The sequence below is a fragment of the Pleurodeles waltl genome, chromosome 9 (genome assembly GCF_031143425.1).
Source record: "Pleurodeles waltl isolate 20211129_DDA chromosome 9, aPleWal1.hap1.20221129, whole genome shotgun sequence".
Classification (NCBI taxonomy): Eukaryota; Metazoa; Chordata; class Amphibia; order Caudata; family Salamandridae; genus Pleurodeles; species Pleurodeles waltl.
Window position 1 is genome coordinate 63,959,543 of NC_090448.1, and position 576,716 is coordinate 64,536,258.

The window sequence follows — 576,716 nt, forward strand, 5'->3', positions numbered from 1 at the left end:
TTTTTTTACTTAGCCGTACAATATACTTCAAATTTCAGGATCATTTATTTTTGTCTTTGCATTCTTCCGGGGGGTTTGGGGGTGTCACTCTGAGTTGTTGCTCTGCATTGATGTGTATGTAGTGGTGGGTGAGGGTGAGGGTGGGTGTGTCGCGTATGTGTGTCCCCGTAATTTTTTGCCTCCCCCCTCCCCTGTGTCGTAGGTGAAGTATTCACCATTGTCTTCTGCGGCTGCGTTCGTGCTCCTGGTAGAGGAGCAGGAAGACAATAGCTGGTAGGATGTGTAGTTCGGGTTCCATGCTGTCCAGATTCCTCGTGGAGTGTGTAGAGGTGAGCGTTTTCCGTTCGTAATGTCTGTTTCCACCGTGTTTTTATCGGTGGGGCTACTGCCCCGGAAAAGGTGGCGGATTGGTGGGTTGTGATAGGGTGGGCGGTACATTGTCTCCCGCCTGTCTGTTGGCGGTCACCGCCGCGCTGTTTGTTTGTCCCGCCGTGGCGGTCGGAGTGTTAAAGTGGCGGTCTCTGTTGGCGGTTCCCGCCAGGGTCAGAATTCCATTTTTTTTACTGCCTGCCTGTTGGCGGGTTGGCCGCCGCTTTAACACCGACCGCCAGGGTTGGAATGACCCCCATAATATTTAATAAAATGGAAAAAAAAGTTTAAAAAAAATTCTGTGATCCCCATATCGAATCCTGGTTAGAGAAAATAGTTTTAATATTTAAGCAACAAAAAAGGTAAGGCAACAAAGGTAGAAAGAAGCAGTAAGGCTACAAAGGTAGAAAGTGATGTGAAGAGATATGAATGTATGAAAGGAGCTCCCAAAAATAATAGAAAAAATTGGGGTGGGTGTAACTCGCATTATTTACTCTAGAGTAACTATGTGAAATTACAACAAAATTACATGAGATTACATGGAAGTACATGAGGCATGTAACCCGCCATCTAGTACTATTTTCCAAAATGAACCAGGGGATGCATTTTGCACTAAAATATAGTTCATCAGAACAGGAACAGTAGCAGCCAGCAGCCACTTATGTTCTGTTCTGGTTCTCTTGGGTAGGCATTTTTGTCCCAAATTACATGAACAGGTGTAATCCCGTAATTTTCGTTAGTTTTGCATCACAAGAGCAGCAAGAAATGACCAAAATTACTCTAGTTACTCTGGCATAATTAACATTTTTCCCAAGCCTAAAAAAGGAGGAAATTGGATGAGCATGAAAAGTAAGTAATTTTAAAATCGGTGAATGAGAGCGGAGAGTACACCCCAGAAACAAAAATAGTAGGGAGAAGAGGGACAGTGAAAGAAGGAACATAGGAGGAAAAAATAGAGTAAAGGATGGAGGATAATCTTGTAGGTAATCTACTGAACAGCATTCTTCTTTAAAAAGAGAAGTGAAATGTCCGCCAGTGCCAGGATGTGGAGAGGGTATAGAGGTTAATGGAAAACCCGATCTATGCAGTCCTAGTAGAAAAATCATCGCAGAGAAGGCATTTTCAAGATAAATGTTACAAAAACGTAAGCGAAAGGCAGATTCTTGAACAGACTATGAAGGTCTTTCCACAAAATAGTAAACTCCATTCAACTTGAAGATTTCAATTGAAGAGCTTAGACTAAATGGCTTTTCACACCTAGCATTCTTCGAAACGATTTGTCTATGAAAATCACTGACAAATGTTATTCTTGATTGGGACGAAGATAGGAAGGAGAACAGATCAAGTAGCTGCAGATTCCCTCTTTGCAACCAAAATGTAAGGAACAAGTGTCGAAAAAAAGGGAAGAATCTTAAATGGGGCACCTCAATGAAAGATAGAATGGAGCTTTGACTGCAAGTTGTAATTGTTTAGTGCTATGTTGGAAAAGTGATAAAGCATTTCCTACCTGATCAAGATCAGAACTAATCCACCGTCGGTGCTTCCTACACAGTGCTTAATTTGTACTTGTTGTTTCCGGTGCGGGTCACCAGCACTTATTTTTGAGGGCCAGCGCTTATTCTTCTGCCTCAAGCATTTGCTGCGAGCAAAAGACACATCTGGGAAAGACGGAGGAAGGGAAAAACGGAAAAGCGCCACAAAGGGAGAAAGTAGAAAGCTGCAAGAGTGAGCTGAAGGGGCAGGGAGTGGCTTTAAATGGATTGAAGAGGCCCGAGATGGCTTCAGGATTCCACCACCTCAGTATTCTGTGTTCACACATTTAATTGCAGCAGCCGCGTGTTTAAGAGGAGGGCTTTGGGCACCGGCACCTTTTTATTTACAAATTAAGCACTGTTCCTACACTTTCATTAGTCTGATGTCCAACTAGAGTGCTATCTCTGTAGACTAATCTCCTCTGTACTAAACTACACCAGCACACCTAACAGAAGTTTGGGAGAATCCAGTGGTTAAATATGGGCTTGGCTCTCTGCCTTGGTGTGGAGTGTTTATAGACTGAATATTGGAGCACTGTTGAAGTGCAGACATCAACTGCTATGGTACGTGCCTCACATGCAGACGCAGAAGAGATTTCAGTGTGGAGTGACTTACACTGCTAAAACTTTTAAAGGTGGAACCATCATAACGGAACATCTTTTCTAGAAAGCTGGTTTCCAAGTCTGCGCATGGGTTCTAAGAATATGGTGTGCATTTACACATGCCTGGGCTTCGGGCTTCCCTTCATATAAATGATTTTGCCCTCCCACTACAGTGGTGCTGCGGGAACTGTAGCACTGCAGTATGGACCTCGTCCTTTTGTCTACTGCGTCAAATCATCACATTGGTGATCAGAAGAAATAGACACCAATACCTTTGATCTTTGCAATTTACACACACACACACACACGCACACATGTACACACACACACACACACACACACACAGACGGACAGACACAAACACACACATCCACACACACACAGCACTTTGCTCAGCAGCGGCTCACCCACTATGGTGGAGGAGCGTCGCCCCCCTGCCAGCAGCAGCAGCAGCTGCAAAACATGAAAAATAAAATGATATAAACCAGGTTTATTATCGTTTTATTTTCCTAGGGACGAGGCTATGGGAATGACAGGTGCCAGGGGGAGTGGGAGGTGCACTGCTATCAGTGCAAATGTGGGTTTGGCCGGCTGTCTCAGGACAGTCAAACCTACATGCGCACTGAGGCAGCACAATCCTGAAGCCATCTCAGGTCTCTTTAATCCATTTACAGCCACTCCCTGCCCCTTCAGCTCACTCTTGCAGCTTTCTGCTTTCTCCCATTGTGACGCTTTTTCATTTTTCTCTTCCTCCGTCTTTCCCATATGTGTCTTTTTCTCACAGTAAATGCTTGAGGCAGAAAAATAAGTGCTGGTGCTCCGCCCCGGAAACAAGCACAAATTAAGCACTGACGAGAAGGCATTTAATTTAATAGAACTGGAATGCATGCTGGAGACGTTGCGTAGTTGTGGAGTGGACAAGTTCTTTTTTTAATTAACCCGATTGTTATACCCTGTGCATATTTCTCCAATGCACATTAACAGGGAGGTACCTGAGCCACTGGTTGTGGTTTTGAGCATCAGACAGGACAATCCACTATTCTACGGACAGGATATTAACTGGAACAAATCAGAGGTATTTCCATTTACCACTCTGACTAGACATGTCATTTAGGACTGGTGTTTGGACAAAGGATCGTTAAAAAAAATAAGGTGATGCAAAAGTATTTTTGACACAAATATATGCCAGATTTACAACGCCCTTGCACCTCCTTGCACCACACTAGCATAATTTGTTTTACGCTAATGTGGCGTTAAGGTGGCCATTTCCCTGCGCCATATTTACAAAGCGGCGCAATGCTAACATTGTGCCACTTTGAAACCCCTTGCGCCACATTATTCCTGCTACAGGTATAATGTATGCAAGGGGAGGGGGGTTCCACGCAGGGAGGCCACAATAAATGGAGCAGTGAACTCTACAAGATTTCACTGCAACATTTTGTCTGTCATTTTTAACGCCTGCTCAGGGCAGGCGTTAAAGTGACGGGCCCATAGTCATCTATGGGCCTCCCTAGTGCTTAGCTGCACTAGCGCCGTAATTTATGGCGCTAATCCAGCAAAGCACCACAATACCATAATAAATGATGACGCTGTTGTGGAAACGAGCGGCAAGGTGCGCCGTATTGTAAATACGGCACAACCATGGTATCGTTAGGTGAAGCAGGGGCAGCACAAGAAAAGTGGCGCATCGGGACGAGGCGCCTCTGTCTTGCAGATCTGGCCCATTGTTTTTTGAGGTAAGTAATATTGTTGTGAATAATCTAGATGTTCCTAATATCGTTTTCACTAACATAGTGGTAAATCATCTTGTTTTATTTAATTTGTTTAGTTGATATATTACTATTATTTGTTGCTGTTGTTCATATGTTATTAAAATGTTGCTTGCAATTTTTCGTGATGTGGATATTTTTATTAATTTGTAATAGTAATATATAGTGTTGTAGCGGGTTCTTGGGTTTGTAGGGGGATAGGGTGGGAAGTTAATTAATAATTAAGAATCATTTAATACATTTTAATAGTATGATTTATATTTATTATAGTTTATGGAATACTGATTTATTTTTGTTATTTGTTATTTGCGGGCTGTTGGATCTGTTGGGATAAAGGGTGGGAACTTAATTAAGAATTAATTAACAATGAATTATTAATCTATACTTAATTATTTAGTTGAATTTTAGTTATGTAATTTATGGAATACTTATTTGTTTTACTTATATTTTAGTTGTAGGCTCTAAGTTTTGTAGGGGTGTAGGGAAGAAAGTTAATTAAGTGATAATTAATTAACAATTTATTAGTAATTGTTAATTCATTATTTCATTGCTTGTTAATTATTTATACCATGGAATACTGATTTATTTTACTAATATTTTAGTTGCAGGATGCTAAATTTGTAGGAGTATAGGGTGGGAAGGTAATTCATAAATAATTAATATACTATTACTTATTATTTGTAAAATATTTATTTAAGTGAATTCTAATTATGTAAATTGTGTAATATAATACTCATTTATTTTCATTTTAGTTTAGTTATGGAATGCTAAGTTTGTAGGGTTCTAGGGTGGGAAGTTAAAGATATATTTATATACATATATATTTATATGTGCATATATATATATATGTGTAGTGTAACATAATTAATAAACATTCTTATTTAATATATGTTAATTTTATTAATAGTTATAATGTATTACGATAAATACACACATATTTTATAATAATCAATTTAAAATATTACAAATAAAACACAAATAAATGTTTTATTATTATGCTTTATTTATATATATTTATATATATATGTATATATATATATATATACGTTTATGTATATATGTGTATATATACATACATTTGTAGTAATAAATGTAAAATAGGAAACAAATAATATGTGAAATAAATATTTTTATTCATTATGTTTTAGTATTAAATATTAGTGGAATATATTTAATTTTCATAATATTAACTTTATATAGTAAAATATTTAACATTTACTACTTTAAACTCTATTCATATTACAAACAATCGACATTTGTGTCTGTTTCCAATGATATTAGTGTCAACAATGATTTGTCCGATATTTTTGTACTTACTGCTAAAAGTATGGGAGCACGATATTGTGGTAAATGATATTTTTGACACAATATTTTTGTCAAGTATATTGTTAACCACAATATTGTGTCAGTAATGCATTATGACTTCCCATCCTGCGGAAAGCTGACTCGCTGAAGTGCTTAGGAATCCAGATTGGTAGAGATACAGATGAGATGATCCGCATAAACAATGCAAAGAAACAAACATGGCAGTTTTTACCTAAATTCCTATATCTATTTATTAGCCCTTGGATCCCCACGGCATAAACATTTTTAGTAAGTTAAAAACAATGGTTTTAAATCTGATATGGGTATGGAAAAGGCCCAGACTAATTTGGAGGTCCTTCCAGTGAGAGGGGTGGGCTGTCAGTATCTGATTTGTAACTGTGTGCCCCCGAATACCAAAGCTAAAGTATCATGGTATAGAAATATCGAGGACAAAATATTGAAACCAAAAAATTGAAAGGTAAGTAAGTATAGATCTTCTATAACTAACTCAAGATGTGCATACCTTGACAATGTATGTATCATCAAGGTATGTAATGTGAAGTCAGGGACAGTAAATCTTCACTTCCTCTATATGCATTTATCTTTCGATATTTTGTTCTTTAGTATTTTGTCCAGGATAATCTTGGATCACAATATTCCTATTATCACTTGCAACTGGGTTATCTGGTAGCACAGGCACAGTTCACAGCCTTGTGGTTCCACCTACCTCTATTTTTTGGAAACATATGCTGATGAAACAAAGATTGGTGGGCACTGGATCCTTGCAGGCGTTTGTAAGTGTGTCACCAAGGAAAAGCTAGAAGAAAAAGCGCACAGTCCTCGCCACATGCTTTGTATGGGATCAGCTGGCATATTGAGCTGAGCTACACCATCCATATCCATTCTCCTCTTTACTTCCGCTGGCAGACAATTCCAGTCTACCAGCTTCAAAAGAATATTGAGTAAAAATGAATATGACGGTGTTTGCAGACTTGTTCCAGAGAAGGAAGTTTATATCGGTCCAGTTCTTTCTCCTTTTGCTTGGCCCATCACAGCATGGGACAATGGGTAAGCCCATTTCAGTCACTGGTCCTATTCACTATAAGTGATGCCATGTTTGTTTATCACATGTGCACATCCACCTAAAAAGAAGCGCACTTCCTTGCCAGGGCTGGTGAAGCAATCGTTTACTTAGCCATTGTCTTTTTCTTAATTTCTTCTCTGTTTTATTTTATTTTTAGTCATCCTTTTGTGTTTAAACAATGTATACATACTTTACTAATTGAAAGTCAATGGTACCCTTTCTCTCTACCAAAAAGGATAATATTTTCCTGCATTAAAATTAAACCTCCCTGTGAAGAAGCAGCCGTACATTTATGTTTAAATTATATGCAATGTTTATTATTTTTAAATTTAAAATTTCTGTGCAAATGTGCAGTTACCTTATTTAGGTAAAGTAGGTTTTCTTTCTTATTGGTATTTATTTTTGTGCATGAGCTTGGAGTAAAAAATTGAAAAAATAACCTTCTCATCAGCTTGCCAAGGCCAGACACACTGGTTTTGGCCAATGCTTGTTTCATAATATTTGCTCAAGAATATATTTTTCCTAATTAGAAGTATTCTGTGAACCCACACATAGGTACTAACATTCACTGGTTGTGAATTTAATGAAAAAAACAGTGGCAGTGAATTACTAAATGTAAATATATTTTCCTTGCAAGAAACGGAGACAAATGAAGAGCCAGCAACACATCTCCTAGTGGAATGAGCAGACGCTCAGGAGTCGCATTTACTGGCTGAATCTAGGCCAGGATGTACCATCTCTTTCAATACCGAACAAAGGTGACCCTATATCTACAGTGGCTTTCTCACAATACCATCTGAAATTTCCAACGGCAATACATTATGAGGAAGCTTCAGTAAACAAAGGACACCTGTGATGAGGACTGAAGTGTGACCAGTGGCAGCCATCGCAAATCTCAAGGTGATGGGTGTGGGAGTATGGGGGAAATTTAAAAAAATTTACCCGATCCCGACGTCGTCGCCTTGCTTCTCTTCTCTTCTCTTCTCTTCTCTTCTCTTCTCTTCTCTTCTCTTCTCTTCTCTTCTCTTCTCTTCTCTTCTCTTCTCTTCTCTTCTCTTCTCTTGTCCCAGAATTCCCTGGGACACCAGCACAGGCTCCTCAGCAATCTTGATGCTGCTTTAATGCTAAACCTAGCATTAGAGCAGTGCCAGGATTGATCTGGGTGGCTTGGACTGCCGCTCAGACAGTGCACAGGAGACTGTGCAGTTTCTCCAACCTGGCTGTGTAATTCAGCCAGGTTGGAGAAACCTAAATGCGCATGTGTGTTTGGCCTGAGACAGCCGGTCAAACACACATGCGCACTAATTGCACAGACTTCACTCCCCCTCCCATTGCCCAGCCCCACCTCTCTCCACAAACAATAAGGAACATAATTTAATTTTACAACTATTGGCTCTTAGCCGGGGGGCGACGCTCCTCCTCCATGGCAGAGAAGCTGCCCCTGAGTGTCACCAGGTATGGCTTAGGGCTGTAGGGTATGGGGTAGGAACTGTAAAATGGGGACAGTCAAGAATGTTTGTGGTAGCCAGAGAAATGTTGAAGCGATACACAATTGGAGGATGGCTTTAACAGACGTCCCAACAGCTGTACTCACCTGTGATCCTCTTGATAGGAGAGCAAAGAGTGTGGCAAAGCATCTCAAAAAGGGCAGCATAAGGTTGTGACCTAGGAAAAGAGATTTAAAAAGTCAGGAGAGCGCTTTGGGAAACTCACCCAACTAAGAGAAGAGATCCAAAAGCAACAGAAGGATCTATGAACCTAGCCAGTGTTAGGATATATGGGGCAATGCTCACTTTCACTCTGGAGGCGTGATCAGAGCTGGACTGGAAACAAAAATCAACCCTGTCAAAAATGTTCAAACTGGCCCCACATTGCAGTGGGCCACAAATGGAATGGGGTCATGGGGGTGGCTGGGTTATTGATCCAATCCTGCTCTGAAAGCAGCTGTCTAGTAGGTAGCCTGAGAGGCACATGCCAGAGTGGCAGAATGGCCAGTCCGACTTGTAAATGATCATAAGAAAAGACCATCCCACCACCAGTAGATTGCCACTAGCTCACAAACCTTTTCTTGGCTGCTCAACACCCTCGCCAGTTGGGCCATTCTTATAACATGTGGACTTGAGCAAGGCAGAAGTTCAAATTTAAGTATGTCCAGTGGTTAAATTGTGCCAGTGGGTGCAGGTGGGTCCCACCTGGCCTTGTCTATGGGGAACGGGACTCTTTGGTCATGTCCTGTAGGCGGTAGTCCTGCAGTCTATATGGCCAATGCCTGTCCTCCTGCAGCCCACCCAATGCCAGTATTGTTCTTTGTGGCAGGGGCCCTGCAGGTGACACACTGGTGATGGCACATGTTCATGGCATTGTGTGTAGTCTGCTGATGCATTGGTGCTTTGATGGAGCTTGATACACAGGACCCATTCCCCAGTGGAATTTCCACAACACATAATGCACCTGACAGTAGAGTAGTCACTCTATCAATGCTGATAGGAGCAGGCTGAGGGAAACAGTTGAAACAGCATCTTTGGGGCATATTCATACTCTGTCTGCGCCAAATGTGCATCAAAAATTTTGACGCACATTTGGTGCAAGCCTTGCACCATATTTATACTATGACGCCCGACCCCACGAATGTCAAAATTCCGCCGTATGCGTCGGTTTCTGGATGCGGGAAACCGCCTTGCGTTAATGACATGCAAGGTAGGCGTTCCCGTCCAAAAAATGACTTAAACACCCGTCCGCCATATTTATGCTACTGCGCAAAAATCCCACACGGCCGGGAGGCAGAGTCAGAAAATGGCGCACAGCCCGATTTGCGTCAAAAAATAACACCTGGGTCAGGGCAGGCGTTAAAATGGGGCAAACACACCAGTACTTAAGGAAAACACACAGAAGCAACAGCAGAGCTCCAAAAAGAAGACATGGAAGTGCTATTCATCCAGCATGCACAAAGATGCAGAGCACAGGACCAACACCAGCAGCTTCCACAATGCCAGCAGGGACCCCAAAGGCAACTCAGAAGGCAGGAGAGGATATTCAGGACCAGGACAAACCTTCTGGGACTCCGGCAACAAGACATCATCCAGAGGTACAGACTCAACTGGCAAGCCATTCAGCAGCTGCTGCGCAAGATTGAGCCACAGTTGGCACCCAGCTTGCAGACACCCCACACCATTCCACCATTCCACCAGAGATCAAGCTGCTAGCTGTCCTCCACATGTTGGCAAGTGGCTCGTTTCAAACCACTGGTGACCTGGTTGCCGGGATCTCACAACCCTCATTCTCTTGATTCTCACCTACAGGACTTTTGGGAGACTGAAGCTGCACACACCTGTGAGCACTTCCATGCAGACCAGCCATTTGAACATGCACTGCCCTTGCTGCTGCCATTATATGTATATCCCTGTTATGCATTGCTGTATAGATCACTTGTGTATCACAGGCCTTGGGTTATTGTGTAACGTTGCAGCACACAGGACAAATACAGTTTTCATTTTCTACAGTGTTGTTTCAGCTTTGACCAGTCTCAGTCTTCTCATTTTGTATTTGACTTGTTCATTTTTGTTCCTGACTGACCCTACATCCTGTTAGCCTGACTGGATCCTGTCTTTGCGTTACCATAAAGGTTCCCTGTGGCTACATTTGTCTCATAGTTGCTTTCCATGCCCTCACTTTCCTCCTGGACTATTGTGTCAGGTAGGTCTACAATGAATACTCAAATACATTGTAAAGCGTAATCAGTTTACTTATCGTATCATGGGGTGGGACGTGTCTTCAAATAGCCTAATCACGGCCCATCCCTTGTCTGGGTTTCATGTATGCATGATTGACAAATAGTGACAGTGTACCATGGCTGTATGCAAGGATTGAGTATGGTGCCTCCAGCACAACAAACAACATTTGATAATGTGCATGAAATGTCAAAACATGTTTGTACCCTTACGGTCCACACACTGATTCACATCGGCCCCAACCTATTGATGGGGCTTGCGGGGTGAATAGCTGTGAGATTAATCAGCACAGAGGCACTGATGTTCCCGGTTGCAGTGGGAATTTTAAAGGCCACCCTGTGTACACATGTTGTGATGAAACCTGCCGGTTTTAAATTACTGATCCATTAACTTTGTGAGCACACCAAGATTGCCCTGTTGTCAGTCTCATAAAACTTCTGCAGTGCCATAGCTGGACTATCCCCATGTGTGTTCTCAATTCCTCTTCGGCTTTCCTTCAATTTAGCTGTGAAGGATACTTTGTTAATGCAGGGAATGGCTCCACAGACCCATGACTAGACCTGCATGTAACTGTGACAACATGGACCCCAATAATGACACAGGCTACACATGGCCCCACACACTTGAACTGGACACCTTTGTGCAATTAACCACTGGAAATATGTGAACACGTGCTGCTTGGTCTGCTGGTCCTCCACTGCCACAAGAGAAACATAGGTCATTTATATGACTCAAACTGTGGAGTGACATTACATTTGTGGATTGGTTTTGGGACTCTGTGTCACAAACACCGTACCCACATAGCATTTTCAAATCCCTGCCTCCTGGGTAGCATAGAAACAAGTGACTAGGAAGTGGTATCCAACATTCCTGGACATGTGAAGCTTAGTCTTGGAATATTGCCATGATCAACCGTCCTCTATCTATCCTGTGCATGGTTTGTCATGGGAGATGGTTTTGTTCCAAAATTCTGGGAAGTTCACACAGCATGTGTTGCTACGTGTATGACAAACACATTTCCTTACTCATTTCCACACTGAATAGCATCTGATGGTTATCCACATTGACAAAACGTGCATACAAGCACATTTATGAAAATACATCTTGTGATGTTCACACAGTGGGACAACTAAAATTTAAATAGCCAATTCACACACATTGACACACAGGCAATGAGTTACTGTATTAAGTTGCGTAGCCTTGCTATCCTCTATTGACACACAACCTGCTCAAACTGGGTAATAGCAATTTGTATTCCAAAAGTTTGAGGATCTATTGCGTCAGTGAAGAGTGCAAATCCGGTACAACAACAAGAGGATCATGGTCCGCAGTAGTGTGATCTGCCACATACACATACATTGGAATGCACAATGTAGGTGCAAACAGTCTATCCCTATATAGTCACATCTGTCATGTACTATACAAATGTGAGAATTGACCCAAACCCAGTAAAAGACATACATTTTGATGCATATGCATCAAAAAAGACGCACATGCGTAAAAAAACACTGCATATGCGTAGAAAAATGACGCACACTGCCATGATACATCCATTGGCCCCTAGCGGTAATTCCCACACTGTATCCCATGAAATTGGTCAACAATTACAAATATTGGGAAATATGGATGCAGGGTAATTTCTAAGCATGTGCGTAAAAAAAAATGATGCACAGACTGTAGGCGTTATAATATTTTGACGCACCATAATAAAAACGCACCGCATTTGAGGCAGGAAGTGATGTAATAGGATATCCTGTTCACAGAATTGGTACAGTGGGTGCACTTTCACTTTCACTTTGCAGTCTGTGATTTTTCTTGACTACGTGGCTGTGTTTGGACTTGTCTCTGTGAATATTGTGAATTTGTCTCCTGTGTGCTCTTAATATTGTCTTTTGGTGTTTTGTAAGTGTCTGTGGTATCCTGTGTAGGTGTATTTTTGTCATTTCTGGTGTCTAATTTTGTCTTTGTACTGTTGGGAGTCTGTTGTGGGTAATGTTAGTTTGGGGATAGTTGGGATGTTTTAGGGTTTTTTTTACTTTTCATTTCCCTCTCCTCCTTTCCCTTCATTATCCTCTGTACCCCTTAATTCCTTTATTATTTCAGTCATGTTGGGTAGGCCACGTCTGGGTAGAATGGTTGAGGAGGAGCTGGGGGGATTCATTTGGCTAGTGTGCCACTTCCTCCCAGTGATGATCGAAGCAGGTGGCAGGGTGATACAGGGGTATCACACAGAGGCAAGGAGGCTCCGGTGGTCAAAGATCCTGTACCATCTGCAACGCATCTACAACACACTGCGCAACGACCACCAACTAAAGCACCGCTGGGATGACCTTGTTGCCAGGGAGAAAGACCTGCTGGACCTCCTGGGGATTGTGATTGGTGGCCCTGTTGGTGAGTACAATTCAGAGTAATGTGCACATTTAAATGCTCAGTAGTGACAGTAGCAGATTTGTTGAAATGCTGCAGGCAATGTATTTGGACATGTGGAAAGCAAGTTAAACACACAGTGGCCCTGAGTTATAGAATAATTGCTACACATTACCGTCATTTGTTGACGCAACAGCTGCACTGAGTTACAAAGCACAGCTGGAGCCTGTAAATTAGTGCTGCCTTCACATCAAAAGAGGATGCCAAATGTGGCTCTAACATATGTTTTAGCCATGGTCTGTGAGTGTACCAGGAAAGACACGTTTTTCACCAGATATTTTCAAGAATTAATGTGTCCCCCAATTATTTCTAATACATGTCTGAAATGTATTCTGGCCCATATGTACCAAGTTCTTTCTAACCTCAGGTAGTATCTTAGGCTGATAGTTTGACTTGGTTGTGCCGCAATTCAATTAGGGATGCACACGGGTTCATATCTAAATGTTTGGTGCTACTTTCCATAGCTGTAGCACATAAAATGAAGCAAATGATACAAATTGAGGGATAACAACTATCCCTGGCCCTCTGGTCATTGTACCTGTGTGTTTTACTTTGGTCTTGGGCACAATAGCTGGAACAGAGCTAATGCATTTGCCATCTGTGTTACTCTATAGCCATGAACTTCTCATAAGTTATGGGATCATCATGGGATACCTGACGTTGGGGAATGCATGGTCACAATGTATTATGTGCATGATGCCGTGCAAGGGACCCCTGACCAATTCCATCATACATATAAAGTTCCCTAATACTTTGCTAGTTTTGTTTGGTACACCCCAGCTGATCTAGATGAGCATATGTTCAATAACTAACTTCCCAGTATGGAGGCTGTCACAGACATGGGTGTATTCTAAGATCAGAAGACCAGCATTCCTGTGACTGCTGCCATTCTGAAGGTACATACAAATTGAAACCTACATCATCATGATTGACACAGTAGTACATTTGCTAAACCATGTGTTAAAAATATGACAGTGTCAGTTTGCTGTATAGCTGCTGATCTACCAACTTGGAAAATGTAAGATGATGAATGTGGCTCACTGTTATTTCCAAAACCCATAATGGGTACACAGGGCAATGAGTGACACATTTCAGGTGCAATGATTACACCTGTGCCCATGCAGTCTGTCATGTATGACTACAATATATACTGTCAGCATATATCTCCTTGTTGTATCAAAATATTAAAACTGGTCAATCCATGGCTAGCCTCAAATTGTCACCAATTAACGCACAGGATCCCTGCCATTATAGTGTCATAGGGGGCATATGTGGCTCAGGGTACACTGTTAATGTAGCATATGTAACCTACACACAACACAGGCCCTACATGCAAGGGACCATAGAAAGCATGATAAATCATGACCTTAAATCAATCCACAGGTGTGTCACACAGTAAATGATTGTCCCTTGATGCACAAGCCACAATACCTAAGTGACTAGTATTGCAGTGCTCCAGGAAAGTGGCTTTGCATGTCTCTCATTCCTACAAATGATGAGAGGAGTACACTCCATAAATGAGTCTGCAACCAATTGATGGAGCATGTTTGTCACCACATGATAGTTAGGGCCACTGCATGTGTGCAGATATGTGTGTATCACTCACTGGAGTGACTGGGTCTGTACATGTTTGCAGTGGTATGTCTGTTGGAGTATCATCATGTCTGAGAGGCTGGACTTTCAGATTTAATGTTACACACAGTATTTTTTTTAAAAGTTTTGTACAGTGCACAGACATTGAGCACATTTCTCCCTTCCATGCTTTACAGGTGGACCTGCCCCCTACACAATCGGAGAAGTGGCTCGATTTGCGGACCCAGACATATCCAGTAAGTGTTGATATTTCAGTTCTGTGTTGTGTTTGCAGCTGTTGTGTGATTGACTCCTGTGTGTTGGACACATAGCAAGGTATGATGTGCTGGTAAATGATCTGATATTTTACTTGAGTGGAGTTTCACTTTTTTTCCATCTTTGAGTTGGACAATCAGTAGCGTATAGTCATATTTTGGGACTGTAGTGCAGCCCTGTAGGCATGGCCATGTGAAGAGGGTGACATTTGTTTTTGAAATTTTTATAAATAAAAATTAGCAGAGGTCCATATTCATGATTTAGTTGGCAAGTCAGACCCTGAATCTCACAGAATAGGGATGCCAAAGTCTTAACCACAGACTTGAGCCTCCCTGTTCACTAATGAACATGTTTGACTGTATGTTTGACTTCCTAGCAGCATCTAGCTCCACATGTTGTGCTACGTGTATGTGGCACTTGAGTACAATATCATAGGTGTGCATGCAGCTCATGCCCAGATGTGTGCTTGTATCTGTCTGCTTGTTGCAAGACAAGTATTAGTGGTATTAAATGATGTTGACAATTGTCAGCATTTACAAACAGAAATCTGGAAGTGATTGTCGAAGGTTTGGGTCTATCCTAGTTGGACATCCTCCTTACCTGTGGTGGACTGCCCAAACTCATGTACAGCTGTCCAAAACTTCCTGGGTGTCCTTGATGTTTGAAAGTATGTGTTGCTTGTCCATCCCCCCCGAGGCACAGGCTTAGAGTTATCAAATGTGTACCTATGTGTGATGATCCAAGTTTAGTACACAGACATGTAAATCTGTAAATCATTTGTCCAAACCTAGGGTACCCACTCATGATTAGCAACTGCATTCCATCCTGGCAATTCCATTTACAAATCACAGATCTTGTGGCCCTTGATTGTCATCCAGAAGATAGTCATTAGTTGGCCTGTCACATGTGGAGGACTTGCAGCATTTATTACGTGACTAATGGCTGAACAATGATGCATAGGTCATTTAAGTTGTTACACATCTTTTAGAGCATTGCTGTGCTGTTAGATAGGACATGTGTAGGCTGTGTTGGCATGTACTTCCTCAGGGAGAATCGGTGATCTGTATGGTGATATGGCCTGTTTCAGCTACATTAGATGTATTGTCTGATTCTCATCAGTAGCTATATCACACAATGAAGTACCTAATGTTTGGCTTTATATTTTTTAACAGCAGCCAATATGGATGGCATCCAGATTTGTGAGTTTCAGCGCCGGGCGATGCGTTACCGCCATATTCTGGATGTGGAGTCTGGATTCCGCCACATGGAACTGCGTTATCGCCATGAAAGAGCCTCAGGAGTGTGGAGGGCATTTGCCCAAGGGGGCCCTTCGATGTCCACAACAGCCGCCACCACCAGCACCACCACTACCACCCAGGTGACACCAAGGATATCAGGCACCACTGCAGGACCATCGACTTCCACTGCTCCAGGACCACTGACAGCAGCACCTGCACCTCCCCCTACAAGCATGGCACCACCAACTGGACACACATCTACAACTGGCACTCAGACCACCCGTGCTGCAGTCATTGACCCTGCAGATTTCAGAGTGATGCAACGTGACATGCAACGTATGTTGCGGAGACTGGACAGGCTGCAGCAGGAGGTGTCACAAATTAATAAGAGGGTGCGTGCCATCAAGAAGACCCTGCGGAGGGCGAACTTGTGACAATTATACCCTCTGCCATGATTCCCTTCCCTCCCTCCTCTTTCCTAGTTCTTTTAAATAGTGGGTTTAGGGGGCTTAGTGTTAGGTTAGAATAGGCTGTTAGTTTAGTTAGTAGTAGTGGGTTGGGGGTATGATATTTTCAAATGTTATTTTATTATGTGGGTGGGTGGGTGGGTGAGGGATGATGTCGGGGTTTTGGTGTTTTATAAAAATAAAAATAACAATACAAAAATATATAAAAATACAATAAAAAAAATATTTGTTTAGTATAAGATAGTATGGTGGTCATTCCAACCTTGGCGGTAAAATCAGCTTACCGCTGTCAGAAGACCGCCAACATACCGCCGCGGTAAACCGCCACGGACATTCTGACCCACAACAGGCAAACCGCCAAAATACAGACATCCACAAAAGTCCGCCACACCAAAGGCCAGCGAGAAACTGGAGATGACCAAACCTCCACCGTCACGCCAACAGAAATACGCCCACACTATCACGACACACGAATCCACGCGGCGGTCTTACAACCGCGGTATTCTATTGGCGGCACACACCGCCGCGCTCAAAATACACACACACTTACAAAATACAACCACATTGGACAATTCAAAATACACACACCTGATACACATACAAACACCACTCCCACACACCCAAGACAATATAAAACACACACCCACATCACCCTCAAACCCCCACTCCTCCAGAATCGGGAACACGCACAGAGAAATAGAGATCGGAGCACCCAGACGTGCATTTTACTTTCACCCAGCAATATTACCACGCACTTCACACAACACACCAATACACATCACCACACTTAGCACCACACAATCCACCCCACACATCACCCACACCACCCCATGGCACCGCAAAGACACCCCAGGTTTTCTGAGGATGAACTCAGGGTCATGGTGGAGGAAATCGCACGGGTAGAGCCACAGCTCTTCGGAACACAGGTGCAGCACACCTCCATTGCCAGGAAGATGGAGCTATGGAGCAGAATAGTCGACAGGGTAAATGCAGTGGGACAGCACCCAAGAAATAGGGACGACATCAGGAAGCGGTGGAACGACCTACGGGGGAAGGTGCGTTCAATGGTATCCAGGCACAATATCGCAGTGCAGCGGACTGGCGGCGGACCCCCACCTCCTCCCCCAGAATTTACAACATGGGAGGAGCAGGTCTTGGCGATCCTGCGTCCTGAGGGCTTCGGCGGAGTATCTGGAGGAATGGACTCTGGTAAGTCTCATCTTCACAACTTCATCCCCCCCACCCCACCAGCATGCCAACTCATACCCCCACCCTCACCCTCACCCCCATCACACCTACTCCTTGCAAATGTCTCACCATCACAACCCACCCATCCCAACCCCAAGCCCTGCATGCGACCACAAAGCATGGACACCCATCACCAAAGCATGCCCACTGCACATACCCATACCCCCCCCAAACCACTGTCACAAAAGCCCCCACACAGGAATGCCAGCACTGGGGTACACGGGCACCCACCCATTGCACGCTATGGCACACACAGATGCAATAACCATCCATTTATACCCATGCAGGACCCGAACGCCACATCACCGCGCAGGAGGGTCCACAAATGTCCACTCCACCCCCAGAAGAGGCCAACAGTGATGACAGCACCTCTGTCGACCTGGATCTAGATGACCAGCCCGTCCCATCGGGGACCTCGGGACAGTCGGTTCCCCTCAGACAGCCACAGGCCACAGCAGACCTTCCCCCCTCTGGGAACACCAGCACAGCACCCACCCAGCGGGCCCATACCTCTGTCCCCAGGACACGTCAATCAGCGGTGTGTCCACCACTACAGGGCACCCAGGTTAACCCACCACCCCAACAACAACAGGGACCTGGGGGCAGTGATAGTGGGCACACAGTCCAGGGGACAGAGGCCCAGGGAAACAGGGGAACTGGGAGGGCTGGTGTGCGACAGGGGGAGGACAGGCCCAGGGAACCCACTCTCCACGAGGCCCTCTCCTCCATCATGGGAGCCTACCATCATTCCCAGGAGACGATGGCGACGGTCCTGGCCAGGTTTCAGGAGATCCAGCTCCTGCAGGAGGAACAGTATTTGGGGTTCAGGGAGGAACTACGAACCATCAGTTCCGCCATGGGCACCATTGTAGGTGCTCTGAATCAGGTAGTCACCACATTGCGGGACACTGTGGCACCACAAAGGGCCCCTGACACTAGCATGGACCAAGAACTGCCTACCACCTCTGCCGGCGCTAGTGGACAGGAGGCCCCGCCACAGGACCAACAGGCCACCAGCACCCCACCCCCTGCAGAAGGAGAACCACCCCGCAAGCGGGCCCTGAGATCCAGGAAGAAGACAGAGTAAGATGCCAAGACCCCCGCCAGCAAAGAATACCTCCCTGATTGTCATCCCACTGACCCACATTGTCACCCTGTCCATCCTTAAACTGCCCCTGCTCCACTTCCCACAGCCATTTGGACAATGCACCTGTGATAATACTAGTCTGGACTCTGCCATGGACAATCCTCCACCATCACCCCTCACTGATTTGCAGCCACCCACCAATATAGAGCAGAGAAATAAACACAGTTATTGCACAAAACATTCTGGAGTCTGGCTGTGATTTAGTACAAATGTATTAGAGATGACTGTGCCAAAATGCATATTTACATTGTGATGCCAACATACCACTGTCACACAGCTCTAGTCCATGGGGAAACAAAGCAGATGTCACGCAGTGGGGCCCACATCTCTGAAATCGGAAGGGAAAGTCACAACTCAGTTACCATACACTGGGGGAAAAGGACAGACAGTAGAGACGTAGTAGTGGTTAAGTATATGTAATATGCCGGTGTGGATTCTTACCTGTGTGTCACTGAAAATACTGCTGTATTACTGTGTTCCTGTTGTCTATGTTGTCCTCTTCGGCTTCCTCGTCTTCACTCTCCACAGGCTCCACAGCTACTACAATACCACCATCTGGACCATCCTCCTGCAGAAAAGGCACCTGGCGTCGCAAAGCCAGGTTGTGAAGCATACAGCAGGCCACGATGATCTGGCACACCTTCTTTGGTGAGTAGTAGAGAGAACCACCTGTCATATGGAGGCACCGGAACCTGGCCTTCAGGAGGCCGAAGGTCCGCTCGATCACCCTCCGAGTTCGCCCATGGGCCTCATTGCAGCGTTCCTCTGCCCTTGTCCTGGGATTCCTCACTGGGGTCAGTAGCCATGACAGGTTGGGGTAACCCGAGTCACCAATTAGCCACACACGGTGCCTCTGGAGTTGACCCATCACGTAAGGGATGCTGCTATTCCGCATGATGTACGCGTCATGCACTGAGCCAGGGAACTTGGCATTCACATGGGAGATGTACTGGTCTGCCAAACACACCATCTGTACATTCATCGAATGATAACTCTTCCTGTTTCTGTACACCTGTTCACTCCTGCTGGTGGGTACCAAAGCCACATGTGTCCCATCAATGGCACCTATGATGTTGGGGATATGTCCAAGGGCATAGAAGTCACCTTTCACTGTAGGCAAATCCCCCACCTCAGGGAAAACGATGTAGCTGCGCATGTGTTTCAGCAGGGCAGACACCACTCTGGACAACACCTTGGAAAACATAGCTGAGACATCCCTGATGATATGGCCACTGTTGTTTGAAATGACACACTTGCAAAGAAATGGAGCACTGACAGCACCTGCACTAGAGGGGGGATCCCTGTGGGTTGGCGGATTGGTGACATCAGGTCTGGCTCCAGCTGGGCACACAGTTCATGGATAGTGGCTCGGTCAAGCCTGTATGTCAGTATGACATGTCTTTCCTCCATTGTCGACAGGTCCACCAGCGGTCTGTACACGGGAAGATTCCTCCATCTCCTTGCATGTCCCAGCGGACGGTGCCTATGAAGGACAACAGCGAGCACAGAGTCAATCAACCCACAGGTACGTAACCACAGCTTGCACATAACACGATTCCCAATGCATTGAATGGCTTGTATGAGTGTTGATGCAAGGCCTAGGTATGTGTGACGCAGTAGAAAGAAAGCCATGTGGGCCCCTGAAATGGCGGCTGCCTGACCTGTGAAGTGCGACAATGGGATGTGAGGTAAATGCGCTGGCATGGCACACCGTGGCGGTAGGCGGTCGAAGACCGCGGCGCTAAGCACCATTGGTTAACATTGAACCCTATGGGTCTCAGGAGCCAATGAAGATGTGCGCCGGCGGTCGCGGTACGCACTGCCGCGGTACGCACCGCCGCGGGCGTGACCGCCATTTTCTATCAGCTTAATCACTCGATACCTGATCTTCGACAGGAGAGGACCTACACTGCAAGTGCTGTTGTGACCTCGGTCTGGAAGAGACAATGGCTCATGCGACTGGGGAAAGGGCCCCTGCCTTCACTGCTCAGGAATTGGAGAAACTTGTGGATGGGGTCCTCCCCCACTACGCGCTACTCTACGGTCCTCCAGACCAACAGGTAAGTACACTGGGACCATGCTTTGTGGGCAATGCCTGTGTTGACTGGGGTGGATGAATGATGGTGGGGAGGGGAGCGATTGAGTCATGCATCAAACGACGGTGAGAGCATGTGCCACATGGCAAGGGTAGGGATGGGGGGCCACTCACATTGAGCATGCAGATGGTGATGACTATTTTTCCCCCCTGTACATTTCACATAGGTCAGCGCCCACCAGAAGATCGATATTTGGCGTGCCATCGCCAAGGACGTCCGGACCCTGGGGGTCCACCAGAGACGGGGCACCCACTGCCGGAAGAGATGGGAGGACATCCAACGCTGGAGCAGGAAGACGGCAGAGGCTCAGCTGGGGATGGCCTCCCAACGTGGGAGGGGTGCAAGTCGGACTTTGACCCCCCTGATGCCCCGGATCCTGGCGGTGGCCTACCCCGATTTGGATGGGCGCGTGAGGTCATCACAGCAGACACAAGGGGGTGAGTACACTCTCATTCTGTTGACTTAGCGCGCAGTGGAGGTGTCTGGGTGGGGGAGGAGGGCTGTGGGTATCCCTAGGCCAGGGTGATTTCTGTAGGCTAGGCCCCTCCGTAAGGCATGGCCCTGTGCCCCCGCCCCCCACCTCTGTAGGGTGCCAAGTACAGCTAATCAAGGCCCTGTGTCATCTATGTGTGCAGATGTCGTCCATAGGCTTGCAGGCCATGTTCCACGGATTGAGTAGTCGACCCCAAGTACGCGGAGTAGTGAAGCAGGCTTCTGTGTCTGTCCTGTCCGCCGACGGTGTCGCCAATGCATGCACTCAACATGTCTTTATTTTCTCCCCCCCCCCCTGTTTTTTGTGGTCTTCCTGTTCATGTGTGCATTAGCATCATCAGGCGGAGGAGAAGTGGCATTGGAGCACGAGGGAGCTGCATCCCACATGGCCATGGAGGGCCATGCAACTGACTCCGAATTCACCAGTGGGACGGAGGGCGAGGGGAGCTCCACAGCGGGGACTCGGGCAGACATCAGCGACACGGACTCGTCCTCTGAAGGGAGCTCCCTTGTGGTGGCGGCAACATCTGGGCCCCCCGCAACAACAGGTACAGCCGCCACCCACCGCACCAGCACCCCCCTCCCAGCAGCCCCTCAGCGTTTGCCCCGTGCCCACTCACCCAGCAAGGTGGGCATCTCCTTCGCCCCAGGCACCTCAGGCCCTGCCCCAGTCACCCCTGCTGCCCTCAGTGAGGAGGTCATTGACCTCCTGAGGACGCTCACTGTTGGGCAGTCTACCGTTTTGAATGCCATCCAGGGTGTAGAAAGAGAGGTGCACCAGAGTAATGCATACCTGGTGGGCATTCATTCTGGTCAGGCTGCCCTACAGCGATCGTTCAACACTCTGGCCTCAGCACTGATGGCAGCCATTGTCCCTGTCTCTAGCCTCCCCCCTCCAACTTCCTCCACCCAGACCCTATCACCTGTACCTCTGCCTATCCCTGACACACCATCAGACCAGCCTGCACACACCTCAACACCCAAGGGAAGCTCAGGCAGACATAAGCACCACAGATAACACAGGCATTCACCCAAGCAACATCCACATACAGACATACCAACACCCACTGCCTCCACTGTGTCCCCCTCCTCCTCGTCTCCCTCCTCTCTCTCTGTCACGTCTCCACTCACACCTGCATGCACAACATCTTCAGCCACTACGTCCATCACCAGCACACACACCAGAACCCCCCGCACACGTGCAGTCACCACCCCCACTACCATTTACACGTCCCCTGTGTCCTCTCCCAGTGTGTCTGTGACCCCCTCTTCCAAGATACACAAACGCAGGCAGCCACCCGCCCAACAGCCATCCACCTCACGACAGCCTCCAGCCCAAGCACCTGCACCCAAAGACACCAGACTTCATACTCCTACAACCACAACCTCTTCCTCCACTCCCATACCCACTACACCTACCCGTCCCACTGCTCCTAAGAAGTTTTTCCTGTCCAAACTCAACCTCTTTCCACCAACTCCCCCACCCGTCCATGTCATAGGACTATAGTCAGCACCTCAGCCACAACAAAACTGGGCCCTGTCATGACAGTCTGCCATGGACTGTGGAGTCCCCCACCCTCCAGAGCAGCAAGTTCAGTACGGAGCCAAGGCACAGGCAGCCCACCCCCGGAGAAACATCCAAAGATAGGCAGTGGCCGGCGCGAGAGGGTGAAAACAGCAGGGACTAAAACCCCTACCATGGCTCCGGCAGGAAGTGTGGAGACAGCTGGCACACCGCCCAAGGTGGGGAAGGGACACAGGTGATCAGGGAAGGCTGGGAAGGGCAGCACGCCCGACAACACCGCCATCAGCCCAGCTGGCCAGGAGGGCCCCGCCAGCCCCGTCCCAGGTGGGCAGGAGGGCCCCGCCAGCCCCATCCCACGTGGGCAGGAGGGCCCCGCCAGCCCCATCCCAGGTGGGCAGGAGGCCACCAACAGGCCCGGCACTGCAGCCCAGGAGGGCCCCGCCAGCCACAGGACAGATGGGCAGGAAGGCTCCGCCAGCCACAGGACAGGTGGCAAATGACCTCCACGCCATGGCCAGATCCGCTGCACTGGGCCCTTCATCTCAAGCACCGCTGAACTGGGCCCTTCATCTCAAGCAACGCTGCACTCGGCACCGCCGTCTCAAGCACCGCTGAACTGGGCCCTTCATCTCAAGCACCGCTGCACTGGGCACCGCCGTCTCAAGCACCGCTGAACTGGGCCCTTCATCTCAAGCACCGCTGAACTGGGCCCTTCATCTCAAGCACCGCTGAACTGGGCCCTTCATCTCAAGCACCGCTGCACTGGGCACCGCCGTCTCAAGCACCGCTGAACAGGGCACCGCCGTCTCAAGCACCGCTGAACTGGGCCCTTCATCTCAAGCACCGCTGCACTGGGCACTGCCGTCTCAAGCACCGCTGAACTGAGCCCTTCATCTCAAGCACCGCTGAACTGGGCCCTTCATCTCAAGCACCGCTGCACTGGGCACCGCCGTCTCAAGCACCGCTGAACTGGGCCCTTCATCTCAAGCACCGCTGAACTGGGCCCTTCATCTCAAGCACCGCTGCACTGGGCACCGCCGTCTCAAGCACCGCTGAACTGGGCCCTTCATCTCAAGCACCGCTGAACTGGGCCCTTCATCTCAAGCACCGCTGCACTGGGCACCGCCGTCTCAAGCACCGCTGAACAGGGCACCGCCGTCTCAAGCACCGCTGAACTGGGCACCGCCGTCTCAAGTACCGCTGAACAGGGCACCGCCGTCTCAAGCACCGCTGAACTGGGCCCTTCATCTCAAGCACCGCTGCACTGGGCACCGCCGTCTAAAGCACCGCTGAACTGGGCACCGCCGTCTCAAGTACCGCTGAACAGGGCACCGCCATCTCAAGCACCGCTGAACTGGGCCCTTCATCTCAAGCACCGCTGCACTGGGCACCGCCGTCTCAAGCACCGCTGAACTGGGCCCTTCATCTCAAGCACCGCTGAACTGGGCCCTTCATCTCAAGCACCGCTGCACTGGGCACCGCCGTCTCAAGCACCGCTGAACTGGGCCCTTCATCTCAAGCACAGCTGAACTGGGCCCTTCATCTCAAGCACCGCTGCACTGGGCACCGCCGTCTCAAGCACCGCTGAACAGGGCACCGCCGTCTCAAGCACCGCTGAACTGGGCCCTTCATCTCAAGCACCGCTGAACAGGGCACCGCCGTCTCAAGCACCGCTGAACTGGGCACCGCCGTCTCAAGTACCGCTAAACAGGGCACCGCCGTCTCAAGCACCGCTGAACTGGGCCCTTCATCTCAAGCACCGCTGCATTGGGCACCGCCGTCTCAAGCACCGCTGAACTGGGCCCTTCATCTCAAGCACCGCTGCACTGGGCACCGCCGTCTCAAGCACCGCTGCCCCATGAGCGGCAGGGGCTGGCCCGCATCTGTGTTGGGCAGGGCTGCACGAAGCACTCTGGGCACAAAGCCCCCTCCAGAACCAGTGGAGACTGTTATCCACTTGTGAGACTGTGGCTTTGCACTCCCCAGGATGGTACAGTGGGCAAACCACCCACTGCAGAGACTTGTGAGACTGTGGCTTTGCACTCCCCAGGATGGTACAGTGGGCAAACCACCCACTGCAGAGACTTGTGAGACTGTGGCTTTGCACTCCCCAGGATGGTCCAGTGGGCAAACCACCCACTGCAGAGACTTGTGAGACTGTGGCTTTGCACTCCCCAGGATTGAACAGTGGCCATGGAGGCCCCTCGTGGATCTGGCGTCGTTCACTCATCTGGCTGAGGTGCCCCCCCTTCCCTTCCCCCTGAGGTGAATGTTGTTTTGCTATCTGATGCCCCTGCAGTGTTCTCTCTGTTGGAGTCAGGTATCTTGTGTGGGCTTTGCCCATGTGATTTGGGCCCAGTGGTCCACGGACAATGCATGCTACAATGCTCGGACTTGTATATTTATGTATATAAGATTTTTTGATGTGTAGATATATTTTTAAGCCAGTTATACAATATATTCCAATGTTTAGAATCATTTCCTTTTGTATTTGCATTCTTCCAGGGGGTTTGGGGGGTGTCACTCTGATGTGTTGCTATGCATTGATGTGTGTGTTGTAGTGGGTGAGGGTGGGTGTGTCGCCTACGTGTGTACCCGTAATATGTTCTTCTCCCCCCTCCCCTGTGTCGTAGATGCTGTACTCACCGTTGTCTTCTGCGCCGGCGTTCGTGCTCCTGGTAGAGGAGTAGGTACACTATCGCTGGGAGTATGTGGAGTTCTGGTTCCATGCTGTCCTGATTCCTCGTGGGGTATATGGAGGTGGGCGTTTTCCCTTCGAAATGGCTGTTTCCGCCGTGTTTTTATCGGTGGGGCTACCGCCCCGGAAAAGTTGGCGGATTGGTAGCTTGTGATACAGTGGGCGGTACATTGTCTCCCGCCTGTCTGTTGGCGGTGACCGCCGCGCTGTTTGTTTGTGCCGCCGTGGCGGGCGGTGTGGTAATGTTGCGGTCTCTGTTGGCGGTTTGGGCCAGGGTCAGAATTCCATTTTTTACCCCGCCAGCCTGTTTGCGGTTTGGCCGCAGGTTTAACACCGACCGCCAGGGTCGTAATGACCCCCTATGTGTTTAGGTTAGTATATGTTCTCCTCCATGTGTCCCGTCTTATAAGATAAGGGGGGTGGCGGGGTTGATGTTTAGAGTGTTTAGTTAAATGTGATAAGTAAGTTTAGCTTACGTTAGTTAGGGCCAGTTGTGGGTAATGTGTAGTTAGGATAGGTTAGGTTAGTTAAGGTGTTTCCCCAGGTTTTATTATCCTTTTTTTTTACTGTTAAATAAATATTTAGGTACTCCTTTACAGTATGTGTCATATGCTTGGTGATCAGGGCCTTGGCATGGGTGAACAGTGTCTCTTTAGTATTTGCATTTGTGTCCCATCCTGCAATCAAATCCCAATTGAGCTGTCACAATGGCAGCTACACCAGAGCTACTTTGCTAAGAATCTGCCATCCATTGCACCCCCCACTCAAGGTTACTATGGATCCCAATGTGTTGTTAATATTTGATGTATGTTTTCAATCTTACATACTTTGGGACCAGATTTGGTATTGAGGACACTGTGTGATGTCTGCCTGCAGCCTGATGTTCAAGTGAAGCCTTATAAGGTGAGTGATGGTATATTCTCAAGTAGTATAGTATACATGACTCACACCTATCATTTGTTACATTGTACAACCAGGTTACTTATTGGTACGTACACTCATACACATCCATTCCTGCTGTATGGTATGTGTGGAAAAAATTGTGACAAATGTCACATACGTAAAGATGGTTTAGTACAATAATTTGAAGGCAATATTTTTCGGCTTAGACATCCCTTGAAGAAGACTTATTCTGTCCAACACAGTATTTTACTGTATAGTTTTGAGTTACCTCAGAATTGACCTTCATGAAGGGTAGATGATGGTACAATCCAGACCCCAGTGCATAGTTATCAGCCCACATTCTTTCAGGGAAGTTGTATTGACATTCGATGGGCATTGACATGAGGCAAACATCACCAATCTCCCTCACAGTTGATGTGTCACATTACACAGAGACAAAGTGGTTGTTGAAGTGCTATTTATTCTAAAGTGCTGTTGTGCTATATTTACATTGTCCATGATTGTGAGTCCATTAGTGTGACACCTTCCATTGTGATCCTACACAAGTGCAAAAGGACATTTCATTGGACATGCTGGGGTGAAGTGTTATACAGTGCAGAGGGACATGATTTGCCAATTAGTTAGTGAGAGTCAATCACAGGGCATTGTGACAAGGTAAACAGTGCTTGAGAGCAGCTGTTGCAAGACTGGCATGTTACAAAGCACAGGACCTTGGTTATAAGTTGCCAGGTTGCAGGGACTAGTGCTACCGGGTACTCTTAGGGGTGAAGGTGATCTGTTCCACGTCTTCATCTTCTGATGTGTGTTTTGTCTCTCCTGCCCTTGGTGGTGGTGGGTGTGAAGGGGCAACACACACCTCAGTGTTTGAAGACGTGTAGTCGGACATCCCGGTAGCTGCTAACTGTGGGGCTATTAAGGGCAGTACTGCAGCAAGGAGGAGCTGCTGGTTCTTAAGAATAGCAGCCACATCACTGTGGTAGGCAGCCAGGTTGGCCCTGAGGGGGTCAATATTGCATTCGTGCACGCCTTGAAAGGTTTGTTGTTGGAGGTGTTGTTTCAACTCTCTTACAGCTGTGCTGATTTCCTTCACACTTTTTTCAAGTTCTTGCAAGATTGATGTTTGCCCTTGCATGGCTTCTGCCTGTTCTGCAGTTGACATCATGCACGAACGCACCCCTTCTAGGCTGGCTGCCATATTTTCCATCCCCACCCGCGCCTCCTTTGCCAGTTCCCGCTGTACTCCAACTACAGTTCTCTCAAAGCTGGTGCCAGTGTCGTCAGAGTCCTCAGCTGGGTTGGAGCTGGCAGGTCTTACAATTGGGGTGGTGGGTGGGTCCTCTGTGATGACTGCTGTATCTGTGCTCCTCCTTGCAACTGAAGGTGGGGTCTGGAGGGTTCTATGGACATCTTGGAGGGTCTGCTGGCTGAAGTTTGTCAGCTCGTTCTCCATGTCATCAGGGAAGTCCAGGACAGGCATATCCCTAGGAGAGCCTTCATCCTCTGCAATGAGATATTGTACAATTAGTGTGTCTGTGTTGTGGCATTTGTAATGTGGCGTGCCTGCCTTCCTATTTGTTGCACATTGTGATATAGGTTCCTGTTAATTGTTCCTGTCTATAATATTAGCATTCTCCAGGGCCTATGCCCCACCTGCATGTCACATGTAGTGTGGTCAGTTTGGGGACTTGTCAGCATCACATTCTCTAGGTATTGGTTCTGCCCAAATTGTATATTGCCATCTTCTTGTCCTACTCAACCCTCCGGCTACTTCCATTCTCATGGTGAGGCCTTGTACTGGCTGTGGGTGTTCTGATGGCACTTGCACCACACTTAACAATCTGGAACTGAGCCAGTCTCTGATATTTCACATCCAGCTATATGTTGCTGAGACCTACCATAACTATGTATAGCATTGGCATGGCACACTACATTTGTCAGCATTGGTAATGTGTAATGTTGATGTTGGGGAATGTTTGCTACATTGGATTGCACTGATGATCCTAGCAGTGTTCTGTTTCCTCTTCTGACTGTGCGGGTGTGTTTCACTAGCCGGTGACATATGTCCTCCCCCTCAATGCTGTTGTCTGATCAGCATAACATTTGGGATGTTGCATGGTGTCATTGGAGCTATTGTGACCCAGGCACAAGGTGGACCCTGACATATGCAGCATGGGAATGACATTAGTGCAGTGTACCTCATAATGTTTATGACAATGGCTGATGTTTGTAGCAACTATGGGCATTCACATTTGACAGGATTAGAACAGTTGTATTGATTTCAGGGGATTGATAACGTTGTCATCCTGAACCCTCTAATTTGGGTGTGTTTGATCCATGGTCACGTAACTGCCATTAGCTACTTGACCTGCACACACAGCAGAGGTGGTAGTGGCAACTGTGTCAATATTACATTCCACTTGCGGTTATGGCCTGAGACTGTTAATTGAGCCCTAGTTCATGTAGGGGGAATACCAGCTGTCGTGTGACAGCAGGCCAGTTTTACGTTGTACCCTACACTCCTGGACTGGCTTTATCTTTCCAACATCTTTGGCATGGCAGCATACCCCATGCAGAGGTTGTTGGTGTAGTGTAGTACTGTGCCCCAGGTTTCCTCTGAACAGGCCATGCCCCCGTGCCATGCCCCTTTACCCATGCCACTCCCTGAATATCATGACTTACATGCATTGTGTAGTAGGTATGTCCACCCCCGCTTACAGTTAACATTTGTGCATTTTAATTCCCCATGCGACTTACCCTGCATCTGTGTTGTCTCCTGGTAGCCTGTGCTGTCCTGTCCTTGAATCCCTGTGAAGATCTCCTCAGGGATGATGGCTGCCACCATCTCCTCCATGTGGTCCAGGGCCTCCTGCGGTGCTGGACTCCCACCTCCCGTCTGCAGTGCTGCCTTCCTTTTCCTGGACATCTTTTCCTTGGTCCTGCGCTTGCAGTCATGCCAGCGTTTCTTGCACTCGATGACTGTTCTCCGTACTTCTGCCACACTGTTTATCTTGTCAACAATTTGTTGTCATATTGCCTCTCTCCTACTGATTGGCAATTTAGAGGTGACAAAATGTTGGTGCTGGTGTTCCGTCACCTCTTTCACCAGAATTTCCTGCTCCTCTGCACTTAACCGACACTTTCTTTTCTTCTTCTCCCTCTCCTGGGTTTTGTGTGGGTCCTCCTGGCTGGTTCCTGGTCTGTTGCCATCTTACTGAGGTCTGTCCAAGCATCTGGGATCCATTTTGGCCCTCCTTAGCACATTTTGCAGTGTTTGTGCTGTTTTTTGACGCTATTGCGTCAAAAAAAGGCTCGTATCCGGTTTGCGATGTCGTAAGCCGTCTCACAGTCATTTTCGCCGCGTTAACGTTGTTTTTCTTTACGACGTGATGCATCGGTTTGAGTTAAAAAAAAATGACTCACACCTGTGGTTTGCGCCGCCATGCGTCAAAGTATAAATTTGATGCCCGAGTGGCGCAAAGAAATGGCGTTAGCCGGCGGTACATTTTTTGACGCAAAACTGCGTTGGCGCAGTTTTGCGTCAAAAAGTATAAATATGGCCCTTTGTTTCTTTCTTTGTATCTGCTTCTGTATGTGAGAGTCTAGCTCCCCTGCTTGTGTGGTCACCTCATGTACTAGCCTCAGAATATCTGGTACTAAATTCTTTTTTTTTCAATCTTTTATCAGGTTGCACCATTGTGATAGATGAAAATATGTTTTCTAGAACAAAATGCTAAGTCCCCACATTGAACCCCATGCTATAACTCAAAAGCCCATTTTGTGAGACCACACTATACCTACCTGGAAAGTGTGTATTATATTATTAGCAATTTAAGCATCAGAATTTTGAGATTTTTCATGATAATGTGGGTCAGAGAGGGTTTTAAAATAGATTTAAAAAAAGAGACATTGAACACCTATATAGTAGAATCAAAACATGCTGCTCATTCACATATTTAGTGGTGGGGCACATGGGGGCCAGAAGGCACGAGCCCCAGCTTCCCACACCCAGATGACGGCATTTTATCTCACTCTTGCAGGTTCTTTTTCATACCCGCTCTCTCCATTTGTCATTAGTTTTCTGACTTTCTCCCCCTCCTCTTTTCTCTGTTTACTGCCTTTGATTCTCATACTGTGGGTCAAAGTCTGATGATGAAAAATAAATTCCAGTCCACAAAAATGCAACCACCGGCACAAATTAAGCACTGGATGTCAGGCATACTCAAAGCAAACTCTGTGAATCATTTGGTGAAATTTCCTATGGGTAAATTTTCCCAATGAGACAAAAGGGGCATTCAGTTTGATCCACAAATAGCATGACCAAAAAGGGTGAGTAAATTACTTCATCCTCTATGCCGGCTGCTTGATAATACGCACTAAGGTTGATAGAGCAACAGGCTTGAAGAAGGAGGCCGAGCGGGGTGCCTAGTTTGCAAAGTGGGAAATTAAATCAGTTTCTCTGCTGCTCTAATGCATTTAGGAGAATTTTATTTACTGGGGATCCAGTTGTAGGGTCAGCTTATTATTGGCAAAGCACTACCCATGGGATGTTTCATAGTATACGGGTAATACCTTGGAATGGACTGATTTACGAAAGTTTAGCTCCACCATATATTTTGTAAGTTTTGCCGCTTTTGCGTCAAAAAATGACGCAAAGGCGGTGCTACATTTTAATAAATCAGGCCCTAAGTATTCACAAGGTGGGGAAGTCTGCACCACCTGAATGCTTTTCTGTTTGTGGGCAGTCAGGTGAGACAAGGAGGGCAGTAGTCACTGTTAAGAGCCAGATGACATGACCACTGAGTTGGGGGTACCAGTGGTAACAGCGTAGAGCGTGTGAGGCTACCTCCATGAAACATTGTGAACTAAGGAATTTGCAGGAGCTGCTGAGATGCTTGAATTGTGTTTGTATGATATTAACAGTCAGTACCTATTGCTGAAATATGTCAATGTTAATGGAAGGTTCATCAAAGCCTCATAACAAAGGTAGGACTTTAACAAGCGTTGGGGAAGATTTGGAAATGGAACACTTTGCATCTTAAATTAAGCTTCTGCTTTCCCTTCTTTCTTCACTTTCATCGTTTCTTCCTTCCCAACTTTCTTTAATTAAACTTAATTTTTTTTTTCTTCTTCCCTATTTTTAATTATACTTTACACTTTTCATTTTTCAGTTCTTTTTTCCCTAAAAAGTCGCTTTCCTCTATCTTCCTTCTCTTTATAATTTCCCTTCCTTCATTCCCTGTGATCGTCCTCCTGCCCTCCCTGGCTTCTTCTGCTTCCCTCCATTCTTTTTTTTCTACAATTCCTTCTTTCTTCACAGCCTCTTTTTCCAGTGCACAAAACTCTTGAATTGAATTTAAATAACTCTGTTTAAAATGTGCCTTGCTGCACAGTGCACACCTGTCAAAAATTATTTTATGTGAGGTTAGTGAGATGCCTTTTTGAACCATGAATTAAAACCCAGTTTCTCCTCCTTTGTATCTAATTCTGTCGTGGGGCGGGACGGGAGCCCGCCCTCACCTCTGACTGTGCTCTCCAGCTGCAATTAGCTCAGCATCTCCTTGAACATGTCTATGGATTCATAATTACACCCGCGTGACTTAACACTGAGGTGTAATCACTACCGTGAAGCTGCAAATGAGCTGAGCTCTTTGCCCTCCTAAATTCTTTTCAGCCTTCGCCTCCTTAGTTTTGTAGGCGAAGGGGGCAGTTGCATAGGATTCCCTGTTTTATTGTGTTTATTTTGTCGCCATTTTAGTTTGTATTTATCTATATCAATGTTTTGCACATTTGATCAACTTTTACCCATGTTTATCATGGGTTTTGAGAAAACCTGAGGCAGAAAATAATATATTTGCATATTTATTTAACTGATAAATGAACACTTATACTTGAATGTCTGAATGGTTTCTATGATATGAATATCCATAGGTGATAAACAAGTATACTAAAAAAAAAAACATTTTAGTATCGACCTAAACATACTGCTGTTGTCTCATTAGGAAACTGTATCTCTTTTTCAACTCCCTTTCATGTCAGCTTTCCTTTTTATTTAGCCAAGCAGTCATTTTTTGACAGCTTTTAGAATCAATGAAAAAGCTACCCAATGTCCGTGATTCTCCACATTTAAAAGTAAATATAGGCAGGGAAATAGATGTTTTCCCATTTATCTATTTAAAAAAATCAGCAAAAAGGGGAACTGATTTAAAACAGGATCAGTATTTCATTGTAAGTTTCAAGAAAGCCTAGCAAGCTTTCTAAGACCTGAAGCTCTCTGGTTAGGCAATAACTTTGACCCACTGCTACTAACTCAACTGCCAGAGAATCTCCCCTTGTGATGTGAGTATCTACGGTGCTACGTCACTCTCGTAAAATTCAGGTACTTATTTAGCTCATGCTATTGATGAGTATTGTGGTCAGTTGAGGTAACCTAGTTACAGTGAATTGAGGAGTGTTCTGACTAGTTGATGCTGATGTGGTCAGGGTGCGTAATGTTTCAGGGGTTTCATGATTTTCTGTCGGTAAGCTCAGTAGCTGTCGGTATCCCAGTTGCTGATTCTAATTAAATGTACACGTCCTGTTTAGTGAGTTCTGTTTGAGTTATCTGTGAGAGTTCTAGTTAGATATAGGTATTCTGGTTAGTGGTGTATACGCTACTAGCTGTGGGTACTCTTGTTAGTTGTGTGCATCTTACTTGGCTGTAGGCCTAACTGTTAACTATGTGTGTATTCTGTTTATCTGTGGATGCGTTGGTTAGTTTTGGGTATCCTGATAGCTGTGGTTATATTGGTTAGTTTTGGGTATTATGGTTGATTCAGAGTTTCCTCATTAGCTTTGGAATCCTGGTTAGTAATGAGTTTCCTAGTTATCTCTCGGTTCTCTGGTTAGTTGCGGTTAACCGTGATAGCTGTAGGTGTACTGTTTAACTATGCCACTGTGGCTAATACTGGGTTTTCTTGTTGGTTATGGTGCCCTGGTTATTGTTGCATATCCTAGTTAGCCCTAAGCACTGTAGTTAACCGTCACTCGCCTGAATAATCGTGGGTACTGGACTTGGCGGTGGGTATCCTAGAAGGCCCAGTTGTCTGGTTAGCTGTCGTTATCCTGGGTAGCTCTGGTATACTGGTTAGCTGTAGGTACTGTGGTTAGTTATGAATGATAATGTTCGTTATTTGTATGCTACGTTAGCATAGGTGTTTCTGCCTGTTGTGAATATCCTCACTGGGTGCTGCTTCTAATTTTTTCAGATTTATCACAATTTATTGCTATTTAGAATTTTTCTTTTTGTGGTCACTGAACGGTGTGTTGTCTTTGCCACGTTGTTCAAGAATATGAAGAGAACGTGGGTGGGGGCGCTCAGCATAATGAACTTGTAAAATGTCACCAGATGTCACGCGCACATGGAACCAACGTTTCACGAGAATCCTCCTGACAGATGGACGTTCTGAGCTATCCACTGTAATGGTGTTAGCTCTGCTGGGGTTCGAGATAAATATTTTACTCCATACTGAGCTGTGCCTCTGTTCTACAGTGGCGACGAGGATTGAAATTGAGTTGTCCAATAGAGCAGGACACATTTCGCCTGTGTTGAAGGATGCTCGCGGCCGACCCGATATGCTTTCTCTATATCTTTTTTTTAATCTAATTGTGTCAATGCTGTCCTTCTTTCTAGGCATATTTGTTCAGGAAGGTTCGTGTGCCAAGTTGTGAAGATTTTTTCTTGTAACGTTTGAGAATTTCTGCAGAAAAGTTTACAATTGAATGAAGTTGTGTACTTTTGTTCTTTCCCAGTGGTGTAAAGTAAAATAATAGGGTCCCATTGAAGAATGTGATAAGGGGCCCCTGAGTCTTCCATAGCATTGATATCCATTGAGTGTGGGCTAAATAGGGGTCCCTGGAGGGGCTGGGTACCCCCGGAAGGTTAGGAGCCCCCTTGTCGCAATTACCCTTCTAGTCTTTCCTTCGCATGAAAATTCTCACTTTTTACAATGTATGTCACATAAGATCAAGCACCAACGTATAAACCTCTATACATTTGCCATCGTGCAGTGAAATACCCTCCAAACGGTAATCCTACAGAGAAAAGATCTGCCTTCATTTTCCATCTTGGCTGACTTTGATTACATTGCAAATTATCTCACAATGCAGTAAAAAATACCTATATTATGGACAAAAGCTTTGGGCTGGTGCAGTCCAAAATATATCACAAAACTTTGACCTTCATGTTAATTAAAATTAATGAACTTCAAAAAGATTTGCTGGCTAAAAATAACCTTCGGGCACACACGTTCTGCTTCCTAAAGGAGCCATTGGGTGAATGATGGAACAATATGTCTCAAAACCCAAGCTCACATCAGCAAACATGATTCATTCTAGAATGCCTGTTGATGGTGAATGTTAGTCAGATACAGATTTGGGGCAGAAAGAATGAGATGTTTCTATGTTCTCTCGCCCCAGGGGTTCCTTTACAGGGAAAACTCACCTCCTTGTTACCTTCCCACTCTATATATTTATGACGTTGGCTCCAAAAAGTGCCACTTTTCAAACACTTAATGCAGAGGTAACCTGCTGGGCAACACTCTTCACAGTTGCATTCAAGATCTGTAGTCTCCAAAGATGCGTGCATAATATCGAATTTTTGTGTATGAAATCCTCGGACAATGTCACAAAAGAATTAAGATCATTAGCAAACCAAATTAAAAAATATATGAGAAATGTGGACAATAGTACATTGGCCTTTTGTGCCGCAGTTAAAACTAAGAGAATGTTGATTTGTAATCTGACAGTGGACTAATAGAAAAGTTTCTACACTTTATAAGAATGAAAAAAGTTTTCTGTTTTCAATTCAATATGTTTCTCACACCATCATGAATGCATGCAAAATCACCTGCTAAAGCTGAAAGGGACATCTGCCACTGAAAGTATGAGGAAAAACTCTGGGCCTGATTCACAAAGAGCTCTCGCACTTGTGGCAGAGGCTCCCCAGTTATGGCGCGATCTCCAAAGTAGTGGCAGGATCTCCCCAGTTATGGCACGATCTCCAAAGTAGTGGCAGGATCTCCCCAGTTATGGCGCGATCTCCAAAGTAGTGGCAGGATCTCCTCAGTTGTGGTGGGATCTCCATAGTAGTGGCGGGATCTCCGCAGTGGGAAACTGCAGTGTGGAGGTCCCGTCACGACTGCGGAGGCTCCTATTGAATAGGGGCATCTGTTGCAGACTTCACTGGGTGTCAGAAGTAATTCAGAACATTAGTTGTGTGTCAAAAAAATGTTGTGCTAAATTCATTTGCAATGATAAGTCTGAGCAATTACCACTGGTGTTGCTTCTCTGTGCACATTCACATTTGTGGCAGAAGGCAATATTTGCAGGGACACCATATACCCACTTGACACGTTGCTGGCCTTACCTTCTGGTCCACATAATTTGAAACCTGATTATCCTAGCCTTTGATGTTTTGTGGATTTTACTTGACTTCTTGAGGTTTGTTCCCTCTGGACGTTTCTTTCCCCTTTCGTTAATCTTTTATTAGTTGCTGTATTTATTTATCCAAAAATAGTCACCCTACAGAGGGGAAAGATGCCTGCCCAATTAAGCATATGTGGTGCCAACACCCCATCCCCCCAGATGCGTGAAAGGGGTGCATGGCTTCAGTGCCAGTGTTGAAAACGTGTCTTTACTTGAGATTGGGAAATTAAGAGCCATTAAAGTGGGTGGTAGTAACACTATGATTAAAGTGTCTAGAAACAACAAAAATTGTGTGGTGTGAGGATTTGCCTAATGAATATTAATTAAGTAGGTCACTATTTGTGCCCCCTTTAATTGTCTACAAACACATGGGTGTAGGCCTGCAGGAAACAGAAGACCACTATCCCTGATTGCAATCCCAAACTTTTAAAGTTTAGTGTTGGGGAAGACACCTGGGTGACTGACATAATTCACATTCAACTTCCCCTTTGTAGTACAGTTGCTACCTCCTTAAAGATGTGGAAAACTGACCAGTGCTTTGCGACTGCTACCCTTGCTGCATATCTTCCAGACTTGCAAATAGGACAGGATGCCCCTTTATGCTGCTTGTAATTGCAATGCTGAAAAGATCCCAAAATCAATTTTGACTTGCAAACTGGGTTTAATAAACCGAAAAAAAGCCATTTCAAATTTAGATACACTGTGCTATTTTGTATCGCAATCTTGGCAATTGAAACATGTTTTTTTTTAAATCTGCCACCTAAAATCTCTAAAAACGAATTCAAAATTGTTAGAAAGGTAGTGGACAACATATACAAACTTGTGACAAACCAGCAGTCCAGCTTAATTTTAGATCCATAAATACAATGTCAAAAAAGTAAAAAGGCCTCACTACTCTCAGAAAATCTCAGCAATAACCTGTCCATCAAAGGAGCTTGACAAGATAACTGCAGATTTCTAGAACCCATAATACTTTAATCACTAACTCCATCCACTCTAAAGAACTGTAAGAACTATATGAAATGGGAATATGAAAGGAAAGGTCCTCAATATCCCATGATACTTGTTCCATTAAAGGTATTGAACCCTTGCTGAGCGGTGCGACTACTCTCCCATTCAAGTAAAAGAAGTGGAGGTACTCAGTACCTCAGGGTATCTGCCCGTTTAAAGCACTCACCTGAATTTGTCAAAATTGACCATGCTGCATCAATAAAGACTGCAAGGAACTAATGTTATAGCAACTTCAATCTCCGTAAACTCTGAAACTATACAGTTGTAGTCCGGAATCTCGAGTAAGAAATATTGAGATATCAGCATATCATAGCCAAACTATTGAGGGCCAAACTATTGTACTTAAGTAGATGTAGCTAAATATTGATTTACTGTTCCTAACTCCACCTCTCCAAACCTTGAAGATATATGTTTCGTCAAGCTACATATATTTTCCAATATTCCCTACTTGATACTCCGTACCTCCATCAAACCATATTACAGCTCAAAAAACCTCAACATCTCAGAAGAAAGTGTTTGGAAAACCAAATGTTTGATGGGGAGGAGGACGACAGGAAACGGTGACTAACACCACCACTTTTTCGACAGAAGCCAGTGTGCTGGCTTGGCAGCCTGCCCACCCGGTTTAGAGGTTGGTGGTCCCATAGACTATAATCTGTCCCAGCCCCACCAACTCTTCCAAGGATTCCCATCCACCACAATGGCGCCATAGGAAATAGTGGCTGGTGGCTAGGCTCCAGCTACACTTACCGCTGTGCAGAAAGGATGTGCCTTAGCGCCAAGCAAAATTTGGCGATTTTACCTCCACTTCTGACTTGGCAGAGTGGAGGAAAGGTGTGAAAAACTCACCTTTTTCCCAATTCCACTTCCGTTTCCAGATGGACATGACTGGACAACAACCTCTGTTGCTGCTGCCACTGGACCACGGAGAAAACATGACTCCCCCCTGATGCTGGACATAAGGGAAGAGAACCCGCTTTGGCTGTGTACGTTGCGGTGTCACTGCACATGGGCTCAGGATCACAGCACACATATATATGTCATAGTCATTTTTTAAATTACTGTGACATGCATATGGAGGGGAGACATTTGTGTCAGACGTGGATGGGGACACACTGGTGCACAACACATATTGCATACATACACAAATGTCATTCTGGTGTTAGTATTCATTGACAAATGACATCTGTCAACAGTGTCCATGTGTGCATATTGCAAGGGGACCTGTACCTGACTGTTGTGCTTTCAGTTGTGTATATGAGCCAGTACATGTATATGTGTGTGTAATGCGATTGGCTGAGTGCGGTGGAGGGAGCTGTAGTGAGTGCTGTGGATGTGTAAGTATGTATGCCACTTGCATATGGCATTGATGTTGTTGTATATGTTGTGTTGTGCTGCTATGTACACCATTTAGGTGATTGTTGTGTGGTGGTCGTTGTCATGATGAGTGCACTTGTAATGTTGTGTGAGTGCTTGGTAGATGATTGTGTAGTTGTGCTGGTTGTTGTAGTTGTGTCATGTTTGGGTGCAGGGTCAATAGTGTGTGTATATTGTGTCACGGATGAACGTCAATGTGAGTTTGCAGCATGAACGTGTTGTTTTGTGGTGGAATGGCAATGGATAACAGTGTGTATGTGGTGTGTTGTGTCATGTGTGATGCAGGGAGACACATATGGTGTGTGTGTGTATGTGACTTACCTGTATTCCATGACCCCTGCCATTGTCCGATGTCTACTGGGTCCTGCAACAGCCTCCCTCCGTCAGGAAACTGCCGCCAGTATCCCACCTGCAGGATTGTAACATCTAAATATGGTCAGCGGGAACCTGCCTGTCTGACGGCTAGGAACAGCACTCCGTCATGGCGGTCTGCAGCTCAGCCGCAATACCTCTAAATTTGGTGGGCAGAACACTGTCAACTTGACGGTCTTCTCAGGTCCATCACTGCAGCAGTTTGCCGGTAACACATCCAAGATCTAAATCAGGCCCTAAACCATCATGGTTCACCTGCAAAAGAAAAACTATTTTATGCATTACATATACAATGGGGATTATGCAACAGTCTTATCTGCTGCCATGGCTCAGTCACTTTTGCTAAGCTGTTCTTAGTTTGTTTACCATCTTCCATTGCTCAGTGAAATGTATTAAAAGCATAAACTGAACTTTTAGTGTGCTTCAAAATACTTGCATTTCACACTGTAATACTTACACCACACTATTATTTTCGCAGTTATCGTTGTGTTCAACTTGAGTTGATCAATAATTCCATTGAATCATGCAGTCTAAGTCTGCGTAAATTCACCAAAGTTGGAGATCTGGAGACTCAAGATGCCCATTATTATATAATCGCATAAAAGGGCATCAGTGGCACGCTGGTGCTGCTCAGGTACCTCAATGCATCAGCTGGAAGCTAACACCAAACAAGCCCTTCTCTTCCTTCGGGATTTCCAGAGAGTTGACTTGCATGGAAGATGCAAGGGAAGACCTTTCACAGGAACAGACGAGGCTGGTAGATGTGCCAACCACTCAACCTGCAATGTACCTACTTGTTTCTTCTTCCACTCTGTGCGTTGGTCCTTGATGAAGACACTCATTATATAGCCTGTGGTTTTCAGCTCCATCTCCACAAAGCAAATGGTACAGAAAAGGGGAGAGGACCATTTACACAGAAGTCTGTGATGCAATTAAAGAGAGAAAATCATAGTATCATTGAGCAGACAGAAGTGTGGGGAGAAAGCAAAATAGATGGAGAGGGTGAGGGACAGGGAGCGAAAGAGAGAAGGAGAGATAAATTAGAGAAAGAGACGGGAGAAGAGGTAAAGCCATAGAGAGAGATACGCAGAAAGAAAGGTGTAGTGAACAAAAGAGGTACTCCTAAACAGCACATGCTCCGGTTTCTTATAGTTTATTTCCGATAACACAACCTGGCGTCTGATCGTCCCAGAGGCTACTCCAACTGTCGCCACTGGAACCATCGATCGCCAGCTTCCAGAACCAACTTACATCATAACAAAAGGCAGAGGGAGAGAAAGAGAGAGAGAGGAGAGTTAAAGAGGTTGGAGAGAGAGAAGGAGACAGACGGGGAGATAGAGAGAGGTGATGAGGAGAAAAGGAGAGATATAGATGGGAAGAAAGGGTAAGAGAGAAGGGAAGATAGAGAATAGAGATAGATGGGGAAAAGTGGTAGACAAAAGAGAGAGCTAGGGAGACAGAGATGGGGAAGAAAAGGTGAGATAGAGAGAGAGGGAGAGAAAGAGAGAGATATGTGGAAGGAAAGGCAGAGGGAAAAAAGAGAGAGAGGAGAGATAAAGAGGTTGGAGAGAGAGAACGGGAGAGACAGGGAGCTAGAGAGAGGTGGTAAGGGAGAAAAAGAGAGAGAGGGGAGATAGAGATGGGAAGAAAGAGAGGTAGAGGAAAAGAATGAGAAAAGGAGATAGAAATGGGGAAGAAAAAGTGAGAGAGGAGGGGAGATAGAAAAAGGCAGAGGGGGAGAGAGAGAAGGAGACAGAGAGAAGTATCAGAAAGAGATAACGCAAAAAAGTAAAGTACCCCCAGGGCAGTTCGTTCACATCGCCCACGAACAACAAACTTGCAGTATACAAGTGGGAGAAAACCACAGAACTATCAAGATGCTGTATTCTTGGGAAGCAAAATGCAGTTACAGGCTGTGACACCGGTGGGAGTCTGTGTCATTCAATCAGAGCTCAGTTATACAGAGATGCTCAAAACACGAGACAGAACAAAATGCATGTACTTTGTGACAGCCACTGTGAGCATCACTGATGATGGAATGTGACATAATTCTGTCAATTAGTCATTAACAGAAATGTCACTCGGTAGGCTGCACACCGACCCAGCACGGCCAAGTCACACTGTGGCCTTCATCGTCGCTGCTGCATCTCTGGGTCTAAGGGTAGAAGCTGATTGGGTTTACTTATAGTGCCTTGACAGCTGCCATGCTTCTTATAGATGGGTTTATGCTTTATATACTTTATTTCATTCATTTGCACACATTTGTCAATGGTACTCGCATTTTTTAGACAGAGGCAGCCTTAAACTGAAGCCTTCAAGTGACACAAGACAGCTGAAGGCTGAAAGGGTAGTAAAGGGTAGTAAAGGGTAGTAAAGGCCAGTTTAAACTATAGCCAGTAAGGCAAATACAGGTCAGCTTAAACTGAAACCATCAAGGGAAACAGGACAGCTTAAGCTTAAGTCTGAAAAGGTCACTAGGCCTATTTTAACCTGACCCTCTAAAGACCAAAGAGGGTAGTATAAGCTGAAGGTGGCCTAGGCTTTCCAGGCCGGCTTGAGCTTAAGCCTACAAAGGCAATACAGACCATATTAAACTGAAGACTTAAACTGCCACAAGATAGCTTGGCTGAAAGTTTCAGAAGTAATGCAAGCATTGGCACAGCCAATGAGTCTCTCCAATGCAAGAGCCATTGCTTTGCCAATTTGTTTTGGCTTTGTTTTACACCAGCGTGGCTGCTGTTCAGCAGGGCTAAAAGCTAGTGGGGTAAAGAAGAGTGGAGTGCAGTGTCGTAAAGTGTGTACAGCGGAGTGAAGTGGAGTGTCATGGAGTGACAGAGTAAAGTGGTGTAGAGTGTTGTGGACTGTCATGGAGGGAGTAGAGTGGAAGGGTGTGGAGTGAGTTGAGTTTTGTAGAGTGGAGTAGAGTGTCAGAGTGGAGTGCAGTGTTGTAGAGTGGAGTGGCATGGAATGGAGTGTTGTAGAGCAGAGTGAAGTGGCCTAGATGGTTTTGTTTAGAGTGGCGTAGAGCATTATAGAGTAGAGTGGCGTAGAATAGATTGTCGTAGAGTGGAGTGTCATAGAGTGGAGTGGAGTGTTGTAGAGCAGAGTGAAGTAGCCTAGATGGTTTTGCTTAGAGTGGCATAGAGCATTATAGAATTATAATTGTTATTAAAAGGAACATGGGACAATTTCTTCATGAGTGGATAAAGGACAAAGAAAGCCAACTGCTAACCACTTTCTAAATTAAAGAAACATATAAAAATACATCTTGGCATTACAAGAGAACCAACCTAAAATATTCAGGTGAGATCCTGCTTTATGGGCAGTGCCTCCAAACATGCAGAAATTGCACAACCAGGGATTCATCTTTTAAACATGCGGGCGAACTTGTGGTCCTACTGAAACACAGAGGTTACCCCACAATAATTTAAAGAATTCCAAGAAAAGGAGCTATTCTACACCCACAGAAGACATATTTGCGAGAATTGTTTCGCTTTCATACGTTTTTTTTTTTTTTTGGGATAATTTTTCACCCAAGACGTAGGCAGTTAAGAATATTATCAAAGCAAACTACCACATCCCGAATATAATGCAGTTTTCTTTACAATAACCACTATTTACCCCTCTTAAAACGTGACACACACATGCTGCTTACCACATAGCCAAGTGCACCATAAGTATGGCTACTGCTTGGTTTGTAATCTGTTTTCACGATTTTGGGCACACAGAAGACCTACTCAAGCGTAACCCAGGGGAGTATTGAAACATACTTCTAAGGCAGAAAGCATTAATGAACTTGTCTCCAAAAACAAAACACTCACAGATCTAGATGAGATGAAGTACAGGAAATAGACAATGTTAAACCAGATGGACATTAGCACTTGTAATAGAAGGTCATCTGACTTGGAGAATCAAACAATCTAAGCAGAGTTGCACCCAGTACTTAATTTGTAAATAAAAACGTGCAGGTGCTCGAAGATCTCCTCTTAAAAACACGGCTGCTGCAATTAAATGTGCGACCACCACGGAATACAGAGGCGGTGTAATCCTTAAACCATCTTGGGCCTCAATAATCCATATAAAGCCACTCCCTGCCCCTTCAGCTCACTCTTGCAGCTTTCTGCTTTCTATGATGTGACTTTTTTCGTTTTTCTCTTCCTCCTTCTTTCCCATATGTGTCTTTTACTCGCAGTAAATGCTTGATGCAGGAAAATAAGTGCTGGCCCTCAAAAATAAGTGCTGGTGCTCCGCACTGGAAACAACAAGCACAAATTAAGCACTGGACGAGGGTGGCACCCAATGGTCTCAACTAAAGAAAGAAACGCTTCAATGGCTCTTCCTCCATCGATAAAATGTAGGATCCTGTCCACTTGTATCATACAGTTTTATTATGACTTTTAGTTTTATTTTCCTTTTCTATTAACAGTTTACTTTTATTTATTGTATTTTGCCTGTGTCTTGAGCTTTATAGGCTTTGGCCGAAAATAAACGTATCTGACTGACTACACACATTTATACTAGTGCCTGTGAAATTTGCGTAATTTGCTTTCGCTTAATTTGCTAGATTTCACCAAAATTACGCGCAATTACGGGAAATGCAAATATGTCATTTCGTGCTAAGTTATAGTAAGAAATACATCTTCGCATCATTTCCTGCCACGAGAATATATTTAAACAGAAGCACCGCAAATAACAGCAGCTTCTCTTTTTCCAATGTATTCGCAGTAAATGTTTCCCATGAATTGCTTGCTCCCAGTCAATTTTTATTGTGAACGGCAGGTAATTATGGGAAATTGAGTAATGGCATAATTTATGGAAATTCACGTAACAATTGTAATGAGAATTTCACAAAATTATGCGAATTGTGCAAGAGTAATTTAAATTTTTAAGTTTCCCCAAATTATGCGAATTATGCAAGAGTAATTTAAATTTGGAAGAGTGTACATATTCTTTAAATTTGCAATTGCTACATCAAGAGGGACGTAACAATGCATGAACAGCAGGGGCGTGGTTTGCTCAGTAAGACTTGGTGGGTGTGAGCTTCAGGTTTTCTGACAATCAGGCTGGCATATAATGTTTAAATACATTGTATGACAAGCAGAGTGCATGAGTGAGACCAAAGGGGCAGTGGAAAGAAGGAATGCGGTTTGGTAGGAGTACTAAGAGAGAAACCACAATATTCTGTAAAATAACCAATATTTGTGAGGACTTTTACACAGAGTGTGTGCATTGTTTCAGTGTGTATGTAAAAATGCTTGCTGAAATCCAACTGACATCTTACAATACCCAACTGAAAGCCTCTGTACCCAACTATTTATAAGAATATATGTTTATTAAGGGTGTGTGGCATCCCAAACACCCCCCATGAAGCTACGCCTTTGATGAACAGATGCACACATGTTCGAGACACATTATTCCTTACCAGAACAATATTGTGCATGTCTGGTAACATTACTGGCAGCAGAACAGCACAAATCAGATGCTAGTTATGCACAACGCATAAACACTGAAGACCCTAATTCAACAACACAGCGTATGCTCCTCTGGAGACGCTACTAGATCCTGGCATCATGTACCAGGCATTACGGCCTGAACATAGAGGGAAACACCAATGAAAAATGTGGTCGAGAAGCCAGTGCTTAATTTGTGCTTGCTGTTTCCGGTGCTGAGCACTGGCACTTATTTTTTAGGGCTGGGGCTTATTCTTCTGCCTCAAGCATTTGGTGAGAGCAAAAGACACATATAGGAAAGACGAATGAAGGGAAAAACGTAAAAGCGTCACAAAGGGAGAAAGTAGAAAGCTGCAAGAGTGAGCTGAAAGGGCAGAGAGTGGATTTATATGGATCGAAGAGGCCCGAGATGGCTTCAGGATTACGCCGCCTCAGTATTCCATGTTCACACATTTAATTGCAGCAGCCGCGTGTTTAAGAGGAGGGCTTTGGGCACCGGCACCTTTTTATTTACAAATCAAGCACTGCGAGAAGCACGGGGACAGTTTGACCAGAAACAGAGTCTGGCTGACCCGTAGGCCTATCGGGCAGTGCCGATGGGCTGGTCTGACAGGGCAATGTGTGGGCCTGTTTTTTAGCTGTTTGTGGGCTTGTTTTGTTGTCCGCTAAGCCGGTTTTTAGGGTCAAGCCAGCAAATGTGTGTGCTACGCCATGAGTCTCGCATGTGAGACACTGTTATGTTCAGTAAAGGGCCCACCTGTTGCTCTCCATTTGTTGGTTTGCGTGGCACTCTACAGCTTCGTAATTGGCCAGGGCGTGTCTGGCATCATTTCCATTCCTCTGTGTGGAGCAGGGATCAGGCACTAATTGATTCCAACTTAATTTGTGCCCATGATCGAGGTACTATTGATCGAGGTACTATTTTGTTCTTTTTCATTTCCAGTGCCCTGCATACAGAAGGCTTGTGACTGGCAAAAACATGCCCAGCAGGACAAACAAATGTTTTATTTTTTAAAGCTAACTTTCTTTTCTTTTGTGGAGTCATTCTCAGTTTCCACTCATGTTTTCTTTTGTTTTCAAAAGATGACAGTTAAATTGTTTGAAATATGAAAGACCTATTGCATTTCAAATGCTTGTAAATGTTGATTTCCATGACATTAAAACAAGCATTGCTTTAACAAAGCTCAAATTCCTGCAGTCTCCCATACCTTGCAATACACTTATACAGTGTGCCTTTACAAGTTAAAAACTGCCCTATTTTGAAACACGGGCCACTATAGTTAGCCATCCAGTTTACTAATGGGGGACACTTTCCTTTTGGTGTCCGGGCGTACTTTCTGTTCCAGTCTGGCCATGACCAGAAATGACAAATAAATTACCCAGATTGACACTCATTTATGATACATTTTGAGAAATCCACTAGAGGAGCATTACCATCCTAGAAAACAATCAAGATACCTACATTTTGATATCTGATACCAAGCAAGGTGCCACCCAGACTAATTATGAAGAAGAGAAGAAACCTAGTTTGAAAATAGATAAACCAAACTAGAATGCGTGCATCAAATACTTTATTGACTTGAAAGCCTAAGGGACAATCTGACCCCTTGAGCCTAATGACATAACTGTTTTATTGTGCAGTACCAAACCAGCAAGCAACTAGCTGGAAACTCAAAATCGAATATGAAACCACATGTCAACTTGTTTTTCAACAAAATGATTGTCTCCCATTAATATTTAAGATTAAAGAGTAAGCAAATCTCTTTGCATTGCAAGTTGGTTCCTAAATATAGCCCCTGTCCTCCTGACGAAGACTACCTTTTGAATAATTACAGAAAAAACTACAATCTGGTTGAAACATGTCAACGTAACACTGTGGAGGGGACTTGACTATATCTAAAGTAGTTCTTAAAGAAGAAAAGAAAACTGCATCCATTCTCTTAGTCACTCCCTGAAGTGACCACTGAAAATTCAAAAGATACAGACAGAGCATGAGGAGACATATTTTTTTATCAGTGCTTAATTTGTAACAAAAAAAGAAGTGGCAGGGCCCTCCTCACGAGGCCAGCGTGGCTTTCACCACTTATTGTCACTGTCAGCGTGACCAATGGCAGTACTTGCACAACTCCTAGACATCACACTGCTACAAGTACGACAGTTCATACTGTTTGCGGCCTCCAAAGCTATAAGAATGGCTTGGGTTGCAGGTATTAGTTTCTTTACAATGTATATTTTGCTCATCTTTAAATTACAAAAAGTAGCACCACCATGTGGCAGCTGTCAAGTGCTGGTGTTGGCAATTAAATACCGGTGCCGAGCACCGGAAACCACTGGCTCAAAATAAGCACTGATTTTTTTATAGTTATACAAATCACGTTCTGGGCCTTAGCTCTTAGTGCCGCAGCAGGCCTAGGGCTGTAAGGGGACCACTGCACCCTATTTTATGGTTGTATATTACTGCAAACCGTGGCCATGGTGGCCCACTTTTAGGGTCAAGCGTGCACAAGCGCTCTGGCCCCTGTTGTAATCTCTTTGTGGGCTTTCAACCACGCCCATCAATTTGGTTGGTTCGTGGGCTTGCCTTTTAAAATTCGCTTTATTTCATTAGTGAAAGGCATGCACACATCATGCTCCTCTGCAGCACTGGTAAACTACTGAAAACATACAAGCCTCCCTGTTTTCTGAATGGCTTCTACACTATTTCTTTTTATTTCCTATGCAGCACAATCTCGCTGGGAAGTGGTTGAGTGCTTTGCATGACATCGACCCTGTTACATGGACAATTCTGCTTTTGCTGGTTACATGGATAATTGCACTTTTGCCCATAGGTGTCACTGTGAGCGAACTTCTGTTTCCTTTTCTGTGTCTACTTCATGCTCATGGCGACCGTCGACTCGCATATGTGAAACTGTTTTACTTTTCATTATCAGTTTATGCGGCAAGAAAAGTCCGGTTAGGAGTTTACAACGCTAATAGCTCCAACTCGAGCAAATGCGAGACCCATTGCATTGCAAATGCTTGTTTCTGCTTGCCTCTAGGCTCTATGGTATACTTTCTATGCCACTGCTCACATTTGTAAATGTCATGATTTTCTGAAACTGATGATGGTGAACACCCTGTGAAACTGTTGATTTCCTTAATAAATTATTTTTAACTCTTTGAAGGCAGTTTTACTTGTGTAATGACAGAAGTTAAACAAATGTTGAAAACGAAAACATGTTTTTTCTTTTTTTACATATTGATATAATGTCGATTCATGACATGATCCTATAAAACTGATATTCTGATGCTTTGCACCTGGTGGCTTAAGACATAACTGTCATCAAGTAAAAAGTCTAGAAGTATTGTGTTCTCTCTCAATAAGACTGGGACTGTCTTCCGCAACGAGCAGCAATATATTTTCCAGATAACCTCCATAAAAATTAACAGCAAAATGGGGGGGTCCATTTTCACCTTTACAGAAAGTGTAAAGTTCATGGCATCAAGCAAACTCCTTGTTCATAAGCAGAGTTCACAGTGCTTAGGTTTCAGTGGGGACCTAGAGATCCAGGCCAAGCTGACTCTGGTCCATTACGGTTCAGCAGTGATAGACCAGATGAACTGGTCCAGTGTCACTCTTAGTGCTCCATCTGCTACATCTGAGAGGCAAATTATTCACCTGGTCATGTGCATCATTATTCCACCCATGGTGTTGCCATCCTAAGGACCATCTATTGCAATGTGTCTGCCTTTTACCTAATAATCAGATGTTTCCCCCTGAACCTTTACTTTCCAACTTGCAACTTGAGGTCATTATCAAACATATGAGTGCAGAATACATTTTGGATGTTTATCGGTATCTGGATTTGTGTGTTTTTTATTTACTTATTTTAGAGATTAGGCTTCCTTTCTAAACTTTTCCCGTCTCGGTTTTTTCAAGAGTTTACCTTCGCTTTGCTTTTGGAGACACTTTATAAGAACCCACTTTTCTTTCTATGTCTGGCTTGACAGTACAGCTGTCACGAGACCTCGTGTGAGCAACAGAAAAATAACTTTAAGAAGCTTTAATGAAAAACGGGCTCTTGCTGCACCCAAATGTTAATATCCCAGAGTGCAGGTTTTAATTGTACAGACGTTGTGTGCTCTGCTAAAAAAGAGTGATTGTAATGTACAGTTTGCCTAGCAGGATAGCTACTGCTTAGTACAGCAGGACTGAGTTGGTTATGGTGACAAGTCAGTGGTCTGATTATTATGAAAAGTTATAGCTTAAGGCAGTAGGCACTGACATGTTTATTATGAAAAGAATGCGTGGAAGCCAACAGCATGTTAAGGGTAGATATTCACGACACTGTGGTAAAGCTTGCAGAGTATTTTGCTACATGAAATCTCACAGAATACCATGATACAGAATGGTTATAGAATGGATTTAAGGTTTTTTGCTTTAGTCACCAAACCCTGGGGTTTGAACATTTGCACTGGAATAATCCTTGCTTCAGCCACCTAGGAGAGCCTGGTGGGTGTATGTGCCTGCCAGGGCCTTGTGATAAAAAAAAACATTTAAGAAAAGTCCATGCTTTCATACACAATCATGCAGGGTGTTTGATCCAGCCCTCTTCTGTCTGCTCAAGTCTTGCTCTTATTCTGCTTCTTCCCATAACAGCATACTGCACTGAGTATTGGGTAGGTGATTCTGCCATTTCTCTATTCTTCTGCCAGTGACTGAACTTTGCCACATCATATGTGTACATTTGCCTGAAAACGAGTGTGCTTCAGTGCCTGGGCTAGTGGGCCAGTCATTCCTTTCAAAAGTCCCATTTAATTTCTATCCTTCTTTTCCTACAGGTCCCCGGACAATTCAAGAGGGCCGCTCTCTTTACCTTTATTCTTTTAATTGATCTTGTATATGCTTGTTGAGTTTATGTGTCTGTTTTATTATGAATAGACAAGTGGGTGAATGCAAAGAATGGGACAGTGGCTGGATGAATGGGTTTATGAGTGCAAAGATGAGTGACAAAGTGCATGTATGATGATTTATTCAGTGTCTAAACTCATGTGACTGAAAAAGCACTTTCAGTTATAAGCCAGAATTATTTGCATTGACAATGCTTGAGTTCTTTCTTAACTGGGTGATCTGGCTTTATTTATTGTTTCTTTCTTGTCTTTGTTGTTTTTAATGTGCCTCCCACAGACTGTCACAAGAGGAGTTTTTTCCCTCTAGACTGTTTGAATTCGCTTCTTCCACTTTGTATAGGATAGGTTCAGAAGAATATGACCGAACTTGTGACTCGCTATACATATTCTTTTGTTTTTAGCACTATTTCTTACTGAAAAAGGCATCCTTGTTTCTTTTTTGAAAGTGAATGGGCATTTTTGTGATAAGAAAATAGCGCAAAAAAAGACACTTCTTGCGTAATTCCACAGAATCTTGCAGAGTTTTGGGTAATTCGGTGTGATTACATTACAAGAAATGTCACAAGTTACACCCAGCCCTACTTGAAATTGCTTTCTCTACCTTGATAAGTAATGACTCTTCACTTCCCAAAGAAGAGCCTGCCAACTCTCTGTCAGTAAAGGACTGCAACATAGCTAATCGAAATCTGGCACTGCATTATCAATAACACTGGATGTGAGGGGTTTTTAACTAAGGCTTTACAAGATGCTCATATCGCTCAAACCGTTGCATTGATTTACTTACCATTATAAATGTCTGTGGTGCAGTAAACAAATTCTGCAGTGCTGCACGAGCGCCAAGGCAATCCTTAGTAAATAATCCTGAGAATGAGTGGGTGCATTGGTGTGTGTGTGTGTGTGTGGGTTTGTATGTATGTGTAAGACAGAGATAGGTCACATGTCTTCATGTGGGCAATGAAAAGGTGAATCAGTAGTAGAGAAGATAGGTACATTGAAAACAATTGACTGTGTATGCACATATGTGTCTATTTGGTGTGTGTATGTGTGTATGTGAGAGCATGGTATGTATGGTGTCCCTAGGCAAGTTACTATGTCGCCGCGCACTACTGTGGTGACTCTTTCTCATGCTGCAGTCGGGCCGGCGGGCCGAGCTTCGGCACGCTGGCACCGCCGCAGCACGTTGTTTTGCCTTCCTGTTTTTACAGTGTGACCCAGGAGGCACATTTCGTGCTCTGGGTCACACCACAGCCCCTGCCACCCTCCCTGAATTCACAAGTTACTTCACAAGGGCTATTTCCTTTTTTCTTTCCTCCTTTTCTTCTTTTTTCTCCATCTTCATTTCTTCTTTTTTCTTGCTGTCCATGTTGTCTTCCTTTGTGGTCTTCTTCTTCCCAGCATGTTTTTTTTTCCTTTTCCTTTTCTACTTGGTCCTTTTTCCTATTCTTTTCTATATGGCCTTTACCAATCCAAGATGGAGTTGCACTTTCTTCCTGTTGTGTCACTTCCTGTCTTCTGGTATCTAAGCACTTCAGTTCTTCTCTTCCTTGTGTTGCAAACACTCCGCTTGCTGGTGATCCTCGCTCCTGTGTTTTCCGTGTTTTTTCCACATTCCTGTTTTATACTTCGAGTTATTCAATTTCTCCTTTTTCATTGTTTCTTTTCTACTCTTTTCCAAGAGTCCCTTTGATAGAGGTTTTTTCCCAACTTCTTGGGTTTGTCCTCTGGGACTCCTTCTGGAGGGTACGGTCTGCCTTGCCGTCTTTTACAGTCAGCAGCACCGTGGCTTCTAGAAAGGGTTGCCCCTATCTTGGCCAGTCCAGAACCAGTAGAAGACGGGTGTTCCTTCAAGTTCTTCAGCCAACGGTGGCAAGAGACATCCAGATCGTGACAGTTACTGTACGGGGTAAGTGACATTTTTACTTTGCCCATGTAGTAAGGTTAAGTTGGTATGTTTGAATGGGTAAAGTTTCCCAACTTTGCTCAATTCCAAGAGACAAAGGTAAATGTCTCCATTCTCAACAGAAAATCAAAATAATTATGATTTTCTGACAGCAGTCTTCCTTGAGAATTAAACTGATCAGAAATATAGCAGTAAGGTTTGGGGGACAGATGCAAGCAGCAGCTGAATTCTGTTTTGAGATTGGTGCTCTGTGGGGGGTTTCATTGGCTGGTGGGAGGACAAGGGTAGGTGGCAGCAGCAGAACTTTGCTTAAGGGGGAGCTCAGTCAGAGCAGGGTATGGGGGAAACTGCAAAGTATGACAAGGTCCTGTCCTGGCTTGCCCCCATTGTCCTCAGCAACCATTTGTGGTATCAGGTGTGGTATCTAGAAGCCATCACCTAGCACTGGTTCTGTACTAGAATGTAAAGAATGGAGTCTATTAGGTGTGCAGTTGAAAGGAGACTGGGGACTGGCGCCAACTTCTAAGGCTTGCTCCCCAATAAAGTATTGTATAAGTTATGTGTCGTCCTGCTAATTTCACCACAATTTGGTGATGAGGGAGCCTGCTGGATATAACCCAGGTGTTCAGAGGGGCAGAGATACCTCAGGTGGAACGACGGATATGGCAACGATGGATATGGCAAGACCACGGCAGAAAGGAGAGCAAGCCTGAAATGTCGCTGCTGTTCGATGCTGCCATGACCCTTACACAGATCACCAAAGGATCGCTGATTTGTGTGTTTTAATGTGGTGAGGCTGCACTTCTTTTAACGGAGCATGAGAAGAGTATCGAGCTCAAGCTGCACTCGTGTCAACTCGCAGGTAATGGTGCTGCAAGTAGCCTGCGTACATGACCCTGACATGTCACACGCAACACATTTGGATCAAATAACTTCATGCTGACTCTTGAACAACTGTGTTGCATGTAGCACGTGTACATGGCCCTGACACATCACATGCAGTGCGGTTGAATCATACAACCGCATCATCACTGACCTTGGACAACATCAGGCAAATTTCAACGCCATATTGGTGGGTGTGTACATTATCGGTGACGCGCATACCAGTTACTGAAAGCACTTACTGATCAAATCCTTATTTTTGGTGAAATGTACACCAATCAGTATGCGCACTGTTGGAACCTGGGATTTGATTGGAGATGCACACAACAAATAGGGCACAATGTTGGAAGCTGGGTATTGGATTGGTGATGCGCACACCAATTCTATGTCAGGACCGGAGGCTTTGGATTATGCTTCTCTTTCTTTACTAAACATTTCACAGCAGCCAATAAACTTTAAGGAAAACTAAAACTACATATCCCATCAGCACTAGTGTTCCTAGCATGCCCAATCCCAGCCCTCCTCTCTCTATAAATGTCACTGACTCTAAAGACCTTCCTCTTTCTTTGCTGCTGCACAGTCAAAGATAAGTACTCACATCTGCATGTATTTTCATTGCTGTTATCAGTGTGTGTTTATTACTTGGGCCCATGAAGCAGGAGCGGGGCTGAGCGGCGCTCTGTATAAAGGGTTTCCCTTTATTATTAAATCTAGCACGCGCGCTCTCGCGCTTGTCCCAGTCCCATTTGTGGGCCCGATTGGCATTGTATTGTTTCACGCTTCCCTGAAGCATGGGAGTGTGTTCTCATTATGCTCCGATCTCTGGGGAACGCATCGTTTCCAATCCTGATGTTTGTACTGGCCTCCTAAGGAGGCCAGAAGAGCGCTGCGTAGAGGACTCTGTCCTCTTTCTATGCACGACCATCGATTTCCGATTTTCTTAATTGGGGAAAGGCGTTCGTGCTGCACGTCCACAGAAAATTGCCAGTTGTGCCCCCAGAATGCCCGACGGGGCGCCAAAACGGATTAGGGCTTGCCCTAGGGGATTTACAGCAGGTGCTCCCTCCACACTTAATATCTGGGCCTTGAGAGAATGTGTCTCTGAATATAATTAGGAGTTTTTCTCCGATTTTCTGCCTGCTGGGTTTGTTCCCTGCCCCCCCCTTGAACTCCTCTTTTTCCCTCTGACTATGGCGTATTTCACAGAAGAGGATGACTATTTTCAGGAAGAGGCAGAAGTGCCCTTCAAGCATCAGATGGAGGAGAGATCGGTACAGGCCTTGGGCCATCATGTACAGGACTCAGTAAGTCAAGCACTGATTAAGGCCTTAAAACCTTTTACACAGCCCTTGGTAAGGTTTGGGCAAAGAGAGTTAATGGGACGCCCGTACTCTGAGTCTTTGACTAGAGATCCTCAAACCGATGATAGGGGCCTGGCCCCGAGAGCACCTCTGGGATCCTTTTCATCAGGTGAGCTATTCTCTCAAATTGCGACTGCGGTCCTTAAGGACCACGAATATGGGTATGGACTGCGATGGATGCTGAATCCCTCACAATTCCGCCAGTACCTCGCACAGAGGAGTCCCATTCATCTGCTTCACACTCATCTGATTCAGATCACGCTCTAGCAGAGCCCCATCAGTCGGGCAAACATAAACGCAAGTCCTATCATCTAACAAAGGAGGCAGTAACGCAAAAGACTTTATTTTTCGAACCTGAAAACATTATTCATCCAAGGTCTATTGAGTGGGTGCCATGTGTTGAGGGAGCACAGTATGTGCAGGAAAGATTGTGCAAGGGTTTTTATAACGACGTGCTCAGTACTCTGCCTTCTGAATGTCCTCGCCCCTCAATATTGGGTAAAGTGGCAGATACCCCAGAACTAGACCCCATTGTAGCTACGTTTCTGAAGACATTTGCCAAGGACCCCAAGAAGGGCCTGGATCGAGCCTGGAAGGGTTGCCAGGACAAACTTCTTGGCAATTCGGGACCCATTACGAAGATCTTTAAACTAGCTGTTCAGGCTAAAGAAGCCATCTCGCCTTTGGACCTAGAGGCCATTCTTGAGTGGTCTCAGAGAGCTGTTTGCCTTTTAGGAAACGCTAACTGTGCCATGTCCACAGAACGACAGAAGTCATTTTTGATGCGTATAGACCCTAAACCCGCAGAACTCGCCCCTACAGAACCTGGCTCTTTGGCCAGTGGCCTTCTTTTTGGAGATAAATTTGTTAAGGACCTGGGCAAATATGTGTCCACTTTTTCAGCTTTGGAGAAAGCTCAAACCTCGATGAGGAGAATGTTTAGTGGTAACCGTTTTACAAGGGCCGGACACTATTGAGGTCGGGCGTCAGGCCGAGGATTCTATCAGACCTCTCATATCTGCAGCCAGAGAGGCAGAGGTTAGTATCAAGCCACCTCAGGATTCTATCCATCCAGATCCTGAAGAGGTCATGGCTACAGAGGTGGTGGATGAGGTGCTGACAACACTGCAGACACCTCAACTTCAGGTAAGAATAATCCCCTTTGTAGAAGTGATTCTTGGAGGGAGGTTAAAGTATCATTTTCACGCTTGGATGCACTTATCCCAGGACCCTTGGATTCTGCAAACTGTGCAGGGTTACAGACTAGAGTTTTATTCCACTCCCAAACAAAGTCTTCCTCTCCATTTTTCTCAAACAGCATCTTTTATAGATGCAGAGATAGTAGTGCTTTTGTGCAAGCAAGCAATAGTTGAATCCCAACCCCATCCGACAGGTTTTGTCAGTACAATATTTTTGGTTCAGAAAAAAGGTTCAGGTTTTTGCTTGGTGCTTCTGGTATATGTATTGGATGATCTCAGCCTGATTGGAATGCTCACTAGCCTTGCCTTGGGCTGAGGTCACCCATTACCTAATTGTAGAATGTGGAATGTTGGGGGGAGGGAAGAAGATCAGAGGGAAGGAAGCTGTTGTACTTGTTTGATGGTGGATGGGATGTTCTGATAAAAGGACCTGCATTATATCTTGGAAACTAATGGAACCTTCTTTATCACACTGGCGATGAGGATGGGATCCGAACCCACACGTGCATAGCGTGAAAATGTGTGAAAACCTGCCAGATCCTGGTGAAGAAGCTACAGATCTCAATGAGTTTGAAATGTGTTTGAGGAAACTTGATCTGCGTTTGTTACCCCAGATAAGTACTATTTTGGAGGGTTTTCATTTTGGCATGAGGGAGCAGAGACCAGGTGAAAGCATTGAAGAGTACGTTACTGCACTCAGGAAACTTGCATCAACATGTAAAATTGGGAGCACGATTGAAGAAAGGATCCGTGATCAGTTCATGTAAAAGATGATGTGGAGAGAGAAATTAAGAGACTCTGTGATGATGGTATTATTGAGCCGGTCGAGTCAGCTGAATGGATATCACCAATTGTGGTAGCAAGGAATCCTTCAGGAGAATTGAGACTATGCATAGATCTGATGAACCTCAACAAATGCGTGGTTAGTGATCAATTTCCCTTACCGAACATCACAGAGATGGTCACGATGCTTTCGGGTTCTAAATATTTTAGTAAAATTGATTTAACTTCTGCGTATCATCAGATCAAATTGCACCCAGATTCACGCGATTACACCACGTTCATCACTCCGTTTGGCATGTTCAGGTTCATAAGAATGCCGTTTGGCCTAGTCTCAGCGGCTGCTGTGTTCCAACGACTCATGTACAATCTGTTTGGTTCGGAACCAGGTGTGAAGTGTTATCAGGACGACATTTTGATACATGGGATGAGTGAAGATGAACATAATTCAAGAGTTAAAAGAGTTCTACGCATACTCAGAGACCATGGTCTGACCCTCAAGCCAAAGAAGTGTTCTTTTGGGAAAACAAAAGTTGAATATCTTGGGCATAAGATCACGGCAGAAGGGCTATGTCCCAAGGCAGAATTAGTAAACAACATTTTGAACCTTCGTGCACCAGAAAAAAAGGAAGAATTGTTATCGTTTTTTGGAATGTTAGAGTTTCATGCTACATTTCTACCTAACTTGGCATCTAAGACACTCTGCATACGGAAACTTGTTAAGAAAAATGCTGAGTTTGTGTGGGACGAGGATTGTCAGAGAGAGTTTGGTAAGATCAAAGCAGAGTTATCTTCAATTGGGTCATTGAAATCGTTTAATCCTAACAGAAAGTGTGTGATCATGACTGATGCTTGTGAGACTGGACTGGGGGCAGTATTGTTGCAGAATATGGATGATGGTAAGCCTAAGCCCATAGTATTTTGTTCCTGGACATTAAGGGGAGCAGAGGTCAACTACTCCACTATAGAAAAAGAGGCATTGTGTGTGTTTTGGGCGATTATTAAGTTGAGGAATTTCGTGTGGGGAAAAGAGTTTGAAATACTTACTGATCACAAACCTCTGGTGGAGGTGTTTATGAAAAAGGTCTAGATTTGATCTCCGGGAGAATCAGTAGATGAGTGATCAGTCTTCAGGATTATAATTATACGGTGCACTATGTCCCAGGATCATATAACAAAGTTGCGGATTGCCTATCCAGATTGAGTTCGGAGGTGGAAGAGTTACCTGAGAAGGAGTTACAGCGAGATGTTTCTGTGTGCATGGTCACAGGGAGTGTGATAAAACAAGATGAGTGGGTTAGAGCTGTAGCTGAGGATAGGATCTTGCAACGAGTGTGTGAACAGATCAGGTTTGGCTGGAGGAATGAGGCTAAGCAGGACAAGGATCTAGTGAGTTTCTGGAGAGTGAAGGATGAATTGTCAGTGGAGGATGGTGTCCTTTTACGTGGACTAAGGTTAGTTGTCCCAACAGTATTGAGGAACAAAATTATTGAGTTGGGGCATGAGGGGCAACAAGGTATGAGCAGAACGAAGGCAAGGATTCGTCTTGAATATTGGTGGCCAGGAATGGACTTGATGGTTAAAAGATTTGTGAGGGAGTGCACAGACTGTTGCTGCAGTGACAAAATTTACAGGACTAGGGTGCCTCCCATGTGTGTAAGGGACATGCCGCGGAAACCTTGGGAAGTAGTGGCGGTGGACATTGTTGGACCTGTGGGTGGAAGAAGTGGTTCTAACTATTTAATAGTTTTAATTGATCAATTCTCGAGGTGGGCAGAAATTGGTATATACGGTTCCACTGAGTCCAGAAGAATAATTGACTTCTTTAAAGATGTTTTTGGTCGTGAGGGTATTCCTGAAGCCATAGTGACGGACAATGGACCGCAGTTTGTTTCAAAAGAAATGGAAGAATTTCTCCCAAAAAAATGGGATCAAGCATAGAAAGTGTTTTCCATATCATCCAGAAGGAAATGGTACGGTAGAGAGGTTCAACAGGTGTGTGAAGGAGTGTATTCAGTTGGAGGTTGCGTCTAATAGAGACTGGAAAGTAGGTCTGAAGAGATTTTTTCATGTGTACAGAGTCACACCACATTCCACTACGGGTAAGGTCCCATTTGATCTTTTCAGAGGTCGGAAAGCCAATACCTCCCTCTCACCTGCGTAGGTGTACTGGAGTAAGGATGTTGCGGGTGTAGGAATGTTGTTGGTGAAGAGAATGAATTTGAGATAATCTGTGTGCGGAAAAGGAAGGAGTACTATGATGACAAGAAAGGTACACATTGTTTTGATGTAAGGGTTGGAGATCAAGTTATGGTAAGAAAACCAACCTTGTGTAAAGGGGAAAGTACATTTTTGGGACCGTTTGAGGTTATTAAACTTTTTAGAAATGCTGTTAAAATTAAGGATGGTAGAATGTGGAATCTTAATAGAGTAGTCAAATTTAAGGGGAAGTAATATTTTTGACTATGTTTTTTGTGTTTTTCTCTTTTGATTCTTTTGTTTATGTTCTTTTTTCTGTGGAAATACACATGTTTATTTTTTTTGTGTTCTTTCAATGTTAAGAGGGAAGATGTGTGGTATATGTATTGGATGATCTCAGCCTGACTGGAATGCTCACTAGCCTTGTCTTGGGGTGAGGTCATCCATGACTTAATAGTAGAATGTGGAATGTTGGGGGAGGGAAGGAAGCTGTTGTACTTGTTTAATGGTGGATGGGATGCTCTAATAAAAGGACCTGCATTATATCTTGGAGACTAATGGAACCTTCTTTATCACACTGCTAAATCTAAAGGACTTCAGTTCATGGATAGTGTACCGTCACTTCAAGATGGAGGGTATCCATCTTTTAAGAGACCTCTTACAAGAAAGGGATTGGTTAGCGCATCTGGACCTCAAAGACGCCTATCTCACGGTGCCAATATTTTCTCCGCACCGCCGATTTCTTCAATTTTGTTGGAGAGACCAATGGTACGAATTCAATGTCCTCCGATTCGGTCTGTCTTCAGCCCTTGGTGTTTCATCAAGTTGCATCGCCCTGTAGCACAGTTTCTTCAAGAACGAGGCATCCGCCTCATTATCTATCTCAACAATATCCTAATCATGGCACAGTCCAGGGATTTGCTTCTAAATCACCTGGGTTGGGCGATCCAGATTCTACCAGTTCTCAGGTTCTTGATTAACAGCTATAACTTTCCCCTCGCAATGTATAGAATTATTAGGCTTTCAGGTGGATTCCATTCAGGCGCAACTGAAGTTACCTCTGACGAAACGTATCTCAATCAAGAGAGAGTTACGGAGAGCCCTTGCCTCTCAGACTATATCATTGAGGACTTTAGCTCGCCTACTAGGACTTCTTGCCTCTTCTATTGAGGCAATCTTCCCGGGGCCTTTGCATTATCATGCCCTCCAACGTCTGAAAACTATGCTCCTCCGCAAGGGGCTGACTTACTTGGACCAGATTCTGTTGTCAGAGGAAGCCAAATCAGAGATTGCTTTGTGGCTGGACCACATGGATGCGTGGAACGGCAAAGCCATCTCTGCATCCTTACCGGAAGTAGTGATAACGTTGGATGCCAGTCAGTAGGGTTGGAGAGCTCGTTGTGGTGCAGTGGAAAGGGGAGGGCGTTGGTCCTCAGAGAAGTGGAATCTTCGTATCAACTGCTTAGAGCTTCTAGCAGGAGCTTTCGCGATTCGCTCCCTTTCCCCACTAAAAGCCAGTGGCTGTAATCTGATGCGGATGGACAACATTTCAGCAGTGAGGTATATAAATCCCCTGGGCGGGACCAGGTCTCGCATTCTGGTGGAAATCACACAGGAGTTCTGGCATTTTTGTCCCCAACATCATATCTCAGTGATAGCGGAGTATATTCCGGTTCGCTCCAATGTGATAGCGGACTGGAACTCTTGTTTTCTGAAGGATGGCAGCGATTGGAATATTGGATATTTCTCAGTCTGATCAATCTGTGGGGCTTCTGCTTGATAGATCTGTTTGCATCCTGACTCAACTCCCAACTCCCACGGTTTTTCAGTAGGAGACCGGATCCACTAGCAGTGGGCTTGGATTATTTTCTTCAGGAATGGCCTCAGGACCTCTTTTATGATTTCCCTCCATTTTCTATAATTCAGAGGGTTCTCGCGCAAGTCAAGAGGCAATTAGTGGAGATCATATTAGTGACCCCTCTCTGGAAAGCTCAATCATGGTTTCCAGTTGCACGTCACTTTTGCATGCTCCACCGGTACAGATTCCATTGTTCCCTTCGTTACTCCTAGACCCGTTGGGTCTTCCTCATTATCTGGTAATTCAGGGTCAGTTAATTCTCATGGCTTGGAGACTTTCTGGAAACGTTGGCAAATGCCAGGCATTTCGAAAGGCGCTATGTTCTTCCTTTCACAATCATGGGCTCCCTCCGCACATAAACAATATGAGGCTTCCTGGAAGCGATTGGATGGGTGGGTGCAGTGAACTAAGTTTTGATCCCACGGGGCCCAAATTACCATGATTGCTAATTTTCTGTCGGAGTTGGCATCTCAGGGTCTTGCATATAGGACCATTAATAATTTCAGCTCAGCCATTTCGGCAGGACACCCTTGAGGGTAAACCAGTTGGAGAACATCCTTTGATATCTAAACTCTTAAGGGGTATTAGGAGTGCCAAACCCCTTAACCCAGATATTCCTCTTTATGGGATGTGGATGTCGTTTTACGTTTTCTCAGATCCTGGCCATGTAATGAGGATCTTTCTCGGAAACAATTATCGGCCAAGCTTACTATACCTTTGTGTCTCATATCTTGTAGGCATGTTTCTGATGTGTGAGCTCTGGATTTGACAGGTAGAGTATTTACTCCAACTGGAGTTTCATTCACGATTTCTAAACGGACTAAAACCTCAACCAGATGTATTTCCTATCCATCCTTTCCTCACAGTCAAAAAGTATGTGTGGTACAGTGTTTGAAAGCTTACAAAAGCTGTAAAAGTTAGAATCGCAGAGATGTGGGAGGACAATTGCTAATTTCATTACAAAATCCGTTCAGTCCAGTGTCATCAGCTACTTTGGCTAGATGGTTAATGGGGGAAGCTGGTATAGACACTACCAAATTTGGAGCTCATTCCATTCGAAGAGCCATGGCATCCAAGTCATTTGTTGTTGGCTCTCATTTGGAAGATATCATGGAAGCCGCAGGTTGGTCTTCTGATAATACGTTAAAAGTTTTTTATCATAAGCCTATTGTTGATGTAGCATCTGCTGTGGTTGATCAGCTTTGAACTAGCATAATCCGAAGCCTCCGGTCCTGACATAGGATAAAAACTTTCTAGCTAACATGTCAAGAATTTTCAGTTCTATTAAGGACATGGGGGAGAGGATTATCTCACCCTGATGGTTATCTTTGTGATTTTATATGATATTTTATGGTAATAATTTTATGCTTACAGGATATTCATACATGTGATGATATGTGTTTAGATATGACTGTCATGTTAATATTGTTCCCTCCCTTATTTTCAATGTTCATTTCCAGCTATTATTATTAGCCCATTTCTATCATTCATAGGTTCCATTAATAAGGGTGTTTGAACATCCGCAGGGATCGTGATACGTGATGTTGTCACAGTTCGGCCACTGTTGGCAGTTGAGTCCGCTATCGAGGAGTTGCCGGATCCAGTGTTTGGAGATCAAGTTTCAAGTTGGAGTGGATAAGGAGGATGGACTTTAGAGTCAGTGACATTTATAGAGAGAGAAGGCCTGGGATTCGGTATGCTAGGACTACTAGTGCTGATTATATATATAGTTTTTTGTTTTTCTTAACGTTTTTTGGCTGCTGTGAAAAGTTCAGTAAAGAAAGAAAAGCATAATCCTCGCCTCCGTGTCCTTAATAGAATTGAAAATTCTTGACGTGTTAGCTAGAAAAAATATATTCTTGCATATACTGATCAAGTTGTTGCATTGGTGATGTGCACACCACCTGTAGTAATCAGCTGGAAACCTGCACATCCACACTAAATACTTTAATTACATTAATAAATTTGAAGGATCGCACCAGTACTATAACATTGATTGGAATCTCTTTAGACAAATAGCATTTCAGTAATAGGTACGCTGTCATTGTAATATATAATTCTAGCAAGTGTTAAAAAAAATTGTGCAAGTAGTGATACATTATGTGAAGCATATCAAGATACAGTATTAATTTTAGTACAACAATAGAATTTTTGTTTGTAGTCATGTGTACACAAACTACCTGGTTGAGCCGCCAGGGAACCGCCAGCTCCACCAGGATCAGAGATCCCGGTGGTCTGGAGGTTGGTGGCAGTCCTAATTCGCCAGGGCAGCGCTGCTCTGGGGATTAAGATCTCGTTCTCCGCCAGCCTTTTCATGGTGGTAGCACCACCATGAAAAGGCTGGTGGAGATCAGCCCCCCTGGCCAGAACCATAGCAATGTTCACTGTCTGCTTCGCACACAGTGAACATTGCAAGAGTGCTGGTGCACCCTGCTGGCTACAGCATTGCTGCCGGCTCGACTACGAGCCAGAGACAATGCTGTAGCCTGTTTTGCTCCAGACCATTGGGTGGGAACACAGGTTTCGGCCCGCTGACCTAGCGGGAAACTCTTAATGGAGCCGGCGGGGAGGTAGCCTGTGTGGCGGCAACCTCCCCGTCAGAGGGTTCGCAGATGGGTAAAAACCGTCCGCCTAACTCATATTGCCCCCTTTGTGTCTTCCCTTAAGAAATTAGCAATTACATGTAAAGTTGGGCAGTTACATGATGAGTCCATTCAAGACCAAATCATCATGCATTCAAATAATGCAAGCGTGCAAGAGAAGATATGGGTTTGTGGTGATGCTCCTCTTAATAACATTTTTGCCATAGTTAAAAAATCTGAAATGTCCCAGAGTTGTGCAAAATCGGCCTTTAAGAGTGGAGAAGAAGTCAAATCAGTATGCAAAGTGACTAGCAATGAGAAGTAAGGGGGGAACAAGAGTGTGAAGAATTTTCTGTCAAAATCTGTATCAGATATAAATCGTGCAGACAAATGTCCAGTGTGCTTCAGGTGTGAAAACAAAGTGCCAGTGGCAAGAGATAAAAAATTGCCAAACATTGAAGCCCACATGGTTCTTTTGTGGAATAGCAGAGCATTACACCAAACTATGTAGGAAGAAGGTTGGCAATGATGTGAAATGTGGTTGTTGATGAGCAAGTTTTAGATCCTGTTGGGGACGATGATTCCGAGTGTGAGGACTCCATTTTAAACATTGACGATGCTGTGTTGGAAATTGAGTGGGTAAAGAAAAAGAAGCCAAAGTGCAACAGGAAAATTGGTGGTGTTGCGATATAAATTGTAGCTGACTCAGGCTCATCTTACACAATTGTTCGAAGGGAAGTATGGAACAATAAATTTGCAAAAGTCTTGGGCAACAATTTAATGCCCACTGATGTTCATCCTGGCTATAGGTGACAGGATTCCCATGCTTGAGTACAGGTCATTGATGTTTGAATTCAGGGGGAAAAAGGCACATGAAAAGTTATACATAGAAGAAAAAAGGCCCTCAGTTTTGGGTTGGGTAGATCAGGGGACATTAGGCGTCACTCTAGACCCTAACAGTGAGGACCAAGTATTACAACTGGGAGTACTTGTGATGTAAATGGAGGAATAACTGCAAAACCATTTTCCTGAAGTGGTTTTAGGCAAGGTTGGTAAATTGTTAGGATTTAAGCATGAAATTGTTGTGAGAGAGGGAGAAGTACCTGTGAGCTACAAAGTGAGAAACATTCCTATGAAAGTGAGAGATACTGTGATGCATGAATTGGACAAATTGGAAAGGAATTGTATAATTGAGCCCATAGAGAGTGTGGAATGGCTAGCCCCCTTAGTAGTCCTCAACAAACAGAATGGTCAGATCAGGCTAAGTGTGGGTTTAAGAGAACTGAACAAAAACATTGTAATAGACAAGTTTCTACTTCCCAAAATCAATGAGATTTTAGCGAGAAGTAAGGGTGTTCATTCGTCCTCCACTACAGATTTAACCTCTGTGTACCATCAAATTCCATTGCATCATTCTAACAAGAAACTGACATTCTTCATAACACCTTTTGGATGTTATACGTTCATATGTATGCCGTTCGGACTGGTCTCAGTGGCTGCAGTCTTCCAACGATTAATGTACAAGTTGTTTAAGGACCAGGAAGGAGTTATGTGCTTCCAGGATGACATACTTATCATGGGCAAGGACAAGAAGGAACATGATCCTAGGTTGAAACAAGTCTGGGTAAAAATAGCAGCTAATGGGTTAATCACTGAACTGAAGCGATGCAAGTTTGCCATGAGATCTGTAACATATTTGGGGCATGAGGTTGGTAGGGATGGCATATCACCAAAAACATATTGTGATGGCAATTAGTAAAAGCGCCAGCTCCTGTATCCAAAGAAGAAGTTAGGTTCTTCCTTGGACTAGCAGAATTTTACTCCAAAAAAAGTTTGCAACTAAAACCCATGGATTACGACAACTACTTAAAGATAAACAGGAGTTTGTGTGGGATGAAGGATTGAATAAGGAGTTTGAATTAATTAAACAAAGTATCTGTACAGTAGTTCTCCTGCAAGATTTTGACATTAAAGTCCACAGTATTTTAACCACTGATGCAGGTGGTAAGGGTCTAGGTGCTGTGTTGACACAGATATCAAGTGAAGGATCGGAAAGTACTATACCATTTGCATCTTGTGCTTTAAGACCAGCTCCGCTTAAGTTCTCAGTAAGAGAAAAGGAGATGTTGGCTGCTGCCTGGGCCGTGGAAAGTTCCGACAGTATTTGTGGGGCTCAAGATTTACCCCAAGGACTGATCACAAACCCCTGGTAAAGGTCGTGACCTCAAGGGAGTAGTCAAAACAACACCCGCTTTGCCAAAATGACGTTAAGATTATTGGATTTTGTATACAATGTAGAATACTTACGGGCCATAAGAACAAAGTGGCTGATTTTTTTAGCCCCTCCCCCTTGCCGCTGGATGCTTATTGTGGTAATGAATGGGACAAATATAGTGTAGCCCTTACTGAGGATGTGAATGATGGTATAAAGTGTGAAGACTGGGAAGTGGCCTATGGGGAAGACGAGACCTTGAAGGCAGTGAGAGAGTTTGTCACTAAAGGCTGGCCAGAAAAAAACACACCGAAAAAGGAGTATAGAAAATAGTAGGAAGCCTGGGAGCCTGTGCCTGCCTGCAGCGACGGAGGAGAGGAGCGGCGGCGAGGGAAGGTAAGTGTTTTTTTTATTTCATTTTAATTTATCCCCCTCTCCCCAGGTGCCACCCACCCCTGCTTCTTGCCGCGAGCCACGACTGTGTAACACCCATAACTTTGTTAACTAAACGAAAGCTATTGTGGTCCCTTATAACAAACTTCTCAACAAAGGTTTCATCCGGCTTTAATCTACATTCTCCATGCACTGAAGAAGTATCCAAGTAAACTTGCTATGTAACATTTTGAATAAATTCATATCAATATTTTATATTGTTTATTTCTATAAATGATTAGGTATTTACAGTTCAACATCTTCTGTAGTATTTAAGACCTACATAATGTTTGAGATAGGATTTTAGCCACAGTTCATAACTCTTCCTTCCCTTACCTCCCCTTTTTCCTTCACTGATTATTTATGTTTCCTTCATGTAGTAAAATGTGAACTAAAGCAAAGTTAATTCCTGTATTACGACAATTTACTTTTCTGATATTCTCCACAATACTTCAGTGTGTTTGTTATCCCTTGGAGCAATACCAACAAACTCTCTTTAAACTTCACAAAGCAATATAAGATGGGCGCCTGGCGATACAAAGGCGAGCAGTGATCAGAGCAAGAGGAAGCTGTAGCGAGCAAAGTGTGTGCGGGGCCAAATGTTTTAATAGGGAGAGTGAGGAGTATTAAAAGCCAGACAGAGGAAATAATGCCTTCTGCAATGCAATGCAATGAAAGATCTGATGTCAGCAGTGGAAAGTTACAAGTCATCCAATCAAAACATGGTGAGAACAGCCATCAAGTGAGGAGTAGGGAACTGAGACAGACAAGAAAACCATGAAATATTGAGCAAGGGGTGGGCACGAAGAACACTTTAAGTCAGTGGTATATACAATATGTGAGTTTGCCCACAGCAGCTAACCCTGTCTGTAGGCTAGACCCAAAATCTAATAGGCTTTTTGCCATTGTAGGTCCAATATGTTTTAACTGCCTGCAACACCATCAATCAATCAATCAGGAATTTATAAAGCTCACTACTCACCCGCGAGGGTCTCAAGGCCCTGAGGAGGGAAGAGGGTATGAGGAGGTGGAGAAGGAGGGAGGTGCTGCTACTGCTCGAACAGTCAGGTCTTGAAAAGTTTCCTGAAGGTAAGAAGGTCTTTGGTCTTGCGCAGGTGAGTGGGAAGAGTGTTCCACGTTTTGACGGCGAGGTGCGAGAATGATCTACCACTGGTTGTAGTTCTGCGGACGTGTGGGACTGTTGCGAGGGCGAGGTTGGTGGAGTGGAAATGCCGGGTCGGGTGTAGAAGGAGAGTCGCCTGTTGAGGTATTCTGGTCCGGTGTTGTGCAGTGCTTTGTGAGCATGGGTGAAAAGTTTGAAGGTGATTCTCTTGTTGACTGCCAGCCAGTGCAGATTTTTCAGGTGGTCTGTGATGTGGCAGTGGCATGGGATGTCCGGGATGAGGCGTGCGGAGGCGTTCTGGATGCGTTGCAGCCTCTTCTGGAGTTTGGCCATGGTTCCTGCGTAGAGGGCATTGCCGTCATCCAGTTTGCTGCTTACGCGGGGTTGGGTGACTGTTCTTCTGATTCTGATGGGTATCCATTTGTAGATCTTTCGGAGCATGCGGAGGGTGTTGAAGCAGGTGGAGGAGATGGCATTGACTTGCTGGGTCATGGATAGTGAGGGGTCTAAGATGAATCCTAGGTTGCTTGCGTGGTCGGTGGGATTCGGAGCGGTTCCGAGAGTGGCAGGCCACCAGGAGTCATCCCATGCGGAGGGAGTGGAGCCAAAGATGAGGACTTCCATCTTGTCGGAACTGAGTTTGAGGCAACTGCTCTTCATCCATTCGCCGATGGCCTTAATTCCTTCGTGGAGGTTGGTCTTGGCGGAGTCCTTGGTGAGGGAAAGGATCAGCTGGGTGTCGTCAGCGTATGAGATGATGTTGAGGTTGTGGGATCGGGCGATGTTAGCGAGCGAGGCCATGCAGACGCTGAAGAGGGTCGGGCTGAGGGACGAAACCTGGGGTACACCGCAGATGATTTTGGTGGCCTCCGAGCGGAATGGGGGGAGGCAGACTCTCTGGGTTCTGCCGATGAGAAAGGAGTGACCAGTCCAGGGCTCTGTCGTGGATTCCGGCATTGCTGAGGCGTGAGCGTAGGGTGTGGTGGCAAGCGGTGTTGAACGCGGTCAAGAGGTCCAGGAGGATGAGGGCTGCGGTTTTGCCGCTGTTCAGTATGGTTCTGATGCCGTCGGTGGTGGCGATGAGGGCGGTTTCGGTGCTGTGGTTGCTGCGGAATCCGGATTGGGAAGGGTCCAGGGTGCGGTTCTCCTCGAGGAACCGGGTTAGTTGTCTGTTGACAGCCTTCTCAATTACTTTTGCCAGGGAGGGGAGCAGGGAGATGGTCCGGATGTTCTTGAGGTCCTTTGGTTCCGCCTTGGGTTTTTTGAGGAGGGCGTTGATCTCGGCGTGTTTCCAGCTTTACGGGAAGGTGGCGGACTCGAAGGAGCTGTTGATGATCTTCCGTAGTTGTGGTGCGATGGCGGAGCTTGCTTTGTTGAGGATGTGGTGAGGGCAGGGGTCAGATGAAGAGCCGGAGTGGATGGTGTTCATGATTTCGATGGTGTCGTTGTCATTGACAGGGGTCCAGGAGAGCAGGAGGTTGGTCGGAGGTGAATCTGTGGTGTTGGTGGTTGCCGGGGGGGATCTGGGTGCTGAAGCTGTCGTGGATGTCTGCAATCTTGTGGTGGAAGTAGGAGGCTAGGGAGTCGCAGAGGTCTTGGGATGGCGGGATGGCGTTGGCGTTGGAGCTGGGGTTGGAGAGTTCCTTCACGATGTTGAAGAGCTCCTTGTGGCTGTGTGCGTTGTTGTTGATTCGGTCTTTGAAGGCTCTCTTGGCAGCTCGGATGAGTTGGTGGTGTCTGTGGATGGCGTTTTTGAAGGCTGTGAGGTTGTCCAGAGTCTGATATTGGCGCCACTTTCTTTCGAGTCTTTGGCAGCTTTGCTTAGATTCGTGGAGGTCGGCGGTAAACCAAAAGGCCTTTCTGCTGGTGCATTTGTTGGAGGGATTCTGAATGGGGCGAGAGTATTGGCACAGGTGTTGACCCATTGCCTGAAGTTGCGGGCAGCTGCATCAGTGTTGGTGGTGTTCTGGGAGAGTGTTGCGATAAGTTGGTCTTCGGTGACTTGTTCCAACTGCGGTGGGAGATCCGTTGTGGGTGGTGGTGTGTTGTGGGTTTCTTGAAGGAGAAGTGGATGCAGCGGTGGTCTGTCCAGTGGAGTTCGGTGGTGTGGCTGAAACAGACGTGATTGCTGGGAGAGAAAATAGGGTTGAGTGTGTGTCCTGCGGAGTGCGGAGTGGGTTGGTGTTGTGACGAGCTGTATGAGGCCCGAAGCTGGAGAGTTTGTTGAGCTGGGTGGCAGTGTTGTTGTCGTTGGTGTTCTCGAGGTGGAAGTTTAAGTCCCTGAGGAGTATGTAGTCAGTGGATGCAAGAACGTGAGTGCAGATGATGTCACTAATGGAGTCACTGAACTGCTGTTGTGGGCCGGGGGGGCCCGTAGACGAGGGTCCCTAGGAAGGTGGTGTTTGGGCCAGTGTGGATTTGGAAGTGCAAGTGTTCGGCGGTGCTGAGGGTGTCTTCAGTGTTGGTCATGATCCTGAGGGTGTTCTTGTGGATGATGGCGATGCCTCCTTCTGGTTTGTTGGAGTGGTCCCTGCGGGTGATCTTGTAGTCGTCCGGGATGGCTTTTTAACTAATTTCCATGGAAACTGCACTTTTCCATCATTGATAATATCAAAGATGGGAACCTCAAAACCCTTAATGAAGTTCGGGATTGATTGTCAAGCCATGAAAATGTCTTTCTCGAATGTGCATGGTTTGGAGGATGGTTAGAGGCGGCATTATTTGGTTTCCAGAGCTCATGTAATCACCAAAAGGGCTTTGAAAACAGTATTGAGAGAGTCTTGGTTAAGAGTCTAAATAGCCCTTCCTTAGTGGCATAACGCAAAATGATGGGACCCACTGCAGAGTCTGATGGGAGCTCCTGAGCCCCCCATATATCACAGATATTCACTGGTCTTGGTTTGATTGGGCCCCCTGAAAGCTTGGGGGTGCCACTGAAGGGTTAAGGGGTCACCTGCACCGTAGGGACTGCAGGGGTATGCGTTACGCCCCTACTCCTCATGCACCCCAACTTCTGTTTCTACGCCAAGCATCCTTTAGTCTTTTACAGGGCATCTTCTCTGCATCTGAAGGCAATGCTGAAACATGGCGACCTAGCACTCAGCAAAACTCATTGGTCTGTGGTACTGCCCCGTTCATGCGAGTCAGATGTCTCAGTGAACAGAGCATTTGTGTATCCGCAGGTGGACCAGTCAAATCCTAACACAGTCAGTCACCTCCGGGCTCTCTGTTAGAGATTTATTTGAGACCCTGCTGCCTGCTTTCATTTTCATTGCAAGTCCCCCGGCCAGCCCTGAGTGTATTTCGTATTGTAGCACAACCCCTCGGATGCATTAAAGTGAGGCAGGCATCCCCTACAGGTTCGGCCATGCTTCCATAGCCATGTGCCCTTTGAACTATCCCTTTGTTAAACGTTCCATAGGCGTACATTATTAAGGTGAAGTCAGACCTAGCAGCATGGTTAATATTAGTAAGCAAAGGCGCGTGAAAACTGTGGTATAAAAAGGACTATTTGGTCATTTTTTGGAAACATTTTTGGGGTAAGAGTCCTTCAGAATATTTGTGTAAAATGTGCTTTTTTACTCCTGTTGTTCACAATTTCAAATGGTTCTCATACCCCATTACTTTCAAAGATGGATGGATGGATGTTACACTTGTATGGCGCCTAAAACACCTGTCACTAAGGTGGTTTATAAATAATTAGACTCCGAGGGAGGACGTGCCTAGAAGTGTGCCTTCCTGGCAATCAGTGATCAGAGCCCCTTGCTCGCACATTTAGGATATCCATTGACATGACTTTCCTCACCTCCCACAACAGGCGGTCAGCGCCTACCCTCTGCCGGGCCCCGTGTGTACCATCCCTGCTCTCGATGAATGCCCGCTGCCTTCTGCACCGTGCTCCATAGCGCTTCTCCGCTTTAAGGGCAGGAGGAAACCACGCGCACGCAGGGGAAGGAAGTGCCTGTTTCAGCAGCTGTGCTCAGCCGCGGCGCTCAGTTGGGAGCAGCCCGTGCTCGGGGTCACAGCAGCCCGTCGGAACGAGCCGGAGAGCATCCCTGAGCCTAGAAGCGGGGGCCGGGGAGGGGAAGCCCCTCTTTTAACGCTCCGACTGGAGGTAGAACTGAGAGGCAGCAGTGCCTCGCTATATCGCCCTTTTGGACAAGCACCCGGAGAGGAAAGAGCCCCTCTCTGTAGCACTCTACCTGAAGCTGGGACTGAGGGGCAGCTGTGCCTCGCTATACCGCCCTCCTTGGACAAGGACCCTGGGAGGAAAGAGCCCCTCTCTGTAGCACTCTACCTGAAGCTGGGTCTGAGGGGCAGCATTGCCTCGCTATACCGCCCTCCTTGGACCAGGACCCTGGGAGGAAAAAGACCCTCTCTGTAGCACTCTACCTGAAGCTGGGACTGAGGGGCTGCAGTGCCTCGCTATACCGCCCTCCTTGGACCAGGGGCTGGAGATGAAAATCCCTTCTCTATAACCGTTACTGGAGCTAGGGCCGGGGTGTGAGCAGTGCCTCGATATACCGCCCTTCTTGGACCAGAGGCTGGAGATACGAAGCCCCTCGCCGTAACACTCTAACTGGAGCTAAGACTGAGGGGCGGCAGTCCCTCGCTATAACGCCCTCCTACGACCAGAGGGTTGGAAGGCGAAGCTCCCACCCCCCCCCCCCAATACTGTGCCTGGAGGTAAGACTGGGGGGCAACATTACCTCGCAATTCCGCACTCATTGGACCAGGGCCCAGGAAGAAAAGGGGTCCCTTTTCACAACACCCTGCCTCGAGGTAAACTGATAGAGAAGGTCTGGGAGCAGTCCCTCGTTATACCGCCCTCCTCGAAGATTGAAGTCCCTCTCTGTAACACTCTGCCTGGAGATAGGAGTGAGGAAGAAGTAGTCCCTCGCTATAAAACCACCCACGAAGAGTAGGGAGGCACGAGCCCCTGCCTACACCACCCTCACTGGAGTTAGGACCGAGGGGAGCAGCAGTCCCTCCTTATACCGCCCACCTAGGAGACTGAGCCCTGTATACAACACCCTGGCTGGAGCTAGGACTGAAGAGAGACCAGCCCCTCCGTATACCGCCCTTCTCGGAGACTGAACCCTGACTGGAGCCAGGACTGAGGAGGGAGCAGTCCCTCGCTGTACCGCCCTCCACGGAGACTGAGCCCTGACTGGAGCCAGGACTGAGGAGGGAGCAGTCCCTCGCTATACCGCTCTCTTTGGACGAGGACTACGGAGAATCCAGCGCCTCTACATCTTCCAAAGCGGAGCAAGAGCGGAAAGTGTATTCCCTCTCTAACTCGGCGGAGGAGGGTGTATCCCCTCACTCTAACTCGGCTTCCTTGCACCAAAGGCCACAGAGGCAAGGGTCCATCATCTCACAGCTGGTCCCTAGCTGAGACTTAGGTGTCAAGGACCCCCTCCCTGCCCCGCCCTCCTTGAACCAGGCACCGAGGAGCTAGGAACCAATCTCTTTAACGCTCTCACTGAAACAAGCACTGAAGAGACTGAGGTCCCTTCCGTTGAGCATCACCAGCGCCTCGAAGGAAGCCAACGGGACAATTCCTCATCTTTTTGCGCTATTTGTGAAATCATTTCAGTCTGAGAGTCCTCGAGGCGCGTGAGCCTTCCCCCGGGTTTAGGACTATGGTCTGAACAAGGGAAGATTCTGCAGAAGTTTGGGTGACGTCAGAAGATGAGCACAGGTAGGTGCAAACACTGCAAAGGAATTTGGAATCATGAGCAGAGAGGGTGGGGCTGACTTATTGGACATGACCGTAGCATCAACAATCTGATTTAAATTGCTTGGGGGGGGGTGAGGGGGCACAAGCACCCCAATTGGATTCCGACTCAGCGGCACTCATTTTAACACATTTTAGCAGGATGAAAAGTTGAGACCTCATGAGTGTCCTTGCTTGAAAGGCTGATCTGCAGTTTGCCCATGTCTGTCGCCGCAGCCACATTAACTCACTGAGCTACCCCACCAACTGGCATCTTTAGAAGCGGGAATGTGGAACTCGGAGCTCCTGGGATGGGGAGGCGGGGCGTGCGAGGTGTGGGATGTGAGACACAATGTGTGAGTCTGAGGGAGCTGCCACCCGGCTCCGTTTAGTGCCTGAGCTCTGGGCTCCACGGGTTTCTGGTAAGGACTGAATCGTGATTTGGGGTCAAACTCAGTTTAGGTCCTGCGACGATGAAAGGTTACAAAATACGCGTGCCGTCAGTTTACGAAAGAATTACCATGTTATCAGCATCATTTTGTGTACATCATGACCTTGATTGACGTTAGCTCGACTGCATGCAGACTATATAGCGCTTACTACCCCTGCCGAGGTGTTGAAAGTAGAACAAAACGAATCATAAAACACTACCAGGCAGTGGATGGATGGATGAATGGATGGATGTTGGTTACGTTTTCTATTTTTTAAATGTTTTGGCTCTTTTTTTTGTCAACCTCTGGCAAACTAGATCACTGTGGCTAGATAGAGCTGCAGATTTCCGCATCTGTGTGCTCCTGGGCAGATTACCCTTCCCGAAATCGGGAGGGCATAAAGATATTCTGTCCCGATGATAAGCGCTATATTTAGAACAAAATAGGTCGTTGCTTATTTGCTTAGCTGTTTTGAACTGAGAGCGCCGGCTTGAAGCCTTTCTGAAGGGCGTTTCGCAGCGCTCCTTGGACATTGCAGAGTGCGGGGCCGCGAGGCCTCAATTCAAGAGAGAAGAGGCGTGGGGGCTCCTGTGTCTGCCCAGCAAGGGCGGCGCCTTTAGCCGAGTCCGTGTTGCAGATAAATACATCTTCTAGACGAGTTACATCCTCTGCTCAGAGCACAGCGCGGTCGCTGGGACCCGCAGGAGGAACAGAACTTTTTGAGAGGAAGTATTTTTTGCAGACGTATTTAGGAATGACTGACTCCCGTTTCCAACATCTGTTCTGCCCAAAGACAGGGAGACAAAGAGCTAAAGCAAGAGACATAAGGGCAGTGAGCTAGAAAATAAAGGGCGATGAGATTGGAGCTAAGGGCAGAGACCCGAGGGCAGTACGCTGAGAGATGCTGGTGATGAGCTTGGGACTGCCAGCTAAGAGGGCAGTCAGATAAGGGTAACGACCTGAGGGCAGCACGCTAAGAGATGCTAGTGGTCAGCTTGCTACTGCCAGCTAAGAGGGCAGTGAGATAAGGGCAGCGACCTGAGGGCAGTACTCTAAGAGATGTTGGTGATCAGCTTGGGACTGTCAGCTAAGAGGGCAGTGACGACCTGAGGGCAGTACCAGAAAAGTTGTTACTGGTGAGCTTGGTACTGCCAGCTAAGAGGGCAGTGAGATAAGGGCAGTGATCTGAGGGCAGTACCAGAAGAGATGCTAGTGGTGAACTTGGTACTGCCAGCTAAGAGGGCAGTGAGATAAGGGCAGTGATTTGAGGGCAGTACGCCAAGAGATGCTAGTGGTGAGCGTGGTACTGTTAGCTAAGAGGGCAGTGAGCTAAGGGCAGCGACCTGAGGGCAGTACGCTAAAAGATGCTGGTGGTGAGCGACTGTCTTGCTAAGAGGGCAGTGACCTGAGGGGAGTGACACGAGGGTAGTACCAGAAGAGATGCCGGTGGTGAGTTTGGGACTGTCTGCTAAGAGAGCAGTGACCTCAGGGCAGTACAAGAAGAGATGCTGGTGGTGAGTCTGGGTCTGTCATCTAGGAGGGCAGTGATCTGAGGGCAGTACGCTAAGAGATGCTAGTGGTGAGCTGGCACTGCCAGCTAAGAGGGCAGTGAACTGAGGGGAGTACGAGAAGAGATGCTGGTGGTGAGTTAGGAGTGTAAACTAAAAGAGCAGTGACCTCAGGGCAGTACCAGAAGAGATGCCGGTGGTGGGTTTGGGACTGTCAGCTAAGAGGGCAGTGAGCTAAGGGCAGTGACCTGAGGGCAGTACGAGAAGAGAAGCTGGTGGTGAGCTTAGGACTGTCAGGTAGGAGGGCAGTGACCTGAGGGCAGTGACCTGAGGGCAGTACGAGAAGAGAAGCTGGTGGTGAGCTTGGGACTATCAGCTAAGAGGGCAGTGACCTGAGGGCAGTGACTTGAGGGCAGTACGAGAAGAGAAGCTGGTGGTGAGCTTAGGACTGTCAGGTAGGAGGGCAGTGACCTGAGGGCAGTACGAGAAGAGAAGCTGGTGGTGAGTTTAGGACTGTCAGGTAGGAGGGCAGTGACCTGAGGGCAGTGACCTGTGGGCAGTACGAGAAGAGAAGCTGGTGCTGAACTTGGGACTGTCAGCTAAGAGGGCAGTGATCTGAGGGCAGTGACCTGAGGATAGTACGAGAAGAGAAACTGGTGCTGAAGTTGGGACTGTCAGCTAAGAGGGCAGTGAGCTAAGGGCAGTGGTCTAATAGTGTAAATCAGTGGCGTAACGAAACCTGGGGGGGGGGGCTGCAAAGTACGTGTAGTGGGCCCCTACCCCCAATCAGGGGCCTGCCGCACGTGCACAATACACTGTGCTAAGGCTCCCCCGGAGCTCCCCCTCACCCCCCACACTAAGGGCAGTGAGACTAGAGTTCTGGGTTGTGAGTTAAGGGCAGTGAGCTAAGGGCAGGGAGGATAGAGCTATGGGCAGTGGGCTACGGCAGCGAGGAAAGAGCCAAGGTCAGTGGGCTATGGGTGGGGAGGGTAGAGCTAATGGCAGGGGGGTAGAGCTAAGGGCAAACGGCTTTGAGCTAAGGGAGGGGATAGAGGCAGAGAACTAAGGGTGGTGCGCTAAGCCTGGTGACGTAAGGGTAGTGCGCTAAGCCTGGTGACCCAAGAGTGGTGCGCTAAACCTGGTGACCTAAGGGTGGTGCGCTAAGCCTGGTGACCTAAGGGTGGTGCGCTAAGCCTGGTGACCTAAGGGTGGTGCGCTAAGCCTGGTGACCTAAGGGTGGTGCGCTAAGCCTGGTGACCTAAGAGTGGTACGCTAAGCCTGGTGACCTAAGGGTGGTGCGCTAAGCCTGGTGACCTAAGAGTGGTGCGCTAAGCCTGGTGACCTAAGGGTGGTGCGCTAAGCCTGGTGACCTAAGGGTGGTGCGCTAAGCCTGGTGACCTAAGAGTGATGCTCTAAGCCTGGTGACCTAAGAGTGGTGCGCTAAGCCTGGTGACCTAAGAGTGGTGCACTAAGCCTGGTGACCTAAGAGTGGTGCGCTAAGCCTGGTGACCTAGGGGTGGTGCGCTAAGCCTGGTGACCTAAGAGTGGTGCACTAAGCCTGGTGACCTAAGAGTGGGGCGCTAAGCCTGGTGACCTAAGAGTGGTGCACTAAGCCTGGTGACCTAAGGGTGGTGCACTAAGGACTTGAATTCCCCTTTGACAAGTCATATCACCATTTCACAGTTTCGTTCCATCGAAATGCAGAAGGGAAAGGCCTTTGGGCCCGCTACAGACGCAGCTCCTTTACCTACGGCAGCATCTGGAAACCTCAGAAGTCTCTAACTTCACTCATGTTGTCTCCCAAACCTTACTGAACTTTATAAGGTGGCCGCTGTTTGGAATTCGTTTCAGGCCCCATTTTTACGTATTCCTCACCCCCCACACTTAACATAAGGATGGCGCCACCGAGTTTTCTAAAGGCAAAGACCTGGCATGTAGCGCTCTAAAAACACCAGCCAGCCAGAGGAGCTATAGTAGCGAAACAGCAAGGGTAAACCTGGAGACCAAGAATACCACAGGATACACAGTGTGAACAGCGAGCAGCGGGGAGGCCTGGTGGGCTGGCGACATTATCGCCTTCCAGGTTCCTGCTCATTTTTCAAACACAAGAAAGACCAGTTACCGACTCTAGATCCTAAAACATTCATCTCCCCGAGTGGATTTCTATGAAACGTCAAGGCCGGGGCAGCATGTGAATGCACGGCAGCGCCCACAGCTCTCCGGATCTGGGCCGAGTCAGGAACGGGACAAGGCAGGTCCATCCGTCTTCAGAAGCGACGGCTTTGTTTGCTTCCTGCCTCTGAGCGAAGGGATGGGAGCAGGATGGAGCCGGCAGGCGGGCTTTCTAGAGACGTGTAAGATTGCGCGTCAGCTGCTGGGGACCGCGCCGAGAGGCCTCATGGAACGCATGATAATGTCTAGCACTTGCCACGCACTGGCTTGTTTCATGGCGCTAAAATAAGTCACTTCTTAAAATCAAACTGATTAAATAAGTCAGTCCTTAAAATCAAACTGATTAAATAAATCCGTTCTTAACATCAAACTGATTAGGATGGAATACAGAATTCAGATTTCTGGTTTTGAGGCTCACCATGAACCTGTTCAGTGCTGTAATCCAACGTGCAATCGTACTGTGAATTAAACTTGCAGATGTGAATTAATTCAAACCTGTTCCCTACAGATTTAGCACCAATCCCTGCACTGGACGAATTGACCAATCGCGACATGCCACTGTCACTCAGACTTCTGACTTGTATAGGCTGGACGCCGATTATCTGCATGATAGGAACATTAACCAGCTGAGCTATTTCACGATAATTAAAACAGGTGCCCCGCTGTTTTCACACGTATCTGTTGTACCGGAGCATCGCCCACTGTGCTATTTCACTAGAACTCAAATCTTTGGCCCCCAGGTTACAGGTACACACCTCTGTGTGAGGTACTCTTGTACCTAATGCTGCGCCTCCTCTCTCTGGTGACGTCAGGAGCATCTAGATTGATGCTATAGCGGATCTATATTGGAGTCCAGGAACCCCCCTACCAAGTCATTACTGAAAGCAGGATACCCCAGCAAAACAATAGTAAAAGAATGCGGAAACACGCAATAATTGAACAACTACGCAAATTAAGAAATCTTTTATTTAATTTCCAAATTTAAAAAAATCAAAACTTCAGTTGTAATGGGAAGATTGAAGCCTTTCTCTATGCAACTGGACCACTCATTGCCCATACTGTATACTATTTGGTGCACGTGCACTGCTTCAACAAAGTAATCAGAGGATAGTAATTACATTTTTACCCCCCAATTACAAATTCTTTCACATTCATAGACAGTTAAAAAAATATTTTTCTTCTTTATTTATATGCATTTTATTCATTTGTTAATATTATTTTATTTTATAAGCAGTCATGGACCCCTGAGTAGGCTTCATGGACCCCTAGGGGTCCCCAACAACAGGCTGAGAACTCATTAGTTCGATGGAAGCAAATGGACTATAATAACAGCATTTGGCTATCATACAAAAAGTCCAAAACTGGAAAGTGGGTTCGTAATGAGCTGGAAAGAGGTGATCACCCTTAATCTGTTCATCTTGAGAAGTACTGAACTAGCTGTGCTGTCAGAACTAGACAACGTCTGCATCCTAGTGAATGGTGGTGGTGTTAGAGCCTTGATTTAATTGAACCTACTGGTGGTTTTCATTATCGATCCTGCCATTCTACTACGACACTGATAGGAGAGAGTTTTGCTGGAATAGTCCTACTTCGTTAATTTCTCGAAGACAGACTTCATCTGCTCATCATGCCTCTGTTTGCCTATCGAGACAATCAGCTGTGGGATCCCACAGTGATCAATCCTCTCACCCTTTTCTGTTAACATATATACACAGTCGCTGGCCAGGATCTTTAAAGCAGCAGGAGTAGCATTCTATATGAAGGATGATGATGCTCAGTTGGTATTCTGATCTCTCTAAACATCGATGTGAAGAGGTGGTACCAAGTGGACAGAAATCTGCCGGACGTTGTGAGCGTGTTAGAGTAGAGGATGTCAATTTTTTGTTGTTAAATTACATTAACATGTGAATCAATCTGGCCATCAGGAGATCAGAAATCTGCAGTGATGTGTTCTGATCCCATATTATGAGCCCCATGTCAACACCTGACAAATATGTGCAAAAACTGTGTATCCACCTGGAGAGGGAACTAGCATTCGAAGCACAGGTTTCCAAATTCGCCTGTTTTCCCAAATGAAGACATTAGAAGTTGGCTCTGTTTGTTGACTCTAAATAGCACATTGAAGCAGCAAATCCATTAGTTCGATGAAAACTAGGCGACGGGAATGGCAATTACTTGGAAGCACCAGCCAACCAGTGGCGGCTAGTAATCTGAAAGGGCGGGGGCCACACACACATGCACATACTTATAGTCACACATCTACATGCACTCTAACTCACAACAATACATACACAAGCACACACACATACACCCACCATTCACACGGCCATTCGCATGCACACACCCATTCACAATACACACGCACTAATACACATACATTTGTATATATACAAAAGAATGTACGCACCAAACATAAAAAAAAAAAAAAGGAAAACTTACCTGGCCTGATGGTGATCTTGGGAGGGAAGCCTTCGAGGTTCATGGAGGGTTGGGACTGCCACCTCCTCTCGTTGGCTGGCTTTGGATCAGCCACTGAGAGGAGCCGGCCGTCTCTCACTTGTAGAGTGGGATGGGGTCAGTGAAACTGATGACCCTACCACACTCTGTGATGAGCCTCAGTGATAGACACTTGGCCAAGGCCAGTTCGGGCCCTAAAACTGAAGCGTGCAGGTCCGGGGCTATCAGCAACGCTCCCCCTTGTCATGAGGAAGAGGACCACCAAGCGCTTTATTGAGCTGAGAAGGTCACAACCAAAGGGCTGTAAAATCCTCAGTCAGAAAAAGTTCCGCTCAGGCAGCCAGGGGCCTGCACATATACAGCGCCTGGTTGCTTGACGTGAACGTAAAGAGCGTCTGTCAGGCTGAAGTTTGCTCAGCCTGACAGGCACTCTTCATATTTCCAGTAAGGAGGGGGTCAAGCTACAGGTACTGCAGAATAGTGTAACCAAGATCATCAGTGGCCACAACCTGAGAGAACCTAACCCCTGGACCGTCTTGGTTTTGCATTAGCTGCCAGTTAATCAGGATGTATTATTCAAGGCAATGACAAAAGTGCATAGATTGGGATACTCCCATATGCAGTAGTCTTAGGTAACAAAATTCAGATGTTTGCTAGATATCTTTGTGTGGATACCTAACATGTGTATATGGAGCTATTCGTAGTCACAAATGTATGTTCACAGCCTAGCTTTGTATATGGAGCCCTGTAGATTTACTTTCAATGGCTTAGTTGAACAGAGGCACCACAACAAATCCTGCCTTCAACCTTATATTGGTACAAGGAAGTACTGTAGAATTGAAGTGTTTTACAGCAGGTGGCCATTGCAGTCATTTGGACCAGAAATCTGCACATTCACACATCAGTCTTGTTGCTTATTTGTTAGTCCCCGCAGCATCACATAAGCAAAATACAGAATCACCCAAGTCCAAGGTCAAATACATTTCAGTAACTTTTCCTTCTTCATCGAAAAGGTTTACAGTAGAGCATGAGTAGTCCACATCATCTGTCACTGATTCCGTCTTCAAGGTCAAGCTTAGGACTATTGGTATTGACTTCAGAGTCATTTAATCAAGGAAATGATTTGCTGTCATACATCAGAAGGTCATTATGGACGCCTGGTATCTTTAGAGCAAATACAAAAATGTCAGGAGGCTGGATGTTGAATTTGCATGACATCTCAAAGTGATCACCCATGGATCGAACTTCAGGATGAAGCGTTTATGATGCCTGACATGTCTGTCAAGGCCACATAATGAGCTAGGACTATTTACACTTCTCTATCTCTTAGACATATAGGCTTCATTTGGAGTTTGGCAGACAGGTTAGTCCATCACAAGCATGACAGACATTCTATCCGCTGAATTCCAAGTGCTATAGGATATAATGGAATTGTAATACGGAGGACTGAATATCCAATACAACTGCTTAAAATATTAACTTTTTGATGTTTTGTATGGAAAATGATAGTCTCATAGATTTTCACCAGCTATGTACTCTCACATCGATTTGAACTAGTAAAGAATTGCTAGAAGTCAAGGGCAGTTTTGCTTGCATACTGCAAGCTGATGCAAGCAATGGTGACTACCCACTTTCCCTTAACCTCTTCTCCTAGTAGGGGTTTGGGAGTCATTGTACTCCTAGGCATAAACTAAACCAACATTCAGAGACTGTTCACCAAAGTGTGAGATTCACGCCGAATTCGAATGATTGTGCACCAAGGCCTCAAACTCACACCAAATGACAGAGAACAAGTCTCAGGTTTTGGAACGGACTCAAATTAAGCAAAGTGAGAGCAAGACTACACTTAAGGAAGGGTGAATCACAATCAGTGAGTCAGACTACGCTCCAAGATCTGAGACTCACACTTAATGAGTGGCATTGAGCTCCTGGATGTGAAACTCACACTGTGTGTACACTCATGTGAACCATTTCATAGGACCACCATTGAGTGAAAGGGAATGTACACCAACGCGAGGGATTTGCAACAATGAAGTGAGGTTGTGCTTCAAGGCATGAGACTCAGGTACAGTTTGAGAGCCTGTAGTTGTACCACCCTCTGCTGCCTTTTGTGCCCCAACTCTCCTCACTGTCCTTCATTCCTGTGCCCATTTTCCATCATCTACACATCAAGAGCTACCTTGTTTTCTATCTCGTGCCGGAGTCATGCTTCCAGATAGAGGACTCCAGGCCACCAGAATGGAAGAAGTTTCCTCTGAGAGGTTCTGTGAAATTTCTGTGAATCTATCTCCTAAGTCATGAAATTGATTCTGAATCCAAGCATCATTACTTTAGAGAATGCTTGATGAAAGCTGACCTGGGTTATACATGTTGAAAATAATAGGTTGCACATTTTTGTTAAATTCTGTCCATGCTGTCAGCACGGTCACAGTTTTGCTTGGCATTTGAGATTTAGCCTACGTTAAGATGTACACTCAAGGCTTCCACCCCATCTTATCTTTAATTTATTTTAGTTCAATTTCAACTCAAAACACTCTGAACCCTGCAGTGCCAAACAGGACAGACTTTTAGGTTTTTTTAGGACACATTATCTGCAGTTCTTTCAAAACATTCGGGAAGTTCCACATTTCGATTGTTTTTCATAAACTGACCACAATCCTGGAGGGAATTCTCTTTCCATTTTACACGTTTCTGTTGAGTGGTAGAAAGGCCGTTGTGTGTGGTTCTTGACATTATTGGTGACTGATAGTAAGATACTGGAATGGAAGTATCAATAGTGCATCAGCTGCAGAGACCTGTTAAGTTAAAAAGTGTCTAATATTCTGCACAGTTCCCATTCTCTGATATAACTGAGGATCCCAGTTTTCGGCTTTTACTGAGTTTACACATAGAAGTAGAAAGAAAACAATCTGTGTCTCTAACAGTATTTAGGCCTAGATTTATGCTAAAGTGGCACAGTGCTGCACCAAAAATAGCAGCGCCATGCTGCGCCACTTTTGAAACGCAGGGGAGCGCTGTATTTAGAGGAATATGGCACACCCCTGCGTTTCCCCCTGCGCCGGCGCTGAATTAAGCTGCCTAGCACCAACGCAGGCATCCTTGCACCATAGTGCAAGGGTTTCTGCATTGAGGGGATAGATTGTTTATGGAAGAAGCAAAATGCCATGGACAATTGTTTATGTGCAGGAAGGTGTCACTTCCTACACATAAACAATTTATAATGGCGATTTGGCACTTTTATGTGTGCTGCAGAATGCAGCACACATAGAAGTACCAAAGTGTCATTTTGAATGATTGTTTACGTGCAGGAAGGTTTCCCTCCCTGCACTTAAACAATCGGCCATGGCATTTTGCTTCTTCCATGTGTGCTGCAGAATGCAGCACACATAGAAACAGCAAAAAACTAGGAGGAATAAAAGCATTCCTCATCGTTATACCATGCTAATGCAACCCCTGGGGTGGCGTTAGTTTTTGGCGCTGCCTCAGGTTTATGACAACTATTAAATCTGAGGCAGCGTCAAAAGCAATGGGTGTTGCAGTGGAACGCCCACAGCAACACCAACTGCACGTCCTTCTGATGCAGAAAACTGCGTCAGAGGGGCCCATATTTACAAGGAGGCGTAACGCCACAAAAAAGTGGCGTTACACCTTCTTGTAAATATGGAGCAGTGGTTAGCGCCACCGGAGCGTCACAAAAAGTGACGCTCTGGTGGCGTTAGGGGCTCTTACATATGCTCCCTAGTATTTTAAATATAGAAAAATTTAATGTTGCTCTTCATTGTAATTAATCTTGATGCTGCAAGTTATGGAGGTGAGGCCAGAGACTTTGCAGGCTATGGCATGGGGAATTAGAGAAAGTAAGAACAGTTTGTAAGGAAGCCTAAACAGCTGCCTCTGTGAGCGTGTTTATACTACAATAGTAATATTTACTGGTTCGCATTGTTTGGGTGGTTTCAGCCATCTACAGTCGTCTAAGTATGAGTGTATGTTTATTGATTAAATACATGTGGACATATACTGGTTGTGGCTTCATGTTTTTTGACTTAGCGCAAAATAATTACTGTCACAAGCTGATAAGATGAGCAAAAATAAACAAGAAAAAGTACAGTCGAAAATGGCAACAGCTGTAAATGTGAGTCAGTAGCAGAAATACCCTTCATTGACTAATAATAGTAAATATTAATCAATGTTATGTTCATTTGAAAAGGACTACAATCTTCTTCGTAAAGAAAGTATATGGCTTTGATTTATCTAAATATCTATTTTTTCTTACTATATATATCTATATATTTATCTAAATATCTAAATCGGGCCCCAAATTACAACCAGACACTTTCTTTATGCTGAGAATTGTAGTCCTTTTCAAAAGAACATAATTTAGATATTGGCAGACAGGTTATTCCGTTACAACGTGTACGCATATTCTATCTCCCAAAATCTAATTCCCATTATTTCCTATGGGATTTAGATTTTGGCGACGGGATATCCATCACCGTTGTGATGGAGTAACCCGTCTGCCAATATCTAAATCAGGCCCTCAGTCACAGTCAAGCATCATGGACAGTCCAATATTTCAACCCACAGGCAAGCATGCCAGCACGCAATATGAAGTTGATTGGTGTGACAAAAAAGTCCCATATGTAAACTTATGCACTGAGTGGTTCCTTCGGCAAGCTGCTGTAATGAATGCAGCAATAATGAGATTGTGACCACCACAGCGTTGTTCCATCACTGTATTGGACGTATCACTTTTATAAGAATGGAAATACCAGATTATAAGTAATCAGCCTTGCATTTAAAATACTGTAGGCTGCCCCTTTGTATTCCTGTATTTGTCAGACATTCCATAATGGCAATAAACATATTAAAAAAGAATCAAATTCTCCTCACAGCCCTCACAACATTCTAATGTTGTCATTCACAGATCTACCGCCTGTATTCCCACCCCTTAAACCATTCGCTTACTAACTTATTTTACATGCTGCAATATTGGGATTATGCAAGCTATTATAAGGGATGAATTTTAGATTTAGAAAGATCGACTTTGCAAATGGAGTATTAATGTGAATAAAATGAGGAGAACATTCAGTTAAAACTTCAAATAATTTCTTACTAAATTGGATAACATGTGTCTGATAAATCAATCTAATCTGTTGGCATTGTTTTTGTGTTTTTCAGACTTCCCAAAGCCACCACTGGCACCAAAACCAAGCCTTGATCAAGTTGATCCAATCATTGTATGTAAACATCCTTCTCTGGAATTGAGACAAAGTCTTCATCAACATTCAAACCCTATGTCTAGGGGACCCAAGCCACCTCTTGCACCCAAGCCAGTCCTGTTCTCAACAGAGGGGAGATCTAGTATCTATATTAATAATAGCGTGAACAACTGTGCCAATGGAGGAATGATCTGCTTTGACACCTGTCTTACTGCTGAGGAATGTGAAAATGTTGATCATCAATGTAAGTGTCTGGAATTATCTGCAGATCACTGCATCCTAGATTCTCCAGAAGCTGTTGACACACAGGATGATAAGAGTTTTGTTAGTGATGGAGAGGAACAAACTCCTTTAATGATGACAGCGGAAGAGCATGTCTCTTTGGCTGCAGTTGAACCTATTGATGTTGCTGCAGATGAATTAATTGAAACTGAAGTCCAAAGCAGCCCTGAAAACATCTGTGAATTATTTTCATCAAAGCTACAGGTGGAAGAATCTCCATCACAGAATGATGATGAGGTCACAGACTTTGAAAACGATGATCATGAATCTAGGGATAGCTTGTCATCTGCCTTTGAGGAGGCTCATGTTGACCAGGATATGGTGAAAAGTAACAATGAATATAATCTTGAAAATCACTTGGTGTTGAATTCTGAAGAGGACATCAACAAGAATATCAGTGATGATGATATTGTACAGCTGATACCATTAGACGAGGAAACAGCTAATTTCCAAGAGTCAAATGATGAGTTAGAAGATCTAAATCTAATTTTAAAGGACCACATGACACATGAGGTGCCTGAAGTCTGTGTTATCAATGATGCTCTAAGTGATGCTAATTCAGACTGTCAACAGGAACAAGAAAGTGACCTATTGTATGATAACACAGCAGAGATATGTTCAAGTTCTGGCGATTCTCCAGATGATGAAGCAACAGATGATGGCTTAGAAATTGCTGATGACATTGCACATCACACGGAAGCATTTTCTGATGAGTCACAAAATGATGCTTGGATCAAGAATGTGAATGCTGCACCAGGAATGGTCAATCCTAAAACTCCTAATTTTGAAATTGACAGGAACAGAGAACAAGAGGATAATGTGGATGATGGTTATGAAACCATTGAGATAAAAAGTGAGGAGGAATCCTCAGAGGCGGCGCATGATGAAGGGGTGGTCTCAAAAGATGACACTATTGAAAAAGATGAAAGCTTAGACGACAGCTGTCAAATTATCCCCTATGAGAATGAATGCAATGAAGATCTTGTTGATGTCCCTCATGGATACCTGGATGATTTTTTACACATGGAAAGTGGTTACCTGTGTCAGGAAGCTTCTGTTCCTGAATCAGCCATCGAAGAAGAAATTACATTTCCTTTTAAACACAATGGAGTCAGGGAATGCATCCTGGAGGACTTATACGAGGATGGAGAGCAGTTTGGAGATGCTGGTGGTTCAAGTAAGGAACTTGAACTAGGTAATGGCAATGGGCAGGGTGATGGGCATTCAGATGATAAAATAGCACTCCATGATAAGGAACTGACAGAGCAAAGGCATGAGAGTGACTCTGGTACCAATTATGAAAGTAAAGAAAATTCTAGAGACTCCTTATCATTTACAGATGATGAAGAAGAAAACCCATATGTGTTAGAAAACAGCCCTCACTCAAGAGGTGAACACAGCCTGCATAACGAAAGGATGGGACTGAGTAGATCACCAAATGGCATGCTGAGTGATCAAAGCCTGAAGGACGATCTAGGTGTAGAAAGTGACAACAACCTGTTATCTGTTGATCGCAAAAATATTGTGACCAGATCAAGATCCCTTTCAGGGAAGATTACCGGATGTGTACCTGAAACTGTTCCAGAGGAAACAGGACCAGATTCCGAGTCTCAACACACAGTGCATGAACCTATTCCAGACATTACCTCCAATCATTGCCAATACTTTGAAGGGAGGCATATGGACATCAACAGGTTATTACCAACCAAACATCGACGTTTTACGCAATATCCCCGATCTTACTCAGTGGAAGGAAGAGACAGCCCAGTTTCTTTGTACCGGGAAAGTAACGGGAGCTCATTTGAGAACAGCATAATGAGAATGAAAGATGACAACATTTCCTTGCCCTGTGTACTTGCCTCTTCTGGAAGTTTTTCCCACAGAAGTCACCTTTCATCGAGTGGTGTGTCTACTCCTTCCTCTGGAGTCGACATACCACCTCCTTTTGAACTTGCCAGTATCACCAAAAAGCCAATCACAAAAAGCTCCCCCTCACTTTTGATAGAGAATGAATCACCTGATAAGTATTTTAAGAAGAAAAAGTCCTCATTCAAGCGGTTCCTTACACTGAAATTTAGGAAGAAAGCAGAGAATAAGGTTCACGTGGACGTCAATGTGTCTTCCTCCAGGTCTTCTTCTGAATCAAGCTACCATGGGCCCTCAAGGCTGTTGGAAATGGACAGGCGGAGTGTTGGGAGCTCACCTCAACTGAAGCCACATTCTGGGAAGATGCGTGCTTGTGACTCTCCTTCCGCCGTTCTGATTTACAAGGATGGCAAGAGAAAAGGAATCCCAAAATCTTTTAGCAGGAGCGTGGCAAGAGTGGAGTCCTTTGAAGATCGGTCGAGGCCTCCCTTCATGCCTTTGCCATTGACAAAGCCAAGGTCAATATCTTTTCCCAATGCTGACACATCTGACTATGAAAACATTCCAGCGATGAACTCCGATTATGAAAACATTCAAATCCCTCCAAGGAGACCAACCCGGGCTGGAACATTTACAGAGTTTTTTGAAGACCCCAGTAGGGCTTTGGCCTCAGCAAATGAAAATGATGGCTACGTGGACATGAGCAGCTTCGCTACATTTGAGATGAAACAGCACACATCTGATCAGGAAGCTGAAAGGTACTGTAAACTCATATGTAAAACCTGTTAGCATTGGCCAAACAGGTGACACTCCTCATACATACAATAGACAGAGACCAAGTTTGACTTGTCTATCACTCCTTCAGGAAGGTGCTTATAATTGTTTTGGAACTATAAAGGATAAGCAATGTTTAAGTAGAAAATGACTAACTACTTTTTAATTGCTATTTACAAACCCCCCAGTGGGACTGAATTATCACATCTGGAAAGTTTACTCAAGTACCAATGAAATTTCGGCTAATGCAGAGATTTGAATTATGTGAAGATTGCTTTAAATACCCACATGTACAATTCTCCTACTTGAATACAATGTGCTGTAGATGAGAGAGGGTGTGTGTGCGCATCTGCAGGTCAGTGTGCGTATTTGTTTTTAAACGTTTTTATACACAAACATACATGAAAATAACTAACCCTAGCTAAAATCAATAATGATCACTGACTACTTTAGGTTATGGCCCTTTTATAGCTGTTGATGATGAGAAGAAAAGTAGAGTTTTAAAATTTTATTTCAAGACCAAAGAAACATGCCACAAGACTCCAGGAGAGTGGAGTTCCAGGTTCTCATGTTATGGGCATAGAGTTGTCTCCCCTTTCTGTTCTTTAGGCAATGATGAGACCGCCAGGAGTAGGAAGCAATAAGTAGTGCTTATGGTGTCATCAATGGAATGAATGGCAAAAGGGAACTTGAGAGACACTGTGGTACCAATTTATTGATGCTTTTAAAAGCCATGAATCTTGAAATGGGTTTCATCTGTTGCTTGTTAACAGTGTAGTGAATTCATAGCAAGGGACATGATTATGTTTTTGGAGTCTACAGGTATCCGACTTGAAGTCTGTGTTCCTCACTTTGAGGGATTGTGTTTCTAACTGAGGTGTAATCTCAAGGCCAAATTAAGATCATTTAGGGTTTTAGTGCTATTGAGATATAGTTTGCTGTGTTAATAGCCATGAGGTAAATTTGGGTTTCATCGGCTAATGAATGTATGCCAACCCAAACATCCATCATGAAAAATAATGGGAATATATAAATGTTAAAAAAGACAAGCAATAACAGCAAAATGTGTGGGACAACACAAGGTAACATCACACTTTCTTTTGGATGTGCAGGGTTCCAGCATGATAAACCAGTAAACTTTCCAAATACTGTAGCCCCAAACTATTCAAGTCATGGAAGTGTAACAGTTACCACCATGAACAGACATCACAAAATGATCTGTTGGATAATGGTGTCAAAAGCAGCAGACAGCTTTGGCAGGAGCAGGAACCCCTTATGTCACTTATGTGGCCACAGTGCCCGATCACTCAAAAGATATTCATAGATAAACATTTGTGCAGAGGCAGGGTAATAAGTCAATTCCTTCACTGTTCTTTTAAAGAGAATGTAGCCACTTGGGCTACTGACATAATGAGCCAACTCTCATGATATGAATGCTAACACTGAATTTGGTCAGATTTAGATCAATCACTTTAATAAAGAAGCAATAATGTAGAGAAAATGTATTTCCATTAATCTGGAATTTGTGTGTGAGTATACGTTTGAGGTGTGTATGTGTGATACATACATTTCTTTATATTTTTTGCTGGAAATAATCATTTAACTGTAAAACATCCTCAAAAACATTATGTATGTGCCTGTCATCACCTTTATCTCACCTTTATGTAATGTCAGTCATGCCATGACTTGTATTGTTTTTAGCTTCATTACCGCCCATGTATTTCTGTTTCATGCTTATCATAATTCTTCTGTGTATGTTTCAGCAGCATTACTAATACATGTCATCATGTAACAGTGGTCAAGAAGAAATATTTCTCTTGTCTAAATTTTAAGGAAATAAATGTGGCTAGTATACAAGGCATGCCTAAATGCAGTTCATCGGCTTCCGTTGAAACAAACACCCCGAAGTACTGGACCATTGTGGCAACAGGATTCCTTAAGTAAAGTAAAGTACAGTCTTACAGAACAGCCCCAGCATATGCTATTTTATATATCCACACAGTGTATTTATATATAAATAGACAACATGGACATTTATGGCTCAGAGTGGTTAATTACAGTTTTATTTTATTTGCAAGTGTTTGTAATGTTGACTTTTTATTTTAACAAAGCCCTCAAATTGTGAAATTGGAATGGTTACAAATAGCTAAATTAGGAGTAAAATCCCAACTCTTCCATCTTTATATTAAAAATTAATATTACAGATGTAAAGAAAGTCTCCTTAACAATGTGGCACTCTAAATGCAATATATCAACACGATGTTCACCTCTCATGAATAAAAGTGGTTTATACCTAAGTGGTACAATCAGAAAAGAAAAAGTGTAAGGAAGTTATCAGAGGTATCACAACACATCTGGAATAGCTGTTAGGCATTGTAAGTCACCAACATCCCGTACAATTCTCAATGCAATGGTTTCTTTGGGTATCATCTACCCAGAGGATGACAAAATAAATCAAGTGGATCCAATGGACAGACCTTCAATCCATATTTGTTGTTTAAAATCAACACAAGTGGAATCTCAAACAATGGTGAAGTACTTCACAATTCACACCTACGTGAACGTCATCCTAAACTGACCTAGAACATAATAATTTACATTTTATTCCCTAAACAAACTCACCAAAATGGTGCTAATGTTTAGTTTAATTTCCTGATTGTAGGGTTGTTCTGACCTTACTGTTGTTTGTACCGCTACTTTTACTTACCATATATTTCATCATTATAGAGACACAAAAACAAATTGTTATCTGTCATGAACCATCTCCCTTTTCCAAGCATGCATCTTCATGCTTTCTTAATGCTATTCCTATATACCCACCCCTTTGCAGCTACCAAGCACATGTGTGATCATTTTTCTATGACTTCCTTTTATAGCAACTCTACAATCATTGCCCATTAATGAGTCTTTAAAGTTAAATATGATCTGTTAATATTCTAGAACTTTATCCTTCCAGGAGAAAATAGTGTTCCTTTTTGCAACATTCTTTGCTCTTCCATTTCTCTTACAAACATTCTGCACTTTCTACCAACTTTCTGACTTTTCTCGCTCACTTGAAAGTCTATTGATAACTTCTGTTAATTTCTTTGTCTCTTCATCCCCTTCACTATATCGCACCTTCTTCATTTCGTTCATTTTTGACTCTTTAAACTTTCAAATAAATTTACTCTCTACTTTCCTGACTTCTGTGTACTCTGTATTCTTTTGAAGTTTTTTTCCAACATTATTCTTCTGAGCCCATCAACACATTGATTAAATGTATTTCTCATTGAGTGTTTTCAGTACCTAAATGTCTTTGAATGTAACTGCAATTATGGTGCCTCCAGCCAGATGTTGCTTACACTGATAGCAGAATTGGAGGAGAGAGGTCTCACTTCTTTAAAATGAAGAGTAAGGTGGCACTGAGAGTTGGGTACATGGTGCATCTAGTACTGGATTGATATGGTGGTGCCTTCAGTCAGCGACTGGTTGCCATGATCACAGACCAAAGTGACAGTGGTATCAGTTGCTCATTTAAAATGTGCCTTGACAACCAAAGTGTGGTAGTTGGTGGGGCCCACGTCCTTCTGACAGTTGCGCAGTGCATCAGCCAACATATTGGTAAGAGTATACATTCTTGATGAGGCAAGTCTTCAGGTCTTTCGTAAAGGCTGGTGAGCAGGGTTTGTTCATCTGCCATTGGCTCAATGTGTTGCAGACGTATTGACATCTACCTCTGATGGTTCTTTATTTATGTTTCTTTTGGTTTGGTTCAGTCTGACTTGGGAGATCAGTTATAAATTCACTGATATGTGGTTCCTTGCCTATGAATGTCCCAACCTCTTGAGGTCTTCTGAGCCTTTTTGAGTATTTGTGAGTATTTAAAATGTTATTCTTTGCACGGATGGGAGCCAGTTCTGCTGTTTGGAGTTATGTGGTCTGAGTTCTTCATACTGAGGCAGACTTTCCCTGGTTGAGTCCATAAATAGAACATCTAAATTATTTTCTTTGGTGCTCCAACACAGACTACATTGCAGTAATGAAGTTGAGGCAGGAATAATAGAAGTGGCTCATCTAGCAATTGTGTTATCTGTAAGGAAAAGCCCACCATACTAAATATGAACTTTCTCTGCCAAAATAGGGATGCTCACAGGTCATGTAGTGATCAGGTCATGAAAGTGGTCGTCTATTACAAAGGATTCCTCGGATTTGATGGTGTTAAAGCACTGTTTTTTCTCCTTAACACAATGGTAAACGTGTCACAAGAACTTGGGTGTTTTGTCCTATAGTGTTGATTGGTATCCCTGTAATACGTGCATTTGAGTGGCATCCACATAAATGTGATATTTCAAATCCTACTTTATGAATCTGCCCATAACTATCCAAATGTTAAACTACTGTACCCCATACCCAAATCCTAGGTAGCTATCTTTCTATCATAACTTTGCTCCATCCACTATACAAATGCCTGCCTCTTCCCACCCATCATGAGTATATTCACCTTTGTTTAATTCCATGAATTCTCTCCTGTTAGTGTATTGCAATTTGTACTCATGTTTCTGAACTTTCTTTTTTCTAAATCTCCTGGTGTGTCTTTATGCTATCTTCATTTGATATGAGTACCAAGCAATTAGCTACATATCAGGTGCCTATGCAAAATCACTTTGTGAGGAGGTAAGTAATGCGGTTTAGATTGTCTCACTTTTACATTGAAAAAGATCCAAAAATAGTTACGCTGGGACAAGAAAAGGAAAGCATTAACAGCTCATTGTAAAAGTATTTGCAGTATTGGCAGCCAATGCAAGTTTGGACTGGGAACACAAGCACCACTCATCCATTCTACAGTTCTCTACCTTTTCCTCTACATAACAATGACAGTTCATTCTGTGCTTTAGAACTTAAAAATCCTTAGGCATCTGGTGTTAGCTGATATATGCAAATGAATAACATTTGGAAAAACTGTGTTTCATTTTGGGGTAAACAAAACATCCACATCAATTCTTATCTCCATTAGAACTGTTGGAAAAGTGTTTAAAGAGCTAATGATATTGAGGATATATGAAATCATATCTGAATTTTAGTTTTTGTAATTTTCAAAATGGGCTCTGAAACTATTGTTTAATGTTTATATTGATTAAACGTTTGTACAAAAGAATGATAGACAAACAACAGAAATAAAAAATGAAAATACCCTAGAAGTAGCTTGTGAATCTCTTAAGAGTAAGCAATGGCTAAAAATCATGTACTCATAGTTCAATAAAGTACACCAATTCTCTCTTAGTGAGAACTGATAATTTGACTTATTTGCCAGTGGTGGACAAATTCAAAGTGTTTGATGCCAATTACGCAAAAAATTTGGCTATTTAGATCCATTTGTAATCCTGCCTATTTGTACTGTTCTGTTTCAAAGTCCCAAAGGCATTTTCTGAATTCAAGATAAATAAAAGGTCTGATTTAAATTAGGAATTCTGACATTATTATTTTAATTCTACATATAAGCATAGCTTTTAAAACAAGCACTGACAAACCAATATTTGAGAAATATTCCCACCACCAACACATCATGTTTTTTAATACTTTGTTACTTAACAGTTTATATTTCATATGTAATTAAAGCTAGGGCATAAAAGCAAAAATAAGCTGATACGAAGAAGATGAGCAATTGAGAGGATAGATTGAGATTTGTAAGTCCCTAACAATTGGGGTTTCTCAGTTATTTTCAAGTATGCAGTATATATTTCATTGAAAATTATTATTTTGGCACGAGAGACTTTCTGTTATGTTTGGTTTGTATAGTGCTGGGCTTGTATCTCTTTAGTCATTTGCAGTAATAATGAAGAGCCTGAACAATTCCTTGGGGAACATTAAGAAGTTTAAACATAATTTTGGACGCTGTTCATAGATATCCAGCATGAGAAGAGTTGGGTTGGATTGAGCTCAGCTTATATAACAGACAACTCTCCTGGTAGCAGAATTGTGAGGCTTTTGAAGACAAGTGATACTTTTTTGTGAGATCAAATATTTATCTCTTTTCAATTGCTTATATTTCCTTCTCCACAGAAAAGTAGGGTGGCATCTGCAAGGTAATTTTGGGATTTCCTCAATCATTGCAGGATAAAATGTCCTACAGTATTTTCTGTCAAGCCCTTTAAAAAAAAGGAATAAATAGGCATCTTCATGGGCTGTGTTATCTACTTCCTATTACTTGATGAAATGGCATTAAAAAAACATAGCATGATAAAAATGTCCAGATAGTGGAGTTCCTATTGGATGGAGAAGCAGAGGTTTTTTTTTCAAGAAAACTTAAAATGATTTATTATTTTATCAAGCAGAGGATGGGCAATTGTGTACCTTGAATCCAATGCTGCTTCCTTTGAAGTATATGCTCTCAACTATAGTTTGTATAAATGCTAGAAATATCCCATCCCACCACCCTGTAATCTTTATAACCTTATCAACACCCTTCAAACTTTTTGGAGAAAAACGTTATTACTGTCTAATAGGAAAACTGCATGGCTTCAAAATGTCTAACTTTAAAAGAAGGGTTAATGTTCCTTTTGTTAACAAAATCAGTTTGTTTTGAGACTGTTTATCAGAATAGTGACAGGAATGAAGTATACCACTGACAAACATATAATAAAACCTATATTGATAAACTTATAGGTTTCTTTTGGCAATTGATCTCAGCTGATCTGATAGTGGGAGAATTACCTTTCCAAAGCATTTCCTGATTCAATTGCAAAACAGGCAGCAGGCATGTGGAATTTGCTTCTGAATCCAGCATCATCCACAATTCAAATTTTCACAATCCTATAGCTGTGAAGTTATACATCTTTGGTGGTGTGTCATAAAATATTTGTGGTATTTGTTTTTTTTTTGTCTTCCAATATATAAATTGTTCAATCTCCGTAACTGTCTATTGGAAACACATAGCATGCTATTCTCTACTTCTTAATTTTCTTTCTTTATGCCTTTGTTTCATAGTATTAGGTATCTCCTGCCATTAGTCAACGATCTTGTTTGTTGTTTTTCCAACTATTGTCTCATTGTACATATTGTGAACATAATAATGAGACAAAATAAGACTGCAGCCATTTACAGTTTGTTTACATTTCAAAATGCTGCATATGATAAAAATAATTTTCAGCACATCTTGCCTCATTATTAACTGCAGGATTTCCCTTACCTCACTCTGAATTCATTGTAGTACTTGGCTCTCCACCAGCACAAGTACTAAAACAGCCTGCACCTTCACACATCTCAACATTTAACTCTTTTATGAGAATTGTCTTTTTCTTTTTCCAGACTAATAAAGGTTGCAAGTTACTGAGAATGTATTTTACCATACCCTGCCCTGTAGTAAATGTTAAGCATATAATAATTTACATATACTGTGGTCTACTTCCAAAGTACAGTTCCAATCTAGTCTCCAAACAAAAACACACGCAGCCTCAGAAAACCATGTGTTCAACAGCATACTCCTAAAAGGCTTTACTACTGCCTTTTCTAGAGAAATCTTGTGCTAAGAGTATATTCTCTGCATTTGAAATGTCTCCTGGCAGTTTAATTCCCTCCATCTTTGAATGGCCATGGAGTCTGTAAACAGGTCAGACCATTCTGGTGATTCCCCGAATCACAAGTAATCTAAAACATATATGATTTTCAGCTTTTACTGAACTTTATTCCCACTTCTGCACACATTATTTATTTACTTCACTCAAAGTGTGTTAATAAATTGCCACATACACAAGCATGGTTGTAGGAGGCTGGCCTGGTTTGTAGTGGGTACTAAGGGGTACTTACACTCTGCACCAGGTCCAGTTATCCCTTATTAGTGTAGAAGAGGTGTCTAGCAGCTTAGGCTGATAGAAAAGGGTAGCTTAGCAGAGCAGCTTAGGTTGAACTAGGAGACATGCAAAGCTCCCACTACACCACTGGTGTCATATGCACAATATCATAGGAAAACACAATACACAGATATACTAAAAATAAAGGTACTTTGGGGCATATTTATACTCTGTTTGCGCCGGAATTGCGTCGTTTTTTTTGACGCAATTCTGACGCAAAACTAACTCCATATTTATACTTTGGCGTTAGACCCGTCTAGCGCCAAAGATCTTGGAGTTTGCGTCATTTTTTAGCGTGGACACCTTCCTTGCGTTAATGATATGCAAGGTAGGCGTTCCCGTCTAAAAAGTGACTCCGAGGCATGTGCGCCGTATTTACACTCCCGGGCAAAAATGACGCCCGGGAGTGGGCGGGTAAAAAAAAATGACATCCAGCTGTTTTTTGCATCATTTTTTAACGCCTGTTCAGGGCAGGCGTTAAGGGACCTGTGGGCTAGGAAGGAGCCCAGAGGTGCCCTCCCATGCCCCCAGGGACACCCCTGCCACCCTTGCCCACCCCAGGAGGACACCCAAGGATGGAGGGACCCATCCCAGGGAACTTAAGGTAAGTTCAGGTAAGTATTTTTTTTTAAAACATTTTGTGGCATAGGGGGGCCTGATTTGTGCCCCCCTACATGCCACTATGCCCAATGACCATGCCCAGGGGACATATGTCCCCTGGGCATGGTCATTGGGCAAGGGGTCATGACTCCTGTCTTTGCTAAGACAGGAGTCATTTCAATGGGGGTTGGGAGTAAAAAAAAATGGCGCTAATAGGGTTGAGGCGAAAATTTTGCCTCAGCCTGACTTGCCCCATTTTTTGGCGCCCAAGCTCCATTTTCCCCTACGCCGGCGCTGCCTGGTGTAAGTCATTTTTTTTGACACACACCAGGCAGCTCCGCCGGCTAACGTCATTCCATAAATAAGGCACCCTCATGGTGCTTTGGAATGGCGTTAGCCGGCGTTACATTTTTTGACGCACAACTGCGTTGGCGCAGTTGTGCGCCAAAAAGTATAAATACGGCCCTTTATTTTTACGACAATATGCCAAAAGTTCTCAGTGAGTACCCTCAGTATGAGGATAGCAAATATACACAAGATATATGTACACAATACCAAAAATATGCAGTAATAGCAATAGAAAGCAATGCAAGCAATGTACAGTCACAATAGATTGCAATGAGAGCACATAGGTATAGGGGCAACACAAACCATATACTCCAAAAGTGGAATGCCAACCACGAATAGACCCCAAACCTATGTGAGCTTGTAGAGGGTCGCTGGGGCTGTAAGAAAACAGTGAGGGTTAGAAAAATAGCCCACCCCAAGACCCTGAAAAGTAGGTGTAAAGTGCACCTAAGTTCCCCAAAGAGCACAGAAGTCGTGATAGGGGAATTCTGCAAGGAAGACCAACACCAGCAATGCAACAACGATGGATTTCAGGACAAGAGTACCTGTGGAACAAGGGGACCAAGTCCAAGAGTCGCGACAGTGTCGAGATTGGGCAGATGCCCAGGAAATGCCAACTGAGGGTGCAAACAAGCTGCCACTGGATGGTAGAAGCTGTGGATTCTGCAAGAACGAAGAGGACTAGGAACTTCCCCTTTGGAGGATGGATGTCCCACGTCGTGAAGAAGCTTGCAGAGGTATTCCCACGCAGAAAGACCGCAAACAAGCCTTGCTAGCTGAAAGGGTTGCGGTTAGGGTTTTTGGATGCTGCTGTGGCCCAGGAGGGACCAGGATGTCGCCAATTGCGTGAGGAGACAGAGGGGGCGCCTAGCAAGACTAGGAGCCCTCTCAGAAGCAGGCAGCACCCGGGGAAGTGCCAGAACAGGCACTACGAAGAGGAGTGAACCGGAGCTCACCCGAAGTCACAAAAGAAGATCCCACGACGCCGGAGGACAACTCAGGAGGTTGTGCACTGCAGGTTAGAGTGTCGGGGACCCAGGCTTGGCTGTGCACAAAGGAAATCCTGGAAGAGTGCACAGGAGCCAGAGCAGCTGCAAATCACGCGGTACCCAGCAATGCAGTCTAGCGTGGGGAGGCAAGAACTTACCTCCACCAAACTTGGACTGAAGAGTCACTGCACTGTGGGAGTCACTTGGACAGAGTTGCTGAGTTCCAGGGACCACGCTCGTCGTGCTGAGAGGGGACCCAGAGGACCGGTGATGCAGTCTTTTGTTGCCTGCGGTTGCAGGGGGAAGATTCCGTCGACCCACTGGAGATTTCTTCGGAGCTTCTAGTGCAGAGAGGAGGAAGACTACCCCACAGCATGCACCACCAGGAACACAGTCGAGAAAGCGGCCGGATCAGCGATACAAGGTTGCAGTCGTCGTCTTTGCTACTTTGTTGCGGTTTTGCAGGCGACCAGAGCAGTCAGCGGTCGATTCCTTGGCAGAAGGTGAATTTGTTATCTAAAGAATTCCCCAAAGCAGAGACCCTAAATATCCAGAAAAGGAGGTTTGGCTGCTTAGGAAGGAGGATAGGCTAGCAACATAGGTAAGAGCCTATCAGAAGGAGTCTCTGACGTCACCTGCTGGCACTGGCCACTCAGAGCAGTCCAGTGTGCCAGCAGCACCTCAGTTTCCAAGATGTCAGAGGTCTGGAGCACACTGGAGGAGCTCTGGGCACCTCCCAGGGGAGGTGCAGGTCAGGGGAGTGGTCACTCCCCTTTCCTTTCTCCAGTTTTGCACCAGAGCAGGGCTGGGGGATCCCTGAACCAGTGTAGACTGGCTTATCCAGAGATAGGCACCATCTGTGCCCATCAAAGCATTTCCAGAGGCTGGGGGAGGCTACTCCTCCCCAGCCCTGACACCTTTTTCCAAAGGGAGAGGGTGTAACACCCTCTCTCTGAGGAAGTCCTTTGTTCTGCCTTCCTTGGCCAAGCCTGGCTGGACCCCAGGAGTGCAGAAACCTGTCTGAGGAGTTGGCAGCAGCTGCAGTGAAACCCCGGGAAAGGTAGTTTGGCAGTAGCCGGGTCTGTGCTAGAGACTCGGGGGATCATGGAATTGTCTCCCCAATGCCAGAATGGCATTGGGGTGACAATTCCATGATCTTAGACATGTTACATGGCCATGTTCGGAGTTACCATTATGACGCTATACATAGGTAGTGACCTATGTATAGTGCACGTGTGTAATGGTGCCCCTGCACTCGCAAAGTCCGGGGAATTTGCCCTGACCAATGTGGGGGCACCTTGGCTACTGCCAGGGTGCCCACACACTAAGTAACTTAGCACCCAACCTTTACCAGGTAAAGGTTAGACATATAGCTGACTTATAAGTTACTTAAGTGCAGTGGTAAATGGCTGTGAAATAACGTGGACGTTATTTCACTCAGGCTGCAGTGGCAGGCCTGTGTAAGAATTGTCAGAGCTCCCTATGGGTGGCAAAAGAAATGCTGCAGCCCATAGGGATCTCCTGGAACCCCAATTCCCTGGGTACCTCAGTACCATATACTAGGGAATTATAAGGGTGTTCCAGTATGCCAATGTGAATTGGTGAAATTGGTCACTAGCCTGTTAGTGACAATTTGGAAAGCAAAGAGAGAGCATAACCACTGAGGTTCTGGTTAGCAGAGCCTCAGTGAGACAGTTAGTCATCACAAAGGGAACACATTCAGGGCACACTTATGAGCACTGGGGCCCTGGTTGGCAGGGTCCCAGTGACACATACAACTAAAACAACATATATACAGTGAAATATGGGGGTAACATGCCAGGCAAGATGGTACTTTCCTACAATGGTCATGAAGTCTTTCCTTCACAAACTTCAAAGCTCTTCCTTCGTTTCATTTGGGTGGCAAATAAATATCGCTGAGTGTAAGGAGGAGTCCTCCCTCTCCTATTTAGAGTTCTTTTTATTTTCATCCACTTAAGCTTTCATTTGCAGATAAAGATGGATATCACGCTTTGCAGATCATTACAATAAGTTGTATGGACATAGATCAGTTAGATTTTAAAACTAACTTGAATTTCAGTAAAATCGATGTTTTTAATCAATGTGTCTTTTTAATGCCGATTAAAGGTTCTGTCAACACTTAAGGGTCCACTTTGTCAGAATTAAAATGCTTCCAAATTTTATTTCATAGCTATTGTCCCAAACTATCAAGTTTCATCACTATCCTAATCACATTGTTAGGCCCTCTCATGTTTCAGTGCATACCTTCAGTTGTGGTTTACTTCATCTTATACCAAAAAACACCACCAAAATATTTTAATACACATTGACACTTCTAATCTCCAGTGCATACATTTTGACTTGTTTTTGTCTCACTGATGGAGTGGAATTTCTGTATAAATAGCTCATTAACGTCAGAGCAAGGAGATTGGAGGACTCTGGTATTTCTAAGAAAAATATGGTTGATGCTTTGCCTATCACATTGACACCTGATCTGAGATTATAATTAGGGCTCCCGGTTTTATAGTATTTATTTTTTCAACATTTCCGTCTATATCCATATACATTTTTTGCTCATTTGTTTTCTGTATTTATACATTTTTATTTTGTATTTACTGTATAAATTAAGCTGCAGTGGTTATTTTACCACATTTATTTAGCTGATAAATGTGTGCTTGCACTTGAGTGTCTGAAAGATTTTGGGGTATACAGTGCAATAGAATCATCTGAAAACACTTGCATTGTAGAACAGCATAAATAACTGTAGATCTGCACTTAATTAAGGCTAATTATGAATTCAATTGTCTTTTTTTTATCTTCCCACCTCTCAAACTGTAATCCTACTGACCTGGCATTCATGATTGACAGTAGAGAAAATCATCAAAAGTAATCCTATTTTCCGTATTTTTCTGTATTTAAAAGTAAATACAGACAAGAAAATAAATAGTTTTCTTTCTGTATTTATCTGTAAAAATCAATAAAAACGGAAAACCGGAAGCCATAATTATACTATAGACTGTGTATGGCTTCCAGATATGTATGCCAAATCCCAAACCAACAAGGTGGCCTCAGATACTTCCAGGCCACCATCTGGAAGGACCTTTCCAAATTCACAAACAGTCATGCTGGTGGCCTAGATTCTTCCTGAGCAACATCATTACATATAACAGTGCATGGATCAGAATGAATCAGTACCTTCTGTCACAGAATGCTATATGTCTGGTCATATAAATAAAATAAATCATACATTACTCAAATCTGTGGGCCACAATATTTGGATGCTTCGTCATATTGGTATTTAGTACAGAAACTGAGCAATGATCCTGATTTAGGTCTCTGCAGAGGGAATACCCCGCCAGCCATGTCACGATCTCCACAGGATATATTGGGATCGTAATACGGCAGACGGGCTATCCGTCACGTTTTTGGCAGAGTATTCCCCTCCGCCAAGATCTAAATCTGGCCCAATACGTTTAGAAGCCTTCTGGTTGATTCCACGGTTTGAAAAAATATTGCATAGATCTTTCTCCAACAAATTATGCACTGAGTTGTGCACCACTATCCTGCTACCCCATATAATTTCAGGTAACACAATATATTCAGCTCAAGGTTTACAGCCTAAACCACATCTTCCTTCATTAATATACTGATTCTAGAGTCTCTTTTATTTCTAGAGTGGGAGATGATTGTCTTTTCAATCCTAGCCTTAATGCATAGACCGGGAGTCCATGGCTCATCGGCATATGATGGCCTGCATTCTTATGGAAGCAGACACTAGTTCATGGAGTGTGGGGTCATGTTCATTGTCATACATGTCTATAGTAGGATGTAGTCTGGAAGCCCATGAATAACAGGTATACTTTTGCCTATTTGACATGTCTATGGTAGGAGACACTAGGTCATAGACTAGAAGTCCATGCCTAATTAGCATACCCATGCCTACCCAACATGTCTATGTAGGAAATGCTACTTAATATCCTTAAGTCTATGCTTAATGGAAAAACCCTGGCCTACAGATCATCAGTGTCATACACTAGTTCATGGACTATGAGTCCATGCCTAATGGGCATACCCCTCCCTACTCAACATGTCTATGCTAGAAAACACTAGTTCATAGTCCGGAAATCTAGGCTTAATGGAAAAACATTTGCCTACGTGCTTAAGAAAGGAGAAATTAGTTCATAGGACACACAAGAGTCTTTGCTCCTGTGTGCATATCTACGGAAGCAGACACTGATATGGCACTAGAATATAATTGTCAGAATATTGTCTAACATAAATATTGTGTCTTTCATATCATTCAGTAAAGTAATTAAAAAATCTACACCTAATCAGACCTTATATTATTGTCCAATATTTATGTAAGATGATATTTGTATATACTGTACTCATTAATAAAACCGAGAGGTATACCTAGTGGGCTTCTTCTTATTTATGCCTATGGTGGAAGACACCTGCATTCTCCAAAAATATCAGTCCCAGAGTATTGATGCCAACTATCCACTCTAGCATCAAGATAACTATAGAGTTGATAGATTTACCATTCTTACATCTGTATAGGTTGCAGATCTATCTATCTATCTATCTATCTATCTATCTATCTATCTACCTATCTTCACTGAAAAAAAACAAAGGTTAAAGTAACATTATAGTTAGGTGAATATGTCATTAATGTTTTTAACTAAAAAAAAACAGAGAAATTCACCAGTTATAGTTAACAGAACTAACTATAACTTGTGCCCTCTCATATAGTTAGCAGAGCTAACTATAACTTGTGCCCCCTCATTCCGTGCTCATGACCTCGCATATCACATCACCCATGACATGTTCTATGACATGATTTATGACATCACCCATGACATCTCAAATTACATGATTGATAACATCACTGATGACATCTTCCACGCTTTGTTTGTACACATTACTCTATAAAAGAGTGCAGCATTAGATGCCTGAAAGTAAGTTCAAAATAGCTCAGAATTATGTGAAGCATCAGTAAATGCTATCACACATCAGAATCCCTTAAGTGTAGCAAGTCGGTGTATGTGCCAAATTGACCCTATACCATAAGTTCACATTAACAATAAACTACAGATAGACCCCTACTGTACACGGTGTTCAATCTGTGTACAACTGTTCAGAGAAAACCAGGTTCCTCCAGATACTCAACTTCTGTTCCATAACTAATGCCCTACTATTGACAGGATTTATCTGTATCAGACCCTTCATAGGCACTGAACCATCTACTAAACTAAATACATTATAGAGTATTAAGAACAGTGTTCATTCTATGTCAAACCTGTCCGAAGAGCCACTATTAATTGAAAATACCCACAGTCTGAAGATGCTAAAAGTCATACTATATGCAGCCTTCATACAATGGTGAAAACTTTACTGTAGCCCATCTTTTGAATCTAAACAAGCACAGTCTCCTACTTATGTTGAAATTGACATGCTACGACGATCCTGATTAAAAACTCTAGGCTGCTTACAATCCTTAGTATCTACTACATAGAAACTTTGCCCTGCTGAAAAGGTTTTCTGCAGAACCAAAAAAGCTAATGTGGAACATACTGGACACAAGTCGTCAACTGTCATCTGAACACAGAGTTACACAGTTACTCTTCAATACAAAGGATTATAATGTGTTCAAAACCGCAGCACACCTATGATGCATTGGAAGCACATGTCCCCATCCCTGAGCCTTATTAGGTCCTGGGGCTCCATCGCCCAGGGCCTTTTTTTTATTAAAGGGGAAGGGAGCCATGTGGTCCCCCAGCCTCATTAGGCCCTGGGTTCTCTATCCCCCATGGCCATTGTTTTTTATTAAAAGGAAGGAGAGCCATGTAGCCCCTCTCCCCGAGATGGCCCAAGGGAAATAAAGTTCCCTCGGCCAATCTGTCCAGACTCTCATTGATCCAACTGCCCATATATACAATTATTTTCAACCTGAATTTATCAAAACCTACTGAACTGCTAACTACCCCAGATAATATCACTCATAACATTTTCTAAGACATCATTGATAATACCACTGTAACATTTTTCAGTGGAATCATTGATGAGAAAACTGCATGGGGAGGGTGCAAGTTATAGTTACCTTAGGGGAAGAGTTACAGCTACTTGAAATAACTCTATGACAGTGGGGTTAAGGTTAGTAGGTATTCTTATCTGTGTCTCTACGTATTTATATTTTGAAGTTATGAACACATGGTTTTAATAATAATAAATCTGTACTTACTCATGTACACTTACCTTGACAATATAGTTTCAGTCAATATTCTGGCGCTGACAAATTTTGCAGGAGGATATTAAAAGCTCAGTAAGTGATAGAACACGTTCATACTCCAGTCAAATCCTGGCTGTATGTCTGTTATTTTGATGCAGAAAGGGAATGTCCTGCCTAATCAATCAGAATCCGAGGTGCTGCTCCATCGCCTCTTATTTAGTGATTTTGCCAAAAGCAGCTCTGATTAGGTTTTTTTTCAGAATAAATATGTGATTTTAGCAACCTCAAACTCAGTATGCAGAGAACATGGGGGCATATTTACAAGCGTCCCTTTTTTTGACGCTCCGGTGGTGCGTCACTTTTTTTTACGCTCCGGTGGCACAGTGTGCTGGCCCATATGTATGAGGCCACCCACACCCACCTTGTGTGGCTTTTCATGACCTTGTAAATATGGCCCCCTTTCATGCATTACTCTGCATGAAAGGGACATTCCATGGGTGTTGCTCTGTGATTTCCCACGCAACATATATGGAATCTGACACATTTCAAGATTTATAAGGCTGGGAATATGTCAGATTCCTATGCCACCTCATGGGTGGTATAAAACGGGGGCCAGGAGGAGAAATCTCTTCATTTCTCCCCGTTTTTCCCTTTTTCTATGTGGAAGGAGGAAAACACCATTAATGATTGTTTAATGTGCAGGAAGGTGTCCTTTCCTGCGCATAAATAATTATTCCTGCAACGCAGGCACCCCACCCTTGCACCATGATGCAAGGGTGCCTGCGTTGGCGCTAGGCTGCCAATTGTGCTCCAGTGCTGAGGAAAGTTGAAGGATGCATCATATTGCTGTAAATACGACGCATCCCTGCACCTTCTAAATGGCGCAACTCGGTGCTGCAAGATGGCTTGCAGCGCGGGCTGCATCATCATTTTGTAAATATACCCCAAGGTGCGTTAAATTAATAAAACTGCCAAAGAGCCGGTGTGTCAGTTGACAAAATATCGAAAATGTGCCTCAAAAAGCACAATCTTTTCGTCCAGTGTGGATTGCACGGCCAGGAGCATTGCCGGACTGAAACCTCTTGCAGGGCGTTAATTAACAACGGTGGCGCCTGCTTGCAGGAAGTCCCTGGAAACACCATGCGGTACCCTCCAGTGTTAATGAGCCTAAGGTTTGCATCTTTCCAGACAGTGACTCCTAGCGCCTGCACTGCCAGCACACAGCCCTAGGGGCTCGTCTTCTAATGATCTGCAAACCAGAGTGCCACACTGAAAGAGGGCCGCAGATCCCACAGCGCTAACATACATTATCTACCTCAGTAGAAGTGAGTTGAGGCGCTGTGTGATGGGTGGGGTGTGTGTTAATTCTAAGAGTGTATATTTTTTAACACATTGTATCTTTGCTTCAGTATTGAGCAAATCAGTGTTGAGCATTTTTTGTATTTTTCTACAAAGCTAATGTCAATTTAGCAGTGCAACTAGCTTTAAGGCATGGATGTGTACAAGCCATGAATGTCTCTAAAGTAAACAATATGAGATGCCATCCCTACTCCCCCATGCGCAGGAGAGAGTACTTGAATCCAATCTACTCTCGCCTACTCAATAGAGGTTCGCAGAAGCCGACTAAGCTTCCTTACACTGGAGTGAGTAGTGGATGCCAACAACTGCACCGCAGGGGCTGTGGGGGCCTATGTTACACCACTGCATCCTATGAGACAGTGGTGAAAGCCATCCAGCTTTCCACTTCCCATGAGAGAGTACTTAGGGCATCCAACTCTCTCCATCCAATCAGCGCAATAATGAAACTTGAGGGCCCCTCCTGCAAAATACATGGAGGGGCCCTCTCCAGACTCAGTCAGGTGCTCCCAGGTCAGGGTACTGTGCTGAGGGGGCCCCCTGGAGCTTGGGACCACACTGCACCACAAGGGCTGTGGGGTCCTATGTTACGCCACTGTATACTGTGAGGCAGTGGTGAAAACCATCCAGCTTAAGGCATCAACTCTTCCCTTCCAACTTACACTTCCTATGAGAGAGTAAAGGACTCCATCCTACCCCCCCTTCACAAGAAAGAGTATTAGGGGCCAACCTGCTCTCTGTTTCCCATGAGAGAGAACTTTAAGCCAACTGACCCTCACCTTCCTCTGAGAGAGTACTGGAAGCAATCCAACTCACCTTATGAGAAAATGGTGGAAGCCATTTAACTCTCCCTTACTATAATAAAGTACTGGAGGCCCTCCTACTCTCCCCTTCCTGTGAGAGAATAATGGAAGCTATTCTATTTTCCCTTACTCCTTGATAGCAGTGGAAGCCATCCTGAGCTACTCTGCACAGGATGCCTTTCTAAGCACCCTTACTCAATAGAGACTAGCGGAGACTATCCTCCTCTGACTCCTTACACTGGTAAAAGTAGTGGACAACATCCTACTCCCCAGCAGGGGATTGGACCATGGACCATTTGACCTTACCTTACTTCCAATTGTGTAAGGTATCTGTGGGCAGTTTGTTGCCTTTTTTGTGTAGGGACGTGGCAGCTAGCACACAGTACAGAAGCATGTGCAGCCCTGAGTGCACAAACTCTCTTGCCAGTTCGGTATTAGGCACCATATAGTAATAGGCCAACATGAGATGGCACAACATGAAGTGTGTCTTGTACATTGTCTCCTCCTGGACTGCTCAGAGAAGTACAATTAGTGCTCTGCAGGGGAGGTGGACATGTCCTGCTACTGGTGCTCCTAGTGTTATCTGAGGAGGTGTGTTGGATGCTGGCAAAACTGTCTAGGAAGGTTTTTCAAGCATGCTCATTTGTATTAGAAAAGTCTTAGCATCCTATTCACAAAGGTAAATTTGATCATTAACATAAGTCTGCCAGTAATTCACAATGAGATTCCCTGCAGGTCTATATTAATTTACAGGCATCGGATGCCTACGCCACAAGTTCAGAGAAGGCCATACTTGAAAAGTTCATTCAAGTGGTAGGACGAGGGTGATATAAGACATAACACTACTCTCTGTCATCTTTGCATGGTGGAAATGGTCAGAGCATAGGACTGTCAGAACTCCCTAGCCATGGTGGGAAGTAGAACACAGCACCACAGCTTTTGGTAGGGGTCTAGACAAAATTATTTCTCTCTGTGCCTTTGTACAGTGGGCTTCTATTAATGTTTCTGGGGCTGATTCACAAAGGCATGCAATAGTGCATAAAAGAGTACTTGTGTAGTACTATTGTACACACTTTTACATGTCTTTGTGATTTGGGGCTGATGCATACAAACCTGCAATAAAATTAGAATATTGAGGGAACATTCATGTCCAATTTATACAAATGAAAAGAACTATGCCCTTGTTGCACTTTTACTACTAGTGAGTTGGATGTTTCAAGGCATGTACGTGCACTTAAAAAACAACTCTCATACTCTTACATACTCATAAATGACCTGGTGAATTTGTCTTCCATGTTGACTTTTCAACAAAGCGGAAGTCTGCACCAGAGGAACAGAACCTTCCTGGAATAGTCAAATGACAATCCCAGACATAAGCCTGGAAACATGCACCTGGTGCAGCTTTCCTGGAGTACTTCTGGGAATGTTTCAGAATCATAAAATGCATTAATTTTGCAACCACATGTACACGTAAATATGCTGATGCAGAATTCCTACTTTTAATTGACTTAGGCCTATACCTCTTGGTCCATTAACATTAATAAAAAGTAAATATCCCACTATCTAAGAGTGATATTCATGTGTCTGCAAGATAAAGTAAGTAAAAAAATCACTCATCTAAAAAAATAGAAAAACATGAAATGAAACCATAAAGAAAACCTGACATATTTCTAGCAGCCTATACTGATGTGGGCTACTTTCTAGGAACATACAAATAAGATCTCTGTCTTTTGGTCTTAAAATGACCCTACAAAAGATCTCCAGAATGAAGAATAAGATCAAGGTGTTGGAGAAGAAAGTTAAAACCAATGGGTGGATGAGAAAACATTTTCTGGTGGCAAAGCAACCAAGAACACCATTGTTCTGCACTCTAGCCAAGATAAATAGGAAAAGACATCCACCCCCATGGAGGCCAATTATCTCCACGGTTGGTTCAGTTCTTGAACCTTTATCTCAATTTTCAACTCATTCAATAATCCGTTTAAAGACCATATCAGCTTATGGCATAGGTACCCTGATCATATTTTCTTCATATGGAATGGGTGTACCGTGGAGTTCATGAACTTTGTAACATTGATCATCGACCAAAATCCTTATCTGAAGGTCTCAAACACAATTTCGCTTTCCTGAACCTCAGAATGACATCAGCAGAAAGAAATAGTGTGTATTACAAGCCAACTGATAAGAATGAGATTAATTTTTGATAGTTTCCATCCTTCCCCAATGCGAGCAATCTTGGCATTTGGTTAAGAGGCTTTGAGAGAAAGCTAATTTTGAGGAACAAGCTGATACACTCTCAATGAAGTTACACCAGAGACACTAGGACATGGAAATTATGGATAAGGCAAGTTAGAGAGCCTGTAACAATAACCATGAAGTTCTGTTAGAAACCTATCCAAAAGGATCATCAGTAAACCAACCAATATATGTCACCACCTGTAACAATGTATCTAATGACATTAAAAAAGTGATAAACAAACATTGGAGCATCCCAACTTCAGGAAAATTGATAATAAAAAAATCAGTGTTCTCCTTTAAAAAGAACACTAGCATGCATGACATGTTGGTCTGCAGAGACTATAAAGAGATTCAGATAATGAGCTAACTACCAAATGGCCTATAAAGGCAGTTTTCCCTGTGGGGGATGCAGTGTATGTCATCTACCACAAGTTATCAAGACAATATATTTTGGCCTCCGTTTTCCTCAGAAATTTAACAATCACAAAAACTACAACACAGAGAATGTAGTTTATCTCATAAAGTGTCCCGGCAACCTCAGGTGCATTGGCAAAGTTTCAGATCAGAATAGGGGAGTATCACAATACTAACTGGGCTAAGATAAACACTTAAAAACTGACGAGTCATTAGTCACACTGACCATGACATCAAGTGCATGGTCATTGATAAGACAGTGAAATTCTTATTTGAACAAGAACAATAGTAGATATACCATTTGGTTACTCACATAGATGGTCTTAACATTGACATTCTATGGATACAATTATAGTTCATTGTTTTTATTTTGAAGAGATAGGCCTCTGAATTTCCTGTGTGTATAACATTGAACCAGAGCACATTTGCTTTATACGATAATTGTCCTCATGGCTAGAACAGGCTGAATAGTGATATTGGTCCTACCCTGCCTTTTCTTTGAGACAATAACAGAAGCCATCCATCTCTATCATACTGAATAGAGTAGTGGGGCCAATATTGCCTTGGCTTGTCTAGGAGACAGTAACGGAAACTATACCTCTGCAGGGCAGAGTAGTTGAACCAATCTTGTCTTGCCCTTTCTGGAAAAAAGCAACAAAACCCATTTGCCTTTACCCACACAGGGCAGTGTACTGGTACTGATTTACCCTGCCCTTTCTAAGGCACAGTAATGGACGCTACACCTCTTTACCCCACAAAGGGCAAAGTAGTGGAACCAATCTTGCCTTGCCCAGACTGGAAGAGAGAAATAAAGCCATCCATCTTTACCCACAGAAGGAAGTGTAGTGATACAGATTCTACCCTGCCCTTTCCAATGCACGGTAACAGAAGCCACACCTCTTTACTCATACAGCGTAGCGTAGTGTTCACCTTTCTAGGAGACAGTAATGGAAGCCATCCAACTTTACCCATAAAAGACAAAGTAGTGATAACAATACTTCCCTGCCCTTTCGAGGTGACAGTAACAGGTGCAATACCCCTTTACTCCATACAGGAGAGAGTAGTGATACCGCTACTACCCTGCCCTGTCGAGGTGGCAGTAACAGATGTGATACCTTCATACCCCAAACAGGGCCGAGTAGTGATACCAATCCTATCCTACCCTGTGTAGGGGCAGTAACAGATGCCATACCTCATTGCCCCATACAGGGCAGAGCAGTGATACCAATCCTACTCTGCCCTGCGTAGGAGGCAGTAACAGATGCCATACCTCAATGCCCCCATACAGGGCAGATCCTGCCCTGCGTAGGGGCAGTAACAGATGCCATACCTCATTGCCCCGTACAGGGCAGAGTAGTGATACCAATCCTATCCTGCCCTGTCCAGGTGACGGCAACAGATGCCATTCCTCTTTACTCCATACAGGACAGAGTAGTGATATGGCTACTACCCTGCCCTGTCGAGGTGGCAGTAACAGATGCCATACCCCTCTTCCCAGTACACGAGGCAGCAGTGGGAGCTTACCTATTTAGGAGGAAGTGGTGGAGGCCATCCTGTGCCCTCCTACTCAGGAGACAGTAGCGGAATCCATCCTTCTGAACTCTGCAACAAACAGTAGCATCAGTCATTGACTTTACAGGAGTCACAGACCTTACTATCTGGGCTAAGATAAACACTTAAAAAACTGACGCGTCCTTAGTCACACTGATCTATCGAGGAGTGAGCACGAGAAGGAGTTCTACCCGGAACATAACTCCCTCCCCCCCTCCCGCCCCTTTCCCCCAGGACAGAGTAGCAGAAGTCATGCTACTCTATCAAGGAGAGGAGTGAAATGCACACTACATCCACCCACCGCCAAGACAAAGTAGTGTAAGTTCTCTTACTTTCCTAACACACTCAAGTTCCAAAGGTGCTTCCGCGATGATGGATGGACTGAAGACAAGCTGCAGACATTAGACCCGCTTCGAAGCGCTTATGCGGCCGGTTTGATGAAATAAAGCCGTCTTCGAACTCAAGACGCCACCGGTTCTCATGCTTTAGTTGTGTTTTGTATTTTTCCTTTGAATGTCCTATTGTGGGACCGTAATGACGAAGATTGTGCACCTTAATATAACCAATCTAATATCACTGTTCATTTTCTAAGACATATCCCAATCTATGCAAAGATTCCCCGTTGCACGTCTGCGCAGTGGGAAAAGCATCTCCAATGAAGAACGAATCTCCTCGGCGGGGCCTTGCCTAACGCAGTGGCCACACAACAGCGCTCAGAAACCAATTATCAGCAGAAAAGGCATAGAAAAAACTTCACATTTTACTTCTTAGCACTTCTGAAATTGTCAGATAAAAAAAATGACTTTTGTCGTCATAACTTTTTAAACCAGCTTGAATTATTATTTAATACCATACTTCCTCCAAAACATTCTGAAAAAAGGGCGAATACCTGACATTTGTAGCTAAGGGAATCCTGAAAATGTTTTTCTATAGCCTTATATTGCACGAAATGAGCCAATTTTCGAATTATACAGGTTAAAACCCTGAGCTCAAGAAACATTCCAACACTGGAGGATATGACAGAGCATACAGAAACAGTATTGTTCTGCATTTGCAAATCTATTTAAATTTATGTGCCCATAAGAAAACTGTATGATTCTCTCTTAAGGCTACTTTCAGGCTGGGTGTACTTAGGATCTTTAAACCAGGACGGTGCGATTTTTTTAAGTCGATTTAAAACGTCCCAGAGTCAAGCGTTTCACTCTCAGAGATTAGAGTCGAATTTAATAAGTTTATGCCTCATAGATCTATATTCGATTCTACAGAAATATCCCCGCAAATCATGAGCTTCGCAGAAAATATGTAAATCCTCATTACCAGTTTCCGGTAATCCCATTCACCGCCCAGGGAAATACCGCAGGGAGTGGTTTCCCTTGCTGCAGTTCTAACCCTGCATGCAGGCTGGAAAGGGAAATGATGCAGTAATAATGGACAATTTCTCCTGTTCCGAGCAGCAGAACTTAAAATCTTGCATTTTTGTCCTTTTGACAAATTGTAGTAAGTGACATCTAGCAGAGTTTGTGATGGGAAACCATCATGTCAGTGTCATGTTTGCACGTATGTTGTAGTCCGATTCCGGTGCAAAGCCCTGTTACTCTTGAGTCGATATCAGCAGGCCACTTCTAATGAGGCCCATTGATTTCTCCTATGTAATGCGATTCTTCATTGAAATTTGCTACAAAATCAAAACTTGCAATGTACAAAAATGTTGTTCCCCTGAAATAGTCAGAAGGGAATCTCGATAACACAAAATATTGTGACCAGAACATCAAGGCTGAAATATCGAAGGTAAGTGAGTAGAAATTTTGTATAACTAACTCCGCATATATGTACCTTGACAATATACATATATTTTCAAGGTGCACTGCTGTGGAATTAAGCATAAAAAATATATACCTCCTCTATATGTACTTACCTCTTGATATTTTGTCCCTCGATATTCTGTCCACAACTTTCTGATTCTACAATATTCCTATGCTCAGTTTTCTGTAGTACAATTGGAAAAAATATTTCCCAGTATAGAATTATGACTCAAACATGCAAGTGGTGTAAATCACACTCTATGAGTTTTGTTTGGCTTGGACTTACTCTAACATGAAAAAGATTGCACTATGGGTGAGATGTACAAAGCTATTTTGTGGTTGCAAACTGCGAAATTCGCCTTTTGCAACTGCAAAATGGCCTTGTACCATGTTCTATCCCTATTTTGCTGTTACCGACTAGCAAAATAGAACTTACGACTCGCTGTTAGGAAGGGGCATACCAAGGCCGTCCCTACCTAATAGCGACTCGCAGGGGGATGTATGATTGTTTTTGTGACCAGTAACGCGGTCACAAAGCAATCACAGTTACCACCAATTTCAAACTAGTGGTAAACCTTTTGCAAATGGTAAGAAGTCCCCAAGGGATTCCTTCCCCTTTGTGAAGGGGGGCGAAACATGTTTTTAGAGCAAACAGTGGTCCCACGGACTACTGCCTCCTCTGAAAAACAAGCATTTGCAATGCAGTGGGTCTCGCATTTGCTCAAGTTAGAGCTATTAGGTTTGTAAATTCCTAACCGGACTTTTCTTGCCACATAAATTGAAAATGAAAAGTAAAACAGTTGACAGAAGCGAGCCGATTCAAAGTGCCACCGTCGCCGTGAGAGTTATTGGCTCCCTGAGTGAATGTCTAAACCGAAACCAGAGGCGGGGCCATCACATGCTGTAACAGTTGCATTTATTTTATTTGTGACCAGGAAATAAGACTTCTATATTCCTGTCCCGATGTGGGGCACTAAGCGTGGTAATCATGTTTGGCGCTGAGTCTCTACATACATGCAGATCTATATATAAGCTGAAAGAAAAAAACAGCGCGATCGCGCTGCTACAGTTCACTCGTAATGAACCCCACCGCAAAAGTGCAATTATGTATGTAACTGGCTAAAAGTGCAATTAACTGTGTAACAGGGTCGATGTTATGCAAAGCGCTCGACTTCTGCCAAGCGAGATCGCGCTGCGAAAATAGAGAAAAAGTAGTCCACGAACCGGACAGAAAACAGCGAGCCTCGTATGTTTTCTGTACTTGGTCGATGCGCTCAAGGAGGGGTTACCACCGGAAAAGGCATGACGTATGCGTGCCTTCCACTAATGAAAGCAAGCAGATTCTAACAGGCAAGCCCACGAACCAATGAAAGACACTGACGTGACGTGGACGGGGCTCCAAGCCCTTTTCTAATTCCTAAAGCGTCTCGTAAGCGATATGCATGCGCAAGCGCATGCGACGCAGACTCGACCCTAATGAAAAGGAAACTTTTCATTTTTGTTTTTAGGGTCGAGCGCTCAAGGCACTCTGTCCAGGTTGTAAACCCTCTATGGAATTTTAACCATGCCCATGTCACGTCCATCAGTTTGGTTGGTTCGTGGGCTTGCCTTTTAAAATTCACTTGATTTCATTAGTGAAAGGCATGCATTTTCCAGTGTTTAGCCCTCCTCAAGCGCTCCAACCAACTACTGAAAACATACAGGGCTCCATGTTTTCCGTATGGTTGCTGGACTACTTTGTCTTTTTATTTCATAGGCAGTGCGATCTCCATGGGCACTAGTAAAGCGCTTTGCATGACATCAACCCTGTTACATGAATAATTGCACTTTTGCCGGTTACATGGATAATTGCATTTTTGACGGTAACATGGATAATTGCACTTTTGCCAAAACTTTTTGAGTGAACTTCTGTTTCCTTTTGTGTGTCCACTTTGTGCTCATGGCGGCCGTAGGCTTGCTTAGGTGAAACTGTTTTACTTTTCATTTTCAGTTTATGTGGCAAGAAAAGTCTGGTTACAAGTTTCCAATGCTAATAGTTTTAACTCGAGCAAACGCGAGGCCCATTGTTTTGCAAATGCTTGTGTTAAATGCAGCCCGTTTTCCTTAAAGGAAAACGGGCTGCATTTAAAAAAAAATGCTTTATTGAAAAAGCAATCACACACATGGTGGTCTGCTGACCCCAGCAGGCCATCAGCCCTGGGATTGTAGCCATTTGCAATGAGTCGCAAACTGCGGTCCTGTCTCATGAATATTGATGAGGCAGGTCCCTCACGGCCCATTTGCGAATCGCAAACAGTGTCCCAGACACCGTTGTACATTAGGGATTGCGACTCGCAATTTGTGAATCACAAAAATTGCGAGTCACAATCCAAAGTGGTCGTACATCTGGCCCCAAGTGTGGCAAGTATGGGCATCAAATGAGGACTGGGAACCTCTACCAAATACACATGGGGAAATTTGGGAATTTCACAAACATTTTCTGATGAAAAAACCTTTGCACACACCTACTTCCCGACTATCATACTCTGAAAGCAGCCCTTTCAACTCCTTTTAACTGGGTTACTGTATGGCCAGGTCATCTCTGAACCATATATAGAGCACTTAAGCATCAATTTGCTATGTGGAAGATATTGAAAAATATACAAAGGAAACTCAGTAACATCGCTGACCAGAGGAGAGAGTAGTGAAATTGGTTAATTGTTTTGTTTCCTCCCAAGCATCTTGACTTGTTTAGGGAGGTGCTATAGCCCAGTCCTAGCTACCAGGAGCAGCTGAGCCCATGATAGCCAACATTTTATTTGCAACAGCATCCCCTCTAACATATGACAGTGTGTGGTGTTTGGGGTCCATCTAAGAGCAGGCTATAAAAGCTAGGAAGTGCAGAACTGTCATAGGGGAGGGCTAGTAAGAACACTGTACGTTTAGTTTTTGTACCACACATAATCAAAATGTGAGAAGCTGGCAAATAAAGTCACCTGCAGAGAATGAAAGCTTGCTTTCAAGGTCACTTTACGAAATCTCCATATTCTTGGGGTACGTCATACTTATCTTTCAGCGGTGGAGCGTGAAATAACAAGGAGGTAGCCTATGCGCAGGGCAGATCCCTGGTTGATGCTCTTCAAGGTAGTACACCTCAGCCTTGCTGCAATGTCCTTGGTGCAGACAACGAGGGGTGACATTTCGTGCGGGCTTCCAAAAGCTTTACGACGGAGCAGGGCGTTCTACAGGATAATTGCATTTATTCTGTTCCAAAATGCCAATGCTGTCTTATTTCTGCTGTTCCGGAAAAAATATAATTGAATTTTTTATGGTAATTTTAAATGGAGTTTTAGTTTGTGCAAAAAAAGCGACCCAGTGTCCTTACTGCAGCGAGCATGCAGATCTCAACTGATATTCAAATTGTGTCCCGCTCCTCGGTGCATCTCCTCGAAATGCACCCTTGTGGTCGCTGAATGTGTCCAGTGTCGCGCAACAGCAGACTTTGAATGGGAAGTACTGATAAGGGGCACTTTTTACTGAAAGTGCTGTATAAACAGTAGAATAAATGCAAGCAACAGAATAGACAAAGCCTTGCACTTAAATTATCAGTTGTGGATATGGGTGACCAGAGATCTAATCCGGTCTTCAACAAATTTTGTGATATAGGGTTATTGACCAAGGGACTCATTCACACAGAAATGTTCCTGATTTAAAATAGTCTGAGGGTTGTCTTAAGCTAGTACCAGAGACTCGTTTATGAAGGAGATTTGTCATGGCACACAACTATCTTTCGTGGTTTAAGACAATCTTTTAACTTTTGGGCATGATTTACTATGGGTTTTCTCTGACATAAAGCAGACTTAGGAACTGCTAAAGCCAGGAAAAACCCTTCCTGAAGCTGGCCCCGGTTTAAGAAAATCTTCAGTCTGGATCCCCCTCATTAAATCAGGACCTAGAATTCCATTTGTCCCTGATGCTTGGGAGCACTTGCGAAGCGCTTATCACTAGTATGAAGGACCATTATTGATAAACAAGCATTCTTGGGAGAGCATTCATGAAGATTCAGATTCCTGCAGATAGGATGTATGAGGACGTGAGTGGGTAAATTATTTGTTTCATATTCTTGCATTTGCAAGCTTGAGACCTGTTGGCTGGGTCACTGGGTTCATTTTCTCAAATCACCTTGGGAACCTAAGTTCAATGAAGGGCGTAGAAATCATTCTGCAAGTACAAATTCCCAGTTTTAATTCACAGAATAAGAAAGAGTGGAATTTACCTCAACAAGTGAGACTTGTGAATACAGTACTAACTCCAGTAAAATGGAATGTCCACAGACTCACATTTAGGGTTGGTGGTGGATTTGTGGCTGCAAAAATAGATGAACTCATACAAGCTCGTTAGATTTTGCTGTTCTTACACTCTTTGCAAGTAGCTTCTCATTCTCAGAAAGATCCATGCCATATATTTGCTCTTGTGAAGTCATGAGCAAGGGTCTTTGCAAGATGGGATTAGGGAGGTAACACCTTATTTAAGGACAGGAGCCGTAAGTGCTTCCTATAGTGTTTGGTTAAAAGCAATGTCATTGAACATTTAAACAGATGTAAAGAATGATTGAAAATATACAGGGCCCTTTTAGGTCATAGCCTACCAGACAGCACATCTGTCTGGTCTGCTAAAGACATCTTGGCGATATTCAATAAGTTGACATAGGAATGGATTCTGCCGTTGCTTGCCATTCGCTTTGTGGTTTGTAACTCACATTTTCTTGCTTTCTATTTGCTGGCTTTATTTGTTTTAAGCTGTCCAGGTTGGCTTTAGGTCTTCCTGTGGCAAAACCTTATTTACAGTATCCTTCAGACTGCTCCCTTTTGCTAAAGAGCCCTGTAAACCTTGTTCTTATCTCGTCACATCCGCTGTGTATTCAAAGACCGAGGTCAAATGTCAGGCACTGTCTTCTAAGGGTGCTTGTTTACTTTTCTTTCTCTGATTTCAAAGTGCAAGGATCTATGTGACAATCAAGCTGAATACTTTGGGTAGGAAAGGTTTTTTTCTAGCACATGACAACATTAAGTAAGTATTGTGGAAGTATTTCAGAATATATCAGAATTGAGAACACAATGAAGATTTTGTTTTGTTATTTCTGAAGTGTGTTTGAAGCAAATACTTTAATATGATCAAAACAAATCACTACTATAGGTGATGTGATGCAATTTCCACACATTTTCCTCTGTGCACTGTATAGATTTATTAGTAAAACTGTATGTCTGTGCAAATGTAATGGTCATTTCAATTGAAAATGTGTTGTCTGTAATGGCAGTGTGCTACCTCATCATGACTACTCCACTCTACGCCACTCCACTCTACTCTGCACCACTCCACACCACTCTACTCTGCACCACTCCACTTTACACCTCTCCATGCCACTGCACTCCGCGCCACTCTATTCTACACCACTGCACTCTACTCCACTTGATGTTATGCCTCTCTACTGAACCCTGTACCACTCTACTCTATGTCAATGCACTCTTCGCCACTCTACTCTACATCACTGCGCTTTTCACCACTACACTCTACACCACTCCAAACTAGGCCATACCAATCTACTGTGCACAGCTCCACTCTACGCCACATTCCTCAACGACACTCTGCAACACTGCACCCTGTGCCACTGCAGTCTATGCCAATACACTCTATGCCAATGCACTTTAATCTATAACACTCAACTTTATGCCCCTGCACTCTACGTCTATCCACAGTACGCCACTCTAATCTACTCTCCACTACTGCACACTATGCCACTGCACTCTCCAACACTTTTGCTCTATGCCAATACACTCTATTCCAATGCATTTTAATCTATAACACTCAACTCTATGCCACTGCACTCTACGTCTATCCACGGTACGCCACTCTCATATTCTCTCCACTACTGCACACTATGCCACTGCACTCTCCACCACTTTTGCTCTAAGCCAATACACTCAATGCCACTTCCTTCACTCTTCTCTGAAACAATCCACTCTACGACACTGCACTATACACCACTTTACTCCAATCTGGACCATTCCACTCTATGCCACTGCACCACTCTATGCTGCTCTACTCTGCACCATTCTATGCCACTGCACTCTATGCCACGCAACTCTACTCTGCACTCTACGCCACTGCATTCTATGTCACTTGACTCTACTCTGTGCCACTGCCCTCTACATCACTCAAATCTATGCACTCCATTCTGCATCACTCTATGCCACTCTACTCTATGCCACTGCCCTCAATGCCACCACACTCTATGCCACTCTACTCTACTCTATTATGCACCACTCTACTTTGTGCCACTCTACTCTGTGTCGCTCTAATCTGTATCACTCTATTCTGTGCCTCCCCACTCTGCGCCACTTTACTCTACTATACACCACTCTAATTTACACCTCTGCATTCTACGATGCTGCATTGTAAGCCGCTGAATACAATGCACTGCACTCCAAGCCACTATACTCTGTAACACTCTATGCCAATGCACTCTACACTAGTCCACTTGACTCTATGTCACGCCAGTGTATGCCTCTCTATGTGACTCAACACTATGCCACTCCAATACACGACGACACTCTACTCCACTCTTCGACATTCCACTCAATGATACTCCAAACCACTCTCCGCTACGCTATTAACTTTTAGCCATGCTGAACAGCAGCCACACTGATGTACGACATGGCTAAATCACATTGGCAAAGCCAATAGCTCTTGCATCAGCGACAACTTTTGGCTTCGCCACTACCTGTTTAAGATGTTTCCAAGACATAGACCAATGTTTAGGAGACCAAAAGAACAAGTGTAAGTTAGAGAAATAATAGTACTTAAACTTATTTGCATTTCTCTTAGTTCTGCAATGAATGGTCAGGGAAACTACATGTGAATGAGGTGAACTTCTCAGGTGTAAATAAGAGGGTATTGAAAAACATTTGTAAACACATTTCTCACACTTATATTTAAGGGTAAGTCATGAAAAAAGGGTGTAAAAAAGGGTGTAAAAGAGCAAAAATTAAACACCCTTCACAGGGAATTGGAGAAGAAAGAAGTTGTTAGGGAACACATTTTAAGTGACAGAATAAATGATTTCTGAAGTTAATATTAAAAGGTGCCTGATTTCCTAATGCTAAACTTGTATTATTGTGTGTAGTGCGTGTAATAAGCTTGTTAATGTTTAGGAAAACAGACATGATAGTTTTAGTAAATTTCAAATACTTGCACCTGTTCCTTACAAGGGTCACAGAAAATGCTAATTTGGGTATAAAAGATTAATTAATGCTTTAAAAAGGTATAATGTTTTAACAAGCGTAGACATGATCTAAAATACATATAAAATACACCAACGTATGTAAATAATGCCCATAGCTTGGCCTCCATGGTTTCTGATGCAGATTCCAATTTGTTTCAGCACACAAGGCTTACATCCATGAGCAAGGCCAGCGTGCCGAAACGTGTTGGGTGGACATAGACTTTGTTGCCTCATGTATTTCTAGATTGAATCATTCCTGCAGTAGGCCTTCATAGTGTGTGTTTTTCTTTCTGTCATAGAACTGAGATTTGAGGATGTTGTATGAGTTTATGACTCGTTTGAATGCACCACCAGTGACATTAGGAGGTGTTTTGTGACCCCTGTTTGGATACAAACACATATGTGGAGAGGACGCTAATCCTAGGCTTAAAATCTCTGCTAGAAAAACAGACATTTGAGGTGAGCAGATTTTGAGTGTCTTTATAGACCAAAAACTTGGAAACTACCCACGGTTTGCAGCTTCCTTTTTTGTATAATTTATGAGCAACTCCAAACCTGTAAAGGATCTGTGAGTCAGTGGCATTTATTTTTTTAAATCAGGGACTCCAGCGCTGCTCTTAAAAAAGAACCTCCCTAGATGGGCCAGGGCCCGGTTGGCAGCTCAAAATATTTCTTTAGGAGTGGGGACATGTGGCAGCCCTCCTTGAGACTCTGTGATGCTCCAGGGACCCCATCCCCGGGGTTAATGTGTAAATGAGGGGAGCAGGCAGACACTCCCTGAGCCTTATTAGTCCCTGGGGACACCCATTCAAAGGAGCCGAATTCTATAATAAAAGGGAAGCAGGATGCTCAGCCCTCCTCTCCGAGCCTTAAAAGTCTCCAGGGACACCATTCCCCGGGGTTGAATTCAACAAAAAAGTTGTGGGAGGGCACACGTCCCCCTCCTGTAATCTTAAAAGGCACCAAGTACCCCATCCCCTGAGACCATATGTCATTAAAAACTGGAGGGGTGCTATGCAGCCCCCATCCCAAGCATTAGAAAGGTCCCGGGACCCCCTACCATGGAACCAAATTCAACTTTAAAGGGAGCCTCTTAAGGCCCCAAGTACCCCATTCCCCGTGGCCGGCTCACATTCTGTGTTCTAGGGAGCCCAACCCTGGGACACAGTAGTTTCCCTGCCTGCATCAGCATGGGCGGAAAACATATGTTTGCTTCCAACTGACAGGGGAATTTTTCATTCTCCTGCTGGGTGGGAGTAGACATGCCTTCTCTGCAGGTATGTCTGATCTCACTCAGTGGGAGCCTTAAAAATGCTTCCCTACACATATTGTTCCCACTAGGTGGGAACAAACAAAAAACAGCTACTCCACCAGGCAGGAGAAATGCTGAATCCCACAGAATGTGGGAATCTGGCTGGAGCTGTGGGCCCTTGAGCTCCCCCTACAGCCTCCAACTAGCTGTTGGGTTTGTGTTCCAGGTGGGCACCGCAGCACCCAACTAAAAGAAATAAGGACCCTAGCGACTTAGGGCCTATTAAAGCTCATGGAAGGAATCCATGAGGCCCCCTCCCCTTTAATATAGCATTCAGCCCTAGGAGATGGTGTCTCCAGGGCCAAATAAGGCTCTGGAAGGAAAGATCATGCACACCCCTTCACTATATTTAAGTAATGGCCCCGGGGAATGGAGTCCCCAGGGCCACTATTGGCTCATGGAGGGGGCTGTGTGCTTCCTCTCCTTAAAGGCCCCAAGGGTTGTGGTCTCTGGGCCCCTTGTGGCTCGGATAGGGGAGCCACATGCCTCCCTCCCCTTTGTAAATATCCCCCAGAGCATGGTGACCCCCTGGTGAAAAGTGGCTTGAGGAGGGAGGCTGTGCTAATGGGTTGGGTGCCATGTGCGACGTGGGGTTGGCTGCCTGCAGGGGGTTGCCACAGCCCAAGCCCTGTAGCCAAACCTGTGGCCATGATTGGCGGTGTGTCGGCTTTACGTATAGTAACAAAATATTACTTCCTTAAAAGAAAACTAGAAACTTACTGATAAAAACAAAGGTTTTAAACATACAAAACCACTGAAATTATGTAGTTATAGTTATCGCAAGTAACAATAATTTGTGCCCCAACATAACTATAACTGGTGCCCTCACCATGCACTGCTAATTACCCCACATATTACATCTTTCATGACAGCTTTTATGACATCGTAGATAATGTCTCAGCAACTTTGCAATTAAATTATTGATGAGAAAACTGTGCATGGCAGGGAGGGTCGCCAGTTATAATTACCTTAGGGCATGAGTTATAGTTACTTGAGATTAACTATAACTGGTGAATGTCAGTGGTTTTGTAAATTTAAAACATTATATTTTCACTGAAATTCTCTACTTATAAGATTACTTTAACCCTTGTGTTTTAAGAAAATATACATATATATTTACGATTGGAATGTGTATAGTATTAATTTTTCAAATTAACTGAGGCATTCATTGTACAGGCATGTTGTTTTTGCCCGGGTATTTCTTCAACAGAATATAACTGAATAGGTGTTTGTATAATCCTAATTTGCTTTCTGGGTTATTTTTGAAACAATAACATCACAAGATGATGCCCCCCATGTTGTAGATTGGTTTGGTTTCTAGCTATTGCAGGAAATAGTAAGAAATTGTGATTTAAGATGTCACCTGCCTTGATTGGGTCAGGATCTGACTTTCACTATGGTGGCTGCCCTGGTTGTGGATGGGTCTACTCTAAGTGATGCGTATTGGGGGAAATAAGAAGCAATTACATTTCAAAATGGCGTATACCTTCACTTACTAACAGTCAAGCATTTAGCTTTTGTAGCCCCCCCCCCACGTACCCCAAGACCTTAATCCACCACCCACCCCTAAAATCTACCACCAACCCTGCCCCAGCCCCATTTACCTCACCGCGTCCTCTCTCTGCCTTTTTCTGTGCCTTAAACACGCATATGCGTAGTTTGGACCACGCGTGCTTGAGGCACGGAAAAAGGCAGTCGTTGTTCCGCAACGCGCTGTTATGCTTGCATGGTAAATGTAGGCATTGTTTGCAATGTTTCCCATCCCATTTATGTGGATAAACATCATGGATCTTATAGGGCATTTCCACTTATTTTTCATGCAATATACATCTTTGCACTTCTAAAAATCTCCACACATGCGCATTCACTCTGAGATATGAAAGCCCACTGACTGAGATGTGAATTCTGGCCAGTGCTGTCTGGAAATATTATACAACCATGGCTTGTTCTCCTTAGAAACCTGCCAGAGGTTGGCTGCTCAGCAATGTTTTAGTTTTGTCTGGTCAGTGACTTTCATCTCAAAGGAGTTTTGTCAAGTGGCAGAAGACAAATGGATTGTGGGTGTGTTGGGTTTTATTTTTATGCAGGGCAGGCTGCAGTGGTTCTTTGATCGATCACCCCACACTGCGGAAGTCAATATTGTGGTGTAAAATTAATGAAAAGGCATATCTTTCAATCCTTCATCTATCATTTATAGCTGGATAATCAGCAGACGATGGGCGTCAACGCTACTCTTGGCAAGAGAATAGATGATTCGGTGCCTCAAGGAGGGATGCTATTCGCTGGACATGATTACTTGCCCAATTCTACATATAAAAGGGGACCCCAGGAGTTTCTCTGACCAAACTGCTTCCTCTGCATTAGATAAGTACGAGCTCACGCATGGCTGCACACAGCAGCACATTTCTTACTGGTCAATGCGCCACAGTAGAGAGCAGTGATATAAAATATTTGAGTTATACAGATATGCTAATTGGCTAAATGCTAATTCGGCAGGCACGACTCACAAATTTAACATTTTTTGCTGCATGGTGAGCCTGTACATAAAGTGTGAACGTTGTGGTGATTCACAAGTATATTGTTTCAAATAATGCACAACAATATGCACGTGTCCCCATCAGTGCTTAATTTGACCTGTTGTTTCCGGTGCTGAGCACCGGCACTTATTTGTGAGGGGCGGGGCTTATTCTTAGGCTTCAAGCATTTGCTGCGAGCAAAAGACACATATGTGAAAGACGGAAGAAGGAAAAACTAAAAAGCGTCATAAAGGGAGAAAGTTGCAGCATGAGCTGAAGGGCAGGGGTGGCCGTAAATGGATTGAAGAGGCCCCAGATGGCTTCAGAATTACGCTGCCTCAGTATTCAGTGCTGGCAGATTTAATTACAGCAGCCTCGTGTTTAAGAGAAGGGCTTTGAGCACCGGCACCTCTTGTGTGCTCTCAGGACTAAGCATAAAAGCGTCTTTCCTAAGTTATCCAAGGCTTTTCCTGCTAAAATAAAATAGATGTTTTTTTTATCCATAAATATGTTTTTTTCTGGGGAACAAATCCTGGTCATTCCTAAAGCTACAGATGTGATGTTTTTATTTTGGCAGAACATGAAAGTGAAATAGGACAGTTCCGCTTCTCTCGCAGTTTTGCGCATCGGGCATTTTCATCAATGAAATACGCGCAGAACTGAAATGTGCCCACAGCCGCAGATCTGTCGTAGCAGACGTCTCACGGTTCCAAATGAGTCTGGCAGTTGTAAAGCGTCAGTATGTCTCAAGTGTTGCTAAATAATATTTTCTTCTAACACAAAACAGATTCGTGGATGGTTTTGAGAGCAGAGGGGAGACGTTTTTGCTTCTATTCCCGGGTGGCACTTCCCCTTTAAGAGTTTCCACTCTTTTAATTTATTTGAGGTATTTTCTGCATGCACAGCTGACATGCTCTCAATCTGTCACCCATCCATCTCTGGTGTTACATTGGTGTAATTTGCCCAGCTGTGTCTTCATTGGCCTTTTAACGCCACAAAAAATGCCTCTATACAAATTTATCAATCACCTGAAGCGGTGTTCTAAATATGTTCCCCATCGTAAACAACAATGCCCATTAGATCAAATTTCCAAAGTCATCTATCGCAGCGAGTCTGTCCCCGTTGATCGTTTGTTGCTATTTTATGGTCTTCTGGCCGCTCCGAGGTAACAAGGTGTAAGTGCCGTGACGCAGAGGCATTGATGGATCACGTGGGGGCGCGCGCTAGTACGGCAGGGTGATGGATCTGCAACATAGGATGTGCTCGGCACTGTAGTATCAATTGTGTCAGGAACGGAAGTGCGTCGTCTGTTTCTACGGCCCTGGAGCAATGGTCCGGTGGCCCAAGCTGCTGGGACTGACATTAAAAGGGACACGTTACGTCGGATCAGTCCAACTCCCTCACTGATTCACTTATCTATGTATTTGATTGGTAATGTGCCAACATGTCCCCAAAGCCACTTCGCAGCACTAGTTGGAAGGGATGGAATTCACATTGAGTGATCAGGTTTGAAGTTTGTTAGGCCCTTGATGTCGAGTCGAAGCACGGCGAGGGATAAACCACCCTAGAGCCCCGGGTGGTGACCTGGTGCTCAAAACTGTCACTACAGTCAGCGCAGAGCCCCAAGGACATCTTCGCAATAAAAGAGACAGGCTACTTTGCCAGACAAAATTAGTGGTACTCACAAACATCAGTTGGTGTCTTTCTGTAAAGAGATACCAGCAAACTCACCAGAGCCTTGCAGGTCCCCCCACCTCCTAGCACCAGGCTTCGAGGAACTTTACAATGCTGAATTGCAACTGGCTAGAATAAATGCTACAATGTTCTACTGGCATCTGTGACTGACGTCAGCAGTACAAAATGATATTCAATCAATTCAAATGTAATTTTTGCTCTTGTTATGCGGTGAAAAGATCGCTGCACATTTGCACCAGCATCAATGCAATATAGGTAGTATGGCCCACTGTCCTTTACATAGCGATTTAATTCTTGATTGCTTGTAGAGGGGTTTAATCCATTCAATTCGGAGCCTTGTGTCCTCCCTGGATATTATGGACCTGAATTACAGTGTTTCCCCTTGCACTAGAGGAGCCTGACCTCTTTTTTTTTTTTCTTGATGTAAGATGGCATCTGTATCGCTTTGCAGGGTACATGATCCAATTGAACAAGTCTCTAGGAAAAAGGAGGTGTTACCTCGCTGCACCGATTTAACCCCTTCTGTTCAGGTCGAGTATTTAAGACCATTCAGCTATACTATCTGTGGCATCAACGTGCAATGAGAATCTTTCTTCTTAATGTAAGGGGTACCAAGTTGTGCGAGAATCATTTTCTTGGCTTTATTAAAAAAGGCCAAATTGTGACAAATTTCCAGTAGTAAGAAGTGCTCATAAATGGGGACGACTTCTTTAAAAGCACCAATGTTAGAGCTACACTTCTAAAAAAAAACCTACAGATTACCAAATGAGCAGAGCTGAATATCAAAATATAATTATAATAAAGATGCCTAAAATATAGAAAAGAACATGTCAGAACCTCCTTCAGAGGGCCACGGGGCAAGCAGGGATTACTGGGCACAGCTGTGGAGGTTGTTTTTTTTTACTCCTGATGTCCCGGGGCTCAACTTACTATGGATCCTGAGCAACTGGGCCAAGCACCCCTCCAGCACTTGACTCTAAGGGTAAGTGCGGTGGGAACAGTCCAAGGCTCCATCGGGGATCCGGGGGGGAGGGTCAGGAGGGGAGGTAGGGTTTGGGGGTTGAATCAGTGGGGCGCAGAAGTGTGGATAAAGGTTGATGAACACAGGCTCACAACTCAAAATATGTGCAGCAGCACCAATAAATTATTGTCCAGCCAAATACTCACTTTTATGAAAAACAGAGAAATATTTTTGTTTTACCACTAATAACACAAAAACAAATACGACATTCGCAAACAACTACACAGTCCCCTGAGGTCAGGGCTGTAATGTTTCACAGGCAGTTAGTTCCCTGTGTCCTGCTCCATCCTTGCTGTAGTTAACATGGTTTTTCCCATTCACTTTAAGCAACATCCACGATAAGCCCCACTAGTAGTCTGAGTTTCAAGAGCACACTCAAACTCTGTATCGAAGTCAAAAGTACTATTTGGTATGCAAGACCCATGGGGCCAACTGGCCAGAATTCAGCCCTATTTACCCCTGCAGGATCGGAACACTGAGAGTTCCTGAGCGTGGCCCCTCTGCGGGTGTCAGAACAGCAATGGCTAGTTCAGTTTCTAGGTCACTGCACACAGCTCAGGCAGGCTGTGCTCGATAATCCCCGAGTTCCTTACACACAGTTGAGACGCTCAGCAACTGGAGGTTTCTCCCACCTCCTCGTAGTAGGTAGGTCTTTGTTCTATCCCACCGTGGTGGGGAAGGTGATTTGAATTTCCTGATGCAGATCCATTGTCCCGGTGTAGGTGTGTAGTGGTATCCAAAGCGGTGTCACCCCTCCAGCCATGCTCCTGGTCAGATCACCCTTCTTGCTAGTTCTAGTGGCCCCCCTCTGGCAAACAGGGTCCCCATATATCTACACAGGCACCGATCCAATCGGCACAGCAGGCATCTGCATGGCCGCCTCTCCACCAGAATACTTGGTCACCTGCTCTTCACCATGCAAGGGCTATGGCCCACCCCTCACAGCACAATGTGCATCTGTGTCTCCACTTCCTCACTGCACACTGGGTTGTGCCCGAGCAGCACAACTAGATCCATGGCTCACTTCATGGTGGTCCTTTTCCAGCATATTGGGGGGGTGGGTTAATCAACTTTGTCCTGCACATACGCAAATGACCTGATCAGTGCAGCAGCCGTTTTCTCACACCTCACAAAGGGAGTGAACTCGACTGCGGTCCCTACTGTACCTCGCTCCTCTGACACTCTCCTCTTCCTCACAGGGCACACAGGTCTTGGGAAGCAGGCCAGCACTGTTGCTCCAGGCTCCTGGGTAGGTGATCTTGGATTCCCTGGGTGATGTCCCCTCATCCAGCAGGGAGATTAGCAGGCCTTGGCTCCAATCTTGGTCACAGGCAGTAGTCTTGCAGAGCTTCCCCCTCCTTGCACAGCCCAACTGGCTGCTTGACAGTGATACATTTTTGAGGTCTCAAGATTTTCCAGACACCAAATGTGATTAAGAGTATGAATCTTTAAAGTTTATGTTGAAGGTCTGTTTCTTTTGTCTTGCCTACTCCTCTGCCCTTTTTTCCTCTTGAAGGCAGTGTGTCACAGCAAGAGTGACTCTAAACCTGATAGCCCCACAACACAGGCCAAGGGAGTGACTAGCGTTCACACCTGGATTTTATCCACAGTGATATGCATAACAAAAGGTTATCCCAGGGCCTCACCTCTACTCTTTATGATTCTCATTGTAGCCCCATCCTCTTCCTGATCTGTACCCAGGCCCACTCCTTCTGACCTCTCTCTGAACGAAAGAGCATCCTTTGAAGTGTACAGGGGTGGGAAGTCTGACTCTCCCTTCTCCAGTGCGTCCCACCCATCTTACAGGATTGCAGCAATACACACATCTCTCTTGGGGGATTCCGCTACCTCCTCTCCTCATGTTTCACCAAACATGCCTGAGTCTCTTTAAATGGAACCCACAGTCTGCCATGTCTTGTACCATTCACAGGCACAAATACACCCAGCAGATGAATTTAACACACACAAACTGCCCAGTACCATATCCCATATGTACTGTACCCTTCACAGGCAAATACCACCAGTGCATCCATACATCATGCACACACTGCACGGCACTACATCCTTCAAGTATTGTACCACTCACAGGCACACATGCACCCAGCACATGCATATACCATGCACCCACTACATAGCGCTGCATCCTTCATACTTTGCACCACTCAATGAAACTCACTGCCCACCGCTGCATTATCCCTGCATTGCACCATTCACAGGCGCACAAAAACCCAGCACATGTAGATCCCACATGCGCTGCGCAGCACTACACACCAAACTGATGTTGGCCAAGGGGTGAGTTAAGCACACAGCAGCTGAACTTGAAATGAGTGAGCATGAATGCATCATTCCAGCGACACAGGTTAAAAGGGCCTGTTCACCCATACTGATCACCGCGTGGTATGCTTCCACCACCACGCTTGTGCTGCTTAACTCCTGGTGCAGACAGTAGCCTTTCATCACTGTGAGGGTAGCACTTCGGCACTCCGCCCAGTCCAACAAGAGCACAATCAACAGGCCTACAGCACGGTGTACATGCATGATCCATGTTTGCCTATGGCAACAGAAGTCAGCATTAGGAATTCGGACTCAAGGCAATTTTAGCTGTCTCGCCATACACATGTAATAAAAGAACCATACTTTAAAAATACATGCATATATGCACGCATGGGGACTAAAGCTGCCTCGACATTTGACCTAAAAATAATAGTCGGAATTATGCTCCAACTTCTACAACATAGATGCACACTGATACTATGGTTTCACAGTTTAAAAGGTATCTTGTTATTCTAAAACACCTGGCATGTGTCATCAACATGGGTGGCCTTCTGTGCTCCTGATTGCCAGAAAATAAATCTCTTTTTCATTTACAGATCCTATTTCTCTTTAGAGAAAGCCACCTGTAATTAACAAGGCTGCATGTTTCTCAGAGGGAGTGTTTAAAGTCATCTGCATTTCCATTCTGAGAGTACTGCTACATTTCCATTATTCCATCTCCTGATCACTTATGATAGACAACAAACAGTGCATCAGACAAGACATATATTTAATGAAAGAGTTGATTTCCCAAAAAGTGTTAGTAAGAGTTATCATTGTGCTTTAGCTCAATAATGAGAAGTTTCTCAACTTTAAGGAAAAGTGATGGGAGCTTTGGTAAATTAGTTTTTCAGCCATCTAAAATGTAATTTAATATTAGGTTGAGGGCTACGAATTTATGAAAACTGATTTACAAACAAGGAGCTTCAAAGCTCAGAATAGATTTTGCTTTGAGCAGGTTATTATGGCTACATTTTCCTTATAAAAACAAAGCTTGATCATGTCACCAGTTGAAAAAAACGTAAAAGTATCTATTAAAATGTGTAGTTAAAAAGGTATCTTAAACATGAAAATGTAATCAGCAAAAAAGGGATAGACTGAAATACTCGATCTAACACTTCCATACCAGTGATAATTTCTTCTTGTAGCATTCACTTTTATTGTTTTATAGTTTTTCTGTACTGTTACACAAATGGGCCAACATTATGCAAATCAGTCTTTGTCCCCCCAAAAAGGTGCAGTCCATCCCAAATTGAAAGGCCACATCCACTTTGCATGAAAACACAAGCAGGTGTGTCCCTGGTGGAATAGACTTTGCAGGCTCCTCCCACTTAGGGCGACTCGCTGAAACAGTAGAACACGGGACAGGAATGCAATCCAGAGAAATTTACACTCATTGATTGAAGAATTTATAGCTATCACTCATTTGTAGTCAGTGTTCCTAATTGTTTGTGGCTCCGAAATGTATTTAAATTAGCGATTACACCCTGGTATGGTAATTTCCTAGCAATTTAAATAACAGATATTGTTAGTGCCCAACATATTGGTCCTCAAACGATAAACCTTGAAATCCTTTGGGATCCTTATGAGAATTCAAACTCATGACCAGCCAGTCACACACAGGTGTCTCCAGCAAACACTTAAATCAATGGAGCTACCATGGTGGCTATGTCCCTATCTATAGTAATGTCAATGTAAATACGGTTCTGTAAACTAAAAGAAAGCATCTCTCAATGACCTTCAACAATCACAGACAGGTGCATGTTTGAAACAAGCCTGGCTTTTCATAACAAAGGTGAAATGGCTCTTTGATTATGACAATATTCTCAGTTTTTCTTCGAAATCTAAGAAAATAAATCGTGGGTGCTGGGCACGGTAAATTTACACAGCCACATCTTCTCTCTCTCCCTTGGCTTTGGGGTGAAATCTGTTCTCCAAGAGCTGAAACAAGCTGATTCTCGTAAGAAAGAGACTTTCATATGGCTTGCTAAAAAATAATAAACGAAAGGTGACCCGAAAGATGAGTTTCTTCAGATATTAACTGTTGCAGTCGAGTGTTCCAAGATCTTTACCACAGAGTTCAGATTTAGGGTCACACGGAAATCTCTCCAGGGAGCCACATTCCATAATATTAGTTTTTTATCTGAAGAACTAGTCGGGTTAGGAAATATGTCAAGTAATTTCCGCTTGAGGGCAGGAGGTCTGCAGCAAAAGAAAATGATTACACCTCGGGAAAGCTGAGAAGCTACATATTATATTCAGAAAGCTTGTTCTCTGTACCGCTTTTCATCTGTAACAACAAATATTATGTTATCATGTCTGTTAAAGTTCGTGTGTATAGTCGTTCTTTGGTAAAGTAGACGCCTCTGCACTTTATGTAAATTACCTAAAGAAACACGTATCCATTTTATGGTAATTAAGTAGGGAAAATGTGGCTTACCAATGTCATCCATAATTGCACAACATCTGCCAGCATTCGTAGGCCACATTGACAAAGTAATTCCCATTGGAAAAAGTGAACATAGACATGCAAATGGTTTGTATGTCAATTGCAAATTCAATTTTAAAATTCCAAAAGTGTACATTTGCACTCACAAAAAGTACTCCTGATAACATGCAAAAAGAAACTTGAGCTTGTGAACATTCACATAATTCTCCAAAACCAATTCCTGTCCTGGAAACTGTTGGAGCTATACTCCTGTCAAAGGATGGAGTAAATCCTTTTCCCTGGTGAGAACGAGAAGCTAACTTCCCCCAAACTGGTGAAGTTGTAAGAGAGGAGGCTTCACCACTGGGAAAAATATCTCCCGGTAGTGAGCAAAATTAAAATAATTAAATTGCAATTGCACAATTGCCAAGGCATTATCACATCTGCAACTGCATACTATGTCAAATTACCATTTGTAAGCTCAGCACAGGACTAGGACCTTTCGGTCCTGACACCTGTCTTGGAATTGTGTTCCAAAGGTTCTTCTGCAGCTCACTAGCCACATGCTCTGGATATATTTTTAATGTAAGCATAGATCGATGGCTGAATGCATTCTCTTTTATGCAGGACCTGCCATTCTGTGGGAAAAGGCTATGTTGAACCTCTTCAAGTTCCTTTAAAGTACTGCCAGCTTAGGCATATATAATATATGTAATCGCTCTAGAAAGTAATGTTCCCCGTTTGCTTACAAATACCTTTGGTTTGTGGCAGCTTTGCCTGTATAGTTAGCATTTTAAGGTTAAAAATTGCACACTGCAGTCCGTGCATCTGTGCAACCCTCGCACAACTCTTCATATTAAATTCTAAAACTACTTTGTAACCAAGACCATGGTTTCTCTTTGCAGAAACAAGTTAAAGAATATATTGCTATGAATAATTGACATTAAAAAAAGTGTAATGGGCGGAGTGCTGACTTTTGTGTGAGGTTCATATATTTGCTGCTCGAATAGGCCAGCACTAGTCCAAGAATCAAACATATATGTGGTGTGTCAGACTGAAAACTCCCTACCTTCCTCTGTCTTCCATCATGCATTGCCTCCCGCCCAGCCAATAAACAGTGGGAATTGTGGGAGAAAGATGCGTTGCTTCTGATTGGTAGATTTAAAAGCAGGAGATGCTCCGCTCATGAACTGTACTTGGTTTGTCCTCAGATCTCAGAGTTTACATCCTGAGGAAGCGTAGAAGTAGAGCATTAGCTGAGGCTGATCTGAAGAACCCTGGGCTGGAGCATCCAGGTCCAGGACTAGTCTTCTTTGAAGTCCAGGGCGGGTGTGTTGTGTCTGCCTTCCATATCTACCACTGATTGCATGTGATAGACCTCTGTCCTCTGGAGTGTTGTCTGACCAGACATTAAGTAAAGCATCACTGATAAATGGATTTTTGCCTCGAGTCATCTTTGGCTTGCCTGGGCATGATTTACCAAAATGCCAGGGGTAGCAGAAATGACATCACACTCATGGACGCAGGATGACATCACAGGATTGACCACCCTAGGTCTTTGGTAGCTGCCTTTTTGCTTGGGAGGGTCTCTGTTAAGGACAAGTATTGAAAACTACAAGAAGTAAACAGGGCTGCTCATGCCATCTTTACTTTCTGCTCCTGCCACTGCCATCAGGATGCCTGAGATCAGGGGTAGCAAGGGCAGTTCCGGGGTGCAAAATGCAAGCCCAGGGAAACATGCTACCTCTAGCCATCCCCAGATGATGCCCATGGTGGCCTGTGCTTCTGAGAAACTGCTGGTTGGTGTCATTGTTTCTTAAGATGGGCCATCAGACCTTTTTTTAGGGATGTATGTGTCCCTCTTATCTAACACTGGATTGGGGAACATGACCTGGAGCCCTGGGAGATCCACTCAGCACTGAGGGAGCCTCATGGAGGGTCTGAATTCAGGTCTCACCTATTGAGTGCTGCCTGCAGCAATGCAGTGCCTCAACGCTATTGTTTTCAACAATATTTTTAATAATCTATTTCTGTGCTTTGTAGCACGCACACCATGACCTGAATTGTCTAAAATAGGTTACAGTGCGTTGTGTGCGGTGAAGGTCTCCCATTTGTTATAATAATAATGTTTTTATATGGTATATAGCGTTACATATCACACTTCTGCTATTTCTAATTAAATAACTTGTGTGACTACTACTGAATGTATTTGTACTCAATTTACCACACTCAGAAGGATGACAGGCTTGACCTTGTCAGGGTTCTGCATCGAACCATGATTTAAGAAGCGAGTGTTAACTCACTGAGCCATCCTGCCGGCATTGTAGGAACATCACAGGTACAGATGGATAGTAGGATGGACAGGCAACTGAGTTGGCTTCCATAGTGACATTGGAAACAGATGGTCCTTATGGACGTTTCTAAGTCTTTTGAGTGATGGGCAGCATTCCAGGTATAGGGGGCTTGGAGAGAGAATGTTGTGCTTTTTCTCCCTAAATGTCACGATCTAGGGCTGAAGTGGTGAACTGGTTGGCGGTTAACGAAACCTTGATTTATGCTGTTGGTTTGTTAGTCTGCGGTGGCCCTGAAAACGTTTTTTTCAATGCATGGGAAAACTCAAGTAGGCAACATGGTGTGCACTGCTCCTGCCTGTGCCCCAGGGTGTAGGGAGTGGCGGGGTGGAGGCCCACCAATCACAACAGAGATCCACCTTTTTATCTTTATAGAGACCTCTTGTCAAACACACATTCTAAAACAGTAAAAAGGTACTATGTAGCACTCAGAAAACACCCTAAAGAAGTAGATGCGTCTCCCCCCACTCCAGTGTGCTAATAATAAGTAGAGCCAAACAAGGAGCCTTCAGGGGAGATGTGGGGGGTGTTTGAATGTAATAACCTTTTCTTTTTTATCAGCGGCCCATTGTCCCCTTTGGCGGTCTGGGTGTGGTGCCTCAGGAACGTCAGCTATTGCAAGTTCACGGCCAGGTCATCTCCAGGGAGGACGTGTACCCTGTTTACAGGAAATGCTGGACAAGGCGTGCTGTGCAGGGCAACCATAGGCCTGCGACTGCTGGGAAACCTTGTGAAAAAGACGTTCTGCTGAAATTTGGGTGTGGACACTTGGCACTTTGGCCAAAGACCAAGGACGCCATTTTTCATAGCGGAATGTTGCCTTTTTTCACTTCACAATATGATTCTGAAAGACCTGACCTCAGCGCTCGTTATCATTTAAATTAATCATATTTGATGGAAAGGAACTAGAATAGAAAATTATTTTTAGGTTGTTCATACTATTTCTAAGCAAAGACTTGTGCTGTTCTGGAATTAGAGCAGCCATAACAGAACACACCACTTCAAGCAAAAGTACAGCTATCCCAGACCCATGCGTTAACCTTCCACACATTCAGCTTGACCTAGGTCCAGCCCATTACACGCCTGAAACCGGTTACTGTCCCACTTTGACAGGCCAACGTTTTGGCTCGATTGACTCCTCTCTAAGTCTTCACCACCATCATCTATTAACTATGGAAGAGGGCTCCAATCAGCTGATTACACTGTGCTCCTGGCTTTTGGTTTGATAGTCATCCAAGACTATGATCTGGTGCCCTCTTCTCTGTAAATGATCACAAAGTTATTTAAGATCCCTGTCAGATGGGTTGTGATAAAAAAAAAAAAAGTAATGTATTGGACAACTCCTAGTTTCCATCCAATATAATCCAGATAGGAAAAAAGATGCCTTTTATGGTTTCATAAGAACACTTATTGGCTTAAATTACTGCAATCAAACGCTGGGAAGTGTGCACGCCCCAAAAAAAACAGAATGCCACAGTGAATCTGGTAAGACCGACCCTCACACCCAGCATACACTATATCACAGACATAGATAGGTCCAAAGCACACTTATTGGAAAACTGGAGCTCCTTTCATGAAAATTATTCCGAACTACACTTCTGTGCTTTGCCAGTGTCATGCATCATTTTTTAAAATCCAAGTGCTCATCTTGTGTTAAAAAGCTGCACAAGATATCGGTAGGAGGCAGATTTGAGCACACTTTTTAACGTATGAGGCGGACTAGGGAAAAAAAGAACGCAAAATTGTGCAGTGTGAATTTCTCAGAAATGTTCCAGATTTCACCTAAAATGAAATTCAGGAATTTCACAAAATTTGCTGAAATAATTAACATTTCTCCCAGTCCTAAAAAAACTCAAAATATCACTCATGATACAGCTTGACAAGAAAAATCAGACTCTTGTCTTTGATGGAACCCTCAACACTAAGGTTGGATGGTATCTAGACTCTCTTAATGCTGAGAGGCAACAATAATGACAATATATAAACTATACAATTGTTTCTAACCTAATTATTGGCTTGTGCCGAATCATCTCTGAGCAACGTTCAGTAAGAGGCTGGTCAAATTATGTTTGTGTGGTGAATAGTTTTGCTGTATGATGGACATCCCTTGGATAACTCAAGTTTTTTTGGATAAAAAGTACACTGCTAGAGGAGAATGGTCGCCCACATAGACCCATTATAAGGATGTAAAAATATGGATTTGAGTTGTTTGAAATCTATAGGAGCTGTGTAAGATACCCTTAAAACTAGGATTTCGAAGCTGATTGTCACATTTTCACTTAATCAATTACCATTGATAGTTTTATTTGCACAAGAATGTTTTCAAGGTATTTCCCATATGTCAACATGAAATACTATGAAAGAACACAGTCGCTGATGGATTCATTAATTTGATCTTAGAACAACAGGCAATTTGCAACTCTGTTTCTGGGGCAGAGTTCTGTTAAAACAGTTTTACTATACTGCAAAATTTGCTATTTTGACTCTTTGGTATCTTTAGAAAGTGAAACTGTATATAAAATTGTTTAAACCATCGAGAGTGGATCTCTGGCTGGTGAATAACACTTCAATCGAGATAAACAACAGAGATTCTTAACTGTTTGACTTCTATGGACCCCCACTGTATAACTACCTGTGGTCGGGGACGATTTGAAAGTCAAAACAATACATACAACTACTGAAACAAGTCTACATGAAAAATACTCAACAAATGAAATATGTCACAAACTAAAAAAAATCAGATTTAAAATTTAACAGGAAGAGTGGAGCTGTTCATAATGTAGTTTATTTTCTAAAAGACAAAGGGGGTCATTTTGACCTTGGCGGACGGCGGAGGCCGTCTGCCAAGGTACCGCCGCTGAATGACCGCACCACGGTCAAAAGACCGCGGCGGCCATTCAGACATTTCCTCTGGGCCGGCGGGCGCTCTCCAAAAGAGCGCCCGCCGGCCCAGAGGAAATGCCCCTGCAACGAGGACGCCGGCTCAGAATTGAGCCGGCGTAGTTGCAGGGGTGCGACGGGTGAAGTTGCACCCGTCGCGTATTTCAGTGTCTGCTTAGCAGACACTGAAATACTTTGCGGGGCCCTCTTACGGGGGCCCCTGCAGTGCCCATGCCATGGGCATGGGCACTGCAGGGGCCCCCAGGGGCCCCGCGGCACCCCCTACCGCCATCCTGTTCCTGGCGGGAGACCCGCCAGGAACAGGATGGCGGTAGGGGGTGTCAGAATCCCCATGGCTGCGGAGCGCGCTCCGCAGCCATGGAGGATTCACAAGGGCAGTGGTAAACCGGCGGGAGACCGCCGGTTTACCCTTTCTGGCCGCGGCTGAACCGCCGCGGTCAGAATGCCCTCGGGAGCACCGCCAGCCTGTTGGCGGTGCTCCCGTGGTCGGTGACCCTGGCGGTCACCGGCCGCCAGGGTCAGAATGACCCCCAAAGTGATATGCTAGTGTCTAGCACATAATTTGGTATTTTTTGCTCCTTGTACAAGCCTACGTTTTGTTAGCACAAAGCAGTGCATGGGTTGAGACCACCAACTGTCCATCCAAGATTCCTTTTGCTGTACCTGCGCTGACCCCATGAATCAAACTAAGGATACCAACTTCATATTAGTCTCAAATTTCAAATTCCTTTACATGTGTGGAGTGTTTTAAACAGTGCTTAATTTGTGCTTGTTGTTTCTGGTGCTGAGCACCGGCACTTATTTTTGAGGGCCGGGGCTAATTCTTCTGCCTTAAGCATTTGCTGCGAGCAAAAGACACATTTGGGAAAGACGGAGGAAGAAAAAAAAACGAAAAATCGTCACAATGGGAGTAAGCAGAACACTCCAGGAGTGAGCTGAAGGGGCAGGGAGAGGCTGTAAATGGATTAAAGAGGCCCGAGATGGCTTCAGGAATAGGCTGCCTCAGTGTTCCGTTCTCACGCATTTAATTGCAGCAGCTCCGTGTTTCAGAGGAGAGCTCTGAGGACCGGCACATTTGTATTTACAAATTAAGCACTGGTTTCAAAGTCTTCATTTACATATTTTTGTTTTTTAACTTATACATGTTATTAGTTGTAGGAGGCTGGCTTGGCTTGTAGTGGGTACCACCTTGTGCCAGGTCCAGTTATCCCTTATTAGTGTAGAAGAGGTGTTTCTAGCAGCTTAGGCTGATAGAAGGTAGCTATGGCAAAGCAGCTTAGGCTGAACTAGGAGACATGGAAAGCTCCTACTATACCACTGGTGTCATATGCACAATATCATAAGAAAACACAATACACAGATATACTAAAAATAAAGGTACTTTATTTTTATGACAATATGCCAAAGTATCTCAGTGAATACCCTCAGTATGAGGATAAGTTATATACACAAGATATATGTACACAAACCAAAATTATGCAGATAATAGCAAAAGGAAGTAATGCAAGCAATGTAAAGTTACAGTAGATTGCAATAGGAGCACATAGGTATAGGGGCAACACAAACCATATACTCCAAAAGTGGAATGCGAACTACGAATGGACCTCAAACCTATGTGAACTTGTAGAGGGTCGCTGGGACTGTAAGAAAACAGTGAGGGTTAGAAAAATAGCCCACCCCAAGACCCTGAAAGGTAGGTGTAAAGTGCACCTACTACCCCCAGAGAGCACAGAAGTTGTGATAGGGGGATTCTGCAGGAAGAACAAACACCAGCAATGCAACAACAGTGGATTTCTGGACCTGAGTACCTGTAAGACAAGGGGACCAAGTCCAAGAGTCGCGACAGTGTCGAGAGTGGGCAGGAGCCCAAGAAATGCCAGCTGAGGGTGCAAGGAAGCTGCCACCTGTCGGAAGAAGCTTGGTGTTCTGCAAGAACGAAGAGGACTAGGAACTTCCCCTTTGGAGGATGGATGTTCCACGTCATGAAGAAGCTTGCAGGGGTGTTCCCATGCAGAAAGACCGCAAACAAGCCTTGCTAGGGTCGCGGTTAGGGTTTTTGGATGCTGCTGTGGCCCAGGAGGGACCAGGATGTCGCCATTTGGATGAGGAGACAGAGGGGGCACCCAGCAAGTCAGGGAACCCTCACAGAAGCAGGCAGCACCCGCAGAAGTACCTGAACAGGTACTTAGAAGAAAAGTGAACTGGAGTCCACCTGAAGTCACAAAAGGGAGTCCCACGACGCCGGAGGACAACTCAGAAGGTTGTGCACTGCAGGTTAGAGTGTCGGGAACCCAGGCTTGGCTGTGCATGAAGGAAATCCTGGAAGAGTGCACAGGAGCCGGAGCAGCTGCTAATCACGCGGTACCCAGCAATGCAGTCTAGCTTGGGGAGGCAAGAACTTACCTCCACCAAACTTGGACTGAAGAGTCACTGGACTGTGGGAGTCACTTGGACAGAGTTCCAGGGACCACGCTCGGCGTGCTGAGAGGGGACCCAGAGGACCGGTGATGCAGTCTTTTGTGGCCTGCGGTTGCAGGGGGAAAATTCCGTCGACCCACGGGAGATTTCTTCAGAGCTCCTGGTGCAGAGAGGAGGCAGGCTACCCCCAGAGCATGCACCACCTGGAAACAGTCGAGAAAGCCGGCAGGATGAAGCGATACATGGTTGCTAGTAGTCGTCTTGCTACTCTGTTGCGGTTTTGCAGGCTTCCTGAGCAGTCAGCGGTCGATCCTTTGGCAGAAGGTGAAGAGGGAGATGCAGAGGAACTCTGGTGAGCTCTTGCATTCGTTATCTGGTGAGATCCCCAAAGCAGAGACCCTAAATAGCCAGAAACGGAGGTTTGGCTACCTAGGAAGGAGGATTGGCTAACAAGAGAGGTAAGAGCCTATCAGAAGGAGCCTCTGACGTCACCTGCTGGCACTGGCCACTCAGAGCAGTCCAGTGTGCCACAAACACCTCTGTTTCCAAGATGGCAGAGGTCTGGGACACACTGGAGGAGCTCTGGGCACCTCCCCTGGGAGGTGCAGGTCAGGGGAGTGGTCACTCCCCTTTCCTTTGTCCAGTTTCACGCCAGAGCAGGGCTGGGGGATCCCTGAACCGGTGTAGACTGGCTTATGCAGAGATGGGCACCATCTGTGCCCATCAAAGCATTTCCAGAGGCTGGGAGAGGCTACTCCTCCCCAGCCTTCACACCTATTTCCAAAGGGAGAGGGTGTTACACCCTCTCTCAGAGGAAGTCCTTTGTTCTGCCTTCCTGGGCCAGGGCTGCCTGGACCCCAGGAGGACAGAAACCTGTCTGAGGGGTTGGCAGCAGCAGCAGCTGCAGTGGAGACCCCGGAAAGGCAGTTTGGCAGTATCCGGGTTCTGTGCTAGAGACCTGGGGGATCATGGAATGTTACATGGCCATGTTCAGAGTTACCATTGTGACGCTGTACATAGGTAGTGACCTATGTACAGTGCACACGTGTAATGGTGTCCCCGCACTCACAAAGTCCGGGGAATTTGCCCTGAACGATGTGGGGGCACCTTGGCTAGTGCCAGGGTGCCCACACACTAAGTACCTTTGCACCCAACCTTCACCAGGTGAAGGTTAGACATATAGGTGATTTATAAGTTACTTAAGTGCAGTGGTAAATGGCTGTGAAATAACGTGGACGTTACTTCACTCAGGCTGCACTGGCAGGCCTGTGTAAGAATTGTCAGAGCTCCCCATGGGTGGCAAAAGAAATGCTGCAGCCCATAGGGATCTCCTGGAACCCCAATACCCTGGGTACCTCAGTACCATATACTAGGGAATTATATGGGTGTACCAGTATGCCAATGTGAATTGGTAAATTTAGTCACTAGCGTGTTAGTGACAAATTTGGAAACCAGAGAGAGCATAACCACTGAGGTTCTGGTTAGCAGAGCCTCAGTGAGACAGTTAGTCATCACACAGGCAACACATACAGGGCACATACTTATGAGCACTGGCAGGGTCCCAGTGATACATAGACTAAAACAACATATATACAGTGAAATATGGGGGTAACATGCCAGGCAAGATGGTACTTTCCTACATTAGTCTGCTAATATTATTTAATTTTCTAAACAGTCATGGAACCCCTGGGTAGGCTTCACAGACCACCATGGGTCCATGGACCCTAAGTTAAGAGCCACTGAGCTAGAAAACAAATATCCTACAATCAAAATCATCAATTACTTATGTGTATCTACACTCACTATAAAGATAACTTAGAATTTATTTGGAACTGTACTCACTATTGAGATAACAGAACTTATTCAGCATCAACTTTGAATATGTATAGTTCTTGCATTGCTTTTGGATGTGTATGCTTAACACACCAATATGGTCATTTATTAGAAAGATAATAACAGTAATGAATAGGTACAGCAATAATATGGAGCACGCAGAATTGATGTGATGTCTCTTGAAGAAGTAGGGCAGTTATGAGAGTGGTACATCTCACAACCAATATCCTCAATAATGCATGGTACCTTTCTCTGTGGCAGAAAGAACTTGCTCGTTTCAAGGCACGGCTAATTATCTGGCTACAGACAAACTCACATATCTACAGTAAACCAGATTCTGCTGGGTCTTCATCAATAATGAGTAATAAGTTAGGTTGGACAAGTGAATTCTGGCAGTGACATGTCCACAAAAATGACTGGCAAGGGTGTGGTCAGAGTATAGATCTTGGGAACAACTCCAATCATTGAATTGCCCTTCATAGGAACATTGTCACGAAAAATATATTGTTAAGAAAAATGAAGAACTGTTAGAAATGGGGTCTCTGGTTGGCAGTCAGTTTGCACTCTGTCCAAGCAGGGACCCTCACTCTAGTGAAGGTGAAGGGGAATCAAACCTGGCTAACCCCTGCTCACCCCTTTGGTAGCTTGGCATGAGCAGAAAGGCTTAACCCCAGAAGCAATGTGTAAAGTATTTGTACCAACACACACAGTAATAAAGTGAAAACACTACAAAATGGGTACACTTGCCAAGTCGAACTGGCAGTTTAAAACTGCACAGACAGACACTGCAGTGACAGGTCTGAGCCATGTGCTGCAGGCCCACTAGTAGCATTTGATTTACTGGCCCTGGGCACCTCTAGTGCACTTTACTAGGGACTTACTAGTAAATCAAATATGCCAATCAGGGATAGGCCAATTACACATATAATTTACACAGGAGCACTTGCACTTTAGCACTGGTCAGCAATGGTAAAGTGCACAGACTACCACAAACAGCAACAACAGAGTCCAGCACACAGTCAAAAACTGAGAATCAGGGGCAAAAAAGACAGAGGAGACCACACCAAGGATGCCAGGTCTAACAAGAACTAAAAGGGGTTTATAGAGAAATACCAAATTTTGATAATAAGGATTCTTCTGGCATAGAAATGCCCCTCCTGACTGTCTGTTAGGAAGCGCTTTAATGTCACAGAATAGATTATAGCACTATATTGTTATTGTGCCAATGCAAGAACGATCCTACCACTAGCTTGTGAAAACGAGTGGATGTACTGGATTGGCAATGTATAGCTGCAGTTCAAAGTTAAACTTTCCTTCCAGAAAGGGATGATATCAAAGGGCTCAAGAAGTGTTATTTCCCTTCTGTAGAAAGCATAGCTGGAACCTCATAATATGGTGGACTGCTGCCCAGACTCCCTCTGTTCAATTCCTGCTAAAATCATGCAACGGCTGCAGTAACAGAACTTTACCCTTTCTTGAAGACTAACAATTCATTTGATAATGTGTTGGTAAGCTTCAGACTGGATCACTGAATCAGTGGCAGTGGTGATTCTAAGTGATCTAAGATCAGAAATGGTTCTAGTTAAGACCATTATGGTCTGTCTATTTGACCTGTTGGTGGCCTTTGGTAAGGATTATCATATCTGAATGATCCACTACTTCTCAAAAGAACTACAAGTTTGTATCAATCATTTTTAATCAATTAGGTCTGCAGTTGACTGTCCTATTTCAAGTATCTTGGGGTATCTGCATTGCTGGGTTTCTTAGTGCTAAGATGTCTCCACCCTACAAGCCTTTGTTTTCTTATTTATAATATCTATTGTAATTTTACATCTATACAGCACACACTCAGAAATTAGTGGGCAGGGCATCACTTTTGGTAGTTCAGTGAAGACTTTCTGAGGTTACAATCACAGAGCGGAATCTGAATAGATTTGTGAAGATGTGATGTAAGTAGGGTGTAGGAATGATCCTCTATTGAGTGAATGTATCAGACATACCAAGTTGTGGGTTTCAAGGGCGAGTCTGGAAGGCTATGTCACAGTTATTTCCTGGAAGATGTGTAAGTGTGTTACGTTGCTAGTGGACACACATTTGTATTAGTGTATAGCGTGCCCCCAACACAACATTTTGTGCCATCTCTTCAAATGTGGACATTTTTTTACCATTAATATATGGGTTGGCACTATGATCACTGTTTGTTATTTGTTATTTTATTATAAAACTGTTAATTGTATGGCACCATGATACCTCTGGGTCATGTTCACAGTTTATAAAACACTCTAAATAAAAATAAAATATATAAAATCCAAGTAGTGACTGTATGATTATGCGCTGAGCCTTATATGTCCCTACCACCTCATATAAGGGCTGTGTACATATACTTCTACTATCATTTATAAATCCCCACCTGGTGCAGCCATATTGCATCTTAGTAAAAATGGATATCCAGGCGCTGACATAAATTTACTAGCACCCTTTTAAGATAGCTCTCCTTACTACTCTTCTCTAATTGTTGCAAATAATAAGATGGAATCAGGCAGGGCCTGAAGGGCTGGTCTGATGGATTAGTGTGGGGTGTTTTTTGCTTGTTTGTGAGTCTGTTTGTTTGTCTGCTGGGCCGGTGTTTACTATTGATTTCCCTGATTATATCACAAACATTGCCTGCACCAAGATCAAATGCATGCAGTCCTCCATATCTTGCAAAACACTCATACAGTTATTTCCCATATGTCAACATGAACTACTATGAACGAACACAGTCGCTAATGGATTCATTAATTTGATCATAGAACAACAGGCAATTTGCAACAGAGTTCTGTTAAAGCAGTTTTACCACACTGCAAAATGTGCTTTTTTGACTTACAAATCCAGAACAGCCCCAGTTTGCAAACATGGCCCACATCTTAGCCATCTAATTCTCTAATGGGATCCACTTTTATGTTGGTGCCCAGGCTAATGTTTTGTCACAGTCCTATCCTGGCTATTGTTACTTTTACCCAGTTTAACATGAACGTGTTCAATTTTGGAAGGTTAATGAAAGGTAAGGTTTCCACTTAACTCTAGATCATTATCAACACTTCAATCCTGAAATTGTCATCTACAATCGTAGATTTCACATGCATTATTCTAATTAGTTCTTTGGAAGCAAAACTCAACTTCAACAGCAACTATAAATTAGGCTCTTGCAAAAATAAAATCCAGGATTGGAAGTGGAAGCAGTGTGCGCAGTGACCTGGAAGATGGGGGCCCTAAAGGCTGAATCAATGTTGTAGTGAATCTTCAGATCACTGCAGATGGTGGCGAATCCGACTCGAGCCACTGATTTGGCTTCCTGCTTTCGTGCCTCAAGCAGCACCTTGCGGAATCTCTATATGAGCCCGCTTGGAGCAATTACAGGGAGGGGACCAAAGCAAGGGCAGTGATGCAGGCTTGGTTCTCCTTGCTAAAGGCAATGTGCTAGAGAGCTGTATGTTCTTCAGGCCCTGAAATACACCCCACCTCGCGCACAAATACAGTAAACGGACCAGTGCCATGATCCAGCGCCTTGAGACCCTAATGGGTGATTAGTGTGCTCTATAAATCCTTGATTGATTGATTGATCCTGTTCCTTCCTTATCCCATAGTCCCCGACTCATGATAGTTCCTCCTCGGTGGCAGGCCTGCTCCTGCGCTTGCTGGTCTTATGTGGACCTGTGTTCTGGTCCCTGGTGAATCTCAAGAGAAGAAAGTAATGCACTAACTCTCTCCTTAGGGATATTGCTGGTTCATGGGAAGGTGGATGCTAAATTGACCAGGGAGTATCATGCAGAGAGGGGGGCCCCGTATTTCAGTAAATAGGCTGACCAAAAAAGGCTCTGGTGAGCACCAAGAGAACATATGCGAAGGTCTGGGGCTTGGGAGATTCCAGCTGTGGTAGTAAGAAGATGGTTCAGCAGGTTAGGTGTGTGTTACTGACATATGATGTTACCACAGAGCTCATGGCTTTCTGTATTGGCAAGACTAGCTCTTCGTTTTATCCGTCTGGGGTCAATGCATTGAAGACTTCTAACAAGGGGTAATGGTATTCCTGTTATTTACAGCACTTGGAAATCAAAAACATGGTAACTTACATGCTAGCCAAGTTATTTTTATTGAGGAGTGCAGTGATTGTCAAATACGCCCTGTGAGGATGCATTGAGTGATAAGTAACTGTGATAGAGAGGGGTGTTTTGGCATAGCCAAAGGTGCCTGCAATGCCGAACTCAATCAACCAATCATTTACTCAGGATTTCTATACCATGGCTGATCACCCGCGAGGTTATCCAGGCGCAGAACCAGAAGGTGGCATTGTTGGGGAAAGTATGAGGATCTCTTGTGCACAACATGATGCTATCTGTGTAGAGATTATGCCAAGGTGAGGCTTGTGTGCGAGGATGGAATTCACAAAAACATTGCCAGACATAAATATCCCAAATAGCGCTTAAAAAACTATTGCCTATTGGGTGTAAAGGCGTTACTATTAGCTCTAATGAAGCAGTATGTTTGTGAAGGATATTTAGACCACAATATTTTTGTCAAACAGTATTTAGTCTACCATATTCTGGTATCAGACCAAGGTGAGTTCAGAACAAAGGGCTATGAAGGAATAGCTGAGGGAAGAACAGAAAAGGAAAGAGGTAAAGGGACCATGAGGTCACTTCAGGCTGCGTATTGCATAGTGCTTATACCACTGCAAACAATGCTTCAAAGCACTAAGGAAGTGAGGAACTGCAGCACTAACCTACTTCACTGACGGTTCGCTTTATCTGGGAGGGTGGGAACGGGGGGGACATGATGGAAAGTGTCCCCAAGAAGCCAAGTTGCTGGAGTCTTAGCAGAGAGGCGTAAAGGGTGGGTTCAATTAACAGGCTTGTGGGAGCTTATCTAGCATCAAGCACTGTGCATCACTGTTATGAATGTGTCCAGCATGTTTGTATGAGATATGAGTAAACAACACACTGATAAATCGCCCCAATCTGAAACACAAGGCCGCATCCCAGTGCTAGCTGCCAAGCAGACCAATTTAGCATCTGGCTGATAGTGACACAGGGCACGTGCTTCTGTTGCAGAGGTATCTCGAGGCGCCACGCACCATGAGCAATGAGTAGATCCCGCAGTTTGAAATTTCCCAGTGCATTCTGGTACTTGTAGTCTGTATTTAAAAGATGGAAAATGTAAAGCATGGCCAGTGTACGAGTTTTCGCCTCTGACGTCACAGTGGCGTTTTGCTGTGATACATTTAGTCAGTCTACATTTGGGATTGTGCTGTCAATCAGGCATCTGACTGCTGGAGCTGCCCTGGCATTGCCTTGCCTTAAACCCAGGGCTGCCCACAACGCACCAGAATGAGAAGAAATAACTATCATGTGCTGTTCATGTTTACCTTCATTATGGGATAACTTGTATTATGTAAAATGTATTAAGCGACCAAATTGAAAACAAATCTTCTTAAGAACATATAATGACTCAAACTTGTGGTCATTGCACACAGTGAATGAAGCAAGCTACCTTTGAAAAGACACCAACCAAGGCAATATTAAACTCCACGGTCACTAATGTACGAAGAGATTGAAGGGAAGAAAAAGTAACTCATTGGTTAGCAGTCAGTAGTTGGATATTAGATATCAAAGCAGGCTCAAAAGAAAAATTTACCATGTATTCCCTATACATAATAGGAGGAACCGCGCAGGAGAGAAACAAAATTGCCAAATGGAAATAACCTTTAAAAGCATTGTTAGTTGCTGCAGAAAAATAATGACATACGTGATTGTGTAAAGATATTGTGTTAGTATCACTATAGTTTGCCACTACAATCACCAAGCCCTAAGACCTCAAGTGTGACAGCATAAAGTGTGTTAAATAAAGATGCTCCCACCTACAGACTTTTTGAGAATTGGATCAAAAAGAATTGTTGACTGGCTCTAATTGCATGCAGTTGGTGTTACGTTAAGGCAGTGTTTCCCCTTAATATCTTTTACCACTGTATTCCGAAAACAGGATTGTTGAGTGGTAATACGTGACTAGGACGTTTGTGTAAAATTGCTGTGTGACATTTTGTTACAGGGGTGATGTGTTCTGTTGTTTTGTTGTGCCACTGTGGGCTGGATTTAGATCTTGGCAGAGGGACTGCTCCGTCACAAACGTCCGCCGTATTATGACTCCATTAAAGCCCATAGAGATTGTAATATGGCGGACAGGATATCTGTCACATTTGTGACAGAGTATTCCCTTCGCCAAGATCTAATTCAGGCCCTGTGTTTTTGTCCTGCATCATTGCAATGTGATTTTGTTGCGTTCTACTACTTTTTATTTTGGCTGTTTTGTTGTAACGTGGCTGTTATGTTTATATTGTGTTGCTATGTTACTTTCTGTATATTATTCTGTGTTGTGCTTTTGTTTACTTTAGATATGTCAATACTTCCAGCCAAAAGCAGCACATTCCTTGAACGTTCTTGTGTCAAGCAACTGTTGAGGTGGTGAAACAGCTCTGCTCCCACTCTTCGCCTACTTATGACACCAGTCAGCCCAAAACTGTGGCAGAGCCCATGTCTTGAGAAATCATCCCCAACACTCCCTTTGTATGATATGGTCCATGGACTTCTGGGGATAACTTGGGCTCTCTGATGGTATCCACTTACAAACTCCTTCTTGCACTTGAAAGGCAAGTGTCTTAAGAGTTTCTATTTTAGAATATTCCAAGAAAAAACTATTTCCAGTGGGTATCATGATAAAATGAGGACAGTGCACAGGCCAATAGATATATATAATTCTGTGTGTTGGCTCTTTTATCGCGATCATCCTGATAACTACCACCATTCTCTTCGCCCATAAATCTGAAACTCTCTTGCGGAGTGTTCATCCTGCGGCCATCCTTTTCCACACTTTCCAAGCTCTGCTTTGAGAGACTATATCTTGGGCCTGTTACTGCCAAGCGCATCCGTGGGAGATGTTAGCTTTCTGCCTAACCGCGTACAGAAGTTCCTCCTAAGCAGAAACCACTCCGCTAATTATGATGTAAAGGCAGCTAAAGAAAATGGCTACTGCTGCTTCTTGCCTCGATTCAGTCAATTTGTGGCTAGCTGGTCCCGGTGGGCCCATCGCTTCCTCTATTGCGCTGGCTAACTCCCAGAATAATGGCAGGCAGGCGCGGGTGGAGCGGCACAGAGAATGGGTCTGCAATCTGTTCCCGCTCAACCATATCATTCGCTACAAGCAACAAAAAAATTAGTCTGGGATTCCAGGGCCTGTTGTGATGGCATTTTCTTTGGGATTCTGCTGTTCCAGAATATGTTAGTTTTTCTGTTTTTTCAATAGCACTGCCTTGATGTTTACTAATTGTGTTAAGTTGCAATCATGGGTGGTTTTGTTGGTGAAAAGTGTGCTCTGGGTTGACTTTTAATATGAAAAACTGGATAGAAGCTCAGCTTGCTCGTAAGGAAATATTTAGGGCCTTTTGCTGTTTTAGTTATTAATGCAGGTCTACAAGTACCAGAGTGCAAATAAATATTCAGGAATGTGTGATCTATTCTTACTTGACATGAGTGAACTTGAGATCCCAGCTCAGACATGGCAAACTCTCACTTTAGCACAGAAGTCCCTTTGGTTCTATATACCAAGCTGCACCCTTCCTGGAAAAGGGCCCTCTTTCCCTCTCCAATTTATCTGATTCCTTCATTCTCTAATTCTGCTGTATGTATCACAGACAATCTATATTCTAGAAAATGTGAAAGATTGATCATGTTCACACCACTTTGAGGTAAGTAACAAATGTGTGTATGTCGCCATTCTACCTCTGCGTTTATCAACGATCTCCACGTGCACTTTTTAAAATCTGAGTAAATGGTCTGGTTCTGGTTCATTTTGGTAATTGATAGCACTAGATGTCTCCCTGGTTTTTTTTTGTTTGTTTATTACAAGTCATTGTAATTTGGTACATTAGCTTGATTTATGCATTGGAAATGATCTAAGCCCACAAGTCATAGTTCAGGAAATACTGTGAAACGATGGCCCATGGCTCCAGCACTGGGTGCCTGGCAATGTTACACTTTTATTAATGCACAGAAAATCAGATATAGAGGAGCTTCCATGGTTGACACTGTACAAATAAAGGTCTACATGCCTGCTCCCTCATTGATAAACCAAATTCTTTAATTTCTCTGGGATTCCTGAAAATAACAGGAGGTGGCTCTTGTCAATTTTGCAAATTGTTTAAAGTGGGCTCTTGTCTGTTATAAGAGCTACTTATGTTCAATGAGGCTCATCCTGAGCTACTAATATTAACGTTGTAATAGCAACCATATTAGACAATATTACATTAGTAGCGACACTATGCAGGTCTACCAAGAGTAACCACATAAGTGCATCAGGAAGAGTGGCCAGCAGTTTGAATGCCTTTTCATGGGTAATACAGAACAGCCACAGTTGCCCATGCACAAAGGTAACATTTTTAGTAATAAGGCCCATATTTATATTTCTTCATGCAAAACTGGGTTAGCACAGTTTTGCTCAAAAAAGTATAGCGCCGGCAGGGCGCCATATTTATGGAATGGCGCTATCCGACACTAATGCCCTGTTTGCATCCTTGTAAAGGACTCTAACAGGGTGGGAGAGGCGTAGAGGAAACCGGAGCTTTAGCGCCGAATTATGGCGCTACACTGTTTAGAGGCAAAAAAATGACTCTAAGCAGTGTAGAACCATTTTCTGGCGCACAACCCCCATGGACATGGCTCCTGTCTTAGTAAAGAAAGGAGCCATGCCCACCACCCCAATGGCTATGCCCAGGGGACAAATGTCCCCTGGGCATGGCCATTGGGGCCAGCACAATGCAGGAGGCCACAAGTCAGGGCCCAGAGCGTGAAATAAATAAAAGAAAATACTCACTGGGACTTACCAGGGATGGGTCCCCCATCCTGTGGTGTCCCTCTGGTGTGGGTGGGTGGTGGTGCACCTGGGGCTAGGGAAGGTCACCTGTGGGCTCTTTCCATGGTCTCTGACCATGGAAATATGCCTACAGAACCCCTAATGCCTGCCCATACCCATGCGTTACTTAGTGCCATTATTTAAGGCCCTCATCCCCCGTGCTGGATTTTAGCATGGGGGATACATATGGCGCTAAGGCCGTATCGTCCTTTTCTGGACGGGAATGCCTAACTTGCATCTCATTGAATCAAGGTAGGTTTTCACGTCCAGAAAATGACGTTAACTCCATAACTTTGGCGCTAGACATGTCTAGCACCAAAGTATAAATATGGAGTTAGGTTTGCATTGAATTAGCATTAAAAAAAATACACTAATTCGGCGCAAACTGAGTATAAATATGGCCTAGGTCTCCCCAGTGGCACATGATTTTCACTCAACTATCAGCTTTAAATGTAATTGGAAATGTAAACATTCTTTGAAAAACACCTGCTTATGGGTTCTGAAAACATAAACATTTTCGTCTTGAAAACACTTTTCAATTTTAGTATACTCACAGTAATTCAGCCAAGCAAAAGCTTCTAATTTATTAGGCCGGACTGCATACAAGAGAGCTACTTACAGGTACCGGAGAGTTGCCAGTAGCTCACGAGCCACTCGTTTGAGAAACCTGGTTTAAAGACACTTTAAAAACTCCTAAACTTCAACAAGTCAAAAAGGCAAAATAACAGATGAATAACCTGCAGAAGTAAGTTTTGCTTAAGAAAGAATAATGAAATATATATTTTTGTTGAAGAATTTGAGGGATGCGGGGGTGGACTTCTGCAATAAAAAAATTGGAAGGGTATTTCTTTTGTATACAAAGTGTGTAACCTTTGCATAACTTTCAATACAGAATCATTTTTTTCGCAGATCCCCACTGAAGAGTGGTTTCTTAGTTCCTCCTTAGCTCCCAGATGCCAGGGGGTCAGGATGGTACCATTAAAACCCCAAACCATAATAGAATACAAGATTTGTGCTCAGCTGACCCATTTGTTTGACATCTGATATGACATGTGTCTGGGCTGGCTGTTGCAGGGGAAGTTTTACAGAAGCTGCCCTGCTCTTGCCTTTGACCTTTGCCCCGAGAGCAAGGCCACACTGAGGTCAATTGTGATGAATATGCTTTGCAGTAGATTTTTGTACTGTTTGACCTTGACAGTGCGAGGGCAGCCTATGCTTTACGTGTTTTATACATGTGTCTTGCGAGGTGACATTTGTGGACATATTTGCTTCTGTTCTTAGCAAGTCTCCTGAGATGATGCACAAATTTCTTCTTCCATTTTATTTTCAAAGTTTTCTTTTTCCTTTCTGCACGTGGGAGAAGCAAGTGCTCCCAATGTTTACTTAAACTGGGCAGTAAACAGAAAGACTTGCTCAGTCCCTGCTTCGCCCAGGCCACACTGTTGGCAGATTCCATCTTTTATGAGTTTGTGGTTTGATCTGTTTCTAGTCCTGAGTTAGTGGGAATCTCTTCCTGTTTGCCTTATGACCACAGTGAGTTGTTCTAAAGGTTTTACATTTCTTCGCTGCTAATACCTTACATTCTTGCTTCATCAGAGGGATTTCTCCCAGCATATCATGTACTTCATCTTTTGGGCTTGTTCTAAGTGGCTGATAAATCCTCCCCCTGCCTGTGCTGCCCTATGTTGCAGTTCTGTGGTTTCTTGCTGCAATAAACATTTTAGGGCTGTTAGATAAAAGTCTAGTAATTTCATTTTAGGTTGAGTAATTCTGCGTTTGTACAATAGCCAGTGTGTGATGGGCCCTAGTGCAAGGAAGGGAATGGGCCCCTGGCATAGAGGTGATGTAGGGGTCGCCAGAGGTCGCAGCTGTCCCCTGCGACCCCTGCAGCACGGGCTGTGTGACCTCTGGCCTCAGAGATGGGAAGAGCAGTACCAGGAACACATGCTGGCTCACGTTATCGGCATCAAGCGCCGGCATATTTGTTTTCTCTTCATTTTTATAACATTAATAGTGAATATTAGTCTATCAGTCCCGTGTAGCAGTAGGATCTGGAATGGGACCTTTACTGGTTTATTGGATAAGTAAAATGAAATGATGTTAAATGTATGTTGTGTGCGTGCATGTGTGTGAGAGAGAGTTTGGATGAGAGAGCATGTGTATGTGTGAGCATGTATGTATATGGGATCGTGTGTGTGGGTGTGTGTGTCTGTCTGTGTGTGGGGTCTGACGGGATGTGTGGGTGTGTGTGGGTGTGTCTGTGTTTGTGTGTGTGAAAGTTGGGTGAGAAAGTGTGAGAAGGGTGAAAGTGAGCGAGAGTGCAAGTGAGTGAGTCAGTGTAAGACTGAGTGAAAATGAATGAGGGCAAATGAGTGTCAATGAGTGAAGAATAGTGAGTCTGAGTTACTGAGAGTGAGTGTGAGTAAGGGAATGTGAGTGAACATGAATGAGAATGTATTGTCATGTTTCCAAGTCTGCTGTTGGACCTGGCATTCTTCTTGGTTTATAGAGGCACCCAGGGCAAAATGCTGGCACTGGCAAACTACTGGTACATCTTGGCATGGGGCACCCATGGAGAAAATACAGGCACTGGCATACTGGAGAAAATTCCTGGAGTGGATGTCATTGTGAGAAAACGCTTGACTGGCGAATTGTCAGAAATTCTTCACGTAAGGAAGGCAAAGCATGGCATATGTCAGGGGGGCATCAATGTCAAAATGCCAATTTTTTCAACATTTTCTCAGGGGGGAGAACCCCCTTCCCAACCACCCTGTGTACTCTTAGAACATGCTTGCTTACTAAAAATCCGGTAAATATTTCCTTGACCTATCATAGGGCACTTTAATATATATGATATATCTAAAATATACATTTGTCTGTGTTGTGTTGTTAATCATGCAGTTATTATGGAACATCAGCAATGTTAATGACTGTGATGTCATTGGAGTTATGTTTATGTGACATCACTTCCTTGGTAAATTCAGGGGCCATGGTCATAGGATGTCACTTGCTGTGATGTCATTAAGGTGAAAATGTGTATGATGTCACTTCCGCTATCCCAGGAATTTTGGTGAATCGACTCCCACAGCGCCTGGCAATCAGGGTTCAGTGGATCCATTAGGACTTTGGCCCCAGTGCCACTGCACCTGCTGCACCAATGGACCCTGAGCCTACCTTTCCTTGCCTGGTGGTGGAAGGTAACTGGGTCACTTTCTTTGAAGGGCAGTAGAGTTCATATGCACGTCTGGATACTAAGCAGCTGGAGTCATTTCCCAGATCACCTTGCACCCCTGAGCTGTACACTTTCTGTGCAGACAGAGCACTTGTTTGCAGAACTGGAGATGCAGAGTTTCTTCCAGAGGTGTGATTCATTCTATCGAACAGAATAAGACTGAGCAGATGATGTCATTTAGCTTTAGAGTTAACTTCATCGGATTCGATCATTCTACCAACATTGACTTCATCGAAGCATAGCTGACTTTTTCTTGAAGTGTTTTTGTTACGAGTTCAGGACTTATGTGTTTCTACCAATGCCCCATGTATGTGAAGTGTGTGGTGTGTTTGACCACTGCACAATTAAGAAATAAATTGTTTTTGTGCTCTTCAGTGTGTTTTATGTTTACCTCTAGATCCCAAGTACTGGAGTATTTTTGCAGCAGGTATCAGCTGTTCAGAGTCTTTCTTTGTAGGTGCTGGAATAACCAGGTCATCTGCATAGAAGAAGTATATTTGAGCTCCCTTGTGCATCCGACCAGTTTTTGAAATCCTTTGATATAAAGATTGAACAAGGACGAGCCCTTGTCAGACACTCATTCCCCCGCTTACATGTTGATCACCTTCACCTGAGGCGGATTTTATGCCTTAATCCTCCCTCCCCTGTTTTCTGGTCTTCAGTAACTTCATGTTCTTGGGTGCTAGATTCAATCAAATACTTCTCCGAATTCACTGATGTACTCAAATACACTCATCCTTTTGTGATTTTTTTCATATTTTCTGATTCGTGTTGGTAAGACAGGAGCTGAAGAGACTGACAACTGTTCAGCTCACTGTGCATTCTGGGACATGTAGTCAGATTGTATCAGTAGTACATGCTGACTAAAAGAATGCAAAATGATGTGAGCTAAAAACCCATTACTGATTGAACCTCTCGCACCTCACTTTGACATTGTAGGTCTCCTCTACACAGCACCCAGAAGCAGCGGTCGTCAGAGCATGGCGCTATCTAAATATATGCAAATGCAGTTCATAAATAACTTTGGGAATCTGTGAATTCATTTTCCTGCCACATGTTCTGGGATGCTTGGGCCTGCCAGGAAGGAGCAGCTGATCAAAACATCTCCCACCCCTCTACAGATTCACTGCCACCTCGGATACCTAAAGAGCCAGCTGTGTTGGTACTTACCCTGATTTGTATCCATGAAACCACATGTGAGACCCTGCAGCAGCCAGCCCAGGAGCACAAAGCAGATGGCACAAAGTTTAAATCTGACAGGCAGTAACACATTCCCTGCTGTTGTCAAGTTCTTTGCCATTTAAAGGCGCCTGTTACCTTCCTATAAAATGCTCACTTTGGAGATACTTATTTGTAGGAATTGTCTCCCTTCGGAAAGTTTGGATGGTATACATTTGACTTTTTAGAAAGCCCATGGATGTTGTAATGTAATAAAACAAGCCTTGTTAATGACAAATAGGCTGGCTTAATATGGTGCACCCTCATAGTCACACCACTCACCCTGCACTTACGTGGGATGGTCTTTCAGCTCTGGACTACGTGGAATAAGACCAGGGAACCAAGAACGGGTGCCTGCCTGCTCTGGAATAATGGAACATTGGCACAAGCAAGAGTGCAAGAGAAGAGGGACTATTTGTGAGAGGGCATGTCTCACTGAAGCAGAGAGCTGAACTGTTCAGGAAGAGTGCCAGCAGGTGTATATATTCACTAGTAAATTGTGAAGGAAGTCAGACTACGATTTAAATAAGATAAGTTAAGTAACAGACAAGGCAGCTACATTTTGCACAATCTGAAGGTGACTGATAAGGTATTCATAAAAGCCAAAACTGCCTTCCTATAATCCACCCGGGATGAGATGGCTGCCTGAATCAGTAACCTTCTATCTTTAACTAAGAGGGAAGAAATAATGTATCTTAAACTATGTTAAAGCATCAAATATACCAGAGTTCTTGTTCACATATGGGCAAGATCAGCATTGATAGTAACACCATGTTTGGTCACGGTAACAACGTTTGGGAGTAGTGGGCTGAGAAACAATGACTATCAAATGAAGTTCTAGGTCTAAGGATGATTCCCTAGAGCCAACATCTCTGTTTTATACCCATTCAACTTCAAAAGATTATTAATCATCAAACATCCAAAGAAAGCAAGACATCCCTGACGTTGAAAGGGAAAAAACAGTGTTACTACTACTTTGTTGTATAGAGAATTGAAGACCAATAGAGTACTTAAAAAAGGTAAACCAAAAGAACACTTTTAAGCAACTAAAGGGGTTGATTAGATACTAATGAACTTCACAAAGTTCACAATAATTCTTAATAAAACAATGTCATGTGTTTTACTTTTAAAAACAAAACATACTTTCATTCATTCACAACTAAATACTAAAAATAAAAACGAAAAGTTACACAATAAATTCAAGACCTCTCTTGCTCAACCTGAACTAGAGAGCCGTTTAAAAAGGCCTCTCAGTATTAAACAATATACCGAGTCTCCCTAAGGTGCTGGTCTAAGAATTCACAAAAGGAAGTTCTTCCTAGTGTAACTGTCAACGAGTTTTTAGTGTAGACCCCTTTACAGCATCCATTTTAGGACATCCTCATTCCTCACTCCTCATCCCTGCTTCTCATCCATCATCCCTACTTCTCATCCATCATTCCTACTTCTCTTCCATCATCCCTACTTCTCATCCATCATATATTATCCCTACTTCTCATCCATCATCCCTACTTCTCTTCCATCATCCCTACTTCTCATCCCTGCGTCTCATCCCTGCTTCTTATCCATCATCCCTCCTTCTCGTCCATCATCCCTGCTTCTCTTCCATCATCCCTATTTCTCTTCCATCATCCCTACTTCTCATCCATCATCCCTACTTCTCATCCATCATATATCATCCCTACTTCTCATCCATCATACATCATCCCTACTTCTCATCCATCATACATCATCCCTACTTCTCATCCATCACCCCTACTTCTCATCCGTCATCCCTGCTTCTCTTCCATCATCCCTACTTCTCATCCATCATTCCTTCTTCTCATCCATCATCCCTACTCCTCATCCCTCATCCCTGCTTCTCATCCATCATACATCATCCCTACTCCTCACTTCTCATCGATCATCCCTACTTCTCATCCATCATCCCTACTGCTCATCCCTCATCCCATCCCTACTTCTCATCCATCATTCCTACTTCTCATGCCTCAGCCATCATCCCTACTCCTCGTCCACCATCCCTACTCCTCATTCCTCATCCCTCAGTCATACCGACAAATTTCAGTTTTGTGAAACACACCTTCACACTGATTGGTTAGAAACAGCCAATCAGGTTATGAGAGAGAGCTGCATTCTTACAGCTCTGCTGGTTTTGGAAATACAAGGAGCCCACAGCTAGGGCCATAAATCAGCTCTTGGAGAAAGGGTTATACAGTTCATTGAAAATCTTTCTGGTTTCAGAAAAGAAAAAAACAGCTCTCAGAGATAAAAGCAGCCTCAGATATAAACATGTTATTTGTTACAAATAAAAAACAGGCTCAGATTTAAACATTTTATTTGTTACAAATAAAAATGAAACCAGAAAAGGTTTGTATGAATTGGATTGCACTGTCACCAGAGTTGATTTTAAACATTTTGTTTCTACATATGAAGCTGAAACCAGAAAGGTTTTCGGTTGAACTGTAGATGACCTGTATAACCCTTTCTCCAAGAGCTGATTTATGGTCCAGGCTGTGCACTCCTTGTATTTCCCAAAGCTTTCTGCAGAGGCCTGTGCAAACAGAAAACACTGAGTTAAATAAAATGAAATATTGTGCAGCCTTGAATTGACTGGAAACAAACACACAGTTGCATTTCCTCTCCTCCCTCTTCACCCACCATGTGCAATGAGGAGGCTGTTTTTCATTGAAATAGAATGCAGCTCTCTCTCATAACTCTGATTGGCTGTTCCCAATCAATCAGTGTGAAGGTGTGTTTCACAAAACTGAAAATGTGTTGGTATGACTGAGGGATGAGGAATGAGGAGTAGGGATGATGGATGAGGAGTAGGGATGATGGTTGAGGCATGAGAAGTAGGAATGATGGAATATGGATGAGAAGCAGGGATGAGGGATTAGAAGCAGGTATGAGGGATTAGAAGTAGGGATGATGGAAGAGAAGTAGGGATGAGAAGCAGGGATGAGAAGTAGGGATGATGGATGAGAAGCAGGGATGATGGATGAGAAGTAGGGATGATGTATGATGGATGAGAAGTAGGGATGATGGATGAGAAGTGAGAAGTAGGGAAGATGTATGATGGATGAGAAGCAGGGATGATGGAAGAGAAGCAGGGATGATGGATGAGAAGTAGGGGTGATGGATGAGAAGTAGGGATGATGTATGATGGATGAGAAGTAGGGATGATATATGATGGATGAGAAGTAGGGATGATGGATGGGAAGTAGGGATGATGGAAGAGAAGTAGGGATGATGGATGAGAAGTAGGGATGATATATGATGATGAGAAGTAGGGATGATCGATGGGAAGTAGGGATGATGGAAGAGAAGCAGGGATTATGGATGAGAAGTAGGGATGATGTATGATGGATGAGAAGTAGGGATGATGGATGAGAAGCAGGGTTGAGAAGTAGGGATGAGGAGTGAGGAATGAGGATGTCCTAAAATGGATGCTGTATTACTTCTTGTAGAGTTAGGAAAACAAACCTCCTCTATAGATCATTTGTGAAAGAGTTCAAAATATAAAATCTGACTCTCGGGATATCGAGGTTTAGCAGTACAAGGCTGACTCAGTATAGTATCATGAGCTAGAAATCAGAAATAGAAAACAAACACAAGTAACACAATACAGCAAGGTCCAGACAACATGTTTTGATTAAAAAGGAAAAACAATATAACAAAAACACTCATAAATACTACACTCAAAACAACAAATGCAAGATTTCAGGTCGAATTACCAATTGGTCTCCTTCCTTTAGGTGCCTCTCTGATTAATCATGGTGCAATTACGAACCCTAAATTAATATAAAATGTGGTAATTATTACCTGAAAATGTAGTCCGCTCCCATCATCTTTAAGTACAAAGTGGCAATTTGTGCACTAGCAGCCTTCATTTCTGAAAACCAGCAATGATCCTATGTGGCCTTAGACATATCTTACTCCTTGAAAAGCATGACTACCTCACACCTAAGCCTGCAGTAAGTTTCGACTACTCACTGAAAAAAAAACTTTGTGAATTCTTACTGGATAGTCAGGACTAATTTGTACTTACGTTCGGAATAATTTACATCTCCTCATATAGAAGGTTTAGTGAATTGGGCCATAATGGTGCAAACAAACATTTTACTATAACGCACCTAATACCTATACAGGTCAATTTTATAGTACCACACTCCAAAATAAGTGCTCTTTCTACCATAGAACATGGTGCCACTTGGTGAGGGATAAACTCATGTATGTAATCTGTACCACATCACCAATTTAGTAAACAGCAATATGTGATGTATGTTTTTTATATTGAAGTGCTTCGGAGAATAAAATCAATATTTTAATGAAAAGATATTTGCAAAATCATAACAAAACATAAAATAGACAATTTCAAACTATATTTTTTAAAGAGGGTAAATCAAAAATTGCATATAAGAGCTATGAAAGTATAAACTTGTTGAACAGAAGAGGTTAAAAAGTCTGCAAAAAAGCATGGCACTGCCACAAAAGCCACTTCTTAAATTCTTCTCAATTTTTAGCAGTGAGATGTACAATTGTGCACTTTATTTACTAAGCTAATAATCAACCACCATTCATCATTTGTGCATGTTCCATTGAAGTGAAACAAGAAGTTCCTGTTTTTGCATGAGTCACTCACTTATGCTGCCAGTTTTTGACACCATTCATCAATATCAAGAAGCAAGAGCCTAGTGATGCTTTCCAGCTGAGGATTATTAGTATTTCAAAGAGCGTGCGTGTGTGCTCGCAATACCTATCAAGTTTCATTTTTATTCATGCTTGAGTGACTTTTCTCGTTCTTGTTACTGCAAAGTTCCTGTTTGCTTTTTTCATCTGGGTACTTAAAGTCGGATCTGCTAATTCATATGCTTCCTACAAAAAGATAAATGAGATGTTCCTGTTTTTCTCTTGCCATTGTCAGAATATCCTTTAAAGGCCAATTGGTTGAAATGCTAAGAAATCCACTATGAACTCAAGAATCTGTTGTGTCAGATACAGAGATAGGGTACTGTTGATTAAAAAAACATGACGTCATATTTTCCCCATTACCTGCCCATTTTGCAGACACAACCTAGATGGCTTGGACGCCAGTACATTTCACTATCATGCCAATGACCATGGAACACAAAGTCCTGTTTCGGAATTATACCCATTAAAAGTGATGTATGACTTCTACAAATGATCTCACTGCTTCTTTAGCTATCCGACCTCACTTTCATAGCATATGAAATGTTCAGTTACTTTGGCAAAAGGTATAATGTGCTTTTATACCAATGTAATAATAAATAGCAACTTTTTTAAAGGCTTAAAAGTTATTTGCAACTTTAAGCAAACCACCCCAAAATATTAATGACAATTTGTAAATATGCAATATAGCACTTTAGTAAATCTGACTTCAAAACCTGTTCGGCTTTATCATGAAATGTTTGTATCTTTATAAAGAAACAACTTTTATTTATTTTTTAAAGTTATCTGTAACTTTTTTAACAAGTACTATTAGTATTTTAAGTGCTAGTGTTTTAGACAATGTCGTAAACAACAATGCCAACTTCTTTGATAGTACAAAAGTAATTTAGGTTTTAATGGAAAAGAAATATTGAAGTAATTTAAGATTTAATGTTACTCCTGGGAAAATAAATGCTTTACCTTTCTAGTAAACAAAATCATCCATACGGAAGCAAATATTCCATGTTAAGCCTATTTCCTTCTGCAGAAAAAATTAGACAAAAAATATATTGGTTTTGATTCTTGGATAGATGTGACCTTTAATACGATGGTGGAATTTCACTATCACTGAGCACATCTCACCTTCCTATTCGCCCATGAGTAATTGGTGATACTCTACCTACTAAAGCCTAACCAGAGCCAAGAATCTAAGAAATACATCAAAGTGTTTAACCCAGTAGGCGCTATATTGCATGACTTTATGAAACTGTTGTTGACTATTTGTACATTGTACAACAGATTGTCTCTTGGTGCATTATAAAAAACGTTGTTTTTATCCAATTTCATTATATCCCATTTGTTGGCCTCATAACAATTAATTCTTGAGAGGATTTGAACCTTAAAAGAAATCACAGCTCTTGTAAGTGGTTGGCTAAACTACTGAGCAGTCAAAAACTGGGATAAAATAACAAAGATTTGAGTTCTCTCCCCATGGATAGGATTATGTACTCCGAGACCTGAGGTAAACAAAGAGCGAGTCGGGAGAGTCAACGTGGCAGTCCCCCGTTTTGAACTCCAGAGGCCCTGCAGCACATAAGTAGAGTACCCTGTGTACTAAGGCAGAGGAGCGGTTTCACCCATTGCTCTTCCAGATGTGCAAGGTCCCACCGAGCCCAAGTGCACCAGACAGCCCCAGTTTAGCTTAGAAGGGTGCATACCCAAAGTCCCCACCAGAGGGATGGAGTGGGAGCACAAATGCAATTGACATCTAGGGTGGGATTTGCATGATTTACTGCCCCACGGAAATAAAACCCTTGATTTTAAATGGAAGAACTACGCCACCTTCAATACAATGGTGAACGGGTCACATGGAGCCTTGCAGCTCATTTGGTAAAGCCAAATGGCAGTCCTGATGTCACTTTTGTATTGCTTTAAGTGAGTCGGGTATGCCTATACGTGGGTCTTGTGCACACTGTGTGGGTGGACCATGCTATACCTGGCTGATGAGCCCTAACTAGGGCAAAACCAGTCCTGGGTTCCTGGTGTTCCTGTTCAGGGAGGACCTGGCTTGGCAGTTTGGGCCAATCTGTTCCCACGGGAGCAGAGTCAAGACTGATTTGCACACGGCTGGCTCCAAACTGAGGTGGCATGGTGTGCAAAATAATGATGGATTGGGATGGGGCCCCAGTAATTAGCAGTGGCTGAGATTAATTCAAGCATTCCACCCATCATTTGTTTTGTATACTTTAGTGTGCACGTGGTGGTGGAGTGAACTCTGCATTACAGGCCTAGCAGCATGTGGTAGAATGGCCATTTACTCTATCTGGCACGTGCCAAATCTGGTGACTGCATGCAGGGCTTAAGAGCGGCCCGTCATGGTCCAGAAACTAGCCCCGGCTGGATTAAAGCTTTTTATAAACATTCCTCCTCATGGTGGAGTGTTGCAGAGTGGAGTATTAGGAGTGGAGTGCCATAGAGTAGAGTGGAGTGTTGTTACTACAAATAGCTACCCGCCCACTTTCAGTATCCTTGTAAACAACGCTGGCCCCCTCACACACCATTCTGCGCCGCTCATGTTGACGTGTGGGGGGCTACACGAGGGACCCCACCAGGGTAGCTCGAGGATTGCCTGTCCATCCATGTAGGTCATTGTTGACCAAATTAGTTTTCAGAACATTTTTTAAAGCTAGAAATACATATTTTTGTGGAGTGTACCCCAAAAACAAGGACTGGTATAAAGCCTCTCCTGTTCTGCACCTGAAAAGCTGCGGAGAGAATGAGGCTGCGCCCAAGGAGATGTTGACACACCTGCAAGTGTTCTGGCTCATTTACCCCCCAGCAGCCCGTTGATTCCTGTCTCCGGAGAGATGCTGATGTCCTGACGCTTTGCCGATTCCTGATGTGGCGCTTTCATGTCCTGCACACTCGGCTGTTTTACCCATCAGGCCCCTCGCTGCTGGTTCAGGGTGGCTGCTCTCGCGTCACCGGGGACAGGCTCCACTGCACATCTGTGTTTCAGGAAGCTGAGGGGAAAGACTCTCGAGGTAGATCAGGCCCAGCAATCCCATTCAGAACCTACATAGCGCTTACAGGCGCAGCCATGACAGGAGGCACTTTCTATAACAAAGTAACAATAATAATTACAACAAAACAATAATAAATTGCTTTTCTATAGTGCTTTACACTGCAGTTCTGACATTTCCAAGCGCTGCAAATAACATTTTTCTATCACCCAACTAAATGGTACTCTAGAAATTACAACACAATATTTGGTGGCAGGTAACTAACCATATAATTTAGAAATCTGAAGTGGTAGTCCAGCCCCTATTACCTCAGGTGTGCACCGGATCAAAAAAAAAAAAATAGATCTACTTGCACCATTTCTGGAGCTTGTTTTATAAGGAATGCAGCAAATGGTATTTGAACTTGGGCAAACATCAAACAATCTGTTTTGCTCTTTTTTATTAAGTAGAAAAATAAAAGTTTCCACTAATCAAAGATGTAATCATGACAAGTCAGACTGTTCATTTTTTTTTTTTTTAATGCGAAAATACAAAAAAAGTGCAAAATAGATTTTTTCTATTTATGTAAGCTCTGTCCATTGAGTAAAGCTGCTTTGTTAATATGGCCATGATACATATAACATTATTTAGGCAACGCTAAATGTTATATATGTTTAGCAGTGGTTTCACAGTCCACGCTTTCATTTTTGCACCGGTGCAAAAACCTTTCTGCCCCATGGACTGTGGAAATATTAGCCTACTCTCTTGCATCCTACACAAGCTGCAAAAGATTGCAAACTTTTTGTGCCAGTGCAAAGTCTCTTTAACACATCCCTTGCTATTTTAGGTGATACGTGATACAATATAATGATAAGTTATGTCAGACTATTTTTTCATTTCAAAAGTTTCTATTGTCCGGTGTTCGCTGCTAGAGTGGTCTGTTGGTGCCAGGAGAAAAAAGCATTTGCAATGCAATAGGATCTCGCATTTCTCCGAGTTACAGCTATTAGCAGTTGGAAACTCCCAACTGGATTTTTCTTGCCACATTGAATGGAAAAAAAGAGCGCGATCGCACTGCTACAGTTCACTCGTAGTGAAACCTATCGGCAAAAGTGCAATTATCTAAGTAACCGGCAAAAGTGCAATTAACTATGTAACAGGGTCGATGTTATGCAAAACGCTCGACTTCTGCCAATCGAGATCACGCTGCGAACAAAAGATGAAAAAAAAAATCGTCAAATCTGATGGGAAACAGCGAGCCTCGCATGTTTTCAGTACTTGGTCGCTGTGCTCAAGGAGGGCTAACCACCGGAAAAGGCATGACGTATGCGTGCCTTCCACTAATGAAAGCAAGCAGATTTTAACAGGCAAGCCCATGAACCAATGAAAGACACTGACGTGACATGGACGGGGCTCCGAGCCCTTTTCTAACTCCTAAAGCGTCTCGCAAGCGAAACACATGCGCAAGCGCATGCGACGCAGGCTCGACCCTAAAAACGGTTTAGGAGCAAAACCGGGGAGTAGTTTGTGCAGAATTACCAATTATAACACTATTACTCATTAAGATTAATTTGGGGGGGGCAGGAGTCCTACCGCTAGAGAACATTTAGTAAACGCAAGCGGTCACTCAAGTTCACTATTTGTGTTCTGCTGCATTTAGTGATATTTGTTAGCACTAGGTGCATCCTTGTGTCCATTTTGGACACAACAGTGCATTCTGAGCTATGAAAACAGCACTACATTCCATGAGTAGATTGGGGAAAATCTTCCACCAAGACCCCGCACACTATTTGTGTTCTGTTCCATATAGCACTATTTCTTTCTCCCATTTTGGACATCAGGAGGCATTTTTGCGCTCAGAAATAGTACTTAACACGGAATTAGTTTTCTTGTATGATTATGCATAATCTTGCAGAATTCTTAGATAATTCCATGTGATTATGCTACACTGAATTATGCAAATTATGACCATTCCTAGTTATGTCAAAATATGATAGGTCATGATAACTGAGGTTGTGTTACAAATTGAGTTAGTTTATGTAAGGTTATAATAGGTTAAGTTATATCAGACTATATTATGGTTTATTTGAGATTAGATTGTGATAAATTAGGTTTTGTTATTATAAGCCATGCTATGCTAGTTTATATAAGGTTATGTTAGGTTAAGTTAGTTTACAATAAGTTATAGGTTATTTCAATACATAGCAGGTTAGGTTATGTTAGGTTATGTTGAGGTAGGTCATGCTATGTCAGTTTATACTGGGTTATCTGACAGTCTATGGTATAGAAGGTTGGTAGGTTATGATAAGTAGTTAAAGTTAAGATGTATCAGGCTATGTTAAAGTTGCTACTGCATGTTTGAAAGAGAGGTGTCTGTGATATTTACCCATCTTCCCAAGCCAATAATTTGGAAGCAGGTATGTTGAGCTTAGGTTGCCTAAATGAAAAGATGTTGGGTGACAACGCTAGATTTAGGGTGCTTATTTAAAATGTACAGTCCTAACTAAGGTGCAGGGTTCCTGGTGGGGTGAAGGGTGCATAATTGCACTGGCTTAATGAAGCAGTGTGTTGTAGGAGTAGAGTGCTAGAGTGCCTACTAGAGTTGTGGGATGTTCAATGAGACTGGTGGAGTGAAGGTGTGTTTTAGATGTGTAGGGTAAGATCCTTTTGCAAAGATAGGTGAGGCGATTCTTGGCTTACCTTAAAAGATCAAGCCCTGGATGATGTTGTTGATTCTGACACGGTGTTTGACTCCTGCCACTTGGGGCCCTAGGATCTTGTAGGTAATGCACAGCATTGCATTTTTCCCAAAGTAAAACTTCACACGTTAATTGATCACCAACTTTACTGTGTATATCAACTGAGAGTAGCTGTGGGTGATAGAACTGGTCTCAGGAGTCATGATAGCAGCAGCAGAAGAAAAAATAAACAAGTATTAATTAGCTGTGTTTACTTGTGAAGGTTCCACTTCCCCCAACTTATGCCCCACCTTTACCCCCTCAGGAGCAAACAGGAGGCTGTTTAGAGATCCATGATTGGGAAATGGATCAACCAACTGTGCTCACTGTGTGGTCATACGGAGGGTGAACCATCATGTGCTACCACTGGCATTTTTCGGGAATCAACATCCATGGCTTTACTCATGTTAGTGTGTGACCAGTTGCGGCTCATGGCATGCAAAAGGGGTGGGGTGGTGTGGGGAGGTGGGGGGGTTGGGATTCAATTAAAAAGAATAAAATAACTTTTTTTTAAACTTACCTCTGCAGCTCCATCTGCTCCTCCCACTCCTCTGTAGGCACAGGCTCCCAGCCTGCCCTACGCGAATCCTGGCGCTGCTTAGAGCAGCGTTAGGATTGGCTGGGAGCACACAGCCAGGGTGCTCCCAGGCATGTTTTCAGCCCAGCAACAGCGTTTTGCAGGGCTGGAGAGAGCCCACTGCGTTTGTGTGTTTGGCCGGCCCGAGACGGCCAGCCAAACACACATGCGCTTTGAGGGGGAGTGATGTGCACTCATCCTTACTGCTCGTCACCCCTAAGGTCCCGCCCCTTTCCCCAGAAAACGACAATAAACACAGTTTATTATCGTTTTTTGGGGAAAGGTTTGCAGCTGCCGCTGCTGGCGAGGGAGCAACGCTCCTCCACCGCTAATGGAGGAGCCCCCCCCATGTGTGAGAACAATGCACATTCTATTCTTCACAGGTCTAGAGACTCACCAAGGACAAAGCATCCTGGGTGCTGCTTTCATGGGCACACAGACTGCATACTAAAGTCCTAGATACCCCATCAAATGGCCACCGTACCCTCTCCCATCGTCTCTGCAGAAGTAGCTCACCTGTGGTGAGATCTGAAAGGATAAGTCAACAAGTACAAAAAGGTAATCTCCCATGTGATGAGGCATGACATTTATTTATGAAGGAAAGTGCATGGGACCTGTGTTTGTTTCAACAAAGAGAGACCACCATCAGGTATAGGCTGGAGATTGAAATGGGGATGGAGAAACCAAAGTCAAAAGCTAGGGTGTAATTCAAGTTGTTTGTGCACCTATGTACATTGCCACTTCTGATTCACAGAAGCAGAATGGTGTGAATATGGGAAACAGGAATTACCAGCTGAACAATTCTGGCAATATGGTGAAACTGCTCTGTGAGCAAATCAGCTCATAAGGAGATGGGGGTTTGAGCATTACAGAGTAAGTCAGCCTGCAAAAAATGGTGAACATGCACCAACTCCCAAGTTAAGTAATAGAAGCTGGGAGGAATTTCCTCCTGCAGTGTCCAAAGCACAGGATCCTCTGTAAGCAACTTTGTCACAACTGCTTCCCACCAGACAGACACCAAGCAGCCTTCCTTACCTTTGAGTAATCTCAGTCAGAATATATTCATTGTGCTTGATGTCTGGTTTTTAGTTTAAGGAGGTGCAAAGAATAAGAATGCTAGCCAGGAATCTACCCAATCTCTATTACTTAGTACAGCAGGAGTAAAGGTGGGTGCAAACTATGAGGAAAGGAGAGGGGGAGGACAGTGATCCAGCCACCCGGTGAGTGCGCATTTGCAGACAAACATAGTGGTAAATCGTGGCTTTGCGAACACACTTGGTCAGGAACATTAATCAAACCTTTGCACCATTTAAGAATTGCTGTACAAGGAGGTTACAGGGTTCTTTCACAAGGACTGTTTGTTAAGTGGAGTAGGATTTAAAGTTTAAATAGGTGTAAATCTACTATTACCTGCTATTACCTACTATTACCTGCTAATGCAATTTGACCAAGCGTCGTCAAATCTGGCCTTGGCAAGTGTGCAGTTTTATTTCAAACCTATGCAATATGTAAATAAATATGGCAAACATAAAAAAACTGTCACTCAGCAACCAAGGTACATCTACACTGTTGCTGAAGAACACCGCTTTTAGGGAGCTGTCCACGTCATGAGACAAAACCCCATCACTCACAATGCAAGACAGCCAATGAATGACCCACTGCCCCGTGCCCTGTGTTTTGGCTGGAAGAAAAAACAATGTGAATGATAATTGAATAGACCAATGGATGAGGAGAGCTTACCATCAGCCTCTTACATGTATGTATTTTTATTATGAATTGTAAAAAACGAAACTGACGAGTAACTAAAGGTGTCTCTGGGCCAGACCTACAAATGAGCCAAGTCCAATGCCAACTCAACTCTTGGGGAACCACAGCAGGGAAATTTTGCAAATTCAATCAGCAGCAAAAAGTGCTTCGTAAATGCAGTGGAGTGATGTTGTGTATGTCAATGTGCGTGCGTTCACACTCAGGCACACGAATGCAGCTGGACCGTGCATCATAAAGTGCTGCCCGTGTACGTGTGCCGACCTATTTGCACAGCTGGAGCATCTGGCACTTAACACGCATTTTTTGAAGGCAGGGCTTAAAATGTCATGGTTGCATCCTAGTGGTATGCAGCCTGACCCCTGAGCCAACCGAGACTCATTTCCTTCAACCAAATACCCACACTCTGGCTGAGAGCGTGAGGGCCCAGAGAGGAGAAAGTCAACATCAAAGTTCTATGAGAGGCTCAACGACAGAGAAGAAGGACCAGCCCGGGCCCAGACGCGATGGTAGGGTCAAAAGTTGAATGCCTTGGAGAAATACACAATAAACGCAACGAAAAGAGCATTTCTGTTGATAGTTCTCTATGAATTCATCGCTCACTTTATTAAAGCCACGATTCAGCAAAGGGTTTTATTCCCAACAGACTTAAAGTGGGAACCGGGTCTTAATGAATGGGGTCTTTGACGCAGACCCTGGGGGCACGCGAGGGCAGCACTTGCTTTCACTTCTTCTTTCTGTTAGTACGGAATCTGATCTGCAACAGAAGCTCGAGTCTACTCCATGTTAAATTAAAAAAAAAACTCTGACATCCCTTTGTTTCTATCATTTCCTCTCGTTTTTATATGTCTGAGGCTTGTCACGTGCTTAACAAAACACACCGCTTTCCGGACTGACTTTATTTTGCATCTGGTGAAATAGAAGGGAAGTGAAGAAACTGACTGTTAAATAGAAAACGTGTAATCCAAGTGGAATGTGAGAAAGATATAAGTGGCCTGTTCTATTGTGATATCATCAGCAGGATGTGAGAAGGAAGCTAATATGTTTGTGTGTTTTGATGACATCATCAGCAGGATGTGAGAATGATGCTAATTGTTTTTTGTGTTCTGGTGACATCATCAGCAGGATGTGAGAAGGATGCTAATGGGTTTCTGTGTTTTAATGACATCATCAGCAGGATGTCAGAATGATGCTAATTGTTTTCTGTGTTCTGGAGACACCATCAGCAGGATGTGAGAATGATGCTACTGGCTGTGTGTGTTCTAATGAGATTGTCAGCAGGATGTGAGAGGGCTTCAGGTGCCACAGGTGTGCTAAGGATACTGTCATTAGCAGGATGTGAGAAGACTGTGCATCTTGTTGCATCATGAGTTAGATGTGAGAAGGTTGCCTAGTGTGTTCTGATGAAGAACTCCACACACAACAATGTAGGCAGCTTGCCTATTCCTTATCCTCACTGGAATACAAGGTCTTCACCCATGGGAACCAAAAGGCAAAGATTTGGATGGAAAAGCTGCACTCACATTATTGTGGCATGCTTCATCATTGGCTAGTCTGCCCCACCATGTTAAGGTAATACCGATATGGTTGTTTCAACCTCTGCAAGAGGGAAAAGGATAAATAACTCTGGTCACATAAGGGGTCCAGGTAAATTGATAAAACAACCTCTGTGTGAACCCAAGGTAATCCATTTATTTGATGGGTACACAGGGCAGGATTAAGATAGGATGATATTGTGAGTTTATGTCTTGAACAGCTGTCCGAATTGTTTCTTCTTGTAATAGTTACCCCCATTATCTGCAGGGACACAAAATGGCAAAAACTCTGTAAACAGATGCTCAACATAAAAAAAGTATCACTGTTCTGGATTTGTGTGGCATGGCTTAGGTCAAAATTGTTAGTTGTGTCACTGCGTAATGATTGTCTCTGGTTTGGTGTGTCATCAGCGAGCGGACAGACTTTTATTTGTGGAGTCTTGGGCAAGCAGACCGTCTTTGATTTGAGTTGCATGGGTTGAACTGTGTATTATGCAGCAGGCAGAAAGATTGTGTTCAGTTTGATGGCCCTGGGCACAAGTATTGTCTTTAGTTTGTTCTGCTTTGGGTGGGAGGATTATCTTTGTTTCATTCTGCCCTGGGCACAGAGGTTGTCTTGATCGGTTTTGCCAAGAGTGGGAGGTTTGTCTTTGTTTCGTCATGAGTGTTTCAAGTCCTTTCCCAGTGAATGTCTCTCATTTTGTATCATCTTTATCTCCGCCAATCCAGAATGTAGAATCACAATTGTGTTAATTTAAACACACCCCAAAGGCTTCAGAATTGCCTATACATCAACCAGAATGATAGATATGTCTTGACATCAGTATATTGTATTTTCTATTTCCCCAACTGTACGAATGACTTCAGGGTACAAGCCAGATCTTTTAGGGGACAAAGGGCCATATTGTGAGTTAGGCAGCTAAATATGACCCGTGTTCAAACCCCTGTTTACGCATGGGTTGGAAGTATGAGTTGTTAGTTAAATAACTCAACCTTCATTAAATTTCGGCAGGTCACACCTACTGAAATTAAACAGGGGAAAGCCATACAGTATTTACCATGTCATGTGGATTTTGGTGTGTTAAACACTAAAATCTGCATGTTATTCCCCAGCAACTCATAATAGGTGTTATTTATTGCACTCGATAAATAACGTACCCGTGGTATCGTTATTTATCATGTGTGGCAAATAGCACCTATACTCATAATCAAGGCCTAAAAAGATTCAGGGCCTTATTTAGCTCTTGGTGGAGGGAATACTCTGTCACAAAAGTGACGGAAATCCCAACCGCTTTATTACAATCTCCATACGATATCATGGGATCGTAATAGGGCAGACGGGATATCTGTCACGTTTGTCACGGAGTATTCCCCTCCAACAAGATCTAACTCAGGTGCTAAGTCTTCAGATACCAGCATCAAAACAGTCATTGCTCTTGAACTTTCCTGAAAATGCAATGGTGGGTAGATTATAGTAATGCAGTAATGTCGGGGATGCATGTTCTTCAAAGGAAAAGTGTTTAATGCAGTGTTTGGAAATTAAGTTGTTTGAGGAGTGGGGACTGTGCTTGCCTGGAAGAGGGAATGAACACAATTAGGAGCTGTTAGACCTGACAGCCTAAGTTTTTGCCTGCCTCCCTCCACTTTTTTGACACTGTTTTTGCTGGTTTTAGGACTCTGCGCACTTTACCACTGCTATCCAGTGCTAAAGTGCATATTCTCCCTCCCTTAAAACATGGTGACATTGGTTCATACCCAATCAGCTTATTTAATCTAATTGTAAGACCCGAGAAAGTGCACTACATGTGCCCAGGGCCTGTAGATTAAATGCTACTAGTGGGCCTGCAGCACTGATTGTGCCACCCACATAAGTAGCCTCCTAACCATGCCTCAGGCCTGCCATTGCAAGGCCTGTGTGTGCAGTTTCACTGGCACTTCGACTTGGCATTTAACAGTACTTGCCAAGCCTTAAACTCCTCTTTTCTACATAAAAGTCACCCCTAAGGTAGGCCCTAGGTAACCCAACGGGCAGGGTGCTATGTAGATAAAAGGCAGGACATGTACCTGTGCAGTTTATATGCCCTAGAAGTGTAAAACTCCTACATTCGTTTTTACACTGCTGTGAGGCCTGCTCCTTTCATAAGGCTAACATTAGGGCTACCCTCATATACTGTTTGAGTGGTAGATTCTTATCTGAAAGGAGTAACAAGGTCATATTTAGTATGGCCAGAATGGTAATACAAAATCCTGCTGACTGGTGATCCACTTTTAGAAAGTGAGCATTTCTCTGCACTTAAATCTTTCTGTGCTTTACAATCCACGTGTAGCTGAGTTAGTTGACAGCTCTCTTGTGCATTCCACTCAGACAAACCCCAACACAGGACGCTCAGTCACACTTGCACACATCTGCATATTGAATGGGTCTTCCTGGGCTGGGAGGGTGGAGGGCCAGACACTTACATGTCAAAGGACAGTAGCCTGCCCTCACACAAAGCACTGTCACACCCCCTACTGGGACCCTGGCAGACAGGATGGAACTGAAAGGGGACCTTTTGCCCTTCTAGGCCACTCTTTGAAGTCTCCCCCACTTCAAAGACACATTTGGGTATTTAAGCAGGGTCTCTGACCCTACCAACTCAGACACTTCTGGACAACAAACCACTGGCGAGGAATCCCTGAACCAGAACCTGCAACCTGCCAAGAAGAACTGCCTGGCTGCCCAAAGGACTCACCTGCACTGCTTTTCTGAGAAGGACTGCTGCCTTGCTGTTGCCCTGCTGCCTTGCTGCTCTCTGGCTGTGCTGAGAAGTGCTGTCCAAGGGCTTGGATAGAGCTTGCCTCCTGCTCCTTGAAGTCTCAGGACCAAAAAGACTTTGTCCTGCAAAATAACTCCTTGTGCAGCAAAAAATCGACGCACAGCCTGCAAGAAACGACGCACAGCCTGCATCGCGGTGAGAAAATCACCGCCCGCCGAACCTGATTGACGCAGCCTGATTTCCCCAAGAGGAGAATGACACAGCGGCACCGTTGCGACCTGAAATTCAACGCACGGCCCACTGGATAAACGCAAAGCCGAGCCGGTACAACACAGCCCGACTTCCTGAGAGGAATCGATGCAGCGATTGCCGTGCGGCAGGAATTGCCACGCATCGCCCACTGGATCGACGCAGCCCCTGTGACTTCATCCCTGGGGTGTCCGAAAACCCTGCAACCCTGACTAGAGTGAGGGTCCTTGCTTGGACAGGGAGTAACCTGACTGCCAACCGAAGACCCCATTTCTAATAGGAGCCCAAGAGATACAGTACTGCAAGAAGGCTCAAGGAAGAACTCTGAGGTGGGCACAAGCCTAAACCCATGCTCTTAAGAGGCGCAACTACAATATCATAGACTGACAGTATTTTTGATTGCGAAATTCTACATCATCTGCAATAAGAGAACTGGCTTGCAGGTACCTAGAAACATTCTGTGACCTACTGGGAAGTGAAAAAGACTTCCAATATATCAGAGCTCTAGTGGAGAAGATGCATGCCTTCACAAGGCTGCTGGTGAGAGGATCAGGGAGAGGTTTGTGTCTAATACCACTCAAGCCTTCACAGTTTATTGGGAGATGCCAAAAGACTATCACTGCAAGATATTGAAAGGAAGCCTTTGTTTATGGATGCAAGGGAATTTTGGAACCAATCAGAATCTGGCTTTAGTCCATTAAGGAGCACAGAACACTGTTCAGTCAATTTTTTACATTCTTCAGAAGGTTCCATAGATCATCAAATGCAGACTAGTGATCTACAGGAAATTTTGCTTATAACTGCAAAGTCGAGGTATTAAAGTGGTCAAGGTACCCATGGTCAAGGTGCCCATTGACTAACGAAGTGCTAGCAAGAATTTCATTTATCGAAATGCCAATAAAGTTTAAATGAAGAAAAGAAAAATAATATTGGCAAAGATGGGTGAGAGTTGTAGCACCACAAGTCAGGAGTATCGGACCAAGACCCTCAACAGATGATGACTGCATACTCTGGCACATTGCATTTTCCAAAGCTGCATGTTTAGCCTGTGGAAGCAGATCTTGTAAAAACGTAAAAGATCTTAAACTAAGGCAAGGAGAGTGAGGAATTGATTAGTAAGACATTTTCAGTTTGTCCAGGAGGAGCAATGCTGTAAATGTACCTACTAGGCAGTAAATTGAAAATCTTGACACTTGAGACAGTAAGTTATCCCAGACAAGAGCCTGCCATCACGGTGGAATACATCAATAGAGCCATCATTATTGGTGACATCCCCGCCACCGAGTCACTAATAGACAGGAATTTCACGGGGCCTGCTGTCAATTTTGCAAAACGGTTATGGCTTGCAGAATGGTTTATTCCACCTTTTTTTTATAATGATTGCTCCGATCACACACCGGGATAAGCTTGTAAAATTATTATGTATTCTTGCATGAACTTAATGTAGTCATTTGTCTTGTGGGACGAGTTTGCCTTAATTGTGCCTGCTGGAACAAGCAATTGCAAACTGCAAATTGCAGATTGCAGGGAGGCCGCGAGCTGAAGGCGCTCAGTTGGAGAGTGATGTATCGCACGCTGGCCTTTTATCTGAAATGAGAAACAAGGTAGACTGCTGGCAGGCTGTCGTGGACTGTTGTTAGCTAATTGCTGGATTTCCAAGTTCAGCATATCATGTACCGCAGAGAAATTCCAGATGAAAGTACCCCATTGATAGGCAATAAAGAGACGTGAGACGTCAACTTCTGGGCCAATGGACGCCCTGGGTGTCACTAAGAGGAGTCAGTGGAATTGACTGCCCAAAATGTGCACATCATCTAATGAAAGCACAATCTCCGCGCTATTTAAGAAACAAAGCATTGACAAGGCCAATAGGTACGACTTTGTGATTGGTCTCTTTTGTCATAAGTACAATTTGTATAACATTCTTAGTACAGGTAATATGCCAGTGATATTTGTATCATGTTTTGTTTGACTCGGAAACGTGCACAGGCAGGAAGGAGTGCTACATTTGAGGACTTCCTGTTATGTGAATTATGGACTTTAAGACTTTGTGTCAAGTAACTTTGAGACTGATTTAGAGTTTGGCAGACGGGTTACTCCATCACAAAGGTGACGCAAATCCCGTCCGCCATGTTAAAATAAATGGATAAAATGGGGTCGGCGGAAGGTATATCCGCCATGTTTGTGACAGAGTAATCCCAGCCGCAAAACTCTAAACCAGGTTCTTTGTGCTTTTACTGTAAGACGTCATTCTTGTTAATTTTTCATTGGGCGTTTTTGAAGAAACTAATGCATGGTCATCCAGACTGAAAGTGAATTAAAGGATTTTGGGCAGGGAATGTGTGAAATTCTCACATCTTGACTATGCTTTATTACATGAAATTTTCATAAAATAATGAGAAATGATGTCAAGAGCAAATCCATCATTTAGCACTATATTTTATTGTGAAATACACCCTGGCCTCAATTTTTCACGCAAGATCAAATTTTGTGATAAAAAAAAAAAAAAATAACACCCTGTACAACAGCCGCTTGCATTGTGATGTTCCTGTGCACGTGTGGTTACATTTTTACAGTAAAAGATTTACAGTGAAATTGTCCACTGTCGCGTAATTATGCAAGGTGGAATAACAGGGGAATTTTGTGAATTTCAGGTAGCAAGCGTAACTTGAAATTCCTGAAATTAACCAAATTACCAGGTATAAATTATAACAACTCAAATTTCACCCAGGCTTAATTCTGGGACAGCCTCTGGTGCATCGTGAGTTACAAAGAGTGTATCCAGTGACAAAGCACTTCACCGTCGATTATTGCACAAAATAGACCAAAAGAAATGAACAGATTCACAAATTTTAGCAGCATCTCAACACGTCTATCCAGTAGTCATTTTGCTAATTTTGTCTATGCAAATTTGCAACTTTTCATATTCAACCACCCTAAGCATTAGTTTAAATGGATGTGCAGTATTGGAAATATATGCTTTTGTCTGCATTTGTATGACAAATGGCCTCCATCTCAGCTTTAAAAAGCTGACACCCATGCAGATTTCATATCATTCTGTAACTGCTTACTTTGAAAGATCAGGTGAAAGATGATCTTGGCAGAACATGCTCTAACCAAATGTATGTATCTATTTGCAGTTTTCAAATGCTGGAACGAGGCCCCGTGGTGTCCTATTTATCTATATTTTAGATTTTCTTGTACTGATATGTGCAAAATGTATGTGTCTACGTATGAATACCGAATATGTATGTACATTTACATATATATATAGAGAGAGAGAGCGCGAGAGAGATATCAATCTATTATATATATATATATATATATATATATATATATATATATATATATATATATATATATTCACTTAAAAAAAACAAAGGTTACAGGGACGTTATACTAAGGCTCCCATTTTAAACATACAAAACCATAGAAATTCATCTGTTATAGCTATCTCAAGTAACTATAACTCATGCCCTAAGGGACATATAACTCGCACCTTCGCCATGCACAGCTTTTTTGTCAAATGGTTTACTGCAAATATTACATTGATGTTATCAGTGATGTTATCAAAGATGTCATGAGTGCCATAATTTGTGGGGTAATTAGCAGTGCATGGTGAGTGCGCGAGTTATGGTTACCTTAGGGCACGAGTTATGGTGACTTGAAATAATTCTAACTATAACAGGTGAATTTCTATGGTTTTGTATGTTTAAAATGGGAGCCTAACTACAACGTCCCTGTAACCTTTGTTTTTTTTAAAGTGAATTGCTATGTTTTTTAAATTCAATTTCCTAACTATAATGTCCATGTAACCTTTATTTTTTCTGTGAATTTCTATGTTTTTTTTATCATATATTAATTTTCATTACTATACATTTATTCAACCACAGCCGTGCACAGCCTTAGGCTGTGAGCAGCTGGGGTTGGCTTCAGCGCCTGCAGGCGACCCCTATAGCCACCCAACCCCGCACTGCGCCCAGCCTTCAGCCATGCGCAGTGGCTGTTTTCCGCAGGGCCTTGCCTGCTGGGAGTCCCTGCAGCCAACACCTATAACCACCCAACCCTGCTGCCATGCGGAGCGGGGGTTGGCTGCAGGGCCTGGCATGTGGCCAGTCCCTGTGGCCAACCTCTATAACAACCCAACCCTGCATGGCCCCCCTCCTCAGGCTGATATCGGCCATGGGGACCCCATCCTCCATGGCCCAGCGTAAATATTTACATTTTTAAATGGGGGCTGTGTGGCCCCCCCTGCAGGCCAATCTCAGCCCTGGGAATCCTTTCCCCCAGGGCCGGGCCTAAATATTTAATTTTTTGGGGGGGAAGGGAGCCATGTGGCCCCCCTCCCCTGGCCAATATTACTCCAGGGACCCCATTCCCCAGCCTAAACATTTAATTTTTTTGGAAGGGGGCATGCAGCCCCTCTCCGCAGGCTGGTCCTGGCCCCAGGGACCACATCCCCAGGGCCCAGTCATGTGACCTGGGTACCCTCCACTCCCCGGGCACCCGGCTTCAATGTTTGGGACCATGGGGGGAGCCTGAAGGCCCCCACTGTCCCTATTGGCTCTTCGCCTCCTACAGGAGAGAGCATTGCTATCACAGAGAGGGAGCTGCTAAAGTTACTGTGAGAGCAGTTTCCTCTGTGTGCCTGCCTGCATCTCTGAGGGCAGGCAGACAGAGGAAACCTCTGCTTCGATGAAAGTAGTGGGCACCCTGGGATATAGCAGGAGCTGGCCCTGGGGGGTGGCAGTCCCTAGGGCCATTTGCGGCTCCTAAAAGGAGGGCCATGCAGCCCCTCTCCAACGAAAATAGCCCAGGGAAGGTGATGGTCCCTTGGACCTGGGGGTCCAAATGGACCCACTTTTCCATCTTTTGAAGTTTTCTCCAGGGAGATGGTGGTCCCCAGGGATGTGGTGGGGCTGTGTGGCCCCCCTGCATGAAATTACATTTAAGCCCCAGGGAGGTGGCGATCCCAAGGGCTGTGGGGTGGCTGCATGCCCCCCCAATTAAATTTCATTTACGCCCCAGGAAGGTGGTGTTCCCTGGGGCTGCGGGGGTGCCGTGCAGCCCCTCACATCGTATTTTAGTGCCCAGGGAGGTGGTGGTCCCCAAGGCAGCGGGGGTCGCGCGCCCCCCCCAAATGAAATTACATCTAAGCCCTGGGGATGTGGTGGTCCCTGGGGCTGCAGGGGGGCCGCACAGCCCCTCTGCATCGTATTTGTTTAGTGCCCCGGGAGGTGGTGGTGCCCGGGGCTGCACAGGTCCGAGTGACCCCCTGCACACATTATGTTTTTAGCTGTGTATAGTTGGTGGTCACATTACAAATATAAATGCCCCCGGGACTTGACCCACCCGGGGGCTTAGGTATTAAGAAGCGCAGGAGCCTGCGCTTCTCTTATTTTAATTTTTGCTGTGGATTAGTGACCCCATTGTGAATTCACTGTAAAATATATTTTTTAAGTGCTTTTTAGCCCTGGGGGCATCCCTCTAGGACCCCACCACCAGAGCTAGAGGGTCAGGGTGTCCGTACCCTGGAGTCTTTTTTTTTCTTTTTACCATTTTTCTGGGACTCGGCAGAAGCCAAGTCCCAACATGGCTGTAAACTATTGCTTGTTGAAGTGTTGTCAGGCAATCAGATCTCTGCACAAGATCAAAAGGGATTGCGAATTCTTAGCATCCCAATATATACACATTTGGATTTTCTTTAATTTCTCTAGAACTACTGATTTAGAGATTTACACCACATCACAAAAAGTTTGCTTTCTGGACCAGGCCCTAGCTTTCTGCCAAATTTGGTGAAATTCCATCTAGTGGTTTCTGCGCTATCGTTGTTCAAAATCCCTATAGAAAAATGAATGGGGAAAAAGTGTTTTAGGACCACCCCTTTTTCTCAGCCCTCGCTTGACCGATCACCCTGAAACTTCCCAGATAGCATCTGACATGACTGGTGAATTCTTTGAAGATTTATCAACCAGCGCCAAAGATATAGGCAAGTAAAAAAATGCTTTTTTTTATAGAAACTAGGTCTTAACTATAACTACCTAGTGGTGACTGCCACTAGGTTTTATATATATATATATATATATATATATATATATATATATATATATATATATATCTATGGAGAGAGAGACAGGTAGGTACATAAGTGATAACCACCAGATGTTATGACCAACTATTACCATCAAGGGCTTCTGGTGATGAGTTCATTGTTTATCACACTTTGATCCGTCTGCTTTGGTATACTTTGATCAATGTGTGATTTCTGAGTCCACCACGGCCTGTGCCGTTCATGTGGAGAAAGGTTTCAGGTTCCCACTTCCTGTGTGCCGCAAGAAGTTAAGTTAGCAGTCTAGCTGCAGACATCCAGCTTGCTACATAAACCGATGCCGGCGCCAAAGGCGTGCCAAGGGCATGCCCATCTGCACCTGTCCGTGCCCGACCATCACCAGGAGCCAGAACCCCTGCTTCCCTTACATCAGAACTGAGGTATCGCACAAGAATCACTTACACTTCTGAAGCCTTACATAAAATTGACAATTTGTACAGACCATATGCTCCTTCTGACACCTCTTGCAACGGTCCTTTGCCAACCCAATTAGAAGGCTCTGTAGCCTGTTTACACTAAATTTCACTCTATTCATGAGGGTTTAAAAGACATGAGCATGTCATCATGGCCAGTTAAAAACAATAAACATAAGGCATTTGAGACCCCCAAAGACTCACAAAGCACTTCTCGTCCACCCGTTGACTCCTCAGCCCCTAAGTGAATTGACAATTTTCTTGTCAATGTCAAGTCCTTACCAAAGCATGCAATCGAATTTTGGCACTTGCTTTCCTCAATTTATCCGGTGTTGGTTTCCTTACTGAAACTTGGTTGAGGCCCACCACTCTACTGGTTATTATGCTGGCTCTCCCTGGTAACTATTGCATGCTAAGATTAGACAGGGAAGCTGGGTAGGTGGCGGAATGGCCATTATTTTTAAAGATACCATCAAACTTCCAATAATAGACACCTCACCAGTGGATTGGGCTGAGATTTGTATGTTTAAACTTGAACTCTCCCCTAAGGACTGTGGAAAGGTGCCATAGCGTATCTCCCACAGGGGCTTAAAACTCATTTCAACCAGTGCCTAACGGAATATATCGCACCCTATGTCCTGGCAATGCAACAGATTTTAATTACTATGAGGAAGGCCCCTAAATACGGATGCAAATCATCTTATTTCTGATTCAGCCACACTTGGCCTGCACCAAATAGTCAATAGACCTACTCATGCTGCAGGGCATATGCTGGACTTAATCTTTACCAATGCCATATCTCTAACCTGTGAACCACCCCAACCTTTACTTTGAACCGACCATTCAGTTATTCGTTTTCGGATTGCCAAGCAAAAAGAGATTGATAAAATGTCTAAAGCCCATAAAAAGCTACCCAGACACTGGAGGAAAATCACTCTGAACTCTTTTGTCAAGGAGTTCGAATTTATCGTCACATCAATCAATCACTCTCACAATGTCATAGAGCTCTAAATTCAGCTCTAAACAAGATTTCCCCTCTTAAATTGTGTCCCAATTCCAAACATGGATCTCAAGTGCTCTGGTACACAGCAGAATTGAGGACAGGGAAAGCTTGTTGTAAAAAATAAGAATGACGGTGGCGACTAATCAACAATATAACGGATAAAGAGGCCTATGGTGCAGCCCTAACACTGTACTACTATAACATAAAAAGAGCCCGGAAAAAGTTATATCTCTAACCAAATTGATCAGGCAGGAAACTCATCCAAAGTGCTATTTAAAGTGCTTATCGGGTTCATAAACCCTGGAGCTTGCTCTCAAGAAATGCATGTGTCACAAGCACTCTGTGATTCTCTGGCCAGTTACTTTGAAGACAAAATTGAAGTGATCTATGAGAACTTCCCTAGCCATCCAGAACAACCATGTGTGAAGATTATTTTAGCCCCACCCACCTCTGACAGTGCCACCAGTTTAAGAAGGTTTAATTCTTTCTTACTGGAGACAATTCAGAAAGTGTTTGCATTAGCAAAATCAGGCTCTCCTTCAGATGCCTGTCTCCTAGGATCTCTGCTGCTCTTTCCAATCAGCTTGACCCTACTATCTGTTCTTTATTTAATCTATCAGTCAATACCGGGAAATTTCATCAGCTTCGAAGGAGGCTCAGGTCATGCTGATTCACAAAAAGGCCAACTTGGCACCCAGAAACCTCACCAACTATCGTTCTAGCTCGCTGCTTCCTTTAATGGGCAAGCTGCGGGCTAAAAAATAAATAACTCATGGACTACCTAGAGATCAATAAGATGCTGGGCCCATCCCAATCTGGCTTTAGGCCATCACACAGTACAGAGACAGCCTTCGTTGCAGTCACTGACCACATTAAATGCTCTCTTGATGCTAATTCACCATCCATGCTTGTGCTGCTGGACTGGTCTGCAGCATTTGATACTGTGTCTCATCCTAGACTACTCCACAGGCTGCAGGAGGTTGGAATCCATGGGACAGCTTCACACTGGCTCTGTGATTTCCTTTCCAGAAAAACTCAAACCATCACTCTGGGTTCATATAAATCTTGCACTATGATGCTGGACAAGGATGTTCCCTGGGTTCTTGTCTTAGCCCCATGGTTTTTAACATACATCCCTCGTCAAAACTGTTAAAGCTTTTGGTTTTGAAATAATATCTTATGCGGACGATACACAGCTAATAATATCCTTTGATAAAGATCTGGTCAAAGCAAAAGAATGCTTCTCAGCTGTGATGAAAGCAATTGCTGCTTGGATGATGGAGAACTGCCTCCAGCTGAATGCAGAAAAAACAGAGATTATGCTGTTGGTCAAGGCTCAACAGTTTTGAGCCTCTGGTTGGTGGCCTTCTGGACTTGGCACAGCTCTAATGCCCTAACAGGTAGTCAAAAACCTGGTAGTCTATTTTGACCAACCCCTTACCATGAAAGAACAGGTTTCGTCCATCACAGGTTCCTGCTTCCAAACAATGTGTCTGCTGAGAAGAGCTTTCCCTTTCCTTCCTCTCACACCGAGGAAAACTCTGGTTCAGGCTCTTGTTATCAGTCATTTGTATTATGGCAATGCCCTATTGGCCTCGGCAAATAAGGCGTTGTTATCAAAACTACAAGTTGTGCAGAACACCGCAGCCTGTCTCATTTGCGATCTCCCATCTGGGGCTGCATCCTCTCCAGCCCTGCAGTCCATACATTGGCTACTGGTCTGAAAGAGAATTGTTTTTTAAATGGGCTGCCTAACTCACAGCGCTCTGATAGGGAAATGTCCCAACTACCCATCTTTGAAGCTTAGTTATTATCTCCCTTCTAGACTTCTAAGATCCAGTGACAAAGCTTTGCTCAGTGTTCCATGGATCAGAAAGGCTGATCTGGGGGCAGGTCATTTTCGTACTTATTGGAACAAGCTGACGCTTCACATTCGCACATGCATTGACCACTTTCTATTCAGGAAAGCACTTTAAGACAGCACTGTTCTAACTGAGCTGCCTCGACTTGTCTGTGACCTGCTGCTGTGCCGAAATACCCCTCCCAGGGTGATTTGTGTGTGCTATAAATTAGAATAACATAACAATATGTGCCAAATTTGGAGGATCAAATGTATTAGAGGATATCGAAGATACAGATTGAATAAACGATTCAAAAGTTTAAGGGGGTTCCAACAGTGCTGTTCACTTAGCACTATAAAGGGATTTCCTATAAGAAATGGTTCTCCTCTCATAACTAGGAAAACGTTAAACCCATGTGACCAAATTTTACAGGACAGTAATTCTTCAGTCATTCCGTGCCTTTTCCTGGTTTGGTGAAAATCCATTCAGATGTTTTAGTGATACAAAGCAAAAATGTATGTGTCCAATGTGCATGTCAATTACTGTAAATGGGACGGATGTATCAAAATCACATTTTGCATCCCTTAAATAGCGAATTTTAAGAGATCGCTATTTAGGGGATGCAAAATGCTATGTAACAAAATAGCGGTTCCCTAATTTGTACAGAATCGCAATTGCTATTAGGGATTGCGGCTCCATTTGTTTCTATGGGTCTGAAGGCTCATGGGTGTGAATGGTTTTGCATTTCCTAATTTGTGATTTCCTATTAGGAAATTGCAAATTAGAAGATGCAAAAGCAATTGATGCACCCACAAAATAATTGTGCACATGTAAAGCGCACAAATGCCCTATGGGCATGTGTGACCTACATGACACTTTAAAAAAATGCATTTTTAATGGATTTTCTAAATTGCACATGGTTACCATCAACTTGGAGTTGATGATAATAGCATTTCCAAAATGCCCAGTTTGCATTCAGAAATGTTTGTTACATGTGCATAGGGAATCGCAGATAGGAATTCTTTTTTGCGATTTGCTATTTAGGGATTCACAAATTGCAATTCTCTATTTGGTGTCGCAATTTTAGGGACTCGCAAAAAATTGTGATTCCCTAAAATGGGGCTGCAATGCCTTTCATACATAACATTTGCAAATGCAAAATCTTTTGATACATCTGGCCCATGGTCTCAACTATGCACTCCGTTATCTCAACAATTTCTATAGCTTGTTTCACAATTCGTTCCAGTGCTACCATGGAGTGTGTCCTGCCCATTTACACACTAACCACACCAATGATAGCTGCTCCTGATGCTAGGGGTAGTCCCATGGTACACATTTCTCTCTCAAATGCCTGGTGTGGTGAGATAAAAGTCTGCACATCACAGGAGTTCCCCTGAAGAAGAACCATTGGGTCCAAAATGCATCAGGACAAAAAATCAGTGCTCACTTTATCATTTTGTAGAGAAATTTCTGTTAAGCGATGAACATTATGGGGGTCATTATGACTTTGGCGGACCGCAAAAGCCGTCCGCCGAAGTACCATAGTCAGGTTGCTGCCAGTGCCGCCTTCTCGCGGGCCCCATTACGAGTTTCGCGCTGGGTCAGCCCAGCGGGAAATGTCCTACAACATAGACGATGGCTCATAAAAGAGCGGCTGCAATGCTGTAGCGCCTAGGGTGCACCAGCACTCATCACAATTTTCACTGTCTGCACAGTAGACAGTTACGGTCGCGACAGCGCTGGCCATGGGGGCCCCTGCACGGCCTCTGCCACATGCATGGGCAGTGCACACCCCCCACTGTTGCACCCTGCATCCCATCTCTGCCAGCAGTTACATGGTGGTACGACCGCCATGTAACCGCCGGAGGAGAAGAGACTCGTAATCCCCAGGGCAGCGCTGCAAGCAGTGCTGCCCTGGCAGATTAGGATCACCAGCACTGCCAGACCGATGAAAAATCGTGATCCGGCAGTGCTGGCAGTCCGACCGCGACCCTTGCAGTCTCAGTGTCGCAATGAGGCCCCATATGTTGATTGTCAGGTTTTGATTCTGGAGTTCTGCACCAGGAAAGTTGAAAATCGAATTATATTGGTTTTACAAATCAGATCTATGAATTGAAGTACTGAACGTATGTTGCAATAAATTTAAAAGGGAGAAAACGTGATTCTGAATTAATTTAATCTGTGGATATCAGGCATATGAGAGAGAAATAGGCACCATAGGACTACTCCTAGCATTAGGAGGAGCTATCATTGCCACGTGCGTGTCAAGCTGCTCTATATTTTAAAAGTCCATGAACACTCAAATGGTTATGTGGCACAACTCTTCGAAAATATGCATGGCACACTCAATGTCTGAAACATTGGGAGGAAAATAATAAAAAAACAAAAGCATCACCAGGTGGGAGACTCGATGCTCTATTATTCATAATTGGGCGAGTTAGCTGCCAACTTATAAATCTTTTTCAGGAGCCTGTTTAAGAGATTATAAAAAGAATCCCTTTGCCTCTGACCTTCCTGGCCTTGCCAAGACTGAGTATAAAAATATATGTATATCGACAATATGCAGATGTGCAGAGTGCAATACGCCCCTTCTCTTCCTAAAAATGGTATAATATACATATTACATTCAACAGATGCGCGTGCATGCAGGTTATGACGCGCTGTTTTTCTTTGTGAGGTATTTGTAAACAAATCAATCAATCAATCAATCATAGTATTTATAGAGCGCGCTATGTACCCGTTAGGGTTTCGAGGCGCTGAGGTGGGGGGGGGGGTGGAGAGGCTGTTTAGCGGTCGAAGAGCCAGGTCTTGAGGAGCCTTCTGAATGTGAGGAGGTCCTGGGTCTGGTGTAGCGGAGTGGGGAGAGAGTTCCAGGTTTTGGCGGCGAGGAAAGAGAAGGATCTGCCGCCGGAGGTCTTGCGCTGGATTCGGGGTACGATGGCTAGGGCGAGGTTGGCGGATCGGAGTTGGCGTGTTGGGGTGTAGAAGTTGAGTCTGGTGTTGAGGTAGGAGGGTCCGGTGTTGTGAAGCGCCTTGTGAGCGTGGGTAAGGAGTTTAAAAGTGATCCTCTTGTCTACCGGGAGCCAGTGGAGTTCCCTCAGGTGTGGGGAGATGTGGCATCGGCGGGGTATGTCGAGGATCAGTCGGGCGGAGGCATTTTGGATCCGTTGGAGTCGTTTGATGTCTTTGGTAGGGATGCCTGTGTAGAGTGCGTTGCCGTAGTCAAGTCTGCTGCTGACGAGGGCCTGGGTCACCGTCTTTCTGGTTTCTGTTGAAATCCACTTGAAGATTCTGCGGAGCATACGAAGGGTGTTGAAGCAGGAGGAGGAGACGGCGCTGACCTGTTTGGACATGGTGAGGGCGGAGTCCAGGATGAAGCCGAGGTTTCTTGCGTGGTTGGCAGGGGTGGGCGGGGGACCAAGGGCGGAGGGCCACCAAGAGTCGTTCCAAGCCGAGGGAGTGCGCCCGAGGATGAGGACTTCCGTCTTGTCGGAGTTGAGCTTCAGGCGGCTGATGTTCATCCAGTTGGCGATGGATTTAAGTCCCTCGTGGAGGTTGGTTTTGGCGGTGAGCGGGTCATTGGTCAGGGAGAGGACGAGCTGGGTGTCGTCGGCGTAGGAGATGATGTTGAGATGATGTTGGCGGGCCAGTTTGGCGAGGGGGGCCATGTAGACGTTGAACAACGTAGGGCTGAGGGAGGATCCTTGGGGGACGCCGCAGATGAGGTTGGTGGCTTTGGAGCGGAACGGGGAGAGGCGGACTCTCTGAGTTCTGTCGGAGAGGAAGGATGAGATCCAGTGGAGGGCTTTGTCTTGGATCCCAGCTTCCTGGAGGCGGGTCAGTAGGGTGCGGTGGCAGACTGTGTCAAAGGCGGCGGATAGGTCGAGGAGGATGAGGGCTGAGGTTTCGCCCTTGTCCATTTGAAGTCTGATGTCATCTGTGGCGGCGAGGAGAGCAGTCTCAGTGCTGTGGTTTCGTCTGAATCCGGATTGTGAGGGGTCCAGGATTGAGTTGTCTTCGAGGAAGTGGGTGAGCTGAGAGTTGGCGATCTTGGTGTATACTTATACACTGACCACAAGAGAAACAATCACTGTTACTAAGCTTTGTGAGTTCGACATCAGTTGTTTCCTCCTGTCGAATGAAATGGAATCCTTGAGACAATACTCATGTTTTTCAAGTGGTAATAACATAAAACTTGGCCTTTGCACCGTGGTTATAAATGAGTGAAAGTGGGTTCATTAGCACAGTTGTTCCAAACTTCTAAATTGCAAGTTTCATTTGGCTACACTTTATTCTGTCTGGATCGCATACATATTACACACTTGCCCTCGCATTAAACTCATTATCATTATTTTTAATTTATTACATTACGTTTTTATGTACTTTACGTTAATTTCAATCGAACTATAGATGTTATAGTTTGTATATTACATTCTGTTACTTCAGTTGCTTTGCATGTGTGTAAGGGTGTATGTGTCTGCATGAGAGTGTGTGTCTGTGCGTATTATACCAATGAGACACTACTCATTACTTGAATAGACCAATGTTTAATTACCAAAAACAATGACAACAGGGCACACCACCAAAACTACGCCAGGGTTTTGAGGATAGGGTACACAGATCCTGAATGCACTGCAAGACTAAACATTTGGAAGAAGCGGCAGAGATGGGCTATACAAATCAGCCCCCATACTTCTGTCTGATAGGGAGCAGGGGCCAGTCTCTATGACGTCAGCGAACTATCCTTAACAGGAAGTGACATAAGAGGAAAAAAGAGTTTGGTGGAAACTAGAAAAAAATACCCCCTCCCCCCCGAAATCCTAAAACAATCCAAAATCTGAGGATAAAGGTTATATTGTGTAAACTTGTAATACAGATTGTCTGCTTATATTTCTAACTCACGGTGTACCAGAAATCAGTTACCCAAACAATTTTTGAGAACATGTAAAACTCTGTTTTAGGGCCCTCTACAGATTCCGAGGCCTCCATTTTGAAAAAAGTCACTTCCGGTGAGAAACGGGATAGTAAAGAATGTTGACATGTTGTTTATCAGAACACTGTTGATGGCAGGAAAGACATTCTTCCTTTATGAAGTACCTCTTGGAGGCTGATCTCTTTCCAGCGCGTTACTTTTGGGCTCAGCTTCTCTGTGGTTGATTTCTTCACAATGCGTTAGGGACACTCCGATATTACTTCTGCAGTTGCCCTGTGAGCCTTTATAAATATTCAGACCATTCCCTGCAATGACACTAGCGCCTAAAAGCCCAGGAGGGCGTGGTTAGAACACATCCAGTCAGATTCACGGCTTTAAGAGATTTCATTCAAAGCCAAGCAGCTCCTTAGGTGGCTGGTTCCTTCCCAGCCCTTCCAGTCTTTCAGAAACATTATTTTTCTGGAAGTCTGTTTTGATAATTGGCTTTGTCCGTGTTTCCTGCCCCCTCGTAAGTACAGTCCTGTGGGATATTTACCTGTGGTGTGACTGAATTCCCTCACCCAAGCCCATTTTTTAGGTCACAGCCTACCAGACAGCACAGCTGTCTAGTTTGCAAAATACATCTTGTGGAGAAAGTTGGCCTGGGGATGCATTCTGCCCTTTGCTTGCCTTAGGCTTTGTAACTCAAGTTTTCCTGCTTCCCAATTGCTTGCTTTATTTGCTTTAGGCTGTTCAGGCTCAGTTTGTCCCGCCCAATGAGAAAGCTGTGTTCACTGAATACTTCCACAAACTCCTTTTCAGTCAACAGGCCTTTAAATCTTGTTCTTATCTGTCATATTTTCTGGGCATTCAAACACTGAGGTCAAATGTCAAGCTGTAGTTTCATGGGGGCCTGGTTATTTTGTTTTGCTTTCAGCTGAATTCAAAGTGACAGCCTATATAGGGAAAGGGAATGCAGCCTTTGCTTTTCCGATGTGTTGTTATCTTTGACCTGTTGATAGTATTGTGGGCTTTTAACCACGCCCACCGCACGCCCATCACTATCTCTGGTTCACAGGATTGCCTTTAAAAAATTATTTGTTATCATTGGTAAATGCTTTATGTTTGTCCATCCTTGGGCGGTTTTGCTATCGCCTAGCAGACTGTCCCTGTTACATGGATAATTGCACGATTGGCGGTACATTTGACTGCGAGTGAACTTCTTTTTCTTTTTGTGTCTCTCCTTCACACTCATGCTCATGGCGACGATGGCACTTTGAATCAGCTCACTTATGTCAACTGTGTTACTTTTCATTTTCAATTTAAGTAGCAAGAAAAGTCCAGTTAGGAATTTGCAACGCTAATAGCTCTAACCTAAGCAAATGCAAGACCCATTGCATTGCAAATGCTTGTTTTATTTTATTTTAGACTTAGCCATCTCAAAATGTATCTTGTTCTTCATCTGCCCAAACATTTGCAAGGTTTTTGCAAAATTCTTCTTCTTTGAGTCCATTTAATTTGTGAAACTGCCTTTTTAGGAACAAAGTACAAAACTGTAATTCAGTCTCAGTGTCAGCCTAACATATGGTGGTATTGGGCAATTAACACTGTTTATGGCCCATTCACTGTCAATCACAGGATAATATCTTTTCACAGGCACATTGTAAAACAATTTAACAAAGCTTGGTTTTCATTTTGATGTGTAAAGCACATCCTTTATTCATGACACCTGTGGCAACTCATTTTGGAGAGCTGAATAAGTTTAAAGCACTTTTTATGTAAGCTTTTGTGTTTGTTCACCTACAAAAGAATGATGTATTTGGTCTACAACTATGCCTCTTTTTGGAACACATACATTACTGGATATTATTGATTTTTTCATGTTACCTTGCAGACACTAAGGCCATGATTTGGATCATGCAGCAGGTGCAGTGGCACAGGGACCAAAAGCTCTAGGAAACCCACCAAGCATTCCCATATGTTACAACTGAAGAAGTGGACCCAAGCACAGTTACCTTGTAGACACTAGGGCCATGATTTGGATGGTGCAGCATGCACCGTGGCACAGGGGCCACGAGTTCAAGGAAACCCACTGAGCACCAATTATTGCTATATGTTATAATTGAACAAGCAGTCACAAGCGCAGTTACCTTTCAGGCACTAGGGCCCACATTTTGGATGGTGCAGCAGGATCAGTGGCACTGGGCCAAAAGCTCTATGAAACCCACCGAGCACCAATTATTGCTATATGTTACCACAAGGCAAGCAGTCACAAGCACAGTTACCTTTGTGGCACTAGGGCCATGATGTGGACCATGCAGCAGGTGCAGTGGCACAGGGGCCAGAAACTCTAGGAAACCCACAAAGCGCCCACTATTGCTATATGTTACCACTGATCAAGCAGTCATAAGTTCAGTTACCTTGCAGACACTAGAGCCATGATTTGGATGGTGCAGCAGGTGCAGTGGCACAGGGCCAAAAGCTCTACGAAACCCACTGCACACTGTTTATTGCTATATGTTACCACTAAACAAGCAGTCACAAGTGCAGTTACCTTGCAAGACTGGGGCCATGATTTGAACGGGGCAGCAGGTGCAGTGGTACAGGGGCCAAAAGCTCTGGGAACCCCCCGAGCACTGATTATTGCTATATGTTGCCAGTAAACAAGCAGTTACAAACATGGTTACCTTGCAGACACCAGGACTATGATTTGGATGATACAGCAGGTGCAGTGGCACAGGGGCTAAAAGCGCAAGGAAACCCACTGCGCACTGTTTATTGCTATATGTTACCACTAAACAAGCAGTCACAAGTGCAGTTACCTTGCAAGACTGGGGCCATGATTTGAACGGGGCAGCAGGTGCAGTGGTACAGGGGCCAAAAGCTCTGGGAACCCCCCGAGCACTGATTATTGCTATATGTTGCCAGTAAACAAGCAGTTACAAACATGGTTACCTTGCAGACACCAGGACTATGATTTGGATGATACAGCAGGTGCAGTGGCACAGGGGCTAAAAGCGCAAGGAAACTCACTGACCATCGATTGTTGCTATATGTTACTACAAGGCAAGCAGTCGCAAGAGCAGTACCTTGCAGGCATTAGGGCCAAGGTTTGAATGGTGCAGTAGGTGCAGTGGCACAGGGACCAGAAGCTCTAGGAAACCCACAAAGCACCAATTATTGCTATATATTGCCACTGAACAAGCAGTCACAAGCACAGTTACCTTGCAGGCACAGCGGCTATGATTTGAATGGTGCAGCAGGTGCAGTGCCACAGGTGCCACTGAACACCAATTATTGCTATATATTGCCACTGAACAAGCAGTCACAAGCACAGTTACCCTGCAGGCACGGTGGCTATGATTTGAATGGTGCAGCAGGTGCAGTGGCACAGGGGCCACTGAACACCAATTATTGCTATATATAGCCACTGAACAAGCAGCCACAAGCGCAGTTACCTTGCAGGCACTGTGGCTATGATTTGAATGGTGCAGCAGGTGCAGTGGCACAGGGACCACTGAACACCAATTATTGCTATATATTGCCACTGAACATGCAGTCACAAGCGTAGTTACCTTGCAGGCACTGTGGCTATGATTTGAATGGTGCAGCAGGTGCAGTGGCACAGGGGCCAATGAACACCAATTATTGCTATATATTGCCACTGAACAAGCAGTCACAAGCGTAGTTACCTTGCAGGCACTAGAGCCATGACGTGGATGGTGCAGCATGTGCAGTGGCACAGGGGCCACTGAACACCAATTATTGCTATATATTGCCACTGAACAAGCAGTCACAAGCGTAATTACCTTAAGGCACTGTGGCTATGATCTGAATGGTGCAGCGGGTGCAGTGGCACAGGGGCCACTGAACACCAATTATTGCTATATATTGCCACTGAACAAGCAGTCACAAGCGTAGTTACCTTGCAGGCAGTGTGGCAATGATTTGAATGGTGCAGCGGGTGCAGTGGCACAGGGGCCACTGAAAACCAATTATTGCTATATATTGCCACTGAACAAGCAGTCACAAGCGCAGTTACCTTGCAGGCACGGTGGCTATGATTTGAATGGTGCAGCAGGTGCAGTGCCACAGGTGCCACTGAACACCAAATATATCTATATATTGCCACTGAACAAGCAGTCACAAGCGCAGTTACCTTGCAGGCACGGTGGCTATGATTTGAATGGTGCAGCAGGTGCAGTGGCACAGGGGCCACTGAAAACCAATTATTGCTATATATTCCCACTGAACAAGCAGTCACAAGCGCAGTTACCTTGCAGGCACTGTGGCCATGATTTGAATGGTGCAGCAGGTGCAGTGGCACAGGGGCCACTGAAAACCAATTATTGCTATATATTGCCACTGAACAAGCAGTCACAAGCGCAGTTACCTTGCAGGCACTGTTGCCATGATTTGAATGGTGCAGCAGGTGCAGTGGCACAGGGGCCACTGAAAACCAATTATTGCTATATATTGCCACTGAACAAGCAGTCACAAGCGCAGTTACCTTGCAGGCACGGTGGCTATGATTTGAATGGTGCAGCAGGTGCAGTGGCACAGGGGACACTGAACACCAATTATTGCTATATATTGCCACTGAACAAGCAGTCACAAGCGCAGTTACCTTGCAGGCACTAGGTCTATGACATGGATGGTGCAGCAGGTGCCGGTGCACACGGGCCACAAGCTCAAGGAAAGGCACCGAGCACCGATTAGTGTTATATGTTATAACTGAACAAGCAGTCGCAAGCCCAGTTACCTTACAGGCTCTAGGAACATGATTTTGATGATGCAGCAAATGCAACAGATGCAGTGGCACCGGGGCCAAAAGCTCTACGAAGGTCACTTGCACTGATTATTAAACTAAAACTCTAGGAAACCCACTATTTTTTTTTTTTTTTTTTTAATCTGTTTATTAATCATGATAAATAAGCGAAGCGGCAGTACATTTCTCCATTAATTCTGGTATTCTGTTTACGTGCATATATAAACTTACATGGTGCAATTCGTATATTGCCGTACTGCAAGAAAACACAGAACATAAAACTGGTAAATAACTTCACATTTGTATCCTTGATGTGGCTTAACGGGTGTGTGGAGTGGGTTGGACTGTCCTTGTATGGAGAGGGGAGATGGCGCATAGCGTGCGTCTGCAGCTTGAGGGAGGAATTTGGTTTATCCTGGGGTGGGTATTGCACTAGAGGTGATCCTATCGTGGCAATGAAGATTTCCGCTGCAGGGGAGGCCTTGCTTGACTTGTGGCCATGTGTCTAGCGGGCGTGGGCCCTAAATGGTGCATCAGGTGCAGTGGAGCCAAAAGCTCTAGGAAACCCACTGAACACCGATTATTGCTATATTTTTCTACTAAACAATCAGTTAGGAGTTCTTTTTTGAATTTGCTGTAACTATTGCACCCGAAGTAACACAAAGCATCTCTGTAAGGAAAATCTGTAACCGGTTGAACTTTTCTGTCTATATGGCACATTTTCACAGTTTTTGTATGGCCTAAAATGTTTCTCACTATGGACACAGTAACACTTTGGCAAGGGTATTCTCCATTCCATAACATTAGCACTTCAGCCATTGTACACACTATTTAAATACTCATAACTTACCATAAGGCATTCTATGTCAATCATTGGCAAAGCCAACAGGTCTCATCTGTGCAAGATCTATTGGCATTGTCTGTTTTTTTTTAGCGATAATATACAGCAGTGTTAGCTTCAGTGCAGCATAACCGAAAATGAAAAAGTGGTATAATGCGGACAATGCTGGCTGGGTCATACAACTTTTTTACTTTACTTTCAGCCATTTGCAACATAGCGACAAAAACACTACCAAAACCAATAAATCTCACTTAGGCAAGAACTATTGGCTTTGTTAATGCTTGTTTCACATAGTCGCCCTGTTGCTAAGCCTGCCTGACATCTGCATGACTCTTTCACAAGTCCCACATTTCCCTGTTTTCTATGAGAAAAGAACTGCTTCTGACTGACTCTGCCCCAGGCATTCAAGCTGCCCAAGTCCTTCAGAGATTGGCCTGTTCGAAAATCCATCTGCACAGGAGTGACTCTGCTCCAACCCTTCCATTCTTCAATACGGACCGGCTGCTGGAGGCCCTCACAGGCGGGCTTCCTTCAGCCAGATGCTCACAGGAAGCTGATATCCCTGGCCAAGGTCTCTCACTGCAGGCATGATGCAAATACTTTTGGCGCAGTTTTTCCTGCTTTCTTAATAGTGAATTGAGCAAAATAGAGTTTGATCCAGGCCATGCTGAACAAAGGCTATTGCACCGGGCAGGGCTGGCTTTAACCCTGGTGGCACCCGGTGCAGCAATCTTTTTTGGCGTTCCCCCATCCCATGACCACCTCCTCTGATTCCATCACTACCAACTGGCAAAATTGCGCTCATGTCACCTTGGAACCTCTCTCACATACATTCATTTGTTTTAAAGTGCTTGTAAAGGCTGGCTTTACTAATCTACTCAGCTATCCACATAAAATATAGTTCTGTTCTTTGCAGCAGGCGCATTAACCATCTGTGCTACTTTATGGTGAGTAAAAACTGCCAGTAGATAAAAATATCTCTCTCTCTTGCGAGATCATTAATCACAAGAGTTATCTTGACATTTTAATGGCTTCCTGAAGGCTGGAGCACAAGGAACCTTTCAGCAGGTGCTTTTAAATCGCAAGATTTGTAATTTTTTTGGTAAACACAGCGCCCCCCAGAGGTCAGCGCACTCCCATCCAGGTCAGTACCCGGTGTGGACGCACCAGTCGTACCGCCCTAAAGCCGGCGCTGGCACCAGGTAAAGTAGACCAGCCTAAATGTGTCCTATTTATTGCATCTCATGGCAAGGACTCGAACGGGAAAACGTTGTGCTGTCAGGGCCAGAGCTGCTAATGTTGAAACTGGTGAATCAGGTTTGAGTCCCTGAATGGTCTCAACAGTTTATGATTCTGGGCAAATCACTTAACCCCCTTGCCTAAAAAAAAAAATAGAACCTGATCATGTGTAATATAACTTGTACTTATGTAAAGTGCTCCTATGCTTTTGGGCAGTGTTTACCCTATTTAATACTGCAAAAATACAAAAATAAACCAACTTATTTGGGCTGGAGATTTGTCTATTTCTTATTCCAGTACCGCAATAACTATTCAAAGCACCATAAAAATTATAACTTAATAGTGTGCAGTCAGCGCAGTACGGTGTCTGCAACTTACCACCTTCCCTAAGCCAGGCTTTGCAGGACCCTGCCTAACAAGGAGTTGCCCAGTGATGAAGCATGCTTCCCAATTGGGTGGGTGAGGGCACTGGCTCGTGTTTTTCTATTCTCTTTTTGGCCTGTCCTTTCTCACGGGAGGACACAAAATGTACTTACCCGAGTAACACTTAAGAACAGCATACCCCTTTCCTCTGACCAAAGGGAGGATGTGCCAGCAGTAACAGTCTGTGCACTCCTGAGAGGCTGAAGGGGAGGATGTGCCAGGGGTAATAACCTGTGCACCACTGCGAGGGTGAAGGGGAGGATGTGCTAGAGATAAGGGTATATGCTCCAACTGCTGAGCCAAAAGGGATGATGTGCCAGTGGTAACAGTCTGCGCACCACTACGAGGCCAAAGGAGAGGATGTGCCAGTGGTAACAGTCTGCACACCACTGCGAGGGTGAAGGGGAGGATGTGCCAGCAGTAAGAGTCCATGCTCCAAATGCTGGGCTAAAAGGGAGGATGTGCCAGTGGTAACAGTCTGCGCACCACTGCGAGGGTGCAGGGGAGGATGTGCCAGGGGTAATAACCTGTGCACCACTGCGAGGGTGAAGGGGAGGATGTGCTAGAGGTAAGGGTATATGCAATGTACATTCTGCAGCACACATAGTAGTGCCAAATCTCCATTGCCGATTGTTTATGTGCAGTTCCTCGCTTGCTAAAAAACAAGCACTTGCAATGCAATGGGTCTCGCATTAGCGAGAGTTAGAGCTGTTAATGTTGTAAATGATAATAATAACCTCGTATTTGGGACCTTATAAATATTTAGCCATGCAGCACATTAAACTTTTATTAGAAATAAACTGTACTTGTGCATTCCTTCATATACTTGCCATTAGACTGTAATGGTCTGAACAGCCCCTACAGAGCACCACAGTAAAAACAGCATTTGGAAGAAACATGGTTATGTAATCGTATATTCAGCCCCTAGAAGGCATAATCACATAGAAAATAATGATAAAGAACATTGCAGTCTAACCTTATAATCAGCCCCCTGAGGGTTTAGTGTATTACACATTTTCAGGCCTAGCAGGCCTTTTAAATATTATTTAACTGTGGAGTCAGCGGCGCAAGGGTGCAGTGCCGCAGGTCGTTGCTAGATGTCCCTATAGATTCAATAGCAGAAGGTGCAGTACCTCTGGGTGTGGCTAGATGTCCCTGTAGAGTCAACAGCAGAAGGTGCAGTACCACTAGTCATGGCTAGATGTTCCTTTAGAGTCAACAGCAGAAGGTGCAGTAGCCACTGGTCGTGGCTATATGTCCCTGTCGAGTCAACAGCAGAAGGAGCAGGACCACTGGCTGTGGGTAGGTGTCCCTGTAGAGTCAATAGCAGAAGGTGCAGTACCACTGGTCGTGGCTAGATGTCCCTGTGGAGCCAAAAGCATTCAGAGTACGTCACAGAACAATCCCAGAACTTCTTCTGATATCAGAAGCTCTGAATGTCCCCCAAAAGCGGAAACAGTTGGAGAAGTACTAGGTCCTCAGTGAAATGTCTGATATATTTAACACTGCCATACATTAAACCTTTATCAGAAATAAACTATGTTTGTGCATTAGCAGAAGGTGTGGGTCATGGCTAGATGTCCCTGTGGAGCCTATTGAGCTAGTAGTGGCTTGGGGAAATTATCATCCTTCAGCCCTTGGTGAGCATGGTGCATTACACATTTGCAGGCCTAGCAAGGCTGTCAGAATATTGTTACAAACAAGGCCCTTATAACACAAACTCCTCTCAGCTGTAAAAACAAAAGTCCCGGTTATAAGAGAGTTTAAATATGCAATGAATAGTGGAAGAGGTTATGATTTTTGCCCCCCTCTAGCCTAGTGTGACCCACAAGATGGCCTGGACAGAAAGGGCACATCGTTCTGAATGTTTTGGTGGTGGTCCCATTGCCCTAGGACCACCACAGGCTGAGGTATGGCCAAAAATGGGTTGTAAAACGAATGCATGCATAGCAATTTAGGGTGAGTTTCCCTGAGTGCAGTGAATATTGTAGTATCGGCTCTCCTGCTGTGGGGGGAGAGCTGCTATTAAGGATTCAGTACCTGGGTCGATTTCATGCTATATAAAGCCACAAAAAAAATGTACAAAACACACACATACACAATGCAACTACATGTATTTACTGATTCTCTAAAGTGAGGTCTAAGTGAAGGGCAAATGCGGAAAACGAACTGTGCGCATGAACGGGAGTGCTTAATGACAAACACGAGAGACAGGAAACAAAAAAGCTGTCTGTCCAAACAACAGAAAAACAATCCAGGCGTAATTAAACTGTACTTGGCCGGTGCTCCTCAGCCAAGTACAGGAAGTGACGTCTAGGCTGCCAAACCAGTTAGGAGGCAGCAAAACATGAGCGACACTGCCTTCAACCTATGGTAAGCGGCAGGCAGGGGCAGGCGGGAGCATAGTCCTATGCTCATTCCAACAGGCCTTGCAGATAGCGCATGGACGCTGTCTAAGCTCGACCTAATAATGGTGAAAACTGGAAAAAGTGAGAAGAATTTTGAACATACTTACATTGAAATAGTCTGGTGTTCTGCTCCAAATGTGCAATGTTTGTATATTCCGCCGTGTGTTTCATCGGATTAGTGTGAATTCCAAGGACAGAGCCAGTGTCATGTAAAGTGAGGTTTGTCTTTGTGACTCAGGCACCTACTGTTCTGTAACAAATGATGTGGGTGAGGGATGAGATTCTCTTACAGGAGGTTTTTTGCCTCCTACTGTTTTCGCTCTCCCATGCTTGGTCACTCATTATCCTGCAATATATGTGATGCCAGCTACAAAGATCAAACTTTGCACTTAAGCAACTGAGCGCTGTAAATTTTGTGAGTTGTTGAAAGATAATACAAGATTGTGTACACGATTGTGCACTTCAAGTAGGGAGTTACATCTTTAAACTGCACACCACATTTCATTTAAAACCACATTTAACTCCCTTACATTTGTAAAAAGCATGTAAATTAAGTAATTTGCCCAGGATCACATGACTGTCAGTCAAGTGCCGAGGCTGAGATTCATAAATCTGTCTCCAGGCTCTAAAGTTTTGTCAGCTTAGCCTACAGATTACAGTAGCTGAGAACCACAGAACACCTCTTATTCTACTCAAACCAAAGTACCAGCATTTTTTATGACAACTGCCATCTGCCATACTCTCAATAGAACAATACCCAGTCTTTTGAGTGGATTGAAAAAAGTGGCGCTTTTTAGCTGTATCAGTTGAATGAACAACAATTATTTTGTTGTGAATAATTGAATGGGTGGATTGCACCACTCTGCTGAAAATTTGGTGTCAGAGACTTCAGGGGAGCCCTTAGGATTATTAAATCCGACAATCGGCAATGTGTGGCCTTCCCAGTCTCAGGGTTCCTAATGCTGCTGTGGAAGATTAGGCTCAGAGTACTCTAAAAGGTGGGGGCATACTGCTCGCTAGTTAATTCGCTTTGATTGGTGTTTATGTGTTCTCAATTATCACTGCTATTTTATTGCTTTTTGAATGTATATTTATCTTCTTTGATTGCGAAGATTCGTTGAATAAAGAGAATATGAATAAGGAATTGAACATGTTTCATTCTGAAAATATGAGAATGTGAATTCAACATTTCTAAGTTTTGTGAAAGGAATAGTGGTCTTCAGAGGGTCTGATGCACTCTGGTCTCTTCATACCACTTTCTTCTGCAATCTCTCTCTCTCTGTTCGACATGTGAACCCTTTTTCTAACATCTTTCTGAAATCCTCCATCTGCATATCTTATACTTTCCCACAATTACCATTGGAACATATGCAACTAATGGTCTGTGCGCTCTGCAAAGAGGCCAAGGACTGGATGTGGATGTAATCTATACATCTCCATGACCCACTGAGAGGAACTCTGAGAAACACACACTGTCTTCTGTCTCAATTTCAGAGCTCTGAATTGTGCCACCTCAAATACAAGAGCACTAAAGAACTACAGAAACATCACATCTTTGAAAAAAAGCAAATACTCCTAGGGAATGTAACATGAGGCAAAAAAGAAATGTGAACAGGGATTTAGTTGCTGACATGTAATACCTTAAGGGTTGTTACAGTCATTGTTGAGGAATCAATCAGTCTTTTACCAGTCGTTTCAAAGTCTGTTTTTAATTACGGCTGAGTGTGAGACCCCACAGGACCCGGCCCATTTAAAGCCCTGTGAGTACCAATGGGTGCAAGATATCGAGCATCTCTTTTTTTCCATTTTGTGGTTTGGGCTTCCTTCTCTAGCAGTAGAACATGATTTAAGCAGTATCATTGATTGCACACATACATCTTCAAGAATATATTTTTTTGACTGTATATATTGTAAATCCCTGAAATAAACATTATTGGATGGGTGAATTTAATCAGTACAAGCTGAAAATGCTTTTGTTTCCCAGCTAACCACATTGGCCTGAGCATCTCACATCCGCCATTATCCTTGCTGACGTCATGCTCCTTGTACAGTCTAGGTGTGAAATGTCTGTCTACACCGCCCGGAGGTTAGCAGATTGAAGGGAATGTCCAACGTTGTGGCTGGTGGGGCTGTGACCTGTGATCACTCAAAACCTTTGACAAATTGGGTTGTCACTCAAAGACTCCGTACTCAACATTACTGGAGAAAGTGTGAAGGCCCGACAGACAGCACTGATGAGTATTCCCCTACATTAGAAAACCCTGTGATAAAGGCAGCATCAGTGAAAGGTACAAGGACCCATTGGGTCAAATCTGACCCTTGAAGCATTGTGATGGCCTGCACACAAATGGTCATGAATCAAGAAGCTTGATCTTCATGTCAATCCTTTGTTAGGGATAGACATTGAATCAGTGTCAGAGCACAAGCTTGTCATTGGAGAACCATCCTGGGCAATGTACACCTGCCTCTCAGGTGGGGGAGGTCCCAGCCACCGCAACCAACTCTTCGGGCAACAAGAGTCAATGAATAACTAAATATCAAGCTTATCGAACACATATTCACACATCACAGGCAGGAATGGGCAGCAGTTGATCTGTACTCCTGGTCCATCCACGACACGCAGGTTGTCTTTGTGAATGTGACACCTGTGTGTTGCAGTGCCCTGGCTGGAGATGTAATCAACATCTGGCGTGCAGTGCAAATTTATAACCAGGGTTTCAAGGCTCAGCCCTATCATATCTCTGCGGTGCCAACTGACTGCGACAGCCAAAGGCATTGCTTCTCTTCACCTCTTTAGGGGCTCCTTTATGTTAGGTAGTGATAAGTTATGTTATGTGCATTTGTATAGCACATTCCTACAATTAGTATTGTGATGAAGCAATTTTGCATTTCGAGTGATCTTTGTACCTCTCAGCTTTTTGTTGGTGAGAGTCAAAGTGATCTGTTGGTATAGTTTCCTATTTTTTAGGGATAAGTCATTTTGAACAGTGTTTGGCAAAATTGTGGTAGATTGTTTTTTTGTAATGATGGATTTTATTGGAAGTGGTCAAAAAATACTGTTGTCCTGTGTGTTTTAACACAATTTCCATGCCATTTCACCCACAATAAGAAACGAATGGGCCAATTAAAGGTAGCAGATCCCCACCCATGGAAGTGCTCATACAAACAGGATGAGATGTGCTTTTTTTTTAAATTCACAAATATTTCCAGTAGTATGTTTAGAGAACTCTGCTAGTTATAGGTTTCTTGATCTACAACTGGCAATGTTATGTGAGTTTGTCACTAGTTCCTACTACCCTAATGCATAATTGAATCCCAAAATACCTTTCTGGATTGGCTAAAGGCATCCCTGCAGTGGAGTTGAAGATTTTATTTCCTTGTAGAAGATGTTTTCCCTATGAGAACCGCAATCCAAAATTCTCACTGAGTTCTGTTTCCTTTTCTACCTTGTGCAGGAGCAAATATCTGATTATTTCTAGGGCGGGGAACGGTCAGATAGCGGTTTATGGGGGTCATTCTAACTCTGGCGGGTGGCGGAGGCCGGCCGCCAGAGTTCCCCCGACAGAACACCGCTCCGCGGTCTGAAGACCGCCGCGGTGATTCTGTGTTTCCCGCTGGGCTGGCGGGCGACCGCCAGAATGCCGCCCGCCAGCCCAGCGGGAAACCCCTTCCCACGAGGAAGCCGGCTCCGAATGGAGCCGGCGGAGTGGGAAGGTGCGACGGGTGCAGTTGCACCCGTCGCGAATTTCAGTGTCTGCTAAGCAGACACTGAAATTCTTTGTGGGGCCCTCTTACGGGGGCCCCTGCAGTGCCCATCCCATTGGCATGGGCACTGCAGGGGCCCCCAGGGGCCCCAGGACACCCCATACCGCCATCCTGTTCCTGGCGGGCGAACCGCCAGGAACAGGATGGCGGTATGGGGTGTCGGAATCCCCATGGCGGCGCAGCAAGCTGCGCCGCCATGGAGGATTTCTGAGGGCAGCGGAAAACCGGCGGGAGACCGCCGGTTTTCCCTTTCTGACCGCGGCCAAACCGCCGCGGTCAGAATGCCCTTGAGAGCACCGCCAGCCTGTTGGCGGTGCTCTCGTGGTCGTTGACCCTGGCGGTCAATGACCGCCAGGGTCAGAATGACCCCCATGTCTGTTCATAATCTCACAAGTTTGTGGACAGTCTCAGGGAAAGCCATGACGTTATCCACCAACTCCTCACCCATTCCATGGGGTTTACGACTGCAGAATCTTATGCAATTGTGACATACAGTCACACAAATGTAGATGGTTCACTTCTGCCAGGTATCCTTTTGTACATTTCTGGCAGGTATACATTGAGTCGTTTTCAGTCGTAAACATATGTTTATGGCGTGTAATTGCCTTGTGACTTGGGCCTTCAAAATCCAAAGTAGATATTTGAATCATTATATTGAAAACAAGCATTGGCAATAGGTCTGGTGCGCAGCTAAACATGTGAAGCCCCCTTAAGAGGATTTAACAAGAGGATTTAACAAGAGGATTATCGCAGCACAGACCTCTATCCTTGGGTTTGTAAAGTGGGGTAAATAACACTAAAATCGTTGCTTAGTAAGGTAACTTGTGAGACTCCATGTAACAAAGTACCCATCTACACGCTTTCGCACAGTGTAAGAACAAGCAACCCATAAAAGCCATTCTGCATTTACTAAATTGCCTTAGGCAAAACTTTTCATAGTAATTATGTCATACCCAACACATTGGACATAAGGTTTCCCAGTGAACCAGTCAGTATGTATCTTTTAACACTGGCTTGTTATCATGACCAACTCAGGGCTAATATGTACCTTTCCTACGAGGCACCCATCAGGCATGCAGTCACAAAATTGAAAATATATGAAAAAATTACAGTTAGAAAAACAAGATACAGCTCTTTGGAAGAGAGGTTTACAAGGATTTTCACAGTGTAATTCATCTACCCACAGGTTTTTCAGTGGGTCTATCCGGCACAAAAACTCTTGCCTACGGTAATCTGTGAGATTCCATTTAATAACATACTCCTCTATAAGCTTTAAAATAGGATAATAAAAATCCACCCTTAAATGCTGATTGGGTTTAACAAATGCTTTTCACAATAAATATGGCAGGCCTACTGCCTTTGTCATAACTTCTCACATTAAACACATCAGTCTTACAGCTTTGATCATTGGCTTTCCACAATGACCAGCTAGGCCCTTCTGTAATGAGTATGCATTTTCATACAAGCCAAAAAGGGGCATACACAATGTCTGCCTACTTCTGATCTGAAGGCAACCAACATGTGAAAAGAATCAAAGGCCTTTTTTGTACTGTCTCTGAAAGCTCTTGTTCTGTTGTTCACATAATCTCTGGCGACTGCTGTGGGGTAAAGACCGAAATTAAAATGTTCAGGGTGAGGTTTTCCCAGAGTAAAGTGTTGTTGGGGAACACATTAACTCGTCTTTTTTTTCCTTCCTTCTTGGATGGGTCCCTGTGATGCAAACAGGTGCAAAATGTAAAATTTAGATTTACTTTCTGGCTTAAAACTTGTTTTGCACTGGAAAGTAGCCCTCAAGTCAAGCACAGTAGACCTGTGTGCTAACGCACAGAACTTTGCGTCAACGTAGTGTATAATAGATTTTGAATTATGATGCAAAGGCCTATCTACCACAAATGGAGGCAGGGCTTTGTGCAAAAATGTACGCTTCCTCGAGACATATGTAATATTGGATAAAATATTTATTTTCTCTAAACGTTTCCAACTTTGTATATATTCTGTAATGTACAGCACACGTACAAAATTGGGTACGTTTTAAACTATGTAGAAGCAAGGTATTTTGTACTGGAAGGATACCCTCCAGTAAAAAACATATTCTAGCCATCGACCCTATACCCTTGCATTCTGGTGAAAAGGTGTGTGCAGGGCTCAAGGTTGCGTAAGGTATGCCAGCCCAGAGGAGAGAACACCAGCGCCATATCTTTATAGATCTGGCACTGTTCGCTCTCTCCCTGGGATGCAACGCGAGACGTAGCATTGGTGCATCTGGTGCAGTGACACCAGGGCCCAGAAGGATCAACTGAACCTTGAGTATTGCTGTATTTTATAATTCCAACAGCAGCCAGGTGGGGCATTTCCTTTCGTGTAATAGGGCCCACGACACAGTGGCTATGCTACTAACCCTGTGGTTTTTTTTAGTTGCAGAAAAGCATCTTTTTTAAATAATACTCACAGTGAGATTAAGGTTTTAAATGTCACCGTATAGAAGCGTTATTAGTAACATGACTGGGCACGGTGTAAACAACACACACCCCAGCACGCTATTGCGTTCCCAGTTGTCTTCTAATTCCCCAAATATTGGTGCAATGTTTTACAATAACTAGAAAATGAATTATTTCGTTTCACATTTATGTATTGTTCGAGGTTAAGCAACTAATTTCCGGTTCACATAATAAACCTATTTTTTAAAGAAAAAAAATAATAAAACAAAAGTAAGCACACGGAGTTCTCTATGCCGCGGGACAAACTGCAACAAAAGCATTGTCAGGAGCACGGAACCAGCCAGGTGGAAGGGAAGATAAGAGGACATTTTGGAAGCGGAAATGCTGTTTCCTAGTCTGTTCTGCTTCCTGTCACCCTCGTGGTGTTGTTGGGTCTGAGAGCAAAACAAGGCAGGCCTGTGGATCCCTTCTGCAGCGCCCATGCTTTGGATTCAGACCCCGTCTGAAGAAGAACAACAGCTCTGCCGAAGATTTTTCTTCTCCAGAACAGCATGAGAGGAATATTGAATGAGATTCAGCTATGATTGTCTTTTTTTAGCTATAATCGCTCTTCCTGAGCAAACAAAGTGGTTGTCTGGGATGTACATATCATATATGTGTGCTTCATGATCAGGCGTGCCACCACAGGTCCAGGAGGGTAGGAGCTCTGCCATGTTGTGAGGATATCCGCATGAAATGCAGTCACATATAATTCATGTAAATAGGTTTCATTTACATACTTACTAGACTTAAAATCTAGAATGGACCCTGCTCTCTTGGGCCTATGTTGGACACCTCTACTACACTCACTAAGAGAGCAGAAACTCCAAAGAAATGTACTAATGAGAGGTGAGATTTTAGAAGAAACTGTCCATCTTAACATGAGGATTTAATCACACAGGGTAGAAGTATAAACATGTTATGTATTATATATGTATTTAAACCATCTCATCTTTACTCTAACAGGCTCCACACAGATTATTTCAAGAGACTCCATTAACCATAGCAGAGCCTTACTTAGAATATATTTTCAATTTAATAACATAACATTGTAGAAATCATTTTTTCAATTTCTTGCTGCTCTATATCCCCTAATGTCCTGACAAAGTCGAGCTAAACAAATTGTGCTGGCGGAAATAGGTTAATAGGTTGATCAAAATGAGCACATGTAATGTAAGGACAATTAAAACAAATCTGCAATCACTGTATATGTACAATCACCTAACCCACTATAACAAAAAAGTAACATAATAATTGAATTCATTTTATTGCTAGAGTGAAACCAAAGCAAAACTGGCACATGGGAATATGCCCTGCAAAAAATGTTTTTTAGAGGATCCTACCAAGAATAAGAAAGTTGTTCATGTCTTTCTACCAGAAAATATACTTGTTGCAGACACTTTGTGTGTTTTTTTAATTTAACCAGTTTGGTCAAGTTGGTAAAATTGCAAGTGTTTGAAAAACACGTTCCGAAGTTATCACAATTCATCTTTGCAAATGTTACTCCCTTCTAAAAATAAGCAAATAAAGGCACAGGGAAAGGTGCAATGGATTCTAGTATCCTGGGTATATCTACAATGCAGGAATTATGCTTCAGATGTGAGTTAGAACAATTTTAATTGGGTGGGGGTGAAAATACACTGCATATATACTACATCAACACTATTGGTGCTAGGGTTAGGAGGTTTGGGGTTCAGTTAGCAGTTAGGTTACAGTTGGGTGGGGTAGAGACTGAAGTATTATTAACGGATAGGCCTCAATTTAGGGTTAGCATCAGTTGGTAAGGAGTTAGTGTCACAGTTTGGAGTAAAAGTGTACGCAGGGCACGGTTTAGGATTAAGGTAAGGTTTACCGTCTTTTAAAATATCATAACATGAACCAAATATCGTCTGACGAAAGTATTGAGTCCTAGATGTAATTTACAAAAATATCATCACATTAAAGTTCATGATAAAACAATCTGCAAAAAGTGAGACTATATTTTGTAATTAGGATACAATGTTTTTGTCAAGAACATTCTACATACAGGCTTACTGTTAGGGAAAATGTTAGGTTCAAAGAAGCTGTTTGGTAATGTAATGAGATCATGTAGTAGAGTGTATCTATGTACATATGATGTAGTGGTAGATAGACATGTAGGTGTGGAAGGAGGCCAATCGCTTTTAAGGTATCAACGTGCATCCTTAGTTGGCCCTTTGCATATAAGGTTGCTGGCTCAGTTTCCATGAGTGATGGAGATGAACTAAAAGGGAAGGAATGTTGTGCAATATAACTAAAATTGAATGAAATATTCGAAACACAATGAGTGAAATCCTTAATAGGAAAGGTAATTAATTCCCAAAGCATCTCTCCAGCAGAAGGCCTGGAGACAAGACCTGCTAAAAGAATTATGGAAAATAAAAAGTGAGGTCTAGTATTTAAAATGTTACTAACACTACACACATTGTATGGTTTATGGGGATAAGTAAAAAGAATGAAACAAAGACAGGGAGTTTCACTATGTCGTAAATGCCAAGTGTCTCTTTGGTGAGTGCAGGCACTACAACAGTGGGGAGATGCAGAAGACATGATCCTACTAATTGTTGTTATAACGTCCTATGGCCTTAATACATCAGAGGTACTTAACATTGGGTTAGGATAATAATTAGGTTTAGGCTTTGGATTTGGATAAGCGGAGACGTAGCTCTTTGGATGATGTGAAGGCGCCAGTGTGTTAGCCAATAACATTATTTGCATGCTCAGTCTTTGTAGTAGGAGGTAGGATTTAGGGTATGATGTACCCGTTTTGAGGATGCAGTGGTCTTTTTGTAGTGGCTAATTACATAGATGCTGCTAGTGGTCTAAATATAGTGGCACTCAAGATAATAACACTGGCAAAACACAAAATACATTTTCCACATTTTTAGGTCTAGCTTGACAGTGCAGCCATCAACAGATGTAATGAGATAAACCTAAAACAAGCATTTGCAATGCAATGGGTCTTGTGTTTACTCAAGTTAGATATATTAGCGTTGTAAATTCCTAACTGGACTTTTCTTGCCACACAAATTGAAAATGAAAAGTAAAACAGTTGACATAAGCAAGCCGATTCAAAGAGCCACGGTCGCCATGAGCTTGAAGGAGAGACACAAAAGGAAAAAGAAGTTTGCTTGCAGTCAAACGTATCGGCAAACGTGCAATTATCCATGTAACAGGGTCATTCCCCTAGGCAGTAACAAAACGGCCTCAAGGCGGGACAAACATAAAGCATTTACCAATGTCATCAAGGGATTTTTGAAAGGCAAGCCCACAAACAAGTGGAAGTGATGGGCGTGAGGTGGGGTTGGTTAAAAGCCCACATAGATACCAACACGTCGGAAAAGCAGCACTTGCGGCTGCTATGCTTGACCTAAAAAGCTTTCAGAAGTTCTATAGGGAAGGGCTTTAGCTCTGTCCTCATGTCGATAGCCTGGACTACTTGTTTTGATTGGACAGAAGCTGTGGGCTTTCACAGAAAATGTGCTTCTCCTCTGTACAGCTGTGATTATTTTATTATTTATCCAACTGCTTCAGCCACCAGCAATATGGCTATCTGAGCATGAACTTACAGGGGCATACGCAAGACACTGTAAAGTGTCTTAGATAACTAGATAATTGACAGTGTTTGGTTTTCTCTGGCACCTGCACAGATTGGAAGACGGCAGTCATGGGGAATGTATTGCAGGATGAAGCCCTTCCAGTGGCGTGACAAAGGCCCCCGCAGCTCTCCTGGATGGGGGAGGGGGAGCTGAGCTCCAGAGGGCCCACTCAGCATAGTACACTGTGCACGGGCGGCAGGCCCCTGACTGGGTCCATGGGGACAGGGCACCCTCCAGGGACTTCGCAGGGGGCCCCCTCAAGTTTCGTTACACCACTGGGCCCTACCATCATTAACTTTAGACTTCAGAGTGCAGTTTTTGTGTTTGAGCGCAGCATGGGATGCCCAGGGCTACATTAACCTACATGGAGTTTTAGGTCCAGCCTGACAGTGCAACTTTCTTCTTACCCTATTTAATCAACATTACCTAGCTTTCAGTGTAGTACAGAGAGAAGGGGTTAGAGTTCACCCACATATCGTTTTTCCTGTATAAAGGGTCTAATTGGGCTGAATGTGTGTGCTTCAACTAAAAAGAGTTAGTGTATAAACTCTTTGGCTTGTGGGAAAGCTTATACTTGACACAGCAGGACTGAATTGGTTATCGTGACAAGCAGATGATCACAGTTATAGGCCTGATCTGTTTATTATGAAATGTTATGATAAAGGCACTAAACCTGACATATTTATTGTGAAAATAATATGCTAAAGTAAAGAGGAATTTAATTTAGGTGGGGAATGTTATTTCTCCATATTAGCTTACGGGTAGTTTGTTTCATAGACATTCACAGTAGGTAATGGTTTTAGTTTCTGTAGCCCACTCTGACAAACTCTGGCGCTTTTCAGTACGATGATGCTTATTGATAATGATTGAATGATGAATATTGCTTTGCTAGCTGTATTTTGCTACATATTTGCAAGCTTGAACCTGATGTATAACAGTTGCCAGTTTATGTGCAGTTTCATAGTCCTTCATTGTTCATTTCGGAAAGATAATGCCAGATTTCATAGGTTTGATCACTGTATTATGAAACGTTATAACAAAGCCATTAGGTCTGATATACTTACTGTGAAAGGCGTGAATTAAAGAAACAACAGGCTTTAAAGTATGGCTTTTGTTATTAGACTATGCTAAAGCCTGTAGGCAGGTAGTTTGTTATAATTAATTTTACAGTATACTGTGGTTGATAAGGGTTTTGGTGTTGGTTAGCCACTCAAACAAACAGTGAGGTTTGAGTTGTTTATGGTGACAATCCAATGATAAAGGCTAAAGGCTTGATTGTTCATTATTTAAGATTACCATAAGGCAGTAGGCCTGGCATATTGATTGTGATAAGCATATGTTAAAGACAATAGGCATTTATCAGTAGATTGCAGTTACTCTGAGTTAAAATATATATAGATAGCTTTTTGTTACCTAGAATCTCACAGATTACTTTAGCAATCAAGGATTTTGATGTTGGTTAGATCTGCACTGTGAGAATCCCTGTTAATTTCTGTTACAAGAGAGAGTAATTTGCTTTGCTAAGCGTAATTGTGTACACATTTGCAATTTTATGACCGTTTGCGCGATGGCTGCCTTATGGGAAAGCTTACACTCAGTCCAAGAGGCTTTAGTCGGTTGGTTGGCTATCAGTAGCAAAAATATTTCCAATGCCATAAGTCTGATCAGAAAAAATATGGAGTAGGTCTGAGCTCGTTATGGTGACACGTCAATTATAACAGCTATGGGTTTGATTGGTGTGCAGGTGTGCAGGGAAATGCTAAGCTAGATACTATAGGTGTACCTTTTTATTATGAAAAGTTATTTCAAAAGCAGTAGGCCTGGCTTATTTATTGATTGTGAAAAGCATATGGTAAAGCCAATAGGCCTTTACCAGTGGATCTTTATGACACTAGGTTACAGGCCTTCAGAAAGGTATCTGGTTACATGTAACCCCACAAATTACCGTAGTAGACATGTGTTCTGGTGTTGGTCACCCATTCTGATAATTCCTGGAGTAGAATTCAACTGTGATGATTCCTATTGAGAACAGTATTGTACATTGTTTTGTCAATTGTGATTTTGAACATATTTTTAATTTTATAAATGTATGCCCATATACAGTTTATGCACACTTTAGTAAGCCTGTGTTGTATACAGTATCAAGCCATTGGTAAAAGCTACAAGCTTTACTGGTTCACAGGGAAAAGTTATGTCAGATTCCTTAGTTTTGATCTGTTAATAATAATAAGCCTTACTTACTTATTGTGAAAAGCATGTGTCAACTGCAATAGGCCTTTAAGGGTGGATTGATTTTACACTGTGCTACAACCTGTAGTTATCCAAAATTACTGTGAGAGGCAATGGTTTGGTGTTGATACCCAATCCAAACCATTGAGACAGACAATTTACACTATGGCAATCCTTATTAGTCTCTGTTAGTAGGGATTTTATATTGTTTTGACAGTTGCATTTTGTAAGTATTTGTAATTTTACTACGGTATCCCTAGTGGTTGCCCTGCAGGAACCAACCCAGATAAGTCAATACAAGCCAATGATGAATGTTATAGGCCTGATTGTTTATAATGAAAATTACAATAACGGTAGTGGGTCTAATATATTGACTGTGAACATCATATGTTAAAATCAGTAGGCACTTAAGGGTAGATTGTTATCACTCTGTATTAAAGTCTAAAGATAGGTATTTAGTTTCAAGTAACTTCACAAATTGCCATAGTGGGCAAAGGTTTTGGTGCTGGTTACCCCCTCTGAAAAACTGTAGCTATAGAAGATTTTCACTCTCAGAATCCTTGTTAGGTCCTCTTAGGCAAGAAAGTACTTTGCTTTGACAACTGTAATTTTGTATGCTATGCAATTTTACAACTGTACGCCTGATGGTTACCTTGTAGGAAAGCTTCAGCTCAGTATAGGAAGCCATATTTGGTTATGGTGACCAGCCAATGAAAACAGCAAGAGACCTGATTGGTTTACTAGAAACAATATTTCTGATTGCATAGGTCTGATCTTTTTATTGTGCAAAGGGATGGTAAACCCCGTAGACAAGAACTGACTGCTGAGTTCTTAAATGCAGAAACTGTTTCATAGCAATTACAAAGTATCATCGACTCTGTTCCAGGCCTGGCTGAACAACTCAAGATCACCTGGAGTCACTGAGCATCTATCTTACTACTCCCCATCTCCTCAAGTGAAATCCTCCTAATTAGCTATTGCATCAGTTAAAGATAGGTGCCTGGTTACTTTTACAAATGATATCTGAATTTCTAATCAAACAAAAATTATAGTACTAACTAGTCTGCACTAAAGACCATGGTAAATAAATAATGTACTCTGACAACATACTCTGACTTCCACAGTGCAACCCATGTTGCATGTTTTGTCTCCTGAGCTTTAAATTGATGCTTTCTGAAAAGCTCTGCTAAATGTGCCGGTCTAGGACTCTTTTGAGAGATAAGTTTCAATAATAGATTTGTTTGGCAGCACCAAATATAAGTGACTTAATGGAGTTGAGAAACCATTGCTTGGTGCGCAGAAACGTCAGAAGGCATTCCAACCCTTCATGATCTTCTCTAGTTAATGACTCCACACTACCGTATGCCATGCATGCAGGGCCAGCTTCAGCGCTGGTGGCGCCCTGTGCGACAGTCTATTTGGGTGCCCCCCACCCTATGACCACTTCCTCGGATTCCCATCACTACCACCCGGCAAATGTGCCTCTCATCTCTCCATAGCCTAACTTTCACATAGATTCATTTGTTTTGAAAGTAGTTGTAAAGGCTGGCTTTACTGATCCACTCAGCCAGCCACATAAAATATAGTTCTGTTCTTTGCAGCAGTTATATTAACCCTCTATGCTACTTTATGGCGAGTCAAAGCTGCCTCTAGATAAAACTCCCATCTGTCTCCCTAGAAAGAACATTAATCACAAGAGGTATCTTGACATTTTAATTGCTTCCTGAAAGCTGGACGCAAAAGAAACATTTCAGGAGGTGCTTTTAAATCACAAGTTTATAAGCTATTGCTAAACACAGTGCCCCCCTGAGGTCTGTGCCCCCCCAATCCAGGTCAGCACCCGGTGTGGCCGCACCGCTTGCACCGCCCTAAAGCCGGCCTGCATGCATGTTTCTTCATGTACTTCTGTCCAAATCTTTCAGCAAAATGCAATTACACTGGGGCAGTGTCTGGTTCCCAGAGGTAGGAGAGCTCATCCTCCAAGAGGGTAGTTTGAAAACTACCCAGAGGGTGCATGTTTATGTAGGGTAGGAAATCCTCTCTATTACTTCTGGAAAGTATACAATTTATCCAATCCCTGTTGCAAGATCGTTTGGGTACTAGGGTCAGAGACCAACTTCTCTTGCTTCTGAAGGGTCCACAGACAGCTGAAGCCTTGCTGGGATATGGTTTGGTATTTGGGTTAGGGATACCCATCTCCTACTTCAAAGGGAACTGCACATGGTCCAAGCCATGCTGGGACATGGTGTGGCTTCTTGATTCAAAGACCCCTTTCTCCTCTCTCAGAAGTTTCTGCAGTCAAGATATGCCAGGAGATCGTTTGGCCCTTAGGTCAGTGAACCCCATTTTCAACTTCAGCATCCTTTTCAAGCAGTCCAAGGCATGCAGGGAGTTGATTTGTTCCTTAGGTGAGTGAGACCCATCTCCTGTTTCAAAAGTGTCTGCACATGGTACAAGCCCTGCTGGGAGTGGTTATCTCTGGATGATCAATCCACATCTACTTCAGGTGCCAGAGGCGAGTCCAAGCCGCGCTGGGAGACCATTTGACTCCTTTAGTTGGGGTCCTATATCTGCTGCTTTAGGAGTTCGGCAGATAGACTAATCAATGTTGGGGGATTTAATTGATCCCTAGTTTGTAAATGTCCTGGTGTTTTGTTATATAACTGTAAGTGTATTATTAAAAATACGAAGCAAAGTGCAAAAAAGTCAAAAAAAGATAACGGAGGAGTGAGAGACAGTGTGAGAGAGTGAGAAAAAGATACAAAGAGATTGAGGAGAATGAGATGAATGAGGTGAAAGACAATGACAGTAAGGCAGAAAGTGACAGAGGGAGAGCGAGAGTGAGAGAAAGTGTAACAAATTTAGACTAACTTTGAATTTCATGGACTACTGGAAGGAGCATAAGAAAATGGAATCAATGAGAGGGGCACAATAGAAGCTGTAACATGGAAGGTATTGGGACCAGGAAATAGAAGTGAAAGACCACAAAATGATGTATAAATCACAATCTTGCAGTTTGGCATCTTTGGGTTCTCTTCCTCATCTTTCCAAACACTGTGCCAATTCCCATATTTTTAAAAACAGATTTGGGTCTCACATAACAGGGAAAACCTAACCTATGATATCAATGACCCTTGTAGCAGTGCCTTGATGGTAAATTCTTTGCTTTGCAGTGCCTACACCGAGCCCTTCAAAACCTGCCCTGTCTCAGAGGTGCCCGCAGCGGACACAGTGTCCGAAGAAGAGGCCAAGACTTCAGGGGATGAGGAGAGCGCCCCCGCGGAGGCCAGCCTGGGTCCCAAGGTAACCGCTTGACTACATGAAATTGAGTGATGAGAAGGCCAATATGAACACCTGTTTTCCATGCGGAGTGTCAATTACTATGTTTTGTCCAATATAGACATATTGACCATTAAAGTATTCTATGCACTAAACTACCAGCAGCCTTTCAACCAAGGTATTTCAGCAAATATCCTTTCTCAAATTGGTTTATACATGCACATCTTCAAAAAGTGAACTGGACTCATATTGCTGGGCACACTTAGATGGGATCTTTGTCAACCATTCACTGGTAAAGATGGGAAACATATATCCTCTTAGCTGGACAGACCATTTCTTAATCACCTTTTCAGTGACACTTCCTAGGGTGGAAAGTCCGGTTGCACAAAGGGCCATTACATATAGAAGATGGAATAAAGTATCATACCTACAGCTTTCAGCAGCTGTAGAGGAAACCCTAGTAGGAAAGTTTAGCTCCTCTAATCCTTCCCCAGAAGATTTTAGCACAGGGGTTTTGGAGGAGGTAGAAAAGTCCCTATATATCTATATCAGTTGCAGCAGCCAAACTCTGGAATACATTACTGGATCACAGAGCAGGATTGGACACACATATCGCCTTCTGTAAGCAACTTAAGACCTGGCTCTTCTCTCATCCTTAATTGGGCTTTTTATGGTCTCCTCCTCCTTTATTTCTTGTTGCTTTTTCCGCAGGCAACACTTTGACGCCCTCTGGGCATAATGTGCTTTAGAAATAACAAATACAAATACAGACTAGGCAAACCCAATGTAGAGTCCATTGCACTTTGGAAGCCTTCAGATAGTATGTTATGGAGGTAGACCTTCATGTAGTGTGCTAAAGTGGGTAGATCTTCATACACTAACTTACAGTGGGAACATGTTCATATTCAGTATTACATCAGGTACACCTTTAAGCTGTGCATTGCACCGAACAGTCAGTCAAACAGTATGTTATGGAGATAGACCGTCATGTAGTGCACTACAGTGGGTAAATCTTCATATAGCACCATACCATAGGTACACCTTCATATTCAATATTACATCAGGTACATCTTCAAGCTGTGTCATTTAAACGGTTTATTACAGAAGTAGACCTCCATGTTATATATTACAGAGGGAAGATCTTCATAAAGGGACTGATTCCCAAAGGTCAACCTACACATCTGTGTAAGTTTACTATTTTTTTGGTATTCACAAACTATGAGTTAATAGTACGTCTTCTGACTGCGGATAATTTGCAGTCAGGGTGGAGAACTCTGCATGTAAAAAGATAGGGTAGACCTTTATGTAGTGCATTACTGCAGGTAGGTCTTCATACAGTATGTTATCGTAGGAACGCCTTTATATCCTGCGTTTCAACAGGCACATTTCAAGCTATGCATTACAGCAAGCAGACTTCCAAACATCGCATTACAGGGCATTCATGTAGTGTTTTACTGTGGGTAGACCCTTCAGCATGTTACAACTGGTACATCTATTTATTCTGTATTACTGGAGTTACCCCTTTATCCTGTGCAGTACTACAAGCGGACCTACAACAGTATATTACAATAGGTAGTGCATTACAGTATTAGATGTTTATACGGTATGTTACAATAGGTGCCCTTCATATTCTGAGTTACAGCATCTTCGTGCTGTGCGATACAGCAAGCTGACCTACAAAAATGTATTACAATAGGTACACCACAATATAGTGCGCTACAAAGTGCCCATATTCACAGAGTAGGTTGCAGTAGATACTCTATCATACTGTGCTGTGACAGGTACACCTTCATACAATGCTCTGCAGGAGGCTCTTCTTCAAACAGTAAGTTACGATAAGTAGACCTTCATAAACTGCAGTAGAGCAGAAAGTGTGTAATACAGTAATTTACATAAGCCAGATCCTTAAAAAGCTCACCACCCAACCATATGCTACAGGAGGTAGATCTTCGGATTATATTTTATTTGTTTATTTCCAGCACAGAGTAACATCCCAATCAGTAATGTTGAACATTAGGACAGGTTTTCACTTCAGTAAAGACAACAGATGACCTGCGTTGAATTACAAAGATTAGTACAGCTATAAGTGGTATTTGTTAAATAAGCTGTTGTAGGAGGAGCAGGAACATGAAGGAAAAAGGGGCATCTGAATACAAAACATCACAAAGGCCTAGATTCACTAAGGATTGTGTGTATCCTCAGGTGCCACGGCTCAGTTTTTAGATTGGCTTTCATAACTGTAAGTAAATCAGTTCTATGGTTTGCATCACTTTGGGCCATGCAAGTGTCCATGTAAGACCTTGGTCCACAACTGCCAAAGTTTCTAAAATAAATCAGTGTGGTCGTCCATCGTGTGAGCCCACAAAGGCGGAAGGACAGGAATCTGGATGGTGTGGATGGTGGTTTTGGTGCAGTTAAGACGTGTTGATTTATGCATTTTAAGTCATGTGAGGCGATATATCGGGTTATATGGTATCAGAAAGGTAACCTGGGGATAACCCATGAATTACGTTAGACTACCATAAAACGTTTGTTAATGGCCACATACATAGCAGAAAGCCAACCTGCTGGATGGCGATGATGTGAAGTACAGGTCTTTCTAGGGAAATTGTATAGTACTCTAGTAAAGCCGATTAAAACTTTGTCAAGGCAAGTGAAGGCATGATGAGGAAGACACACTAAAAGATTATTGCAATAATACAGTTGTCCAACAAGTCATTCAGTGCTTTGACTGTGCTGATGTGAGGGTGAGGATGGATTTTATATATAGTTAAGATTTGATATCTTCCTGCAGTAGCAGGGGTCGACATGGAAGATTCCAACTGAAAGGAGGAGTTTAAAAGAATACCCATGTTTCCTGTGGGAGTGATTAAAGTCATCATATTCAGAGGGAACGAGATAGAGCAAGGAATAGAGCTTGTGATAGAAAAACAGGGAAAGCACAGGACCCTCATCTTAGATGGGTTCAACATGATGGAGTGTATGGTCAGTCAATGATGAACTGCTGTAAGACACTCATATAACTTTGTAGAAAATTGTAGGAGGGATAAGAAACTTAAAAAAGAAAATATGTTGTGGGTGTCATCTGTATATAGGTGGTAAAAGAACCCAAAAGAGGATGTTAAGCACTGTAGTGCGATATATTAAGTAGACTTTAAACAGGACATTTCAGTGGGCATTCCCTAATGTAGCATCTTGTAGCAGGTAGCGGTTTATAGAGGTCATTACAGTTGGAAGACTATCAGATAATATGTTAGAGTTTATGTGATTTGTTTGGCGGACAGACAATCATACAGTGTATTAGAACATTGGAACGTTGGCAGCTCCATTGAAAACAATGGGGTGCTGCGGGCTTTTACTGTCCGGTAAAAGCCCACAGCGCCAACATTCGAATGTTCTCTTTGTTCACAGCAAGAGCTGTAAACAAAGCATCACGGAGCCCGAGGTGATTTTAATCCCCTCGGGCTTCGTGAGGAATTTGTTTTATCTAATAGAACATTCTGCCCTGAGTGGCAGAATGTTCTAATAGCCTTAGAACCTGCCATAGCGGGCTCTACCGGCTATTAAAGGCCCTCTCCCTTGTTAAAAACGCAGGAGCGGGCCTTTAATAGCGGGTAGCGCCCGCTATGGTGGGTTCTACGGCTATATTAGAATAAGAAGACCATCGAACAGCACATATCTCCATATTGTATAATATGCATAAACTGATGTTTGCCTACTGTTATGAAGAATACAGTTACTCAACACCTTAGCCTTACGCTATTTAAATTGTACTGGGACAAGTAGATATTCATGCAATGAAGTATCCTCACAAGGAAATCGAAGAGTTTAAGCATACAGATTTGTCACTTCTGGGTCTGGTCATGTTCTGCCGCTCCTCTTAATTTTTAGGTCTGGTTTCACTGCACACCTGTTTCCAAGACATAATAATGTGAATACAGTGAGTGGGCTTTGCGTCACCTCCAGCTATTATCTTGTTTTAGTCAGCTCCCTTAAGCCATCACTTTGAGATTTAGGGCCTAATTTACATTGTGGCAGAGGGGAATAGTCCATCACAAACGTTACGGATATCCCGCCCACTGAATTACAATCCCATGATATCCTATGGAGATCGTAAGAAGGCGGACAGGATATCCGTCACATTTGTGATGCAGTTTTTCCTTAGCCAAGATCTAAATCAGGCCCTTTGACACCATACTTCAGCCCAAAGAGTAGTCATACCTAATGACATGTTATTGCTATTTGATGTATCATACCACCGCCTAGTACGAATATCTAATTCATTTCATGAGTTGCATTCTTTCCATAATGCAGAAGCCATCTTAGAAAGAAGGCTTCTTTTTCTAAAAGAAACACATTCTGCATTATAAGAAATGCCTTCTCAAAGTATGATCTAAAAGTAAGTATTTAAGTCTTCTATAATATGTGTTGTGTTCTTTTTAGTACGGTTGGGCAAAAAATTCAGCTCCGCTGGCGGAGTTTGCAGGGTTTTGCCCACTTCGCGTTCCACTTGGAGTGCGGAGTGCCAGCGAAACTCCATCAACCGCCGTGTGGCAGAGTTTTTTCTTGCACGTGGCTCGCCAAATTTACGTTGAAAAGCATGAGCAATAATTTTCATTCCCTAGTGTCATTTTTGGGTGCTAGAACGCCTCCCGGTGCGATTTCTCAACACGGACAGTCGTGGCAGGTCACTACTGCTTGCATTTAGAAAACTGCTGCTTGTGTTCCAAAAGCATTTTAGAGCGTGGGACAAGTTTCTAGTATTAAAAATCAACACGGGCAGTGTGACATACCGAAATTCCACCACTCACGGACCTCTGCAGAATCTTGTGGAGTTTAAAGATAACTCTGTGGAATTCCACTGAGTGAAACTCTGCGATTTCCTCCCAGGCCTAATTTTTAGGTGTGGAACATTATGCTACGTAAAATAAAATTGTATATATTCTTTTTAAAAGTACCACTTGACAAATATTGTACATTGTTTACAAACTTTTCTTGAAGAGCTGTCTAATTAATTCACTCAGTCTCCTCCTTCATTCCTGGTGTTTGATTGCCTGATTACTTTTTATTTGGGCTTCTTTTGTTTTTCCATAACTTCTCTTATGTTGTTGGTTGCATCTTTTTGTGGCTGTTCAGTGTTGCTGCTTTTAGATCCAATGAAGACCTTGTCCTATGTCTTGAATGCAGTCATATAGTTATTAGAAGTAATGTAAAACGGCTGCATTTTAATTTTGGAGTTTTCATTGACAGTATTGAAAAACACAATCCAAGGAGGCTGCCACTTTCCATTTAACTCAAGATGTAACCCTTTTTCTGTTTATGCTCCTTCCTCTAAGTCTCTCCCTTCAGGGGTGAACCTTCTGAACCAAGAGCATTCTTCTGTTTCGTTAATCATGGGTTATATGCAATTCAGACTATCAAGGAAAATGTGGATTCCTTCATTATGTACCACACTCTTCCACAAAAACAGTATTCAGGAAGAGCTGAAAACCCTCCCTAGTACCTAATGATATTTTTCCCTATCAGAATGAAAAGTAGTGTTTCGGATTGTAGTAAGATTTTGGAGAATGTAGATGATTGTAGGTAATGTGTGAAGGTCTTGACTGCACTGTCTCCATGTAGAAGAGCATGGTTTTCAGTCCTTCTTTCATTCTGATAGCTTTCTCCACTCAAATGACAACATGTTCCACTAAAACCATCTTTCATGTTTATGCCCCTTTACTTTCCACCTATGGAGGTGAGCATTGTAAACATGAGCGTGTTTTGACTTCAGCTGTATTTAATGAATACTAACCTGAAAATCAAAGACTCCTTCAGTACTAGAGGAGACGTTATGCACCAGGCACTTTCACAAAAGCAACAAGACAGTAGAGGAATTCCAGTGAGAAGGAAAAAGTAGTGTCTGTGATTGCACAAGTGATTATGTGCCTGCAGATATTTTAAGGAAGATGGTGATTCTGCAGATGTTCTGTCAATGTGTTCCCTGTAGAGTCCACCATGCACAAGAGCATTGCCTAAGCTTAGTTACTTATCACATATTTATTTGTGTTTATTAGGATTTTAAGAAACCACAAATAAAGTATATCATATTAAACCATATTCTGTTTTCCCTTTCATGCTGTTTAAGGAAAAAAAGTTCAAGTAAACAGGGCATCTATTAATACCTTGTGCTAGTCTACGCTTGTGCTGATTACTCAACAGGGTCAGCTATTGGCAGCCTGGAGGATTGCACTATTGTGCTGCTGACAACAGGGACATCTAGCAGTGGCTGTGCTGCTGAGTCAACTGAGACATCTTGTATTAGCCTGGTGGGTTGTACACTTGTGATGTTGACTCAACTTGTGTATATGGTAAAAGATGTGCTACTGATTAGCACATTGCATCCAGATCCATGACTTTGCCAATGCTGTGCACTTGTGGTTTCAATAGGACATGTTTATCGTTCACAATAATTGTTTTTTAATGTCTCACATTGATGGAGATTTAGCTTTGTGGTCAGTGTGACTTTTAAGATCATCTAAGAACATTTAAGAACGTATGTATGTATGTCAAAGGAATGTAGGCAAAAGTATGGATGAGGTTAATGTTTGTGGATTGCATAAATAAGGGATATAAAGAGTAAATGTTTCCGAAGAGGGATATACAATTCAGTACTATTGGCAGAGGTTTGCCTGTTTATCCAGTTCACACACTCGTGTGTGATCCACAACTTGACCATATAATGTTGTTGCCATGGTAAAGTCATCCTAGTGAAATACAGAGGGGCCAGGCATGGCCTACTGGTACATCAAATCAGAAGCCAAATCTGCTCTTCATTCTCTGTGACTGCACTTCTGCAGTCTATCACTGGCCAGTCAAGACGTCACTTATTCACTCTCTCGTTAATGCCTTTATAGAGCTATTAACTTAAGCACTGGAAAGTTAATCCATTCATTGATCCAGCTAGCCACTGTTTCATCACTGGATCATTAATGTGCCTATGCATAAATGTGTGCATTGATCCAATTTCTTCTTCTTTATTTTGTCTCATGCATTACTCATTTAGGTCTTTATCTAGGGAACAGATGTGTAAATCTCATCAAGTGGACACCGAAGCACTGCACAAAAAGCTTTACAATATAAAAAGACTGTGGCACAATGAAAAAGAAGCACACAAAGAACATTAAACAAAACGTGGTTTAAAAAGTTAAGCCTTCAACTGCTTTCGGAGTTGCCGTCAAAGAGTGAGCTCACCAAATTGAGGCACAAGATGATTTCCAGAGCCGAGGACCTACAGCAGAGAATGCCTTGTTATGCATCCAAAACTTTTGGACTCTTGCAATGTTAAGGTGGACACAGTCTTTACTACTGGTAGTCCAAAAACACCCGAAACAACAAAGATTTATGCTAGGCCTTTCAGAATTACCACGGACTCTTATTTAGGACACTGCTCTAATGACAGAAATGTGCTGTTACTTAATTACTGCACATTTCTGACATTAAGACAGATTTTCAGTGGTACTGCAGTATTACCTCAGATCACAGAAGTTCCACTGCTGATTTCCACCACGAACAATTATGTTAAAAACAGCATGTTTTGCTGCAAAATAACAGTGGGTAGAGTAGTTATCCTAGCTTATGTTTGCGGGGATGTGGAATCGCTGGCACCGCACTAGAATGGATCCGCTCATTTGTACAAGGTACATCCTTTCAGGTGCTCGATAGATCTTACATCTCTAAGCGTACCTTCAGTACTTGTGGTGTCCCTCAGGGGTAGGCCTTGAGCCCGCTTCTTTTTAATGTCTATATGCGGCCTCTGGCAGGGATCGTGGAACCATTTGGACTAACTCTGGTCTCGTATGCAGATGACACCCAGTTGGTTGTCTCTTTCTCTAAAGCTCACCCAGATATGGGTACGGCACTAGGGCCTTGCCTGAAAGCAGTGGCTACCTGGATGTCGGGAAGCAAACTGAAGCTTAACAATGAAAAAACTGAGGTGCTGTTCTTTGGGAGAAATATGCCCCTAGTTAATTCCAGCCTACTAGACGGAGCCCCCACCCTACCTCCTCCTAAAAGCCTTATCAAAAGCTTGGGCGTCTGGCTGGATCCCTTATTATCAATGGCTCAACATGCCAACAGAGTAGCAGGCACTTCATTTGCCCTGCTCAGGACATTGAGGAAGGTTTTAACGCTATTACCGTTTCTGGCTAGAAGACTGGTTATTCAGGCGCTGATAGGCTCTCGGATTGATTATGGCAATGCCCTGTTTATAGGATCACCTAAATATGTTATCCAAAGACTGCAAAGGGTACAGAATGCTGCTGCACGCTTGCTTCTAAACATCCCCAAGCAACACTCTATACGAGCAGGAATCGTGTCCTTACACTGGCTCCCTGTAGAGGAGAGGATTCAGTTCAAGGCCCTGTGCCATATTCACAGAGCCATCTTCAACAAGAGTCCTGAAATGCTTAAAACACTGGCTCAGGTCTATACTCCAGCTAGGCCACTTAGATCCTCATCAGCCAACTTGATCATAGTACCGTCGGTGAAGAAAGCAAGATGGAGAGGAAGATAACTGGCATATCAAGGTGCTTTGCTCTGGAATAACCTGCCTCTCAATATAAGATCTAACTCTCAAGAGACTTCCTTTAGGAAGGACTTGAAGACCTGGCTATTTAAAATCTAAACTCCTCTACGAACATAAATAGCTCACTTCCGCTATGGCAATACAAGCGCTACGAGGCCTTCGGGCAGTTAGGCGCTATATAAATAAGTATAACATAACATAACTTAACATTATGTCCCATGATTTAACCCCAAACTTATGTGGTCCAGTTGTAATTTTTTCCATTTCCAGCACTGATGGCAGTTGAGTGGCAGTGGTATCACCATTAGCGTAATGCAGCCCAGGAGATCTAACTTTCCCACTGGTAGGTAGAGAGCATCTCCAGCAAATGTTCTGCAGAAGAGACCTGTGGCCAGCTTTATGAAACAGATAGATCAGGGCTGTAATTGCAGGATCTCCTAAGGTTGCAATCACTACTCCAGAGAACTATCAATGCTGATGCACGCCCGTGCAACCAGTTAAGTTCTTGGCTTTTCCATGAGCCCTCTTCCGCATCTTTAATTTTTGTGGAAGCTTCAAAATGGATGCTTGATGGGCCATTTTGTCCCTGTGGTACCAACAGTTTCTTGCAGTGCATCCACTGTTCCTACCAGGAAAACAATTTATGATTGGCACATAGGTATTTAATGATCTTGAATAAACAGTGCAATTCTTACTTAAGTTATCTTTTCTGACTGCAACTGTAACCTAGGTATTTTTAACCAATACAATACAGTTGAAAAATCGTATGATTAAGTCCCATTTGCTGAACACTTTCTTGATGGTGGCTTACTTTCTCACAGAGCAACTGCAAGTTCACCTGAGGGTTGTTTCCAGTGACGAGGGTTTCCTTGAGACTACGCCCTCTATTTCCTCTAGAAATATGCAATAAACCCCGGTTCTTGCAAGCAATGCGGAGAAAGACCTCATCCTTCAGACCTGCCTACTTTATCAAAATTCTCACAGTGTGAAGAGGGGGCAGGGCCTTGGAGGGGGTGTGTCCTCATGCAGAGAAGCACCTAAGATGCACTTGTCCCCCAACCCTGACCCCAAAACCCCTCCTCTAACAAAAAAATGAAAAGCTTGCTGTGACTGTTGCAGATGTCCTGGGGTGTTTTCACATCTATTAATGGACATCGGCAGTTAAAAGCCTCCAAAAACGAGCTGAAAACTTTACAGTGGTTTTCACCTGGTTTTCCCTGCCACCGTGTGATATTGGCTTCTCACCGGGAGACCATGTGAGGGGAGTCGATATCGTGTGTTACGCGGTGCCACCATGTGAGTTGGCAGGGACTGTCTCGTGCTCTCAGGCTTCCTCCGGATGCACAGGCTGGCAGTTGGCTGAACTCCCAGCAGGGCCAGGAGAATGCCTCCAACCTCTGCAGTGGCACCGTGGGAGCCGAAGAGACGCCCTTCAGTGCTTCGCAGAATTGATGAGCCTTGCCGGTTCTGCTAGGCTGTTAGAAAGCAAAGACGAGGCAGGCCTCCTCAGTGCCTGCTATTATCTGAACATTTAATTAAATCGACAAAATCAACTCTAAGTTGACATTTTGCTTGTGACAGTAAAGTGCCAAGGTTATATGGCACATTCCAGACTTCACTGAGATTCTGCTTCAGCCCTTCGGGGGCCTTTGAAAACTTCGAAGCCTCCAGTGTTAACGAGTGAATCTGTTTTGTAGCTCATCTTAAGGAGCAATTTGTTTTTCAGACCATTTAATCCCCCTCCAATGGCACAACAAACACCACACTCCTAGGGTTTCCATAAGGTCAAGGGCAGGGGCTTTTGGGTAAACTGTTCCATGTCTTAATGATGCTCACTAAAAAATGAAACATTCTTGGAAGTACCTATCCATACAACTACTATTACAAAATAGGCCCGCCCTAATTACCTGGCTTCTTGTGGTACACTACTGAGTAAATTGTTGGCTCAGGCACAGAAGTTAGGATACTTTTTTTTTAGCATTAATACAATTCCAAGGATAAAATTCTGGAAGTCATTCTATGTTGTTTGGAAGTCTAAATGTCCCCGTAAGAGTAAATGAATTTGAATGCAAAAAAAAAAAATTAGAAGTTGACAGTCGCGGCTGGCGACTAAGAAACGTGGCGGGACAGGCAGGGCGAATAAAACAAAAAAATAAAAAAAGTTAAAAAAAATAAACTTACCTGAACCTCCCTGCACAGCCGTTCTCCAGGCTCCCAGCCTGCCTTGCAGCCAATTATGACACTGCTCAAAGAAGCTGCTGGGCGGTCCAACTCGGACTGGGAGCCTGGGCTTGCTCTCTCCAACCCGGAGAGAGCCCTTGTGCGCCTGTGTGTTTGGACGGACCGAGACAGCTGGGCAAACATACACGTGTACTGAGGGGAGTGCTCTGTACACTTCCCTCACTGCTCATCACCCCATGGCCCTGCCCTTTTAAAAATAAAATGATAATAAACGTAGTTTATCATTTATTTATTTTTAAAGGATTTGCAGCTCCTGCTGCTGGAGGGAGGTGAGGGGGTGATGGGCCTCCGCTATAGCAGAGGAGCTGCCCCTAGAAGTTGATCATTTTGTGACGAGCCAGATGAAATCCCCCTGATTTCTATTTTTGGCCTGACGTCATAGCTCAGCTGTCTAACGACCTGTTGTTACCAATTCTTTACAATATACATAGAGTGGGCATTACCTCCATCCAAAGGGCATTTTCCTCTCACCTCATGCTATTGCCCGTTCGGTGTATCACTCCGCCCCCTGTGTAATGCATTACATTGCAAGAGGGTTATTTTGCTTCTCAAAATACCAAACATTATATTTATTACATCATACGTGCAATGTATATAAAAACAACTCTCTGTTTTGGATTTTTTTGACTGCAATTCGATTTTTTTTATGTTTTAGTCATGACTTGCATTTTGCATGTTAGAGGGTTTCATATACACAGATAAGCATTGACAAAACCATTCAGTCTGCCTTTAATATGCAAACATGCACAACTGCTGTTTGCATACTTCTGCACATTAAAGCCAGACCTATTGGCTTTGCCAATACTTGCTGATTTCAGAGAACAAAACCAAGGAGGAGCATTCACTGGCTTCATATGAGAACCAATGTAGGCAAATTCAGGACAAATTCGAAGGGAAACAACTGGACACCTAGTTTACAAATACTTCAGGGACGCTAATTCTTGAGTCCACATATCAAACAAAATTATGTGGTTACCTTCCTTGCTCATATTTTTAGAGCGTTTTTCTATATTTTTCTGGAATAAAAAGCTTAACTGAATCTCTGCTTGTTAATAGCATGAAAGGTAACAGTCAACGCAGCGGTCCTCTTTCCCTGTAGCACAAAATCCAAACTAAAGACGTCCACAAGGGTGCTGTCAGGTTCTATATATTTATATACGGTGCAAAAAAAATACTGTAAGCATCTTCACAGTATGCAAATACACAACATATATGGCATTTGAATTTTAATGTGCAACGTGACCTTAATTCCCTCACTGTGTTATTGATTGCACCATATATGATGTTTCATATGAAATCATTAATTACCTGATGACGTGATTTGAAGTTCACAATATCAGTAACATATGCGGTAATATCAAATTACATAGTTCGGTTTCTTGCCGCAAAATCTAGAGCAATTCACTGGTTAGTATGTTTGTGTTTATTTGTTTTTAGGCTCCACAAATGAAATTGCTCCCAGGCCCCTGCAGCCGATGTTGCACTGCAGTATCTACACAAACAACAGGAATACTGAACAACTTTTATATAGTGTGACAAAATGTACAAAAGCAACCTAAAAGGTCTACTCAAGTCATTAAAAACAACATTAACATCAATATTGATGGAAACAAAATGAATAAAGGAACAGAGAGACAGGGGTATAGACACTAGAGAGGCAGACTTCTTAGCAGCAGGAGTTATACAGCTGCCATGTTAAAATCAGGCTGTAAAATCAACATCTGGACTTTAAGAAACAAGGTTTCAGCGCCCTTTAAAGGTTCCTATAGAAGCTGGTATTGTCTCTCTCAAAGGGTTTGCACATTTCAGGCTCAGAGACCTGGTCGTGGACACAGATCTGGAAAAAACAACAAACAAACAAGGGACTTTAGGATGTTGGCAGGAACATGACTCTTCCTTCTGTAACTACTTCAGGTGCGTGGCACAAATCTTTCTAATTTATCAGACTTTTTATCAGATTATAAGAATTTGTGTTGTAATTTTGGAAAGCAATATATTCACAGCAGAAAAGGGCACTCAAGTACATATTGGAGGTACTTAGGACCGGATTTATGAAAGAGTCGCAGTGCTCCACACAAGGGGACCCTGGGTGACACAAAACCTACAATGAGATTTGCCAAGCCACACAAGACCACCTTGTGTGGCCCTGCGTGGCATGATAAATGTAGTGTAACACAAGGCAGCGCAAATCACTGCCTTGTGCTACACTGCGGCAGGGAGGTGTGCCATGAGTGGAGTGTGGGTGTTCCCATGCATCCACCCAGGCATGTTGACAGTCTCAGATTTACTAACACTGGTAGACCAGGGAATGCACCGGAGTTGTACACCTCCCCACCAAAGCCTCATCAAGGAGAAATATCTTTCTTTTTACTTGTTGTTTTCTCGTTATAAGTGTGCTGAATTGTGTAGCACAACTTGAAAGAGGAAAATCCCTCTGAGGATTGTTTTTGTACAGCAAGGCACCTTTCCTGCACAAAAACAATCCAGCCGACAAAGCAGGCACCCTTGCACCATGGTCCAAGGGTGCCTGTATTGGTGCTAGGCAGCAGTTTGTGAGCCAGCGCAGGCAGAGAGCAGGAATGTGCCAGATAATGTTAAATGCAGCCATTCCTCCCTCCTCCCTTTTCACAGAGAGCAGCAAAGTTGCTTGCTGCATTACGCTGCGGGAATATTTGATAAATATACACCTTTGTTGTTCGTGAAATTCCACATTCATATCAGTGACCACTTTCCATACTAACTGAAAGGACCGAGCTGTGAAGAGAACACATAAGGGGTCATTATGACCCTGGCGGTCACTAGACTGCCAGGGTCACGGTCGGACCACCACCAAAGTGGCAGTCCGCCAGCGACATTATGACTGTGGCGGAGCAGCCACGGTCAAACCACTGACACTGCCAGGCTGCCGCCAGCCTGCAGCCTGGCGGTCCCGGCGGTTGTAATCCACCAGGGCAGCACTGCAGGCAGCGCTGTTCTGGGGATTACAAGTCCCCATCCGCCAGCCTGTACATAGCTTTAAACACCGCCATGGAAAGGCTGGCGGTATGGGGGACTGGGAGGCCCCTGGGGGCCCCTGCAGTGCCCATGCACTTGGCACGGGCAGTGCACAGGCCCCCATGCACAACCACATTGCGCATTCCACTGCCTGAATTACGGGCAGTGGAATGCGCGACCTGTGCTGTTGTACCCGCTGCACCGCCATATTGCCGCTGGCTCCATTAGGAGCCGGCTGCAATGTTAAGGCTCTGGTTCCGCCTGCCGGCCCAGCGGGGAAGCCATAATAGGGCCGGCGAGATCCAGGCCGCACAGGGGGCCTGATGGTGGGATGGCATTGACTAGCAGCCTCCACCGCCTGCCAATGTTTTAATGAGGGCCAAAATGTACCTTTTTAATTACAAGAATAAGGCATAAAAAAGAAAACAAAAACATTGGAACACATAAACGTGGACCCCATATGCTTGCAATAAAAATGTTTTAAAAAATGAAAACCAGCGCATATATTTTAATGGAATTGTACAGATGGTTGATATGAGGAAGGTGTAGTTGGAACAGGTATGTAAGCCCCTTTAGCTTTCACAGACATCACAGTAAAGTGTGATTCTTACAGGCACCAAGAAATATTACTAACGGTGTTGAAATGCTATAACCTGTGAATACACAGAATAAGTACCAAAATATGAGTAATATTTCAGAAGAGGATTAAGAATGAAATGAACAAAACATTTGCACAATAAAACACTGATCTACCTGTCAAAGTATCATCACGAACGTCAGTTCACCGAAATGTCACGGGTAGCGGAAGTGACATCACACGCCATTTGACCTTTACTTTCGCTTACATATACACACACATCCACACATACACTGTCGCTCACATAAACACACACTAACCGGCAAGCACACACACAACATACATTTAAAAGCATTTTTTAATCACCTCATCTGCCAGGAATGGTCATATTCCAGCTAACTTTCCTCCATTCTTAGCACGAATCGCCCATGTGTTCTTGGCACTGATTTTGCCACCTCTGAGGCCAGGGGTCGCGAAGGCAATGCCAGGGGTCTCAAGGGGCAAACCAGGGTAAACAACGTCCATGGTGCACCTCTTTTTAGGCAGATGTGCACGTGGTCAGGCAAATAGTGCAATAGTGGCAATGACTGAAGTGGGCTGACTCATTGTTCCATGCCATGATCTGTGGTGATTTGAAGCAAAATGTAAATGATCATTGTAGAGACCAATGGATGAAGGATGCTGACCAAAGATCGTGTATGCATGTATCTATGAGTACGTATTTTTTATTTATGACTTTGCTTTGTTACATGAGGTAGGCAAGATGGTAAAACTGTCTCTAAGCCAGACCAAAAAAAAATACAGCATCATATAGCTGGCTTCCACCATCGTCTTCTCAATGTCCAGTCTATTTCGTTTCTCCTCCTTGCCTTCTTTTCAGCACAAATCTGGAGTGGATTTCTATTGGGATCGTCTTGGTATTGCGAGCAAGCCCTCTTTTTCTGGATTCCTCAAGTTGCAATAGGATTGTGGGAATTTGACTAAAGGGAAAAGGAGAGGAGAAGTTAGGAAGATTATATTTGGAAGTCTAGTTAAATACAGCCGTGAGTACTAAAGGAAAGGCTTACCTGTTCCTCTGACCGATGGTGCAGCAAAGAGCCCTTGACACACCAGGTACCAGGCAAAGACCCTTGGAAGTCAGACCAAACAAAGATAACTACTGAGAAGGAGGCACGATTAGAGGAATAACACGATACAAGGTACAAAAAGGACTAATGGGCAGGGGGAACCCTAAGCCTAAACTGCAGGAACCCAGGAAGGGATGAATGCAACAAAGGTGCAAGAACGAATACAGGTTTAAACCCAAGTGAAAGCAGGAGAACCTCAGCAACTATGCGACATGTTGCTACGCACATGTTTCCCATAAGAATGGCCTTGAGTACTACCCCTACTGCTCATACCCTGGAAGTGCTCACTGTAACCAGGAAGTGAGGGTCTGAAGTGAAATTGACTATGTATTGTAGTTTTCACAGACACAAAGGGGGTCATTCTGACCCCGGCCGGCGGCGGTAGCCGCCGGCCTGGCTGGGACCGCCAGAAGACCGTCCCGCGGTCAAAAGACCGCGGCGGTCATTCTGGGTTTCCCACTGGGCTGGCGGGCGACCGCCAAAAGGCCGCCCGCCAGCCCAGTGGGAAACACCCTTCCACGAGGAAGCCGGCTCCGAATGGAGCCGGCGGAGTGGAAGGTGTGCGACGGGTGCAGTAGCACCCGTCGCGAATTTCAGTGTCTGCTAAGCAGACACTGAAATTCAAAGTGGGGCCCTCTTACGGGGGCCCCTGCAGTGCCCATGACATTGGCATGGGCACTGCAGGGGCCCCCAGGGGCCACACGACACCCCTCACCGCCATCCTGTTCCTGGCGGTCGAAACCGCCAGGAACAGGATGGCGGTGAGGGGGTCGGAATCCCCCATGGCGGCGCAGCAAGCTGCGCCGCCATGGGGGATTCCTCAGGGCAGCGGAAAACCGGCGGGACACCGCCGGTTTTCCGGTTCTGACCGCGGCCATACCGCCGTGGTCAGAATGCCCTCAGGAGCACTGCCAGCCTGTTGGCGGTGCTCCCGCCGACCCCGGCCCCGGCGGTCAAGGACCGCCGGGGTCGGAATGACCCCCAAAGATTCCAACTCTCCAACCTCCAAACTTTCCAAACTTTTCCTAGTCTATGGTGCATGCAGGTCTCCTAATTCTGATACAGTACTTCATATTACGAAATCAGCATGCACACCAAAAGTATGCAGTGTTTCTGGTCCCCTTGCTTTACATCGAATCTTAAATCAAATACGTGATATTTGTGTAAATTCAGAATCACTTATTTTTTTCAACTGGTTACTTTTAATGTTGAGTGGATTTAATAGCAAATTACATATATCATTGAAAATTATTGTCTGCACATTGCTGACATTACAACTAAAGTCTCTAAAAAAAATCTGTGTTTCTATAACAGAAATTGTTACTCAACTGGGGCATATGAAACTTGGTCATGAACTCATCCGTTCTCTGCTACTTCTGAGCAAAAGGCCCACATTATTCTCCAGGAGACACATCATTTTTACAAGCCCTTCAACTACAATAAAACTCTTTGAAAATGCCATTTAAAAATTATAGGTTTCATATTTTTTTCAGTGAGACAGGGCCATTGAATTTCAGAATATAAATGAAAATTTCCACCCTGCACATTTAGGGGAATTGGGCAGCCCAGAATGCTAGTTCTCAGAACCAACCACTCATTTTATTTTTTCCAGGTTAACTTGTATGACTTTTTCCAACTTTCCAAATTAACAAAATTAACTCTTATCAGCAATCATCTCTGTAGTATCTAGGATTCACCTTATAAATCTGCCCTTATCGTTCTATTCTGCCTTACATCTTAAAGCTCTGTGGTGTTCTACATGGGTTGTTATGGGCTTAAGTTTCTAGATTAGTCAATTGGAAGCAACTCCTTTTAGGAGGTGGATTTATGTGGTTTCAAGGAATAAACCTTTTGTTCCCTAAACTTGAGAATCTGTTGGACACTAAACACATTAAAAGCACACTTGCTTCTTAGCTTGAACTTGTCTTAGGAGATGCTGTAAACACCATTACCACCCAAATGCATGGCAAAGTCTCTCTTTCGATTTCAAAACATCTTTCTTCTGCCATGCTTAACAAATGAGAAGCAAAGGCCATAATATTGTGGTTTATGCCGATGAAAGATTATGGCTGTCATCCTTCCAGAGCACAGCATATACACATTTCAGCCTTTGGAATCTCTCTCACACTCACGGTACCATTCAAAGATCACTCCTTTCATCATCAACTGTCTCATGAATGGTCTTACAGACAAAAAATTATGGAAACATTTCGAGTAAACCTCTGCTAGTCCAAGGAAGGATCTCAACTCATCATTATTAGTGGGGTTAAGGGCATCTAAAACTGTCTGAAGAAGTGTTTCTTTAGGTTTAAGTCCCTATTTGCTGATCTCATGACCAAGATAAGTAACACTTTGTTCAATGAACTTGCATGTGAAATAGTCAATTGTCAGTCCATGTTCTCCAAAATCGCCAACACTTTTTAATTTCAAAACATACTCTTTTCTTGTTTTGCCCCTAACCAGAATGCCATCTTTAAAGTAACCCACGTCCTTAATTTTTTTAATCATCTTGTGCATTAGATGTTTAAAAACAGCGTCTGCAAAAGAAAATCATAATAGCATTCCAACGAACTGGTATCAACCTTCAAGGATAATGAATATTATGTTGGTGGTATGCTGAATATAAATTTACCATACTGAACCAGCATGCATCTTTAGAGACTGCTACATACACAGTAATGGTGTTATAAAGTACATTATTATTATGATTGATTTCTTCTCCAAATGGATAATGTTGGAAGTAGTCAGGAATGCTGATGCAGAGTTCATGGTCTGAGATTTGAAGGAAGAATTTATAGGAGAAAGGACACCTTCTACCGCTATAAGTGATAAAGCTGCAATTGCAAGAAACTAGGGGAGCTTTTGAGGAGTCGAGGAGCAGACCAAAAATCCCATATAACCCTACTGGTAACAGGTGTGTAGAAAGGTTGAACATAGTAATAAGGAATTCCATTTAGTTAGCTGTCAATGAAATATGAAGCAGGAGGGTGACTTGCAAAGGTTGTTGTTGTTTTATACAGTGAAAGTTAGTGATACCGTTTTGTATTATGCTCCTGTGGAGCTCCATCCACAAAAGTGATGCCTGGTGGATGAAGAAATTCACAGTAGTAGGTTGGTCCACCAATGTGGTGAAAATGAAGTTTTGGAAATGACAGATTGCTATAGAATTTGGTGAGATGAAAAGATTAAAAAGCTTTGTAACTGAACAGGATAGCTCTGTGTAGAGCTGATGGTGGGGAACTACAGGGGATAATAATTTTACAGATAGTGAGGAGGTCAACCAGAGTACCTGTGGTCCAGTGAATGTGTAGCCAGTAGTCAGAGAATTACTGTAGGTGAGACTGGCGGAGAAAGGAGCTATGTGGTGAAAAATGGTGTGAGAAGAAGAGGGAAATGCAAGTGCATAGAAAAGATAGTAGAGAGGCAAAATCAGAGAAGACATCTTTGAAGGAATGTTACCAAGCCAGTGAGGTTCAAAGTTCATGGGAGCAAGGTTTGATGTTTTTCTTTTTACTGCTACTATTGTGTGGTGGTAATTGTCAGGTCGAACAGGCCTTGGGAAGTTTGGTGTAGTTTTACTTGATTATCTTTGTGTGTGTGTGTCGGATTTGTTTTCTTGGTATTTTGTGAGGAGTAGGGTGTGTGTATTGTGTATGTTCCACATCATAACTTTTTCCTTATCTTTTTTTTCTGGTCTACCTTAGCTGTTAGAATTCTAGGGTGTACTAGACAATTTGCTATAGATTCTGGGGGGGGAGGGGAGAGAGAGAGAGTGAGAGTGAGAGAGAGTGTTTGTGACAGAACCAGACAAACCCTATCTTTGTTACAGCCAGTCTGCTATGGTGACCAGTCCCCATAGTGTGTTTAGGTAGTTTCAAGTGAGTATGCCAAAATACTACAAGGGAAGTATTTTGTTTGCCTCTGTCCATTTTATAATCTACCCCACTATGGAAGTGAATTTGGAGTTAGAATAGTAGATACACCATTTCACATAAAGTTACAAAGTTGAAAGGCGCTTGAACTTCAGGATTGAGGCGGGGGGAATGGTGACTGGCAAGTGTGAACTTTCAGTTATTATATTACTTAAAAAATTATAGAAGTTTGAATGGAAAAATAACTTGTCTGGATGATCCTGGAATGTTTTTTATTGTGAGCTACTCCATGATCAAAACACCTGTTTAGTTGGAACGTTCTTGCAGCCTCTGTTCTTCTAGTTACCAGAACAGCTTTGATCAAATGGAACATACATCCCAACATAATAGTGAAGCCTTGTGAGTTGCATTTCAACCAAAGCATCACTGCCTTGAATTAGTGCAACTGTGTGTAAATGCGTATATATAGTAGTGTTTTTGGAAGTCTGCATGTTCTATCAGCCGAGTGACAACTCTTCCACTGTGCAAACAAAACTCAGGCTAGTTCATTTTTTAAAAACAAAAAGTCTCACTGTGGAATCCAAATATAATATTGGATACAGGTGTGCTTGCTCTCGGTGACATTGGACCTAGGTTTTAATGATCTCAGTGACAATGGATGTAGGTTTGCTTGATCTCAGTGACAATGGATGTAGGTTTGCTTGATCTCAGTGACATTGGATGTAGGTTTTCTTGATCTCAGTGACAATAGATGTAGGGTTGCTTGACTCAGTGACACTGAATATAAGTTTGCTTGTTCTCAGTGACATTGGATGTAGGTTTGCTTGCTCTCATTAACATTGGATATAGGTTTGCATGCTCTCAGTGGCATTGGGCATAGGTTTGTTTGCTCTCATTAACATTGGATATAGGTTTGCTTGCTCTCAGTGACATTGGATGTAGGTTTGATGGATCTCGGTGACATTGGATGTTGGTTTGCTTGATCTCAGTAACATTGGATGTAGGCTTGCTTGCTCTCAGTGACATTGGATGTAGGTTTGATGGATCTCAGTGACATTGGATGTTGGTTTGCTTGATCTCAGTAACATTGGATATAGGTTTGCTTGCTCTCAGTGACATTGGATGTAGGTTTGATGGATCTCGGTGACATTGGATGTTGGTTTGCTTGATCTCAGTAACATTGGATGTAGGCTTGCTTGCTCTCATTAACACTGGATATAGGTTTGCATGCTCTCAGTGACATTGGATGTAGGTTTTCTTGTTCTCATTGACATTAGATGTAGATTTGCCTGCCCTGATTTACTCAAACAGACCTCAGGCAGTTCTCTGTATTATGTTTTTATGTTGGTACAGACTTTCCTGGTGAGGTTCGAGGCATCAAGACAACCTGATCAAAGGTCTAAAGCTAAATTTCTAACTCTGAGTTAAACTCTGATGATGAAAAATGAGTCCCGGTCCCCACAAATGAGTACCAGCGTCCATATCAACAACAACCTCCATAAATTAGGCACTCATAAGATAGGGACATTCAGCACTTTCTGTACTGGCTGTGCAACATCTTTTGGCACACCACCAAATTATCCATTGGCACTCCCAGAAAAGCCCATACATTTCCAGAGTTTTCATATTCCAAAGAGCCTGAACATGGCTCATGTTTTCCCAGCTTGAAGAGCTTCAGTAAGGGCCTTGGCTTTTCTCATTTTTGTAATATAAGGGTGAACAATCAGAATGAACAATTTAGAATGAGGAAAAGAAAGCAAAAGAATGTATATAAGAATCACAGCCTCATTCCAAAGAACCTAAGCTAATGTGGTGTAAAGTGAGGGCTCCTCAGTAGCCAAAATTGATTACGTGGTTGGTAAATGGTGACCGTCTGACAGCACACAGGCAGTGAGTGAGTGAATACACATTTTGTTCCCTACCATGAACCCTACTGCTTCAAGGAGCTAATTCTCAATGTCTTTTTGATATTGAAAAAATTAACATCTTTAACTTTGGGACTTTATGTGACTCAACAAGGCAACCAGGGTCATCTGCCGCCTATGATATGCATGCATGCTCTCATATTAATGCATACATGTTCTCATATTAATCCTAAGCTAGGAATCTGCAGCGGCTGCCATCAGTTGGGTGCTTTCACATCAAGGTGTACTGCGTTACATATTAAGTGGTATGGAAAGCATACCTATGCTATCTGCAAAACCTACTCAGCAGCTATGTTCTCGCAAGGGTACAAATATGCAGCACTTCACATCTCCTTGGTGTATCAGAAGTGTCGGGTTGTAGACTTTCCTTTCAAGGCCTGATGCACTGGAACTCCACCCCTGAAGTATCTAGGGAGGAGAAAGTTTACCACAACTTTAAAAGACAATGCAAACAAATCTCTTCCTAGTTCTCTCCTTGGTCTGTCTCCATAGTGCCCAACCTTCACCTGCCTGGGTCTAAGTCCAAAGCTCCCTATCCCTCTGCACACCTGGATATGCACCTGTGGCTCTCCATTCCTTACCACAGCTGGAAGTGGTCTAATGGCTCCCTCTCACCTGCGTGTGTGCAGGTGTATAGCATGATACAAGAATCCAATGCCTACATACATAGACAAGTGAACTGATGAGTTAAAAAGGGACCAGAATGGTCACAAATGCACACTTGGAAGTACAATGCTCCCTTACAGACGGCACACTCAGTAAGAGAGGCAATGGGGTGAGGTTGATACATGGAAGTGCAAACACTTAGCTGAGATGCAGACTCGCCACTACAGCTCTATATAGGTCTGATCTAGTCCGAGTTTCCAGAAGGTCAATAGTGACAGAAGCACAAGCTGAGATAAAACTTGTCTCAATTGTCAGTGGAGTCATTAAACAATGGACACACACCCTGACAGATGCTCTGCTGGTGATAATCACTGAGGCGCTTTCACCTGTATCGGTTCATATGATTACTAATCCTACAGGACTCACCCAGCAACATCTAATAAAATCCTTGATTCTGACCCAACTGTGCAGCTGCCTTCAAGGGTATGTTGTGTGAAAGCCTAAAGACTGATACTGACCCCATCAGTCACAGATGGGATGAACGATTTTTGTGTGATGACATTTTACAAATACAGCATTATTATTTAGGGTGAAGTATGTTAACAAGTCAGCCAATGTGAAACAGGCCAATGTGTCTTAAAAACTGGAAGTGCTGGGCCAGAGGGAGTGCAACCTCCTTTATGTGTTTGTATCGCAACAAGGCCACCTCAGTCTTTCATTCATCCACATTTGGCAAATTGGATACTGTAGGAAATAAGCCTTTTCTGTGTAGCCATCCTTTAATTTTTTTTGCCTTTTGCTGGAATGAATATTTTTACTGGGATTAGGCCTGTGTGCACTTCAACCTTGCTAACCAGTGGTAAAGTGCTTGTGGTCCCCCTTTAAAAGTGGTTGTATTGGCATATACTTAATTGATACATTCAAATTAAATTCAAGGCCCAAGTATATGGTCCAAAATGTACTGTGGACCTGCAAGTTAAATGTTAGTAAATACTGCAGCACCTATTGTGGCATCCACTATAGTCACAGTGTAAAATATGACTTCAGGCCTACCATTGTAGCCTGACTGTAACAGGGTAAACAATGCAATTCGACCTGTCAAAATAAACTTTTGTCAGGTCGACACCTCCTTTTTAAGTACTAATAAGTCACCCCTATGTACGCCTTGTAGTCCACAAGGCAGGGTGCATGGTATTTAAAAGCGGGAATTGGGGAAACTTTATGTTAACATATCCTTGACTAGCACCCAAAAGCTATTTTCACTGGCCTAGCTTTTATGTTCAATGCTAGAGTACAGATTAAAAATCCGAATACTGTGTAGCGTAAATAGTGGTAGCTAGAATAATAATTATATAACTATTTTTAATCGTTATTAAAAATCCAATTCAATGATGATGTTGGATTTTTAATAAATATTAAGAAAAAGTAACTTTTAGAATGTTACCTTTTTCCATCCTGGAATTCCTGCAGGCTAAATGTGCATTTGTACACCCACTTCTGCCAGTCAGTAATTAGCATTTGAAAAAAGGTGTGAAATGTCTCTCACGAGGCTGACCTGAATGGGCAGACAGGACTTTTGTAAACATCCCATAATATGCAGGGTTGGGGCTGTCGGCATCCTTTTAGGCATTACAGTGTAAAATCCTGTTTGAATGTCAATGTCTGCTTGGCAGGTTTACTGGGTTTATATATAATACTTTGGAGTGCCATTGAAAGGCTAAGGACGGGACCCCAAGATAATTCTTGTGGTATCCATTGTCTGGTTTTGGAAAATCATACTTTTGTTCTACCAGACTTCTATTTCTAAGTTTATTATGAGTACTGTGGCTGACCCAAACTGGTTTTTACTATTAGATGTGGGAGGACACTAGGATTACTGTAAGAAAATGCCTCTTTTTAATGATCACTCCCAAAGTTTTGGACTTAAACTGCTTGTTTTTTCGATTCTGAGAACGTGCAGAGGACTGCAAACCAGTCCTCCATGCCAGTGATTTGACCATTAAAGTGTATGTTTAATTGGCTTATACCCAAGTGGATTAAGCTAAGTTACTTATAAGTCCCTCATATATGGTGCCGGGGGTATCCAGGGCCTGTAAGTTAAGGTGTCCCTCAGGGGCTGCATCACTTATTATGCCACTCTGAGTGAGGGAAAGCAAAATGTGTCTCCCAGTCTGCCACACCAGACTGGCAGAACAGTTTAAACTGCTAACTTGACTTCACCATTTAAACGAATGACAAAGTCCAAATCTCCCTTTTTAATATGTGTAGAAGCCACACCTACAGCGGGCCTATCAAGCCCTATGGCAGGGTACTGCATATTAAAAGTAAGACATCCATTTTTATATGTCCTTCAGTCTCTTTTGCCTTCAGTCAATCCTTTTCATCTTTCTTTTCACCCTTTCTTTCCTTATTCTTTACTACTCTGCCCCTCATTTCTGTCCTTCCTAACTTATTTTACTGTTTTCTTCCCCTTCCTTTCGGCCTTCCTCAAACTATTTCTCCTTCACTTCTGTCTTTCATATCATTAGATTTCCCAGCTCTCTAACTTCCATTTTTTAATTTGCTTCAGTCCATCATCTCTTTATTCTTTCCCTTTCTCACAATCTTACTTACAATGCTTAATTTGAGCCAGTTGTTGCTGGTTTGCGCCACCGGCACTAATTTTGGGGACTAGCACTTATCTTTTTTTATCAGACATTTAAAACACACAAAAGGGAACGATGAAAGATGAAAAAACCAGAAAACACATCACAGAGTGGAAAAGTGGGAACCTGCAAGAGTGAAATTAATGGGCATGGAGTGTCTGGAAATGGATTAAAGAGGCATGAGGTGTATTTTGGAGTGCGCAGCCCTGGTATTCCGCACACCGACATTCCATTGTATTGGCCACGTGCTTCTAAGCAGAGCCTTGGACACAGCACTCATTCTTTTACAAGTTAAGCACTGCTGACTTAACTTCTTCTTTCTTCTCTCTTATTTCCTACCCAGCTCCTACATTCCTTCCTTAAGCATGTTCCCTACCTACTTGCTACCTCAGTCCCTCGCTTCAGACCTTTGTCATTTCTTGTCTTACTTTCATTCTGCCCAGAAACAAATGTCCCATCTAAACCAGGCAGCTATATCTTGTTATAGCATCCATTAAATCAATTACCTATGTCTCCCTGAAATGGGATTAAAGATTTTGATGGAAAACTGTGGTCCATTTCAGAACTCATACACCCACTTTAAGAAGGCAACACAAGACGTGGGCCATATCATGATGAAGAAGCCATGTACTGCCACCTGAGAAACAGGATATAGGGTTATCAGAAGCACTACTACCGCCCACCAGTAGCCGTGGGAACCAAAAACTCACGTTGAGAGCCTAAATGATGCAATGTAACCGAAAAATAGCATTTGTTCTGAGGATGCTGAACGTGAAACTGTGAAACAGGAGCACCCATTATCATGTGATATAGATGTTCAGTTATTCAGAGTGATCCATATACACATTTAGGCAGCTGACAAACTTTTCAATTTTTTAGCAGATCCAGGAACCAAGACACCAGTGATAAATACAATTCCCCAGAATTGCACATTGTGACCCAGCCGGAATATATCACAGTCAGAAACCTAGACACTAGACCGCATATCAACCATAAGCAATAAACATGGACAAGGTACAAAGGACCCTAAAAGTGCTCTACAAAGTGGTGCATAAAGCATAAGAACACTTGTTACAGTAGAATACACAGAGAGTAAATTTACTGTTTAGGGTTTAGTGGCTTTGAGATTGTGTTGGGTTTGCAAGTGAATTGGGCATGCTGGGGAGTAGAGGTGAATCGTCTGTGCATGGAAAGGGGTGTGAGTCCATGGACGGGTCCAACCACAAGGATGTGAGGAGCTTGTTGAAGGAAGCATGCTACATAATGAACCTGACTGCCTGATGTTTGTAAGGATAAGGCGGAAAGTTAGGGACTGGGAATTAGGGGCTAAATGTAGTTTGGAAGATTAGCCTAGATGCATCACATGTTTTTGTGAGGGTGCGCTGTTTGGAACATCCAACATCAATGGAGGAAAGCATCAGTACATTTATTGGCAAGAACAGTGGATAATGTAGTTTTTAGACTAATTAAAAGGTGCCTTTTTTAGGCAAAAAGACACTTATACAATTCCATGTAGAAATAATCTATACAAAAATCAAAAAGTTGTAAGAAAGTTTGCTGTACAGCAAAATCCTCCAACATGAGCCAGGATAGCAAATAGAAACCCTGCACCGAGATGGGCTCTTCACACAGTGCAACTTAGAGACATTCTTCTCCAAATCCCCACAGTCACCCATTAAGGTGACAATGCCTATTGTGAATGTATTTATCATTGTTGTGGTTTGTTGAGCAGGAACCTTACCCAGTGGAGGGTCAGGGCGCTCTACTAAGCAGTGTAATGGAGAGAGAGGGGTGTCCAGGGCGTACAGATTAGTGTTCTCGGTCCTCACTTGGCTGATGTGGCTTCCTATGCATACAAGGGTGCTGTTACTAGAAGGTACCCGTGGGTGAGATTGCTAGGACTGACGTCATCCATAGACTGACACAGTAAGGCGCTGGAAGTGACATATGGTACTAGGGGGCAAAAGCACTCACGTATTACCTGAATATCAATGTGTGAGCAGTTCTAGACATAGCAAGCAGTGGGAGCAAAAACCATCAGGGTGGAAGGGTAGCATCATTTCAGCATACTGACTTGATGTACATACAACAACAGTTGGAAGTTGGAACAAATCAGACAAACTGTTCTACGAGATGGCAAGTGGTGTGACCTGTTTCAGGTCCTGAGCTCGCCCCCCACGACCGCAGCACCAACCTGCTGCCTCCTGCCTCTGTCCCCCGACCACGCTGCTGTTTGCGTGTTCGAGGCCCTCCTCCACCCGCAGGCATCCTCCTGCGCCTCATCCCTGGTGTCTAGTGGGCTCTGCCTAGCTCCACTTGACCCGTGTGCCGCTTCCGCCGTCCTGTAAGTTGTTTTTCTGATAGTTTTTTCCGATTTTTCTGCGCCTCGCCGCCGGCGCTTCTGCCCCCGTTGTGCCCCCCTGATTGCTGTCTCCCCGATCGTGTACTGTGCCATTACTGTATTTCATACTGTGTGTTTTCTATTGTGATTGCCTTTAATTTTGCTCGTTTTTTGTGCTTTTTGCCCCTTGTGCGCTCCCCCAAGCGTTCCGATCCCTGCCGCTGCCTCCCTGCGGCCCCGCCCCCCTCGCGCCCCCATTCGCCGCTCCCTCCCGCCTCCCGCCTCCCAGCTGCTCCTCCCTCCCCCCTCCCTTCTTAATGGCTGGCGCTGCGCGTCGCGAGTGAGCGACCTCTGACCTGTTTCAGGTCCTGAGCTCGCCCCCCACGACCGCAGCACCAACCTGCTGCCTCCTGCCTCTGTCCCCCGACCATGCTGCTGTTTGCGTGTTCGAGGCCCTCCTCCACCCGCAGGCATCCTCCTGCGCCTCATCCCTGGTGTCTAGTGGGCTCTGCCTAGCTCCACTTGACCCGTGTGCCGCTTCCGCCGTCCTGTAAGTTGTTTTTTCCGATTTTTCTGCGCCTCGCCGCCGGCGCTTCTGCCCCCGTTGTGCCCCCCTGATTGCTGTCTCCCCGATCGTGTACTGTGCCATTACTGTATTTCATACTGTGTGTTTTCTATTGTGATTGCCTTTAATTTTGCTCGTTTTTTGTGCTTTTTGCCCCTTGTGCACTCCCCCAAGCGTTCCGATCCCTGCCGCTGCCTCCCTGCGGCCCCGCCCCCCTCGCGCCCCCATTCGCCGCTCCCTCCCGCCTCCCGCCTCCCAGCTGCTCCTCCCTCCCCCCTCCCTTCTTAATGGCTGGCGCTGCGCGTCGCGAGTGAGCGACCTCTGACCTGTTTCAGGTCCTGAGCTCGCCCCCCACGACCGCAGCACCAACCTGCTGCCTCCTGCCTCGGTCCCCCGACCACGCTGCTGTTTGCGTGTTCGAGGCCCTCCTCCACCCGCAGGCATCCTCCTGCGCCTCATCCCTGGTGTCTAGTGGGCTCTGCCTAGCTCCACTTGACCCGTGTGCCGCTTCCGCCGTCCTGTAATTTGTTTTTCTGATTGTTTTTTCCGATTTTTCTGCACCTCGCCGCCGGCGCTTCTGCCCCCGTTGTGCCTCCCTGATTGCTGTCTCCCCGATCGTGTACTGTGCCATTACTGTATTTCATACTGTGTGTTTTCTATTGTGATTGCCTTTAATTTTGCTCGTTTTTTGTGCTTTTTGCCCCTTGTGCGCTCCCCCAAGCGTTCCGATCCCTGCCGCTGCCTCCCTGCGGCCCCGCCCCCCTCGCGCCCCCATTCGCCGCTCCCTCCCGCCTCCCGCCTCCCAGCTGCTCCTCCCTCCCCCCTCCCTTCTTAATGGCTGGCGCTGCGCGTCGCGAGTGAGCGACCTCTGACCTGTTTCAGGTCCTGAGCTCGCCCCCCACGACCGCAGCACCAACCTGCTGCCTCCTGCCTCTGTCCCCCGACCACGCTGCTGTTTGCGTGTTCGAGGCCCTCCTCCACCCGCAGGCATCCTCCTGCACCTCATTCCTGGTGTCTAGTGGGCTCTGCCTAGCTCCACTTGACCCGTGTGCCGCTTCCGCCGTCTTGTAAGTTGTTTTTCTGATTGTTTTTTCTGATTTTTCTGCGCCTCGCCGCCGGCGCTTCTGCCCCCGTTGTGCCCCCCTGATTGCTGTCTCCCCGATCGTGCACTGTGCCGTTACTGTATTTCATACTGTGTGTTTTCTATTGTGATTGCCTTTAATTTTGCTCGTTTTTTGTGCTTTTTGCCCCTTGTGCGCTCCCCCAAGCGTTCCGATCCCTGCCGCTGCCTCCCTGCGGCCCCGCCCCCCTCGCGCCCCCATTCGCCGCTCCCTCCCACCTCCCAGCTGCTCCTCCCTCCCCCCTCCCTTCTTAATGACTGGCGCTGCGCGTCGCGAGTGAGCGACCTCTGACCTGTTTCAGGTCCTGAGCTCGCCCCCCACGACCGCAGCACCAACCTGCTGCCTCCTGCCTCTGTCCCCCGACCACGCTGCTGTTTGCGTGTTCGAGGCCCTCCTCCACCCGCAGGCATCCTCCTGCGCCTCATCCCTGGTGTCTAGTGGGCTCTGCCTAGCTCCACTTGACCCATGTGCCGCTTCCGCCGTCCTGTAAGTTGTTTTTCTGATTGTTTTTTCAGATTTTTCTGCGCCTCGCCGCCGGCGCTTCTGCCCCCGTTGTGCCCCCCTGATTGCTGTCTCCCCGATCGTGTACTGTGCCATTACTGTATTTCATACTGTGTGTTTTCTATTGTGATTGCCTTTAATTGTGCTCGTTTTTTGTGCTTTTTGCCCCTTGTGCGCTCCCCCAAGCGTTCCGATCCCTGCCGCTGCCTCCCTGCGGCCCCGCCCCCCTCGCGCCCCCATTCGCCGCTCCCTCCCGCCTCCCAGCTGCTCCTCCCTCCCCCCTCCCTTCTTAATGACTGGCGCTGCGCGTCGCGAGTGAGCGACCTCTGACCTGTTTCAGGTCCTGAGCTCGCCCCCCACGACCGCAGCACCAACCTGCTGCCTCCTGCCTCTGTCCCCCGACCACGCTGCTGTTTGCGTGTTCGAGGCCCTCCTCCACCCGCAGGCATCCTCCTGCGCCTCATCCCTGGTGTCTAGTGGGCTCTGCCTAGCTCCACTTGACCCGTGTGCCGCTTCCGCCGTCCTGTAAGTTGTTTTTCTGATTGTTTTTTCAGATTTTTCTGCGCCTCGCCGCCGGCGCTTCTGCCCCCGTTGTGCCCCCCTGATTGCTGTCTCCCCGATCGTGTACTGTGCCATTACTGTATTTCATACTGTGTGTTTTCTATTGTGATTGCCTTTAATTTTGCTAGTTTTTTGTGCTTTTTGCCCCTTGTGCGCTCCCCCAAGCGTTCCGATCCCTGCCGCTGCCTCCCTGCGGCCCCGCCCCCCTCGCGCCCCCATTCGCCGCTCCCTCCCGCCTCCCGCCTCCCAGCTGCTCCTCCCTCCCCCCTCCCTTCTTAATGGCTGGCGCTGCTCGTCCGCACGCCAGAGGCAAGCCCGTCTGTGCCCGTCCGCGCCTGGACCGCGCCCAGCGCCACCCCTCCTGGTCCTCACGCCCCCCGCATCACCCGCGTCCGCTACTCAACCAACGAACTCCGCGCACTCAACCCCGGCCCCTCCGCAGAGTGCTTCCTGGCAACCCCGAAGCACACAAAAGGACCTTTCTCCTGCCGCACCTGCAACTTCTCCTGCGACAGAACGGCGAAACCAACAACAAGAACTTCCAACACCAACCACCTGAACTGCATCCTCATCAACACACGCTCCGCACGAAAACACGCCATCGAACTCTGGGACTTACTCGACACCACCGCCCCTGACGTGGCCTTCCTGACCGAAACCTGGTGGAACGACTCCTCGGCCCCGGACATCGCAATCGCCATACCGGAGGGATACAAAATCACCAGAAGAGATCGAACCAACGGAATCGGCGGCGGAATAGCCATCGCCCACAAATCTACCCTCAAAATCCACACCCACACGGACGACACCCTCAAGACAGCCGAACACCTCCACTTCCAGATCCACACGGACCCCAACACGACCCTCAGAGGAACCCTCATATACCGCCCTCCAGGACCAAGAGCCCCCTTCAGCGACACCGTCGCCGACCTCGCGAGCACCCACGCCCTCGCGTCCCCAGACTACATCCTCCTGGGAGATCTAAACTACCACCTGGAAAATAACAACGACGTCAACACCGCATCTCTGACCTCCAACCTCCTCAACCTCGGACTCCGTCAACTGGTCAACACTCCCACCCACATCGCCGGACACACTCTTGACCCCCTCTTCACCTCAAGCAACCACATCTCTTTCAGCCACACCTCCGAACTCCACTGGACCGACCATCACTGCGTCCACTTCTCTTATACGAAAATCACCAAACACCACCGCATCCCTCGACCTCCTCACCGCCGCTGGGGAAAAATCAGCCAAGACCAACTAACCAGCACCCTCGTCAAAGACCCTCCACCCGGCTCAACCGACCCAAGCACTGCCGCCATCAACCTCCATCAATGGATCCTCGACTGCGCCAACACCTTAGCCCCACTCAAGAAACCCACCGCCAACCAAGGAAAGAAAAAAACAGCCTGGTTCACAGACGAACTGACCGCCTCCAAAAGCCTCTGCCAGAAGCTCAAAAAGAAGTGGATCCTAGAGCGCACACCCGACAACCTCGCCTCCCTCAAAAACGCCAACTGTGAACACCACCAACGGATCTGAGTCGCCAAGCGCGCCCACTTCACTGAACGCATCAACAACAACGCCCACGACTGCAAATAACTTTTCGGCATCATGAAGGAACTCTCAAACCCCAACGCCAACTCCAACGACATCCCGCCCTCCCAGAAACTCTGCGACGACCTCTCCACCTTCTTCCACCAGAAAATCACAACCATCCACGACAGCTTCAACGCCACTCCGCCGCCAGAACCCACCCCTGACATCTCCACAGACGCCTGCCACCTCACCGCCTGGACCCACGTGGACGACACCGAAACAATAACAACCATGAACACCATCCACTCAGGCTCCCCCACGGACCCATGCCCTCATCACGTGTTCAACAAAGCCAACGCCATCATCGCCCCCAAGCTCCGCGAGATCATCAACCTCTCCTTCGACTCCGCCACCTTCCCAAACAGCTGGAAACACGCAGAAATCCAACCCCTCCTCAACAAACCCAAGGCTGACCCCAACGACCTCAAAAACTTCCGACCAATCTCTCTCCTCCCTTTTCCAGCAAAAGTCATCGAGAAGATCGTCAACACACAGCTCGCCCACTTCCTCGAAGACAACTCCATCCTAGACCCCTCTCAATCCGGTTTCAGACGAAACCACAGCACCGAGACTGCTCTCTTTGCCGCCACAGATGACATCAGAACCCAAATGGACAACGGCGAAACCTCGGCCCTCATCCTCCTCGACCTATCAGCCGCTTTTGACACAGTCTGCCACCGCACCCTACTAACCCGCCTCCATGGAGCCGGCATCCAGGATAAAGCCCTCAACTGGATCTCATCCTTCCTCTCCGACAGAACCCAGAGAGTCCGACTCTCCCCTTTCCGCTCCAAAGCCACCAACCTCATCTGCGGCGTCCCCCAAGGATCCTCCCTCAGCCCTACGTTGTTCAACGTCTACATGGCCCCCCTCACCAAACTGGCCCGCCAACATCACCTCAGCATCATCTCCTACGCCGACGACACCCAGCTCGTCCTCTCCCTGACCAAAGACCCACTCACCGCCAAAACCAACCTCCACGAGGGACTAAAAGCCATCGCCGAGTGGATGAACGACAGCCGCCTGAAGCTCAACTCCGACAAGACGGAAGTCCTCATCCTCGGGCGCACCCCTTCGGCCTGGAACGACTCCTGGTCGCCCACCGATTTCGGACCCCCACCCACCCCAGCCAGCCACGGAAGAAACCTCGGCTTCATCCTGGACTCAGCCCTCACCATGTCCAAACAGGTCAGCGCCGTCTCCTCTTCCTGCTTCAACACCCTTCGAATGCTCCGCAGAATTTTCAAGTGGATCCCAACAGGAACCAGAAAGACGGTGACCCAAGCCCTCGTCAGTAGCAGACTTGACTACGGCAACGCACTCTACACAGGCATCCCAACAAAAGACATCAAATGACTCCAGCGTATCCAAAATGCATCCGCCCGCCTGATCCTTGACATACCCCGCCGATGTCACATCTCCCCTCACCTGAAGGACCTCCACTGGCTCCCCGTGGACAAGAGGATCACCTTTAAACTCCTCACCCACGCTCACAAGGCTCTACACAACACCGGACCTACCTACCTCAACTCCAGACTCAACTTTTACGCCCCCACTCGTCAACTCCGCTCTGCCAATCTCGCCCTCGCCATCGTCCCCAGGATCCAGCGCAAGACCGCCGGCGGCAGATCCTTCTCCTTCCTCGCCGCCAAGACCTGGAACTCTCTCCCCACCTCACTGCGCCAGACCCAGGACCTCCTCGCCTTCAGGAGACTCCTCAAGACATGGCTCTTCGACCGCTAACAGCTCACCCACCCCCCCCACCAGCGCCTCGAAACCCTGACGGGTACATAGTGCGCTTTACAAATGTTATGATTGATTGATTGATTGATGTAGCCAGGAAGTTCTGTAGTGCTGCCTATGAAATGAAATAAAATCAGGATGGCATATTCTGTCTCCTTTACATCCTTACTAATGCTGCTACTACCACTACTATTACTACTGCTACTGGTACTACCACTACTGTGACTACTACTACTGCTAGTATTACTATTACTGCTGCTACTGGCACTACTACTACTGCTTCTAACACTGCTATTACTACTGCTACTGCTATTAGTACTACTACTCCTCTTACCACTATTACTAATACTAGTACTGCTTCTACTGCTACTACTACTATTACTACTGCTACAATTGCTACTACTGCTGCTACTATTACTGCTGCTACTACTATTACTACTGCTACTGGTACTACCACTACTGCGACTACTACTACTGCTAGTACTACTATTACTGCGGGTACTGGCACTACTACTACTGGTACTACTACTACTGCTGCTTCTAACACTGCTATTACTACTGCTACCAGTACTGCTACTATTACTGCTAATACTTCTATTAGTACTACTACTACTCTTACCACTATTACTAATACTAGTACTGCTACTGCTTCTACTGCTACTACTACTATTACTACTGCTACTACTGCTGCTACTACTACTGCTGCTACTACTGCTACTACTGTTATTACTACTGCTACTACTGCTATAGTACTCCTGCTACTGCTACTATTACTACCACTGCAACTAGTACTACTCCTACTAATAATACAACTAATCATATCTGAAGTATTATTATTGTGATTATGATTTATATTATTAATAATAATAACAATCATACTTACAATAATAATATTCATCATCAGAATCAGCATCATCGCAATAATAACGTGCTTATATATAGTTCACCCTACCACACTTCTCTTGCATTGCAAAGGACAAACTCTTCCAAATCCACATGGAACCATGTCCGAAGAACCACCACATCCCTGTCCATTCCTCTAGAATTCACTAGATAAGAATTGATAAGGGAGATCTGCTTCATTTCTTCCTTCACTGCTCTGAGGGATGGTACATGAAGAAGCCATTGATTCTGGTGGAGAAATACTGAAAGACCTTGCTGGGATGAAAGGCCAGCCATGTGACCAGGATTTTTTTACTAAGTGTGCTCTTGAGGCTCAACGGTAATGCTGCAAACAGGACATGCATCTCCTGGTCAGGCAACCTCAAGAATCTCTGATGATGCAGGTAAGCAAGAACATGCAAGAGCATGTTCTTCTGGTTAGGATGCAAAAAAAAACTCCCTATTGACACAATAAAATTATTTTCTGCAGATTCTTGTTTTTGAAATTTGTTGTGCTTACAGATCAGCTCATTTTGTCAGATTGGTGGCCTTTATGAAGCCCCCATCCTCTTTGGCACTAGGAAAACAATAGAATAGTCTCCCTTCCCTCTTTCACCATTGGCTACTGGCACACTGGCTTTCTTGCTCAGAAGCTCTTGTATTTCTTCCTGCAGAACAGTTCACTTCACCTACTGATGTGATCTAGGAGAGGTTACCTACCTGTGTCTGTTGGATAAGTTGCAAATTTAATGTAGTAACATTCCAGTAAAATGTCCAATGCCTATTTGTCTGAAGTAGACTTTATCCAAATGTGCTGGTCAGTGCTTAACTTGAGCAGGTGGTTTCCGGTGCTAGGGATCGCGGCACACAATTCTCAACACCATTTTTTATGTCAGCCCACAACATGATGGTGCTCTCTGTCTAATTTTGAGTGGAGCACAACAGTATTTAATAACTCAGTGGCCATTAAACATCAATAACATCAACCATCCAAACCATTTCTACAGCTTAGGGGGCCTGGAATAGTCAGAATTGGCACACTTTATGCTTACTTTTATACAAACTAAACACTGGTCCTGGAACATCCAGAGGTGTCCACCTACCCTCAAATTTGGACCACACTAGACAAACTAGGAGGCACTGATTTCTTGATGGCCTTGTGATATGGATGAAGATAGAACTGATAGAATTTTATGCTTCTTGGCTCTTTGAAGATGACTGCTGTCAGAATAGTTTCCTGACTGAAAATATTTTGTAGAGAGGAATGAACTTTGTAACTTGTCTCATCTCCAAACCCCTTGGCACCGTGGAGTGGCATCTTCCACAGCAGTGCAATGGAACTGGATTCTGCGCAACAATCATTGAGGAGTAGCTAGTGACTGACTCCAACAATTTCTCTAACTGCTGTCTCCAGCTTTATGCTCCATCAAAAGCTAAGTCTGATGATACCCCAACTTGCTATTCTATACCTTTATGTGCAGATCCTTTTCCCCATCAATTCCCTCAAATATAGCTCATTAAAGCTCATTGGGAAGTGTATGTAGAGTATGTGATGGGTCTCAAAGCGAGATGTGCACCTTCTTCAGAAGAAGGAATCCTCCTTTTGTCAGCAGAGTATCTAAGAGTTGCATCCTTAGGTGACATGCCCACAAAGCGAACAATATAGAATTGGCCTTGACAGATGCTGGGAAATAGCCAATATTTTAAATAAATAGATAATATGTCCTGTTTTGTCCAACCTCCTAGAATTACACATTTTATGGCTGAACACAAGGAAAATCCAACAAGCGCATGCAGATGACGTTGTTGTAGGACTTTTTTTTCATGAGACCTGGATCGTCTGCTACTGGAAGCCCCTTGTTTTGTTTACTTTACCAAGGCCAATAGTAAGAGTTCTCTTGTGATGGCTTTATTCTTCAGCTCAGCGGCTGGTAGTTTCTTGGTTCATTGTGAGATGTCTCTGCATTCGACTTCTTCTCTTTCCTGCCTCCCCCCCCAAAACTCTGATCACAGCTGACACATTGAAGAAGCATCACACAATCAGATCAGCAGGAATTCCTGTTCAGAGGGTGAAATGTATGTCACAATAACTGGGACAGAGAAAAGGGATGTGGGAGGTTAGGTCTTATATTTTTTTTCTGAAGGGAGGAAGCGAGGAAATCTAGTCACATTCTGGGGGTTATTACAAGTCTGGAGGAGGTGTTAATCCGTCCCAAAAGTGACGGTAAAGTGACGGATATACCATCAGCTGTATTACGAGTTCCATAGGATATAATGGACTCGTAATAAGGCTAGTGGTATATCCGTCACTTTATCGTCACTTTTGGGATGGATTAACACCTCCTCCAAAGTTGTAATAACCCCCTCTGTCTCTTCCTTCCATTACCTAATGTCCGTGCTCAGTCACCATCATCATTCATTGAGATCATGTCATAATTAAACAAGGAGTTATACAATAGAGCTGGGGCGGGAGGGGATGTCTAAATTTTGTGTTCAAGGCACTCAATGCTTGAATTCTGTATCTTGGATAGTGCCTACTGTAGGTTCTCTATAGTTTTCTGGTGTTAGTCAAGAAGTTCTGTTTTTACTAAAAGTACATGTATAATATATTTACTTATAGAGGCTTTTGGCCAGCCCTCTTCATCCATTGGTCTGTTATTGTGTCATTGACATTTTAGTTTCACCGACTACGGCATTCAGCACGCGACATTGGGTCAGTCCACTTTGGCCTCAGGCTAACTTCGCTGTGAAATATGGTGTTCTTCCCTTTCACAAGGAGCACATCCACGCTCAAAGTAGTTCCCTTGAATTCCAGGCACCACTATGGCAATGTGTACATTTTGACACGAAAAAATACTTTAGCTTTTAGCCAGTGTATTTTTTATGGCCTAGCAGCTTCCCGAACAATAAAGTTTTGCAAAAACCATGACAAAACAAACAAGCATTGAAAAAAACAAAAGGCTGGGAGGCGGCAGCTTTGTCAATGCTTGCTTCTATCCTTCTTTTCATTCTGGTGTATTAATTTAGGAAGCAGTATGAGTCAGTGTATATACAAGTCGTCACTGGTTCGCACCCCACCTACACCAGGAGCCTGAGCCTCGCCCACTGTTGTTACTGGTGATTTGAAAGTGCGGGTACGTGCAAAGACACCCGTGTGTAGCTGGAGAGAACAGGCTCGCCTGTGCCCGCCTGGTAGATTTATAGCCTGTGCCAGTCCAAGGGAGGGTCAGATGCGAGAAACAATAGCGCCCCTGAGCATACAAGGCTGACCCAGAAGTCCTTGATTTTTAAAGGTGGCGTGATCCTTTTGGTGCCAGAGATTGTGACTGTAGGAGAACTTAAACTCCAATGTCCGAAAAAGCAGTTTGTTATTTTGTTTAAGGCTCAACACACTAAAATGGAAGATGTCCCGTGCCTCACGCGACAATGGCACTGGCGTCCAGCCCTGGTATTTCAGCGAACGGCTCATTGCGTATTTTGAGCCTATGTTTATGATTGGAAAACTGAAAGTACAGCCCAAATCAGAAGGGAATGGGAAGTGCTAGTCTGCCAGAGGTGGGATGCAAAACCTGGGGCCACTCGAGTCTTTCTTCAGTGTTGTTTTGCATACCAGTCCCTCGGTTGCTGCTTTCAGTTTGCCCAGGCCAACCCAATGAATATAAAGAATATAAGAAATTGAGCACGAGTGACTTCAGTCTTGATAGCTCTTATTCTGTTGTATTTGTCTCTTGTTTTCCTCATAATCGTTGGTTTTAATCCAGATTTCTTCTAAGCAATCATCAACCCCTGCAGAGTCTTCTGATGGATTTTTGGGACACAGGGAAAGGCATTTTTTGGGGCCCGCTTTTATATTGAATTTTGTTACCCAAATTCTACTAATTGAAACACACACAAAGACGAATAATATTTAATCATAAGTTACATTTTCAGAAGTGGGGTTAAATAAAAACATCCAAAATATATCTTGGATGGGGCGAGAGAGAGAAGGAGAGAGAGACTGAGGTTGAGGTAGGTTGAGAGAGGGAAACGGATTGACCTAGAGGAACAGAGGAGACAGAGAAGAAAAAATAACTTTCTCAGTGGGCTCTTTGGAAGATGATTGACCTGGGCAATGGCCCACTTTGACTATGCCTTAAAATATGTCTGTGCCCTCATTTTGTCCCTTCTAGTTTCAGCACCCAACCCATTTTATATGATGTCACACAACACTGGTCCTGATTTCCTCACTAACAAACTTGAAATCCCTTCTAAAGCTTCCTCTTTCCATTTCTACACACACTTTTTAAAAAGACAACGAATCTGATTCTGTAAGATGGCTCGGCAAGTTAATGCTCGCCACTGGCACTTTCTATGATACGCAATGGAAGTCACAGCAAGGCTGGCTGACCCAGTCACCAGGCATCCTTCTGAGGTCAGTAGAATGGCAAAGATAGCGTTCTGTCATCGTAACACCTTTGTTAGGAGTTCTGAGAAATAGTAATATTGTACTAGGGAGTGCTTTGCAAAACAATTTATTAATAGTAGAGTTTTTAATGTAATTTTGTGTAGTGTTTATTTTTTATTTGCATCACTATTAATTTGCAGTCTTTAAATGACTTTAGAAAAGCGCTGTATAAATCAAATAAAAATGGAGAAGGCGAGTTTGAAATCTTCGAGGAAATAGCATGCATCAGCCATGCATAACACACCTGAAGTGGGTATTAATCAGTCAGTATTAACTTTATTCGATTTTGTCATAAAATCATAAAAGTATAAACAATACAAACCCCCCCCTCCAAAAAGAGAAACACATGCTGTTAGAAAGACAGATAATCACAAAATCTGATTAAATATCACTTTATTACCAAGATTATATGCAGTAAAATAGTATACAGTGCATCATAAGCGCCTCTGCGGAGTTACAAAGTCTGACTACAACTCATGCAAATACAGGCTAAATTCTCATAAAGATTCTCAACAGCAACGAACAATTCCAGCTAAAAACGAGATACAAAATAACACACCCTAGGAGATTGCAAGGGTAGTGAAAACAGGGGAAATCAAGTCTCACCTGTCTCAAATTTAGGGACAAAAGTCGTGGGCTGATGAACTGGTAGCGCAAACGATTGAATCTGGGACAGATCATAATAATGCGAAATATATAGGGAATGGAAAAAGTGTCACAAGGACGTGCTTTTAGTTCAGATACTTTAGACCAGCCCCTCCCCCCCTTAGGAAGCAACAACTGATGAAACAAATGTAATCCCAAATAAATTAGCAGCCTGCGGTGGTAGCTGGTCATCCCCAGATTCAGGTAAGATTCCATACCAATACCGATTTACTAAAATAAATTGGTACACTGTGTGTTTGCTCAAAGCAGAAGCATCTCGCTCCCCTGCCACCATAGAGAAGAAGGCCTGCTTCTCCTAGACAATGTCCTCTTTCACAGTGTGATATGGGTCTGAAAAAAGTTCTGGCCGACCCAGTTCAGCAAAGTTACTTCTAATAAATGAGAGCTAGGGTATGCGGGACATGTTGTCCAGAAATAAACAGTCATGTGTTATATCTCTGTTAAGTTTCAAATCTTCTTTCAACCAAATGGTTAGCTATAGGAGCAGAGGATCTAGACCAATAAAATCGGAAATGTACCCCAAACCCAGTTCTTCACCACAATCTCACTAGGAGTTTCCCTAGGGACATTTAAAAGACCTCCCAGGAAAATGTTCTGAGCAACCTGACCAGGGGAACAGATGCACACCCCCAGATATTGCATCCAATACAAGCTACTGAGATACATTTAGCCTGACAGAGTTTAAATGTGGTCTCTTTGTGTGTGTGGCCTAAACATCTAGAGAACTCAGTAATAGCACTGGTAGCCTTCTTAAACAACTTGACACTTTTTTGAAGCAAAGGTTGCCATGAGAGATGGGAATCCAAAAGGATCTCCAAAAAAAGAGTGCTCGACTCTACTCATAAGATTGCCTTTTGTCAAGAATTGTCCTGTACAGGCATTTCTGGGGCCAATACGCATGATGTGGGACTTAGTATAATTGGTCGACAGGTCGAGGCCGTCCCTGAAGGAGACAAACAAATCTATGAGATGTTGCAGGCCATTGGCCGTACATGCAATTAGGATGGCATTGTTAGCATATAGAAGAGCGGGTGCAGGGGCGCCCCCCTCATGCATGGTACATCTAACCCATTATAGGATAAAACAGTCCCTAAGTCATTAATATAGAAAATGAAGAGAAGGAGGGCCAGGATACACCCCTGGGGCACCCCTCTCCACAGACTAAAAGGCTTGATACATCCTCCCTCAGTCCCATGTCTCACAGAGGCAATAAGACCCTTGTGAAGATCATGTAGAAAAAGTTACCAACACGGTGTCGGCCCCATGGATCCCAACGCAGCCCAGAGCTTAGCCCTATTGACCCTGTCAAAGGCTGAGCTGCACATTTCACCAGTTAAACTATATCGAAATGATCCCTGAAAGTATAGTGGATACTAATCAATAGGCTACCCCCTGGTAAAGTAGTGAGCCATGTTACTAGAGGTGTCAATGCCCGCTGCAAGTCCTGCCACCTCGTGATGCTGAAGCCTGGAAATGTACAATGTGCCTAGTTGTACCACAAACCTACCATCCTGCCCCCCGCAGCACTCTGCACTAGGCGTCCCACCAATGACTCCATCCTTCGGGGTCTCTTGGTTTGCGTCCACAGAAAGCCTCGAGCGCAAAACATTACAGGAATTTTAAATTTCTCCACACAGTACTATGATACATATTAATTTAACTAGAAATATCTTATGTAGGTTTGGTGAAAGTCGAGATGATTTAAGGGCCAGATGTAGCAAAGGCTTTTACCCATTCTGTGTCTATGGGAAAAAGTGTTCGTACATATGGCCCAAATATTTGAAGAAAAAAGTTTCACGTTTCGAATAGAGAAGACACTTTTATGAGTTTTGGCATTACTGAAATAAGCCGCGGATCCCATTTGGTTGTCTTTACAACAACAATATAAATTTGCAACCGGTTTCTTTAATCATCTGCCCATGCACTTAGCAGACCGGTGTGTTTTGGACCTTTAACTATCACTGTTGCTACTGAAGCTCCTCTCAGTCTACCAAAGAGACAGGGAATGGTCCAGAGACAGAGTAAACTTCTGCGTCATTCTGATGACATCAGCAAGTGTAAAATATCATATGATATAAACTGCTTGAAATGAGCATTTTCATTTTTTTTTACATGTCAGCATCACTATACTCAAATACAAGGAACGCTGACAGTTGTAAACCAGCTTTTCTTACAGGCGAGGTCAGCTGGCTGGTTTCATAAAGACATCCAGACCGGGCCAGCTTTAGTGCCAGTGGTGCCCGGTGTGACAATGTTTGTTGGCACCCCCTACTGACCGCCTTCGCCACAGATTCTCTCTCTACCATCCTTTAACGTGCCCTCAAGTCTCCATAACCAATCCCTCTCAGATGCATTTAATCAGTTTTATAGCACCACTCATACTAATGTAGAGCGTCAGGGCACTTTATGTCACAAACACATTATACGGAGGCAAATCAATCATATGTGTGTAAATCAGTGTATAGGAAATGTTACATAAGACAGAGGACTACAAGGTATAGGAGTCACGTTATCCATACTGGTTTGTACTATAGTTTAAGAGCCCTTTCTCTGGAGAAGCACAAACTCAGAATTTTAAAAGTACCACAATGAGAATTGATTTCTAACTAAATGAACTTTTTTGCAACATTAGGATAGTGAAAGACTGGGGAAAAAATAACACGCTAACCTATACCTTGCAGTTTCCATGCAGCTCTTTGATGTCAGTTTCTAGCTCACTGTTCTCTGTTAGGATTTTAACTTATATGCTGCAAGTAACTAAAGGATATCTTCAACAAAAACAGTAACCCATTGACGTATTTACATTATATGCACTTTGTGATCTGCATGGTATACGGTCTGTGCAGTAGTCATATTAACTCTTTGTGCTACCTTATGATCAGTTAGAACATTCACTAGACAAAACTCAGTCTCTCTCCAGAAGGTCCATTAATCACCTGAGTTAACTTGACATTTTAATTGCTGAAAGTTGCTGGATGCAAGGAAGGGGCAGCAGGTGCTTTTAAAACCATAAGATACTTGCAAACAGGCGCCCCCACCCAAAGTAAGCGCCCCGTCCGGTGGCACCCGTCGCACAACCTAGACCGGCCCTGCGTACAGATAAGGTTAAGGCAACTACAAGACTGATTATACATTGATCAAATATATATTGAATATTAAACATTTTGTGGCCGAGGTGCAGGAGTCTGGGGTAGGAGAGCACAAGGAGAGGATCACCGCTGGGTGAATATTGATGAATCATGTTAGGGCACCTCTGACTTCCAATTGAGGAGATCAATTTGAAGAGTGGCTTGAAAAGTAGGTGTGGAAATTGAGGCCATCAGATCAAGCTTGAGAGTTTTCCAATAAAGCAGGGCAGCGGTTCCCAACCTTTTGACTTCTGTGGACCCCCACTTTATCATTACTGGAATCCGGGGACCCCCCCACTGAGTCATTACTTAAAGCTGGGGACCTAGGCTGTTAAGATTATTTAATTCTCTAAGCATTCGCGGACCCCCTGAGGATGTTTTGCGGATCTAGGGGTCCCAGGACCACAGGCCGGGAACTACTCAAGTAGGGAAGGAAGTTGAAGTGCTCCATTCACAGCACTAATTGTTTGTCGCGAAGGCTCCATGTTTAAAGCACCCGCTCCGCAAACATTTTTGTTTTGAGAAAATAAACTCTCAAATTAGGAATTTAATTTGCTGAGTACAAAAAAATGGCCCTGATGCGCAAAGAGCTGTATCCCCGTCCCTCCGGCCAGCCTACACTTTCTCAGCCTGCATACTCCTCACGGTAAACGTGGGCAGGGAAAATGAGTGGTTGCCCCACCCATGTGATGTCCCAAAGCGTGGGGTTAGCGGGGCACGCCAGGATGGTGTGCGCGGGGATGGAGCGCCGGCAGCAAACACGCACATGCAGAACTACCAATAACCGACCCGCCCATTTATTTCAAACTTCGGGTTGTGTGACCTCCAGCTAAACCATTCCTTGCTCTGAGTGCAGGGGTACAATCAGGATCACCCATTGGCCTGCAGTATTACAGACACAGCACAGGGCATCTGTCACTGTGACATGGAGGTCCTTTGGTGAACAAGCCACCAGGTCAGATATTTACTACACCTGCCATTTTAATGAGGAGGGGACAGTGGCTGTAAAAGGGGCAGAATCTGGTGCCAAAAACTGCTTCTCAAAGAGGCACTCCTGGTCCTCCACCCTCGATTGCCCCTTATTCCAAAAAACAAACAAAAAAAGAAAAGAACAAAAGCCTGCCAATGTCCTGGGGTGTTTTCACACTCCTTAATTGTGTTTATAAGGGACTTTGCACTAGGGAAACCGAGTTGGGGGCGGATTTACCAGAGATTAGGTAGGTGCCATTTAGCTGCAGTAGTTTTGGTGTAAATTACGGAGTGTAAATCGAGTAGCCCACCAGAACTTTTAGCAAAGGAGGAAGGAGCAGGGCCATCAGGAAAGAAACCAATCAGGGGGACCCTGAGAAAAAATAAATAGGTCGTTGAGTGCACTGAATAGCATTTAAACCTGCAGACATCTTCCATGTTATAAATCGACGTTTTGTGTTTCTCACAATCTTGGTAGTGTTGACACAAATCTGGACTACATAGTCCAATCAATCAATCAATTAGGAATTTGTAAAGCACACTACTCACCCGTGAGGGTCTCAAGGCACTGAGTCCAGAATGCATTTCTTACAAAGTAGTGATCAGCCAGTGGTAAGAATTAATATGTCCATGGGATGTGGTACCACATGTAGAGCTTGTGTACCATTCGTTTCTTTAAAGCCTCATCATTGCCCATGTCTCTGGACTAAGGGTTGTGTTTTTTCTCTCTCTCTGCAGAAGGAAGGCCAGTCCAGGGCGTACGTCATAGCTGAGGAGCTGCTGTCGTCAGAGCGAGTGTGAGTACACAGTTAGACCTGGCCCATCTAATTCTAAGTGAGGATCTGTCTGTGTTTGGCTCACTAATAGAATTCCATCTCTGTCCACAGGTACGTTGAGCGACTGAAGCTGCTACACACAGTGAGTGCATAATATATTCATGCTTGGCTCTCGAAATCCGCTGTTTTACTGTAATTTAGTGCAGAGAGGCTTTGGACATGTTTAGGAGTAGATCACAGGCTGGTGACCCACTGTAATGGGTTTCTTCTGGTACCCGATTCTGTGTACTTTCGACTAGGTGCGTGTGAAGTTGCAAAGTTTTTTATTTTTGCAAAATTTATAAAGTTTTATGATATCTTCACTTAGGTTGCAAAGTTTTTCGTTTTGCTACATTCAAGTGGAAATTATGGCTTTTGGACAATTTAATATTAAACAGTTGTTCTAATTCACTTACACTGCACAGAAAATAGGCATGATTCACAAAAAATAGAGTAAAATTATATTGAGCGATTTAAGGACCAATTCCTAAAAAGTGCAAAAGTAAATTAGAAGATTTTCACCAATGGTTTGGTATTGTTTTACATTTTTTCCAGTTGATTAACAGTTTTGTAGAAGTGTGTCTGCAAACCTGTGCCCTTCACAGTTTTCAAGCGTACCCCTCCAGAAATCTTGTGACTTTCTCAGGGGTTCCAATTTTCCCAATATAGAATTGTTTGCACAGTGAAATTTAGCATTGAGAAAAGCAAGAGCTACAATCAAATTGCATGAGTTATGCTTGGGGAAAAGATTTTTCCTGTGGAGAAACATCTTCCTCTAGATCCCACTAAGTATTTTTTGGCAGTTATAAATAACACAAACCTAGGCCAAGGGCATGAGAGTAGTTTACAAGGGAGCACGATATTACACAGGGGGATGAAGTAGTCTGCCAAGATTCATAGGATGCTAAGGGAAGCTGGAGGTTTAAACCTCAGTCCCCAGGTCCAAAGTCAGCAGCTCTAACCATTCGACTACATCTCCTCCCAAGTTGGCGGAGCTCCTTCCCCATCCCACCTTCGATGTGTATTTATTCCAGCCCTTTACAGAAGCAAATCTCCAGTCATTTACACAGCGGCGGCTCCTCCACCATGGCGGAGGAGCGTCGCCCCCGACATAAGCAGCAGCTGCAAATCTAGAAAAATAAAACAATAAACCAGGTTTATTATTGTTTCATTTTTCAAGGGGGGAGGGGCCATGGGGGATGACAGGCAGGGAGGGGGAGTGGTGTGCACTCCCCTCAGAGCGCATGTGTGTTTGGCCGCCTTCTCCTGACGGCCAAACTCACATGCGCACTGAGCATTCTCCAACCCGAGCTGTGTTGCCGGGTTAGAGACAGCAGGCACAGGCTCCCAGTCTGCCTGGGAGTGTAAAGCCAGGGTGCTCTGCCCAATCCTGATGCTGCTCTCATTCTGCCAGAGGCATGAGAGCAGCATTAGGATGGGCCGCAGGGCAGGCTGGGAGCCTGTGCGTGCAGCGAGTGGAGCCAGAAGAGCAGCGATGCGGCGAGCGTCAGGTATGTTTGTTCTTTTAAAATGTTATTTCTATTTTTCTTGTCTTCTTGTTTTGTGCCCCCGCCCCACCACTTTGCCCCGACAGCAGTCGCCCTTGCATTTACATGGCGTGCAAAGCGTTTGTGGCCATGTTCAAACTCATAAGGCCAACCATACCAACTTAAGTGCCCACGTTCTTGCCTAGGCTTCATACCTGGATAATTGTACGCAGTCATTGCGAGCAATTGCGCAGTTGTAAAACGATTTACAGTTTCTAGGTATCCATTTGTGAATAACTTACCTTCACACTAGGCGGTAGTCGATATTGTGGACACAATATTTTGATGGGGGTGACATTTAAACTTGATGTTGTGGTACAATACCAGGAAAACACCACTAACAGACTTCACAAAGGTATTTGCATTTACATATGAAACACTATGTATAGGATTACAATAAGTATCTTCACATCTATTGTGGTACTTGATATGGTCGACTCAATATTTTGGCAGGAGGATACTTTATCATACATACAACTAATTTGCTGTGCAGTGCATTAAAATGCACTACAAAGTAGATTTGCAGAGAAATAAAAGAGCAAATATTCGCAGTTGTCCTTAAAATAGTTTTCCCAGAGGTAAACTGCATACATTTTGCAGCTTTGGTTGAGTTTGAGCAGACAGAAAATTATCGCAACAGAGTGAAAATTATCTTGCAATATGGAAAAAGCTTCACACAGATTAAAATAGAGGTAAACTAGGGAACTTCTCAACCTATATTGGAGGAACATGTAGGAAACAATCTGAAATTAAATAACAGGATTGTTTGTTTCCCAGTTGAAGTTTAGGGAACTTAGGTGTGCTCAGTAAAGTTATAAAACTTGGTAGTGGAGCTGGACAGAAGAAAAACAAATTAATAGTGATAGAAAGTATTACTTAAGCTCTTCTGGAGATTTGTAAACGAGTAACTGTCTTCCTCTAAGTTGGTTTGTTTTTGAGAGCTTAATCAAAGTAAAACCATTAGAGCAGATTCAGCCCTACTTTTATGTTTTTGTTGCTCTTTCAATGTCTTTTGTAAGTTTTTGCAGCTATTTTACACTTCAGGCAGTTGGGATGTCTGCTTTCTTATTTCTCACATTCTGTGGTCATCATTGCGGTAAAAACTCCTCCTGAATTTTCATTCCACTGTGAGCTCCGAATGTTTTGTAGATCTAATCATCTTCCTTTTCTATATTTATAGATGTTTTACTTAATCACATTTATCATCATTAACATTTACAAACACTGTTAACCATTCAGTTTGCTCATCAGATTGAGGATGGTTTAGAATGCCATGGTATACTCAGGAGAAGCCCTACTTTGTTATGTGATGTTACCAGCATTTGTAAAGCACAAACAACACTCTGGAAGGAGCATCTTGGCGCTAGGTGGACAAATGCAGAAAATGACTGCTCTTCAAAAGAGCCACATTTCATCCTTTTTAGGTTGAGTGCACAAGCGCTCTGATGTGTTGTAATCTACGTGTGGGCTTTTAACCACGCCCACCGCATGCCCATCATGATCACTCGTTCATGGGCTTGCCTTTAAAACATCCTTTGTTATCATTGGTAAATGCTTTACATTTGTACCTCCTTGGGGCAGTTTTGTTATCGCCTTGGCCATCGACACTGTTACATGGATAATTGCACGATTGCCGATCCGTTTGACTGCAAGCAAACTTCTTTTTCCTTTTGCGTCTCTCATTTGCGCTCATGCCGGCTTTGGCGATTTGAATCAGCTCGCTTATGTTAGCTGTTTTACTTTTCATTTTCAATTTATGTGCAAGAAAAGTCCAGTTAGGAATTTATAATGCTAATAGCTCTAACTCGAGCAAACATGAGACCCATTGCATTGCAAATGCTTGTTTTTAAAACTTCCAAAATCCCAACAGGGTGAATGTGATATGGAAGGCTGTTCCAGTGGTATGGAGCCAGATAAGAAAAAGTGCAACCCCTGTACCTAGAGGTGTGAATTCGGTATAGTGCTAAAAAGGCTTTATCCATGGACCTCAAATTTCTGCTGGGCTGATACTAAGAAAGGAGGTAGGTTGGGCCATTCCCCATCCTAGCTCCAAGCCATACTTTGTTGGTTGTAAAGACAGTACTCATAGTGTATCTGTGCAAACATCCATGGTGTGAAATCCACTTCTGATTCAGTATCTCTATGCCCTAAGCAAAATTTCAAACAAGTAGTAAAAGTTGTAATGGGATGTTGACTTGCAAGGGAGTAGCAAGTTATGCTTTGGTCTCTCATTGACACAGGATTACAGATGTCACAATGGTGTGTGGAACCAATTCAACTGCAACACTGTTGTAAACAGCTATGAATAGGGGTAAGTTGCCAAAATACATAGGCTAGGATACTATTGAGAAGTCTCCAACACTTTGATCTGGGTACTGAAAGGATTAGTCACTTCAGACAAGTAAATCAATATAGGTAATGTGCAACCATATCACGCATGTGTTGGTCACGAGTGCCAACTTCAGCATAATTGTTCATGCTTTCCTCCCTCTTGTCCTTGAAAACAGGAAGTGATTCAGCACTGAGAATAAAACGTTTGGCTCCATGCTGGTCAGTGATTCACAGCCAAGTGTACCAGGCATTCAAAACAAGGCAATAGGAAGTGTCGCCTTATGTTTGTGCATCGCAGAAGAGAGGGGGCGTGTGGAAAATATTTTGTCAAATTATATCAATCTTATATTTATACAAGGCAATTTTAGAAGGAACAGAGGTATTAAAATATAAACATCTATACTTTGTTGCAAAAAAGTACACAAACATGGTATTTTATGCTTATGTCAATGGGTTATTTTAACATTGCGTTGTTTGGTATTTTTAATATTCAGAGTGACACTGACACTTCCGTCACTCTAAACAGACCACTCAGGCAATGATTAAGCGTAAAAACCTTAAAAACAATTTCTGTTATGTCGGGAAAGACTGGAAGTCTTGAATCTAGAAGACTCAGGAAGCTGATACAGGGATAGTGTTTGGAGTTTTGAGGCCCAGCTGTCGCCTTCCTGTGTTTTCCCCACATCTTCACAATTGCAGAAGGCAGCCTCTCGCTGCATCTACTAGAGTTATCCTCCAACTGCATCTACTAGAGTTAATTTTTCTCTCTTTTATATTGTAAAAAGTAGAAATGGACCACCCCTTTGTTGCCTCCTTGGATCTTATCTCTTGTGGCTTTGAGTTGGACTAGAAAAGAAGGTTCCTGCCTCTTTCTCATATTGTCCTTTTATCATTCCTTTCAGATGGTTATGTGCAGTCAGGCTTATTTCTTCCTCCAAGTCACTTAGTCACATTTGTTATTCCATATGATAGAAATGAACCTCTTTTCTGATTCTAGCCATGTTTCACAGGACATAACTTCTAATCCTTTTTGTTTCATTCACCTCCTCCAGCTACTCAACTTAGTGTCTTTGGATGTTCGCTCTGTCTACTTCTAGGATCACCAAAAGGTTTACAGAAGATAGACAGAAGTTTTTAGCAATTTTTAAAATAGAAGTACATCTCCAAGCGTTATATGGCAACCCCCAGGGCCAAAGTGATTGTGAACTTCATATTTTACTGATCGTAGTATTACAAGTATTGTGCATGCTACATCTTGTGATTGTACTTAAAAAGAACTGCTTGATATCAGATATAGTATATGTGACCTGGGACGACCGGCATATTTGTGTTGATGTCTTAAGGGTAATATGAGAATCAAACTTAGCCCGTGCGCCAAACAGTATGTCTGCAGAGTAGATAAGGATGATATTGAAGTTGTGGTAGTGGACTTCAAATAGTTCTTCTGTGACAAGTTGGGTTATGTGAGTAGAATTCTGTACAAAATCATTTTGAATGGTGAGCCTATTTTGGTCAGACACACTGTCAGAAGTGTACCCTTGCTGGTCAAAGATTCAAAGGGAAATTGTCTGCTCTGATGGGGAAATGTGCAAAAGTCAATATATGGTCAGGATTGATTCCTCACTCTGGCTTTTTCCAAAAGCTATTGCAAAAAATGAGTCAGAAGAGTTGTGCCTATGTACCCACTTAAGGTTTAAAGATACAAATATTTGGGAAATTGCCTTTCCCTCCACATGATACAGGAAATTATGGTAAAGTTGGGTAAGACATTTTTCATCATTAGATTTGCGGATAACAAGAATTCAACGCATAGCCACCTTTCTGATACCAGGTAGAGCATAGCAGAATGCAAAGTTTCATTTCGGGTTGCCTTTTTCTTTGTCTTCTAAAAAGAATTTGTTCTAACTTATAAGATGACATCTTGATTTTTACCATGTCGGTGGCTAAACATAATGTCATTTGATGGAAGGGGAATGTGTGTTATGTGAAAGTGAGTTTTTGGCATGAAAAGTGTATGTGTGTAAATATAGTAAAGCCAAACCTCATCCATAACATACTGTTACTGATGCACCTATCCCCAAAGACAGGGAACTGTTCTTTCTTAGGATTCTTTGAGTATACTTCAATGACTCTTCCTGGGTTTTTGAGGGAACACACACAATCAGTAGCACTGCCTAGGCAGAGGCACAGTGCGCAGGGGTTGTGATGGCCCTCTCCACCTTAATCATAGAAGTCTTTTGCTGCCAGCCCATGGCGGAGGTGATCCATTTTTCTAGCTTGAATTAGAGATCATGGCACCTGCTACGGCAAAGGATTCTTTTATGTGGTTTTCTTCATTTGTTGTGGAAAAAATTCAGAAACACATTGTTGATATCTGGCCCAAATAATATGCTTAGGAGAGGAATTGTCAACCTTTTGATAAGTTGCTGATGAGTTTTGTTGGAAGTCAGTAAGATAATGCTGGGGGTCAAATTACTGCCGGCTGTAGGAATCATAGGAAGGTTAATCATCATTGCATACAAAGATCACTTAGGTATGATCACTATTAAGAATAGTTTGAGGGCCATCTAGTGGGATCCTAGTTTAGATTGCAGGGATGTGAGAGCATGCCACTAATTGACTGGCATGGAAGCTGTCGGTCAAGAATTGACAGGCATAACACAGTATATAACTTACAATGGTTGGGGAGGTTATATATAATGCTGACAAAGTAATTCTGGAAGTGAAACCGTCTTCCCTGATTTTGGATGCCTGCAGTGATGTGGAAGTTGCAAGAAATAGAAGGCCTGCATATGTTCATGTTTGCATGTTATTTAGCAGGTAACCAGACCAACAGCACACTTATGTACTTAGTGTTATTCCTAGTATATTGCTATTGATGTTGCATTGTTTCTGCCCTACTTTCTACTCTATATCGTATACTATTTTCCTTTATCTGCTTTGTAAATGTTTTTTAAGGGATAAACTCTATTAAAAGTGCATTATGTCCAATGGTATCTGGAATATGGCGGACGGGGATATCAAACACATTTATGATGGAGTAACTCTTCCACCAAACTCTAAATCAGACCCTTTGTGTTTTCTGATTATCTCACCCCAGTTTCATTACATCTGTGCTAATATTCTTCTGATATTGAAAAAGAGTACCTTTTGGGGAGTGGTAACAGGAGACCTCATGAAGCCAGTGGTTAATTTGTAGCGGAATAAGTGCCAGTGCCCAAAGCTCTGCTCAGAAGCCCACGGCCTAAGCTATTAAATGTCGGGCACCCAACGCAAAGACTGCATGGTGTTGAATCCACCTCATGCCACCTTAATCCATTACCAGACACTCTCCGCCCATTTATCTCACTGTTCCCAATTCCTGCTTTTTCCTTTTTGTACCTTTTTTAGTCTTTCTCTTCCTTCTTCTTTGCCCTTTGGGTGTTTTTCCCCTTTTGCGCTCAGAAAATATCTGATGAGAAAAAATAAGTGCCGGTTCCCAAAAATGAGTCCAGATGGCCCATCAGCAGCCACCAGCTTAAATTAAGCGTTGCCTGCAGCAGTGCCATAGTCGTGAGACATAAATTCTTTAGTGCTGTGAATTAACACAGTTAATTTATATAAGTGACTAAGTACATGTGATCACCAGTAAACCCTAATTACCAATACAATAAACATTCCCTCCTAAGTAGAACTCTGGACTAGAACAGGAACTGGTCCATAATTTGTATACACATCGTTGACTATGAGTGTTCATGATGAGCTTACTACTGCTTTCCCACTTGGAGTAACTACATTGTGCTGTCATTTGTTAAACCATTTCTGTACCTATTATATAAGTCAATCAAGGTTTGTGTTCCGTTAAGGGATCACATATGTCTAATCTGAACTGTTCCTTCAAGGGGGTCTCCACAGCTATTAGATGTATATTCATATATTATTTGCATCAGGGGACTGGGATATGTGTTCAAGCTCCCTTTGCAGAATAGGCAGGCCTATTCATCACTTCCATGGTCAGGTATCCCTCTTCACTCACTAAGTGGTCAAAGAGCACATGAGACGAAGGTCAGTGTGCAGGATCCATTTCCTCTTGAATGCAACTGAGTAATAAATCTCTGAAGTACTGATTTAGTTAGAGACACTCTTTATCAGTCTTTTGCTGTAGTACATATGTAGGGGAGCGTCTTAGGAAGGACTTTCTTACCTTACTGTTCTCTGTCTGCACATGGGTTGATAAAGATACAAGGTGGAAGAACTGAGCAGGCTTCCCTTTCAAGATCCAGATCACAAAATTGGTGGCCAAAATCTCCTAGCGGATGTTTGATTGATTTGTGAGCTATGGTTCCATCAGTGTTTGGCGCTCCTCAGTCTGAATTGAGGACTTGAAAGGTGTAAACATGGGATGATTGGCCTCCTCTTTGGAGAAGCTGGGATTTGTCTTTCCCAAATCTATGATTCTAGCTCCCCTGGAAATTGATGCCCTTCCAAGTTAAAGTCCATACTAGCAGTGACAGCCCACAAGATGATTCATATGTCGGGTGCTTCACCTCGCGTTGATCAGTTCACGAAGGGATGTGTGCCAGTTCTCATTATGTTGCTGTACTGAAGAAAGCATTTTTCATTGTGTTTCCAGTTACCCCTCCAGAAGGGTTCTTCAATCTGAAATGCATTGGGTCATTTAATTTTACTGGAATATATTATACAGGATGCATAGAAGAAGAGGAAATATGTTCCTGATGTAGGAGACCATGATATGGTCTTGAATGAATTAAATTCTGAAGAATCAAAATATTCGAAAAACTGGCAGAAATGTTGGTATAAGGTTCATTATTTAGTGACAGTTTGATTGAGCCCTTGAGGCCTGCTTACTCTGTGCGTCTTGAGACTGGCCTATGGGTCCACCGCCAGCAAATCTCTCATTTCTATTGTTTATCAGGACAGTGCGCACACTGAGACAGCACGAGGATTGGTATCAACTTTGAATTTCACCCAGATCATTCATTTGAGTGCATCTACCAGTTTAGTTCGTATTGTTCTACTACGCAATATGAGCCATCAGGCCAAAGGTTTCCATTGGTGGAACCAACTTATCATCAGAATTCCTATGGTTCCACCTCTAAATGGCACAGGCGCTGCACATTTGGCAGTAGGAGAGGATCATTGATTTACAGTGGTGTTTACATTACACCCAATGCTACATGACTTCCTCAGACCTCTTTGGGCTCTGTGCAAAACACTATTTAGATGATGCATGGAGAGTCAACACAGCAGAGCCAGGACCCAGGTGTTTGAGAATAGGCTAGATGAAACTCTACTCCACAGTCCAATGTCTTGGGAGCTACCTAGGACCTTTGACAAAGCTAGGATTCATCCTTGACTGTTACACTGGGATAGGGTTGCATGGATTTCAGTTTTCGTATGAGGTTTTGAGGGACCAAATCCCCACACAGCTCTGGACTGGATGCACTATACTTATGTATTACATCTTAAAAAATGAAGGCAACCCATAGAGATCAGAAGGAATTGAACACTGCGAATGTCAACTTTAAACCACTTTGGGTAGGACCTTGTTTGTAGCACATTGCGGGCCAGAAGGGCCAGGTTGAATGTGAAGATATATGTTATATACCTGTGTGAGTGCAGATACTTGCCCCAGGTATCAGAATGGCATTGATAAACTTGTATCTGTCAATAGGTTACAGTCCTGGTAGTTAGTACAAGAGCTAGCTTGGCCCCTCTGTGTCACAGGCATAGTAGATAGTTTGTATGTATCAGTGTTTATATAGTGTGAATCTTGCTATGAAGTAAAGGAGCACAGAACATTACGAGTGGCGTTTTGAGGCATTTTAACAAGGTTATCTACATCAAGTGGGGATTACACAAATACATTTAACACATATTATATTTCACATTTTAAGGTACAGGGAGATTATGCGATTTGCCTAGAATCGCACTATGTTGAGTCAAACGCCAAGGTCAAGAATCAAACCTGGGCCCCCAGGTTCAACATATAGAAGCTCAAACCACTGGTTGAAATCTCTTAGGGACATCAGTATGATTCCCTGCCCAAAAAAGCATGAGTCTTTATTTCTTAATCCACTGTACTTAAGGTTCCGGGTGGAGAGATTCCAGAGGAGGCCTCCATGTGGATTAGTTGGAAGCGAGTTGGTGGTCCCATTCATGCACAAGGTGATGGATGGAATGCTTGAATTAATCTCAGCCACTGGCAATCACTTGGGCCGCATCCCAATCAATCCCATTCATGCACCAAGGTAATTAGTGTCTATCCTCACACACAAACCTACTACCCATGCGCACATCCATTAATCCACATACAGTTGTCATACAGCAACCCCCACACTCACTGTCGACCAATACAAACACTCACTACTGATCCAAAGACTCACAATCCATCCACACACACTTACCTTCCGTCCACATGTCCACAAACCATCCATCCACACACTTACTATCATGGGTCAGTGATGTTATTTTAGATATCATCAGTGATGTAATCAGTGATGTCACTGATTATGTCATTACTGATGTAATATGTGATATCATAAGCAGTGCATTACAGGGACACAAGTTATAGTTATCTCAGGTAACTATAACTGCTGAATTTCTCTGCTTTGTGGAAGTAAATTCAGGGTCTAACTATAACATCCCTGTTACCTTTGATTTTTTTCAGTGAATTTCTAAGGTTTTTTAATTCTACTTCCTAACTCTGACGTCCCCCCACGTTTTGTTTCAGTGAATTTCTATGATATTTAAATTCTATTTCCTGCTTATAACGTCCCTGAAAACCTTTGTTTTTTTCAGTGAATTTCTGTTTTTTTTAACGTATAGTAATTTCTATTACTATACGTTATTCCAACCACCGACACTCACAGCCGAAGGGAGTTGGCTGCAGCCTATTTCTCTGGGTGTGAGAATAGGTGTAAGAGGGTGTATCTGGGGTAAGACTGACTGTGAGACTCTCTGGGTGTGAGAGTGCATGCATCATTGTCTTAGTCGTGCGTCAGTGTCTGAGTGGGTGTGTGAGTGGGTGCAGAAGGCTCTGAGTGGTCTGAGTGGATGTATGAGTGTCTCAGTGGGTCTATGTGTGGGTGTATCAGTGTCTCACGGGGTCTGTGAGATGCTGTATCAGTATCTGAGTGGGTCTGTGAGTGGGTGCATGAGGGTCTTGATGGTTTTGTGATTAGGTGCATAGGATCTGAGTGGACTTTTGAGTGGGTGCGGGAAGGGTCTGAATGGGTCTGTGAGTGGGTGCACAGGGTTGGAGTGGGCCTGTGAGTGGAGGTGTCAGCGTCTGTGTGGGTCTGTGAATGGGTGCGTGAGGGTCTGAGTGGCTCTGTGAATGGGTGAGAGTGTTTGAGTAGGTCTGTGAGTGGGTGCATGAGGGTCTGAGTGGATTTGTGAGTGGGTGCATGAGGGTCTAAATGGCTCTGTGAGTGGGTGTCTGATGGTCTGAATGGGTCTGTGAGTGGGTACGTGAGGGTCTGAGTAGGTCTGTGAGTGGGTGCATCAGTGACTGAGTGGGTCTGTGAGTGATTGTGGTCTGTGAGTGATTGTGTCAGTGTCTGTGTGGGTCTGGAGTGAGTGGATGAGGGTCTGAATGGGTCAGTGAGGAGGTGTATCAGCGTCTGAGTGAGTCTGTGAGTGGCAATGTCACCGCCTGAGTGGGTCAGTGACTGGGTGTGTCAGTGTCTGAGTGCGTCCGATTGGGAGCGTGAGTGTCTGAGTTTGTCAGTGACTGGGTGTGTGAAGGTTAGAGTAGGTCTGTGAGTGGGTGTGTGAGGATCTGAGTGGGTCAGTGAGTGGGTGTGTCTGAATGGGTCTGTGAATAGGTGCATGAGGCTCTGAGTGGTCTGTGAGTGGGTGTATGAGTATCTCAGGGTCTGTGTGTGGGTGCATCAAAGTCTCACTGGTTCTGTGAGTGGGTGCACCAGTGTCTGAGTGAGTCTGTGAGAGGGTTCATCAGTGTCTGAGTGGGTCTGTGATTGGATGTGTCAGTGTCTGTGAGGGTCTGTGAATGGGTGTGTGAGGGTCTGAATGGGTCTGTGTGTGGATGTTACAATGTCCGAGAGGCTCTGTGAGTGGGTGTATGAGGGTCTGGTGTGTGCGTGAGGGTGTGAATGGATCTGTGAGTGGGTACATGAGGGTCTGAGTGGGTCTGTGAGTGGATGTGTAAGTGTCTGTGTGGGTCTGTGACTGGGAGCATGAGAGTCTGAGTGAATTTGTGAGTGGGTGCATGAGGGCCTCAATGGGCCTGTGAGTGGGTGTATGAGGGACTGTTTGGGTCTGTGAGTGGGTGTGTCAGTGTCTGAGTTGGTCTGTGAGTGGGTGCATCAGTGGCTGAGTGGGTCTGTGAGTGGTTGTCTCAGTGTCTCTGTGGGTCTGTGAGTGGGTGCATATTGGTCTGAGTGGGGTCGGTGAAGAGGTGTGTCAGTGTCTGAGTGAGTCTGTGAGTGGATGTGTCAGTGTCTGAGTGGGTCTGTGAGTGGGTGTGTCAGTGTCTGCGTGGGTCTGTGAGTGGGTACATAAGGGTCTGAGTGGGTCAGTGAAGAGGTTTGTCAGTGTCTGAGTGGGTCTGTGAGTGGATGTGTCACTGTCTGAGTGGGTCTGTGAGTGGGTGTGTCAGTGTCTGTGTGGGTCTGTGAGTGGGTGCATAAGGGTCTGAGTGGGTCTGTGAGTGGCTGTGTCACTGCCTGAGTGGGTCTGTGATTGGGTGTGTCAGTGTCTGAGTAGGTCTGTGAGTGGGAGCATGAGTGTCTGTGTGGGTCTTTGACTGGGTGTGTGAGGGTCAGAGTGGGTCTGTGAGTGGGTGTGTGAGGGTCTGAGTGGGTCAGTGAGTGGATGTGTCAGTGTATGTGAGGGTCTGTGAATGGGTGTGTGAGGGTCTGAATGGGTCTGTGCGTGTGTGTTACAATGTCTGAGTGGATCTGGGAGTGGGTACATGAGGGTCCGAGTGGGTCTGTGAGTGGATGTGTAAGTGTCTGTGTGGGTCTGTGACTGGGTGCATGACAGTCTGAGTGAATTTGTGAGTGGGTGCATGAGGGCCTCAATGGGTCTGTGAGTGGGTGCATGAGAGACTGGGTGGGTCTGTGAGTGGTTGTTTCAGTGTCTGAGTTGGTCTGTGAGTGGGTGCATCAGTGGCTGAGTGGGTCTGTAAGTGGTTGTCTCAGTGTCTGTGTGGGTCTGTGAGTGGGTGCATATTGGTCTGAGTGGATCGGTGAAGAGGCGTGTCAGTGTCTGAGTGGGTCTGTGAGTGGATGTGTCAGTGTCTGAGTGGGTCTGTGAGTGTGTGTGTCAGTGTCTGAGTGGGTCTATGAGTGGGTGCATAAGGGTCTGAGTGGGTCAGTGAAGAGGTTTGTCAGTGTCTGAGTGGGTCTGTGAGCGGATGTGTCACTGTCTGAGTGGGTCTGTGAGTGGGTGTGTCAGTGTCTGTGTGGGTCTGTGAGTGGGTGCATAAGGGTCTGAGTGGGTCTGTGAGTGGATGTGTCACTGCCTGAGTGGGTCTGTGATTGGGTGTGTCAGTGTCTGAGTAGGTCTGTGAGTGGGTGCACAGGGTTGGAGTGGGCCTGTGAGTGGAGGTGTCAGCGTCTGTGTGGGTCTGTGAATGGGTGTGTGAGGGTCTGAGTGGCTCTGTGAATGGGTGAGAGTGTTTGAGTAGGTCTGTGAGTGGGTGCATGAGGGTCTGAGTGGATTTGTGAGTGGGTGCATGAGGGTCTAAATGGCTTTGTGAGTGGGTGTCTGATGGTTTGAATGGGTCTGTGAGTGGGTACGTGAGGGTCTGAGTAGGTCTGTGAGTGGGTGCATCAGTGACTGAGTGGGTCTGTGAATGATTGTGGTCTGTGAGTGATTGTGTCAATGTCTGTGTGGGTCTGGAGTGGGTGGATGAGGGTCTGAATGGGTCAGTGAGGAGGTGTGTCAGCGTCTGAGTAAGTCTGTGAGTGAATATGTCACTGCCTGATTGGGTCAGTGACTGGGTGTGTCAGTGTCTGAGTGCGTCCGATTGGGAGCGTGAGTGTCTGAGTTTGTCAGTGACTGGGTGTGTGAAGGTCAGAGTGGGTCTGTGAGTGGGTGTGTGAGGATCTGAGTGGGTCGGTGAGTGGGTGTGTCAGTGTCTGAATGGGTCTGTGACTAGGTGCATGAGGCTCTGAGTGGTCTGTGAGTGGGTGTGTGAGTATCTCAGGGTCTGTGTGTGGGTGCATCAAAGTCTCACTGGTTCTGTGAGTGGGTGCACCAGTGTCTGAGTGGGTCTGTGAGAGGTTTCATCAGTGTCTGAGTGGGTCTGTGATTGGATGTGTCAGTGTCTGTGAGGGTCTGTGAATGGGTGTGTGAGGGTCTGAATGGGTCTGTGTGTGGATGTTACAATGTCTGAGAGGTTCTGTGAGTGGGTGTATGAGGGTCTTGTGTGTGCGTGAGGGTCTGAATGGATCTGTGAGTGGGTACATGAGGGTCTGAGTGGGTCTGTGAGTGGATGTGTAAGTGTCTGTGTGGGTCTGTGACTGGGTGGATGAGAGTCTGAGTGAATTTGTGAGTGGGTGCATGAGGGCCTCAATGGGTCTGTGAGTGGGTGTATGAGGGACTGTGTGGGTCTGTGAGTGGGTGTGTCAGTGTCTGAGTTGGTCTGTGAGTGGGTGCATCAGTGTCTGTGTGGGTCTGTGAGTGGGTGCATTTTGGTCTGAGTGGGTCAGTGAAGAGGTGTGTCAGTGTCTGAGTGGGTATGTGAGTGGATGTGTCAGTGTCTGAGTGGGTCTGTGAGTGTGTGTGTCAGTGTCTGAGTGGGTCTGTGAGTGGGTGCATAAGGGTCTGAGTGGGTCAGTGAAGAGGTTTGTCAGTGTCTGAGTGGGTCTGTGAGCGGATGTGTCACTGTCTGAGTGGGTCTGTGAGTGGGTGTGTCAGTGTCTGTGTGGGTCTGTGAGTGGGTGCATAAGGGTCTGAGTGGGTCTGTGAGTGGATGTGTCACTGCCTGAGTGGGTCTGTGATTGGGTGTGTCAGTGTCTGAGTAGGTCTGTGAGTGGGTGCACAGGGTTGGAGTGGGCCTGTGAGTGGAGGTGTCAGCGTCTGTGTGGGTCTGTGAATGGGTGTGTGAGGGTCTGAGTGGCTCTATGAATGGGTGAGAGTGTTTGAGTAGGTCTGTGAGTGGGTGCATGAGGGTCTGAGTGGATTTGTGAGTGGGTGCATGAGGGTCTAAATGGCTTTGTGAGTGGGTGTCTGATGGTTTGAATGGGTCTGTGAGTGGGTACGTGAGGGTCTGAGTAGGTCTGTGAGTGGGTGCATCAGTGACTGAGTGGGTCTGTGAATGATTGTGGTCTGTGAGTGATTGTGTCAATGTCTGTGTGGGTCTGGAGTGGGTGGATGAGGGTCTGAATGGGTCAGTGAGGAGGTGTGTCAGCGTCTGAGTAAGTCTGTGAGTGAATATGTCACTGCCTGAGTGGGTCAGTGACTGGGTGTGTCAGTGTCTGAGTGCATCCGATTGGGAGCGTGAGTGTCTGAGTTTGTCAGTGACTGGGTGTGTGAAGGTCAGAGTGGGTCTGTGAGTGGGTGTGTGAGGATCTGAGTGGGTCGGTGAGTGGGTGTGTCAGTGTCTGAATGGGTCTGTGACTAGGTGCATGAGGCTCTGAGTGGTCTGTGAGTGGGTGTGTGAGTATCTCAGGGTCAGTGTGTGGGTGCATCAAAGTCTCACTGGTTCTGTGAGTGGGTGCACCAGTGTCTGAGTGGGTCTGTGAGAGGTTTCATCAGTGTCTGAGTGGGTCTGTGATTGGATGTGTCAGTGTCTGTGAGGGTCTGTGAATGGGTGTGTGAGGGTCTGAATGGGTCTGTGTGTGGATGTTACAATGTCTGAGAGGTTCTGTGAGTGGGTGTATGAGGGTCTTGTGTGTGCGTGAGGGTCTGAATGGATCTGTGAGTGGGTACATGAGGGTCTGAGTGGGTCTGTGAGTGGATGTGTAAGTGTCTGTGTGGGTCTGTGACTGGGTGGATGAGAGTCTGAGTGAATTTGTGAGTGGGTGCATGAGGGCCTCAATGGGTCTGTGAGTGGGTGTATGAGGGACTGTGTGGGTCTGTGAGTGGGTGTGTCAGTGTCTGAGTTGGTCTGTGAGTGGGTGCATCAGTGTCTGTGTGGGTCTGTGAGTGGGTGCATAAGGGTCTGAGTGGGTCAGTGAAGAGGTTTGTCAGTGTCTGAGTGGGTCTGTGAGTGGATGTGTCACTGTCTGAGTGGGTCTGTGAGTGGGTGCGTCAGTGTCTGTGTGTGTCTGTGAGTGGGTGCATAAGGGTGTGAGTGGGTCTGTGAGTGGGTGCATAAGGGTCTGAGTGGGTCTGTGAGTGGCTGTGTCACTGGTTGAGTGGGTCTGTGATTGGGTGTGTCAGTGTCTGAGTAGGTTTGTGAGTGGGAGCATGAGTGTCTGTGTGGGTCTTTGACTGGGTGTGTGAGGGTCAGAGTGGGTCTGTGAGTGGGTGTGTGAGGGTCTGAGTGGGTCTGTGAGTGGGTGTGTCAGTGTCTGAGTGGGTCTGTGAGTGGGTGCATAAGGGTCTGAGTGGGTCAGTGAAGAGGTTTGTCAGTGTCTGAGTGGGTCTGTGAGTGGATGTGTCACTGTCTGAGTGGGTCTGTGAGTGGGTGCGTCAGTGTCTGTGTGTGTCTGTGAGTGGGTGCATAAGGGTGTGAGTGGGTCTGTGAGTGGGTGCATAAGGGTCTGAGTGGGTCTGTGAGTGGCTGTGTCACTGCCTGAGTGGGTCTGTGATTGGGTGTGTCAGTGTCTGAGTAGGTTTGTGAGTGGGAGCATGAGTGTCTGTGTGGGTCTTTGACTGGGTGTGTGAAGGTCAGAGTGGGTCTGTGAGTGGGTGTGTGAGGGTCTGAGTGGGTCAGTGAGTGGATGTGTCAGTGTATGTGAGGGTCTGTGAATGGGTGTGTGATGGTCTGAATGGGTCTGTGTGTGTGTGTTACAATGTCTGAGTGGATCTGTGAGTGGGTACATGAGGGTCCGAGTGGTCTGTGAGTGGATGTGTAAGTGTCTGTGTGGGTCTGTGACTGGGTGCATGACAGTCTGAGTGAATTTGTGAGTGGGTGCATGAGGGCCTCAATGGGTCTGTGAGTGGGTGCATGAGAGACTGGGTGGGTCTGTGAGTGGTTGTTTCAGTGTCTGAGTTGGTCAGTGAGTGGGTGCATCAGTGGCTGAGTGGGTGTGTGAGTGGTTGTCTCAGTGTCTGTGTGGGTCTGTAAGTGGGTGCATATTGGTCTGAGTGTATCAGTGAAGAGGTGTGTCAGTGTCTGAGTGGGTCTGTGAGTGGATGTGTCAGTGTCTGAGTGGGTCTGTGAGTGGGTGTGTCTGTGTCTGAGTGGGTCTGTGAGTGGGTGCATAAGGGTCTGAGTGGGTCAGTGAAGAGGTTGGTCAGTGTCTGAGTGGGTCTGTGAGCGGATGTGTCACTGTCTGAGTGGGTCTGTGAGTGGGTGTGTCAGAGTCTGTGTGGGTCTGTGAGTGGGTGCATAAGGGTCTGAGTGGGTCTGTGAGTGGATGTGTCACTGCCTGAGTGGGTCTGTGATTGGGTGTGTCAGTGTCTGAGTGGGTCTGTGAGTGGGTGCACAGGGTTGGAGTGGGCCTGTGAGTGGAGGTGTCAGCGTCTGTGTGGGACTGTGAATGGGTGTGTGAGGGTCTGAGTGGCTCTGTGAATGGGTGAGAGTGTTTGAGTAGGTCTGTGAGTGGGTGCATGAGGGTCTGAGTGGATTTGTGAGTGGGTGCATGAGGGTCTAAATGGCTTTGTGAGTGGGTGTCTGATGGTTTGAATGGGTCTGTGAGTGGGTACGTGAGGGTCTGAGTAGGTCTGTGAGTGGGTGCATCAGTGACTGAGTGGGTCTGTGAGTGATTGTGGTCTGTGAGTGATTGTGTCAGTGTCTGTGTGGGTCTGGAGTGGGTGGATGAGGGTCTGAATGGGTCAGTGAGGAGGTGTGTCAGAGTCTGAGTGAGTCTGTGAGTGGATATGTCACTGCCTGAGTGGGTCAGTGACTGGGTGTGTCAGTGTCTGAGTGCGTCCGATTGGGAGCGTGAGTGTCTGAGTTTGTCAGTGACTGGGTGTGTGAAGGTCAGAGTGGGTCTGTGAGTGGGTGTGTGAGGAGCTGAGTGGGTCGGTGTGTGGGTGTGTCAGTGTCTGAATGGGTCTGTGACTAGGTGCATGAGGCTCTGAGTGGTCTGTGAGTGGGTGTATGAGTATCTCAGAGTCTTTGTGTGGGTGCATCAAAGTCTCACTGGTTCTGTGAGTGGGTGCACCAGTGTCTGAGAGGGTCTGTGAGAGGGTTCATCAGTGTCTGAGTGGGTCTGTGATTGGATGTGACAGTGTCTGTGAGGGTCTGTGAATGGGTGTGTGAGGGTCTGAATGGGTCTGTGTGTGGATGTTACAATGTCTGAGAGGCTCTGTGAGTGGGTGTATGAGGGTCTTGTGTGTGTGTGAGGGTCTGAATGGATCTGTGAGTGGGTACATGAGGGTCTGAGTGGGTCTGTGAGTGGATGTGTAAGTGTCTGTGTGGGTCTGTGACTGGGTGGATGAGAGTCTGAGTGAATTTGTGAGTGGGTGCATGAGGGCCTCAATGGGTCTGTGAGTGGGTGTATGAGGGACTGTGTGGGTCTGTGAGTGGGTGTGTCAGTGTCTGAGTTGGTCTGTGAGTGGGTGCATCAGTGTCTGTGTGGGTCTGTGAGTGGGTGCATTTTGGTCTGAGTGGGTCTGTGAAGGGGTGTGTCAGTGTCTGAGTGGGTCTGTGAGTGGGTGTGTCAGTGTCTGAGTGGGTCTGTGAGTGGGTGCATAAGGGTCTGAGTGGGTCAGTGAAGAGGTTTGTCAGTGTCTGAGTAGGTCTGTGAGTGGATGTGTCACTGTCTGAGTGGGTCTGTGAGTGGGTGTGTCAGTGTCTGTGTGGGTCTGTGAGTGGGTGCATAAGGGTCTGAGTGGGTCTGTGAGTGGGTTTGTCACTGCCTGAGTGGGTCTGTGATTGGGTGTGTCAGTGTCTGAGTAGGTCTGTGAGTGGGAGCATGAGTGTCTGTGTGGGTCTTTGACTGGGTGTGTGAGGGTCAGAGTGGGTCTGTGAGTGGGTGTGTGAGGGTCTGAGTGGGTGAGTGAGTGGATATGTCAGTGTATGTGAGGGTCTGTGAATGGGTGTGTCAGGGTCTGAATGGGTCTGTGCGTGTGTGTTACAATGTCTGAGTGGATCTGTGAGTGGGTACATGAGGGTCCGAGTGGGTCTGTGAGTGGATGTGTAAGTGTCTGTGTGGGTCTGTGACTGGGTGCATGACAGTCTGAGTGAATTTGTGAGTGGGTGCATGAGGGCCTCAATGGGTCTGTGAGTGGGTGCATGAGGGACTGGGTGGGTCTGTGAGTGGGTGTTTCAGTGTCTGAGTTGGTCTGTGAGTGGGTGCATCAGTGGCTGAGTGGGTCTGTGAGTGGTTGTCTCAGTGTCTGGGTGGGTCTGTGAGTGGGTGCATAATGGTCTGAGTGGGTCAGTGAAGAGGTGTGTCAGTGTGTGGATGTGTCACTGTCTGAGTGGGTCTGTGAGTGGGTGTGTCAGTGTCTGAGTGGGTCTGTGAGTGGGTGCATAAGGGTCTGAGTGGGTCACTGAAGAGGTGTATCAGTGTCTGAGTGGGTCTGTGAGTGGATGTGTCACTGTCTGAGTGTGTCTGTGAGTGGGTGTGTCAGTGTATGTGTGGGTCTGTGAGTGGGTGCATAAGGGTCTGAGTGGGTCTGTGAGTGGATGTGTCACTGCCTGAGTGGGTCTGTGATTGGGTGCGTCAGTGTCTGAGCAGGTCTGTGAGTGGGAGCATGAGTGTCTGTGTGGGTCTGTGACTGGATGTGTGAGGGTCAGAATGGGTCTGTGAGTGGGTGTGTGAGGGTCTGAGTGGGTCAGTGAGTGGATGTGTCAGTGTCTGAGTGGGTCTGTGACTGGGTGCATGAGGCTCTGAGTGGTCTGTGAGAGGATGTTTCAGTGTCTCAATGGGTCTGTGTGTGGGTGCATCAGTGTCTCATTCGGTCTGTGAGTGGGTGTATCATTGTCTGAGTGAGTGTATAAGTGGGTGCATGAGTCTCTGAGTTCATGTATAAGTGAATGAATTAGTGTATGGATAAGCCTGCGGTTTCTCTTCCAATTTTGTTGATATTTGCGAATATTTTGAGAATTATTCACAAATATCACGCATGGTGACACAAATTTATTTTAAACCCATAATTTGACCCTAAAACACACCTATATCACACCCCTGGGGTGAGGGTATCTCCACCCTGACCCCTTATGCCACTTTCAATTAGGGGAAACTTGCACTGTTGCTACCTACATTTGCTATATGTGTTTGTGTGTAAAAGGGAATCTTGCACTGTTGCTGCCTTTGCTATATGTTGTTTGTATATAAGGGAAGCTTGCACTGTTGTTGTCCATGCAATGTGTGTATGTGTGTGCAAAGGGAACTTCTTCTGTTAATGCCCATGCTAAATGTGCTGGGTTTATGAGGGATGCTTGCACTTTTGCTGCTTTGGCAATATGTATCCGGGTAAGTAATGGAAGCTTGCAATGTTGTTGCATGTGCAATATGTACCGGGGTATGCACTGGAAGCTTGCACTGTTGCTTCCCGTGTTATATGTATCTGGGTAAGTGACGGAAGCTTGCTTGGTTTCTGCATGTACTATATGTGTCTGTATGCAACCAAAGCTTGGTTGCTACCTGTTCTATATGTACCTGTGTGTGTATGTGTGAGTGAAGCTTGCACTGTTGCTGCATGTACTATACGTGTGTCGGGGATTTGCATTGTTGCTGCCTGTATTATAAGTGTCTGTGTGTGAGCAAAGCTTGCACTGGTGCTGCATGTACTATGTGTCTTTCTGTGAGAGAAGCTTGCACTGTTGCTGCCCATGATATCAGGGTCTGCCTATTTGTTAGTGCTATATATAACGGTGTATTTCACGGAAGCTTCCACTGTTGCTACCCTTGCTACATGCATTTGTGTGTTTTAAAGGAAGCTTGCACAGTTGGTGCCCTTGCTATATATGTTTGTGTATATAAGGGAACCGAGGCAGCGTTAACCCCCACTTTACCAGCTACAGCGGGGTGGGGTTCTTGAGAGGCATCTTCTGTCTGCAACTCTGCAGACAAAGGCTCCTAATACACGTACAACAATAGGAGGATGACAGGATGGATGTGTGAGTGAATTGGTGGATGGATGGGTGAATGAAAGGATGGATAGACAAATGCATGGATGAATGAATGAATTAAAGGAGGGAAGGAAGGACTGATGACTGAAAGGGAGGGAGGATGGATGGATCGGTGGATGGATGGATCGATGGGTGGATGGATGAATGTATGAATGGATGGACGAGTGAAAGCATTGATGATAGATGCATGGATGAATGAGTGAAAGTTTGGATGAGTGAAAAGGAGTATAGCTGAATGGATGGATGAGTGAGAAGGTGAGTGGATGGATAATGAGAAAATTGTGGATGGATGAGTGAGTGAATGGACAGATGGATGAGTGAAAGGAAGGGTAGATGAATGGTTGAAATAAAGGGTGGATGCCTGCATGACTTAAAAGGTGAATGGATGGATTGATGAGTTGTTAGATGGATGGATGGAGTGAAAGGCTGGATGGAGGGATGGATGGATGAGTGAAAGGGTGAATGGATGGATGAGTGAAAGAATAAAGTGAGGATGGGTGAATGAAAGAATGGATAGATGAGTGAAAGGGAGAGGGGTTAGCTTGCTGAATGAAAGGGAGGGTGGATGGATGGATGAGGGAAAGGGCAAATGGATGAGCGGATGAGTGAGAGGGTGAATGTCTGGATGGATGAGTAGATGGATGGGTCAAAAATTGGATGGGCGAGTGAAAAGATGGATGGATGAGTGAAAGAGTGGGTGGATGGATGAGTGAAAGGGAGGATGGATGTAACAAAAGGGTGGATGGAAGGAGTGAAAGGGTGGATAGGTGAGCGAAATGATGGATGGATGAAAGGGGGATGAATGAGTCAAAGGGTGAATGGATATGTTTGATGGATAGGTTTGAAGATGGATGGACTCCTTGGTGACAGACTGAATGTTGGATGAAAGACTGAGTGGATGACAGAATGTATAGGTGTAATGGTGGATATATGCAGGGGTGTAGCTTGGTCAGTAAAATAGGGAGTGTGAGCTTCAGATTTTACAAAAATCAGGCTGGCAGATAATGTTTAAATATAATATACCACAACTAGAGTGTATGAGAGGGGCCTAATGGGGCAGAGAAAAAGGAGAGGAATTTGGTTTGGTGGGAACAGTGAGAAAGAAAACACAATATTCTGTAAAATAACCAACAGTTTTGAGGACTTTCAAAACAGAGAGTGAGACTGTGTGTGCTTTTTGTCTGTATGTATGTAAAATTCCCTGCTGAGATCCGACTGACATCTCACCATACTGGACTGAAAGCACTTGTACCCAACTATTTATCAGAAGATACATTTATGAAGGGTGTGTAACACCCCCCTAAAGCTGCGTCCCTGGATATATGCGGTGGATGTAAATATGAAAGGATGAATGGATAGATGCTTGGATGGAGGAGACATGGAAGAGACAAGTAAGCTCTTTTAGGGAGGGTCAAGATGACTTCCTTTGCATGCTTGGTGACATAAGAGCTTTGGTTCAAATTGGGGGTATTTAAATGTTCTGCCTATTCCCTTGTAAGGCAAGCTTGCATTGTTGCTGCCACATTGATGGGCCTGTAAACGCAAGGGGAGCTTCTACTGTTTCTGCCCATGCTAAATGTGCTATGTATATGAGGGATGATTGCACTGTTGCGCCCTGTGCTATATGTATTTGTGTATCTGACGCAAGCTTCCTTGGTTCCTACCTGTGCTATATATGTGTGTGTGTGTGTGTGTAAGACGCCTGCACTGTGGCTGCATGTACTGTATGTGTCTGAGTGTGAGGGAACCTCGCACTGTTGCTGCCCATGATATCTGTGTCTATCTACTGTATATGAGGAAAGCTTGCGCCATTGCTGTCAGTGCTATATGTAGCGGTGTATATGAGGAAAGCGTGCGCCGTTGCTGTCAGTGCTATATGTAGCGGTGTATATGAGGAAAGCGTGCGCCGTTGCTGTCAGTGCTATATATAACGGTGTATATGAGGAAAGCGTGCGCCGCCGCTGTCAGTGCTATATGTAGCGGTGTATATGAGGAAAGCTTGCGCCGCCGCTGTCAGTGCTATATGTAGCGGTGTATATGAGGAAAGCGTGCGCCGTTGCTGTCAGTGCTATATGTAGCGGTGTATATGAGGAAAGCGTGCGCCGTTGCTGCCAGTGCTATATATAACGGTGTATATGAGGAAAGCGCCGTTGCTGTCAGTGCTATATATAACAGTGTATATGAGGAACGCTTGCGCCGTTGCTGTCAGTGCTATATGTAGCGGTGTATATGAGGAAAGCGTGCGCCTTTGCTGTCAGTGCTATATGTAGCGGTGTATATGAGGAAAGCGCCGTTGCTGTCAGTGCTATATATAACGGTGTATATGAGGAAAGCGTGCGCCGTTGCTGTCAGTGCTCTATGTAGCGGTGTATATGAGGAAAGCGCCGTTGCTGTCAGTGCTATATATAACGGTGTATATGAGGAAAGCGCCGTTGCTGTCAGTGCTATATATAGCGGTGTATTTGAGGAAAGCGTGCGCCGTTGCTGTCAGTGCTATATGTAGCGGTGTATATGAGGAAAGCGCCGTTGCTGTCAGTGCTATATATAACAGTGTATATGAGGAACGCTTGCGCCGTTGCTGTCAGTGCTATATATAACAGTGTATATGAGGAACGCTTGCGCCGTTGCTGTCAGTGCTATATATAACGGTGTATATGAGGAAAGCTTGTGCCACTGCTGTCAGTGCTATATATAATGGTGAATATGAGAAACGCTTGCGCTATTGCTGTCAGTGCTACATATTACGGTGTATCAGTGCTATATACTACGGTGTGTATAAGGAAAGTTTGCGCCTGTTGCTGTCAGTGCTATATATTGTGGTGTATATGAGGAAAGCTTGCGCCGTTGCTGTCAGTGCTATATATAGTGGTGTATATGAGGAAAGCTTGCACCATTGCTGTCAGTACTATATATTACGGTGTATATGAGGAAACCTTGCGCCATTGCTGTCAGTGCTATATATTACGGTGTATATGAGGAAAGCTTGCGCTATTGCTGTCAGTGCCTTTTATAACAGTGTATATGAGGAAAGCTTACTCTGTTGCTGTCAGTGCTATATATAATGGTGAATATGAGGAAAGCTTGCGCCGTTGCTGTCAGTGCTATATATAACGGTGTATATGAGGAAAGCGTGCGCCTTTGCTCAAAGTGCTATATATAACGGTGTATATGAGGAACGCTTGCGCTGTTGCTGTCAGTGCTATATATAATGGTGAATATGAGGAAAGCTTGCACTGTTGCTGTTAGTGCTATATATAATGGTGAATATGAGGAAAGCTTGCGCCGTTGCTGTCAGTGCTATATATAACGGTGTATATGAGGAAAGCGTGCGCCTTTGCTCAAAGTGCTATATATAACGGTGTATATGAGGAACGCTTGTGCCGTTGCTGTTAGTGCTATATATAACAGTGAATATGAGGAAAGCTTGCGCCGTTGCTGTCAGTGCTATATATTACGGTGTATATGAGGAACGCTTGCACTGTTGCTGTCAGTGCTATATATAACGGTGTATATGAGGTACGCTTGCGCTGTTGCTGTCAGTGCTATATATAACGGAGAATATGCAGAAAGCTTGCGCCGTTGCTGTCAGTGCTATATATTACGGTGTATATGAGGAACACTTGCGCTGTTGCTGTCAGTGCTATATATAACGGTGAATATGCAGAAAGCTTGCGCCTTTGTTGTCAGTGCTATATATAGCGGGGTATATGAGGTACGCTTGCACTGTTGCTGTCAGTGCTATATATAACAGTGTATATGAGGTATGCTTGCGCTGTTGCTGTCAGTGCTATATATAACAGTGTGTATGAGGTAAGCGTGCGCCGTTGCTGTCAGTGCTATATATAACTGTGTATGAGGAAAGCTTGCGCCGTTGCTGTCAGTGCTACATATTGTGGTGTCTTAGTGCTATATACTACGGTGTATATGAGGAAAGCTTGCGCTATTGCTGTCAGTGCTATATATAGTGGTGTATGAGGAAAGCTTGCGCCGTTGCTGTCAGTGCTATTTATAACGGTGTATATGAGGAACACTTGCGCTGTTGCTGTGGGTGCTATATATTACGGTGTATATGAGGAAAGCTTACGCCGTTGCTGTCAGTCCTATTTATAACGGTGTATATTAGGAACGCTTGCACTGTTGCTGTCAGTGCTATTTATTATGGTGTATATGAGGAAAGCTTGCACTGTTGCTGTCAGTGCTATATATAACGGTGAATATGAGGAAAGCTTGCGCCGTTGCTGTCAGTGCTATATATAGCGGTGTATATGAGGAAAGCTTGCACTGTTGCTCTCAGTGCTATATATAACGGTGTATATGAGGGAAGCTTGCGCCACTGCTGTCAGAGATATATATAGCGGTGTAAATGAGGAAAGCTTGCGCCGTTGCTGTCAGTGCTATATATAGCGGTGTATATGAGGAAAGCTTGCGCCGTTGCTGACAGTGCTATATATAGCGGTGTATATGAGGAAAGCTTGCACTGTTGCTCTCAGTGCTATATATAACGGTGTATATGAGGGAAGCTTGCGCCACTGCTGTCAGAGATATATATAGCGGTGTAAATGAGGAAAGCTTGCACTGTTGCTGTCAGTGCTATATATAGCGGTGTATGAGGAAAGCGCCGTTGCTGTCAGTGCTATATATAACAGTGTATATGAGGAAAGCTTGCGCCGTTGCTGTCAGTGCTATATATAACGGTGTATATGAGGAACGCTTGCGCCGTTGCTGTCAGTGCTATATATAACGGTGTATATGAGGAACGCTTGCGCCGCCGCTGTCAGTGCTATATATAACAGTGTATATGAGGAACGCTTGCGCCGCCGCTGTCAGTGCTATATATAACAGTGTATATGAGGAACGCTTGCGCCGTTGCTGTCAGTGCTATATATAACGGTGTATATGAGGAAAGCTTGCGCCGTTGCTGTCAGTGCTATATATAACGGTGTATATGAGGAACGCTTGCGCCGTTGCTGTCAGTGCTATATATAACGGTGTATATGAGGAAAGCTTGCGCCGTTGCTGTCAGTACTATATATAACAGTGTATATGAGGAACGCTTGCGCCGTTGCTGTCAGTGCTATATATAACAGTGTATATGAGGAACGCTTGCGCCGTTGCTGTCAGTGCTATATGTAGCGGTGTATATGAGGAAAGCGTGCGCCTTTGCTGTCAGTGCTATATGTAGCGGTGTATATGAGGAAAGCGTGCGCCATTGCTGTCAGTGCTATATGTAGCGGTGTATATGAGGAAAGCGTGCGCCGTTGCTGTCAGTGCTATATGTAGCGGTGTATATGAGGAAAGCGTGCGCCGTTGCTGCCAGTGCTATATATAACGGTGTATATGAGGAAAGCGCTGTTGCTGTCAGTGCTATATATAACAGTGTATATGAGGAACGCTTGCGCCGTTGCTGTCAGTGCTATATGTAGCGGTGTATATGAGGAAAGCGTGCGCCTTTGCTGTCAGTGCTATATGTAGCGGTGTATATGAGGAAAGCGCCGTTGCTGTCAGTGCTATATATAACGGTGTATATGAGGAAAGCGTGCGCCGTTGCTGTCAGTGCTATATGTAGCGGTGTATTTGAGGAAAGCGCCGTTGCTGTCAGTGCTATATATAACGGTGTATATGAGGAAAGCGCCGTTGCTGTCAGTGCTATATATAGCGGTGTATTTGAGGAAAGCGTGCGCCGTTGCTGTCAGTGCTATATGTAGCGGTGTATATGAGGAAAGCGCCGTTGCTGTCAGTGCTATATATAACAGGGTATATGAGGAACGCTTGCGCCGTTGCTGTCAGTGCTATATATAACAGTGTATATGAGGAACGCTTGCGCCGTTGCTGTCAGTGCTATATATAACGGTGTATATGAGGAAAGCTTGTGCCACTGCTGTCAGTGCTATATATAATGGTGAATATGAGAAACGCTTGCGCTATTGCTGTCAGTGCTACATATTACGGTGTATCAGTGCTATATACTACGGTGTGTATAAGGAAAGTTTGCGCCTGTTGCTGTCAGTGCTATATATTGTGGTGTATATGAGGAAAGCTTGCGCCGTTGCTGTCAGTGCTATATATAGCGGTGTATATGAGGAAAGCTTGCACCATTGCTGTCAGTACTATATATTACGGTGTATATGAGGAAACCTTGCGCCATTGCTGTCAGTGCTATATATTACGGTGTATATGAGGAAAGCTTGCGCTATTGCTGTCAGTGCCTTTTATAACAGTGTATATGAGGAAAGCTTACTCTGTTGCTGTCAGTGCTATATATAATGGTGAATATGAGGAAAGCTTGCGCCGTTGCTGTCAGTGCTATATATAACGGTGTATATGAGGAAAGCGTGCGCCTTTGCTCAAAGTGCTATATATAACGGTGTATATGAGGAACGCTTGTGCCGTTGCTGTTAGTGCTATATATAACAGTGAATATGAGGAAAGCTTGCGCCGTTGCTGTCAGTGCTATATATTACGGTGTATATGAGGAACGCTTGCACTGTTGCTGTCAGTGCTATATATAACGGTGTATATGAGGTACGCTTGCGCTGTTGCTGTCAGTGCTATATATAACGGAGAATATGCAGAAAGCTTGCGCCGTTGCTGTCAGTGCTATATATTACGGTGTATATGAGGAACACTTGCGCTGTTGCTGTCAGTGCTATATATAACGGTGAATATGCAGAAAGCTTGCGCCTTTGTTGTCAGTGCTATATATAGCGGGGTATATGAGGTACGCTTGCACTGTTGCTGTCAGTGCTATATATAACGGTGTATATGAGGTATGCTTGCGCTGTTGCTGTCAGTGCTATATATAACAGTGTGTATGAGGTAAGCGTGCGCCGTTGCTGTCAGTGCTATATATAACTGTGTATGAGGAAAGCTTGCGCCGTTGCTGTCAGTGCTACATATTGTGGTGTCTTAGTGCTATATACTACGGTGTATATGAGGAAAGCTTGCGCTATTGCTGTCAGTGCTATATATAGTGGTGTATGAGGAAAGCTTGCGCCGTTGCTGTCAGTGCTATTTATAACGGTGTATATGAGGAACACTTGCGCTGTTGCTGTGGGTGCTATATATTACGGTGTATATGAGGAAAGCTTACGCCGTTGCTGTCAGTCCTATTTATAACGGTGTATATTAGGAACGCTTGCACTGTTGCTGTCAGTGCTATTTATTATGGTGTATATGAGGAAAGCTTGCACTGTTGCTGTCAGTGCTATATATAACGGTGAATATGAGGAAAGCTTGCGCCGTTGCTGTCAGTGCTATATATAGCGGTGTATATGAGGAAAGCTTGCACTGTTGCTGTCAGTGCTATATATAACGGTGTATATGAGGGAAGCTTGCGCCACTGCTGTCAGAGATATATATAGCGGTGTAAATGAGGAAAGCTTGCGCCGTTGCTGTCAGTGCTATATATAGCGGTGTATATGAGGAAAGCTTGCGCCGTTGCTGACAGTGCTATATATAGCGGTGTATATGAGGAAAGCTTGCACTGTTGCTCTCAGTGCTATATATAACGGTGTATATGAGGGAAGCTTGCGCCACTGCTGTCAGAGATATATATAGCGGTGTAAATGAGGAAAGCTTGCACTGTTGCTGTCAGTGATATATATAACGGTGTTTATGAGGAAAGCTTGCACTGTTGCTGTCAGTGCTATATATAGCGGTGTATATGAGGAAAGCTTGCGCCACTGCTGTTAGTGCTATATATAGCAGTGTATAAGAGGAAAGCTTGCGCCGCCGCTGTCAGTGCTATATATAGCGGTGTATATGAAGAAAGCTTGCACTGTTAATGTCAGTGCTATATATAACGGTGTATATGAGGAAAGCTTGCACTGTTGCTGTCAGTGCTATATATAGCAGTGTATATGAGGAAAGCTTGCACCACTGCTGTTAGTGCTATATATAGCGGTGTATATGAGGAAAGCTTGCACCACTGCTGTTAGTGCTATATATAGCGGTGTATATGAGGAAAGCTTGCACTGTTGCTGTCAGTGCTATATATAGCGGTGTATATGAGGAAAGCTTGCGCCGCTACTGTCAGTGCTATATATAGCGGTGTGTATGAGGAAAGCTTGTGCCGCCGCTGTCAGTGCTATATATAGCGGTGTATATGAGGAAAGCGCTGTTGCTGTCAGTGCTATATATAGCGGTGTATATGAGGAAAGCTTGCGCCGCTGCTGTCAGTGCTATATATAGCGGTGTGTATGAGGAAAGCTTGTGCCGCCGCTGTCAGTGCTATATATAGCGGTGTATATGAGGAAAGCTTGCGCCACTGCTGTTAGTGCTATATATAGCGGTGTATATGAGGAAGGCTTGCGCCGCCGCTGTCAGTGCTATATATAGCGGTGTATATGAGGAACGCTTGCGCTGCTGCTGTCAGTGCTATATATAGCGGTGTATATGAGGAACGCTTGCGCTGCTGCTGTCAGTGCTATATATAACGGTGTATATGAGGAAAGCTTGCGCCACTGCTGTTAGTGCTATATATAGCGGTGTATATGAGGAAGGCTTGCGCCGCCGCTGTCAGTGCTATATATAGCGGTGTATATGAGGAAAGCTTGCACTGTTGCTGTCAGTGCTATATATAACGGTGTATATGAGGAACGCTTGCGCTGTTGCTGTCAGTTGTATATCTAGCGGTGTATATGAGGAACGCTTGCGCCGTTGCTGTCAGTGCTATATATAACAGTGTATATGAGGAAAGCTTGCGCCATTGCTGTCAGTGCTATATATAACAGTGTATATGAGGAAAGCTTGCGCCATTGCTGTCAGTGCTATATATAGCAGTGTATATGAAGAAAGCTTGTGCCGCCGCTGTCAGTGCTATATACAACGGTGTACATGAGGAACGCTTACGCTGCTGCTACCCTTGCTACATGAATTTCTGTGTATAAAAGAAGTTTGTACTGTTGCTGCCCTTGCTATATGTGTTTGTGTATATAAGGGAACAGGGGAATTGTTTGCCCCCCGCCTCCACTGCTTTGCCAGCTACAGCGGGTGGAGTTCTTGATGAGTCTCTTCTGTCTGCAGCTCGGCTGACAAAGGCTCCTAGTAAACGTAAAACGATAGGAGGATGAGTGGATGGATGGATCGATGCGTGAAAGGGTCGATGGACAGATACATGGATGAATGAATGAAGGATGGATGTAAGGATGGATGACTGAAAGGGAGGTTGGACGGCTGGCTGGATGAGTGAAAGGGTGAATGGGTGGATAAGTGAAACCGTGGATGGATAGATGTATGGAAGAATGAGTGAAAGGTTGGATGTAAGGATGGATGAGTGAAAGGGAGGAAGGATCAAATGATGTATGAGAGAAAAGGTGAATGGGTGGATAATGAGAGAAAGGGTGGGTGGATGAGTGAGTGAGTGAAAGGACGTATGGATGAGTTAAAGGGAGGGTAGATGAATGGCTGGATTAAAGGGTGGAGGCATGGATGACTGGTAAGATGGATGGAGTGCAAGGCTGGATGGATGGTCGAGTGAAAGGGTGGGTGGGTGGATGAATGAAATCATAGATGTAAGGATGGATGAGTGAATGGATGAATGAGTGAAAGGTAGATTACATCGCTGGCTGGATGAAAGAGTGGATGAATGCATGAGGGAAAGGGTAAATGGATGGGTGGGTGAATGAAAGGATGAATAGAAGAACAAGTAAGTGAAAGGACGGATGAAAAGGTAGATAGGTGAATGGATGAGTGGGTGTATGGATCAAAGGGTGGCTGTATGAGTGAAAGAATGGATGGCTGAGTAAAAGGGTGGTTGAACGATGGGTGAAAGGGAGGATGGATGGATGGAATGGAAGGGTGGGTGGATGGGTGAAAGGATGGGTGGATGGAATGGAATGGAAGGGTGGACGGAAGGATGACTGAGTAAAAAGGTGGATGGATATGTTTGATGCATTGGTTTGTAGATGGATGGGTGGATGGAATAGTGACAGACTGAATGTGGGATGAAAGACTGAATGGATGACAGAATGTATAGGTGAAATGGTGGGTATATGTGGCTGGGTGAAAGGATGAACGGATAGATGCTTGGATGGAAGAGACATGGAAGAGACAAGAAAGCTCATTTGGAGAGGGTCGCAATGACTTCCTTTGCTTGTTTGGTGCCATAAGAGCTTTGGTTCAAAGTTGGGGGAGGGCATTTTAATTTTCTGGCTACTCCCTTGTAAGGGAAGCTTGCACTGTTGCTGCCCATGCTGTATCTATGTCTGTGTGAGCAAGGGGTGCTTGTACTGTTAATGCCCATGCTAAATGTACTGTGTATATGAGAAATGCTTGCACTGTTGCTGCTTGTGCTATATGTATCTGGGTAAGTGATGGAAACTTGCACGGCTCCTGCCTACATTATTTATGTCTGTGTGCGACAGAAGCTTGCACCTTTGCTGCTCTCGCCATATATGTTTGTGCATGTAAGGGAAGCTTGCCCTGTTGCTGCTCATGCTATATGTGTTTGTGTGTGTGCAAGGGAAGCGCTTCTACCGCTACTGCCCACGCTAAATGTGCTATGAATATAAGTGATGATTGCACTGTTGCTGTCCGTGCTATATGTGTTTCTGTGTGCAAGGGAAGCTTCTACTATTACTGTCCATGCTAAATGACCCATGTATGTAAGTGATGATTGCACTATTGGTGCCTGTGCTGTATGTAGGTGTGCATGCACTGGACGCTTGTGCCGTTGCTGCCCTTGCCATATATGACTGTGTACATGAAGGAAGATTTCACTGTTGCTGCCATTGCTATATTATGTCTGTCTGTATGAGGGAAGCTTGCACTAATGCTGCCTGTGCTAAATGTTCTGATCTATATGAAGGAAGCTTGCACTGTTGCTGCCTGTGCTATATTATGCCTTTGTATATGAGAGAAGCTTGCACTGTTGCTGTCTTTGCTATATGCATTTGTGTATATATGAGGGAAGACTGTACTGTTGCTGCCTGTGATATATGTACCTGTGTGTATGATGAAAGCTTGTACTGTTGCTGCCCTTGCTATCCGTTTCTACAAGGAAACTTGCACTGTTGGTGCCTGTGCTAAATTTACCTGTGTATATGAGAGTGGCCTCCACTGTTGCTGCTCACACTACTACTGTCTATGTATGTGACGGAAGCCTACGCCTGCCTGCGTTGTGTGCGCTGGGGAAACTTGCACTGTTGCTGACAGTGCTATATTTATGTGTGTGTGCAAGGGAATCTTGTGCTGTTGCAGTCCAGGCTAAATGTATCAGAGTATATGAGGGAAGCTTGCATTGTTACTGCCCTCACTACCGATGTCTACTTTTGTGATGGAAGCCTTCACCTGCCTGCGCCGCATGCTCCGGGGAAGCTTGCACAGTTGCTGCCCATGCTGTATGTGTCTTTGTGTGCTCCGGGGAAGCTTGAACTGTTGCTGCCCATGCTGTGTGTATCTGTGTGTGCTCCGGGGAAGCTTGCACTGTTGCTGCCCATGCTGTATGTATCTGTGTGCACTCCGGGGAAGCTTGCACTGTTGCTGCCCATGCTGTATGGTATGTATCTGTGTGTGCTCTGGGGAAGTTTGCACTGTTGCTGCCCGTGCTATATGTGTCTGTGTGTGCTCTGGGGAAGCTTGCACTGTTGCTGTCCGTGCTATATGTATCTGTGTGTGCTCCGGGAAAGCTTGCACTGTTGCTGCCCGTGCTATATGTATCTGTGTGTGCTCCGGGTGAGCTCGCACTGTCGTTGCCCATGCTATATGTATCTGTGTGTGCTGCGGGGAAGCTTGCACTGTTGCTGCCCATGCTGTATGTCTGTGTGTGTTCCAAGGAAGCTTGCACTGTTGCTGCCCGTGCTGTATGTATCTGTGTCTGCTCTGGGGAAGCTTGCACTGTTGCTGCCCATGCTAAATGTGTCTGTGTGTGCTCCGGGGAAGCTTGCACTGTTGCTGCCCATTCTGTATGGTATGTATCTGTGTGTGCTCCGGGGATGTTTGCACTGTTGCTGCCCATGCTATATGTATCTGTGTGTGCTTCGGGGAAGTTTGCACTGTTGCTGCCCGTGCTGCATGTATCTGTGTGTACTCCGGGAAAGCTTGCACTGTTGCTGCCCGTGCTGTAGGTATCTGTGTGTGCTCCGGAGATGCTTGCACTGTTGCTGCCCGTGCTGTATGTATCTGTGTGTGCTCCGGAGAAGCTTGCACTGTTGCTGCCCGTGCTGTATGTATCTGTGTGTGCTCCGGGGAAGCATGCAGTGTTGCTGCCCATGCTGTATGTGTCTGTGTGTACCCTGGGAAGCTTGCACTGTTGCTGCCCATGCTATATGTGTGTGTATGTGCTACGGAAAAGCTTGCACTGTTGCTGCCCATGCTGTATGTATCTGTGTGTACTCCGGGGAAGCTTGCACTGTTGCTGCCCATGCTATATGTGTGTATGTGCTACCGAAAAACTTGCACTGTTGCTCCCCATGCTATATGTGTGTGTATGTGCTATGGAAAAGCTTGCACTGTTGCTGCCCATGCTGTATGTGTCTGTGTGTGCTCCGGGGAAGCTTGCACTGATGCTGCCCATGCTGTATGTATCTGTGTGTGCTCCGGGGAAGCTTGCACTGTAGCTGCCCATGCTCTATGAGTTTGGGTATATAAAGGAAGCTTACATTACTGCCCACACTACCGCTGTCTATGTATGTGACGGTAGCCCACGCCTGCCCGCCCCCTGTGCGCCGGGTGTGCTTGCGATGCTGCTGCCCATGCTATATGTGTTTGGGTATATAAAGGATGCTTGCACTGTTACTGCTTGCGCTACTGCTATCTATGTATGTGATGGAAGCCTATGCCTGCCTGCAGTGTGTGTGCCGGGGAAGCTTGCGCTGCTGCTTGGGCTCTTAAATTCCTCTTTTATTCACTGAAAAGAAATGGAGCACAGAGAGACGGAAGACACGTAAAACATTCGAAATGTGTTCTGAGTGTTTATCACTTATTTCATAGAGCAACGGTTTCCACAAATGCATTTAACACCGCTGTGATCGCACACCAGTGGGGAGTGCTCCAGGGGCGAGATGTCGCAACAGTGGAAAACGACTTTCTGCTCCGCTGGACATTACAAGCAAAGGCACGGTGTGGAAGGAGAGCAAACATCTGGAATCTGGCTGCCACCCCGGCCTGAACATTGAGTTTCACACGAGGCGAGGACGAGTCAATGTACCCCCCGCGGGGCGTCATTAGAGGAGCGGTGACGCTCCCATGCCAACCCCGCGCGCACACATCCCCTTTAAAAGCGGTGGGCCGCATCGGAAACTGAAGCTGGAAATAACCAAACGTGTTGAAAACCAACTCCAAAAAAATGATGTCATACAGCAAATGTAGGACACTGCAGCAGGGGATGCCACTGGTGCAGGAGGTGCAGCTGCACCGAAACCCAGAGGCCTGAGAGGCCCACAGAACCCTTAACTCTGTATTTTATAGTTCAAACAGCTGCCGAGGGGTCCATTTCCTTCCTTGCATTAGGACCATAAGCGTAGGTTCTGTGTGTGTGTGTGTGGGGTGGGAGGGGGAGGGTGCGGGGTTTGGGTTTGCATTGGGGTGTTACACCCCCTAATAAATTTATTTTCTGGTAAATAATTGGATACAGGTGCTTTCAGTCAGGTATGCGGCGGTGTCTGTCGAATTTAGGAGTAATTTTAACATACACACAGATAAAAACGCACCACACTCGTTCTCTCTGTTTTGAAAGTCCTCAAAAAAGTTTGATTATTTTCAAAATATTGTCTTTTCTTTCACTTAATACTCCTACCATCCAGCATTCCTCTCCCTTTCCACTGTCCCTTATGCCCCTCTGGTGCACTCTGAATGTTTCATAATGTATTTTAACATTATATGCCAGCGTGATTGTTGGAAAATCTGAAACTCACCCCCATTCCCCCAATCTTACTGATCCATCTACGCTCCTGACAAGGGTCCATGACACATTAAGTATGCCACTGTGGTGCATTAACGAGAAGTATGGACGCCAAGGCCTCCCCCTTTTTTCACCAAAGGAGAGATGTGGATTTAAATGGTCACCGGCGGGTTCACAGGCGGGGCAGGTATCCTTGGCAGCAGTTTGCAGAGGGGGCTTGCACTTTTCAAGGAGACAGATACACATCAAGAAATGGGAAGGGTGGTTTGCAATAGCATTGTCTAAAAATCTCCTTCTGAGTGATGCGTTCTCCTCCTCTTGTAGCAGTTTATCAGATGTCACCTGCAAAGAGCAAAATTCAAAATCAGTGTGTCATGCCAGGGCTCCTGAATTTTTGGGTTCTGGCCACTGTATGGAAGGACAGGCTCCCAGGTGCTAGCCAGTGAGGCAGTCTGAAGAAGAAAAGAAGATGTGGGTAAAAAGCAAAGGTTAGAACTGGGCCTGCGTTGGTTTCACCCAACAGCTTTTAGTTTTCTGGTGTAGAAAGATCTCGATTGGACTATAGCTTAATCCAACAGTGGCCTAGACACAGCCCATTACTTGCCATTAGTTATCTTTCTTGCTTCCTATTTTAAGTCTTTCCTTCCTCTGCTTCCGTTTGTCCCGCCCCAGGGTCAGAGTTTCCTTAACTAACCATCATGCATGCGTGAGTACACGTGTTGTATTGTGAATGTCGTGAATGTAATGGGCTTGTGCTATAAGCGCGAGCCGGCAAATGGTAGAATGTTGTGTGTGAATGTTTGGAGATGAATGTGACGGCATTCGGGACGGTTGAGAAGGAGGTGACAGGACAAGAGAGGCGGCTCTGTATGCGGCCGGGTTTTTTTTACTATTTGGAATGTACCTGTCAATTATCTCCAGCTTGAAGAATAAAGAAGTTAATCCTACCATTCTCGTTCTCCTGCTGTATGCGGCCGGATCATTCTCAACAAAATTGGCGATGAGTTAGCCCCGTCTGCATCTGATTTGTGATCCTCACGATCACCATCGTAAGTTTGAACTTCTACGAGCCCACACAACTCGACCTCAGCGGATGCCTGTGAGTTACTACTGTTTTTTTTTCAGCGTAAAGTGCTGAAACAGAGACTATACACGCGCACTCTGTGCTCCGCGTTACGTGCGCATGTCTCCTGGCGTCTCCTGGCTACGTTTAGCTTGTTACTTAACAACTAGACCGCTAACCTTCATACGGCCTACATAACCTTTTGGAACTCAGGAAATATACCGGCAACCTAATTCTCTGAGGTTTAAGGGATAAACCAAGCATTAATATCAATTCAAGTGAACTTACACTTCATTCTGAATATTAAGACATTAATGTTATATATTTTTGAAGTTGTGGAATATTTAATATTTTTTTTTCCCTCTTGTTCACACGTACTTATGGCTTCTGGTAATTTGAATCTCCCACCTCCTCAACCTTTTATTCCTGGTAGTAGTGATGTCTCCATTAAATGGCAAGAATGGCGAGAGTATTTTATAAACTACATTTCTGCATGCGATGAAGATAATAATTTTTCAGGAGAAAAAAAGAAGAACATTTTATTGCATTGTTTAGGGCCACATGGTCTTAAAATTTACAATAGAATTGAAAAGAAACACAGTGAGCAAGGAGATGTTTTTGTTCATGCATTAGAGGATTTAGACAGATACTATTCTCCCACGGTGTGTGTGGGAATTGATCGCTACAAGTTTTTTCACAGGAAACAAAATAAAGAGGAAACCATTGAGGAATACTTTTCAGCCTTAAAAAATGTAGCCTTAACGTGTAGATTTGGCACCTTACATGACGAGTTCATTAGGGACCAGATAGTAATGCACGCTGCCAACCAGAATATATAGGACTGCTTATGGACTAAAGGGGAATCGCCCTTACAAGAAGTAATAGAAGTAGTCAAAAAAGCAGAACTTACTGAAAGATGTGCAAAAGCTGTCCTACAGGGGAATACTAAAATGGATGATTCAATAGGAGAATCACATAAGTTGGTGAATAGAGTCATAGAGTCAAAGAAATGTCCACCAGATGGATTTTCGAGGAAGACCAATTCTTATAGGAACAGGAAGTTAAAAAGAGACACTTCAAAGGCGGAGGTTACTTGTTTCAGATGTGGATTACTGGGCCACTATGCGAATGATAAAGGCTGTCCAGCACGCAATCAGAAATGTTCTGGTTGTGGTACTATTGGCCATTTTATCACGGTTTGCAAGAAAAAAAAGGAACTGCAATAAAGTTGTTAGAGGATGCTACTGAATCAGCTTCCTCCTCAGATAGTGAAGACAAGAATATGTGGGTGCTTAATATAAGGAATGCCGGAACAGGAATGCCGGATGGACTATGGAAAAGACCAAAGTGTGACATATCTATAGAGGGTGTTACCATTACGATTACCGCTGATTCTGGGTCGCCTTATACAATTGTTAATGAACAAGTTTGATTGAAAAAGTTGAAACGCACTGTTGGTGGGGTTTTGGACACACCTGATATCTCACCTAAAAGTTTTACGGGGGAATCAATCCAGCTTCTTGGCTACAAAAAATTGTCATTTGCATTCAAGGATCGTAAAGCTGAATGTAAGACGTATGTATCAAAATCTGGGCCCTCAGTTTTAGGTTGGTGGGACCAAGGAGCACTAGGAATGGTTTGAAACCCAAATGGTTCAGAACCCGTATCGGTGGTTCAGGGAGATAGTGTGTGCGACGCTACTGTGAAGGACATGTATCCTTTAGTATTTTCAGGAATTGTGGGAAAGTTAAAAAGATTCCAACATAAGATAATACTTCAAAAGGATGCCATTCCTGTTATTCATAAGGCAAGAAATATTCCTCTTAGCATCAGGAATGAGGTTTCCAACGAGTTGGACAAATTACTACAGACAGGTATCATTGAACAGGTTGAGTCATCTGATTGGATTTCCCCACTGGTGGTAGCTAGACGTTCTAATGGTAAATTGAGGTTATGTGTAGACCTGAGGGACCTTAATAAGAATATTTTGGTTGATCAATTTCCATTGCCGAAGATCAATGAGGTTGTAGCGCTAACCAAAGGCAAGGAATGGTTTACCACGATAGACCTTACTTCTGCATATCATCAGGTTCCCCAGCCTTTCAGGGCATCTCCAAAGGCGAGTGGGATAAGGCCATGGGTGAAGATGAAACATTAAATAAAGTTCTAATTTTGTTAAGAGAAGGTTGGCCCCATAAAAACAATCTAGATGAAGGTGTGAAGGGATTTTGGGAGGTCAAGGAAGAGTTGTCTGTGGAACACAATAGATTATTGCGCAATGGTAGGGTAGTTCCTCCTGAGATACTCAGGTGGAAAATTCTGAATTTATGCCATGATTGACATTTGGGCATATCAAAAACAAAAAGTAAAGTTAAACAATTGTATTGGTGGCCAGGGATTGATTTAGCTGTGGAAAGGACAGTAAGAGATTGTGTCCTATGTAATGAGTCAGAAAAAACGTTATCCACGTTCAAACCGCCGTTTGTTCCAGTAGGGTGTCCAAACATGCCCTGGGAGAAGATTGGTCTGGACATTACTGGACCAATACAGGTGGAAGATGGTTACAGATATATTGTGGTGATGTTTGATCATTTCTCTAAATGGCCTGAAATTGGAATGGTGACTAAGGTGGATACCTGGTCCATTGTAGAATTTTTGGATAATGTTTTTTTGAGGGAGGGCCTACCTAAGACCATTATTACTGATAATAGGGTGCAATTCACATCTGACAAATTCAAGGCTTTCTTAATGAGGTGTGGTATTAAACACATTACAACTTCCAACTATCATCCGGCAGGTAATGGTGCTGTGGAACGTTTCAACAGAGTGTTGAAAAATAGTATACAATTGGCTGAGTGCGCAAAATTAGATTGGGAAAAGGAAGTTTGGAAAACGGTTTGGTCATACAGAACTACACCATGTAACTCTACTGGTCACAGCCCATTTGAGATAATGAGAGGAAGGGTTCCATTGAGGAAAGATAATGTAGGTTGGATGATTGATGGTAGGGAAAGCAGTTGGACTTGTGAGAGTTTTAGGAAAAATATTAAGAGGGCGCAAATCCGTTCGAAGGAATTTTATGATGCAAAACATAAATGCAAAAGTGTAAGTATACAGGTGGGCGATTTAGTTAGGGTGAAGTTCCAGGTTTTAAAAAGTGTGAAAAGGAAAAATTCGATCCTCCTTTGAAGGTCACAAAAATGTTGTGTAACGCTGTACAACTTGAGAATGGAAAAGTATGGCATCTAAGCAGAGTCTCCCCATATAAAGGCTCAGGTGGGGGGAGGTTGATTGGAACTGACTGGTTTATGTATGACGATACTGGGAATAAAATGGGTTTGCAAAGTGCCAATGTTGCACGGACTGCGCAGGTCGGTAGAAGCAGTGTTAGTCCTACGGAAGAGGAACACAGAACCGAAATGAAGGTTAAAGGCGACAATGCACGGAACGGTGACATGACAATTGTGAAGAATAATATTAGCAGATGTGGCAGGAGGATCATGAGACCAGGAAAATTCAATTACTATATATGTAACTGAGTCTCCGTAAAGATTCTCGAACTAATTTATGAATTTATGAAATGTGTGTAGGATTTATTAAGTAGATATTTCTGACATTGTAAATTTAAGTCTCTTATAGCGATAGGTATATAGTATATGTATCTTATCACATAGCGATAAATATATAGCGTATGTTTCTTATCACATTGTTATAGAAAAGAAAATTTGTGTAAAGGGGAAGATGTGTTGTATCGTGAATGTTGTGAATGTAATGGGCTTGTGCGATAAGCGCGAGCCGGCGATGTGGTAGAATGTTGTGTGTGAATGTTTGGAGATTAATGTGACGGCATTCGGGACGGTTGAGAAGGAGGTGACAGGACAAGAGACGGCGGCTCTGTATGCGGCCGGGTTTTTTTTACTATTTGGAATGTACCTGTAAATTATCTCCAGCTTGAAGAATAAAGAAGTTAATCCTACCATTCTCATTCTCCTGCTGTATGCGGCCGGATCATTCTCAACAACACGTCATCACGCATGCACAAGCGTACAGAATGACGCTGCTGCCAGCATCTTCATGATTTGTACATATGCTTGTGCCAGTACAGTTTTGCGCCTTTTTTATATATCGGAACTGGAGTTAGCCAAGAGCTTTTGCTTCTACCAAAATGATATGCATAATATATTTAATTTGTAAGAGTTTCAGCCAAAACTCTCCATCTTTTGGTTTGTTACTATGTCATTCACATTTTTTCCCCCTCACTACAGCATACAGTATAGGGCAATGGCTTTGCCCTCTTCAGCCATTGGTTAACTTCCCTGTGAGTGACAACACACTAAGTAGTACTCTTCAGTGTCAGTGACTAATATGGCAATGTGCTCTTTTTGAGACAAAAAAAATATTTTTGCTTTAGGCCAATTTGTTTTAGAATGACCAAGTCCCCACAGCATCTCAAATAATAGTTTTGTAAAAACCATGGCCAAGCAAAACAACATTAGCAAACTCAAAAGATTACCAGCAAACTCCAGACCTATTAGCTTTGCTAATGATACCTTTTTTGCAGATGCTGCAGAGCATCAGTATAAAGCATTTCTTTTTGCCGATGCACGCATTATCTGCAAACAGGTCCCTTGCTTGTTCAGCCATGAACTTCACCTCAAAGCCACGCAGCTGTTTTATGCATCAGCCACACAGACTGTAGCTTGTGGCACCCCCTGCTCAGGAGGTTTTTCATGGGTCCTTTGAACAAGGTTTCCCTCTAAATGCCTGTCAAACTGCATTGAGACATCATTAGTGAAATACATCACTGGCGTGAAAAAATCCTACATGTCTATGGTGCACATCTTTGTTTTTCCTGTAGGTCAGACCTAAAAAAACAAAAATAGAAAAGTAAAAAGTTGGGCAGGTCTATCAGCAGGCAATGTGCATCCAAGCCAGGGTGGCTTGTCGAACCTGCTTTTCTTCACTCCTTTCTTATATTTTGTTTGTAAATGTCCTCAGTATGTTGCTGTTTCGCCCCTTGTTTGCCATGTGGTATGCTTCCTATGTCCTCTCTATCCATCCCGACTGCATCGAGCCCCAGCAGCAGGCCCAGGAGCAGCGCGCTTCTGGCGCAGACTGACGGAGTCCTCGGTGCCTCGTGCTTCAACGCGTGCGAGAGGACGCCGCCTGCGACGCGTGCTCCGCCATCTTGAGGGTAATGACCTGTTATTAGATTTAGGAAGTGGACAATAACAGCAGAGCTTCATGGCCGCCTTCGGAAGGTCGTGCGGCCAGTCCAGGGTTGTCTGCTGCACCGTACTGCACAAAGCAAATAGGAATTAGCATGGGTCGATGTAGGCAGTGCTTAATTTGTAAAATAATAAGTGCCAGGGCCCAAAGTTTTGACCGAAGCCCAAGGCCAGTGCTACCTAAGATAGAGGTGGCGAATACCTAGGCTCCCTTGTCTTAATTCCACCTCATGCCTCCTTCGTCCACCACAAGACACTCCCTGCTCACTTATCTTACTCTTTCAGGTTCTTTTTTGCACCTGTTTCTTTCTTTGTCATTAGTTTTCTACCTTTTCTTATTCTTTATTTGCCCCTTTTGTGCTTTTGTCTCTCTTTCTCTGAGTCAAAGCCTGATGATAAAAACTAAGGGGCAATCGATCAATCAATCAGTAAATTTCTAAAGCGCGCTACGTACCCGTTAGGGTTTCAAGGAGTTGAGGGGAGGGGGAGCTGCTATTGGTCGAAGAGCCAGGTCTTGAAGAGTCTCCTGAAGGTGAGGAGGTCCTGGGTCTGGCGCAGGGGGGTCGGGAGGGAGTTCCAGGTCTTGGCGGCAAGGTAGGAGAAGGATCTGCCGCCGGAGGTCTTGCGTTGGAATCGGGGAACAATGGCGAGGGAGAGGTTGGCAGAGCGGAGTTGGCGGGAGGGGACGTAGAAGTTGAGTCTGTTGTTCAGGTAGGCGGGTCCGGCGTTGTGTAGTGCTTTGTGTGCGTGGGTGAGGAGTTTAAAGGTGATCCTCTTGTCCACGGGGAGCCAGTGGAGGTCCTTCAGGTGGTGGGAGATGTGGCATTGGCGGGGTACGTCGAGGATCAAGCGGGCGGAGGCGTTCTGGATGCGTTGGAGTCGTTGGATGGCTTTTGCTGGGATGCCTGTGTAGAGTGCATTGCCGTAGTCAAGTCTGCTACTGACGAGGGCCTGGGTCACCGTTTTTCTGGTTTCCGTTGGGATCCACTTGTAGATTCTACGGAGCATGCAGAGGGTGTTGAAGCAGGAGGTGGAGACTGCGTTGACCTGTTTGGACATGGTGAGAGCCGAGTCGCGGATGAAGCCGAGGTTGCGAGCGTGGTTGGCTGGTGTAGGGGGGTGTCCCAGCGCGGTGGGCCACCAGGAGTCGTCCCAGGCCGAGAAGGTGCGTCCGAGGATGAGGACCTCCGTCTTGTCGGAGTTTAATTTCAGGCGACTGTTTCTCATCCACTCGGCGATGGATTTCAATCCCTCATGGAGGTTGGCTTTGGCGGTGTGTGGGTCATTGGTGAGGGAGAGGATGAGCTGGGTGTCGTCGGCGTAGGAGAGAATGCTGAGGTTGTGCTAACGGGCCAGTTGTGCGAGGGGTGCCATGTAGATGTTGAACAGCGTTGGGCTTAGCGAGGAGCCTTGGGGGACGCTGCAGATGAGGTTAGTGGATTCGGAGCGGAAGGGTGGGAGTCGGACTCTCTGGGTTCTGCCGGAGAGAAATGAGGAGATCCAGTTGAGGGCTTTGTCTTGTATTCCGGCTTTGTGGAGACGTGTTAGCAGGGTGCGGTGGCAGACCGTATCGAAGGCAGCGGAGAGGTCCAGGAGGATGAGGGCTGAAGTTTCGCCGTTGTCCATTTGCTGTCTGATGTCGTCTGTGGCGGCGAGGAGCGCAGTCTCAGTGCTGTGATTGCGTCTGAAGCCGGATTGGGAGGGGTCCAGGATGGAGTTGTCCTCGAGGTAGTGGGTGAGCTGGGCGTTGACAATCTTCTCGATGTCCTTCGCTGGGAAGGGGAGGAGGGAGATCGGGCGGAAGTTTTTGAGGTCGTTGAGGTCAGCCTTGGGTTTCTTGAGGAGGGCTTGGATATCGGCGTGCTTCCAGCTGTCCGGGAAAGTTGCGGTATCGAAGGATAGGTTGATGGTCTTTCGAAGTTGGGGGGCAGAGTTAGGATAAGTGGCGCTTAGCGCCCCGTCACCACCATGTGTACGCCATCTTTAAAATACTGCGCACCATGGAGCAGGGTAGGGAGCAGTAGCATAATTTTTTTAATGCTATTGATGTGCTCTGCAAAATGTTGGCGCTACTCCTGCAGAGTACATAGGGGCCCATTATAAATAACGGAAGCCCCCTTTTAATGCCTGCTCTGAGCAGGCGTTAAAAGTGCTGAACAAAATGGCACAAGGAAATCTCCTAGATTTCCTTGTGCCTTTTTTTCACCCCCCTAACGGGGGAACGCCCCCCTTGCATACATTACGCCTGGCGCACGCATAATGTGGCGCATTGTTTGCGCCACTTGGTAAATATGGTGTGGAGAAAATGCCACTTTAGTGCTACTTAGCGTTAAAAAAATGACGCTATGGCGGTGCTAAGATGGCGCTAGGGGCTCTTAAATCTGCGCCTATGTCACATCCCTAAAAAACGAGGGTCTAAGGCACTGGCTCAAATTAAGCACTGCATGAGGGAAAATGTTACATGTACCACAAAGCAGGGCACATCATGAAATCGTGGCCAATGAGACTTGAAAGAAACTGAAACATGGCTCTCAGTGCTAGAGTAGAGCGGCAACTGACAGATTTTGGTTTCACAGCTATTCTTGACCCAGAAATGGGTTTTGGGTCGGCCCCTGAGATTTGACCAGTCTAGAAGGCCAACATCAGGATCAAAGCAGTGGTGTCAGCAGGTGGAATATGGGAGCAGGAGGATTGGTGCACGTCACGGGTACTGGGGGCCAAGTCCAGGCTGTGCCGCTAGCCTGATCCTTATGTGATAAAATTGAGTTCAGAGTTCCTTCACCCCAGAAATCTAGACGTTGGAGCACACTGGTAGAGTGGTGATCCACTGACAACGACACACACCATTCCAGTACATGTCAACCCTGACTTGAATGTAAACACCTAGACGCTTTGCAGGTGGTTTCCCCCGACAACCAACCCGGCTCTTCGATTCAATCGATTCTGCCTGGAAAATGTAAGGCCCGACTGGCTGCACTTATGCTGAGACAGTCAACACTAAGGACTTCAAAATTCAGATTGGGGTCACGTAGATACTTGTGTTTGTACATAAATCTTTTTTCGTCCTGATAAGGCCTTGCATAAATAGGCTGAAATGCATCAACTTTACAGATTACAAGAAGCCCCCTGCAGAGACCTAGAAGAACCAATTGGATGTTGAACTATTATTTTCAGTTATTAGTGATATGGACACATAGGGACTCATTATGGACCCCGGCAGACCAGGCTGCCATACCGGCGGCAGCGGAAAAGACCGCCACCGGTATGGAGGTCTGAACTGCCATATAATATACACATAGAGGGCCATCTGTGGTGGCCCTCTGCCACCCCCAGGCTACCACCGACGGGCAGCCTGACGATGGCGGATTACATTATCTGACAGGGCAGCACTTAATGTACCCTGTTTCCCCCAGCCTTTCCCTGGCAGGGGAACCTGCCAGGGAAAGGCTGGCAGAAGGAGTGCTCCAGGGCCCCCTGGGGGGCCCTGCAATGCCCATGCACTTGGCATGGGCAGTGCAGGGGCCCCCATGCAGCGCCCCGTCTCGCAGGTCACTGCCCGATTTACGGGCAGTGATCTGCGCAACGGGTGCTGCTGCACCCGCCGCACTGAGGCATTGACGACGACTCCACGTAGAGCTGTCTTCAATGTCCCGGTCCAGCAGAATGTTCATAATGCGGCCGGCGGGGTCTCAAGGGGGCTGGCGGTCTATGGAAAGACCAGTCCAGGTACTGGGGGCCAGGTTCAGGCTGTGCCACTAGCCTGGTCCATATGTGATAACATTAAGCCCAGTGTTCCTTCACTCAAAAATCTGGATGTGGAGCACACTGGTAGAGTGGTATCTCACTGGGAGCCACACAGCTTTCCAGTGCATGTCAATCCAGACATGAAGCATACACCGTTACTCCAGTACTGATGCCCAAACTCTGCCAGGGCATTTTAGTCCTGTCCGCATGCAGTTCTAGCAGACTCACAGGTGCAAAGTCCAGGCCTGACTTCCTCATTCCTAACTTGTAGAACCTCTTGCTATCCAAGCCATATTGAGTTACCTCTGTCTAGACCTGCAGCTCCATCTACCATCACAGAACTGGGACCACACACATCCCTGCCCATTTACATCAGACCTAACCTGTGGCACCATTCTCTGCTATTTCTGTACTGTGGCCCACATACAATTAACCAAGAGCACCAAACCCTCAGGTGTGGCACCCCTGATACTTCAGTACGTGTGCTGTACACTATAAGTGCACATCTCTAATGACCTGCAGTAGTCTTTGCTTTTCAACTCTGACACACAACTCTGTAAGTAAACCTCTCATGTACCATTTCAGGCCAATGGCTCCAAAATAGGTCTGAAAATACCTCTCGCTCTTGGTGGGCTGAGAACCCTGAAATTACTGTGCTGGGAATGCCAAACAGCTCTACAAATGCACTTTAATTCTGTGACTTTACCTATCAGAAAGGAAATATCATTATTAATACACATTGACGTCATAGTACAGCTCAATTGAAACACTCAATTACACTACAAAGAAAGCCATATCAATTCTAGCCCCAACAGTCTGGGGACACAACCCCAAGAGTGTTTGGCAGGAAGGTACAGGGCATCAGGCCCATAAATTGCCCTTGCTAGTCTGATCCAACAGGGTAATGTTAGTCTGTGGCCCTTTTCACAATCTTTTCAGGTAGAAATGTACTTAGAAAGGACTGACACAATGACATAAATGGACCAATATTAGTAAATTGACTTTTTAGTACTATGGATAGCTCTGGAGCTGACCTTGGTGCTGAAGTTCTTTATAATTGTCGTTTTTAGTAGAATTACGTGTTCGCTTTTGGTTTGTGAACATTACATTTGTGTGACTGAGTGGCTGGTAAAAAAAATCACGGGTCTTGGAAGTAAGTAACCTGATTTCTCTGTTGACTTATCTCCTTACCAATAACCTGATTTCTCTTACGTTGACCTGATTTCTCTATCTTGCTGTCATGTTGTTCCACTGTCCCTGAGCTTGGATAGTTCATCCTTAGGGACACTGGGGATGATTTCATTCCCTCCCCTCTGCTCTTGATGGTCACAGTCCATAGATGAATGGTTGTGCCAGGGAGCACAGTTAGAGGCCATCAGAAAGAAACAGCCTGTATCTTGGTTCCCAATGATTATGTTAATTATTTTCTGGTTAGTTCAACCATGCAGTGACCTATCATGAGGTTGCAGTAAGGGAGATGGGCTGCTAAGAAGGTGTGGTTTCGTTGTAGTTGGACGTGGGTGTTTATTTCTGCTCCAAGGGTCCCTTCGGCCTCTGAAGATTCACAGTTGGAATTACTAGCTGCACAGGAGGCTGAGTAGCCAGTCGTTGGTAGTTGGCAGATCAACTCTTTGTGAACTGGGGACTTTGTGCAATGGGGACAGATGCTGTATCTAGACGCTGCTGGTGTTTACAATGCGCCACAGCACACACTGGACAAAAGAGTGAATCATGATGAGATGCCGTTTGATGCCCACCCAGATGGAAGATCTAAGCTGCGGGTAGTGCTTCAGGTTCACAATCTGGAGATGTCATCATGTCCTAAAGTCACATTAAAGTGCAAGTTTCAGAGGCACAATACTTATACAGTTTGTGTATATAGGAATGGATCACATCCCAAATTCATAAAGGAATATTTTTCATTTTTTTAAAAACTGTGGGCATCCATAGATGATTTACTTGCAAGGGTGTGTACCTAGTTATATGGAAAGTAGGAACAGTGCAATATTGTGTACTGCGGCTCGCTCCACCAGAGAATGAAAAAAAGCCCTTATTAGGTCTTTGCCAATTCCAGCAGCACCTCCCAGGAAAGGGTTGGTATAAAGGACCCTGATTTCCCAATGGCGAATTACTGAATTCGAGGAATGCATCCCTCTAGAAATGATTTTCAGCTCAAGGCTGGACCTCAAAATTACTGCTAGACCATCAACAAGCAGGCTTTCTCCCCCAACCAACAAGGGGAAGTTACTGCTCAGAGGAAAAAGAAAGTGAGTGAACGCCCCAGTCACCATTATCCAAGCGTTGAATCAAACATTGTTGAGCCTCCACCCCACTGGATGGTTACGGTGAAGGCTCACTGGGTGAGACTCAGTCAAACTCTGGGATCGAAAAGGGAAAAATAGGAATCTGCATCTGCTCACAGTTGAGGAATAATGTAATTGCCCCACACACACCTCTAAGGATGTTCGAAATAATAACTTCCTCAGCAAAGAGGACAATTTATGAACTAAGAAATTTTGTGAAGATCTGTGCACTTCTCCCTACTTTGTTTGAGGGGGGCTGGCGCAGTTTTCCTGAAAATGTTATAAACACAAAATTGTAGACAAATAGCCTTCCACTTCAAGTAACTTTTGCTGCTTTCTCTCCCGCGAAACCCTCTTTTGCAATACCACCATCTTTGTGAAGTCTGTGATGCAGATAATGTCTTTTTTTTTTTTTACAAATGGAAAGCATTAAAAGTAGCTAACGTTTCAACCCCAGCCAACCTCTACACATCATCCATGTGAGTAGTCTGCCTAGAGCATGGATACTCAAAGTACGGCCCGGGGGCCGCATGCGGCCCTCCTGGCCTCTAATTGAGGCCCCCTGGTGAACAGCAGCACTTGGCTGCTGTTAACTTGACAAAGCAAAAAAATTCTGAAATGGGCCTACTTTATTTACACATTAAGTGGCCTGGACAACTTATTTGTAGGAACACGTTTAGTTTTAAAAGTATCTTGCACTAAAAGTAAAAATGTGATAAACTGTCAGGAAACTTCAAAAGTGCATTTTATTAAAATACATGAGTGTTTTACCTTACTAGAATCAGATTATATGGCTGCGTTGAGGCATTTATTAGAAGTAATACTTTCAAACATGATCTTGGAAACATCCAGGTCGTCCCTATTCTGAAAACAATGCCGTCAGTGAACCCAGAGGCAAGTAATTTGTCAGGTGCACCTTGTGTGTATCCTTGGTTGTTATAGAATTGGAACAACATTATAGTTTATTAAATAAAACACAAGATAATTTTTTTGTATAGCACACATCCTAAACCTGTGTATTTCAAGGGGCTCTCATGTGGTATTGAAGTAAAAAGAGGCACATGAAATCAACCAATTGCCTAGGATCACAGTTTGGTCAAATGAGGAAGCAGGGACTGATGTCTAGTTTTCTGGTATCACATTTTGCAATTCAGCTACCAGATGAGTATCTTTTTCTCTGTTTGTTATTCATACCATGTATCTGCTTCACCGCCCCACCCACTTCCTATGCCCAGTTTTCATCACCCCGACTCTCGGCCAGCTGGCATCAGTGTGGCCCTCGGGCATGCCACAGAAAGTATTTTGTGGCCCCCGGAGAAATGTTTGCGAGTACCCATGGCCTAGAGTGACATTGAAGACTTTATTTTGGGTACTTCGGCTAGTGATGAGGGCTACCAAAGGATGAGTATGGGGGAACCCAGTGAAGTGACAAAGGTTAATGAAACAAACAGCTTCCCTCCTGGTGGATGACTGACAGGACCCGGAAGCTCGCCTTCCACGCGCGCAGACATGCCTGCTGTGCTGCGACTGCGCATGTTATACGTTGCTGTGCCACTAACAAGGACCCCGGATTGGTCGGAGGGTGGCAGGGCATACATTATGCTGATCCGCGAGCCCCTTTTGGCCCAGGCCGGGCTTCGTTCAGTCTCTGTGCAGAAAGCTATGGACGACCAGGACAGACACCGTTGTTTATGAAACAGGAAGCAGCGTCCATAGGGCGCACATCTGCTGCATAGATTGTGTGGGTAACACCGCCGAGACCCAGCAGTTCCTCTGAAATCCGGGGGCCCTTCTCCCTGGCTTTGCCATTAGCTAGTCTGCGCTTCCTTCCATCGCTGGCTTTTGCTTACAGTGAAAACTCCAGACACATTTCCGGGTTCATCCGGAGGCAGACGGCCTGAAAGGCATTTTAAGTGTTCCCATCTGGTGGAACAGAATAGATATGTTACCCTTTCACCCCAAAAATCATACCACAAGCAGGAGGTGTTGAAAAGCGAATATACACTGGGGAAGGCATCAGCTATCAACAAGGATTCATGCAAAAATCGGTGTGTCAGATTAATAAACCACGTGTGCGCACGCGCAACATTGCATCAACAACATACAAGTGGCAAACAATTCTGCTCATCAGACCCATAACCCAGGAAGTGTGGAAATGTACAGCCATTTGTATGGTGCAACAAAGGAAACAGCGAAGTCCCACAGCCAGGGTCGGACAGGCCTATAGGGCAATCTGATATTGCCCAAAGGGCTGGGTCAGTGTGCAGCCCTTCCAAGTTTCCAGGGTCCATGCGTAATGTGGTGCTCCTGTCCAGGTTTTTTTCTTTGAATTATGGGAATTGTAGTCTTGCATAGTCCATTATAGAACAGGGCTCCAAGTCCCAGAATTCAAAGTTAAAACGGGGACAGGAGCAGCACATCACGAATGGACCTGGGCAACTTTGCAGCTATGAGTGCGTGGGCTGTTTTTTTGGATGTTTGTCGGTCTGTTTTGGTCTACTGAGCTACTGGGCCCATTTTAACTGATCATTTCAGTGGCATTTTTGCAGCAAGGTTAAATCCAGAGTCTTCCACACCCTGCAAACCACTTAAACAGCTTGTCTTAGAAAAAATCAAACTTGCCCTAATTTGCAAACATGTGCCATTTTCTTAGCTATCTAATTCACTACAGGGACCACTTCTGTTTTGGTACCCGGACCTATTCTCTGTCCCACTCCGACCCTGCCTAGTGCTTACACATCCATACACATATCACCTCACAAAGGTCCATTTTCACTCAACCAATTAACTGATACAAACCAGTGTTAAGCAATGCATCGGTCAGACCGATCTTTACTGTTCAGCCAGGAGACCAGACCACCATGACTCTGGTCAATAAGAAATCTTAGGACCAGAACCCATTAGTACTAATGAAGGCAGTACATGTAGTGGAAATGTGCTATCCAAATGTTGATAACATAATAACCAGGGGAGTTCAATGTAATACATGGAACGCTGGATCCATGGCACCTTTTTAACCTAATCAATCTGTAAATAATTAATTGTCATTTGTTTTCATAAAATGCTAATGAACCTAATGGGGATCGCATTGAAAACTTTGTTGACTATTGACTATGTAAGTTAATTTCATTCATTTTCATTGCATGTAAAGGGATTGTATGTGGATAACCTGAAAATCTAGCATGGAGCCTACCCTCTCGGACACCTTTGGTATAATCGAAGCTTTTTTGTGACGTCAACAAAGCATAACAGATGTAAATCACCCTGTTTGGAGATGGTCCATGTGATTTGGCTGATATGCTTGGAAAGTAGTGAAAGGGATATAAATGGACGAAAAACATCCTTTGGGATGTGCAGAGGAAGCTTGTGCGGTAGCAGTTCAACCGCATCCCGTGGAACATGAAAACCTGGGTTCCAATCTCAGCTTCTCCACTTAACCAAAAAGTGGTCCTCTGCCAACTGTCTTTTCTCACTACACTCAATTCTTGTATCTGCTTAAAATTGGTAGCACCTATAAGCAATTCTGTTTGTAGTGGGCACTATACATTACACACTACCTCAGTGGTGCTGGAACAGTTTTCAGAGTGCGGGTGCTGTTATCAATGTTACATCACTGAACTCACAGGGGTTGCAGAAAATCCACGCATCACACAAAGAATAAGGGTAGCAAATTATCCACATTAGCAAGAGAGTGGTAAGGGTGTGGTATATAGATAGTGCTTCTGATCGGAGCAGACTTTTGCAAATATATTACTGAAGCATTGTGTGGGAATGCACTGTCATTTGCAAACACTGGCCACTCATTTTGAACACATTGTTTTAGTGGTAAAACTATAAAGGGCACAAACAATTATGTGTGGAAACTGGGTTTTTGTGAATATTCATCATTTGTGCATCACCTAGTAAAGTGTCTTTTTTTTTTTTTTGATCCTATTAAAATCTGTGTCCATCACACTTCAGAATTACAAAAAAGAGCTTAATTTGCGGTTTGTGAACTGCTGATATATTTTGAAATAGTTAAACAGTTTAAAGGTATTTTAAATGTTGTGTATTAAGTAGAAAATGGCATTCTATAGCCTTTCTTTTCATCCAAGCATGATTGTCAGATTGTGCACTTTACAATACCCTCTCACTTCACAATCAAAATAAGAAGAAAAGTAAACACCAATGTACATGTGCAAAGAAAAAGCAGCAATGTATCATTCACCTTGGGAACTCCAGTCTGGTTATTTTGGGTGTGCTCCAACATCCCCCCCCAACCCCCTGTAGCCCTAATTCCAGCATGATGCATAAACATGTAACCTATGACATGGCTCTGCTTTCAGGCACTTGCACATGTGAGATCTTGCTCCCCTGAGCAATAACTGTACGGTCATACACGTGATGCTGTAACCTGTGTGATAGCTGGTGCTGATGCTGAGAGAGGAGGTGAGAGAGGTGTTATCACAGGGAGAGGATGTGACGTTATGGCTAGAGCTGCCGACTTTGGAACTGGAGAACCAGTTTCAAATCCTGGCATCAGATCAGTGTCCTGTGAATTTGAACATATCATTTAGTCTCCCATTGCCTAAAATATAAAAGTGACATTGTGTAATGTTACTGGTGCTCATGTAAAGCAGTCCAATGCCCATGGATCGAGTTTTGCCATATATACAACTGCAAAAAATATAGACCTATGCTTGTAAGCTTGGTGTAACCTAGGGTTGAGCATGGCTGTCAGATACATTTCCTTGTAAGATCTATATTTGTAGAAGCTCTGTAAGGAACAGTGGTCTTTTTGTCGTACGCCTGAGCATGTAAGGTGCATGAACGCTAAGAGGTAGCTTAGCTTTCAAGATCCTGTGATATCTGTGTAACTTCATGAATAGTTGTGTGAATACAGTTCCCTGAAAGATCTCTATAACTTTAGGAACATGTTTGCTGTACAAAGCCTGGTTGGCTTGTCTACATTTCTAGTAGTGCTGCTGTCTCGGGTCATCAGTCTGAAGGGCAGTTCCAGGTTTCTCAGACCTCTGTAACCTAAGGGTTTGCCATTAACATCTGTAAGTATGTGAAACTAAAGGGATAGATGAGCCCAGTGAATCTGTGGAGCATGATGGTGGGTGCTTCTTTATGAAACTTTAGATTGTACTATTTCCATAATCTGAAGGGTAGGTCTGCTGCACAAAGCCTAATAACATTTGGGTAAGATGCAAGAAAGCTCAGTGGCTGAAGTACCGGCCTGTCCAAGCTCTGTAACTTGAGCGGTAACTCGGATTCATTACTTTATAAGATCCCTGTAACCTAAAGGATGGCTGCCTGAGCCTGAAAGGTGTGCATTAATCCACAAGGGAAGCTTTTCTGCCCCAAGCTTGAGCCTGTGAGATCTTTGTAAGCTAATGGATAACTTTTCTGTCCTTAGCCTGTAAAGTATTAAGATAGCAATCCCGAGAGACATGTTTGCTGCCCAAAGCCCAAAAGCAGGGGCGACAGCTCCCAAATAAATGCTTTATTGGCTTGGTAGTTGGGTCTGGGGCTTGAGTTGAGTGGGTTATACCTGCATTGTTTTTCTCATTGTCCTGATTTCACTCAAATGTTTTACATTGCTCATTCTTTGGATAAGGAACTTAAATATATATGTAGTGACTGGTTTAAAAAAAAGTAGCAAATCTACATCCATAGAAGTAATCCTTGAACGGATGCAAATTTACTACTTTTGGGAATTTACAAACATTGACAGTAGAGGGCTTGGAAAGCTGCACCAGCCGCAGGTTTCCAGGCATACCACTGGCAATCAAACACCCAAAAGGTGATGGGATGAATGTTTGCAAATAGTCTAACCAGTGGTAATCGCTTGGGGTGGCATCCTGAACCATTGTTTTCCACCCACTGAGGCACAGTAGACAGAGGGCCTGATTTTGGGTTTGGTAGACACAGTAAAGTCAGACAGGGTGGTGGAGGACTTTTCATCTGCTAGCCTGCCTTTACTGCTCCTGACAAACTTAGCGATGGCCCCCGCCTCTGCTGACCTCTCATTTTTTAGGTGATACAAACCAAGAAGTCTCTGACTCCTCAGTGTGTTTTTTTCTATGAGCAGATGAATATGGAGTTAGATTGTATTGCACCAAAAACAAAGAAATTACCTAAACAATCACATCCCTCTTGTCTTTGATGTATGGAGGGACTAGTATATAAAGCACTCACTGGTGGCAAAAGTACGATCATGACTTGAAATTAGAATGATTATGCTCCAATTATATTTATAAATAGATCACTAGGAAGGCAGTCATTTTATGCAGATAATGTCTTTAAAGTACCAAATATAGCTACAGATATCTTTTCAATAACCAGAAAAGTGTGAGCAGAGATCCGTCTAAACAAAAGGATCCACCCCTTTCAGAAGTAAAATGCAATCACATCACTTTCTTTTTCCTCAATAAGATTTCTTCTTTTAATGCCACTTTGCAGGTCCAGACATCATATTGACCTTCTCCTACCATCCAGCTTTAATTCGTTATCTCATTTTTCCCCTCACGCGTAGAAGATTTTACTTCAATATTGCTGAATTGCAAACTCTCAGGTTCTCCACCTGTCTATGCATTTTTTGAAGTCTACTTGTATTAGAACAGTATCAGTTGAGAGCTATTATCAATGCCTCATTGTATTTTGCTCTTATCCCTAATGCTCTGAAAATGGCCAGTAGTATACATCTTCTAAATAAACCATCATTTGACTCGTACAACCCAGCTGTCTATATTTCTATATCCCAGCTACCGTATCTAGTTATATTGGTGAAAAAAACTGTTTTTCAAAACTACCCTTATTTATTGCAACAAATAACCCCATGCAGTGTGTCCAGAGGGCTTCCTCTAAGGCCAAGCCCTAAGTGGGCTGTAATGGCATTACTTGATGATCCACACCGCTGCACCAATGAGAATATTCCAGTTGTATTGGTTTTGTTAGATCTCCTAAGATCCTTTGAAACTGTACATCTTCAGACAGTGCTGAGCAGTCTCAAAGAAGGCGGGAAGAAAGAGCTACCTCTAGCATGGCTCTCCGACTTTCTTATGAATTTATCTTCCCAACAAAAGGGTTGGACCATGCTTAAAATCAGTTGCAAATTGGTCATAAAGTCTATGATAGGAATGAAACTCAGTCCATAAATTTGGATGTATTTTCTTTCATCGCAGCTAGTCACAATAGCTGAGTTTTGAAGATGTACAGCTGGTTATATAGCTCAATCAGGACAGGTGAAACGTGTTTTGTCCTTTCAGACTTTTTCAAGGCTGAGGACACCTGGTAGAATAAACATCAAGTAAAGTTGAAACCGTAGGTGGCTAAATATTCATTTAATCTAATTAAAAATCATAGGTTACTGGGACTTGATTCGTTCTTAGTCCATATACAAAAAAGGCGCACTCTTAAACCACAACACTTCATTCTGCGTGGTGTATCATGGTGTTACCTTCTACTGCATTCCCATAGGCTACTGGGCTTATGCTATCGGAATTGGAGTTTGTGAGCATAGTCTCGATATTTCACTTCATCTACGCCAAATATATTATTGCTGCCTCAGAATTAAGCAATTTCCAGTGACCTTTGGTTTTTCGTAAAAATAAAATGCTGGATAAGCAGCCAATGTCTAATGCTCAACAGAGATAAACCAGAGATTCACAGCCCTCTTTACCCTTTTCTTTCTGGGACATCCCTTTCTACCCTGTATTGATAGACCCCAAACCTTATCCAGTATCTATTGTTTAAAACCTGGTCTTAAAGATTTACCAATCTCTGCCCTCTGGCCATGCCTGCCCAGATGTCGGCTGCAGTAAAGTAAATGCTTGTTATGTATGGCTCTCATAGAGAGCTTCTATTATTTATTTTAGTTTCTGAATCTCATAACCCACTGCTATGACATAGTACAGTTGATAACAAAACTTGTTATGCATGACTCCCTCATTAATTTTCTGCTACTATGTTGTGTTGAAAGCATGGGCAGATGATTTTGGGGACCATACATACCATAAAATTATAGATGGGTATAAGGTGAATTATTGGGATGTTTTTCACTGTGGGGTGCTGAGTGATATCATAGACAACTCAAGCTTCGCTTCTGTTATCTATTTAATGTTACTCTTTACCCCTTGGTGAAGAACATTCCCGTAATTCACTGTCAGACATCTTGAATATTGTATGTCTTTTTCTGCTGTGTACATTACAGCATATCCTTCATCTAGTTTCTTTTTCACATAAAATTCCAATTCTGAGTGCCTTCATTTTTGCTTGCTACTATAACTCTGTCTACACAGGTCTGCTTGAATATTTAAGTCACAAACTTCAGCGTATCCAATATTTTGCAGCATTACTGGTTTTCATGATCATTTCATCACCTCTGATAAACTCTTCTACAGTTTCCGGTGAAGAAATTGAATAATTTGAAATCATTATGGTATGTGCACAAGGCAATATTTCTGCAAACCGTCTTTCCTGTTCATCACAGGTTTCACTGGTAAAAACCTAGCAGAATCTGAGATGTGAAATGCCCTTCGTCGATACAGATCTAGCAGAACTCTTGGATCTTCAGCAAACCCCTATTGGAAGTGCCCTTTAACTGGTATAGGCCTAGCAGAACTCTTGGATCTTCAGCAAACCCCTATTGGAAGTGCTCTTTAACTGGTACAGACCTAGCAGAACTCTTGAATCTTGCCGCAAGCACCTTTTGGAAGGGCCTTTTAACTGGTACAGACCTAGCAGAAATCTTGGATCTTACAGCAAGTCCCTTTTGGAAGTGTCCAGGTTCCATCACTAAACAATTGGTGAACCTTACAAGTCCACGTGGCAGAATTCAGATAATCAAAGGTTTAGTCAACTGCCAAAAGCATTAGTTAACTGCTGCACAATAATTGTGGAATATATTTGAGTAAGGTAGTGTAAGTGAATCTCAATTATAATATTCATGGAGTAAAATAGTGGTCAGAGATTATGTACTAATCTTCCCAAACGTTTACTGTTATTGCAGTTGAAAACAAATGAAAGCCTCTAGGCAGTAGAGATCTTCAGCCAGCCAGCACGTGTTTCACCCCTAGATGGCGCGCAGGCCTGGGGCTTTCTCAAGGCCATTTAAGAATTATTAGTTACAGAATTACAGGAATTCCGTTCATGTACATATATGTCATGTAAAGAAAAAATGCAATAATTTAAAATATTTTATAGTAGTGGGCATGGGAGTATTGCTCTTATAGGGTAAGCAATCAACAATGGCAACGAGCCAACACTAGTCAGCGTCACTCCAGAACTATTGCCCTCTTCCCAGTGAACCGTAACAAAGCATTGTGGGTTTGCTTGTGAGTAGAGGTGTCTTGAATTAGTTTGATCCCTGATTCATCTCCAAGATACCCAGTACTGTGAAAGAAGCTCTTCACAAGTGCCAAACTTGAGTTAGGTTATTATTATTATTATTATTATTATTATTATTAATATTATTGTTACTGCTATTATTGTTAATTTTCTTGTCCCTGTCAGTAATAGTTATAACAGTAATTATTATTATTATCATTACTATCATTGTTATTATTATTATTATTATTATTATTATTATTATTGTTGTTGTTATGGTTACTGCTATTATTATTAATTTTCTTATCGCTGTCAGTAATAGTAATAACAGTAATTATTATGATTATTATTTTATTGTCATCATTATTGTTATGGTTACTGCTATTATTGTTAATTTTCTTGTTGTCAGTAATAGTAATAACCATAATAATAATAATTATTACTATCACTATCATTATTGTTATGGTTAGTGCTATTATTGTTAATTTTCTTATCGCTGTCAGTAATAGTTCAAACAGTAAATATTATTATTAATATTATCATTATTGTTATGGTTACTGCTATTATTATTAATTTTCTTGTCGCTGTCAGTAATACTAATAACAGTAATTATTATTATTATTATCATCATAATTATTGTTATGGTTACTGCTATTATTGTTATTTTTCTTGTTGTCAGTAATAATAATAACAGTAATTATCATTATTATTATCATCATTATTGTTATGGTTACTGCTTTTATTATTAATTTTCTTGTCACTGTCAGTAATAGTAATAACAGTAATTATTATTATTATTACTAATACTACTAGTAATAATAATAATATTAATAATAATAGTGGTAATAATAATAATCATAACATAGCACTGCAAGACCCAAACATATTAATCCATAAAGGTAAATTGGCTTCTGTTTAGAAAGAACTTTAACAAGTTGTCTCAAGCAGCAAGGCCATTACTGAAATAATATGTGAAGTTTGTGAGCAAATTCTAGCCAAGTAGTAATAATACTGTTTCACAATTAATACCCTAAAAAGCCCAAATGAGATGAGGTTTAAAAAAACAAATATTTATTAAGTAAATGTCACAAAATGAAGAAATTAAATGAAGGGATCCAAAGTTATAAATGTGATAACAAGCGCGTCACAGGAAGGCATTGGAGAAGGGCATTCAGCGTTATCCATGGAAATGGAAAAGATTGAAAAGTGTCCCCCATTGGATAGACCAGGACCTGGCCTAGGACCAGAGCAACCCTGTATGCTGCAGCCAGCGAGGGCTACATATGGGCATACATGAGGGTGTTGCAGTCCCATGGTAGCCTTAAAAACCTCACATAAAATAGAAAACAATTTAAAATTACATTTTAAAATCTGCTATTCTAGTCTTTCTTTTATGTGTGAGCTGTTATTCTAGTATGCCTTCTTTGACACTATAACGTCAAACACTTCTAAGGTCCAAGTCAGTGGTTCCCAACCTGTGGTCAGGGGACCCCCGGGGTCAGCAAAGCCTCCTTGGGGTTCCACAACTGCTTAGAAAATGTAATCATTTTAACAGATTACATCCCCATCTTTCAGCAATGACTCAGGGGGGGTCCCCGGATTCCAATAATGATTCAGCGGGGGTCCCTGGGTTCCAGTATTGATAATATGGGGGTCCACGGAAGTCAAAAGGTTGGGAATCACTGGTCTAAGTGGTTTGAAAGGTGGTCTGAAAAATGTGTTTTTGTCTAGTGCCCCATAATCCTCAAGATGCCCTTTGTCATGTGGAGAACTGAGTGACACAGTAAGGCACAGGGGTACCTTAGGTAAAGCATCAAGCGTGGAAGACATGGGGGCAAGGGGAACATACTAGGGGGCACAGAGAGCACAGAAAGACACAAAAGCACAGGGAGGCATGAGAAGACAGAGAAAGACTAGTGAGACACTGACACCGAAACATACATGCATGGCATCCTGCCAAACATACTCTGGTCTACAGGAGTCAAAGTGAAAATGTACACACCAGAAAGAGAACTTCGGAACCAGAGAAGCAATGGAAAGTTGCTACACAATATAAACTTCAAAAGAACTTTCAGTCACAAACCAGTGATGTTCAAACCATTAATAAATTAGCACGGGCACAGCATCACTGATAAGGTCAAATGTGCAATGAATATATCAGTGTACAGGCTTCAGTCCAGTCCCTCAGACTTTGGCCGTGGGGTGGGCCTTAAATGCAAGTATAACTTGGTCATCACTGATGGGCGAGGCAGAGATCGTGCAAACCTGCAGTGTGCAGCCAACCTCTGGCTTGCAGTGCAGGTTGACTGCCATAGTTGCCCCCTTTACACTGCTCCAAGGTGAACAGGAGTTCACTCAGTTTTTGGTCTGGCTCATGAGTGTCCTTGCAGCAGTTGTTCATGCCAAGCATTTCCAGATACACAACTGTGGGGTCTTTCCACAAAGGCTTTCTGGAACATGTAAAATATTAGTCCTCTAGACATTGCTGCCAAGTTACCCAGGTCCATGTGTGGTGTGTTGATCCTGTCCAGGTTTTTTTCCTTTGAATTCTGGGACTTGAAGCCATGTTTTAAAATGGGATAAAGAAAACTACAAGTCCCAGAATTCCAATAAAAATACTGTACTAGAGCAGCACATCACCCATGGACCTGGGAAGTTTGGCAGGGCTGCCTAGTGCTCTTTTAGTTATTCTTACACGCCTTTGTGAATTGGCCCCAATGTTTGTAATTTTTGGAGTGAGAGAGGAATCCTAGTGTAATTCTTCAGGAATGGAGTTTAGCTATTACTTCACAATGGGATGTCTGCTGTTTTGTTGGTTGCTCTGTCTGAAGGATGTCTTTCCAGCAAGACATTTGCTACTACGCCCTAAGTATTTCAATACTAGCAAAGCTTCCCTGGCGCAGTTAAAAGGTGCCTCAGTGGGTCTTTCTTGCACTGCACATTTTTTGCACTGTACCCACTGTCTGCATACAAATGCAGGCTAAAGAAAGTGACTGACTGCTCGACAGAGTAAAATAATTCAAGTGGATCTATCTAAAAAGTGTAGCTTTTTCATCTATGCGCTTACACAGTGCGAATATAAATCAGTTTTAATTTATTTTGTCGGGCGTCAGTATGAAATTGAGTGAAATTGTCAACATAATTTACAGCAAATGTGTATTGTATGCGGAAAAATAAACTTAATGCATGCAGACTGTATTGCGCCAGGGATTCATATATCGTGCATGAATGCCCGGCAGCATGTTTTTGGCGCAGGCCTCTCATTTAAAGGGCCAGTGCATCCTGGAACATGCCGTCTCACTTTGCTACAATTGAAACAACCATGATCTCTAGAAAGAAAGACTATGGCTTAATGGAAGGTGTTTAGTGTACACCGAGCAATCTGGAGCCCTGAGCCTGTCATACGTCAATTTTAGAGAGCTCAAGGTGCCAAGCTGCAGTGTTATACATATGTATAGTAATACAAAAGAGGCCCAAGATAGTTTTGTTTAACAACTTGTGAGCGTCCAAAAGATTTGAATGCGTGTGAATGTATATTTTGGGATGCATCTATCACTCACATTTAAGCGGGGAAATGCATTGGGAGGGAGGGGGTTCTCTTCCTGGCCCCCAAGCTTGGAGTGGATCCTACCATGCCTTAATGTCAGGTGATGCCCAGGTTTTATGGATTGTCCAAGTGCCATTGGGGGAGGTGTGTCTATATGTGTCTATGTGTGTACATGTATGTAGGTATATATAACACCCACACATGCATTTTAGAACACCTCATTCAAGGTTATTTCACAGACCACACTTACACACTTCTGCCCCCAGGACCCTACTGCTAGTCGGCCCCCACACACATTTTTGTAAACAGACGTCTGCACCCGCTATTTCCAAATTTCCCTGAGCATATTCAGATCAGCATGAGCATATGTCATGTTATTTTGGTATTATCTGTATTAGCTAAAGATGGAAATACGATGGGGAGGCATGAATTTTTTAAGACGCATTAATGAGCGTAAAACAGCGGTGATATCATAAAGAGTTACAAAAAAGGAGCTAAAAATATTCAAGACAAAAGCAGAGAATGACGAAAAGGCAGAAGCAAGAATGTCTCAAAGAAAGGGAGAAGAACATGAACGAAAGTGAGGAAACTGGAAGAAATATAGGTGGAGAAATAAAGGACTCAAACAGAAAAGAAATGGAAAAAATAAGAATATAAATAAACAGTAAAAGAAAAGAATAAATGAAAGGAATGACTGTAAAGAAAGAAAAAAGAAGAGGAGAGGGCAGGACAGGAGAGGGGAGTTAGACTCAACATTGTAAACAGACATTAATAAAGATATAAGAGAAAAAGGAAAAAAAGACAAAATAAAAAGGAATTGAGAGCAGGGTGATGAAAAAACAGGAAGAAAAATGTATGGCAGAAAAGCAAAAGAATGTAAGCAAAAAGAAAATGAAGGCCAAAAGGCAGGAAAGAAAAGATATAGACCAAAAAGCACAAGGAAATGATGACAAGAAATAACTGTACTGGAGGGAAGATGCAGCAACAAAGAACGAAAACGAATACGAATGAAATAGAGAAAGTAGTACTGAGCAAAGAAAGAGAGAAAAAGCAAAGCAGTGAAGAAAAAATAAAGAAAAAAGAGAGGAAAAGATAAAGATACAGATACAGAGAAAGAAAAAACAAAACAGGAAGGAATGGAGGGGCGAGGACAGAAGGGGAGAAGAAAGGAATGGAGAAAGAACAACAACAAAAAAGAGAAATATATCAGAAAACAGAGAAAGGGAAGAGGGAAAGGAGGAGGGGGAAGCGAGAACTGAAGGGAAGCATAATACAAAAAAGAAAGTAAACGAGACTAAGAAGGAGGTGGCAAAGGAAAGAAAACGCAATCAACCAGGGATAGAAAACTGCTGAACAACTGCAGCACCGTTGACTTTATGGTTTAATAATATGAAGCAAATTGTTTCTGCCTCCCGAAGGAACTGTAGACAGAGTGCGCCGCTCAAGCTCGCTTAATATCATATTTTTATGTGTTTTATTGGTTGTGGATGCGAGAAGACGCCACATCTGCGCTTGGTCGTCTGAAGAAGGCTGTCAGGGGCTTTGCACTGTCTGGCCAATGGCGGCGGCCGCCGCGCGCCGCATGTTAGAGATCGGCGCGATCGAAGCGCGCGCTTCGTACACTCTCTGCAGAGAAGAAAGGAGGCTGGATGCATGGGAGGCGTCCCCGGCCACCTCTTCTTCATAGATGAGCTGCCTCGTGAGATTGGCGGGGTGGGGAGAAAAGCTGAAAGAGAACTGCTCCATCAGCAACTTGGTTGAAGCGGTTGATCTGGTCCTGATTTTCTTGCACTAAGGCTCATATTTATACTTTTTTAGCGCCGCATTTGCGTCATTTTTTTACGCAAAAGCATGGCAAAATTACAAAATATAAAGGGCCATATTTATACTTTTTTTTTGTGCTGCATTTGTGTCACTTTTTGACACAAAAGCGGTGCAAACGTACAAAATACGAATATATTTTTTGGAAGTTTGCACCGCTTTTGTGTAAAAAAATGACGCAAATGCGGCGTAAAAAAAATATAAATATGGGCCATAGTTGTATTTTGCAAGTTTGCACCGCTTTTGCATCAAAAAATGACACAAATGCGGCACTAAAAAAGTATAAACATGGGCTGAAGTTTTGGATTGCACACAACGTCCCCGCTATTACAAATCCGTCTTTGTGGGAGGTTGTGTGGGCTAAAATGGAGAGCGCGAGGGAGTTGGGCAACAGAGGGAAAGATTACATCCCAATACCTGAAGATGTCTAAGTGAGTTCAATGCTCCTGGCTGACATCTGTTGTGCCTCTTAGGGCAAAAGTACAAACCTTAGCAGGATCATTTTGACTTTCTGTCCATCCAGTGCTTTAAATGGGCAGGTAGGGCACTTCTTTAATTTAAAAGGGAGAATACCTGCATTTAGGTCCGCCTTTAGGGCTGGTGGTGCCCAGTGCGAGAATCTTTGTTGATGCCAACCCCTAAACAATACCTCCTTCCCCACAAATTCCCTCACTACCACACTCTGCCAGTGCCCCTCATCTCTACATAGTCCCTCTCTCACATGCATTGCATTTGTTTTATAGCGTTAATCACACCAGTGTAGGGTGTCAGAGCACTTTACATCACAACACATTATACAGAGGCAATGAATCATACGTGTGTACGTCGGTCTATAGGAAATGTTCCATAAGACAATGAGGTCTACAAGGTGTAGGAGTCAAGTGTCATTCTTACTAGTAGGTAGAATATTTCAAGAGTGTTTGGTCTGGAGAAGCATAGACTCAGGAATTAAAGCGTACCACAGTGGTTGGGGTTGGCTTTTCTTATAAGCATGTATTTCTACCCAAATGATCCCTTTTTTTTAAAGCAAAATTAGGGTGATGAAAGACTGGGGAAAAACATAACGTTCTAACCTACACCATGCAGTTTTCATGCAGCTCTTTGATGACAGTTCATAGGTCACTTTGCTATAATAGACTGCAAGTAACAGATGGTGTAACAAAGGCCCCACAACCTCTCCGGTGCGGGAGGGCCCCACCAGCACAGCACCCTAGCCTTTACGCTCCTGAGTGAGTCCGGAGCGGGACCTCCCCAAGTATTTTCGCAGGGGGGGGCCTCAAGGTTCATCATTACGCCACTGCAAGTAACAAAAGGATCTCTGTGACAAAAGCAGTAAACTACTGAGCGATCCACGTGAAATACAGTTCAGTGACTTGCTTAGTACATGTTCTTTGCAGCAGGAATCTTAACCTTCTGTGCTACTTTAGCATGAGTGAAAACTGACACTAGACAAAACTCTGATCTCTCTCCAGCAGGAAGATTAATCACCAGAGTTATCTTGAAATTGTTAAGGTTGTCTGAAAGCGTATGGCCATACAAGGAACTCTATCTGACAACAGGAGGGACAGGGAGATTATGTCGTCCAGTGTACAGTCTCCCTAATAGTAATACCAATCCAGATAGGCACACTGTTCCACAACACAAGAAGCACCAGGCACTCCTAAAAATAGAAGCAATTGCCCTCACACATCCTTTGGATGTCATGCTTCATCATAGGGCTTGCTCCTCGCCAGACCGGCCCTGCAATATCTGGCAGGCCCCACAAGGGGACTCTTTGCCGGAGATCTTGAATTGTGGTGCGTGCCGAGCTGAAAAAATGTAGAGAACAAATTGGACCTACATACCAAGAGGAGCTGGAGAGAGAAACATTTTTTAAATTGGCTTGAGAGCTTCAAAAACCTATATATTTTACTGATTGTAAGGGTTCTCGTCAAGGTTAAAAACATCAGTGAGAGGAAAGGAGATAATGTTCCGTCACTCTACCAAAAAAAAGTGGGGAGTGGAAGGTTTGAAAAAAGTGTTCCTTCAACCACAAGTATAGGTCAACATGTTTCACGCCTATGCAGTCCCTACAGATCAATTGGCGTTTCATCAGGACCAAAACAAAAAATCTCCTAGGCTATACTAAATACAAAATATTCTTTGGTGAACATATGGCAAAACTACAAAATTAACTTACTATAGAAGCTTTTCATCTAGCATGCTAGACAGATGTAGACCCTCCACTATTAGGGGTGGGGCTCCATGGGAACGTACGTGCCAACGGACCATTGTTGCTGAATTCGTTGTGAAGGTCCAGACTTCGTAACCTACCCAACGGCTGCGTTGCAGCACCGGTCTGGCGAGGAGCAAGCCCTACGATTAAGCATGACATCCAATGGATGTGTGAGGGCAATTGCTTCTATTTTTAGGAGTGCCTAGTGGATCTCATCTTGTGGAACAGTTCATCTTGTGGAACAGTGTACCTATCTGGATTGGTCATACAAGGAACTCTGCAGCACGTGCTTTTTAAATTCCTGTTATTTCTAAACACTTATTAATTCAAGCTTCGAGATTAATTCAAGCATTCCATCCATCACCTTCTTGTTTTTGTAATTTATGCTCCAAGTGCGCTGGATATGCTCAGATATATGTCCTGTGCTCAGTGTGTCACTGGAACCTGGATGAAGAGCCGTAACTAGGGCAAAACTGGTCCTAGGTTGCTTGTGTTCCCATTCAGGTCGGACCTGGTCTTGCAGCTCGGGCTGGATAGTTGGAGCAGCGTCAAGACTGATTTGCTTACGGCTGGGTCCAAACTGAGGTAGCACGGTGGGCAAAAAACAATGGATTGGGATGTGGCCTGAGTGTTTGCCAGTGGTTGAGATGAATTCAAACATTCTATCCGTCACCTTGTTGTTTTTATATTTGACCTGTAGCATGGTGGAGTCCATGGGCTTCCAAAGTTCATGCACTTTCTATCAGTGTTAGAAGCTTCATTTCACCCCTTGCATTTTTCTCATGTATACAAACACACAGGCTTCTCTGTTTTAAAGTTCAGTTGTCCTAACTCAACAAAATGGCACAGATCATATTAGTCTGACCATGTAAACAAAGGTTAAATGCTTCATGTGCAGTTCTGTTTTTATGGCACCTGGGCCTGTGAGCCACCCCTAGGATGACACTTTACCAGTAACCTTGATAAAACCAGGGGCCTGGCTTCAACTTGTGCAGCCAGGTGCAGTGATGCCAGGGAACAAAGGGCCGTGGGACCCACTGAACCCAAATTATTGTTGTCTTATAATTCAATCAGCAACCAGGGGGCATATTTCCTTCCTTGCACTAGGATCCAAGACAGAATTTCTACACTACTAGCTGAGATGAGTAGGATCAATCACACATTTTTCGTATGTTAGTGCCCCCTCTAACTACTTATACTCACATTTTAATGCATATGTTTTGTTCCAGATTTTTAACCACTCTAACTGAGATGGCTTGTCATCACTCAGACCATTACTAGGTGCTCTGTTGCCCTATGTAGCATGGTAAATACTTAATATAACTTCAATTATTTTGGAATTCGAATGTGAGCCTGAGCAGGATGACCTTTGTCTCACTTTCTTTTTTAATGAAGAAGCTGCAGGGTTGCATCTCAGTATATTGTTTTCCATACTAGGTGCCTGGTACTGCATGCTGCAGGATATTGGCACAGGTGATTGCAGGGTGTCTCTCAATTGTAACCTTCCTGGATGTAAAGATACCGAACCTTATGTCTCTGTAGGACTTCTACACGGCCGTCCTCAAAGTCTTGGGTGATGAAGACGAGGTAACCATTCAAGAGTCAAAGTTACTGAAGGGCTTGGGCATGCTACCGCAGATCTGTGAGCTGCACCGGGAGATCCTGGGCGAGCTGGAGGAGAGGCTGAAAAACTGGTGAGAAATTAAGCACTTCTGATATCCCACAGCACTGCGCATGTCCCCGCTGCAGCACATCTCACTGAAACATGTTCTAACATCACAAATGTTGATTTACAATCTCAGTCACTTTAAAGCTTTATCAGATAGCTAGGGCTTGCAATCCCTAACGTTAATGGCTCATGAGTGGAGCTTTAACATAAATACAGACCTGTCAACTCATTCGGTGCCACCGTGTGTCACACAGGTTGGTTCGGCTCCCTTCACAAGGTCACCCAGTGAGGAGCCCAAAATCAAACAGTGGCCGGTAGAACAAGCTGAAAATCACCATAAACAATGGATTTCCAGCTCGTTTTCGGAGGCTTAGAACGGCTGACATCCATTAAGTGGTCTTTTTTTGGAGAAGGGATGCCTCTTAGGTAGCTATTGGCATGAGGACACGCCCCTCCAAGGCCCCACCCCCTCTTTACATGGTGAAATTAATTTGTAAGTTGACAGTATGTGAATAGTTATAGAACTGGTTGGATAGACCAGCATTAATGATCCAAACATCTCCTACAGCCTCAGTCTCCTTAGCAACAAGGGCCATATTACAGTAAGTGCTGCAAGGGGACAGTAGGTATTAGCTCCCAGTTCTTAGGCCCCTTGACACTTTCTATAATATGGATTCCAGCAGTGGACATTTTGCACAAGCTCAGTCACAACGGGCATTCACTCATTTGCAATGGCAGTGGCCCCATGCAAATGAGGAAACTCTCTTTGCCTCTGCACCCGAGCCATATTACAGGAGCCATGGGAGCAATGATGGTTCATGGGAGTCTATTGTGCGCTTAAAGCAGCTTTACAGCCAGCAACCCATCTGGATAATTCCAGAGTGGCAGAATGACCAGTCTGGCAATGTCCCCAGCTAGGTTTGTGCTGTAGAAATATATTCGCAGATACATAGAGAGGTCATACACAGTGCGGTGGTACGGAATTCAGTGAAGGTTATAACTACTCACTGGGCCTTAGGTAGTTTGCACTGGAAATAGTGAAGGAGGGACCAGTTTTAGAGATAGTGCGATGTAGAAAGTGGTAAGAGCTGAACAGGGAACTGTACTAAGAGGAGACCAATATAGAGTGTTGCAAAAGCACTGTGAGAAATGGTGGTCTTGAGAAGAAAATGGCAGAAGATAGAGTGAAGTGATATTGTGGGATTGGGGAGAGAAGGTAGTTGCAAGCAAACTGAGTGAATCAAAAGATTGTGGTCTCAAATATAGCACAGGGTATTGGTAGGGCTGTGAATGGTGGTCTGTAGAGAGGAGTGTAGAGTTGCTGAAAGCTCAGCGCAGGGAATTACGAGGCTTCTGGAAAACATTGTATTAGATGAAAGTTGCATATTAGGTTAAGAGTAGTATCAAGGGAGGAAGGCGGTGCATCTGAAATGGCCATAGCAGTTCATGGAGTGTAGTTTTTGTAGTAGAAACGAGGGGGGGGGAGGTGATACGTCTGGCAGGGCCATGACAGTAAGTAAAGGGCTTTGTAGTGTTGAAGGTGCTGGCAAGGATGGAATTGTTTAAAGTAGTGGCAATGTGTGACAATGGGGTAACTGTAGTGTAGTGTTGAGGATTGTGGCAGGGGAGGAAGGTATTAAAGAAAGTCCCTGATAATAAGTGAAGGGGATTGTAGTGTTTAATGAGATGCAAGGGATGCAACAGGTGCAGTGGAGAATTCAAGATCATGTCAAGGAAGGAAGGTAGTGGGTCTGAGAGAGCCATGAATAGAGGTGACGTAGTGCTAATGGCAATAGGATGAGTGGAGTCTTTAGTGGCAAGGGAAGGAACTGGTGGGTCTGAGAGGACCACAACAGTAGGTGCAAAGGAGTGTATTATTAAGTAAGGGACAAGGTGCATTGATTACTCAAACACACATAGAAAGTTATGTCAGAAGAAGACGTTCTGGCATAGTGCCCCCAAGTCCCTGTCTTATGTAGAGCCTAGATATATTAAATAAGTTCCATTTGTACCCTTTCCACCCCCAGTTCTCATCCCTCCTTCTATAAATTCTGCAACAAGGTGACCAAGGGCCAGATGTATCAAACATTTTTGCATTCGCAAACGGTGCGAAACGCAAAATTTGTCCATTTGCGAATGCAAAAATGCCTTTCAAGATGTATGAAAGGCATTCACAATGCAATTTCAAGGAATCGCTAAAATAGCGATTCCCTGAAATTGCGACTCCATTTATAGAATCGCAAATTGCGATTCTCTAAATAGGAAATCGGAAATAGGGAATTCCTATTTGCGATTTCCAAAGCACATTTATCATGCATTTCCTAAATGCGAATTGGGCATTTAGGAAATGCAATTACCACCAACTCCAAGTTGGGGTAAGCATGTGCAATTTAAAAAAATGCATTATAAGTGCATTTTTTAAAATGATATTTTGCATACACATGCCCCTAGGGCATGTCTGCGCTTCACATGTCCGCAAATATTTTTATGGGGTGCATCAATGGGGGCCTAAGGCCCCCAGCACCCTGGGGTTTGCATTACCTAATTTGTGAATTCCTAACAGGAATTCGTAAATTAGGTAATGCAAAACCATTCGCACCTATAGGGATGAATGGAGTCCCATTCCCTAATTGCGATTCGGTAATAGCGATTGCGAATTTAAAGAAATCGCTAGTACCGAATCGCAATTTTCATACATCCCATTTTGCATTTCTTAAATAGCGATTTCTTAAAATTCGCTATTTTAGAAATGCAAACCAGGAGCTTGATATATCTGGCCCCAACTGTGCTGAACACATAAACCATGTCCATGCCATTCGTGGGGAATATTTTAACTCTATTGACAATGAATGGACAGCATAGCTCTTACTGTAATGCCAGATCTGCATGACATGACGCCTTTAGGGTTCTGACTTTTTCACGAGGAAGCAAATCATTTGCATGCACGTGTTCTCCACATTTAAGGGAACTCCTCCAGTTGCCCAAGCATTTAGAGAAGCTATACAGCCAGCAGTGCCCTTCCTTGTGAAACTAGCGGCCATTAAAGGGGCCATCCGGTGAATGATGTCACAATATGTCCCAATGTCCCAAAACCCAAGCTGACATCATCCAACAAAGGGACGTTCTTGAATGCCTATTGGTCATTGTTAAGAGATACAATACTGGGTAAATGGATTATTTCCCTATACTGGATGGTCCCTTTATGAGGCTTCACAATATGTGCTTTTTTGAGGTAAGCAGGACAGCTGGAGATTTCCACTATCCTGGGATGCACGCAGGTAGGTGGGTGGCTCACTGCATTCTCTCACATCTTTTGGATTTTGTGATCGGCTGCATGCCAAATAGAAGCGTGACAAGGATAGCTCACATCAGATCATATCAGTGCTTCCAAAGTTGATCAATCATCTCTCTGAGAAATTGTTACCAGGCTCACGCCTCGATGCGGCAATGCGCTGTGAACTCTATGGCTGTCCCAGAAGCTGGTGCTAGCCTCCATACCCTGAGAAGTAGGTTAATCAGGCACATTCATGTCAGTGTAGGGTTCAACGGAAGCTGGCAGAAGTGTGGTGAGGCAGGCAAATGGGTGGTGGGTGGGTGTATGCATGCACATAAGGGAAATGGCTACTATAATTGAAAGAAATAGTCACTTGCATGCTGCACGAGACGTTTGATGTCCTCCTTGCTCCGGTCTGTGCTCTTCTTCTCTGTCTCCTCCAGGCTCCAGAGCAGGCTCCAGCCAACTCCTCTAACCAATCCCGACACTGCTCTCACGCTGGTAATGAGAATCAGAGAAGCTCCAGGATTGGAGTGAGCGGCCTCACTCAGCACCTTCAAGGACACTGGAGGCCTGTGCTTTCTTTTGCCCTGGTGTCTAAGATAGCTTGTTTCGGGAAGCTTAAAATACGCATGTCTGGCTGGCCGTCGCAAGACAGCTGGACAAAGAGACATGCGCACTTTAAACCTAAGTGCACATCCTACCACTCCTCCCTGCTGCAGTAATGGCCCCGTCCTCACACTCGGTTCGGGATGGGTTGGTGAAAAATAAACTGGTAATAATTTAACTTTAATACCATTTTATTTTTCACTTCTGGGACTTTTCTGGGGACATTTTTGTTATTGGGGCGATGCTCCTCCGCCCTAATGGTGGAGCCACTCCTACTCCTGGTAGGGTTCTATCCCAGCTCTAGTAGTTACTCCCAATTTCCAAAAACATTTTTGCTCCACAAAATAGAATTCCCTATGGAAAATATAATATAATTACCAGTCTTTCCTTGACATTACCATCCAATGATTCCTGTTTTCTCAGTTTCATTGCTATTTCCTGTACCTCAGTTTGATACCCTGACCCGTATTCACTGACTTAAGTTAGTGGTAGGCGGGGACTGAAGCAGCTACTCCTTGCTTTTGCCCGCTCGCAGTGTCTTGGCTACCCTATGTCAAGAAGGTTAGTAAGAAGACTAAAGTAGGGTAAAGGAGACTCAGAGAACACTATTTACAGCCTATATGTACCCTTCCTTGCTCTTCCCTAGCACCTCACAAGCAAACAGAAGGCTGTTAAGGCACTACTGATGGGACAAGCAGTCAACCAGATGGTGTCATCAGGGGGTGAAAGGGTATGTGATGTCACTTCCACTTTCCACGGTGGTTCAATAAATGAAGATAACTTTACATGGTATTTTACTACCACTAAGGGGCATATTTAAGAGCCCCTAGCGCCACTTAAGTGCATCTATAGCATCATTTTTTTTAATGCTAAGGCAGCGCTAAAGTGGCTTTTCTGCCACGCCATAGTAACAAAGTCATGCAATTCATGCATTGCACCACTTTGTAACGCCTTGCGCCACATTATGGCTGTGCCAGGCATAATGTATGCAAGGGGGCGTTCCTGTGCTTGGAGGCCCACAAAAATGGCACAGTGAAATGTAAAAAATTTCACTGCCCCATTTTTGGTGTAATTTTTAACACCTGCTCAGAGCAGGCGTTAAAATGACGCTCCCATAGTAATCTATAGGCCTCCTTGCACTTTGCTGCACTAGTGTAAAAAATGTTGAGGCTCCTGTGCTAACGACCGCCATGGTGCAACGAATTCGGTGCAATCCATGGTGTCATTAGGTGCCATTAGGGGGGCGCAAGAAAAGTGATGCATCAGCACTTTTTCCTAAATATAGCGCTTAGAGTACAAAGTATGATTAAAATGACGCTTGCGACAGAAGTAGTTTGTTGCACGTGAGTGTATTTCTGCATTATTCCTCCATGCTTGTGCTTGGCTGTACAGAGAGCAGTATTTTCACAGCCGCCCTGGATATGATCCCTCTGACTGGAGGGCCACGAAAAGACTGGAAGGCCGCCGTAAATTTGCAACCAGTTTGCAAAAGCTCGTTGGCGCACTAATGCTTCTGTGAATTACCACATGGCCAGTTCGAAAACTCTAAATAGCCAGATAGTTCATAATTTATACGACAGTGTAATGCCATTTTAAATACCTCCGGGCTAGATTAATGTCAGCATTAAAGTCTAAAGCGGACCTCCTGCTGCGTCCTTTATTATAGACGAGGCACTGTACTCTGCACGCCAGATTTCACTTACAGGCGAGCATCTGTTGCACCCCTCCTTGTATCTGCGAAAAATGAAAGGATTGAACGATTGCAGGAATGGGGCTGACATTAGACCCACCATTGTTGGAATCGGGGGGCAACAGTGAATGTTGGAGCTGGGTAACGCCTGGTAGGACTGGTCTGGGAGCTGGAAGCCACCCTGCTAAAATCCTTTCACCCTTTACTGCCTGCTTAGTTGCACACACTTGTTCAAGAGATTTGTTTCCCAAAAACTGCTGTAAGCTGGTTCAAACTCGTGTACCTATTCTGTCTAGTTGCACACTCATGAAAGATGCATGGATTTGTTCGCATTCAGGGATGATTATTGCTGAAACATCCATATCATTATATAAATGTAGCCTGAAGGCATAATAAAAAATGGTTTTTTTTCATCTTTTAAGCCCATTGCTCAACACTGTGCTCTATTTCTACAACAACTCTACCATCCAGCACACTCTACATAAGAATGTTGCTTTGTCTGGCCCAAGTCAGGCGTTAGATAATGTGTGGGCTTCATAAGAATTGTTGTCTGCAAGATTAATAATTAAATGTTAGTACTACTCAATAAATTGTTGTGACGGTATAGTACCCTCTTCATTTTTTAATAACAGATATCAACTTCAGGACCACAGGAAAGCTATAAAGTGTATTTACTTTCTAATTCTATATTTTGAAAGTAATCTGTTGGTGCAAGGAACATCTAACAATTAAGTAACTTTAGCCCATAAGTTATAGTTTTGTAACATAAGTATAACTATAACTGCTAAATTTGTATGGTTTTGTGTGGTTAAAACGTGAACCTATCTATAAAGTGCCTGTAACCTTTGGTATGTATATATATATATATATATGGTGAAAAACAAAAATGAGCTCATATACATAGATAGATAGATAGATAGATAGATAGATAGATAGATAGATAGATAGATAGATAGATAGATAGATAGATATGACCTACTGGCAGTCTCCTGTTTGTAGATATAGTTAGGACCTAGTTTCCATAGAAAAAGTATTTTTTCACTTGCCTATATCTTTGGCACAGTTTGACGAATCTTCACAAAATTCTCCTAAAAAAGTGCTCTGGCGATTTTTTGTGCACATGTAAAGTTTTGGCCAAGCGATCCGCCAAGAGGGGGCCAAGAAAAAGGGGGGTCAAAAAAGTTGTGTTTCCCATGTTAATTCCCATAGGAATTTTAGACTCAACTACAGCCGAACCACTGGACGGAATTAAACCAAATTTGGCAAAAAGCTAGCTTTCGGTACACAGATTACATTTCACCTATTTGGTGTAAATCTGTTCAGTGGTTTTAGAGATATTGAAGGAAATCCAAATTTGTATATGTGGGCTCGCAAATATTTTGCGAATATTCGCAAATTTTTGGGAATGCACGTGCAAAAAGAAGCACTGTAATTGGCTGACCGCAACCTGACTAGAAAGTTGCAGGTGCCATTTTATTTCACGGGAAATGGTTTTACAGGGGTGAAATTCCTAATTGAAAGTGGCATAAGGGGTCAGGGGCCACGGGTGTGATATAGGTATGTTTCATGGGCAGATTATGGGTTTCAAATAATTTTGCATCGCCATGCACGTTATTCATGAAAATTCACAAATTTTCACAAATTATTCACTAATTTTTTACAAAATATTTGCAAATATTAACAAATTTGGGAGAGAACCCACAGTCATTCATACACTAATTCATTCACTTATCCATGCACTCAGAGACTCATGCGCCCACTCACACACCCACTCAGACACTGACGCACCCACTCACAGACCCACTAAGACCCTCATGCACCCACTCACAGACCCACTCAGACACTGATGCACGCACTCACAGACACAGTGAGACACTGATGCATTCACACACAGACCCACTGAGACACTCATACACCCCTTCACAGACCACTCAGAGCCTCATGCACCCACTCACAGACCCACTCAGAAAATGTCACATCCACTCACAGACCCACTCAGACCCTTACACACCCATTTACAGACCCACACAGACACTGACACATCCACTCATAGACCCACTCAGACCCTCATGCACCCACTCACAGATCCACTCAGACACTGATGCACGCACTCACAGACACAGTGAGACACTGATGCATTCACACACAGACCCACTGAGACACTCATACACCCATTCACAGACCACTCAGAGCCTCATGCACCCATTCACAGACCCACACAGACACTGACACATCCACTCATAGACCCACTCAGACACTGTTTCATTCACTCACAGACCCATTTAGACTCTCAAGCACCTACTCACAAATCCACTCAGACCCTCACTCACACACTCACAGACCCATTGAGACCCTTATGCACTCACTCACAGACCCACTCACACACTGATGCACCTACTCACCGACCCAGTGAGACACTGATACACCCACACACAGACTCTACTGAGACACTCATCCACCCACTCACAGACCTACTCAGACACTGACGCACCCACTCACTGACTAACTCAGACAGTGACACATCCACTCACAGACCCACTCAGACACTGACACACCCACTCACTGACCCACTCAGACCCTCAAGCACCCACTCACTGACCCACACAGACACTGACACAACCACTCATAGACCCACTTAGCCACTGATGCACCCACTCACATACCCACTCAAACACAGACCCTCCCAATCACAGACCCACACAGTCCCTCATGCACCCACTCAGAGACCCATTGAGACCCTCACGTACCCACTCACAAATACACTCAGCCCCTCATGCACCCACTCACAGACCCACTCAGACACTGTTGCACCTACTCACAGACCCACTCAGACTCTCACACACCCATTCACAGACCCACACAGCCACATTCACTCACAGACCCACTCAGACCCTGATGCACCCACTCACAGGCCCATTCAGACCCTCACGTACACACTCACAAATCCACTCAGACCCTAACGCACCCACTCACAGACCCACTCAGACACTGTCACAGCCACTCACAGACCCACTCAGACCCTCACACACACATTCACAGACCCACAGAGACACTGACTCATCCACAAACAGACCCACTCAGACAATAATGCACCCACTCACAGACCCATTCAGAGACTCAAGCATCCACAAACAAATCCACTCAGACCCTCATGCACCCACTCACAGACCCATTGAGACCCTCATGCACCCACTCACAGACCCACCCAGACACTGACGCACCCACTAAGACAATGATGCACTCACTTGCACACCCAAACAGATACACTCACAGCCACTTCCACCCCAGTTACACTCTCTTACACCTATTCTCACACTCAAAGAGATAGGCTGCGGCCAACTCCCTTTGGCCATGAGTGGCGGTGGTTGGATTAACATATAGTAATGAAAATTACTAAACATTAAATAAAAATAGAAATTCACTGAACCAAAAACAAAGGTGGAACCATGGGTCCAGACTCAAGGATCCACTTGTGGATACGCCGTTCCACAGATCAGACGAAAAAAATAAATAAGTGGGCCTTTTTCTGCCCAGGAGAGATCCGTAAGGGACTCCCCCTATCTGTCCTACGGGGGTATGTGTTTTTGCACTCTCCTTTTCCCACCCGCTCCAGGTGATGCAACTAACAAAATGGTGTCCGCAACTTTTCTGTCAGGTTGTGACCAGCCAATCAGGGCTTTGCTTTTCCCCTGGATTTGCAAACCCAGAGCCAGAACCATGGGTCCTGATCCGTGGAGGATCCGTATTCCTATATATCCATATTTGTTTGCCTTAAATTACTCCAAAACTACTGAGCGGATTCACACAAAATCACAAAAGTGTGATCTGGGGAACAGAATCTAGCTTTGTGCCAAATTTGGTGTAATTCCGTTCAGTGGTTCGGGCTGTAGGCATGTCTAAAGGTCCTGTGGAAAACTGAATGTGGAAAATGTGTTTTGGGGACCACTCCTTTTTCTCAGCCCCCGCTATATATATATAGTTGTTGCGTCAGTCACATTTTTCTTCTGCCAGTTACATATTACAATATGGGAAGTTTATTCATCCGACTTCATCCATTGGCTAAATTCACAGTGAGTGGCAATATTCTGCTCTTTTACAAGGAGCACATCCGCACGCAAAGTAGTTTACTTCAGGGACCACAATGCCAATGTGTGCTTTTTGAGACCAATCTGATTTTTTTTACTGCCAAAAGCCAGACAGTCCCAAACAATAAAGTTTTATTAAAACCAAGACAAAACAAAACAGGTATTGATCAAGCCAAGACCTATTAGCTTTGCCAGTGCTTGTTTTTTAGTTGAGTCTTCAGAGCCTACACATTTAGAGTCTGTCATGAATCAGTTCATTCCATGAGAAAACTTATCTTTTGCTGTCATCTTCCTACTTAACTCTCCTTTACAGGGAACCCATCAAAACCATATATTTTCTACAAAGGCTCACCTGAAAAATAAATTGTCGCGAGGCAAATGTCCAGTACCCTCGCTGATTGGCCTGAAGACCACAAGAAAATGGCCTCTGGCAGATTTTCAGCAACTGTTGACCAAAATATTATTTCCCTGCCAGTCTCCTTCGCGTAGGACTAGGCACCTACAACTGTTTTCCTGAAGGCCCCCTCTAAGTCGAGATACAGGGCTTGTATGGGATTTCAATAAGTTTGGGAGGCATGAGACCTAAGTCAGATGCAGCAAAGGCTGACACTCGTTCCAAGTTGGCTGCTCAGGTGGTCGCAGTGAATGTGCCTTTCCTGCTGTTTGGTGTATGAACTTTCCATAAAGTGTGCCTTGCTGTCTGGTGTCTCTGGTACAGAGAATAAGTTAGTCACGTTGATATGTATTTAAATTACCAAATTTCAAGGGGAGCACCAGCTTTCTAGGAGGCTACGTGGAGGCGACCATGACCAGTGGCCGCATCCAGGCAGACGATTTTCTTCCCTTTTCAAAACATTTTTTTAAAAATTTATCCTTTATTTCATTTTGTAAATCCATGACATGCAGTCATATCTTTCCACATCAGAAATGGAAAGTGCAAAGAAGGAAGCGCATAGTGACACCTGACGCTGTCCTTTATCATTTACGATTTCCTAAAGGGATCTGACATAGGTAGTTGCTAGTAGGGGGGCCTGATTTCTCCTGAACATAAAGGAAACCTCGCCCTAATATTATGTCGGCCATTTAGTAGAACGAGGCCTACATTTCTCTGGAAAACACCCTTAAGACCATCGTGAAAAAAATCCAAATGATACATTTTCAAACTCACACCCAAAACAATCCATCGGTGGGCGGCTGGCCTAGAGGATTGCCTGGGTGAGCAGTTCTTGTGTTTAGTGCCTTGATATTAGGCTGTGCCTGGTGACTCAGTGAGCTAATGCACCGATCTCAGGGCCACTGTTTGGAATGCCAGCGGGGCCATTCGGGCTCTCATCCTTCCAAGATCATTATAATGAGTATCATTGAGTTGAGTGACAGTACACATCTTTTATCTCAGTGCCAAGATGCCCTTCTGGGTGACCTTGAGCTGTAAAAAATGCACGTTAAGATGTATCTCTATCAGGCCTACTTTTGTTGTGAAAAGGTAAGATGCTCAGGTGGGTTCATATGTGCAGTCCCTTCGGTCTCCTGGGTGTCAGAATACTAAACATGTATGCCCACACATACTACCAATAGTTGCCTAATCACTTAGTCTATCATCGGCCTATACCTTTCCAGTCCCAGGACACCTACATAGGTACTAGTCACTTTTAATTCCATTAACGTAACATAACATGGGGGCCTCAATAGTCACAAAGGAAGAGGGAGAGATGGAAAACTGTTTGAACATTTCAACTCACAGGTTTGATGATGAATTACAAACCTACCCTTGTATGTCTCCCCTCAGTCATTAAAATGGACGTCCTGGACCCTGGAGGCCACGATACTTAGCCAGACTTCGGCGCTTTAGCACAACAGTTGTGTGGTTCAGAGCAGACCGGTTCCACATTGTGCATCCAAATTTTAAAAATGTGTAATGCAAATTTAGGAAATCATGCTGGAGGTTGTCTATTAGCATCCACATTGCATGTTTCCACCCACCTGACCTTGACATCGTCATTTCAGTGTCCCATCCTATCAGGATCACACCAACATTTTTGTGTATGTCACCCCATGTTTGAGACACTCCTGCTACAATGAAACAGTGCTCTCTGAAGTCCCCCATTGCTCTCAGGGCCGACAGAAGTCCCATGCAGGAATTCCGATTCAGGAAAGGAGATGCCTAAACTGCGCCACCACCAACATAGTTGGAAAATTGCAGTCTTCTAGGCAAAGTGCTTTCTGGTGCAGTGAAAAGTGTAGGGTTCAGATTTAGAAACACTTTGCGTTAGGTGGATTTGCATTATTTTTTTTTAAACACAAATCCGGTTCAAAGGGTTATTTTGGGGTTCACAATCCAACACAATCAGCGATATGCATTGGATTGTAACAGAAAGTAATATTTTATATTCCATGGGAAGTGTATGGGCAGTCCCATGCAACCATGGGTTCTGATGCAAATCGCTGTCTACAAAGAACTGTAGACAGGTATTTGTGCCAAAGGTCTGCGCCTCCTCTAGGCAGGCCTATTGCAGAGAAACCTTTTCATGTCTCCTCATTTTTCCCTTGTTTGCATGTGTGCAGCATTCTAGAGCACACGTGCAATCTGGGAAACACTTTAAAGCATAGTTTTTGTACCGGAAGGGACACTTTACAGCACGAATCCTATGCTTCCCACAACAAAGATGGATCCGCATGGGTGTCTGCCTTGGCGAAAGGCAGCCAAAAGTGCACCAGCACTGGAAGCGAGCAGAACAGCGTTACTTCTTTCTTGAAAGCTATGAGGCAGTTAGTCTCTATCCTGTTCACGTATCAACTTTTCTTCCTGTCCTGGGTGGGATGACATCTACTTAATTCTAGACCTAGGTGTCTACACTCATTGGGTGCTGCAATGCATTGATGGCTTCTCAGCCTCTCCAGCCTAAAAGCAGACAATTACAGCACCCATTGGGTCTTTCCCACTTGAACTTTACTAAGGTGCTAATATAGCTGCAGGCAAGTGGTGCTGATGCGAGGATTTTTAGCATCTGAGGAAAAGTGACATTTTTTCTGCAACTGACATAGGCCAGTGTTTGCTGCTTGTACGGTCAGTCTAGAGCCCCCTGCTGGTGGTAGCAAGTGCCTAGTTGAACATGATAATGCACGGTAGGTTGGTTGAGTGCACAGTGCTCACTCACACTGCCAGGTTATTTATAATTTGTGATGCTTTCTTAACTCAGAATTCTACCAAACGATGTCAGGTTCCGGGGAGGCAGTGAGTAAACCTGTAAGATGCCTTTAATCACTCCGCTGGGGGTAATGTTAAAGGAGCCATTTTATTTGATTAAACACATTAAACAGGCATACTTCCTGTCCTGATGATCCACTAAATTGCTGTGCTTTTAAGTGGGGCAGTTAATGTGTCAGGCTGCTGCCAGAGACTGTGATTGCAACGATACATTTACTGGGACATCAGTGATAATTGCCATCAGGAGAGCACTAGTCGCCCCCTTGGGTTATATGAACGATATCAAAGTCTGGCTGTTCCATGGTAGGCTAAAACTGAGAAGAGGCAAAAACTGTTTATTCGCCATCGGGCTGCAAGGGCAGTGGAGTCGGGGCAGGGTCAGTCGTAGATCCAAGGAGTTACTCCTGCTTCGCACTGCCAGCATTTCAGAGTCACTTGACTTTGGGCATAACTTATTGTGTCCCCATGTTGCCAGTCCACCTCTACGTTTCAGTAAATAAAACTTTGGTAAATAGTGGCGTGGGAAGATTTTGTTGCACCAGCAAGGTTTGGTGAAGTTTCCAATTTTTGCGTTTGGTGAGATTTCCAAATTTTCCCGCTCTAAGTTCGCCTTTTCCCATGCAACTCTTTCCTGTGTATTTCATTGTCTGATGAAATAAGGAGGCCATGGATGTTCTCATATCCTCACAAATAGAATGCCTTAAATGTTAATTCGAGAAATATCCCAGTCTTCAGTCGGTAAGACACTGGTGGAAAATCTAAGAAAATGGCTGACATTCAAATAAAGGTGTTTTATAACCTATGGGTATTGCCAGTGCTTAGTTGCGCCGGTGGTTGCTGGTGGAGGTCTTATTTTTGGGGACTAGCACTTATTTCCCACGTAAGATATTTACTGAGGGCAAGAGGAAGAAAGATAAACATTAGCAATATGGAGGAAGAGAAAGACGACAAAACCGTCACAGACGGAGAAAGCAGAAACCTGCAAGAGTGAGGAACATGGGCAGGGAGTGTCTGATCGTGGATTAAAGACTACCAACCATGGTGTTCGTCAAGCCGATGTTTAATCGCACTGCAATGCTTCTGAGAAGAACTTTGGGCACCAGCACTCTGTCTTTCACAAATTAAGTACTAGGTATTGCTTTCACATGAATAATGTTTGTCATATATACATAACCTTATCTTCCGTCTCTCAACCTCCAGTCCTCTTCTTCCAAGGTTGTCATCATCCCCCTTATCAGGAAAACCAGATCAGGAAGCCAGACTTTTTTCTATCTCTTGGCCAAATTTTGTAACTCCCTGTCCCTAAACCGTAAACATACCTCAACCACTCTGGCTTCCACATGAAACTCAAAACTTTACTTTTCTAATCTTCTTCCTCTTGTGGTCAGCTACATTCTCCATTCCTTGTAGCGCCAGGACATCTTGGGGTAATCAGGTGTTATACAAAACTACATAAAAGTTTCACATCACTGTGAGACAACTTTCCCTCCAATCAAACCCAGCCAATTTGAAAATGAGTGCAGATGTTTCCCCTGCAGGTTTAACGTTTGCAGTGTTCTTCCAGGCATAATAGTAGCCGTAAGTAGAATGTACATCTCCTAGTTTTTTTTTTTTATCTCTTGCGATATAAATTGACACAAAAGTCCCAGTGTACACACAAATGTGGCGCTAGTTTAGAACTTTGGAACTGTTTGAAGTTGAAATGTTTTCCATAGGATAAGAAAAAATACTTTTCAACTTCCCACAACTATTACCCTCAACCAGAACTTTAAGTGATCAAAGGAGCCCATCTTCCTTGAGTGTGAAGGATGCTGCTTGTCATGGCAGGCAATGGGGTTATTATGTCTCGAGATAAAACTTATTCGTCCCTCCGTGTCTTGTTGCCCATGTTGCCTTTCTTAGATGACCGTTGCCACATGATGTAAGAGCATCACTTCAGTGACCATGGGGGACAGGAATAATCCGAAGGACACACTAAATAGTAAGAAAGCCTTTAACATCCACCATAAGAGTGGATGACAAACACTTGCACATAACGATTGGCACACGTAATGACTTCTACTCTGTGGGTCATTCTTGCCATCCAAAAGGAACTTCACCTTTCAATGAATTAACTTTACAAATGCGAATTTGATCGAGAAAAGTATCAATGCTGGAATACCGGTGTCTCCCTTATACAAGCTCAGCTTGTGATCTATGAATTATTTCAGTAAAATCCTGACGATAAAACCTTTATGGTAAAGAAAGGTTTGTGTCAAAAAATTTAAATCAGCATTCAGAAGAAAATTTGGCCTTATTAATGTATATTTGCACATTTGCCTTCTTTCAAATTTAAAGCAATCACTGCTTATACTGGACAGTGTGGTTAATTTTTTTCTTGTAAAAGAGGAGTGACTTTGGACATAAACCTTTCATTTTGTGTGGGGGGCTTGTCATAAATTACTGAGGAAAACAAAAAGATGATGGGTGGAATTACTGAAATGAGGTCAGACACTGATAGGTACTCTGTGCTACATTTAAATCCACTGTTTTTTTCCAGCTGTGCCACTCTAAACAAGTACCACATTCATGCAAACCAGTCCTTGTCCTGCTCCAACAGGAACAGTACAACCAAAACTGCCAGTCTGCACCCACTCTGACAGGGAAAATAAACACCCCCAAATCTGTTTCAGCTTATTCTGGCATTGTCATTGAGGTGCAGCTTGATTCCTATAGAATAGTGAGCCCAGGACCCATGTCCAGGGACACACCCATTGTACATATTGCTTTGCACAGAGTGAAAACAGTAATTGTTCTTTAATTAGTAGAGAGTGTAAGGCCTAAAGTGGATTGCACTACTGAATATCAACACCAACAATATCAAGGTGGAAGAATATTGAGGGACCAAAAATCGAAATGAAAGAGCATATAGGGAAGTATAGATTTACTATTCCTAACACCACACACATCTGAGAAACGTCCGGAACAACGACTCCGGTACAACGATTACGTTGTTAACGCAAGCGGAACCACGCTTGCGTTAACAACAACTCCCTTTTTCTCTGCCTTAACCACGCGTGCTGAACAACGCACATGCGAGGTTAAGGCAGACAAAAAGGGAGATTGCATCAGGAGATGACGCGGTCAGGTAAGTGGGGCTGGGACAGGGTTGGGGGTAGTTTTTAGGGGTGGGGGTGGATTAAGGGCTTGGGGCAGGGGTGGACGAGCGGGGTAGTTTGTTTTTTAGGGATGGATTGGGGGGATCGGGGTAGTTCTGGTTTTTATGGGCGGGGGATGGGGTAGTTTGGTTTTTGGGGGTGGGGGATCGTGGTAGTTTGGTTTTTGGGGGGTAGAGGGATTGGGGTAGTTAGGTTTTTGGGGGTGAGGGGGTCGAGGTAGTTTGGTTTTTGGGGCAGTTTTGGGGTGGTCAGGTTAGTTTTGTTTTTGGGGGTGGGGCGGAGTACTTTAGTTTTTGGGGGTGGGGTGGGGGATCAGGGTAGTTTGATTTTTGGGGTGGGGTATCGGATAGTTAGGTTTTTAGGGGCGGGGGATCAGGGTAGTTAGGTTTTAGGGGCAGGGTGGGGGGATCGGGGTACTTTAGTATTTAGGGTGGGGGTCAGTGTAGTTTGGTTTTCGGGGTGGAGTAGTTTGGTTTTTGTGGATAGGGTGTGGGATGAGGGGTCAGGGTAGTTTGGTTTTTGGGGGTGAGGGATCGGGTAGTTAGGTTGTTAGGGGCGGGGTGGGGAAATCAGGGTAGGGTGTTTTGTGGGGGATTGGCGGATCAGGGTACTTTTGTTTTTAGGGGTAGGGTGGGGGGTTAGTTGTTTTTAAGGCAGGTGGGGGAGGTCGGAGAAGGGTTTGGGGCCAGGGTGGGTGGGAGGTATCCGGGGTAGTTTTGTTTTAGGGGTGGGGGGCCGGGGTAGTTTTAGTATTAGGGGTGGGGTACTTCTGGGCCTTAGGGCAGGTGGGGGGTCGCATGCTAGAACCACAATTGCCGTTTCCACACATGCCTTTACTAGGCATGCTTTTACAACGAAAAATCATTGTAAAGGCATGCGTGGTAAAGGCATTCATGGTAACAATGCGGTCGTTGTTCCGACCACATTGTTCAGGCATGCGTGGTTCCAGCATTTGTTGTTCCATCATACATTCCACACATCTATGTCCCTTGAAGATATATGTACCATGTAGGTAAATATGTGGAGATGAATATAGAAAATCTAGATGTACTTACCTGTCAATAATTTATTTCCGATATTCTGTCCTCAATATTATGTGCCATTGATATTGTGGTTTCAGTATTCAGGGTGCATGCATTCCCTTGATGTGCAGGTTATATGAGGTCATAACAACATAGAGAAATCATTAGCTGTGTTCAATAGTACTGGTTTCTCTGGTGGTTGGAAAGAGTCCTAGCTGGAAGACCTATATAGATGGGGCTATTGAAGTCCAAACAGAATGTTACCACCCAAGAGGTCATCATAATTTTGTGAGTTAGCTATTGAGATGGTGTATTGCATTTTTATGACTGTATTTAGGTGAGGTGCAAAGTAAATATCACAGTCAAACAGAACCCCCAAGTGGCAAACGTTTTCAGACATAAGGCAGTTCTGTGTGCCCTGTTATCCATTACAGTTTATTAACATGCTGCAACCTCAACATTCAAAGAAAGACAGTTTTAAAACATAGAATTTTCTGGAATTGTATTGAATTATCACAATTTGTAATGTCAATTGATGTCATCAGGCTATCGTATGAGCTCAGCTATTCTATGATTTTGGTGAAATTGAGCTGCAATAATCAATTGAGTTACATTTTGAGTTTATACCTTTCCTCGGAGGGTGGAGAAACGTGTTGCAACAGAAAGAAGTCACAATACTTAACCCTAACCCTATGCAGAGGCCTAAACGTATTGTTTCAATTTCCTTTATATCTTCAAGGGAGGAAAATCAGAAGCTTGCTGACATCTTCCTTGACAGGGCATCCAGCTTTGAGCATCATGCAGCCTACATTTTGCAATATGACAGGACTTTGGCGGTGCTGGATGAGAGTTGCCTACGGTCGCACCAGTTGGCAGCAGTAGTCAGGGAGTTTGAGGTAAGTTAGTAGCATTCTTTTTTCCCAAGAGCTGGTCGCATGTCGGGTATTTGGAAAGTGGCAATACGTTGGCGTCGCAACAATGGTAGCGGACACTGTACATACAATCAAATGAGAAACTGTTTGTTTTTTTCCCAGAGTAATAAATTGCTCATCCCACACATTTAGCTGGACTTACTCTGTTTCTTTTTGTCCATCTCAGACCAGAGTCATACACGATGGTGAGATCCACACTGACACATATCATGTTATATTTTTGTTTATTTGGATTGCTCACTCAAAGCGTCAGGGCCCAGCTATGTTCTTCACATACCCTGGAAAGTTATGATTGATCTTATTCTGAGGTCTGTCTGTGAATGTTTGCGTTGAGAGAATTGAATGGGCAAAGTGAGGACAGATTGAGGAAAGGCATTTTGTGAGCTCCTTAAATGCAACTTACATTGCAAGCTCTGTAGTTTCTTACAATTTATGGGACATTTTCTATGTATGTATTTACCAAGAAAAGCGCAAATTTAAAATAAAAGGAAAGTTAAAATATTTCTAATTGCATTTGGATGACCTATTCAAGATCCAGAGAAAATCGCCTGTATCTGCTGCTGATTGGCCTGAAATACTTGAGAATAGAGACTCAATTAGGGTTTGGCTTGGCGTTTTGTAACCTCAAAGAGACTATGGCAAGAAGCACCGATAGCCCTAGTGGGCATGAATTTGCAACTCCTGAATACTAAACAACCTCTTAATAGAGCTACTTGGATTATCTTCCTGAAGCTAAAGAGGTAATCTGTTTGGCCAGGATTCTGCAATACTTTGATATTCAGATATGAAAAGACCTTGGAGTTTACACATTAGGCAAGAAGGGCAATTACCTGCATTGCATTGTCATGATATTTGTTGTGTCCAAATATATTCTAGTCTGCCTGTTGCCTCATGAATATTTATGTGGGTGGTCTCTTTATGAAGGATACCCCATTTTAGGAGGGTGGTAAAGGCACAGGCCTTGTAAGGGTTCTTTGAGCCTGGGCTGGACCAATTAATTATGGTAGGGCCTGGCCATGCTAGGGCCTTCCATGATGGGTGTCCTGGTCTGTCTGTCTGAGGGAGGAAGCACTGAGAGCAGAAGAGCGGACGAGGCAGCGAGGCAGAGAGGAGGGCTCCAGTTCTCTGTATTGCATGGTCTGTCTTCTAATTACTTGGTCCTAGAGTAAATAGCCTACCTAGAGGATGCTACAGGGAGTTGTAGACACACATAAAGCTGCATTTGTAAGCCATCTCTCATTTTACAGAGTATTAATACCAATGCTTTACCACATAACAAGCAGGTCATTTGTTACAGGCATTGAAAGGCATTGAAAGCAGCCCCTTTTTAATGTACCATCAGAGCCCAACTCCCCTTAGTTTCAATATCTTGTCGTTTCATTGGTAAAGTGCCCCTTAACATGTGGGTAATGGTCGTGTGATTTGTAATAGTTAAAATACATTCTAAATGTTCTTTTCACATTTCTATTTGTCACTTTTTTTGTATAGCACTCACACGGTCAAGAGGCTGGTTCAAGGCACTAATAAAAACAAAACATGTCTGAAAATCTCCCAGATCTGAGTATGTAAAACTGCATTCACATCCTGTGGCACCCATTCTATAACGTGTTATACATAACTACATTTCACATTACACGTCATCACCGATAGTAACCTTTTGAGTTTAAAATATCAGCATATCAGCGGAGCCAGCCTTTCTAAAGCTAACTTTGTTTTCTTGTAGGTTTTACCACATGGAAGGCTTTACTGAAGGAGTATAGAAGCATGCATTATTTTTAAAATGCACGCTTATGTATTGTCTCAAACATTTAGGGCTAGATTTACAAGGACCTTGCGTGTCGTTGCGTCATTTTTTGTATGGTAATGTGGTGTTAGGTAGGCATTTCTGATGCACAATATTTACAAAGTAGTGCAATACTAACATTGTGCCACTGTGTAACACCCTGCGCCACATTATGCCTGCGCCAGGATAATGTATACAAGGGAATGTCCCCCCTCAGGGAGGCTGCAAAAAATGGCACAGTGAAATCTACAAGAGCTATAAGATTTGACTGCGTCATTTTTTCCATCATTGTTAACACCTGCACATTGCAGGCGTTAAAGTGACCGTCCCACAATAACCTATGTGCCTCCCTAGTGCTTTCCTGGACTGGCGCCATAATTAATGGTGCTAATCCAGCACAGCATCACAATAGCGTCTTAAATTCGGACGCTATTGTGCTAACGTGCGCCATGATAGGCCGTAATGTAAAGACAGCGCTACCATTAGGGTAACTAAGGGTGGCGCAAGAAAAGTGGCGCATGAGGACTGATGCGCCACTTTATTGTAGATCTGGCCCTTAGTGATTTGCAATGACAGGTAGATGAACGTGGAAAACAGACCTTGGTAATCATATATTTTCATTCTTATTTGATTGCATTGAAGTTTGTACCTCAGCTATCAATGCAAAGGAGGGTACGGTTTGGTTGCACAAAATGATGTAGCGATGTTACTGTCTACGTTATTTAGATCACCATCTATTTTTCTGGGCTTTATTTCCTGCTTTCTGGGCTCAAGATTATGCAGCTTGGATAGTCAGCGCTGATTGGTTGGCACTATACAAAATTGATAGATAAATATCTTCTCAGTACTGTTGGAGTGTGAGTGAAAGGCTCATTCACTAGTCTGCGATAAGAACCATTGCGCCCTCAGCACATGAGGGTGAGTATCTTCTGGGGCCAGATATGGCTTTTCGCCTCGATTGACCCGCCCATATAACTGAGGCCTGAGCTCCAGCAATAACTTGGTGAGCCTGGCTCCAATAGGCACAGGTTTGGAAAGAGAATAACCCTACTGAAGACTATAGAGGCCTTTTGATTTTATGAAGGCGAGTAGCATCCCCACTCTCGCCTAACTTAGAGTGAACCAGCTCTTATCAGAAATCTCCAGCTTTATAGTAGACTCCAAAACACCAGATTTAGGCAGAAGACTTACAATTTTTTTAAGCCAAAAATGACTTTATTTGTAGAAATGTTTCCCGCCTAAAGTTGCCTCTGCTTCAACAGAAAATATATTTTTATTTTTACATCTCCCACTTTCTTGTTCTAAAATGTTGGCATGTATGCATAGGTGCACCTTGCAGTCAGACGTGCAGCAAACATTATATCACTGACCCCAGAGAATCTCTAGGCCTCGCCATTTCTTCTCCTCCGAGGCACAGTGATTAATGAGGTGTCTGCTTTACCAGTCAGGAGGTTAATCCGGCCCCTGTCATCGAGGTCGTAAATCACTTCCGGGTTTCGTTCTCCTTTGTCTGTGGTATTTTTTCCAAACAATTACCCCCAGTTCGCCGGAAGCAGTGTAGGAATGAATCCCAGAGGACCCTGTGCAAGCAGGCCCCTTCTGCAGTCCCTGGAATAAGCAACTCGTCTTTAATATTTCGTATCAATTTACTACTTACAGACAAACCAAAGAATCACTTGATGGGGTTTTGATTTGGGTCATAAATCTGGCGGGGGTGCGAGGGGGGGGGCATGCCCTCCCTTGGTTTGATATAATTCCCTTGCTATTCAACCGAAATAACATGAAACATAGGAGTAAATAATCATTGCTAATAACAATAATCATAACATTAATTAACTTTATTTAACTTAATGCGTCACGGAGGCGCTGTGTGGATATTTGATGATGCCTCTTCAGGGTCCATAGTTTCTACGAGTGCACATTGGCACCTGGGGATGTCCTTCTGTATGTCTGTGACTGTAGAGGGACATAAAGTGGGTGTTTGTTTTTGAATGTGTGTGTGGTGTATGTCTGTGACTCTGTCGAGGGACATAAAGTGGGTGTTTGTTTTTGAATGTGTGTGTGGTGTATGTCTGTGACTCTGTAGAGGGACATAAAGTGGGTGTTTGTTTTTGAATGTGTGTGTGGTGTATGTCTGTAACTGTCGAGGGACATAAAGTGGGTGTTTGTTTTTGAATGTGTGTGTGGTGTATGTCTGTAACTGTCGAGGGACATAAAGTGGGTGTTTGTTTTTGAATGTGTGTGTGGTGTATGTCTGTGACTGTCGAGGGACATAAAGTGGGTGTTTGTTTTTGAATGTGTGTATGGTGTATGTCTGTGACTCTGTCGAGGGATATAGAGGGGGTGTTTGTTTTTGAATGTGTGTGTGGTGTATGTCTGTGACTCTGTCGAGGGACATAAAGTGGGTGTTTGTTTTTTAATGATTGTGTGGTGTATGTCTGTGACTGTAGAGGGACATAAAGTGGGTGTTTGTTTTTGAATGTGTGTGTGGTGTATGTGACTCTGTCGAGGGATATAGAGGGGGTGTTTGTTTTTTAATGTGTGTGTGGTGTATGTCTGTGACTCTGTCGAGGGACATAAAGTGGGTGTTTGTTTTTGAATGTTTGTGTGGTGTATGTCTGTGACTGTAGAGGGACATAAAGTGGGTGTTTGTTTTTGAATGTGTGTGTGGTGTATGTGACTCTGTCTAGGGATATAGAGGGGGTGTTTGTTTTTGAATGTGTGTGTGGTGTATGTGACTCTGTCGAGGGATATAGAGGGGGTGTTTGTTTTTGAATGTGTGTGTGTGAGCGTGCGTGTGTGTGTCAGGAAGCATCTCAACAACTCTACAAGAGGTCCTCTCTGCATTTTAATGTCAGTGGCTCAAATGTGTGGTGGATACAACTAAACTGAGTGCAAGAGATTGTGTACCAGTGTTAGTCTTTCGTGTCTAAATCTGGAATGTTGCTAGGATTGCCTGGAGCAGGGAAACTAATGAACAAATTATTCTCTGGTTTGAGGTGAGATTTTTAATTCTCTTCTCCAATCCAGTGCTAATGGCATCTAGTGGAAAAAAATAAAAAACAAGGCTGTTTCTATCTATGTACCCATGATCTGGAACAGCATCCCCGTGTCCAACAGGGCCTCCCAAAGCTGCTCCAATTTAGGAAATAGTTAAATACTCACCTTGTTATACCTGGCATCAATGGCTTGCTTTCCCCTGTCTTTTTGCCTCAGCCTCCTGTATTTTTGACTGTGTGCAGGATTGCGTTTTTGATGGTTTTGGTACTCTGGGCACATTATCACTGCTGATCAGTGCTAAAGTGCAAGTGCTCCCTGTGTAAATTATGATTATGATTGGTTATCCATGAAAGGTATATTTAGTTTACTATTAATTCCCTAGTAAAGTGGACTAGAAGTGCCTAGTGCCTATAAATCAAATGCTATTAGCGGGCCTGCAGCACTGATTGTGCCACACACATGAGTAGCCCTGTAAACATGTCTCAGACCTGCTATTGCAGTGTCTGGATGTGCAGTTGTCAGCTGCCCTGTCGACCTGGCAAGTGCACCCACTTGCCAGACCCACACCTTCGCTTTTAGTACATGTAAGGTATCCCTAAGGTAGGCCCTAGGTAGCCCCATGGGCAAGGTGCAGTGTATTTAAATGTAGGACATGTACTAGTGTGTTTTACTTGTCCTGATAGTGAATTACTGCCAAATTCGTTTTTTCACTTGCAAGGCCTATGTCTTCCATAGGGTAACATGGGGACTGCCTTGAAATAAAGAGTTATGGAGTTTGGGGTCTCTGAACTCACAATTAAAAAATACATCTTTTGAAGAAGTTGGTTTTTAGATTGTAAGTTTGAAAATGCTACTTCCAGAAAGTGGGCATTTTCTTGCTTAACCATTCTGTGCCTCTGCCTGGCTGCTGAATACATGTCTGGGTCAGGATGACAGTTGGGCTGGTTGTGAATTCACTCCAGACAGTCACACAATGGTCTTCTTGCGCTAGAGTGGTGGGAGGAGCTGACACTTGCACCTGAATAGGGCCGTGCCTGTCCTTACACAATGCAATCTCTAACCCAGTGGAGTGTGTTTGGGACCAGAGCAGGAAAGAGAGGGTCTTGTGAGCTACAAAGACTTTCCTTTGAAGTTTGTCCACTTCAAAGACAGAAATGAGTTTAAGTATTGGACCCAAAACTCAAGACTTTAAGAACACTTCTGGATCAAGAGGAGACTCTTCCGAGGCGGAGAAGAGCTTCGTTGTGTGACCGCAACCCAAAGAGGGCACCCCATTGCATCTTCACCCACCTAACTCATCGATCCCGCTGGATCATAAGAAACCGACGCCTCTCAGCTGACGCCACCTCAACTCCGCTGCCTCTGATAGGAACCAACGCCTCACCTCCTGTGTATCAGCACAGAACCGATGCCACACCGGCTTCAGTGATGCCTACGTCCACGTTTCTATTGTAGTGTACCTGGGGTCCTTGCGACTCCGTGACCGGCGCCGCATTACCTTGCAAGAGGCATCGGACTGTTGGAAATCACTATGCCACAACGCAGTTAGAGCACCAGCTGGAGCTATTGTGTTTCTAAGGGCTTTATTGGGATTTAATCTTTAAAAATGCATTCTTTGCTTGTGTATGTTGGATTTTTTTCGTTTTGGTCTTGTTTTACTTAGATAAATATTGGTTATTTTTCTAAACTGGTGTGGTGTCCATTTGTGTTCTTTTCACTGTGTTACTGTGTGCGGGTACAAATACTTAACACATTGCCTCTGAGATAAGCCTGACTGCTCGAGCCAAGCTACCAAGGGGTGAGCAAGGGTTATCTTAGGTGTGTGGCTCCCTTACACTGAGTAGAGTGAGGGTCCCTACTTGGGCAGGGTGTAAACTGACCGCAAAATGGAGGCCCCATTTCTAACATACCTCTTTAAAAAAAAATCACAATCCATTAACCACCCACAAGCCAGCTACCTCTACTATCACTGACACTGTGCTTGTTTGTGACCTTGTACAGCACTCTGCTGCCTTTTGGCTAAGTTCACGCTATGAAAATACCACTTACATTCATACAACATTCACATTGGTGTGATGTAAGTCCAGCATTGGTGTTGAAGTGGAATCCCTACCCTTTGCAACACACTAACGTGTTACTCTGTTATTCCATTCCTCAAATGGGTCAGTGACTCTTGTGGCTTTCAGTCACGGCGCTACATTCTCTGAAGACACTTGCACACAGCAGTCCAACAAACAAGTGCATTTGACCCACTCTTAGTCACTTTTCCTGTTGCAAGTGTGTGTGTTGAGATTGTATATGTGTGTCGTTGGTGTGTAAGTAAGAGAGAGAGAAACAGTGAGAAACAGAGAGACAAGGCAATTGCCCATGCCTTGAGCTGTTATTCTGAGGCCATACCTAGCCAAAAGCCATGCATGCCTTCAATAACATTAATGACAAGAGCTACCGTCTACATTTCTTGAAGGAAAAATTGGTGTAAATGATGAATCCAATTTATTTGCTCAGGCAGAGTTGAAGTGTCATTCAGTCCTGCTTCACAACAAGGTGATGGAATACTTGAATGAATCTCAGCTACTGTCAGTCACACAGGGCCCCATCCCATACCATTGCTTACATTCAGTGTAAGCAGAGACCTGGCAAATGGAAATCAGTCTTTGTTCTTCTCCAATAGGAACAATCTAGCTTGAATTGCCGGGCCAAGTCCCCTCCAGACGTGAAGACAAGCAAACCCAGACCAGTTTTGACCTACCTGAGTCTGGTCAGTGACACGTATTTTGAGTTCTCTAGGACAGTGAGGATAGGACCCATCTCTGAGCGTGCCCATCGCACTTAGGCCCATATTTATACTTTTTTACTGCTGCGTTTGCGTCATTTTTTTACGCAAAAGTGGCACAAACTTATAAAATATAATTGCATTTTGTAAGTTTGTGCCACTTTTGCGTCAAAAAATGACGCAAATGGGGTGCTAGAAAAGTATAAATATGGGCCTTAGAGTGTACACTGCACAAACAGCAAGATGATAGAAGAAATGCTTCAATTAATCTCAGCCACCGGCAATCACTCGGGATAGATAACAGGCCATCACCTTTTCCCCATCAAGTCACACTGACTAGACAGAGATCAGCCATAAGCAAATCAGTTTGGTTCTACACCAGTGGGAATAACTTAAAACTATAGGCACCCTACCAGATGGGACACATCAGATACCTATTTATGGATCTGTGCTTGTATGTTGCTGTTTACGTTGGATTTAATTTGAGATAGGTGCTTGACATTCAGTTCTCTATGAGGGCAAAGCATGTCTTAAGTAATTCAATATTGTTGGCAAAAGATATTTACATTTAGAGTTCTGGGTCTTCAAAATGTTGATGGTCCTTGATTTCATTGTTTGTTAAGCAGGATTCTGATGGGTTCTATGTAAAGGCTAAAGATAACAGGAGAGAAGATAAGCCCCTGGACCACTCCATAGGTCATTGGTAACATCTGAGATGCCCAAGTAGATGAGTTGTTGAAAACTGGAGTGATCCATGTAACCCACAGAACAGCTGTATCTGAGAACCCTGTGCCTGTTTACAGAATGTTTCTTAGGGCTTTATGGTAGGTGTCAAAGGTCGCAGAGTGACCAAGCAGAATGATCAGGGAGGTATCACATTTGTTGCTAAAGATGACTGTATTGTCTATAGGATGGTACTGTTACCTGAAACTGAGTTAGTAGCTGGTCACAAGTTAGCAAGAACGGTTGTTATTGATTGAAATTCTTCCCTTAAGAGGCCATCATTCTTCTAATGAAACGTTGAGTGGACCATAAGAGCAAACAGCTTAGTTGCCACTGATACCATTTGCAGACAGTAACAGTAGAAGCAATAGGAGAAGTAATAGTCGTAGCTGTCATAGTAAAGATAGCAGAGTTATTATTAGTAATGTATTATATGGAGTACTTGTAAAGCTTTTTAATGCTTGTATTATTACTTCTTCATATAAGACTACTACTGACAGAAGTAGCCTATAATAAGATATTGCACTCAAGTTATAATACATAGCTCATAATTACTTAGAATAATTGCCTCATGATATCTAACAACTTCTACCAGGGTCTGGAGAGCCTGCACAGTGGTGAACAATGCACTTTAACTATATTACCATTCAGACGCCCAATGAAAGCAGGATTCACATTTCAACTCCTCTCCATACTTTTCACTAATAGTCACCGTCATTTTCTGAAACACATTCAAGGCCTGAAAAACATTTCTTCTGGGGTGATTGCCTCTGAATGGATCACACCTGAGAACAGGAATATCCTCTGATATTCTAAAACAAGCATCTATTTTTTCTTAATTTTATTGCTTCCAGACATAGGGCCTGATTTATATCTTGGGAGAGGAGAATACCGCGCCACAAACGTGATGGATATCCTGTCCACCGTATTACAATCCCATTATATTCTATGGAAATTGTAATACAGCAGATGGGATATCCATCACATTTGTGATGGAGTATTCCATCCACCGAGATCTAAATCAGGCGCTTAGTCTTGCCTCAGTTTAGAAGTTCAGTGGCGGCTTCTCCGTATGGGCGGAGGAGCATCGCCCCCTCCCCCGCCAGCAGCGGCAGCTGCAAAACCTTTTGAAGAAAATAATAATAAACAATGTTTATTATCGTTTTCTTGAAAAGGGGCGGGGCCACGGAGGTGACGTGCACTGAAGGGGGGTGCTCAGCACTCCCCCTCAGAGCACGTGTTTTTGACTGGCATGCCGCTGGCCGTCCAAATACACATGCGCTGTAGGCTGTCTTCAGTCCAGCAACTGTGTTGCTGTGCTGGAGAGAGCCTGCATGGGCTCCCAGTCTGCCTGGGAGCGCCCGGGCTGGGTGCTCCCAGCCAATCCTGATGTTGTTTTGGGCAGCGTCAGCATTGGCCGCAAGGCAGGCTGGGAGCCTGTGCCTGCAGCAGCGATGAGGGACAGATGAGCACGGCGCGGAAACACGCCGAAGCAGTAAGTGTTTTTTTGGTTTAATTTTTTTTTTATTGAATTTAATTTTTCCGCATCTTCCCCTCCACCCCCCGAGCACCTCCTCCCCACCCCTTTGGCGGCCCGCGAGCCGCTACTGTAGAAGCTGCAAATATACTTTACATTTTTCACATAGAGCATATTTCACATTCATTCTGCCTAGTTGCAGAAGGACAATATATTTCCTAGGAGGGGTTATCAGGCCACCATTAATTGGAAGGCAGGAGACAAGAGAGAATAAGCATGCATTATACAAAATAAATGCCCTCTTCTGTATGTTAAACGTATGGAAAGTTAAGAAACTTGACTTTCAGTGTAATCTTTGTTTAATGTGGTAGAATTCCTTGCAATATCCTTAAAATAGAGAAGAGGGTACTCTTTCTTAGCCGATTTATTATTATTGTTGTTTTGTGGATTGCATGGTGTTACTATGCTGCTGTTGTTAAGCATTCTCGTCCTCTCTTTCCTCTGGGGAGCAGCAGAACCCAGACTGGGGTCGCGTGAATGTGAAACACCAGCTTCTGAGGGTGATCGAGCGCGTGTTCCAGTATCACATGATCCTGACTGGTGAGTAGTAATCACCCTTTCCCCTTGGTATGCGCCTCCATCTTTCCGGAGACCCATATTTGGCGACCGAGCCACTGCCAGTCTTTAAATCCCTCAGCAGAGGTCATTAACTAGTCTTCACATCCTGAGCAGTGGGCAGCGTTGCATAAACATGCATGGATTTAAACACACTAGAGGTTGGGAACATGTATGTAACAGACATTTATGAGCTAGGACTATGTTGGCATGTACGAATGATCATGTGCTCAACTTGAATGGCTTTAGAAATGTTCAGCCTCAAATACACACATGGCTGTGGATGCACTTATGACTAGACATATATAAGGTCAGGGATGCTGAGGTCTTCTTAATTTAAGTAATCTAGAGAAATGTGTGTCTTCATGGGGTAGGAATATTGATGCTCCAAACAGGGGTAACATTGAAGGTGTTTCAGAACCCGTAGCTTGAGTAACACTTGAGATTTCAGGCAGGACTTTAGAGACACGTCTTTGCAAGACCAGCTCCATGATTTGGCTTAGCAACCTTTGCCAGTGCAGCCCAGCAATACCTGTATGTAGATGTTTTTGTAGGTTAGAGAAGTAGCAACTACCACTTACCGGACGAGATCTTGCATTTATGGTAAGAGACTGTGGGGTGCAGAGAGTGGGGGGGCACCGTTATGCATTAGATAGGCATGGTACTGATTCTACGTAAGGACCTTGGATGTTTCTAGCAGGTAGAAGAACCCGTGTAAAGTTTCAGCATCCAAAAAGGGAGTGCTGCAGCTATCAGGGAAAGGACCCTAGTAAGCTCTGTGTAACTCATCAGAGAGGCCTGACTTGGACTATTCTGTCCAGATTGAAACCCACATCTGCCGTCCCATTAGGAGCAATTGTTGACATTTGAGACCTGTTGGGATTGCGTATGCTGAATCAGAAATCATAGATTCTCAAGGACTGAATACCAATGACCTAAAGGAGAGGAGGATGGGAGATATGTCTCACTGGTATTAAAGGGGCCATCCAGTAGAAAGGCATCACAGTACAATCACAAAACCCAAACAGGCATCACCAAACAAACCAACATTCTAGAACACCTATTGTTGATGATTGTTAGGGATGCTGGGCTGGGTTAAGAGAATTGCTTGCTTTTCTCTACATGAGATGTAGAGAAAAATTAGCATTGGCAAAGCCAATAGGTCCAATGTTGACATCCAGCCTTTTGACTTTGTCAGATTTTTTTTTTTTGTTTTATCATGATTTGTGCATCGTTTTAGTGTTGGGGACATTTCAAGGCCCTCATCAGTCTTAAAAAACGCTGGCTAAAAGCAAAAATATGTTTGGTATATAAAAAAACACACATTGTAAAGTATTCCCTCGCACTGGAGGGAACTTAATGAGTGCATTTGCTCCTTGTGAAAAGGCAGAATGCACTCTCTGTGAAGTTAGCCAATGGCTGCACTGTGAATGACAGACCAATGGCTGAAAAGAGATGACTGAGAGTCCTTAAAAATAAGTATATATACATATAATTTTAATAAAATAAAGAGGGCATGGCTAATGCCAGACCTAAACCTCTTTTCCTAACCCTGTGTCACTAACAATCACCAAAAATAGGTATCTAAAATATTTATTTGGTGATGTCGCTGGCGTTTTGAGATCTATTATGACATCGTTCACCAGACGGGTGCTTTAATGCATTTGGAGCGACAGCATGAGAGGTGGCATTAAGGCATAAGACCAAGACTAAAAACTTGTTAAAGTGCGCTCAAGAGTAGAGTGCTGAATATCTGTTTTTCTAAAAGAGCAGTAATTACAAGGAAATGCCTAACTGGGGGACCATTCACGCCGCCTTGTGTGACTTTGCTAGGAAGTGTAACGCAGCTGCTTGCGTTGCATTATGTTACGTTTCAACTTGGGACACGTTCCCTGGGTGGAGCATGGGCGTTCCCATGCATCCAACCATGGATTCTGGCGTAATCTTATATTTCCAAAGACCTGTTACCTGGGAATGTGTTAAAATGCTATGCCTTTCCCAGTGAGGCGTAGCAAGGAGAAATACATTATTTCTTCTTCTTTTTTTCCTCTTTCCATGTCTGCTGCATTCTGCGATATGGTGCAAGGGTGCGTGCATTGGCACTACGCAGCGCTCAGTCCACCAGTGTAAGGAGAGAGTAGAAATGCTCCATATCTTTGTAAATATGGACATGTCTGGTCTCTCCCTTTCACTTAACGCAGTGCAGCTACTTTGCTCAGTGCCCTGGGTCTGGTGAAAGATTATTAAATATGCTCCCAGGTGCCAGAGTCCACATGAAATAACCTTCCTTTGACAAATGCTTCCAAATCGGTACAAAATGTGAACACTTTTGAAGGAAATACAAACTAGAGGTGAGCGTATGCTTGAATTTAGAGCTTTGCACGTGAGCAAAGCCCCCACGTGCAAGCTGGATGGGCTCCTGCTGACCTGTTAGGCATTGCTATTTATGGGTGGGTGAGTGGCAGCTTGTATCGTTAGCAGGTGCACTGTAACCCCAAGCTGCAGGCGGCAGGGCCTGAAATGACAATAAACGTCAGCCTCCTGCATGGTTGGGATGCAGGGGGCACGGGGTGCCCTCGTTATCCTTGGAGCTGGACTGCTTGTCACCCACCTCCTAGGCTGCGCCTGACCTCTCGCCCTCTCTTGCAGATTACTTGAATAACCTCTGCCCTGACTCTCCCGAGTATGAAGACACACAAGGTAGGTGGATGATGACAGCAGTTTGTGCTGACTTCTGTGTTTTGAATTTATGCTGATGTTGTACACCTTGGATAGTAGTCTTGTTTTTGAGATGTGAGCTCCTGTAGGCCTCTTCTAATGACATTAATTTATTTCACCCTGCTGTGATGTCGAGCACATGTAACTGTATCAGGTAAGTAGGATGTCCTATGTAAGACTAGGAGTATGAAATATGCAGGTAACTAGGGTGCACACCATAGCGCTTGGACTATCTAAGTGTGTCAGGTAAGAAGGGTGTTCTACATATGTCCAGGCTGCATACATGTACCATGCAAGCAGGATTTGACGTAGTTCCAGGATTTTATAAGTGTACCAGATATCTAGGGCGGCCTACGTAGGCCCAGGACTATATAAGTGGGTCAGGTAAGAGGGGTGTCCTACATAGGTCCAGGCTACATACATGTACCATTCAAGCAGGATGTGAAATGTAGTTCCAGGATTTTATAAGTATACCAGATATCTAGGGTGGCCTACGTAGGTCCAGGACTATATAAGTGTACCAGGTAAGTCGGGTGTCCTACGTATGTCCAGTACGATACATGTGAGTCAGGCGTGTGGCATGTACAGTGCAGTTCCGGGACTACATGCGTTTAGTAGGTACACAGGGTGTACAACATAGGTCTAGGATTATATTTGTACCAGATAAATAAGGTGTGCAAAGTCAGTCCGACAATATACATGTAGCAGGTAAGTAGGGTGTACAATGTAGGTCCAGGAATATATACGTGTACCAGGTAAGTAGGGTGTGCAATGTAGGTCCAGGACTATATACGTGTACCAGATAAGTAGGGTGTGCAGTGTAGGTCCAGAACCACATTAGTGTACCAGGTAAGTAGGATGCCCAGCGTAAATCCAGAACTATGGAAGTGTGTCAGCTAAGTAGGGTGTACAATATAGGTCCACGACTATATAACTGTAGAAAGTAAATAGGGTGGAGATCATACGTTTGGGACTATTTGAATGTGTTGGGTAAGTAATTAGGTCAGAGTGTGCCAGGTAAGTAGGGCATCCAGCATAAGAACAGGACTATATGAGTGCACAAGGGAAGCAGGGTGTGCAAAGTAGCTCCAGAACTATAAAAGTGTACAAGGGAAGCAGGGTGTGCAAAGTAGCTCCAGGGCTATATAAGTGCACGACGGAAGCAGGGTGTGCAAAGTAGCTACAGGACTATCTAAGTGTACAAGGGAAACAGGGTGTACAAAGTACCTCCAGGACTATATAATTGTCCAAGGGAAGCAGGGTGTGCAAAGTAGCTCAGGACTATATAAATGCACAAGGGAAGCAGGATGTGAAAAGTAGCTCCAGGACTATATAAGTGCTTTTAGATAACTAGGGTGGCCAGTGTAGTTTTGGGACCATATACGTGTACCAGGTAAGTAGCACATACAATATAGGTCCAGGCTATATGAGTATTCCAGGAAGTAGGGTGTTCAATATAAATCCAGGACTATGTAAGTCTACCAGGTAAGTAGTGTGTACAATGTAGGTCCAGGATTATATTATTGTAGCAGGTAAGTAGGTGTCCAACATAAGTCCAGAACTTTATGTGTGTTATATAAGTAGAGTGTACATACAACATAAGTCCAGGATAATATAAGAGCACCAGGTAAGTAGGGTGTGGAATGTTGGTCCTGGACTATATACATGTGTAAGGTAAGTAGGGTGTACACCACAGTTCTGGGGCTCTATAAGTGTACAAGGAAAGTAGGTTGTACAATGAAGGTCAAGGTCTGTATGTGTACCAGGTAAGTAGGGTGTGCAGCATAGTCCAGTACCATATAAGTGCACTAGGTACGCAAGGTTGCCAACGTAGCTCCAGGACTATATGTGTACCATGTAAATAGGGTGTGAACGCTGGATGCAGGACTATATAGGTGTACCAGGCAAGTACGCTGTGCAGTGTAGACAGGGGCAGCTCCTCCATTAGGGCGGAGGAGCGTTGCCCCCCTCCCCGCCAGCAGCGGCAGCTGAAAACCTTTTTACCAAAAAATGATAATAAACTGTGTTTATTAGTGTTTTTTGGTAAAAGGTGCTGGCCACGGCGGTGACGAGCAGTGAGGGAGAGTGCACAGCACTCCCCCTCAGTGTGCATGTATGTTTGGCAGATCATCTCGGGCCGGCCATACACACATGTGCACAGGGCTCTCTCCAGCCCAGCAACACAGTTGCCGGGCTGGAGAGAGCCCGCACAGACTCCAAGTCTGCCCGGGAGCGCCCTGGCTGGGCACTTCCAGCCAATTCTGATGCTGCTCTGAGCAGCGTCAGGATTGCAGAGGAGCAGATTGAGCGATGCGGCGGCAGCGGCGGCGATGGAAGTAAGTGTTTTTTTTTTACTATTAATTTAAATTGTATTCCCCCACACCTCCTTCTGCTTGCCGTGTGCCGCGACTGAATGTAGATCCAGGATTATATAAATGTACTAGGTAAGAAGGGTGCCCAGTGTTGGTCTATGACTATATAAGTGCACCTGGTAAGTACAGTGTGCAGGGTAGCTCCAAAATTATATACTTGTACCAGGTAAACAGGGAGAGCAACAAAGGTCCAGTACAATAGAAGTGTACAAGCTAAGTGGGGTGTCCAGTGTAGCGCCAGGAGGACAACATCAGAGGCAGATTTTGAAGATAACTGCTGACTATGTAAATTAGTTCCTCTTAGATTCTTTGTTTGGACAGTTTTCTTTTGTGGATTTCTGAAAGCCTAGCATGGATACAGACGTCTTGGAGCTATGATGGACGCCCTACGTGCCCGTGTACCTGTGATTAGGAAACACAACCAGGTGTCTAATGGACGTTTACATGTGATTTGCAGTCAGTTATGACAATTACAGCTAATTATCAGCCTACTAAATTAGGGCATTTTCATTTTTTAAAAGCATGATCAAAGCAAATAGTTCTAGCCAAGGCAAGCTACTGAGATGATTATATTTACTTCTTTTATTTTTTTATTGCAAGAGTATGCCATAAAGAATATGCCTCCACCTAAGCATAGCCACTATTTGCTCTCAATACACATTTTACATTTAAAATAACAAACACTGGTCCCTGAAGTGCAGGCAAAATAGCCAGCATTTAACGTACTGATATAAAATAAATAACAAGTACACTTTGAACCAGCTGTGTCACTGGAGAGAAAGGAATTATCTTTAGTAAACAACACGCACAGGCTTTGTGCAGTCAAAGTGAAGGGAGCTATTGGCCCATGCAGTGTGCTGTTGTGGGCACAAGCAAAACGTGAATTAACCAAACTGACCAATGGATGAAGCCCATTGATCAAAACCCTGTCAATGAACGTATGTCAAGTATGATTTTATTTTTGGGAAAACATTAGTCTGACGGGACTTACAAAGCTGCCTCAGAGGCCTGACCTAAAAAGAAAAAAAAATCACACGTGACTGATGGTAGGTGTCGGAAAGCAGAAATGCTGTACAAAGCTGACTGAGTGAGAGGTGGTTCGTTCATATTAAGTACAAAGCTCAGCTGCCATGTCGACCGCGAAAGCAACCCCTCCAATAACTGCCCCAGTGGCATGGGCGTCTGCAGAAGTTTTTTCAGGGGGTTGGGGGGGCTCTGGGGCGTCCCAGACTGTTTTTGGCAGGGGCCGCGGCCGTACTAGTGCAGGCAGCGTAACACTACGGCGGCCATAATGTTACGCTGTACTGAGAGCCTACACACCAGGCTGTACCTAATCCAGGGGGGGTAAGCTCTCCCCCTTCACCACACGAATGCCCATGCCTAGCGGTGTTCAAAACTCACACGTCTCCCTCAGCATTCTTCCATGCGTCCCGTCCCACACATAATATTCCACTCCTGACAAAGAATCGCCACTGCAGTGGTGAGCAAAGTGTTTTTGCTGTCTCGCAAAGGTATATGGAAAACATTCCAACTTTGTGTCACTTGCATTTTTTTTTCTCTTTGCTTCTGCAGAAACATCTGACTTTCTGCAATCATTTATCTCAGCAAAATCGTTGTTTAAGGCCCAAAATGATTCTGCTGAAGATACACTTCAGAGGAAATCATTCACTGGCATGGGAATTCATACAACGTAATGATTTCCATCTGCATAGCTTGTTTGCAGCATTTCTTCAAGATTAAAAACAATTTAGAACCATTCCCAAACTCTAAACCATTCTCTTTCTCAAAACAAAGTGATACCTCCTTTATCAACTTTACAAGATTGTTTTGAGAACATGTATTCCCTTTGGCGGTGCAAGAGAAAAGCAAGGAAGATAATCTATGTTTTTCTATTAGGTTATTTCAAAGATGCACATCAACTCAAAATGCACTTAGAATTTTAATTGGTCACTAAAAATTAATGTTTGATAATCAGAAATGTAACTGGCTGGAATTATCCACCAGAACCATAGTGAATGCACATTTTGGGGGTTATACATTCCATACAGAGATTGTACAATCTAAATTTTTTGCATCTGAATTCAAGTGATCCTGAATCCCAAGTGTTTCTATTATTTGCATATTTGGTGTGATTCGTCCCCTTATGGAGGGCTTTCACATACTGCAGGGGCTTTTCACAAAGGTAACATGCACATTTGAGGATTTTACATATGTAATTTACACTTACACTCAGATTTTGTGAATAGCAAAAAGTAGTCAACTTACTCAAAAGTGTAGTAGTAAACCACACATGTATTTTACGTCAAAGTATAAGTAACTTTTGTGAATAGCCCCAGGACCTTCAATTTGGTGGAGACATGTAAGATCTACGTTTGGAGTAAATTTACCCTTAGATTTTGTGAATAGCCAAAATAGTAGCAAACCTGCTCAGAGGCGTAAATTATTAAAATGCTAAAAAGTTTAAGTTACCTTTATGAACCCGGGGCAGAGACAAGATCCTGCAAATTTCATTGCAGCTAATTGCCAACCCAGGTTGATGACCCATCAGTGAAATTGGTGGAGCCTTTACCTGTCCACAAAAGTGTGGGCACAGGCAATATGAAACCTGCATAAATGTTTTCAGACCCAGTCCACATGCAGTTGAGTTGATGGCTTGCAGTTTCAGGTCCCAGGGTTGTTGCTACTGTTTTGTTTACATGCTTCTCACGGGATATAGAGCATTGTATGGATATGTATGCCCCTTTTCTGTATCAGAAGGTTCTCAATCCTGTGGTGTGGGACGCCTGTGGAGTCAGTGAAGAGCTTTGTTTTGGTCGCTGTGTGGGTTCTAGGCCAATCAAATGCCATTTATTCCAACTTATAAAAGATGGAAATGGAGGTTGCTGATTCTCATCAATGTAAAATATTGGTTGATAAAGGAAAATGGGGTCATGCCAAGGAAATGTTTGAAGAGCCAAGTTGTACAAGGTATGTGTGATACTGTTTGGGTAACTTACTGATCATGTATGTTGTTCTTGTTTTCCTCAATCAGCTGCCTTGGTCCTCATTTCCGAAGTTGCTGATCAAGCCAACGAAAGCATGAGACAGGGGGTAAGGAACTTCTGACATATTCTCACAGGTGGGGCTGTACAATCAACCATATTTGTGTTTTCTACTAATCATCAGAGATTGTGGATTCCAGAATCCATCAGGCTGTACCCTGTCTTCAAAAATGCATAAACTGTAGGGACGTTCAGTTTTTATCCTGTATTGCTTAGTTTTTTTTGTTTCATTTTTTTTGGTTTATTGATCGCATGTCTTACTTTGGAATGGAGCAGACTCCTGAATAGAACATGATATGTATGTCTACATAGAATAACAATATAAGTTATAATGTAAAACACTGCAGGCAGTATCTCACATTACAGAACAGAGTATGTGGTTGATAGAGTCCTCTGGCATCCATGGTATTGGGAATTGCTTGAAGAGGTGTTGTTGGTGGAAGATCGTCTTTTCAATTTTCTCCTCTTTGTGAATGGTTGGACAATGACTGTGAGATCGAGAAGGATTGGGACGAATTTCCAAACAGACAAAGGTGGAGAAGAATTCTATGCATGTCTTGTTTACTCCAGAAGGGCGAGTTCATAATTAGAAACTATGCACTTTTCTCCAAAATGGACTGTTATCTCAGCGAGGAACAAGGGCTTGTGCACAATGCAGGAGGCTTGAAGGTGATCTGGGCCAGGATGCAGATGAGGATCACAGTGATGTGAGTTAATGTCTCATTGTGAGGTTTAAGGCTTACTCCTATTTTGAGTGCAGACTTTACAGAGGTGAAGGACTACCTGTGAAGACCACTGATTAGCCTGTTGCCCCAACTATATGAAAAAGAAACATTGCTAGTACTGCTGCAGGGGTAGTGCTAGAAGTCCTAGAAAGTTGGCAGGGCTCTATTTTACACAGTGAGTGGCATTGATACCAGACCAGCACAGGGTTATATTTTGATATGTTATTTGAACGTTTTTAGCACACAACTGCTATAAGTGTGGCATTGTTGCGCTCTAACTGCCCGAGTGATTGAGGATGGTCCTGCATATTTGGGTGCAGACGTGTGTGGTTGTAGTATGACCTACGTGGGAAACGTTGGGTGAGGAGCATGTGCTCCTGACAAGCTATCTGGTTATGTCTTGTGGTAAACACATCACTGTTCGAGGATACATGAGCGAGATAGATCATGCTGATTCGTGGAGCGTTGTTTTACCCGATGTTGTTGAGTTCATATCTGAAAAATGTACCTTGTGAATGAGATCTGTTTGTCAATGTGGAAAACAAGTTATTTGCACTTGGATTGCTGTGAGTGTGAAGCCATCTAGTGTGCCATTATTGAGGCAGTGCAGCAATACACTGGAAAATTGATCCTTACTTGCAATGCGAATAATTTAATTAAGTATTTCGGCAGGGGTTCAAATTTAAGTTCTAACTAATAATAGTAAGAAATGACTGCTCATGTGAAGCCGCCAAGAAGTGGCTTCTTGCCATAATGCTCTTCTCTTAATTGCTTTTATTGATTCATTTCATACTGAAGCATCCTTCTGGAATATTGCCGCGCATTGCAAAATATTTAAATTAATGAATTAAATAAAAGAACCTGTTCCCTGTTGAAGTCAATGCGTGTTTGCACTACAGTGTTCTGAAAACAGTAGTGTCCTCAGGGGTGGAATCAGGATGTAGGTCTCCAGAAACTTCGCATCTGTTCTAAGAGTTTGAATCTTAAAGTGCCACCTGGTGATACTTTCATATAGTCAATAATTAACTGAAATAGTACACAGCAGAGATAATTCTTGATAGAAGGAGCTGCTTGCAGTGCCCCCCACAGAATAAACCCCGTATTCAATTTCATAGGGAGGTTGTAAGAGATCTTACAGGGAACATTAAAAATATCAGTTCCATTGAGACAGTCCTGCACCACCCACTATTGCTAATAGTAGGGATGCTAGGGCTTACCTTGGATGAGGTCTTCTTGTGTGTTGAAATAAATGTGGCATCACCCACTGAATGTCCTCTTTAAGCCATATTTGAAATGTGCAGTATTAAAGATGTAACACACCTTTCAGTGGAAGGGGTGCATCCAAGTGAGTGCCTGATTTGTTCAGCCGAACTTAACATTGCATAAATTGTACCCAAACTAATCTAGTTTGAGAGTTGGGGGGATTTGACAAAGAAAGTATTAAAAATGATGCTCTTGTATGTTAGTGCAAGCTAAAGTAGTTCATTGTTACTGAATAGCATTTTTGGATGCCATCTGCTAAATGTGTGTTGTGTTCTTAGTTTAAAAAAAGCTCTACAGTTCTGAAGATTTATGAATTGGGTTTTATGAAACTGCTAGGGCTGCTTAATAATGCCACAAAAAGTGCCACATAAATTGACTTTGTTCCCAAAACGTGGCACATATAGCTCTTTTGATGCAGCAGGTTTTGCCAGCTCTGGTGTTTGATTTCGCCCTACTTTGTCATATATCTCTCTCATCCTTTCATATAGTTAAAGGTAGGAAATGACTGTCAACAAATTAGATCCACTGTTTGTAGTGATCAGGCATTTAAAAGAGGGAAACGTGAGGGAGGATCAGCAGCGAGGGGATAGGAGTGTCATGCCCTAGTGATCTGGAGACCTAAGATTCTCCTGACCATATCTCCCACATTTTTCAAGCAGCACCAGTCTGACAAAGGGGAGGTGCCTCATATTCAGTGTAAAACTTTGATATTCAGTCATTCACAACAGTCTAAAAGATATGCCACAATAATAGTGGTCTATTCTTAAGCATGCCTCTTTTTGTAGGTTTATTGAGGGGACAATATATCTTTCCTTGCAGTACCAGATCAATCCAAAAATGATTAACACAATAGGGCTCATTTTGAGATCCACAATCCATGTAAAATGCGTTTGTGTGCAACAGTTTGACAAGAGAGCAGAAGAAGAAGGCTAGACTGTGCTGACTAACTGTTAAGAATAGAGCAGAAGAACAAGGCCAGGCTGAGCTAACCAACAGTAGACAAAGCAAAAGTAAAAGATGTTGCTGCACTGACCCACAGTAGACAAGAGCAGCAGAACAAGGCCATGCTGAGTTAGGTCACCACAGTAGAGACAAAAGAGGAGAGCAAGGCCTAGCTGAGCTGGTCCACAATGAGCAAGCAAGCAGAAGAACAAGATAAGAGTGGACTTGTCTATTTTAGAGCAAGATGAGACCGTTTCAGAAGGTTTGAGAGAGCTGGTTCTTACTAACCAAACAGAAGATTAACAAAGCTAAGCTACTCTGTCCTAGAAAAGAGAAAACAAGGGAAGAAGTGGGTCTGACTGAGCTAGACAAGACAGCAGAAAAATTAGTTTGATTTGCACTGGAATCCAATATGCAGGGGCAGGAGAACAAGCCCAGGAAGCCCTGCAGCTGTTTAATTCCTTTTCAAGATAATACCTAATGACTAGAGCTGCTGACTTTGGAGCATAATGTTCTAATCCCAACCTCTGCTCAAAGTTCAAGCTCAGGCAACTGGATAAATAAACAAAATGATCACAGCTGGGTGGAGTGCAGGCCCTTTTTTTGTGGAAGCACGTGTTGCCTGCCCAATCAAAACATGTACTCCTGTGTCCCAACAGGTGGGCGGAGTCAAAGCACTCTGAACTCCCCTCAGTGCACATGTGTGTTTGGCCAGGTGTCTCGGACCGGCCAAACACACATGCGCACTGTGCTCTCTCAAGCCCGGCACTGTGTTGTCGGGCTGGAAACAGCAGGCACAGGCTCCCAGTCTGCCTGGGAGCACCCTGGCTGGGCGTGTAGGTAATTATTATAGCAGCCCCGCCCCACCCCCAGTAACCCCCACAAGCCACAACTGCATTTAATGAGCACACACTAATGAGGGGCCATAGTCCAACTCCTTTTAACAGAAATGATAATGATAATTTTTTTCGGTACCTGTAAAAAGCGCAAAAACAATGCCAACTGCATCAGCAGCATCTATTTTCCAAGAAGAAGTGACACAAGGGCACACGTGGATGGAGCCATGGGCATCAGGTGCAGCAGGGCCCAGGTAATTGCTGGAGCCTTTAAATCATTACTGGAACCAGTGTCTGCAGATGTCTAAACTTCCCTCATTATGGTCTCACCTAGCTGGAGGCTCCACTGGGAGGCGCCAGCTTCCTCTGCCCCTCAGCATAATCTTTTCAATAGTATTTCAGTATTTTGGGCCAGATGTAGCAAAGGGTTTTTCCCATTCTGTGTCAATGGGAAAATCTGTTCGTACATATGGCCCTTTGTTTCCAAAATTGCGAATGCCAGAATTGTTTCACAATAGAAAGCAGATTTGAGCAAACTTGGAAACTTCTTGTGGTCTAATCACAGTTGTTGATTAATGGTACGGTGTACGGTAATCCGACTGGACAAATTTTAGCAAGCGACGCATACTTTGAAAGAGGCAGGAATACCGCAGCGACTCGGTGAGCAGTTACCACCAGCCAAAGGCTGGTTTTAGCAAATTGCACATAAATGCAGAAAACACGCGATCGAAGTTATTTCACGTTTTTTGCATTTTAATTCTAATGTCCTGCAAAACACCATGGGCCATATGTACGAACACATTTTCCCATTGACACAGAATGGGAAAAACCCTTTGCCACATCTGGCCCCATGTGCCCTAATTGCGAATTTGTCGGAATAGGGTGGGGTATTTACCACACGGGGCAAATACCCGCAAATACTTGGCAAACACCCCAGAGTAATGATATTTGCCACAGGGTGTATTTACCCCCGAGGTTATTGACCACGAACCTTCCATTGCAAATCTGTCAATGGAAACTGGGGCATAAGATGCTGAACCGTTTTTCTTTTTTTCTGGGCCTTTTCTACTGATTAATTTCGTCAGTTTTGATCTGATTACCATTTTATCAAGGAAAAGCTGCAAGGGTGTGATTCATATCACAAAACTCGTAATGTGATTGGAATTTATGCCTTAACTCGTAACGAGGGCATTTGTTTATTTTAGCAATGCTTCGGGATATTACTCATCAATTTAATACTCTCAGCTTAAGGGCACTGGACTTCAGACTGAAACAGAGACCGGTGACTCAATGGATCCTGCGTTTTCCCAGGGGCCGATTGCTCCACAAGTCCCGCAAGCGTTCATGACATTTTACAGCAGAGGTCTCCAACACAGGTCCAAGGGGGCAACCTCCATGCCAACATTTAAGGATGCTCACGTGAGATACCTTTACATATCATGCATCTAAATAGAAATCATTTACAGTTCTGGAATGGAACTAGCCCTCTAGGACCTATACATTTTCATTGCTAATTGACATCGTACGTGTCCAATGCACCTCCAGAAGGGCCAGTCACCAAGACAGAACTTCAGGATGGCAACTATCTAAAAAAAATTACATTTAGCTTAATTGCAATAAGTATATTATAGGAGGGTATTCTGAACATGTGTCATAGATCTGGACACACTGAGCCTAATTTGGGAACCTCTATTTCAGAGCAAGAGTCTTTCAGGCCTTGGCATAGGAAGGGATCCATGGATCTACTACATCTTTGAAAAGAAATGCCCCGGCTGAAATGGATTGATAGGAAAATACAGCCATAATTCGGATTTAGTGGACTCCAATACCACTGCACCTTAGGCAGTACTGATACATCCTGCTTTCAGGTTAAGGACATTCAAGAGTAACTTTTTCCAGCCTCCTTATTAAACAAAGGTCGGTGGAACTTGAGCCTACATAACACTCTTATGTGCCCCAATTGGCTTTAAAATGTCAACAGTTTTGACCAATAAATCCCATAAATCTGTCTCCTTGAAACACTGTCTGTCTCTCAAATGTTGCTAATTTGACTAGAGTTGGGAGGGGATGTTGTAGACCATGAGAGGAAAATACAGAAGAAAGAAACACATAGGAGCAAAAAGTACTTTTGGACTCTTAGTATGTTTTGTGGTCTTCGAACATGGCACTTGGGACCGCTTCAGGGCATTCTGTCATCAATGTGATACTGAAAACTAAAGGTGGTCTGTGTAACTTGGGTGAAAGTCACATTGTTGTAAAGTCTTAGGAATGTTGTGCTGCGTTCAGTGCGTTCCAATGACGTAGAGAGATATTTCTTGGTAAACCGTGAAGATAGCCCAAATGTTCTTTATTTCTAGGTCTAAATCCAGTCAAAATAGCATGTTGTTTGCTCGACCATTCCTCATAGATTTTAAAAAATTGCAATTTTTTCTGCCTTTTGTTGTACGTTGGTGCTGCCACTAGGTGGAGCACAAATGATGCAGTCTTACTCACCTTATGAAGCCCAGGCCATAGATCTACCCATCAAATATCTGCACTTACTCCCAGGGGCTGTTGAGTGATCGTTTTCCCACGGAGGTATGGCCACTCAATAAAGTTCCATCACTCCAGTTCCTGGGGTATTGGATTTCCTTGACATTCCACAGGAGGGTTGGAGAGTGTAAGAGGGAATGTTCCCAGCACTGTGAAACTACCCCTGTGGTACATCGCCCTGCACCATTTACAAGTGCATGAAAGTAACCCTTAATAGTCTGGATTTAAAAATATTAATCAGTCATTAGTTGTTTTAATCTTAGAAAGGGTATGTTATGCCGGCTCATAAATTGTTGAGATACTCTCTTGATGAATCCAGCGTTGCACACTCAATAGCCCACTCAAATATTTCCTGCCTCAGCACCACTATAGAATATAGCTGCTGCACAGTAAGGACACTGGACAGGAAATCTCTCTGTAAAACTCATACTGTGACTATGTAAGTAGCACACACCATCCACAAAGGATGAAAGACCGGGTCAACCCTCCTGAAATTTAAAGTGACCTGCGAGGTTTGGGACAGGCACTCAGCCCAGTACTCAGCTATGTTGTCTGTCGATTTCACTTTGCATTTCTCCTGTCCTTTGTTTTGTCTCGATTTTGTTCCTATGTCTCTTGTTCTCTCTCCCTCTCTCTCTCTCTCTCTTTCACACCATCTCTCTGAATGTCTTTTTCCCTTTCTCTCATCCCTGCTCTCCATTTACCATAGTGTAACTTGAGAGCAACAAGAGACTTCAGTTTAACCCAGGTTTCCAAAAGTATAAAATTACAGTGGTTTGTAAAAGGAAATCCCAGGGCTGGCAACAAAGTGTCCCTTTTAACATAAACTCAAATGATCACCTTTCAAGACAGAAATGGAGGAAAGGCCACCTGCATGGGCCTGATTTCGACACTGGAGTGCAGACTGGGTACCCATACTCCTATCTTAGAGGTACCCACTCGCCCAGTGGACATCTCTAGTTAGTGACAGTAACTGCCGTCACAGAGGTCCGACAGCAGTTCCTGTCAATGAGTTAAAAGTTTGACAGACTGTACCATCAAAATGACGGTACCACCCATCGAACCTTTTATTTGTTGTTTTTTAAATAAAACAAAATCCCATTGTGAGATTTTGTTTTTGAATAAATTAAAAGTAACGACCCCCAGACTATGGGATCTTCCTCCCACAGTGTGGGGGTCATTTAAATATTTTTACTACCCCTTACCACCAGGTTTTTCGCAGCTGTGAGGAAGAGTAAAAACTGGCCATTCAACCCCCCGCTGTAAATGGGACAGATGGTTGAGTGGCCAAACGTTGGATGGTGGCCACTCATCAATGGGGCGCTTCGATTGTATTGTGTGTCACTCTCATTCTCTGAATGGTTTCTCGTTCTTTTCTAGGAGAACTTGCAGAGGTTGGTCCATATAGAGCACAGCGTAAGGGGTCAGAGCAACCTGTTGGAGTCTGGAAGGGTGAGTGTGTGGTGCAATTGTGCCCCAGTAAAAACAATGATCCACCTTTTTTAAACCCTTTGTTACTCTGAAGGAGTGAAAATATAATGCTGTGCCGTAATACTAATACTGTTACTATAACTAATATTACCAATACAAGCAATACTGTTATTCCTGTTCCAACTAACATACTGCCGTAATCACCATCATTGCTACCATTATTACTTCTATTACTAATAAAAACAGTAGTACCATTACCACTAATACTACTAGTAGTAGTAATGCTAAGTCTATTACTACAACAAATTCTAAGAATACTACCAATATTATTAATACTACTAACATATTACTACTACCACCACTATTATAACTAATAGTACTACTGCCCCACTAATATATCTAGTTCTACTAATTTTAATACCATTACTACAGCTAATATAAATAACATTAATATGACTAATATTAATAATACTACCAATAATATTACTTCTACTCCTACTTCTATTAACAAACTACTACTACCACCATTACTACTACTACTAATAGTACTACAAGTACTACTGATACTACTTGTGCTGCTACTCACATTACTACTTGCCATGTTTGTCCGTGGAATATTATCCCAGGGAGTCTTTAGGCGTGGATCATATGTGAACTGTTAAGTTTTTTGTATCTCTGCGCCTTCCCGTATTTTATTGAGTCTTCCGCGCCGATTAGCTGCGCAGGGCCAAAGGGAGAGATTTCCTTGTCATAGCAGCCAGGACTGAGTAACGCATATCACCACTGGATTTAAGCCTTGGATCCAAGGCATATCTGAAGCAACTGACCATTGCTTCTGAGGGCCAGGAGGATGAGAAGGGGGAAGGTAAAAAAAGTAGGACGGAAGAGTGATCTTTCAGAAGGTAGTAGGAACTTATTGGTAGTATACCCAGATAAGCTACCACAAGCAACGGTGACATGTGCCGCAGAGGGCCTGGGGTGTCTGAATAGGAACATGGTGTAAGATAAACTAAGGGGTTGTTGGATCGGGAGGAACACTCTGATCTCAGGTCTACTTCTTATTAAGACGCATTTAAGATGCAGATGCAGTCCTTCGGAATCTTCCTCCCTCATCAGGATGGGTTTGGTAAACATGAAACTTGCTGGGAAGAGTAGACATTTCATGTTGCTCTCCTACACAATGCGTTGTGGCATTGCATCGGGTAACCACTGTGTCATCTACCTACATCTTGAAAGAGCCTTGTGAGCACAGATAGCAATGGACAGCTTTCACTGCAACCATTTTTTCAATTTTTTATTCTTTTGTCAGTATTGGAACTCGAGGGCAATGTCAAGCTGTGTCTTCTAAGTAACTTTCAGATACCCAGGGTGGCACTGGCCTAAGTTGTGACTCAAGACCTGCACATGTACACTTCAGGGGGAATACATCTGCCTGCCACACAGATGCCATCATGAAGGTGTTGGCAGTGGGTCTGGTAGTCTTGCTTCTTTGCAGGTTTAAGTGGTTGATTGCTTCTGTAACGGAGTACACCCTTTCAGCCAGCGATGGACACTAACTGGTCCTTTTAGAAGCAAGGAGCTGATGAACACAAATTGATTTTTTTATGGACATTCCTTTGCCCTTATCATTACAAGAGGCTTCATGCTCTAGAGGCAAATGTTGGCAGGCAATTTCTGGTGTACCCAAATTCCTCAGAAATGACAGGAATCTGGGATTTCCTATTCACCTCAGCACCTATGACATGGATTGCTTTGTTGGTGTCAACATCACACAAATCTCTGAGCTTCTGTCAATCAGCACACACTTCACTGAGTCACCCTGGATATCGCATGCCACCCTAATAGTACAGGAATTTCTGTGGACCACCTAAATACAGGGAGTCCATATATAGCAGCTGAGATACCCTAAACGTCACTGTGTTCTCAATGCTCCTTTTTAAGTCTTGCATGAAACAATGTGGTGCCATCGTGTGCAAGACATTTTGCTTTTCCCATTGCTTGTCTTCATTTACACTCATTTCATTGCTTCTGTTTGATCAGTTACTCTTTGTGTCTTTGTCCCTTTCCTGAAGCATGGCCCAACAACTGCTTCCTTGCTCAGTGTCCTTCTGCTGCTTGTGTTTTCAGAGCTACTTGTTTCTTATAGTTGCAGCACTCCATAAGAGTATATGTATTTGCAGGCTGCCCCCCTCAACACTCCCTCCCGTCCAGCTCTGCATTGCCTGTGCACCTGCATTGCCAGTGCACATGAGCACTGAATCGCCACATTGCAACATAGCACACATGATCAATACAGCGCATACAACAAAAGCATTATACCTATAACAGTAGTCTTGGTTTTTCCTACAAGTTGATGGACATAATGTGTGTTCATCAGCACTGCTTAGTGTTGGCCTGGAGGAAAGCCAAGGCTAGAAACCAGCACCAATTAAGTGGCAGCCCATAAGGTTTGAGAATAATTCGTAGCAGCACTGCAATCAGGAGGAATTGAGTCCTGAGTGCACGGAAGGGATGCCTCTGTTTTAATTATTTGTGCAATGATGTGTCCCCTAATAGGCTGCTAGTGCTGTGCATGGCTAATACTGGCTGCCTGGGCAGCATCAAGGCTTCACTCTTGTGTGCTTCACTAATACGCACACACATATGGTTCTGGTAGCCACAAGCTATTATTGCGAAATACAAATATCCAAACCTAAGCCAAGCATTGGCAAAGCCAATGGGTTTCACTTATGTGGGGGCTATTGGCTTTGTCAATGTCTTTTAGCGATGTTGCACAGCAGAGCGGCTGATGTGCAGCTTTTCTGAAACTTTTTTTAAGAAAAAAAACTCTATGATGTGGCTAGTCCTGTCCGTGGTTAGGGCTTTTTTTATTGCTGAGAGAGTGTTGTGCAGGAGGTATCTGCACCCTCCACGTTGCAAGCACTCCCTCCCTCCAAGATGCTTTTCACCCCACCCACCGCCAGCAATCCAAAAAGCGCCATAGCGTGGTCAGGAGTGGCCACATCATAGCCATTTTTATTATTACCTGCAATCAAAAAGTGATAAGTTGAAAGGGAGGGATATTGTGGGTCGCTGAACAGTGGTCAGAAGACCAGAGAAGTTAAAATATTAGAGCATGCGCTCCTGTGCCTGGAAAGAGCACCCCATGGTCTCCCACTCCCTCCATGGTGACCAAAGCGGTCACGTAGGGGCCAGGCTCTTCATGTGTCCCCTGCCCCTGCCCTGGAGTCCAAGGTGGTTTTACTCTATGCAAAAACACACCTGGTAAAATTGAGCTTGGGGTTCCTTTAAGCAGGACTGTGCATGTGGTAACAGCAGGTGACCTACAATTGCCCAAGAAGTATCTGCCCAGGGAATACCACCCCAGCTAGCTCATAGCCAGCTACATAATGTCAGGGGGGGACTTAATAAAGAAGCAGAAGTCCAAAGGCAGGTGAATAATTCCCACCCCACTGTTGGAGCCTGTGGATCATTTTACTGCAGTCCTAGTCCTCCCATGAGATGAGAGCAAGAAGACACTGCACATGCGCAGAAGCGATGTCTTTATAAATATTAAGATGCCTCTATTTCTCCTGCAGGAGTTTGTGAAAGAGGGTACCCTGGTGAAAGTGTCTGGCAAGAATCGTCATCCACGGCATCTCTTCTTGGTAAGGATACATCACATGCAGGAGACATTTAGTAACAGTCCTTTCGGTTGTGTGTTGTGTATCTCTCTGTCCTAGGATGCAATGAGGGGACAGATACATGAAGTCAGTTGTCGAGTCTATATCAATCACAGAGACAGGTCACAGAGAAGATTGTGGCCATCACCCACAAAAATGAAGGGTGCACTTCTCAGAAGAAAATAAAAGCCAACCTGGAAGAAGCATAGGGCTAGATGTAACAAATTTGAATTTTGCATTCCCTCAATAGTGAATTTTAGGTAATCTCTATTTAGGTTATACAAAATGGAATGTAACAAAACAGCGATTACTTAAAATTTGCAATTGCTACTAGGAAATTGCTAATAGGGAATGAGACTCCATTCGTTCTTATGGGCCTGGAGGCCCATAGGTACGAATGGATTTGAATTTCCTAATTTGTGAATTCCTTTTAGGAATTTTCAAATTAGGAAGTACAAAACCAAGGGTGCTGAGGGCCTAAGACCCCCTTTGATGCACCCCCCAGAACTATTGTGCACATGTAAAGTGCACACATACCCTAGGACCATGTGTGCGCTACATGGTACTTAAAAAAATGCATTTATAATGCATTTTTTTTAAATGCACATGGTTACCACCAACTTAGAGTTGGTGGTAATTACATTTCCTAAATGCTCAGTTTGCATTTAGGAAATGCTTGATACATGTGCAAAGGGAATCTCAAATAGGAATTCCCTATTTGCGATTTCCTATTTAAAGAATCACAAATTGTGATTCCCTAATCGGAGTTGCAATTTTAGGGAATCTCAAAAAATGGTGATTCCCTAAAATGGTACTGTGATGCCTTTCATACATCATGAAAGGCTTTTTTGCATTCGCAAATGGTGTAATTTGCCGATATGCACCGTTGGCAAATGCAAAATTCTTTGATACATGCCTGAATGCCCTGTCAATTTACCAATTTACCAAGGTTCAAAAAAGATGATAATGAAAAAAAAGAAAGGAAAAATAAATAAGGGATTGGAATTCTTGAACGAGAATCCCACAGAAGTAATAATAACTATAATGTCTCTTTTAGGAACTCTAGAAGCAGATTACTGACTCGGAGACTCAACAGTGTTTTGTGAGCTGGAGAGGTGGTCTAAGCCCCACAGTAACTGTCCTGTGCCACAGCAGATGGTCTTCTGCATTCAGCTTGCACCACAACATTTAAAAGAGTTGTAGAGTACCAGATGACTCCATCTGATGGGGGATACCAGGCTCCAGTGCTTTCATTTCAGCACACAGTGCTTTCTCAGCATTGTGGGCCTGATTCACCTCAGTTGTACCACTTGAGAGAGGAGCTGGTCAAGCACCACTCCTGCCCTAGGTGCAGGAGTTAAAGGTTAGGACATTGGCATAGAGGTGCCAGAATCAGGGGTGGGGTGGGCCGTCATGCCTACAACTTAAGAACGTTGGCGAAGAAGGCAGACAAAGTGGTACAAATTGTTATTGTGGGTGCTCGGTTGCAGGCGAGACACAGGGAAGGTGATAGGCGTGCTCTTCCATAGCTTGCAAGCTTCCCAGTTTCATGTATGATGTACTGCTCCAGCACAGGGTTTTTCTTTGAATTCTAGGACTTGTGATCTTGTTTACTACATTATAAAAGAAGACTACAAGTCCCAGAAGTCAAGGGAAAACCCTGGACTGGAGCAGAACAGCACACATAAACCTGGGAAACTTGGCAGCTAGGCTCTTCCATGCGGAGTGGTTGGTGGAAGTGGCTCTTGCCCAGAATGAGTACTGTCAGGGACCGGCCCTAGTTCCTTGGTTGGGTTCGAGAACTACGTCACCATGTATAGAACATACAGGCACATAACATAACATAGCAGCCTGTTGGTCCTCGCTTCTATCCAGCACAGATGGCTGGAGCACCTCAATGTATGTTATTTCCCTTTGTGAAGAGAGGCCTCTCAGAGTCCTGTGAATCACACAGTACAGGATGCAGTTTGCTGCCTAGCTTGATTACTGCGTGCCTGGGAGGTAGTGTTTGAGGGCAGGACTACGGCCGCCCCTTTGAGTTTGGGCCACCATGGACATGGGTGGGTGCCTCAGCGCATGAAACCCCAGGGACCCCTGATCGCCTGCTTTATGAACTCACCTCGCCCTTGCCCACCACATCCTTCCCATCCCAGGCCCATTTTCTGCTGATGCTTTTCCAGCCAGTTGTACTTGGAGAAGCTGCTGCTTCCTGGCCGGATGTTTGCTGTGTTCATCTGAGCGCCTGTTTCCTGCGCCCAACCCCTGTTTACAAAGATGCGGAAGTCACTCGGCAGGGGTCTCAGGGGAGGGGGTCCTGGTTCTGGATGCAGACACACACGAATGTCACACAAATATTCACTCTCTCTACATGCACGGGCGCACGCACACGCACACACGCATGCAACACAAATATCCTCTCTGCCTCTACATATACACGTGCACACACATGCATGCAACACAAATATACTCTATCTCTCTCTACATACATGCATGCCACACAAACATTTACTCTCTCTACATGCACACGCGCACACATGGATGCAACACAAACATACCCTCTCTGTCTCTACATACACATGTGCACACACACACACATGCAAAACAAATATACTCTTGCTCTCTCTCTACATGCACATGCGCACACACACACACACGCATGCCACACAAATATTCACTCTCTCTACATGCACGCGTGCACACACGCTTGCAACACAAACATACTCTCTCTCTGTCTCTACATACACAGGTGCACATACAAACACACACATGTCATACAAACATTCACTCACTCTACATGCACACGCGCACACACACGCACACAGGCATGCAACACAAATATACTCTCTCTCTCTGTCTTTACATACACAGGTGCACATACACACACACGCATGCAACACAAATATACTCTCTCTCTCTGTCTCTACATACACACTAGCACATACGCACACACGCATGCAACACAAATATACTCTTTCTCTACATACACACACGCACACACACACAAACACATGCATGCAACACAAATATACTCTCTCTACATACACACACGCACACACACAAGCATGCAATACAAATATACTCTCTCTCTCTACACACACACACACACACACAACCACACACACCCGTGTCACTCTCTTCGTTTCACTCTATGTCTCTCATGCGGTCACCTGCTGGACTTCAACGCCAGTGACCCCCCTCCCGTCTTACATAGCCTAGAAGCTGACTCACAGTATATATTTATTGAGGCCCTTATCACGAGTTCTGCAGAGTGGAATTCCCATGTGGAATTCCGCCGCCACGTTCATAAGTGGCCAGGGTTCCCACATCTCGGCCTTCTGGGTGTCACACACAGACCTGATTTTTCCGTGGGAATATCTGATTAGTAAAGTCACTTTAAGACAGGGTGACAGCCCTCGGTCAAGACAAGAGGGGGCTTGCAATGCCCCACTCTGTTGGCCAACAGTCTACACGCAGTTGAATTTAAGGCCTGGTAATTTTGTTTTGTGTGTGTCCAAAGGTGTAGCCTGTCAATTCTCCATGTCGCTAAAACACACCCTGAAAAGGGAGGCTGGAACACTTAAAAGTAAATAATGTGGATTAAAACAAAGTCTTAAAGTGTAAATCTCACAAAGAGTAAGAAAAACAGAGAGGACGTTTTTTGGAGCGCTCTTGAAACATCTAATCTCAGTGCCCCACTCGTGAACGCATGCCCACCCAGGATGTAATATAAACCCCTCTGTTTAACCTTTGGAATAGCTGCTGTCTCCATGACACAGCAGGGAAGGTGTGAAACACAAGAGCCCAGTGCCCTGGAATTGGTAAGCAAAGCCCAGAGCTTGAAAATGACCACATCAGGGATACCTTCAGCCAATAATGCTCTGCGTGATAGGACGTGTAAGTTGATACTTCTGATCATTGGGAAACAGAAAACTAAAAGTCAAATTATTGGCCTTCTCGAATTGTGCAGTTTTCCACTTTGACTTTGCTTCTATCAGGGTATCTTTTTATATTTCACCTACAGACTGCTTTCAGTCGACTGTTGTCAGACTTGTTGTGTAGAATACCAATACTTAGAGTTGTCTTTCGTTCAGCCTGATTCTTACCATTGGTTTGCTTTACTTTCAGACTTATTTGCTTTCTTCTTATTCAATGGCTTCCCCTCCCTTTTTGTTTTTGCCCCTCCCCTGGATGATAGCTTCCTTGCCAGCCTTTTGATTGGATGATTGATACAATTCCACTGCTCCGCATCAGCTAACTACTTTTTTTTCTTCCGCCATTCCATAGGAGTATAATTTCTTGCTCTGTACCCTGTGGGCTGCCGCTACCCTCACATTCCCACCCTCGTTGCCTCCCATAGACTTGGCAGCTCACAGACGGCTTGAGCCAGAGGGATGGCTCCTGTTCAGCTCAGGGTCTTCCTCTTCTCGAGCCCCCAACGAGAAAAGATTTCATGTGGTTCCTGCCTGCTGCCCACGTTCTAACCTCATGTGCCAGGAATTAAAGACTAAGCATTAACCATTGATTTTAAACAGGAAAAAGAGGTGCCCATTAGTGGCTGAATTTCACAATGTGACTCCAGAAATCCTTTGGTCAATCCTGGCTTCCCTGTTTGACCAAATCAGTTGATCCTAGGAAAATATTTCACCATTTCTTCATTGTCTTCACTATCACATACGAGGGCACTTTAAATACTCGAATCTCGAATGTGTGCCTCTCTGGAGTGCTATTGAATAGACTATAAAGTTGCTTCATAAATAATAAGAACCTAAGCCACATATGGGGTGCACGTGACAACTGACTTGTCTAAGTTCATTAATGGCAATATCATGGGGGAGAGCATGAATGTTTCTAAGTTAATGTTTAAAACCTATCACGTTTAATAAATGCCTCACAATGCAGTGATAGTATCTGATGTTCCAAAGTGTTAAAGAAAGACCCTTTCTGAATTTTAAGGAGACATCATATTTTTGTTTGTTGCACAACTTACATAGCAAATACTTTCATGTTTACACAAGCTTTGAGAGCCAAGCCAGACCCTTGGCGTGGGTTCGACTTTCCCTGTTATCTTCCTGACTCACCTACCTCTATCCCCCCGCCCTGTTTTATTGCTTCATCCATTTCATTCCCGCCCCCAACTCTCACCCGCCCAAGGTCTTTTGTTGGTTTATTTACGCACACCCCTCCACCCAACTTCTGTGTTACTTCCTCTAACCCCCTCATTTTTGCTTTTGCTCGCACTGCTTGATGGAGTTTACTCACACCCCTAGCTGCCCCCGGCTGCATCCCTGCCCGACCACGTTCTTCTTTTTTTGTGAATTTTATTTTTTCCATTATGGTGGGTCCAGTTCCTGCAGTTTCTAAATAAGGGCCATTCCTTTCTAAATAAGGAGCTTTCACAAATGCTTATGTTTTTTTTTTTATTTACCACTCCAAGATAGGCGTGTACCATCTTATAATGATAAATTAAAAAGCAAACATATTGCTGCATCTGCGTTACGATACATATGTGGACGTGAGTGGTGACACATCCTAGTATATACTTCTTTACACTAGGGCTGTGCTGTCATTATGAACCACACATTTGCATATTTGGTGACCATTGTGCTGTTTTTTTAGGGTCAAGCGAGCAAGCACTCTGGCCTGTTGTAATCTCGCTGTGGGCTTTTAACCACGCCCACTCTTGCTATTCATTCTTTATTGTGCTTGTTTTCAATGCTTCATTTTTATTGGTGCATTTTGTGAAATGTCCCTCCTTTGTGTGCCGAGTTCCCACCCAGGCGATTTCACCAAGTGAACATTTTTGTTGGCCATCACACTACGTCGCACTTCCTCCTGTTACAGCGTGTGATGGCCCCTCCTCTGGTTTCGGTTTGCCTTTCATCCCAGCCGCGATCCTTCCTAGACATTCACGCAGGGAGCCAATAACTCTCCTGCTCAGGTTCATAGCGGCCGTGGTCCTTTGAATTGACCTGCTTATGTCAACTGTTTTACTTTTCATTTTCAATTTATGTGGCAAAAAAAGTCCAGTTAGGAATTTGCAATGCTAATAGCTCTGAGTTCAGCAAATGCGAGACCCATTGCATTGCAAATGCTTTTTTGTGCTGCTGTTGGTCAGCATTCTGAATAACTATTTTATTTTTCATTTTGAAGATGGTAAACAGCATCGGCAAAAAGCATTGGCAAAGCCAAAAGGCGAGACCTACTGGCTTTTCCAGTGCTTTATAATTCTTGTAAGTGTTGGTGGTGAAACTGACCGTGCCTTTTTTCTCACGTTAACAGTGACACCGTGTGTACACTGCATGTTACCTAGCCCACAACACTTTGACATTTATGAGGTCAACATACATCTATTTACAACATTTACCTACAAAAAAGCATGCTTCCGTGATGCCAAAAACCTTCCCTGTGGATTTTGTCTGTTGTGTAGAGGTTTTTCGTTAAAAATTGAGATTACGAATTAGTGTCCATTGAGGTGTATTCTGGGCAGGCATGGCCGCGGCAGTTTTTGCCATTATTTCCCACAGCTAACCTACACGCCCCCTTCCCCCCCATAAAAAAACGTGATGCATTTCCCGCGTGAGGAGGACGCACGTGCACGAGACAGATTCACCAGAAACTGTAATGTGATCAGCACGGTGTGGCAGCGTCAGCGCGCTGATTAGATTAACATGAGCTGGGAGGGTAATTTATGAAGCAATAAGCAGACTGAATAAAAACCCGCTGACAGCCCATTTGTCACCTTGCTCGATGGAAATGTCCCTGCTGTTAGAAGCCAAAATTCTGAGCACCTCAGAGGGGAAGGACCGACATCTCTGAGAGGCAGAGCATCCCTCTAAATACCGCTGCTGTTTTGTTTTTTGCGATTTTATATAGCGCAAACTCGACCCGAAGCTGTTGGAGCGCTTTATATTAGCACCAGTTAAGTTACACAAGGACACATTCATTTATTGGTAGGCACGGGGAGATTTGGTGGTTTGCTGAGAATCACAGGAAAACGAGAGCCCGGGGACTTAGGGTGTGATCAACATAACCTGTGTATGTAAATGTAAATTTGCACTTGTATAGCGGACTACTCACCCGTTAGGGTCTCAAGGCGCTGTACTCATACCGCTATGGAACCCCTCCTGGCTTTTCCCTGTGAGGTGCTCACTGCTGGGCACCCCCAGGGTGAAGCCAGGCATCCAAGCCTGTTGGGGCCGTTGTGGAGATTAAGCAAGCTATTGCCCAGAGTTGCAGAGTGGGACCCATTAATTAGATTAGGCACCGAGGCGAGAATTATCTGGTCCAAGGGAATTGAGCCCAAGACCTGCCGAAGCGGGACTTGAACCCTGGTCTTGAGCCAGATCTTAGCTTCAGGGTCTGCCGCTCTAACCATTGTGCCACACTTCTCCACTGGTCATCAGTTGAAAGTGACTCTGAATTGTTGAGTTGAATACTTTGCCATAGCCATGGTCCAGGTTTTCTGCTCTGAGATCTTTCCTCCTCTTGAGACTTTTTGGATGTGTACAGGGGCTGCAGGAGGCAGAAGGAGCATAGGGAAGATTTTTGAATGGTGAGTCATGGCGTGCCAGTACATGTGCAGGTACAAAAAGAGGTTCTGGTACTGGGGACCTGCACTGGACAATATAAGTGAAGGTGTGAACCCCAATTTACCCCCATCCTTGATGTAGCATATCAGGTGTGCTGTGGGTAGAGGGTCAAAGGAGGAGTCCTTGACTGGAGGGAGAGAGCTGATCACCCCAATTGAACCCCAGGGTAGGGGCAAGCAAGTAGTCAGTGCTGGTTACTCGCAGGGTGACTACTTAGGCAAATCATCTACATTTGTGTTTGGGTGTCATCTGGGTTGTCACCCATTTGTCCCGTCCTTTAGGCAGCTACATTATCTCTGAAGACATGGCAGGTTGATGCTAGGCTGACACTGGAGTCCTCCTGATCCTGATGACTGATCCTTGCAGGCAGGCAAATCATGCTGAAGGAAAATAAGGCCCTGATTTATACTTTTTTGCACAACATGTTCTGACGCAAAAGTGGCACAAACGTACAAAATACAATTGTATTTTGTAAGTTTGCTCCGCTTTTGCGGCAATAAATGACGGTAATGTGGCGCAAAAAAAGTATAAATCAGGGCGTAAATCTGTCCAACCTGGTCCCAGCTGGAGATATATAAACACCATGCTAGACCAAGGCACTCTGTCCATGCAGGTCTTCAGTGTTATTCGAAGTACTGGCTGGAGAGACCCAGTGCATACACGGTGTCGGGGGCCTGGGCGCTGGCCCTAATCCCAGGAGAAATTGAATATTGTTAAAATATCAGATATTCTAGCCAATCAGGGAAAAATGAGTTTTTTGGCTCTTTCCAGGGGAAACCCTGGGGAGATTTGTGGCAATTGTTTTTTTATTCCCAGCCAAGCCACACGAGATTAAATCACTTTTTTAGGGCATAGCAGTCCTGGAGCAGGGCATGGGGGAGGAGTATTAGCAACATAGGTTGGCCCTCTATTGGAGATCTGCAATACTATAAGCAACGCTTGAAATGGGCCGGTGCTCTCAGGTACTGAGTACCTGCACTTCTTTAATTTGAGAGGAAAAGTACCTGCATTCTCAGCAGGGGTTCAATACTTTTATTAAGAGGGTGCTTTTTCTGAATAATATGCAGGTACTTTAGAGCAGTGGGTACCTACACTTTTATAATTCCATATCAACCACTGACTTTTCCATCATCCATCTAACAGGCATCTGATGTCATATATTATAAGTGTTTTACTACATTGTTGTATGAATGACCACGTTATGTAAACCTATGCGGAGTTTACGTAAGGAGGCTAAGATCTCACCTCAGGGGTACTGAAAAACACTGCACCCCGAAATACAGTACACTGCCTCCAACATGACAATCACTTCATAAGGTGTCCAGGAAGCTAACTCTTTCAAGGTCAAATCAAAAGGTAGTCTTTGTGTCATTGCCTTGCAGCAGCACCCTAAGCCTTGCCTTGGGGGCACCTAAATTGGCTCCTTGGTTATGTCTGGGTGTTAGAGATTGAATCATCAAATACAGACATCTGCATAGCAGCCAAGGTTTCAGATTGCTATGTGTGACATTTTCATAATTTCAGTGTAATTATGAGTGACATTTCAACCACTATGAGTGACACTTTCTTGTGAGCACAATCAAGCAATTAAGACCAGGGAAACATAAATATCAGACATTTCACCCACTTGAGCTTTGAGAAACTTTAAGAAGACCTTAAAACTGCTGCAAAACACCAGAAATGGAAGGGGCACCTCAGTGCCTGCTCTGTCGGGCCATTAGATACCGCAGGACACAGTGGGGCAAGTCTTGCTGGAAAATGGACTAACCATAAATAAGTGTAAAAAAACAACTTGATCAAGGGAAAACAATATACTCTGACAGCCCAATTAGACTCAAATCGCAAACCTTTCAGGTAGATTGGTGATTTAGGCAAATATGTTCTATTTATTACCTCTTATGTATAGATAGAGATGGGATTTTTTATAAATTAAAAAAGAGAGATAATTACAAAACAAGTAAGTTATATTTAAAGCAGAAGAAACCTGTTCTAGTCAACTAGGAATAAAGAACAAAATGAAAACAGACATGTTTCGTTCAAGAGACACAATTTCAGTCTACGGCAATTTTGGAGAAAGCACAGGGAACCAGGGCTCAAAAAGCAATTAAAAATGAGGCAGACTGTCAATGTATACTACCGAAAACTCTGGGTTCTTTCCAGGCATAAAATTCAACTTACACAAATAATGGAATTTAATTGGAAATTACAGATATAAAATGATGGCTGAAGAACATCACAAAGCCTTGGCCTATGTGCTACACCACACACCCAGCAGGTTGCAGAGACACATCGAGATAAAAGCACTATATTCTTGGTTAATTCACCCAGACTCAGCGCGTGCAGGTGGTCAAGGTGCTAAAAAATGCCTGACAATGCATTTTAATGCGGTGATGCGGACCACCACATTGAAATGCATTAGTCTAATGCCTGATGTGTGGTACTTGGCAGGGCTGCATCTGCAGGGATGAATGCAACATATTGTCTTAGACTTTGGTCAGAAGCTCAAGATACCTCTGGTGGACCGCTGAGAAGTGAATCTTTCCCCTCACTAAGGGCCGTATTTATACTTTTTGACGCAAAACTGCGCTAACGCAGTTTTGCGTCAAAAAAATTAGCGCCGGCTAACGCCATTCTGAAGCGCCATGCGGGCGCCGTATTTATTGAATGGCGTTAGCCGGCGCTAGCAGACCGGCGCTGCCTGGTGTGCGTGGAAAAAAACCACGCACACCAGACAGCGCCGGCGTAGGGGGAAAATGGCGTATGGGCGTCTTAAAATGGGGCAAGTCAGGTTGCGTCGAAAAAATCGTCGTAACCCGACTTGCGCCATTTTTTTTCAACGCCCATCCCCCATCAACATGACTCCTATCATTGTAAAGATAGGAGTCATGCCCCCTTGCCCAATGGCCATGCCCAGGGGACTTATGTCCCCTGGGCATGGTCATTGGGCATAGTGGCATGTAGGGGGGCACAAATCAGGCCCCCCTATGCCACAAAAAATAAAAAATAAAATACTTACCTGAACTTACCTTAATGTCCATGGGATGGGTCCCTCCGTCCTTGGGTGTCCTCCTGGGGTGGGCAAGGGTGGCAGGGGGGGTCCCTGGGGGCAGGGGAGGGCACTCTGGGCTCATTTTGAGCCCACTTGTCCCTTAACGCCATCCCTGACCCAGGCGTTAAAAAGCGGCGCAAATGCGCCGTTTTTGGCCACGCCCACTCCCGGGCGTCTCTTTTGTCTGGGAGTATAAATACCACGTAAAGGCCTGGGAGTCATTTTTTAAGACGGGAACGCCTCCCTTGCATATCATTAACGCAAGGAAGGGGTTCACGCTAAAAAATGACGCACACTCCGGGCACTTTGGCGCCCGAAGCGTCTAACGCCAGAGTATAAATATGGCGTTAGTTGGCGTTAGTTCTGCGTCGAATTTGCGTCGAAAAAAACGACGCAAATTCTGCGCAACCAGAGTATAAATATGGCCCTAAGAGTGTGAATTAAAGGTAGTCATGCCCCACATCAGGTTGTACGGCATGCTGGGAGATAGACCCAGAGAGTGAGAGCAATGGTGTGCATCACAGAGTGTTCATAGCTAGTCATGTATTAGCTAAGGAGTCCAGATAACCAACAGCACTTTTGGATACTGGGCAGTGTTTAGCCTATTGATCTGGTACTTTGTAAACTGAGTCCTCTCAGTCTTGAACAAGCATTTGCAATGCAATAGGTCTCGCATTTACTTGAGTTGGAGCTATTGGCATTGTAAATGCATAACTGGACTTTTTTGCCACATTAATTGGTCAACCCTGGTAAACAATAATCAGACAAGGCTTGGTTAAGCCACGGTAAATGCAATTATTGATCCTTGGATTCACCTCCTCGAGAACTGAGGCTTGTTGCCTTGTTTCATGAGCTGCATCCCCCTCCCACACGTGGGTCAGTCTGTTGGCAGTGCAGAGGAGTCGTTCAATGACTCCATATGAGGAGTCCACAACAGTAACCGTCAAACAAACGAGCCCTTGGCTGCGAGGTGAGCATGTTCCCTGAACCCTGCTTCACGTAGCGGAGTGAGCTGGTGAGTTGATGAATCAGGCACTTTTGAAGCCTCTCGCATCGGTTCATGCGAACTCGGTCACCCCACCATCCCCAGCCGTAAAACAAAAGAGTAGTTCGCCCACACGAAGGATATCGGCAATGGAGAAATTATCCATGTAAAAGGGGCAGTCTGCAAGGAGTGACAAAACCGTCGCAAGGTGGGACAAACATAAAGCAGTCACCAATGACATCAAGGGATTTTTGCAAGGCAAGCCCAAAAATGAATTAAAGCGATGGGCGTGGTTGAAGTCCACAGATAGTATACACGTCGAGAAAAGCAGCGCTTACGCGCAGCTACTCTCAGCCTGAGAATGAATATGCACCTGGCCTGCTGACTTTAGGCAAGGGGAGTTGTGGCAAAAGCCTGGGGAGCAGTGCTTTATTTGTGGGCATATGGTGCGCATCGGGATCTGACCCAGAGCAACGGAGAGAACGATAAAACATGGAAAAACAAGGAGGAAGAGAATAAGGGGACAATTATGATAAAAGCAGAACACAGGAGTGAAAAATAACCAGCAAAAGAGAGATAAAGAGAAAGGAAGAGTAGAATGGGGGAGAAAGAGGCATGAATGGAATGAAGACCAGGCTGCCTTGGTACTCAGCAACCCCATCATTTAGCAATGCCGGTGGTGGGCTCCTAAGAAATAATGTTGTAGCGCAGCACTTTTTTAAAAAGTCTATATATATTATAACAAATTGAGCACCGATTGGAAAGTATCAATGGTTCATGCTTTGACGTGGAAAGCGAACAACGAGAAGGCAAACAGAAACCTCCTAGAGCAATGGTTCCCAACCTGTGGTCCGGGGACCCCTTGGGGTATGTGAACCCTCCTCATGGTGTCCCTGACTGCTAAGAGAAAATTAAATGATATTAACAGATTATGTCCCCAGTAGTGACTCAGTGGGGGGTCCCTGGATACCAATAATGATTCAGTGGGGGTCCCCGGGTTCCAGTAATGATAAAGAGGGGGTCCACAGAAGTCAAAAGGTTGGGAACCACTGTCCTAGAGTGTCTGATGAGACAATTCTCAGCAGTGCAGACAACAGTGGCAAAGCTACTGAGATACGTTTAAAACAAAGTGAAATGTGTCCACATGGACCATTTTAGAGTTTCCGCATCACTACTGACAGTATAAATGATTCCAGTTTACCCTTATGGATATTGTGAAAACCTGGCATGGATCTGTGCCTCCTGGACCTGCAGCGAGCCCGCCTTCATCCCTAGCTCCCTTCTCCATGCCCAGCGCTTCACCTATCACAAACCGTGCCCGATGGGCACTAGTGCACAGACCGAATGAGGGAGTTACGCTCCCTCTTGCAAAGACACAAATTGGTTCAGGGATCACGGCAGCATCTCTTTTGCGGAAGAGGCATCTTGGGAGCCCAGAATAAAAGATGAAAGCGGTATCAGCGAATTAGTTTGAGTAGTACAAAAAAAGCTGTGATTTGGCGTAAAAAGATAGTGGCTGCCGTCGCCACGGAGGCAGGGGGTGGAAAGGAGGCAGGGCGCGTGTCAAGATGGCGAGAGGATACAGTAAATCTCGCGGGTGTCACTTACCTGAAAGCGGAAAGTGGAACTAATAAAATTGTAGCTTCCGCTTCATAATTGTCAGAACTAAGCTGCCTGCAGCAAAATGTTTTTTCACAAACCATATGTAAGTCGGTTGGTGAAACATGGTCACATAATTTTTTTTTTTTTTTTGCCGGAGTTTTTTATGAACAGAGATTTTGAAACTGTGGCCTTTCTTAAAACCTATTCACCCCCCAAAGTCCTGGTTAAATCTTGGTGGGCTACGGTTAAGCATAAATTAAACCTGTAATGTATGATTATGACACCTGGTGCAACAGTCATCAAAAATCAGAGATCAACACCGCTCTCCCAATGCCCCTTCCCAGAACCCTCTGCATACGGTTTGTGTGCTCTTGGGGTGGGCAAAGTTGTAAAGTTTATTTTTTCTTGTGAACCCCAGGTACTTCTCACACAATAAATCGGGACATTCATAAGTATTTTAAAAGCTAGTGTATTGTGTCTTAATTGAGGAGAAAAGGCTACGCAAGATAGGCACTCGCATATAAAACAATAAAATGAATCCGGCGCGAGTTCAAATTGCACGAATAAATGAGCTAAGCAAAGTATGAACTGCCATACAAAAAGCTGGTGACTTTTGGTGGAGCACGGTTTCAAAGTATAGGCAATAATCAGAAAAGCATTTTAGTACAAAATGGTCGCTGGGCACCAGCACTAATATTCGCGATAAGAAAAACTACACAAGTGTGTAGGTGTGGGAAATGGGAGATGCTCCATGACCTATGGGCAGGTGCCATTGGAATTATGCTATTCTGCATCCGCAGTGTTTTCCGCATAATTATGCCTTTATCGCGTTTGCTACTTAATCCGCCATCGGCTGCATAATCTGCAGATTTAAACAAAAACATGTTTTGGCTCCAACGGAACAAAAATTGTTAAAACGGCGACACCACATTTTACCGCACACTGGAAAGCCCTTCGCAAAGGACTAGTCACTTAAATTGTTTATTGCCCTGTTTCGGTGTTAATCTTGAACTAATGAGACCCAGACAGTGTTGACGCATAGGAATGACAAGATAATGAAGTAATACTATCAATAACCGTGCCACGTTACATCTCATAATTTACATTTTCCTGCCCGATAATTTAGCCAACCTTGCTGCATAGGTTGGTCCTCTCCTACCTCATAATTCCAGTGGCCCTGCCTATAGGTAGGTCATCAAACAGAAACTCCACGAGACTATCATCAGACAATAAAACTGTTCCACACCCGAAAGGTGACCCCCCACTCCCCCAGTAAGAGTATGTGTACCTCATATCCTGGGTGTTTAAGCCCTTATACTGGGAGAAAGAACCCAATGCAGTTTTCATGTCCTATATGTAAACATTTGTAAGCCTCTGCTGCTTAATTTTCCCTAAAATGAATTACAGAGAAAGACCAATGAGGCAGGCAATATTACACAAATGGCCGAGCATCGGTGGCGTAACAAAGTCCCCCGCAGCCTCCGTGGTGCGGGGACCACGAGCCTCAGGGGCCCCCTCAGCACAGTACACAGTACACGGGTCCAGGGCCCCCCTACAGATACTTCAAAAAGGGGGGGGGGGGGCTTAAGTTTCGGTACGCCACTGCCGAGCATTTTGGAGTATGTAAATTGGTATTACGGTATTACTACTTTATATGCTGACAAACGGTAATGACAAACATGCGGCTGGATCATCTTCTATGCCTACTCTTTTTCTGTTATGTGCAGAGGTGTCTGGCACACCCGTGGAGAACTCTGCACACCGAGGTAAACATTTTTGTAGCAAAAATGGAAGGAGCAATGATAGGAAAATGAGGTGTATCTACTATAAAATGGGATAAGTAAGCAAGGCACATACAAATACAAAAATACACCTATCAAAAAATCAAAAAGCTAGACAATTACTGTACACCAATGGAACAACAACAACTACATCAGTAGTCCCACCCACCATACAGGATTGACTCTACTCCTTCTGTTTCTAAAGGCTGTGAGGGGCTGACTATAGGGCACAATGTTCCCCTTAATATGTTACACAGCAAAAGCCCAGGAATATGGTGTAATGTTTAATTATTACCCAACAAATATTATTTCATACTAGTAGGACTTCTTTGTAAGGTGGTCAGATGTACAGTGGTGGAGCCTTGGAGTAAGTTACACACAACACTGGGCCAATTAACTGATATTGCAAGAGAGTCATATAATATTAATGGTTGCAGGGATTAACACAGTGCATAGGGGAAATGGGAAAATGGGAAGATGTCTATTAAAATGTGTTCATTAAAAAAAGTAAATTAATGCATTTTATTATTTAATAGTTTTAAATTAAAGCTAAGGCGCATGATAGTGCCTGGGCTTTTGTACAGTGCCTGAGCATTTGTACGAAGCACACAGGAGCAAGCCTTCATTCACATTAAACACGCCTGCTTATGAAAGGGACTGGGGGAATCAGTCCTGGCTCCATCCCACACATCACTAAGTGAAACTTACTGCAACACCAATCAATCATACACCACCTGTCCAGATTAGAAAACAGGGCATAGACCATGTCAGTGGTCATGTCACAGCTACATGAGGTGAAAGAGGATCTACAGGCAATATCAGATCAACATTGTGGGGACGTACAATGAAGCAGTATTTGCTACATACCGCATTTCACCCGAGGTGATCCCTGACATGGTTGAAGATTGGGAGAAGGATCCCACTTACCTACAACCCACTCCCAGACCATCTCGCCACATGTCAAAAACGAATGTATGATGGAACAACGAATCCTGGAACTGCGCATGCCCAAACAACGCAGTCGGAACAACGACTGCCTTGTTACCACGAATGCCTTTACCACGCATGCCTTAACAACGATTTGTCATTGTAAAGGTATGCCTAGGAAAGGCATGTGTGGGACGGCATACGTGGTTCCAGCATGCGACCCCCCCCACCTGCCCTAACACCCAGAAGTACCCCACCCCTAATAGTAAAACTGCCCGACCCCCTCACCTCTACCACTAAAACTAAAATTACCCCCACCCCGCCCTTAATACTAAAACTACCCCCAGCCCTGCCTCTAATGCTAAAACAACCCCAACACCCCACCCCTGCCCCTAAAAACTTAAACTACCCGACCCCCCACCCTGCCCCTAAAACTACACCAACCCCAATACTAAAACAACCCTGACCCCCACCCCTAAAAACAAAACTACCCTGACCCTTCAACCCCACCCCTAAAAACAAAACTACTCCGATCCCCCACCCCGCCCCTAAAATGAAAACTACCCCAACCTCCCACCCGCCCCTAAAACTACCCCCACCATGCCCTTAAAAACGAAAACAACCCGCCCCCTCCCTAAATCTAAAACTACCCCGACCCCCTAATACTAAAACAACCCTGACCCCTAAAAACAAAACTACCCCAACCCCCCACCCCATCCCCCAAAAATAAAACTACCTCAACCCTGCCCCTAAAACTACCCTGACCCCTGCCGCTAAAAACTAAAACAACCCCGGCCCCCCACCCCTAAATCTAAAACGACCCGACCCCCTAATACTAAAACAACCCTGACCCCCACCCCTAAACACAAAACTTCCCCGCCACTAAAAACAAAACTACCCCGACCCCCCACCCTGCCCCTAAAACTAAAACTACCCCAACCCCTACCCCTAAAACTACCCTGACCCCCCACCCCAAAAAACTAAAACAACCCCGACCCCACCCCCTAATATTAAAACAACCCTGACCCCCCCACCCCAGCCCCTAAAACTAAAAGTAACCCCACTCCCACCCCTAAAAACTAAAACAACCCCAACCCCCACCCGCCCCTAAAAACAAAACTACCCTGCCCCTAAAACTACCCCGACCACTAAATACCCTCCTAATACTAAAACAACCCCGACCCCCACCTCAACCCCTAAAACTAAAACTAATCCAAACCCCTACCCCTGCCTCTAAAACTAAAACTACCCCCACCCCTGACCCTAAAACCAAACCTGCCCTATCCCCCCGCCCAAACCCTAAAAACCAGAACTACCCCATCCCCCAACCCAATCCTTAAAAAACAGAACTACCCCGACACCCCACCCCGCCCCTAAAAAAAAAAACTACCCCCCTCAACAACTACCCCTCAAACCTGCCCCTCTTACCTGACCTCGTCCTCTCCTGATACTGACTCTCTTTTTCTGTGCCTTAACCACGCATGTGCGTTGTTCAGCACATGCGTGGTTAAGGCACAAAAAAACGAAGGTGTTGTTCACGCAAACGTTGTCCCGCTTCGTTGTTCACGGCTTTGTTGTTCCAGAGTCGTGCTTCCGAATGTTTCCCCTCAAAAACATGCTGCACTCCATATCCTGGCCACTGGATCTTTCCAGATGGCCAGTGAAGACACGATGGGCACCTTACATGCAAGCTAAGCACAGTACTTGCATCAGGTACTTGGATGCAGGACCAGCTGAGTGCACAAGTTTACAATCTCACAATCAGTGGTGCAAAGGCAACACCTGGCAAGGAAATTACATGCAATTTCCCCCTTCCCTCATGTCTTAGCTGCTATTGATTGCACCCACATAGCACTTCCACCACCCCACCCCTGGGAACACCACTTTTGTAACAGAACCACTGGCACGTCATTAACGTGCAAAGGACCATATTTATACTCGGTTTGCGCTGAATTAGCATCATTTTTTTTACACTAATTCAGCGCAAACCTAACTCCATATGTATACTTTTGCGCTAGACATGTCTGGTGCCAAAGATATGGAGTTAACGTTGTTTTCTGAGCATGAAAACCTACCTTGCATTATGAAGTGCATGGTAGGCGTTCCCATCCAGAAAAGGACGATGTGGCATTTGCGCCATATTTATCCCCGTGCTAAAATCCAGCGTGGGGGACTGGGGGCCTTAAATAATGGCACTAAACTTGCTTAGCGCCATTATTTAACGCCTGGGGTTGGGCAGGCGTAAGGGGACCTGTAGGCATACTTCCATGGAAAGTGCCCACAGGTGTCCTTCCCTGTCCCCAGGGACACCCTCATCCAACCCCACCCACACCAGAGGGACACCACAGGATGGGGGTCCCATCCCAGGTAAGTCCAGGTAAGTTTTTTTTTTCCCGCTCTGGGGCCCTGACTTGGGGCCCCCTGCACCGCGTTGACCCCATTGGCCATGCCCAGGGGACACTTGTCCCCTGGCCATGGCCATTGGGGTGGTGGGCATGGCTCCTGTCTTTACTAAGAACGGAGCCATGTCCATGGGGGTTGTGCGCCAGAAAATGGCTCAACACTGCTTAGAGGCATTTTTCTGTCTCTAAACAGTGTAGCTCCATAATTCGGCGCACAAGCCCCGGTTCCCCCTACGCCTCCACCGCCCTGTTAACATACTTTCCAAGGATGCTAACAGGGCAGAAGCGCCATTCCAAGATGCCGGCCGGGAGCCATATTTATTGATTGGCGCTAGCCGGCGCTATACTTTCTCACGCAAAACTGCGCTAACACAGTTTTGCGTGAAAAAGTATAAATCTGGCCCAAAGTGTCTAGAATGCCAGGGACTGCTTCACTGATGTTTATGCTGCCCTTCCTGGGTGAACGCACAACAGTTACCATTTCTGACACTCTGCTTTTGCAAGCCAGGTGGTTTTTGTGGATTTTGGTGCAATAATTCTAGTAGATAAGTATAAGTAACTCGCAGAAGTGTTGCATGTGCACCTTCGGTATGGATTCACAAAGGAACTCATTCATAACTTCACCACCTCACAATATACACACATGATACAAACAATGAGCGCATGCTTGTATAGAATGTCTGCTACATTCTGGAGGTTATCACATTAGACCAGATATTTAACGTCTTTGTAGCAGGTAACACCAGGTATGCCGTCACTCCCCATCTCCTCACTCCCTTCCCCCAGACACCAGGGCACACACACAGAATCAAACTATCTTTAAACACACTATTGAAATCCTCAAGCATACTTCAGAAGTCTTGATCACTCAGGGATGGTGTTCAGGTGTTCCCCAGAAGTAATGTGCACAATTATAATAGCCTGTTGTGTGCCGCACAACATTGCGGGCTTCCTTGTAGGCAGAACCCCAGAAACAAGGCTCCCACACAGGTTTTCACTGTGGGACACAGAACTAAGATCAGGGTCTATAAGTGCATGACAGACGAGCAGCCTCAGATTTCACCTGAGATACTAGTTCGGATGCTGCACCACGGTGGTTGGACAGTGCCTAGCCAATGAAGTATGGTGGACTATGTCACTATCCATGTATACCATCCTGAAATGCCACTTTTGCCAGACCATGATGTCAATATCAAGCATGCAATTATATGTGCTATATCCATCCATAAATATTTATTTATTTCAACTGCATCCATCATTCACCAACTCTTGTAATTTTCACTCACGTTAATACCGCCCACATGTATTCTACAGACAATGATACTTAAGAAATGTAGGAGTACATCAACATATCTTAGTATACACATTTATCTACTTTGAATATTAAAATAAGTTCAGAATCTGTTTTGTTTGACACGTATCGCTAGGGTTCCATTTAGAACCCCATACATGATGCACCCTTCACTAGTCTTAATTTCCTACTTTTCCACATACATGGAGGATTGCCCCACCTTCGCTCTGCAGGTAGAGACTCTGCAGCAGATGGGGAGAACTACACAGGGGAGGTGGAGATGTCCATTAACCAAGAGGTGACATACAGGAACAGGGTGTTGGGCATTGCAGAGCTATCCAGGGATCACCACACAATCGTACTCCTTTTGTTCCAGAATCCCTCAAAATGGCTGAGGATGGAGAACAGAGGTGTCTTGTTATCCCCCAGGGTGTATTAGAGCATTAGAGGCAATTGGTGAGGGCTTCCACCGAAGCATCCTCAGATGTATGCAGACCAGAATCCTATCTGAGTAATGCAACATGGAATTAAATCTGTCAGGACATCTTCCTGACTGACAGATAGTAGAGTTCCTGCTTGCGTGATGCTGCAGATGTGTGGAACTACTTGCTGGATGTCATTTGAGACTTGAAGAACAAGAATATATGAGTGTATGTTAACATGTTATTGTTACACAATTTGTAAGCACAGACAGAGTACTCTCCTAGCTAACATCTACTGAGATAAAGGCATCAAAAGGCAGACATCAACATGATGTGGGAAAGGATTAGACACTGTGACAAAAGACATACCACCCAACGATTGGCGGCAATAGGATTTCAATCCAGAACGGAAGTGGACTATATGTTTGTGCTAGCAAGATCAATGTTTATCAGGTTTAAATCAGGTGAAGGATGTTTCACTAGACTTCTCCATTTGGAGTTTTCCCTAGCATAGAAAAAAACCTACACCTCCAAAGCCGAGAACTCTGCCTACTAATTTAGACCTAATATCCAATTGTGTAGTCACCAGTAGTAACTTCATGGTCGTACTTTCTATTGTAAGAGTCTCCACCTCCTCATGAATGGGGGTGGATTCTCGCAATTCTACTGTTGCGTAGATGTTTCCGCCCAAATAGGCACGTGCTCTCTTTATTTATCTGCATGTAGGATTAAGGGTCATCAGGTAGGTGCAATTTAGTTTTGGGGAACGCTGTTTACCTAGTTTTTTTTTTCCATTCAGAGTTTTCCAAATCATAGGCAGAGATTTCCATGGCAGAGAATTTTGCCATCTGTCTACACCTGAAATCTAGTTGTAAAGTTTCCATTCATGATTTCAGTTGTAATAGTCTTCACGGCTCTGATCCAAAGTCCTGTTACTGGTAGATATTTCCATCCATAAAAGGTGAATACCGCAGGAGCAGAGGTTTCTGTCGAGCCATCGCACATCGATTTCCATACTTGACTAGGGCCCTTTGTTTTTGTCCAGTACTCAGGGTGTAGTAAGGTCCAAAAGTAAAAGTAAGCAGTAAATGTATTTCCTGATGCAGAAGTCCACTGCAGAACTGCTCAACTTTCACAAAGAAATGTAAAAAGTGGATGGAACCTAAGGTACAGAAGCTATAATAGAGGTTGAAATAATCTACATGGGAGCTAAATTAAAGTATTTATTCATTCTCATGATGTGCTTCTTAATTACGGTTTAGGAGGTAACTGGTGCAATCGATATATCTCAAACGGTCCTTGAAACCATTAGACCCATTTGTGCAGAGAATGACACTGTTCTTAGATGTTTGTGCCCAAGCTTCCTTGAACATGGGTTTTAGGAAAGAAAAGAGCTGTCTCAAAAGGCATGGGCATAAGAAAACAATATGCAGGACAGCTGCAAAAGTATTTTTAAGTATGGGAAGTAGTACTGTAGGAATACTCCTTTACATACTCCTACATGCCTCTGGGAATCTGACCTGACATGTTTAACTCCCTGTTATTAAAGAGCATGGTCCTTTCAAAGCAATGTACGAGTACCCAAAAGTATACTAAAGGAGAAACATTTTTATATACCACAAAAGCCTAAGGCCCAGATTTATGTTAAAGTGGTGCAGCGCAGTGCTGCGGCAAAAATAGCAGCGCCACGCTGCGCCACTTTTGAACCACAGGTGTGCGCCGTATTTAGAAGAATATGGCACACTCTTGCGTTTCCCCCTGCGCTGGCTCTGATTTAAGTTGACTACCGCCAACGCAGGCTTCCTTGCACCATAGTGCAAGGGTGTCGGTGTTGAGGGGATAGATTGTTTATGTGCAGGAAGGTGTCCCTTCCTGCACGTAAACAATCATCCATAGCATTTTGCTTCTTCTATGTGTGCTGCAGAATGCAGCACACATAAAAAATAAAAAAAACACGTGGAGGAATAAAGCATCCCTTCTTGTTTTGCAATGCTAACACCACTCCTGGGGAGGCGTTAGTTTTTGGCGCTGCCTCAGGTTTACAACAACTCGGAAATCTGAGGCAGCGTCAAAAGCAATGGGTGCTTTGGTGGAAAGCCCACCACAAGACCCATTGCACGCCCCTCTGACGCATTAATCTGCATCAGAGGTGCCCATATTACAGGGAGGCATAACGCCACAAAAAAAGTGGCATTACACCTCCTTGTAAATATGGAAAAGTGCTTAGCGCAAAAGTGACACTTTGGTGGTGCTTGAGGCTCTTAAATATTCCCCTTTGTGTATGGACCCGTTGGTGTCAAACTTGTTTTACTTTCAAACACAAATGACACATAGGACCTAGTAATAAATTGCACATATTTTTTGCTATCACTGCCAGCCAAGGGCAGTGGCGAACGTGAGTGAAATGTGGTCTTTATTGTAAATACCTCCTGTGAGCCTAATGGATGCATTTTATGGCAAAGTAACCTAGAACGAATTGACATGATGTTTCCTAGAACTAGTTGTGTCTTGAGCAGTTGTACATAAAGGAGGTGGTTTCATATTAGCTTTCAATTATTGTGCAAAACAAGTAATTATACCTGTGAAATTATAACTATAATTATAATTGACATATTATTTTGTATTGTAATAAATTATATTATGTTGTATTGTCATTATAACTGACACACTGAGCAAGATCTACAATCTTTTCACCAGTAAGTCAAGACTAATGCAATTTTCTACACCAGTAAAATAAGCTATTGGTTTATATGTCTTCTAAACCTACGGATATTCTCTTTTACACATTAATGGTTTTACAGTAAGCACTTACTGTGCTGTCCATGTTTGCACCCATGGAAACCAGCGTGACATAATTTCTCACTTAGGTCCAGTGGGTATTGTCTATTGTGATAATGCTGTTTCACGCTTTAAAATGTTTCCTGCATCCGTCTTTCATAATAATGATGACAATTACTACGGTTCAACATTTATCTCATCTCTTGGCGTCTTTCATGTGCTAAATAGTTCCAACTCAAACCAAATTTTTCAGAGCTTGATATAATGAATATCAAGCTCTGAAAAATTTGAGGCTGAGTGGACCCACCGGAAATCAGACTTGTGACCCTCAGGTTACAAACACATTTCTGCAATGGATGCATGAGTCCACCGACTCACTTCTCCCTCCTTCCCTGTGAGCTCCTTGTGCCTTCAACCATCACCTCCTCCCACTTGCCGCACACTTCATAAGGACTGGGTATTTTATTGGGTTTCATGGACACCAAACATGGGCCACATGGACGTGTCCCTTCCCTTCAATGTGATTCTTTTATTATTTTCAAGCCTACAGAAAGCCGGGTGGCAAGGGAGCCCTCATCATAGTTCTTCCTTTGTTCCTGTATCATTGAACCTAAAGAAGGACTACATAGAAGTCTTCCTTGCCACCTGACCTTTACTGGACATAGCAACAAAAACAGCAGAGCATCGAAGGCGAGGGAGACTTCAGTGCAGTCCACCTTTCATTTCTCTGCCTGGCTTCAATTTGTTTAAACAATATGCATTGGTTAATTTGTTTATACACCATGCATTAGCACATGAAACCCAGAACTATTGTCTTTTCCAATTGCCTGTTAATTTGTCTTGTGTGATTTGAAATCAGTAATAAACTTTAATGGAGATCATTTCAACACCCATAGCCCATTAGGTTCCTTTGGAGTCTCAACCATTTAAAGGCATTAAAGTAGTTTCTGGATAGATGATGCTCTCCCTTCCAATGAGTGTGGCACTTTGAAAATATAAAAGGATTGAGTCTCACAAAATGTATTTAATGTACTAGCCACAAGCTTACGCCTACTCCTACGATTTTGGTTGCTCTATTGAATTTTATTTTGAGTGGCTTTATGTGTGTATTGAATTAGATATGTTTGTGATGCTTTACAAAGGTTTCTTGGCTGTTCCATTCATCACCAATGGCCATTCCCCCTTTCACCCCTCCCTTTTGAAACACCTTCTTTCAAACTCCTTCCCTATATTTATGACTGCTCCAAATCCCCTCATCTCACTGCACACATTGACAATGCTAGCTAGTATTTTGCTCCGTGACCATAACAATATGGAGGGTGTAGTTTAGATGCCACATGTGAACGTTAAAGCTGCAACGTGTGCAAAAAGCAAGGTTGGCCCAATAACAAACCTCCTTTTTTGTCACTTTGGGGTTTTCCTCTCCTGTTCTGGATCAAAGTCTGAGGAAAAATAAGTGCCAGACCCCAAAAAGGAGCGCTATTGGGTCTCACCTGCTATCATCGATTAAGCACTGCCACAATATCTGAAAGAACCTTTTATAATTCTCCAGGTTGCACCCAGGGCGAGTGCAATATTCGCATCAACATTTTCGGATTACTTTGATTGCTCCAAGGGTTGACTTCAATATTAAAATCATAATATTAGATAACATAGATTTACTTGGCGCAAGTATTATTTTTGTTTTTGTTAGAAGTGCAGATAATTATGCAAAATTGCTACAGTGCAATGTTTGTAACCCGGAAATGCTAGTGCAAGAATGGACAGCTACCAGGACGATCGATGTAGTAGGTCCTGTGCCCTGAAAATATTTTAGGTGAGTAAATAATACTTTGATCCAAAGTCCATGCTCGACATTTTTTCATTGCTATTGATGGAGTACCACAAATATACTCCAGTCTACCTGCTCCCCAGGCGACTTACAACTGTCTCTTTCCCTCTCTTCCAGATGAATGATGTCCTGCTCTACACCTACCCCCAAAAGGATGGCAAATACAGGCTCAAGAACACCCTGTCTGTTGCAGGCATGAGGGTAAAGACGACAAACAGTGAATGCGGGGGACAAAAAAGGATGTATTCTTTAACCTCGAGTCTGTTTTCCTCGAGTTACACCAATTACTAGTGATCAACTGAGGCTGTTTGCATTGTTTTTATTTTGTTTCTTTACAATGCCCTTAAAATCAGCTCAGTTTTGTCCATTATTTCGTGCGCAGTTTTGAGCATTTTAAATGTTTTGCTCTTCCATTAAGCCAGAGGGGGACCAAGGGTCCAACTGAGAAAGGAAATAGGCCCGGCATCAAAACAAAAGCGTCCGATTGGTGAATCATTCAACTAAAAAAGGCCCACATTTGCAAATTTGGCACCTTTTGACTTGTAAAGAAACACTCTATATGTGTTTGCAAGGGATAGGACGCACAGGCACTGTACGTGGTACTATCAGGGAAATCACCAGTAAAAACCAGCCAACAGACCATAAAATGTGTTCATAGTTGTGCTGAGCATGTAGTAGTTCATTTCAGATGGTGGTTTGCTGTTGAAATTTCAGGCGACCCAGCTGCAGTCTGACCAATAACACTTTAATCTGCATCAGGAAACAGGCTTTGTGTATTCAATGTTCCAGCGACCCTTTGTGAGACCTAAGCCCTGATTTAGATATTAGTGGAGTTCTTCGTCACAGCGGTGGTGGATATCCCGTCCTCTGAAATCTAAATCCCATTATATCCTATATGAACTAGATTTCGGCAGACGGGGATATCTGTCACTGTTGTGATGGAGTAACCCATCCATCAATTTCTAAATCAGGCCCCTAAACCAATTAACAAATACATGTTCGTTTTGTTTCTTTCTTGAATGTGCCTTACTGTTTATGGTTACATTCACAACATTTGTTACCTTAGCATTAGAGGAACATTTGTTTTATACATGCTATGACATTTCATAACATCCAAAGCTCCATTCTCTGCTGGTACACTAGATTCCTGTGATGTCACTTCCTCCTGACCAGTTCATATCATTTCTAGGCCAAAGCGCTTTCCAAAGTGCCTGCAACCCACTGTTATAACTTTTCCAGTGAAACAGGAGAAAGTGTAAGATCAAGGATTACAGGGGTGATGGGCTTGCACCTACTGCACCCAGCCCCTCCTCACACTGCACAGGAGGATGGGACAGTAGAGGGTCCTGAAGCCTGAAGCTCTGCTCTGAAGCCTGTAGCTGGTGCAATTAAATGTTGAAGCCAATGACACGGCCAGGAGTTTTAAATACATCTCATGCCTCTTTAAACAACTACCAGGTACTCCCTGCTCCTTCATGTCACTCTTCCAAGTTTCTGATTCCTCCCTTCATGATTGTTTTCCTCCGTGTCTCTTCCTCCATCTTTCTGATCCGTGTGTTTTTCTCCCTCTAAATTTTGATAAATATCTGATGCAGAAAAAAAGTGCTGAGCCCCAAAAATAAGTGTCAGCTCAAATTAAGCATTAGGATAGAAGGGAGGAAGGGCTAGAATCACTATAGTAGAGGTAGAAGGTTGTAGCATTGAAGTATGGACTTCATATAATACATTTGGGCTTTTCCACTGAAATAATGACAGAGAATCGTAACTTTTATTTTCTTCTAGGTCAGCCGTCCAATCCTGGAAAAAACACAAAATGTGCTGCGAGTGGAATGCATGGACTGCTGCCTGACACTGTCCGCAAGGTATGGAAAACAGCCTGGCCTCACTCTCTCCAGTGAAGCTCACACACACCAAACGAAACATTTCTAAAACAAAACAAGATAGGAGAGAAGCAATACCTCTTGTTTATATCTACCAGTAGCCATCCAAGTGGACCAGAAAAAAGCCAGTGGCCTGAAACTGACTATCAGAGTGATCCTCATACTATGTGCTGAACTTTACTAACAAAGCTTGGCCAAGTCTCACCAGTGACAAACTAGTCCCCTCTGTCTTCAGTGAGCCAAGAATCACAACCCATTCTGAACCAATCTTCACAACACTCACTGAAATGAGCTTCACTTTCCTCGACCTGTTAAACATCAGCACATTATCTGCAACCAAGCCGAGCTTCACTAGCACTATCAGAGCCCACACTAAACTGAGCCTCAGTAGCAAATATTGCTGTGGCACACTACTCCTAGTGAACTGAAGCCTACCACCAATCTGGGACTCACTACCATTTCAGAGTGGAATTGACCTTTGCCTCACTTCCCTACTAAGCTGAATCTTGCTACCCTCTAAACCTTGCCTAGTACACTCACTGAACTGAGTCTCCCCATCAGTAATATGTCTAATAATTTCATCTCTCACCATAAATGATATTCCCTAATAATTTTACTAGGCCTCACATCAAGCCTCTCTGTCCCGAGTGAGTTGAGCTGGGAAGCGCCTTGGTGAGCCTGGCCTTCATGTTCTCACTGAGCCCAGGCTCACTAGCAATGCTGTTCTAAGTTTCAGGATCCTGAAAGGTTGATTACCTGACTATGCTAACTGACCTGAACCTCACAATCAACAATTAGATAAGTTACACAATCCAAAATGAAGTACATTTCACTGCCAAAATAGCAAAGTTTCACTTTTTAGAGTGAGTGGAGCTTTTTAACCTCAATGGCCCAAGCCTTAATACAAACACTAGGGGCCTCATTACGAGTCTGGCGCTCAACAGACCGCCAGACTCACAGTGGCAGTCATGACCACCGCCGGTTTGGCAGTCTGACTGCCAAATTAAGAGTTTAGCGGTCGGACTGTCGAATGACTGCCGTCTGCCCCAGGAACAATGTTCCCAACAGGCTGATGCCGGTGCAGATCAGAATCAGCCAGGGCAGGGGTGCTGAAGTCAGTGCCACCCTGCTGATTATGACCTGGTTCTCTTCCAGCCTTTTTATGGCTGTACCACTGCCATGAAAAGCCTGGTGGAGAACAGGTTCAGGGGGCAACAGGGAGACCCCAGCACTGCCTATACTAGTTGCAAAAGTGAAAAATTCAGTGTGTGACTAAAAGAGACATTGAGCAGGCAAGCATCTCAGGAATGTTTTAAGCCATTTAGTGAGTGAGTGAGTGAGTAGCCTGGGAGGTATAGAATTAGTGAGGGAGTAGGTGAGTGACTATGAGAGGAACCTATTGAAAGGGTAACCATGAGTGGCCCCCATGTACAGCCCCGTTGTGCTTTTCACTGTGTGCTAGGCAGAGAGTGAAAAGCACAACGGGAGCTGTTGCACACTACACACCGCAATATTGCTGCTGGCTCAATTATGAGCCAGCGTCAATGTTGCGGCCTGTTCCCTGCTGGGTCAGCGGGTAGAAACACCGTTCCCGCCCACAGACTCAGCAGGGAACTTGTAATGGGGCACCCGGGAAGGTAGAAACACTGGTAGCTACCTGACCGCAGGAGTTTGGCGGGCGGGCTTTTCCGCCCGTCAAACCAGTAACGAGGCCCTGAGTGTGCAAATATCTAGTGGGATATTAAGTAACTATGGATGGCAATGAGTGAGTAATGGGTGGCTAATGAGTTAAAGAGGGAGGCAACAGGTCACTATGAGAGAGTCTTAGTGGGTGAATAGACAAGTACGAGAGGTATGTTGTGAGTTAGTTAGTGGATCTAGGTGTTACTGAGTGATTGGGTGGTCAAGCAGACCCCCCCTACCATCTCGGGATTTCATGGTTTGGAAAACAAAAATCACAAAATGGGCAGTTTTGTAAAAATATCACGATTTTTACAAAAGTGCTCCTCAAAAATTGATTTTAGAAAAAATAGACTGATCCTCTGTTAACTCATTATGCACTTCCCCAGAGCCAATAAAGAAGGGTGAGCAAGAGGCAGCAGAGGTGTTAACTTCGTCTGTTTCCTGCCTTGTCAATGCACAGGGCCACTTTTGTTTGCAATTAGCCTATGGCCCACCTCACATAGTTTACTGGGCCTCCAGCAGACTCCGCTCACCTTTGGACGTCACCTTTGACCCCTCACACTGCAGCCATTTGTCTCCTGTAACCCCCCCCATGGCTCCTCTGTCCTCCATCACGAGTGCTCTGTAACTCCTCTGGCCTCTCTCCCATGTCTCATGTGTCCACTCCTCCTGTGACTCTTCGGTCCTCCTCACACACTCTCAGCTGCCTTGTGCAGTGCACAGAACAGTGGCTTGTCTGATGCCAGAGAGCAGACGGGACTATTCAGAAAGGTAAATTACTCTTGTGAGTGTCATTTATTCTTACACTTTTGAGTAGGTTTCTACTTTTGGCTGTTCATAAAATCTGTGTAAAAAGTTACTCAAAAGTAAAGAAAAGGTGGTGGAGGTAAATTTATCAGTGTAAGTTACTACTTCAAAAAAGAAAGACCAGTAAGTCCAGCACCACACGCAGCCACCCACTGGTTCTATAACAGCCTCACATTTAAAATAATGGAGGTAGGAATCTAAAATAAAACCCCATAAGAAAAAAATATAAAATTAAATTAAACTATTTAGAAAAGTTAAACATACATATAACTAAAAAATAATGTTAAAAATAAAATCTAGCAATAACATGTATTTATTATTTAATTATAAAATATTTAAACAGTGTTGTTAATTTATAAAGTACCATAACAGTGTTTGATATTCACATTGTAATTAAAATACTTTAAAAGAATTCCATACATTACTTTGAATAATTATTAATACATAATCAAAAATGTAATTTTTAATTAGGTGGGAATATATTCTTTCATTTAAACTATGGAAAACATTTTTTATTCAATGTAACATCTTAAATTAATAAAAATTTAATTCAAAATCATGCTACTATGACTGTAGCATTTTTAATTTGGTTTGCTTTAAATATAAACATATAACATGAATTTATATTAATATTTAGCATACAACTATTTTACTATTTTATTATGAACTTTAGTAAACTTTTTTTACATTTTCCTTATACATTACTAGAGATAGACCTGCACCCCACCTTTGCACTCTCCTTGTAGCAAAGTACAGGGAAAAGTATAAAAGTTTATTTTACTTAAAAAAGTCTTAAAATATTTTAATGTTAAATATAAATGTAAGTTAATTTTATGTAATTATTTAAATTTAGAAAAAATATAAGACATGCTGCAGCACTATTAATTAGAATGTAATCTTTAGTTAATTTAAATATAATAAATTAAATAGAATGTATTTTCTGAAGTTCAAGTTAAAAAATAAATTCCCACCTAAAGTAAAAAAAAAAAACATTTTTATTATGCAATAATAATTATTAAATGGGTGTATGGACGTAATTAAAAGTAATTTCATAATATTTGTAATTAGCATTAATGTTACATTCCTTTACAGACTCAGAAAAAAATGATATATTATTTTATAATTCAATAAAAATGTTTTTATTTTTTGATTGTTTTAAACATTGAATTGCATTTATTTATATTGTAACTGTTTTAAATCATTTGATCTAATTTAACTTTATTTTCTATGTGGTTTTATTTTAAGTCCCTACCTCCATTATTTTCTATGAAACAGTGTTGCAGTACCAGTGGTTGGCCATATGTCATGCTGGACTTACTCCAGCTGTAAACTGAAGCAATTTACTGCTGTTCTGGGTGCCTCTTTGACTGTAGTAACTTTAGAAGTGCAGTTTGTTAACAGCAACGGGTTTACTCCTTTGTGGATGAGTGCATATCCCTCCCTAAACCTGTCCCCAACCCTCCCAACACCCTTCCTTACTCTTCCCTAAACCCCTCACATTTAGTAGTAAGTATGCTCCTTTTCCAGCGAAGGAGGTGCAAATTCACACTGACAAGTTTGTGATTAGCATTTTTTAGTACGTTAATAGTACTAATGTATTACTATTAAAAATACTAAAAAGTGCAGTTTATGAATACCCCCCCCCCCCTGGTTTCATATTGCAATCTTTGCTCTGTGAAACCAGACAGGGGGCCCAATTCTGAGTGTGACAGACACACGCCAGCCCAAGGCAGTGGTGAACTAGAACAGGCCTCCAAGCCAGTGGCTTCCCGATAGCAAAATTCTGAGTTCCCCATGGGGCTGGCAGTGTGTTGGTGCCACAGTCCTGGTGGCACTATGCTTCGGTTCTAGTAAGCCTATGCTGGCCATGCTACGGTGCCACCAGCCAGTTGGGCGCACTGTGCCCCCAGAAAGTGACACTGTGCGCGTACCTGAGCAGCCGGCATTGGTGAGGGTACATACAGTGGGATGCAGCCCACATTTTTGGAGGGCACAATCGCCCTAGGGCCATTGTTGTAACATTTTCCCTGCCATTCTGCTGGCCTTCACCACGTGGGAACCCCGCCGGGTGAAGGTCGGCAGAAAGGCATGTACTGATCAGCCTGATGTTGCGGGCCCGCCCAGTGCTTAACTTGTAAATACAGAGGTGCCGGTGCCCAAAGCCCTGCTCTTAAACGCGTGGCTGCTGTAATTGAATGTGTGAACATTGAATACTGAGGCGGCGTAATCCTGAAGCCATCTCGGGCCTCTTCAATCCACATAAAGCCACTCCCTGCCCCTTCAGTTCACTCTTGCAGCCTTATGCTTTCTCCCTTTGTGACGCTTTTTCGTTTTTCTCTTCTTCCGTCTTTCCCATATGTGTCTTTTGCTCTCAGCAAATGCTCCAGGCAGAAGAATAAGCCCCGGACCTCAAAAATAAGTGCCGGTGCTCAGCACCGGAAACAACAAGCACAAATTAAGCACTGGGCCCGCCACAACTGACCGCCTGTGCTGTCAGCACTGCCTTCATGGTAGCAGTAATGTCGGCGGTGGTGGCGGTCCAGAGGCGGTGTCACCGCCTCATTCAAAATCGGGCAGTCAGACTGCGGAAAACTCCACAGTGGGGAAGTGCCCGCCAGATTCAGAATCGGGCACAGGGTATTATTGCAAGCTGCGTTCCTGCTAGAGACTCTGCGAGGTCATAGACTGTGAGGTGGCATTGATGACCTCAGAGACAACCAATCCCCCCACCCCTCCAGCATATCATAATTTTACAGCTTGCAAAATAATCACTAAATCTTCACTTTTGTAGAAATCCAGCAATCATTTACAAAAGTGCTTGCAAAAAATGTAATTTTTAAAAAAATGAAGCTAATCCTCCTTGTATTGTCCCTGCATTGCTGTTGAGCCATTAAAAGGAGATGAGCAACAGGCCAAGGGGCAGCTGAGGTGTTAAGTACTTCAGTTGTCCGCCTGTTGACACCTTACAAATACACAGGGCCCTCCTCCTGTGCAAGGAGGCTGCGCCAGGCTCCCCGCCTAACCCCCTTTATCCCAAGCCCCTCCCTCCCAAAGCCCTTTGTCCTACCCTCCCCCTGCAGCCCCTTCACTGCTCTACACCCCACCCTCTCATGTGCCGCCCCACTAACTCATATGATCTATAGTCCCCTTGCCTCTCCCCTCACACATTTACTATGCAGCAGAAAAAATACTACAACTGTTAAGATTTCAGGCTCCAAGTTTTGCTTTATTTAGCGGCTAAACCTGACTACTGAAGCCTCAATTCCTATTACTGGCCTTGAGATTAGGGAAGCTGTTGCGTGAGTGGGTGCGTGACTCTGCCAGTACTCAGCGAAGGAGCAGGGGGTCGATGACGGTATTAAATGGATGCACGTGTGAGGCATTGAATGAGTGAATGGATGTACAAATGAGTAACGGGTTTGGCAAGGCAGGTACTGTACTTCGCTACCAAATACATTTTCATTGGCAACTACTAAGATAGAGGATGAGTGGATGGCTAAATAGAGGGCTCTTTACCAGAATGTGCCACTGAGTCTGCGGATGAATGGATGGATGAATATATAACTGTGTATCAGGTGCATAGTGTGCTACTGAGTCTGCGGATGAGTGGATGGATGAATATAGCACTGTGTACCAAGTGCACACGTGTGCCGCTGAGCCTGCAGATGAGTGGATGGATGAATATAGGACTGTGTACCAGGTGCATAGTGTGCTACTGAGTCTGCGGATGAATGGATGGATGAATAAAGGACTGTGTGCAAGGTGCATAGTGTGCTACTGAGTCTGCGGATGAATGGATGGATGAATAAAGGACTGTGTGCAAGGTGCATAGTGTGCTACTGAGTCTGCGGATGAGTGAATGGATGAATATATAACTGTGTACCAGGTGCATAGTGTGGTACTGAGTCTGCAGATGAGTGGATGGATGAATATAGGACTGTGTACCAAGTGCACACGTGTGCCGCTGAGTCTGCAGATGAGTGGATGGATGAATATAGGACTGTGTACCGGGTGCATAGTGTGCCACTGAGTCTGCAGATGAATGGATGGATGAATAAAGGACTGTGTGCAAGGTGCATAGGGTGCTACTGAGTCTGCGGATGAGTGGATGGATGAATAAAGGACTGTGTGCCAGGTGCATAGTGTGCTACTGAGTCTGCGGATGAGTGGATGGATGAATAAAGGACTGTGTGCCAGGTGCATAGTGTGCTACTGAGTCTGCGGATGAGTGGATGGATGAATAATGGACTGTGTGCCAGGTGCATAGGGTGCTACTGAGTCTGCGGATGAGTGGATGGATGAATAAAGGACTGTGTGCCAGGTGCATAGTGTGCTACTGAGTCTGCGGATGAGTGGATGGATGAATAAAGGACTGTGTGCCAGGTGCATAGCGTGCTACTGAGTCTGCGGATGAGTGGATGGATGAATAAAGGACTGTGTGCCAGGTGCATACATGTGCATGGTGGAAGATGGCAGGGTGACTAAACCACCCGACGTGCCAAATACATTTTATGTTTGTGGTGGCCATGACGGGCCCGAGGTCTGGCAGTGCGGTCATGCCCTGCTCACCCCCTGCCAGCCGTGTTGTCTCTCAGACTCCGACCCCACAGCACGCGCCGCCTCCCTCGCGGCCCAGTGATCTCATTAACTGGTACACGAGCCCTGCGCGTCCCCACACCTCTAATTACACGCCAGCGGCCCGCGCAGGCGCAGTGCCCCGGGAGTGTGAAACGGGGACATCAGTGCATCTCCCCGGCGGTTAATGGGGCGCAGGCAGAGCAGCGGGGCCTGTTTAACGAGACGTTTCACGCGGTGCACTTCACAGATGGGCTGAGCGCTGCGCGCCGCTACTCCGAACAGCCACCGTCCTCGCTCCATCTACAAACAAGCGAATGCGAGACCCTGCAGGTGCCTACATTGCCATCTTTTAACCAAACGATTTAGATACTAATCTCGGCTACCTGGACCATCATCTGTGTACTCCTGAGCACATTACTTCATTACCAGTCTATACCTGAGCTCTCTTATCCAACAAAACTAGAAGTGCTTAGAAGTGATATTCTGTATCAGAGTACCTGCTTGATTCTGAAAAGTGCCAGTACTCTCCAATGAAAAGTACTTTGTTTGTCTTGAGAAGTGCAGGTACTCTCCGTCTCAAAATAAATAAGTACCGGCCCATTTGAAGCGCTGGTTCCCCCCCATGGAGACTGCCCCTGTTACATGTAGGCTTACTCTGTTCTTTAATGTATGTGTTTGTCGGCACATTTTTTTTTTCTTCGGTTCGGCTCGTTTTCACTTCAGAATGGTGAGAGAGGTGCTCCAGTCAAAATGGAATGAAAGTTCGTCATCCAACCAGCACTTCCCACTTAGCGCAGCACCGATTCACGGCCACTGTGCTTCAATGTGATCGAGCACCTCCCTCGTGGCACACACTTCACTGATGCTTTAAAAAAAAAAAATGTATGTACATGCTTTGTGCAATGTTATTTTTATATATTTATTATTTTTTAGACTGTTTTGGGAGGCTCAGCATGCATACCTCCACAATCTGCACCCGGTCTCGGGGGCGCCCAGGTGGGGCACCAGGATACCGTCTGCATGGGGCCGGCTGCCAAACTTGTCACTCATGCAGCCATCATCCTTGGTTGCTAGGTCACACACACACCCTATTTTGCTATGCACCTCATAATGCTTTTTTTTTTTTTAACATCCCGTTATCCACCACTGCCTGCCCCTCCCCACACCGACCTCCCTCCACCCGATTGAGAAAGCCTATAGTCCTTTGCCAATGCCTAACACTTGGTGACTGACTGTACTCTTGTTTCAACAGGGCAACAAGGGGTGTGCCCCGCTGTCCTGGGGACTGCAGCCTAACATATGTAGAAATGTCCACCTGCCTGGCAGAAAACTTCATGAGGAACCCCCACCACCGGGGCTTCACTGAAGGCAGTGGAGAATTGCTGTGCGGGCTCCATCTTCAGCGCCCCTGACAGCAACGTTTTTTGTTTTTCAAAAACAAGCAGACATTTATTTTTGATAAATAAATCCATGATAAATAAATATCCCTGGATTCCTAGGAATTTTCTCCCAGCGTGTAGGGTTCTTTTATTTAATTTCTGCCCAGGACCGCTAGGATGGATGGTGTTAGGTACTTTGACCAATGGCCCATTTTGATTCGGGCCGTCGTTCAAGGGGTCCCACTGATAAAGACATCAGAGGCTCCATCAGTGGAAACACGACGGTTCCCCCAACTTCAAATAGAGCACTCCACCACAAGGTGGTATAGTCCCCTGTCTACAGAGAAAGTACTTTCTGAATATTCATTATGAGCAAGCCAATGGCCACCCCTCTATGACGTGGCGTCATTCAAAATAATATTTGTTCTGTATTATACCAATAAATATCACAGTTTTGCTTTTTTAAGACCTGTAAATAAGTGATGTTAATGCTACCCAACTTAAACCTTTTCAATTTAACAACTTCCGAAGGATGAAACACTGAGCTGGCCTAACCAGGACTTAAACACGTGACCTGAATGTGACACAGATTCGTCTTAATGGCTTTAAAGGCTCATTCGTCCAGGAGTCTCCTAGACTGGCCTGTTCGAAGAGAAGTGTAACAAAAATAGAGGGAAGAAAACACTCGAGCCTCTCCTGTGGCGTCAATATACCTTCACGAGGAGTTTGCAGACGAACTGAAATGGGGAGGGATGTTGTGTCAAAATGTCACTTTGCTCAGGACAGCAAAGTCCTCGCGTCAGTCCCAGTCCGTGTCAAAACGTTTTTGAACAAATTACAGGAGAGAATCTCACTGGGAAATCAAACTTGCACGGATAACCAGGGTTTCATTAGCGTCTAAACCCCTGATTCTGCTGGCAGAATGGCCAGGCTCGTCAGGATGGCGAGTTAGCTGTCCCGAAAGGTCGTCTGGGGTTACCAAATGTGATTCAACAGCGTCATCTGCTGGTCGTTTATTTCTTCTCCGGTTCCTGATTCACAGTTAAGGGTTTGATGCATCAAAGTTTTTTTTTCAGTCTGTATCTATTGAGAAACGTGTGATTCTTACGGGCCAGGTTCTGGAGCTGACTGAACACTATGGTCAGGTTACGGTGATGCCTGCAGCATAGGTATTAGCATATTAATTCTGTGCAATTCAAAGGGCTAGTCAGAGAAGTGTTACTCAAAAGAAAGAGTATGGTACAGCATCCATTTTAGGACATCCTCATTCCTCACTCCTCATCCCTACTTCTCATCCCTGCTTCTCATCCATCATCCCTACTTCTCATCCATCATGCCTACTTCTCTTCCATCATCCCTACTTTTCATCCATCATCCCTACTTCTCATCCATAATATATTATCCCTACTTCTCATCCATCATCCCTACTTCTCTTCCATCATCCCTACTTCTTATCCATGTGTCTCATCCCTGCTTCTTATCCCTCATCCCTGCTTCTCATCCATCATCCCTACTCATCATCCCTGCTTCTCATCCATCATACATCATCCCTACTTCTCACTTCTCATCCACCATCCCTACTTCTCATCCATCATCCCTGCTTCTCTTCCATCATCCCTACTCCTCATCCCTGATTCTCATCTCTATTTCTCTTCCATCATCCCTACTTCTCATCCCTGCTTCTCATCCCTACTTCTCATCCATCATTCCTACTTCTCATGCCTCAGCCATCATCCCTACTCCTCATCCATCATCCCTACTCCTCATTCCTCATCCCTCAGTCATACCAACACATTTTCAGTTTTGTGAAACACACCTTCAAACTGATTGGTTAGGAATAGAGTTATGAGAGAGAGCTGCAGTCTTACAGCTCTGCTGGTTTGGGAAATACAAGGAGCACACAGCTAGGGCCATAAATCAGCTCTTGGAGAAAGGGTTATACAGTTCATGGAAAAAAAACAGCTCTCAGAGATAAAAGCAGCCTCAGATGTAAACATGTTATTTGTTACAAATAAAAAGCAGGCTCAGATTTAAACATTTTATTTGTTACAAATAAAAATGAAACCAGAAAAGGTTTGGATGAATTGGATTGCACTGTCACCAGAGTTGATTTTAAACATTTTGTTTCTACATATGAAACTGAAACCAGAAAGGTTTTCGGTTGAACTGTAGATGACCTGTATAACCCTTTCTCCAAGAGCTGATTTATGGCCCAGGCTGTGCACTCCTTGTATTTCCCAAACCAGCAGAGCTTTCTGCAGAGGCCTGTGCAAACAGAAAAACACTGAGTTAAATAAAATGAAATATTGTGCAGCCTTGAATTCACTGGAAACAAACACACAGTTGCATTTCATCTCCTCCCTCTTCACCCACCATGTGCAATGAGGAGGCTGTTTTCATTGAAATAGAATGCAGCTCTCTCTCATAACTCTGATTGGCAGTTCCCAACCAATCAGTGTGAAGGTTTGTTTCACAAAACTAAAAATGTGTTGGTATGACTGAGGGATGAGGAATGAGGAGTAGGGATGATGGATGAGGAGTAGGGATGATGGTTGAGGCATGAGAAGTAGGAATGATGGATGAGAAGTAGGGATGAGAAGCAGGGATGAGGGATGAGGGATGAGAAATAGGGATGATGGAAGAGAAGTAGGGATGAGAAGCAGGGATGAGGAGTAGGGGTGATGGAAGAGAAGCAGGGATGATGGATGAGAAGTAGGGATGATGGATGAGAAGTAGGGATGATGTATGATGGATGAGAATTAGGGATGATGGGTGGGAAGTAGGGATGATGTATGATGGGTGAGAAGTAGGGATGATGGATGAGAAGTGAGAAGTAGGGATGATGTATGATGGATGAGAAGCAGGGATGAGGGATGAGGAGTAGGGATGATGGATGAGAAGCAGGGATGCTGGATGAGAAGTAGGGATGATGGAAGAGAAGCAGGGATGATGGATGAGAAGTAGGGGTGATGGATGAGAAGTAGGGATGATGTATGATGGGTGAGAAGTAGGGATGATGGATGAGAAGTAGGGATGATATATGATGGATGAGAAGTAGGGATGAGGGATGAGAAATAGGGATGATGGAAGAGAAGCAGGGATGACGGATGAGAAGTAGGGATGATGGATAAGAAGCAGGGATGAGACTCAGGGGTGAGAAGTAGGGATGATGGAAGAGAAGTAGGGATGATGGATGAGAAGTAGGGATAATATATGATGGATGAGAAGTAGGGATGATGAATGAGAAGTAGGGATGATGGAAGAGAAGTAGGGATGATGGATGAGAAGTAGGGATAATATATGATGCATCAGAAGTAGGGATGATGGATGAGAAGTAGGGATGATGCAAGAGAAGTAAGGATGATGGATGAGAAGTAGGGATGATGGATGATGAGAAGCAGGGATGAAAAGTAGGGATGAGGAGTGAGGAATGAGGATGTCCTAAAATGGATGCTGTAGTAAAGACTTTCTGATAATCCCACCACTGATACCATATAGCTGCTTGACGTTAAGCCACCCTCTGACTCTCACCCCAAAAAACACACAAGCATTGGTAAAAATAATAAATCGGCCTTGGCAAGCTGGTGCAGTAGAATATGCAACTGGAATAAAAAAAGAAGAAAAAAAAAAGTAGCATATTTACAAGCCCCTAGCACCACCAAAGCGTCACCTTTTGTGGCACTCCAGTGGCGCTGTGCATTGTGCCATATGTACAAGCCACTATTTGTGGCCTAACGCCGCCTTGCAAACATGGGCCCCTCCAACGCAGTTTTCTGCAGCAGAGGGGCATGCAATCGATGTTGCTGTGGGCGGTCCACCGCAACACCCATTGCTTTTGACGGTGCCCCAGATTTACAAGAATTCGTAAATCTGTGGCAGCGCCAAAAAGCTAACGCCTCTCCAGGGGTGGCATTAGCATGGCGCAACAGGTAGAAATACTTTTATTTCTCCTTGTTTTTGCTTTTTCCATGTGTGCTGCATTCTGCAGCACACATAGAAAGAGCAAAACACCATTAATGATTGTTTATGTGCAGGAAGGTGTCACTCCTTGCACATAATCATTAAATAATGACGATTTGCATTCTGCAGCACACATAGAAGCGTCAAATTGCCATTGTAGATTGCTTATGTGCAGGAAGGGACACCTTCCTGCACATGAACAATCATTCCCTTCAATGCAGACACCCTTGCACTTTGGTTCAAGGATGCCTGCTTTGGTGCTGGCAGCCAAATTTAGCACCAGCACTAGGGGAAACACAGGGGTGCGCCGTATTTTTGTAAATACAGTACATCCCTGCATTTCCGAGCTGGCGCGGTGTTGCTAATTTTGGCGCAACGCTGCGCCATTTCCTTGTAAATCTGGCCCATACTGCCTGCTAAATGGCTCAGCCTCTTGTTTGAAGTAAAACTAATACATTTATAAAAAGCTAACCATAGAATATAATGGAACTGTAGGGTTGCTTCCTAGCAAGCAGTTGTACTTAGGAGCTCTTTTTTAATTGTAATGCACATCAGGAGAAAGTAGAACTTTTACTGACACAAAGAAAATGTAGGTTTGGCTCCGAACTCTGTAATCTAAAGACAAACTTAAACACAGAATGAAGACTAAAAGAAACAAAAGGGAAAGATTAAAAATGCAAAGAAAAAAAGCACTGGTAAAGTTATATTTTGGCCCAACAGCCTGGCATTGTCGTGCACTTCTTTTAGACGGATGTGCACGGAATGTCATCACAGTACAGGAGAGCCAATGGATGAAAAGGGCTGACTCATTGCCCCATGATGTATACTGTGGTGGGTGTAAGGAGGGCTGAGCCAAAGTTCCTCTATTGCTGTATTATTGTATTATTTAATAATTAGTTGTTTTGATTATATAAAGTAGTCAAGAACATGAAAGCAGTCTCTAGGCAAGATCTAAACATTTCATGTTGCTGACGCATATATTTGGTAATGTACTGCCATTTTCCTAAGAATGTATGAATTTACAATGCATATAATGACCGCACATGCATTTACCATGCAGCCTTTACCACACAAAGGCCCTTACCACACATGCTAAATATATGTCAGGTAAGTATACATAATAGAACCTCCAGTTAGCACTAACTACGCTAAACCCTTTAACCACTAACCCCTAAATAATAACATTCCCACTTACTACCCTTTACCACTACGAACCCCTAACCTCTAAATCTTAAAATTATCCATACTTCTACCCAGTCTTAAACTCTAAAATTGCCCTGACCTCCCTTTACCTCTACCCAACCTTAACCCTAAAATTTCCCTTACTTCCCTATACCTCGGCCCTCCCTTAAACTCTAAAATTACTGGTGTCTCCCTTTACCACTACCCATCCCAACCCTAAAATTACCTTTACATCTCTTTACCCCTACCCACACCTAAACCCCTTTTTAAAAACATAATAAGTATGTTATTGTTAAAAAATACATACCTGCATGTTAAAGGTTTGCGTGCAGTGTGTTAAAGGTACAAATACTTTCCTCCGTAGCGCTTACCTCGGCATCATCCTGGACCCCTCCCTCTCCATGACACAGCAAATCAATGCTCTAACCTCCTCCTGCTTCCACACACTCTGCACTCTAAAAAAAATCCTTCAAATGGATTCCCCCAGAGACCAGGAAGACAGTCACCCACACACTCATCAGGAGCAGACTAGACTACGGTAACGCCATCTATGCCGGCACCACACTCAAACTAAAACGCAAACTCCTGAGAATCCAGAACACAGCCGCGCTCCTCGTCCTTGGCCTCCCCCACCACAAACAAATCTCACCACACCTCAAATCCCTTCACTGGCTCCCCATAGACAAGAGAATCAAATTCAAGATTCTCATCCGCACACACAAATCCCTCCACAACACCGGCCCAACCTACCTCAACGAAAGAGTGAACTTCCACACTCCCACACTCAGCCTCCGATCAGCCGACCTCGCCCTAGCCACAGTCCCCTGCATCCAACGCACCACCACAGGAGGCAGGTCCTTCTCCTACCTCGCCCCCAAAACCTGGAACTCCCTCCCCACCAACCTTCGCAAAACCAAAGACCTCCTGCTCTTCAGAAAGAACCTCAAGACATGGTTGTTCGAACAGTGACCCTCCTTGCCCCCCCCTTGTCCTCTCCCAAGCGCCTTGAGACCCTCACGGGTGATTAGCACGCTCTATACATTTTTTTGATTGATTGATTGATTGCTTACCTGCGTGGTACAGACATTGCATGGTAAAGACTGGATTGTAAAGGCTGTTACCCTGCCCAGTTGTGTACTAGTTGAGCAGTTTTCCTGTAACATGGCAATTTGCAGCTCCAGTGTTATTACAGCCTCTTTCATTCCCATAGATCAATATCTAATATAAAAAGTTTGCATTCCATTGCATGGGGATTGCACAGACGCTCAGGTAGCCATGGTTTTGGTATTGCATGCGTACCCTTGACATATTATCACATCTTACTCACTGGCACATGCCAGGTGCTGTCACCTTGGCACAAGCAGTGTTTTCTCACCTTGGCACTGAGCAGTGCTCGGGGAATCCGCCAGCAGCTGCTCAGAGCATCTCTCTGCAGAAGGCCCATTCAGGCGTCCGTCCGCTGGTGGTTTCCACAGATGAGGGGTTCTGGCAGAGAGACGAAGTGTAACCCAGGGGTCGGCGATCACACTGACTGGAGCCCACAAGCCGCACAAGGCAGATGGTTTCTGGGGCATCATGTTTAGGGATGAACTTAGAACACTAACTCCATCAGCAGCCTGTGCCAGGAAGAAGGCAAGATCGCCCCTCCTCTCCCTGCAAGGGTCTAATGCTCAAGGTGACCTTCTGAGGGCTTGGAGAGTACAAAGTACATCTCCCATTGGAAAGAAATGACCTATACACAGCTTCTGCCATACAATGTGGCCTGCTTAGTTGGCATGGGAAGATATGCATCTCATGAATATTCACACTTTGTTTATAAGCAGAGTTTAAGTTTACTAGCAGAAAGGTGACCGCTGCTGCTTAGTTGAGTAAGACCGTACTATAGTATTGGTAGTAGTTAACACTGGAAATGATAAGAATTTACTACCTTATGTACAGTGCTTAATTTGAGATGGTGCTTTCCGGTGGGGCCCACCAACACCTATTTTTCCTCATCACACTTTCAACCAGAGCAAGAGAGAGAACAACACACACGGGGGAAACAGCTACAAAGGGAGAAAGCAGGGATTAAAATGAAGCAGAAAGAGTGAGACAAAGAGGAAGGGAGTGCCTGGTGGTGGAGTGAAGAGGTCTGAGGTGGATTTAAGACTATGCAGCCTTGGTATTCGGCATTCCAGATATTCTTAGAGTCGTCCAAGGGCTTCTGAGCAAAACTTAGGACCCAACATTTATTGTTTTATAAATTATGCACTGATTAGGTAATTAGTACTGTCTCAACTACATTGATGTAAGTGGGTATTAAGTAAACGTGGTAATTAATACTCTGCGTTTGTACCAGGATGTAAATGGGACATGCAATAAAACAGGGGAATTGCACGTGAGTCTGCTACCTTGTGATAGTGCATCACAATTGAAGTGAAGAAGTTGCAATAATGAAGTGGCTAATTGATTTATCACTAAAAAAAAGTAATTTCTTTGTTCCTAGATTAGATTATATGCGTGGGATTCTGAGACAGAAAATAGGTCTTAGTATGAGGATGCTCTGTGCAGAACTCGTACGCATGCAGAGTAACTATTGATATTTGGATGATCCACGTTTAAAGTCCTGGGACAGAAAAGAGTCTTCATATCAGGATGACCTGTGCCTAAAATTGATGGTCTAGAATATAATTCTTAACATGAAGAAGGTCTATGTCTGAGTGCCTGGGATCAGTGCTTAATGTCTAAAATAATACGGCCCGATGCTCAATGCATCTCTATGGATGCGAGTTGCACCACCCACTGCCCATGCTGTAAAATGCCAGTACCAGTGGCCTAGACACACTGTTATTACTATTTATTAGTGCATATTCATCACTAAACTGGTATACCCTGCCCAAAATAGGCAACCAGCGCCCTCATGTGGTGGACTGTCTTAAAAAAGTGGCAGTGCGGATCACCTGCAAACAGCGGCTCAAATTAAGCACTTCATGGGATGCTGCTAAACTCTTGATCTGAGGGTTGGCTATGTCTGAGGTCCTGCCATAGAGTGTAATGGTTGGTCTCAAGATTGTCTCTGTCTTACCTCCTGGGTCAGAATAAATCTCTTGATATCAGGATGCTCTGTGTGTGAATTTCCTTGGATAGAGTATTTCTCTTTGTGTGGATGGCCTATGTTTATGTTCCTGGACTAGAATACAATTCTTGATCTAAGGATGGTCTGTGTCCTGGTTCCGAGGACTGAGTATAGCACTAGGTGTCAAGATGGTCTATGCCTGAACGTTTTCAAAACACAGTGTAATTACTGATATCACAATGGTCTTTATTTTAGCTCCTGTGATAGGGTTCAGTTCTTGACACCAGGAGGGTGTGTGGCCTAATTTCCTATGCTAGACTATATGGATGGTAATTGTATTAGCTTCCAGGATAGAGTATAATTCTTGATATGGAGTAGGGGTGGGCGGTGAACTCCGCTTCTTTCGGAGTTTGGAGAGTTTTTCCCACTCTGCTTTCTTTGTAGAGCATGGAGTTCCAAAAAACTCTTCCTAGCGGAGCAACGTTTTTTTCCTCGTTTGCGCTCACCAGCGTTAAGTTGGTGAACCCGAAAAACCACCACCTCCCAGCGTGATTTCTAATTGCAGAAGGTCGCGGATGGTCTCTAACCTTTGGATGGCCTGTGCCTTAGATGTGACAACAAGGTATAACTCTTGATATCAAGGCAGTCTGTGCCAACTCAGCTGTATTCAGTCCAATGACTTGCATACTGGGAGGCATAGCTAGACTAAAGAAACCTATGGCAGACTGCAGATTAATTGATCTGGTTATCTACACATACTGGTTATCTGGCCATATTGGTCGCTAAACGACAAATAACAATGTATTTGATGGCTGCTCATCCTGCAAAATTATCAGGTGGCAATGCTGAAACACAAAAATGGACTGAAACAGATATGACAGCTCCTCAGCTCAAAGAAGGAAGAACAGCACAACAGATTCTGCTTTAGGGTGGAATACTCTTCTATTGCAACTCCCAGGAGATGAGGACATACAGTCCTAAGTTGATTTCTCTCCCTCTCATTACAAGACACATAGGCCCTCATTCTGACCCTGGCGGTCGGCGGAGAGACGGCGGTCGGACCGCGAACAGACCGGCGGTATTAAAAATGGCATTCTGACCGCGGCGGTCCCCGCCGCGACCGACCGCTACTTCTCCACTCCGACCGCCACGGCGGTCATGACCGCGGGGCTTGAGTTTGCGCACTCCGGCCCGGCGGTCGTCCCAAGACCGCCAAGGGTATTATGACCCTGCCTACCGCCGCGGTTTCTTGCGGGCGGGAACCGCCGTGCGAACCATGGCGGTAAGCACTATCGGGGCCAGGGAATTCCTTCCCTGGCACTGATAGGGGTCTCCCCCACCCCCCACTACCCACCCGAGTCCTCCCCCCACACCCTCCACCCCCCTGCCACCCCCCCAGAGGTGGTACGAACCCCCTCCCCACCCCCACCCCGACATGCACATACATGTACCCCGACATGCACACACCCCCAACATGCACATATACACACCCCCTACACACACATACACAACGGGGACACATACCCGCACACATACATGCCGACATGCGCACCTGCCGAACAGCACACATTACCCATAGACACAGCAGCACCCCCCGCCCGCATACACGCACTCACACACCCCCTCTACACACTCACACGCACACCCCCATGCACGCCCACATCACACAACACCCCCCCACCCCCTCCCCTCACGGACGATCAACTTACCTTGTGCGTTGGTCCTCCGGGAGGCGACGGGAGCCATAGGGACGTGACCGCCAACAGAAGACCGCCAACAGCAGACCGCCACACAGAAATGTGGGTCGTAATTCTGTGGGCGGTGTTCTGCTGGCGTGGCGGTGGAGGTTGACCAGTCTCCACTTTCCCGCCGACCGCCAGTGTGGCTGCTGGCGGTTTTCCGGCGGAACGCTCCCAGCGGTCAGAATGCGCACAGCGGCACACCGCCGCGGTCGGCGGTCTTCACCGCGGCGGTAACTCAGCGGTCTTGCGAAAAGACCGCCAAGGTCAGAATGAGGGCCATAGACCGAATGTCACAGTCATTTGTAGAAGGTGATTCTGCAAGGATGGCACAAGATAGCACCCATTACTCCCATGAAAGAATAGTACAAACGGCACTTCCGAAGGGACAAAGTGCAATTAAAAACAGAAACATCCACTGCATGTTGCTATGTTAAGAGCCGGAGAATGCAAGCATTGGATGGTAGGTTTACTGATGTATGTTCTGGTAAGCCAAAACTTCAGGTGATCAGGTGATGAGTCTATAATGACCGAATGGAACCATTAATATAGGGCACTAGGGAAGTGTGTCACAGACTGTATATAAGAACTTTAAGGACCCATTCACCCAACTACCTTTCCCCTCCCCGCTTTATTTCTGTTTTATTCAACCCCATCTACCCTCACCCGCTTCTCCGTTGTTCCCCTACCCCAGGGTCCTTTTTGTTTTATTTATTTTATACTCTTGGGATGGGCCAGGCAACAAATTAATGCTCCTCCCACAGTTAAAAATGCACTTTCGCGCTACTTTGATGTAATTTTCTTTTTTTACGAATCCATCTCAGATTGGTAAACGAAAAGCCGAAAAACAAAATGGTATGGTGGCGCCTACGTGCAACTATGAAATACATCATCACACTTTTTCTTTTGATTCATTTGGCCATGCTACACAGCACCTTTTGCCAGTGGTGCATAACATCATCTAAAAGCAAGACCTTTGGCTTTGCCAATGGTGGTTTATTTATGCTATTTGATCAATCACAAACATATCATCAGGGTGCTGAAAAACCTTTTACAAAGAATGGTTTTATACTGCAGGAGAAGCGATTTCTATAAGAGTGGGGGGAGGCTGACACACAAGGGGGTGCAGTGACAATGATAGTGGTAGTTCTGGATGGAACTAGTTTCTAAAAGAGGTGTGGGGAAATGTGTTCTTTCATTTAAATCTTGAAGGTAAATACAGCACTGTAGCGTTACTACAAAGCATTGGAGCTAGATTTAATGGTTTGCTGATAAGGGAATTATGTGCTATCTCTAGTACATTTTAGCTGGTGTAATACGTTTAGGAAATGACTCTGCAGTATCATGGTAATTACCAGCAATGATGCATCATTAAAAGGCCTGGTAACACAATTACCAGGCCATTATAGTGTTATACTGCACTACCAGCAAGAGATCAGTGAGAGTCCCTAATAGCATATACCACAATACATATTTGTGCAACACACATAGTTACACATTGTACATTTACACCTAGAGCCACTAGGTGGCAACTTCATTCACTCAGAATCTAGCGACTTGATGAAAAGTGCAGAAGCAGGGATTGGACCAAAGGTCACCTCGATGCAAGATAAACAACTAAGCTACTAGCCAACACTTCTTGATAACACAAAGGGCCTCATTTTGAGTTTGGCGGATAGGAAAGCCTGTCCGCCAAACTCCCGACAAGGTAGCCGTGACCATAGTGGCGACCACCCTGCCGTACCTATTAGGTGTTTCCTACTATGCCGAGGTTCCCGCCCGTCAGCCTAATGGGAAACAGGCGGCAGCATTGTCTCTGGCTTGTAATCGAGTCGGCAGTACTGCTAGCACCTTCAAAATGTTCACTGTCTACCCAGAAGAATGTGAATATTGCAATGGTGCTGGGCAGGAGGACCCCTGCACTGCCCATGCCAAGTGCATGGGCAGAGCAGGGGTCCCCCTGTGGCCCCCTTCACCTGTTCTCCGCCAGCCTTTTCATTGCGGTAAAACTGCAGTGACGAGGTCGCAATCAGCAGGGCGGCGCTGCATGTAGCGTCACCCTGGCTGACTGCTATCTCTGCCACCGCCAGACCATCAGGATCATGGATTCCGGGGGTGATGGCGGTACCCTGGTGGTCTAACCACCATGGTCTTAATGTGGCAGTTGGACCACCACGGCAGCGACGGTCCTGACCGCGAGGCTTGCTGTCTTAAGACCGCCAGCCTTGTAAAGAGGCCCAAAGTCTCTGTTTGAAATAATTATGGAAAGGGCCACCTAGTGAATGATCTCATGATAGGTTTTACAACAAAACAAGACGTCATCCTGGAACCCTTATCGTTGGTGATTGTTCATGATATAAGACAGGGTAAGAGGACACGCTTTATACTTTTCAGTAGACGGCCCTTTTGACCTCTGAGATGAGGAAGGTCTTACAGTGAGATCTATTAGGAAATCAGAAGGTCAGAAAGAGCTGTGACTCAGACCAAGAGGTAGATGTCTAGCTCGGGGTAATCAAAAACTTCCCCTGAAAACCTCCGGTAGACCTTGCCATTAAGTCTTGCCTTGAGTGTTTGTGACTTATCAGCACTTAAGGTAACCAAGTAAGAAAGTCAGTGCTGGCAGCATTAGGCAGATTTCTAATAGCTGAGATGATGGTGTTAGAAGAGTGCAACTTTTATGATGCTGGCAAAATCAACAAATACAAAGATCACAGTGCTCCATAAAATGTAATGTCAACCTCTATGGAATTCTGAGAATAAATCTGCTAATTATAAGAGGCTTAGCATACTGGCCTACGCTACTGTTGTTTGCATGTTTTCTAAGATCATTACAATTTGATGTATGAACCAGAAACAGTCTGGCACATTTAGCCTGTTTGTTGACTTAGTAGTCAGTTATGAGGAGCGTGTTAATAGCCTTTTTGTTCAGTTGCTGCTGGGCATTACCAGCAGGTAATTGCACTTTCCCTGCAATATGCTCTTTATATTTTGACTCAAGCTCGTAACTGCACAGTGGGCAAATAACATCACGTGCTGTTCTTAACGGAAGGGAAAAATGCTTCATTATTGAACTGCCAAAGTTATCATTAGAGATCTCACACTTTAATGGAGAAATAGATGCTCACCTGTCTGTTTCTTTAAACACATGTTGTTCTTGGATGAATACAATTCCACGAGACTACCATTTTCTTAGGACATTTGAGATTAGGTAAACCACATTTTTGCATTTAACACCTGGACTTCGTATTCAATCCACACCTGAGGTCTTGAGAGGCCATTCTGAGCAGGGGTCATTGCCCGCTCCCTTCCCCACATCTGCCATATACTACCAGACAGACCAGCTCTTCACTGACTAAGTGCAACTACTTAAGGTCTGTGAACTCTAGGAAGAATATGTCCACTCTGGCCCATCTACATCCCAAGCACCACCAGCTGCCCCTCTGCAACAGAGTGTCAATAGGGCAACAACACAAGAGTTCACGGTAGGCACCATTGAGGAAGAAGGTGCAGGGATCTGGATCATTCTGCATTCTGCACACTGCTCTTTTTAGTGGCATCAGCCTGACTTCCCTGTAGACAAGTCCATCTCCCATCCCATTAGGCACACAAAACATTTTTGGCGCTACGTTCTCCAGATCATTGATCACTCCTACCTCCTGGCCCAATCACCCTGTGACTATGCAATTCTGGGTAGACCCACTCTGACTCATTAGTTCTTCCTATCCCCTTGACCAACCAAGCTGGAACAACCCCTTTCCCACTCATTCCTTCCCTGACTCCATCAATCCCTCTTTCCACAAGTGCCCTGCCCTCGATCACTCCCATTCTGCGTCACCACACCATGGCAATCCTATTTTGATTCACCCCTTCCTTACCTCCATCAGTTCCTCCTTCCTACAGGCTGACCTTCACTTGGATAATGTCACACTAGTTCGCCCCTTTAGTAGGTCAATCAGCTTGTGCTCCTCAGATGCCTACCCATGCTGTGACAATGTCAGTATGGATCACCACTTCCCTATTTTCAGCAATCTTTACTACCCCATGTTCATCACACTTGAATAATCTCATTCCTCATCACCATTTTGCTACCTCCATCATCCTTTGGTCCCCGCATACCCACCAATGCTCAAATATACATTCCTTCATCAGTTCTTCTGTTACTCCATCAGTCCTTGCTCCTTGCATACCCAATGCCGGGAGTATACATTCCTTGGTCTGTTCTTATGCCGCTCCATCAATCCTTGCTCCCCACATACCCACCAACGCAGGAAATATACATTCCTTCATCAGTTCTTATATAGCTCCATCAATCCTTGCTTGCCCTTCCCCCATTTACACTCACACTATCAATTTACAATTCATGGTCAGTCCTGTTGCTCCATCAGTCTCTGCACCCTCAATGTTCTCATACACCGGGACCTTACAAGGCTGTTACACTTTATTTTGCTCCATCAGTCAGCCATACCCCATTCACACTGACACGCTTCCCACTTCTGGTCTTCTGTCTATTGCATCTCACCCTTTGAGCCCCAACACTGAAGATGCTCTGTTGTTTCTCATGTCATCGATTCACGCTGTGATTTCCTCGGCAGCTCCTGCTCTGAACGGGATGAGTGGTACAACTGCATCAACAGGACTATCCAGGACTACTACAAAGCACACAGTCCAGCCAGCTATCACAACAGCATGGAGGTAGGTTGTGTGCGTGTGTAAACGTGTCTTTGTGTGTGTCTGTGTCAGTGCGTGTGGGTCTGTGTTGGGGACAGTCTGTGTGTGTGTCTATGTGTGTGTGTGTAAGTCTTTATGTGTCTGAGTGCGTGCAAAGCGTAAGGGGCTACTAGGAGTATACTTGTACAAGAGAGAGTAAAGATACAAAGGGCCTGTGCTGTCCCAATGACTTTATCATCCAGTAGGGTTGTTTGTCTCGCAGAACTTGAATGGGGAGATTGTCAAATTAAACCTTCTACTTAGAGGTCGTACATTCAATTGACACCCTAAAAAGCTGGGCACAAACTAAGCAATACGTGCTGAAAAGAATTTAGGTTCATCTACTGGTAATTCCAAGGTCCATGTTCAGTAGAAAAGTACGTTTGCCCATTTGCTATTGTGTTTTGGTATTAGTTGGCTGTTGTGTCTATAACTAGGCCTAGGAGAAATTCAATTATGCCAGAGTAATGGAAGTAATTTCGGTAATTCCGAGTCAATGTGTAGTGTGGAATTACCAAAATTACTCCAATTAATCTGGCGTTAAAGTTAAAAGTCAGTAGTAAATTGGAGGAAAACACTCCCCCAAGTGCACATTTAGTGAGCATGAGCAGCTGTTTGTGCTCACTATTTGGGTTCTGTTGCATTTAGAGGTACTCCTTAGCACAAAATGCACCCTTGCGTCCATTTTGGACACAAGGAGGCATTTTTGCTCTATAAAATAGTGCTAAATGCAAAATAACTCTTCTTGCGTATTTCAGGCGTAATCTCAATGAATTTTTAGGTAATTCTGCATGATTACACTAAACTGAATTACACGGGTTACACCCACCACTGTCTATAATACAGCTGAGTCTTTTATTTCTTCCCATATCAAGGTATGCATCAGTATTAGCGTATGGAGAATCATGTTTTCATTGTCCCTTTAGTTCAGTTGCCCTTCAGTAAAATCCCACTTGTGTTTATTGCTTATTGTGCTTGTTGGCTCTTGTTTTCATTGCATTCCTGTATTCATTGCTTCGTTGTGCATATTGGCACTTGTGAACATTGGATCACATTTTTTACCCCCTTGTCCCTTATGCCAGCTGGCACTTGTGTTCATTGGTTTTTGGGCCTGTATAACAGTTTTGCATTGCATGTCATTGTGTCTACTGGTGCTTTCATTTAATTTGCTACTTGCAAATAAAAGACATATGTCCTATTCACGAACTGCATTTTGTAGCAGGTGAAGCAGTATTACAATAGGCCTATTCATGTACTACAAAATGATCTTCAGTAGCCTACATGCGGAGACCACCCCCCCATCTCTCCTCTCTTTTCTGTGTGGTGGTCTTTTTTTGCCACATGTGCAGAGACTCCTGCACATGATGATCTATATTTTACTTGTTAACATGGGAGGGATGATGGGGTGGCTGAAAAAGGGGTATACTTGCACTTTAATTTGGCAGGGGGTGTTGAAGAAAGGGTAATCAGGGGGGATTTAGGGCAGGAATTTGCAAATACAAACATCGACCCACAAAAGAGCAAGCCAATTACAATTCACAACTTACATTTCTAAAGGTATGACACCCAACAACCATTGGAATAGCCAATTCGTCTTGCCTTTGGGACCTATTGGCTTTGCAATTGATTTTGGTGGTTCTGTATGGAGTTGTGACACTGTACAGCATTATCAAAATAAAAACTAAAAAAGCCACTACGGTGTTTGTGCCATTTCACTGACATGCACATGCAGCAGAAGGAATGTGCGCTTCAGCAGAATTACGCAGGTGCCACGTGCTTTAATTTTTTATTTGCAAATCAAAGATGGCAGATACTTCCTTGATCGGCAAATAAAAAAAGGTGTTGGAGTGAGGGGTGAAGCAGAAGCACTGGGACGGAAGGGTAAAAGCAGCGCATGGAGGGCATAGGAGGAGAGGCTTAAGAGGGAGAGAACACTACCAAAGCACGTGAGCCAAATAATAATGGAAAAATAATATGATTTCGACTTTTCTATACATACCTTTTAATAAATTTAGGCCCATATTTATACTTTTTGATGCAAAACTGCGCTAACGCAGTTTTGCGTCAAAAAAATTAGCGCCGGCTAACGCCATTCTGAAGCGCCATGCGGGCGACGTATTTATTGAATGACGTTAGCCGGTGTTAGCCGCCGGCGCCGTCTGGTGTGCGTTAAAAAAAACGACGTACACCAGGCAGCACCGGCGTAGGGGGATATGGGGCTTGGGCGTCAAGAAATGGGGCAAGTCAGGTTGAGGCAATTTTTTCGCCTCAACCCGATTTGCGCCATTTTTGTTTCACTCCCAACCCCCATAGAAATGACTCCTGTCTTAGCAAAGACAGGAGTCATGCCTCCTTGCCCAATGACCATGCCCAGGGGACTTCTGTCCCCTGGGCATGGTCATTGGGCATAGTGGCATGTAGGGGGCACAAATCAGGCCCCCCTATGCCACAAAAAAAATAAAAAAAACACTTACCTGAACTTACCTTAATGTCCCTGGGATGGGTCCCTCCAGCCTTGGGTGTCCTCCTGGGGTGGGCAAGGGTGACAGGGGGTGTCCCTGGGGGCATGGGAGGGCACCTCTGGGCTCCTTCAGAGCCCACAGGTCCCTTAACGCCTGCCTTTTGCAGGCGCTAAAAAACGGCGCAAAAGCAGCCGTACGTCATTTTTTTTGACCCGCCCACTCCCGGGTGTGAATTTTGCGCGGGAGTATAAATCCGACGCACATGCCTCGGAGTCAATTTTTTAGACGGGAACGCCTACCTTGCATATAATTAACGCAAAGTAGGTGTCCACGCTAAAAAATGACGCTAACTCCATGGACTTTGGCGCTAGACGCGTCTAACGCCAAAGTATAAATATGGAGTTAGTTTTGCGTCAGAATTGCGTAAAAAAAAAGACGCAATTCCAGCGCAAACGGAGTATAAATATGCCCCTTAATAAATAAAAAATAAAAATGTTACTTCAAGTAGAATATTTTAAAAAATGATTCTTTAAGAAATATTATTTACAACAAATATATTTCAGTCAATTAAATATTTAATACACATTTAAGTTAATGTTCTGTAACATATTTTTCAGCTATTGATTTAAAATAAATATTTAAAACTATTCACACTAATATTGTATATTAAACAGTTTTTCAAAGATTAATAAATGTTAAGAATTTTGAAGAAGTTTCTCAAAGCTTTTCCATTCGGAGATATGGCAACGGTCGCAGGGTCTCCACTTATACGTAAAAAGTTACGAGCTGTAACTTCACACTCTTAAATTCTGGTGTAAGAGGCTCCACAAGGGGTTGGAGACATTAAGGGCTTGATTACGAGTTTGGCGGTCCTAAGACCGACAAACCCGCAGTTGCTATCCTGACAGTTGGACCGCCAGGAGACCGCTGCCACCGCCAGGATCAGGGATCCCAGCGGGTTGGCGGTTGTGAAAGTCGTGGTCAGCCAGGACGATGCTGAGTTTGGCACCACCGTGCTGATCACAACTTTCCTTTCCACCAGCCTTTTTCATGGTGGGGTCCCCGCCATGAAAAGGCTGGCAGAAAGGCAGAGTTGGGACCACAAGGGAGCCCCTGCACTGTCCACGACATGGTCGTGGGCAGTGCAGGGGTCCCCATGACAGCACCCTCGGAATACGCACTGTCTGCTATGGCAGACAGTGCGCATTCCGAGGGTGTGTGTGTGACGTGATTGGCCTCGGCTCCCTCCAATGCCTCCACACTTTTTCCACCGGTCAGACCGGCAGTAATATCATAATACGACGTTGCCGCTGGTCAGCCCGGCAGAAACATCATAATACATCGGTGATAAGGCTTCCGGCTTGATGGCAACCTCCCCATCGCCCTATTGTAGTTCGGGGGGATCAATTACCGAACTCGTGATGAGTCCCTAAGTCTGCACAGTAGCGTAACAATAGCCCCCGCATCCCCTGTGATGCGGTAACCCCTGAGCTCCAGGGGGTCCCTCCAGCACTGTGCACGGGAAGCGGGCCCCTGGATAAGTGCTCCTGACTAGGCACAGAGTGTGGGGCCCCTCCATGTATTTTGCAGGGAGGGTTCAAATTTCGTTGCTCTACTGAGCCTGCACGAAGGAGTAACTTTACACTCAGAAATAGTGACTAGCAAAAAGTGTAAAGTTACTTCTTGGTTAAGTAATAGATTTACACCAGAGTAAATGTGCACGAGTAAACGTTTGTGAATAGGCCCTCTGTTTTTCTTTACCCCATTTGTCCACTGTCCTCTTTGTGTTGGTTCTGGTCCATCTTCTTTCATGCAAAAGGAATGCCTGATTCTCTGTTACGATGCACATTAAATCCCTGGGCATGTTGGGATCTAAGGCTACCTTCTAGCATGACGCACTTATAGAAACCTCTTCTTAGATACGCAAATGGCACAAGCCTGCACACTCGCCAGCAAAGGCCCTCATGGTGAAGCAATGTAATGCAACAGCATTTCCTCTCTTCCAGGTCCGCGAGAGACTAGGAATCTGCCTTGGTGAAAAGCCTCCATCCCTGGTGCCCATGTCTCACGTCATGATGTGCATGAACTGCAGTGCTGACTTCACACTGACCTTCAGGCGTAATCACTGCCATGCGTGTGGGAAGGTGAGCTTCATGCGCCCTCTAGCTGCAGCAGCATGCAAGTCCTGCAGGAAGTAGGGTTGCATAAGTGTTACTGTCTGCTGCAAGTTTTATTACTTCCTGGGACTGTCCCCGACACCTCCAAACAGGAGGTACACACCTCTAGTGTTAATTATTTAATTATTTATTTATTTATTATTTGTTTATTTATTCATTTATGCATTAATTTTTGATGGTGCACCGCATGTTGTTGCTATAGTGTAGGCATGAAAGCATATGGTGAGAAGTGCATCTTATTGAATATTTTGCTTTAAGCCTGTGATGAAAGGATGTCGGATTGGGGCTCACGTCACAGTCAACTGGACTCACAGAGCTGCTCTTATTCTGTTCTCGGCTTGTTTTACCCCTAATCTCATCCTGTATGTCTCAGTGGTCCGAAGATATTGTTAGGTGTTACCAAGTGCTTTCCATAACACTTGTAACTAAAGACTCTGAGTATCAATTGAGTGTTTAATCATAGAAATAAAATAGTTTGGATCAAATGTTTACAGAAAGGCTGCTAAATGCAGTTGCAACTCGCAGCATGCAAAAGGGGCGGGCGGCGTGGGGGGGTTAAATTAAAAAAATAAAATAAAAAAAAACACATACCTCCACCGCCGCCGCTCCATCCACTCCTCCCGCTCCTCTACAGACACAGCCTTCCAGCCTGCCCAGCATCATGATTGGCTTGGAGCACCCAGCCAGGACGCTCCCAGGCAGACTGGGAGCCTGGGCAGGTTTTCTCCAGCCCGGCAACAGTGTTGCTGGGCTGGAGAGAGCCTACTGCACATGTCTGTTTGGCCGGCCCGAGAAGGCTGGCTAAACACACATGCACTTTGAGGGGGAGTTCTGTGCACCCCCTCACTGCTCGTCACCCCGAGGACCTGCCCTTTTCTAAAAAAAAAGATAATAAACACAGTTTATTATTGTTTTTTGGGAAAAGGTTTGCAGTTGCCGCTGCTGGCAGTGGTGGGGAGGAGCCTCCCCTTACTAAATGCAGCTTCGGTATTTTAAAACAGTTGAAAACAGTGGCACACATAGAAAATCTGTTGAGTACTTATCGGGAAGATCAGATCTCAGTCACCCACCGGTGCAAATGTATCTCTTAATGCCAGGAGACGAAGCATAGTTTTATAAAGCATCTTTGCAACTGAGAGCCACAGTATTGATTTATTTTTGTCTTCTACGTTTGCAAAAACATTAAAAATAAGTTCCTTGATGCTTTGAATGTTTAATTTATTTAAATTCGTTCCCTGATGTCCTGTAGCTGTCAACGACAAAAAGTGAAATCTAATTTAACGCACCAGTAACACCAAAAACGAAGCACTGGGAAGTGCTATAGGAAAAGAAAACTAAATATGAGAGTAAGGTATTCTTTCCTTTGGACGATTTCCTGTACTTTTAAGATCGGTCATAACTACGGTAGAGCTGACTGAGGATCAGTCAGGGCTAAGGGAGGCACGAATGAGGATCAGCCATAATTAAGGTGGATCAGTCAGAGGTAGGGTGACAAATTAAGGAGGATCAGTCATGGCTAGGGTGAAGATGAATGAAGCTTTGTCACAGTGAAGATGGGTGTGAATGAGGACCGGTCAGATCTAGGTGAAGCTAAACCAAGGATCAGCCACAGCCAGGGTGATGATGAATGAGGACCAGTTAGGAGTAGGGTGGGGGTGATTGAGGGCCATTCGGAGCTAGGGTGGAGATGAATGAGGATCGGTCACGGATAGGGTGGAGTTGAATGATGATCACTCAGAGCTAGGGCGGAGGTGAATAAGGGCCAGTCAGAGTTAGGCATGAGATGAATGGGTATCGGTCATGGCTAGCATGGAGATGAATGAGGATCAGTGATGTCTAGGGTGATGCTGAATGAGGATCAGTTAGAAGCAGAGTGGAGGTGAATGAGAGCTAGTCAGACCAAGGGTGGAGATAAATGAGGATCAGTCATGGCTAGGATGGAAATGAATGAGGATCAATCATGGCTAGAGTAAAGACGAATCAGGATCTATCATGGCTAGGGTGGAGATGAATGAGGATCAATCATGGCTAGGGTGGAGGTGAATGAGGGGCCAGAAAGAGCTAGGGTGGAGATGAATGAGGATCATTCATGGCTAGGGCGGAGATGAATGAGGATCAATCATGGCTAGGGCGGAGATGAATGAGGATCAATCATGGCTAGGGCGGAGATGAATGAGGATCATTCATTGCTAGGGTAGAGATGAATGAGGATCATTCATGGCTAGGGTGGAGGTGAATGAGGATCAGTCAGAGCTACACTGCAGAAGAATGAGGATCAGTCATGGCTATGGTGAAGATGAATGAGGGTCAGTCCGAGGTAGTGTGGAGATGAAGGAGCATCAGTTAGGGCCAGAAAGGACATATAGGAGAGTGAGGTTATACCTAGACTGCAAATGTTTGGTAAGAGCTCAGTAGAGTGATGCATCCATTGTAGAGATAGGTGTGTAATTTGAAGTTCACAGATTCCAATCCTGACCTCTGCACTCAGCCTTACATCCTTCTGAGATCAATAAAATGAGTACCATTGAGTTGGGTAATAATTAAGACCTGAGTTGGGTAATAATTAACACCTGTTATCAATGTCAAGAGACTAGAAAAATGGTAGAGTGTGTTATATAAGTGTAGTGAATATTTGTTAAGGGAAACAGGGAAAGAGTAGAGAGTAAAGGAATCCCTAATCCCTTTCTAGAGGGAGGATCATTTAGAGGTAGGAGGAGATAACGGAGGACCAGATAGTCGATTTCAAGGGATCTGGAGCTAGAATGGATATAAAGGGAGATTCAGATAGAGCCGGAGTGGTGAGAGTGGTGACCAAGGCATCTGTTAGAGTCTAAGAGGACACATGGGAGGAAAAGTCAGAGGTCAGAGGAGATGGACAGTGAGTACATTTAGGAAAGCAGATAAAAGGATTAGAGTTCGAGTGGAGACAGACTCGTTTAGGGCTACAGTGGGGACAAAGGACCATCAGTTAGACCGTGAGGGGTAGTAGAGCTGAAAAGGTTGAATGAAACACCAGAGAGAAGCAGGCTCGAGATGCCAAGGTAGGAAAGTGAGATCAGAAGAAAACAGAGGTCTCTAGGGTTAAACCAGAGGTAGCTGATGGACAGTAGAAGAGTGCCTGCAGTGACATGTACACATGAGATATAAGAGTACAGTCCTTTTAGTGGAGTGACCGACCCAAACACCTGATTACAGAGGAGTGTGGAGTCTAAAACGTTAAAAAAAAGCTACTGATCAGCAAGACAGGGCTGGATATAACTGGGGACAGTTGAAGGGGACGAAATGGGCAGGAAGTGAGCTTGCTTGAGCTTGTTTGGGCTTATTACTATTCTGTTTCCATGCAGATTGTTTGCCGGAATTGTTCAAAAAAGAAATATCCACTGCGGTACCTGAGGGACCGCCCAGCCAAGGTTTGCGATGCCTGCTACGCCGAGCTCAAGAAAAGAGGTGATTGGTCTGCTTGTACAGAACCTGTACCAGAATAAACTCTATTTGCAGGTTTCATAATAGAATTTTGCATTGCGTTGTTTTGCAGTTGTATATATAGCCATATAAAGTGCTTACAGTCCTCGTGGCAATGATGATGTATATTTGCTCTGCAGTATGAAAGGAAATGTGGAAGATGGATCTAGATGACTAGTCTGAATTAAGTTTAGACAATTACATCTGGTTCGAATTAAATGGTTCTAAAGAGATCATTTGAATAGAAATTAAATCTGGTTCTAATTATTTGGTTTAAATATATATTTGGTTCTTCCTTTTCATGTCAAAATAAAAGGTGTACCTCTCATTACCACTATTTCTTCTTCTTTGCACATCTTCCTCTTCTGCCTATCTCATGTTTTAATCTTCTCCTTATATATTTCCCTCCGTATTCCCGCATGGGGGCCTCCATGTGCACTATTTTATGCCCTAGGTTAGGCTTATCCAGCGAGTAGCTCATGAGCTACTGGTAGCTCTCCAGATACATGCAAGTAGTTCTCCTAGCCTACTAAATTAGAGGCTTTGGCCTGGCTAAATTTATATATGCATACCAAAACTCAAACGTGAGCCAAGACGAGATTACGATGTGTATATTTTCAGAACTCATAAGATGATGTTTGAAGAAAAATGATAACATTTCCAAAATATATTTAAAGCTGATATTTGAGTGATAAATCACGTGGCACTTGTTATATTACTAATATTATTACCTTGATACTAGGAGCACTGCAGCCATGGTTATGTATTGCCCATGTAAAGGGACTGCAAGCTGACAAAGTCTTTTTTCCACTTTACTGATGGCCACTCTGCCTGTGATCACTGCTGGTAATCTTGCATAACGTGGGACCTAATGCAATCTTGGCTGATGTGATCACTATTACACCACTAATAATATGAGTAACTCAGTATGATTTCCATTGAACATAAGTCCCTCGTATTACAGAATGGGTTGAAGATGCCTGCCCTAGGCTCACCTTTAGGCCAGCCAACCTTACTGCCTGTCCTGTCTCTCTACTAAACCTCTGTTTTTGGTTACTTTGTAGTCTTTCTGCTTCCCCTTTTCACACTTATCTCACTTTCTCTCTGTTGACTTTCTCATTAGTTGTTATTTTAATCATTTGATCAAATTACATGTCATTTGAGCCAAAGGATCTGCACTGCTCACTGGGGTCTGTGGCAGGCACTTTGCATTCAGCCCATTCTGCCATTGCTTCTGAGAGACTGGTGTTTCTATTGTAAACCACAGATAATAACATCTTGGTTATTTAGTGCATAGCATATCCTTTCTAGTACTGTGATACAAAGAGAATTTAGGAGAAATGTATTGACTTTCACTTTCTTGAACTCTTTTGCTCTCATTTTGCAGAAATGCCAGTGATGGTGGTGAGTTTCCCACAAACGCCTCCCTCCAGGTTTGCAGGCACTGCCTTCTCCTCCATGTTCCAAAATATTCACCCCTCATCGTTCAAGAGGCAGAAGAAAATCCCTTCGGCTCTCAAGGAGGTAAGTGGAGCTGACTGTAGCAAATATATGGCTTCATGTACACACAACTGACGCACTGTGTTACCCTCTGCTGAATGGCCTTGCTGCTACTGCCCCAGTGAATCTGGTTCATAGTTCTAGAACAACTTGGTTACCTGTGGCATCACCAATATGGGAGGGTGCCATATTTAGTGGTAAGCAAAACTGTGTAATTGTTATGGAACAATTTGTGAAATTTCATGAGAACTTTGTTGCATTTTGCAAAATTATGAAAAATCACCCCTTTTGCGCAAAATACAATTTATTGGTATCTTCTGTGACTTTTATTACACCATTGCCCACTTCACTTAAAATCTCTTGCAAGATACAGCAGAAAAGTGGTTCAAACAGAACATGTCTCTTAAGACATCTTCTGCATGAACTAGTCCCCAACAGGTGAAAAGTTTGCAAAAATAGTCAATGTGAAATTTCAAGAAATTAAACTTACACCCATACCGACCCATATTACCCCTACAAGTAGCAAAATGTGCCCTACTTCAATAGGAATGTTGGCACACAACAAAAACGTGATTTAAGTAGAGCAACACAAACATTTTAGTTACCATGTTCATGAATACCCAGTCAAAATTGAAGGGTTGATTCATCATGATTGTTTGCTACTCACAAAGGTAGTTTACGAGTAGTATATTTACGACTGCGGAGTCTCTGCACATAAAAATATTAAACAATCCTATCTGGAGTGTTTTTCCTTATATCAGCATAATCCAAGGTTTGCTTTGTGAAGAAGGGTGTGGAGCATTGTGGTTGCACTAGGTAGCACACTACAATACAAGATGCTCTATTGGCATAACAAGTTGCGGGACAAGATAGACAAAGTAAACACATAAAACACATCATATTACAGTCTGTCATGAAGTGGTAATTTCACCTTTCTGCCTTTTTTGTAGTCTCTGTTTCTAATGTACATACACAAATTGTGATGACCAGCGAAGACTTCATTTGGAACTCAGAGTATCTTATTGGGAAGGAGAAGGGCCGCAGAGTAATTTGTTACAGGGAGTCTTTTACCACTGTATTACTGATTGTAATCCACTCACAGTTCAGTTAGGGTTTTAGGATTTTCCCATTTGTTTAGTGACAGATGTCACAAATGTTGATGGTTGAGTATTTGTGAGATGGAAAGTATTAGCTTCTCTAAACTACTTTCCCAGCTAGATTTCATCACCACCTCACTGGCTAGTCTTTCTGTCCTGTAAACATGACTACTCAGTAGATAGACATGGCTGGTGGGGAATCTTGAATGCCTCTAGTATGGATGTCAAAGTGATCTAGATAGTTAGAAAATAATAGTTTTCAAACATGCCAGGCATGGCAGAGATGTCTATTAGACGTCGCCAGGGGTCAATTAGGGCTTCCCTTTGCAAACCCTGACCCAGAATTCAGAAAGGCAGTGCAATGGGAAGAAATTAAAAGTAGTTACAACAAGGATGGAAGGCACAAGCGTGTGGTATCTCCTATCCACCATCACAACCATGTACCCTCAGCTGCAAACAGGAAGATGGGCCCAGGGTGTAGCATCTCCTCTCTGTTGTCCCACCCGTATCCCTTCAGCAGCAAACAGGAAGATGGCAAAAGGGAGTGGTGTCTCCTATCCATTGTCCCACCCATATCCCCTCAGCAGCAAACAGAAGGATGGGACAAAGGAGAGGTAGCTCATATCCATTGTCCCATCGGTATCCCCTCATCAGCAAACAGGCATATGGGACAAGGGAGTGGTGTCTCCTATCCATTGTCTCACCCATATCCCCTCAGTAGCAAACATGAGGATAGTGCGAAGGAGTGGTATCTCATATCCATTGTCCCACCCGTATCCCCTCATCAGCAACCAGGCGTATGGGACAAGGGAGTGGTGTCTCCTATCAGTTGTCCCGCACATATCCCCTCAGCAGCAAACAGGAGAATGGGACAAAGGAGTGGTGTCTCCCATCCATTGTCCCACCTATATCCACTCATCAGCAAACAGGCGTATGGGACAAGAGAGTGGTGTCTCCTATCCATTGTCCCACCCATATCCCCTCAGCAGCAAACAGGCGTCTGGGACAAGGGAGTGGTGTCTCCCATCAGTGGTCCCGCCCATATCGACTCATCAGCAAACAGGAGGATGGCACAAGGGAGATTATCTCCTATCCATTGTCCCACCCGTATCCCCTCAGCAGCAAACAGGAGGATGGGACAAGAGTGGTCTATTTTGTCCATTGTTCCACTCCAAAAAGGAATATTGGACAGAGAGTGGTATCCCCTATGTGCTGTCCAACCAAAAGTTATAGAACTGCCTCTTACTTGCTATTCAGAGCTTAGGGTCGGACCCTTTTCTCCCTCAGCTGCGCCACCAGGGCAGGGCAAAGTGAGAAACATCAGCATGTCATCCATGAAAGAATTTCCGCATGCTTCTGTCTGATGTTGATGGTGTGGGTAATTTCATCATGAAGGTAAGAATAAGTGTCCAGAATTCATCTCAGACTTTTGATTCAGAGCTGATTCCAAGCCTGGGGGTGGCTTTATCGTACAGACAACAATGAAAAGAATCATCCAAGAGGCATCAAATGCTTGAGGCAGGCTCCGAGCCAGCCTGCACAGTCTCTCAATGCTCTATCCCAGTGGCTTACACTTTTGAGCAAGTGTACTGCTTTTAGCTTATTCGCAAAATCTGAGGTTGTTATTACTAAAAAAAACAGCAGCATTCCAGCACCACACAGGGACAAACACTGGTACTGCAACACCCGCCCATAGAAAATAATGGAGGTAGACAATTAAAACCCTTAGGAAAAAAATGTTACATTGAAATAAATTATTTACAACAGTTACACCTACAAATAAATATAATGTAAAGTTTAAGTAGCTAAAAATAAAACATACTTATTATTTAATTTTAACATTTTTTTGGCAATCTATTTTGAATTTAAAAATTAATTTAACAATAATTATTATTAAAAAATAATTACATTGATTTCAATTAATTCCATATGCAATGTAGCGAGTTATGAAAGCTAGGACTGATCCCATATTTACCACTTTCACGCTGTGCAATTCAGAATTTATGTGGGTATCTCAGTTTTTTCAAAAGATAATGCTTTGTTTTTAACTGTTGTAAGACAAGATTAGTGCGTTGGTAACAAGCAGACTACACATTTTATTTTTGGCAGTTTCACAAAGCTCCAACCTTGCCCATAAACTTGTGAGCGCCTCACAACACACACAGACTATTTTAAATATTTTTTTTATGACACAGGTAGATTTGCCAGATTTACAGGATGCAGAGCTGAGACCAGGATTTGAACCTGGGATTCAAACTTGGTTCCCCAGGTTACATGGTGGCCATTCGTAACCACTAAGCCACATGGCTTTCCCTGAAAGCTTGGCTCATTTTGGGCTCAAGATTGCAAGAAGGCCTCAAGCTGAACCAGGGCTAAGCATCTGGCTCAAGCTTTCAACGGCTCAGCCGCCTCTACCAAAGAGAGCAGCGATTGAAGTGATATGACATATAGTAGACTTTCTCGAAGGGCGCATGCACTGTCTGGTCACTCCGGAAGTGACATCAGTTGTAACCCAGTCTCATCTCTCCTTTCAGGCAGCTGCTTCTGGAGAAGGCTCTGCGATCAGAGGTTACCTGCACAGGTGTAAAAGGGGCAAGAGGCATTGGAAGAAACTCTGGTTCGTCATCAAAGGCAAAGTCCTCTATACCTACACGGCAAGCGAGGTGCGTGTTGCACACTCTGAGGTCAGCGCTGCGTCACATCCGGAATGTCTGAACCTAAATAATAACTCGCTATACACAACTCATTTCGCAAGGTGTCACTCCTGTTTCTATATTCACTTGTAACAGCTGACTTTATTACTCAAGTCACTGATAGTCAGTCAGTGAACCGACTTTGGATGGATAAGAGCTAGGACTGACCCTCTGGGATGCAGACCTCTGGCCTGTAGATTTCACACTGACCTCTGCAGCAGGTTCACTATGCCTTGGAGCTGTCCAATGAGCAGGGCTGAAAATGCAGACAATTTACGGTGCCACCGCAGGAAGCAGCAAAGGGCACATTTTTAATCGCATTGTCCATAATCTTTGCACTTCCATGGTCCTGTCTGCTTATTGTATCCGTCTCCAGAAACACTACAGGAAGTTTAGAGATAATATGCATTCACAAGCTATGGAGGGGGCTTTCTTGTAGTGATGGAATTGGGAGGAAATTGTGGTATATGGCATTACTGCTGGTGTACAGCATCTACCTCTGTGAAAAGATGCTAAGAAAATGACCCCTCTAACAGCTCAGTTATATGTTTTTTATTTGTTTGCCATGCTTTGTATAGAGCTGGCATATTTCTTCTAACTAATTCAGTGTGCTTGGTTTTAAAGAACTTCAGGTCAATGGCTAGTAATCTCGAAGTCTAAGAACTTTGAATAGGTTTTGTTTGATTAGGCTGAGGTGGCCACAATCATCTAAGCTCCTTTTGGGCACCTAGACTGTGTGAAGACGAGAGGAAAGGGTTTAATAGAAGGCAGGAACAGAGCTGGTCTAACAGAACAGAGGCATGTAGAACTCAGTTCAGGAGCGAGGCATGTCCTCATCGGCCCAGCCTTCTTCAACTGCTGCACGCTACGCATTGGCCGGAGAGGCGCGCTCCATCTGTCGATTACTTCCATTGGGGTATCATCTGTGGTTATCTGTCTTGTGTTTTGTTTTCTGACGTTCGACTTACCTTTGCTATATGTGCCTGACTTCGTGTGCGTGGGGCCAAGATGGGGTGTCTGAGCCGTTAATGAAGACACATTCACCATCAGCTGTTCTGAATCCAATGGGGTTCAAGGTCAGGCCAAGGATTGTCTGGACATCTGCTTCATGGAGCTTCCTAAAGACCAGGGAGTGGTCAGGCTCAGCTTTCGTGGGGTGCTTTGATAGTCTTCTGTAGCCTTGGTTCTTTGATCATTGGTGACCAAAGCGATAAGGCCCAAACATGGTCCTGTCCAATGAGCGCTGTGTCTCTGCTTTAACTATAAGGATAGACATTTTTCACTCTCTTAATTGGCCACTGATGGTTGCATGACATGACACATATCTCCACATATCTCCAACGTACCTCGAAAGTGAGAATAATGGCTTCACGCACACTGTCTGCGAAAGGAAGCCACGGATACAAGCACTGGAACAGGAAGGCTCAGAGAGGAAGTCTAGGAGAGGGGGACACAGAGACTCAAACACTAGAAACACAGGCATTGGGATAAGGAGAGTCACGGACACTGGGCCTGTGACACGTGGCCACTGGGACATAGAGTAAGAAGATGGAGACGAAGGTCAGGTGACAAAAGCACAGAGAATGGGACAGAGAAACACCAACACTAGGACATGGAGACACGAGCCATAGGACGGGGAAACGTGGGCAGATGTAACGTGACAGGGAGACGTGGACCCTGAGGAAAGGACAGATTGACACTAGGGCAGTAAAACTCGAACAGGGAGACAGGGCCACAAACACCGAGGCAAGCAGAGATTAACACCGGCTCTGGGACAGGGAAACATGAACAACACATCGGGGACACGTGGACGTGGCACCAGGCCACACGAGGTCCGCCACTGCGGCAAACCACTAACTAAAAGCGCAAACAAACACAACCAAACACCCATCAGCGCCAAGAAGACAAGGCTCTTTCAGGCATTACAAAATACTCTCTAACCTAAACTAAGCTGAATTAACCTAACAAACTTTGCGAATCAGGGCCATTGTATCTTTTGACAGAGTTTGGTTAGGCGGGGGGGGGTGGGGGGGAGCCGAATGTCCCCCTCAAAACTTTAGTCATCTAACGCCACGTACTGCACTTAGCACCGAATAAAAACAAACGAGTAATAGTATTCGAGGTGTGCAAGTTCAGAGTTAAAATTTGCATGTAAATAACTTTTATGGCGCGGGCATACAACACAAGGGGGCGCTGCGTTAATCAGCACATGCAACTCAAGAAACAGAAAGGCAGTAGTGCGCCTGAAGACATGCCCAAGACGGTGTATGCAGCTTGAGAGGTGTTTACTTTCAGCTTGAAACCACTGCCTTCGTCGCATCCCACTGGCTAAAGTGCACCGATGTTTAAACAGCTCAACTTGTTCTGGCGTGGTGGTTACGCTCAATGAAATCTGACATCATGCCCAATAATCGGAGGATTTGTATGGCGTGGATGAATAAATCAATTTCCACCTGTGAATGTGGGCGATGTTCACAACTTTTAGACTTCTTGATGTTGTCGTTTGCCCCCATGACAAAAATTCTCTTGCATGTAAAGTTGACAAGTATTTTATGAAACTGATGACATTTACAAACTAAGCAAACTTTAACAAAAACACACCTGATGTTTGCTGAAGCAAAAGCGCACAACTTTGCCAAGCCCTAATTTCAGCATCCTATCTTTGTGTTTGCAAGAAGTTTACTGTCAGTTTCATGCAAAGTAAGAAAAGTGCAAGGTGATTGAGAGTGACTGTGTAGGAAAATGGGTTACTGGTTGAGGGGGGTGAAACCCTACTCAAGCAGCAGCCACAATTCTTGTGAGGGTGAAACACGGCCAACCTCCAAAATAACCTGTGCTTAACCCCCTAGTAGGGGCAAACTCCAAAATAACCTGTGCTTAACCCCCTAGTAGCTTGGCACAAAGCAATCAGGTTTAACCTAGAGGCAATGTACTGTATAAAGTATTTATTCAGCACTTCAAACAGTACTAAAGTGAAAACACCACACAAAAAACATCCCACACCAATTTAGAAAAATAGAGTCAATTGTAATACATTTGAGACCAAAACAATAGAAATCCAATTAGTAGAACCAAAGATATGTACTTTTGAATATTTAAGTGAAAAAGTGCTTAGAAACATAAAGAGCCAACTGTTGTTATCTGGTCGCCCCAGACCATGACAAAGTCACAGGTTCAGGATGACCATAATGGAGCGTGGGCTGGGCACAGGGACCAGGTGAGGCCAGCTGAACAAAGTATTTTAAATCTGGGTTGTGGACCGTTGCAAGGCCCCACATCGAGAATGGGTCACGCAGTGGCGGCTTCAAGCTCCTGCGGTGAGGATGTGTTGCACAGCAGCGGTTCTGAGCAGCTGCAAGTCTGTGATGCGAGGTCCTGCGTCGAGGATGCGTCACTCAGCAGCAGTTCCGAGGAGCTGCGGGGCTGTGATGCGTGGCTCTGTGTTGAGGATGGCTCCTACAGTGGCAGTTTTGAGGAGCTGTGGGGTCCTGTGTCAGAGATGCATTGTTCTGTGGTGGTTCTGATGCAAGGCTGAGAGGTGATGTATTGTACTGTGTCCGTTCTGCTTGGACCAGAGATTGGGCTGGCCTAGGACCTTCAGTACCAAAGGCTCCAGGACTGGGGTGGCACCATTTGGGGGTAAGACTCACAGTAAGAAGAGTCTAGGGGCTGGGTTCAAGGTGGTTGCAGCTTTCCCTGTCCCTGAGGCTCTGATCAGGGGCCAACCAACTAGCCCTTGGAGTCTCTCTGGGTCCTGGGTCCAAGATGCAGGTCCAATCCTTCTCACTCAGGCAGCAGGGCAGCAGAGTAGCAGTCTTTCATTCAGAGCAGCACTCTTCTGAGTCTTCCACAGGTCCAGATGTGTACTGTAGAGTTGGGTCTGAGGGTCCAGTATTTATACCGGTTTCCCTCTTTTATGTAGGAGAAGTTTCTAGAGGCTTCCACCCCCAGAGGCGCTTAGAATTTCTTTTCTCCCTCCACTGGCCCCAGCTTGCCTGGGGTCACAAAAGATTAGTGTCAAACACTTTGTGCAAGTACTCAGGCAGAGCCTTTGTGATGTGCAAATGTGGTAGGTGGCAATTCCGCCCCCTCATCAAGTCAGAGATGGCCCATTTGGCCAACACCGATTTCCCTTTGTCTCACTGTCTGGGAGCAATACAAAAAAACAACTGTCAGCCACACCTAGTCATGTGACTCAGAATACAGGCTGCAGGCACTAAATGGTTAGGACAAGAAAATGGCAACTTTCTAAAAGTGGCATTTTCAGAATTGTGACTTAAAATATGACTTTACCATTAAAGAGAGTTCAAAATTAAAATTGTTTAGACACCAATCTCAACATTCCTACCTGCTCCCAATTGAAAGTTACCACTTATTAAATGCAATATGGAAACTCAATGTTCTCATATTATATGGAAAGAGGTAAGTCACACGATAGTGAAAAATAAATGTAGGGGTTTTTCACTACCAGGACACATAAAACTTAAAAGTGCTTGTCCCAACCCTTGAGAAGTAAATGTGCAGCACAGTTCTGAAATTCTTTTAAGAACTACAGCATGAATATCAATTACACTGTAGGCAATTCCATTGCTAGTTACAGTTCCGACATGCCATTACTCCTTACATTAGACCTCTCAAATCACTTCCAGAATTCAACCTGCTGGAGGGCAAACTCCTCTTATGAGAATTAAAGGCCCACAAAATCACCAAGAGGTATTGCTCTTTGGTACTGCACAGCACTCACAAATTCCCGGCCCTCAGAAGCTCATGGTAGATGGATATTGACACTTTAGGTGTCGACGACTGGTCTAACGCTCTATGTACGCCGTGGGAGATGGCCATATCGGCTTGTCTCTGCCCTATCTAACTCAAATACTTCCATAGGGCCTACTGCATGAGACATTATCTATGGAGCATGGAGATGTTGAGCTCCCCATTATGTCTACATTGCCGGACGGAAGATGGCATGTTTCTACACACGGTTCAGGGTTGTTCGGTGTTGGACCAATTTTGGAGGGAAGTGACCTCCTGCCTCGGCAAGGTTTACTCCTGCACTGTTCCACTTGACCCGAGATTGATCCTTGTACATATTACAGGTGACTTGGAGATAACAGATACAAACAGACACTCCTATTCCCAGGAAATAACTTTAGCAGCGAGAGACATAGCTAAGGCATGAAAAGCAGACCATGCCCCTTCCCTGACAATATGGAAGCAGGGATTAGACCATTGCCTGGGGCTTTAAATAGCAGTTTACCAGGCGAGGGGATTCCCCCAGAAACATCCCAAAATCTGGCAGAGATGGGCGAACTATAGGGGAATCACTCTGGAACCAGTCTGCAATATTAACACTTGTGTGAAAAAAGAGACTTAAACTTATGGGGTTGGCTGCTGGGTGGTGGGGTGGGAGGTGCTTTATGTTAATGTTTCTGATCGGTTTATATGAATTACTTTTCCTGTATTCTTTGGCCTGAGAGACCATTTTATCTCAGTAAACTCTAATAAAATATGTTATTAAAAAAATGCATATCCAACTTTTTATATGCACTGCTCTGACACCCCATGTTATGCACCATTCCAACCTAATTATCTTGGAATGGGGCAATAGTTTCACACCAGGGCAATATTACGTGGTCCGGTGTTGAATGTAGCTTGGTGCAAATATACCATTCTAAACTCAGTGGAACTCAAAAAGACAACAAATGTTTACAATGCATGTAAATAAAGTGTCAGAACTCGGGACATGACATTCAATCTTTCACATGGAAGACATCGGGTAATTTAGCTGTGGCCAAAAATTGATTTTCTGTTCCACCCATGTGGTAAGATAGCAGGTTCTACAAGCATGACTGCGCATTTATGATAATGAGGAGCTGAAAGAATATTCTCCATGTGTCTTTCAAGTGTAAGCTCCTTGCACTTCCTGTCCCAACCTGGAAATGCAGAATGTTAGGCACGGCTACTGATATACCGTCAAACCGTAAGGCCTTGACACTATGGGGGTCATTATGACCCCGGCGGGAGGCAATAGTGTGGCGGTAGTACCACCAACAGGCTGGCGGTACTTACCGCCACATTATGTCCGTGGCGGGGCCGCGAGAGTATTACCGCTGATACCGCCAGGCTTCCGCCAGCCTGCAGCATGGCGGTCCCGGCGGTTGTAATCCGGTTGTAATCTGCCAGGGCAGCGCTGCAAGCACCGCTGCCCTGGGGATTACGAGTCCCCATTACGAGTCCCCATCCGCCAGCCAGTCCATGGCGGTAAACACCGCCATGGAAAGGCTGGCGGTATAGGAGACTCGGGTGCCCCTGGGGGCCCCTGTAGTGCCCATGCACTTGCAATGGGCACTGCAGGGGCCCCCATGCACAGCCCCATCGCACATTCCACTGCCCCAATTACAGGTAGTGGAATGTGCAGCGGGTGCTGCTGCACCTGACGCACCTCAACATTGCCACCGGCTCGATTACAAGCCGGTTTCAACGTTGTGGAGAGTTTTCTGCTGGGTCAGCGGGAGAAAATGCTGTTTCCGTCCACTGGCCCAGCGGAAAAGTCATAATAGGGCGCCAAACATACCGCCAGCACTGGCGGTATGTTGGCGACCGCGGCTTCGGCAGTCTTTAAAAAAGACCGCCAAAGTCGTAATGAGGGCCTATATTTCTTGAAATAGGGGACCTTTAACTTTGACACAGCACTGCTATCCATACCTACCCTAAACAACCCATGAATGAGAGAGTAGGAACCCAACCAAGAAGAAATGTGAGCATTAGAATTTGTCATTTTATTTTATTTTCTAAAGTAACCTTTTTCATCTAAACCCATTTTCTTTTCTGTACTTGTAGGATAAAGTAGCCCTGGAGAGCTTGCCTCTGCTGGGTTTCATAGTTTTATCTGAGAAGGGGGAAGGAAAGACGGACCCAGGGACAGTTTTCCAGCTCTACCACAAGGAGACGTTGTTTTATAGCTTCAAGGCAGAGGATCACAATTCAGCCGAGAGGTACACAGAGAAACTTGCTCTTTGATTTATTGCTTTCCGCAAAAGCAACATGTGAAATAATCCAAAACCTCCTTGATACATGGAAGCCAAAAAACAACTTCTCTTTTTGTTATTGTGATTGTTTCTATTTCTGATTATACTTTGACAACATATAGACTTGTCGATGAGATGCCAGCAGGTGGTGTGCATTGATAGTCTTCAAATATATATCAGTTTTTTTAACTTCATCCTTTATGGCTTCCCATCGCTTGTTTATATTTTGCCTGGTCTCTTTTTCCCCCTTTCCTTCTTCAACTCTCATCTCTAAAACCCACAAGACATACACACGTCATGGGTTTCAAATAAGTGTCTTAGTGTTAAGTGATTAGAAAGAAGAAAATTGAGATGTAGCCAAAAAGTTCTGATTGACATCGAAGAAGACCTGTCCCAGTAGACTCTCCAGTATCTTTGGATGCTTAGAGAATACCTCACTAAAAGGCCCTTGATATGGAGCATGGTGGTGCATCTTCATTGATCTTCTGTCTGTTTCTTGAAATCTTGAGTATTTTTATGAATCAGAAAAGGGAGACGAGACAGTAATGAATGAAATGTGTAGAGTGAGCCAGCAAAAAAGACTTGGAAAGGCATTTGACTAAGTGCAGTGGTGTGCCCACCAGTAATCTCAAAGAGCAGAGATGGGGGAATAGCAGAAATGGGGGACAGCAAATACAAGAGAGCTGAACAGTTGTTAAAAAAGACAACTTGAAAAGCCACATTGAAAGTCTTGTGGGGGTAGAGTAAAATCTGTTTTGTGATAGTGTGTAGTTAGAAGAGTGTGTAAAAGAGACTGTGTTGAGGAACTGCTCTACACAAAACTAAGATATTTCTCATTCAGACCTGTACTATCAAAGCGATGATAAGCAACATTTTGAAGTTGGTTATCAGAATTTTGAAGCACAAGTACAAAGAACTGCCTTTGTGACCTCATTTATCTAATGCAAGAAAAACCATATTACATTATCTTATGAAATGAAAAGATATTTAATATGATTTTTCTTCTAGAAGAAAGGTAATAAAAACCTGATGTGATACTGTGTAGACACACACGTTCTGTCAACTTTCCTTGTTTTCATCTTCCTTTCTTCCACTTTTCTTGACCACATCCAACACGCTTCCGCCCAGATCTCGTGAACCACTGATGCGCTTACCAGAGGGGAGGGCGATGCCGAGTCGACAGGGATTGAGGTAGCTATGAACAGTGCAATCCTCTGTAGGATTTCTCCTTTTGAGGAACTCTATCTGTGTTTAGTGAAGGATTATTCAGATGAAATGAAGCAGTGCGTACAATGATTCAGTGCACCCCCATACTTTGTACAGTAAATACTTTTACTTCTGTTTCACTATTTTACTTCCATCTTTTCAAACTATATATATCTACATCTATACATACATCTACATACATACATATATATTAATTTGTGTATACGGTTGATTGCAATAATTAAAATGCATTGTAAGTTGGTATTTATGCCATTTGAGTCATTTGTATTTAGTATAAAATGGTTTAATATGCCAAGATAAATTATTGTTTAAGAGACAGAAATGTGTAGAAAAGTAGATTAGTTGGTTGACTGCAAAATAAAAAAGAAATAATTTTGTTTTTGTGTGTTAAATGTATTGTGACTGGACTTCTAGACTAAAAAAACTGTGCTAATGTACTACTAGAACTTTGCCGTGTTTTATTTGTTTTGGGGACTGGAATGCTGGTGGAGCAAAATGGCCCAATTAAATGTTAGTGAGGGAAGTCACACTAAAGAAAATCACTTACTAGTACGAAGGCAGACGAGAGGTAAATGCCATCTGTTAGCTACAGGGCATCATTTACAAACAATGTGTGAATTGTGCTGTAGAATAGTTGTCTGCTGTTCTTTGGTGGGGAAATCATATGACCTTGTAAAATAGATCACGCCAGATATATAGATAGATACAGATTACAGAGACACTGTTCAGACTTGATATTTATATTTCAGTCCATTAGCCTATAAATCTGGTCTCAGTTGACAAATCTGCACAGAACTTTCCAAAACATGATTTGTCCACCTTAATATAACTTTGGAAAGTTTCAAGTAGAATTGCTAAAACAGCGAAGTTATAGGGAATTCCAAAAAGTACTTTTCTTATTCAAATTTTGCTATGAAATCTTCAGTTATGGCTATTGGGTTGGCTGACTGGTTCATCTACATTTGAACTGCATTCTGTTTAGCTGTCAAGACCTAAGGATTTTGCTCTGGCAGTCATCTTGCATTTTCAAACCATGTCTCCCATTTCATCAACTATGTTGTGAACAAATGACTGTACGAGGGTGGCCCCACTCGTCTGGCAAGGGGTGGAATGAGTAGCCACGACCCACACCACTCAATTGCTTCTACACATTTCAAAATACTTTATGAACTTTCAGGCATGATAACCCTGCACTGTCCTTACTCTACCAAAATTGTAGAAATGTATTAAGGCATAGTTAAGAATGCTTCTTTCATCATGCTGTGATTGTTATATTTTAAGCACACTTTGAGACTTGTCTTTCACCATGTGGCCTTACGTATTTCACCATGTGAGGTGGGGGCAGGACTTTCAGCCGAGACATACCTGAGGCATTTTTGCCCCCTCCTGCACACCTTGGGTTGCCACCTGACTGGTTTTCTACTGGCACCACTGGTATTTTATTGTAACGGCTGGTACAAAAATAAGCAAAATCTCCAAAAGCCAATACTTGTAGCCCTATTATAGATTCATACATACTTTAAACAGAAAATATAAATAGAAAGCACATTTAAGTGTGATCTAGAGCTGCATTAACGACGAATGGTTAATAATAAATACAGTAAACAACGACAGGCAAGTCAGGTTACAAATTATTACATCAGATTTATTTATAGTTGTATTGAGTACAATGTTCACGCCTTTGCAGGCTCTTCTGTTCAAAAGGTGGCAACCCCGTGCACACCAAACCCCTCCTCCAACTAAAAAAAGTTGCTGAAATTGGTGCCAATGTCCTTGGGTGTTTCCACACTCAGTAATGGATATCGGTTGTTCAAAGCCTTGAAAAATGAGCAGGAAAAACACTCTTTGCAGTGGTTGTCAGCTATTTTCCCTGCCACTAGGTGACTGGGTAAAGGGAGCCAATATCATGTACATATGGTGGCACCGTGTGAGTTGGCAGGGCTGAATTTTATACTTCTTTATCTTCTTTGAGCATAAGCATTTCAGTGTATGATGGTTCTTCTGTAATAGTGCTGTAATTAAGTCAATCAAGTTATTGGCGATATCATAAGTCATCAATGAGGCTATTAGATTTTTCATTGGTGATGTCCTGGGATGCAATCAGAAACGTGTTAGGGAGTTATCCATGTTGACTTGCCCTGGTGGTCCTCATTCCGCAGAATTGCGAAGTAGCCTTTATGCCAATTCATTTGCAGTTCTTCAATGACTTGCATTGTTTTTTCTTTCATACAGGTTCTCTTTTATTAGTACTACTTCTAATGTTAGTTTAAAAAAAGAAAATATATTTTACTTGTTCTTTTAAATGCCTCTCACTAACCATGCAATATGTAATATTAAAATTGATGATAACAATGACTATTTGTGTTTATTTGTGACAGGTCCTTCGTATGGGGTATTATAAGCTGGGTGTCTCAGATTCTATAGCACTCCCCTGTAAGCTTGGGCTGATGCAGGTGACCAGGAGCTCTTTTCTATTCATTGAGGATAGTGCCTAGACCAGTGATTCTTAACCTTTTGACCTCTGTAGACTCCCACTTAATCATTACTGGTATCTGGAGACCTCCCCTACCTAATTATTGGAATCCGGGTACCCCCACTGAGTCGTTACTGGCAGCAGGAGACCCAGGCCTACACAATTTCAATGATTTGAACTGCAAAACAATACACAAATATACAGACACAAGCATTCACCAAATACACAAATTAGTTAACATTTTATTTTACTCACAAACACAAAAAAATCAACATTTTAATGGTAAGGCTTGTGCCTTCCTAAATTCAACTGAGGCCACCTCTCATCCCTATTACACTGCACTGCTCCCACAAATCAATCCGAGGGCACCAACTTAATTTTTATTCTTCTATTTAAAATTCCTTCACATTCACAGAATGTTTGACATTTTTCAGGTTTTCATATTGCTTCCCTATTTATGTACACTTTATTATTCTGTTAATAATATTTACATTTCTAAGTAGTCGCGGACCACCTGAATAGCTGTCTTGGACCCCCAGGGGTCCCCGGACTACAGGTTAAGAACAGCTGGTCTAGACAATATGAGTTTATTTCTAGGCGTGGTTCCTGCGCCCTGGACCGCCTATTTAGTAATGGTATCAGTAAGATGTAACACACAGTGCTTCCACCCTACTCTTTTGCTCTGGGAAAACAAATCATCCCCTTCAAAACAATGTAAGCTCCACACACTGATAAATGAGAAGTGCTAGTAAATGTATTCATCTTCATGAATTAAAGCCACATTCCACCTCAGATAATCTGTGACAGGTTGGGCTTAACAGGTCATTACACCGGGCCCTCTTTTATTAGATATAGGGCAAGAGAGTACTGAATGAAATATGCATTTTCTGCTCACCTCTCTGTGGGCATTTCTCATCCACTGGGAAGATGTGAACCTTGTGGAGAAGAGACAGTCTCTGAGACAGGTCAGTGTAAGGACTGGTCCTGCTCTGGTGCAAGCATGATGGTGGTCTCACATTAAGAACCTTCCAAAAAAACTTACCTGGGAAACTCTAACCGAACAATGGAAGTCTCAGGTCTAACTACTCTTCCTCCCACCTGACAGCCGATTGGCTGCCAGGATTCCTCCAAAAGCAGAAGCCTACCATTAGCCAATCCCCTAGTTATGTACCTCACTTGCTCATTGCCCACACTACCTACCTGACCTCCCACTCTCTCACAGATCACATCAGTCACTTTTAGTCCTGCAGCTTCTGAACTCAGGTTTCCTATTTGGGCATGGGCCCCAGGTTGTGGGTCCAAAGCAGAGAGCATCTTCCCAAAGTTTACCAGTCACACTGGTTTCAAACTAAATTCACCAGTCACATTGATATGGAGTCCATGAGAAATCTGGGGATTCAATTCCCTGTCTCAGCTTCCTTTTTTTGTCTGTTGCTTGGAAAGACCCTGGATTTCATGCTTTTTTTTCCAGTCTGAAAACTGTAATTCATGCTATTACTTTTGGACTTGATTCTACCAATTCATTATACTTGGGTCCAGCGGCAGCCACCGCAGATGTCAAGGTGAGGAGGGGGGGTGGGAAGATGGGGAGGGGAAAAAAAACACTTACCTTTCCCACCGTCTCCTGCCACCTCGCACTCCTCTGCTCCTGATGGTTGGTGTCCCAGCATTCACTGGGACACCAGCACAGGCTCGCCAGCAATCCTGGCGTTGCTTTCATGCAAAACCTAGCATGAAAGCATCATCAGGATTGGTCTGAGTGGCTCGGACTGGCTAAGATGGCCGGCCAAACAAACATGTGCACTTAGGAGCACTCTCTCCTCCTTCCCTCTCCCACCTCCCGTGACTCAAACCCGTCCATCCCTGCACTGCAGGCTGAGACAGCAGGTGAAAGATAAAACAACAGTGTTACTATTGTTTTATTTTTCATCTCCTGGATCTTGGCCAGGGGAGCGACGCTCCCCCGCCATTGCAGCCCTTGTTTGGGCCTTTCCAAATACTCCATCCAGCAGCTTTATGTTGCCCAGAAAAAAGTATCTCGTCCAGTCCTAAATGTACCTAGTTTTGCATTGGCTCCCCATTCATAAAAGGGTGCTGCTCAAGGCTATGGCCTTAACATAGAGAGCACTACTAAAAGAAGGCCCTACCATCTACAAAATATCCCAGAATTTTCCAGGAAGACCTATAAGGTCTAGCGGGGCCTGGCTGATAACCATTCCTGGAGTTCGCCATGACAGAATTGGGAGTTCTTTTATCTTCCAGCCTGAAAAATACAGGAACACGCTTCCCACTGGTCTGTGTCCAGTTTCTTCCATCTTTATCTTTCTTAGGAAATTGAAGGCTTGGCTCAGTGCTTAATTTGTAAATAAAAAGGTGCCGGTGCTCAAAGCCCTCCTCTTAAACACGCGGCTTCTGCAATTAAATGTGTGAACATGGAATATTGAGGCAGCGTAATCATGAAGCCATCTTGGGCCTCTTCAATCCATTTAAAGCCACTCCCTGCCCTTTCAGCTCACTCTTGCAGCTTTCTGCTTTCTACCATTGTGACGCGTATTCGTTTCTCTCCTCCTCCGTCTTTCCCATATGTCTCTTTTGCTCACAGTAAATGCTTGAGGCAGAAAAATTAGCGCCGGCCCTAAAAAATAAGTGCTGGTGCTCGGCACCGGAAACAACAAGCACAAATTTAGCACTGGCTTGCCTATTCAATCAGGACTAGCTCTCGTGGGTGACTTGACTGTACATTGTATCCTGTACTAGGACACCACAGTTAGGGCAGCATTATAAGTTACATATTAATTCATTCATTCACATTCACGCCTTATACAGCGCAGCCATACACTGGCACTTTCTGTCACCATTGGCTTGCTAAAAATAGCATAATGCCGGACCCAGATGGTCACATCTTGAATCGACTCATGCACCACTTGGCACCGTACAGCAGAGTGGAGCAGATAAAATGCATTAAAAGCGTTTCCTTTCCAATTTCTACTTAATTTGATATGTTTTATAAAGAAAAAAAATAGACAGTGTGATCTCAGAAAGGGATCTAAGCGTGATCCCAACCCAGCTGCTACCCATTGGGCCAAAGTTCTTTGATGGCTTGTGGTCTCGTTTATTGCAGTATGTCTTTTCTGCTTTACTTCAATCATGCTATTAATGGAATTTAAAGTTTCGGTGATCTCAGGTGTATTTGACCAGTTATGACCTATGGGGACAGTAGGGAGGGGGCAGACACGAGGAACGCCAAATTCCTATAAAAAAATCAAAGCATCTGATCAAAATACACCTGAAACAGTAAAGAGATTGAGTACTTTCAGTGATTCATGGATCACACTTTTGTTACTTGGGGCTACTGCTAATTCTCCTTCACATTTTATGCACAAGTCAGCGCTAGGCTCCAAATGTCGTGTTTACTATTAGGCCTGTTATTGAGCATTAGATGGGGGTAAATAGATGCAGGGACTTTTACATACCCATGTACGAAGCTCGTGGCTGCCTACACAAACATGTCAAAATAGGGTCCCCCGCTAGACTGACTTAGACGGGGGGGATACAGAGTAAATGTGTTTTATGCTTGAATGACATGACTGTGGATCCCGCCAGTCTGTAGATACTGAAAAGATGTACTAAATATCCTTGCAATTGTTTTGATTTTACTTTGATCTCATCAAGATACTGTAGGAATCTACTCAAATAAGTTGTGGTCGATAAATGTTGAAATACCAATAACGTTTTCATAAAAATATTAGACCTCTTGAGCCTGCACAAGCTGTGGACTCAGTCATGGATGTTAGTGGTGTAGGTTGGGGGATGATTTTGCACAGTGCACATGATATGTACTTCTCTGGATTGTTGCAACCTGTTTTTAATGGATGTGCATAGTGAGTTTTCAAAGAACCAAATGCCTACGTATTATCCATGGTGTCCACTACATTGGGATAGTCAGCGGCGTTGTAGAACTGTTCTCCTGTATTATTGACGCATCTCTTTGCTAGCAGAGCTGATATGTCAGTTGATGTGCTTCCTCATGACCCCCAAGGTCAGTCACTGGGTGATGCTTGCTGCCATAGTAACATCAAAGTGAAATGTTGTGGTGACACGCATGCAGCACTTTGACCAGGGGTAGGATCCGTACCTTCATTTGGTCTATTTTGCGGAACCGGTGTTCCATTGTGGCTACTTCAAGACTAGGCAAGAACTATTGTGGCATGTTAAACAGATTCCGATTTCCCCATCATCTTGTGCTCATCATTAAAGTGTTTGGCTTGTAAATTTTGTTTGTAGGTACTCATGTGAAGCTGAATTCTTTTGCTGTATACCCTTGTAAATAGTGAACATTAATTTCGTAATTAAACTGACATTTATGCTCAGGAATTGTCATGTATCGTGTTTTCCTATCATATAATGGTGTACATTATTTAAGCCTACCCTGACCATACACGGTCCTGAAACCCAAACTTTACAACAAGCCCTGAAATCAGCACAGGGTCGCCTGAAGTAATAGTTGCCCTACCATGTTGAGTCAACTCTATGTCTGAACCCATAAAACTTTCTGAGCAATCACACCTCAATAGAACAAGTACACTTTCTCTCATGCTGCACTGATTTGTGCCAAAGGTGTTAGTCACTTGCATTATATTTTGTTTGGCCACGAGGGTTGCAGAGTGGAGGAAATGGGCAGGTATCTCATAGCCACTCCCTCATACCATAGTATAGGAAAAGCCCATAATAGAACGAATAATCAGTTATGCCAAGGACTCTACACATATGTGGTGGGCTCCCCTTAGCCTGCAACTTCCACATTACTACACAGAAAACATACAGACACATATACTATGCATTTTATTACATGCCAGAGTAGTTTACAATATATGTAGCAATTCGGTAGCAAAGATCACAAATTATACAAAATGAAAAAATTAGCATTATATTGCTTTGTATATATTCCATACATAACCTAGCCTTAATTACTAGTAGCTATAAATCTGCCAGATTTAGAAGAGAAATACAGAAGCTGCATACCTGAACCGAGGCTGAATGTAGCTTGAGTTTACAGATCTCAGGAATAGTGCCATGCTATGCCTGGGGTTGGGATACCATATGTCCTTGGAGATGTTGTACACTGAATACTTCAGTTTCCTCTAGCCATTCTACAAAGCTGGATGTTTACAGTTAAGTAGGACTTTCCTTTCAATAGCTGTTTTGGGAGTAACGTTGGTGCCATTTGACGAAGCTTCACAAAACGTTCTCAAAAACATCATCCACTTCAGCTCCTTCCCAAAAAGTTTTGGGGTGACCCGTCAAGAGATGGCCCAGAAAATGGAGTGGTCCCAAAATGTGTTTCCCCATGCAATTTCCCATAGGAATTAATTTTAGATGTCAATACAGAAAAAACAGCTGAACAGAAATACACCGTATTTAACAGGAAACTAGATTTTTACTCAGAAAGCATTTTTGTGTGATTAGGTGTAAATCTGTTCAGCTGTTTTAGGGAAATTAAGGATCAAATGTTAGCGATATCTGGACAGTTGGTGCTGCGAGACTCCTACAGGAGTCCTGTGGGATCGCAAATTAAAACAAATTGAGTGATCTGATTGTCTAAGAGGGCTTTTTTCCTCGTCAGCCACTTTGGTACAACTGGACCGAGCAACTTGATTGGCTGGCAGCAACATGAAGAGAAATGTTGTGGCCCCAATTACATGACTCGGGACTTAGGAGCTGATTATGAGTTTTGCGGTCGGAAAAACCTGGCCACCAAACTCCTGATAAGGAGACCACCACGGTGCTGGTGGTCTCCCCACCGACTCCACATGGAGCTCAGTCCAATGCCGTCGCACAGAGGGCTTCCCTAGCACTCTCGGAATGAGCACTGTCTGCACAGCAGTGCTGCAGAGGGGGGACCCTGCACTGCCCATGTTCTGGGCATGGGCAGTGCAAAGGGACACGGGGGACGTTTTCATGGAGTTTGAAACTCCATGAAAAGGCTGGTGGAGAACATGGCTGTAATCAGCATGGCGATGCTGACTTCAGTGCCGCCATGGCTGATTACAACCACGACCGCTGTCATCACGTCGGGATCAAAGATCCTTGCGGAGACTGAGGTCTTTTGGCAGTCCGACCCCCAGTGTTGTAATGTGGCGGTCGGACCTCCACCGCCACAGCGGTCCAACCGCCACCGCAAGTCTGGCGGTCTTGTGACCACCAGACTCATAATAGAGCTCTTAGTCACCATGTCCTGAACTTATGAAAAATTTAAAAATAAGGGGACAGGGTAGGGGTACCCTGTCCCCCTAGCATTTGAGTGGTCTAAACCAAAAATAAAGTTATATTTTCATGTCGTCAGTCCTGCGGTACACCCACGGGATGAAACAAGATCTCCTTCAAAACTCCTGTAAGACCCAGCAATGACCTTATGTGGTCCACGAGAGCCACACAGGGTCCTTGCTTGCAGGAGTACCGTTAAACCCCCCCCAAAAAAAATTAAAGTATGTAAAAGAAAACAGAAAATGTGTGGTAAGGATCGGTGGAGGACTGGCTGCTAGCAGGGGGTTGTCGGATGGCCGTGATTGGATGCTGGTCCTGGCCGCAGGTCCTGTGTTCAACTCTCTAATGCGCAGGGTGAAAAGGTTACGTGGTTGGGTAAAAATGATCAAAAACCCAGAAATTCACACAAAAAAAGGTCAAAATGACGTTATAGTTAGTATGGTAATAAAATCTTACTTTACATTTTCCAAAAAATACCAGAATTCACTGAATAAATAAAGGTTAAAGTGGCGTTATAGAAAGGTGAAAATGTCAACGATAACATCAGGTTTGAAACCCGAAAAAAACACTGAAATTCAACCAGTTATAATTTACTAAGCTAACTATAACTTGCTCCCTGCCATGCACTGCTTATGACCTCAGATTACATCATTCATGACATGTTCAATGACATCTCAAATTACATGATAGATGTCATCACTAAAGCCATCATTCAACCTACTACTGTTCAAATGACTCTATTTTTCAGTACAACCTTTTAGATATGAAAGTAGGTACTAAACTGTGCAGAATCATGTACAGCTTAATTTACTGTTCAGACAAACACACCCTCTTAGGTGAACTAAGCTCCTTGGACGCACAGACTTTGCTCTGTATCGAACACTTTGTGAATAGCCCTTATGTGGAAACCCACATCCTCCAGATACCCAAGACCCTACTATGCAACTCTAAAAAAAATTTTTTTTGTATATCTATAATCTTTAACTACAATATTATATGATTCAATGTGTACATATTAATTGCCTCTGAGAATGCACGTTTTTGCCCTGTTTTGCACTTTTTTGCACTAGTGACTTTATCCATCACACATAGCACTTTAATTGCATGTTGTACTTAGGGCATAGGCCCGTGTATCCATTCAGAATTCTAGAGCGGCCCTCATCGTATAGAACAAGGGGTAATTCAGTCCAGGATAATTAGATAATTTGGATGCAGAATTGAACTGTGATGAACAATTGAAATACCCCCTTCTATTGTTAATCAATTTGTTCTGATTAATGTAGTTTTTGATGTGATAATATACGGAATGATTTTATATTAATCTATATTGACATTTTCTGTAGTGGTATAATCAGTCTTCACATATAATTTTTTGTATAGAATTTTTCAGATGAGATGATATGTCTTTCTATGTAAAATGCTTATGATATTATGTTTTTAGAAGATAAGTGTTTAAAAATGATCATACGATATACGAATATATGCTACAGTATAATTGTACAATGTATTTGATTCTGGAATCATTCCGTTTTAATAATTAGAACTGTATGTGAACTTGTTATAGAATTTTAGAGGTATTTATTTATTTATTTATTTGGCTGAGATTCAGTGAGTTATCCCTTTTAAAGATGGCGGCCATGTTTAGAAACTGGAAAGTATAATGGAAATAGATGATGGTGCACAGGAGGTACCTTTATAATGACGATATGTGTGGGAGAAAATATGTCCGGTAGAAGGCAGTTTGCCGAAATGCGTTGACATGTTGTTTTCTATGGGAGATAGCATTTTTCATCTACAAACGCATAAAATAAGACAGTGGATTTCATAGGAAAGATTTGATTCCTTATTTTGCAGACTTGGATTGATTCTATATTACGATATGGTGCAGCTGGTTCGACGAGTTTTTCTCATCGTTTTTGGAAAGGTTTCAGGGATGTTCTAGTTAGGCTCACATTTTAAACATTCAAAACCATATGAATTCACCTGTTGTAGTAAGAGTTATTTCAAATAACTATAACTTGTGCCCTAAGGTAACTATAACTCGTGCCCCTGCCATACACAGTTTTTTCGTCAAAACTTTTACTGCAAATATTACATTGATATTATCAATAAAGTTGTCAAAGGTGTCATGAGTAAATCACAAAAGAGAGTACGGGGTTTTTTGGAATTACGAATGGATTGAAAGTGTGCTAGTTGCGTCACTATACCAATCTTAAATCTCGACTAAAGATACAACGAGGGGTGGTTTGAGGTCTGTGGGGGGGGGGAGGGAAAATTTCCTTTACGGACTAGGTGGTCTCACACACTATATAGTGTCATGCTTCATCATATGACCACCTAGCCCCACCCAGGTAGGACAATACCACCTGGGCGGACTCAACCTCACTGTTGAAGGAACAGGAGGGAGTGCGTAAATTAGTTAGATTTCTGGAAAGTAGGGATCCAGCTATGCTATGGGAATAAAAACACCTACTCAGATACCAGGGTGAGTTTAATAGAAGGTTCTGTGTGGTGTGATTAAAAGAAGTGGGAGACCAGTGTGAGAACAATGACTCACAAGGTCACCTATCTAGAGGGAGTAGCCGACATGTTTCTGCCCTTGTGTTTGAGCTATGGAGGGTCTCTGGGCATTCATCAGGGCGTTGGATCCCTGTTGCAGATGCTTATAGCGCGCTGCAGGTATATTCGCAGTAGGAAAAAGGTGGTATTGTCCTACCTGGGTGGGGCTAGGTGGTCATATGATGAAGCATGACACTATATAGTGTGTGAGACCACCTAGTCCGTAAAGGAAATTTTCCCTCCCCCCCCCCACAGACCTCAAACCACCCCTCGTTGTATCTTTAGTCGAGATTTAAGATTGGTATAGTGACGCAACTAGCACACTTTCAATCCATTCGTAATTCCAAAAAACCCCGTACTCTCTTTTGTGATTTAGTATTGTGTTTGGGGAGTCGAGTACGATGGGTGTCTTTTCCCGCTCCCTTACACTCTCCCTTTGTGTACTATCAAAGGTGTCATGAGTGCCATAATTTGTAGGGTAATTAGCGGTGCATGGCAAGAGCGTGAGTTATAGTTACTTTAGGGCATGAGTTATAGTTACTTGAGATAACTGTAACTATAACAGGTGAACCCCTATCACAATGCAACCCCACACGGCGCACAGACCTTGGCCGTGCGCAACAGGGGTTGGCTGCAGGGCCTGGCTTGCAGCCAGGCCCAGCAGCCAACCCCTATAACTACCCAACCCCATGCTGCGCAGCTGTATGGCCCCCTCCCCAGACCGATCTCGACCCCGGGGATCCCAATCCCGCAGCCTAAATATGTCATTGTTTTTTTGGGGAGGGGGGTCGTGTGGCCCCCATCCACAGGCCGATCTTAGACCTAGAGCCCCATCAACCGAGGAACAGCACAAATATTTATTTTTTGGGGGAGGGGGCTGTGTGGCCACCCTTCCCAGGCCGATCTTGCCCACCGGGGACCTCATCCCCCAGGACCTGGTCTAATTTTTTTGGGCGGGAAGAAGGCCGCATGGCCACCTCCTTAGGGCCGATCTCAGCCCAAGGGACCCCCATCCCCTGGGCCTGGTCATGTGACCTTGATGCCCCCAGGGCACCCAGTGACAATGTTGGGGAATGCAAGGGAAACCTGAAGGCCCCATTGTCCCAGCCGGTTCCCCGCTTCCTGTGGGAGCCGGCACTGCTGTCACAGAGAGGGAGCTGCTAAGGAAGCTTCTTCTCTGTGAGAGCAATGTTTCCTCTGTTTCCCTACCTACATCTCCACAGGCAGGGAAACAGAGCAAATTTCCACTCGCAGTGATGGAGGGCTTTTTGACAGCTCTCCCTCACTGTGAACGGAGTGTTTCCTGTAATTCTGTGGGCGCTTTCAGCTCCCACCAAATCACAGGAAAAAGCTATGTCCCGGGGTGGGCTCACTAGGACATAGCATGAGCCAGCCCTGGGTGGTGGCGGTCCACCAGGCCATTAATGGCTACTTGAGGGGGCTGCGTGGCCCTCCTCCAACATCAATAGCCTCTGGGAGGTGGCGGTCCCCTGGTGTCCACAACTGACCCCTATGTGTTTTAAAATGTGTGCCCCAGGGAGGTGGCCCCCGCATTAGTTTCAGACAAGTGCCCCAAGGAGGTGATGTCCCGGGGGCTGCGGGGTGGGGTCCGGTGGCCCCCTGCATTAGTTCTGCATAAGTGCCCTGGTAAGGTGGTGGTCCCCAGGGCTGCAGGGGGCCAGGCAGCCTCCCCGCTTTCAATATGGCATCGCCCCCAGGACCTGACCCACCCTGGGGCTGCAGTTAAACAAGTGGGGGAGCCTGAGCTTGTTTTTATAAAGCAGCCGAAGCCCCGGCCAAAATTATTTTTTAAAAAGCTTTTTAGCTTTGGGGGGCACTCTGGGACCCCAGCACCAGAGCTAAGGGGTCAGGGTGTCCCCACCCTGCTTCTTTTCTTATTTTTTACATTTTTGTCTGGCACTCGGCTGAAGCCAAGTTCCAACAAGGCTGGCAACACTTGTTTGCTGAAGTGTTGGCAGCCAATCAGATCTCAGCACGAAATCAGGAGAGTTTGCGAGGCCTTCTCATCCCTAAATATACAAATTAGTTTTTTCTTTAAATACTTTAAAAAAACTGAATGGATTTACAGCAAATAAAAAGGTCGCTTTCTGGACCAAGAGCTACCTTTCTGCCAAATTTGGTGTAATTCCGTCTAGTAGTTTGAGTGCTATCACTGTTCAAAATTCCTATTGAAAAATTTATGGGGAAAAAGCATTTTGAGACCCACCTTTTCTTGGCCCCCGATTGATGGATTGATGGCTCCAGACAGCAGCTCACATGAGCATCACATTTTTGGGAACATTTTGTGAAGATTCATCAACCGGCGCCAAAAGATATAGGCAAGTAATATATATATATATATATATATATATATATATATATATATATATATATATATATATATATGTGTGTGTATGATATATATATATAAATTTCAGCCAAGCACCACCAGTCCCCCCACAGAACTTTGTCAGAAAAGTTTTGTGCTGCCAAAACAGACCGCTTCTATATACCAAATATGCAGGTGGAAAGTTAGAGACTTTACAACTTAGCACACAACTAGCTTCGTGGGTCACGTGAACCCATAAAAAATGAGGCCCTGTTTAGGTGACACTGATATAGGGAAAGTGAGAGAGGATTTAAGAAGCGTAACCATCAGCAAAAGGGGAGGATTCTATTGAATGGCATTTGAGTTAGAGTTAAAGGTAGAAAGACAGTGCAAATCAGCAAATTTTGCAGAAGTAGAGCCAGTTGAATGACACATTCATCTGTTCCTACTCGTTTAAAAAAAAAATATTGACTTTTCTTTATAATTAGTTGCCATACTTATTTATCATATATTGTTTGCACCATCATTATTTTTACATAAATGGTGTCAATTTAGTTGATATTTTCTGGACTACATGAAACGACTAACAAATTTGGAAAGCTCGAAAGTGCACGCTGAGGGTGGATGGAGTCGAGGACTGTTTAGAGATTGTCATGACTCTGTATTTTGACTTCTGTTAAATGTAAAATGGCATTTTCAGTACTGGCCTTTTCTAGTATGTTGGCGCCAGCACTAGATGACTTCCTAAGGCAGCTGCCTTACGTCACCTTATGGAAGCACCTGTCCTTAATCCTGAAATGTGAGGGATCATGATTGAGGGACAAGGAGAGAGGGGTGTGTGTAGGGACGGAGAAGGGTGCTGAACGAGGAATGACAACTAGGAACAAATGTGGAGTGACGGATGAGGTATGAGGGAAGGGGGCTGAGGTTGGGTTTGAACAACGAGGGGTGAAGAGTGATAGAAGATGATTGAGGCACAAGGAATTTAGGATGACTTGTGAGGATGGGGAGTGAGGAATATGGATAACAGGTGAGGGATGATGGGCTAGAATTGAAATGTGAGGGATGAGGTTGAGGAAAAAGGACTGAGGGCTGAGAACTATGAACAAATGAGCAGTGATAGATGAACAGTGAGATATGAAAGTATAAGGAAAAATTGAGGTTTAGTATGAATGATGAGGGGTGATGAGTGAAGGAGGAGGAGTGAGGGGGAAAAAACACGGTATGTGGCGTGAGGAATAATGAGGGAAGGATAACAAGAGACAGATGAGAAGAGTGTCAAGAAAGGTGAGGAGCGAGGAATGGAAAGGTAGGCCTCGATTCAAAAATGTAAACTTAGAGCAAAAGTTTAAGTTTACTACGAAGAAAGTTAGACTTTAGGACTAAACTTAGACTTTTGGTCTACGTTTACCTTTGTGAATCGTGCCCCTGGTGTGTAAAGTGTGGGAAGAGATCGTTGAAAGAGTCAAACATCAGAGAAGAGAAGTGATGAACGGCGAGTGAGAAGAGAGGGTGTGAGTTAAAGATTGAAGAGTGAGAAATGAGGGCTGAAGAGCGAGGGGGGCGAGAAAAAAAAACGAGGGGTGAGAGATGGAGAGAAGATAATGAGAAGTAAAAGGCGATTATGTTCTTGAAATGAGTGCCGTAGACCATACCAAAATCATCCCTAGCTGAACAGACAGACTATTTTGCTGTCATATATTCCCCTTCCGAATGATTCACAAAAGATGTGTGGTTTACATTCCTCAGTAAAAGCAGTACTCAATACTGGCCACTTGAGGGCGTCCATGGACAATAATAAAATTCAATGGTGATGCGGAGGAGAGGTTGAGGCCAGGGATGAGCTGGTAAGGCAAAGGGTGGGATGGTGAGCGTTGGTGGGTGCCGAGGCAATGCTACAGCTAAGTCTGTTTGTACATTTTTGAGCAAGAAAAAAGCCCACAAAAAAAACCTGTGTGGGTGTGGTAAATGCTGTATATTTTAGGCCCATATTTATACTGTTTTAGCGCCGCATTTGCATCATTTTTTGATGCAAACTTACAAAATACAATTGTATTTTGTAAGTTTGCGCTGCTTTTGCGTAAAAAAGTGGCGCAAATGCGGTGCTAAAAGTATAAATATGGGCCTTAGACAGATTTTTCAGTTACCGTGCCCACTGGATAGGCAGCACCCTCTCTCACGTTGTCGCGCATTGAGGCCTATACATTCCTGGAATGTCTCCAATGCTTCACCAAGTGTACACAGAATTATAAGGACATTACGAAGGAGTTCCGTGCCCATATAGAATAACGAGTCAGATGGCAGAGTTCCGACATACGGTCATCTAACTCTGATGTGAGTGACAATATTCTTTCAAAGTATGACAGGGAGTATTTTATTCCTTATAATACATGGACCCATCAGCACTCTTCCCAAAAGCCTCTTAAATCATTGTAGTCCCGATTCTTCGTATGAAAGAGATACTATGGCTGTAGACATCACGAATAAAAGGGAAATCGTGAGCGCAAAATTAACCACACTAAACAGCAGTTCGTGTTTTATTGCAAGAGTGAATTTAACCACGTTAAAAGGTCAGAATGAGCAGTAAAGTCGGGATAGTCTTACTTTTCATAACAAACGGTGTAAAAAATAAACATGTTGTCATAAAGCTCTCCTTTCTCCTGATCCCTATGAATTAAAAAAAAAAACAGACAATAAAAATGAAAAGTTAGCTCTCGTTTTCTTTCTTCAAACAGCAGTGCAATGATGCTCCATGACCTGCCTCTCACATTGACTTCTTCCACTTTTACAAGGCAATGCGACTTCAAAATTCAACTGTAATAACTTACGTCATTTTGGTATTACAGGTGACTGAAAAAAATCACAATTTGAATGTAAGAAGGAAATTAGAGACACGTTTTATACTGAGATTACAGGGTCCATCTGTTAAAGTCTATTGAATTCCAAAAGCTATTACTGGGCCCTGTAGATGGTTTCCCTTGAGGCAGTGGTTTTCAAACATGTTAATGCTGGGCCCACCCTAGGTGAAAAAAGAAAATCTTGGGCCCCCCATCAGAATTTTTCAGAATTATTCTAATAAATTGGCAATGTTTAAATATGTCTAGGCTAATTTAAACATTGCCGTTAAGTTCTGTTCCCTTTTCAAAAATGCAATCAATTTGTATCTGCTTAGAACAAAGCACTTTTATCTGCATAATGCTTCTTTTGGCCAGAGCCTGTAGCCCCCCCGGGGTCCCTTGACGTCCCCAGTTTGAAGACCCCTGCTCTAAGGTGAGTGTGAGCATGCTTGCGTACAGGGCCGGCTTTTGGGCGGTGCGAGCGGTGCGACCTCAGGGGGGCGCTGTGTTTAGCAATAACTTCTGAAATTTACGATTTAAACGCACCTGCTGAAAAGTTCCTTGTGCGTTTAGCCTTCAAGAAACAATTAAAATGTCAAGATACCGCTTGTGGTTAACGTTCCTGCTAGAGAGAGCGATGGGAGTTTTGCATACTGGCAGCTTTGAGTCACCATAAAGTAGCATAGAGGGTTAATGTGCCTGCTGCAAAAAACAGAGCTATGGGGCATATTTAAGAAAAGTGGCGCTGCACTGCAACGCCACTTTTCTTGCACCCCTTAGTGCCCCATAACGCCACCATGTGTGCGCCATATTTAAAATGCGGTGCACCATGGCGGTAGTTAAGGGACTAGTGTCAGAAGTTTTTACGCTAGTCCGGCGCTTTGCAGGATTAGAGTAAAAAATTTTGATGCTTATCTTGCAAAGCACCCAGAGGCCCATTGTAACCAATGGAAGCCTCCTTTTAATGCCTGCTCTGAGCAGGTGTTAAAAGTGCCGGAAAAAAATGACGCAAAGAAATGTGACAGACTTCTTTGCGTAATTTTTTTGGCCTCCCCTAACAGGGGATGCCCCCATTGCATATATTATGCCTGGGGCAGGCATAATGTAGCGCAAAGAGTTACAAAGTTGCGAAATGCATGCATTCCACCACTTTGCAAATATGGCACAGCGTTTTTGGCCTTCTAACTCCACATTAGCATAAAAAATTATGCTAATGTGACGTTAGCATGGCGCTAGGGGCTCTTAAATATGACCCTATATTTTATGTGGCTAGCTGAGTGGATTAGTAAATCCAGCCTTAACAAGTGCTTTAAAACACATGAATGTATGTGAAAGGGGAGCGATGGAGAGATGAGGGGCACATTTGCCGGGTGGTAGTGAGTGAAACCGAGGAGGAGGTCATGGGATGGGGGGGCGCAACAATAAACTGTCGCACAGGGAGCCACCAGGCCTAAAGCCAGCCCTGCCTGCGTAGCCTGTCTCTCATCGTCACACATAATGACTCCAGAGGCACGGATGAACACAACAGGAAATATAATCATAGAGGTCCACTGTGTAATCTGTCCATTTGACAGAGTATCCAGGTCTTATCCCTTTGAGATCCCTTCCATTTGCCACACAGGTTTCATTCTCTTTGACTGCATGGACTTCAATTCACCAAAATACCAGCAGTCGCCTAAGTGACATCATACACCCCTTTAAACCCGATAACATTCAAAGGTTGAATCATTGTCTCTTCTGTTACCCATCAACTCTACCTCTTTGCGGCTCAGGTATCAGGGGGACGACAATATATGGGAACCACAGAAAATAGGGCATGCTAAGGTGAACCCTGGCACTACCTTCATGACTCCTGGCACTCTGCTGCTGACAGAAACTTCAGAACTCACCCACCTTGGGCGGATGGCACATGCCCTGAGGGTTTCACATCCACCCACCAGTCAGCCTCTCTTCTTCACCCACATTGCTGCTTTGTGCTGCTGATTGGGGCTGCTTTTCTGAGGCTCTGGCGCCGAACAGAGCAACCTGGCACGATTTCCTGCTGACAGACAGTTTTACAGCCAAGCGAGAAATGCAGCATGATGGAAGGCCATGCATCGAAGCAATTTACCGTGAAAAACAGAACTTAGCACTAGCATTGATGTATACTCAGTGCTTCAAATGAGCTCAGAGATAACTAACCCGGTAATAAAATCTTTAGCAAAGCCCGGCATGCATTAAACATAAGGGTTCAAATCGGGAGCTTAGCTACTCTTGGCGCAGCAGGTGCAGTGGCACTGGGGCCCATTGAACCCTGATAGTTTCTGTCTTTTACCATCCTAACAGTAGACAGCAGTCAAAGTTGCCTCTTGCCTTGCTTGTGTCGGGGTGAGTTCCATGTCATCCTTGCTAAGATACTGCTTCAAATACGCTGAGAAATGTGAAATAATGTCATCTTGGGGTTAACATATCTGAGCTCTCCTACCGTGAGTAGTGGCATACATGAGATCTCACCCAGCAAGGTTGAGAGGTACCCTGTTACCCTGGTTTAGTTACCACGGCCACTAACAGTCAATAACAGCCAAGCAGTTTATGGACAGTAACGTACGGATGGGTAACCGGTGTGTAGAAACCTACAGATAAGCGTACCATAATTCTTACACTTACCAATCTTTTCACATTTCTGCCTAACAGCATGTGGTCTGTGCACGTAGTTTCTATGGTAAATACTGCTCTGACCTAGTGAATATTAGCCACAAACATTTGCAACAGTTTGTTAGAAACTGGTGCTCCATTTTGGCCGCTTCATGGACCCGCCTCACAGAGCCACCAGGCAGTGCTTAATTTGTGCTTGTTGCTTCCGGTGCTGAGCACCGGCACTTATTTTTGAGGGCCGGGGCTTATTCTTCTGCCTCAAGCATTTGCTGCGAGCAAAAGACACATATGGCAAAGACAGAGGAAGAGAAAAACAAAAAAGCGTCACAAATGGAAACAGTAGAAAGCTGCTAGAGTGACCTGAAAGGGCAGGGAGTGGCTTTATATGGATTGAAGAGGCCCGAGATGGCTTCGGGATTACGCTGCCTCAGTATTCCGTGTTTGCACATTTAATTGCAGCAGCCGCGTGTTTAAGAGGAGGGCTTTGAGCACCGGCACCTTTTTTATTTACAAATTAAGCACTGCCACCAGGACACCAGATTTCAATAAATAGCCTCAAAAGACCTTGTTGTAAAGTAAAAGCAAACATCCAAGAACAATACTCACTTTGTTTCCTGGGGATCTGAAAGTCCTTTCACCATGACACGCTAGAATTGCACTTTCCCCCTAGTCTCTCAATCTGCCCTTTCCAAAAGTTTTCCACTTTACAAAAGTTAAACGTCATAGCATTGCCGATGCTTGTTTAGTTCGTCAGCACCTCAAAAAAGTAAGCAATAAACAAAAGTTAGAGGGAGGTTAGAATTGTGCTAATGAACGGCAAAGACATAGGCCCTGATTCTTACCTTGGCGGGCGGCGGAGGCCGCCTGCCAAAGTACCCCCGCCAGAACACCGCACCGCGGTCGTCAGACCGCTGCGGTGATTCTGGGATTTCCACTGGGCTGGCGGGCGACCGCCAAAAGGCCGCCCGCCAGCCCAGTGGAAATCAACCTTCCCACGAGGACGCCGGCTCTGAATGGAGCCGGCGGAGTGGGAAGGTGCGACGGGTGCTGTTGCACCCGTCGCGTATTTCAGTGTCTGCAAAGCAGACACTGAAATACAAAGTGGGGCCCTCTTACGGGGGCCCCTGCAGTGCCCATGCCATTGGCATGGGCACTGCAGGGGCCCCCAGGGGCCCCACGACACCCCATACCGCCATCCTGTTCCTGGCTGCAGAGTCGCCAGGAACAGGATGGCGGTATGGGGTGTCAGAATCCCCATGGCGGCGCAGCGAGCTGCGCCGCCATGGAGGATTCTTATGGGCAGCGGGAGACCGCCGGTTTTCCTCTTCTGACCGCGGCCAAAGCGCCGCGGTCAGAATGCCCTGCGGGGCACCACCAGCCTGTTGGCGGTGCTCCCGCCAACCCTGGCCCCGGCGGTCCATGACCGCCGGGGTCAGAATGACCCCCATATTTTTCTGAAAAGGCCAAAGTTCTATCCATGTGCAGAATACCCAACCTCCCCCTCCCCTTCAAAAAGATACCATGAAAAACAAGCAACTCCTTATTATGCTAGCTGGGGTCCTAAGGTCAAAGTTCAGCACCGCTGGGAGGTCACCAAACTGTGAGGAAGTGTTCAGCCTAACAGTGAATGAAGCAGAGACACTCGACAGGCCTGCCAGCTCACACTGTGCCATCGTGTGTCACACAATATCGGCACTATTCACACGGTCACACAATGAGGAGCCAATGTCACATGTGGAGTTTACTTACAACTATGTGGGGTCCTAAAGCAATTTCACACACAGTTAGCAAGCTCCTCCATGCACCAGGTATGGTTGGAAGAGTGTTGTGATCCTATGTGAGAAACCTTTTAGTGTCCTGCATGAGTGACCACAGTGATGCTCTTATCGTGGGGCACAGTGCTTAATACAGTGGTGATGGGGAAAAGTGTGAGAGATAGAACGCTCATAGTTTACAGTGACTCAGCCCCTCAAGGCACTTTTCAAGCTTTCAGGGTATATACACCGTGTGGGGCCATCTAGACACAAAGAGCCATTGTGGCATTGTTAAGCAAACAGAGAGTAGGTGTCCTAGGTTGGGCATGGAAGAGGCCATAAGAAGACCAAAACAAATAGAAAACTACATCATACCAGCCTAGCAAGAAGGGCAGTGGGGTGTTGTGGTCGTTGAACCAAAAAGGGGGTGATCCCAGAAGGATGAGTAATCCGCTTGGCACCATGCACAAGGGGTTCGATAAAATGAGTAAAATAATGCCAAATGGACAACTGAAGAGTCTGATAAGGAAAGGAAGTCGGTGATAAGAACATTTCCTATACAGCTTTCAAGGCAGGGATAATACTGCTGTACTAATGTACCTGAGTGAGATATAGTGGTGGAAAAGCCATGAAGGCTGACAACTTCAGCAGCAACTGCACAATCATTGACTGCCCAGACTTGACCTACTCATGTTAGACTAAAAGAGGCCACATTTGTGAGCAAGGGTTTGCACCCCACCCACACTCTCAGGTTCCTGAAGGAGGGAGGGCAACTGTCTGGCCAGACCATGCTGGGTCATGACTCAGACACTAGCCAAACTTCACCCTGCACATGTGAATGTGAGCCATGAAAGCTGCTCGAATGATTAAGAATGAAGCAGCCCATTCAGGGTTATCCATCTATTCTTGCTTTTTTCCTGCACGTCTAGTATTTTCTTTTGGATCCACTTATAGAATTCCCTCCCACTAAGGGTGTAGCTTGGGCAGTAATATTGAGGGTGTCTAAGCGCCAGATATCCCAACAATCACACTAGCATAAAACCTTAAAAATACCTTATAAAAGAGACAGGACACGAGGACGGCTTAAGAGGCAGTGGAAAGAGGAGTGCGGATTGTTAGGGATACTTAAAACACAATAGTTTTCAAGCTACCAGGTTTTAAGGCAGAGACGAGATAGAGAGAGTGAGATAGAGAGAGAGTTTTTGTCAGTGTGGGCATGGAAAAATCCAGGGTGAAACCTGACAGACATCTCACCATATCCGACTAAAAGCACCTGTACCCAACTATTTACTACAGAATATATTTTTAGGGGAGTGTAACAACCCAAACCCCCCCTCCGAAGCTACAACCCTGCCTCCCACACAGTTTCTCTTTTCAATATCAGAAGGATATGACATCCCGGGGTAAAATAGAAACAGTGTAGTCAATCGCAACTCACTGCGCGGTAGAGTGGCGGGGTGGCGCGAGGCAGGACAGCGGGGCAAAAACATTTTTTTATTTTTTTAAAAATAAAAACGTACCTGCTCTTCCGCCGCACCTCTTTCCTGGTCACTGCAGGCAGGCACAAGCTCCCAGCCTGCTCTGTAGCTAATCCTGACACCGCTCAGAGCAGGGTTGGGATTGGCTGGAGAATACCATCCAGGGCGCTCCCAGGCAGACTGGGAGCCTGTGCCTGCTCTCTCCAGCCGGCAACACAGTGCCGGGCTGGGGAGAGCACAGTGCGCATGTGTGTTTGGCCGGCCTGAGACAGCCAGCCAAGCACACATGCACGCTGAGGGGAGTGCACAGTGCACTCCCCCTTGTCCCCGTCATCCCCCGTGGCCCACCCCTTTAACAATGAAACAATAATAAACATAGTTGATTATCGTTTTGTTGTTAAAGGATTGCTACTGCTCGCAGGGGGGCAATACTCCTCTGCCATAGCGGAGGAGCCGATGCTGAGTGTAGTGTAGAGGAGACTTACACTGCTTCCAAAGCTTCAGCTGGGGCGCCAGCGGGTCTTTGATCCCTCAGCCTTCCAAAAACAAAGCTTTTACAAGTCTCCACAAGTTAACTTACATTCTGTTCTCTCTGTCTGGCCCCTTCACAGCTTGTCACCAAGTAACTATTCTCTTACCTTTACCAAGAAGCCCTTGATGCAGACAACTGAGCCAAGACAGGTGTATCTTCCTGTTCCGGACAAGGCCTGAAACAGCCTCTCAGAGCACAGACTTCATCCAGGAAAGTATGTTGATTAAGTTTGCTGGACACCGCAACTCACATCTGCCCTGGAAGAGAATAGCTATGGCACCCTTTGCTCCTCACAGAACTCTGGCCATGGGTCCCTTCTGGAACTTTTCTGGGAAAAGTCAAACTACCCCCTATTACTTCAAGGCTGGTTTGCAATGTCTAGGGATAACATCACTGATGCTGGGATCCTTGCTTTTGTACTTCTCATTCTTAGCATTGAAAATAGATCACCCGCGTCCTGGTTTTATTTGCATTGTTGGATTCCAATCCAAGGCCTATGAGGGCACACCACTCTGGTGCTAATTTCGTAGAGTTTTATGGCTATAAAAGCAGTAGTGGCTGCAGCCAGGAAGGGATGGGGGGGCAGCATGCAAGGGTACAATAAAAACAATTAATTAACTTACCTGCTGCCTTCGTGTTCCGTCGCTCCTTCTGCCTCTCGTCTTCTTCCTCCCTCCCCACCCAATCCCAACACTTCTCTCATGCAGGTACCATCATGAGAGAAGCACCGGGATTGGCCTGAGCAGGCAGAAATGTTGCTCAGGGAGGGAGTGGGTCACTGCGCTTGGTCTCCACCCAGGTGTGCAGCACTACCTGGTGGAGAATTTTAAGTGTACATGTCAGTTTGACCAATCTCGGTCGGCCGGCCAAACTGCAATGCGCACTTAGAAGCGCGCCACCACTCCTCCTCAACTTGTTGACGTGGAGGATGCTGGCTCCATCCCGCCCTGTGAAAGCAGAAAAATAAAGGGATAATAAAACATCCCTTTATTTTTCTGCTTCCAGCAGCGGGTCGACGCTCCTCTGCCATAGCAGAGGGGCCGGCTCTGCATATGAGGCATTTTAAAGGTTAGGGCCCTGTCAACCAGTAACTTTACACTTCACTCCCAGCAGCCCAAGCTATGAATTGTAGGTGCTCCCGAGAAGCAAGGTACCATGTACCGGGGACAAAAATGTGTTCAATTTAATAATGTGCTTTGCCCCATTTTGATTAACTTCATTTTCACCCTTGGGTGTGCAAGGAAGTATGCTATTCGCTACTGAGCAAGGAAAAAAGGCACCAGACCCCTCTGCTGGGACCTAAACCGAGTTTTCTTCTGTAATTTTTTTAAATTTTTTTATTTGCTTTGTTCCATTTTGCTTTTCTTCCATTTGCACCCTTTATAATGTAGCTAGATGAAATCTAGTGATTTCCACTGTGCATAGAAACAAGTCACCAGGAACAGTAGTTCCATTTAAAAAAAAAAAATTGTCCCATTGGCGGTGCAACCAGGGGACTTGTGAGATGGAATTCCTTGCAAAGACTAGGTTTCCAGCTTGTTTCTGTCAGGTCGGCACTATTGAGAAATCCCTTTCAGGGTTTTCCTCGTTCTCAGGACACGGGATGTGGCATCCTAAGCTGTTATTTGTGTATTTTGGGCAGCACAGGAGAGACTATTTAAACCATGATGGTCATATAAGCTCCGCCCATTCTCCGCGGCCCACCCCCTGCATGACGTTTTCTGTCCATAGACTCAAAGCGCTGCCTTCTCCAGGCCCGACCACCTCTCTCACACGGTAAAAAAAGGTTAGAAGGTTGGCAAGACTTCATGGATGAAGCGTGATTAAATATTAATAGTCTTTTTACAGCACGCGCAGCTGTCAGATATCATGGGGTGATTACAGTTTTGATTGCCTTGTTAGAAAACTTCTCCCATGCTTCCTGCCTGTCTATAAATATTTCACCCATAGCTTTTCAGATATTAACGCTGCCTCACTTACTGCAGCAGTAGCTTTTAGGTCTGGCTTGATAGCCAGCTGTCTGCACAGCTGTTACAAACTCTTTAAAACATACATAGAATGAGTATATTTTATTTGTCCATGGCTCTGCCCTTAGTAGAGTGCTTTCTCGTTCACGTATCATTGTTTTGAGTTGGTTTGTTGCCATCCCTGTTTCAATTGTTGGCAATTTGTCTACATCTTCTCCATTGTAATCATCAAAGTCACTTATTTGCGAAGAGCTTACGAATACATGTAATGTGTTTTGTTATGAGGATTGAGTTGTGTTGTGGAGTGGTATGGTGACCTCCTTTTAATACACGATGCATCCACATGCATCTCAAGGACTGCTTCTGGATACATGGGTACAAGGCCCACTTGATGCTGGAACCACGCCCCTGCTGCTTGCGGCAAATTAAGAGTATGATTCCCTAAATAGGTGGGTCTTGCGCAACCTTCTGAAGCCAAAGTGTTCAGCTGTATCCGAGGGCCCCAGCACCATGCTACTCTGCACAAGCACACTGCAGAAGTTCCAGGTGTGGCCAGATTATGGCACTTAAAAGAGTATTTACCAAACATAATAGACTTCCTGCAGTGTGTTATAAGATGGGGTATAAGAAGATGAATGCCATCACACCAAAGATGGATCAAAGAGAGACACTATGCAATGACTGTGGATCTGTCCAGGGGAAAACCACAGACCACCCAAAAGGAAGCGGAGTAGTCAGCTACTCTTTTCTGTGTATGGGGTGCCGCAGACCTGTTATCAAGCTTAGGGGAGGGAGAGCACAAAAAGACAGCAGCAGTCGTGAATGGTATTCTGTCATTGTGCATCATTGTAGAATGACTCATTGGTGTGGACATATGGTGCAGGGGCCAGCAGAGAACTGGTCCTCAGACTTATAGTGAAGTAATGAATTACATATAGAATGCATAATTCCTGCAAAGCACCTGATACATAAAAGTGCAATGACCCTAGAGTGAGCATGAATTTCAGTGAAATGTGACATTGCCATCATTCCATGCCATCCACCCCTGGAATTGAATACTGGGGATTCATTTAATCTGTAAGCCAACATTTGCTTCTTCCTGGGCCACTTAAAATACACATAATTTCAGCCACTTTAAGTGGCTTTCTGGACTGGGCTTGCACCTAGGAAACTGTTTCAGGTATTCTGACCACCCTAAGCCCAATCATATGGGACAGATCACAATGATCAATTAGTTGGTTGTGGGAAGGCCAATCAGATTGTCTGAAATGGGCCTCGTGGTGTTCTGTGCATGGAGATCTTGTAAAGGTGGATAGTTTTTATGGACTACTACACAGCCTTTCTGTGTGTCATTCTCTACCCCCACACTACTCCAGTCTCTGTTGTCAACAGTTTCATACAGTTTCATAGCACATATTTCTATGATGATATTGGATCTACCTTGTCAAGTTTTACCTTGTCAAGTTTTTTTAAAAAACAGGCTGAATTTAAAAAACATTTCTGTTTGCAAAAGGACTGATGCAAAACACTGCAGTAGTTGAATGTTGATGCAAAAATGGGGCCCATCACATATAAACAATGGCACATTTTCGCCTTAAATCAAATTGCAGCATTGCTTTACTTCCTCAAAAAGCAATTAGATCTTGCATGGGTAGTTAAGTAATTCTATGTCACTCTCAGTGACTGGCTGAACGTGTGAAACCGTTTTTATGACTTTATATTACTTGCATTGCCAGAAATAAAAGAGCTTTTCCTAAAGTGTTTACAGTGCAGCATTATATATGAGATAAAGTGTCCCCTGCCATACACTATAAGGATGTTGCAAGTCATTGACCATACAGAGAAACGAGAGCGAACAAGGCTGTAATTATAATATGTGGTCACACCATCACCCTTCCTACAAATCGCTTAAATCCTTGGTGTCTTGCTCTTCCATATTTATTTCAGACAGGAAGAATAGAAGCGGAACCTGTACTATAAAACTTAACACATTAAATGGCAGTTAGTGTTTTTTGCCAAAAGTCATGAAGATCAGTTTCATGTAAGTCAGCTTAAAAAAATACTGTGTTGAAACAGATTCTGTATTTTCTGTAATAAACTATATAGTGATAAAACATCTCCTTTCTGCTGAATGTTTTTCATTTTGGAAAAAAATATCAGGCAAAAAATAGCCAGTCCCTGTTTCTCTAAACCGTGGCAGCAATTATGCTCCCCAAACTGTCTTTCACCCTAGATACTGGCTCTGGAAGAAGGCGTTGTGATGTCAGAACTCAACTGTAACAACTCATTAATGTTCAATGGCATATAACTTCTATATTACAGGTGACTAGATGTGTTAAAATTCACTTGTAATAAGGAAATAAGTGATAGACTGTTATACAGGGATTAGAGTATGCCATGTATGACATATCACTAAAATAGTAACTGCTCAAACAAAAAAATATGACTAGGAAGAGAGAGATTGTATCCTTAGGTCTAGCATGCAGAGGAAGTCTGTGCTTGTGTATGATTCATGGGTAGGGGTCTCTGTGACTTGTATTAAGGGAAGTGCTGTCCACAAATTAGTGTCTAAGCAATGATTCTACTACACAGCAAACATAATTACCAAATTCGAGCCACTGCATGGTTCACTGATCTCAGCACTTCAAATTCAATCTTCCTTCACCTTCTGATCCTTCAGTGTATCCCTGCAAACCGAATTTGTTTTTCTAATGTCTTTTTTTATTTGCTCTCTTAACCACTCTTTTTGGAGATTCTGAATCTATCTAATACTTTCCTTTATCTTCTGTCTTTTTTGCAGGTGGATTGAAGCCATGAAAGAAGCAACTGTATTATAGCAGTTCCTGTCTCTGGCGGCTTAGAATAAAGACAATGTTATATTCATATTTGTTCCCTAAATTTGCTTCCTGTTTTAAGAGGATGAACAGTACACTGACAAACCTCTTGCCATGCAGTGGAACTTTAACCAACTCCGGATTTCTGCTGCTCTCCCTTTTGTCATCATGTCACACCCCTTCCCATAACTACACACTTTTAATTGAGGACTTTTGCTTTGCAGCATTCTGGATCGCCAATCACATGTTCCTGTAAGTGTGAGTCCACAGCTCTAGTTGCACTAGTCTCCAAACTTTGAACATCAGGAACAACAAAGAAAGTGATCAAAGTTGACATGAATTTGCTAGGATGCCAAGGTGTGTCTGATGATTAATATGTGCTAGAACTTTACTTACTAGAAAGAAGGAACGTGAAAGGCAAACCAGGAACAGAAAGACGGAGTAAGCCACGATTCCAGAAGCTGATGCCCTCATCTGAAATGATTGTCTTTGAAATCACTGAGGGTTCGACGAAGCATCAGAAATGTGTGGCTGGAGGGCTGCAGTGTGAGCCATGGTGCTACAACCCAGTTGCAGGCATTTAAAATGACACAAACCACTTGGCCCATATTCAGGATCATTTACTCTGAACAGTTTGCCGTCCACTGGGGATAGCACCTTTCAACTCAGGCTATGATGAACATTATAACATTTCATTTTCACAAGATCTTCTAGTCAGATATAACTAAAATTTTGAAGTATTGTTAATACCCCTTCCCTTTCCTCCCCACAAAGATATTACATGTATTTTGTGTGTAAAGATACCTATTTATGGAAGGTGAGGTTTGACAGCAGATGTTCTTTATAAAGCTACAGCTTGGGTAATGGAAGCATCCAAACACTGCACCGCCGACCACTCTCAGTGGATTGTTATCCAGTTGAATGTTATACTTCTCTGATAAGCCTGCCTACAAGGACGGGGAGCACTGAGGTGGTGCATTCAAAGAAACCAATTAAAAACTGTGCTGTGGCCACCAACTCCTTTCAACAAGCAACTAGATCTCAGTCACAAAGTTTTGCTACTAACTTCTGCGTGGAAATGAAACACCCAGTGCACAAGTCAGAGGATTGCCAACCTATCAGCATTTTGTTTTAGTAAACCATCACTCCTCCCTGCATTCACCTTCTTCCAACAGCATGCAGAACTTGGTCAATCGCTTGTTCCCATTTCAAATTTCAAATTTATCTGCAGAATCTCATCAGCAAACTGTCTGCTGCTGGGGACAATATTATTCCTTGTGAATTAACAGATTTTTTTAGAAGAACTGCACTTTAAGTGAAACAATCTGCTTTGATGTGGCTATCAAGGTGGATTGTTCGCTCTCAATTCCTGCTTGTTAAGTCTTTCTTTTTATAGTCCGGGGTCCTTTACAAGCTGTACCTCATCCCTCACAGTGCGGAATTAGGTAGCATGATCAAATGATGCATCCTTTGTTGACTGCCTTACCTGACATCTGGAGAAATCCTCATTTTATGATATGTATAGTCTTCCCAATCCAAACAATGTTTGTTAATTAAAAATTTAGGAACCTCCAGAACTTGGTTTATTGATTTGGAAATTGAGCATGCAGGGAAGTGCGGGGAAACTTTCATCGTTGAATCCAGAGCATGATTTTTAGTAACACTGGTCTTGGACAAACAGAAGTCAATTGATTTTTATTATTTATGTAACTGATGCAACACGACTTGACTGATATCTTGTTGGATCTGTTTGTTTAGCATTTTGGGGCTTTAACATCACTAGGAAAGAATGATTGCATTGCTATTTCAAGAACATAGGCCATCAGACAGGACGTTATCAGAAGATTAATGAATCTTTGATCTGCCAAAGAGTGCTTCGATTGCTGTGCATGCATCACATAGTGTTCTCCTGCGTAAGCTTGGTGTAGGCTTCTTTTATCCAAAATGGTGCTTCATCTATTTTAGAACATGATCCACTGGTTCTCCAGTACAGGAATTGAAGAGTTTCTACAATATTAGTCCCTTTTCTATGTTGACTGTTAGGAAATGTCAGAGTTGCAGCAGATGTGATGATTGCAGTGGTCAAGTGCATTGTATTTCCTGTGAGCAGCTCTCATTTCCCCCCCCCCCCCCCCGGTTGCATATCCCCATTGGTCCATCACCTTGTGTTCCAAGGTCCTTATTCCCTCTTTCTTTCCCCACCCCAGTTCACTCTCCGCACGTAGTGTCCCAGAGGTTGCCTTATCTCCCACTGACACCCCCATCTCGTCTCAGAGGATCCTGTCCCCAGGAGACCTGTCAACTTTCCCAGGTCCCTGTGTGATGTGCTGCCCCAGTCCAGGTTTTTTCTTTGAATTCTGGGACTTGTAGTCTTGTTTCTTCCATTATAAAATGGGGCTATAAATCCCAGCATCCAAAGGAAAAAACCTGGACTGGGGCAGCACATCACACATGGACCTGGCAAACCTGGCAGCTATGCCCCCCGGTGATGCATACTGTCCATTACTTTGATTCGGTAGACTAAGTAAGGCTCTTACAGGCACCCTGGGGCACTGAGAAAAGCGCTGTACCCCCGGGGTACCAATGGTGGCACCTATGTAAAGGTAATTTTAATGTTAGTTTTACAAATCCCCACCTCAAGGGCTTATCCGTCGCAGATGGTGCAACATGAATGTGTTCTACTTCATCCCCAGTGCATTTTCCAAGATAAATCCCATAGGAATCTAGTGTGTTACTGATGACTGCCAAGTGAATGTACAACTATTGTCAACGTGACTGATTATTTGCTGTGAGTAGAAACGTAGCTACTAACACCACAGGGAATTAATGTTGCAGTTTTACCATCTAGACTTGCTGGAATGATGCAGCCTGTAATCTCCTGGAGGCAAGAAGCTCTTTTTGCGCGTCAGGTCAATCAGTTGTTTTAGGTCTAAGTGAATGTTGCCAATAGATAACCATTCAGAAAGTGGTTCAGTGACTTTGTACTTAAGTTGGTTGAATGTTCTAAATGGAAAGCCTGTAATTACCAACTGCACATGATCAGCTGTTCAAAGTTTTATTAAACCTTCTGTTTTATTTACCATATTTTCCTCAGATCTTTTTCTCGTGATAAATACTAAATCACTGCTCGTGTTGGCTTTTATTGTCAAGAAGAAAGGTGTACACGCAATATGTATGATTTTTTTTTTAGATCCTAATTATTAGTAAATTATTTTCTAAGTAATTATTCCATATTTAGCATACTTGGATGCCCTGGCCAAAACATTTTCAATAATCCCTCTTGATAATGGCTCCTCCATAGTGGCAGAGGGTCGTTGCCCCCCCCCCCCCGTTGAGCTAGCAGATGAAAAATAAAACAATATAACAGGAGTGCACTTTTATCATATTGAATGTGTTGGCGCTATTCTCTCATATAATCTGCATGATAGATGTAATGCTTATAGCATTCAGATGTGGGGGTCTGGGGTGGTGTTATCCCCAAGAATAAACGAGGCAATATGTCCCTAAAGAAAAACAATTCATAACAGCATCAAAATATAACTGAAAAGTAAAAAAGTGACAGAAAAAGTGAGATTGATATCAGAAAGTTGAAATGACATGAAGGTTTATTAAAATATTAAAGTGCAATACAGAAAGAATACAAATATTACAGCCTCAATAGTCAGTCAAATGACGTAGAAATCAATTGCCATGAAGGATCTCGGAGTTTAAATAAATTGCAGCATTAAAACAAATCTGAAAAATAGGACAGAGAATCGGGCAGTATCCCTAGTAGAAACCCAAAAATATTGTGGCTCACCCCAAATTCAAGGGTTTGTTTAGCCAATTTCAACCAAGAAAATAGTAGAAACTGAAGTATCAGAATGGTACAAACAAAAGTTCTCCTCTAATCATCGCTCATCATTACAAAACGTCATATAACTCTAACATCCTAACACAATCCCACAACATGAATATTTTTTGGTCCTTTTTGACCTAATGTCATCTGAAGGTGTCAGAACAAACTAGTACCAAAACAAAGAAAACATTCTTGAATGAATACAGTATAGTGGGCAAGCAGGAAGAGGCTAAAATGTAGCAAGGGCTCCCTCTGGAGTTCTTGGAGAACATGTCATACAAAACAGACAGTGAGCCTTTTGCTGTGTGTGGTGTCAAGGGGAAAGATAATGAATATTGAATATTATAAAGTCAGCAGCCATGTTTTATAAAGTTTGAGTTGAGGCCTAGTTATGACCTAGTTAGCACTGGCCCAGAATAACAGTTTTACAAATCATATCTTTTTCGTTTCTATTGAACACAACTCAGATAATTAAGCACATATATATTTCGAAATAAAGAAAACTCCCAGCACATGTAATTCTGATTTTGTCAACAGAATCAGGATTTGTCTATGAATATGCCAGTCTATATAGGGATGCCTTTCTTAATTTCACAATTAGTTATTAATTACACTGCATATTTTCTAACAACAGTTTCTGCAGAATAGATAGAGAGATTTGTTTCTTGGAACATAACAGTGGGTGCAATGATTTTTCCCATTTTGAAACACATCTCAAAACTTAATTTGCATTCAGATTCTATAAAAACTATTTCGCAACAACTCTTCTACTAATTGTATGAAAAGACACGCATGGGGCGGTACCAACCACGTGTCATGTTATAACTGTGGAAATTTAATATGTGAATGAAGAATGTCCTACATTGATATAAGTGGACATATTTTTTTAATATCCAACGATATCCAATGATTATGTAAATTATTTCCATTTACATTCATTATATGTATATTTATCTCGTGTGCATATTTTGAAAACCTGGCATTGATCCAGCACTTGTGCAGCAGTGTTGGACACCCCTGGTGTAGTATCTCCATGTGTTTAGCAGGCCCGATGATTTCTGAGCATTCTGTGACACCCTGGACCTGCGCTATGCCGGGGAGTGTTTCAGCCATCGTCTTTCTCTGGAAGACACTCAACTGGGAAGTTGTGTCTGTCCGCACTAGGCTGGGAATAGGAGAAGGGGGTGGAATCATTTTACAGCATATCATAATAAATGCACAGTTCCTTTGCTTTGTTTGTCTGCAGCGCTGTAAAATTCTCTGCTTCGTGGCGCTGCGAGAGACACATTTGCTTAAGAAGGATGGTCAGTGTAAACACTGACATTGTTCCTGATGTTTACCCAGAGTGATTTTACCACAAAGGGTGTAACAGGATATGTTAATTAAACAAATATGTTCAGAAAAGGTTGGTAATGCACTGGGAATCCTGCTTCCCAGTGGAAAGAAACGAATGTGAAAGTCCGTGACCCTCACCTTTGTGCCCAAAATGCACTACAAACGTCCATGATATGATGGAACGCGTCCTATAGGAACCTTTACCCAATACAACATGATACACTGAGGAAGTAGTTCTTTGCTGGAGAAACATAATGATAACACACCGCCTTGCTTGGAGCATTGGACCCCCACGTTCTAAAAGGCGCCCATACTCCAAAGCACTTCTGGAGAGATGTGCAATCTGCACCAGCTGCTAATATAACATCCAGGTCAGAAGCGAATGGACCCATTGGTCTGGAATGGAAACTCTGCGACAAGGTAAGACTCTGAACACAAAGAGAAGGCGAACGATCCTTCATTGTGGACCAAGCAGGAGGATGGGCAGATAAACGGTGAAGACAGCTTAGCTCAGACCCCCTGCGCCTGTGGCAAGGTCTCTATCAGATGAACAGTCATCAAAGGACAGAACAAATCTCTTTGTTTCAATGGAAAAACACTCCTTTTACAAGTCAAATGAAAGAAGAAACAGGTACAGCATATGATCAAAGAGAAAGCTGGCAGACAGCACCCGGTCCCCCATCCAGAGAGGTGAGCAAGAAAGCAAGGCAAGAAAGCAAGGCAAGAAAGCAAGGCAAGAAAGCAAAGCAAGAAAGCAAGGCAAGAAAGCAAGGCAAGAAAGCAAGGCAAGAAAGCAAAGCAAGAAAGCAAGGCAAGAAAGGAGACATCGAAAATTTGGAATGTGAACAAAACAGCAAAGGGCATGTGAAAATGTGATAAAGACTGTCTCAAATTCAAACCAGGATGCTTCTTGAATGTTTGTTTCACTTTAGTGCATTACATTATTTCACTGCTTTGACATCTGTTACAAGAACGTTTTTAAACACAAACATTTTTTCGACTCAAATGCCTTGATGACAGAGCCGCGAGTGAACTGTAGAGGGCCGCTTAGCGATGGTGAGTCATTAGAGGGCTGGGCCAGCCCATGCAGTGGTGTAACAAAGGCCCCCGCAGCCCATGCAGCGCAGTGGGGGGCGAGCTCTAGGAGACCCCTTAGCCCAGTACACTGTGCACGGGCGGCAGGCCCCTGTCTGGGTCTCGGAGCGGAGCCCCCTCCAAGGTAATTTGCAAGGGAGCCCCCTCAAGTTTTGTTACGCCATTAAGCCCATGTAAATCGTTGGCACCCCCAAACTACCCAGGAAATTGGCACAATATTTATAAAAACTGAGATTATTCAAGGAAACTGCATTCATATTTGAATGCGTGTAATGTGAAATCATAATAGTCTGGCTCAAAATGCAGCCTAACAGAAAGAAAAACCTTGCAATACGGACCCCTTTGGAAACTGTAAACTTCGCACTTGTATAGCACACTACTCACCCGTTAGGGTCTCAAGGCGCTGTACGCATACCGCTGTGGAACCCCTCCTGGCTTTTCCCTGTGAGGCGCCCACTCCTGGGCAACCCCCAGGGTGAAGCCAGGCATCCAAGCGCTGTCAGGGCCATTGTGGAGATTAAGCAAACTATTGCCCAGAGTTACAGAGTGGGACCCATTAATTAGATTAGGCACCGAGGCAAGAATTGAGCCCAAGACCCGCCAAGGCAGGAGTTGAACCCTGGTCCCAGGCCAGATCTCTGCATCAGGGTCTGCCGCTCTAACCATTGTGCCACACTTCACACAGCAGTTTGCTGCTGACAGCCCGCCTGCAGACGAAGGCGGGCTGTCTGTCCTGGGTATGTCCTCTGAAAGGGAGGCACAGGAAACCACCTTCATAAAAAGTAAAGTTTCCTCACCATTGTCTCTGCTGAGTTCTCCAAGTGTGTGCTGGCCTCTGACCTGGACTAGAGAAAAAGAGTGGGCGATTCCAGACTGAAAGTCTCTCTCTCTCTGTAGCCTGCCGGTATCTTTTGTACAGTAGTGGCTGCTGCCAGGAAGGGGTAGGGGGGTTTGGGCAGTGTGCGGAGAACAGTGAGCGGGGAGCAATTAAATTTTTTTTTTTTAAATGTACCTGCCACCTCGGTGCTCCGTTGCTCCCGCCGTCTTGATTCTTCTTCACTTCTTCCTCCCTTCCCAATCCCTACGCTTCTTGCATGAGAGAAGCACCGGGATTGGCCTCAGCGGGCAGAAATGCGGCTCAGGGATGGAGTGGGAGCCTGCGCATGGTCTCACGGCTGGGTGGAGAGTTCTAAGTGCACATGTCAGCTTGGCCAGCCTCGGACGGCTGACCAAATTGGCATTCGTACTTAGAAGTGCATATACCACTCCTCCCTGGTGAGGTCGGGGTGGCTGCCCTGCCCCGCCCTAACTAAAGCAGAAAAATAAAGTGATAATAAAATACTTTTACTATCACTTTATTTTTGTACTTTTATTATCACTTTATTTTTCTGCTATCAGCAGTGGGGCGACGCTCCTCCGCCATAGCCGCCCCTGCTTTTGTACATGGCAAATGGAGCTGAAACTTTCCGCAGACCAGGACGCCCTCTATAAACGGTGGTGTGGGTACGTTTTGCATTTTCTTCACTTATGCAGCCCAGAAGGAAGGGCCACACTGAACAACTTTCATGTGTCAGATACATTGCAAAGTTCAATACAATAACACAAATGTTCGCAGCACAATATTAGTTCTGCAGGCCAGATTCCCGAAATCCTTGTATGTTATAGTTTAGAGCTGTAATGCGCATTTTAATAACTAATCAACTGCACTGTCAGAATTACTCTGCTTGGTGTCCTAATGTATTTACAGAATATCAGTGTGTTAGTCGCACACATCAGAACTGTTGCTTGCACATCTATAGCTGCTGCCAGTGGGCAGTGCGTAACAAAACTGGAGGGGGCCTCCCTGCACAGAACATGGAGGGCACCGCCCGCTCCGGACTCGCTCAGGCCAAGCGCTGTGCTGACGGGCACCCTGGAGTGTGGGGGCCTTTGTTACGCCCATGCCAGTGGGCCCCTTTGTGTGTACCACCATCTACTATGCTATCTTTTATTCCAATAGTACTTTGCTGTTTTTGTTTCCCCCATAAAGCATGCCTGTAAACATTACAGCATGCAAGGTACTGTTGGGGAAAATCACAAATTGTTCTAGAGCCTGCCACATGATGCCTCCCGCAGCTTTGCACACCTGTCCCTGCTAGCAGCGTGTACATGTTTGGTGAGAGGCTTGAAGTGATAATTGCTTCCTCTCCTTTATCTATTTTGCTAGGTAGACATGCTCTGCTTCTGTGCATATTGTCCTTTTGTGTGAGCTTTATATTTTGTGAAGGTGAGTTTCAGCGCCAGGACACCCTCCCTGATGAAGGTGCGCTCTACAGATATGCATAAGACTTGCTTCCAGTGCTCTACCTCTTTTAAGAGCTGCTGCACATGCTGTTCTTGCTTGGTGTGAAGGTTTACACTCAGCTGACTACCTATATTGTGAGGGAGATTTCTCCTACTCCTTCACATAACGATGTGAAGGAGGCTTGCATAACTGCGCGTACTGTGATGCCCCATGTTGTGTGAGAGATGCCTGCCCTGCTAATTTCTGTGGTGCAGTTACTTTTCCTGAGAGTGAACTTCATAGTTGCTGTCTATACTGTGTCTTTTTGCTCTTGTCTGACGGAAGCTTGCACTGCATCTGCCAATGTTTCTGTTTGAAGGAAGCTTTACCACTACTGCTTGTGTGAGCGAAGCCTGTAGTGCTGTAGCCTAAGATATTTCTCTTTTGTGTGGGATGAAATATTGCCTCTAGCCCATGTTCTACCTGTTCTGAGTGTGCATGAAGCCTGCAATGCTGCTACTAGTCATTATCGGTCTTTTGATACTAAAATCGTACTGCTGTGGCAAAGTAAATTACATGGGTCCAGAATTTTTAGAACCACAGTACCAGTACTGAATAGGAGTTAAGCTAAAAATGATGCTGCTTGTGTCACCCTGCATCCTACGAGAGAAACCTTATTTGTTACTGCTTTCGCATCATGTTGCAAGCATTTGAGTGAACTCTACTCTCCCCCTCACTCCTCCCCAAAACTTTGAGCTATACACTCAATCTCAGTGTCATAAGCAATCTGGGTGAGAAACTGACTTGACTGGGCTGAAGGACCACAGAGATGAATTGCAGAGAACAAGTTGAGAGAGAAGGACAAACAGCGTGCTGTTAAGGAAACGGGAGGACACAAAGCAAAGAGGGGGGGAAATAAATGACATTGGAATGGAAAAGAAAAGAAAAGAAAAGAAAAGAAAAGAAAAGAAAAGAAAAGAAAAGAAAGGAAAATGAAGAAGCCAACCCTTGATACGATAGGCCATTACCATTACAACTACCACCCAATTTCTCTCCTTCTCAAATCAATCAGTATCATATGACAACATGGCCTCCACCATCATGCACATGCAGACTTTCTTAGGTGACCTGAGAGCAGAGGGGTATGCTGTGTTTTTAGATCTATCAACGTCATTCACAATTAACATCTTTCCTAATGGATTTTACAGAGCTTAGTGTCCAACGGGGTTTAAACCTACATTGCTTAGACAGTGCATTGAATACCAAACCATAAATGAATTTAACAAAATCCCTACAACTGTGTTTGTCGAATGTGGAGCGTTAGTTGTGGGGATGAGAACCCTCCTCAAATAATTATCACATGCCAGGTCAGGTTAAACCACAAATGTCACTGAATAAACCCATGCTTAACCCTCTGGTATGGGCACACAGCCGTCAGGCTTAACTTAGAGGCAGTGTGTAAGGTATGTATGCAGCACTTCAAACAGTAACACAATACAAGAAAAATCCCAAGCCAATTTAGCAACGTGGGGCCTGATTCACAAAGATAAACATACACTTTTTTGTAAGTTTACGTTTGTTTGCTATTCACAAACATTTTTACAAGTAGTATCTTTACGACTGCAGAGTCTCTGCACATACAAAGATAGGACAGTCCTATCTCTTCAAGTGAGGAAACTTTGCAGTCATAGAGATACTACTTGTAAAAATATTTTTGAATCGCAAACACATGTAAACTTCCACAAAAGTGTAAGTTTGCCTTTGTGATTCAGGCCCATAGAGTAAAGAATGGTACACAAGATGACACCAAAACAATATAAATTTAATGTGTAGATGCAGAAATATGAATTTTTAAAGACTGAATTAAAAATAGCACTAAAAAGCAAAAAGCACCAACTGCTGTCATCTGGTTGTGCTAGACCAGGTCAAAGTCCAAATTTAAGGCAGATCGCAACTGAGTGCAAGTCAGATACAGGGACCCGGAGCATCCTGGTGAAAAGTTTAGTTTCTGACTTAGAACATTTTAGGTTGTAAAAGTGGTCAGCGGTGAGTCGTCAGCGGGGCGAGCTGGGTCTGAAGTGGTGCTCGACAAAGGGGGGTTCCTGAACAACGGGGTCCCAGTGCACTTGTTGATGAAGGTAGTAAAGCAAACGGGCAAAGACTGTGCCAGGGGAGGCTCAATGGCGATCACATGATGTTCCGCATGGGTCCCGATGAAGCCCTCTATGCTCTGACTTAGAAACTTTTCGGGAAGTCAGAGCTCCTTGAGCCGGACAAAGCAGCAAGTTAAGGCTGATGGGCAATTCAACATCAACTGCTGCAGCTCTAACATCGATCCCGGTCTCTGTCGGTTCTCCAGGTAGAAAGCTGCCAAAAGATTCTACGTCGCACTTCTTGCAGTTTAAGGACAAGAGGAGTAGAATCCAACAGCAGCCAAGGGTCCAGGACCTATGAGGCACCATGTGGGTCTTTTAACTCACTCCAACAGAGGCCAACAACAAGGTCCAGGGCAGGTCCAGTTAAAACTGGTCATTTGGGCAGTTGCAGGGAGAGTCCAATGGAAGCTTTTTGGGTCCCTGTAGCTCAAACAGCAGGTCGACCAATTGACCCTTAGAGTCACTTCTTGGGTCTTCCTGGGCTCAAGGCAAGCAGGCCAGTCTTCCTTCGGGTTCTTCAGACAGCAGAGCAGTTGTCTGATTCTTCACCTGTGCAGGAGTGTTTTGAGGAGAGATCTGGGGGGTCTACTTTTATGCCCAGTGTCAGCCTGAGGGTGGAGGGCAAGCTTTTGTCCATCCCCTAACCCAGATATGGCCAGTTCCTTCCCTCCCATTTGATGTGGTGCCAGCCTGACTAGAAAGACTAAGGGGAGGCAGGCCTAGGTGTGACCTTCATCTGTCAGTGACAAGACAGGCATTCTTTGAAGCTCAGGAGGGGGCTGGGCACAGCCCCCAATCATTTCTGACAAGGGGATAGTCCCATACCCATAGCCCTTTATCCACTGTGAGGGATCAATACACATCTCACTGTAGGGGAACCATCAAAGTCAGGAGACCGCTGGACCCTGACAGGAACGCCTTTTGTTTTTAGGATGAAAAATGATCACTTAGTAAAAGTGCCTTTTCAAAAACAGTAAGTTCAAATCTGACTTGACCAATAAGTTGGATTTTAACTTACTACTAAAATGAGTCCCCACAACAATTTTCTAGCTATTCCCAAATTCAATTTAGCACTTGTTAATGGTTATAGTGTAAAGCAGTGTTAACTTATGGGAGAGTCAGCCTCGCGACTGTGAGACACAAATTTAGAGTTTTTTAACTGCCAAGACATGCAAAACATTAAATACACATTATCTACTTTTTAAGTACCATGAACCCTGCCATAGGGGCCCTCAGGGCCTACCTAAGGAGTGACTTAAAAGCTAAATAATGTGACAATCAATTGTATACCAATTTTGCCATGTTTGAAAAGGAGGGCATAAACACTTTATCCTTGGTTTGCCGGGGGTAAAGTGCACAGACTTCTACTTCCAACAAAAATAGGGTTCAGTGAAAAGGTAAAAGATCCTGACTGACCCTACAGGAAGGCGAAATTTCCAACACTAGCATATGACAAGAAAGGTACTGCAAGCCAAGCTGAGGGTTCCTGAGTCTTTGAAGGTAAAGTAGAATAATGTCTAAAGGCGTTGGGGGCCTAGCACAGTTTCTGTGTTCTGATATTTAATGGAAGTCACAACAATTAAAAACACAGTGTTTTAAAAACATGGACATCTTCCTGTCTAATGACAATAAAAATAAATATTTAGAAGATATCAGTCATTTTAAGTGCTACAAATGAGTGACAGATTCTTGTAATTCGTCATTAAATATCCTTTATGGAGTGCTGGTACTGTCCATTAGTAGTACAATAAGTCTGCAGAGAAGTACAGATATTGCATCATTTAATGCCAGGCCTGATCAGTAGATTTATCCAAGCCTTGTGTGGTCTTTGTTTGACTCCATGTTAAAAGGTTTGAGCCCACCCTCACAAACCAGCCTTCACCTTTCAGAAGGAATAAAACAAATACCATTGAGTGGAGTGATATTAAGCATCTGTATTTTATCAAGAGGCTGGCTGTATGTACATTCACTTTTCAAGTATGCCTTTCACATTACCACCTTAATAAAGCAGCAACATTGGAAAGTGTTCATAATGTTAAATGTAATGTGTACACGAGAGCTGAACTGTGCTTCTAGTACTCTATTTGAGATCTGATTTATTACTTAATGATATATCACTAAGGTGAACTGTTTGCTTCTCAATACTGAATGGCTTGCAGAAATGACATTGAATTTTAATAGTCAGTTTATTCATTGCCAATTGTTTTAAGACACATTTTGTGACTTCAACATCACACTGAAAATAAATGGATTACCAAAGTAATTGAAGGCACTAACGGTACTACCTTAGATGCGATCAGGCAGCAGAAATGCCCACTAGACACCAGGGAGTGTTTATTTTTTATTTCTATGCATAAGGGGAGTGGTCCCTTGGGCAAAGACCCCTCCCCAGGTGGACAAATTATTTTTAGGCCATTTCTGTCCCCTCTGGGGGCAGATCGGCCTACTTTTATCAGGCAAATCTGCCACCAAGGAGGGCAGAAACCCCTAGACACCAGAAATATTTTTTTTGTGTTTATTTTTTTTGTTTTATGTGTGGGGAGCGAACCATTAGGCAAGGGTCACTGCCCGGGGGACAAAATTACTCGTAGGCCAATTCTGCCCGGCCTATTTTTTTAGGCCAATCTGCCCCCACAGGGGGCAGAAACCACTAGGTCCCAGGGATTTTATTTGTTTGCGCCAATTTCACGCAAGGGGAGCGACCCCTTAGGTAAGGGTCATTTCCCTAGGAGGCAAATTTATTTTAGGCTATTTCCGCCATCCTATTTCTACTAGGCCAATCTGCCCGGGGGGCAGAAACCACTTAGGCACCAGGGATTGGTGTGTGTGTATGTGTGGGTTTTGTTTGGGGGGGGGCAGCCCCTTGGGCAAGGGTCACTCCCCATGGGGCACATTACTGTTGGCCATATCTGGATGCCCAAGGGGGGCAGAAAGCCCACCAGAGACCTGGGAAGATTTTTTTTTCAAAAGAAGAGGGTGGGGGTATGGCCATACCCCCACCCCAAATAAATGGGGCCAAAGTTGTTCTGCCCACTAGTGGGCTGGTGGGGCAATTACCCCCGATCCACACCTCGAGGGGCAGAAAGTGTACTAGATGCCAGAGAATTAAAAATAGTGGGGTGGTGGCTACCAACCAGTATGGGCCTGGTTATGCCCCCACCCCAACTGAAGAGGGTAATAGTCTTTCAACTCTCCCCCGCACACCAAAACCTCTTATCCCACGGCAAGCAAGAGGACATTTGATTATTTTGGGTTTTGGTTTTACATTTGGGCCATGAGAGCTTGGCTAACTCTCAAAACTGTCCCACTTGGAATGGTGAGGGTTGCACTTTTTGGACTTTGGGGTGCTGCCATGTAGAAAACTCCACAAGATCTAGACACATCTGAAAACTAAACATCTGGGTGAGTCCAGGGTGGTGTGCTTCACATGCACCCCGCACCACTTTCTTACCCACAATGCCCTCCAAACCTCCAAATTTGCTGAAAATCACACATTTTTCAAACATTTTTGTGATGGAACCTTCCGGAATCTGCAGGGATCCACAAAATTCCTACCACCCAGCATTGTCTCATCTATACTGATAACAATTCTGCTGCACTTGTCAGCCTAAAAATGTTTCTTTTCAAACCTCCCTTTTGGACCTGCTTTGGTTCCCCCTCAATTTCGACATGTTTTTGGCTCTTCCCTGTCACAGGTATTTGGCCCACCTATACAAGTGAGGTATTATTTTTACTGGGTGACCAAGGGGAACGTTGGCTGTTAGGAAATTTGTCCCGGTGCGGTGATCCCACACAGAAATGTGGGAAAAATGTGATAATGTGACTTTTTAGCTAAATTTGAGGTTTGCTGACGATTCTGGGTAAGAAAAAATTGGGGGGTCCATGCAAGTCACACCCCCCTGGGCTCCCTCGGGTGTCTAGTTTTCAGAAATGTCTGGGTTTGCTAGGTTTCCCTAGATGGCTGCTGAGCCCAGGACCAAAAGCGCAGGTGCCCCCCCCTGCAAAAACAGGTAGTTTTGTATTTGATAATTTTGATGTGTCCATATAGTGTTTTGGCGCATTTCCTTTCGCGGACACTAAGCCTACCCACACAAGTGAGGTACCATTTTTATCGGGAGACTTGGGGGAATGCTGGGTGGAAGGAAATTTGTGGGTCCTCTCACATTCCAGAACTTTCTGTCACCAAAATGTGAGGAAAAAGTGTTTTTTTGCCCAAATGTTGAGGTTTGCAAAGGATTCTGGGTAACAGAACCTGGTGAGATCCACACAAGTCACCCCATCTTGGATTCCCCTAGGTGTCTAGTTTTAAAAAATGCACAGGTTTGGTAGGTTTCCCTAGGTGCCAGCTGAGCTAGAGTCCAAAATCCACAGCTACGCACTTTCCAAAAAATAGCTCTGTTTTCTTTGGGAAAATGTGATGTGTCCACGTTGTGTTTTGGGGCATTTCCTGTCGCAGGCACTAGGCCTACCCACACAAGTGAGGTACCATTTTTATTGGGAGACTTGGGGAACGCTGAGTGGAAGGAAATTTGTGGCTCCTCTCAGATTCCAGAACTTTCTGTCACCAAAATGTGAGGAAAAAGTGTTTTTTTGGCCAAATGCCGAGGTTTGCAAAGGATTCTGGGTAACAGAACCTGGTGAGAGCCCTACAAGTCACCCCATCATGGATTCCCCTAGGTGTCTAGTTTTAAAAAATGCACAGGTTTGGTAGGTTTCCCTAGATGCCGGCTGAGCTAGAGGCCAAAATCTACAGCTAGGGACTTTGCAAAAAACACATCAGATTTCAATGTAAAAATGTGATGTGTCCATGTTGCGTTTTCTGTCGCGAGCATTAGGCCTACCCACGCAAGTGAGGTATCATTTGTATTGGGAGACTTGGAGGAACACAGAATAGTAAAACAAGTGTTATTCCCCTTGTCTTTCCCTACATTTCTTTCCTTCCAAATGTAAGACAGTGTGTAAAAAAGACATCTATTTGAGAAATGCCCTGTAATTCACATGCTAGTATGGCCCCCCGGAATTCAGAGATGTGCAAATAACCACTGCTTCTCAACACCTTATCTTGTGCCATTTTGGAAACACAAATGTTTTCTTGATGCCTAATTTTGCCTCTTTATATTTCAGCAAATTAATTGCTGTATACCCGGTATAGAATGAAAACCCATTGCAAGGTGCAGCTCATTTATTGGCTCTGGGTTCTTGATGAACCTACAAGCCCTATATATCCTGCAACCGCTTTCAAAAATCTGACATCACAGGAAAAAGTTACAGAGTAAACATAGAGAAAAATGGTTGTTTTGTTCACCTCAATTTCAACATTTTTTTTATTGCAGGTGTTATTTTCTGTAGGAAAACCTTGTAGGATCTACACAAATGACCCCTTGCTGAATTCAGAATTTTGTCTACCTTTAAGGAATGATTAGCTGTCTGAGGTCCAGCATTGGTTTCATACCCATTTCTGCCACTAACTGAAAGAAGGCTGAAAGCACAAAGAATAGTAAAAATGGAGTATGTCCCAGTAAAATGCCAAAATTGTGTTGAAAAATTGGGTTTTCTAATTCAAGTCTGCCTGTTCCTGAAAGCTGGGAAGCCGGTGATTTTAGCACTGCAAATCCTTTGTTGTTGCTATTTTCAGGGACAAAACCGCAAGCTGCCTTCTGCAGTCCTTTTTTTCCATTGTTTTGAAAAAAAACGAAATTTTCACTGTATTTTGGCTAATTTCTTCGTCTCCTCCAGGGGAATCCAAAAAGTCTGGGTACCTCTAGAATCCCTAGGATTTGGGAAAAAAAGGACACAAATGTGGCGTGGGTAGCTTATGTGGACAAAAAGCTATAAGGTCCTAAGTGCAAACTGCCCCAAACAGCTAAACAAAGACTTGGCACCTGAGGGGGAAAAGGCCTGGCAGCGAAGGGGTTAAGCAGTGCTTGCACATCAGCCAAACCTGGAAGCACAACGCCTACTGGAAGTTCAACCCAACCAAGACAGATTTTCTATTGTTTGGGAATAACAACAAACAAAAAGTAGGACAACATAAAAAATGGTATAGAGGAATCAATACTATAATTACAGACACTTTTGCCAATCATCATTATTGTGCCTTGAAATTCACAGGGAAATAAGATTCTTTACATTTTGGAGAATTTTCTATTCATTTGTTTATATGCACAATTTTACATTCTAGTTCAACACAAAACATTTTTTGGAATATCATGCGAAAAGCAGCCAACATGTGTTTTGTTCTTTGGCATGCAGGCCTGGGGCTTTCTCATGCCTACAATCATGTTGTCTCTAGGGACATAATGGACCACAAAGTTTGGAACTTGATTGAGTGTGTTTTAATATGTACCTTAAACATTCTGCATATTGCTTCAAATAGAATCAGACCAATAATGAAAAAGCACCAACGAGCATTGTGTGCTTTAAAACCTCGCATATAGTCCTTTTTTCAACCTAAATATTTGGAAAAGAATGCACGTACAGTGCACAGCTTTAATGTTTAGTCATAGCTGGGGGCCATGCCCCCCCTAAAAATGCACTTCAGGCTACAAACCTGACTGAGAGACGCCAACCTTTTATATGCACTGTATCCATACTAAAGATGGGCGAGGAACTGAAAGCTCAAGCCAGATGCCTGGCTTTGGCTCAGCTCGAGGTTCTCTAGTACTCTCATACCTAAAACAAGCTGAGCTATGAAGTGACTTCTGCCTCCCACCCAGACTCTAACTGAAAAGACAAAACGTTAAAACAAAACATTAATATTTTATGTTATAAAGGAAAGGGAAAATGATATCCATGCAGTGGATGAATTGCACAATGTGAAACCAGAAAACCTGGGCTCAATTCCGGCTACCTCGCTTGACCAACATGTGTGACCCTAAGAAAATATTTTCAGGGTGTGCACTGTCCAAAAATCTCCTTTGTTAGAGTTACAAGACCAACATTTTATCCAATTTTACCCTCCTCAAATTCCACCTTGCTCCTGACTTTACAAACACAGGGCATTCCCATTACCCTCTTTCATCATAAAAGAAGGTACACATTTCAAGAACCCAGTGCTTAACATTTCCTGCCACCTTCAGTGGCATTAGTCATTACAGAACTGAGGCCCGTGGGAACCATGTTTCACTCCTGCCCTCAGCAATGCCTCTTCTGCGAAGACACCAAAGGCTGTCTGCCCTCAAATGCACTAAAGGTCATCTGTACTGTGAATGCACGCACAGTTCTGAAGGCCTGGGAAGGCAGTTCGAGGCCAACACATGGTGGTGTCTGCTAATTGCTGAAAAAGGCCAGAATAATGTTGGTTCCGTTCCATCTGCCAAAATTCTTTGTACGGAATGCTGAAAATTCTTGCACCGTTCCTAGTTCTAAGCTTGGAACCCTTTCCGGGATTTTGCCTGATAGGATTGTGGATATTGCACAAATCATACAACACAGGATGGGAGGGCAGGCACAGACAAGTGCAATATGGTGTGCGATGAGGCTGCAGACTTAGGGCCAGATGTACCAAAGGATTTGACCCATTCTGTGTCTATGGGAAAAAGCTTTCGTACATATGGCCCTTAATTCCAGGGCCGGCTTTAGGGCAGTGTGACGTGTGAAGCCGCACTGGACGCTGACCTGGAAAGGGGGGACCCAGCTGCGGATGGGGGGTGGTTAATACATGTACATGTTTACTGTGCAGATCACAGATCTGTATTTTATGCGGGGGGTTAATACATGTACGTGTTTACCATGCAGATCAGTATTTTATGCGGAGAGCTGAATTGTTTAATGCTTTTGCCACAAAGATCGGCACATAACTCAAGAAGATGGGTGGGGGATGGGACAGATGAAGACGAGGTAAAAATAATTTTAAAAAGCACTTACTTTGCCTCCGTCCCTGCCACCTCCTGCCACCTCGCGCTCCTCTTCTTTCGGTGTCCCAGCATTCACTGCTGGGACTCCAGCGCAGGCTCCCCAGCAATCCTGATGCTGCTTTCATGCAAGGTTTTGCATGAAAGCAGCACCAGGATTGGTCTGAGCGGCAGTGACTGCTGCTCAGACACAGCCCTGGGATCTGTGCAGTTTCTCCAATCCGGCTGTTAAACACTGCAGGGCTGGAGAAACCTATGTGTGCATGTGTGTTTGGCCGGCCTCAGATGGCCGGCCAAACACACATGCGCACTTCAGTGCACCTCCCTCTCCTCCTCCCCCCCCACCTCCCTTGACCCAGCCCACCCCTCCCTGCACTGCTGGCTGTGCCAGAAGCAGAAAAATAAAACAATAGTAAACTATTGTTTTATTTTTCTGCTTCTGGCACAGCCAGTGGGGCGATGCTCCTTTGTCATAGCGAAGTAGCCGCCCCTGACAAAGATCCTTTGTCACAGAGATCCTTTTGTCACCGCAGTTCATAAGATACAACCCTAATATTGAACACTGACTGTTAGAAACTGTCATCAAGGAGCTGTATACAAACTGCGTAAAATAGGTTAGGACGTTAAGTTTTTTTACTCAGTCTTTCATTATCAATTCCTAATGTTGCTCAAAAGGGTACATTTGGGTAGTTATACATTCTTATTGGTAAAGCTAGCCATTAACACTGCTTTAATACAAATGAAATGTATGTGAGAGAGGGGCTGTGGAGAGATGAGGGACATTTTTGCCTGGTGATAGTGAGGGAATCCAAGGAGGAGGTCATGGGAGGGGTTCCAAAAATGATTGTCTCACTGGGCGCCACCAACGCTAAAGCCGGCCCTGCTTAATTCATACAATTTGGTCCTGTGCACAGTTTCAACACTACTGGGATGTTTTCGAGAACTGCCTACACACAGCAACGGGGACAAGAATAGAGAATTCCTCGAAAACATTAGTTCTTAACATATGGGGCGATGACGATCCTCCAAAACATACCAAACTACTGATGGTGATGGGGCTCATGGTTGCGAAAAAGAAAGATAGCAAAGGGTTGAGAAGCAAGAGACCCACCAGACATAAGTATCTGGAAAGAAGTCATAGACTGGTGCACGCTGACAGAGAAGCAAGTCTATGAGGAAAGGAAATGCCCCCAAAAAATGGGAGGTCTGGAATCCCTGGCAGTGATACAGGTATCCCAACATTAGACCAGAGCCAGGGCCGGCTTTAGTGCTGATGGCGCCCTGTGTGATAATCTATTTTGCCCCCCCATGAACTCCTCCTCAGATTTGCACACTAGCACACCTCAAAAATGCCCCTCGTCTCTCCTTGCCCCTCTCTCACATACTTTTCATATGTTGTGAAGTGCTGGTAAAGGTTAGCTTTGCTAATCCATTCAGCTAGCCACACAAAATATAGATCTGTTCTTTGCAGCAGGCATATTAACCATCTGTGCTACTTTATGACGAGTGAAAATTGCCACTGGACAAAACTCAATCTCTATCAGGAACAATATTCAGCTGGACACAAAAGGAACTCAGGTGCTTTTAGATTGTAAGTTATTGTTAAACACAACGTCCCCTCTGAGGTCAGCGCTCCCCTTCCAGGTCAGCGCCCAGTGCGGCCGCACCAGTCGTACACCCCCTAAAGCCGGCCCTGCCCAGAGCCTGGGGTGGGAGGCGGTGTTTCTGTGGAGGGTTGAAGTGGGTTGAGAGGAGAAAGGGGAGAGAGAAGGACCTGTGATGAAGAAGGCAATTTATGGTTCCCTTTTTTGAGAAAAATATATATATATTTTTTTTTAAAAGCTTGATAACCTTTCACAAGTGATAAAATTAGACTAACAAAGAAAAATTAAGCCTGTAACACACTTTGCCACCCTTAATGACAGAAGGGATTAACTGTTTTGTTTGCAGTTCCTCCCCTAACAGCATGCAGGGCCTGACTGCTCAGAGTCACTCTGGTGGAGAGAGGCGGCTCTGTTTGGACAGTGCTGCAAAAACGTGTGTTTTCCACAGAAAAGCAAATTGTTAACCTGAACTCATCCTTAAGTCTTCCACAAAGATAGTGCTTGCAAAGACTCTTGCAGTCTTGCTTGAAACTTTTCCTGTTGATTATTACCTTTGCTTTATTCTTGCCTGGTATGAGATCTGAGCTGTTAGCCACAGACATACTAAAGACATGCCAATAGCTGTGCCGATGGATTGCCTGCCTCTGAAGTCAACTTACTCTGCTCAACGACATTATTAACCTTGTGAATCTCCTGCCACCCCCTCAAGACCCAGTGGCATCGTTTACCATCTCAAATCTGGAGCCCTAAAAACTCTTGTAAAGAAGGCCATCTTGACTTCCACACTAATTGTCCTGTTGTATTTGTAGCTTGTATAAGCTGATTTTACTTAGTGGGTGCCTAACACGTGCTTAAGTAAGTTACATCTTGCACCCCCTCAGAAGCACACGTCTTCTTCCTGGTCACCCTCAAGATCCTTTCCACCTCTGACTAGTTGTTAGGAATGAACACACTCTGGAGCAGTGCTTCATTTGTAAAATAAACCAGGAATTGCCAAAACCATTTGCCATTGTGACCTACTGGCTTTTCCAATGGATTTTAGCCATGCTAAACTGCATCCGCAATGCTACTGTGATGACCAGGGTGTTTCCGAGTGACAAGAGTGTCCCAGCAATGGAACACATAGGGGTGGCAAAGAGGCCAGTGAAAGGGCAGAGGGCCCTGGAGACATCCTTCAGACAAGACAGTAGGCAAGCAAGAGTGTGGCACCAGGGCCAGCCCACATGGTAACTCCCCTCTGTGGACTAGGCAACCCCCACAGTGAGCCTATGGATGCATGGAGGCCCAAAAATAGAGTTGCCCTCATGCAGAAGTATGCTGATATTAGTGTGGGCTCCATGCAATGCAGCTTCCCAGGATCCTGGTGTGACCTGTTACCGAGGGAGGGGTGGGAGAGACAGCACAGGTCAGAGTAGAAAGATGCTACAGGTCAGGAGTTGATATAGGCGCCAGCAGGATAGCTTGACACTCAATGCTGAGGGTAAAGGTGGTCAGCAGGGAGCAGCAGACCTACTCAGGGTAAAGAGGTCAGAGGTAAAGGGTGTGCCCAGGGGCATAGCTTGTTCAGTATGATTGGGGGATGTTCGCTTCAGATTTCCCGACAATCCTGCTGGCACAGTATGTTAAAATACATTATACAACAAGCAAGGCACACAAGAGGGGCTTAAGAAGCAGTGGAAAGAGAAAGGAATGCAGATTGGTAAGTGCACTAAGTGAGAAAGAGCGCATTATTTTGTGAAATAACCAGCATTTTTTAAGTCTTTCCAGAGAGAGGGAGAGAGAGTGTGTGTGTTTTTATCTGTGTGTGTAAACATTCCTGGTAAAACCCAACAGACACCTCACCATAACCGACCGAAAGCACCTGCAACCAACTATTTATCCCAAAATACATTTATTAGGGTGGTGTAAGGACCCCCTCCCCCAAAACTACACCCCTGGGTGTGCCCATTGCCTCAGAAAGTCTGTCCATTCAGCACAAAGAAATTGGTGACGGCGATGAACCTGGGCTGGGGACGAGGGATCCTGTTTGTATAGAGGCACACGTCTATTCTAAGGTTGGCAGTGGTGACTGTACACAAAATAAGGCTTGGGATAAGGGATGGGGGCTAGATGCCCGATAGGAAGTAGATGGCCACTACATGGCCAAGTGGCTGGCTGATGAGGGGAGAAGGTGGAATTGATTTGAGAAACAAGCATTCAGACAGCCTGGTATTGGACAAGGGCACAAATGTTAGCCCATGCATGGGAGAAGTACGAGAGGCTACAGCAGATTCCACATTGTTAGCCGAAGGACAACGGATGGGGACAGATTGTGACAACATGTGTTGAGCATGAATGTAACAGAGGCGGAGATGAAGGATAAAAGTCATGTAAAGGTAGCCAGTACCAGCCCACGCAGCAAGAGGGATGAAGGACTTATAGAAAAGTGACAGCTCTCCCTTAAGAGCAGTCAGGGGAGAGGAGAGAGGGAGCGACTGAGGAGGTCTGCAAGACAGAACTGGAATAGAATTTAACTCAACTGTGAGCATGACGAGTGTTGGTGGTGTGGGAACAGGACACCAGACCCCAATATTTAAAAAAAACAAAATTCAGATCATGACAAATTTTACCTCAGGGGGTTCTGCTGCTCAAGTTGATCTTGCGCTAAAAGACACCCTCCCGAACATCAATTTAGCAGAGTAAGAATCATAAGTAACTGAGATCACCCAATATGTGAGTTCTAGATCAGGAAAAAAGTTAAAGGGATTTGATACAAAATATCAAAATGAAGTGGTACAGAATAAATGCCATGAAGACTTAAATGCAAGGTGGGAAGGTAGGGACGGCTTTTGTTACTGGGAGGCCAGTTTTGTAGCCATGCAACAGTTTTAAAAGCACTGCAGAGTTCCTTGTATATCCAACAGTATTCAGGCAACCATAAAAGTGCCAAGATAACTCTGGTGATAAATGTACCTGTTGGAGGGAGATCGGATTTTGGTCATGTGGCATCTAAGGTAGTGCAGAGAGTTAATATGCCTGCTGCAAAGAACGTGTATTATGCAGATTACAGTATGGATGACATGTGAATCCTACACTTGTAGTCCCCTCTGTCTTATAACATTTTCTATACACTGTTTTACACTTGTATGATTCATTGTCTGTGTGTTTTGTGTGATGAAAAGTGCACCTGCTAGTAAGAGAGGCGCTATAAAACAAATGGAATACACATGACAGAGGGGGTATGGAGAGATCAGAGGCACTGTTAGAGGGTGATGGTGAGAGGATCATTGAAGAGCCCCATTAAAGATTATCATATCCTGGTGCTCTGTAAGGTCATCATTTACTATGCTTTAAAAACAAAGTAAGAAAATACTGAATCCCTAATAGCGATATCTTAAAAATCACAATTAGGGAATCGCTATTAGGGAATGGGACTCCATTCATCCCTATGGGCCTGAAGGCCCATAGGTGCAAATGGTTTTCATTTCCTAATTTGTGAATTCCTTTTAGGAATTCGCAAATTGGGTAATGCAAATCCAAGGGTTGCACAGGTCCTAAGGCCCCCTTTGATGCACCCTCTCCCCCTGAAAAACATTGTGCACATGTAAAGCGCACATGTGCCCTTGGGGTATGTGTGCGCTGCATGGCACTTTTAAAAATGCATTTTTAAAATTGCACATGGTTACCACCAAACTGTATTTGGTGGTAAATGCATTTCCTAAATGCCCAGTTTGCATTTAGCAAATGCATGATACATGTGCATAGGAAATCGCAAATAGGAATATCCTATTCGTGATTTCCTATTTAGGGAATCCCAATTTGCGATTTCCTATTCAGAGTCGCAATTTTAGGGAATCGCTAAAAATTGCAATTCCCTAAAATTGCACTGCAATGCCTTTCATACATCCTGAAAGGCGAGTTTGCATTGAATCTTGCCATTTGCACCGTTTGCGAATGCAAAATATCTTGATACATCTGGCCCTTAGGTCTCTAAGGTACACTAACCATCAGAAGTTGTGAATGCAACTGGCCATGCGGGTAGGCAAAGTTATGGTCATCTGCTTGGGCTGGGCTTACATTGATACAGTTTGGGGGCATGGCATACGAACAGTTGCTGCTCAACTTATGGGACATAAAGGACAAATGGTCACATTCAGATGAGCTGGTGATTCACCCGGTGGAGAACAATTTGGTTCTTGTTACTGGGGTGGAATTTAGTAAGATGGTGAAGTAAGATTTAGAGACAGTTAGGCTTAGGTGGAAGAGGGTGACCTTGTTTAGAACACTATTGCTGCCCAAGAGTGTGTGGCGGGAGCTAGGAAGCTTGTTACTCTCAACAGAGCAAGGAAGAAAGTTAATAGGGAGATGGCTGGTTATTGCAGAGATGATTTGGCACTTGGACACAGTATATGACTGCCCAGTGCTGTTTAGACATCATTAGACAGAATTATATATAACTTGGCAGTAGTGGTTTACAACCGCACCTCTACATACATATGTATATGGGGGTATAGTGTAATATTAAACACTTAAAAATATTTTGTGTTGGTGCTCTGTAGGTATCAAACACCCTCCTACCGGGGTGCAAAATCACACTGAACCACAAGATAATTTCCAGGACGCCATGTAGCCACACTAAAGACTGGTACTCAGCAGCTAGGAGCTGATTAAGATCTCCTCCACCAAACAATTCTCTGATAGTTAGACCGTCATACTTTCATACTTTCCTCTAGGAATCATACCAAGTTTTCAAGTTTTCACCCTCTTCTACTAGACGTAGTGCATCCTGGACCATTTCATTTTTTCATACGGTCCTTAGTCACCAACATATATATTGTTGGTTATATCTTTACCTTCATTGCTTGTAGCGGGGCTTGGCGCTACCCGACTGGGCCACAACTTCACTTTCTAAACTGCAGATGTAGCTCCTTGATACAAATCCTTCTTCCATTACAAGGTTTCTTCATATGACATAGTGCATTTCGCCTACTAGGGGATGTTTAGCCTAGAGAGTTACTTCGGGATCTCTCGTAATTGGATGCGGACACATACCTTGAGGAGCAGAACCTCACATATGATAGGACTACAGCTTTAAGATTTACATATATTTCTACTTCTGCGTTGATATACCTGGATGAACATCACGACCAGCAGCAATTTCCTACATGGCTCATCTTAGATAAGTTATCGTCCAATGTTTCTACTATCATTGCAGACTTCGCATTTCCAATCTTTTTCCACTTAGTTTTTAGCCTTGATAAAGTCACTTTGTAACAAAACATGTCAGCTGCTGCCCAATTACGAATGAACTGAAGATTACAGAATCCCTCTCTCTTCAATTAACCATATAATTGAATTATCAACACGAATCCTTAGTTTATAGACTTTCAATTTTTCTTGGACTTCTGAGTGCTGTGGTACCTTTTGTTGTTCAATGTACATCTATAGACATGACAGTGTTCATCTGTCCCACCTGGGTAACAAGTTGCACTTTGAGAAATTGATGGGTGTGAAGTGGGCATGTTGGGACAGGTAGAATTAAGTTACAGTATTGGGACATAAAAATACCTGGGGAACAGCTTTTCTGGTGGTAGTGCAGCGACTCTGGTTAATAAGCAAAGGAAAATAATGGGAGAAGTAGGGGAGATAGAGAGGAAGATGGGTGAAATAGAAGGTAGATGTGGCCACATAGTGGGCAGGCAAGCCACAAGAAGTAATGAGAAACAGTTGAAAGAGGCTCCAGGCTTGGGAGGGAGAGTTGCTTTGTGTGAAACTACCTCCAGCGCCAGTGGGCTGACGCCCATTAGGTGGAGAATGGAAAAGCCTTAACTATCAAGAGCGTGGTAGACAAGAAGTAATCACTTGGACGTGGAATATTCAGTGAAATACTCAGGGCCATATTTATACTTTTTGACGCAAAACTGCGCTAACGCAGTTTTGCGTCAAAAAAATTAGCGCCGGCTAACGCCATTCTGAAGCACCATGCGGGCGCCGTATTTAATCAATGACTTTAGCCGGCGTTAGCCGCCGGCGCTGCCTGGTGTGCGTGAAAAAAAACGACGTACACCAGGCAGCGCCGGCGTAGGGGGATATGGAGCTTGGGCGCCAAAAAATGGGGCAAGTCAGGCTGAGGCAAATTTTTCGCCTCAACCCGATTTGCGCCATTTTTTTCGACTCCCACCCCCCATAGAAATGACTCCTGTCTTAGCAAAGACAGGAGTCATGCCCCCTTGCCAAATGGCCATGCCCAGGGGACTTCTGTCCCCTGGGCATGGTCATTGGGCATAGTGGCATGTAGGGGGGCACAAATCAGGCCCCCCTATGCCACAATTTTTTTTAAAAAAAATACTTACCGGAACTTACCTTAATGTGCCTGGGATGGGTCCCTCCAGCCTTGGGTGTCCTCCTGGGGTGGGAAAGGGTGACAGGGGGTGTCCCTGGGCGCATGGGAGGGCACCTCTGGGCTCCTTCCGAGCCCACAGGTCCCTTAACGCCTGCCTTGTCCAGGCGCTAAAAAACGGCGCAAAACACCGGCCGTACGTCATTTTTTTTGACCCGCCCACTCCCGGGCGTGAATTTTGCCCGGGAGTGTAAATACGGCGCACATGCCTCGGAGTCAATTTTTTAGACGGGAACGCCTACCTTGCATATCATTAACGCAAAGTAGGTGTCCACGCTAAAAAATGACGCAAACTCCATGGACTTTGGCGCTAGACGCGTCTAACGCCAAAGTATAAATATGGACTTAGTTTTGCGTCGGAATTGCGTCAAAATAAACGACGCAATTCCGGCGCAAACAGAGTATAAATATGCCCCTCAGTGCGATGGCCAGGACTTTCCATCAGGAGAATTGGTGGGAGTGTATACTAAGATCTAGTATAGCAATGTCTAGTAAGGGGTATGGAGAGGAACTAAGAAATAGGGCAGGCAACGGATAACCTACATAGATAGGTAAGTAGTTAAAGACTCAAGAAAAGTCTCGTTCAATACCTATCACCGGATGACTACACAGTATTTCCAAACTTCTCTTGTGGAAAAGATTTGCTGCATTGTTCTGGAGAGAGTTCTCCCTGCCTTCACATCCACTCACAGAAAATATCTGAATATTTTTGATTTTGAGGCTCCAGCAGAGACAGCAATCATGTGTATATATATATATATATATATATATGTATATATATATATATATAGAGGGCCCGCCTTGACACAGCATGTCACCATGAGCTGGGCTGTCCGTCCTGGCGTGGCACATCCTGCAAACCCTTGTTTCTGAACTTGACTGTTGTCAGTCCACAGGGCAGTGGAAAAAAATCAGCAGCAGCAATTGCTTAGTGCTAGAGAAATGTGCAAATGCAATTGGTGGTTTCACGACCAACAGACAAGGTGAATGGGCCAGCATTGCACTAGAAAAACTGCTAACCGCGATCAGCAGTTTCATTCTTCTGATGTTTTAGCACTGAGGAAGAATTGTGGCTGCACTTTGGCGGTCACTGTATCAGCAAGATCAGCATTGCGACCTGGGACAGGATCTTCGCTTTTTTGGGAGATGGGTTTGACTTGGGCACAAGAAGATCGGACAAGGAAGATCTCTGTGAAAGTGTGACTTCTACACAATTGTCGACCCTCAGACCCTCTACTCCTTGACTGAAATAGCAGACCCTTGTACAGTGGCAGTGCCAAGAAGCATCACAAGGTACCACAGGACTAGGGGTTCAGCCAGGTACTGTTCCTGCTTCGCACACCAGAGTAGTGGGCAGTCAAGAACTGTGGTGACCACAAATAACGTTTGATCATTCTTGGACAGCTATACCCATTCCAACTAGATAAGCATAACTTCCCAGCCTGGTTATTGCAGAACTACTTCTTGTGGGTGGGAGAGTGAAAGGGGATTGTACCCTAAAGGACTTATGGGTCTCTGATTGTGCTGTTGGACTAGTAGTGTGATGACACCTCAAAGAACCTGGGAGTGACATCAGAGTAATAATGACTCCCCAGTAGGGTTGCTACCTGTCCCAGAGAAAAATACCTGCCATCTGTTCACGTTTTAAGATTCTGCAAAGGCCCGGACAGGAGAATGTATTTATTTTTAACACGCCCTTTATTTTAATTATTAGTCACGGATCATTCAGACAGCTGCAGGACACATTTTATGGTGTCTTCTTCTTCTCACATCTACTACTTAATGTATGTACTGATAAGGGGAAAAATACCAGCTTTATGTGATTTTTCTCATTTTTTACCAGTAGGATATAAAAATACCAGTCATGCTGCAAACCGGTAAGGCGGCAACCCTATTTGTCAGAGAGAACAGTCTTTATAGATTCTTGCCCTCTATATATTGACATGTTTTAGTATTTCAGCTGTGTGTTGTGAATAAAGTACTTAAATTACTACTTGCTATTACATGCTTACCTGAGTTCTGAGTCTCTAAATCACACCAACTCTCTGAGTTAGCCTTGGAGGCTCAACTTTGCTACGCTTAAGAGTTAGAGACATTTAACTTGTTGTTTAGTTTGGAGACAATCGTAAGGTAAAGCCCAAGGATTCCAGAGGTAAAAGGTTCTCATTGCTACAATCTCAGATGAGTCACTCTTGATGGCCCTGCACTCCTGACAAAGTTCCCATCCCCACTCTGTATGTCTCTCTTTTACTTATGCTAGATTACCCTGTGCCATCATCCTGCTACATTCACTCGGTCATTCCAACCCTGCCTCATGTGATCACTCTCTTCAACTCAGTCAGCATCCATGTCGCATGGTCTCTCTTCAGCTCAGCCAACTCTCTTGCATTGTCTCTCTCTATGTCACTCTAAAACCCTGATCTTGCTTTCAGACTTTCAATCTTTCAGGGTCGTTCTAGCATTGTTACTTGTCATTTGTCATGCTCTCTGATACCTTTGGATACCCTCTCACGCTCTCTATCAGGGTTTCCTATGCGTGGGGATGGCTCTGTATTTTGTGGTAAGGGGGTAAATCTAAGGACCGAGGGCTCAGGGGCTGCTTTTGTAATGGGGAACATGGGCCAGACAATGGGATGCTTGGTCATGGGGGGGGGGGGGGGGGGGGCCGAGGCAGCGGGATGGAGATGCTGGACAGCAATTGAACCCCAAGCATAGAGAAGAGGCATGGCATTAGAAACAAGGAATAGTGCTTCTTACCTCTTTAAATCATTCAGCTGATGTAGAAAATAAATCTAATTATACCCATGCAATACCAACTTGAATCCAGCCAACCAGTTTTTCACAGAACTCAGTAAGAGCACCACATAGATTTATGGGGTTTAGGAAAGCTATTTTGAAGGCCATCAGGCGCACACATTCCCCACACCATTTACAGGGAATTATTGTGAGATATCTAACAGGATAGGGTAAGATAGTAAACCCCCTGCAAAGAAGGTGAAGGGCACGAGGTCTAAAAAGCACGGCGATATTTACAAGATACAAAAAAATAACATAGTTAAAGATTAATGTATTTAATTGAATCTGTAGGTGTGGACATCTTACTTATTCCATTCAGAGCTCATGCTGCTCTGAATAGGGTCTACAGGAAAGAACAGCAAAGGGGACAGACTAGCAAAAGAAAATGCCAGCATTCTGTTCATGTGGGAGATGAATTGTCATAATTCACAATTCACTTAATTTAAAAAAAAACACTACTAAATAAATCTGCAAAGACAAATGCTCAGCCATCTTGTTTAACAGCAGGAACAGTTTAGTCCTCTCCTGTTGCAGGCTGAGTGTCAAAACTATTCATGATTCACATCAGATAGGGCATCCTGGCTCAAAGACAATTTTGAAGTAGAAGTAGTCTAAATGAAGAGGTGTCCTCAGAAACATCTGGCATACAGATAGAAAACGAAACTTTGAAACAATATAAACAAGATATCAGATTAGATAATAAGATAAAGCCTCTAAGTAACTGAATTAGTTACTGATGCAATGTTCCATGTGATGTAGCTGGAAAGTGCTTCCAACAAGGCATCAAACATAACCATTAAGTAGTAGCAGTGAGTACTTTTGTGAATACTTTCCTTTTAAACACAGTTAATGAAAAGTGATACCAAAATGAAAAAAGATTGATATATTATGGTTGGCTGTGAAAGCTATAACCTCCACCTGACATTGTACTACTCATAAGATCACACAAGGCATCACTGATGCCATCTCAAATGACATACAGATGACTTCACTGATGAGATCACCTATGATAGTGACAATGACAATCATTGATATCCGTTATGGACAACTAGGACAACTATAATTTCACAAAAACGTTCTGCAACTACATCAATACATACTTTACCTAACAATTGTAAAGAGACAGTTTGAGAGCTTTTATCCTTTCACACCCAGAACTATTACTAGTATCTGTGTAAACTATGTTGTGCACGCAATATGGTCTACGTTGTTTGAGTGCATTGCACTTTAGCCCAAACTCAGCCTTCCAACAGCAAGATTAGCTTGGAGGATATCCTTTAACAATATTTTGCACAAGTTCAAAGACTCTGAACACCACCTACGCATAACCCTAAGCTACAGCTGGTTCTCTCTGCTTTCTAGGATCCCTACAGCTCTTGCAAGCAATAGACGTTCCTTAATCCCAACTTGTAGTAAATTCATAGCATGGTTTCTAGTGAAATATGCTGCTTAGTTTCTTTCCAATATAAGACATTGCCCATGAAGAATACAAAAGAGATTTAACTGACCAAACAACATATACACATATTAAAGCTCATTATCTAAAGGGAAATGTCTGAAACTCTAAATCTAGCTGCTACATAACACGTACATTTCAAGTAGATCTTAATCACGTTGACCATCTTCTTGCATCTTGTGCACGCACAGTACATTTGTGCAAATAGTAGATCCAAAGATCACCTTTTTCCCATACATTAAGTTCTCACACTACTATTTGAAGTTGGCCACCTCTTCGCAACCTGGGCAAAGACAATCTGTTTGCGCATATGGCAATATGGAAAAGCGATATTATTCAAGGATAGTCTAAGATCTCAACCCATTTCTCTGGTTGGGTTATTTTACCTTAGACTTGTACAGTGTGGTGTTTCATAATTTCTTGGACTTGCCTGGTGTTCTTAATCTCTGTTTTACATACTATAGCTACACATACAATGATGACCTTGATTATTTCATTGTTGATGTCATATGTGTTCTCATCACTGGTATTACTAATGCTGTCACTTCAGATGTTAGCTTTGACATCACATGCGAGGTCCTGAGCAGCACAAGGCAGGAGCCTAAATAAGGGTTTGTATTTTTAAGGGAATTTCTGGTGTTTTAAAAAACCTGCAATGTTTTACAAGAACGCACCATAATTTAACCTTACAAAGCAGCAGTCATTGGCTCCATGGTCTGTCCAGCAGCCAGGCCCTGAGCCCAACATTTGAGGTGGCCAACTCATGCTGGGCACAGCCTTCAGACCTACGCAACAGTCTCTGGCCACACAACAATTAGCGCCCCATACCAGACATCAGTATTGCACTCTGCGTGATACAGTGCTGAGCTCTACCTGCCCTGATCAATTTCTTGCACTTATTCCTCTAGGATTTCTTCAGGAAAGTTTGTTGCACCTTCAACCGGCATATTTTTTTGCCTTGAAGTGAACTTTATTTTGCTTTGTTTCTTCCCTACTTTTCTTTGGTAGACTTCCTGGTGATTACCTTTTAGGTGCCTGGAAAATGCAGATGTTTCAAACGAGTTCAGGTCTGATTGTTTTCATTTCAGGAATACCTTACAACATCTGAAAGTTACTTTGAAGTGTTGCATTTTTTCTTGTTTGGGGGATGACGAAACAATCCTCATATATCAACCTCCTTGCTGGTCTCCCCTACATCAAATGTGCCTTTATTGGTTAATGTATGTATGTGTTCTCATAAGAAAAGAGTGTAATAGTTCTCATAGTAAGTCATTGTAGACGACTATCCTTGTCAGCTATTTCACTACAAGGATGATGATGGTGGGGGAGTCTCCTGACAAACATTTGGTGTTTCTGTGATATTTTGTTTGCTTCTCAAGGGAAATTTCATCCAGAAACACCAAATGTTTGTCAGGAGACTTCCCCACCATCATCATCCTTTCAGTTCCAGACACAGAAGAGCAGGAGCATAGAGGTATTATCCATGACAATGTGACCCATGGCTGGCAGAGATCTGGTAAGTGTTGACATATTGTAGGCATACTTAATGAGATAGTGCCACCCAGGTATAATAATGTCCTTGGCATAAAGGTGCTAACTCTTGACATACTGATTGCGTCTATGACAAAATGGTGCCCATTCTAGGTAGACTGCTAGAGCTAGCATAATAGCATTAATTATTCGCCTATTGTCAACATCCATGGCATGATGATGCCAGGCAGAATGCTGGCAGTGGTATACCTCTGGCAACTCTGGCATTATTTGGGCTTTCTTGTGATGATAAGCAACCAGGTTAAAACGATCCCCCTAATTTTATTGGTATACTGTCCAGAATCTATAGTCTAATGATGCTCTCCTACTGCTGGCAGTGGCATAATGATGGAATTATTTGCATACTGTGTGTATCCTTGGTGTGATTTGCACAGATTTGTATAAAACTGCCCTTAGACACACTGGTGATAATTTTATCACAAGACCCGAGGTTTATTTTTGGCTTTCTTCTCTTGATTCAATGAACATTGCAGCCAAAGAAAATTTCATTACCCAGAAACCCTGGGAAAGAACTACCACATTACATTACAATAATATAGCCAATAAGACATTGAGTATAACAATAACTATCTTGACTGAGAGCAACAAGCCCTCTTTTCTTGCTGCTCACAGTCAAGATAAGCATTATGCTTGCAAAATGATATGTAATTATATGTAAAACGTATGGGTATAGTAATATTTAACTGTTGTATGGCTTATTGTTGTTAAATACCTACTGTTTTGTGGCTTGCGCGATAGTGGTGCTCATTTGGAACATTGGTTCAATGTTCATTTCTTTACTGCGGCATATGCGCTCCATTTCCTCACTAAGGGAGGCCTCTCTATATTGCTTGGGGAATCCCTTTCAGAATTTCCTTTGCCCCTTGTCTCCACTTCAAGTCTGCTTTGCTTCCAGGGGAATTTCCTCATTAGTTTTATTAGCTGTTTTGAAGTGTTCACTCTGTTTAGCTTCTGACTGTTTGTACCTGCCAGGCTTCCCAGTTTGCGGTCCGCCCATTTCACAAACTGCAGATCGCAGAAGTTCCTCCTCTTCCCAACTCCTTACTTCCTTTCAAAACCCCCATGAGCCTGTCTCTGCTCCTTCCCTTTCCTGTTTGGGGTAGATGGGTCCTTGGCTAGGATTTCCATTGTTTCCTTTGGTACCCATTCAGCCAGGGGAGCTATTGGTGTGACTTGAATTTTGCTATGCTTCCTCCCCTTAGTTCCCAGTTCCCTGCTGCTCAGCCAGTGTGAGTGTGATGTAATAGAATGTAAATGAGTCCCTGGTTGGGAAGAAGGTCAGCTGGAGAGAGTGGGCTGAGCAGCAAGGATGCTGCTCCTGGTACGGCATTTACATAGCGATTTACTTATTACCTGTAACTAATACTTTATTCTTCAAATAAACGTCATCATAAAACCTATAATACCTGCCTACCAAGGATCTATCTTTGATTGTAACAATGGCGACAAGGATGAGATCCTAACCTATGCATGAAAGGAGATTGAAGAGAAAGATAAAGCCTAAGAGAAACAAAGAGAAATGAGATGATGGTTAGTGAGCCTACGAAACAATCTAAGAGAAGAGACAGTGAAGCCTGAAGAAAAGTGAAACGCCCTGAAAGCCCCACTAGTGTCTTTTCAACCAGACAGCCTGTGATCAGCTGTGATCAGTGTGAAGGGCGTTTTGGACCTGCTTAACCTTGAATGTGTGCTGATTTATCATGACTTTGCTGCCAATAAGGTTAGAATTGGGCTAGACAACATTATACAACATTGTGGTGAGTGAACAAGCAACTTGGCTCATGCAGCAAGACATTAGGGCTAAGACTGTGAGTACATTTAATTCTTGAAGAGCTCAAGCATGAGAGGTTTTTGTTACTGTTCAGAAAAGGCCATTGTCTGGAGTGTGTGTATTTATTAACAGGGGTGCCAGTATGAGAGCATTGTTAAAGGGGCGCGAGTTGCAGAGCCGTTTTTGGAAAGGTAAATGTTCTGACCGTCACCGCACTCTGAATTTTGAGTGCAAAATTAAGGCTGAGTGTGATGTAATAGAATGTTGATGAGTGCCTAGTTGGGAAGAAGGTCAGTTGGAGAGAATGGGCTGAGCAGCAACAATGCATTTACATAGGCATTTACCATCTTACATATTACTGTAGCTAAGACTTTATTCTTCAAGTAAACTTCATCATAAAACCTACATTGCTTGCCTACCGATGATCTATCTTTAATTGCAATAGCTATGGTCTCTAGGGCTTTCTGGGCAGGGCCAAGTTTACAAGATATGCTCACATCTGCAGATTGGGCAAAAGTCAATACGTTTAGAACTCTTTATTTTAAATCAATTGCTCATCCATCTGACGCTGTTATATCATTGCTTTGGACAAGCATAATATGAGCCTCCGGTCTTGTAATAAAATTTAGATTTTCCTAGCCTTGGTATCTGAAAGGCTAGATTTTATTGGAGGCAAGTATTATCCCACCACACTTTCATTAACCCTCCCTGGTTTCTTTTGTCTGCAGTCCCAGTGCCTTCAACAAGTTCAGCTGAATCCAATTAACTCACCTTGAGTATCTCCTCTTCTGGACTCCTCCTTACGGATTTCCCTACCTACTGCTACTTCTCAAGATGTGGATGTCTTTTTCCTTATATTCATCTTTAAGAATTTAGTGACTGTGATATTAACTTTATTCAGTTATAATTTTGTTTTTTGAATCTCATCTTGATGGACTATTGCAAGAAAAGATGGCTTTTTGCTCTCAGTCAAGATAGTTATTGGTATACACGATGTCTTAATAGCTATACTACTGTGATGTAATGTGGTAGTTCTTTCCCAGGATGTGTGGGTAATGAACTTTTCTTTAGCTGCTATGTTTATTAAAGCAAGAACAGAAAGCATAATACTTGTCTCCGTGTATTTAATAAAATCTAGCTTTCAGGCACCAAGGCTAGAAAATTCTCAATTTTTGGTGTACTAAGGGTATTCATGGCATAAGAGTGCCCACTTCTGGAACACTACTGGCCCTCTCATGATTGTAGTAGTTTGTGTCATGATGTGGGCATCTATGGCTCCCCACCACTGTGATAATACTGGCTTTGGTGGTGGTAATTCATGGTTTATGTAGGCATTCACAGCATAGCTGCACCTTAACTAGCATAAACACAGAATTCCAGAATTGCCATGGGATGGTGCTATATGGCTTTTCAAGACATTATCTGTTCATGTTGCATTAGGGTACATGAGTGATATTAGTTAACATAAATTACAATTTGATGTTTTTGGCATGGTTTGATGTTATTTCAAATGAAAAGCTATTACTTCAGAATGAAAATAGTGCATTTTTTCATGAGTGGACAACTTTTGTTTGGGAAATTTAGTTTAGGTTCCGCAAAATGATATGAAAATATTGTTTTTGATAGCAAATGTGTGTATTTGTATAAACCTATAAGCTGATGTATGAGGGACAAAAATAATTGCATATCCAAATATTTATACAAGTTTGATATGTGGGTGGGAATCAAAACTGCTGCCTGAGACTTCAGCCTGTAAGATGTGTATATCCTGTTACCTGACTACCTTTATGGGATGATTAACCTTAGTGATAGCATTGCTCTATGTACCTATAAAATCTGTCTGCCTATGCTGTATATTTCCTGGAGCTGTGGTGTTTGGGTTTCACCCATCCTGCCCCTGCCAGGGAAATTCTCAATGATAACATATGCACTAAGAATCTCCTTGGATAGACAGGGTAGGCTAGACAAACAAAAGAAAGTGAAATGTAGAGGTGTGGATGGCATTATGACAATTGCTAGGACGTGTAAAATTGCATTTTCTGACCTGCATTTATCACCTATTGCATTTTAGATGTGTTTTTTAGGAAAACTTTACTGAATAATGCACCATTTTCCTTCCATCATTTCTCAAAACGTCTTGAGGCGAGTGAAAACCCTTTGAGGGTCAGGTTTTCTTGGCACACCTAGAAAGCACTTGAATATTTCATGACTGGTCCTTCTGAAATATAGCTTTTCTGCAAATATATGTGAACATTAGGCTGTGGTAATATTTTTTTGTGTTTGTGCCATAGACACCAGTAACATCATAATCGACCCTGCAGAAGCAAATATTTTTTATACCTTAATCTTCAAGTATAATTATTAGTTAATCCCTGCCATTGTTCATATGGACATTTGCTTGTCGACAAGAACAGATAAGGGGCAATATTTTACATTGAACACCTTGAACAGTGAAGTCCAATTGGAACTTCACATGAATCAACAAAGAAAGTTGAAGTGAGTTAATGTGTTTTGTTAACAAATTAATTCAAATATATTTATTAATTTAGTAAATATTAAAATGTAGGCATCATCATTACAGATTCAAATAATTCATTAGTTGGTATTTCATAGGTGCCATATTAGTAGGAATTACAATAAAAATAGAGAAAATACAAAAAGTGTGTTCCATAAAGCAAATCCCTAATGTAAATTAATAGGGTTTTTGGCATTAAAATGTAATTTCTTCAATAAGCAAGGTAAGACGTCAATTTCAGAAACACAAATGAAGGGTTATGAAGAGAGAATAAAAATGCGTAGGCATGAAGTCTTAGCACTTAAGCAGTGCAAATGACAAAAAGCTATAAATCAGGAGGTGTACTTAGTCTCTCAGTGAGAAAGGGGAGGGGCTCAGATGGGTTCTCTCCTATATAGCCTGAATAAACTAAGGGGCACACACTGATATGATACTGCCAAGGCGTTATTTGCAAAAAAATATTGCATTCCCCATTCCCACCAACCAATCAATCCTCAGCAAAACTATGGGAGCAGGCAAACTCCCTTGTTCCTCAGGTCTTCACAATGAGGTACGGAATTGAGTTCTTGAAACGATACACCAGGCACATCTTATGGCAGATTATGAGCCCCACTCCGCCAACCGTTTCCTGGCAGTTCACACCGCCAGGGAAAGGCTGGCAGAATGGGTGACTCGGGCCCCCCTGGGGACCCCTGCATTGCCCATGCACTTGCAGGGACCCCCCAGGCACAGCCCCGTCATGCATTTCACTGCCACATTGGCGCTGGCTCTATTTGGACCCGGCGTCAATGTAAAGGCCCAGCGGGAACATCATTGTAGGGCCGGCAGGGTCCTCGCCATGCTGGCGGTCTTCCTTCGACCGTCAGTGTGGTGTGCATCATCATAACGAGGGCCTATGTTTTCTTTGGTGTTGCTGAACATTTAAGTAGGTTTTATTTTTCAAATCAATAAAACATTTTTTTATACGTGTCAGGGTTGTCACCCAGTAGGGATAGATTACAAGCACATGGACTTCAATCACTTTGCCTATGTTTTTTATTTGATATTTTAGGTGTCACAGTTGGGACACTGTTTTTGTGCATGTCTTTTTTGGTGATGTTTGCAAACACTGATATTTGCGGGTGCTGATCTTTATGAACAATTGCGGAAAGTGATAAAATTCACCTGAAGCAACTCAACTCATGCTAACATTTTTAGACCTATACACCAATGATCATGTGAATTGGGCAGTTAATTTTTATTTAATAGCAGTAAAGCAGCTGGAAGAAAAGTAAAATTCCCAAATCAGGAGAAAGCATGGAAAGACAGAGAGACCCCTGTACCTGCAACATTATAATGAACATTTGTTGGCTATTGCAAATGCCATGTTATTTGGAAAAGTGACCTATTTTGGGACCTATGTTCTTATATCTAATGTCCCCTTTGACCTATCTGTACCAAATTTTGCACACCCACTGCTGAATTTGGCTGGACTTTTTCCCAAACTTCAGTTCAATTCTGTAACAGGTGGGAAATATATTAAGGTTGCATAAAATGGGTATGCTATGGAGGGAGACCTCAACTTATGAAACATGTTCAGGTAAATGGCTTAAGAACAGCAGAAGACTACAGAAGATTAGCCTCTTGGTTACAAAGGTGTGTTGCGTCTGGGGCTGATGCCAGTGAGTTGGCTCACAGTCCTTTAATGCATATAAAATAAATACAGCACCTCTGACTTCCATGAACATGCATTGCAATTTACACAGAGATTTAGAGCAGCTGTGGGCCATGGAGTAGCACATTATAGATAACAGAGTGGCCTAAATAGCAGCACTTACCAGTTACAAATACAAATGCGAGTGTGGACTTTTAGTTTTCATATTTCTTGGGAGTGAACAATGATGGAAGAGGCCTGACTTTCAAAATTAGATCAGTCGCCAAGGATGCAAAGTACAGGAAAATGTGATCTCTAACATCAAAATCAATCACTCATGTTTCAAACATCTCAATACCACCTCCATCTCCAAACAGGAGAACTATTGCTGATGTTATACTTATTTTAAGGGCCCAGGAAACTATTCATCAGATTGCAGAAATGTTCTATGCTCAGGTCTCAGAGAGTCTACAGATCAGATCAGTATACAGAGATTGCAGCAGACCCGCCTCATACCCATTCTCAGGTTTTGTCCAGAGCACAGTGGGACAATACTCATAGTACTTGCCCTGAGTGCAACAGGTCAGCGCTTCCAGTATTCACCCTCTGCCCAATGTGCCAACACTCCAAATACCTACCTTCAGTGGAACAAGATCTCTATTGCTGCAGAAAGGACAAGAACATGCATATAGCTGAATCAAAGAAAAAACATCACTTCCTCCCGGCAACAAAGTGGGTTATTCATTTGGGAAGGGATAACCCTTTTCAAATGAAAACAACAGACCCCTCATTAGGTTGCAACACAAGTCTCAGTGAAACACTGCTCAACCCCTGGTAACAATGGCACAAGCAGCAGACAATTTACTAGAGAAATGCCTGTTAAGCCAAAGCAGGTTCAACAATTTCAAAGTCAAGAAAGTAACACAATAAAATTCAAAATTCTGAAAAAAAAGAAAAATGTAATAAACAAAAAGAAAAGAAAAGCAATAATAATTGATAAAGGGAAAAAGAGATATAATTTTTTTGTCTTAAGCCCAAGTCATGAGCACCTTACCTCAATACTCCACAGGTGGAAAAAAATGACCAAGCCCTACTTTTCTCCAACTGCTGGAAAAGTTAGTCATGGTCACTCCTGCAGCCATCAGGTCTTCCAGGCACCTCTCTCTCTAGCCAGGGCTCCTTCAGGGCCCAGTCCACAGTGGTCAGCTGGACCTTCTTTATTCCGGCATCCTTATATTTTTTGTGTCTCTGGAGCAGGGAAATTGGATGTCAGTCACTTGACCATTAGAGAGCATTTACAGGCTCTGGGAGCTAGTCAGGAGTCCTTTAGGCCTTTTCTTCCTGTAGGGTCTTCTTTTTTGTGTGTTGCCTTACCACGTCCTGGAAAATTCAGAGGAGGTGATGGAGAGGTGACAGTCATATTCTGTGCACTAGTCAGTGATGCAGACTTTTTCTCAACCATTCTCTCTACTTTCTCACCCTCTGCTCATCTGTTTTGCAGCACATTTGTAAACATTCCAGAAGGCTTAAATCCAAAATGGTCATCCCTTCTTCCATAAGAAGAGGATCTGCCTCTCCCTGAGCCACTCCTTTAATTAGCTGTGATATTTTTACAATCTCAGGGTCAAGAACTGTTTTTCCTTTTCTGGGACAAGAGCCAGAGAATCTAGGGGGGTCCAGGCAATGACTGATGGGCCATCCTGGGCAGGATGGGGTGAGGAGCTGACCACAGCCCCACACTTACACCTTAATTGGCTGTGTCCTGACATCACACAAAGGACTGCAGGCTGCCCTCTTGCCTGGGGAAGGGGAACTGTTCATGAAATCCTCCATCTTTAACCCAATACCCCAGAGTGACTCCAAAGGCCAGTCTGCTGGCCTCCTAATCTGAGCCCCAGGGGCATAACAGGCTGCTCCTGGACCCATCTTCAACAAGATCCTGATCCCCCAAGAGGTGCTTCTCAGGTCCTGAGCCCTTGGAAGTGGATTCTGGGCTCTTGATATCAAGCTTTTGGGCTCTTCATGACCACGAATGGGCCTGTTTGCTCCAGAAACACCACGAAGAGTCAGCTTTAGCCGCCGCACGTCGCATCGCTGCTTGCGGCCACGAGGCTCCAGTCCACCAGTCACTGGTGCTCAGCTGACTTCTACTAATTGGATTTTTGTTGTTTTGGTCCTGTATTATTTATTAAATTAAGCTCTATGTTTCGAACCAGATGTGGTATGTTTTTGTGTGGTGTTTACACTATTTTACTGTTTGGAGTGTTGCACAAATACTTAACACATTACCTCTAAAATTGAGCCTGTCTGCTCTGTGCCAAGTTACCGGAGGGTGAGCACAGGTTAATTTTGGGTGTGTGGGTATGTACCCTAACTAGGACTGTGGTTTCTGTTTGGACAGGGTCCATACCTCTGCCAAACAGAAACCCAATTTCTAATGCATGGTGAATCATTTTGCTAGTATTTCCACAGGCAAAGATTAACATCAAGGGTTTAATTATATCTAAGTCATGGAGAACACAGATAAAACTACACAGTAAATACAGCTTTTGGATATTTAGCCACATGGGGAGACATTATTTCCAATACGTAGTGAGCCATTTACATAGATATTAATAACACAGCCCACTTCACGGGTGACCCATTCATATTTAAAAATAGCTTTTTTTAACATGGAAAAGGCGCTTTTGCTTTCCATGAGCCAGGGTATTGCTTTTAAACTGGGCCGGGCCACAGCACAGTGGTGATCCTGGCAGCCATGTATTTGGGTGCAACAAACACACAATGCAGCCCATATATCACATTAGTTTCCATCTTACTGGTACCACTCCTGTGCCATCTACTATGCCATCTGCCATCTACTATTGCCTTGCCAGCAAGTTACATTTACAATTTGAGAGAAAACTATTTTGACAGTGTCACCAGAGCCCAAGCGCGGCACAGGGAATAGCAGTGTCACTCAGAACTGAGTAAGAAAACTCATACAACTAGAATACAGAAGATGGGGAACTTTACAACAGTCCCTGATCAAACAAGACAAAAAGGATACAGGGAAGACCTTGGACAACAGGCCCGGCCTCGGACCACAGAAATTACTTTAGACCCTGCGGTGTTTTTTTTTTAAATAGGCCAAGGAGCAAAATTATGCATATGGACTTCATATTTTATTGAAGTTTGAGACAGTTTCAAGGAGAAAGTTGTTGCCAATAATAAAGAGCAGGTATAGTACAATATTTCCGAGAAGCAATACTATTTCAACATGCTAGTTTTATCTGTCTGAAATGAAAATGAATTAATGACTCTTCATAGCTAGTTTGCCTTCCCCTAACAACAAACAAATCAGAGTTCAACATAATTTATAACCTTATTACTTATTTTATGAGTTATAAGTGTGACAACTGCAACCAAGGGATTATGCAACTCAAGGTACAATCAATAACTTTTGATGGGTCTCCACACTTGTCCACATAAACAACACAGTATGTGCAAAAAAGAAACATAAAAATTGATCTCGAATAGGTAAGTGCAGAGGAAACTTTAACTACTGTCATAAAAGATGCTGCAGACAATCGTGTAGTCAGGATTTCCTGGCAAGGCTAAGCTTTGGGCAATTTGGTCCTTGGCAACACAAAAGTATTTCTAATTAAAAGGGCGGATCAGCACATGAGAGACACCAGAAGTGTCCCCCTATACACTAAGGCTCTGCTAGGTGATCTCTCACAGCTGCTAACCAAGACCCTCTGCCAGTCCCTGCAACAATGCACATTCATAAAGGGCAAACCAATGCACACAAGAACCCAGCATTCAGCCCATGTACCGTTCACCTTCACTTTAATTTAAGGTTAATTAGTGCATATGAGCCATTATAAGCACCCCACATCACACCACAGCCATGGTCTGTCCTCTTACCCCTTGCAGATGCACCAAGACCAGATGCTCATTCACACCACCATGCACTATTTTTGAAAGACTGATTAGCACACACCCTAATTCACTTCTACAGGTCCGTAGGGCGTGGCATCACCTCAATGAAGGATTGATGAAGACAAGGGCATCTTCTTAAGCTTGTCCTTGCAGATGGTCTTTTTGGGGTCTTGTTTTGGTGCTGATTCTCAGGCAAGCCATTACACTATGTACATCACACTATATGCAGCACCCTGACGCACATACATCCAAACAGATACCCATATTTAGTTCTTCAGCATGCACACATATACATAACCTAGGGCACAGTCGTCCAACTCATGCTGATCAACACACTCAGCAATCATCCACACCCTGACATAGCCGACATCACACAACACAACCTATCTTTACCATGCAAACATGGTCATGGACACAGTCGCTATCTGGGACTGTGTCAGATAAGAACATTCACTGTCAACTCATCCGGATGAAATCTCAAGAGCCAATTAACTCCCCCATCTCCTTGAGAGTACGCCCAGGGATCTATCATTTCCCCTACCATCTTTGACCCCTTTTTGAACTTCTCAGATCCATAGTCACAAACAACAAATCCAAGATCTATCAAAGAACCAGTAATTAACAATCTTAAAATCTCTTGAACTCATGACATTGTGCAAATTCAAAATGTGTCTCAAGCTAATTAGAACTGGATGTCAAACACCTATCTCAAGGTCTACCCAATGAAGATGAAGTTCCTCTGTTAGCTAACAGCACCGATCATAGATCCAGACATAGCAATCAGGAATGAACCTAGACAGCCTCTCCCCTCCACCTTTCAACAACTAACCATCTGACATAAATAGTGTTACAAAATGTAGGAAAATATTGTCTGATTCGGTGTAGATTTGCTTTTGAACAATATTTTTGGAAACAATATCGAGGACAGAATATTTACATCAGATTATATTTGCAAAGTGATACTATGGTACCATAGCACTAACAGCGTATGCAAAATCCCTGGAATTCACCCTCAACTGAGATTTTTCACGCAAGGCATACATTATAAGACAAACCAGGACAGCATGATACCAGATCTCCTGCTTGAGAGGGAAGTGTAGGCTGCTGACGTCCATGTGATACATCTTCAGTGTGTGCAAAGGAAGCGGGGACTGCTGATGTCCATGTGGGACATCAGTAGAGTGTGCGAGGGAAGACTAGGGTGCTGCTGCTAGGTGGTACATCTTTTGTGTGTGAGAGGAAAATGTGATTGCTGGTTTTCATGTGGGCTATGTTGAGTTTTTGCAAGGGAAGCGTGGACGGCTGATATCCATGTGCTCATGTTGAATGTGTGTGAGTAACAGCAGACTGCTGACATCCATGTTGACTATATATAGTGTGTGTGAGAGAAGAACAGACTGCTGATGCCCAACTGCTGATATCAAATGTGTGTGAGGGAAATGTGGACTCCTGATGTCAATGTGCTGATGTTCAATGTTTCTTAGGAAAGTGAGTACTACTGTTGCTCATGTTGTACATCTTCAATGCATGCAAGGGAAGCGTGGACTTCTGATATCCATGTGGTTTATGTTTAGTATGTTTAGGGAGGAACAGACTGCTGATGCCCATGTGCTGATGTGAAATGTGTTCGAAGGAAGTGTGTACTGATGCTGCCCATGTAGTACACATTGTGAAGGAAGCTTGGACTGCTACTGCCCATGTAATTGTAATTGTATTTATATAGGCGCCAAAGCACTTTTGAGCGAGTTGCACGCTATTCTGGAACCCACGAGGAATTAAGGGTGGATTAGTATAGGGAAATATGAGTACATTATGAGGTAATTTGAACAGAGGATATGTGAGTTTGTTAGTTGGATTGGCTACAGCATGGGTACTCACAAACATTTTCCCAGGGGCCACAAATTTGGTCTGTGGTGCGACCGAGGGCCGAATTGATGCTAGCAGCATGCCGATCACACGGAGGAGGGGGCTCTGGGTGGGGACGGTTTGTGGCGTTATGGAGATAGGGGGAAGCAAAGCATATAGATCTAGTGGCTGAATCGCACAGTGTGAAACCAGAAAAGCTGGCATTAATCCCAGCTTCCCAACTTTACCAAACTGTGTGATCCTAAGCAATTGTTTTATTTCACGTTCCCTTCTTTTTCTTCATTATTGTATGTAGGAGGACCTCACAATGCATGACTTTGGTATGTGCGCTGTGCAAACCATTCTCCTGTGTTTGAGTTAATAAACTATAAAGTTGTTCATGTATAATAGCAAATCAGGCCAATCAAAGAGTGCAGATAACTGACTTGCCTCTTAGTTCACTATTGGCATTGTTATGAAGGTTGGGGTAAGAATGAATGTTGGGGGTGAGGGAAGAATGAAAGTTTCTGAATTCATGTTTGAAACCGTAGTTTAAAAAGAAATACTGCTCCATGCACTGTTAGATTAAACGGTTCTGTGTGTAAATGAAATACACTTTTTGAATTTTTAAGAACACTTATAGTTATAGACATTTGCTGCAAGATTTCTTAAAGAATGAAAGTGTTTCTGCAGTTAAAGGGGTGGAGGACAAATTCCTTACTTCCTTTCCTTATCTGCTATCATGATTAAATAAAGTGTCCCCTGTTGAATCGAGTAAACAGCAGCCTAGTGCTACTGCTGCTCTGGAGGCCGCATATTAAGATCAAAAGGGCCACATGCGGCCCCCGGGCCATACTTTGAGTATCACTGGACTAGAGTAATGGAGGGATAGAGGAGGGATGAATCCAGAAGTGTTAGTTGGGAGTTTATAGTAATAGGATGAGGCTTGGGATGAGTAAAGGAGAGATGGTGGAGGGAGGAGTCTTTGGAAAGGGAATTGGGAGATCATAGTAGCAGGAAGGGTTTTGGGGGGTCAAAGGTGAGATAAACGAGGGAGAATTTAGTAGGGTTGTTTGGGAGATCAAGGTAGTAAATTGAGGTTTGTGGTGAGCTGGATGTGGTAGAGTAGTGAGGAGCTTAGGCAGGGTTATTTTGGAGATGAAAGTAGTAGAATGGGTTTTGGATGAGTCAGAGTGGGGATGGAAGATAGATTGATAGAGGCATAGGGTGATGGGGAGACAGAGTAAAGCTTACGAGAGAGTAAAAGTTTATTATTTGTTATTTATGAATTATTTTATATAGATATATGTACGTATATTTTTAATTGATTTATTTTTTAATTTAAGTTAATTATTTATATTTTGAATTTTATTTATAGATTTAATTTTATTTATTTGTATTTATTTTTTCTCTAGTACAGTAGGACTCGAGCAATAAATACATAGATATGTAAATACTTAGTAAGGGAATATATGTGCAAGGAATATAATAATGGGTATAATACTAAGAGAAGAAAAGTAGTATTGTATAAATACAGACTTTTCAAGATTGATAATATTTGAAGTTAATTAATAAGCGTACTTTTCTAACATTCATTTATCCTTCCTCAATTTTTGAATAGTGAAATGCTTTCTGTTAAATAGTTAAGATAACATTTGCTCATTGTAATATAAAAAAGAAAGCAGGATTCATATGTATCTAATATAACTACACATATATATATATACACACATGCAGACACACACGTACACACATATAGATATTTAACCTTGCGTAAATATACATATGTAAAACAGGCTTAAAGAGTATATGTATAATTTATTATTATGAAATAGTAACAATACATATTTCTTAAAGAACTATATATATATATATAATAATATACACATAATCAAATTATAAATATTTATCAACACAGGCACATGCAGTCAATTGCTGTTTGAATATAGTGGTTACGAAGGAAAGAGCCAACTCTTGAGTAGTCTTCTGAAGGCAAGATAGTTATCCGTGGATCTTATATTTGAGGGTAATGAATTCCATACTTGGCTGCATGAAGAGAGAAGGATGTACCACATATTGTGTTATATTTCTTGTATGGTGGTGCTTTAAGGTGGGGTGCCGATCTTGTTCAAAGGTTTCTTTGTTGAATGTATTTGGTTATTTTGTTTCTGATGAAAAGCGGTTGTGTTCCATGTATAGCTTTGTGGGTGATACAAAGCAGCTTGAAGGTGGATCTTCTGGCAATGGGGAACAAGTTTAGTGCTCTCAAAGAAGGGAAGATGGGGGCTTGTGGCGTTACATGTAATAGTAGCCTGGCAGATGAGTTCAGAATACATTGTAGTTTTTTCATAATAGATAGAGATGATCCATGGTAGAGGCCATTGTCATAATCCACTATGGACAGTACATGAGAGATAGTAGCCAGCACATTCTGTGGAAATCCAATGTGCGGGAAGATGCGTTGCAGAGACTTCAAGGTGATGGAGCTTGATCGTGCTAATTTGTCCACTTGGGCATTCATTGTTAACTTGGAGTCCATGGTAATGCCAAGGTTTTTAACTTCTTTGGATACTTGAGGAGGTGGTCCGAGATCTTCAGGCCAGTCGCACAGTTGGTCATTATTTTTCCAGTGCCACATGAGAGTATCTACGTTTGGGAAGCGTCAAGTTTGAGATGGCTCCAATTCAACCACTGATCAACGGCTCTGAGGCCACTGAAGATTTGTGAGTTTTCAATGTCTTTAGGGCATTCAAATTTAAGTAGTGTGTGTGTCATCTGCATAGTTGTAGCATGTTAGTTGAAAATAATAGAACAATTCTGGTAATTACATCATGTAGATGTTGAAAAGCATAGGTGAGATGATTGAACCTTGGGGGACCCCTGTTTTTGTGAGGTATGGTTTGGATGAGAAGGGGGGAGAATAGATAATATTGGTTCTGTTTCAAAGGTAGGATGTAATCCTGTTGAGAGCAGTCCCTTTTATGCCGGCTCCGTGGAGTCTTTGAATTAGGGTGTCATGTTCAACAGTATCAAAGGTAGCTGAGAGGTCCAAGAGAAGTAGTGCAGCAACTCCATTGCGGTCAACTATGTTTTTAAGATCATCCCAGATTGCTAGGAGTGCCGTTTCAGTGCCTGTTCCTTGGCAAAATCCAGTTTGGTAGTCTGAAAGCAAGGAACTGTCTTCAATGAATTGTGACATCTGGGTGAATGCTGCTCTTTCTATCAATTTCCCCAGGAAAGGTCCCTTTGTGATTGGTCTGTAGTTGTTGGGGTCCTGCGTGTCTTGGTTTGTTTTCTTTGATAACAGACGTATGTAAGCCTTTTTTAGGTCTTCAGGAAAAGTTCCTGTAGTTAAAGAGTTATTGATGATTCTTCTTACAGGTTTGGCAGCAGAAGTAGATAAAATAATGTCCTTGAAGATGTCTGGTGGGCAAGGGTCAAAATTGCAACCAGGAGACCTGCTTGTTTTGACCAAACCCATAAATTAACCTTGTGATATTTGTTTGAAGGAGTGCAGAGGCTGGGTTGGTTTACTCTTGGAGGGGACTTTAGGAAACATGTTGGTGCTGATTGTTTTTTTAATATTTTAAATAGGAGTCCAATGTGTCTGCCTTGGTTGTGTAATGAGTTGCCAGTTTGTTTGTGTATAGTAGGATGCCTTCCTTCCATGCATTTAGGTTTTTGAAATTCATTGGGAATTTTATAAAATTCTTTAGTAACAGATGTAGCATTTAGAATTCTGTCTGAGTAATAACTTGTTTAGCTTTTTGATTGATGATTTGTATATTCTGTTACATTTTGGTAGCTGAAGCTGTCTTGAACGTTGTTTGTTTTGAGACAGACCCATTGCAACCTTCTAATCTGTTGCTTTATCTTTTTAAGTTTCGTGTTTCTCCAAGGTATTGGTTTTCTTTTGTCCTGTTTAGTTTTTCTGAGTGGTTTTAGGATATCAAAAGCTTCCTGTAGCCACTCATAAAGATTTGGAACAGAATTAATTGTGTCTAGATCTGTGTTTTCTGTTAGTTGTGTTTCTAAGTCTTCAAAATTGATTTTGCTCCATGGTCAATAGATGCATGTATGTAAGTTGGTATGGGGTGTGTTGATTTGTGGTGTTTTTAATGTTGGAAAGTTGTCAAATGGTGGTCTCACCATGTGATTGGTGTGATGCTTTGAACAGTAACTAATTCAGGCTTTGCAAAACTGACATCTAGGATGTGTACAGTGATGTGTGTGGGATTGTGTACAATCTGATGTAGGTTCAATGTGACTAGGCCAGCAAAAATAGCTTTTGGATGGGGCATATTGGGTTTGTCAAACCAAATGTTTATGTCCCCAAGAATGCATAGGTTTAAGTTTAATGTTATAAGGTTTGAGACTGTATCTAGAAAAGTGTTTGGGGACTGTGAGTTGTTAGGTGGAGGTCTGTAAAGGAGAAGAAAGTTACAGGATGAAGTTGGTGTAGGGTTGCATCTGGTAAGGAGAGCCTCACAGCCTTCTATGGAAATGTTGTCTGTTTTACTGAAATGTATTGCTTGTTTGAATATAATAGCAGTCCACCTCCTCTCTTGCCTATACGGTTTTGTGGGATGGTATGATAGCCTGGAGGAATGGCTTCATGCAACACTGGGGCCATGTCAACTCCCAACCATGATTCCATTACGAATAGAAAGTCATGTTATGTGTCCGTGAGCAGGTTGTAGATGTGGTGCTTGTTTTTTTAGAGTGATTGAGCATTTATGAGCAGGCAGTTTAGGAAATGTCTGTTTGTGGTGGGGTTGTTTTGTTTTGGAGAAGGTTGAGCAGTATATTTTGAGCTGGTAGCAAGAGTGTTGTTAGTTGTGATAACTGTGTTAGGGTCACAATAGTCCTATTTTTCAATATAGTGTCCTGTGTGTGTTGGTGGCGGACTTGGTGGCTGAGAGTAACATGATGAGTGTAGTTTTTTTGTAGAGTAGCCTTATTGTGTAATAGACAAGGGGATGCAAAGTTGTTAAGAGTGCAATGTTGTTTATTTTGTTTGCATCTGTTTAGTGTGGAAGGAGTATGGGGTAGGTGTGGTGGAAGAGCATGTGGATAATAATGTAAGGCTCTCAATTATGCAATAGATGAGAGGCGGGTGAATGAACATTCCTGTGTTAAGGTGCTTGTGGTAGATGTTTGTGAAGAGTGAGAATTTAGGAGTAAAGATTGGGCAGGATTTGTACTATTTGTGTAGTCATGAGGGTGGGAGTGGGTGTGATGGAAAGTATTATGAAAGTTTGTGTTATTTGTCTGTTTTGTTTTTGTGGAACAGTGAGAGGAGATATTGATGTAGTAGTTTTCTGTGAAGGATTTGAATGTGAGTTAGTGGTGGTGAGTGGTATTAGAATATTACAGGGGGTGTTAATGTGTTTTGGGGAAGAGTGTATGAGGTGTGTAAGAGAGGATGGATGTGGGTTAGGGATGTTTGCGTTAGTCTTGATCACTGGAAGAGGTAATATATGTGGTGGAATGGAGTGTAAGTATTATATGGTTGTGTGTAATTGGTGAAGAGCATGGGGGTGTTTGTAGATGGTGTGTTGAATGGCTACGTTTAGGTATTGTCATAATAAAAGGGGGCTTGCAGGAGCAAATAGAGGATAATGCTGTTGGTTTGTATGAGCCGGGAGTGTGTATCTGGATTGCTGAAAGTAATGTGTAATTTGGTTTTGTGTTGTGTGGGCAGTGGCAGGTTGTGATAGTGGGAATGGACAGAGTACTGTTTGGTGTGAGAATTAAGGTGTTTTACTGTTGTAGGTGAGGTGGGTATGTGTATAGTGTGGTATGTGGGGTTTTGTGTTGGTTGATGCGACATTGCAATCTGTATGAGGTCAGTTTGTGGTGCAAGAGTTGGATGTCTTTGCTGATAATGTGTTTGCATGTTGTAGGATGTGTGGGGAGTAAGGTCCTTTCTGGTAAATGGTAAATTAGGCCGCATTTGTGGCCCTAAATCCGACCAGTCCCGTACAGGCCCAAACAGGCAACTGCTCTTGTCCTCTCCGCCCGGGCTGAGACACCCTAAGCCCTAGGCTCAAATAGCCCTATTGGCCAATAGAAACCTAGTATTAACCGTACTGTTGCAGGATTGGCGCGAGTAATGGCACGTGAGGCGTTGAATAGATGGGTGAATATGATTTTATTGGTTGCAAACAACAGTCCAATGGAATGGGTATGCGTTTTGGGTTGTGGTCTCTCTTCAAGTCTCTATGCCAAACAGGGATTCACGGTTTCTTCCTCTTCTTCTGTTCTTCCTTTAGGTCTCTTGGGAAGCATATGTGGGAGGAAAAGAAATAATCTCGGTAAGTATTTAACGTTTTCTTTCCTTTCTCTGTTTTCTTCCTGCCTCTGTCTTTCCCTTTTCTCCTGCTGTTTACTTCCAGATCTTTTGGGACTCTTTTTGTTCTCTCTTTCTCTACTTCTCTCCCTCTTTCTCAATTCTTCTTTCCCTGTTCTCTTGTAAGCTTTGCGGTATCTTCTCTAGTCAGTAGTCTATTCTTTTCATCTGGTTTGGTCCCTTTTCTGCTGGTGCGCTGCCTCTTGTTACGCTTACTCTTGGTTTATCTTTCCGGTTTTCTATCGTTTCCCTTTCCTTTTCCGCAGTCCTTATTACCTCTTTTCCTCTTCTGTCCCGCTTTTCTCTTTCTCCTTTTCTTTTCCGCCCCCCCTTTGTGCTTTTGTTACTGTTACTACGTGCCCTCCACCTCCCCAGTGTATGTTGTGGATATGGGTCTTTCTTCACCGTCCCCCTCCCTTTTAGTTTTTCTTCCCCTTCCGACTTCCCTAACCCTGTTCAGGAAATTGCCACGCACCTGCGAGTGCCACGCTCCTCTTGGAGCGTGGCGGGAGGTCGCGTTCCGCTTCCCGGAGTCTGCACTCCTCGTCCCTGGTTGAGACTGCCAGCCTTCTGGGCGTCTCCCTCCTCCCGTCCTCGGAAAGAACAGGCTGCTCCGTGCAGATAGAGAATTCTTCGGTCGCCTCCTCGGATGCGCACTCGTCTTCTTCCTTTCGTGTCTTCACCGATGTCGTTCTCCTCCCGATCCTCCTTTCCTCGTCGGCCTCCCTCATTTTAAAACCCAAAGCTCAGGGTTTTAAAGGTCCATATCCCCGCCAGGAATGACGACGGACCTCGCGATTGGCTGACTCCGGAGATGGATCCGGGTCAGTAGTGGCAGAGTCGACACAAGCAGGAACACAGTGCCGGCCGGACTGGGTCGGCCCGTCACATACACTCCCCCTAGAGAGCGGCAGATGATGCTGCTCAGGTGCCGGATAACGGGACAAGAAGTCAGCATTCCGCATGTGGCTGCCAGGTGAGTGCATGACCTGAAAGGAGAAGGGTTGCAATGAGAGAAACCACTGCAGGACACGCAAATTAGAGTCTTTGTTGCGAGCAAGCCAGGTGAGAAGTGCATGATCCGTGATAAGGGTAAACAAGCGACCAGTGAGATAATACCACAATGACTCTACAGCCCACTTAATTCCTAAACATTCTTTTTCAATAGTGGTGTAGTGGACCTCTCTGGGAAGGAGCTTCCGACTGATATACAGCAGGGGGTGTATTGACCAATCATCCTGTGTCTGGGATGAAACCGCCCCAAGTCCCTCATTGGATGCAACTGTTTGTAATATGAATGGTTTATGGAAGTCCGGACAACATAACACTGGATCCTTAGTTAGTATACTTTTTAAGCGTTCAAAACTGTTTTGGGCTGCTTCAGAGAGGGTGCGTAGGTTATTGGGCCAGGATTTCTTTAGCATATCGGTGAGTGGGGCTGCTATGGTGGAAAACTGAGGAATAAATCGCCTGTAGTACCCCACCAAACCTAGGAAGGCTCTTACATCTTTCTTTGTGAGGGGTAAGGGTATTTGTCTGATGGCATCCACTTTTTCTACCTGTGGACGGATTAGTCCTTCTCCTAAGACGTACCCGAGATATCTGATATTCCTGTATCCTAACTTATATTTGTCTGGGTTTGCTGTCAGATGGGCTTACCGTAATGTTTGTAACACCGACCCCGACTGTTCTAGGTGTTCCTCCCAGGTTGTACTATAGATTACTATATCGTCCAGATAGGCCGCCGCATATTGCTGATGGGGAAATAAAACCCTGTTCATCAGTCGTTGGAACGCGGCAGGGGCCCCATGCAGTCCAAAAGGAAGGACTGTAAAGTGATAGAGACCCGATGGTGCTGCACACGCAGTTTTTTCTCTGTCTTCTTTTTTCAACGGGCTCTGCCAATATCTTTTTGTAAGGTCCAGGGTGGACATGAAACGTGCTTGACCTAATCTCTCAAGGAGCTCGTCAATGCGTGGCATAGGATAGGCATCAAAGTAAGTTAATTCGTCAACCCATCTATAGTCAACGCAAAAACGAGTACTCCCATCCGGCTTCGGTACCAAGACCACTGGGGAACACCAGGGGCTATTGGAGGACTCTATAATACCGGCCTCTAGCATAGATTGAACCTCTTGCTCTATCACCAATTTTTTTATTTCTGGGATACGATATGGGCGTTGTCGGGAAATAGCTTCATTTTTGGTTCGTATGGGATGTTCTACTAATTGTGTTCGTCCAGGATGTTTAGAAAATACATCATGGTATTTCTTGATTACTCGTATTACTTGTCTGTGATGTGGCTCTGTGAGGGTGGGATTTGTTTGGGGATAAGGGTTCTCCTTGAGGCACTGCGTGGGGAAGGACAGATAGTGGATTTCGTCCGTGGCCACATTGGTGATGTACCGAACAGATTGTGTGTTTGTCGGCTCATGCCATTTCTTTAAGAGGTTTATATGGTATATTTGTTCTCTGCCTTGGCCGTGGGGAAGAGCTAGTCGATATGTAGTGGGATTAACCTGTACAAGGGTTTCATAGGGACCTTACCAGCGGGCCAGTAGTTTGTTTTCACAACTGGGAAGGAGAATTAAAGCCTTGTCCCCTACGTTCAGACTACGGAGTACGCTTTTTGCATCATACCATCGTTTCTGTTTTTCTTGTGATTTTCGTAGGGAGTTGTGGGCTTCTTCCCACACGGTATGAAGGTTATCCCTCAACTCCCTAGTGTAAGTCATAAGATCTTTGGTCTCGTCTTCGGTCTCTTCCCATTGTTCGGCCAGCATCTCGAGGAGTGTATGAGGAGGTCGGCCGAACAACAATTCAAAAGGACTCTGTCCAAGAAAGGATTGTACGTGTGTACGTATAGCATAAAGTACAAGGGGTAATTTATTCTCCCAATCTCTACCTCCGTCGGAAATACTCTTCTTGAGTAAGGATTTAATGGTTCTATTGTACCTTTCCACAAGGCCGTCTGTTTGTGGATGATATACTGATGTTCTGATTTGTTTTACCCCTAGTGTTTTACTAACTTCTTCCATGAGTCTAGACATAAAAGGAGTCCCCTGGTCTGTTAGGATTTCTTTGGGGAACCCCACTCTGGAAAATAACTCGATCATTGCCTGTGCGATCACTTTAGTGTTCATACTAGGAGGGGAATAGCTTCTGGGTAACGGGTGGCATAGTCTACCAATAGCAATACATATTGCCATCCCCTACTGGACGGGGTGAGTGGTCCAATAATATCCATGCCTACCTGGGGAAAAGGGGTCTCTATGATTGGCAGGGGCTGGAGTGGAGCAGGTTGGTGTGGAGATGGATTAAACAATTGACATTTTGGACAGTCAGAGTAGTGCCTCCGTATGTCCCCAAAAACCCCAGGCCAATAGAACCGCTGGAGGATCGCCTCCTCTGTTTTTTCTCTTCCGAGATGTCCCTCTCCATTGTCTCCATGAGCTAGATGCAAGACCTGCTGCCTATGACTACTGGGAACTATCAATTGCTTTTGCCGCCCCTCTTCTGTATTTGGTATTCGATACAGGAGTTGGTTTTGTATAAGAAATTTTGGACCTACCGCATGTTCTTTGGGGTTCAGTGCTTGGTGCCATGCATTTTTCAGTGAGGGGTCATCCCATTGACTTTGTCTGAAGTCTCCGGAGGCAGTATATACCTTGCTGGCTATGGCCTGTCTACTATTGGAGGCGGTATGGTGGTTGATCACATATAGTTGTCTCTGTACTCTTTTTTGTCGTCTACTGAGGGGTTCCTTTGGATTTCGGCTTATTCCCTCACCTGCTCCTAAGGGTACCTCCTCCCACCAAGTTTTAAGACTGTGCTCCTGACCTGCTTTGGTTAATAAAATGGGAAAGTCTTTATAGTCGGTTCCGATGATAATTTCCTCTTCTTGGTGAGGTAGTATGCCAACTTTGAGGGTTTCTTTTCCGTCTCTCCACTGTAAATGTACCAACGCCACCGGATAATACTTTTGATCCCCATGGACACAAGCGATCAACACTTGTGATTGGGGTATTTCTTGTCCATGTTCTACTAATTCCTGACGTATTACACTCTGGCTGCAACCGGAATCGATAAGTGCTGTCCTTTCCCTACCGTTGAGCAGGATAGGGAGAGTGTAAGTAGGTCTGTCTCCACCGGCCCAGAATACTCTTCCTTTTGCTATTCCAATTTTCATGGGCTCTTCCATGTCCTTTTTATGTGGACAGTGTCGTGCTATATGACCCCACTCCGAGCAGTTGTAACACTGAGGACCCGTGGTAGGATAGGTGGGGTGAGAAAGGTTGTTCCCTAGGGATCGCTCCTGCCCCTGTAACAACATTGGTCTTTGTGTTGTTCCTCTCCCCACAAACGGACGCACCGGAGCCGGGGCTGGGTGTCTACCAGGGTTGGCCTTGAAGTCAGTACCCCTGTGATACACACAAGCTAGATCAATAGCGGTTTCATTGGTCAGCCCTGGATGTTGCCTCACCCAGTTACGGGTGGTACTGGGTAATGCATCCAAATACTGTTCTAGGACGATGATATCAAACATTTCTTCTCGGGTTTTTTCGGTTGGGTGCAGCCATCGTCCTGCTGCATGTTGCACCCGATAGTACAGTGTGCGGGGATTCTCTTGTGATAGCCACTTGGTCTGTCGGAACCTGGAACGGTAGCTCTCACTGTCTAGTCCTACCCGTTCTAGTATTGTTTTCTTGATTTCTTTATATGGCAGAGTCCCGCTAGGATTGGTAGCTTGATAGGTGGCTTGTAGGTGCCCTGACAGTAGGGGGGCAATATATTGTCCCCATTTCTCCTCTGGCCAACTCGCCGTGCTTGCGACCCTCTCAAAATTGGTGAAGAAGGAATCCGGGTCTTCGTGTTCCTGGTACCGTTGCAGCACGCTGCTAGGCACATTGGGATGCACCTTCGTGTGTGCAATGGTGTCTGTGAGCTTCCCCAAGGCGGTTTCATGTACCAGTTGATTGTTCGCCATGATTGTGGCCTGGCTCTTGAGGGCGGTCTGTAGGGCCTCTGTCTCTTCTTTAGCTTCCTTCATTTGCTGCGCCCACATTAGTTGCAGGTGTTGCTGTCCCTCTGCCAGCTGGGCGATTACGTCTGCCATGGTATGTTTCTCCTCTATTCTGCCGGGTTTCGAAGATCCCACTTCTGACACCACTTGTTGCAGGATTGGCGCGAGTAATGGCACGTTAGGCGTTGAACAGATGGGTGAATATGATTTTATTGGTTGGAAACAACAGTCCAATGGAATGGGTATGCGTTTTGGGTTGTGGTCTCTCTTCAAGTCTCTATTCCAAACAGGGATTCACGGTTTCTTCCTCTTCTTCTGTTCTTCCTTTAGGTCTCTCGGGAAACATATGTGGGGGGAAGAGAAATAATCTCGGTAAGTATTTCACGTTTTCTTACCTTTCTCTGTTTTCTTCCTGCCTCTGTCTTTCCCTTTTCTCCTGCTGTTTACTTCCAGATCTTTTGGGACTCTTTTTGTTCTCTCTTTCTCTACTTCTCTCCCTCTTTCTCAATCCTTCTTTCCCTGTTCTCTTGTAAGCTTCGCGGTATCTTCTCTAGTCAGTAGTCTATTCTTTTCATCTGGTTTGGTCCCTTTTCTGCTAGCGCGCTGCCTCTTGTTACGCTTAATCTTGGTTTATCTTTCCAGTTTTCTATCGTTTCCCTTTCCTTTTCCGCAGTCTTTGTTACCTCTTTTCCTTTTTCTGTCCCGCTTTTCTCTTTCTCCTTTTCTTTTCCGCCCCCCACCTTTGTGCTTTTGTTACTGTTACTACGTGCCCTCCACCTCCCCCGTGTATGTTGTGGATATGGGTCTTTCTTCACCGTCCCATCTCCCTTTTAGTTTTCCTTCCCCTCCTGACCTCCCTAACCCTGTTCAGGAAATTGCCACGCACCTGCGAGTGCCACGCTCCTCCTGGAGCGTGGCGGGAGGTCGCGTTCCGCTTCCCAGAGTCCGCACTCCTCGTCCCTGGTTGAGACTGCCAGCCTTCTGGGCGTGTCCCTCCTCCCGTCCCCGGAAAGAGCAGGCTGCTCCATGCAGATAGGGGATTCTTCGGTCGCCTCCTCCAATGCGCACTCGTCTTCTTCCTTTCGTGTCTTCACCGATGTCGTTCTCCTCCCGATCCTCCTTTCCTCGTCGGCCTCCCTCATTTGAAAACCCAGAGCTCGGGGTTTTAAAGGTCCATTTCCCCACCAGGAATGACGACGGACCTCGCGATTGTCTGACCCCGGAGACAGTTCCGGGTCAGTAGTGGCAGAGTCGGCACAAGCAGGAACACAGTGCGGGCCGGACTGGGTCGGCCCGTCACACCTACCTAATCCGTTTTGTAACCCTAAACCACGCAACCAATGGGAGACCCAGCCCTATTAACAAATCACACCCCTAGTCCTGACAACCAATCACAACACTAATCCTAAAACCATGAACCAATAGGAATCTCAACCCTCGTACCAATCACAACATCAGTCCTAAAATCATGAACCAATAGGAACTTCAACCCTAGTACCAATCACAACATCAACCCTAAAACCATGAACCAATAGGAATCTCTGCCCTAGTACCAATCACAATACCAACCCTAAAACCATGAACCAATAGGAATCCCAACGCTAGTGGTACATGTTCAATGTGTGCAAGGGAAGCATGGACTGCAGGTATTCATCTGGTATAATTTCAATGTGTGTGAGGGGAGCATTGCTACAACTGCCCATGTGCTCCATATTCAGTGTGAACAAATGAAATGTTGACTGCTGCTGCCCATATGTTAAATGTTGAATGTAGGGAAGCCTGGGCTGCTGACGCCCATGTTGTACATACTCACTGTGTACAAAGGAAGCATGGACTGCTGCTGCTGATGTGCTGATGTCCAATGTGTGCAAGGAGTCGTGGACCGCTGATGTGTCCATGTGGCCACATCACATATTCTTCACAGAATAATGTGCACATATCATAGAAAATATGACACTCAATGGTATCAGAATTTGCTGAGTGTTCAAACCACACTAGGGTTTGGGTAACACTAAAATTAGGCCATGTGCTGGCAAGAATGACGAGTTAAACGCTCATCACTCATATATGCAATGAGCTGCACATTATGGGTTCAAATCCCATTAAGGCTAACTCCGTCTTTAGGCTGTTCTGCATATGATAGGGCAGCTTGTGTTCTTGGCACCATTGTGGTACCAGGAGAGGATCTGCTTACCCTTGAAGTCTGCCCTTCTTTGCATCCCGTGCTCTGCCCTGCACCCTGTCCCCACTCTTCTTATTGTCCACCAGTGACATGCCCTACCCTTACACCCCGTATTTATTTCCTGTTCTGTCTAAAAGAGGACAATAAGTACCATTTACACCAGGGCATCATAAGTTCATCCTGATCATGTCTTCAAGAGAAATGGCTCAACTCATTTAATGATGATTATCAAGGGAGTTCATTCTAACTGGTCTCAGAACCTGGGTCTCTTATGCATCTACTGTACTACTCCCACAATGTCAGTCCAAAAAGGGAAATAGCCCCATTCAAGGAATAGAGAGGAGAGAGACACAACACAATAACTGAACTTTATTGATCATCATACACAGCATGGAAACACTTACGACGTAGCCTCCAAGTGAAGCCCAAACACTTCCAACCACACCCACACATAGGGCCAGATTTAGCAAAGGGTTTTACCCATTCTGTGTCTATGGGAAAATGTGTTCGTACATATGGCCCATAGTGTGGTAGTTGATCCATATGGATATGCACCTCACAGAGAGCCATTAAGTGGTACACAAATATTATAATTTCATTTTACAGCCAGCAACCCTCTGATTGACTTTATAAACTCCTTTCTAGACCCCTCTAGCTGCTGAAATTGTTCTTGCTTTAAGTGACTTCTGACGTTTTATGGTGGTTCCATTCTATAGCAATTGTGACCACAAATAACAGGTCTGCCTTACTTCCAGTAACAGGGCCACATTGAGAATTGAAAGCATATCTCAAACTAGATGCACACTTAGGTGTTCTTCTAAAATTGTATTACAACTAGTGCATTACTTTAACACTCAGGATAGCATTTGCCTACAATTTTGTCTTAAAGTAAAACATGGCAATTTAAAAACAAACGTGGCAAAAATCGTGTAGGAAAGCTATGCACATAATGAATTTCAACCGGAATGGGAAAAAAAAGTATATGAGTGTATCATCACACATTCTACTCAGAATAGTGTGACAATAGCATCCTAGAAAATGTGACACAATGGTGTTAGTATTTACGGAGTGTTCAAGCCCCACTAGGGTTTGGGTAGCACTAAAATGAGGCCCTGTGCCAGCAAGAATGACAAGTTAAACACTCATCACTCATACATGCTATGAACTGCACATTATGGGTTCAAATCCCATTAAGGCTAACTCCATCTTTCAGACTTTTGAAATTGCTGAAGTATCATTAGGTTGGGTAGCAGTACTATTTTACATCATATAAAAATGAATACTTGCTATATGATGCACTCGACTAAAACAAATTATTATTAAGGCCAAATTATTATGAAGGCCAACTAACAAGATGTCGATCTTAAATACACGAAACTGTTAGGGAAAAATTTAGAGGGAAAGTTCAGAAAATGTGGGATTAATAGAAGTCCTACCACCTAGCCTTCTCAAACTTTTTCTAATAAAAGTGGTACCCCACTTGTGTAGGCGGGAATATCACCTGCTAAATGAACAGGTCAAAACATGGCCTGTGTGAAGTAATGTAGCCTTGGGTGTATCCCAAAGGCAAATGCTAGTAAGGTCCATAGATAATATGCACATAGGGTTTGGAATCATAGTCACAATCTTCTGAGAAGAGGGCATGCCAAAATACAATGTGGTAACATCCAGATTTTTCCATTGAATTTCAATCTTTCTGGAAATGTGAGTAGTCGCAGTATTGGTTTTACCAAGGGTCGGCCAGAAACCCAGATAAGCCTACCAATGCCAGACATTTCTGATAACCAGAAACGCAGCGCAGTTCTGGATGGTATACACTGCATGAATCCCAGCACGTTTTGATACCCAGAATGCCCTACAAACGTCAGACTTTGGCTACAAATCACAGAACTTTCTCAAGTGTCTCATAAAGAAAGTTCCAGAATTGTCAAGTATTAAGAAAAGCCCTACCACGCAGCATTCTCTTTTTTCTCCCGATAAAAAAGTGCCTCAGTTTGGTGGATGGGTTAATTGCTTGCAAAAGAAACCGGTCAAAATTTGGAGTGTATGGAGTCAATATATCAAGAAAAAACACAGGCGAATGGTAGCAAACTCCATAAATAATCTGCACATAGGGTTTGGAAACATACTCACAATTTCTTGTGAAGAAGGTATGCGCCACAGACACAAAGGAAATGGGTGGTATTGTCACAATAATTAATTCAGGCCACATGAAGGGTAGCACTCCAATACCCAGTGGGGCAAGCTGAGCAGATGTCAAGAGTGGGGCCAGGGATAGGTCAGTAAGACAGCTGTATAGGTTTGGCTCTTCAGGTGGGGATGGTATGACAAGAGCAGAATGAAGAGGAAGGTTAACAGGTAACATGGTGCAGGGTCTTGAAATTAGAGAGGGTTGCAAATACTTTTATGACTGGAGCTGGGTAGAGGAGGGTATCTGAAGACAAGTGCATGCAGAGGCAAGGGAACAAGCATTACAGGCACAACCTGGAAAGACAGGCATAACTTGAAGAGGAAGGATGCTGCTGATGGCACTGGGAGTTGTGAAAGAATCAGACTCCTTCCCTGCTAAGATGAAGTGAAGCAAGGGATGGAATGCTAGAAAATAGGGCTTTCATGGACATATGAAAGGAGGAAGCCAGCCTTCTATTCCAAGGTTTCATGGATAGAAGGACGTTATAAAAGAAATGCTAGTTGGAAGTATAGTGAGCCGGGAAAGTGTATGTACTTACCTATGTGAGGCCCTCTTGTTCAGTTGTGCCTTCTTGAATAGTTTAATGGAGCAACTCAAGTCAGTTTGCAGTGAAGAGGAAATGCCTTGAAGTTGTGAGGGTGGTAAAGAGGATTTGATGCTGGAAGGCAAGGTTGGTTTTAATGTTCCAATGTTGAAGACAGATCAGACCAGTAAGAGTGCATTGGATGTTGCAGCAGCAAGCAGTGGAAAGTGTGCCTAGTCACAGCACTGAAGCATATTCTAAAAGAAAGGCAGCTGTGAACTGTTATGATGCATTATGTTGTCATGGCGCCGTGGGGGTTCGGAATGGAATGTGGGAGCGAGGGCGGCAGTTCGGTTGGGGGAAGTTGGATGTGACTGGCATGAAGGAAGGAGACATACTTGTTCGTGATAATAAACCTTACGGATTACCTTAAATAATCTTTCCTGTGTGTCAGCCCCGTCACTTCATTTTGGCGACGAGCGTGGGATTTTGTTTCAGTCACATCCGTGACGCGCAGACACTCGAACAAGACGTGCTCCGAGTCGCGGTCAGCTGAGGGAAGGAACCGGAGTTTGACGAGCGACGAATTTGAGGAGTGAACTCGGTTGGAGTCACAATGGGTGAGTCTGGAGACTGGTGCCACTTTTGAACTTACGAGGGGATCCTTCGGTGTATAGGATTTGGGCGGAGCGGCTCATTTGGAAAGCGCGCAGGCGCAGTCAATACGCCTGTCACCTAGCAATGGAACTCGGCTGCATTGAGTTTTGTTTTTCTGCCACAAGAACCTCTGGTTAGAGGAAAGTACTGGAGCAGATATCTCTTGTGTATGTGTAGAAACTTAAAAGTGGGTTTTATAACAAGTGCATTTACATTAGTGCAGTTGTGCTTGCTATTTGTAATATGGCTATGGCTTCCTCCATCAATTTACCTCCTACTTTGTTAGATTTGCATGGACAACTAGCCATTCAGTGGGAGGAGTGGATAGATTTATTTGACAATTACCTATTAGCTTTGGATGGACAAAACTTTTCACCTTTGAGGAAAAAAGCTTTATTATTAAGTTCTATTGGTAAAGAAGCTCATCACATATTTAAGTATTTACCTGAAATATGTGATGATGATGGTCAACCTTTGCAGAATGTTTTTGATGAAGCAAAATTACGCTTGGAGAAGAGATTTTCTAAAGTTGAGAACATCGTCATGTCACGATATAAATTCTACACCAGACCACAGAGAGAAGGAGAGTCACTAGATGATTTTATTTCAAGCGTACGAGAACTGTCAGTGAAGTGCAAGTTTGGTGCCATGACGGATGAACTGATTCGAGACCATCTTATAGTACATTGTCGGAGCAAAAAAACTCAGGAGCGTTTATGGGCGGCGAAAAACCCGTCTCTTAAGGACGCAATTGGCATAGCCAAAATTGTTGAAGAATCGGAACAATGCATGAAGGAAATTAGTAAAAAGGACATCGTCTTGGGAGAAGGGGAGGTGGCACTTGTTTCAAAGAAAAATTTGGCTTCTAAGAATAGTAGCGTTGTTGGTAAACAATCTGTATATGAGGGTAAACAAGCCAAAACAAAAGGATGCTCTAGGTGTGGGAGTTCTGCTCACAACAATGATGCCAAGTGGTGTTATGCACTAAACAAGGAATGCAGGAAGTGTGGTCGCAAAGGGCATTTTGCGCGAATGTGCAAGGATATGTATAAAAGGCGAGTGGCTACGACTGAATCTTTTGCAGAGGACAATGGATTAGAGGATCGTGTACTTATGGTGTGCTCAGATGAAATTGATGTACAGCGAGAAATGAGACCGAGGGGTAATTTTTTTATTTTGGGCAGAAGTGTAGAGTTGATGGTAGATTCAGGCTCATTATATACCATTGTACCAAGGTCAATGTGGTTGGAGAATTGGTCTGAGGTGCCGCTGTTACCCAAAGATATCAACCCTAGAGGGTATCAGGGATCAAAGATCAACATATTAGGATATTTTGTTTCACCCATTCTCTTTAAGTCAAGGAGCATTGAAGGGAAAGTTTATGTAGCTGATAGTGGTCCTCCCGTATTAGGCTGGACTCATCAATATGATTTACATATTGTTATTGATCCTCATTCTGTGGAGAAGGTGTTGATGGTGAGTGATGCCGGTCTAGATGAAATTTTAAGTGATGCGAAAGATGTTTTTGGAGAAAAGTTGGGCGCGTTAAAAGGGTATGTACACAAAATAATTTTACAAAAAGGAGCTGTGCCTGTGAAACACAGGGTTAGGAGGGTGCCCATAGTAGTAAGGAGTGAAGTAAAAAAAATGCTAGATGACATGATGAAAGAGGGTATTATCGAACCTGTAGAGGCGTCTTCCTGGATTTCTCCAGTTGTTATAACCAAGAAATGTGATGGAAAACTTTGTTTCTGTGTGGATTTGAGAAGTGTGAACCAATCACCAGGATGCCTTTTGGACTGTCTTCAGCCGCCAGTGTTTTCCAATGAGCGATGTCACATGTCTTTAGAGGGGTACGAAATATAATATTTTTTCAGGATGACATCCTGATTTTTGGTCAAACAGAAACTAAGCACAATTTAGTTCTCAGAGATGTGTTGGACATACTCAGAGAAGCAGGGTTAACATTGAGGAAAGATAAATGTAAATTCTTGGTTGAGGAAATAGAATACTTGGGCCACACAATTTCTGGCAAAGGGGTTAAACCCAAGGAAGACTTGTTAAAAGCTATTAAGTCTGTACCTATTCCCTGTGACAAAGAACAACTGCGTTCTTTCATGGGACTCAATGAATATTACAGCAAATTTGTAGAAAACTTTGCGATGAAAACAGAGTGCCTGCGGAAACTGTTACGTAAAGGTAATAGCTTTAATTGGGAGCCTGATCAACAGGTTGCGTTTGACATGGTGAAACAAGAGATTTGTAATGCAGGGATATTAACACCTTTTGACACACTTCGCAAGACGATTTTAACTGTGGATGCTAGTGCGTGTGGTGTAGGAGCAGTGTTGTCGCAAGTAGTTGGGAAGAGAGAAGTAACAGTAGCTTTTGCTTCGCGCTCCCTAACGGAGAGTGAACGTAACTATTCCGTGATTGAGCGTGTGGCGTTAGCTGCTACTTGGTCTGTGGAGCATTTTAGAACCTTTCTATGGGGCATAAAAATTACGTTGCGTTCAGATCACAAACCCCTACTGAAAATCTTAAGTCCAGGTGGGGCTGGTAAGGGCTCTGCCAGATTAGCTAGACTAGCCTCCAAGTTGCAGGAGTATAAATTTGTGATTGAACACATTCCTGGATGGAAAAATTCTCAAGCGGACTGTTTATCTAGGTTGCCGTTGGAGTGTGAAGATGTCAATGACAAACAAGTGGTTTGTGGAGAGGAGGAAGGTGCAGTAGCTTGGCTGTCTGAGGTGATAGACTGTGGGGCTGGCACCTTTGGGGCTGAAGATTGGGAACGGTGTATGGAGAAGGATACTATATTGAGCGAAGTAGTACATATGGTTTTAAGAGGAAAAAGGAGAGAGAGTGCAGTCAGTATAGCAGTGCGACCTTATGTAAAATTAGTTGATGAATTGACATTAATTAATGGGAAGCTATTAATGAGGAATGACAAATTTGTACCTCCAGAGGGTATCAGAAGAAAGATTTTTGCATTGGCTCATGAGGGTCATCTGGGGCAGACTTTGACGAAAAAAAGAGTTAGAGAGAATTTTTGGTGGCCTGGTATGGACGATTTGATTTCGCAATGGGTGGAAGAGTGTATGGTTTGCAAGGAAAGTGAAAAGAGATTAAAAACTGGAGCCACGAGTGTGTGTGGGCACATAGAAGACCCAGGTTCTTCTTGGAGTACTGTTTGCTTAGATTTTATTGGTCCTATTCATGGCATGAGGAACAATGTTCAAAATGCTCTAGTCATGGTTGATGTTCATTCAAGATGGATCATAGTCAAATTCCTGCGGGACATCACGACGAGAAGTACCATTGACACTTTAAACGGAGTTTTTCTTGAAGAGGGTCTTCCACGTATTTTGATAACTGATAATGGGACCCAACTTACATCCAGGGAGATGAGGGACTTTTTGGACAGTCAGGGGATTATTCATCACCGCACTGCTTTATACAATCCTCGGGCAAATGGTATGGTCGAAAGAATAAATCGTTTGGTGAAAGGTACCATCCTTATGGCCATTCAAAGTGAGAAAGAGGTGACGAAAATGGTGGAGGATATGGTTTGGGCTCATTGCACCACCATTAACAAAGCAACAGGTTGTTCTCCGTTTGAAATGATGAGAGGCAGGAAACCTGGTTCGAAATTAACCCCTGCTTGGATGTTGTGTGGTAACCCCAAGACTCTTAAAGTTAAAAGCAAAATGGAAAAAAAAAATGATGTAGTTGTAGGGGATTGGGTGAAAATCAAACGAGGGAGGTTATCTGGTGGGCTTTCGAAATTTATGGGTCCATTCAAAGTCAGGCAAGCGTGTAAAGAGTATGTGGTGTTGGAGAATGGTAACAAATGGAATAGACGGAGAGTAGCACTATATCAAAAAGGGAATGATAGAGATGTGAAACTGATGCGTGATGTGTCGGATGGCAACAATTTTATGATGATGAGTGATGAAGAATTGGGCTGTACATCCAAGGGTAGAGTTTCTGAAAACCATTCTGGAAGCAATCTTTCTCAAAGATGTGATGTTAATCCCGGTGATTGCAATCCAGGTTTAGGTGGGAATTTACGAAGTCAAAGGTCTCGGAAACCACCTCGTTATTTGGAAGACTATGTTCAACTCAAATGAACGACTTGTTATATTCGTCATTTTTTTTGTTTTGTTATATACACTTTATAGAGTATATGTTTTGTACTAGCATATTTGTTTTTAGTTTTGTTAGATTTTCAGAAAGGAGGGAGATGTGTTATGATGCATTATGTTGTCATGGCGCCGTGGGGGTTCGGAATGGAATGTGGGAGCGAGGGCGGCAGTTCGGTTGGGGGCAGTTGGATGTGACTGGCATGAAGGAAGGAGACGTACTTGTTCGTGATAATAAACCTTACGGATTACCTTAAATAATCTTTCCTGTGTGTCGGCCCCGTCACTTTATGAACACTGCATCTTTTGATGCTTGAGAATGCGGATCCACTAAACGCGTACCAAATCATAAAGATTTTTAAGAGATGCAGAGTGCATCGTGGCTTTCATGAGACGCACACAGTCACCCATTCATTCAAAATAGGTACAGCATCAGAAACAGCATCAGTTGCTTTGCCCCAGGAAACACTAAGAAGATTGGTGTAGTAATTTCACTGGACACCACAAAGGGATCAGTAGTCCGTTTATTCCATCAGGAAGAAACCCCAATCACAGCAACCCGGGCCAGCCTCAGTTCTCAAATGCCTTGGCATCATTCAAACCCTCCAGAACCCATGATGTCATAAGAGCTCCAGTTGTTGGACATTCCAACAGCCTGGGACTGGGCTGCAAATGACTCATAGGAATACAATATTACAGAATATAACATGTCCCCTCCCCTTCATATACAGCATTACACAACATAACATATCCCTTATTTTCTCACAAGAAACAAACTCGACACACACTACCACTCACACATGACAAACAGGCTAACACAGCAGAGGCAATACTACTCATGCAATACACACCGACTAACACAAAGATAACTTATACATTATATTACAAAAAAAAAAAAGCACCCAGAGAACCAACACTCAAAGTAATCTGACATCGAGAATCATCCACAGAAATAATCCCCCAAATAACCATGCAGTCTCCGTGATCTTGCGGTCCTGGCAAGAGATGCTCCTCCATCACCAATGCCAGCACTTCCAAGAACAGGTTGATTTTCAACCTCACTACTTGTATATTCACAATCATTCATGAGCAGCCATCCACTGCATCGATGTTCCCCTCTTTGGGTTGAGTTCAAGGGAGCACCTCTCAAATACAATGCTACTCTTCTCAAATTCCATATTTGGCCATTTTCTAGCCTGGCCCAATTACTTCCAACACCTTAAACGGACCTCGAAAGCGGTACATACCACTACCAACCCCTTCAGGTTTAACCTTCACCCAATCACCTTTGCTAATGAGCCTACAGAGTTCACCTTGTGACATTCCCATAGCCCCTTTGCTTTAACCAATCACCTGCATTCAGGAGAGAACCAAATTAGAACCAGGTTGTCTCATCATCTCAAAATGCGTTTTCCCAGTGCTGGCACTCATTGTGGTGCGATGAGCCCACAGCATGTCTTTGATGGCACCTTGAATGGATAATCCGGCGTTATACGCCTTTTCCATAGTCCCCTTGACCAACCTGTTGACTCTTTCCACCAAACCATTACTTTGGGGCTCATACAAGGATGTACAGACATGTTTAACACCCAGATTGTCCAAAAGTGACTTCATTTCCAAGGAGGTGAGCTGTGTGCCATTATCAGTAAACAAAATCAAAGGGATCGCTTCCCTTCTGAACACCTCACTTAGAACAGCTATGGAAGATTTTATATTGATGGACCTCATAAAGGCTACTTCAACCCATCTAGATTTGGTATCCATCATCACTGCAGCAAACTTTTCCTGATCCGGTAAAACGCCAAATGGACCAATAAAATCCAAACACATTTTTTCCCACACTTCCTTTACTTCTGTCACTTGCTGTTCTTGAACAGAGACCCCTAAACCCACACTCAACCTCTTTCCTGATTTTTTACGTAAGCTACATTTCTGCACCCATGTCTTTAACTGACCGTCCATAAGCGGCCACCAAACTCTTTCCCTCAACCTCTTCAAAGAGCAAGTCTGACCCAGATGACCCTGGTGTGCTAAGCTTATCAGCTTCTGACAGCTTCAGAAGTGAGAAGTGGGGGGCACATATCTAGTCCCTCTCTTAATAACACACTCTCCCTGTAAATATAACTCCTCCACTACTTTGTTGTAAGGCCTGAGTGCCTCCAGCAAGAGCTTTCCCTCCTTACTCCTCCTCTGACCAATTCCACCACTGCTTTCAATGTGTTATAATTTTCAATTGCTCTCATCCACTCAGAGTTACAGACACATCCCTCCCACCCCTCAGTGGCATCCATTAAATTAGCTACTACTTCCTCTGTGTAGAAATCTCCTGCTTCTGCAACTTTGTCTGGAAGTCTCGACAAGCAGTCCGCTACTTTGTTTTTCCATCCTGGAGCATATTCCACCTCACAACCAAAATCCTGTAACTTCATCTAGACAACCTCCCACGGCAATTCTTTGTCCCACCTGGCCCCAACACTTTGAGTAATGGTTTGTGATCTGTCCTTAAGACTATTGGGTTTCCCCAAATAAAGGTACAAAAATATGCTGTAGCCCAAGCTGCTGTCAATGCCTCCCGCTCTACCACTGAATTGTTTCTTTCAGCTCCTGACAAGGAACATAAGCCAAAAGCACAGTCTTCTCCCTCTGCCCATGCACCTGTGACATTACCACCCGAATGCAAGCTGCACTGGCATCCACTGTGAATATGGTTTTAAAACCGGTCAGAAATGGCACCAGGATTCCTGCACTGGCAATTTCATTTTTTATTTGTGTGAACACAATTTGCTGTACTTTCACCCACGAAAAATTCCTTCCTTTACTTAAGAGTATTCTTAACATTTCTGTCTTGTGGGCAAAGTCATGGACAAACTTTGAATAATACTCTATTAGACCTGTAAACAATCTCAATTTGTCTTTGTCATTCGGTATCACTGCATTCACAACCACACTCACAAGATCAGTCTTAGGTTTCACTCCTTCTCTCATTATCAGATACGTAAGATACTCCACCTCTTGTAAGAAGAATTTACATTTTTCTTTGCCTAACGTTAACCCTGCATCATCAATCCGCGACAAGACCTTACATAACAAGGTCTTATGTTTTTCAATGCTTTCCGCAAAAATCAAAATGTCATCTTGAAAAAACACAACATTTGATACATCAAACAATTTGTTTGTGATCAGCGTTTGGAAGACACTTGCCGCTGAACACAAGACAAATGGGAGTCTTTTGAACTGAAAAGTGCCTTCTGAAGTTATAAAGGCCAGGAGGTGTCTGGAGGAAGTTGTATCTAGTGATATGCACTCCTCAGATCCAACTTGGAAAATTATTTTCTCCCTGACAGTGTTAAAATAAGTTCATTAATGTTTGGTAGGGGAACAAGGCCATCCCCACATTTTAATAAAGACTGCGTAAATCTACACAGAATCTCAAGGAATCATCCAATTTTTGCATTATAACAACTGATGAATGCCATTCAGTGGCCTCTACAGCTTCTATAACATCTTCCTTAACCATTTGTTCTAAAATTTCTTTCACCTTTTGTCCTACTGCAATATGAACCTTCCATGCTTCATGCTTCACAGGCACATCATTCTTCTTGACCTTAACCATATGCATGTACTGCTTAGATACTCCCAACCTCTTCCCAAATACTCCACTATTTTGTTTCAGGATTTTGTCCAAGCCCTCATCCTCTACCACCAATCAATTGGTTGACTGCTGTAGGGTTGTCTACTATATGAAAGTCATACTGGTGTGTCCAATCCAAAAGAGGAGTCCCTCCTCAGCCACATATACTTTTCCCTTGGTCACTCTTACCTTAAACCTGATGATCGCTGTCATTTATCCAATGTTTGCCCCTCTGTACCGTTTCAGAAGCACGCTAGTGGTTTGCAATGATTCCATCATGTCATACACTTGCTTTGGTATAATGGTGTATAAAGACCCTGAATCAACCATTAAGGATACTATTTTGCCATTGTTCTGAAAGTCTGCTTTAGGATGTGTTTTCCTTTTCCAATCTTTGCGTTCTTCCTCAGGTTAATTGCATTCTGTGTTCTGAGTCATCATCTTCAACCAAAGCAATTTTTTTTTTCATTGGCATGACACATTGGTGCAAAGTGTCCTCTTTTCCCACACTTATGGCAGTCCTTGACTATTGCAAAGCAAGTTTTGGAATATCCAATATAATACGTGCTTCCACATCTATAGCACACGCATGAAGAACGTTTAATAGGATTATATGTTTTACCTGCGATTTTTCCCACCACCAGTTTCATTTGCACTCAGATGAATGGCAAGTAATTTCTTCCTCACTACATCGACAGAAGCTTTTTCATCGTCCATCTCTGCCGCTTCACTTGTCAGTTTTGTTAGTACATAATTTCTCTGCAATTCCCTCATACAGCTTTCCGATTCCTCAACTACTTTCACTATGGTATAACATCTTTCAAAGATGGATTGCTGGATACCCATAATCGATATTGCATTTTCTTACTGCTGCATTGAACAATTAGATGATCACAAATCAACTCCTCGGTCATTTGGCTGAATTGACATTTGGCAGATAATTCATCTAACCTGGTGACAAAAACATCAACTGATTCTCTAGGTCTTTGGTGTTGGGATTAAAACTTGTCCCATCTCATTACAATATTTGGGGCCAGATGTATCAAAAAGGTTTTGCACTTGCAAACGTTGCGAATCGGTAAATTCGGCCGTTTGTGAGTGCAAAACAGTGGTCTGCGATGCATGAAATGCATTCGCAGACCACAAATAAGAAATCGCTAAAATGCGATTTCTTGGGTTGCGACCTGGAAATTGCGAGTTGCAATTTGCAATTCGCAATTTCCAGGTCGCAAGGCTATGCTGGAAAAAATCACAAATTGCGATTTTTCCAAAAATGGCATTTTGCACTTGAAAAATACCATGCTTTGCAACCAGGTGGTAACCTGGTGCAAAATTTAAAAATGCAGTTAAACTGCATTTTTAAATTTAACATGTAAAGCACACATGCCCTTTTGGCATGTGTGTACCTTACATGTTGAAAAAAAAAAAGTTTTTGGGGTGCAGGAGAGGGGGCCTTAGGCCCCCAGCACCCTGGCCTTTTGCATTTCCAAAATTGCGATTTCTGGTTCAGAAATCGCAATTTTGGAAATGCAAAAAATTTGCAGCTATGGGCCAACAGGCCCATAGCTGCGAATGGGGCCTGTATCGCAATTTGCGATTCGGTAATAGCTTTTGCGATTTTTAAGAAATCGCTATTATTGATTCGCAAATGTGATACATGGCCCTTTGCGAGTCGGTAATAGCGATTTCTTAAAAATCACTATTACTGAATCGCAATGGGCCGTGATGGTACATCTGGCCCTTGGAGTCTTAGCAAATCTAGTCTGAAGTCACAGTTTGGCTTCTTCGTAAACATCCTCAAATTCATTCTCTTGGTTATTATGAACCTGTTGGAGAAATTTAAAACATGTTGGCCCTCCTTTCCCAAAGAACCTAATAAAAGTGCTCTCTTCTGCACTGCAGAGAAGTCAGTACCATCCCAAGCTAGTAAATAATTTTCAAAAGTGTCTATCCAATCCTTCCATTCAATGGTTGGTTCTCCAGGCAGCATTAAAAATGGTGGTGGAGTAACTATAGATTGGTTTATATTCATTTTGTTGGTGTATACACTACACTGATATTGGTGGAATTAATGTTCTATCTGAATGTGTTTAATAATGACACTTTATTTGCTGCACCATATCAAAAGAATAAAATGCTGTGCTTCTTAAACCCCGTCGCTTCCACGCCTTCTCCCCCTCAGGTGCCAGGCCTTTTTTTGGCTATTTGGGGCAGTTCACACTTAGGCCCTCATAACTTTTTGTACACATAAGCTACCCACTCCAAATGAGTGTCCTTTTTTTCCAACATCCTAGGGATTCTAGAGCTACTGGAGTTTGTGGGTTCCCCTGAAGGAGACCAAGCAATTAGCCAAAATACAGCGACAATTTCCTTTTTTTAAGAAAAATGGGAACAAAGATAGCTTGTGTTTTTTTCCCTGAAAATGGCATCAACAAAGGATTTGTGGAGCTAAATTCACCATCTTCCCAGCTTTCAAGAACAGGCAGACTTGAATCAGAAAACCCAATTTTTCAACACAATCTTGACATTTTACTGGGACATACCCCATTTTTACTGTTTTTTGTGCTTTCAGTCTCCTTCCAGTTAGTGACAGAAATTGGTGTAAAAACCAATGCTGGATTCAAGACAGCTAAACATTTCTGAAAAGTAGACAAAAGTCTGAATTGAGCAAGGGGTAATTTGTGTAGATCCTACAAGGTTTTCCTCCAGAAAATAACAGCTGAAATGAAAAAATATTGAAATTGAGGTGAAAAAAAACAGCAATTTTTCTCCACATTTTACTCTGTAACTTTTTCCTGCAATGTCAGATTTTTTAAAGCAATATACCGTTACGTCTGCTAGACTCTTCTGGTTCTGGGGATATATAGGGCTTGTAGGTTAATCAAGAACCCCAGGTACCCAGAGCCAATAAAAGAGCTGCACCTTGTAATGGGTTTTCATTCTATAACAAATTCATTTGCTGAAATATAAAGAGCGAAAAATAGGCATCAAGAAAACCTTTGTATTTCCAAAATGGGCCCAAGATAAGGTATTAGGAAGCAGTGGTTATTTTCACAACTCCGAATTCCAGGGTACCCATACTAGCATGTGAATTACATGGCCTTTCTGAAATAGATGTCTTTTTACACACTGTCTTACATTTGGAAGGCAAAAATGCAGAGAAAGACAAGGGGCAATAACACTTGTTTTGCTATTCTGTGTTCCCCCAAGTCTCCCGATATAAACGGTACCTCACTTGTGTGGATAGGCCTAATGCCCACAACAGGAAACGCAACATGGACACATTACATTTTTACAATGAAATCTGACGTGTTTTTTGGAAAGTGCCTAGTTGTGGGTTTTGGACTCTATCTCAGCCGGCACCTAAGAAAACCTACCAAACCTGTGCATTTTTGAAAACCAGACACTTAGGGGAATCCAAGATGGGGTGACTTGTGGCGCTCTCACCAGGTTCTGTTACCCAGAATCCTTTGCAAACTTCAAAATGTGGCCGAAAAAAAACACTTTTTCCTTACATTTCGGTGATAGAAAATTCTGGAATCTGAGAGGAGCCACAAATTTCCTTCCACCATCGTTCCCCCAAGTCTCTCGATAGAAATGGTACCTCACTTGTGTGTGTAGGCCTAGTGCCCGCGAAAGGAAATGCCCCAAAACACTTTCTGGACACATCAAAATTATCAAATACAAATAGGGGGTCATTCTGACCTTGGCGGTAAAAGGGCCATACCGCCGGTCAGAACTCCGCCATACTACCGCCGCATCCGCGGTAAACCGCCACGGTCATTCTGACCACCAACTGTGAATCCGCCAAAAACCTGACATCCAAGGAAGGCCGCCACATCAGCGGGCCGCGGAAAACTGGAGATGACCAAACCTCCACCGCCACGCCAACACAAACACGCCCATGCCATTCTGACCCACCAATCCACGTGGTGGTCTTTCAACCGCGGTATTCCATTGGCGGTACACACCGCCGCGCTCAAAATACACACACAGCTCCAAAACACTGCCACATTGGGCAATTTGAAATACACACACCTGACACACATACCAACAACACTCCCACACATCCATACAAGTATAAAACACACACCCACATCACCCACAAACCCCTACGACCGAAGATCAGAGACGAAGGAGAGAGAGACACATCACAGAATAGAGAGCTACATCACACAGAGGCACACTACACCATCACACACACCACATAGAAGCACAAAGCACCACACACCAACACACTCATCACCATATATACCACCCCACACCTCATCCACACCACCCCATGGCACCCCAAAGGCACCCACGCTTTTCGGACCAAGAACTCCGGGTCATGGTGGAGGAAATCATAAGAGTTGAACCGCAGCTCTTCGGCTCACAGGTGCAGCACACCACCATAGCCAGGAAGGCGGAGCTATGGCAGCGGATCGTGGACAGGGTCAACGCGGTGGGACAGCATCCCAGAAATAGAGACGACATCCGCAAACGCTGGAACGACTTAAGGGGAAAGGTGCGCTCGATGGTCTCGCGACACAACATCGCAGTGCAGAAGACTGGCGGGGGACCCCCACCCACTCCTCCCGAATTCACAGCATGGGAGCAAGAGGTACTAAACATCCTGCATCCTGATGGCCTCGCTGGAGTACACGGAGGAATGGACTCTGGTAAGTACAATCTCAACTACTTCCCCCCCCCAGCATGCTAACCCCCACCACCACCCTCACCCCCAACCCCCCATCACACATCCTCCCTGAGAATGTCTCTCCAGCACAACCCACCCAACACCAACCCCTGCATGCCCCCACAAACTATGGACACCCATCACCCAAGCTTGACCACTGCACATACCCCCCCCAACACCCCCACAACACCTCCCCCAAGGGAATGGCAGCACTGGGGGACAAGGGCACCAATCAATGGCATGCAATAGCACACACAGAAACAATAACCATACTCTCTTACCCCATGCAGGACCCGAACGCCAACACACCGGCCAGGAGGGTCCAGAAATGTCCATCCCCCCCCCGGAAGAGGCACCCAGCGATGACAGCAGCTCTGTCGACCTGGAACCTGACGACCAGCCCGGACCATCGGGGACCTCTGGACAGTGGGTTCCCCACACACCGGCCACAGCAGACCCAACCCCCTCTGGGAACAACAGCACAGCTCCCACCCAGCGGGCCCATGCCTCTGTCTCTAGGACAGGTCAATCAGCGGTGTGTCTGCCACTACAGGGCACCCAGGCTAACCCACCACCCCAACAACAACAGGGACCTGGGGGCAGTGGTAGTGGGTACACCGTCCAGGGGACAGAGGCCCAGGGAAACAGGGCAACTCGGAGGGCTGCTGTGCGACAGGGGGGGGAGGAGAGGCCCAGGGAACCCACTCTCCAAGAGGCCCTCACCACCATCATGGCAGCCTACCACCACTCCCAAGAGACGATGGCGACGGTACTGGCCAGGTTCCAGGAGATCCAGGCACAGCAGGAGGAACGCTACCTGGGGTTCACCAATCAACTCACCAACATCTCTACCGCTATGGGGAGCATAGTCCAGGCCCTCAACCGTATAGAAGACACGTTGCGGGACCGTGTGGCACCGCACAGGGCCCCTGTCCCTAGCCAGGAACAGCCTACCACCTCCGCCGGCGCTAGTGGACAGGAGGCCCCACCACAACGACAGGCCACCAGAACCCCACCTCCTGCTGAAGAACCACCACCCCGCAAGAGGAGCCTGAGATCAAAGAAATCGACAGAGTAGGATGTCAAGACCCCCGCCAGCATGAGACCCCCCCTGAAGTCATCCCACTGTCCCACATTGCCACCCTGTCCAACCTTGAACTGCCCCTGCTCCATCCTTCCACAGGCATATGGACAATGCACCTGTGAGACTGAGAACTGGACTCTGCCATGGCCATTACTCCACCCCCACCCATCACCGTGTTTATATCATGTAACATTATCTAGCACAAAAAATAAATCACTCAATGCACTTAAATCAAACAGGAGTCAGGCTGTATTATTTACAAATGTATAACACATTACCGATCAATTATGTTCTGTTAACTTTGTGCTGAACACATACCGAGATCAATAAGCATTAGTCCATGGGCTAACCAAGCAGTAGTCACGGAGTGGGTCATACAGCACTGAAAAGGGAAGGGAAAATCAAACATCAGTTTTAAAGAACTGGGGGGTCATAGACAAAGCTGAGAAGCAGGAGGCTTGCAGGAAAAGTAAAATGGCGTGCTTGATTCTTACCTGTGTGCTACTGAAAATACTGTTGGATAACTCTGTCCCTGTTGTCTGTGTCGTCCTCTGAGTCTTCCTCCTCTTCACTGTCCGCAGGCTCCACAGCTGCTTCAACACCACCATCTGGACCATCCTCCTGCAGGAAAGGCACCTGACGTCGCAATGCCAGATTGTGAAGCATACAGCAGGCCACGATGATCTGGCACACCTTCTTTGGTGAGTACATCAGGGATCCCCCTGTCATATGCAGACACCTAAACCTGGCCTTCAGAACCCCAAAGGTCCTTTCTATGATCCTCCTAGTTCGCCCATGGGCCTCATTGTACCGTTCCTCAGCCCTGGTCCGGGGATTCCTCACTGGGGTCAATAGCCAAGGCAGGTTGGGGTAACCAGAGTCACCTATTAGCCACACACGGTGTCTCTGTAGCTGTTCCATCACATAAGGGATGCTGCTATTACGCATCACATACGCGTCATGCACTGAACCAGGGAACATTGCATTCACATGGGAGATGTACTGGTCAGCCAAACAGACCACCTGGACGTTCATAGAATGGTAACTCTTCCTGTTTCTGTACACCTGCTCATCGTCTTTTGGGGGGACTAAGGCTGCATGGGTCCCATCAATGGCACCAATTATGTTGGGAATATGTCCGAGGGCATAAAAATCACCCTTCACAGTGGGCAAATCAACCTCCTCTGGGAATATGATGTATCTCCGCATGTGTTTCGTCAGGGCAGACAACACTCTAGACAAAACCTTAGAAAACATTGGCTGAGACATTCCAGATGACATGGCCACTGTTGTCTGGAATGAGCCACTTGCAAGAAAATGGAGGACTGACAGCACCTGCACCAGAGGGGGAATTCCTGTGGGTTGGCGGATGGGGGACATCAGGGCTGGCTCCAGCTGGGCACACAGTTCATGGATAGTGGCACGGTCAAGTCGGTATCGTAGTATGATGTGGCGTTCTTCCATTGTCGACAGGTCCACCAGCGGTCGGTACACGCGAGGATTCATCCTTCTCCTCGCAAATCCCAGCGGACGGTGCCTAGGAAGGACAACATGGAGCACAGAGTCAAGATAATCACTGGTACGTTCACCACTGCTTGCATGGCACACGGTTATCTAGGTATTGAAAGGCGTGTATGTGTGGCAATGCCAGGCCTAGGCCTGTGTGTCGCAGTAGAGATTATGCCATGTGGGCCCTTGAAATGGCGGCTGCCTGACCTGCGAAGTGGGACAATGGGATGTGAGGTCACTGCGCTGGCGGGGCACACCGTGGCGGTAGGCGGTCGAAGACCGCTATACGGAGCCGCATTGGACAACATTGAAGCCTATGGGTTTCAGGAGCCAATGACGATGTGCGCCGGCGGTCGCGGTACGCACCGCCGCGGTACGCACCACCGCGGTACGCACCGCCGCGGGCGTGACCGCCATTTTCTATCTGCTTAATCACTCGAGACCTGATCATCCACAGGAGAGGACCTATACTGCAAGTGCTGCTGTGAACTCGGTCTGGAAGTGACAATGGCTGCTGCGACTGGGGAAAGGGCCCCTGCCTTCACGTCTGAAGAGTTGGAGAAGCTCGTGGATAGGGTCCTCCCCCAGTATGCCTTACTCTACGGTCCTCCAGACCAACAGGTGAGTACACCGGGTGCACATGGAATGGGCGATGCCTGTGTGGAGTGGGGTGGATGAAAGTTGGTGGGGTGGGGGGCGAATGAGGAGTGCAACGCACGACAGATGAGAGCATGTGCTATATTGCAAGGTTGGGGAGGGGGGGCCAATCACATCTAACATGCAGTAAGTTGATGAATGTTTCCTTCCCACCCTGTACATGTCACATAGGTCAGCGCCCATCAGAAAGTCGAGATTTGGCGTGCCATCGCCAAGGAAGTCCGGGCCCTGGGGTCCACGTCAGACGGGGCACCCACTGCCGCAAGAGGTGGGAGGACATCCGCCGCGGAACCAGGAAGACCGCCGAGTCACTGCTGGGGATGGCCTCCCAACCTAGGAGGGGTGCCAGTCGTACCCTGACCCCCCTGATGTCCCGGATCCTGGCGGTGGCCTACCCTGATTTGGATGGGCGCTTGAGAGCATCACAGCAGACACAAGGGGGTGAGTATCAGCACATTCAGCTATCTTTCTGCGCAGTGGAGGCGTCTGGGTGGGGAGGAGGGTTGGGGGTGACATTAGGCCAGGGCGCTTTCTGTAGTGTAGTCCTCTCCCTTAGGCATGGCCCTGTGCTCCCGGCCCCCACCTCCGTAGGGTGACAAGTCCAGCTATTGATGGTCCAGCCTCACACATGTTCGCGTTAGTCGTCTCCTGACCTGTTGTCCGAGTCAGAAGTACTGAGTAGTGTGCCCCGAATGCGCGGCTTAGTGCATGCGGCTCCTGTGTCTGTCCTCTCCGCCAACGGTGTTGACATTGCATGCACTCAACCAGGTCTTCTCTTTCTCCCCCCACCCTTCTTCTTCATCTTCTTGTGCTTGTGTGCATTAGCATCATCAGGCGGAGGAGATTTGGCATCGGAGCACGAGGGAGCTGCAAGCCACAAGGCCCCGGTGGGCACAGGAACAGACACCGAGGGCCCAAGTGAGCCGGAGGGCGAGGGGAGCACCACGACGGGGACCGCTGGTGAGAGCAGCGACAGCGACAGCGACACGTCCTCGGATTGGAGCTCCCTAGCGGTGGCGGCAACATCCGGGCCCCCTGCCTCTACAGGTACAGCCGCAACCCAGCGCACCAGCCCCGCCCTCCCAGCAGCCCCTCAGCCTACGCTCCGTGCCCGCTCACCCAGGAAGGCGGGCGTCTCCTTCGCCCCAGGCACCTCAGCCCCTGCCCCTGTTACCCCTGCTGCCCTCAGTGAGGAGGTCATTGATCTCCTCAGGACACTCATTGTTGGGCAGACTGCCCTTTTGAATGCCATCCAGGGGGTAGAAAGGGAGGTGCATCGGAGCAATGCCTACCTGGAGGGCATTCATTCGGGTCAGGCTGCCCATCAACGATCGTTCAATGCTCTGGCCTCAGCACTGACGGCAGCCATTGTCCCGGTTTCCAGCCTCCCTCTTCTGACTGCCTCCACCCTGTCTCTGTCTCCTGTTCCTCAGCCTATCCCATCCACACCATCTGACCAGCCTGCACACACCTCAACACCCAAGGGCAGCTCATCCAGACACAAGCACCACAGATCCCACAAACACTCACCAAAGCAACACACAGATGCAGACATCCCAACAGTCACTACCACCCCTGTGTCCCCCTCCTCCTCGTCTCCCTCCTCCCTCCCTGTGACGCCTCCACTCACACCTGCATGCACACCAACATCAGCCAGTGCTTCCATCACCACCACACCCTCCTGTACAGTCCGCACGCGTGCAGTCACCACCCCCACTGCCATTTACACGTCCCCTGTGTCCTCTCCCACTGTGTCTGTCACCACCCCTTCCAAGACACACAAACGCAGGCAGACACCCACCCAACAGACATCCACCTCACAACAGCCTACAGCACCTTTACCTTCACCCAATGACAGCACACCTGACTCTCCTACAACCACATCCTCTTCCTCCACTTCCATCTCCACTTCTCCTACCTTTTACCTTGGCCCTAAAAAAGTTTTCCTGGCTAATCTTGACCTCTTCCCCTCCGATGACCTACCCCCTCCATCTGCAAAGAGTCCCAAGAGCACCACAGCCACCACCAGCCCAACTTCGGGTGTCACTGTTGTGCATGGGTTCTGGAGCCCACCCTTTGCCAGTAGTGACACCTCCATCAGCAGCAAGGACACATCCAGCCCCCCCCCCGGCAAGAGGACCAGGAAACACAAGGGCCGCCGTGCGAAGACTGACACGGCTGCCCCCAAGGAGCAGAGTTCGCCCACTTCACCAGCCACAACGTCTAGGGGAGGCAAGGGCCCGAGAGCCCCATCTAAGGAGCGTAAGGGCAGCAGGGCGGAGACGTCAGCCAGCAGGAGCGCGGAGCAGGTGGGCCCCACATGCCACATCCCAGCTGTAAAGGAGGACACCAAAGGGCCCAGGACTCCGTCACCGAAGGGCCCAGGAACATCACGGCCGGAGGGCGTCTGAGCACGGAGTCCAGGCCAGGTCTGGCTCCCTTGAACCTACTGGATGTGCACCGCTGAACAGGGCCCGCCGTGAAGATAGGCACCGCTGAACAGGGCCCGCCGTGCAGAAGAGCACCGCTGAACAGGGCCCCGCCGTGAAGATAGGCACCGCTGAACTGGGCCCGCCGTGCAGAAGAGCACCGCTGAACAGGGCCCGCCGTGCAGAAGAGCACCGCTGAACAGGGCCCCGCCGTGAAGATAGGCACCGCTGAACAGGGCCCGCCGTGAAGATAGGCACCGCTGAACAGGGCCCGCCGTGCAGAAGAGCACCGCTGAACAGGGCCCCGCCGTGAAGATAGGCACCGCTGAACAGGGCCCGCCGTGAAGATAGGCACCGCTGAACTGGGCCCGCTGTGCAGAAGAGCACCGATGAACAGGGCCCGCCGTGCAGAAGAGCACCGCTGAACAGGGCCCCGCCGTGAAGATAGGCACCGCTGAACAGGGCCCGCTGTGCAGAAGAGCACCGCTGAACAGGGCCCCGCCGTGAAGATAGGCACCGCTGAACAGGGCCCGCCGTGAAGATAGGCACCGCTGAACTGGGCCCGCCGTGCAGAAGAGCACCGCTGAACAGGGCCCGCCGTGCAGAAGAGCACCGCTGAACAGGGCCCCGCCGTGAAGATAGGCACCGCTGAACAGGGCCCGCCGTGCAGAAGAGCACCGCTGAACAGGGCCCCGCCGTGAAGATAGGCACCGCTGAACTGGGCCCCGCCGTCTCAAGCACCGCTCCGCTGGGCCCCTTCATCTCAAGCACCGCTCCGCTGGGCCCCGCCGTCTCAAGCACCGCTCCGCTGGGCCCCTTCATCTCAAGCACCGCTCCGCTGGGCCCTGCCGTCTCAAGCACCGCTCCGCTGGGCCCCTTCATCTCAAGCACCGCTCCGCTGGGCCCCTTCATCTCAAGCACCGCTCCGCTGGGCCCCTTCATCTCAAGCACCGCTCCGCTGGGCCCCGCTGTCTCAAGCACCGCTCCGCTGGGCCCCTTCATCTCAAGCACCGCTCCGCTGGGCCCCGCCGTCTCAAGCACCGCTCCGCTGGGCCCCTTCATCTCAAGCACCGCTCCGCTGGGCCCCTTCATCTCAAGCACCGCTCCGCTGGGCCCCGCCGTCTCAAGCACCGCTCCGCTGGGCCCCTTCATCTCAAGCACCGCTCCGCTGGGCCCCGCCGTCTCAAGCACCGCTCCGCTGGGCCCCTTCATCTCAAGCACCGCTCCGCTGGGCCCCGCCGTCTCAAGCACCGCTCCGCTGGGCCCCGCCGTCTCAAGCACCGCTCCGCTGGGCCCCGCCGTCTCAAGCACTGCTCCGCTGGGCCCCGCCGTCTCAAGCACCGCTCCGCTGGGCCCCTTCATCTCAAGCACCGCTCCGCTGGGCCCCGCCGTCTCAAGCACCGCTCCGCTGGGCCCCGCCGTCTCAAGCACTGTCTATGGTTCACTGTGCCCACCATGCCTCCTCCTTGACCAGTGGAGACTGTTATCCACTTGAGAGACTGTGGCTTTGCACTCCCCAGGATGGCAGAGTGGGCAACCCACCCACTGTTATCCACTTGAGAGACTGTGGCTTTGCACTCCCCAGGATGGCACAGTGGGCAAGCCACCCACTGTAGAGACTTGAGAGACTGTGGCTTTGCACTCCCCAGGATGGCAGAGTGGGCAACCCACCCACTGTAGAGACTTGAGAGACTGTGGCTTTGCACTCCCCAGGATGGCAGAGTGGGCAAGCCACCCACTGTAGAGACTTGAGAGACTGTGGCTTTGCACTCCCCAGGATGGCAGAGTGGGCAAGCCACCCACTGTAGAGACTTGAGAGACTGTGGCTTTGCACTCCCCAGGATGGCACAGTGGGCAAGCCACCCACTGTAGAGACTTGAGAGACTGTGGCTTTGCACTCCCCAGGATGGCAGAGTGGGCAACCCACCCACTGTAGTGACTTGAGAGACTGTGGCTTTGCACTCCCCAGGATGGCACAGTGGGCATGGTGGCCCCTTCGTGGATCTTGCGTCGTGGACTCATGTGGCTGTGGTGCCCCCCCCTTCCCTTCCCCCTGAGGTGCCTGTAGTATTTTCATCAGATGCCCCTGCAGTGTTCTCTCCAAAGGACTCAGGTCTCCTGTGTGGGCTTTGCCCTTGTGTCGCTACACTGTAGCCCACGGACTGTTCCATTTGACTTTGATGTAGCGGACTAATTGCCTCGGTTCTCCATGGCAGTGTGTATAGTATTATTTTGTTAGGGATATTTTGCATAGTTGCCGATACATCTCAGAGTCTATTTTTTATATAAAAATTTGGTTCACAATTTAATTATGTCTTTGCATTTTTCAGGGGGGTTTGGGTGGTGTCACTGTGCATTGTTGCTCTGCATTGGTGTGTACATAGTTTGGGGGGGTGGGGGTCGCATATGTGTGTGCCCGTAAGCTTTCCTCCTCCCCCCTCCCGTGTGTCGTAGGTGCAGTACTCACCGTTGTCGTCTGCGCCGGAGTTCGTACTCGTGGTAGATGAGCAGGTAGACGAGTGCAGGTAGGATGTTTAATTCGGGTTCCATGCTGTCCTCCGTACTCGTGGAGTGTGTTTTGGTGCGCGTTTTCCCGTCCGTAGTCTGTTTCCGCCGTGTTTTTATCGGCGGGGCTCCCGCCCCGAAAAAGGTGGCGGATTGGTGAGTTGTGATAGTGTGGGCGGTACATTGTCTGCCGCCTGCCTGTTGGCGGTGACCGCCGCGCTGTTTGTCTGTACCGCGGTGGCGGTCGGAGTGTTAATGTGGCGGGCTGTGTTGGCGGTTGCTGCCAGGGTCAGAATTCCATTTTTTGGACCGCCGGCCTGTTGGCGGGTTGGCCGCCGCTTTATCACCGACCGCCAGGGTTAAAATCACCCCCATAGTCCTCTTATGCTGACAAGGACATGCCACAGCAGTGCTAGCTGAGAGTGGTTAATCTTCATTGGAGTACTCTCCTGCCCACCTCAGGTGCTGTAGTATTCCCATTTCTGAGTTTGAACATAAATGTTTCGTTGACAAATCAGGTACAGCACGCGGTGTTCATTGCCAACAGACTGATTTGCTGGGCTGTCTAGCGATGCAGACCCTTGAGCGGGAATGAATTTCAAGGGATAGGAATGCTTCTTTGTGAAAGAAGCAAAAGGAAGTGTTAAAATAACTTATTTTTTATAGAGTGCATTATACAGCTGTTCCTAAGAGCTATAATTGCATTATTTAATAGGGTTTTATTTATCAACCTGGAGGGGTGCTGTTTGTAAGTATTGCTGAGATTCAAACTAGCAACTTGCAAAGCATCAGATCTCTCAGCTGTGTTTTTAACTCTCCCCCATTCTGAGGGCATTGATGGAAGTGCTATTCTGCAGACAAGGGACTATCAAACCATTGATTTTGGGACAATATTTACAACAGTAGTGTAAAACGTTAACAAAGGTAAAATATACATATCATGCACATTTAAAGGACATTCTGGTTCAAGGTATGTTTCTTATTGTGACTTTCCTCTGATCATTCCCTCTTTACATTCGAAACAGATTTCCCGCTTAATCACATCCATCAATATCCAAATTCTCTCTTGTTTAGGCACATTGAGTTGTACAACACCAAAAAAACATTGGCAAAGGCAGAAGGTACAGCAGCAGCAATTTATTTATTTTTTTCCCCATTTTTTTAGCGCTTATCACTACTTTCACATGATGAACTAACTGGGCATTGAAGCATCCCCACCAGGATGGGAAGGGGGGGCACTAGATCAGCCCCCAGCGCTTTGCACAGTGTTTAATTTGTTAAAAAATAAAATAAAATAAAAGGTGCCAGGCCCCTTGCCAGGAGGCCGCTGCAGCTTGCACCACCCATTGCCCCCACTAGAGCTGACAGACAATGACAGTACCATCGCAACTAACCATCAAACTCACACAAGTGACTATTCAGACTTTAAATATAATTAAAAATGACCAATACATGCCACCGAAGCTATTCCTATAGCTCTGGGTGACAGGTATTAGTGATTTTAATGTATATTTAAAATTTAAACAAGTGTTGTTTTGCTTTTAACAAAATTAGGCAAACATCGTTACCATATGGCTGGCTATCATTAGAGCCAGTGTTGACTTTAAAGTGCCGGTGGCGAGCACCGGAAACACACCGGCTCAAATTAAGCACTGGCTAATCAATGTGTGTCCGCACTGCATCGATGCACGAAAAGCAAGAAATGAAGCCCCCTTAATAAACCTAATCTATGCAGGGAATAGCTCAAATAATCATCAGGCTTCATGGATTATACCAATTACTCTCCAGTCACTGAGTTAATGGCTGCCAAAACTTCATTTGAAAAGCAACTTCAATGCAGAGTATTAATTCTGATCAGCTCTGTCAGTCACTCCTTCACTTCTGGTGAGGTCTCCTCCATCCAAACATTACATATAACGTGACTTGCAAACAACATTACATAAAACAGCAGTAGCCTGTCTTTAGCATGCAGTATACAAAACATTTCCCCTGCTGTCCACCACCTGCCTTTTACTTTAACACCCCCTACCTGCTCCACGACCCGCTCCTTCTTTGCCCCACCCACCCCACCTGGTCTTATTTTTTTGTTATATGTAACTGTAAATTGCTGCTGGCCCCAGTGCTTTAAAAAATATTAAAGTGCTTTTGCAGTACATCATTTTCATTACTAGCCCTTCATTTTGTGGGTGCTCACATGCTTGGCGACACATTCACATGATTAGAAAATGACAAAGCTGCGTCATTGCACCTTTTTTCACTTTTCTTTGCCTTTTTGCCATGCTGGAGAGCACCAGAAAGAAGTGCTTTGTGCAAAAAGTAGCAATGCCTTTGCTTCATTGTTTTCCTTTTGGCCATGCTGCAAAAAACATTTCTTGCCCATACTCTGCAGCATTGCCAAAAGAAAAAAATAATAAACAAAGGCATGATGGCGCAGCCCTTAAAAGTGAACAATGGAGGCACACAAATCAGCCAAGCAAGCTCACAAAGCAGCCAAACAAGAAAATGGTAAAGAGTCTATGCTCCAGAAGGACAAACACTAGATAGAACAAGATGAACAAGGAACGCCATTGAAGGAGAAGCAAGGAACTTTGAGTGACAATAAAGCCAGCCAATCATAAGTGATGCAGCAGAGATATGGCTGCTATCTTTTTGTCTCAAAATAGATCTAAATGTGACCATTTATTAATTTAAATGTATTAATGTATTAACAGTTTAAAAGTGATGCACTGAAACCCCATATTGCTGTGCATACACTGTAGGATAGGGAACTAAGTCATGTGGTATAGTCCTGAAACTTTGAATTTAGAATTTTGTTTTGATATTTCCTGTTTTTGTATCGTGAGCTAACAGATTTTACTAAAACGATAATGATTTTCGTTAGGTACGCACTGAATGCTAAAGGTGTATAGTAGCTAAACGCAGTTCTCTGTTATACCTATCGTCATGAATTTACAAATTCGTTTTCTTCTGAAATGTGTTGTAACACGAATCCTGATTAAGAATTATTGATGACAAGTTAATGAATTTGATGTTAAATGATTTAATTCAGCTTAATAAAATGTGCCATCTAAATACATTTTGCCTAATTTAGCCATAATGATTTGCTAGGCCACTGACTTTGCAGAAACCGTGAGAAGCTGCTCTTTCCCTTGCTAACATGACATTTCTTTCATGTTTGTTCACATGAAATGTTAGTTTACGTTTTACAAATTCCGTAGTCACCAAATATTTGCCTGGCTGTCCTATTGTTTTATGCCCTGTGAGCTTGAGAAATTGTCCTTGGATGTGGAACATGGAGGAACTATGGATAAATTAAATATAAATGTTTAACATTTCGTACAGGAGAAAATATGGACCCCTTCCCCATGTTGGTAATGAGAAGGTTTGCATTGTTGCAGATACCCAAAGTGTGATGTACCCTGATTGGATGATGGAATCGTTCCATCCTAAATTGTAAACTTTCCAGCAAATCAGACCATTTTGGGGATTTTAACCCTGATGGACTGGGAGGTATTCCCACCTTGAGCGCACTTCGTTGTGCTTGGCTCATGCATTTGTCACTACCCCATGGACACTTTGCCATTTTATCCCTTATTCTGATGACAAAAGACTTTTCTGAATCCTTTTGCTCCTTGTCACTATTGTTAGTGACTTTCTGCATGGACTTTTCTTAAGGACTCTTGTAGGTGTAGATGTCAATGTCCTTTAATTTTCAGCCATCCTCTATGCTGAAAGATTAGATTTAGTATTTTTCCTGACCCTGTGAGAAGACTTCTGGCAGAGCTTCTAAATGCTGACGCTTTCTCTTTTTAGTTACTTTTTATCAGCCTTAGCTATTCTTCAGCTGCCCCAGATGTAATTTTTCCAAATGATTTTGTCCTATTTTTGCTTTTTATTTTTTGTCCTTAAATTTCATTGCACATCACGTCAGCTAGTGACATTTTCCACGTAGGGATTTCCTTTATTTGTAACTGATTGGTGCATTTAATCTTTTTCCATGTTGAGGAGAGCTGGACCACATGTATTCAGTGACCATCTAATTTTGTTATTACTATTTTGAGTTGCTAGCATCGAGTGTTTAATATGTCTAATGTTGATTAAGCTTTGTTTCTTTCAAAGACTTGGACACCCTATGGTTGTTTTGCATCTTTATAGTTTGCTTTTTGAGATTCGTTTATATTAACTTTTGCATTAGTTTGCAAATAAAACCCTTAAACTTTATTTCAGACTTAGGTGGTCATTTGGAGTTTGGCAGTCATTACCGAAGACTGCCTTGCAAGCGGCCACCGAAAGACCGCCAGTGATGGCAGGGTGAAGACCGCTGCATTACGAGTCACCCACACAACCCCACCCAAAATACACCAAAAAAACGACACCATCAGCCAAAACAATGGCGTGAAGGAGGCGGGTGCCACACCGAGAACATGCAGCCTGCCAAATAACGATTCACAAATCAGCACTGCAGTCCCAACACAGCGGCAATCCATTTGCAGCCCGAACAGCCGTGGGAAAAAAGGGCACTACCACCATAACACTGCACCATGTTGGACAATACCATTACTTAACACCTGAGATACATACACACACCTGTCCACAGCACTACAAAACACACACCCACACATACCCAGAGCCCTTTGCAACCAGAAACTCTGACAGAGTGAGGCAAACGCACACTGAAAGGAGGCACTGCACCTAGATACCACAGGCACCATCACACTGAACATGCATCACACAACACACCACTGCACACAAACACCACAGAGCACACGCACATACCACTACACAAACTAACATCAACAAACAGAACACCCAGAATCCCTGCACAACATACACCCCTATCCACAACACAAGCACCATAGCACCACCAAATAAACCACGATTCACAGAAGAGGAGCTGAGAGTAATGGTTGACGAAATCGTCAGAGTGGCGCTATGACTGTTTGGAGCACAGGTCCAGCAGACATCCATAGCCCGGAAGAACGACTTATGGCAGAGGATAGTCATCAGGGTAAATGCAGTGGGGAACCATCCACGCACAAGGAAAGACATTAGGAAGAGGTGAAATGACCTATAGGGGAAGGTATGGGCCATGGCTTCCAGGCACCAAATCGCCGTTATGAGGACTGGTGGTGGGCTCCCACCGGCTCCCCCAGAAATGTCACCATGGGAGGAAAAGGTCCTGGCCATTCTACAGCCAGAAGGGCTGACGGGAACACCTAGTGGACTGGACACTGGTAAGTCTACATTACTCCCCAGACAACATGTCCCCGTGCCCAGCATGTACCACCACCACCCTCTCACCCCCTCACGCTGGAAGTGACCTTGTTCTGCCAGCAGAAGTAGTCATGGCTGAAGGCGGTGTGAACCGCCGTGCAACTGCCCATTGGTTAACATTGATGTCTATGGGAAACTGGGACCAATGACGATCACCGCCGGGCGGTGACGGTCATGACTGCCATTTTGTATGGGCCAGATCACTTGACTCTTGGCATTTGGGCAAGACAGACCTCCACTTTGTGTGCTGCTGTGTCCTGTGTCTTGAAGCAATAATGGCACACCGCAGGGGATAGGGCCCCAACCTTCACTACGGAGGAACTAGAGAAACTGGTGGAAGGGGTCCTACCCCTGTACGAGCGGTTGTACGGTGCTCCAGGGCAACAGGTCAGTACAAAGTCCTTTGTCCCACATGTTGGGTGGTGTTTGACGATGTATGTGTGTGTACATTGACATGTCATGACTGATCAGGTGTTTAGCATGCACATGATATGTGTGGGATATTGGCAGTGTGCATGGTCCGTGTTTGTTGTGTGTCGCCAAAGGTAACTGGTGTATTGTTATAATTGACATCATGTCCCGCCTTTTTCAGAATGTTTCTCATGCAGGTCAGCGCCCACCAGAAAAAAGAGTTATGGAGACCCTGGTGAGGACCCTGGGGGTCTATAGCGGGCAGAGCACCCACTGCAGGAAGCATTGGGAGGACCTGAGACGCTGGGCCCGGAAGACTGCAGAGGCCCAGCTGGGGACGGCCTCCAAACATGGGAGGGGTGCCGGTAGGACCCTGACCCCCCTAATGGCCCGCATACTGGCAGTGCCTACCTAGAGTTGGATGGGTGCTTGAAGGCAGCACAGTAGCCACAAGGGGGTAAGTGTTGACTGTCAGGTGACTACTGCACGGTTGTGTACTGTGACCCTCACTGGACTTGGAATTTATGTGGTCAGATGTAATTTAGGGAATGTATATTCCTGGTTGTCACACCCATCATGTAGGAGTGTGTCACGTTAGCTATATTGAACCCTGCAGGAAAAGAAGTGGTGGTACTGTGACACACGTTCACCTGTACATATGGGTTGCTCAAGTATGCTATCATGTCACTGGCTGCATTCTCCATCTCTGCGTGTACTGTAGTGGTACAAGGTGGTCACATTGGCACTGTATATGGGTAATGACAGGCATGTTACACGTAAATTGGAATTGCTTCACTTGCTACATCAATGGACCTCTGTACCACATGTACTCCACACATTCCTGTCAGTTAGTTAGTGTTCTCAGTCCCTCTGTGCTCAGATTTGTATTATTCCATAATGGATGACATGTGGATGGGTATTTTCCTGGGCGGGATTGTTGGATAAGTCATTTAGGCAGTTGATAGGCATGTAGTGGTCTTCATTCAGGTGTTTAGACTGCAGGGTTGAGGTGAGTTTGGGTATCGCGTGCTTTACTCAATTTTAAATGATTGCTAAATGGTCTCTTGTTTCCGCGGCAGGGGCTGTAATCTGTATTGTTTGTATGTGAAGTGGATGTGTAGGTTATCATAATTTCCTCCCTTTCTGTTTCTCCCACCCTCCTTCTCTCTCTCTCCACCCTGTCTATGTGTGCATTAGCATCATTTGGCGAAGGAGGAAGGGCACCAGAGAGTGGGGATGAAGCAGCCCACAGGACCCAGAAGGCTGGCACTGGTGAAGCCGAGGGGACCAGTGGGACGGAGGGCGAGGGGAGCACCACGGGGAAGACTAGAGCTACCAACACATCTGATAGAGATTCCTCCTCCAATGGCAGCTCACTGGCGGTGGCGGACCCATCTGGGACCACCCCAGCACCATCCTTGTCTGCCACCCCCGTTACCGGCACCGCCCTCCCTGTAGCAGCCCACCCAGTTGCCCATGCCCCCTCACCCAGGAGAGTGGGCGTCTCCTTCGCCGCAGGCACCTCTGCCCTGCCCCAGTCAGCCCTGCTGCCCTCAATGAGGAGGCTATTGATCTCCTGAGGTCCATCTCTGTGGGAAAGGCAATGGTTATGAATGCCATCCAGGGACTGGCAACCCAGATGCAGCAGTCCAATGCATTCCTGGAAGGCATTCATGGTGCCTTGTCTGGCCTACAGAGATCGTTTCAGGCTCTGGCCTCCTCGTTGATGGCAGACAGTGTCCCTTCATCTTCCGTCCTCCCTCCAGCTACCTGTTCCCAGTCCACAACCCCTCCCTGTACACCTGTCTAAGGCACACCTACATACCAGCATACACCCACTACAACAGACAAGATGCGTAACGACAGTCATAGGCATCACAAACGTTCACACAGGCATGCACACACGCAACACACACCTGCAGACACAACAGACACTTCCCCCACCACCTCCTCCCTTACAGTCACATCTCCATCCACACCTGCCAGCATTGCATCATCACACACTGGTCCTGCACACTGGTCCTGCTGCCATTCCATTCATGCCCTCTGATCCACAACAGCAGACTCACAGACACACGCCCCACACACCACATCTGCATGCACCACAACTACTGTCTCTGCCACCTGCAGCACATCCACCTCACTTGCACACACCAGTGCAACATTCACTCACACATCTCCCATTCCCTCTACCTGCATCTCTGCCCCCCTCCTCCCAATGAATGAACACGCACCCACTCACCCACCCAACATTCAGCCACCACACACATGCACACATTGCACACACCAGCATCCACGTACAGCACACCAACACTTCAGACAAACACACCCTCTACCTCCACTCCCAACCCTCAGTCATGTGACCGCCCCTGTGTACCTAAGAAAGTTTTCCTTGCCACCCTTGATCTCTTCCCTACTCCTCTCCCATCCCGTGTTACCCATAAACGCTGTGCCCCCCTGCCCCTCTCTGGCCCTCCACCTCCCATTCCTCGGGTGCCCCCTCTGCTGTTTCCCCTACTCCTCCACCCAGCAGGAAATCCACCCCTCCCAATGCCAAAGTCACCCCTCACAAACCCAAACCGAAACGTGCCCCTTCCACATCCAAGCCTCCCCCACCACCCCCACACCCCTGAGGTGCCTGCCTTTCCCATTGATGCCCCTATGACGTGGAGGCCTATTTGCTGTCAGGGGTCAAGTTGGGGCCATAATATATATGGACCAGATGCGTTTCTGCTTTAATGCAGGATGGACCTGCCGTTTGGCAGATTTTGTATTTATTTATTTAAAATTTTCATGGTTACAATTACAACTGCCCACATTGCTGTGGTTGGCAAGATGAGTTGCTTCTTCTGGTTTTCTTCTACTTGGTGGTGTGACATCTGTGTGCAACGGTGTGTGAGGTCTGTGTATGGATTGTGTCTGTGTTGTTGCATGCGCTGGGTAGATGGGTGTTGCCATGGGAATGTTGTTATGTGTTTGACTGCTTGCTTGTAGGATTGTATGGGGTGTTGTGTGCGTCCGTGTGTATGGTGCTGCATGTGTGGATTTCCTTGATTGCTGGTTGTACGTCTTCGTTGTTGTCGGTGGCCCTGAAGGTGTATGGCGAGATACACCGCTGGGAAGACTAGCAGTTCGTTTGCTATGGCGGCCGCGAAGGCACCTCCGTGCCTGGAGGTGGGTATCGCCTTTTGTACTTTCTGTTACCACCAGGTTTTTAATAACGGCCAGCCCGCCCCGGATAGCCTGGCAGCGTGGTGACTCAGAATATGGTGGGCGGGACTTTGGCTTCCACCTGCATGAAGTTGGCTTCCGCCGCCAGATGCTGCTCGTTGGTGGTGGCGGTGCTGGTGGTGAATTGTATGTGTTGCGTTGGGTTCACTGCCTTACTCGTTATATGGTGGTCTGCACCGCCACCCTGGCGGTGGTCATTACACCGCTGCTGGCGTGGCGGTCAGGTTACCGCCACACTCGGAATGAGAGCCTTAGTCTTCCTTGAGTGGCCACATTGGTCAAATGGTAACTTAAATGTGTTGTGAATTTCCTGATTATTTCTTACCTCCAGATTAGTGAAAAGATTGTCAACCTTGTAAAAATATTTACCCAAGTGTAAAATGCTCCAACAAATGCAATGGGCAGACTGCAAGCCCACTGCAAGTTCACAATGGATCTTTCCCAACCTGACAGCTTCTGCAGTCTGGTACATGAGACCTAAAAGAAACACAGTGAAGTGAGCTGCACCCCCCTTGCTAGCAAGAGGATAAAGTTCCATTTTCTTCCTGAATTCATCTTCAGAAAGAGATATGCTAACCTAAGACCTGCTAATTTCATGATGCTGTAAGAGGAATGTAAGAGCTGGTCTCGTTTGTGTTTTTTTGTGAAGTTCTTCCTCTATTCTGAATGCTACTTTTATTACTGAAAGGTACAGACTCTTATTTTTTATATTTAAATACGCTTTTATTCCCTAAAGAAAGCGGGCAGCACAGGTAAGATTAAATGTCAGATTCCTTGAGAGATTTCCACTCATCTGAACTGGTCACAATTTTAGAGTCCAGTTTGAGTTTGCTATTGGAACTTGCATTCCCTCCTACTTAAGAGTGATTATAACTCAGTTAGGGCTTAAACAGGGTCAAAAGCAAGGAACAGCCATTACGCCACAAGTGCTTATATTAGCAAACAAGTTCATCTGCAGCTTGCGCCCATTTTGCCTGGGTACTTACCCACAACTTTTAGCTGTTGGTAATGGATTGCGAAAAACAGTGCTGTCAGTAAACATCCCTGTCAAGGACCTTTACAAGTCTATGAGACGTTGCTGTAAAGTGAAAGTTAAGGGAACTCCTGCCAAATTTTGCAGAAAGGCTTAGTTTTTCATTACGCCGCAGTCTAACCTGAAAAAGTTTGTGTCATTTCTATGGCCTACCAACGCAGCAACTGTATGAAGGCTGTTGTTCACTGTGTCAACTTGAGAGCAACACGTTTTCAAACAAAGGTCAATGCTACCGCGTCCTGTCTGCATTTTCCAGAATAGAAACCAGAAGGAGCTGAGCCCAAGAGGTGCGATACGAAAGAATTAAAGGATATTGGAGGTCACGTCCACATTGTGTTTCCGGTTTATGAGCCTGACGTCCTATTCCCGGACCTTGAGCCCTCACGCATCAGGGCAGGTACTGTCTGATATTTCGCTCACGATGAACCCTGCCAGGGGCAGCTGGATGAGAGCTGTGCTGGTGTGACCTTTGCACCGGACAGCGAGTGCACGTTTCGTACTGCGTGAACGGTCCACACGGTGACACTTCAGCCATGGTGCTGACAATGCGCATCAATGTCACAGGCACAACCGCATGAAGTAAACTTGGGGGGAGGAGACAACACGGGCAGAGTGCACACGCGGTTCTAACGATGCAAAGATGGGACGTTGATTAAACAGAAAAGGGTGCATGTGGGAGAATAGTGCAATCTGGAGGGTGGTGAATTGTGGTGCTGGTGGACAGTGATGCACAGGGGAAATGTTGCACGCAGGAGAGTGTGGCTTGCAAGAGGGAAATGGTGAGCACACGAGGGTAATGATTGCAGCAAGAGATACAGGAGAATGAGTGCACATGGGTTAAAATCAACCACATATAGATCTTTAGTAGTGCTTAATTTTGTAAATAAGAACGTGCCAGTGCCCAAAATTATACTCCGAAACACTCGGCTGCTGCAATTAAATGTATCAACACGGAATACTAAAGCAGCGTAATCCTGAAGCCAACTCGGGCCTCTCTAATGCATTTACAGCCACTACCTGCTCCTTCAGATCACTCTTGCAGCTTTCTGCTTTATCCCATTGTGACGCTCTTTCGTTTTTCTCTTCCCCCGTCAACCAGCAACACAAATGAAGCACTGATAGTCAGTTTTGCAACAGAACTGCTAAAACATTACTTTCCACCTTTTTAACGTGTTCTTGGAGAGGATGAAGCCCGAATATCAGCCCTGGGTGACACAGAATAGAAGTGTGGTATCATTAATTCAGAACTTCTGTATTTTTGGCCAATCTGTAAGAACATTTTGCAGTAAACTGTTCCATTTGGCACTTTACATTCAAAAATGTCTCTAGGCAGAATGTCTGTTTGTCCAAAAGAGGAAATCGGGTGCGTTCGTCAACCAAACTTCAGACCACAACTGATCAAAACGCCAGGGAAACAAACGATTCGTGCACAGCGACAGCATTCCACTATAACAGCAGATGTATCACGATTTAAAAGCGGGAGCTGAACGAGCACAGCTACAAAAGGCCGGTGAACTCATTGAACGCTAAAGATGACAGTGCCACTTTTAGGCACAACTGTCACCAGCCTTGCATATCATTTTCCGTTGCTAGTGAGCATTGCCTTGGAAACAAGGTCTGTGCAGTAAAGACTTTAAATAGCCCTGGAACAGGCACACTGTCATATCAAGCATAACGGGGATGGTTTTATCGTTGTGCCTTCCCTTCCCATTTAAAAGGACTTAATGGAAGAAAAAAAACTTAGCTTTTTGCCGAATCTTAAGATAGCAGCACATGTTACCCAAATAATGTTAACATGAAAACCGGTCGATTGATGGTTAATTAAAGGCTTTTTTAACGATATTGGGTGATGTTTAGGCAGACAAGTGCACGCCAGTGGCTGCGGGGCCGCTGTACAAAAGAGAAAAACCGGGAGAGAAGGATTACCTATGAAGTAGGTTTTAACAGGGATCTTAATGTCCAAAGCATTCACAAACACGAAATGCTGACCTAACCATTACCAATGTAAGCTACAGTAAAGGGTTTTTAATTTAAAGTAAAAAAAAAAAAACACTTTTATGTTCATAAAAAACGTAAGAGGCAGTTAAAGTTGAAAGCAGTCAGATGGCAAAACCAAACAAAAAATAATGCTGTGAATGCGTTTATGACAGAATTTAAGGCTTGAAATTCCCCAGTTAACTCCTGCCTCTGCCATGGACTGCACATAACATCACACAGGGCATGCCAATAGCTGCAGAGCAAAGGGCTGTCCATCCCCTCAGACCCATTCTGCCCCCAAGTTCATGTATCGCAACAGCCATCATGGTCTCGGGCCATGCACCCAGGTCTCCTGCCCCCAAAACGTTGGCAAAGCAGTTGATCAAGGTATTGCCTATGGCCATCACCTGAACTAGTTCCAAACCTACTTCTCACTGTGCTTGGGTGTGCGCAGCATGGCCTGGGCGCAGGGCATGGCTCCAGCGCCACCCTGCTCCACATCTGCATGCCCGTCGATCCACTGGGCACGGCAGCAGCCATGTACATATAAAAACCCACTCAGCAGGGCAGGCTTTAGGGAGATGCGACCAGTGCAATCGCACTAAGGGCTGTTTGTAGTTATAATTAGTTTAAAACCACCTGCTGCACAGTTCCTTGTGTGTCCAGCAGATTTAAGGCAACAGTACAAATGTCAAGATAACTCTGAAGATTAAAGTTCCTGCTGGAGAGAGATCAGAGTTTTGGGCAGTTTTGAATTGTCATAAAGTAGTGCAGAGGGTTAATGCACCTTCTGCAAAAAACGTGTGCCATGCAGATCACAGAGCTGTATTTTATAAGGAAGCACAGTGGGATACTCCTTTTGTCACAGACATATATTTGTTAATTGCAGTTCATAAGTTGCAATCCCAATATAGAACAGTGACCTATGAACTGCCATTAAAGTGCTGCATGCAAACTGCCTGGTTTAGGTAGAATATAATGCCCCCCCCCCTGTCTTTCATTACCATAATGTTGCTAGAAAGGGTTCGTTTGGGTAGAAATACATTATTATTCATAAAGTCAAACATAACCACAGTGATATATTTTAAATTCTGAGTTTGTGCTTTTCCAGACTAAACATTCTTAAAGTACACTACCTACTGGTATGGATCACATCATTACTACACCTTGTAACCCTCATGGTCTTATGTAACATTTTCTATAGACTGATTTACAAACGTATGATTCTTTGTCTCTGTATAATGTGTGTGATGTTAAGTGCTCCAATACCCTGTACTTGTATGGGTAACACTATAAAACAAATGGAATGCATGTGAAAGAGGTGCTGTGGATAGACGATATCCAGATAGAGAGATGACAGATTTGGATAGATGGGGGCACTATTGGAGGGTGGTAGTGAGAGAACCAGTGGAGTAGAAGGTCATTGGCTGGTGCAGAAAAAAAGATTCTAGCACTGGGCACCACCAGTGTTAAAGCCGGCCCTGCCACTCGGTTCTCAAATCTATGAAACTATGCTCATGGAATATAAATGTCTTTCGTAATAAAAGTCACAATCAGCACTTGATAAACCTCCCGAGGGATTATCAAATTATACTGTTACAAGAAACATGGTCAACAAGGCCCTTTTCCATTGATAGACTTGTAGGCTATTTCAGCCCAGCACATAAAACAAGGAGGTTTGGCCGCCCAAAAGCAGGGTCTGACGACTTTTGTGGTAGTCGGACTTAGGATAGAAAGTGAACTGGTGGAATCAGGCGACAAAAACATCCTAATGATTAAGCTGACAAATTGGCATGCAAAAATGAAAAGACCCATTTTATCAATCAATTTATATATTCACCCGGTCCAGGAAATGATCAAACATCCTAGTAGATATTTTGCAAGACCTAACGTCACCGGATATTATTGTAACAGGAGACTTTAAAGTGAACCTGCTGTGGCCTTTCAACCGAGATGACCATATCACACAGTAGGACAAACCCTGGCTTGTCCTCAAACAACCTGCAGGAACAACAAGCAATAGGACAAGGAATACAAAGGTGGTGCCACTGGTAAAATATCTTGAATCCTTTGGGCTGAGAGTATTAAATTGCAGATACCAACAAGATGCCCCAGCAGCGTGGGCTTATTATTCAGCTGACTTCCACTCAATAATTGACTTCACAGCAGCGCTCTCCCCCTACTTCACTAAATTACATCATTCCAGATCAAAAAAATGGACGAAAGTGAACATGGACAACAAATTATAGAGCTTGAGGTTAAATGCATCCTCCATCAGCAGGCAAGTACTCTACCAGGAAAAACTGAAAAGATAAATTACAAGAGATTACAGTGGTCTGATGAAACTAAAGAAGTTATTGGGGAAGTTGCAGGAATCCTTAAACCCTTATTAGGAATTGGTTATTAATAAACACCTAATCCCGATCTACAAATAGGCACTTTTCACAAGAAATGTAATAAACAACTATTCATAAAAAAAAACCTCTCAAGCACAAACCAAGTCACGAAGTGCTCACAAGCCCAAAAGGAATCAAATATCTGCCTCATGTCGTATTTGCAAAGAGGAATTGCAAGAGAATCCTGAGAATTGCTCGGAAGCAGCCTGGGAACCCTCTGATACAAGCCAACCTGAAGTTTGTAAATAAAACCTACCAGTAGATGGTTTGGGAGGAAAAATTAGCAACAAAGCAAAACTTCTGGATGAAAGCCCTGTACCTCAGTAAAAAGAAAAACTTGAGGGACTTCTGGAGGATGGTGAAAAGCCTAAATAGGGCCCCAAATGCTGCAATTGATTCTATCTTAACAGAAGCAAGATGGGTCAACTTTTAAACCAAACTCTTCAATCAATCCTCAGAAGAAAGAACAGCCTCCACAAATGAGACAAAAAGCACAAACTCAATAATGACGTGTCTAGATGACAGTGCGCTCAGCTTTTCTGAAGATCAAGTAAGTAAATCCATTCAGAAGTGCAGACGTGATGGAGCACTGGGCCCGAATGGAATAGCACAAGTATTATATAAAACTAATCCCACCTTCTGGGCGGCCAACCTGATGGTGGTTTTCAACAGTGCTTTGCAGCTAGAAAGTATCCCTGACTCATGGAAAGGATCCATAATTAATCCGATCTTCACAGGGGGTGACCCCCCAACAGCCTGAAAAGTATCATCTCATCCCCCTGTTAGATACAGAGGCAAAGCATTTTGCAGACCTTCTACTAACCAAATTTACACTTTGGGCTGAAGAAAAAAAACATCATCACTCCTAATCAATCTGGTTTACAGAAGGTGGCGGCACGGCAATTAACATCTTATCACTTTTTGTAATGGAGGATAAATTAATGCTAAAAAGCAAATTACCTTCCTTTGATATGTGGACTTCAAGGCTGCATTTGATTGTGTGCAGCGTAATCTTCTTTGTCAGAAATTGGCATGCTGAGGCATCCCTGAATGCCTCTTAAAAGCAATACAGACGGTGTAGATGGGAATAGGGGATTGCTCCTTCCTGTCCAGGGAAATAGTCTCCCCAGGGTTTAAAGCAAGGATTTGTGTTGGCACCATATTTGCTCGATCTATTTTTGTCAGACCTGACCCCAGCCCTCCATGAGGTAAATGCTCCTGCCCCAAAGCTAGGAGACTTGCATGTCTCTAATCTTTATATTCAGCCAACAAAAGTCGATCAGCAACGGCCTCATTGACACACTATCTAATTACTCAGTAACCAATGACATGTCAATAATCAAAAGAAAACCAGTCATGGAAGTAAATAGAGTACAGGAAAGGCATACATGGTTTTTACAAGGAAAACAACTGGAATCGGTGGAAACCTATAGAAACCTTGGAGTACTATTTGATGATAAAGGCCCCTTCCACCAACACAGACAGGAGCTACAAAGGAAGGGTAATGCACTAATTCTGTCATTTTGAATTATAGAGTTCCTTGGGTGGTCCAAACTTCCTACCATTGCTAAAGACATAGGGGGTTATTACAACTTTGGAGGAGGTGTTAATCCGTCCCAAATGTGACGGATATACCACCAGCCGTATTACGAGTTCCATAGGATATAATGGACTCGTAATACGGCTGGTGGTATATCCGTCACTTTACCATCACTTTTGGGACGGATTAACACCTCCTCCAAAGTTGTAATAACCCCCATAATGACTTTAAACTTGATTATTATGAAAATATTCAGATTGCTTTTCAGTCTTTCATTAACGCCTCTTCGGCCTAGATAAGACTTGAGTTTGCCGTAGTAAACCAATAAATTGCCAGAAAGGGGGCATGCATCAAAGTATGGGAAAGAGTGCAGTCCTTGTCATCCAGCCAATGTAAATAGGGAAAATATTGCTCATTTAACTTGTGTTTGCCTCAGTCTTATGAACGAAAGGAGAGCATCGACGAGAGCATTTTTTAACCAACGTGGCCTGCAGACAGGCGTGATTGCGTGCTTCAAGGCAACAGACATCATTTTGCATTGTCATTTAACTAAATTTTTAAAGCAAGCTGCAAAAAACTGAAAGAATGTGAACCTTGTTAATGACGTTGTTTTAAGCTTACAGACATCATTTTGAATGACCTTTTTACATTTTTAAAAGCAATCTGAAAATAATAGAAATACTGTGAACTTCATTATTTATGCTCTTCTAATATAATATCAAATCCACTAGACCTTTTAATTGTGTAATGTGTTATGAAATTTGCTGCGGCTGTTACAAACATATCCTAATTAATGCTATGGTTTTTAATAACTATGCATAGTAAACTTACTATTTACTACACTCTGTGCCCAGCAGACCAGGAGGGCTGGGTGCAAAGCCTTTTTCTTGATACAGACAGCAGGATATTCAGTAGTACAAAGAGTTAGAATTGATTAGATGGCTTTATTTTCAAAGTCAGCTTTTTATGGGTGCCTTTCCTACCTTCCTTCCCTTGCAGCAAAGCTTATTTACCTTTTTTTAATTTACTTGAGTGTATCCTTCCACTTCTGACTTAATTTAACTACTGTTTTTATTAGCACTCTCTTTACAGCACAGGCACTCTTTCCTTTGCTCCTCACCGCACCCCATCTCTCCCCTCCCATCATCCTCCACAACACTCCTCTGTAGGTCGCCATGCACCACATTGCAGCCTAAGAGATTCCATGGATGCTGCCACTACTCTGTGTTCCATTTCTACTCACCGTCTGTCTCAGATGCTCCTCCCGGGCACACCAGGTACCAGGTGGCATCATCGGTGATGCCATAGATGTTGCCCCAATGCACTATTCTCCAGGTGGTAAGGACTGTTGGTTTTGCCAATGCTAAAGGCTTTTAAACTCTGCAGTCACTGGTAAAGCTAACAATGGTGACTGCCAGGATAAAAGTATAGAAAACAATAAAAACATTGTTTTCAGTACTTTCCAGATAGCTGCTGCGTTGCGTGACGCAATGTGTGTTGCTTCATCACAGCAACGCATGTGGCGCATGTGACAACGCAACACAAAATGCATCACGCTATAAGGCAGATGGCGAATTCACCTATCACCTTCTTTTTCTGTTCACTCATGATCCTCCAGCTCATGCTGCAGATATCATTTCATCAATTATTGTTGATTCCAAATCGTTCTCTCATTCGTTATTTAAGCTGAAAAAGGAACTACATATCACGTTCCAATTTTCTCTCACTTCGCCCATCACTCTGGCATATAATCTCCCACTGTACCTCAATGTCTCTTTCTAAATGCCTGCCATCCCCCTGTGATTCTCATATCTCTGGGATTCTCCAGATTCTATTTCTTCATCCGGGTGGGCCCCCATCTCTTCTCTCCCTAAGTGATCTTCTTCCCCAAATGTATTCTTTTCATGTTGCTCAGTAAGAGTTCACTGTAAATATCTGTTTCAAAGTTTCTTTATTGTTATATTCTTATTATAGCACCTTGTTCACTCTAAGAAAGATCTTTGTCAGCTGTTTGTTCATCTCTAAGGCCTGCCGACACCACTTTGGTTATGCTGCACTACATAGGAATGTACATAAATAAACAGGAGAAGCAGATCGACATGCTCACTCAATATTGACAAAGGGAGACCGGCTGGCTTTGCCAATGCTTGGTTACTAATGACAGGCCTTGGTGAGCTAGAGCAAAAGCGGGCTAGCCCAAGTGCTCACCGACCTTGGCGCTAAGCACTGCTAAGCTTGCCTCTGAGCTGCAGTTTATTTTGTAACTCCTCCACATATTTTGGAACCTCGGTGTGGGGGGCTCCCAGGACCTTAAGCGCCCAGCTTTCCAAAAGGTTAGGGGACTTATTTATCCTATTAATTTGCTCAAGGGGTGAGGGTACCTTGCACAGTGGCTTGTGTATTTATTGGCCACCCGGCATTCCCAAAAGTGTGGGATGTATTCTGCCCCTCCCACCTCCCTATGGCCCACAGTCCTCTTTGCTTGCTCAGGGTATTTAATATCCTTCTGTCAGCATGCCCCAGGGTGGTGGCGATTTGTTGACCCCCCGTCCCTCCCCCGCGTTGCCTAAGGAGGATGTCCTATTAAATATCTTCCATTTTGCCCAATGTGGGACCGGGAAATTGGGGTCCTTAAGTTTCTCAATGACTTGCTCAAATGCACAGGTATTACTCCTACCCCTGTCGTCCTGAATGGCAGGGGATTATGAAACATAAGGCCCCTGTCGCCTAGACCAAGGCAGGGGGTGTTTAATTGGTCCCCTTACCCTGGGAAAGAGACGGGGGTCCATTACTCACAGACCCTCGTGCCTCACCTAAAAGTGAGGGGTGTTATTTCACACCCTGCTCTTTCCCTCCTGCCCCGAGGGGGGTCAGTGGAGGGCAGTTTCCCTGCTCCCCTGAGAAGCGTGTACACAAGCAAAGGAGTTAAAGGGTAGTCCAGAGGCTGCTTTTTTAGTCCCTTAGCCCCTCCTCCTCTGTATTGTCGGGGGGGGGGGGGTGGTACATGGTTTATAAGGGAATTAAATACTCTCCCACCCTTGAGCAGGGTAGGGGCAGTAGATGGAGTAGCTATAAGCATCCTAGTATGTATACGATGTTTCCAAATAATCCCCACTATTCACACTTGGGCAAGGGGAAGAGGCGTGGGAGAGGTGAGGTACACTCGCTAGGCCCTAGGTCAAGGTCACATGCGGCCTTTGTTTGGGGTCATGCAGTTTAAAGGGGGCTAGTGGATTCCTCCTTGACCGTTCTCCAGTAAATATTGTGTTACACACTGAGGCTCTCCAAGGCCCGTAGAGAGGAGGGTGTTTGTAACTAGGCCATGTGTGTGTTACCATCGGATCGATTCATAAAAAGGCCACGCTTTTTGGAGTCCAGCACACCACAGAGCAACTGTTGCCTGCTCTACCCAAATTTACAATAAAACACTCGTTACGGTTTCAGAGTCACCTAGCTGCCCTCTGTCCACCCCTAGTGCTTCCTGTGATGGAAACACCAGATATGGAACAGCCTCAAACACACCTGGAAGACTGCAGCAGTAATTCACATATGGTCCAAGGATGTAATGCCTAAGAAACGAGTCAGATGTGATAGAGCGTTCCATCCTAATAAATTACCTGTATTTGGACGCTCTTGGGTCGATGAATCTTTTGACCAAGTGGGGCTCTCTTCACCCGAGATTAGTTAATTTAATCAAATCAATAATCAATAACGAACATAAGCAATGCCCTGATCAACATAACACTTCACAATTAATCCAGAAAACATTTCGGCGAACCATGACCTTTCGGTCATGAATAACCACACCAGTTCATTCAAAGTTAATGAATTTATTTCCCTATATTAACAAAGCTAGCACGATATAAATGTGTCTCAACACCAAATTATATATGTAAATGAACATTAATAGCTGTCCATAACGGCGAAAAAGATGCAATCTATGCAGCATTTGAATAACAATGCATTCGATGGTAGCAACGCAAACCACTAAAACTATAATCTGTAATGGGCTAATTGCATACATTAGTCAGCATAACAAGGTCTCAAATTGCATTGTGCATCAAATGAATCCTCATCTAACCTCAAATTAGCATCTGCATGTGGGATTTCATGCAAAAAAACAATTTAGCAACATTGATTTGGAAAACTCCTAACTAGGGCTCTTATCAAAAATCAGCAGTTGGTTACCTAAAAAGAAACACAATGCAATTGTACATTTTCCTTTCATATTTACCAAATTCAATCAGCATTCAAGGAAGTCTTCGTCTCACAGGTACCGGTTTCGATCAGCATGGGACGGGGGCAAAGGGGGCAGGGTGGACGGGGCAATTGCCTCACAGCGGCAAGATAAAAGGACAAAACTACTACTTTATGCAAAGGGGCAAATCAAAGTTAAAGTCTCTAGGGTGAGAATTTCTTAAAGTCTCTTTCTCTCGATTAGAGAAAGCATCAAAGTCTCATTCAAAATGGCGTCGAACATCAATTGGCATCGTAGAAGATGGCAAAATGACGAGGTCGGCAAGATGGGCCATAATGGCTGCAATGGGCAATAATGTCTAATGTCCTCAATGGGTGCAATGGGTAATGGCCGCTTTCTTCTTGTGCACCAGGTTTAAATAATCAACAGTTCAAATCCAGTAGGGTCTTCCATTGGAGGGTTCATAGGTTGGCTTCAAATTGTCCAATCAAAAACAACAATTCACAAGCTTCTACCTAGGCATACATTATCCTTGGAGTCGGGAACGTAAGTTGCAACATTTTTTACCAATGAACTCACTTTCAGAGCTTCCATTGTCTGCACCTGCAGATTGACCTTGGAGCAAAGAAGAAGATGCCAGGCTGGCACGAAACCTTAAAGATAAGCATGTGAACCGATCTCACTGGAAAAGTACAGCTTCAAGCAAGAATACACGTTTTATTAGCACATTAGAAAAACACGAGCATCTAAACCGTGAGACAAGGCAACTAGGCCGAAGCCTCCACTAAAGTTATGCTAAGTTAAAACATTTCAAACAAGCAAATCATGGCACACGTTTACGGTTATGTCAGATTAGTACAATTCTAATACATCACGTTATATAAAGCACGCTTATAAATGTTGGCGAACTACTCTGAGGGCACATTTGTCCCCGTACAATCTTTATTAGTTCGGTTAAAGTCACACTTGATTATTGCAGCACTACGTTTTATGCGCTAATAAATGTAAAACCTTCATTTACGCGTCATCAATCCCTCCTCTGATGACTATTTGTCATCACACAAAACCATTCCCACAAATTTTATTCCATTAAAATTCTGTCAGCTCTCTTTGCCTTTTAGTTCCCCTTGTTCTTGCCTTGTATTCTTCTGCCATTCTTTTAATCATTTTCTCTTCCTTCCTTCTCTTAATTCTTGCCATGATCATTAGTATTCCCCTCTTTATTCCCCAAATCCCAAAGATGCAAATTAGTACTATTAGTATTCCCTGTATTATTTTTAGTAATATTCCATTCCAAATGCCACCAAGCCAATTTCCCACTGAAGCAACTCCCTTTCCAACCTTCTCCCAAACTCCTGGTTCTTTCAATTCCTTCAAGTCTGCACTCTCTTTTGTTAGATTTGCAAGCATTGTTTTAATCTTCACACTGTTGTCTGGTATATACGTGCAACAGTGACGCGCACCAAGCATTTTGCAAACGCCGCCATCCTTTGCTAAAAGAATGTCTAGGGCAAGCCTGTTTTGAAGAGTCATAGCTCTTTCTGCTGCAAGTTCAGCATCCATCAGGATTATAGCACCTGAAAACTTTGTCAACATGTTATCCACTATAGTAGACAACTTTCTTATTTTGATGGAATTCAACACAACTCCCAATGAAGGAATCATGGCTCCAAATATATCTCCTACCACAGCAGCTGCGGTCTCTCTTTTCTGGATACGATGAGATCCAGGCGTCTTTGGAATCACCGATAGGTCATCCAGTTGATAAACCTTTGGGAACACTATACCCAAATAACATCTCCCCCACCATCCCTTTGGAAGACGATAATAGGCATTATGCCCACAAATGTAATATACACCAGGTATGACAGGGTCAAGTCCGTTCAGCATGAATGTCCATTTGGCCTTAAAGATAAACGTATGTTTACATTCACTCGCTCCCACGAAAATGTTATCATAATAAGATTCACCACGATATATACAAAATTTCCCTACATGCCAAGCGTCTAAAGCTATTTTTCCTTGTGTTTTTATTGCGGCAAAAGCATAATTATCTACTGAAGTCCTCTTACTTAGCTCTTTTTCTAATTTCGCATTTATTTGTGCCCTTCTATCATCTGTGCGATCTAAAAAGCTTATTTCTACTGCAGAGAGCGAGCAGGTAAGGTTTTCCCTATGAGCGTGAGCTGTTTCAAAAGGTTGCATTGGCTCGAAAAATTCCCTCATTATTTTAGCATCCCAATCTTTAGCAATCTGGCTTAGTTGCGTTATTATAGGAACATATGCAAAGGTAACATCATAATTTGAATAAAAATACTGTATGTTAGTTTGACCATAAAATCTAGAAGTTACTAAACTACATGTAATCCCATATGTAAGAGGCATGTGGTGATAAGTCACCCCTTCCGTTACCGATGTCGGTATCTGTGTACACACATAACAATCTTTCGCATCCATAGTCTCAACATATTCTGTTAGTAGGCGATAGAAAACATTATACGAAAGTTCCTTCTTATCATGCAAGTGTCTCTCATCTAATTCTAGTCTTTTCAATGCGGTTAGTTCAGTGACAGTAACAGGAGCAGAAGTAGAAGCATCAATTTTCTCATTCTCACCCTTACCACGCGTTGCAAGCACTATTGCCATTATTATTAGTACACATGCAGTTATCAAGCCTATACACGCATATTTACAATATTTCACTCTACTGTTTTGTGTAGCGTACTTAGTCATGATCTGTATAGAATCAGAGAGCTAGAAGCACTTATAAAGAAACGATTTAGCAATTAGTTACAAAGCTGAACGAGCGCAATGTTCACACAGTTTTCTTCAGGAGCCCAGTCACTTATTGGTTAGCAGCATTTGTCTCAATTCGGCAATAACTCAGTCTTCTATCAGTTAGCAACGTTATCTTAAATTGGGTTTAAGAGTCAATCAGGTTATCAAAGTCTTATCAAGTTAGCAAATGTCTCATCCGGTTTAGCAATGTCTCAGCTGGTTGTATCACGTTAGATTATAGCAAGCAATGTCATTTATCAGTTTTTCAATCAATAGTGTCCATAAAACTTTTCTTTTCTATTGGTATCTCTTCTTCTTCGTTCTCGAGGCTAAGAGATACAAATTCGTCGGTCCAATCGTCATTGACTACATATGCCCATTCTGGACCGGAATATCTCCTGTTTGGTATCCTTTTCCTTTTCAATTTTGCATCTCTCGTCGATTCTGCCTCACTGGTACTTTCCTCTTTGGCCAAGTCTTTTTCTTCACTTGATGTTGGTACCACGACAGACACTTCCTTTCTTTTCTCTTTCACTCTTGGCCCTTCACTGTCGTTCAACGTTTCTCTAGTTCTTAGTTTTACTGGTGATATACTTGGTCTTCTCTTTGCACTGTGTCCACTTGATGGACCTGCGATCTCTTCTGAGGAAGTTTGAACAGTTTCGTTCTGTTCTGCCTTGTCCCCTCCTTCTGGGGAGTCAATCAGGTTTTCCTTTTCTTTTTCTGTACCGTCTGCTTCTGGGAAAGCCCTCCTCTGATCAGGCTCTCCTGCTTCTTCACCTCTTTCGAGCCCTTTGTCACCGTTACTTTCTTCAGGCTCTTTGTCACTTTCAGCTGCTTCAGGCTCTTTGTTACCTTCAGCTGCTTCGTCGCTATCTGAGGTTTCTCCTTGGTCTTCCCCAAGTGAATCGGTTGTTTCGTCCTCAGAGAATATTTCTCTCTCCTCTATTTCTGCCTGTTCGCTTCTAGTTCTGTTTTGCTCTGTCTCAGCGCTCGGCACTTTGTTATCAGGTACTGGCAGTTTCAGCGCTTCAACTTCCTCATCTGTGGGACACAACACTTTCTTTGTATGACTGGCGTGGATCCAGTTGGGAACTCCCGCACACTTCACAGCGGTAGTGGTCGTCAGGATCACTTGGAAAGGGCCTTTCCAACGGGGTTCCAGACACGACTTCCTCACGTGCTTCTTTCTCACGACCCAGTCACCTGCTTTCAGTGTGTGTCCTGGACCTTGGATCGGTGACAAGGTGGTTGCTTCCACCTGGTGAGAGAAAGAGTGAACCACGTCAGCCAGACCTTTGCAGTAGTCTAACACCATATCATCTGTAATATTCAAAAGCGCGTTTGCGGGAACTGCAGGAAGTCTCATGGCCCTGCCCATGAGAATTTCGTGCGGGGACAATCCAGTCTTTCTGTCAGGGGTGTTTCTCATTGACATTAACACCAAAGGCCATTTCAAATTTGTCGATGCACATATTTTCGCCATTCTTGATTTCAGTGTACCATTCATTTGTTCCACCAGTCCTGAGGCTTCAGGGCGATAGCTACAATGCAGTTTTTGCTCAATGTTCAGCGCTGCGCAAAGTAACTTTATCACCTCGTTATTGAAGTGACTTCCTCTATCTGATTCTAAAGAGATCGGGAATCCGAAACGTGGTATCAACTCCCTCAACAATAGTTTTGCAACTGTAAGGCTGTCATTTCTACGTGTGGGGTATGCTTCAATCCAGTGACTAAAAATGCACACAATCACCAACACATACTTCAGACCTCCATGCACAGGCATCTCAATAAAGTCCATCTGCATTCTGCTGAACGGGCCACCCGCCCAGCCAATGTGGCTCACGTTCACAACCGTTCCCTTTCCTGGGTTCATCTGCTGACAAATGACACAACGATGGCAAACTGCTTCTGCAACTTGACGGAATCTGGGGTTAAACCAATCAGTTTTGAACAATCTTATCATGGCATCTCTCCCTAGGTGAGCCTGTCCGTGATAGAACCGCGCTAGCTGCGATAAGAGACTATTTGGTAAAACAAATTTTCCTTCATTTGAAACCCATAACTCATCTGGTCTCCTTGTACATTGTGACTTAATCCAGGAAACTCTTTCATCCTCCCTGACGCTATTCTGTAATGCTTTTAGTTCATCCATTGTATCCACGACCTTCAAGGCAAATGCTTCAGCTGGTTCGAGCTCTGGCTCACTTATCAAGTTCCATTCATCCCTGAGCAATATACAGTTCAAGGCACAAAATCTTGCGACTTGATCCGCATATGCATTTCCCAGGGAAACATAGTCCTGTCCTTTTGTATGAGCACTACACTTTACCACTGCAATTTCGGCTGGCATCTGAATGGCGTGTAACAATTCCCTTATTCTCTCCCCGTTTTTCACTGGGGACCCTGAAGAGGTCAGGAAACCTCTCTGTGACCATAATTGCCCAAAGTCGTGCACAATTCCAAACCCGTACTGACTGTCAGTGTAAATGGTAACCTTCATCAATGTAGACAGTTGGCATGCTCTTGTAAGGGCTACAAGCTCTGCTACTTGTGCGGAATAGACTCCTTGAAGCCAGGACGCTTCCAAGACACCTGTTACAGTACATACAGCATATCCTGCTTTCAAAATTCCCAACCCATCTCTTAGACATGAACCATCAACAAAAATAATATGGTCATTTTCATCAAGCTTAGTATCCCTAATATCAGGTCGGGGTTTTGTGCAAAATTCAGTCACCTGAAGGCAGTCGTGCTCGACGTCTTCAGCGTTCTCAACTTCAGCATTTTCACCGGGAAGCAAGGTTGCTGGATTCAACGTAGTGCACCTTTTCAGCTGCACATTCGGTGAGCCCAGAATTATTGTTTCATACCTTGTGAGTCTTGCTCCAGTCATGTGTTGCGTTCGGGAGCGGGTCAAAAGTATCTCAACTGAGTGAGGGACCATGACTGTTAATGGGTGTCCCATCACTATTCCTTCACTCTGAGTGAGGCTGATACCAACTGCTGCTACGGCGCGCAAACACCCTGGCAGTGCTGCTGCGACCGGATCCAAAGTAGCTGAAAAATACGCTACTGGTCTGTTTATGCCACCATGGGCTTGGGTCAAGACAGACAAAGAACATGCATCACGTTCATGACAAAACAATGTGAAAGGCTTTGTGTAATCAGGCATACCTAAAGCTGGAGCCCTGCACATGCATTCTTTCAATTCAATAAAAGCATCCATCTCATCTCCTTTCAGCTCAATTTCATCCAAGGCATCCTTCTGGGTCAGTTTCAGTAAAGGCTTTGCTAGAGTTGAGAAGTTGGGAATCCACTGGCGACAGTAGCTCACCATCCCCAAAAACTTCCTCACCTCCCTCCTTGTCTTTGGTGGACTCATTTGAAGTACACTTGTTATTCTTTCCTTCATTATTCTCCGTGACCCTTTCTCTATTTGATGACCCAAGTATTTTACTTTCTTCTGACAGAACTGCAACTTTGAAGGAGACACCTTGTGTCCATTCCTTCCCAAATGGTTCAGTAGAGCAATGGTGTTGGCTGTGCAGCCACTTTCTGTCTTAGATGCAATCAGTAAGTCATCAATGTACTGTACTAGGGTTGACTCGAATGGCAATTCTAACGCTTCCAAGTCTTTCTTTAGAATCTGATTGAAAATTGACAGTGACTCCGAAAACCCTTGAGGAATTCGACATCAACTGTAAACTCTGTCTAAGAATTTGAAACAAAAGAGAAATTGGCTGTCCTCATGAAGAGGCACCGAAAAGAATGCTTGTGACAAGTCGATGACTGAGAACCACTCGGCATCGCAAGGGACTTGAAACATTATCACAGCTGGATTCGGTACTACAGGGCAGCATTTAATTATGATGTCATTTATTTTCCTCAAGTCCTGCACGATTCGGACCTTTCCACTCGGCTTTATTAGTCCCATGATTGGTGAATTACATGGACTGCTTAACACTTCTTTCAGTACTCCCTGTTTTACAAACTCGTCAATGAGTTGGGCGACTTTCATGAGGGTGTCTTGTGCCATGTGGTATTGTGGAGTCTGGGGAAAGGTTACATTGGGTTTTACGGTCACTTTCACTGGTTCCACTCCTTTCACCAATCCCACCTCTTTTCCTGTTATATCCCACACTTCCTTTCCGACTGTTTCCCGTAATTCAGCTGGAATATCTTCTTCAGTTATCATCGGAAAAAGGTTAATCAGAGGATATTCTTCATCGACAGTTTCCATCTCATCCCCTTCTACACTGTCCTCTTCTTCCCCATCACTGCTCGTCTGAATTCTAATTCCATCGTTCGAACACATAATCGAACATCCCAATTTGCACAATAGGTCTCTCCCTAACAGTGCTATCGGGCTTGAGTCACATACCACAAAATTATGTGACCCTTGATAGTTACCAATTCTGACTTGTACTGGATCTGTGATTGGGTTCGTCAGGTGCCTGTTCGCTACTCCCACTACTTGAACTGTTCTCCCTGAGAGTGGCAAATTTGGTACTTCAATGCTCCTAACAGTTGAACGTGTGGCTCCTGTGTCAACCAAGAATGAAACACGATGACCCATAACTCTTCCCTCCACATATGGACCCTTTTGATCAACTTCCAAGGATGCTGCAAGCACACAATTTCCCTCCTCATCTGAACTTTCACTCTCCCATACATTGTTTATTCCATTCTCACTGTGTAATGGGAACTGTTGTACTGTGCCATTTGTATTCATCACCTGACCCGAGACCTGTGGAGGAACCATCACTTGCTGCTGACTCACTGGTGCCAAAGGTATTTGCATTTGCTGATTAGGTACCATGGGAAACTGCTGTTGCATTGGCTGCATTTGCGTCATCTGCATACGGGGCATCTGCATCTGCTGCGGCTGCATGGGCTGTAATCCCTGCAGCTGATTTATGGTCTGAAAATTTGGGTTTGGACCTCTCATTTTCGGTCCCCTCATTGTCTGGAATGCATTGACATCATTGTTTTGCTGACCAACACCTGCACCTTCCTGCATCACCATCGGGCACTCGCGTTTCCAATGCCCGACGATTCCGCACACGTGACACAGCATCACCCTTTTCATTGCCTGCACACCATTCGGAATCGCAACAGTGTTCAAATCCGGACCATTACTCCCAAAGCCTCCTCTGCCTCTGCCTCTCGCCTGTGGCTGAAACACCATATTTCCCTGCGGCTGCGGCTGCGGTATCTGCTGTTGGAACCCTTGCAACCCTTGCAAACCTGTCTGAGCTGCTTTAAGTTGCATCACCATCACTTTCTCTTTCAACCTTTTCTGTTTCACTTCAATTTCGTCGCTACAGTATTTCGCATAATTCAACACCTCATCAATCGGTTTCGACTGCCAACAAATCAAATGCGTCTTTATCATCTGACTTATCTCTGGTCTCAGCCCTTCCACAAATCTAAACACAAAATGAAGCATGTCCTTCGCCTCTATTGTTTCCGTGCCACTGTAGTTCTTGAACGCCTTCAACAACCTCTCATAGTAACCATGAATCGACTCTTTAGCCTCTTGGGCAGTTCGATCAATCTTCTGCCAATCCACATTTTTCGCGGCAACCTTCGTCTTCAAATGCTCAATCACCTTATAGTACAAGCTCATTACCATAGGTGAGGGTGCACCCGTATCCCTGTCTCTCTCTGGTTCACTTGTCGGCCAACCTACAGCCCTTTTGCAGTCTTCCCACAAATCTGCCGGAACCACAATCTCAAAGAGGGTGTTCAGGTCTTCCCAAAGACATTTTGCAAGCTTCACAAACCTATCAGTCTGTTGATACCATTCAATCGGTTTCTCTCTCAGTTTGGGAAAATCATCGGTAAAAGACTGAATGTCGCTTCTGTGCCACGGTACATGTATTAATTTTCCCCCTGCTGTCTCCCTCATTGGTAACATGGTTATTGCATCACTACTCTGTGGTCTTTTCTCCTTATGCTCTGGGACACTATCTTTCTTCTTTTCCTTTTTCTTTTCCCATCTGCTTTCCCATTTGTCTAAGCACCTCCACACTTGTGCACTCTGCAGCAATTCTCTAAGGTGCGTTTTCATGCCTGCTGACCTCATGTGTTCAAAGTCTGTGATCCCGAAATCCAATCTATAGCTCCTGCTCAAGTGTTTTGTCTTGTCTATCTCAACCCCGTTTTTGTCAGCTATTTCTTGCAACCTTCTATGTACCTTGTTCACTTCTCTCGTAATCCTGGGACATAGATACCTCAGCTCTTCTTCCGAGTAGGACTCTAACCTATTCAAACCCATAGTCCCTTCCACCAATTCTTCTGCTTCCATCTTCAACCTGACCTTATTCAGATAGTCCTCTCCCTTCCCACTGGCTGAGCTTTGTGTGGAATTCAGACTGTTGAACCACTGTGTCAGCTGTTGCGCATTCAACCCCATCAGTGTAGCATTCACATCGACTGCCATTGATGGTTGCGGCAACTTTTCAGTGTTCGATGATAGCGGTATCATCAGTGGGGGACTCGACCTCACCACTGTTGACTGAGCACATATGGGACTAAACTCCATCAAGGACCCAGATCCAGTTGGCAGAGCCGCTATCGGAGTTGTCTCTGGAGTGTTTTCTATGCACCTCCTTTCCGTCCCACTCTGCACCACTGATCCTTGACCGCTCATACCTGAGTTAGGCTGAATGTACAAAGGTACCGGTGGACCTACAGTAATGGGTAGAGATATCGCATCTGGGTTCTGTCCATTCCCCAGGTTCTGAGGCATGTTCATTCCCACACTATGGGTCATCATTGCCGGCATGCCCGTCTGACTCCCCGTCATCTGAGCATGTGCGGTCCCCCCCTGCATCTGCTTTTGAGGCATCAAAAGCTGGGTTGATTCAGCTTGTGCCAATGTTGGGTTGCAACCATTCTGTACTCCCATTACGGTTGGATCTAGAATCATTCCCGTACTGTTGTCACTGCTGTAGTACCTTGGGACCTGCGGCTGATAATTTTCTGCTGTTTTCAACATAGGCACATCTGGATATATTCTCCTAACCTGCGGTATCTGCGGGGTGAACAGTAAACTCGGGTCCTTAGATCCAGATGGCGTTTCTGAATTCGGAGTTTCATTATTCTGTACCAGTGCCGGAGGGGCAGAACTGGTACTTGGACCTTGTTCACTCTCTGCATAAGGTGGTGGACGGTCGTTCAGCAATTGCATGATGAACTCCTCATCCTCTGACTCGTCTTCTCTCCTTAACTTTTCCTCGTCCTCTCTATCGTTGGAACACCTCCTGTTTGTCTTACAGGTAGCTTTCTTGCCTGTCGCCTCTTCTTCCTTAGCAATTGCTGGAAACAATTTTATCCCCTGCAATATATCTGACCTCCACACCTTCTGTGCATTATCCCACCTAGCGTCCGCTAGTGTCTTTTCTACCTTTCTTATCCTGGTCTCGAACTTCTTTTGCTGTTGCTGTCTAGCCATTAGTTCCCAAATCGCTAGAGCCTCAAACTGTGCTGGCCTTGGAGGTACCTTCATGTCGTACATCGCGAATCTCAAATTCTCTAGGATCCTTATATTGAATGTCCCATGGATCGGGAACGCTACGCTCCCATGTCTCTCTGTCAGCTTGTGC

The 576,716-nt window shown here is 44.3% G+C and overlaps 1 protein-coding gene across 1 annotated transcript; it reads left to right on the forward strand.

Annotated features, from left to right (window-relative positions):
* Positions 1–70,236: 70,236 nt before the first annotated feature.
* Positions 70,237–467,788, forward strand: FGD5 (FYVE, RhoGEF and PH domain containing 5). The gene is made up of 21 exons (XM_069206301.1): positions 70,237–71,273; positions 83,035–85,981; positions 208,100–208,229; positions 252,020–252,078; positions 252,169–252,199; positions 317,757–317,908; positions 335,666–335,822; positions 346,127–346,214; positions 348,879–348,929; positions 354,351–354,409; positions 362,039–362,110; positions 365,668–365,736; positions 390,526–390,609; positions 392,191–392,270; positions 415,264–415,363; positions 419,847–419,984; positions 423,362–423,464; positions 424,867–425,003; positions 428,611–428,739; positions 435,610–435,764; positions 464,652–467,788. The coding sequence occupies exons 1-21, from the start codon at positions 71,264–71,266 to the stop codon at positions 464,686–464,688; spliced, it is 4,788 nt and encodes a 1,595-aa protein (XP_069062402.1). The 5' UTR covers positions 70,237–71,263; the 3' UTR covers positions 464,689–467,788.
* Positions 467,789–576,716: the final 108,928 nt, after the last annotated feature.

Bases quoted from the DNA above. Each gene is read 5' to 3' on its own strand.
- FGD5 (XM_069206301.1), top strand. The intron at 415,364-419,846 runs GTAGGTTGTGTG...CCTCTCTTCCAG, and splicing joins GCTATCACAACAGCATGGAG to GTCCGCGAGAGACTAGGAAT. The intron at 428,740-435,609 runs GTGCGTGTTGCA...CTGTACTTGTAG, and splicing joins ATACCTACACGGCAAGCGAG to GATAAAGTAGCCCTGGAGAG.